Below are 426,862 nucleotides of genomic sequence, written 5' to 3'. Positions count from 1 at the left end.
AGGTAAGTACAGATTACATTAACTACAACATTGGTATATCTTAGCTACAAATGAAAATATACTAGGTACAACATAAGTAGATCTTAATTGAACTTTAAATAATTTAGCATTCAAAGAACTTTTTTGTAATTGTTTAAAAATAATATGTCCACAGGGCTCTTAAAGACGTTATTCCAGGAAACAGATCATGTGTGGCACCCCAACATCTCAAATATCTGGAGATTATGACTAAAACTGAAAAAGATGAGTACAAATTTTTATATTAACTAGAACATTAGTATATCTAGCTAGAAAAAAAAATTAAGTTAAGTAGATCTTCATTAAACTTTTAAAAAGTTAGAAATCAAAGAACTTTTGTATTTATTTAACATCAATATGTCCACAGGGCTCTAATAGACTTAACACCAGGAAACGGATAATGTGTGGTGCCCCAACATTTCAACAATTAAAATTAAAATCTCGAGATTGTGACTAAAACTGAAAGAGGTAAGTACTGATTATATTAACTACAACATAGGTATACTTTAGCTAGTTGGGAAAATATACTAAGTAAATTTAAGTAGAAAATAACTAAAAGTATTAAAAAGTCAGGGATCTTAAAGACTTCACTCTAGAAAACAGATCAGATGTGGTGCCCCAACTTTTAAAAAGACTAACTTTATTTCTGGAGATTCTGGCTGAAACTGAAAAAGATAAGTACAAATTTTTATATTAACTAGACTAACTAGAGAAAGTATTGTTGTACTAGTGTACTACTAGACTAACTAGAATTAAGTATAACAAAACTTAAATTTGTCCACAGGGTTCGCAAAGACATTACTTTCGGAAACTACAAGGAAAACAAAGAATAAGCTATTGACAAAAAAAGCGATGAAGACAATATTCAAGAATGAACTGAAAAGTCGTTGAATAGGATTCCATTCAGTCAAATGATGCAGAGCAATTGAGAAAGACGAACAACAGATCATGTGTGGTGCCCCTATGTCTCAACAGACTAAAAGAAATGTAAATCTGGAGATAGTGGCTAAAACTAATAAAGGTAAGTACAGATTACATTAACTACAACATTGGTATATCTTAGCTACAAATGAAAATATACTAGGTACAACATAAGTAGATCTTAATTGAACTTTAAAAAATTTAGAATTCAAAGAACTTTTTTGTAATTGTTTAAAAATAATATGTCCACAGGGCTCTTAAAGACGTTATTCCAGGAAACAGATCATGTGTGGCACCCCAACATCTCAAATATCTGGAGATTATGACTAAAACTGAAAAAGATAAGTACAAATTTTTATATTAACTAGAACATTAGTATATCTAGCTAGAAAAAAAAATTAAGTTAAGTAGATCTTCATTAAACTTTTAAAAAGTTAGAAATCAGAGAACTTTTGTATTTATTTAACATCAATATGTACACAGGGCTCTAATAGACTTAACACCAGGAAACGGATCATGTGTGGTGCCCCAACATTTCAACAATTAATATTAAAATCTCGAGATTGTGACTAAAACTGAAAGAGGTAAGTACTGATTATATTAACTACAACATAGGTATACTTTAGCTAGTTGTGAAAATATACTAAGTAAATTTAAGTAGAAAATAACTAAAAGTATTAAAAAGTCAGGGATCTTAAAGACTTCACTCTAGGAAACAGATCAGATGTGGTGCCCCAACTTTTAAAAAGGCTATCAGAAATCAAATTCTGGAGATTCTGGCTGAAACTGAAAAAGATAAGTACAAATTTTTATATTAACTAGACTAACTAAAGAAAGTATTGTTGTACTAGTGTACTACTAGACTAACTAGAATTAAGTATAACAAAACTTAAATTTGTCCACAGGGTTCGCAAAGACTTTACTTTCGGAAACTACAAGGAAAACAAAGAATAAGCTATTGACAAAAAAAGCGATGAAGACAATATTCAAGAATGAACTGAAAAGTCGTTGAATAGGATTCCATTCAGTCAAATGATGCAGAGCAATTGAGAAAGACGAACAACAGATCATGTGTGGTGCCCCTACGTCTCAACAGACTAACAGAAATGTAAATCTGGAGATAGTGGCTAAAACTAATAAAGGTAAGTACAGATTACATTAACTACAACATTGGTATATCTTAGCTACAAATGAAAATATACTAGGTACAACATAAGTAGATCTTAATTGAACTTTAAAAAATTTAGAATTCAAAGAACTTTTTTGTAATTGTTTAAAAATAATATGTCCACAGGGCTCTTAAAGACGTTATTCCAGGAAACAGATCATGTGTGGCACCCCAACATCTCAAATATCTGGAGATTATGACTAAAACTGAAAAAGATAAGTACAAATTTTTATATTAACTAGAACATTAGTATATCTAGCTAGAAAAAAAAATTAAGTTAAGTAGATCTTCATTAAACTTTTAAAAAGTTAGAAATCAGAGAACTTTTGTATTTATTTAACATCAATATGTACACAGGGCTCTAATAGACTTAACACAAGGAAACGGATCATGTGTGGTGCCCCAACATTTCAACAATTAAAATTAAAATCTCAAGATTGTGACTAAAACTGAAAGAGGTAAGTACTGATTATATTAACTACAACATAGGTATACTTTAGCTAGTTGTGAAAATATACTAAGTAAATTTAAGTAGAAAATAACTAAAAGTATTAAAAAGTCAGGGATATTAAAGACTTCACTGTAGGAAACAGATCAGATGTGGTGCCCCAACTTTTAAAAAGGCTATCAGAAATCAAATTCTGGAGATTCTGGCTGAAACTGAAAAAGATAAGTACAAATTTTTATATTAACTAGACTAACTAAAGAAAGTATTGTTGTACTAGTGTACTACTAGACTAACTAGAATTAAGTATAACAAAACTTAAATTTGTCCACAGGGTTCGCAAAGACTTTACTTTCGGAAACTACAAGGAAAACAAAGAATAAGCTATTGACAAAAAAAGCGATGAAGACAATATTCAAGAATGAACTGAAAAGTCGTTGAATAGGATTCCATTCAGTCAAATGATGCAGAGCAATTGAGAAAGACGAACAACAGATCATGTGTGGTGCCCCTACGTCTCAACAGACTAACAGAAATGTAAATCTGGAGAAAGTGGCTAAAACTAATAAAGGTAAGTACAGATTACATTAACTACAACATTGGTATATCTTAGCTACAAATGAAAATATACTAGGTACAACATAAGTAGATCTTAATTGAACTTTAAAAAATTTAGAATTTAAAGAACTTTTTCATAATTGTTTAAAAATAATATGTCCACAGGGCTCTTAAAGAACATTATTCCAGGAAACAGATCATGTGTGGCACCCCAACATCTCAAATATCTGGAGATTATGACTAAAACTGAAAAAGATAAGTACAAATTTTTATATTAACTAGAACATTAGTATATCTAGCTAGAAAAAAAAATTAAGTTAAGTAGATCTTCATTAAACTTTTAAAAAGTTAGAAATCAGAGAACTTTTGTATTTATTTAACATCAATATGTACACAGGGCTCTAATAGACTTAACACCAGGAAACGGATCATGTGTGGTGCCCCAACATTTCAACAATTAAAATTAAAATCTCGAGATTGTGACTAAAACTGAAAGAGGTAAGTACTGATTATATTAACTACAACATAGGTATACTTTAGCTAGTTGTGAAAATATACTAAGTATATTGATTCTGGCTGAAACTGAAAAAGATAAGTACTGATTATATTAACTACAACATAGGTATACTTTAGCTAGTTGTGAAAATATACTAAGTAAATTTAAGTAGAAAATAACTAAAAGTATTAAAAAGTCAGGGATCTTAAAGACTTCACTCTAGGAAACAGATCAGATGTTTTGCCCCAACTTTTTAAAAGACTAACTTTATTTCTGGAGATTCTGGCTGAAACTGAAAAAGATAAGTACACATTTTTATATTAACTAGACTAACTAGAGAAAGTATTGTTGTACTAGTGTACTACTAAACTAACTAGAATTAAGTATAACAAAACTTAAATTTGTCCACAGGGTTCGCAAAGACTTTACTTTCGGAAACTACAAGGAAAACAAAGAATAAGCTATTGACAAAAAAAGCGATGAAGACAATATTCAAGAATGAACTGAAAAGTCGTTGAATAGGATTCCATTCAGTCAAATGATGCAGAGCAATTGAGAAAGACGAACAACAGATCATGTGTGGTGCCCCTATGTCTCAACAGACTAACAGAAATGTAAATCTGGAGATAGTGGCTAAAACTAATAAAGGTAAGTACAGATTACATTAACTACAACATTGGTATATCTTAGCTACAAATGAAAATATACTAGGTACAACATAAGTAGATCTTAATTGAACTTTAAAAAATTTAGAATTTAAAGAACTTTTTTGTAATTGTTTAAAAATAATATGTCTACAGGGCTCTTAAAGATGTTATTCCAGGAAACAGATCATGTGTGGCACCCCAACATCTCAAATATCTGGAGATTATGACTAAAACTGAAAAAGATAAGTACAAATTTTTATATTAACTAGAACATTAGTATATCTAGCTAGAAAAAAAAATTAAGTTAAGTAGATCTTCATTAAACTTTTAAAAAGTTAGAAATCAGAGAACTTTTGTATTTATTTAACATCAATATGTACACAGGGCTCTAATAGACTTAACACCAGGAAACGGATCATGTGTGGTGCCCCAACATTTCAACAATTAAAATCTCGAGATTGTGACTAAAACTGAAAGAGGTAAGTACTGATTATATTAACTACAACATAGGTATACTTTAGCTAGTTGTGAAAATATACTAAGTAAATTTAAGTAGAAAATAACTAAAAGTATTAAAAAGTCAGGGATCTTAAAGACTTCACTCTAGGAAACAGATCAGATGTGGTGCCCCAACTTTTAAAAAGGCTATCAGAAATCAAATTCTGGAGATTATGACTAAAACTGAAAAAGATAAGTACAAATTTTTATATTAACTAGACTAACTAAAGAAAGTATTGTTGTACTAGTGTACTACTAGATTAACTAGAATTAAGTATAACAAAACTTAAATTTGTCCACAGGGTTCGCAAAGACTTTACTTTCGGAAACTACAAGGAAAACAAAGAATAAGCAATTGACAAAAAAAGCGATGAAGACAATATTCAAGAATGAACTGAAAAGTCGTTGAATAGGATTCCATTCAGTCAAATGATGCAGAGCAATTGAGAAAGACGAACAACAGATCATGTGTGGTGCCCCTATGTCTCAACAGACTAAAAGAAATGTAATTCTGGAGATAGTGGCTAAAACTAATAAAGGTAAGTACAGATTACATTAACTACAACATTGGTATATCTTAGCTACAAATGAAAATATACTAGGTACAACATAAGTAGATCTTAATTGAACTTTAAAAAATTTAGAATTCAAAGAACTTTTTTGTAATTGTTTAAAAATAATATGTCCACAGGGCTCTTAAAGACGTTATTCCAGGAAACAGATCATGTGTGGCACCCCAACATCTCAAATATCTGGAGATTATGACTAAAACTGAAAAAGATAAGTACAAATTTTTATATTAACTAGAACATTAGTATATCTAGCTAGAAAAAAAAATTAAGTTAAGTAGATCTTCATTAAACTTTTAAAAAGTTAGAAATCAGAGAACTTTTGTATTTATTTAACATCAATATGTACACAGGGCTCTAATAGACTTAACACCAGGAAACGGATCATGTGTGGTGCCCCAACATTTCAACAATTAAAATTAAAATCTCGAGATTGTGACTAAAACTGAAAGAGGTAAGTACTGATTATATTAACTACAACATAGGTATACTTTAGCTAGTTGTGAAAATATACTAAGTAAATTTAAGTAGAAAATAACTAAAAGTATTAAAAAGTCAGGGATCTTAAAGACTTCACTCTAGGAAACAGATCAGATGTTTTGCCCCAACTTTTTAAAAGACTAACTTTATTTCTGGAGATTCTGGCTGAAACTGAAAAAGATAAGTACAAATTTTTATATTAACTAGACTAACTAGAGAAAGTATTGTTGTACTAGTGTACTACTAGACTAACTAGAATTAAGTATAACAAAACTTAAATTTGTCCACAGGGTTCGCAAAGACTTTACTTTCGGAAACTACAAGGAAAACAAAGAATAAGCTATTGACAAAAAAAGCGATGAAGACAATATTCAAGAATGAACTGAAAAGTCGTTGAATAGGATTCCATTCAGTCAAATGATGCAGAGCAATTGAGAAAGACGAACAACAGATCATGTGTGGTGCCCCTATGTCTCAACAGACTAACAGAAATGTAAATCTGGAGATAGTGGCTAAAACTAATAAAGGTAAGTACAGATTACATTAACTACAACATTGGTATATCTTAGCTACAAATGAAAATATACTAGGTACAACATAAGTAAATCTTAATTGAACTTTAAAAAATTTAGAATTCAAAGAACTTTTTTGTAATTGTTTAAAAATAATATGTCCACAGGGCTCTTAAAGACGTTATTCCAGGAAACAGATCATGTGTGGCACCCCAACATCTCAAATATCTGGAGATTATGACTAAAACTGAAAAAGATAAGTACAAATTTTTATATTAACTAGAACATTAGTATATCTAGCTAGAAAAAAAAATTAAGTTAAGTAGATCTTCATTAAACTTTTAAAAAGTTAGAAATCAGAGAACTTTTGTATTTATTTAACATCAATATGTACACAGGGCTCTAATAGACTTAACACCAGGAAACGGATCATGTGTGGTGCCCCAACATTTCAACAATTAAAATCTCGAGATTGTGACTAAAACTGAAAGAGGTAAGTACTGATTATATTAACTACAACATAGGTATACTTTAGCTAGTTGTGAAAATATACTAAGTAAATTTAAGTAGAAAATAACTAAAAGTATTAAAAAGTCAGGGATCTTAAAGACTTCACTCTAGAAAACAGATCAGATGTGGTGCCCCAACTTTTAAAAAGGCTATCAGAAATCAAATTCTGGAGATTCTGGCTGAAACTGAAAAAGATAAGTACAAATTTTTATATTAACTAGACTAACTAAAGAAAGTATTGTTGTACTAGTGTACTACTAGATTAACTAGAATTAAGTATAACAAAACTTAAATTTGTCCACAGGGTTCGCAAAGACTTTACTTTCGGAAACTACAAGGAAAACAAAGAATAAGCAATTGACAAAAAAAGCGATGAAGACAATATTCAAGAATGAACTGAAAAGTCGTTGAATAGGATTCCATTCAGTCAAATGATGCAGAGCAATTGAGAAAGACGAACAACAGATCATGTGTGGTGCCCCTATGTCTCAACAGACTAAAAGAAATGTAAATCTGGAGATAGTGGCTAAAACTAATAAAGGTAAGTACAGATTACATTAACTACAACATTGGTATATCTTAGCTACAAATGAAAATATACTAGGTACAACATAAGTAGATCTTAATTGAACTTTAAAAAATTTAGAATTCAAAGAACTTTTTTGTAATTGTTTAAAAATAATATGTCCACAGGGCTCTTAAAGACGTTATTCCAGGAAACAGATCATGTGTGGCACCCCAACATCTCAAATATCTGGAGATTATGACTAAAACTGAAAAAGATAAGTACAAATTTTTATATTAACTAGAACATTAGTATATCTAGCTAGAAAAAAAAATTAAGTTAAGTAGATCTTCATTAAACTTTAAAAAAGTTAGAAATCAGAGAACTTTTGTATTTATTTAACATCAATATGTACACAGGGCTCTAATAGACTTAACACCAGGAAACGGATCATGTGTGGTGCCCCAACATTTCAACAATTAAAATCTCGAGATTGTGACTAAAACTGAAAGAGGTAAGTACTGATTATATTAACTACAACATAGGTATACTTTAGCTAGTTGTGAAAATATACTAAGTAAATTTAAGTAGAAAATAACTAAAAGTATTAAAAAGTCAGGGATCTTAAAGACTTCACTCTAGGAAACAGATCAGATGTGGTGCCCCAACTTTTAAAAAGGCTATCAGAAATCAAATTCTGGAGATTATGACTAAAACTGAAAAAGATAAGTACAAATTTTTATATTAACTAGAACATTAGTATATCTAGCTAGAAAACAAAATTAAGTTAAGTAGATCTTCATTAAACTTTTAAAAAGTTAGAAATCAGAGAACTTTTGTATTTATTTAACATCAATATGTACACAGGGCTCTAATAGACTTAACACCAGGAAACGGATCATGTGTGGTGCCCCAACATTTCAACAATTAAAATTAAAATCTCGAGATTGTGACTAAAACTGAAAGAGGTAAGTACTGATTATATTAACTACAACATAGGTATACTTTAGCTAGTTGTGAAAATATACTAAGTAAATTTAAGTAGAAAATAACTAAAAGTATTAAAAAGTCAGGGATCTTAAAGACTTCACTCTAGGAAACAGATCAGATGTTTTGCCCCAACTTTTTAAAAGACTAACTTTATTTCTGGAGATTCTGGCTGAAACTGAAAAAGATAAGTACAAATTTTTATATTAACTAGACTAACTAGAGAAAGTATTGTTGTACTAGTGTACTACTAGACTAACTAGAATTAAGTATAACAAAACTTAAATTTGTCCACAGGGTTCGCAAAGACTTTACTTTCTGAAACTACAAGGAAAACAAAGAATAAGCTATTGACAAAAAAAGCGATGAAGACAATATTCAAGAATGAACTGAAAAGTCGTTGAATAGGATTCCATTCAGTCAAATGATGCAGAGCAATTGAGAAAGACGAACAACAGATCATGTGTGGTGCCCCTATGTCTCAACAGACTAACAGAAATGTAAATCTGGAGATAGTGGCTAAAACTAATAAAGGTAAGTACAGATTACATTAACTACAACATTGGTATATCTTAGCTACAAATGAAAATATACTAGGTACAACATAAGTAAATCTTAATTGAACTTTAAAAAATTTAGAATTCAAAGAACTTTTTTGTAATTGTTTAAAAATAATATGTCCACAGGGCTCTTAAAGACGTTATTCCAGGAAACAGATCATGTGTGGCACCCCAACATCTCAAATATCTGGAGATTATGACTAAAACTGAAAAAGATAAGTACAAATTTTTATATTAACTAGAACATTAGTATATCTAGCTAGAAAAAAAAATTAAGTTAAGTAGATCTTCATTAAACTTTTAAAAAGTTAGAAATCAGAGAACTTTTGTATTTATTTAACATCAATATGTACACAGGGCTCTAATAGACTTAACACCAGGAAACGGATCATGTGTGGTGCCCCAACATTTCAACAATTAAAATCTCGAGATTGTGACTAAAACTGAAAGAGGTAAGTACTGATTATATTAACTACAACATAGGTATACTTTAGCTAGTTGTGAAAATATACTAAGTAAATTTAAGTAGAAAATAACTAAAAGTATTAAAAAGTCAGGGATCTTAAAGACTTCACTCTAGAAAACAGATCAGATGTGGTGCCCCAACTTTTAAAAAGGCTATCAGAAATCAAATTCTGGAGATTCTGGCTGAAACTGAAAAAGATAAGTACAAATTTTTATATTAACTAGACTAACTAAAGAAAGTATTGTTGTACTAGTGTACTACTAGATTAACTAGAATTAAGTATAACAAAACTTAAATTTGTCCACAGGGTTCGCAAAGACTTTACTTTCGGAAACTACAAGGAAAACAAAGAATAAGCAATTGACAAAAAAAGCGATGAAGACAATATTCAAGAATGAACTGAAAAGTCGTTGAATAGGATTCCATTCAGTCAAATGATGCAGAGCAATTGAGAAAGACGAACAACAGATCATGTGTGGTGCCCCTATGTCTCAACAGACTAAAAGAAATGTAAATCTGGAGATAGTGGCTAAAACTAATAAAGGTAAGTACAGATTACATTAACTACAACATTGGTATATCTTAGCTACAAATGAAAATATACTAGGTACAACATAAGTAGATCTTAATTGAACTTTAAAAAATTTAGAATTCAAAGAACTTTTTTGTAATTGTTTAAAAATAATATGTCCACAGGGCTCTTAAAGACGTTATTCCAGGAAACAGATCATGTGTGGCACCCCAACATCTCAAATATCTGGAGATTATGACTAAAACTGAAAAAGATAAGTACAAATTTTTATATTAACTAGAACATTAGTATATCTAGCTAGAAAAAAAAATTAAGTTAAGTAGATCTTCATTAAACTTTAAAAAAGTTAGAAATCAGAGAACTTTTGTATTTATTTAACATCAATATGTACACAGGGCTCTAATAGACTTAACACCAGGAAACGGATCATGTGTGGTGCCCCAACATTTCAACAATTAAAATCTCGAGATTGTGACTAAAACTGAAAGAGGTAAGTACTGATTATATTAACTACAACATAGGTATACTTTAGCTAGTTGTGAAAATATACTAAGTAAATTTAAGTAGAAAATAACTAAAAGTATTAAAAAGTCAGGGATCTTAAAGACTTCACTCTAGGAAACAGATCAGATGTGGTGCCCCAACTTTTAAAAAGGCTATCAGAAATCAAATTCTGGAGATTATGACTAAAACTGAAAAAGATAAGTACAAATTTTTATATTAACTAGAACATTAGTATATCTAGCTAGAAAACAAAATTAAGTTAAGTAGATCTTCATTAAACTTTTAAAAAGTTAGAAATCAGAGAACTTTTGTATTTATTTAACATCAATATGTACACAGGGCTCTAATAGACTTAACACCAGGAAACGGATCATGTGTGGTGCCCCAACATTTCAACAATTAAAATTAAAATCTCGAGATTGTGACTAAAACTGAAAGAGGTAAGTACTGATTATATTAACTACAACATAGGTATACTTTAGCTAGTTGTGAAAATATACTAAGTAAATTTAAGTAGAAAATAACTAAAAGTATTAAAAAGTCAGGGATCTTAAAGACTTCACTCTAGGAAACAGATCAGATGTTTTGCCCCAACTTTTTAAAAGACTAACTTTATTTCTGGAGATTCTGGCTGAAACTGAAAAAGATAAGTACAAATTTTTATATTAACTAGACTAACTAGAGAAAGTATTGTTGTACTAGTGTACTACTAGACTAACTAGAATTAAGTATAACAAAACTTAAATTTGTCCACAGGGTTCGCAAAGACTTTACTTTCTGAAACTACAAGGAAAACAAAGAATAAGCTATTGACAAAAAAAGCGATGAAGACAATATTCAAGAATGAACTGAAAAGTCGTTGAATAGGATTCCATTCAGTCAAATGATGCAGAGCAATTGAGAAAGACGAACAACAGATCATGTGTGGTGCCCCTATGTCTCAACAGACTAAAAGAAATGTAAATCTGGAGATAGTGGCTAAAACTAATAAAGGTAAGTACAGATTACATTAACTACAACATTGGTATATCTTAGCTACAAATGAAAATATACTAGGTACAACATAAGTAGATCTTAATTGAACTTTAAAAAATTTAGAATTCAAAGAACTTTTTTGTAATTGTTTAAAAATAATATGTCCACAGGGCTCTTAAAGACGTTATTCCAGGAAACAGATCATGTGTGGCACCCCAACATCTCAAATATCTGGAGATTATGACTAAAACTGAAAAAGATAAGTACAAATTTTTATATTAACTAGAACATTAGTATATCTAGCTAGAAAAAAAAATTAAGTTAAGTAGATCTTCATTAAACTTTTAAAAAGTTAGAAATCAGAGAAATTTTGTATTTATTTAACATCAATATGTACACAGGGCTCTAATAGACTTAACACCAGGAAACGGATCATGTGTGGTGCCCCAACATTTCAACAATTAAAATTAAAATCTCGAGATTGTGACTAAAACTGAAAGAGGTAAGTACTGATTATATTAACTACAACATAGGTATACTTTAGCTAGTTGTGAAAATATACTAAGTAAATTTAAGTAGAAAATAACTAAAAGTATTAAAAAGTCAGGGATCTTAAAGACTTCACTCTAGGAAACAGATCAGATGTTTTGCCCCAACTTTTTAAAAGACTAACTTTATTTCTGGAGATTCTGGCTGAAACTGAAAAAGATAAGTACAAATTTTTATATTAACTAGACTAACTAGAGAAAGTATTGTTGTACTAGTGTACTACTAGACTAACTAGAATTAAGTATAACAAAACTTAAATTTGTCCACAGGGTTCGCAAAGACTTTACTTTCTGAAACTACAAGGAAAACAAAGAATAAGCTATTGACAAAAAAAGCGATGAAGACAATATTCAAGAATGAACTGAAAAGTCGTTGAATAGGATTCCATTCAGTCAAATGATGCAGAGCAATTGAGAAAGACGAACAACAGATCATGTGTGGTGCCCCTATGTCTCAACAGACTAAAAGAAATGTAAATCTGGAGATAGTGGCTAAAACTAATAAAGGTAAGTACAGATTACATTAACTACAACATTGGTATATCTTAGCTACAAATGAAAATATACTAGGTACAACATAAGTAGATCTTAATTGAACTTTAAAAAATTTAGAATTCAAAGAACTTTTTTGTAATTGTTTAAAAATAATATGTCCACAGGGCTCTTAAAGACATTATTCCAGGAAACAGATCATGTGTGGCACCCCAACATCTCAAATATCTGGAGATTATGACTAAAACTGAAAAAGATAAGTACAAATTTTTATATTAACTAGAACATTAGTATATCTAGCTAGAAAAAAAAATTAAGTTAAGTAGATCTTCATTAAACTTTTAAAAAGTTAGAAATCAGAGAACTTTTGTATTTATTTAACATCAATATGTACACAGGGCTCTAATAGACTTAACACCAGGAAACGGATCATGTGTGGTGCCCCAACATTTCAACAATTAAAATTAAAATCTCGAGATTGTGACTAAAACTGAAAGAGGTAAGTACTGATTATATTAACTACAACATAGGTATACTTTAGCTAGTTGTGAAAATATACTAAGTAAATTTAAGTAGAAAATAACTAAAAGTATTAAAAAGTCAGGGATCTTAAAGACTTCACTCTAGGAAACAGATCAGATGTTTTGCCCCAACTTTTTAAAAGACTAACTTTATTTCTGGAGATTCTGGCTGAAACTGAAAAAGATAAGTACAAATTTTTATATTAACTAGACTAACTAGAGAAAGTATTGTTGTACTAGTGTACTACTAGACTAACTAGAATTAAGTATAACAAAACTTAAATTTGTCCACAGGGTTCGCAAAGACTTTACTTTCGGAAACTACAAGGAAAACAAAGAATAAGCTATTGACAAAAAAAGCGATGAAGACAATATTCAAGAATGAACTGAAAAGTCGTTGAATAGGATTCCATTCAGTCAAATGATGCAGAGCAATTGAGAAAGACGAACAACAGATCATGTGTGGTGCCCCTATGTCTCAACAGACTAACAGAAATGTAAATCTGGAGATAGTGGCTAAAACTAATAAAGGTAAGTACAGATTACATTAACTACAACATTGGTATATCTTAGCTACAAATGAAAATATACTAGGTACAACATAAGTAAATCTTAATTGAACTTTAAAAAATTTAGAATTCAAAGAACTTTTTTGTAATTGTTTAAAAATAATATGTCCACAGGGCTCTTAAAGACGTTATTCCAGGAAACAGATCATGTGTGGCACCCCAACATCTCAAATATCTGGAGATTATGACTAAAACTGAAAAAGATAAGTACAAATTTTTATATTAACTAGAACATTAGTATATCTAGCTAGAAAAAAAAATTAAGTTAAGTAGATCTTCATTAAACTTTTAAAAAGTTAGAAATCAGAGAACTTTTGTATTTATTTAACATCAATATGTACACAGGGCTCTAATAGACTTAACACCAGGAAACGGATCATGTGTGGTGCCCCAACATTTCAACAATTAAAATTAAAATCTCGAGATTGTGACTAAAACTGAAAGAGGTAAGTACTGATTATATTAACTACAACATAGGTATACTTTAGCTAGTTGTGAAAATATACTAAGTAAATTTAAGTAGAAAATAACTAAAAGTATTAAAAAGTCAGGGATCTTAAAGACTTCACTCTAGGAAACAGATCAGATGTGGTGCCCCAACTTTTAAAAAGGCTATCAGAAATCAAATTCTGGAGATTCTGGCTGAAACTGAAAAAGATAAGTACAAATTTTTATATTAACTAGACTAACTAAAGAAAGTATTGTTGTACTAGTGAACTACTAGATTAACTAGAATTAAGTATAACAAAACTTAAATTTGTCCACAGGGTTCGCAAAGACTTTACTTTCGGAAACTACAAGGAAAACAAAGAATAAGCAATTGACAAAAAAAGCGATGAAGACAATATTCAAGAATGAACTGAAAAGTCGTTGAATAGGATTCCATTCAGTAAAATGATGCAGAGCAATTGAGAAAGACGAACAACAGATCATGTGTGGTGCCCCTATGTCTCAACAGACTAAAAGAAATGTAAATCTGGAGATAGTGGCTAAAACTAATAAAGGTAAGTACAGATTACATTAACTACAACATTGGTATATCTTAGCTACAAATGAAAATATACTAGGTACAACATAAGTAGATCTTAATTGAACTTTAAAAAATTTAGAATTCAAAGAACTTTTTTGTAATTGTTTAAAAATAATATGTCCACAGGGCTCTTAAAGACGTTATTCCAGGAAACAGATCATGTGTGGCACCCCAACATCTCAAATATCTGGAGATTATGACTAAAACTGAAAAAGATAAGTACAAATTTTTATATTAACTAGAACATTAGTATATCTAGCTAGAAAAAAAAATTAAGTTAAGTAGATCTTCATTAAACTTTTAAAAAGTTAGAAATCAGAGAACTTTTGTATTTATTTAACATCAATATGTACACAGGGCTCTAATAGACTTAACACCAGGAAACGGATCATGTGTGGTGCCCCAACATTTCAACAATTAAAATCTCGAGATTGTGACTAAAACTGAAAGAGGTAAGTACTGATTATATTAACTACAACATAGGTATACTTTAGCTAGTTGTGAAAATATACTAAGTAAATTTAAGTAGAAAATAACTAAAAGTATTAAAAAGTCAGGGATCTTAAAGACTTCACTCTAGGAAACAGATCAGATGTGGTGCCCCAACTTTTAAAAAGGCTATCAGAAATCAAATTCTGGAGATTATGACTAAAACTGAAAAAGATAAGTACAAATTTTTATATTAACTAGAACATTAGTATATCTAGCTAGAAAACAAAATTAAGTTAAGTAGATCTTCATTAAACTTTTAAAAAGTTAGAAATCAGAGAACTTTTGTATTTATTTAACATCAATATGTACACAGGGCTCTAATAGACTTAACACCAGGAAACGGATCATGTGTGGTGCCCCAACATTTCAACAATTAGAATTAAAATCTCGAGATTGTGACTAAAACTGAAAGAGGTAAGTACTGATTATATTAACTACAACATAGGTATACTTTAGCTAGTTGTGAAAATATACTAAGTAAATTTAAGTAGAAAATAACTAAAAGTATTAAAAAGTCAGGGATCTTAAAGACTTCACTCTAGGAAACAGATCAGATGTTTTGCCCCAACTTTTTAAAAGACTAACTTTATTTCTGGAGATTCTGGCTGAAACTGAAAAAGATAAGTACAAATTTTTATATTAACTAGACTAACTAGAGAAAGTATTGTTGTACTAGTGTACTACTAGACTAACTAGAATTAAGTATAACAAAACTTAAATTTGTCCACAGGGTTCGCAAAGACTTTACTTTCTGAAACTACAAGGAAAACAAAGAATAAGCTATTGACAAAAAAAGCGATGAAGACAATATTCAAGAATGAACTGAAAAGTCGTTGAATAGGATTCCATTCAGTCAAATGATGCAGAGCAATTGAGAAAGACGAACAACAGATCATGTGTGGTGCCCCTATGTCTCAACAGACTAAAAGAAATGTAAATCTGGAGATAGTGGCTAAAACTAATAAAGGTAAGTACAGATTACATTAACTACAACATTGGTATATCTTAGCTACAAATGAAAATATACTAGGTACAACATAAGTAGATCTTAATTGAACTTTAAAAAATTTAGAATTCAAAGAACTTTTTTGTAATTGTTTAAAAATAATATGTCCACAGGGCTCTTAAAGACGTTATTCCAGGAAACAGATCATGTGTGGCACCCCAACATCTCAAATATCTGGAGATTATGACTAAAACTGAAAAAGATAAGTACAAATTTTTATATTAACTAGAACATTAGTATATCTAGCTAGAAAAAAAAATTAAGTTAAGTAGATCTTCATTAAACTTTTAAAAAGTTAGAAATCAGAGAACTTTTGTATTTATTTAACATCAATATGTACACAGGGCTCTAATAGACTTAACACCAGGAAACGGATCATGTGTGGTGCCCCAACATTTCAACAATTAAAATTAAAATCTCGAGATTGTGACTAAAACTGAAAGAGGTAAGTACTGATTATATTAACTACAACATAGGTATACTTTAGCTAGTTGTGAAAATATACTAAGTAAATTTAAGTAGAAAATAACTAAAAGTATTAAAAAGTCAGGGATCTTAAAGACTTCACTCTAGGAAACAGATCAGATGTGGTGCCCCAACTTTTAAAAAGGCTATCAGAAATCAAATTCTGGAGATTCTGGCTGAAACTGAAAAAGATAAGTACAAATTTTTATATTAACTAGACTAACTAAAGAAAGTATTGTTGTACTAGTGTACTACTAGACTAACTAGAATTAAGTATAACAAAACTTAAATTTGTCCACAGGGTTCGCAAAGACTTTACTTTCGGAAACTACAAGGAAAACAAAGAATAAGCTATTGACAAAAAAAGCGATGAAGACAATATTCAAGAATGAACTGAAAAGTCGTTGAATAGGATTCCATTCAGTCAAATGATGCAGAGCAATTGAGAAAGACGAACAACAGATCATGTGTGGTGCCCCTATGTCTCAACAGACTAAAAGAAATGTAAATCTGGAGATAGTGGCTAAAACTAATAAAGGTAAGTACAGATTACATTAACTACAACATTGGTATATCTTAGCTACAAATGAAAATATACTAGGTACAACATAAGTAGATCTTAATTGAACTTTAAAAAATTTAGAATTCAAAGAACTTTTTTGTAATTGTTTAAAAATAATATGTCCACAGGGCTCTTAAAGACATTATTCCAGGAAACAGATCATGTGTGGCACCCCAACATCTCAAATATCTGGAGATTATGACTAAAACTGAAAAAGATAAGTACAAATTTTTATATTAACTAGAACATTAGTATATCTAGCTAGAAAAAAAAATTAAGTTAAGTAGATCTTCATTAAACTTTTAAAAAGTTAGAAATCAGAGAACTTTTGTATTTATTTAACATCAATATGTACACAGGGCTCTAATAGACTTAACACCAGGAAACGGATCATGTGTGGTGCCCCAACATTTCAACAATTAAAATCTCGAGATTGTGACTAAAACTGAAAGAGGTAAGTACTGATTATATTAACTACAACATAGGTATACTTTAGCTAGTTGTGAAAATATACTAAGTAAATTTAAGTAGAAAATAACTAAAAGTATTAAAAAGTCAGGGATCTTAAAGACTTCACTCTAGGAAACAGATCAGATGTGGTGCCCCAACTTTTAAAAAGGCTATCAGAAATCAAATTCTGGAGATTATGACTAAAACTGAAAAAGATAAGTACAAATTTTTATATTAACTAGAACATTAGTATATCTAGCTAGAAAACAAAATTAAGTTAAGTAGATCTTCATTAAACTTTTAAAAAGTTAGAAATCAGAGAACTTTTGTATTTATTTAACATCATTATGTACACAGGGCTCTAATAGACTTAACACCAGGAAACGGATCATGTGTGGTGCCCCAACATTTCAACAATTAGAATTAAAATCTCGAGATTGTGACTAAAACTGAAAGAGGTAAGTACTGATTATATTAACTACAACATAGGTATACTTTAGCTAGTTGTGAAAATATACTAAGTAAATTTAAGTAGAAAATAACTAAAAGTATTAAAAAGTCAGGGATCTTAAAGACTTCACTCTAGGAAAAGATCAGATGTTTTGCCCCAACTTTTTAAAAGACTAACTTTATTTCTGGAGATTCTGGCTGAAACTGAAAAAGATAAGTACAAATTTTTATATTAACTAGACTAACTAGAGAAAGTATTGTTGTACTAGTGTACTACTAGACTAACTAGAATTAAGTATAACAAAACTTAAATTTGTCCACAGGGTTCGCAAAGACTTTACTTTCTGAAACTACAAGGAAAACAAAGAATAAGCTATTGACAAAAAAAGCGATGAAGACAATATTCAAGAATGAACTGAAAAGTCGTTGAATAGGATTCCATTCAGTCAAATGATGCAGAGCAATTGAGAAAGACGAACAACAGATCATGTGTGGTGCCCCTATGTCTCAACAGACTAAAAGAAATGTAAATCTGGAGATAGTGGCTAAAACTAATAAAGGTAAGTACAGATTACATTAACTACAACATTGGTATATCTTAGCTACAAATGAAAATATACTAGGTACAACATAAGTAGATCTTAATTGAACTTTAAAAAATTTAGAATTCAAAGAACTTTTTTGTAATTGTTTAAAAATAATATGTCCACAGGGCTCTTAAAGACGTTATTCCAGGAAACAGATCATGTGTGGCACCCCAACATCTCAAATATCTGGAGATTATGACTAAAACTGAAAAAGATAAGTACAAATTTTTATATTAACTAGAACATTAGTATATCTAGCTAGAAAAAAAAATTAAGTTAAGTAGATCTTCATTAAACTTTTAAAAAGTTAGAAATCAGAGAACTTTTGTATTTATTTAACATCAATATGTACACAGGGCTCTAATAGACTTAACACCAGGAAACGGATCATGTGTGGTGCCCCAACATTTCAACAATTAAAATTAAAATCTCGAGATTGTGACTAAAACTGAAAGAGGTAAGTACTGATTATATTAACTACAACATAGGTATACTTTAGCTAGTTGTGAAAATATACTAAGTAAATTTAAGTAGAAAATAACTAAAAGTATTAAAAAGTCAGGGATCTTAAAGACTTCACTCTAGGAAACAGATCAGATGTGGTGCCCCAACTTTTAAAAAGGCTATCAGAAATCAAATTCTGGAGATTCTGGCTGAAACTGAAAAAGATAAGTACAAATTTTTATATTAACTAGACTAACTAAAGAAAGTATTGTTGTACTAGTGTACTACTAGACTAACTAGAATTAAGTATAACAAAACTTAAATTTGTCCACAGGGTTCGCAAAGACTTTACTTTCGGAAACTACAAGGAAAACAAAGAATAAGCTATTGACAAAAAAAGCGATGAAGACAATATTCAAGAATGAACTGAAAAGTCGTTGAATAGGATTCCATTCAGTCAAATGATGCAGAGCAATTGAGAAAGACGAACAACAGATCATGTGTGGTGCCCCTATGTCTCAACAGACTAAAAGAAATGTAAATCTGGAGATAGTGGCTAAAACTAATAAAGGTAAGTACAGATTACATTAACTACAACATTGGTATATCTTAGCTACAAATGAAAATATACTAGGTACAACATAAGTAGATCTTAATTGAACTTTAAAAAATTTAGAATTCAAAGAACTTTTTTGTAATTGTTTAAAAATAATATGTCCACAGGGCTCTTAAAGACATTATTCCAGGAAACAGATCATGTGTGGCACCCCAACATCTCAAATATCTGGAGATTATGACTAAAACTGAAAAAGATAAGTACAAATTTTTATATTAACTAGAACATTAGTATATCTAGCTAGAAAAAAAAATTAAGTTAAGTAGATCTTCATTAAACTTTTAAAAAGTTAGAAATCAGAGAACTTTTGTATTTATTTAACATCAATATGTACACAGGGCTCTAATAGACTTAACACCAGGAAACGGATCATGTGTGGTGCCCCAACATTTCAACAATTAAAATCTCGAGATTGTGACTAAAACTGAAAGAGGTAAGTACTGATTATATTAACTACAACATAGGTATACTTTAGCTAGTTGTGAAAATATACTAAGTAAATTTAAGTAGAAAATAACTAAAAGTATTAAAAAGTCAGGGATCTTAAAGACTTCACTCTAGGAAACAGATCAGATGTGGTGCCCCAACTTTTAAAAAGGCTATCAGAAATCAAATTCTGGAGATTATGACTAAAACTGAAAAAGATAAGTACAAATTTTTATATTAACTAGAACATTAGTATATCTAGCTAGAAAAAAAAATTAAGTTAAGTAGATCTTCATTAAACTTTTAAAAAGTTAGAAATCAGAGAACTTTTGTATTTATTTAACATCAATATGTACACAGGGCTCTAATAGACTTAACACCAGGAAACGGATCATGTGTGGTGCCCCAACATTTCAACAATTAAAATCTCGAGATTGTGACTAAAACTGAAAGAGGTAAGTACTGATTATATTAACTACAACATAGGTATACTTTAGCTAGTTGTGAAAATATACTAAGTAAATTTAAGTAGAAAATAACTAAAAGTATTAAAAAGTCAGGGATCTTAAAGACTTCACTCTAGGAAACAGATCAGATGTTTTGCCCCAACTTTTTAAAAGACTAACTTTATTTCTGGAGATTCTGGCTGAAACTGAAAAAGATAAGTACAAATTTTTATATTAACTAGACTAACTAGAGAAAGTATTGTTGTACTAGTGTACTACTAGACTAACTAGAATTAAGTATAACAAAACTTAAATTTGTCCACAGGGTTCGCAAAGACTTTACTTTCGGAAACTACAAGGAAAACAAAGAATAAGCTATTGACAAAAAAAGCGATGAAGACAATATTCAAGAATGAACTGAAAAGTCGTTGAATAGGATTCCATTCAGTCAAATGATGCAGAGCAATTGAGAAAGACGAACAACAGATCATGTGTGGTGCCCCTATGTCTCAACAGACTAAAAGAAATGTAAATCTGGAGATAGTGGCTAAAACTAATAAAGGTAAGTACAGATTACATTAACTACAACATTGGTATATCTTAGCTACAAATGAAAATATACTAGGTACAACATAAGTAGATCTTAATTGAACTTTAAAAAATTTAGAATTCAAAGAACTTTTTTGTAATTGTTTAAAAATAATATGTCCACAGGGCTCTTAAAGACGTTATTCCAGGAAACAGATCATGTGTGGCACCCCAACATCTCAAATATCTGGAGATTATGACTAAAACTGAAAAAGATAAGTACAAATTTTTATATTAACTAGAACATTAGTATATCTAGCTAGAAAAAAAAATTAAGTTAAGTAGATCTTCATTAAACTTTTAAAAAGTTAGAAATCAGAGAACTTTTGTATTTATTTAACATCAATATGTACACAGGGCTCTAATAGACTTAACACCAGGAAACGGATCATGTGTGGTGCCCCAACATTTCAACAATTAAAATTAAAATCTCGAGATTGTGACTAAAACTGAAAGAGGTAAGTACTGATTATATTAACTACAACATAGGTATACTTTAGCTAGTTGTGAAAATATACTAAGTAAATTTAAGTAGAAAATAACTAAAAGTATTAAAAAGTCAGGGATCTTAAAGACTTCACTCTAGGAAACAGATCAGATGTGGTGCCCCAACTTTTAAAAAGGCTATCAGAAATCAAATTCTGGAGATTCTGGCTGAAACTGAAAAAGATAAGTACAAATTTTTATATTAACTAGACTAACTAAAGAAAGTATTGTTGTACTAGTGTACTACTAGACTAACTAGAATTAAGTATAACAAAACTTAAATTTGTCCACAGGGTTCGCAAAGACTTTACTTTCGGAAACTACAAGGAAAACAAAGAATAAGCTATTGACAAAAAAAGCGATGAAGACAATATTCAAGAATGAACTGAAAAGTCGTTGAATAGGATTCCATTCAGTCAAATGATGCAGAGCAATTGAGAAAGACGAACAACAGATCATGTGTGGTGCCCCTATGTCTCAACAGACTAAAAGAAATGTAAATCTGGAGATAGTGGCTAAAACTAATAAAGGTAAGTACAGATTACATTAACTACAACATTGGTATATCTTAGCTACAAATGAAAATATACTAGGTACAACATAAGTAGATCTTAATTGAACTTTAAAAAATTTAGAATTCAAAGAACTTTTTTGTAATTGTTTAAAAATAATATGTCCACAGGGCTCTTAAAGACGTTATTCCAGGAAACAGATCATGTGTGGCACACCAACATCTCAAATATCTGGAGATTATGACTAAAACTGAAAAAGATAAGTACAAATTTTTATATTAACTAGAACATTAGTATATCTAGCTAGAAAAAAAAATTAAGTTAAGTAGATCTTCATTAAACTTTTAAAAAGTTAGAAATCAGAGAACTTTTGTATTTATTTAACATCAATATGTACACAGGGCTCTAATAGACTTAACACCAGGAAACGGATCATGTGTGGTGCCCCAACATTTCAACAATTAAAATTAAAATCTCGAGATTGTGACTAAAACTGAAAGAGGTAAGTACTGATTATATTAACTACAACATAGGTATACTTTAGCTAGTTGTGAAAATATACTAAGTAAATTTAAGTAGAAAATAACTAAAAGTATTAAAAAGTCAGGGATCTTAAAGACTTCACTCTAGGAAACAGATCAGATGTTTTGCCCCAACTTTTTAAAAGACTAACTTTATTTCTGGAGATTCTGGCTGAAACTGAAAAAGATAAGTACAAATTTTTATATTAACTAGACTAACTAGAGAAAGTATTGTTGTACTAGTGTACTACTAGACTAACTAGAATTAAGTATAACAAAACTTAAATTTGTCCACAGGGTTCGCAAAGACTTTACTTTCTGAAACTACAAGGAAAACAAAGAATAAGCTATTGACAAAAAAAGCGATGAAGACAATATTCAAGAATGAACTGAAAAGTCGTTGAATAGGATTCCATTCAGTCAAATGATGCAGAGCAATTGAGAAAGACGAACAACAGATCATGTGTGGTGCCCCTATGTCTCAACAGACTAAAAGAAATGTAAATCTGGAGATAGTGGCTAAAACTAATAAAGGTAAGTACAGATTACATTAACTACAACATTGGTATATCTTAGCTACAAATGAAAATATACTAGGTACAACATAAGTAGATCTTAATTGAACTTTAAAAAATTTAGAATTCAAAGAACTTTTTTGTAATTGTTTAAAAATAATATGTCCACAGGGCTCTTAAAGACGTTATTCCAGGAAACAGATCATGTGTGGCACCCCAACATCTCAAATATCTGGAGATTATGACTAAAACTGAAAAAGATAAGTACAAATTTTTATATTAACTAGAACATTAGTATATCTAGCTAGAAAAAAAAATTAAGTTAAGTAGATCTTCATTAAACTTTAAAAAAGTTAGAAATCAGAGAACTTTTGTATTTATTTAACATCAATATGTACACAGGGCTCTAATAGACTTAACACCAGGAAACGGATCATGTGTGGTGCCCCAACATTTCAACAATTAAAATTAAAATCTCGAGATTGTGACTAAAACTGAAAGAGGTAAGTACTGATTATATTAACTACAACATAGGTATACTTTAGCTAGTTGTGAAAATATACTAAGTAAATTTAAGTAGAAAATAACTAAAAGTATTAAAAAGTCAGGGATCTTAAAGACTTCACTCTAGGAAACAGATCAGATGTGGTGCCCCAACTTTTAAAAAGGCTATCAGAAATCAAATTCTGGAGATTCTGGCTGAAACTGAAAAAGATAAGTACAAATTTTTATATTAACTAGACTAACTAAAGAAAGTATTGTTGTACTAGTGTACTACTAGACTAACTAGAATTAAGTATAACAAAACTTAAATTTGTCCACAGGGTTCGCAAAGACTTTACTTTCGGAAACTACAAGGAAAACAAAGAATAAGCTATTGACAAAAAAAGCGATGAAGACAATATTCAAGAATGAACTGAAAAGTCGTTGAATAGGATTCCATTCAGTCAAATGATGCAGAGCAATTGAGAAAGACGAACAACAGATCATGTGTGGTGCCCCTACGTATCAACAGACTAACAGAAATGTAAATCTGGAGATAGTGGCTAAAACTAATAAAGGTAAGTACAGATTACATTAACTACAACATTGGTATATCTTAGCTACAAATGAAAATATACTAGGTACAACATAAGTAGATCTTAATTGAACTTTAAAAAATTTAGAATTCAAAGAACTTTTTTGTAATTGTTTAAAAATAATATGTCCACAGGGCTCTTAAAGACGTTATTCCAGGAAACAGATCATGTGTGGCACCCCAACATCTCAAATATCTGGAGATTATGACTAAAACTGAAAAAGATAAGTACAAATTTTTATATTAACTAGAACATTAGTATATCTAGCTAGAAAAAAAAATTAAGTTAAGTAGATCTTCATTAAACTTTTAAAAAGTTAGAAATCAGAGAACTTTTGTATTTATTTAACATCAATATGTACACAGGGCTCTAATAGACTTAACACCAGGAAACGGATCATGTGTGGTGCCCCAACATTTCAACAATTAAAATTAAAATCTCGAGATTGTGACTAAAACTGAAAGAGGTAAGTACTGATTATATTAACTACAACATAGGTATACTTTAGCTAGTTGTGAAAATATACTAAGTAAATTTAAGTAGAAAATAACTAAAAGTATTAAAAAGTCAGGGATCTTAAAGACTTCACTCTAGGAAACAGATCAGATGTGGTGCCCCAACTTTTAAAAAGGCTATCAGAAATCAAATTCTGGAGATTCTGGCTGAAACTGAAAAAGATAAGTACAAATTTTTATATTAACTAGACTAACTAAAGAAAGTATTGTTGTACTAGTGTACTACTAGACTAACTAGAATTAAGTATAACAAAACTTAAATTTGTCCACAGGGTTCGCAAAGACTTTACTTTCGGAAACTACAAGGAAAACAAAGAATAAGCTATTGACAAAAAAAGCGATGAAGACAATATTCAAGAATGAACTGAAAAGTCGTTGAATAGGATTCCATTCAGTCAAATGATGCAGAGCAATTGAGAAAGACGAACAACAGATCATGTGTGGTGCCCCTACGTATCAACAGACTAACAGAAATGTAAATCTGGAGATAGTGGCTAAAACTAATAAAGGTAAGTACAGATTACATTAACTACAACATTGGTATATCTTAGCTACAAATGAAAATATACTAGGTACAACATAAGTAGATCTTAATTGAACTTTAAAAAATTTAGAATTCAAAGAACTTTTTTGTAATTGTTTAAAAATAATATGTCCACAGGGCTCTTAAAGACGTTATTCCAGGAAACAGATCATGTGTGGCACCCCAACATCTCAAATATCTGGAGATTATGACTAAAACTGAAAAAGATAAGTACAAATTTTTATATTAACTAGAACATTAGTATATCTAGCTAGAAAAAAAAATTAAGTTAAGTAGATCTTCATTAAACTTTTTAAAAGTTAGAAATCAGAGAACTTTTGTATTTATTTAACATCAATATGTACACAGGGCTCTAATAGACTTAACACCAGGAAACGGATCATGTGTGGTGCCCCAACATTTCAACAATTAAAATTAAAATCTCGAGATTGTGACTAAAACTGAAAGAGGTAAGTACTGATTATATTAACTACAACATAGGTATACTTTAGCTAGTTGTGAAAATATACTAAGTAAATTTAAGTAGAAAATAACTAAAAGTATTAAAAAGTCAGGGATCTTAAAGACTTCACTCTAGGAAACAGATCAGATGTGGTGCCCCAACTTTTAAAAAGGCTATCAGAAATCAAATTCTGGAGATTCTGGCTGAAACTGAAAAAGATAAGTACAAATTTTTATATTAACTAGACTAACTAAAGAAAGTATTGTTGTACTAGTGTACTACTAGACTAACTAGAATTAAGTATAACAAAACTTAAATTTGTCCACAGGGTTCGCAAAGACTTTACTTTCGGAAACTACAAGGAAAACAAAGAATAAGCTATTGACAAAAAAAGCGATGAAGACAATATTCAAGAATGAACTGAAAAGTCGTTGAATAGGATTCCATTCAGTCAAATGATGCAGAGCAATTGAGAAAGACGAACAACAGATCATGTGTGGTGCCCCTACGTATCAACAGACTAACAGAAATGTAAATCTGGAGATAGTGGCTAAAACTAATAAAGGTAAGTACAGATTACATTAACTACAACATTGGTATATCTTAGCTACAAATGAAAATATACTAGGTACAACATAAGTAGATCTTAATTGAACTTTAAAAAATTTAGAATTCAAAGAACTTTTTTGTAATTGTTTAAAAATAATATGTCCACAGGGCTCTTAAAGACATTATTCCAGGAAACAGATCATGTGTGGCACCCCAACATCTCAAATATCTGGAGATTATGACTAAAACTGAAAAAGATAAGTACACATTTTTATATTAACTAGAACATTAGTATATCTAGCTAGAAAAAAAAATTAAGTTAAGTAGATCTTCATTAAACTTTTAAAAAGTTAGAAATCAGAGAACTTTTGTATTTATTTAACATCAATATGTACACAGGGCTCTAATAGACTTAACACCAGGAAACGGATCATGTGTGGTGCCCCAACATTTCAACAATTAAAATCTCGAGATTGTGACTAAAACTGAAAGAGGTAAGTACTGATTATATTAACTACAACATAGGTATACTTTAGCTAGTTGTGAAAATATACTAAGTAAATTTAAGTAGAAAATAACTAAAAGTATTAAAAAGTCAGGGATCTTAAAGACTTCACTCTAGGAAACAGATCAGATGTGGTGTCCCAACTTTTTAAAAGACTAACTTTATTTCTGGAGATTCTGGCTGAAACTGAAAAAGATAAGTACAAATTTTTATATTAACTAGACTAACTAGAGAAAGTATTGTTGTACTAGTGTACTACTAGACTAACTAGAATTAAGTATAACAAAACTTAAATTTGTCCACAGGGTTCGCAAAGACTTTACTTTCGGAAACTACAAGGAAAACAAAGAATAAGCTATTGACAAAAAAAGCGATGAAGACAATATTCAAGAATGAACTGAAAAGTCGTTGAATAGGATTCCATTCAGTCAAATGATGCAGAGCAATTGAGAAAGACGAACAACAGATCATGTGTGGTGCCCCTACGTCTCAACGGACTAACAGAAATGTAAATCTGGAGATAGTGGCTAAAACTAATAAAGGTAAGTACAGATTACATTAACTACAACATTGGTATATTTTAGCTACAAATGAAAATATACTAGGTACAACATAAGTAGATCTTAATTGAACTTTAAAAAATTTAGAATTCAAAGAACTTTTTTGTAATTGTTTAAAAATAATATGTCCACAGGGCTCTTAAAGACGTTATTCCAGGAAACAGATCATGTGTGGCACCCCAACATCTCAAATATCTGGAGATTATGACTAAAACTGAAAAAGATAAGTACAAATTTTTATATTAACTAGAACATTAGTATATCTAGCTAGAAAAAAAAAATAAGTTAAGTAGATCTTCATTAAACTTTTAAAAAGTTAGAAATCAGAGAACTTTTGTATTTATTTAACATCAATATGTCCACAGGGCTCTAATAGACTTAACACCAGGAAACGGATCATGTGTGGTGCCCCAACATTTCAACAATTAAAATTAAAATCTCGAGATTGTGACTAAAACTGAAAGAGGTAAGTACTGATTATATTAACTACAACATAGGTATACTTTAGCTAGTTGTGAAAATATACTAAGTAAATTTAAGTAGAAAATAACTAAAAGTATTAAAAAGTCAGGGATCTTAAAGACTTCACTCTAGGAAACAGATCAGATGTGGTGCCCCAACTTTTAAAAAGGCTATCAGAAATCAAATTCTGGAGATTCTGGCTGAAACTGAAAAAGATAAGTACAAATTTTTATATTAACTAGACTAACTAAAGAAAGTATTGTTGTACTAGTGTACTACTAGACTAACTAGAATTAAGTATAACAAAACTTAAATTTGTCCACAGGGTTCGCAAAGACTTTACTTTCGGAAACTACAAGGAAAACAAAGAATAAGCTATTGACAAAAAAAGCGATGAAGACAATATTCAAGAATGAACTGAAAAGTCGTTGAATAGGATTCCATTCAGTCAAATGATGCAGAGCAATTGAGAAAGACGAACAACAGATCATGTGTGGTGCCCCTATGTCTCAACAGACTAAAAGAAATGTAAATCTGGAGATAGTGGCTAAAACTAATAAAGGTAAGTACAGATTACATTAACTACAACATTGGTATATCTTAGCTACAAATGAAAATATACTAGGTACAACATAAGTAGATCTTAATTGAACTTTAAAAAATTTAGAATTCAAAGAACTTTTTTGTAATTGTTTAAAAATAATATGTCCACAGGGCTCTTAAAGACGTTATTCCAGGAAACAGATCATGTGTGGCACCCCAACATCTCAAATATCTGGAGATTATGACTAAAACTGAAAAAGATAAGTACAAATTTTTATATTAACTAGAACATTAGTATATCTAGCTAGAAAAAAAAATTAAGTTAAGTAGATCTTCATTAAACTTTTAAAAAGTTAGAAATCAGAGAACTTTTGTATTTATTTAACATCAATATGTACACAGGGCTCTAATAGACTTAACACCAGGAAACGGATCATGTGTGGTGCCCCAACATTTCAACAATTAAAATCTCGAGATTGTGACTAAAACTGAAAGAGGTAAGTACTGATTATATTAACTACAACATAGGTATACTTTAGCTAGTTGTGAAAATATACTAAGTAAATTTAAGTAGAAAATAACTAAAAGTATTAAAAAGTCAGGGATCTTAAAGACTTCACTCTAGGAAACAGATCAGATGTGGTGCCCCAACTTTTAAAAAGGCTATCAGAAATCAAATTCTGGAGATTCTGGCTGAAACTGAAAAAGATAAGTACAAATTTTTATATTAACTAGACTAACTAAAGAAAGTATTGTTGTACTAGTGTACTACTAAACTAACTAGAATTAAGTATAACAAAACTTAAATTTGTCCACAGGGTTCGCAAAGACTTTACTTTCGGAAACTACAAGGAAAACAAAGAATAAGCTATTGACAAAAAAAGCGATGAAGACAATATTCAAGAATGAACTGAAAAGTCGTTGAATAGGATTCCATTCAGTCAAATGATGCAGAGCAATTGAGAAAGACGAACAACAGATCATGTGTGGTGCCCCTATGTCTCAACAGACTAAAAGAAATGTAAATCTGGAGATAGTGGCTAAAACTAATAAAGGTAAGTACAGATTACATTAACTACAACATTGGTATATCTTAGCTACAAATGAAAATATACTAGGTACAACATAAGTAGATCTTAATTGAACTTTAAAAAATTTAGAATTCAAAGAACTTTTTTGTAATTGTTTAAAAATAATATGTCCACAGGGCTCTTAAAGACGTTATTCCAGGAAACAGATCATGTGTGGCACCCCAACATCTCAAATATCTGGAGATTATGACTAAAACTGAAAAAGATAAGTACAAATTTTTATATTAACTAGAACATTAGTATATCTAGCTAGAAAAAAAAATTAAGTTAAGTAGATCTTCATTAAACTTTTAAAAAGTTAGAAATCAGAGAACTTTTGTATTTATTTAACATCAATATGTACACAGGGCTCTAATAGACTTAACACCAGGAAACGGATCATGTGTGGTGCCCCAACATTTCAACAATTAAAATTAAAATCTCGAGATTGTGACTAAAACTGAAAGAGGTAAGTACTGATTATATTAACTACAACATAGGTATACTTTAGCTAGTTGTGAAAATATACTAAGTAAATTTAAGTAGAAAATAACTAAAAGTATTAAAAAGTCAGGGATCTTAAAGACTTCACTCTAGGAAACAGATCAGATGTGGTGCCCCAACTTTTAAAAAGGCTATCAGAAATCAAATTCTGGAGATTCTGGCTGAAACTGAAAAAGATAAGTACAAATTTTTATATTAACTAGACTAACTAAAGAAAGTATTGTTGTACTAGTGTACTACTAGACTAACTAGAATTAAGTATAACAAAACTTAAATTTGTCCACAGGGTTCGCAAAGACTTTACTTTCGGAAACTACAAGGAAAACAAAGAATAAGCTATTGACAAAAAAAGCGATGAAGACAATATTCAAGAATGAACTGAAAAGTCGTTGAATAGGATTCCATTCAGTCAAATGATGCAGAGCAATTGAGAAAGACGAACAACAGATCATGTGTGGTGCCCCTACGTATCAACAGACTAACAGAAATGTAAATCTGGAGATAGTGGCTAAAACTAATAAAGGTAAGTACAGATTACATTAACTACAACATTGGTATATCTTAGCTACAAATGAAAATATACTAGGTACAACATAAGTAGATCTTAATTGAACTTTAAAAAATTTAGAATTCAAAGAACTTTTTTGTAATTGTTTAAAAATAATATGTCCACAGGGCTCTTAAAGACATTATTCCAGGAAACAGATCATGTGTGGCACCCCAACATCTCAAATATCTGGAGATTATGACTAAAACTGAAAAAGATAAGTACAAATTTTTATATTAACTAGAACATTAGTATATCTAGCTAGAAAAAAAAATTAAGTTAAGTAGATCTTCATTAAACTTTTAAAAAGTTAGAAATCAGAGAACTTTTGTATTTATTTAACATCAATATGTCCACAGGGCTCTAATAGACTTAACACCAGGAAACGGATCATGTGTGGTGCCCCAACATTTCAACAATTAAAATCTCGAGATTGTGACTAAAACTGAAAGAGGTAAGTACTGATTATATTAACTACAACATAGGTATACTTTAGCTAGTTGTGAAAATATACTAAGTAAATTTAAGTAGAAAATAACTAAAAGTATTAAAAAGTCAGGGATCTTAAAGACTTCACTCTAGGAAACAGATCAGATGTGGTGCCCCAACTTTTAAAAAGGCTATCAGAAATCAAATTCTGGAGATTCTGGCTGAAACTGAAAAAGATAAGTACAAATTTTTATATTAACTAGACTAACTAAAGAAAGTATTGTTGTACTAGTGTACTACTAGACTAACTAGAATTAAGTATAACAAAACTTAAATTTGTCCACAGGGTTCGCAAAGACTTTACTTTCGGAAACTACAAGGAAAACAAAGAATAAGCTATTGACAAAAAAAGCGATGAAGACAATATTCAAGAATGAACTGAAAAGTCGTTGAATAGGATTCCATTCAGTCAAATGATGCAGAGCAATTGAGAAAGACGAACAACAGATCATGTGTGGTGCCCCTATGTCTCAACAGACTAAAAGAAATGTAAATCTGGAGATAGTGGCTAAAACTAATAAAGGTAAGTACAGATTACATTAACTACAACATTGGTATATCTTAGCTACAAATGAAAATATACTAGGTACAACATAAGTAGATCTTAATTGAACTTTAAAAAATTTAGAATTCAAAGAACTTTTTTGTAATTGTTTAAAAATAATATGTCCACAGGGCTCTTAAAGACGTTATTCCAGGAAACAGATCATGTGTGGCACCCCAACATCTCAAATATCTGGAGATTATGACTAAAACTGAAAAAGATAAGTACAAATTTTTATATTAACTAGAACATTAGTATATCTAGCTAGAAAAAAAAATTAAGTTAAGTAGATCTTCATTAAACTTTTAAAAAGTTAGAAATCAGAGAACTTTTGTATTTATTTAACATCAATATGTACACAGGGCTCTAATAGACTTAACACCAGGAAACGGATCATGTGTGGTGCCCCAACATTTCAACAATTAAAATCTCGAGATTGTGACTAAAACTGAAAGAGGTAAGTACTGATTATATTAACTACAACATAGGTATACTTTAGCTAGTTGTGAAAATATACTAAGTAAATTTAAGTAGAAAATAACTAAAAGTATTAAAAAGTCAGGGATCTTAAAGACTTCACTCTAGGAAACAGATCAGATGTGGTGCCCCAACTTTTAAAAAGGCTATCAGAAATCAAATTCTGGAGATTCTGGCTGAAACTGAAAAAGATAAGTACAAATTTTTATATTAACTAGACTAACTAAAGAAAGTATTGTTGTACTAGTGTACTACTAAACTAACTAGAATTAAGTATAACAAAACTTAAATTTGTCCACAGGGTTCGCAAAGACTTTACTTTCGGAAACTACAAGGAAAACAAAGAATAAGCTATTGACAAAAAAAGCGATGAAGACAATATTCAAGAATGAACTGAAAAGTCGTTGAATAGGATTCCATTCAGTCAAATGATGCAGAGCAATTGAGAAAGACGAACAACAGATCATGTGTGGTGCCCCTATGTCTCAACAGACTAAAAGAAATGTAAATCTGGAGATAGTGGCTAAAACTAATAAAGGTAAGTACAGATTACATTAACTACAACATTGGTATATCTTAGCTACAAATGAAAATATACTAGGTACAACATAAGTAGATCTTAATTGAACTTTAAAAAATTTAGAATTCAAAGAACTTTTTTGTAATTGTTTAAAAATAATATGTCCACAGGGCTCTTAAAGACGTTATTCCAGGAAACAGATCATGTGTGGCACCCCAACATCTCAAATATCTGGAGATTATGACTAAAACTGAAAAAGATAAGTACAAATTTTTATATTAACTAGAACATTAGTATATCTAGCTAGAAAAAAAAATTAAGTTAAGTAGATCTTCATTAAACTTTTAAAAAGTTAGAAATCAGAGAACTTTTGTATTTATTTAACATCAATATGTACACAGGGCTCTAATAGACTTAACACCAGGAAACGGATCATGTGTGGTGCCCCAACATTTCAACAATTAAAATTAAAATCTCGAGATTGTGACTAAAACTGAAAGAGGTAAGTACTGATTATATTAACTACAACATAGGTATACTTTAGCTAGTTGTGAAAATATACTAAGTAAATTTAAGTAGAAAATAACTAAAAGTATTAAAAAGTCAGGGATCTTAAAGACTTCACTCTAGGAAACAGATCAGATGTGGTGCCCCAACTTTTAAAAAGGCTATCAGAAATCAAATTCTGGAGATTCTGGCTGAAACTGAAAAAGATAAGTACAAATTTTTATATTAACTAGACTAACTAAAGAAAGTATTGTTGTACTAGTGTACTACTAGACTAACTAGAATTAAGTATAACAAAACTTAAATTTGTCCACAGGGTTCGCAAAGACTTTACTTTCGGAAACTACAAGGAAAACAAAGAATAAGCTATTGACAAAAAAAGCGATGAAGACAATATTCAAGAATGAACTGAAAAGTCGTTGAATAGGATTCCATTCAGTCAAATGATGCAGAGCAATTGAGAAAGACGAACAACAGATCATGTGTGGTGCCCCTACGTATCAACAGACTAACAGAAATGTAAATCTGGAGATAGTGGCTAAAACTAATAAAGGTAAGTACAGATTACATTAACTACAACATTGGTATATCTTAGCTACAAATGAAAATATACTAGGTACAACATAAGTAGATCTTAATTGAACTTTAAAAAATTTAGAATTCAAAGAACTTTTTTGTAATTGTTTAAAAATAATATGTCCACAGGGCTCTTAAAGACATTATTCCAGGAAACAGATCATGTGTGGCACCCCAACATCTCAAATATCTGGAGATTATGACTAAAACTGAAAAAGATAAGTACAAATTTTTATATTAACTAGAACATTAGTATATCTAGCTAGAAAAAAAAATTAAGTTAAGTAGATCTTCATTAAACTTTTAAAAAGTTAGAAATCAGAGAACTTTTGTATTTATTTAACATCAATATGTACACAGGGCTCTAATAGACTTAACACCAGGAAACGGATCATGTGTGGTGCCCCAACATTTCAACAATTAAAATCTCGAGATTGTGACTAAAACTGAAAGAGGTAAGTACTGATTATATTAACTACAACATAGGTATACTTTAGCTAGTTGTGAAAATATACTAAGTAAATTTAAGTAGAAAATAACTAAAAGTATTAAAAAGTCAGGGATCTTAAAGACTTCACTCTAGGAAACAGATCAGATGTGGTGTCCCAACTTTTTAAAAGACTAACTTTATTTCTGGAGATTCTGGCTGAAACTGAAAAAGATAAGTACAAATTTTTATATTAACTAGACTAACTAGAGAAAGTATTGTTGTACTAGTGTACTACTAGACTAACTAGAATTAAGTATAACAAAACTTAAATTTGTCCACAGGGTTCGCAAAGACTTTACTTTCGGAAACTACAAGGAAAACAAAGAATAAGCTATTGACAAAAAAAGCGATGAAGACAATATTCAAGAATGAACTGAAAAGTCGTTGAATAGGATTCCATTCAGTCAAATGATGCAGAGCAATTGAGAAAGACGAACAACAGATCATGTGTGGTGCCCCTACGTCTCAACGGACTAACAGAAATGTAAATCTGGAGATAGTGGCTAAAACTAATAAAGGTAAGTACAGATTACATTAACTACAACATTGGTATATCTTAGCTACAAAAGAAAATATACTAGGCACAACATAAGTAGATTTTAATTGAACTTTAAAAAATTTAGAATTCAAAGAACTTTTTTGTAATTGTTTAAAAATAATATGTCCACAGGGCTCTTAAAGACGTTATTCCAGAAAAAAGATCATGTGTGGCACACCAACATCTCAAATATCTGGAGATTATGACTAAAACTGAAAAAGATAAGTACAAATTTTTATATTAACTAGAACATTAGTATATCTAGCTAGAAAAAAAAATTAAGTTAACTAGATCTTCATTAAACTTTTAAAAAGTTAGAAATCAAAGAACTTTTGTATTTATTTATATGTCCACAGGGCTCTAATAGACTTAACAAATGGAAACGGATCATGTGTGGTGCCCCAACATTTCAACAGACTATTAAAATTAAAATCTCGAGATTGTGACTAAAACTGAAAGAGGTAAGTACAGATTATATTAACTACAACATAGGTATACTTTTTATATTAACTAGACTAACTAGAGAAAGTATTGTTGTACTAGTGACTTTAGTTTAAAAAACTATGAGGAAAACAAAAAATAGGCTATTGACAGAAAAAGCAATGAAGACAATATTCAGGAATGAACTGGAAAGTCGATTAAATGGATTCTAATCAGTGAAATGACGAAGAGCCATTGAGAAAGACGATCGACAGATCATGTGTGGTGCCCCAAAATCTCAACTGACTAACAGAATTGTAAATCTGGAGATTGTGGCTAAAACTGATAAAGGTAAGTACAGATTATATTAAGTAAAACATTGGTATATCTTAGCTAGAAAGGAAAATATACTAAGTAAAACTTAAGTAGATCTTTATTGAACTTTTAAAAAATTATAATTCAAAGCACATTTGTATTTATTTAACTTCAATATGTCCACAGGGCTCTAAAAGACTTTACTCCAGGAAACAGATTACATGTGGTGCCCCAACATTTCAACAGACTAACCAAATGTAAATCTGTAGATTCTGGCTGAAACTGAAAAAGATAAGTACAAATTATATTAACTATAACATTGGTATATCTTAGCTAGATATGAAAATATACTAAGTAAAACTTAAGTAGATTGTAACTGAATCTTTTAAAAAGTTAGAATTCAAAGAAATTTTTTATTTGTTTAACTTTAATGTCCACAGAACTCCAGGAAACAGATCATGTGTGGTGCCCAATTATTTCAACAGACCAAAAGAAATGTAAATCTGGAGATTCTGACTGAAACTTAAAAGGGTAAGTACAAATTATATTAACTTAAACATTGGTATATTGTAGCTAGAATAGAAAATATACTAAGTAAAACTTAAGTGATCATAACTGAAACTATTTAAAAGTATTCAAAGAACTTTTGTATTTGTTTATCTTTAATATGTTTACAGGGCTCTTTACTCCAGGAAAAATCAAATGTGGTGCCCCCTACGATTCAACAGACTTACAAAATTTAAATCTGGAGATTGTGGCAAAGACTCAAAAAAGGTAAGTACTAATTTTTATATTAACTAGAACATTGGTATGTGTTAGCTAGAAAGGAAAATATACTAAGTAAAACTTAAGTATATCGTAGCTGAAAGTATTTAAAAAGTTAGAATTCAAAGCACTTTTGTATTTATTTAACTTCAATATGTCCACATGGCTCTTATAGACTTTACACCAGGACATTTACACATTGGGACACCCCAACATTTCAACAGACCAAAGGAATTTTATATAAATATGGAGATTCTGGCTGAAACTTAAAAAGAGTAAAACTTAAGTAGGTTGTAATTGAACTTTTAAAAAGTTAAAATTCAAAGAAAATTTGTATTGTTTAACTTCAATATAACCACAGGGCTCTTAAAAACTGTACAACAGGTGCCTCAACGTTTCAACAGACTAACTAAATTTAAATCTGGAGATTGTCGCTAAGACTGAAAAATGTAGGAAAGATTATTTTAACCAGAACATTGGTATATCTTAGCTAGAAAGGAAAATATACTAATTAAAATTTCATATTTCATTTATTAAGTATCATTAAGAGATGTATCTTTAGTTGATTAGTGTTTTTAGTGTCTTGAAAAGCTGTCTGTTTGTCCGTTCTTCACGTTTTAGCGCCCCATTCATATAGTTTTGCACTGTCTGTCTGTGGATTTGTTACATTTATATTTTTAAAAAACTAGAAAAAAAACTAGAAAGTAATTAATACAAGTCAAAATTTTATAATTAATAAATAATACCTTATTCAGGAACCAGTTTGTTTTCAGGTTAAAAACAATGCCAAATGATTCTTTTAAAATGTATTATCTTCTTATCTTATATGATACAGACGTTACTTCAAAAACAAGATGATTACGTCCTATGTGTCATGCATTTAGTCATGCATATTAACCAATGACCTAAATTCTGCCAAGTCACTGGTTTTCCTGGCTAGCTCAGGCAACTAATTCCATGCTCTAATAGCGCTAGGGAAGAAAGAGCAATTGTACAAATTTGTCCTAGCATATGGAACGAGGAATGTGCCTTTATCTTTGTGTTTTTCTGAGTATTTGATTAAATTTTGTTTTTGTACTTCAAGATTATGGTTCAGTGTTTTATGTATAATTGCTAGTTTAATTTTAAGTCTTCTATCCTTAATAAGGCTTTCTAAATCTAGTGATTTTACTAAAGATGTTACTCTAGTCAAATGTGAATATCCGTTTGTTATGAATCTCACTGCTCTATTTGTGTTCCAATTTCTTAATGTTTTCTTGAGTTGAGGGGCCTAACCAAGGTAAAATAACATTTTAGTATTATGTTCTTATTTGATTTATAGAAATTTCTTTTAATAAACCCTAATGTTTTGTTTGATTTTTGATAGTATCATCAATATGTGGATTCCATGACAGTTTTTCATTTATTATAACACCTAGGTATTTTGCATTTTTAGTCTAATAACTGACATTTTTCTGGGTGGAGAGACATGCTCCAATTTGAATCCCATTTTTGTAATTAATCTAATTCTCTTTGTAAAATTTTTGTATCTTGTGTTGTTTTTATTGGTCTATATATTATGCATTTGTCTGCAAATAATCTGACTTTTGTTCCTGAACTAATGCAATTTGGTTAATCATTTATGTAAATTAAAAATAGTAGTGGACTGCTCCTTGAGGTACACCTGAGTTTACTGTTATTGTTGTTGATTTAGAGCCATTTATTCAGGGCCGCCGCTGCCTATTGTGCAATGTGTATTGCACGTAGGTGGCCGAATGTAAGGGGCGGCCAAATCATTGTTCCAATATTCCAAGGTTACCTTTATTTTTTTGTATTTTTTAGCATAATAAAAAAAAATTATTCAAATATTTTAATATTTTATAGAAATTCTAATTATTCCATTATCTCTTCAGAACTATTAAAAAAAACGATATTCCTACATAAGAAGATATTTTGGAAACTTTTAATAAGAAAATGGAGTGGCGCGTGAGGGATTCCCACTGGTTTTTCCATAGTCGCCTTATCATTTCTGACCTTGAATTTTCTCGGGTTGTCTGTAATATAATGTAATATTTGTTTCGAATGACGCTTACAGAAGCAATGTAGTCAAAACTTTTTTACTACATATAAATATTGTTGTTTAGTCGAATACCCCTTCCTGTAAGTAGATATAGGAATTAAAAATACAATGTTAAAAACATTTTTACTTTTATGTTAAATGGCTGTTAGTTAAGCATAGAATATTTTTGGGTCACTATTGATGTAGATCTACATTAAGTTGTAGGCTACTAGCTTTTTGTGCATTAAGCCAACGACCGACTAACAACAAAGGGGGGGGGGGGGGCCAAAAAAATGTATTTTTTTCATTGTATTTATTAAACTTAATGACCAATGTTTACAAACTAAAATATCTAAAGTAAGAGACATCGTTTCATCTTCTAATAAGACCTTGTCAAATGTAGACGTTTTTGCGAGAAATGCATGCAACAATATGGGTTAAAACTTTTTGAAGAAAACATTTCAAAACGTCTCCGTTAGTGTTATTCTTCTGGATTTTCTTATCTGAGATTGATCGAATTATTCCGACTATTACACTTAATTATAATGACGATTTCTGTGTTAAAAAAATTTCAGCGACATAGACGTCTTATTTAGCATGAAGATGATCTTAAAAAAGATCACGCCTATTACAGACATCTGTGTGTTATATATATAATATATATATATATATTATATATATATATATATATATATATAATTGGACTTTTTTTTTACTAGGACATACATAATACATTTTTTTTCAAAGAAAAAAATAAGGGTGGGGCGCCATTTTTTAATTTTGCACGCAGGCGGCCACAACCCTCGCGATGGCCCTGCATTTATTATTACAGTTTGTTCTTTCATATCAGAAAATCATTAAACCATTGATACAATGGGTCATCAATGCCAAAATATTTTAATTTTTTAAGCAAACTATGGTAGTGAACTTGGTCAAAAGCTTTGGTAAAAATCTAGTAAGATAGCATCTATTTGCTCACTATCATCTAAACATTTTAAAAAATCATCAATTAGTCCTATTAGTGTGTTTCATATCAGGGGCGGACTGGCTATATGGGCAAACGGGCAAATGCCCGGTGGGCCGGTACCAAATGGACCGGTCTGGTAGCGACCAAAGAAAAAAATTCAATGCAGACAACTTTAAAAAAAAGTGACAGCAACAAGACACAAAGGCCGAACAGGTTTTCTTGTTGTTGTTGTTTTTTTTTAATTATTATTACAATTAATTTTGTTTGAAATTCAACAAGAATATAATTTTAAGGATTACACTATACACTGTACGTATTATCATTTGTAAAACGTTAGAACGTACATTCTGCTATGCATGAGCGGCATGGCCTTCAACACTACTTTGATGTCTTCGAGACTGTGTTTGGCCTGATCATTTTGCTGGTCGGCATGGGCCTTTGATGGCACTCCTATTTTTATTTTGCTCCTTCCCTCACCCGTCTTTTGATGTTTCCAATGAAAGTTAACGAAAAAGAGGGATGGGAGAGGATAAGTTAGAAAACATTGATATAATGCGGCAAAAGGGAAGACAATTAGCTCTTTAACAAAACACATACACACAGCCGCGAAATTGCAAACCACCCAACTTATTCATAGCTCAATGTGGGTATAAAGTTCTACTTTCTGCGATTTGAAAAGAAAAAGTAAGTTTCTTGTTGTTTATTTGTAATAACATAGATATAAAAATACTACAATTAAGGCTACGTCCATCGTAGTTCGATTATGACCACTTTGTCATCCAGGGAGCTGAGGGCTTTGCACTGGGGTTTTATGTCTCCTCGTGTGGCTGGTGAGACCTATGTGAGCCCGGAATGTTCGGCCGCACACTAGGCAGGTTATTCCAGCTGGAGCTAGTGTCATTGGCCTTGCTTTTCTTCTCTGGCGTTTTTTCTTCTGCCAGCTTTCAGCTTTGTTCTCTTTTCCTCAGCAACCTGTGCGCCGGTTTTCACAGCGCGACGTCATGATGCTCTGTCATGTGCCTCTGTCGCCCAGGTGGATGGGTCTATGCTGAACGCCTTCAGAGAAGCTTTGAGGGTTTCCCTGAAGCGTTTTCTTTGACCACCTTAAGAGCGCTTTCCTTCGCTTAGTTGGCCATACAAGAGTGATTTAGGGATGCGGTGGTCTTCCATTCTGCATACGTGTCCTGCCGATCGCAGCTGGGACTGCATCAGGGTGTGTGGATGCTTTGTAGACCCACTCTTTGAAGGACTTCAGTATCTGGTATTGTCTTGCCATTTGACATTCAGTATTTTTCACAGACATTTCATGGTAGTGATTCAATTTCTTTGCATGTTAACTGTATACTATCCATGTTTCTGAGGTCTAGAGCAATGTAGAGGAGGATGACGGCTCGATAGACCCCTAGTTTTGTATTTGTGGTGATACCACTTTAAAGGAATGGGTTGTCAGGCAGGAAAACCAATGATTTAGCATATTTTAAGTCACAGATCAACAAGCATGACTAGATTGACACGTGAAATGCGTAGGACCTAATTTTTTTTTTAGGAACGTCTGCTTATAGTTTTCAGACTACATACGTGTAGTTCTAGAAATAGAATACATCCAGTTTTCGATGCGTTATCAAACTTTATATATATTGAATAGAATTAGGCTTACACCTATGATAAAACACATGGGCGTAGCCAAGAGGGGAGGAATTCAAACCATCACTGGCCTCAGATCTCATTGTCTGAAAGGGAAAGTTTACTTACTGCCCCAGTGCAGCCAACTTAAGCAAACAAGAGTCACCAAATTTCATGAGCGTAGCCAAAAGTGGTTTGGTGGTTTCCCCCCCCCCCCCTTCCAATACAAAACTAAAGCATTTTTTTACCATTTTCTACCAGTCGCTGGACTCCAGTGAATAGAAGATTTAGTTTTTGATTTTTTTTAGCGGAAGAGTAGCAGGCTAATTGCACTGCAGATACCTCAGAATATGCATTTTTCAAAGCTTAAAATAACGGAAATAATGCTTGGATCCGGGGCGAAGCCCGGACCCCACTGGGGAGCTTACGGCGCTCCCCCAGACTTCTTAGCTGTAGCTGTCCTTTGGCGGTGTGTACTACCTTTCACTAATTATAGGAAGAGAGTATTCTAGAGTAGAAAAAACGTTTAAAAGAATGAAAGATAAGAATGTAGCGCTATAAAAAAGCTATAAATATAATGTAATGAAGATTAATTACATATACACACACTAATATATATATATATTGCGGAGGGGGTTTAACCCCCACACACACACACACACACCGAAAATATGACATGCCATTTGTGGGCCGGTTTATATGGTAATGCCCGGGCCGATTTTGATTGATACCCAGTCCGCCCCTGTTTCATATGATCTATATTTCCTAAAGCCATGTTGTTATGGAGTAAGGACATTATGTTTGTCTAAGAGGTTTATATGATGTTGCTACATATTATGTATTATAGGATTTTACAAGTGATTACTGGTCTGTAGTTTCCTGGGTCAGATTTTTCTCCTTTTTTAAATAGGGGGTTGCCATTAGCTTCTTTCCAGTCCCTTATGGTACTCTGCCTGAAAAGGTATTTTGAACACTGGTGCTAGCTCATTGCTTAGTTCTTTGAGTAATCTAGCTGGAATACTATCAGGTCCAGATGCTTTATTCGGTTTAATGTTGGCTAATAGTTTTTGGATTCCCTTCTCTTGTACTTCTATATCTCCTATGTTGTCTAATTGGTTCAAATTAAGTAATATATGTCTTTACCTTCTGGGGCTGAGAATGCTGATGCAAAGTATTTGTTTAAGATGTTACTATGTTAGCTTTAATTAGTTTCATTATCATTATGTGTTAAGTAGTTCTCTCCTTTTAAATGTGCTATGCCTGTTGTTTCCATTTTCTTATGTAGATATTACATTGTTTATGTATTCACTCTGCAGCTGTCTGCTTACTTTTTGGGTTAAGTGTTCAATTTCTATATACTTTTTATAAACTCTTTCTGCCTTAGTTACTTTAAATTTTCCATATAGTATAGGTCTATAGGTTTTACTTCTGTTTACAAAGTTTCTTTAATCTATTTTTAAACCAGCATTTATTTATTTTGTTTGATGTGTATTTAGTTGGTATATGATTGTCTATAATGTTAAAGACAGTTTTTAATGAAATTCCAGGGGTCATCGACCTTGAATTTTTTTCACTGGAAATAAATGCTACTTATTGCTAAATGTTACTGTATAGGTGCAGTTATTCTCCTTACATTGTTGAAATCTTTTTTTTTTAATCTCCTACTATAAATTCTCGGATCAAGTTGAAATTTCGTATAATTATTCATAATTTTTTATAGAGTCTAGATCTACATGAATCAATTAAAAAAATTCGTTATAATAAATAAAAAATGTATATTAAATAAATATTTAAGGTACTTTCCTTGGATAATTTTTTTAATGATTTTTTTTTGTTTGTTTTTATTTTGCTTTTTTATTTCGTTTCCTTGTTTCGATACATTTTATTTTGACTATTTACTCAAGAACCGTTACTCTTACCTTATAATCTAGATATCTTGATTTATAGTAGATCTAGATTAAATACTTAAAATAGTAAATATATACTTAGATCTATAATCGAGATAGATCTATAATTTTGTAAGTATACATACACACACAGTGACAGTACTGTCAATATTATAATAATAATTATTATATGAATAGTTGAGTTAGTAAGTTTAAGTTAGTCTTACTCTTCTACTCTCGTGTCTCTAGTCTAGTCTCACTTTTACTTTTAGCCCTGATCATCTCATGCCTGGCTTCTTATTCTTAGCACTTCTTAGTCAGTGCTTAGAGTTAGAGTAGACGGCTTAGACATAGAAGCTTAAGTTAGTAAGTAAGGCTACGTTTTAGTTTAGGCCTTACTTAGTCTTAGCCTTAGCATTGTTAATGTTACAGTGAGTTTTTAATCTTAAATCTAGATTCTAGATCAAGTAGAACTTAGTAGAAGTGTAGCATCAAAATGATCAATCAACAAGCATGTATAATAATAATATTATATTTAAATTATATAGATCTATATATATATTATTATATATATTATATATAGTAATATAGTTATTATAGTATACTATTACTAATATACAGTGACAGTCTTAAATGTAGTCAACTGTAGACTAGTGTAGATCAAGAATATATTTCTTCTTTTTTCTAGAATATTCTAGATCTAGAGACTAGATTTATTTAGATGAAATGAGATCTAATTACTCACAGTAGTGTAGTAACCTACTAAAGTACTATACTCTATACTATCAGTTCTATATCATCTATCATTGATCAGTCAAATCAGTGTATTAAAAAATTGTATGTATATAAATGTAGTATATATATACTCATACTGACAGTTCTGCTAGCTAGATTATTCACTCCTGAGTAGATCTAGAGTCTGTTAGTATAGAAGTGCAGATCAGATCTAGAGCTAATCTAGTCTAGAGTCAAAGTCTAGAATTAGAATTAGACACAGTGCAGTAGATCTAGATTTAGAGTAGTGTGAATTTCAAGCAAATTAAGCCCACTGACAGCCATTTTCACATTTGACCTATAGATGTTGATATCTATCAAATCTATGTATTCCTCATTCTTTTTTCAATCAAAATTGATATATTTAATATACATGTGTAATTTCCGCATTCAGCTGGCATATTTACGTCTCTAGGGAGACCTGGCAACCACTGGCCAGAATTTTTATGTTGTCCAGGCACTGGATCAAGAGAATTAGATGAATTACAGAAATGGGAATGCTTAAATTTCTTGCATGTCTTTCCACCCAGAAAAATGTCAGTTATTAAGAGTAACAAAAAAACTAAAGCAAATCAATTCCACTTATCTTATTCATGGTAAGCCAGTAACACAGACTAAAATGCAAAGTACCGAAATGAAAAACTGTCATGGAATCCCCATATTGATGAAACTATCAAAAAATCAAAGCATTAGGGTTTATTAAAAGAAATTTCTATAAATCAAATAAGAACATAAAACTAAAATGTTATTTTACCTTGGTTAGGCCAATAATAGAATATGCATCTTGTGTTTGGGACCCCCTCAACTCAAGAAAACATTAAGAAACTGGAAAAGACACAAAATAGAGCAGTGAGATTCATAACAAACGAATATTCACATTTGACTATAGTAACACCTTTAGTAAAATCACTAAATTTAGAAAGCCTTCAGGATAGAAGACTTAAAATTAAAGTAGCAATTATACATAAAACACTGAACCATAATCTTTAAAAAAAATTAAATAAAATACTCAGAAAGACACAAAGATAAGACACATTCCTCGTTCCATATGCTAGGACAAATTTGTACAAGTGCTCTTCTTCCCTAGCGCTATTAGAGCATGGAATAGGTTGCCTGAGCTAGCCAGGAAAACCAGTGACTTGACAGAATTTAGGTAATTGGTTAATATGCATGGCGCGTAGGACGTAATCATATTCTTTTTTAAAGTGACGTTTGCATCATATAAGATAAGAAGACTAAAAGTATATTTACAAAGGGGGATAACCCAGTTGATTTTTAATATCGCCAACTTTAAACTGATAGAAAGAGAAAGAAAATAAAAATATAGAAATAATAGCGCTGTAGAGCAGACTCACAGACCTATATAAATATCGCCAGCATTTGTTTGTAGTTGCTTTACAAAGATGTTCATTGTACGAAATGAATAATTTTGATGAAAGATTGCCATTCATATATTTCAGATAATGTCATCTGCAGAGAAAACTGCCAACCCACTAGAACCTTTTCTGTTGCTACTAAAAGATGCTAAACAAGCAGGCGCTGCCAGTATTGTAACCCAGGCTATGGGTGCACCTAATGTCTTTGTATTTGGGGAGATTCTTCATTTGCCTAATGTTCAAGAGGTTGATATCACCATTTTGCATATAGAATTTGTGAAATTTTAAAATTGTATTTAAATTAACTACTTTTTACATCTTGATTTAATATATTTTTTATCAGCTAGCAAATGGCCCCCATGCTGCTGTGTTCCAGTTGTTAAATGTATTTGCATATGGAACTTACAAAGATTACAAAGGTCAGTCTTTAAATAGCATTTATTTTTTTTTTTTATTGAAGTTGTTGTTTAAAACAAATAAACCTATTCGTACTAAAATTTAAGGAATGTTTATATATATATAAAATGCTTTCTATTAAAACATTTGCTCCTTTGTTTTCTTTCTCAGCAAGTACAGCCCAGTTGCCAGACCTCACAGCAGCCCAGCTAACTAAACTCAGGCATTTAACAGTTGTGTCCTTGGCAACGAAAACAAAAGTAATAATACTTTGATAGTCTTTTATTTTAGTAGCCTGTTGTGATTGCAAGATGTAAGACCCATAGTCTTGTCAAAGAGAAGTTAATGACATGGAAATAAACCATAGACTTTCTTTGATGTATTTCAGAATAGGTTATAGTTTGATAACACAGTGATTTTTATAAATGATAGAATGAAAAATCTGACCTCCTAACTTTAATAATAGAATATCACTAATTATGCACTTTTTTTTTTAATGTTATTAAACTTCCTCAGTAATGGTCTAACATTCGTCATTCATTATGCCAATGTATTGTGAGGAAAAGAAGAGTTGATTGGGTGAAAAGCCTATGAATTCAGTAATTCAGTTGTTGTTGTTTTTAATTTAAAAACCAATATTCTGCTTAATATGAATTTTATGGGAGTCAAACAAGTACTGAATAATGCTATTCCCATATTTTAATTGGGTTTGTTTTGTTGTATTTTTTTTTTTTTGAGAAAAATCCACAATGTAAAATTGTCACCTTGTTATTTATGAGTTTTTCATTAGTTTTTCTTGTAAGATAAAAGCTTTTAAAAAAAAATTGGAAGCAATTTACATAAATACATTTGTATGAAATATTTTGGTTGCTGTATTCATATATTATCAATATTTGATTTTTTTTTCAGTGCATTCCTTATTCTGTTTTATTGGATGAATTGGCAATTGATAATGTGAGGAATTTAGAGGTAGGCCATATAGTATACAAAATGATTGTAAATTGTGTGTTTTAATGTCTTGATGGCCTGCACATAGGGATGCTGTAAATGTTAGTTTTTTGGCTACTAAAAGAAATTAATGATATTGTAGTCTTACAGTAGTCAGGTGTTTTTGTTTGTTTGTTGTTTTTTTTTACTTAAATATGTAAGGTTGTAAAATGTTGCAAAAAAACAAAAAACAAAAAAAAATTTTGATTTTTATTAATGTAATTATTGGATAAGGAAGCATGTATTTAATCAGAAACAGCTGCCAAGGCCTAATGTGATGTAAAATTATAATTTACATTTTGACATTACCATCTTTCTATGAACCATCATCCCATATCCTATTGTTTTTAAAGGTGTGTTTTATTAAACAGTTTTTTAGGATCCTTTTAAACTACTTCATCATCTATGCTCATCTTTTTCTTTGTGATATATCATTAAATTCTGATTTCCCTAGACTGAAATAAAACATAATGCAATCAAATCAGGTTCAATCATATTTTTTTTCTTTGACAGACTAATTCAGTTGAGTGAAAGCAATTTTAATTTGACAAAGCTCGTAGAATTTATCTGATGTTTCATATAACCATGCGTCTGTATGTTTTTATTACAAAGCAGTCTGCTGGGCCTAAGAAACAGTTCAATATCATTTAAATTTTGTTAGAATCAAGTTTATTTGAGAAAGATATAACCATATTAATTAAAAACTACTTTTGTTTGTCACTCTTGATTCAATTTCAGTATTTCTTTTGATAAACTTTATCTGATAGGATCTGATAATTGAAGTTATATATGCTGACATCATTCATGGAAAGCTTGATCAAAAGAACCAACAACTGGAAGTGGACTATGCTATAGGAAGGGACATACACGACAATGCATTGACAGAGGTGGTCAATGTTCTACAGCAGTGGTAAGCTGTGTGTTTTTAATGCTGAAGTCTATGAAAAAAAAGCTGTCTGAAACATTTGTCATTTCAAAATAAGTCTGCCTGGAGCGCTAGCTCAATAGAAATGCATCTGTCTGGAACATTTCTTAAGTAGAATAAAATGTTATTTCTTCTCTAGTAGTATGTAGAAGGGCAGAGGATAGTTGAAATGTTCTATATTTTCTTTACCCTTTAAAAGCATAATGGCTTGTGGAATTACAGAGGGCATAATTATTGTTTGGCAGTTGTGGTGGGTGGGGGTCCTTTTCTTAACCCTTTTGGGGGTTGATTGCATGCCAAAGACAATGTTTTACGAGTGTTTTTAATAATAATAAAAAAAAAAAATTTAAAAATAGTTGCGATTAATTATGAATTTTAGAAAGTGTTTAACATATACTTTGAATTGCGCTAAGTTGTTGTGTATTAATCCATACCATGGCAAACAAAAGATACTTTACAGGGTTTGTAGTGCTCCCAAAATCTTCTAAAAAATTTAAAGTCTCCTAAAATCCTAAAATTCTCCTAAAAATTGCCAGAATTCTCCTAAAATTTTGTCCTGTTTTGAACTTGTGATTGAAAATGACCTTGGCTCAAGCTCTAAAGGCAGTGCAAAAAATGGTTGTTTCCTTTCATTGTTACGTCTGAAGACGCGCTAGATTTAGTGTGTAGTGACTATTGTCTATAATTAGAGCAATTACCAGCCTAATGTGTTAGCTACACCCTCCCAGCCCTCCCTCACCTAAAATATTCTTGTTGTAACAGTAAGAGTGACTTCACCTGGAAAGACAGCTAGAAATAGTATCTAGTGAAGATAATTCGCACCTAACCAGAAAAGTCCGTGAATTTTAGTCAATTTAATGATCTCGATAATGTCTACATTGCTCTAGATTCTAAATTTAAGCTAAATCACTAGAATCTAGAGAAGATAATTCGCACACAACCGGGAAAAGGTTGCAAATTTTTGTGACTTAGATCTAGAGTCTAGATTTATGGTAGATTCAGTGAGGAATTCTCACACAGCCGTGAAAAGTCAGCAAATTTAGTGACTTACATCTAGACTCTAGATTTACGTTTAATTACTAGAATTTGGTGAAGATAATTACTAGATTTAACCCTGTGAAGCCGTAAAAAGTGCGCAAATTTTAGTGACTTATATTTAGAATCTATAAAGTCTTTTATAGATTTCAGATCTACGATTCAGTAAAGATAATTCTCACACAGCCATGAAAAGTCCACAAATTTTAGTGGCTTAGATCTAGAGTCTAGATTTACTGTGAAGATAATTTGCACACAGCTGTCAAAAGTCCGCGAATTTTAGTGACAAAAGCCAGGGAAAGTACATAGATGTAGTTGAAAAAGAAATTCTGCTTGAAAAAAAAAACGCTAATAGGTCTAATACTCCCCATCCAAAAGCCATTATTTTGTAAGCAAATGTCAACTAAACATACAAATGAGCCTGTTCATTGTCCATTGTTCAGCAGTTGTGTCAATTATCTCTAAAAACAATCTTTTCTGATAATCTTTGCCAGTAGTATCATGAACTTTTAAATCATCATAAAATTTTTTCAGTTTGTTAAAATATTTTAATTCTTCCTTCTCTATGTCACGTTTGTAAATCTTCAACTTTTTCTCAAATGCTGTTAAGATGTCAAATGCCTGATCGACAGATTTTCCGAAACCTTGCAACTTCGTATTAAGTTCATTTAAATGGGATGAAAAATCTGTAAAAAAAACAGTATTCTGATAAGCCAGTCAACATTTGTCAATTCTGAGCAATTTTGTTTGTTATAATCCATAAAGATTCGAATTTCATCAAGGCATTCCACAAACCGTTCCAGAACGTGACCTCGGCTACGTTGTTGTACATTAATAAGCCAGAGTAACTGGACTGAACTTCATTTAGCAGCTGATCAAATTTTCTCTTATTCAAAGCACGGGCAGTAATGCAGTTTACGGTTTTTGTTACACATTTCATAATGTCTTCAAGTTCCTTTAAGCCGTTTTTTGAACATAGGGCTTGTTAGTGCACAATGCAGTGAAAAGTTATTAGTGGGTGTCCAACATGTCCTGTAAACAAAGTGGTGAAACCTGCATCCTTTCTAGTCATACTTGGAGCACCATCAGTTGTAACAGAAACTTTTTTTTTTTGAGATCTACACCTGCATTTCTGAGTTCAGTCACAACAGTTTGACATATATCTGCACCTGTTGTTGTCATTGGTAAAGTTGCTAATTGTATTAGTTCTTCATGTATTTCATTTCCTTTGCTATATTTGGCAATGATGGCCAGTCTAGCGGACGATGTCACAGTTGCCATCAATACATTTATATCAGAATAATTACCATAACATGTCATTCTCAAAAATAAAAATGTCAGTATCAACAAAATGGCGGAAGCTAAGGAGATCTCGTTCAAATACGAGATTTGTCTTGAAAAAAATGTATTATGCCCAATGCTCCTCAAATGAAACACAGTAATATGAAAAAAAATATATGGAATATGATCCACTAGCGCTTCTTCCATATTATTTACAGTTCTCGGAAATAATTGAACGTTATTAATTATGGTAATTTGAGATATCCGTGATTTTTCCAAAAAACAAATTTCTTAATATCATCGTGGTCGCGTGCCACACAAAATCATTTCGCATGCCACCTTGGGCACGCGTGCCATAGGTTCGCCAGCCCTGCCTTAGTAGATACACATAGGAACTAAAAATGAACATTTCCATCACAAAGAATACACATTATAAAGGCATCTCTAAGAATGTTTCTTATTTTAACTAATGGAAAAGCAATCATTTGTAATGTTCTTTAATAAATCTTTGAAAAAAAATGGTTGTTTGAGGTTTTGGGATGACAGTCAAGTTGTTACTTGAATAAAAGATAACTTTCATTAAATTTTCTTTGGACATACCACAGCTGATGACATTGTTTCTGTTCTGAGTGGGATGTTGGTCAAATATTTATTATTACCAAAATCAAGTAACAATAATTGATTTGATAAATGTTTAATGTATGTTTTACAATATATCACATAAACTGATGACACCTATCACATATAATATATATATCTACACATACATCATACATTTCATCTTTAAAAAACCTTCTAAAATTTTGTTATGGAAAAGTGCTACTAACCTTGACTTTAGATTTTATTAAATTCACTGTTTTGCTTTCTTTTCACTGTAAATATCTGTTAATATACCTTTTGAGAATCTAATTCTAGGACTTTCAGTTCTAGTTAGGCAATGCATCTCTTAACAATAATTGTGTATTTTCTAATAGGTGTAATGGATGTGAAGGTGTCTTAAAAAGTATAGAGGAACAGATCATCAGAGCCAATACATTCAAAGAGAAGCAAAATCAACAGCAAGCAGCTTTAGAGGATGAGGTAATACATTAAGCTCAAGACAGACTCAACTAGAGACAAAACACATGTTTACGAAACATCAAACATCTACAAAGTCTTCATGTCTTAGCGCTGAATGTCATGATGTCCCATCTGTTCTTGCTATAAAATCTCTTTACTACATATCTCCTTGACAAATAATTACAAAATTAACATTTCTCTAGCTTGAGAATATATTTTTTCTTTTGTTGTTTTAATGCTAAAAATAATTGCTTCTTTTGCAATTGTTCAAAAAAATGTTTAATTATTTCAAGATTTTTCCATAATGTGATGAAGTATGCTAAGTTGATTTATATATTATATTTGTATTTTGCAATAAATTAATATTGACAAAACTAATGTTTGCAAAATTTAATAAGCCTACAGTTACTACCTAGAGAAAAAAAAAAGACCATTTCTAACTTTTCTTTACTGAATCATCCTACAACTTTTTAAAGACTTCATTAGTCATTGTTTAGTTCTGAGGTACACACTAATGGAAAATATTGTGATTTTGTTTTCCTTTCTGAAGCTGAAACTATTGTTAGTGTTTTTGCTTTTAAACATTTAGATCTTCTTCTAGACGATTTCAGTGTCATCACTGAAACAGAGGTTCAGTATCAAGTCTTTGTAAGAACTTTACAACTGAAGACATTATGCCTTTTTTTTTAAGGATTTTTTTTTGTTTTTTATTCAAGATGGTCAACTTAACTTTAACTTAGCATATTGCTAGCACTTTTGTTGCATGGCAGTTCTATATAATTCTACTTTTATAGATGTAACTGTTGCTATAACATTTATCCAGTTTACACTTTTTAATACAAAAAATCATATTTTTTTTCATGCAGTATGTATTTTATTTTAGTTTTAAAAATGGTTTAAAAGTGTAGAATTTAGTCCAGAAAATAGTCCTCATCTTTTATTATCTTTGACTGTTCTCTTCAATGGATACTATCTTTGTTTTCTTCAATGGTTATTATCTTTGTTCTCTTCAATGGATATTATCTTTGTTCTCTTCAATGGATATTTTCTTTGTTCTCTTCAATGGATACTATCTTTGTTTTCTTCAATGGTTATTATCTTTGTTCTCTTCAATGGATATTATCTTTGACTGTTCTCTTCAATGGTTATTATCTTTGACTGTTCTCTTCAATGGTTATTATCTTTGTTCTCTTCAATGGATATTATCTTTGTTCTCTTCAGTGGATATTATCTTTGACTGTTCTCTTCAATGGATATTATCTTTGTTCTCTTCAATGGATATTATCTTTGTTCTCTTCAGTGGATATTATCTTTGACTGTTCTCTTCAATAGATATTATCTTTGTTCTCTTCAATGGATATTATCTTTGACTGTTCTCTTTAACTGATATTATCTTTGACTGTTCTCTTCAATGGTTATTATCTTTGTTCTCTTTAATGGATATTATCTTTGTTCTCTTCAATGGATATTATCTTTGTTCTCTTCAATGGATATTATCTTTGTTCTCTTCAATGGATATTATCTTTGACTGTTCTCTTCAATGGATATTATCTTTGTTCTCTTCAATGGATATTATCTTTGTTCTTTTCAGTGGATATTATCTTTGACTGTTCTCTTCAATAGATATTATCTTTGTTCTCTTCAATGGATATTATCTTTGACTGTTCTCTTCAATGGATATTATCTTTGTTCTCTTCAATGGATATTATCTTTGTTCTTTTCAGTGGATATTATCTTTGACTGTTCTCTTCAATAGATATTATCTTTGTTCTCTTCAATGGATATTATCTTTGACTGTTCTCTTCTATGGATATTATCTTTGACTGTTCTCTTCTATGGATATTATTTTTGACTGTCCTCTTTCATTGATATTATCTTTGACTGTTCTCTTCAATGGATATTATTTTTGACTGTCCTCTTTAACTGATATTATCTTTGACTGTCCTCTTTAACGATATTATCTTTGACTGTCCTTTTTAACTGATATTATCTTTGACTGTCCTCTTTAACTGATATTATCTTTGACTGTCCTCTTTAACGATATTATCTTTGACTGTCCTCTTTAACGATATTATCTTTGACCGTCCTTTTTAACTGATATTATCTTTGACTGTCCTCTTTAACGATATTATCTTTGACTGTCCTTTTTAACTGATATTATCTTTGACTGTCCTTTTTAACTGATGTTGTCTGTGACTTCCCTCTTCAACTGATATTCTCTGTGACTAATGTTTTCTAGGTTTTGAACATCAAAAAGACGATAAAGACAACCCAACAACAGGATCTGGATGAGGCCATGGTCACTGATAGCAGGAGTGATCTTACTGCTGACAAAAGTTCAAAGAAAACAACAAAAACTAAAGGGTAAGTGTCTCTTCTAGTTTATATTCACATCTTAAGTCTCCATTCTCTTTCTAGTCTTTTCTTTTTGTCAAACAATTGAGCTGGTCTTAGTTATCATCAACCCATCTATGAGGTATTGCCTTGTGTGACAATGTGTCCTAGTAATATAAGTAATCTCATTTGCTTGATCAATCAATGAACTTTTCTTTGTTAATTTCCATTCTGTCAGTCAACTTCTCAGATTTCATTTTCTTTCTATGACATATTCAGAAGAATGAAAACCTGATCCTAATTTACCCCCTCCCCCCTTCCACCTATAATTTTGTACAACCCTAATTCTATACAGAATTCAATTAAATATAATGTGCATATAAAATAGAGTATTGAGCCTTTGGGCAGACTGGTGGGCTCTTTATAAATCTTGGTCTGCGGCTAGTCTAGAAGATGGAAATTCTGAATGTGCATATAGTCTTATATTAATAATATTTTAAAATTTTACCATAATGGCACTAACCATCTGAGTACATGTCACATGGTTTGCTTTTAAACCTATTTGCCATGTCTTGGTTGACTAGATCTAATTAGCAATCAGGGATCATCTTCACTCCATTTCAGCTGAACCTTTTTTTGTTACATTTTTTTTCCATAGATTGAGGGGAAGCAATCCTGGCAAGTTATGGAAGTAACATGTTTAATCCACTTTGAATTAGTCTGAGTTTCAACCCTGATTTGGTGTCCGTATACATGAATGTTTTTGTACATTAAAGAAAATGGCTGCTTAGAGCCATATGCTATTCCTTCTGTACATAGACTGAGATTTGTGGTGCTGAATGAGAAAGTGGAGGAATGTACAGGAAGTGTCTTGTGTTTTTCCTTCTAATTGTGTTTATTTTGATCTTCATTGACTTTATGAAAAGAATTAAATTAATTGGAAACAAAAATCTTGTTGTTTTAAAGAAGGGTTTGTATGAGTTAATGACATGAAATCAATGGGCACTAAATAGTTTCAAGTCATTATGTATCTTCAGACAGCCATTCTCTCTTTTAGACAAAATATACATGCATTCAATTATATTAGAATTCCTTTTTCTTTAATCTAAAAATTATTTTTTTTCTCTTCACTTTTGTCCAAAAAATATATGCAGAACTCCTGTGCATACTTCTTACAACTAAAATATTATATGATCTTTTGAAATAGAGACCAAAAAAACAGAACATCAGAGACTTCGACCAACTTATCAGACTTACTCTTAAAATTTTGAAACAAAATCAACATAAAAGAAGTCTCAGAAAATAACTATTTCATTTTTACATGCTTTTTAATACAGCAACAAAAAAAAATCAATAATTAGCTTATACAAACTTATACTAATGGAAAGAGAGAAGAAATGTTTGCAAAATCTGGCAAGCAGACATACTCCAACACATCTTCTACTTTGTAAGAAGGATACAATCCTGTTTCACCAGTACTTAGTAATGTTCCTTTGGAGAAACCATTCCAGTGGTTACCCGCAGTCTCGATTAGATCACCCTTCCTTAACTTTATTATCTTGTTTCCCTCGAGGTCCTCACCCTCCTCATTTGACTCCATGGCCCGGACCAGGTGGTGTGTCTGTCCGCCGAAGTAGTAGATGTCGTCCAGGGAGCGAAACCAGTTTGAGGCGTCACCGTGCATTGTCTGCATCAGCTCGTAGGCCAGCCGACACACCTGGGAGGAAAAGGTGCAGACCAGGAACTGCGAATGGGCGAGGAAGAAAATGTCTGTGACCAGTCCCTTGAAACCGTCCATGCTGTTCCTGTCCATTGAAATGTTCGGGTTGTGAATGAAAGTAAAATTTGGATATGATAATCTCGCCTCGTCTATCAGATTCTCATCTGACGCTAAGAAAACTTTCCTCTTTAAGACTGGAGTTTGAAGGTTTTCATAATATTGTTCCACATACTGCATGTACTCCTTCAGTTCGTGATACGCCGCCTCGACTGAAATTAGAAATTTGCTTCTTTTTTATTGTTTGATATAAATAAAAAAAAACACTAATTACAAATAGATTATTATTTAATTGGTTAATTATTTTTTGTATTGATTCTTCTTTTGTCAGGTCAAAAAATAATTGAGCAAAATTTCAGCTTAATCCAAGATTGGGTGGGAGGTATAACGTGTACAAACTTTTTACCAGACAGACACAGTTGATACAAGTTTTATAAAAATAGTAAATACATGTATTTGTTTTAACAAAATTAACCGAAGGCCTACAATCCTTTAATAAAACTATAAATAAAACTTCTTTATCTGTAACAAAGTCATAGGCACTTAAAAAGTTTTTCTAGTTTACTTAATCTTCAGACTCCAATCCAAAATCTTTAAAACTTGGCTCACAAAGATTAAAATTATATTAAAAAAAAACAAGGTTACAAAGTTTGTGTGGAAACACAAACTCAAAATTGGCCCCCGAAGTTATCCACCAAGGTAGGCTTCAATATTTTCAGAAAGAAAATCCGAATGAAATTCTATCAAAGACAAATGACAGATAAGTATGGAGAAAGAGGGTTGACAGATCTTGTGTGGTGCCTCAGCGGTCCAGCAGATCAAAGGATAGGTGAAAGTGAATGTAAAGTTTGATGTGAACCTGGCCTAACTGATGCCTTATAATTGATCTAATTGTTTTCAAAAGGTTCAATCTCATCTTCTTTTATTTTTTTTTCTCTTATACGAATCCTCAATTTGGATAGCATATGGGTGTGTTTATTATAAACTAAAGTAAATGCAGTTTACAAGATTAATAATTAACTTAAATTATGTTTAACTTATAATGCATACTAAATAAAAAATTTTTTGTTTAAAAAAATAGAAAACATTTGTTTGTATGTAAATGTAGTACTTAATATAACAGAACTTACATAACTTAACAATACAAATATAAAAACAAAAATCTTTGACAAAAAAATTACAACCTTTTGCTTAAATGTATTCAAATATGGGATAATGTAGTCTCCCCTACTAAAAAGCCTCAAGTGTTTGAGTGTTTAATAGTTAGTAGTTGTAAAAGTGGTGTATTTTTATGAAAAAACTGCTTGCATAAGTGATTTTAAAAATTAGATTTTTCGCTTTTCGGAAAAGAAAAAAGTAGTCGTTGCATCAGAACTTTGAATGGCCTAAAATATTGTGGTGTCGGATTTTCACTATCTTTTCTAGTTTACGAGATCTAAACGGGACGGACGGACAGACATTTCACACAAAACTAATAGCGTCTTAATTTTCCCCTTTCGGGGGCCGCTAAAAATGGCTTTACCATCCTTTTTAATCTCTTAGGTACAGATTCTATTTAAAATACCTAATATTCCGTTATGGAATGTCCCGTGAAAATTTACTTCTCTTAGGCCTATAGACTTACTTATTTTATCTGTTCGACGAACGTGTATTCCAACATAAAGACCTTCCAAGTCGAGTCTCTCTGTTAGTTCATTTAGCTCTTGCTACAAAGACATGATAAACATGAGCAGTTAACATCCAATCAATGTACAGTTAAATTACGAAATAACTCAACAACATTACAAACAAAATTATTACAGGTATACTTATACCTGTTGGAATCTGTGAACTAAACATTTTGACTTTCAACTATGTAGGCCTATATGTAAATTTAAATATTGGAACTACTACAGAAGTAAAAGCTCTGACACGAGATTAAGAAACAAATATAAACTAAATGCAAGGAATTGAAATTTCAAACCTCTAAAAGATACGAACAGATCTTTTCACTTTTTCGTGCATGATCTGAATTAAAAAAAACAACACTTTGTTATACACTACTTTGGCAGTATTCCTACCTGATATTCAGGTGTTGGTCTCATAATGTAGGCTGCTAACTGCCCGACCCACCAAGCCGATGGATTTCCGTGGAATAAATTTAGTTTTGGAGCGAGATCTGCAGGTATAGCCAAAGGCATGATCTTCCTGGCTTCCTCAGAAACTTCCTCAATAATTACATGCCGTAGTACACGTTCTTGGCTGCGAGTCCCCTCCAACTTTTCCATGACAGTGATATTCTCACTGGCGCACGTCTCGCTCATATCCTTAAACGGTTGCCTCTCGTCGGGGCCGCTTTCGTCGGAGATTACCATCACTCTACCAGTTGCGTAGGCCATAATCAAGCACTGGACGTAGTGGTGGATAACGCAACCAAAGCCGCACGGCTTTAGTGGGCAAACGATGTATTTGGCCGCAGAACAGTTGGGCGGGTTTTGAACAGCGCTCAGTCTTCTTTGGACCCTCTCCCCAAGTTCCAGTGACATAGCCAATCTGTCATTGTCGAGACCGTCTGAGCCACGCAGGGTATCAAGGGCGTGATCAATAGATCGTTTATATCCTCGTAAGGTAGTCTTGAACTTAGACACAAGCGAATCGTTCGCGTCTGTCGACCTTATTATATTCTGCATCGCCCAAGAGTTCGAGACTGTAGCTTTATCAACTTGTTTCTGAGAGAATTGATAGGCCTCCACAAAGAGCCACAGCTCCCGCACAAGGGTCTCGAGCTTCCTTCGATTCTTCTCTTGCTCGTAGCTCATTCTTGATAAACTAGTTGAGAGTCTTCTAGTGAGCTCGGCCTCGACAATTTGCTTCCTGAGCCTCCGTCCAGCTCCTGATTTGTATCTTTCGAGATCCTTGAACACCATGTCGACTCTGTTGAATATGTCCCGATAAGCTCTGGTCACTTTGTCTGTCCTGGAGATGTCTTGCAACTTTAGATAGTCAAGTCTTTTCAGAAGCTCGTTGTTTTTAGCCTGAAATGTTCAACACAATAAAAATATTAAAGTATTCTGGTAGAATTGAGACACACAAAATACATTTAACGGTATACTCGGGGGACATGTGAGTCATACATAAAATGGCATACTGCTGGAACTGAGTTAAGAAAATTAAATATTTCTAGGTATAAACAAGAAATATGTTTCAGTGTCTTCTTGTATGTAAAAGTAAAATTCCCCTTTCTGACCTTGTGGTCCCTAGGGCAGATGATGTAGAGGTCATCTGTTTCTGTGGCCCACGGTTAACGAGGGTGTCTTGTGGCCAGCACGACGACCAACAATCTTTACTTTTCCCCAACTAGTGTCAGGCTAGAGCTCGGTGGTCTCAGAGGCGCCAGAAGATCCCGAAATTAAAAATCTCAGTCCTCACCAGGATTCTAACCCCGGTTCGGAAGCCAAGCGCTTTACCGCTCAGCCACCGCCCCTCCCTTCTTCTATAATTCAATATTTTTGTATAAGTATTTTGATACTTCCAATGTCAGAAGTCTTTTTTAGTATATGTCATGGGCGTAGCCAGGGGGGGGGGGTTTGGGTTAAAACCCCCGAAATGAAATACCCCCCCCCCCCCTTGGGGATCGGAATTAAAAAACTGATTTTTTCCTTTGATTTTGTTTATTTTAGGTGAGATTTTAATACTAAACCATCACTTGCCCCAGCACAGCCAATGGATTTTGAGTTTAAAACCCCCTACCAGGGGGTTTTGAGTTTAAAACCCCTTACCAGGGGTTTTTGCAGTTAAATCCCCTCTCTTCTATAAAACAAAACAAAAAAAAAATGCAAACGACAATCCCCAAATTCCAAGAGCACAGTTAAGGAAGATTTTGATTTTAAAACCCCCTCCAAAAATAACGATAAACCCCCTCTTTGATATGAAAAAGAAAATTACGCACTCAAAATGTTATGAGCGTAGCTAAATGGGTTTCGACTCAGTTTTGAGTTCAAACCCCCCTTCAGCGGGGTTTGAAGCTAAAAATACCTCTTCAATATGAAAAACAAAAGCAAATTATGCACTCAAAATGTTATGAGCGTAGCTAAATGGGTTTTGACTCAGTTTTGAGTTTAAACCCCCCTTTCAGCGGAAACCCCCCCACCCCACCCCCCCCCCGAAAAAAATCCTGGCTACGCCCATGGTATATATATATCTTTAGTTAAATATTATCCTTTTGAAATAAGTTTTTCTGCGTTTTAATCATTTTAAAAATATTATAGACAAATTGTATCAGTAATCTAACCCTAACCCGCGCCATAAAAAAAAAGAGAGTGGGGGGGATACGAGACAAGCACTTGCCCAGGCTCCGCTCACTGCTACGGCCGTCTCTGGGCAAATAAGACTTTTATATATATATATATAACTTGAAGGTCTCCAAATCTTTGCTGCTCATTAACATCGTATAGCCCAGACAAGGATTCAAACTCGTGATCCTGTTGTTGTTTTTGTCCCAATTTTCCATGTACAAACTGAATAGAAAGTATTAAAAACGCAGTAAGATAAAAGCTAATACCTCAATCGTTTGAATTGTATCCTGGAGTTGACTAATTGATTTATCCAGCTTGTCGGTATTCAACAGAAAGTACTGGCCTACAATACCAAGCGAGTACACCATAATGGCGAGGAGAAGAATGGACTGTCTTGAGCTGAAGTTGTGTTCGGTACTCTTGAGACTATCAGATTCTCTTCCCATGGTGTTAGATGCAGTGACCCACTGCAGATAAACATAAAACGTGTAGGCTCCTTGCTTTAGAGCTTAGTAGATTGACTAAAAGACAGATAGTATAACATTACTTTTTCTCAGAGACAAACAGGGAAACATAATGTGAGACAACTACTTAACTTACAGACGTTACTTCAAAAAAAGAATATAATAAAGTCCTACGAATTTTATGTGACAATCTAGTCATGAACGTTAATCAGTGACTTAAACTCTACTAAGTCGTTGGTTTTCCTTTCGGTTAGAATTTTTTTTTCTTTGACAATTATTTCTTACAGCTAGTTTAAATGTTAGTGCAAGGTTAGCTGAGAACTTCTCATGATTAGGCCTATCGCAGTAGCCTACACAATTAGCAAAACTGGCTTAAGATTTGTATTTCTAGTTGTTGTTGTTTTTTTTTAGTGATTGAGATTCTAAGAAAGAATATATATGTATATTAGGATCTCAATTTGTAAAGGTTTTAAGAAAGAAAAACAAAAGTAAAATTTGACTGTCCAAGCCTTAGTCCCACGCTGTTTCTCTTTCTCCCCATGCATATCTCATATTTCCATATTTATAATCCTAAGGGCCCGGATTCATTCATGTATCTACCTACTGACTGACATATCACTAATTGCTACCTTCTGTGTGCCTATTCTGTGTGCCTATTCTGTGTGCCTATTCTGTGTCCCTTTTGCAACTAAGCACCTTTCATGATCGAAACCGCCACGGTGAAATGTAAAGATTGCGTGCGATGTTTAATCGTGATTTAGACCCGAAATGGACTGAATACGTGTTTTTGTTTTTGTGCGTAAGAATGTATGAAAACAAACTGAAATGTAAGTATAACTTTATTATTTTGAGTGTTGAGGATGGAAGTAAAAACAAAAGAATTCTTGGGTGAGAGAGTTTTACGACGCCAGAGTAATAACAAAACAAAAAAAAAAAAGCCGTCCGACCATAAGCTATGAAATGCTTAAATATTGAATTACGAATCCGAAGAGATGTTATCGATTGCATGTAAAATCCTTTTTTTTTTTTTGAGTGGTAACAAGGAAAGCTAGTAAAGTGACCTTATAACTAGTAGTCCAGAAGCATGTGCTTGTGTGTGGGGGGAGGTCGATATAAACGGGTCGTTGTAATTCAACGTAACCAACTAGAAATTACGGGCCAAAATACATGTTACAGGAAAGTTAAAGTGGGGGTGGGGTTACAGGCCAAACTACATGTTACAGGAAAGTTAAAGTGGTGGTGGGGTTACAGGCCAAACTACATGTTACAGGAAAGTTAAAGTGGTGGTGGGGTTACAGGCCAAACTACATGTTACAGGAAAGTTAAAGTGGTGGTGGGGTTACAGGCCAAACTACATGTTACAGGAAAGTTAAAGTGGGGGTGGGGTTACAGGCCAAAATATTAAGTGAGCATTCGATGCACAGGATACCATATTTAAAAGGCTCATGCTTGCCAATTACATGAAACAGATTATAAAATGAAAGTTTTCAAGGGCGAAGCTGGATGTTAAAAGTAAACAATGACCAGCCCCCCCCCCCACCCCCCCAAAAAAAATACCATAGAGCCTATTATAAAATTTCAAAATAACTGAATAGCAGAAGTATCGTCAGATAGTGTAAACAAGACTGTTTGTTAAGACGGAGATTTTTTTTTTTTTTGGGGGGGGGGGGGGAGGGGAAGAAAAGTGATATTCGAATTTACGGGCCGGTCCTAGTTATAAAAGGGAGGTGTCCATGGCAAAATAAACAATATAAAGCCTGGGGCCAGTGGCGTAGCTAGGGTGGGGAAGCAAGGGGGATAATATGAAAATCCCCCCGGGGGCCCCCAAATGATGGACAATTTCTAGATACGCCGCTGCCTGGCACACGTCAACGGGTGTTTATCACATCTTGTTACAAGTCTGTAAGCTGCTGTAGTGCTTTCATAAAACCCTTTTACTGCATCCTTAATGAAACAAAATGTGGTTTATGTTCTACTTGCTTTCATGAAGTCAGCTTGTACATGTAGTTTGAGCACATTTTCAAGCCAAGAGTAAGCACGTATTTTTAGGCCATCAATAAAGCCGGTTATTGGTCATTTTTCTGACATTTTGTCAAATATTAGATAATATAGATATTGGCATATACATTTTTGGGTCACCTAGTGGTTCATTTTTTGTTATAGACATGATATTGGCAGGTCTCTATTCTTATGGTGTGTTCTCAGTTCTCCACGTGAAGATTCGATGGGCGGATTGCATTCAAATAAAGCTAAATCTATATCTGTCTCTAGACCCTATCTTAAAGGCAGCCTGGTTGTGTGGTAAGCGCTATGGACTGTCAGTCACTGTCGATTCGATGGTCCCGAGTTCCAACCCTGCCAGCCTCCATCTTCAGCCGTCATGCGGGATATTTGGGCTAGGATGTAATAATCTTCAATCTGAATGAACATCCGAAACATGCACACAAACACACAAAAATAGATTTACTAATTTAAATGATAAGAGTCTAGTCAAGATCATTTTACGCTCAGAGCTTTGTAAAAGCTGCAGTGGATTGCAAATCGATCTACGGTAAATCTAATTGAAAAAAAATATTACTTAAGGTTTAAGATATGATTAGATCTAGATTTATTTAATAATATTATTAGATCTAGATTTACTTAATAAGTATAGCCTACAAATAATGGTTGGTAGATCTACTACAAGCGAAGCATCCAAGAAAATGGAGTCCCGGATGTTTGATTCAAGTTTGCAATAGTGCAGGAAACAATTGATTGGAGATTTCCACCATAAACTAAACAATGCGAAAGACGCTAGATTTCATTTAATTATTGCCATCTCAATGAAAGCCACAAAAGTAAGAGCCTAGAAAATGTCATTCGAAAGTTCTTAAAAGTGCACAAAAATAATCATATAACTTTTAAAACCTTAGCTTATTCACACGTCGTTTATTCTGTAAACCATATACACCAAAAAAACACAGCAATTTATGGATTTGCCCCCATGCCCCAAAATCTGTGATACATTTTCATTAGAGATTTTCGAAATCAACAAAACAATATGAAGTAACTAGGATTAGCGTATCCTTTGCCCGCAAGACACTAACCACAAACAGAAGAGATTTGTATCAATAATTCTGTAACTTTATTAAGCCTCGCAATGAGCCTGTACACCGGATACACCAAAAAAGCTTGCTACTCTAGGTTCTACGCCATGTATGAACATCTCGAATAGCTACCAGTACGTATCAACTCTTTCTAGGTTTATGTACTCAGGATACAACAAAATCGCTGACTAGTTGAAGTTATCCACAGGGCCGGATTTAAAGGGAGGGCAGGTGGGGTTACTGTTTTGGGAAGTCAACAAGAAAGTCCCCCTCACCCCCCCCCCCCCCCCCACGAAAGAGTTGGTTTTTTTTTGAAGATTCGGGTCACAAACAATTTTGTTTATTAAGCTTATATCAACTCACTCTGTCTGTCTGTCTGTCTGTATGGTAAAAAGTTTGCAAATGTTATTAGTCCCACACCCAATCTCGGATGAAGTTGAATTTTTGCTCAATTGTTTATTTTACTTGACAATACAAGAATCAATTAAAAAAAAACAATTAGTAAATTAGCAATCGGTTATTAATTATTTTGTTTGGTATCTCGAACTAGGGAAAGAAATGGCCATTGAATGAGGTGGTGGTATAAGCTAAATTAGTTTCCTTTAAAGGTCTCCGCTTTAAAGTAAGTTTAAACTAAATAATAGTTAACTAAACAATCTTCTATTTTTATAAACGCCTCACTAGCAAAGTGGTTAGGTTGTCGGCTTGAGAAGACTTGAGTCATAAGTTGAATTCAGGTCGTTGTCCCCATCCCCCTTTTAAAAAAAATAAATGCTTGTAAAAAACAATTACGATAAGAAAAAAATTGACACAGATATCACTTTCTTCCTTCCCACCCCCCCCCCCCATTTTCCCCAACTGGTCCAGACAAGTGATTGGATCATAGCTTTGTTTAGTGCATTAACTATAGGACAGATGCTGTTAGTGTTAATTTTATATTTGGTAGATAGTTAACGAGAGTATCAAGTGGCCATTACAACGACAAACTGCCTTTTCTTTCCTTAACGTTCCTAATTAAGGTGAATGGAAATAGGGGCGCACTAAAATCCAGAAGCTCAAAATTCCATTTTTCACAGAGATTTGAACCCAACAACGCTCGGTTCGGAAACCATTTGCTTTACCACTCAGCCACCACGATTTCCCCCCCCCCCCCAACTATGTAAGTATGTGTGCTTAGTGTTTTTTGGCATGGCTGTTTACTAATATTTTTTATTAGATATAAACTATCTATGTAAGAATGAGTATATTTCTCTCATTAAAATTACTTTTTCAACTTAGTTATAGTTGGCCGTTTGGTGGCTTAGATAAGATGATTCTTCCAAAGCTGGAAAATATGTCATTATGTTGTAACATATTGGTATGTAATGTACATTGGCAAACTAGAGCGTCAGTGTAGTACCGCTTGTGTTTACCTAATAATAATAATGTTATAAACCTGGTGGTGACACAGATGGGGGTGGGCTGTGTGTGTTTTTAGCCGACGCAAATCGTCCCACCGCAAGACAAGAGGTCAACCATGTCGAGGCCCAGAGGGAACAGAAAGCTGAAGAAGAGAGACTTAGGAGGGAACAGAAAGCTGAAGAAGAGAGACTTAGGAGGGAATAGAAAGCTGAAGAAGAGAGACTTAGGAGGGAATAGAGAGCTGAAGAAGAGAGACTTAGGACTTAGGAGGGAATAGAAAGCTGAAGAAGAGAGACTTAGGAGGGAATAGAAAGCTGACGAACAAGCAAGATTAACAATGGAGGAACGGCTCAAGAAGGAGCAAAGGGCGGAGGAAGAGCGTATCAAGAAGGAGGAACATGAAAGATGGAAGGAAAGAGAAGCAGTGGAAACTAAAAAGAGGCAAGAAAAATTGGAATTGGCAAAACATCAGGAGAGAATTATTGCGTAGTTACAGAAAGAGGGCAGATCGGCGAGAACCCGTGTTGTAAATATTACGCACGCAAGTCACGGCGAATGTGATCGAATGTGGTAAAGCGACGTTCCATCCGATTCTAGAAGGCTATATAAGAGCGAGTGTGTTAGAGTCAAGACACTTAAGGTAACCTTGCAATGTGACCAGTACGAGGCAGTAAGGTAACCTTGCAATGTGACAAGTACGAGGCAAAGTCAGAACCAGAACGGTGTGTGAAGGCAGTCCGGAGCAGAGGCTAGGATTTTGGACAGTCTGTGTAATGTTGTTGCCAACTGTACAGTATTTGTGATGCATTTGAAATTAAATAGGTTACTGTTACTTTGGAGCCCTGAGTTATGAGGCTCTTTAAGTTCGTTGTGTCGTGTGGTGCAGTTTGTAGAGAGCTTGGATAGTGAGAAACGTAACAATAATAACGTTTGTCTTCGAGTCCGAAGAATAGTGAGGAATGCAGTATTTCGCGTGGCTGCGAAGCCCCAGCTGTGACCTACATATTTTGCCACATCCAGGCCAAGCATAACCATTGTCCGCAGGTGGTCGATTTAGATTTTCTTTTCGCTGTCTGCGTTTGTCCTCGGCAGCGGATTTTCTTTTGGTCTCAAATGTGTATCCTGCGGCCTTCGTGAATGACCTCCAGCTATCTAGTTCTGAGGCCGCATGCACCAGGTGCTGTCTTCTATGTCAGCTAAGGAAAGTTGACGCCTAAGCTGGTCTTTGAATCTCCTCTGTTACGTAATAAATGGAGCTCCTAATATGTCTTCCCTCTTAAACACTAGTTTGTTATCTGTATAAACACAAATATTCTACAATGTGACGATTGTCTAGCCTATTGTATTGCCACAATGTCGACACCAGTTAATAACATCAAGTTTTAATATTTCCTTTTTATGTAATTTTTAGTTCTGTTAACTCTCTGTTGTACTGCGTTGACTCTTGATTCGAAGTTTGGATGCCCAGATTTTGACCATATAAAGGTTGCAGCCTACTTGTTGCTATGTAACAAAGCTGAAACGTTTTGGTGGAATACTAAATTAATATAAATTCATTTTAGTAGTTTAATTTATTAAAGTGATACAGGTCAGTGTTAATTCCACTTTATGACGTTAAATGTGTAACCTTGTACAGGCACAGTCTGGAAATTTGTTGCAGTGATGGCAGTATTAATAAACTCTAGCTTTAACAGGCCATAGAAGCTTAGAGGGAGCCTTTTGACCCACCTTACTCTATTTGAAACCTAAATTATTTTTTTTATAAGAAAGAACATTACAACACAACTCCAATTCATGAATAAAATAAAATTGTATTTCATTGACTTCTTATTGAATAGGTACGTGCATAGTTGTTTACGCTTGAGGCAGTGAGGGATCCAATGGAACTTGAACCCGGTGACCTCCTTCTAAGATGTGATCATTATCTAAAGAAGAAAAGAAGTTTTTTTTAATATGGCGGAAAAAAATATAGGAATGTCTATATTGTTTCCTAAGTTAGCATGTTGCTTATTACAACGCTTATATCTAACTCACTTTGTCTGGTACAAAGCTCATATCTACTCACTTTGTCTGTCTGGTACAAAGCTTATATCTACTCACTTTATCTGTCTGGTACAAAGCTTATATCTAACTCACTCTGTCTGTCTGGTACTAAGTTCATATCTACTCACTTTGTCTGTCTGGTACAAAGTTTGAGCACGTTATTTCTTCCCCACCCATTTTCGGATCAAGTTGTAACTTTGTATTATTATTCATTTGCAAAAACTATACATGAATCAATTAATACATTTAACAATTAGTCAATTAAATAAATACTGGTAATAAATTTTTTGTTTGATACCAATATGGGAAATTAATCTTTCAGTATTTAAAGATATGGCTAAATATGTTAGTATTGTCCCAGATAATTGTAAACGTTATTTCTCCCATACCCATTCTCGGATAAAGTTGAAACTTTCCACAATAATTTATTGTACCTAACAAAAAAAATCAATTTAAAAATTAACCAATTAGTCAATTAAAAGTTGGTAATAAACTATTTTGTTTGATATTGAAAAAGGCAAATAATTTCTACATTATTGAAAGATATAATTTAAAGTTTGGAGTTCTTTCCCTTAGATAAGCTTTGTACTTTTGTTATTTAAGTATTTATATATTTCGCTTGTAGGCAGATTGCGATACTTCTTAGTTTCCATTGTACAATAAAAAGATGTGTGTCTCCCATTTACAAAATATATCAATAACTATATCTCTTTGTTAGAAATATTTATAAAGTGCTAAACATAAACTTGAATTAGATATATATGTGTTCAGTAGAAGCCAGACGATTTGATTTTTCCAAATCTAATAGACACACCGACATAATCTTAAAACATTTGCTAACGATTTACTTTTTGATCTGTCTGAAATCTGCTATTTTCAATCACTTCCACTAGAGAAAATCATGTTACAGTTATTCAAGCAATTTATTTATGCATACTCTCATTAATTTCCTTCGTCTGAAAAAGTTTATATTTTAATATATTTTTAATTCCTACATCTAGTTTCTGTTCTCATTGAGTGCCAGGTTATTTCCCTTTTTTTCCCTTAACCTACTACCTCTTTATGGGCAGCACATGTATCAGTGGATGGAGTTAAGAGGGTCATATGTGAAGCGAGATATGCACATTTAGGATATTTAAGAGATAAAATACAAATAGGGAACATGTGCTAGTTCGGCTGTTTTGTATTATTTCCAACATGAAACAGCCCAAGAAATCTCTTTCGCGAATGAAAAAGTATGAAATCATGGAATTCTAAGACTTAATTCAAAAGAAACTGACCTATTCTCGGTACCGTGTCTTCTAAGACATGACCATTGGCTGCTGTCAGGCGGATCCCAAAAGCTCCAGCCGGCATTGCTTGACTATCGTTCAAAAGCCAGTAGCCGTCTCCACTATGGTGCATTGTCACCCAGACGTTATTCCTGTGTACTTGGACTCCAGTAATAGGTATTCTAAAATAACAAGCTTAATTATCTTTTTTTTTTTACATTTGCAAAGTTCTAGATCATTACATTACTGGATTTATCAAGCGTGCTATTCTGTAACAAAAAAAAATGTTAAATTCAAACCCTTAGAATAGCTAGAAGTTTTTAATAGTCTAATTTAAGTACCTTACTTGGTTGAATTGAAAAGAAAAAATATTTGTTAAAGAATATCAGACTTTTGACCCCCACGATGACTTGCTAACCACTGTCAGAAAATATAGCCACATCACTAGGTACTCATGGCTCGCAAAGACCTTCTTTCAAGGAAGAGCAGCAGAAAAAAAAAGAAGAAAAGGCAGATGGCTGTGACAGGTGGGGAAATGTGACGGGTGTTTGGCGCGTTTTATGTCTAGGGGATGATTATTTTTAAAGCTATCACACACCAACCTATCAGCATATGAATCGGGAGCAGACACGCAACGAGACAAAGCAATGAAAGATAGATACAAAAGTTAAAATAAAGCATATTTATTTACATAAATATACATATAAGAATAAAAAGGGGGAGGGTTTGCATCTATCTCTAATTAGTAAGGTATTTTGATCATCACTCTAGCACTTAATAAGAGAGCATATCACTTTGTCCTCTGACTTAGCTGGTATTCCTGTTGATGTCGCAGCTGGCTGTGTCCTGGCTTGAAGTTCTGCAGCTGGAGGTGGCGCTCTAGCGGATAGAGGGACGCCGGTGATATAGTTCTTGTGGAGTCTCAATCCCCAAAATCTAATATCTGTAGTGGGCACAGTAGGGCGGGTGGCCGGCTACCGTGGGCACAAGGTTACTGCGGGCAGAGCGGATCTGCCGTGGGCAGCGTAGTTGACAGGATATGTCCAGTGAGTTGCAGAGGGTTGGCGTAGCTATGACGTCTCACACAGATCTGAATCTATAGGGACGTCGCACCTAATAGCTTGACAGGTGGGCTGTCGAATAGGCGGGCAATGCCGATAGCGCCAAGTAGTGGAGTTGAGTAGATCTCAGTAGGCAAAGGCAGCGCTGAATAGCACTAATCACAGATGCAGGTAAATAGATCGTTGATCCAATAACTAGGCAATAGGTGATTCTTGATAGCAACTAGGCAAGTGCAGCGCTGATTAGCACTAAGCACATAGATAGGCCAGTAGGCAAATAGGCAGGTAAGTAATCCGATAAATAGGCAGACACCTGAGGGAGGCTGCGGATAAATAAAGACAAGTTAGGACATGTCTCTCATGCATCTTATCGATGCCCTCGACTGAGGTGCATTCGTCAGATTGGTGAAATTGCTCTAGAGCACAAAGGGGAGATGATGACAAATGGGATTTGGAAAATAGATGGCAGATAGTAGCAATATAGAAATGTACATAAAAGGGGAAATAATAATACAAGAATGTACATAGAAGGGGAAATACTAATCTCAAATGAACAACACAGGTGGATAGAGAAAGAGAGGGGGGGGGGAATGGGCGGTGGTCAGCGACCCAGATGGTTTGTTTACATATGACCGTGGGTCGAGAACAATGAAGCGTGCTTGAATGGAGAGGGTGTCCCTTCAAGCGGCGCAACTCTCCTTAGAGTAAAATGACTACAGGGGAGACAATTCACTACAGGGGAGATAACTCGTATCTCTTTTCTAGACGCAGTATTAGTGCGCTAGTAAAATTATCAAGGCGGTCAACCGAGATAAAGGAAATAAAACAAGATATACAAATATATACATGGTTGCATCAACGATCAATTGAGCAACGTAGCATTAATAGATTAATGCAATACATAAATAAATACATAGGACATGTTTATGTTTTCTACTTACGCCAGTGAGAAATACACAATGCACTAATTAAATATAAATGAACTAGGCAAAATACACATGATAATATCCAATGGAAATAGCACAAAGTAACTAAGATGGAACTTGTGATTAAGTTCGGCTTACCACCAGGTATTCCTCTAGGAGAGAGAATAAGTGATATAGTCCAGACTCGATAGCTCAGCTCGAATGAGAAATGAAAAAGGGTCTGGCTTGAGTTGGTTTACTTTATATAAGCCTGGAAAGTGCGGGCGGACACAGGAAATGCCCTAGGCTAAGATTTATCTTACACATGGGTGGATTTGACTCGAGGTGGGAGCCGCACCTTGGAATATCACGCGGTGTGTTGACCAGGGTAATCTCTTAGATCAAAGAGAGACGTGAGAGAAGGGGGGGGGGGAGAAGGATTAGCTTGCATTCAAACCAAGGTGGTGTCAACCGCGACCGTCCTTCAGACATTCGGCGGGCAAGACAAAAGAGATTGTGTGTCTACCTTTCCCCGATCAAGGGCAGATAAATGGAAGGACGCGCCTTGGCTATCTCCAAGGTGGTCAACTAAGTCTAGCCTGGAGCGGAAAAGGTGGCGCGGGTGAAGAAATTGGGGTTAGGACGGGGAAATAATTAAAATAAAATAAATAAATAATGAAAAATAATAATTAATGCTGTGATAATTTTGAGTGACTCTGACAGCGAGTTTTTGACTTGTCACAATGGCGATGGCAAGACAACATAAAAAATGGACGGGCCTGCCATTTGAAGAGATTCTATTTAAGGCAAAAGACAGCGAGGAAATGAGAAATGCCCCAACGGTTCACCAGACTAAGAGACAGGTAATGGTGAACTTGATTAGACCATGTTAGGATTCATTAAGATACTGTAATAACTTAAGTGAGGCAACTCAACGAGACATAGACGTTTATTTACATAGAGACATGACAAACACAAAGGGCATCTGCCTTGAGTACAGCATCTCCATATTGGCTCTCTCCTTGGGCGGAAATCGTTAATCTCTGCATGTCAACATCCTGTTCTAGTCTGGTTACTAGAAGTGCGCATCTCTGCACTAGCCTGGACTGTGGTGCGCATGGCAAAGTCATAACATTGCCCCCGTCTTAGCACTTTTCGTCCCGAAAAGAAACACTGCAGTAGAGCTTTGACAGTTCCGGTGGAGGTCGATCGGTAGGATCCACAGACGTTAGGGTGTCTGTTGCCCACAAAGCCATCTGAACAGTTTTCCGAGGCCGTCGCTTCCTCTTCTTCCAGTTGGCCAGTCTACGCTTTGACCTCATGACAATAGTCTCTGATGCCAGCCACTTAACACAAATGGAGGTTGTGTCGATCAATGTAGTTTCCAGGGCCGTTGTTTTAAGACGCCAAGTAAGCGAATGTTCATCCACCACTGCATCAGGTTCTGCTGGAATGGATTCACCATCATTCAAGTCACTCTCACTGATGTAGGCAGAAGTACAAATGTCTGTTAAGTTCAGATCTTGTTGCTGGGTTTCTTGGCATGGGCACTGTCCCCGCAGGACGCCGCATACACAGTTCATGTCAATCGCCTGGATGCAGTTGCCAAGCATCGAGTTCTCTCTTATGCCGCTGCCAAAGTCAAATTCGTTGTTTCTGTCTCGGCCATTGTTGGGGCCCGTATTCGTAATTTCCCTCGACGACATCCAAGGCAAGGAATCAGAAACGGTCTTCAGGCTTTCATGGTTTGAGTTCTCATCAAAGGTACTGACAGATAAACAGAGGTCTTTAAGGTCCATAGCAGCCAGCTTGGACGCAGACCCAACGTTGTCTTGATCTGTCCGGCTCACCGAGATACTGGTAACAGGTGCAACAGGAACAAACACTTCAGGCACATAACAGACTTCTCTTGTTTCTTCATTTGTTTCTTTCCTTTCGATTTGAAACATACCGTTCAGATCGTCGAAGCAATCGTCGTCACGTTTTTCGCCTTGAAAGTCACCCCCGACAGACTTGCCCACAACACAGTCACAGACGGCGCTCCAATCCCCAGCTCCTCCATCACCACTGTTTGTGCAGCCACAGTCCTGACCAGGCAACTGCTCCTTCCCTAACGAGTTTATTCCTCCTTTTGCTTGCGACACAATGTTATCACTTTGGTCTATTTGGCCTTCTACTGGCAACACACTTTCACCTACTTTGTTCCACATCATGCTCCTCATCTTATTACTAATCATGTTCAATTGTTCCTTAAATGCATCCCCACAGTCTTGGATCTTGCCCATTACATCAACAATCCCAGGCTCAATTTCAAATTGATAGGTCTCCGGATCTTCCTTTTCATCGATCAGAGCTTGCCGCAAACGAGCCGTGAGCGTTTCCCTGCTACCGACAGGTTTTAAACCTCGGTCTCGATGCTCTTGTCGTAGCTCTTTAATTGAGAGCTGATGTAATAGCTTCAGCGATGCCATAGAGATCTAATCCTACCTCCTCTCGTTGAGTTGCCTATAAATCCCACTTCTGACAACCAATTGTAATAACTTAAGTGAGGCAACTCAACGAGACATAGACGTTTATTTACATAGAGACATGACAAACACAAAGGGCATCTGCCTTGAGTACAGCATCTACATATTGGCTCTCTCCTTGGGCGGAAATCGTTAGTATCTGCATGTCAACATCCTGTTCTAGTCTGGTTACTAGAAGTGCGCATCTCTGCACTAGCCTGGACGGTGGTGCGCATGGCAAAGTCATAACAATACACACCCTACAACACTGACCACCACTCTGCTAACAGTACATAATGAATCAGTGGACACTCTCTCCCCACTGGACTCGACTGTTTGTTGCGATAATACGGTCCGGGACTTGAACGTGGGAAATTTAAACGGTCCTTAGGTCGAAAATGATTTTGCCCCTTTATCTAACAAGATATCTTTTATTTTATTGTGCATACTGTTATGAAGCTATTTTCTTAAAAATGGCAAAAGAACAAAAAATATGCAAACCATAAAAAATACTTTTAAAAACGAAGCTTACATAAAGTAAAGAGCCTCACAATTACAGCCGTATACTACTCCCTTTTTCTAAATATAACACACTTAATTAATTAATTAAAGTACCAATGATTAGTTAAATATTTTGTTAATTTTTTTATTCATTCGTGTGTTGTCATTGACAATACACAATTATGCAAGGTTTCAACTTGATCCCAGAAAGGAAAGTGGGAGAAATAACCAGACAGACAGACAGAGTGAGTTGATATCTGCTATGTGATAATAGCATTATTTACAGCTCGAAGAGTTTGAAACTGAAATATTCTTAACAAGTATTTAATCTTAGTTTATAATTTTGTCCAGCACTTTTATAGCACTGCCCCAGAAGATGGCAATCGGAACCAGCAAGAAGTACTGAATGGGGATCGACACAATAAAGCTTTTTACAAACTGTATCAAAATGACTGACCGATACTTCTGGCTTTAAGTAGCCATTCCTAATTACAAACTCTATGGAAAACTCGAAATCACTTCTCATTTCATCTTAGCTCGAGAAGACTAGTGATTAGACCCGCTCCAATGTAAGATCAGACCTATGAAGATAGTATTGTCCATAACTTTTAGGATAAAATCCTTATCTACATCCCATAAAAATGGAAAAATGAAAACCAAAATCAATGGTATGTGCTCTAAAATATTTTAAACATTTTTGAGCTTTTTTCAAAGCTTATATCAGCTCATCTCTTTTGTCTGTACGTCTGTCGCTCTGCTAAAAAGTTTGCACACGTTATTTCAGTTATTTCTCCCACATCGATTCTCGGATCAAGTTGAAACTTTGCACAATTATTTATTGACATATACAAACCATATATCAATTAAAAAGTAACCAATTAGTCAATTAATTACTGATAATTAATAATTTTGTTTGATACGCAACAATTGAAATTAATCATTCAGTATTTACAGATACGGCTAAATGTGTAGGGTTTCGTCTTCTTAGATAATTGAACACGTTATTTCTCCCACACCCATTCTCGGATCAAGTTAAAACTTTTAACAATTGTTTATTGTACCTAACAAAGCATGAATTAATATAAAAATTAACCTATTAGCAATCGATTATTGGTAATTAATTGTTTTGTTTTATATAGAATAAGGGAAATAACTTGTACATTATTTAAAGATATAGTTGTCATTGCGGTGTTCTTGCCCTTAGATAAGCCCTTTTTATTTTTTTTATTTTATTTTTAATATTTTGCTAGTACAATATTACTTGTGTATGGCACATATTTCATACTATAACTGGTATCTGGGAGAAAATTTATGTGCTTCCTTTGGGCGCTCAATAAACCGAACTCAACTCGAGCTGGATTTCTAACTCGAGACTCCTCGATAGGTAACTAAGCATAAGGTGTACTTCCAGCAATGCAGTTCCACTCTAATATTAGTTCTTCTTTTAAGTTTATAATCCACTAAACACTATCATCAATCTCTATTAAAATATTATTGGAAAATAGCTATGAGACTCAATAGAAGTCCTACCTTGCATTTCTGATCTGCAATTTCAAATAATAAGGATTACTTCCCTGGAAAGCGTATTGAATCGTGCTACTTCCAACTGGGCACTGGACAGCTCTCATAGATATTGACCAACGACCATCGCCATTGAGAGCAAAGTCCACAGAGCCTAAACAAGATCAAAACGTAATGTCATCAGATAACATCCAGTGTCTTAAAGTGTTGACGCCTAAAAATAGTAAAAGTCTAATAGATTTTCATACATGTCCCAAAAACTATATACAGCTACCATTTTCGTGTGTCTGGTGTATAAAATCAAGACAATGTTGATAAGATGTGCTTTTTAAAGGGTATACAGTAATTTTTGTGCATATATTAGCACTGTGGAATGAAAAGTTCTAATCTCTTCTGTCTGCAGCACAAAATAATTTCAATGTGAAGAAAGCATTTGACTTAAACTCTATGACCTTTCAAAGTAAACGGGCAACTAACTAGCGGTATAAAGGAGATTTGATATCAAGATCAACTGTCATGCATTGAGATTTTGTTATAATTATAGCTCTTTTTTTATGTAGTTGGTAAGTGAAGTTCAATTTAGCATCTTTGACACTAATTAGTTTGTAGTGTAAAACTCCAATAGATCCACGTAAAAATGTAGGCAAACAAACAAGTAATCTACTAAACAACACATTTAATAAACATTATATCATACCATATTTTTTTAAAAACAAAAACATAATATAGATCTACTGAGTTAAATAGTAAAAAAAAAATTAATGACGCCAATTTCAGATTAGTTTTACTTTTTTATAAGAAGCGGGTGAGATAGTCAAAAGATGGCTTTGCTTCTGAACCTAGGCTAAAGCAAAGACTTTACATTTTGAATTATACAGATTACACAGAAAAGTATTTCCATTGACTGTATTGTGTTGATAAAAAGAAATTGTTTTTCATTAATGCTTATATCTTTACGTGAAAACAAGACATTAAAGGTCAGTTTGTTTTCTGCTTTCTTTATGCTTCAGATGTTCCCTTAAAATTAAATATTATTACATCCTACCCTAATTTCCTGCAGGACGGCGGAGGATTGCGGCAGGCAGGGTTTGGATTCTGTACAATTGATATGAAAATTCAAAGCGCATACCACACGACAAGGCCCAAACTGTTTTTCATCCTCCTAATGCAATCTTTATCATCTTCTATAATTTCGTTTTTATTTTCGATTTTATTCTTCAACATTTAAAACCATTTCAAACTATTCAGCTTGTGTCAACTCTTTAGAATAGAATCATCTTTTATTGTAATTACTTTTCAAAGCACAATAGATATTAACACGGACATGGTCTACCTTCGTGACACTCCGGACACAAGTCTTTGACAAAAACTATATGTTCTCCTGTGATGGGGTTAGCACCAGACCCGTGTCCACTTCCAGTTACCTGACAAGAAATCAATCCTGCATTGAACATGTCACAATCATGTGTACTATAAAATATTGATATAGCATTATACGCTTTAGTAATCAACGGGACATTGCTTAGATTGACGATTATCAGACGGGAGTAGAGGAATTATGGGATAGAATTTGAACAGACGATATTGATTTAATTGAAATAAAAGGTGTGTTGTCATTTTTAGTCAACTATATAGGTATATTATCTTATTTTGTTATTCTTAGAAAAAGTATTATAATATATAATGGTGATAATAATTTGTTATTTAGTCTGAGAAAGATATCAAGTTATGTTTTCATATAAAATTTAGTTGTGAATGGATATATTTATGCAGGACTTCTAACTGCGTTATTGAATTATTTTGAAAATTATTGTCAAGTGAATTAGATTATTATAATTTTATTAATAATAAAGGTATCAAGCAGAATAAACATTGGACATATTTGCATTTCATTATAAAATATAGGGACAACGTAGCTCAATGTTTATTCACACATTGGCAAATTTTATTATCAGATGATTACCTACATCCCTACACCAATAAAGTGAAAATATGTGAGAAAAAAACTAAAGCTAAATGCAGTCACCTAATTCTATAGGCATAGCAAGGGTGTTGTTTTTTTTTGAGACTCAAAACCCAACACCCTCATACCCCTAAAAAAAGCACATATTAAGATGTTATTCTACCAGTCTATGGGCTTCAATAATAACGTGCAGTGAATAGCAGATTGATAATTGGGGTGCATTTTTTTGGTAGAATAAAAAAAAAAGCTAGGACTTGTACAAGAAAAAAAGATTTACCTTTAAGCAGATTCCACATGTCAAAGAGTTTAAAAACTGGGGTTTGTTGAGGGCTACCAGAGCCGATATTTTAGGATCTGTTGCAGCATGTGGTAAAGGTCGTCCATATTGACAGGTACCTCCGATACCTTCACCATAATATGTGCCCTGGTTGTACATAAGGAATAGCTTTCAATATCAATAGACATGAATTTACCAAGTTTGATTCTTCTGCTATGAATTTACCAAGTTTGATTCTTCTGCTATGTCGAACTACGTAAGATAAAAATTTATTTCTTCATCGCTATTAGACACATAAACAAAATGTCCTGATATTTTAAGGATAAGTTTATTAAGACATCTTTGTATAGTTTTCTTTCTATATGGGTATTTTGGGGCCAGCGTCTTGTTCGGGCCTTTTGATAAAGAATGCAATTTTGAAGGACATAGTCAACTTTCTCTGCTGACACTCCACATGGACAGATTTCACTATTTCCACTAATAGTTTCCTCTTTACTTTTGGATAGATGTGATCGATTATAAATGAAGATTTAGATCTTTTTTTTCACTTTGTATTTACTGTAGGCCTACATTTTTAGGACGTATATATTACAAAGCTTATATCAATTCACTCCGTCTGTCTGTCTGTCTGGTAAATATTTTAAACTCGTTATTTCTCCAATACCCATTGTCGGATCAACTTGACACTTTACACAACTATGTATGGTACCTAAACAATTAGTTAATTAATTGCTGGTAATTAATAATTGTGTCCGTCTACTTACGTCACCATTGAAACTTTTACTATACAAGTTCAGAACATCTTGATTCTTCACTCCAGGCTGGGCTAGGGAATCATAAGGCATGAAACATTAACAAATACTTGTCATCGTCTAATAAAATAGTTTCAAGTACACAAAAAAGGAGTTATATTTCATTGTCAGGATTCTCTAATTCTTATGGCAATAGTAGATTTTCATTCATGGCTAAAAGCCTAAAACTAACAAGCGTTTTGGTGTCTCCGTTGTACAAACTCTAGGAAGTGTTGATAGGCTAATGGTGTCTCCGGTGTACAAAGTCTAGGAAGTGTTGATAGGCTAATGGTGTCTCCGGTGTACAAAGTCTAGGAAGTGTTGATAGGCTAATGGTGTCTCCGGTGTACAAAGTCTAGGAAGTGTTGATAGGCTAATGGTGTCTCCGGTGTACAAAGTCTAGGAAGTGTTGATAGGTTAATGGTGTCTCCGGTGTACAAAGTCTAGGAAGTGTTGATAGGCTGCTGGTGTCTCCGGTGTACAAAGTCTAGGAAGTGTTGATAGGCTAATGGTGTCTCCGGTGTACAAAGTCTAGGAAGTGTTGATAGGCTAATGGTGTCTCCGGTGTACAAAGTCTAGGAAGTGTTGATAGGCTAATGGTGTCTCTGGTGTACAAAGTCTAGGAAGTGTTGATAGGCTAATGGTGTCTCCGGTGTACAAAGTCTAGGAAGTGTTGATAGGCTAATGGTGTCTCCGGTGTACAAAGTCTAGGAAGTGTTGATAGGCTGCTGGTGTCTCCGGTGTACAAAAACTAGGAAGTGTTGATAGGCTAATGGTGTCTCCGGTGTACAAAGTCTAGGAAGTGTTGATAGGCTAATGGTGTCTCCGATGTACAAAGTCTAGGAAGTGTTGATAGGCTGCTGGTGTCTCCGGTGTACAAAGTCTAGGAAGTGTTGATAGGCTAATGGTGTCTCCGGTGTACAAAGTCTAGGAAGTGTTGATAGGCTAATGGTGTCTCCGGTGTACAAAGTCTAGGAAGTGTTGATAGGCTGCTGGTGTCTCCGGTGTACAAAGTCTAGGAAGTGTTGATAGGCTGCTGGTGTCTCAGGTGTACAAAGTCTAGGAAGTGTTGATAGGCTGCTGGTGTCTCCGGTGTACAAAGTCTAGGAAGTGTTGATAGGCTAATGGTGTCTCCGGTGTACAAAGTCTAGGAAGTGTTGATAGGCTAATGGTGTCTCCGGTGTACAAAGTCTAGGAAGTGTTGATAGGCTAATGGTGTCTCCGGTGTACAAAGTCTAGGAAGTGTTGATAGGCTAATGGTGTCTCCGGTGTACAAAGTCTAGGAAGTGTTGATAGGCTGCTGGTGTCTCCGGTGTACAAAGTCTAGGAAGTGTTGATAGGCTGCTGGTGTCTCCGGTGTACAAAGTCTAGGAAGTGTTGATAGGCTAATGGTGTCTCCGGTGTACAAAGTCTAGGAAGTGTTGATAGGCTGCTGGTGTCTCCGGTGTACAAAGTCTAGGAAGTGTTGATAGGCTAATGGTGTCTCCGGTGTACAAAGTCTAGGAAGTGTTGATAGGCTAATGGTGTCTCCGGTGTACAAAGTCTAGGAAGTGTTGATAGGCTAATGGTGTCTCCGGTGTACAAAGTCTAGGAAGTGTTGATAGGCTGCTGGTGTCTCCGGTGTACAAAAACTAGGAAGTGTTGATAGGCTAATGGTGTCTCCGGTGTACAAAGTCTAGGAAGTGTTGATAGGCTAATGGTGTCTCCGGTGTACAAAGTCTAGGAAGTGTTGATAGGCTAATGGTGTCTCCGGTGTACAAAGTCTAGGAAGTGTTGATAGGCTGCTGGTGTCTCCGGTGTACAAAGTCTAGGAAGTGTTGATAGGCTAATGGTGTCTCCGGTGTACAAAGTCTAGGAAGTGTTGATAGGCTAATGGTGTCTCCGGTGTACAAAGTCTAGGAAGTGTTGATAGGCTAATGGTGTCTCCGGTGTACAAAGTCTAGGAAGTGTTGATAGGCTAATGGTGTCTCCGGTGTACAAAGTCTAGGAAGTGTTGATAGGCTAATGGTGTCTCCGGTGTACAAAGTCTAGGAAGTGTTGATAGGCTAATGGTGTCTCCGGTGTACAAAGTCTAGGAAGTGTTGATAGGCTAATGGTGTCTCCGGTGTACAAAGTCTAGGAAGTGTTGATAGGCTAATGGTGTCTCCGGTGTACAAAGTCTAGGAAGTGTTGATAGGCTGCTGGTGTCTCCGGTGTACAAAGTCTAGGAAGTGTTGATAGGCTGCTGGTGTCTCCGGTGTACAAAGTCTAGGAAGTGTTGATAGGCTAATGGTGTCTCCGGTGTACAAAGTCTAGGAAGTGTTGATAGGCTGCTGGTGTCTCCGGTGTACAAAGTCTAGGAAGTGTTGATAGGCTGCTGGTGTCTCCGGTGTACAAAGTCTAGGAAGTGTTGATAGGCTAATGGTGTCTCCGGTGTACAAAGTCTAGGAAGTGTTGATAGGCTAATGGTGTCTCCGGTGTACAAAGTCTAGGAAGTGTTGATAGGCTAATGGTGTCTCCGGTGTACAGAGTCTAGGAAGTGTTGATAGGCTAATGGTGTCTCCGGTGTACAAAGTCTAGGAAGTGTTGATAGGCTAATGGTGTCTCCGGTGTACAAAGTCTAGGAAGTGTTGATAGGCTAATGGTGTCTCCGGTGTACAAAGTCTAGGAAGTGTTGATAGGCTAATGGTGTCTCCGGTGTACAAAGTCTAGGAAGTTTTGATAGGCTAATGGTGTCTCCGGTGTACAAAGTCTAGGAAGTGTTGATAGGCTGCTGGTGTCTCCGGTGTACAAAGTCTAGGAAGTGTTGATAGGCTAATGGTGTCTCCGGTGTACAAAGTCTAGGAAGTGTTGATAGGCTAATGGTGTCTCCGGTGTACAAAGTCTAGGAAGTGTTGATAGGCTGCTGGTGTCTCCGGTGTACAAAGTCTAGGAAGTGTTGATAGGCTGCTGGTGTCTCCGGTGTACAAAGTCTAGGAAGTGTTGATAGGCTAATGGTGTCTCCGGTGTACAAAGTCTAGGAAGTGTTGATAGGCTAATGGTGTCTCCGGTGTACAAAGTCTAGGAAGTGTTGATAGGCTGCTGGTGTCTCCGGTGTACAAAGTCTAGGAAGTGTTGATAGGCTAATGGTGTCTCCGGTGTACAAAGTCTAGGAAGTGTTGATAGGCTAATGGTGTCTCCGGTGTACAAAGTCTAGGAAGTGTTGATAGGCTAATGGTGTCTCCGGTGTACAAAGTCTAGGAAGTGTTGATAGGCTAATGGTGTCTCCGGTGTACAAAGTCTAGGAAGTGTTGATAGGCTAATGGTGTCTCCGGTGTACAAAGTCTAGGAAGTGTTGATAGGCTGCTGGTGTCTCCGGTGTACAAAAACTAGGAAGTGTTGATAGGCTAATGGTGTCTCCGGTGTACAAAGTCTAGGAAGTGTTGATAGGCTAATGGTGTCTCCGATGTACAAAGTCTAGGAAGTGTTGATAGGCTGCTGGTGTCTCCGGTGTACAAAGTCTAGGAAGTGTTGATAGGCTAATGGTGTCTCCGGTGTACAAAGTCTAGGAAGTGTTGATAGGCTAATGGTGTCTCCGGTGTACAAAGTCTAGGAAGTGTTGATAGGCTGCTGGTGTCTCCGGTGTACAAAGTCTAGGAAGTGTTGATAGGCTGCTGGTGTCTCCGGTGTACAAAGTCTAGGAAGTGTTGATAGGCTAATGGTGTCTCCGGTGTACAAAGTCTAGGAAGTGTTGATAGGCTAATGGTGTCTCCGGTGTACAAAGTCTAGGAAGTGTTGATAGGCTAATGGTGTCTCCGGTGTACAAAGTCTAGGAAGTGTTGATAGGCTAATGGTGTCTCCGGTGTACAAAGTCTAGGAAGTGTTGATAGGCTAATGGTGTCTCCGGTGTACAAAGTCTAGGAAGTGTTGATAGGCTGCTGGTGTCTCCGGTGTACAAAGTCTAGGAAGTGTTGATAGGCTGCTGGTGTCTCCGGTGTACAAAGTCTAGGAAGTGTTGATAGGCTAATGGTGTCTCCGGTGTACAAAGTCTAGGAAGTGTTGATAGGCTGCTGGTGTCTCCGGTGTACAAAGTCTAGGAAGTGTTGATAGGCTAATGGTGTCTCCGGTGTACAAAGTCTAGGAAGTGTTGATAGGCTAATGGTGTCTCCGGTGTACAAAGTCTAGGAAGTGTTGATAGGCTGCTGGTGTCTCCGGTGTACAAAGTCTAGGAAGTGTTGATAGGCTAATGGTGTCTCCGATGTACAAATTCTAGGAAGTGTTGATAGGCTAATGGTGTCTCCGGTGTACAAAGTCTAGGAAGTGTTGATAGGCTAATGGTGTCTCCGGTGTACAAAGTCTAGGAAGTGTTGATAGGCTAATGGTGTCTCCGGTGTACAAAGTCTAGGAAGTGTTGATAGGCTGCTGGTGTCTCCGGTGTACAAAGTCTAGGAAGTGTTGATAGGCTAATGGTGTCTCCGGTGTACAAAGACTAGGAAGTGTTGATAGGCTCATGGTGTCTCCGGTGTACAAAGTCTAGGAAGTGTTGATAGGCTAATGGTGTCTCCGGTGTACAAAGTCTAGGAAGTGTTGATAGGCTAATGGTGTCTCCGGTGTACAAAGTCTAGGAAGTGTTGATAGGCTAATGGTGTCTCCGGTGTACAAAGTCTAGGAAGTGTTGATAGGCTAATGGTGTCTCCGGTGTACAAAGTCTAGGAAGTGTTGATAGGCTAATGGTGTCTCCGGTGTACAGAGTCTAGGAAGTGTTGATAGGCTGCTGGTGTCTCCGGTGTACAAAGTCTAGGAAGTGTTGATAGGCTAATGGTGTCTCCGGTGTACAAAGTCTAGGAAGTGTTGATAGGCTAATGGTGTCTCCGGTGTACAAAGTCTAGGAAGTGTTGATAGGCTGCTGGTGTCTCCGGTGTACAAAGTCTAGGAAGTGTTGATAGGCTAATGGTGTCTCCGGTGTACAAAGTCTAGGAAGTGTTGATAGGCTAATGGTGTCTCCGGTGTACAAAGTCTAGGAAGTGTTGATAGGCTGCTGGTGTCTCCGGTGTACAAAGTCTAGGAAGTGTTGATAGGCTAATGGTGTCTCCGGTGTACAAAGTCTAGGAAGTGTTGATAGGCTGCTGGTGTCTCCGGTGTACAAAGTCTAGGAAGTGTTGATAGGCTAATGGTGTCTCCGGTGTACAAAGTCTAGGAAGTGTTGATAGGCTAATGGTGTCTCCGGTGTACAGAGTCTAGGAAGTGTTGATAGGCTAATGGTGTCTCCGGTGTACAAAGTCTAGGAAGTGTTGATAGGCTAATGGTGTCTCCGGTGTACAAAGTCTAGGAAGTGTTGATAGGCTAATGGTGTCTCCGGTGTACAAAGTCTAGGAAGTGTTGATAGGCTAATGGTGTCTCCGGTGTACAAAGTCTAGGAAGTGTTGATAGGCTGCTGGTGTCTCCGGTGTACAAAGTCTAGGAAGTGTTGATAGGCTGCTGGTGTCTCCGGTGTACAAAGTCTAGGAAGTGTTGATAGGCTAATGGTGTCTCCGGTGTACAAAGTCTAGGAAGTGTTGATAGGCTAATGGTGTCTCCGGTGTACAAAGTCTAGGAAGTGTTGATAGGCTGCTGGTGTCTCCGGTGTACAAAGTCTAGGAAGTGTTGATAGGCTGCTGGTGTCTCCGGTGTACAAAGTCTAGGAAGTGTTGATAGGCTAATGGTGTCTCCGGTGTACAAAGTCTAGGAAGTGTTGATAGGCTAATGGTGTCTCCGGTGTACAAAGTCTAGGAAGTGTTGATAGGCTGCTGGTGTCTCCGGTGTACAAAGTCTAGGAAGTGTTGATAGGCTAATGGTGTCTCCGGTGTACAAAGTCTAGGAAGTGTTGATAGGCTAATGGTGTCTCCGGTGTACAAAGTCTAGGAAGTGTTGATAGGCTAATGGTGTCTCCGGTGTACAAAGTCTAGGAAGTGTTGATAGGCTAATGGTGTCTCCGGTGTACAAAGTCTAGGAAGTGTTGATAGGCTAATGGTGTCTCCGGTGTACAAAGTCTAGGAAGTGTTGATAGGCTAATGGTGTCTCCGGTGTACAAAGTCTAGGAAGTGTTGATAGGCTGCTGGTGTCTCCGGTGTACAAAGTCTAGGAAGTGTTGATAGGCTAATGGTGTCTCCGGTGTACAAAGTCTAGGAAGTGTTGATAGGCTAATGGTGTCTCCGGTGTACAAAGTCTAGGAAGTGTTGATAGGCTAATGGTGTCTCTGGTGTACAAAGTCTAGGAAGTGTTGATAGGCTAATGGTGTCTCCGGTGTACAAAGTCTAGGAAGTGTTGATAGGCTAATGGTGTCTCCGGTGTACAAAGTCTAGGAAGTGTTGATAGGCTGCTGGTGTCTCCGGTGTACAAAAACTAGGAAGTGTTGATAGGCTAATGGTGTCTCCGGTGTACAAAGTCTAGGAAGTGTTGATAGGCTAATGGTGTCTCCGATGTACAAAGTCTAGGAAGTGTTGATAGGCTGCTGGTGTCTCCGGTGTACAAAGTCTAGGAAGTGTTGATAGGCTAATGGTGTCTCCGGTGTACAAAGTCTAGGAAGTGTTGATAGGCTAATGGTGTCTCCGGTGTACAAAGTCTAGGAAGTGTTGATAGGCTGCTGGTGTCTCCGGTGTACAAAGTCTAGGAAGTGTTGATAGGCTGCTGGTGTCTCCGGTGTACAAAGTCTAGGAAGTGTTGATAGGCTGCTGGTGTCTCCGGTGTACAAAGTCTAGGAAGTGTTGATAGGCTAATGGTGTCTCCGGTGTACAAAGTCTAGGAAGTATTGATAGGCTAATGGTGTCTCCGGTGTACAAAGTCTAGGAAGTGTTGATAGGCTAATGGTGTCTCCGGTGTACAAAGTCTAGGAAGTGTTGATAGGCTAATGGTGTCTCCGGTGTACAAAGTCTAGGAAGTGTTGATAGGCTAATGGTGTCTCCGGTGTACAAAGTCTAGGAAGTGTTGATAGGCTGCTGGTGTCTCCGGTGTACAAAGTCTAGGAAGTGTTGATAGGCTAATGGTGTCTCCGGTGTACAAAGTCTAGGAAGTGTTGATAGGCTAATGGTGTCTCCGGTGTACAAACTCTAGGAAGTGTTGATAGGCTGCTGGTGTCTCCGGTGTACAAAGTCTAGGAAGTGTTGATAGGCTAATGGTGTCTCCGGTGTACAAAGTCTAGGAAGTGTTGATAGGCTAATGGTGTCTCCGGTGTACAAAGTCTAGGAAGTGTTGATAGGCTAATGGTGTCTCCGATGAACAAAGTCTAGGAAGTGTTGATAGGCTAATGGTGTCTCCGGTGTACAAAGTCTAGGAAGTGTTGATAGGCTGCTGGTGTCTCCGGTGTACAAAGTCTAGGAAGTGTTGATAGGCTAATGGTGTCTCCGGTGTACAAAGTCTAGGAAGTGTTGATAGGCTGCTGGTGTCTCCGGTGTACAAAGTCTAGGAAGTGTTGATAGGCTAATGGTGTCTCCGGTGTACAAAGTCTAGGAAGTGTTGATAGGCTAATGGTGTCTCCGGTGTACAAAGTCTAGGAAGTGTTGATAGGCTAATGGTGTCTCCGGTGTACAAAGTCTAGGAAGTGTTGATAGGCTAATGGTGTCTCCGGTGTACAAAGTCTAGGAAGTGTTGATAGGCTAATGGTGTCTCCGGTGTACAAAGTCTAGGAAGTGTTGATAGGCTAATGGTGTCTCCGGTGTACAAAGTCTAGGAAGTGTTGATAGGCTAATGGTGTCTCCGGTGTACAAAGTCTAGGAAGTGTTGATAGGCTAATGGTGTCTCCGGTGTACAAAGTCTAGGAAGTGTTGATAGGCTAATGGTGTCTCCGGTGTACAAAGTCTAGGAAGTGTTGATAGGCTGCTGGTGTCTCCGGTGTACAAAGTCTAGGAAGTGTTGATAGGCTAATGGTGTCTCCGGTGTACAAAGTCTAGGAAGTGTTGATAGGCTAATGGTGTCTCCGGTGTACAAAGTCTAGGAAGTGTTGATAGGCTAATGGTGTCTCCGGTGTACAAAGTCTAGGAAGTGTTGATAGGCTAATGGTGTCTCCGGTGTACAAAGTCTAGGAAGTGTTGATAGGCTAATGGTGTCTCCGGTGTACAAAGTCTAGGAAGTGTTGATAGGCTAATGGTGTCTCCGGTGTACAAAGTCTAGGAAGTGTTGATAGGCTAATGGTGTCTCCGGTGTACAAAGTCTAGGAAGTGTTGATAGGCTAATGGTGTCTCCGGTGTACAAAGTCTAGGAAGTGTTGATAGGCTGCTGGTGTCTCCGGTGTACAAAGTCTAGGAAGTGTTGATAGGCTAATGGTGTCTCCGGTGTACAAAGTCTAGGAAGTGTTGATAGGCTGCTGGTGTCTCCGGTGTACAAAGTCTAGGAAGTGTTGATAGGCTGCTGGTGTCTCCGGTGTACAAAGTCTAGGAAGTGTTGATAGGCTAATGGTGTCTCCGGTGTACAAAGTCTAGGAAGTGTTGATAGGCTGCTGGTGTCTCCGGTATACAAAGTCTAGGAAGTGTTGATAGGCTAATGGTGTCTCCGGTGTACAAAGTCTAGGAAGTGTTGATAGGCTGCTGGTGTCTCCGGTGTACAAAGTCTAGGAAGTGTTGATAGGCTGCTGGTGTCTCCGGTGTACAAAGTCTAGGAAGTGTTGATAGGCTGCTGGTGTCTCCGGTGTACAAAGTCTAGGAAGTGTTGATAGGCTAATTGTGTCTCCGGTGTACAAAGTCTAGGAAGTGTTGATAGGCTAATGGTGTCTCCGGTGTACAAAGTCTAGGAAGTGTTGATAGGCTATTGGTGTCTCCGGTGTACAAAGTCTAGGAAGTGTTGATAGGCTAATGGTGTCTCCGGTGTACAAAGTCTAGGAAGTGTTGATAGGCTAATGGTGTCTCCGGTGTACAAAGTCTAGGAAGTGTTGATAGGCTAATGGTGTCTCCGGTGTACAAAGTCTAGGAAGTGTTGATAGGCTAATGGTGTCTCCGGTGTACAAAGTCTAGGAAGTGTTGATAGGCTAATGGTGTCTCCGGTGTACAAAGTCTAGGAAGTGTTGATAGGCTAATGGTGTCTCCGGTGTACAAAGTCTAGGAAGTGTTGATAGGCTAATGGTGTCTCCGGTGTACAAAGTCTAGGAAGTGTTGATAGGCTAATGGTGTCTCCGGTGTACAAAGTCTAGGAAGTGTTGATAGGCTGCTGGTGTCTCCGGTGTACAAAGTCTAGGAAGTGTTGATAGGCTGCTGGTGTCTCCGGTGTACAAAGTCTAGGAAGTGTTGATAGGCTAATGGTGTCTCCGGTGTACAAAGTCTAGGAAGTGTTGATAGGCTGCTGGTGTCTCCGGTGTACAAAGTCTAGGAAGTGTTGATAGGCTGCTGGTGTCTCCGGTGTACAAAGTCTAGGAAGTGTTGATAGGCTAATGGTGTCTCCGGTGTACAAAGTCTAGGAAGTGTTGATAGGCTGCTGGTGTCTCCGGTGTACAAAGTCTAGGAAGTGTTGATAGGCTAATGGTGTCTCCGGTGTACAAAGTCAAGGAAGTGTTGATTGGCTAATGGTGTCTCCGGTGTACAAAGTCTAGGAAGTGTTTATAGGCTAATGGTGTCTCCGGTGTACAAAGTCTAGGAAGTGTTGATAGGCTAATGGTGTCTCGGTGTACAAAGTCTAGGAAGTGTTGATAGGCTAATGGTGTCTCCGGTGTACAAAGTCTAGGAAGTGTTGATAGGCTGCTGGTGTCTCCGGTGTACAAAGTCTAGGAAGTGTTGATAGGCTAATGGTGTCTCCGGTGTACAAAGTCTAGGAAGTGTTGATAGGCTAATGGTGTCTCCGGTGTACAAACTCTAGGAAGTGTTGATAGGCTGCTGGTGTCTCCGGTGTACAAAGTCTAGGAAGTGTTGATAGGCTAATGGTGTCTCCGGTGTACAAAGTCTAGGAAGTGTTGATAGGCTGCTGGTGTCTCCGGTGTACAAAGTCTAGGAAGTGTTGATAGGCTGCTGGTGTCTCCGGTGTACAAAGTCTAGGAAGTGTTGATAGGCTAATGGTGTCTCCGGTGTACAAAGTCTAGGAAGTGTTGATAGGCTGCTGGTGTCTCCGGTATACAAAGTCTAGGAAGTGTTGATAGGCTAATGGTGTCTCCGGTGTACAAAGTCTAGGAAGTGTTGATAGGCTGCTGGTGTCTCCGGTGTACAAAGTCTAGGAAGTGTTGATAGGCTGCTGGTGTCTCCGGTGTACAAAGTCTAGGAAGTGTTGATAGGCTGCTGGTGTCTCCGGTGTACAAAGTCTAGGAAGTGTTGATAGGCTAATGGTGTCTCCGGTGTACAAAGTCTAGGAAGTGTTGATAGGCTAATGGTGTCTCCGGTGTACAAAGTCTAGGAAGTGTTGATAGGCTAATGGTGTCTCCGGTGTACAAAGTCTAGGAAGTGTTGATAGGCTAATGGTGTCTCCGGTGTACAAAGTCTAGGAAGTGTTGATAGGCTAATGGTGTCTCCGGTGTACAGAGTCTAGGAAGTGTTGATAGGCTGCTGGTGTCTCCGGTGCACAAAGTCTAGGAAGTGTTGATAGGCTGCTGGTGTCTCCGGTGTACAAAGTCTAGGAAGTGTTGATAGGCTAATGGTGTCTCCGGTGTACAAAGTCTAGGAAGTGTTGATAGGCTAATGGTGTCTCCGGTGTACAAAGTCTAGGAAGTGTTGATAGGCTAATGGTGTCTCCGGTGTACAAAGTCTAGGAAGTGTTGATAGGCTAATGGTGTCTCCGGTGTACAAAGTCTAGGAAGTGTTGATAGGCTAATGGTGTCTCCGGTGTACAAAGTCTAGGAAGTGTTGATAGGCTAATGGTGTCTCCGGTGTACAAAGTCTAGGAAGTGTTGATAGGCTAATGGTGTCTCCGGTGTACAAAGTCTAGGAAGTGTTGATAGGCTGCTGGTGTCTCCGGTGTACAAAGTCTAGGAAGTGTTGATAGGCTGCTGGTGTCTCCGGTGTACAAAGTCTAGGAAGTGTTGTTAGGCTAATGGTGTCTCCGGTGTACAAAGTCTAGGAAGTGTTGATAGGCTAATGGTGTCTCCGGTGTACAAAGTCTAGGAAGTGTTGATAGGCTAATGGTGTCTCCGGTGTACAAAGTCTAGGAAGTGTTGATAGGCTAATGGTGTCTCCGGTGTACAAAGTCTAGGAAGTGTTGATAGGCTAATGGTGTCTCCGGTGTACAAAGTCTAGGAAGTGTTGATAGGCTGCTGGTGTCTCCGGTGTACAAAGTCTAGGAAGTGTTGATAGGCTGCTGGTGTCTCCGGTGTACAAAGTCTAGGAAGTGTTGTTAGGCTAATGGTGTCTCCGGTGTACAAAGTCTAGGAAGTGTTGATAGGCTAATGGTGTCTCCGGTGTACAAAGTCTAGGAAGTGTTGATAGGCTAATGGTGTCTCCGGTGTACAAAGTCTAGGAAGTGTTGATAGGCTAATGGTGTCTCCGGTGTACAAAGTCTAGGAAGTGTTGATAGGCTAATGGTGTCTCCGGTGTACAAAGTCTAGGAAGTGTTGATAGGCTAGTGATGTTCACAGTGACATGGTCAGTACTGCGTGGAAATCATTGGAGGACTTCGGAATTAAATGTTTTTAAGCTTTTCTGTTTGTTACTTTTATTTAGCTGTCAATTTGGAAGTTCAATTTAGCGTCCTTGACATTGATTAAATTCTCGTGAAAATCTGCAATTATGGTAGAAGGTAGTAATGTTTTTTAAAAGCACATCATCATCTACCTCAGAGGTTATGAACCTTTTAAGCTCGGAGACCCTTTTTTTACAATTCCCCACTCTGCCGCGACCCCCAATAAAAGAATAGATAAAAACAATCCATATTTTTGATGGTCTTAGGCGACCCCTGGCGAATCGTCAATCGAACCTCATGGGGGTTGTGAGTTGTGACCCACAAGTTGAGAACCCCTGATCTACCTGTTATATTTTTTTGGTTAACAGTGCTTAAAAAAAGATATTACCGGTTACTTTTTATAACCCATAGTGCTCTCGAAATCTTATAATGCCCATTGGAGTAGCTAAAGATTTGGAGGCACCGAGGCTTGGCCTCTATAGGGTTCACTGCATTTTGACATTCGACATCATAACATGAGATAATGGCGTAGAGATATTGGCGTAATAGGCCGAATCAGTTTGTTGTTTAGGGAAGCCGCAGCAGTTCATTCTTGTAACCCATAGTATTTATTATCTTCCCTCTCAGACACGAGCTAAAACCGTTCACATCTATCGTATGTCATATTAGGTCTTCATCTCTACAAATTTAGGCACAATGTTTGTTCTGGAGAGCGGCCACATCTTTTATATGTCATATTAGGTCTTCTTCTCTACAAGTTTAAGCAAACTTTTTGTTCTGGAGAGAGGTCACATCTTTCATATGTCATATTAGGTCTTCATCTCTACAAATTTAGGCAAACTTTTTGTTCGGGAGAAAGGTCACATCTTTCATATGTCATATTAGGTCTTCATCTCTACAAATTTAGGCAAACTTTTTGTTCGGGAGAAAGGTCACATCTTTCATATGTCATATTAGGTCTTCATCTCTACAAATTTAGGCAAACTTTTTGTTCTGGAGAGAGGTCACGATCTATACGTCCTTGCTATCTTATTTATTAAAATGTGTCATTCAAACTCATTAGAAATGTTTGTTTATTAATCTATAATAATATAATTACACCAGTCATATTGAGCCTTCTCAGTATGCTTTCACCAAAAACAATTACATTGAGCCTTACATAAATTTTATCCACGAAGCCAAGACGACTTTTGGTTCCAAGCCTCCCTATTCAATGCTTAAGTCTAGGTAGCATATAACATCTAGTGCACTATATTGTACCCATAATGCCTTTATTGGCTGAATCTAGAGTTTACAAGTACTTAGTTAAATATATGGTGACTGCTCTTATGCAAGAATGAATTACGCACACTGTCGGGGGATGGTGGGTGACAGTCTTTGCTACCCCGATTGCCTGGATCCCTCGGTACGCCACTGCTCTCTTTAAAAGCATTTTTATGGTTTGGAACATGTACTTTACATTTGTTACTCTGTTCTTTAAACAATTTTCTATGCATCCTTTCATGGTTTATGAAAAGTATGCATGCATAAAGCGAATAATGTTCTGTAATGTCAAGTCTAGTTGATACACGGTCGTTTGGTTGTAGCTTCAAACAGCTAGTAAAACTTAACCGGTGTAGGCATATTACATTTTTAATATAGAGTTTGAAAAACCCTGGACAAACTTCTTTCTAAAACTGAATACAACATTTATCGAAAGTACACAGCTATCGACTTAAATGTTGATGTAGAAACACAAATAAAATACTGATATCTGGAACAATTTAATAGAAATATAACTTGAATATAAAAAATGTGACATCTTGTTGTGGCTTGTCATTCGTTAGTTTCAACTTTCACATCTTTATTTCACTTGATCTACGACAGACCAACTCCTGGTTTCATCCGAATCTCCTCAGCCCACACAGCCAAACCATCCGCCCACCTATACTCATGGTTTCATCAGAATCTCTTCAGCCCACACAACCAAACCATCTGCCCACCTATTCTCATGGTTTCATCCGAATCTCCTCAGCCCACACAGCCAAACCATCCACCCACCTATTCTCATGGTTTCATCAGAATCTCTTCAGCCCACACAGCCAAACCATCCGACCACCTATTCTCATGGTTTCATCAGAATCTCTTCAGCCCACACAGCCAAACCATCCGCCCACCTATACTCATGGTTTCATCAGAAACGCGCAAACACACTTCAAAACAATGACCACAGAGATTCGTTTCGGAAATAAAATCATAAGAAGATTTAACATCTAATCAGTAGGCTAACACTAAATGCCGTTTATCAAGAGGTTAATCAAAAACGAATTTAAAACCACACAATTTTCAGTAAAACTCACCATTAGTTAATGCTAGTACTAGCAACACAGACAAACCAAGTGCTAGCGACATCTTTGTAGATATGGGATTCTAAATGTGTCTGCAGTTCAATTGAACTAATGATAAGAAATGTCAGTGCAACGTTCTATTGTATCTTCACGGAAAAAAGAATAGATTAGAAAAAATATATATTTGATTAAAATCTAAGCCATAGTTCATATGACATTTAATGAACACATGGACGTCTTGCAAAATGTCAACACATCTGACATGTGTGCTCCTGCACAGTCAAGGATGCACTGAAAATACTCAGCTTTCTACTTTTAAAAAAATGGATGAAAATTCTATTCGATTGATTGAACATTTTATAAATTAAAGTCTTAAAACTAGAAAAAAAATCGTTTTCTATTGTTTTGCAAACATATCAAGTTGAACTGTATGTATTCGGTCTACTGGTCTATATGTATTTGTCTAAATAGACAATGCCTATTTATGGTCCCGTTTTCCAACATATACCCACTCCCTCTTGCCTAGCACTACCCCACCTTGGCTGCCTCTCTGACTCAGATTTATTGCCTATGCAGATATCTTCTTTGCCCCCTTCTTCTTTGCCCCCTCTCCTTAACTAGCCATCTCAGCTTCCCGCCTTTTCTCTTCCTGTCAATAGTATACCAGATAGACCGATGTCAAAATTGTACAGAACTTGCTCTACGAATAATTGCTTCGTGCTACATTACAAACAGATTTACTGAGAAAACGTGTTAAATCTCTATTATCTATAAGATTAGCGTACCGCGTCATAAGCAGTAAGCACATGTATTTGTAAATCTTCATCGAATAACAGTCAATTCTTCTGTACTTTATACTAGAATTGTCCGGTTCTTTTACGGCAGAGGAAACACTGGATTTTTCTTTCTTTGAAGTAAAGAACTTATTTAAAACTTATGCAAATATTCTTTACCCTAAAAACAAACCATGCAATAATAGCAGACGATACAGAAATGATACAGAACGGCCTTGAATAAATAAAAAAAAAGATTTCATTAATATAAATTCTTTTTTTATTTCTAATTTTTTTTTTATTTTTATACTAAGACTCCATTTAGCCAGAAACTTTGTTCTCATGCTGAAGGTAAGGATGGATCATATGGAACCTGGACTCGTCGTTGTCCTTCTAAAACGTTGGAATTATCTGAAAATAAATGGGAATCAGAAGTAAGATTATCATTCATCAGTAGGTTCTCTTTGACACTGAATAGATCTCAGCCTTCTTAAGACATACAGTCAAATTATTTAATTTCATTTTGATTATTTTTTTAAATATAGGTAATTATAAAACTAAACTAGGTTAAAATTTTGACATTTCTTTGATGTTGTTGCTGACATTTTCTTCCCAGTATCTGAAATCTCTTTTGGTCTGAAACATATAATTAGAAGTGGATTGCTTTGTGTGTGTGTGTGTGTGTGTGTGTGTGTGTGTGTGCGTGTGTGTGTGTGTGTGTGTGCGCGCGCGTGTGTGTGTGTGTGTGAACAGTGTGTGTGTGTACGTGTGCCTGTATGGGTATATTTTACTTCCTTTATGTTTTAACACAGAAAAAGATGCCCACTAGAAAAAAAAAAAAAAGGTTTCACTAACAAAAATGCGAGTAAGGTTAACAGACATCTGCACGCCTAGAGGGACAAAAAGGAAGACAAAGTCTTACAATGGAATACAAAAAAAAAAGGAAAACAAAGTAAGGTATAAAATAATTAACAAATTAACTTACAATGTCTTTAATGTAAACTTGTCGATAAATTAAAGTTAATAGAACTTCTACTAGGCTATATTAAGTATCCTATTTCTCAGACGTAGCGACTTTCGCAAACAATTGCTTAGAACTCTCCGCACGATGTGTTCCTCAGATTGAACTGTGTGAGAACTTACCAATTATTGAGTTCATGGACAGTTTAGTGTTCTCTTTGATTAAAAAAAAAGGAATTCCATCATTAGCATAATACCCGGAAACGCAAATGAACAAGTACTCAGACGTTGAAGAGTTCTAAATATTAAGTTTCCTGTAAACAGCTTTGAATAATAAAAGATTTCTTTCTGAGGTAATTTGTAAGTTGAACTAAAAATATGAAGGATTAAATTTAAATATGTAACAGCAGTGAACAACAGAGTAAAAGCCAGACAAGTTTGCTTAAAAAATTAAAATATTTCGGCATTAATGGTCCACTGCATCAGTGGATTAAAGACTTTCTGATAGGGAGAGAACAAACTGTAATAATAAATGGCTCTAAATCAACACCGATAACAGTAAACTCAGGTGTACCTCAAGGAACAGTCTTGGGTCCACTACTATTTTTAATTTACATAAATGATTTACCAAATTGCATTACTTCAGGAACAAAAGTCAGATTATTTGCAGACGATTGCATAATATATAGAACAATAAAAACAACACAAGACACAGATATTTTACAAAGAGAATTAGATGAATTACAGAAATGGGAATCAAATTGGAGCATGTCTTTCCACCCAGAAAAATGTCAGTTGTTAAGAGTAACAAAAAAACTAAAACAAATTAATTCCACTTATCTTATTCATGGCAAACCAGTAACACAGACTAAAAACGCAAAATACCTAGGTGTTATAATAAATGAAAAACTATCATGGAATCCACATATTGATGAAACTACAAAAAAATCAAACAAAGCATTAGGATTTATTAAAAGAAATTTCTATAAATCAAATAAGAACATAAAACTAAAATGTTATTTAACCTTGGTTAGGCCAATAATAGAATATGCATCCTCTGTTTGGGACCCCTCAACTCAAGAAAACATTAAGAAACTAGAACAGACACAAAATAGAGCAGTGCGATTCATAACAAACGAATATTCACATTTGACTAGAGTAACACCTTTAGTAAAATCACTAAATTTAGAAAGCCTTCAGGACAGAAGGCTCAAAAGTAAAGTAGTAATAATACATAAAACACTGAACCATAATCTTCAAATACAAAAACAAAATTTAATAAAATACTCTGAAAGACACAAAGATAAAGGCACATTCCTCGTCCCATAAGCTAGGACAAATTTGTACAAATACTCCTTCTTCCCTAGTGCTATTAGAGCATGGAATGGGTTGCCTGAGCTAGCCAGGAAAACCAGTGACTTGGCAGAATTTAAGTCATTGGTTAATATGCATGACTAAATGCATGACGCGTAGGACGTAATCATCTTCTTTTTTGAAGTAACGTCTGTATTATATAAGATAAGATAAGATAAGAATTCTAAACTTTTGGACAATGCTTGACGGATGAAGGAAACAGCCCTAAAAAGGCGAGATGTCCTCTTTTTGCCGGATCTATTTTAACCTTTCGTGCAACTGGATCTAATAATGTACTTCCCTTCTTGTGTTACGTGACTTACCAATTCTCGGTATTGAGTCCTCCATGACATAGCCATTAGCTGCTGTAAGACGAACTCCAATTGGCCCATCCGGCATAGGCTGGCCATCACTCAGAATCCAGAAGCCGTCTTGACTTCGTTGCATTGTCACCCAGTTATTGTTCCTTCGTACTAGGGCTTTAGTTATTGGTATTCTGAAAAAAAAATGCATTATTTAACATAAAAAAGTAAACTGTGATTTCGTTAATTATGGAATACAAGAGATGAATAAGTAAATAAGAGCTCTAGCATAAACGTTAATTTACTCGTAAAGTAAATAAACCTTGGACGTAATAATATTCTACTTCTTTTTTTAAGATAAATGTGAGAACGACTGTTTTGGAGTGTGTGTGTGTGTTTGTTTTGTGACAGTGGGAAGAGGTTGTTGGGAATAATGCAAGATAAACGGCATTGTCATTAACGGTCTGGGCAAGGACAGACGACTCCAGAAGGCCAGACTGAAAAGACGTGTTTTTGTAGTGAGTTAAGATTTTGTTCAGAATATCTTTTTATATTATCACTAAATTTTAATACATTCATTTACTTCATCAAAATTTAAATCTGTCTAAAATGTAATAAATGTTATATTTAGTTTGATTATAAAGAAGTTATTCAAGTTATTTCAGGTTTTAAAAGCTAAAATATGATCCGCCTCCAGCGATTTAGTTGTCTACCAGCAGTTCTGGTTCTAGAAGGCATAGAATACGGACAACTATACCCATGGCTATCCTCAGAGAACATTTTATTTTTATCTAGTGATTCACTACCATGGTTGTATGAAGTTCGTGTGGTACTTTGTGTTGAAGTAGAAAACCTAGAAGAAGTCTGTCAGATCAAGATCTGGTGTTGAAGTACATGTGTATTTTTTAAATTAAAATTGATTGCAATATTAACACTCATTTTTTGGGGGGTTATAAAATAAATTTCTTTTGTGAACTTATGTGTGTGTATGCAACTGTCTATAGTTAACTTCGGGAAAAATATTTCGTTGTATAGTTGAATAAATAATTTTAAATACTTTTGGACAAGTGAAATTTACAAGATAATTTTGAAAAAAAACATTTTCTTCCTAATAAAACAAACTGGAACCGCTGTAAAGGAACACTGGTTCTCTCGCTATGTACAAAGTGTATTCTATGTGTACGATTTGCAATCCCCCATATTTAAATCAAAGTACTTTTTAGACAGCATAATGATAACAACATAAACTAAAATACAGACTTAAATTAAAGTTATGAGTTTTAACAAAACTGACCTAGCATTTCTGATTTGTAATTTTATGTACCATGGGTTACTTCCTTGGAAGGCATATTGAATTGTGCTGCCACCGACTGGACACTGGACAGCTTGCATTGAAATGGACCAACGTCCATCGCCATTGAGAGCGAAGTCCACAGAACCTAAACAAAATGTAATTATTTAGCCCTAGGAATTCTATAATAAACTTTACTAATAAAAGTACGACATTTTATGCTCACTAAATAAAGCCTTTTAAGAAACGTTATATTTCCTTCACTCATTGGCTAGGCCCGTTGTTTTGTTCACTGATTTAAATATGTCCCTTAATCATCTCTTTTAAAATTGGAACATTTGCTTATCTCTCTCATGCGCTGCCGTAGGGTAAAGCGCAAGAGGTTGTTGGCCTAATTATGTTTGTAAAATGTTTTGTATGTTTCTTCGAAGTTGAAGATAATCTACTTCCTAGTCCAAACCTTCCGCTGGAAGACGGGGGATGGAAGCTAGCAGGGCATGAACCCGGGAGCATCGAGACAACCGAACGACAGACCAGCGCGCATACCACACGACCAGGCAACCAACCATCAATTTAAACCTCTTTTTTAACTAACACTTCCCCATACATATGAATTCTAGTATCCCTGATACTTCGCTGTCTCCAACTAGTTGATAGGCTATGTTTTATTCATTCTGATGGATAGAGAATTTGTGATGAATCAGTCAGTGGTGGTTCCCGTACATATAGTTGGAGTCTTATTTCTTTCTAAAAGTTAAATCAGAGATATTTAATATTTGTTAACTTTTTGAAACATTGGTTTATATGCTGCAGCATACTCGTAATTATGCAAGCAGTTTCAGATTAGGCATCATAATCATATGTCATACATATTAGGCATCATAATCCTATGTCATATTTGGCATTTAACTTCCTTTGACATCATATCCTTAACTCCAATGAAATAAAGCTAATGGACTAATGAAAACATTTTCTTCATATACTTAAATCTTTCAATCAACTTGAAGACACAGTAACCATGTAAGTAAATAAAACCAATGTTTCAAAAGTATCAATTAACTTTCGATCAATCAAGGAACAATACATATTCTTTGTTTTGCTAATATCAATTTTCTTCACTTGATACGAAAACCAATTTTTACCTTCCCGGCATTCAGGACAGTAGTTGTTGACAAAAACAATGTGTTCCCCTCGGATTGGGTTACCGCCTAGACCACGACCTTCCCCTTTCACCTGAAAAAAAAAAGTGTTTCTTTCAGACCTTGCAGTCTATGGGGCAGATGATGTAAAGGTTCACGATGGTGTCATGTGACCAGCACAACGACTATTAGAGCTGGGTCGACTCAGAGACGCTCTAAGGATCCTTAAAAAAAATCCTAGTCGTCACCAGGATTCGAACCCGGGACTTTTTGAAGATAACAAGATAAAAAATTTGATAAAAGTAAGACTAAAGCAGGCTTTACAATAACAAATATATGTTTAATTTTCTTGTATTTTTTAAAATAACTTTCAAACATTTTCCCAGAAATGAAGATTATTATGTCCTACTTCAAACCTTCTTCGGCAAGGCAGGAGTGGGATTTGAACTAGGAACTATCGTGACGACAGTCTGACGTGCATACCACAAGACCAAAAAGCCATCTTTTTCTACGAAAAAAAAACTGAACTAATTTCTTGATCATACATGTGCGTCGGTATGTAAGAGAATTATATGTTTTTTTTTTTTTTTGTTAAACATAAAGTAAAGTAGGCCTATAAATGAACGGCTTGCTATATATCACACAGGGATTGATGCTATCTTCTAATTAATTCAATATTTAAAATTTTGTCAAAGTTTAGGGACAGTATTAAGTAAACCATTTGTAATAATAAAATATAACGATAGTCTCAAGTTCACATTTCCCAATGGTACTTATGTTTCAAGAACATCCAAATCAATGTACTTGGTTTGTAAACATTATATTGAATTTCTAGTAGGCTTGTAAAGACTGTCTTGATTATCAAACAAGCAAAATATTTTCAAAAATCCTTTTGTTTAAAAAAAAAAAAAAAGGCTTATCTAAGAAAAAGAAATTCGTACTTATAACTGTATCTCTTAATTATGTAGAAGTTATTTCCCTTATTCCACATCAAACAAAATAATTCACTAAAATGATAATTATTTTATTGATTCATGTTTTGCTAGGTACAATAAATACTTGTTTAAAGTTTCAACTTGATCCTAGAATGGGTGTGGGAGAAAAAAACGTGTTCAATTATCGAAAGGTAGAAAACTCTACATATGTAGGCGTTTCTTTAAATACAGTAGGATTAATTTCCCTTGTTGGTATCAAACAAAACCATTAATTATCAGTAATAAATTGATTAATTAGTTATTGTTTTTATTGATTTATGTCTTGTCTATGCCAACAGAAAACAGTGTATCATACAGAATTCTTTCAAGTTTTGGGATACGATTTTCTTTTCCCACGCGTTTACCTAAAACCAGGCTTGCATTCATTGCCTGATATAGCCTATACAAGCTCTAGTTTGTGCCTATATAAATAACCTGTAATAAACAACTACCTTCAAGCATATTCCACAAGTTAAAGAATCTAAGAACTGTGGTCTGTTGATGGCCACTAGGGCCCATATTTTAGGATCCGTTGCTGCTCGGGGAAGTGGTCCTGCATACTGACAAGCTCCTCCTCCAGAATTCTGACCGTAATAAGTGCCCTATAAGAAATAAACAGTGATTTAATTTACTGAAATTAATTAGATATATTGAGTGTTGTTTGGATCAATCATTAAAATTGTATTAATTAGTATAGCTTACATCTCTAATTAATTGAATTTTAGATACAAAAATACATCAAGACCTATGCTTAATAATTATCTTTTTGTAAAAAAAAAATCTGTTAATTATGGAGTTAGAGAATGATGCACTAGTAAGATTCTCATTTGTCTATTAAAAAATCACTGACACACTTATCATCTTGTGAACTTAAAATGAACATTAAAAGTGAATTATTTTCTGCTAAAATACTAAATGCATTGTTCAGCTGCAGAGTGTAAATACGACTTTTTTTTGTGGTTCTAGTATTATATTCATTAATGTTCCACGTTCAGAGTCAAGGGCAGTTATGTGTGAATTATTTTAGATATCAAACACGTTTCATGATTTTAAAATCAAAACAAATTAACTTGCTATATAGGAGTATTGAGAAACGTTATTACGATCGGAAATTTAGTGTTCCTAATTCCTCAACGATTTTATATTTTCTTAAGAAGTCCTCTGCGAAAATTGGACGTGGCTGGCATGAGAATCATCATCATCTGTCCCTTGAATCTCATCGTGACAGTTCGCCTAACAAAATCGCTAAACTTTTCCCGGTCAGTAGCTGTTCTAAGCAGGATTTAAAAAGAGATGCCGGTCCATTCTTCCCGTTGTCCTGCCAGAACACTGCTACTTATTACATAATATTAAAAAATAAATATATAATTTTGTTCTAATCAATATCAAGTCAGAGTAAGCAGGCTGAACTCCATTAAATTATGTCTTAAAATTATATAACTATTCCACTTATTCAAAGGCTGCTTTTTGAGAGAATGCTTTGTTGATTTAAACTTCGTAAAATTTAGATTCTATATTTTTTGGACTTATTTATTGAATCCGACTTTCGAGTATTTCTTCTTTATAGAGAAAGAGAGTTGATATATTTGTTTTCGCTTTTTAATCTGACAAATATAATTCTAAACACCATTAGCGCTCTCTAGTTGTTCTAAATAGTTTGAGTCAAACATAAATGTTATCACCTCCAAGTCAAAGTCTACTTACATCGCCGTTGTAACTCCTTCTGTACAGATTGAGAACAGCGTCATTGCGTTGTGCTGGGGAGAGACAGTCAGTAAGGTCAGCGTGGGTGTGTTTTTATAAAAGTTTTATTTTTAACGCATTAAATGACACCTAGAACGTACAAACTATTTCTGCTACACTGGGTTTCACGGATGAAAACATCCGTGAAGAGTACAGAACAACTTCGAAGATTTAAAGATTCCAATAAGCTTTCTCATAATCCAGAGATGATTACACTTAGTGGAGATTAAACAAAGGAATCTTCCATCTATCCCCACACCCTTTTTCTTTCGGTTCTATGTCCATTGATACAATGGAATGGGATGGTGAAAACGTCTTTGCATTTTCAGAAGTTAAATCTGATCAAGGTCAGCCTTAGACATAGGCAAACTGGGCAGCCGCCTCTAGTTGGTTGAGGGGCCAAGCACAGGACTGTAAACTTGTGCCCAATGTTGTTGTTGTAGCCACTAGGTTTTAAATAAACGGCATACTTTTATTTTTTCGCTGTTTTTTTTTTATTTTCTATTTCATTTGGGGGCCACCAAAATCATTTCGCCTAGGGCTTCCAATTATCTAAGGCCGGCCCAGATCTGATGACCTAATGTTCAAAGTCTTTCGAAGAACCTTATTTAGGTGAAAAAATAACTCCATTTTAGAAATAAAATATTTTATTCTCCTCTCTTTAAACACCAAATCTAACTTAATTCAATGATTGAACAAACCGATCTTTTCCACCGATATTTTCCATCCTAAACAGGCTATTTTACTCTATGTATAGGTTTTAAAACAAAGTTCTCATTTGTTTCATTTGTGTCATAATTATGACCACTAGCAAACAGGGGCTTTAAAAAGTACATTAGAATTGGTGGCGAAAAGCTGACAAGTGTCAGAAGCTTTAAGTTTCTTGGAGCTATCGTCTAAGACTAAGGAACAAAACCTGAACTACTGACCAGAATTCCAAAGTATACAGCAGCACTTGCAAAACTCAAAATAATTTTTTACCGACAAAGGCATAGCCCTTGAAACTAAAATCAGAATGATGGCAGAGATAAGAAACGGTATTAATACAGCAATCAGACCCCAAGATGACCTGCTAACCACTGTCAAAAAACGTTAACTCAAACTCTATGGCCACATCACAAGGTTCTCAGGGCCTTCCTAAGGGAAAAAATAGCAGAGAAAGCGATGGGAAGACATCAAAGAATGTTCATCAAATTCTGTCCAAGGCAAAGGACAGAGAGGAATGAAGAAAAACAGTTGACAGATCATATATGGTGCCCCAACAGTCCAACAGACTAAGGGATAGGTGAAGGAGAACGTGTTTACTATTCTGTCTAGAAACGTGTATCTTCAAGAATCCTATGTGTAAGTCAACTTCCTGTTAGCACTTCTCTTGTTACCTTTACGCGTACACCACGCGACATCCACCAAGCCAGTATTCACAAGTTGTTTTTTTTTTTATTATTGGGAGACTTTCCATCAAGAAATAACATCTTTGGTTTGGGGGAGGGATAAATGACATGGGGTAGCTAAGAGATTCAGAACCAGAAAAGATTGAGATATTTTACACTTTATGTTTGATCAGATAGATGAAAAAAGGACACTTTAACTTTTCATAGCTTAAATATAAGTAGATTGATCTATATTTATCACCTACGCTTGCTGTTAAAGTCCTTTTAGGAGGTTTGGTTTCTTTACTTCCTTTGTAAGAGAAGATTGTAAACTTTCACTTTGCTAATAATCAATAAACTGCGCATACTTTAAAGAAACTTATAGAGATATTGATTGGTTGGCTAATTAAAAAATGCAAGCGTTTTTTTTTCTTAATAGATATTTGAACAAAGTACAAATATTATATCGGCAGGAGACAAGTTACCATGATTGTATCAATCATAATGAAATGTGTTTCAATAAGTCTAATTTTTTTTTTTATTATTCTCCAAAATAGCATTAATATTTTTTCTCCGTATATTAATAATAAAGAATGTGCTCATCCAACTCACTCCCTCCCCCGGCAAAGTTTTAATGTAGCAAAGAATTCGTGGGCCAGGTTCAGGAATATAATGGTGCCCCCTTCCTTTTCCAAAGAAACTAGAAATTTGAGAATTAAAAAAAACCTTCATGACATGATTTCTTTCAATTATTCTATATTGATATGCTACGCAAAAGTGCACTCGTTCAAGATAATAAAGTATTGTTTCCCGACTTGAAAAAAAATGGTGCTGTTCGCATTTAAATTGTCTAATTTAATTCTGTAAGGACATCCAACATTTGTCTTCCATCATCATGACTATATCTGCTGTGTCTGACTGTAGCTGTGTTTCATCGTCAGACATACTCTCTAACACCTGCTGAATTTTCTTTTTGCACATAGACGCACATTTTACCCCATGCTGGGCACTTTTCTTAAAAGTATTCGAGTATCTTTCCACAGAAACTACATTTTCCTTTTCGAGTATTTGCCCTTGATGTTGTTACTACTTCTTAATGATTGCTGTGTCGGCTTGCACCTGTCTCAACTCTCAACTGTCTGTTGTCTGTCTCGTAGGCTTTGCACATGTCTGTGCGCCTTATTAATGTTAGATTACTATCTTGTAATAATTTCATTTTGAGGCATTCATGTCTAACTTTTGTAATGTACTTATCAATGTCCTCGCCTTCTTGCTGTTCACGAGGATTAAAAATATTGCGTTCATAAGTTTCTTTCTTCTTTCCAATGCAAAACATTCAAATTTACTCCATAATTCTTTCATCTTTCTTTCTTTTCCCTTCTCAATGTCAAGTCCTTCATATATCTATCTCTTTTGTCCCTCTAATTAATAGAAAGGTGGCCACTCTGACCTCATCTGAGTCTTCCGCTAATTTGTGGCTAACTCTGGTATAGGAAGTAAATTTCTAGACGCAATTGTAAGGGGTAGCCCTGTAATTGTTTTCTATTTATTATTGCAAACAATAAATCGTTATCTATCGATTAATGATTACCTCTGCTCATCAATACACCGCTGCCACCATGTTGATTAAGATCTAGGTTCACAGTCAACAATAAGCAAATAACTATCACTAGCGTCAATGCGGAAAACAATATTTCATTATCTTGAACAAGTGCGGAAGTAGCGATGGCTGAGTGGAAAAAGCGCTTGGCTTCCGAACCGGGGGTCCAGGGTTCGAATACTGGTGAAGACTGGGATTTTTAATGTCGGGATCTTTGGACGCCTCTGAGTCCACCCAGTTCCAGTAATGAGTACCTGACATTAGTTGGGTACTATATAAACATAAAAGTTATCTTAAGTTATTTGCTAAGAAACCCTGCTCTAATTCATTGAAGAAGTTAATTTGATAAAACATAAAGCAAATTATATTCGTTATTTATTAGGAACAAATTTGATTAAAGTAGAGTAATTGTTAATTAGACTCACCCTTGGTAAAGTAAAGCAATGCTAACAGATTTGACAGTTTAAATACGAACAGCATCATTTTGATAAATTAAATGCACATCAGCTTTCAATACAAAGTTACAGACTGGCGAAATCAAGGCTTGTTCGTCCTATTTATATGAAAAAAACAGTAACAGACAAGAATAGATTTTGACTCAACTTGTTAATTGCAGGATGAGCAACAATGTGTTCAAAGCTAATCAATGGCGCACATCTTCGATTTAATCCGGATATTTTTTGCAAGTGAAGACCACTTTAACAGATGAAAAATAGACTCGAGTTAAGCGAGATAACTAATTGCATACAACTCCTTATTTATCCAACATAGACTTTATTGCAAGTCATTCATAAACACGGACATAGGTTAAATTATACTTATACTATTAAAGACGTTGAATAATAAGATCATAAGTGAATGTGTTAGTATCCTGATAGAGATACTTGAAACTCACACGAAGAAGATACTCATAGGTTAGCTAGTGTAAAACTTAGTCACTAGTGGGCTATCAAGTGAATAAAAAACATGCCATGGCCGCCTGGACGTATTCCCTGGATTGTCTTTCCAATGGTTCCGGGTTCGAACTCTTATCGTAGTCATCCTTCGCCGTACGGCATGTGCTATGACGTAAGCACTATCATTTCTGAACGATCGTTTAAAGTGGAGAAGATTTCAATATTTCATCCATCCATCGATATGTTTAAATAAATAATAAGACAATGAAAACGATGTTATAAAAACAATACCTATATCAACTCACTCTGTCTGTCTATCTGTCTGTCTGGTCAAAACTGTGCACTCGTTATTTCTCCCACACCCAATCTCGGATCAGGCTGAAATTTTGCACATCTATTTCTTTTACCTGACAACACAAAAATCAATGTAAAGAAATATTCAATTAGTTAATTAACTACTGGTAATTAATTATTTTGTTTGGTATCTAGAACAAGAGAAATTCATTATTTAAGTATTACAATGTAATTCAAAAACATTTTCGTCGTTTTTACTTTGTAAATGAATAATGCACAGACTCTTACACTCGATTAGTATTGTAGATTGATTTATTATGGAACAATGGAAGAAAATAAATGAAATTAAATCATCAAATATATGATTAGTTATTGTGTTTTGAGTGTTTTATACAGTGTTTAAATTGTGTAGGTAGCTTTTATTTTGGTGACAAGGCTAATGGAGCCTACAGTAAGGGTGTGCGCAAATGTTTAATTAGGTCCAGGGCCGATCCTACAGATTGTGGGGCCCTATGCGAAACGGATTGCGCGGGGCCCATTCTGGGTTGTGATAAGGATAATAAGTGAAAATTAAGATTTTGTAATAGAAAATAAATTCGTCTTTGCATTTTATCCATCTTTACTAAGAAAAAAATCACTTTCAAATTAACTTTACGAGCCATCTACATTCGATAGTAGTTTTCCAACAAAGAGCCGATAAACATTTAGATCTGCCTTTTAGATTTACTATCGACTAGCAAAATATCGCTTTTGTCTTTTTAAAGATAGATTTAGATCTATATTTGTATGCCAGGGACTATAAAAGTAAAATAATTATGTGAATTTCTTTTTTTTTTTTTGTTAACATTCGCCTTATTATTATATTTTTACTAAATGAAAGCTGAAAATTGCGTTTTTTTTTTTAATTGGCGTTGTTCATATTTAATGACACCCCCGAAATGACAAATTGTCTGTTTTTAAGAAGATTTGCATCAGTTTTCAGAAGATTTTAATAATTTCAGGATATTTTCATGACTTTTTCGTATATTTCAGAATTTCAACGTGAGAGCCGTTTTTGAAAAAAAAAGTATATGTATATAAATATAAATATATATGTTACCGGCAAAGTGAGAAATGCCTAGACATAATTCTTTAAATCAACTAATTGTATTTTAAAATAGTAATAAATTAGTAAATATAAAATTCTTTAGTTTCTTCAAACTAGACTAAAATGAGAAAATAAAAACAAACCAAAACACAGAGCCGGTTAAGCTGTCTACACACAACAGCAACAGAGAAAAGAAGCAATTCATAAACTATTTAATGTTGCTCTTGTTTGAAATATTTGTGTTAGTTTCTTATTAAATACAAATACAAAATGAATATAATAATGTTCTAATCAGCTGTCTAAACTTATATAATGAAAGTTTATTTTTAAAAACTCTTTTTGTACTCGCTTTTATTGGGTTTCCCAACATTTCCTTGGTCTTTTCTACTTATAAAGTATCTTCACCTTCATCTGCCCTTTAATCTGTTGACCGCCTTTCTCCATTCCTCTCTGTCTTTTGCCTTGGATAGAACCTCTTTCAATGGCAGGCCCGTCTTTGATGTAGTTTTCCTTTCGTTTTCTCTGAATGTCTCTTCTTCTTTTTTTCTGGTACTGTTCCCTGAAGAAAGGTCTTTGCAAGTTCCGAAGACCTTGTAATATGGCCATAGAGTTTTAGTTACCCTTTTTTTCTTTTTACAATAATTAGCAGGCAAACGTGGGGTCCAATAGCTGTAGTAACCCTGTCTCTAATCTATTCTTTTTTATGCAGTTTTTGAATGTGATACCTAGGATCCTTCTGTAGCATCTCAATCCCATTGCTAGGATCCCCATCTCTAGATTATTTATAATGGATAATGGAAGATGCTTCTAAGATGCTTAATAGCCGTAGAGATCATCTGCCATAATCCATTATAAATAATCTTATGTTGAGAAATAAAACGCCGTGAGACCCACTGAGACTTTTCAGGCACGTTCAAGCTCATAGAGGGACACTGAAGGAGATAAAACATCCCCAGGGAGGACAGAAACTAAAAACATCCCCAGGGAGGACAGGAACTAAAAACATCCCCAGGGAGGACAGGAACTAAAAACATCCCCAGGGAGGACAGGAACTAAAAACATCCCCAGGGAGGACAGGAACTAAAAACATCCCCAGGGAGGACATGAACTAAAAACATCCCCAGGGAGGACAGGAACTAAAAACATCCCCAGGGAGGACATGAACTAAAAACATCCACAGGGAGGACAGGAACTAAAAACATCCCCAGGGAGGACAGAAACTAAAAACATCCCCAGGGAGGACAGGAACTAAAAACATCCCTAGGGAGGACAGAAACGAAAAACATCCCCAGGGAGGACAGAAACTAAAAACATCCCCAGGGAGGACAGAAACTAAAAACATCCCCAGGGAGGACAGAAACTAAAAACATCTCCAGGGAGGACAGAAACTAAAAACATCTCCAGGGAGGACAGGAACTAAAAACATCCACAGGGAGGACAGAAACTAAAAACATCTCCAGGGAGGACAGGAACTAAAAACATCCCCAGGGAGGACAGAAACTAAAAACATCTCCAGGGAGGACAGAAACTAAAAACATCTCCAGGGAGGACAGAAACTAAAAACATCCACAGGGAGGACAGAAACTAAAAACATCCACAGGGAGGACAGAAACTAAAAACATCCACAGGGAGGACAGATACTAAAAACATCCACAGGGAGGACAGAAACTAAAAACATCCCCAGGGAGGACAGAAACTAAAAACATCCCCAGGGAGGACAGAAACTAAAAACATCTCCAGGGAGGACAGAAACTAAAAACATCCCCAGGGAGGACAGAAACTAAAAACATCCCCAGGGAGGACAGAAACTAAAAACATCCCCAGGGAGGACAGAAACTAAAAACATCTCCAGGGAGGACAGAAACTAAAAACATCCACAGGGAGGACAGAAACTAAAAACATCCACAGGGAGGACAGAAACTAAAAACATCCCCAGGGAGGACAGAAACTAAAAACATCCCCAGGGAGGACAGAAACTAAAAACAAGACCAAAGTGAACGTTAAAAACATAGGCTTACAAAGTATTTCATGAAAAAAGCTGTAAAAGTAATCATTATGGTTTTCTTAAGTTTCTTAGATCAATAGACTCTTTAGAATTGTTTATCCTTCGAACTGGTTCCTTTGCAGGTAACATAGGCCTTTACATAAAGAATTGCTCGTATATGATTTCATTTTTTACTTTGGAAAATAATAACGGAATGTTAGATTTAAAATACTGGCATATAGGTTTTCCATGTCCCGCTAACGAGTTTCCAATGATATACAGGAACTGTCAAATTTCTAGGAAATTCGTTAGTCTTTTTCGAGATCCATGTCCACCTTCTCAGGTTTTAGTTTTTTTGTTGTTGTTGTTTTTTGTTTTTTTCACAAAGCTACAAATGAAATTGAGTTATTGTAAAAAAAAAATGAGTACGAGTCTGTTTGAAGACATGTTTCATACTATTGTCTCCCTTTTTTTTACAATACCTATAATTCAAGTCACTTCGTCATAAAGAGTGAAATCTTCTGGGTAAGTGGAACCTGGAAACCCATCTGAGAAACAACTCTAACGATTTTCTTATAAATTTAATAGTTGATGTATATCGCCGAGAAAAGAATTACTAGCTTATTAACCACACGAGGTATCTAACATACATAAATTGTTAAGAAAAAAATAAAATTAGCTCTATAAAGGTATAAAGGAGGTATTGTCTTTTTAAAAAAAGTACTTTGATTATTTCTCTTGTTTACTGACAAATTGAACATGCTGTTTAGAACGTACACTTCTAAAACATGTGTTTATTTTATTTATTATAATTGGTGAAAACATCACATAGTAATGAAATGACATTTTTATTAGTCAATACAAATATTTATCTCTTGTACATCTTTCTCAATGTAAAAGCTTTAAATAAAAAGTTTTCATGATTAGTCTAAAATATCGTTCTTTCAAATCTCACCATTTATCTCCAGCACTAAGACCACTACAAGTCTAAAAATATTCTTTATTTCATCTAGCCACACACACTAGGCTGGTCTTGTTTTCAAAAGCATACAATTGCTTTTTGTTGAAGCTCTTTATTTAAGGCAACACAATGCCTCTGCCCATGAGACAAACTAAAGCAAGGCATGACACAGTCAAATATTCTCTCGTCCACAAGCGCTGTGTCCTCGCCTCATTCAGAATATCCTCCAGTTTCATCAGTTTTAGGGTCCCTTGTTTCTCATCGTACATCTTGCACATTGTCACGTTGGCCTCGGCGATCACGAAGAATGCGAAACTGTAAGGCTCCAAGGAGACATTGCCAGACGTCTTGACAGGCTGCAGGTCAGGGACGTAGTCGCTCTTTAGTACAATGGGACCATCATTCAGTTTCATTTTTCTGTAAATAAGAGAACCAATGAAATATTGGGTTATACTACAAAGAACAGTATTCATCACATTAACAAACTTAGTTATACAATGTTTAACAATAACAGTTAGCACTAGATTGTGTCACGGAAGAATGTATGCGTGTAGAATTCTTGGGGCTCTACAGTTCTACAGACAAATCAACAATCGCATTAAAGTGGGATGCTAGAAATGTCGATCACAGTTTTCTGTCGCACACGTGGATAAAACCAAACATCTGAATGCAGATCGTAATTTTCAATTGGACTTTTGTATAAAATCTGGACATTGGCCGTCCCTTCCCGACATTTTACGAAAAGCGTGACAAACGGTCCAAAGCGGGACTGTCAGGCCAAAAGCGGTACGTCTGGTCACCTTAGTTTAGATATAATCCTTTCTGCCCTACACCACTACTGAGTCGCCTCTGTGGGCTGCTGTATCAAAATGCTTAAACGTTTCAAAGATTGACTAATAACCTTACCTGGAAAACAAATTCTTTGGGTTAGCCGATGTAAAGATGTAGGCGTCAATCGAGGATCCATTGAACTGGTCAAACTTTAGTGTCAGGCTAGTGTATTTGATGTTTAGCGCATAGACAACCAAGGCACCATCTGGATATCTGAAATGTTACATCAACGATGTAGTGCCAGAGCAAATACACAAGTAAAATGTCGACTAGCAGCAGATGAAGGGGTCCAATAAACAGGTTAACAAACATGTGCATTACATTAAGCGATCTATAATGAGTGCAAGGTAGAACTAAGATAGAACTAAGACTTTTTTTTTTTACTTTAGCAAATTTGCACTATAGCGCGATAGATGGTTAATGAGTTGCTTCTCTCTTGTTTATCTTAAATAACATTTACAAAACAGAGGACATTTTCATACATGAAGACAAATTCATAAATAGTAAGCTTTTTTTACAAAGCTTACTCACTCTGTCTGTTTGTCTGTCTGTCTGGTAAAAATCTTGACCACGTTGTTTCTCCCACACCCAATCTCAAATCAGGTTGAAACTTTGCACAATTATTTCTTGTACCTGACACAACCAGAATCAATTTAAAAAACAATCCATTTGTTAACCATTAGAATGTCCAAACAAAAACATTCTTCTGGTCCAGAGTCAATCGCCGGTATGCAAATCACCAAATAGTCGCATGCCCCAACTAGACCCGCCTCCCTCCCACCTCGCCACACCCGTGTTCACTAACAGAGGGGACAGTCAGCCGTTGGGCATGTAATAGATAAACAGTGGCTCTATCTAACTGTGTGTCTCTCATTGTGACAAGTGGACAATATAGATACACTACATATACTATATAGAAGCTTCAGTGAGTAGGAACAATTAAGCTGTGGGCGTAAATATCAATGTGAAGAAAGGTGCTGAAACGAATGATTAAAAACTTGGCCCCTGGTGCTGCTTTTCATGTATGTTCAATTTGTATGCATCATTCAAATTAAGTTTAGATCTATGATACATTCCCAATGAGAAATGATGGTACAAGAAGCGCAAAGAAACAAGTTAGACATTTCCAATTATAGAAGTGACGGCTTCCCTATGAGTAGTGATGATACAAGAAACATAAGCACATGTTACATTCCCATTGAGTAGTGATGTTACAAAAAACATAAACACATGATACATTCCCATTGAGTAGTGATGATACAAGAAACATAAACACATGATACATTCCCAAGGAGTAGTGATGATAAAAGAAACATAAACACATGATACATTCCCAAGGAGTAGTGATGTTACTAGAAACATAAGCACATGATACATTCCCAAGGAGTAGTGATGATACAAGAAACATAAGCACATGATACATTCCCAAGGAGTAGTGATGATACAAGAAACATAAGCACATGATACATTCCCAAGGAGTAGTGATGATACAAGAAACATAAGCACATGATACATTCCCAAGGAGTAGTGATGTTACTAGAAACATAAGCACATGATACATTCCCAAGGAGTAGTGATGATACAAGAAACATAAGCACATGTTACATTCCCAAGGAGTAGTGATGATACAAGAAACATAAGCACATGATACATTCCCAAGGAGTAGTGATGATACAAGAAACATAAGCACATGATACATTCCCAATGAGTAGTGATGTTACAAGAAACATAAGCACATGATACATTCCCAATGAGTAGTGATGTTACAAGAAACATAAGCACATGATACATTCCCAATGAGTAGTGATGTTACAAGAAACATAAGCACATGATACATTCCCAAGGAGTAGTGATGTTACTAGAAACATAAGCACATGATACATTCCCAAGGAGTAGTGATGATACAAGAAACATAAGCACATGTTACATTCCCAAGGAGTAGTGATGATACAAGAAACATAAGCACATGATACATTCCCAAGGAGTAGTGATGATACAAGAAACATAAGCACATGATACATTCCCAAGGAGTAGTGATGATACAAGAAACATAAGCACATGATACATTCCCAAGGAGTAGTGATGTTACTAGAAACATAAGCACATGATACATTCCCAAGGAGTAGTGATGTTACAAGAAACATAAGCACATGATACATTCCCAAGGAGTAGTGATGTTACTAGAAACATAAGCACATGATACATTCCCAAGGAGTAGTGATGTTACTAGAAACATAAGCACATGATACATTCCCAAGGAGTAGTGATGATACAAGAAACATAAGCACATGATACATTCCCAAGGAGTAGTGATGTTACAAGAAACATAAGCACATGATACATTCCCAAGGAGTAGTGATGATACAAGAAACATAAGCACATGATACATTCCCAAGGAGTAGTGATGTTACTAGAAACATAAGCACATGATACATTCCCAAGGAGTAGTGATGTTACAAGAAACATAAGCACATGATACATTCCCAAGGAGTAGTGATGTTACTAGAAACATAAGCACATGATACATTCCCAAGGAGTAGTGATGATACAAGAAACATAAGCACATGATACATTCCCAAGGAGTAGTGATGTTACTAGAAACATAAGCACATGATACATTCCCAAGGAGTAGTGATGTTACTAGAAACATAAGCACATGATACATTCCCAAGGAGTAGTGATGTTACTAGAAACATAAGCACATGATACATTCCCAAGGAGTAGTGATGTTACTAGAAACATAAGCACATGATACATTCCCAAGGAGTAGTGATGATACAAGAAACATAAGCACATGATACATTCCCAAGGAGTAGTGATGTTACAAGAAACATAAGCACATGATACATTCCCAAGGAGTAGTGATGTTACTAGAAACATAAGCACATGATACATTCCCAAGGAGTAGTGATGATACAAGAAACATAAGCACATGTTACATTCCCAAGGAGTAGTGATGATACAAGAAACATAAGCACATGATACATTCCCAAGGAGTAGTGATGATACAAGAAACATAAGCACATGATACATTCCCAAGGAGTAGTGATGTTACAAGAAACATAAGCACATGTTACATTCCTAAGGAGTAGTGATGATACAAGAAACATAAGCACATGATACATTCCCAAGGAGTAGTGATGATACAAGAAACATAAGCACATGTTACATTCCCAAGGAGTAGTGATGTTACTAGAAACATAAGCACATGATACATTCCCAAGGAGTAGTGATGTTACTAGAAACATAAGCACATGATACATTCCCAAGGAGTAGTGATGATACAAGAAACATAAACACATGATACATTCCCAAGGAGTAGTGATGTTACTAGAAACATAAGCACATGATACATTCCCAAGGAGTAGTGATGTTACAAGAAACATAAACACATGATACATTCCCAAGGAGTAGTGATGTTACAAGAAACATAAGCACATGATACATTCCCAAGGAGTAGTGATGATACAAGAAACATAAGCACATGTTACATTCCCAAGGAGTAGTGATGTTACTAGAAACATAAGCACATGATACATTCCCAAGGAGTAGTGATGTTACTAGAAACATAAGCACATGATACATTCCCAAGGAGTAGTGATGATACAAGAAACATAAACACATGATACATTCCCAAGGAGTAGTGATGTTACTAGAAACATAAGCACATGATACATTCCCAAGGAGTAGTGATGTTACAAGAAACATAAACACATGATACATTCCCAAGGAGTAGTGATGTTACAAGAAACATAAGCACATGATACATTCCCAAGGAGTAGTGATGATACAAGAAACATAAGCACATGATACATTCCCAAGGAGTAGTGATGTTACTAGAAACATAAGCACATGATACATTCCCAAGGAGTAGTGATGATACAAGAAACATAAGCACATGATACATTCCCAAGGAGTAGTGATGATACAAGAAACATAAGCACATGATACATTCCCAAGGAGTAGTGATGATACAAGAAACGTACTCATTTTTTCTCGCGCAGGCAGCGTACATGCGGACGTGCGGACTCACTCTTTCCACCTCAAACGCCGGCCCTTCGATCAGGCTTTTGTATAGGTATGTGACATAGTACTCCTGTAGGTTGGAAGAAATCAAACATCTTAGCAATAAAAACAAATTACATTTTTTTTATGACACAGTTCCAAAGTATTTGCCTATCAATCATTAAACATAGTTCCAGGACAGAAGTTGACAAAAGATGGTTACTAATCTATTGACATTGAAATATAAAAAACACAAGCACGAACGTACGCACACACACACACACACACACACACACATACACACAGAGAACTGTGTCATTCGATAATATTGTGTCTGCTACACTTTAAATCTAAGGACGAAAACCTTGTAAAATTAGTAAATATGTTTTTGTTTTTTTTTAAAGAAATTAAAACACAATAACACCTCTAAAGCGTGACCCGACTAAAAGCTAACGAGAAAATGGTGCCGAAAAGAAATAGCAATGACAAAATAGTACCCATGACAAAATAGTGTCAATCTTTATTTTATTTAATATCTTTATTTTTATTCATTTTAGGTTATTACTTAAGATATAGTAAAATATAAATACACCACCATAATAAAACAAAATTTATAATCGGCAAAAACGAAGAAATAAAATATACATCAGGCACGCGCGTATGTTATCAGTAATTTTATTAGACACTATTTATGCTTATGACTTGCTGATTACAATCAGAAAACGCAAACGTTTACAGTATGGCCATTTCACGAGGTCCTCGGAGCTTGCAAAGACTTTCAATACCAGGGGAGAAACAATGGACAGACAGAGAAGGCGTTGGGAAGACAACATCAAAGAATAGACATTGAAAGATATTCTAGTCAAAGCGAAAGACAGAGAGGAATGGAGAACTACGGTCGACAGATTTTGTGTGGTGCCTGTCAATGTGAGTTTGTAATGTTTATCTAGGGCGTGACTTGAATGGGTTATCTTCCCATTTGTCATAACATTAAAACACTTACTGGAGTTAGGTCGTAAGTTCTTTCGTCCAATAATCCGCAGTCCCCGCCCCAAAATGTATGTCTATAAACACGGTCAATAGCGTGGTGGGCAGCTAGTCCGAGTTTATCCAGCCATCTGTAGAGTAAAATAGTGTTTAGAGACACAATTGAATTGAATTTGTAAGCGAGAACTAGTTAATCTATCCCCGTCTGTTATGGAGTGTCTGTGTGTGTGTTTGTATTTGGTTTACCAGACATTCTCCTATTTGGAGTGTGTCCACCGTCTAGAACGAGCTGTATGTGTGTGTATGTAAAAGAAGTCATTCAACTTAATTTAAAATTAATCAAAACGTCTAGCATGGTATGTTGAATTAGTTGTTAGGAGCTACAACCCAACTCAGGAACGCTATAAAAACTGCCATTCCATGTGTCATAAAATTGAAATGGTTTAAATAGATGAAAACATATTTGGTTCAAAGATCTACAGTTGTGGAGCGTGTAATGACTCAATAGTAAGACGCGAAGAAGGTGGGATTTATCGGGGATTTACTTAGTGACGTGACGGTACATTGAAAACTTAGAACGAACGGAAATAGCTTAGTATATATCTATCGACAATAGACTGTGCCCTTTCTTTGTTGGAATTAAATTCAATAAATCGTTGTTTTATTTAAGGAGGCATCTTATTCTTCTATTTTTGTTGAGAATGCTGTTGCTGTAATATCATATCGGTACGTGACGTTTTGGCGCCGCCGTTTTGGCGACGCCGTTTTGGCCCCGCCGTTTTGGCGACGGGACGTTTTGGCGCGAGCCGTTTTGGCGACGGGACGTTTTGGCGCGAGATATCATTTGACGATAATTTAATAAGCACGTAGCTTTTTTTTTTTTAATGAACCCTTGAATTCCAGCGATCCAGCGACTTAGGCAAATAACCATGGTGTCTATGTATAATTAACTTGAAGTATTTTGAGAAACATGGTACATGTATTATATTTTTACTTATATTAGCAAGTGTTTGGTATGTATAGTTGGAGATACCATACAGTTATTAAATAAACCAATGTTAATGTAAACAAATAATTGCATCAATTTTTAGTCTATCATCGTTTCATTTTTTTTTATTTTAAAGTAATATCTTAAAAAACGTTTTTGAAAATAAAAGTGTGCCTCTTAATAAACACACATACACAAGCCAAAATGTTTATTATAGAAAATGATGTGAAAAACAAACACACATTTACATTTAGTACGTGAAAAATATGTCTTAACACAAACACTCATGCAATGCATAGATATGAATAATTCTTTTAAAAGAAATAATACAATAAACGTACATAATGTATTTCGCGCCAAAACGTCCCGTCGCCAAAACGGCTCGCGACAAAACGACCTTCGCGCCAAAACGGCGGGGCCAAAACGGCGGCGCCAAAACGGCGGCGCCAAAACGTCCTGCTTCGATATCATATACATTAATTAAAACTCGCGGCTAAATATACAATGAACCATCAACATCTCAAGTCACAGTAGACACACACAGCCCCTCAAAAAGCGTCTATGTTAACCTTCTAAACGCCTGTCAAATCGCATTTCGGGAAAATTGTGGAGAGGAAATATCCCTGATCACTACCACACTCTTAAGCCTATATGCATGTGAATCTTGGACGCTGACTGCAGATCTCGAGAAGAGGATCCTAGCAATGGAACTAAGATGCTACAGAATGACCCTAATTGTACCTTACAAAGACCGCATCACGAATGAAGAGCTTAGAAACTGGATTAATACAGCAATTGGACCCCTCAATGACCTGCCAACCACTGTCAAAGAACGTAAACTCAAACTCTATGGCGACATCACAAGGTGATCGGGGCTTGACCTTCCTTCAGGGAGCAGTACCAGGAAGAAGAAGATGATGAAGACAGAGCAAGACAACAGTCCTGTCAGTAAAAAAAAAAATTATGTCCAAGGCAAAAGACAGAGAGGAATGGAGAAAGACGGTTGGCAGGTCTTGGTCTAAGGGAAAGGTGAAGGTGAAATCTCTATCTGGATTTGAATTCGAGCCTCCCCCTCCCCCCTCATATAACCAAGCGGATGACGTCACGCAGCTACACGTTCATTAGCTTAGCTAAATATCAAACGCTGTGGAACTGTTAAATAGCTACTCACAGTAACGTAGTTATAAATCCAAGCGAATCGTAGCTGTCGTCGCAATCATCGAAGGTTGCCGTCTCTGTCAACCACAGAGGCAGTTCAGTGTTCAGTGAGGCCATGCTCCACCGCATTTGGTTCATTTCTCTTTCCATTCTGTCCAAGACGGTGATGTTCAGGAAGTCTTTTACTCTTATGCTGTTGCCATGTACACTATTGCTGATGGTTTTCAAAGGTTAAAAACATGTTGCATCTTTATTATGTTAAATTAGTGAAGTGAAGTATTCCTTTCAAACCCAGCGATCTCTAGAGCAGATGAATGTATTACAATGTAATCCTATTTACAAAGCTTATATCAAATCACTCTGTCTCTCTGGTACAAATCGTGTACACGTTATTTCTCCCACTTCCCATTCTCAGATCAAGTTGAACCTTTACACAATTATACATTGTCGAAGATGATGCATGAATCAATCAAAAAAATTAACCAACTAGTCAATTAATTAATGGTTAATTAATTTTGTTAAAAAGGTAGATACATCTTTCAGTATTGATATTATATTGCAGTATATGTGCGGTTCTTTCCCTACAGCGGTTTAGTTTCCTACTAGCAGTTTGGTGCTACAAGTCAACGACCGCAAACAACAATATTGTATCCTCGTAATCTCCTTCAGAGCTATAGGGAAAAAAAACACTGTCAAGTCAACCGCGGGTTTAAACATAGAACTACAGATTATCTAACGAACTGACCACACGGCTAATAATTCCACCGTGTATTTCAACTTGACACCTCAGTAATGGTGGGTTAGTTCACTTACACCTCAGTAATGGTGGGCTAGTTCACTTACACCTCAGTAATGGTCAGCTAGTTCACTTACCAGTGAAAGGATAAAGCACTCAAGAGTACGTTCGCATCAGGAGTTAGAAATCTGTTGACAATATATTCAAATCAGATTATAGAAAGCTACCTTGCTTTGACAAGAAATCAAGATATCAAAGATCAGAAAATTTCAATTACAATCTTGTTCAATTACTTGTTTTAAAAATATAAATAGGCCTACTGATGATTCCTTTCAAAAAGATACATTTAAACAAGGGAAGCCAGATAAGCTTACGGATAGATCGTTAGATGATACAAGTAGCTATATTGTGAGGCAAGAGATAGACGGAAAGAATGTATCAAGGCAGTTTTAAAGGATGTAGAAAACAGAATATCAATTGAATCTTTTAAAATGACTCAAGTGAATCAAGCAAAGATCGCTAATTCCTTGACTATGAAGGTTGATTACTATACATGAGTCAAGTGAAAAATTTTGCTTCTCAATAGGCTGGAAAGATTAACTGAAGACTTAAACCAAAAAATATGCACATAAAAACGATATCAATTCCAAAGCCTAATTTCTATCATTTTGATCAACTGATCGTTTATCTGCGCCATCAAAGAATTCAAAGATAAATGCAACTCTGTCTGTTGATTATGGACATCTTCTTCATTGGTAACAACGCGCAAACTTAAGTTACACGATACGCATACAGCCTTTAGGGCCATTTATGGGTTAGGGTTGTAGAAATGTTACAACTTTGTCTGCAGCATTATTTTGTATTACATACAGATGGACAAATAAACAGCGACATACATTCATAAAACAACTGCCGTGTATACCAACCATTTATAACGTAATTTATACCAATATTGATACCAATATCTATAATGTAATTTCTCCAACTATGATACAGAGATTAGTTAAGTAATAACCAAAAAAAAAAAAACAGACGAATTCCTGGCACTCACTAACAAATGCTTGCGTCATATAATCGGTGTCAGATGGCTAAACGAAATCTCAAAATACAATCTATGCAGGGGCCTAGCTAGGAATTAGCCATCATTTGAGGGCCCGGGGGGAGGGCTTGACCTCTTTGGGATCCCCTTCATTTACCATGCGTAATATTTAATATTCAATGTAAAAAATCCTCATTTGGACCACCCACCCTCTCAAATGTGGGCCCGGGGGATTTTCCAATTCTCCCCCTCCCTACCCCACACTAGCTACGCCACTGAGTCTATGGGAAACAAGTGAACAAGAAATCCAACGACGAAAATTGGGCTGGATTGGATGCACAATAAGAGGAACAGCTTTTACAAAATTGTAAGATAAACTCTAGACCCACAGTGGAAGAGAAGGGTTGGGAGACTAAAGCAAACATGGAGGAGATCAGTAGAACAAGAAGCTAAGATGGAAGACATGAACCCAATAAGCTGGATTGCCCAGACTCCGTCTAAGATGGAAGACATAGACCCAATAAGCTAGATTGCCCAGACTCCGTCTAAGATGGAATACATGAACCCAATAAGCTAGATTGCCCAGACTCCGTCTAAGATGGAAGACATGGACCCAAATAAGCTGGATTGCCCAGACTCCGTCTAAGATGGAAGACATGGACCCAATAAGCTAGATTGCCCAGATTCCGTCTAAGATGGAAGACATGGACCCAATAAGCTGGATTGCCCAGACTCCGTTTAAGATGGAAGACATGGACCCAATAAGTTGGATTGCCCAGAGTGGGTCTAAGATGGAAGACATGAACCCAATAAGCTAGATTGCCCAGAGTCCGACTAAGATGGAAGACATGGACCCAATAAGCTGGATTGCCCGGACTCCGTCTAAGATGGAAGACATGAACCCAATAAGCTGGATTGCCCAGACTCCGTCTAAGATGGAAGACATGGACCCAATAAGTTGGATTGCCCAGATTCCGTCTAAGATGGAAGACATGGACCCAATAAGCTGGATTGCCCAGACTCCGTTTAAGATGGAAGACATATACCCAATAAGTTGAATTGCCCAGAGTCCGTCTAAGATGGAAGACATGGACCCAATAAGCTGGATTGCCCGGACTCCGTCTAAGATGGAAGACATGGACCCAATAAGTTGGATTGCCCAGACTCCGTCTAAGATGGAAGACATGAACCCAATAAGCTGGATTGCCCAGACTCCGTCTAAGATGGAAGACATGGACCCAATAAGTTGGATTGCGCAGAGTCCGATGGCTAAGCATTGTTGCGGCCCTATGCTCAACTGGAAGTCAAACAAATCAAGTCCCAACTATAATACAATAGATCGGATAAAGTAAACAGAAAATACATTCATGACATATATTAAACTTTTTTTTTCAAACGTGAATTACCTTTTCAAGTAATGAAGTGATTGGCTTGGGCATGTTACGTCTGGACCAACCAGCTTGGCATTGTCATACAAGGGATAGCCCGCCAAGAGGATTTTCAATAACTTTAAATCTTTCAGTAGAACGCTGGCAGTGATGTTAAAGCGTTTAGGATACGCATTTGTCTCTGATAATGCGCAAGCACATGTTAATTATGAATTCTAAAGATGATTAAAAAAAATTAACACAAGGGCCATTAAATCGCGCATCTGTTTTCTTTTTCTATTCCGAGATAATTGTCATCGTGGATATTCTATCTCGGCTCATATAAAAGAATCTATTATTTTTTTTACTCCCTGGATAATAGTGGCGAATTTTCATTAAAGCTTAGATCAATCAGGCGTGCTGGCCGAGCGGTAAAGCACTTGGCTTCCGAACCCGGGGGTTCCAGGTTGTCCAAACAGCTATAATGGGTACCAGACATAAAAGTAAAGTCGATTGTTTGTTTTGCTGGCCACATGACACCCTCGTCAACCGTAGGCCGAAGAAACAGATGACCTTTACATCATCTGCCACAAGGTCTGAAAGGGGAACTTTACTTTCTTTTAAGGTCTATAAAATAATTTTCCGATATTGATAAAATATTTAATGTAGTTTGCTGGCGATGTTGATTCGATATAATATATTATGTCATATGACAGCAGAGTAAAACAATATAATCCTTATTTCACTACTTAATAACTAGAAAAAAAAATGTGACGGAATATTTTTGGCCGTGTAACTGCATAGCAAATGTAGTAGACTTCACTGCGGAGGAGCTGTGCGCAAGTCTACGCCAATATTACTTTACACTTACCGCTTCCAATCTGAAAATAGCGAATGCTTAAATTACTGGCAGAAGCCTGATCTAGAAACTTTTTGGCCTCTATGGTATTCCAAAGTCCGCTTTTCCTTTTGAAGTTCGTAAAGTCCACCATAACATCCCAGCCGACGGCCTTGAAAAACGTGTACACTGGTTCAAACTGATTAACTGGCAATAAAGGAACATTGAAAATTAATTGTCCCCCCTGTGACCGAGTGAAAATAAAACTTAACTAGTCGACCGGCGGCGTAGCATACGCCGCTATTTTGCAGGGCCGGCCTTAGACCATTGCAACCTATGCGACCACAGTGGGCACTGCACTTTCATAGGACCCGCACTAATTCAAGGTGTATAAAATATTAAATTAAACCATTTTATAACCTAAAAACAGATTTCCCGCGCCCTCCTGTCAATTTACCAGGAGCTCCTGGAAATCTCCCAAAAGTGCAAAATATACTAAAAAAGTCCTTAAAATATACGGAAATATATAGACAAAAATTGTCATTTTGGAGTGTCATTCAATATGGAAAACGCCAATCCTACGCACGACAAAACGGCATTTTGCATTAGCCGTAATTGTGGAATCTGGTGAAAGAGGCTTCTCGCGCCTCAAACTAATGAAGAATTACCTTAGATCTACAATTCTCAAAGATAGATTGAAACATTTGGTAATTCTTGCTATTGAGCGTGATCTGTGTAGGAAACAGAATTATTATGATATACTGTATGACTTTGCTACACGCAAGGCACTTAAAGTAATTCTGTACGCAGTAAAGAATGAATAAAATGCATGGACGAATTTATTTTCTAATACAAACTCTTAAATTTCACTTATTATCCGCTTCCCTACCCAAACTTGGCCCTGCGAAATCCGTTTCGCATAGGGCCCCAAAATGATTAAGTCCGGCTCTGCTACTTAGTGTTTGTAAAATGTTTGTTTGTAAAATGTTTGACATGTTTCGGATGTTCCTTCAGAGTTGAAGGACGAAGGGGGATGGAAGCGGGCAGGATTTGATAAATCCAAACGACAGTCCAGCGGGCAAACGGCACAACCAGGCAGCCATCCGTAGTGACCAGTGAATACTTGTTCTCCCCCCCCCCCCCCTCTTGTTTTTTCGTGGGGTGACTATCCGCAGAAATAAGAGAGTGATCTTTCCTTTACTTCTTCTTACTTCTTCTCTTGGGCCATGAAGAGAATTATATATAGAGATAAATGACACTTACATGTAATATTCCAGTTAAAAAATTGGGATATTATGCGCATTCTTAACAAAGAGAAATCTTACAAGCAAGGTTCCAGTTTTCCAAAGACCTGAACTTGTTCCTTTTTTTCCCATCGTGTTTAAAAATCTTTGCTTTAGAATGAGGTTTAGCCGTCTCCACTGGGGAAAAATAAAGTCGCACTGTTGAAGGCGACAAAGCAGCGGCCATGCGGTGCAATTGTTCAGATCTACAAAAAATTGAAAATTAATTTGTATTTTTGAAATCAAACATCATCAAAGAATTATATATATATATATATATATATATATATATATATATATATATATATATATATATATATACGACAGGCCTCACTGGCGGATCCAGAACTTTGGAGTGGGGGGGCGATTTTTTTTCCAAACCCTAACCCTAACGCCCAGTAAACCCTAACCCTATCCATAAACGTGCGTACAGCATATATATATATATATATATATATATATATATATATATATATATATATATATATATATATATATTCGATATATGAGAATAAAATAAGACTGTTTCTCAATCTTCGGCGAAAAAAAAAAGAAAAAAAAAACAGTCTTTCTCTTGCAAGCATGGGGGTCTGGGAGAGCGCTGTAAGCTTCCTCAGTGGGGTTCGGGGCGAAGCCCCGACGCCCAAAAGCGTTTTCTTGCATTTTTCTCTGCAGAAACGCATTCTTCTGACATCTACAGCGTATTATTAATTAGTTGGGTTCGGGGCGAAGCCCCGACGCCAAAAGCGTTTTCTTGCATTTTTCATGGCTGAAACGCCTTCTCCTGACATCTACAGCTCATTACTTATTAATGGTGTTCGGGGTGAAGCCCCGACGCCAAAAGCGTTTTCTTGCATTTTTCACGGCTGAAACGCCTACTCCTGACATCTACAGCTCATTACTTATTAGTGGTGTTCGGGGCGAAGCCGCGACGCCAAAAGCGTTTTCTTGCATTTTTCACTAGAGAAACGCATTCTTCTGACATCTACAGCTCATTATTTATCAGTGGGGTTCGGGGCGAAGCCCCGACGCTAAAAGCGTTTTCTTGCATTTTTCACTGGAGAAACGCATTCTTCTGACATCTACAGCTCATTATTTATCAGTGGGCGTTTTCTTGCATTTCTCACTGGAGAAACGCATTCTCCTGACATCTACAGCTTATTATTTATCAGTGAGGTTCGGGGCGAAGCCTCAACGCTAAAAGCGTTTTCTGGCATTCTTCACTGCAATAACGCATTCTCGTGCCCTACAGCTCATTATTCATTCTATTATAAAGTGCCTTTTGAATAATGAGAAAAATATTCTAATATGAATTTATAGTCCCTTAATACATTGCAAATAAAACCGATTTGTTCTTTGAAAAGATTAGATACCCCACATATTTAGATTAAGGTTTTGAGGATCGCCGCCGAAAAAAAAATTCGATTAATAATATTCAATAAAATTCTAGCATACATTGTGAGTTATAGTCCTAAATTTATTTAACTAGAAAAATATGAGATAGAGTAAAGGTTGGAAAAAGTCGACTAAGAAAAGATTATCTGGCTTTTGAACTCATCTCAACCGTGACTGTTATATTGAAAAATTTCGTTTGAATTATAACTTTTCCAAAGCAAAGTCTTTCTTAAAATAGTTATGATAAATTCATGTCAAATTACACAAACTCTGTCTGGAAAGGGCAAGGGCGGTAAAATGAAAACTATTAATTCTCGCTCCTTTTTATAATTTCTGCTATTGATTGCATTTTGCATTAAAGAATAGGGGTTGGGCGACTCGATATAAGAATTTACTTTATAGCATATATAAATTATATTAGTGACAGATTTTTTTAATTTTGTAATTTCTTACTATAATACAAAAAGAAAAAGTATTGATTTGTCCGATGGGGGGAAGGGGATTGCATGTATCGCACTTCCACCTGTTTATATTATATAGATATTCGACTAATTTTGTTCACATACTATGATTTCTCTATAACAGTAGAACCGCCCCCCCCCCTCAAAGATGGGAAGGGCGGTGGAGGTATTTTCTCTTCCCCTTCCAATCGGCCAACAGGTGAACGAAATTATATAAAGACCGGTTAAAATACCAATAACAAGTTTTAATCATAGAGATATTTAATTGATTCTGTTAGCAAACTGTGATTTCTATAAATAAATAGGACCGCCCCCCCACTCGAAAGTTTATGGTGGTGGGGGGGGGGGGCGGATTGATGCCATCGCCCCCTTCCGACCCTACCAAATCGGCCAAAATACTAGAAGGAGGGGTCGAAATAATCTAAAAATAGGTTGAAATATAAATAATTAGTATATATTATTAACATAAGTAATAAATTCGCATACAAATTGTGTGAATTCTATACTATAATTCGTCCGCCCCCCCGCTTCGGGGGGGGGGGGTCGGCCGAGTGGGGGGGGGGGGGCGATCGCCCCTACCGCCCCCCCCCCCCTGGATCCGCCAGTGACAGGCCTACTATATCACAATTTTTTAACATTTTGGATCTAGATCTTCCGTAATTCTATAAGGAGTGGTTATTTTGCTTATAAATGTGTCATAATTATATAGTACGAATACATTTTTATGAAAATTTGTTTTTGTTTTAAAAGTTGTATAGTGTGCATTTTTTCCCCCCCTGTGTGTGTGGGAGGTCCTGCATCAACCAAACTTTAAATCAATAATAAACAAAAAGAAATAAAAATGATTTACTGAGTTCGAAACTTGTTCCACTTCAAGGCTTCAAACGTAAAAGTATGAGCGATAAATGTCTTTGGTATGGTGAAATTACTTTCATAAGTGCGCACTTTGATTTGATAGTCAGACGTTAAAGTATTCACAGGAGGCATTGCAGACAGAGCTAAGACCAGCCAAAGCCATGCTCGAATAAAGCAGCGATCAAAGACGAGCATCTTTCTGTCAGCGGTTAACTGCAACATTAAAACAGAAATCAATCAGCGATTCATTACTATATGAAATAGAGCCTTATACTCTTACATTACTCATATTGAAAGGTCAACATTATGAATTGGGTTTGCTTTTGTTAGCAAAAATGTCGCAAAATAAAATATTTTTGATTAATTCTATAAATATATAAGCCCAAACCATAGCTCACTCATTGGCTGACTCACTGACTCATGGGTGGACGAACAAAATACGAAACTTTAACTTGTATTAACTTGTTATTACTGACCGTGAGCCAAGAACAACTAAGATCTTTTAAGATCGCAACTGTAGCGATTTATTTTCCCGAAATGATATTTTTTTCCCCGTAGTTTCGTTCCAATACGTATTCCTAAAACCGACATAGGCCTACTAATATTTTATAGAAGATAATTTTGTTAAGCAGTCATTGACTTAGGTGTGTAATTTTCTTTCAATTCAACTTTTAATGTTTTATTATACAAACGACATTCCTGTTTTGTTTTAAATCGTAACCTAATAGTTATACATTATAATATTATATAATACATTATAGACGTTCCTTTAAAATAGAAGCTAAAGAAAACAATTACATCCTGTCGACCTCATATATTTAATATCAAAATAAAACAAATACAATTTCATTCATAAAACTAAATGGATATTTCTTTTTTTTCCCCTGAACACGGAATATCTGTATGAAGGTCTGTAGCAAATGTAAGGTCTGTAGCTAATGTAAGGTCTGTAAAGGTCTGTAGCTAATGTAAGGTCTGTAGCTAATGTAAGGTCTGTAGCTAATGTAAGGTCTGTAGCTAATGATAAAATGTAGTAGGCCTAAAATGTTATAATTAGATGATAGATCTAGATCTACATGTATTACACATTTCAAATAAAAACAAAACGGTAGAGAGGTTACAAATGAATGTGTATATGTGTGTATAATCCATTTTTACGTGTATATGCCAGTTGGATTGTCTGTACGTATGACTGGAAGTGTGTTAGTTTTCATGTCAGAGGCCAATGTGTGATACATTCTATCAAGTGAAATTAAGTTTTGCTTTCGCCTTGGTCCGGTAGAGCAACCGAAAGGGCCACATGAATGCCAGTAAATTGTTTTAAGATTTTATAATATTCTCTTTAAAAGCAACACTCTGAGCGATGTGATTTAAAAAAAAAACATCTTATACACTTTAAAGTCTAAAGCTAATATAAAGCATTGTCTTAAATACACTACATCCGTTTGTAGTGCTTCTCGTAGATGTCTATTCTTTATACATTCTAGATTCTAGACGATAAAAATTCGTCTTTCAACTAATGAAACCAATGTCTGTCAACCAGTCTCTATATTTCAATGTCTGTTTCACTAACATTAAATTTAGCCAGGTTGAGCCTAGACTAAGATTAGTCTAAGAGTCTAAATCTAGATTACAATTCTACTTTTACTTTTAATTCTTTGACAAAAACTAGATACCTACTTATTTTAGCTTAAGGTATCAGAGTTTGGCCTAGTTAAAAGTGTAACTAATTACCTTTTATTTATATAGCATGTTGTTAAGTCTACGATTCATGTCTTGCAAGACTACACATATTGCAGAGTTATGAAATATTTTGACTTTTGGGATTATTTACGGTTTTAATCACTGCCGTAGTGAACGAGTACACTTTTTGAAAATATTATTGCTTCGTGCGCATAGAAACATGTAGTTAGAGACGCGTAGATTTATTTTTATTGTGATGTATGGCTCATTAGCATAAATCTGACTAAGACTGTCATGAATAGGAAACATGCGCTGTACAAAAGCAATAATAATAGTTTCTGATGTAAACAGAGCACGGATGGATTCTGAAGCGAACAATTACATGCTCATTCCAGCGCTTGGCTTCCGAACCGAGGGTCCCCGGTTCAAATCCTGGTGAAGACTGGGATTTTTAATTACGGGATCTTTCGCCCTGAGTCCAACCAACTCTAATGGGTAAATGACGTTAGTTGGTGAAAAGTAAAGGCGGTTAGTCGTTTTGCTGGCCACATCACACCCTCGTAAACCGTAGGCCACAGAAACAGATGAACTTTACATCATCTGCCCTATAGACCACAAGGTCTGAAAAGGGGAACTTTTTTTTTTGACCACCGTGATAAATGCGCTATGTTTATCACAATATGTCAGTGTGCATTATATTCATATCATCTACAACCTCTCTTTCTCTCTCTCTCTCATAGTGTAAGTTTCTCTTTGTTTATGTTGTTCAAGTTTTAAGGTCATCGTTTCTCAAACCTTGGTGCGCTCCTTACCCTCTTATGGGGATGACAAAAGGAGGAGAAAATATGTTTTATTGTTTTCTTCAAGGACAAAAACAAATTGCAGTTATAATCCATTGTGTCTGTTAATCAAGTAAAATCGATATTATTACCTATGTTTAAACAAGATTACAAAAGGAGTTTGTGTTTTAAACAAACTCTAAGGTGACCCCCAATGTCCGCCCATGGGCCAGCGTTTATCAGACAGAATGTAACAAAAAAAAACAACAACTCCTTTTAAAGCATATAATACACAGCGAGTCCTCCTCCGATAGTAATAGCATAAAGACTTGACACAAAAAGCATTTTTTGTTTTGGATTTAAATTATTTCCTAATAAAAATGAAGTTATTTTTTGTCTACTTTAGAGATATAGTTAGAATACAAAGAATATCCCTGAATGATGGCTGTCTGGTTGTGTGGAATGCGCTCCGTGCTGTCCTCTTTAGCTTCTCCTGTTCGAACCCTACCCCATTCCTTACCATCCTGCAGAGGTTTGGACTACGATGTAATAGTCGGAAGTTATTAATTGTTATGTTTCAATTGATACGAAAATATCGCGTCGAAATTGTCAAGAAATGATTGAAGATTGAGATCCAGAGCTTTGACCAGATCAACTCTATATCATCATATAAAACTCTATAGCCTAAAACTCTATATCTAGATCATAAACTATAAATAATCTTAATCTTAAAATTACTAGATTTATATGATGAGGATTACTAGACTTAGTCCAATCTAGTGCCTACTAGTGATAGTGTACGGAATGCTGTTCACGTCCGATCCGGTTCTTAATGTGATTCTAACGTAGGCCTATACTTGATAAATACATCTGCACCCCTAAGCTCTCAGCAGATAAGCTATTGCCTTAATAAATCATAGATGCACATTCTGTTCAAATTATTAATACATTTAAATCTAAATCCAGATCTACATCTAGCCTCTATTTAGTCTTATTTAGATTTTTGTTAATACGTAATGAGGTTATGTCAAAACTGTAGGCTATAAAAGTAGCGTTTTTTTTTAATATTTAAAAACATTTGAATCAGTTTTTCATTTCATCAGTTAGTTAATAAATGGAAAATATTCTTTATAATGATCCAGTGAAACTTTTACCATTGTGCACATTTTTTTTTACCCATGTTCGAATCTATGAATGAATCATGAGCTATTAATGAAGATGTTACCTTTTCTAAAAACATACCTCCCCTGGAGTTTTTCATTTAAATGTGGTGCATTTTTTTTTTAAATCTGCTTGCATAGATAATTTTAAAAATTAGATGGTTCACTTTCGGTAAAGAGAAAAAGTAGCCGTTGCATCAGAACTTCAAATGATCTAAAATATCACGATGTCCGATTTTCATTTTCTCTTCTAGTTTCTGAGATCTAAACGGGACAGCCTGTCGGCAACACAAAACTAATAGTCACACAAAACTAATAGCGGCTATTCCCCTTTCGGAGGCCGCTAAAATTAAATTGATAAATTAAGTGTGGTAGTGGTGGTCATGATAAAGATGATAATTTTTGGCCTGTTGGCTTCCAGATGACTCTGTCTTTCACTGACATGGTCATAAACCTTTCAGCTGGAGGTCCATCTTCTCTCAGGTCCGTCATTTCTGTTGATTTGCTGTAGCTTGTGTTTTTTCTACAGGGTAGGGTAGTCAGAGCGGTCATGGTAGGGTAGTCAGAGCGGCCAGGGTAGTGTAGTCAGAGCGGTCAGGTTAGGGTAGTCGCGGGCACGTTGCCCTGCCTCATCGTGGCGCCCGCGTGGAAACGGCCATTGGAGGAAGTGGCTAGGCTAAATGGGTAGCAACACAAGACTCCCGTGGGGATGCCCACGGGTAGACGAGAGTCCACCCATTGTACGGGCGGAGTTGTAAAAAAGTCCCCACGAACACGTCCCACATCCATGCGCTGTTCCTTAAAGGGACCGTTACATCAATGGCGGTTCCCGCACAGCTAGCTTGGTACAGCGAAGGAAAATGGCGGAGGCTCCCGGTGCCCTCGGCCTTCGGCCATGTGCAGCCAAGCATGCGTCGGGGCCAAAGGCATTGGAAACAGCAATGTTTTACATAGGCATTGACTCGGGTCTCTCTCAAACAAACTGTGTTCTCACAGGTTTTTTTTTTTTTACTGTTTGGCGTCCAAACAGGTTTTTTTTCAAACTTAGAGCTCAAAGAGCCTTCGGCTCAGCTCTTGGACATCATCAACAAGGTTAGGGTAGTCAGAGCGGTCAAATTTCTTCAGAGTGGTTCACTGTCGTTCAGATGACGCTTTTTACGCAACAATTAGAAAGCCTACAATACAACTTTCTGAACACGAGTATGATATTTCAACCAAACCCATTACAAACAAATATGCTCGACTGCCTTGAATGTACCTCACAATAAAGTATTAATCCGCCCCGCGCTTTGCTAATTCAACTTTGACGCACTTTTTTTTACTAGAGAAATAGTGCGGTACTCTCTTAATATCACCAAAGATACCAAAGATACACTTACATCAGATATGGGATTTTAAATAGGCTCAATATTGAAACAGACGTTTTACAAATGCCAAGTGTCAAAACAAAATTGTGTGTAAGTCCTCAATAGCCCCAGAAACTAAGTGAATAAAGTATACAACTTTATACATGCACATTAACTCACTCTTTATCGTTATATCCATAATAGGCATACACTAGCAAGACTACCTTGCAAATAATCATGACTGTTGGAGGCCCTGTGCGGATGGTCTAAAAGCACTAGTCGACAGCTGTCCTGGTTCGTATACCTATACCGCATGGGGTTTACCGCATGCTAAAGGCGATCTTTTTGGAGGAGGGCATTTTGGTACCTTCCGAAAGCGCTACAAGGATCAACTCAGCAGTTATTTGGCCATTACTGACCTAGAGAAAAGCAGATGGCAGCAGATGACCTCTGAAAGAGAGACACACATTTGAGACCCAAAGAAACGCCTTGCCAAAGACCGGTGCAGAAGACCAAAAGAAAACGTAGACCGACCACCAACTATGGCTATGTCTCCATCAGATGTTGTAAGATATGCAAGTCTCAACTGGGTTTGCGTGGTCAAGTGAAATACTACACTCGTCCTTAATGTTCGAAGACAATTCCTTACCATTAACTCGCATACGGAAACAACTCTGGAATTCGAAATGTGGACCCGCTAAACACTAAATAAATAAATAAATAACATTTCAATTCTTTCAATATAAATATTTAATTTCATTTTTTTTTTACATATGTTTACTATTGCAAGTTGCATGTATCCGAAAAGTGTAGCAATAAGTTTTTGTTTTGTTGGTAAAATGCCAGGTTTGTTTATCTATTAGATTGCATATATTCAAAGACACTTCAAACTATGAACTCTCTTCATACAATGGCCTAGCAACCACGGTACGAAGAGACTCATGGCATACTGTCCAAGAGGGGCTATTGAAAGTCAGTCGTTCATTACTTTAAAGACAAGCACTGGGAATTAGGTTCATAACACTGCTCGTAAGATGTTTCACTGAAAAAAAAAGTGTAACTACACTATTACTTTTAAAAGGTGGTACATAGGTACCTTGAATTGCCTTTCTGATAACGTATCGGTGTGTATAATATTACCCTATTATTTTGTTGGTCGAAATTAACCTTATTGCATTTTTTTTTAGCAACGGTGAAAACGGATCCTCATATTCTTGAACCCGGGTACCCTGCTACGTCCCCCTTTTCATATTGTTAAAAATCATAACGGTCAGTAAATTACTACAGCATTTGCCAATAAAATATATTACTGTTAATTTGTTAAGTGACATCATTTAAACTTGTGTTTCTTTAATTATGAAATGACAATTAAAAGAATGTCTGTTTTTTCTCCTGATCCAAATCTCAATATATTTCTCCAATTCAAACAAAACTATAACTCTTAGGCCAGGTCCTCTTACAGCAGGGAGGTAACCGAAGCGGGTCTGCGAACCAGCCAATCGTTTGACTTTCTTTTTGAGTTGGCCAAACTCCAGAATGATGTGTAGCATCTTGGACGTCGAGAGTGACTCGAGCAATGTTTGGTATAGGAATGTTCTTTAACTCCTAGTAGAAGAGAAACAAATATTTAAAATAACATCAACAAATTTTATATTTTTAAACTTTGGTTGTAAATTGCAATCATAAATTAAATATACAGCACTTTGTGATTTATTCAGATAATAGATTTTTTTTGGAGGGGGGGAGGGGGGATCTTTATAATTAGTAGTCTATTGTGGTGAATGTGTGTGTGTTTACATCGATTGTTACTCCTGGTATTTGTTCATATGTGTGAACTCATGTGAGATTGTGCACTGACTATCTTCCGTGTCTATGTGTGTAGTTATTTTCGTCATTCAGTGTAATAAAGCTTCAGATATTAACTCTGTTTTTGTTATACTAAAGTACGACACCTACCCCAAATCTTCTAATTTGAATATATTATTTTTCTTTTATTCATCAAATCTCTCTCTCTCTCTCTCTCTGTTTTTTTTTCTCTCATTCTCTCTCTCTATCGCTCTCTCTCTCTTTTTTTTTCTCTCATTCTTTTTCTCGCTCGCTCTCTCTCATGTCCACGTCCAAAACTCTCCCCACTATTCAATAACTAAGGGTTTCGAAGATGACTGTGAATCAAGAAAAGATGGAATGGGAAAAGAATAAAACAAAATTTTATGTAGGACTAATTATTCAATACCAGCGCTTAACAATATACTGTCAAGTAACAAAACTTCCAAATGGTTACTAATAATAAAGGATGAAAAATAAATTGAAGATGCAAAAGTGGTAGGTACACAATTATAAAACAATAAATAGAAGGCTGTGCTTGAGAAACAAATGACCTCATTATGAACTTCGAATAATGTCGAGGTGGATGGCAGTCGACATCTGAGAATTTGTTGACTCCTTTGCTGCAAGTCATTCCCTCGTCTCAGGACACCCTCATAGTCCAGTCCCCAGCTAAAATAGTGAAGTAACAATAAAAAAAATAACATAAAAACAAATATAAAACAATCATTAGCTTACTATATTAAGACTAATAGTAACAACATAAAAGCGCAATATTACACACACCCTGTTTACTTAAATACTAATAGCCTACCATTAGTAATAGTGATGCTCACACAAAAGAAAAAAATAAGCAAATCTTATCACTTCAAAAAAATACAAAATTAGACCTTAACGGTGCATCAGGATTACATCTTTAGATTCCTACAATAGGCAAAAGGCTACTATATAAACTGGCCAGAATATAAAATATATCGTTTTTTATTTTTTCTGAGGCAGATATAAAAAACTGACCCATGTATTTAGCGTAAAAAGACCCTGCGCTTTAACTTCGAGGTCTCTCGTATGTTAATAATATATTCTCGCAAAATGGGAATGCTGATAGACTCTAAGTGCTCCTTAAAATCTCTCATTAAGATTAAACTCCGTAGGCCTCGGCATTTTTTGTTTGTTTTGTTTTGCTGCTTAATTAATCAATCTTGTCCCATGTTTCTTGTTTTCGGTATTGCTCAAAAGTTTTTATATTAGATTTGTTTCGCTCTTTTACTTGAGTAACAAAATAATTTTAATACAATCATGCTATTTAAGTTTTTTTGCACTGACAATGTGGATAAAGATATGTTCAATAACGAAAGAATAGAACAAAGACCTATATATAGCCTAGGTCTATGGTAGAGAAGTTATGTTGGAGAATAGATTGTTTGTTTTTTTGTTTGAACGTAGTTTTGTGCAGAAATGGAAATAATCCATTCAGATGCATGTTTGTGGTATGCGAAATCCATTTGTTTGTCAAAAGAGCTGAGCTGAAGGCTCTTTGAGCTCTAGGCATGCACGCCTGCTTTAACAACCGTTCTGTCTGGAAGAGATCCAAGTCGTACCCGGAATGCGAATTCCAAGAATAGTTAAAGACAGTGTGCAATAAATAGTTTTAAAACCCGTACAAATAAAGGTATTATTAGACACGTGTCTTTTAAGTTGTCGTGCTGGACGGCAGGAGATGTCAGAAGACAGGAATTCGGAACCTTCGTTAAGACAGTCTGAAGCGCATATCCTGAAGCGCATACCCAACAGCCATTAGGAATCCCATGTGTTATAACGCTAAACACGAACTCTAAGCAACAACATTCTTCGTAGAGTCATGGGGGCGCAGTGGCGGAGTGGTTAAGCGCTCAGCTTCCGAACCTGGGGTCCTGGTTTCGAATCTCGGTGAAGACAGGGATTTTGAATTTCGGGATTTTTAGGGCGCCCATGAGTCCACCCAACTCTAATGGGTACCTGACTTGAGTTGGGGAAAATTAAGGAGGTTGGTCGTTGTGCTGGCCACATGACACCCTGCTCGTTAACCGTTGGCCACAGAAACAGATGACCTTAACATCATCTGCTCCATAGATCACAAGGTCTAAAAGGGAAACGTTACGTAGAGTCATGAAGAATTAGCGCTAGTGCGTGCGTAGAGGGATCATAATAGAGTAATTCAAATCTAGTTTGCGCCTGTACGCATTAAGATTAGTCTACGAGCCTACAAATAGGGCCTACAATAAGTTACGGAAACCCATGCATTAATGAGTTCAGGTTTCGATGCTTTATCAAACTCTAAAAATACATTGTAAAAGGGCAAGTAAGAAAGGATACCCATCATTGAACTATGGGATCCGATTAGTGCGTCGTACCGTATGGTAATGCCAGGGCATCGGATTAATATCACACAATCATAAATCACCAATAACAATCACCTGTGAAACCAGCACGGAGTTGGCTCCGAGTAGGCAATCCCTGGACAGTCCCTGCTTGTATTTCTCTGCATGACCAATGGAGTCTAAGTTGGCAATTCGAGCAATACTTAGAACAGGTAGATACGAGAAAACTGAATAAAAACAAAGTTTAAATATAGTTTATGAATAGTGGATTTGTGTGATTAGAAAAAAATGTGTTTGGGTAAAGGCAGTTAACGAAATTACACTCTGATCCCATCAACAATCAAGGGCATATCATAGTCTAAGCTATATAATATTTGTGAATTAATTCTAGGCCTATATTAAATTTAAATCTGAAGTCTAATAAAAAAAGATGAGTGCAGTAGGCCTAGTTCACATAAATACGCAGACCCAGTTGAGACCTGCATATTTTATCAAATAAGCCTATGATGCAGACAAGCCTGTCGTCAGCCGGGAAATAAGGGATGGGAGGGGGATGCATTCTCTTTTTGCCTTCTACTGTAGGACACCTAGACAAAATACTCAGTTAAAATAGGGTACGTGAAACACTGCAAGGCATCAAACCTTGGCCAATGACAAAATTTAAGACGACTTAAGGCACATATCAGAGTTTCCATCAACTTGGAAGGCTAATGCTATTATAGCTAGAGCCCTGGAGTCTGTCCCTCAGCCGTCTGGTAGGTCTAAAATAGTCTAGATTATTCTAGATCAACAGAATTAAATAATTTTAATAATGGATAATTATGGCTAAAGCACGGTAATATGATAGTGCTAGCTTAAGAGTGTCTGCATTTAAAAGTCTGTACTTACAAACTTTGTTGAAATTACTTAAATTGGATCTAAATGGTCTAATTTACGATCATAAATAAACGCCGGTATGAAGAAAATAGTTGAAAGGATTAGCAGATTAGATTTAAAAATAATATAGGCTGTGGGCCTATATAAATAGTCTATGATATAAATCAAATATTCATTAAAGTTTCGCACCGTGCAATATCGTTAGAGCACAAACCTATATATGTGTGTTAGAGATAAGATTAGGCTATGAAGTCATATCTACACTATTAATAGATCTATTTACTTACTATAGTTTGTGAATATGCAGATAAAATTTAATTTATACTTTTCTGCTGAACATGTCAAAATTAACTCAGTATCGACCTGTTTCGCCCATTCTAAATTTAATTCTATTTTACTAGGTGGAGAATTTGATTTGGGAAAGGGATGGGGTATTTGGGGTGTGAGAGAGACAAAAATCACGGTACTTAGGCTACAGCTAACCGCACTGGGTGACACCGACCCTGGTGATTCCATTGTTTAAAACAAAACAACATCAAGAAATTGAAAATTTAATAACTATTTGTTCCATTATCAGGTCTATATTTTTACAAAGCTTATATCAACTCACTCTGTTTTTCTGGTAAAAAGTTCGTATAAGTTATTTCTCTGACATCCAATCTCAGATCAACCTGAAATTTTGTTTAATTAATTCTTTTAGTCCCCTTTTTAGGTCGAGAGCTTAAAGTTTGAAGCTAACAATAGATAACTATAAAACATTCCATTTTCTTTCAAACAGTCCGCCACGCTTTTAACGTTGTCACATAAGTATTAACATTGAATACGCAGTAGAAAAGTAAAAACAAAAATATAAATCATATAGATGCAATGTCAGCAAACGAAGGCTACATTTTATAGCCTACATTTTTGCTTTGTGACTGAATCTAAAGCTTTAAATTCACAATGCACATCATATATATCTATTTACATCACAATTATGATTTTCATTATGCTTATGACTGAAGTTATGAACGAAAATATTTAAAAGAAAAAAAAAAGATCGCAGCAATTTAAAGTTGAGTATGAAATCTAGAGCAGAGGTTCTTAAACGTTTTTTTTAAACCGGGGACCCCCTTATGTGTCAAAACTTTAAAAAAAAAATAGGCCTATATTATATAAGTAACCAATGTAAAAAAAGACATACTTATTTCGTTGAAGGAGTGTTATTGAGATTATAACTTTTGTTTAAAATAAAATAAAATATGAATGACTTGGAGAAGATTGATGGGATTATGAGTATGCCCAGCTCAACGAGCACAAATTTTGTGTCTGTTTCTTTTATTTGCGGTACGGTAAGAGCCTACGGTTTATTAAGGCAATGAATCCGCGCTGTACTCATACTAAAAACACGGGAAAGCAGTCATCAACTTCTTTACAAATGACCCTTAATGTAGGATACAAATTTGGAATATGTTTTTGTAACAAGAATTTCTGGTCTCCTTGTTCAAACTTTGGTTCAAGTTCCTCGTTTGTAAATATTTCAATAAGCTACTCCTGCATTAGTACGGATTCGTCTGTGATTTGAGTAGGCTGTGTCCAGGCGCAAAAGGGTTCAATACCCAGTCGGAAATCCAAATGAAGAATGTCTTCATATATTTAGTTTAAAGTCGTCATAATATAGTTCGAAATAGACATTTAACAGTAGTGAGCGGCGAGTTGGTTGTTAATGAAATTATCCGATCGGATAAACTGGCTTTAAGTGATAAATGTTATTTTTATTGTATACAATTTTCATCTTTCTGCGGACCCCCTTCGCTCGTCTCGCGGACCCCTGGAGGTCCGTTGTCAACAGTTTGAGAATTACTGATTTAGAGTAGGCCTATATAGGCCTATATGTACCGAACATTAGATAAGTAGACGCTTTTTTTTTTTTTTTGTAAAAAAAAAAATAGGTGCCGGTACTCAGTGATGGATTGCCTAACTTTTAAATTTATTAAATTAATAATAAACGTCGTTAAAATGAAAAAAAAAATTTCAACACGTTGAAAAAGGTGCGGTAAATATATGCCTTACCGGTGCATACCATCACAAAAAAGCACTGTATATAGGTATGTGGTACGCCTTTTTTTTTTTTTTTTTAAGGGGAAACCACTCTAACATAAAATTTAGAATAATATTACTTTTATTTCGTCTCTTGTAAACAACTTAATTTACCTGGATATTCTAGATCTATTCTCAATTCTGTTGACATTGCTTACTCAACTTACTGTGGCTGGGCTCTAAAATTCTAGTCTGGATCTAGATCCTGACTAAAATGATTAGATTTTAATAGATTTATATGTCATATGATATATATTATAATAATAATATATACTTTTGTCTTTTCCTTGTTCTACTCTGTCGACTCTTGCCACTCTTGGTATGGCAACATCAGTTACATCTACATTCTGATTGAGTAACATTCATTCATTATAAATCATTATTCATAGGTTTACAACAGTTACATACTTTACATAGATCTAGATCTATATTTTATAAGTAGTATAATCTAGATTCTAGACTATAGTAATAGTGTAGTCAGTATAACTATATAGAGTAGTATAGAGTAATAGACTTAGAGTAGAGTTAGATAGCCTTAGCCTTAGTAGTTAGTATAGACTCGGTATAGAGTATAGACTATATATAGCACTATCACTAGGAGACATTTAGGACATATGTCACATATAATATGATATATTTTACATATTTAATATTACTATTAGATATTATCATCATCATTCCTTTGGGTTAATCATGGAACATAGGGCCTCGACAAAAACATGCCACTCTCTACGGTCTCTTGCTAGATTTTTTATGGTTTCCCAGCTCTTCCCGGTCCTCTCAGCTTCTTCTAGCACACTGCGTCGCCATGTTCTTTTTGGTCTTCTTCTGCGTCTTGTTCCCTGGGGGTTCCACTCTAAGGCCTGCCTAGCTCTGTTGCTGGTATCTTTTCTAAGGGTGTGACCAATCCATCTCCACTTCCTCTCTAAGATCTGCACTTCTATATTTTTCTGTCCACTCATCTCCCACAGTTAGGTGTTTTCTACTTTGTCGTACCAGTGTATTTTTAGTATATTTCTCAGGCATAGTGGATGAAAGTCTGTACTTTTTTTGTTGTTGCTTCAGTTGTTCTCCATGTTTCAGAACCATATAGTAGGACAGCCTTGATATTAGAGTTAAAGATTGTTAGTTAAGTCTTGTTTGAGATGTGAGGAGATTTCCAGGTTGGTTTAAGCTGTGTACATTTTTGACGCACTAGATTTATATGGCATTTAATATCTTCATCTGTTCCACCTGAAATACTGACTACACTCCCAAGGTATATAAAATTTTCTACTTGGTCTATTGTCTGAGAATCCAGTTCTATGTCTCTGATTTGTTTATTGTTTACTTTAAGTACTTTTGTTTTTGGTGGTTTATTTTGAGGCCTACTCTTTTTCCTACTTCGCTTAAAGCTGTGACCTATTCTTGCATAAAATCCTGTAGTCTGTGTGATAATAGGGCTATGTCATCAGCAAATTCCAGATCTTCCAGCTTTTGTGTGAGAGTCCATTGGATTCCTTTCCCTGTGTTAGAGAGGCTTCTTTTGTTACCCAATCCAATACCTACTAGAAGGAACAGGAGTGGGGAAAGAAGACATCCCTGTTTGACTCCTGTTTTGACTGGAAATTCCTCTGACAGCAGCCACAGTGGGTTACTTGGCAGGTGAAACCATCATAAAGGTTCTTGATTATGGTTATTATTTTATTTGGGATCCCGTAATGTCTCATTACAGTCCAGATAGATTCTCTGTCGACATTATCAAAAGCTTTTTCAAAGTCGACAAATGTTGCATAGAGAGGAGATTGCCATTCAACACATTGTTCTACAATTATTCTGAGTGATGCTATTTGGTCAGCACAAGATCTCCCTTTTCTGAATCCGGCCTGTTCTTCCCTTAGGTGTTCATCGCATGGTCCCTTTATTCTGTTTAGTAGGATTCTTCTGAAAATCGTGCTTGGTACTGACAACAAAGTGATGCCTCGCCATTTCTCACATTGTGATAGATCTCCACTCTTTGGTATTTTTATTAGCAAGCCCTTTTTCCACTCACCGGGAGGTGTTTCTGTTAACCAAATTTTGTTGAATAGTTTATGCATTTGGTCAACTATTTCAATTCCTCCTTCTTTTAGGACTTCGGGTGGTATGTTGTCAATTTCAGCAGCTTTACCTGTCTTCATTTGTTTGAGTGCATTCCTTATTTTTTCTTTTGTTATTTCTTCCATGTTTATGTCTAGTGTTGGTCCTGCATTTAGATCTGGTGGATTTCATGATTTGGGTCTATTGAGCACTTCATGAAAATATTCTTTCCATCTTTCAAGTTGTTCATTTATTGAAGAAAGTAGTTTACCATATTTGTCTCGGACTGGAACATTGCAATTAGCCTTTTTGGTACTGAGAAGTTTGGTGATTTTGTACAGTTGTTTTATATCTCCTTTACCTGCTGCTTCTTCTGCCTGTTCTGCCAGATTACTGTAAAATGATTGTTTGTCCTGTCTGAGCATTTTTAGATATTACTATAATTAAATACATTATTTATATAATAATAATATAGTAGATCTATATCTATTTCAAAGATTTTTCATAGCAGAAATTAGTAGAATTTTACTAGATTACTACATGATAGATCTAGACTCTAACTGACTCTAACTCTAGAATAGATTCTAGATCTATATTTATATATATATCAATATATCTTTAATCTATATATATAAAAATATAGTCAATATAGATCTAGATCCTGACATCTCAACTCCAGTAGTTTGTATGAATGTTTATAAGTATAGAGTATAATAATACATAGTATCATCTACTACTCTAGTCACTCTAGTCTAGACTAGATCTATTAGATCGAGTCTAGATCTAATTTAGGACAGACTTAGAATAATTATAATAAGAATCTAGATCTCTAGGACTAGAATCATCATTTGACAATTCTTTTTGGTAATTTCGATTGACGATTCTAGACGATCTTCTATTTGGTAGAACATGTACATGGATAAAATTCAGCTAAATTTGAAACCATGAGTAAATATTAGATCTACATTCTTCCACAAGCTTAATGACATATAAATATTTTATCATCCGATGTATTGAAGGCATGGGCATTATGTGACATACCACGTCCTAACTTTTTTCCTGAGCACAGCACAAGTACATCATACAAACTAAATACATAAAACTGTCATAATTGTTTCTCAACATTTGGCGAATCAAATCAATAACTTCAACAATCAATAATAAATCATTGTGGCTGATTCTGATATTCAGCTACAGTCCATGGTTGACAAACTATCTGCTGCTTGCCAGAAGTTCGGCTTAAACATCAGTCAAAGCAAGACTAAGATACTTGTCCAAAACACAAACACTGCACCTCAAGTAAGCATTAATGGCCAACCACTAGAAATTGTTGATCACTATTGTTACCTTGGCTCCATCATATCCAACAACACTCTACTGGATAAAGACATATACAACAGGATAGCCAAGGCAATGGCCACCATGTCACGGTAGCAGAAAAGAGTCTGGGACAACATATTGCTGACTAGCAGTACTAAAGCCCTAGTCTACCGGACCTGTGTGTTGAGCACCTTGCTGTACGGAAGTGAAACATGGTCAACCTACTCATGGCAGGAAAAAAAGCTGAATGTCTTCCACCTCCGATGCCTAAGGCGGATCTTTAAAATAAGGTGGCAAGATAAGATAACCAATGAGGAAGTGCTACATAGAGCAGGATGCCAGGACATCCGCTCTGTTATCAGCAGCAGACGCCTTGGCTGGCTTGGCCACGTTCGTAGAATGCCAGTAGGTCGACTTCCACAGGACATCCTGTATGGCGATCTAATAGAAGGCAGGAGAGCCGCTGGTCGCCCTCTTTTACGTTATACAGATGTATGCAAACGCGACATGAAGCTCTTCAAAATCGACACTGGCAACTGGGAAGAGGTGGCACTGGACAGATCCACATGGAGAGAGAGCATAAAGGAAGGGTCACGGATTGCAGATGTCATACACAACAGAAGCAGAAAGAAGGGTGAAAATGCAACGGCGCCTGGTGATTATATATGCCCAACCTGCGATCGCAGCTGTGTATCAAGGATTGGCCTCTTTAGTCACACAAGAAGTTGCAAAGGGAAAAGATCGTCTCTCGAGACGTAAAATGCCACAGAATAAATCATTGATCTTTTTACCTTTACCTTTGATCATTGATCAAGAGGGGAATAAAAAAGTTGTCAAAAAAAAAAGGCTAAACATGTTGGGTTAATCTCCTTATAACATTGTCTTGGATTTTTTTTCTAGAATCTATATAAGTTAAATGGTAACCTAAGTTTTAAGAAAAAAAATTTAAATTTATATTCTTCTATTATTTTTTTTTTGGTCAACTAATCAATAAATAAATTTAAAAATGTTAATTTTTTTTTCTTTACAGGCATATATGGACAACACTATAGATGCATTTGATTTGATTGGCTTTAAAGAGAGCTTAGGCTCAGATGAACAGTTTTGGAAAAGTTGCAATGATGAAGAAGATGAAGATGAATGTGAAGAATTCACTGAAGCTGAATTAGCCAGTAAGTAAGACAGATAGAGCTACTCTCAGGAAATAATAGTATAATAGAATAAATTATATTGCTTTGAACTATAAAGAAAGTAATGTTTATCTTATCTTATATAATACAGACGTTACTTCAAAAAAGATGATTACGTCCTATGCGTCATGCATTTTGTCATGCATATTAACCAATGACTTAAATGTTTACTTTTGAGACCTAGAGTTACTGGTTAATCATGGTATAGAAAATAAATACAAAGATGTCATGTGGCTAGCACAATGATCAAAAGCATTTATTTATAGTGTTAGTTCTAGGTGCATCATCTTAAGTTTTTCAATATGAAATTTAAAACTCCTGACTTTGATAGAGAATTCTAACTTACATCTATTAGTGTCACACGTAATAGACTCATCATCATAAGGACAGGAGTTGTTTGAATTTTAAAGTATTTCCACCCTAAACAATACATGTTTAAGCAAATTGTACTTTTTCATTACCTAGACAATCCAGATAAAAGAATCCTGTGGGCTGCTGAAAATAACAGATTAGATGTAGTTCAGGAGATTTTGGCTTCAGAGCCACACTTGGTTAAAACCTGCGACTCTGACTTGTATACTCCCCTTCATAGAGCTTCATACAACAACCATAGAGATATGGCTGAGGTGACAATTAATTACATTGAGTTAAAATATTTTTTTACTAATTGATTCTTGACATACCGTATCTATATCATTTAGGTCATATAATCTACTAGTTATAGGAGTCTTTCACATAGATCTAATTCAAATTCAGTAACTCCTATTACAATAGAATGCAGTGTTTGCCATAGTCTACTAAAGCTGTATGATGCAATAGGAAGTAACCAGCAGTTTTTTTAACTTTTGTATTAGAGCTATTCATGTGTCACTTAGAAATTAACTTAGCTACTCCTATTTATTTAAAAATTAAGAACCAGATGTGTACCGGTACAGTTTCTTTTTTTTTTCTGAAAATTTTTTTTCTTCAGGAAATTAAGCATTGAAGCTTTTTTTTTTTATATTCTTATGTTATTTCAAGTACCCGGTACTTACATATATATTCTTACTGATATATACAGGGCTTTTTTTGTGATGGTAGGGCATACCGGCACCTTTTTAAAAAAAATAATTACTTTTCTTGTATTTTAACATATATTATTAATTTTTAGTACCGTAGGTAAGAGTTAGGCAATCAACTACTGAGTACCGGCACCTAATCACTGAGTACCCGCACCTATTTTTTTTTTTTTTTTTACAAAAAATAGCACTGGTATTAAAACAAGACATAATGTTCTTTTTTAATCTTTGAAATAGATTTCAATAAAAAAAATGCTTTGTCCAGAATTTTTGTTTGTTAAAGGTTAACTTTTTTACTTAGGACTTAGAGAAGTCTTCTTAAAACTGGAAATATTAAAAGTATTGATAAGATTTGAGTTAAGTGACATTTTTTGTTTAGCTTTTACAAAAGGATAAGTAAAATACAAGATTAAATGATTTTAATCTCGTTTCATTGGTAATTTATACAAAGCTCACTCTAACTGGTAAAATGTTTGTACCGGTACATGTTATTTCTCCCACACCCAATCTCGAATCAAGCTGAAATTAGCACAATTATTTCTTTTACCTGATAACATAAGAATCAATAAAAAATTACTTTTTGTTGATTAAGTATTGGTAATTATTTTGCTTGGTATCTTAACAAGGGAAAGTAATTGTTCCCGACTGATTTGGTGGTATAAGCTGAATTAGTTCTATTAGCCTCTTTAAAGTAAGAAACAAACAAGAGATAACTATAAAATCTTCTATTTTCATAGGCACCTCACTAGCAAGAGTGGTTAAACTGTTGGCTTGAGTCATGAGTTTGAATTCAGGTTGTTCCCCCCCCCCCTTTTTTTTTTAAATAAATCAGTGGTATCAAACTCATTTCAGCAAGTGGGCCACAGTGGAAAGTAACAACCATTCAGCGGGCCTCACCACAAAAAGAGAATGTTTTTTCATTAAATTTTACGAACACTACTGTCACTGCAGTTAATTGCTAAAATAAAGTTTTTATAATTATTAATAACATTTAGTGTAGTTTATTACATGCACAGGCAGTTTAGTTTACTAAAATAAGTTGACGTTGTCTCTGTCACTAATTAAAAAGCAGAAACTGTAGTTCCCCCCCCCCCCAAAAAAAAAAAAAACAACTATAATTACTAGGCCTGCTGCAGATAGCTCGTCACTCATGTTTCTGTCCACTCAGCTGAGAGCGTTTGGCAGAGACCAGACCATCGACGTTAGGCCTGAAGTCACGTGTAGTGGCAAGCCACAAGGTTGCTCTCTGATGCTTATCAGTCAGTCTTGATCGTAATGCTGTTTTGTTGATCTTTATTCTGGAGAAAAACTGTTCGCAAACGTACGTACTCCCAAACATCGCTAGAATTCTAGCAGCTGCGCAGAATAAGTTTGGAAACTTCTCTCTGGGAAGAAACTGGTAGAAATCTGGAACACCAACATCGGCGTATTTTTGCTTCAGAACAGTGTCACACTGCAGGTCTAGTAGTTCCATCTGGACTTCCTCTGGAACGTTTTTCACGTCAACTGCGAACAGAGTGGCAACAAGGAAAAACTGTGGTTCGAGAGCAATGAATTGCTGAAAGCGGTGTTCAAAATCTTCCAGTAGTCTGGAGAGGATGTCTACGTAGTCTTTCAGGCGCTGTGGTTCAACCGTAATGCTCTGTAGAAAAGAGAAATGAGCCAGGTTTCCATCTGCCAGCTGAGTGGCCCACAAATTCACCTTGCATCTGAATGATTTGATGCGGTCAAACATCACGGTAATCAGCTGATTTGTGCCCTGTAGTTGTGAATTGAGTGCATTGAGATGTTGCGTGATGTCAGTAAGAAAAGCAAGATCCGACAAAACATTGGGTCACTGAGCTGAGGTATGTCTCCGTCTTTCACTGCCATGAACAATGCTATTTTCCGTCTCAGTTCAAAAAATCTCTGCAGCACTTTTCCACGACTCAACCATCTGACTTCCGTATGATAAAGCAACTCTCCGTATTCCGTTTCTAAATCAGTTAGAAATGACACAAACTATCTGTGGTTGAGACCAGGTGCACGTATGAAGTTCACCGTCTTCACGACAACATCAATCACGTTCTTCATTTGTAGACTTTTGCCACAGAGTGCTTCTTGGTGCAGAATGCAGTGTATGGCTGCTAAAGGTCCCGCCAAGCTGAGCTGATACCGTTTCTCTACCATTAGTCCAACAAAACCAACCTTCTCTGAACACATTGCTCGTGCACCGTCCGTAGCCATTGAAACAAGTTTTTCCCACGGTAGCCCACACACCTGACAATACAAACTTCAAGTTCTTGAAACACGTCGCATCCATTCGTCGTTCCTTTCATGGCTAGTAAGTCCAATAGCTCTTCAACAATGTTCAAGTTTTCGTCGACCCCACGAATGAATACGGCACAGTATGCGGTGTCTGTTACACCAGTAGACTTGTCCACTGCAATGGAATATACTACAAAGTCTTTTGCAGCGGCAATCAGTTGCTGTTGAACATTTGTCGCTGACTCGGTGATCCTGCTTGCAACTGTGTTCGCAGACAAACTTATGCCTTCGAAGTTTCTTTTTCTCGGGGCAGATAATTTCACACGCCTGTAGCATACACTCTTCTACAAACTGGCCTTCAGTGAATGGTCGTGATGCCATCTCGCTAACAACAAAGCTTGACTTCACAGAATCTTCGCTTGCTCTGGGCGGACACCTCATTTAATGATTTGTGCAGTTGTAAATCATTTAAAGGCTTATATGTGATCATTGTAAATTTTATCTAATTTTTTTGAATTCGCGGATGTGGCCGCGGGCCACACAAATTTGTTACATGTGGCCCGCGGGCCACGTGTTTGAGACCCCTGAAATAAATGCTTTAAAAAAAACAGATATTCCTTTCTCCTCCCCACCCAGTCCAAATAAATGACAGGATCATAGTGAATTGAGAAAGCTATAATTGCACAGATTTATTGATGTAGGTTTAGATCTATTACAAATTTAATTACACGACTGATCCAAACTAATTGATACAATTACACTTCGAATAAGCTTTTTTTTTTTTTAAAGAAAAAGTATTTTTTAAATTCTTCTTCCTCGTTCTCATTATGTTGGAGCGTTCAGATGACTAGACCAATTCATGAGATGAACTGCACTGTGGTTTCCCAATCAGGGAGATAATTCTATGTTGAAAATATTAATTGTGAAAACAAGTAATACAATAGTATGTATCTCTTGCTTTTAGATGTTTACACTAATGAATATTTCAGAAATGTTCATTCTAAACTTGGTAAAAAAACTATATCGTTCACAGCTTCTTTTATCTCATGGTGCTGATGTAACATCTAAAACTGCTGATGGCTGGCAACCATTGCATAGTGCTGCTCGTTGGAACTCTGTTGAAACTGCCCAGTTGTTGATAGATGCTGGTGCTGATGTTAATGCTCAGACCAATGGAAGTTTGACGCCATTGCACATGGCTGCATCAGAACCAGAAAATAGGCAAATGCTGGAGCTTTTGCTTAACTGCCCTTTCATAGACACAAGTATCAAGTCTAAGGCTGGAGAAACTGCCAGAGAGATTTGTTATAGGTGCAGCCCAAACTATAAACTCTTTGATCTGACAGATGAATGCATTAACATGTTTCCTACTTCATCATAGATTGATTCAGAAAACATTTTGTATAATAAGTAAACTATATTTATACAAGATAAAATGTATAAATATTACATAAGTAATGAAACAAAATATTAAGAATACTAAGTTTATTAACCATAGCACTTGTGAATATGTTTTTAAAACTCAATGTACAATAATTTATCTAAATTCTAAAACAACTAACCATATATACCGGTACTACATATTTGTGTAAATATATGTATATTACTTTAGATTTAATTCTATGTTCATTCCAACGGTAGCCTATTAATAAGTAATGTTCTTTGCAGGAATATATATGTTTATATAAAAAAAATTATGTCAATAAATGTTACTGGCAATCAGTATGTATATAATATACAAATTGTTTTTAGTACTCTTATTTTAGTAGTTCTAGGAGTGTTATAAATTTTAAAACTTTCCTAAGACCGGGCTATAACACGACAAACAAAAAACAATTATATAAATTGCTAATCATTCAAATTTATATATGTGAGTGCACGACTTGCAAAACAAGGATAGTCTCAGGAAAACAATGCACTTTTAAGTTTAAAAGCAGTAATCACAATACACACAAAAAGTGTGTTCAAGAAATTTTAGTGCTTTCTGTACAGTATTCTCCGATACAAGATTCTGCATTATCATGTTAACCAATCTGTGCACATAAAACCAGAAAGCACAACACAAAAAAAAAATGTTTAGGTTAAATAATAAATGTATTTTTATTACAACTACCATCATAACAGGTAATTACATTGTGCTAACGGATAAAAATGACATGCACACAATATGGAGAATATAGCATGAGGTGGTGAAAGTGTCTCTTTCAAAAAACCACTTATTCTTATTATCATCAAGTAATCCTTTAAACTTTGCTGCTGGTAGAAAACAGAGCAAGCAATCCTGCTGCAGATCCCACAGAAAAAGAATAATTACTAGTAGAGGTTAAGGAAGTGATTCAACAAACCATTACAATAATCTTTCTAACTTCCATTTTCTTGCTAAATGTTAAAACAATTATCTTAATTTATTCTAGTTTGGAAAAGTAATTTAGATTTAAAAATTGCAGGATATGAAGAAAACATTCACAGAAATTGAATGATAATTTCTAGTATTAATTAAAATAAATCTAATCTTTTTGAAGTGGATATTTTAGATTACATTTGCAATACCGGTAATGAATAAATTCAATTATCATTATCATCATCATCAAGCCTCACTTAATAAGGTCTTGAGAGGCTCCTTTTATGGCTTGGATAAAAAACCCGCCTAGCATATAGGTCTAACTTATGGCTTCCCAGACCTGTTAAGACAGAATTCATCAAGTTTCTTATTCCTCCCAGCATTCTGACTAATTTGGCCTGCACTGTGCGAAATATGGACAGTGGCCAAATACTGCACTGTGCTTGAACAGCTTGGGCTATTTAGGAACATGTCCCAGCTCTCATTGAATACAATTTCCCAATTCTACCATTTTGATTGTTGCCAGAGCATGATGAAAACTCAGTGGTTTTATGGTTTTAGTCTTCCCAATCCAAGGCCAAGGAGTCTGCAACAGTACTCATAGCATTGTTACCATGGTGCTACAGTGTTTGCCTAAACAGTTTACAGCCATGAAGCTGATATATTAGGAGGGAACACCATCTCTTTGCTACACCATAGTCAAGAGTCAACCACTGATTTTCACCAAGTGAGATCCAGGGAACTAGATGTGGACTTCATAACCTGCTCTTCCAAGGTCACTGGATGGGAAGACATTGGTGGCTTCCAATTCTACATGAGGCAGAATTTTCTAGAATGTGGTCTACTACCAATAAATTTGTGCTAAAACAGGTTAGTACCCATAACTTTTTCCTATGAAATATCATGCACGAAACAAGTAAATTAATAAAAGTCATCATGTCAAAAGGATACACAACTGGGTTAAAATTTTTCAAAAGAAAAAATGATGCCACGATCAGGAGCACTAGGTAAAGTGCATTATTGTAAAAGATTGAAAATGTTGTGGCTTCATAATCTGCTACTTCATTCTTTTTCCAAAGCACCCTAGGAGAAAAAAAATAATACAATGAACATCAACAAAAAAATTGTCTTTCTTTTTTCCTGTTAGAATACATACACACACACAAAAACACTAAATATTTTTAATACCTTTCATCTTTTTCTTTCTTTGTCATCTTTTTATCATCAGCAAGTTTCTTCATCATTTCTTTGGCAACTGCATCTTCCCTCTTTAGGGCGATTCTAGTCGTTTAAAAAAACATTTTGTTAGCCTGGCATTCATGTTTCAAGAGAAATGGTACTTAATACAACCTAAAGGCTATATACACAATACAACTCACACAAATAATACTTACTTGTGTTTCAAAATAAACTTGACATTACGATAGGCATATGCTACGAGGTAGGTGCTGATGAACGTTCCAAGGATGAAAACAATGGCTGACTGGTACAAGTCCATCTGGTGTATTCTCCAGAAAAGCCCTGATATTGAAAAAAAAAAAATAAATAGTGAGACTAACTTACAAAGTTTCATAATTACTCACAATTAACCTGAAAATAATCTTTGCTAATGACTCAGAACTAAGAAGTCTGGATGTGCCTACACTAACCAATAATTTTGTGACTCTTAGTTTAAATGTGATTTTTTTAGTCCAAAGTAAACAAATCTATTTCAGAGAAATAATTTATAATTAAATTCATCTCAAAAACAGAACCAGTAAAAAAATATAAAATAGAAACTTACATTATTAACACCTCTAGGGCTCTTTCCTAAAAGTAAAGTAGCTGTACCAAGTGTTACTTACTTTAGGAGACTTTACATTTTTTTAGATTTTAGGAGTACAACGAACCTTGATCAATAAAAGGTTCAATAAACTCGGTTAAAAAACTCTATCTAACCATATTAGTTTCATTACAATATAATATTGTTATGCTTCTCTCTCTCTTTGTCCTACTCAGGCGTTCTGTAAACACTGCTAAATACACAACACATCAAGAACCTGACAACAAGAGCTCCACAATAATCTGGTACTTTAATGAATGGATAAGTACATAACAGCCAATACTAGACAATTGGCAACAAACACATCAACAACTAAAATGTTACTCTGTACATCACCGTACAAAACTCTACTGTCTCTATCTCTTTCTGGACTCGTGCATAACACTTGAGGACTCAACCAGGACCGAATTCATAGCCAGCCTAACAGTCCCGGTTCCATCCGTGTCCTATCTTGAACTGCACTGCTTTACACACACTGACTGTGTCTCTGGTACATGCAGGCTTATGATCAGATGACCATAACAGTCATCATATTTGTGTGCAAAGTTCATACCAGTACTGTCCCTTTCCCTTTGAAATAACACACTAAACTGTACTGCTGGTCTGTGTCACAAATGTCAGCTGAGCACACACAGTTAACCCTATTGCGCCGCTAATAGGGTTATAACAATATATTGAACTTGAAATTTTAATAAAAGTACCTAGGCTAGATCTATACTTAATGATTAATGTATATATATTTATAGTAATTATAGACTAATTGATGGTGTAGACAAAAAATCCATGACATCTACATGATTTAAATTCTAGATGACTAATCTAAAATATAGTCCTACGTAGAAGTTCTAGATCTAATAATCTACTATCTATAACAAGAATCTAGAATTCTAGATCTAGATCTAAGTGTGTTTAAGTAAAGACAAAATTTGCTTATATTTAGAATTTAGAGTTAGACTAGTACTACTAGTATAATAATAATAGTAGCTAGATTAGTTCATTCTGACTAGTCACTATACATATGAGTGTTTCTCCAGTACTGGTTACAACTAGGTGTTGGTTCACTAAAAAGTCCGTACTTCATAAGATTGTTATTCAAATGTGACAATTTGCATTACATTGCATTAAGAAATGGTTAATCTATAAATTTTGATATTTTGAGCTCATAAGGTGCTAGGGAAATATTGAAATTGTAAAAAATGTGTGAAATTACTACCCAAAATGGCGGCTTTTGATGTAACACGGAACACCATGGTATAATTGAATTAATATCGTACTAAAACCAAGGGGCATAAAACTTCCATCTTTGTTGGAATATGTTAACAAGATCCTCATATTTCAATGTCATTATTTAGTTTTTCTCAAGGTTATCAAAATATTGATTAAACACGGCCACAAAAAGGCGTTTGAGGCGCATCACGATGTGTCCCACTTTATACGGAATTACAATCCTCTATGAATTGTAAACAAGAAATAAATAATATGCTCAACATTGCATTTCTGTTACAACAAGCATTAAAGATTTCTTTTAAAGTATTTTTTTTGTTAAAAGCTTTCTAAACAAGCATAACGAGCTTAAAATAGGTCGAAGTGTCCCAGATGAAGCGCCTGTGCTGCGTGTGTTAAGAATGGGATTATTTTTCCCACGACACTACTTTTTATGAATGAGAGTTCTTTTGAGCATCACAGGTATTGTGTAGAACGAAAGAAGTGCCGTTTCCGCTGGAAATACTAGCGTAGTAATTAACAGGAGTACGTAAACAATAGCGTGTCCCACAATTAACCATTGATGCGCCTCAATCGTCGACACGATCAATCGCCGGCAATCTTGCACAAAAACCTCATTTAATCTGTTTTTTGTGATCTTTTGTGAATCAACAACCCATCAGGTACGTAGATATTTCATTATTCTACTGAAATTTAAGCTTATTACAAATAAGTTTGATTGCAATATCCAAATCGAAGTGCTTTTTTTATTACGAGGTTACTAAATTTAACCATTCAATCATGACGTCACGTGAAGCGTCTTGAACACAATTTAGTCTTAAATCGTAAAGTTAATCAATTTTAAAGCCTGTTACTAAACAAAAAGTTTATATTTCTAAAACAATTATGTTGATGTAATAGTAGACGTGTGTAGGGATTTAAAATAATTAATTTGTTTTTATTTTGAGAAGTAAATTGGATTAGGCGTTGAGGCGCTCCATGGGACCCCGTGCCGGTGTTTTCCATGCATAAATTATGGCGTCACATGTAGCGTCTAATGCGAGTTCAGGATTTGTTACGTTTTCTGTATTCATGGAAGTTTTAATTAAGATTAAATGATTTTAATATATGTAATAAACTATTTTCATAATTAATCATTTTAAATGAACATTTTTTGACATCTTTCATTTTATATTTTTTGTAATTTTACTTTACATCGTTTGGGGCGTTTCAGTGGACACTACTCCGTTTGTTTACAAATGGTGTCCTAGTTTGTGTCTGTTAAGTCCAAATAGATTTTAGTGATAGTTTGTTAAAGATTTTACAGTGTCAGATAATATTAGCTACATCTAAAAGAAATAAAGCGGTACTGTTTAAGAAATATTAAATAATTAAAATTTACTTATTACTGTAAATAAGATTTAGAACTATTAGATCTTTCGTTTGAGGCGCATCTCAGACACTTGTCTTTAAAACTTTAAAGAGCTTAACTCTAGATCTAGAAATCTAGACTGATTAGACCTCTAGACCTAAATCTAGATTTACTCTAGATCTAGATCTAATTATGTAATTCATTATCTAGATTTACTCTAGATCTAGACCTAGATCTAATTATGTAATTCATTATATTATAGCTAGATTTACTCTTGAGTCTTGATCTAGACCTAGAGTAGAGTAGAATAGTCTAGTCAGTCTAGAGTCTAGATCTAATTCAATATCTAGATTTAGATCTAAACTAGATTATTAGATTAGAAATCATTAGATCTTTTATGAATCTAGACTAGTGACTCTAGACTAGATCATTTATGACTAGATTTAGAATCTAATTTTAGATTTAATAATATATTTTTCTTTAAATTGACCAGTATCTAGAAAAATATCTAGAGACTAGATCTATATTATAGACCTATTCTATATTAAAATGTAGATAGTATCTAAAACAAAGTTTGGTTTAACCTGCACTTAATTTCCATTGTATTGTTTATACAGTATATTCAATTATATTGTATTCAGTTCTTTCAGTCTACCACTGAATGATTATAACTTAAGTTAATATAATTAACAGTACTAGTCCTATACTATTGATTGAGTCTATCCCTATCAAGCAATTATGGGCATTACTAGACTAGATTTAAATAATGCACCAATATATAATATATTATATGTTTATGAAATTTATTAGTAGGCCTATATTATATATAATAGATCTATTTATTTAGATACTTATACATTTTTATAAATTACAGATTTCAGTAATGGAGTATCTGTTAGAGTTTCAAGGCGTCTACAAGCCAAGAAAGACTCTAAATTTACAAGCATCAAAGCCTGAGTCTCTAACACGTGTTGCTGTTTTAGAGCGGAGAGAAAAGGAAAGGTTGAGAAAAGCTGCATACAGGGCCTAGTTAAGCCCACATGAAAAAGCTTGGATAAACAGAAAACGCAAAGAAAGAAAACAGCAAGCTAATAGTCCACTTAATGTCATCTCAGCAGAGGTTGGTGAATCACTAGGTACTGGATTCCAGACTCCAGTGGCAAAAAGAATGGCTGTTTCAAGGGCTTTGATGAAATTGTCTAGGTCACCCAAGAAATATGCTGCAGTTTTTGATGGTCTCACACAAATATGCTCCCCAAGAAAAAGTAAAGCTGTCCATGACATACGCTTTCTGCGCCTACCTGAGAGAAGAAAGCTCATCTTTCTAAACAACATTAAAGAAAGTATCAAAACCTAACTACACTCCACCAGCAAAAAAAAAAGTCATGTCTAGTGCTCATAGACAAGTACTCTGCAGTATCCTTAGTAAGTACAACAAACTCAGAGGTTGTGCTACTCATTTCTAACATTTTGGTCAAGAAGTTTTATGTCCAAGTGCAAATCAGAACAAATTGCAAGAAAAAAAATGAAGTGATTGCATTGCACAAAATGCCTTGGAAACAATATTCATTTTTTACAGTAGAGGGGATGTCTCAAGAACTGATCCCTCTCAATCATCTGTTAGTGCTCAAACAGGAAAACGTTTCATGCAAAAGCTACTTAACATAAGATGCAGTCTTGCTTATGTGAGTTCTGTTTGAAGATTTTTCTTTATATAGAGGGCATTAATAAATTTTTGATCAAAAAAGGACACAGAGAGCTGACATTAGTAAATCCAGCTTCATCACTTGACTTAACTCTATGCCCAAGAACTAATGCCAATTGTTTTCATAAGCTGCAGTGCATTGAAAGATCATGTAGCAACTGTGGTGTGGATTTAATTAACAAGTATTGAGCCTTTAAAAAATTGCACGGATGAATTAGCAGAGTGGAGTATAGTATGTGGTCAAAGATGACGGCTGAGTATGTTCAGAGTGATGGTACACTGCAAAAGGTATCAAAGTGGCGACCAGTAAATAAAGAAGGATCTTTCAATGACCTAGTGAGAGGTATTACACCTAACACTATTGCTTACAGAAATAGAAGCTGTTTCTGCTATCCATGCAGAAATTCATATGGCAGTCAGTGCCTGCATGATGAAATATGTGGCTCTTGGAAGGTGTTCAAACTTCAAAAACAAAATGGTAAGTACTTGTATTTATTTATTTTTAAATAGCACTTTACAATTATCTGAGAAAAAAACATTATTCATTTTAAAATTACCTAATTGATTTCTAAATGAAATTGTTTCTTTTTCTTCAGTAGTGCAATCTCAGTCAAATCTTGAAGACTCTTTGGATGTCAGTCCCATATGCTCAAATTCAAAGGTAAAGAGCTTTTACATATAAACATTTTCATTGAATCTTATGTTACCTGTATTGTATAAGTTGTTTTTTAATAATATACCCTGCTAAATAATTTTAGACTCATTTTAGAAATTAAGTATTTCAGCCTCATGTTGTTGTTTTTTCAGGCCCAAACAATTTCCTTCACTCATCAAAAGTACATTGTAAATAGCTGTTTGATTGTCAAGTATGGGGAAATATTCTATCCAGGTATAATTTTTTGCACTGTGTACCTTTTAATTTCAATAAACAAGTTCAAAGTATGTTTTAGATTGAAGTATTAACTTTTCAACATTGCTGGTAATTTTTCCAACAGGAGTTGTGATAGAAGTCCTGGATGATCAGCGCAGAAATAATTTTTTAAAAAGGCACAGAAATAAAAGAAATATATTTGTATATCCAGAAGTGCAGGACATACAGTTAGTGTATGCAGACATGATTGTTACTGAAGTGATGTTGATACCAATGGCAATAGTTTGAGAGTGGAATGTTTTGATTTCTGAATTTGTCAAATAAAATTTGTGTACAGTTTTATGTGTTTTCTTTTCTTTCTTTTTTTTTTCAAACCTTTTTCTGTGTGTTAAAACTAACAAAAGATATAAAATATATATTTGTCAATAATTAAAAATAATAATGATCATTCACTTGTGCACAGATAAGACAAAAATGTAAACTTATAAACATTATTTAAAAAAATGGTGTCCCATGAAGCACCTGCGACATTTTGTGAAATTAAAGCAGCATTTTTACAAATGGGTACTTTATGACTAGAATAGTGAACTTAATAATAAGTCTAATGGATCACTTTAGTGCAAAAATAAAATAATTTCTATATTCTCACAGAATATCTTTTAAAAAAACTTTAACTTGTAGTGTCACAGGTGCTACGGTGTCCCAATTTTTGAATTGAGCTCAAATCCACTTTTTCTATGCAAAAGCATAAATTTCAGTATCTAAAGACTAATATCAATAAAGACAGTTATATTATGCTAAAATACAATGAATTTATCAATTGGTTGTTGTTAAATTATCAAGTGGTGTCCCGGTGATGCACCTGTGACGCAAATGGGGGTACCCCTTGAATAGACACTGCTGTCAAAATCTACATCTTGCAATTCATTTTCTATTGATAAATTCTTAAAGTGAACTGGTTGAAGAAGTGAATACAGTTGAAATGAAACCAAAAACTTCAACTTTAATTTTTAGCATAATGTGACACTTTTTGGCACCAGTACTGGAGAAACACTCATATCTAGATAATAACTCATAATCATAACTAGTCTAGTCAAGTCAGTCTTATTAGAGTCTCTAAGTCTAGTGATTTACACTGATTCTTATTTTCAACTCTAGCTAGACTCTACTACTATAAAGTCAAGATCTTGACTCTTCGAGTGTGGCCACGTCACAACAAAGTACCCAAAATACCGGTCTCGAAAACAAGTCTACATAAGAAAATATATAGAGATTTGGTCATTTAGTCTACATGATATCCTTACACATTGGAATAGCAGATACAATTAGTGCGTTGCCATAAAATAAAGCAGACGACTTTGTAGATACATTTCTACTAAAGTCTTGGAGTAACAATTCCTCTTCTCTGGAGAGCTTGTTTTGTTTTCCACCTGCCATGTTGATAATATAGACCGGAAAAGGTTGTAACAGTTAAATGTAATAAACTCCATTAGACATAAGATCATGAAATTCATAATATTCGATAAAAACTTTGTAAATGTGTTTTCATCAAATAAGGCTTCTAAATCTATATCTAGTCTATATAAACTAAATAGCCCTAGTAGCATTTCTAAATGTAAATTACTTTAAATTTAGTAGGCCTATTTTTTTAAATTTTTTTTGTAGAAATTATTTTTACAAATGAGTCTTCAAATCCTTCTGAAATTTAACATATCTAAATTTAGTGACATTTTGTGACTAGTGACACAAACTCAATGAAATATAATCTTTTATATATAATTTAATGTATAATTTAATAAATATAATTTATAAGTATAAATAATTGTATTTCTTGTTAGTACATTAGTTTCTCATAATTTTATAAACTATTGGTAAGTGGTCTTTAGTATCGTCCAGAAAAAGTTTTAAAAAAATATTTATTTATTTTGCTTCCATATCATTTTAAGTAAATATTTCCACTTAAAAACAAATTTCTTATGTCTAAATATAGAAATGACAAGAGATGAGTTAAAAGAAAACAAAAACAAAATTTAAATCACATCTCGCAACTAGATCTAAATCTACGAGGTTTTAGCGCCATTGCTATCCAATGTACACAAATTTTCGAAGTTGATGGTTGTCAAGTGTATGATAAACCTGGTGGGGATCTACTATCTACATCTAGAGATCATTAAGCCTATCTTTGTAATGTCTATTACTACTATTAGATCTATACATATCTAGATCTTCTAAAACTCTGATGACTAGGTCTAGATAAAAGGTAAACAGATCTAGATTTATTTTTTTAAAATTTAGATATTTTAGATCTAGACTTAGACTCTAGATAGTAGATCTAGACCTAGATTTCTAGATCTACATCTAGATCTATTAACTATACTATCTATAGATCTAGATCTCACACTCATCAGATCATCTAGTCCTAGTAATCTAGTTCTAGACTAGTAGAGTCTACTACTCTGACTCTACTGTCGTACTGACTAGAATTAAGAATAGATTCATTGTACTATTAAAATTAAAGTATACTATTTATTTACTTACTATTGACAAGTATTATTAATACTATTAACAATTGAGTCAATTGTCACTATTCTAGATGATAGTGTAACTAGTAGATCGACTCTCTAGATCTAGATCTAGTAATTCTAGACTCTAGACCAGGGGTCTCAAACTCATATCAGCATGTGGGCCACAGTGGAAAGTAACAATCAGTCAGCGGGCCACACCACGAAAAGAGAATGTTTTTTCATTAAATTTTACAAACACTACTGTCACTGCAGTTAAATGCTAAAATCAAGTTTTTATTATAATAATTAATTACATTTATTGTAGTTTATACATGCACAGGCAGTTTAGTTTACTAGAATAAGTTGACGTTGCCTCTGTCACTAATAAAAAAAAAAAGCAGAAAACGTAAGCGCCCCCCCCCCCCCCCCCCCAAAAAAAAAAAAAAGAAAACAAAAAAAAAAAAACTATAATTACTAGGCCTACTGCAGATGGCTCGTCACTCATGTTTCTGTCCACTCAGCTGAGAGTGTTTGGCAGAGACCAGACCATCGACGTTTAGGCCTGAAGTCGCGTGTAGTGGCAAGCCGCAAGGTTGCTCTCAGATGCTCATCAGTCAATCTTGACCGTAATGCTGTTTTGTTGATCTTCATTCTGGAGAAAAACTGTTCCCAAACGTACGTACCCCCAAACATCGCAAGAATTCTAGCAGCTGCGCAAAATACGTTTGGAAACTTCTCTCTGGGATGAAACTGGTAGAAATCTGGAACGCCAACATCAGCGTATTTTTTCTTCAGAACAGTGTCACACTGCAGGTCAAGTAGTTCCATCTGGACTTCCACTGGAACGTTTTTCACGTCAACTGTGAACGGAGTGGCAACAAGGAAACACTGTGGTTCGAGAGCAGTGAATTGCTTCAAGTAGTATGAAGAGGATGTCTACGTAGTCTTTCAGGCGCTGTAGTTCAACCGTTATGCTCTGTAGAAAAGAGAAATGAGCCAGGTTTCCATCTGCCAGCTGAAAGGCCCACAAAGTCAGCTTGCATCTGAATGAATCAAACATCACGGTAATCAGCTGCTTTGTGCCCTGTATTTGTGAATTGATTGCATTGAGATGTTGCGTGATGTCAGTAAGAAAAGCAAGATCCAACAAAAACATTGGGTCACTGAGCTGAGGTATGTCACTGCCTTCCATTGCCATGAGCGATGCTATTTCCCGTCTCAGTTCAAAAAATCTCTGCAGCACTTTTCCACGACTCAACTATCTGACTTCCGTATGATAAAGCAACTCTCCGTATTCCGATTTAAATCAGCTAGAAATGACACAAACTGTCTGTGGTTGAGACCCTGTGCACGTACGAAGTTCACCGTCTTCACGACAGCATCCATCACGTTCTTCGTTTGTAGACTTTTGCCACAGAGTGGTTCTTGGTGCAGAATGCAGTGTATGGCTGCAAAAGGTCCTGCCAAGCTGAGCTGATTCCGTTTCTCTACCATTAATCCAACAACACCAACCAAGTTTTTCCCACGGTAGCCCACACACCTGTCAATACAAGCTTCCAGTTCTTGAAACACGTCGCGTCCAGTCGTCGTTCCTTTCATTGCTGGTAAGTCCAATAGCTCTTCAACAATGTTCAAGTTTTCGTGGACCCCATGAATGAATACGGTACAGTATGCGGTGTCTGTTACACCAGTAGACTCGTCCAGTGCAACGGAATATGCTACAAAGTCTTTTGCAGCGGCACTCAGTTACTGTTGAACATATGTTGCTGACTCGGTGATCCTGCTTGCAACTGTGTTCGCAGACAAACTTATGCCTTCGAAGGGCTTCTTTTTCTCGGGGCAGATAATTTCATATGCCTGTAGCATACACTCTTTTACAAACTGGCCTTCAGTGAATGGTCGTGATGCCTTTGCTATCATCTCGCTAACAACAAAGCTTGCTTTCACAGAATCTTGACACATGTACCCCATCCCTCCCCATCTCCCTTTCTTTCTCCTGTTTCGCTAGCAGCGTGGCCAAACGGTCGGAGCAGCGATATAATGGTGGACAGATTCTAGCCGCTATCGACCAGCGTTAAGAATCAGGCCACCGTTTAACCAGCTGAAAGCCTAAGCGGTCGGTGGGCAACAGTGACACCTCATTTACTGATTTGTGCAGTTGAAAATCATTTCACGGCTTATATGTCGTCATGGTAAATTTTATCTATTTTTTTTAAAAATTCGCGGACGTGGTCGCGGGCCACACAAAATAGTTATGTGGCCCGCGGGCCACGTGTTTGAGACCCCTGCTCTAGACTGACTAGACTCTTTGCATGATGATGATTAGATGTGTGTTTAAATTAAATAAATGTTTTTTGTTTTTTTTTCTTTATTCATTTAATAAATTTCTAAAACATATGATCTTTTGTAGTGTAGATCTAGTACATAGTACAGGCTAGGATGGCCATTCTTGCCTAAGCCTAAATAGCTTAATGAAGTTAATCCTCTATATTCTCTCTATATAGATTCTAAATCTAGATCTATCTAGTAAGTAGGTCAAGATCTAGACATTTAACTTCAATCAATGTATCAAGCTCACTCCAAACATTTGCCCATTTATTCTTTATATAGATCTATATACATTTTAAAAAAATCAACAAACAAATATAATATTAGATTAGATATTAACATTGATGTCTGAAACTGGTTGTTTGGAATAAATTTCGGTAAGAAAATTGTAATTTAAAACAAACACCCTATTAATTTTTTTTTTGTATGGAATCAAACAACTTGGCTTATGAATCAAATAAATCAGCTCCAAAAAACAGAATAAATGTTGGCGGGCTCATTAGCATAGACTTAGCCAACCAGAAAATATAGTCTTAACCCTAGGAAGAGGTAAAGTAATCCTGGTAACATAGAAAGAAAAAAAACACCCTGATTTATAAATTTGAAATTCTTTTTTCTTACATAAAAAGACAGCTAAATGGAAGGAAATTGGGTCAGAATCATTGGAAAATGGACCTGCACATTATACAGTGAGCTAGTTTCATATTCAATATAAAAATAAAGATGTAATGACCACAAAAACAGTTGTACGGATTCATGTAATGTCAGAAATAAATTTATATAAACTACTCTAGATCTAGACTCCATTCTTAGATTCTAATCAGAGTAATCACTGAATCAGAGTAATCTCTAGCTATATTAATAAAATAATAATAAATAATTAATTCTACTCTATACTTATAATATAGTCTTGTAGAATAGACTAGAGACACCAGAGTAGAAGAACAAGAAGTAGAGTCAGTACTTGATATACAATGATAGTAACAATGTCATTACTAGTGTAACTAGATATAGAGATTTAAATTTAGATCTAGAATAATTTAGATTATTATAATTATAATTATTATATTATTTATTAGAATTAGACTCTAAAATGACTAAATCTAGCTATCAATTTTCATTCAAATCATTTGATTCTATTTAAATTTCTTAAATTAGTTTACAAATCTAACAATATGAATTGGAGCTAGGGATTAGGTTCTGTATGAATTTACAAAATTAGGTAACAGAAAAAATTATGTTGTGTCTATAGTCTATATACATATAAATTTGTAATATTGTTTAGTTTAAATTATTAGATAAAACAGTGATGCCAAGCCATATCCAGCCTGAGGCCACTGAGGGCCATTTTAATTTTTGACACTCGTGTCATGGGCCACATAACAGAAAAGATTAAAAAAAAAATTATATAAAAAAATAAAGCACTTACATTAGAAACCAGTAGATATAATACTTATACTAATTCATTGGATGTAAGAACTCTAAGTTTATCTGAAACCAACTTCCTAAACTAAAATCCCACTGTGATGAGACACCAAGTTGAAGCACTAAACCTAGATGTTTGTCTGTGAGGCAATTAAGCCACAATGGTTTCACCCCTTTCTGCCTACTAAATGAAGAGTTTTATGAAGAATTTTATTTAGAAGGCACTTACATCAGCGATTACATGCAAAATCAACTTGTTTTTTCTTGTAGTTTGATCATTTCTTTTTTTTTTTTAGATATATGTGATGTCGCTTTAAAAAGTCAAACCCCATAACCATGATGGATCATTAAGTTGAGGCACTTGCTTTCATTTCTCTGTCATAAAATTTCGGTTTCATATCTCGTGTCAAAAAAAGGTTTTAGAATTTTGTATTCAGACTCTATTACAATGAGACAATTCTCAGATATTTTATTGTTCGACACTTGAAATGTTATAAAATTTACAGTGCTTAGCATATCATCACACGGCTCTGATTCAACACCTTGCCACATAGGTTCCGTTTGACCTGACAATTTTCTAACAACTCTTGCTGCTGGTCTGCTATGACAACCAACCATACTTCTGGCGGTATCAGTAGTCACTCCCACTAATTTCTCCCAAAGGAAAGAAGCCTCCTCCTTCATGATGTCTGAAACTTCTTTGTACAGTTGTTTGCCCGTAGTGGTCCCATGCACGCTCATCATAGCAGCTATCTTTTCTTTGATTTTAAAATTTGCTTTTTGTACAGTGATTAAGTAGCAAGAGTTGAGCGTTATCAAACATGTTGGTGGCAATAGTAAACCTTTCAAACTCTGCTGCTCTGTCTCTTAGTTTTACATTGAGATCTCTAATTGTCATGCGAAAAAGAGTGGCCACTTGAACCACATTTTCTTGACACATTTCTTCCATCACAGATATTAACTCCCTTTTTATGTATAAGCTGTTGAAAAAAACTTTATTTCACTACTTACAATGTTAGCTACTCTGTAGCAGGCACAATGTTAGCAACTCTGTAGCAGGACCTTACTGCCCACTCATTTTCTTGTCCCTTCTTGGTAAATATTCTTGTCAATCCTCATATCTCTATGCATTCTATAGCAATCTTTTCTTCATGGCTTCAGCTAAGAATTATGCCATATTTGTTGATGTTTTTGATTTCATAATGCTGATTAACATTACATTCCATAGAAACAGACAAAAACAGCTCTTAATAAATCTAACATATTGGCTTATTTTCATGCTCCACTAAAATATGTCCACTTTTCCTGGTAGTTTCTACATTCAGAGTCTACTTTTCATTTCTTTGAATCTCCCATTTCATTAATACACAAATAATAAATGCTTCGTCATCCTTTGCATTGGTACCAAAAGAAGACAACTCAAAATGATGTTAGAAAGAGTGCACAGTTAAGATGTCAAGGACAAGGCTCAAGACAGCAGCAGAATTTTTCGAAGAATTAAAAATAACTGTAAAATTATGTAGCTGTAAGTTTCGGCTCGCACTGATCGAGTTCGGCTTTGATTTCTCTCCCACATCTAATATAAATATAGTATTATATAGAGTAGTAATATAGACTAATAGTGTAGTAGTAAATAGTTTAAAATAGACACTAGACAGTGACTAGATCTATAGGCTTTATAATAGTCCTTAGCAAGGAGATTAAGACTAGGACCACTCAGTAATATATCTTCAATATATTAATAGAGCTTTAGACAGGTTTAAGCTAAGGTATAAGTAAATCTATGTAACTAACTATAAGTTATGCTCTAAGTATAGAGATCTGGATCTAGATATCTATCTAGATTGACTAGATAAGACTAATACTTATACATAGTAACATAGGATTAGTCTCTTAGTGAAAGTAAAGTACACTAAAAATAGATAAGTTGTCTTGCTTAAAAATCTAAATTATATCATTTTTATAATAATTATAATAATATACGCTGGAATGTCTAAAAATGATATCTCATTTTAATTAGATCTTTATATCTCTATCAAAGGTTGAAGCTAAACTTAGTAGTTCAAAGCTTAAGTTAATCAAATTTTGTGTTATCTGAAGTGCCACAGCGTCATAATCAGGATATTATGGTATATATATATAGCATACTTATTATGTTAATAATGTTTTACCAGTTCTTTTTGGTTTTTAAACTTATAGTACATATATATATTTTTTTTCTCTTTCAAAGCAGTAAAATTACTGTGATGCCTCACAAGCTACAGTTTAAAGTCATTCATGCATCTGGACAGGATGACATTTACAGAGCAAGTGAACTTAACCATCACAGTCCTTTGACCAAAGGATGGCAATCTGCCAGGTATGGATATAATGTCAGCTTTAGTTATTAGAACTGTTTTGGCTGAGAAAATGATGGCCTAAATAAGAATAATTGAGTACAAAATTATCATATTGTGTTGTATTTAAACTTCAAATAGCATTTTTAGCTTACTGTGCTTTCTTGCGATTTTATTATCTTTTATTTGCTACATAAATGACTTCAATGAGACACAAGGTAAAATATGAACATATACATTTATATTAGAGTAGATCTTAGCTTTTCATTGCTGAGAAAAAAAAAGAAATAATGTAAGTGAGGTGCCTTATTAAATATTTGCATTAAAAAAAATAGATTTTGCTTAAACATAATTTTCAAGAAACATTTAACTTAGAAAATGGAACACTGAAAATCACATGATATCATTTTTAAAAACATTATTTTGATTTAGGCTATAATTCAATAGACCACAAACCACTAAGCTGTGATTTATTATAAAATTTCATTGGATATTTTTTTTTAGATTAATAGAATTGCAATTTTAAATCTCTGATTAAATGTCAATATTATATATATTATTTATTTTTTTAACCAGGTTTTGTTTATATCCACAAGACATGGTCATTCAATTAGAAACCCGTTCAAGATTACGTAAAATTCAGATTCTATCTCACCAATTCCTTATCCGTAAGTTTCATTGAACTCTATATTAAATTAGAATTTGACAAGAGTCTTTATTATTTAAGATTTTATAGACTAATAATATAAACTTAGGCAAACTTATGGTTCCTGACAAAGGACAAGTTCCTGACAGAGGAAAAGTCTGATTAGTAATAATAACTATTTTCTTGTTTGATATCCTTTCGGAGAGGAAAGAGAAAATTGGTTACAAGTGATATTGCCACATAAATCATAATGACTAGATTGATAATTATGCAGAATCAAAAAGAAACTCAGTAGAATAAATTATGATTGGCGTTTTAAGGCATGTGAACTAACTCTTCAAATCATTTATTGCAGTAAGATGCAGTAATAGTAAGCACATGATTATAAAATACACGTATATTTTTCTTTTTTTTATTAATACATGACATCACATTAACAAAAATAAATAAATACATTAACATACTATGTAATACATACCGTTAATTTATTTGATACTGAAATAAGGACTATCTGTCTGCACAGTTTTCTTTTTATCTGCATATTTTCACTACTTTACAACCAAGCAGTTAGTTTTAGTAATAAGTTCTAGAATACTGTTTTAGAATGAAGTTTTTAAGCCTTTTTTTCTTAGTAATTTTTCTATAAAGCTTCAAATTCTTAAAATCATGTCTGTGAAGGATTATAATATACAAGTGTGACTAGTTGATCGTGTACAGTGTTGTCTAGTTTGTTTAAAGATGATAATTTCTTTTTTTTTTGGTCAGCAACCAAGATAGAATTCTTTGTTGGCGATGTCCCAGATGGAGCCCCATTACTACTTGAAAGTGCTCGATATGCACGATTGGGGTATGTACACATTATTTTAAAGCATTGTTGTTTTTTTTATTTCATGGACTTCAATTTGACAAATATTTTGTTACAAATTTAAAATATTATATAAATAATTATAAATAATAGTTTTTTCCCTGACTGTTTATAGGTATGTTTCTCTTTCTGACAATGAGAAAACAGGCTATAAGGCTAGAGAACTTAAATCAGTTCATGTTGATGCAGTGGGACACTTTCTGAAACTAAACATTCATAAAAATCATGTCAATAAACACAATTTATATAATCAGGTATTGAAATCATTTTTATTAAACTAATAGTTATTACAGTTTATTCTAAATTGTAAAACATCTATATAAAAAAAAACACATTTCAGCTAAACTAGATCTACACATATATTTTTTTAGGTGGGCATTATTGCAATAAATGTTATTGGGGATGAACTTCGTCGACCATATGACATTACAGACCCTGTAAGTAAAAGTTTAACATTAAGAGAAAACATTTTTTTATATACTTATAATATGCATTAATTTATTTATTTTGTATGATATTACAGACCCTGTAAGTAAAAGTTTAACATTAAGAGAAAACATTTTTTTATATACTTATAATATGCATTAATTTATTTATTTTGTATGATATTACAGAACCTGTAAGTAAAAGTTTAACATTAAGAGAAAACATTTTTTTATATACTTATAATATGCATTAATTTATTTATTTTGTATGATATTACAGACCCTGTAAGTAAAAGTTTAACATTAAGAGAAAACATTTTTTTTATATACTTATAATATATATTCATTTATTTATTTTGTATATTACAGACCCTGTAAGTAAAAGTTTAACATTAAGAGAAAACATTTTTTTATATTTATAATATACATTCCTTTGTTTATTCTGTATTTTTATTCATTTATTTAAATTTTTTTTTAATATAAAGTTTTAAACATTAGAAATGTTGAGTTCCGTGAGGTAAAATAAAAATGGCATTATTTTATTATCACTAGGATCTTCTTTTAGATGACCCTAGAATTGAAAGAGATCCAGCTCTTGAAGGACTTTTTAATAAGTAGGCCTATGTTTGTTTGTTAGATGAAAAATTTAGTTTTTCAATTTAGATCTCTGAAATTAGTAAAATAAATGTTTAATAATTAGGAAAAAAAAATGTGTGGAAAATTGTTAATTGAATTCATTTCTTTATAGACCAGACTACATTTCCCCACTGGATGACCTAGCCTTTGACATGTATCAGGATCCAGAAATAGCACAAATTATTAGAAGGCTTGAACGAAAAAAGCAAGAAGCTGTTTTGCGTATGTTATAAAGTTTTTTAAAATTATATAAGTTCTCTTATCCATCTTTTTTAAGTTTCTTTTTTTTTTATTGAAATGAGCAGCTTGACATTATAAATAGAAATTTTATTTTTTTGGGTCATTTATATAAATTGAAAACATAACTCTTAAAATAGTCCTTTTCTTTTTCAGAAGAGAGGTATGATTATGCAAAGAGACTCAAACAGGCAATCACAGAATTGCAAAAAGTGAGACATTTTTGGTTCTAATTGGATGAAAAATACATGCTTTTATTGCACATTAAGTTTTCTTTATTCTAATGTACAAATATTTTTTTTTATTAAAGTTTTTTTTTCTTCTTCTTCTTCTTCTTCTTCGTTCTCATTGTTATGTTGGAGTGTTCAGATGACTAGACCAATATATGAGATGAACTGCGCAGTGGTTTCCAAATCAGGGAGCTCTCCATATAGTTTTCTTTCTATTGGGGTGTTTTGGGGCCAGTGTCTTATACAGGCCTCTTGGTAAAGAAAGCAGCTTTGGAGGACGTGGTCGGCATTCTCTGGTGATACTCCACATGGGCAGATTTCACTGGTTCCAATTTTGAGCTTCTGGTACATGTGTTGTCGAATTCTGTTGTGTCCGGTCCTGAGTCAAAAGATTAGATGTTGGTCTTGTCGGGATAGCTTATAGTAAGTGTCATCTTTCTTGTGATTTGGATGAGAGCTCGTCCATTTCTCATTTGTTTTATTTACAATTAATTTCTTCAATTCTTCTGGATAGAGCGCAGAGTTTATTTGTGAGTTAGTTCTCCCACTCTTGGCGAGTGTGTCAGCCTTCTCATTTCCTTCAAGTTGTATATGAGCTGGTATCCATTGAATAACAGTTTTTTTGCTGTTGTTGTTAAGCTTTGTAAGTGCTGTTCTGAGGTTTTTAATATAAGAGGAATCAAAGTTTTGCAAGCTTTGGAGGGTTGTTTTCACATCGGTTAGAAAAACAATCTGACTGTGTGGGGAACTTAGATGATTTGCTAGCATGGTAGCAGTTAGTGCCAGTGCTTCCCTTTCTGCTCTGTGGCTGTCAGAGAGCTCTCCAGTTGCAATGGATTTTTCTAGTTTGCCTCCATCTGGCCATTGGATGAGTATTCCAGCTCCTCCATTTGTGGTGGCTTTATGGGATGAGCCATCCGTGTAAACTCTGATCCACAGATTGCTAGGATAATTGGTTTGTAGAAAACAGTTCACTATTTCCTTGAGCTCTGTTGGTCTGTAGTCAGATTTTCTTTTTATGTTTTCAATATGGTCCCTTATAGTAGGAAGAGGGCTTTTGTCCCAGGGTGGAGATTCATTATAGTGTATCGAGGATTCTAGAGTTATTTTTTCAAGTTGGTGTTTCTTTTTTAGGTTTAGAGATTCCTGTATGAAATTGGTCCTTTTGAGGTGGTTTTGTGCCAGTTTTGTGAATTTTTGTTCTGAGTGGGTGCCTCTCCAAGGTTTCCAATTTTGTGAATTGGGAAAGGATTTTTATTTCTCTTCTTTCATCCAGAGAGATCAGGGCAGCGGTTTCCTCCATAGCTCTTATGGGTGTTGTTTTGATTGCTCCTGTCATTATCCTTAGACCAATATTTTGAACCTTGTCTATTTTTCTTAGGTTGGTTTGGGCTGCTGAGCCCCATGCTGTGGCACCATATTCTAGTACAGGTCTTACGTAACTGGTATAGGTCTTTTTCAGGATGTTGTGATTAGCTTTCCAATCTGTGCCAGCTAATTTTTTCTGGAAGGATAGTCTCTGGATGCCTTTACTCTGTGTTTTATCTATTTGGTTTTTCCAGGTTAGTCTCGGGTCATAGGTGACTCCAAGATATGTAGGGCTGTCATTTTTTTCTAAAGCTCCCTTATCTAACATTAATTTTATTGTTTGTAGTTTTGTTGACAGTGAGAATATGGTATATGTTGTCTTTTTTGTGTTGATGGACATCCCCCAGTCTTTGGACCAATTATTGAGTTTATCGAGAGCATCTTGTAATTGAAATTTTGATGTTCCTACATATTCTTCTGTGCTAATTAAGGCAAGGTCATCTGCATACATGCTGCTTTTAACTTTTCTTGGTAGGTTTTGATTTAGATCATTTATGAATATTAGGAAAAGTGTTGGGGATAGGACTCATCCTTGGGGAACGCCATTTTTAATACCCACTGTGTGGCTTCTTTGTCCTTGCATGCAAACTAAGGCTTTTCTATTATTTAGATATTCCTTTATCCAGTTGTACATTCTGTGGGATATGTGATGCTGGATTAGCTTGAGTAAGAGACCTTGTTCCCAGACTTTGTCAAATGCTTTCTCTAAGTCCACCCTCACAATTGTTGTTGGTTTCTTTGCTTGAAAACCGTCTTCTATTTCTTGTTGATGAAGGCGATTTGATCTTCTGTTGATCTACTTTTTCTAAAGCCAGCCTGGGCTTCAGTGAGTAGGTTATTTGACTCAAGGATCCAAGTGAGCCTGCTATTTATCACTCTTTCCATGAGTTTGCAAGTACAGCTAGTGAGGCTGATGGGACGGTAGCTATCCAGTTTATTTCTTGGTTTGCCGTGCTTTAGTATAGGGATCATAATGACTTTTTTCCAGATATTTGGAATTCTGCCAGATTTCCAGCTAGCATTGAATATTTGTAGCAGTTTTCTTTTGGCTTGAGAATCCAAGTGAAGAAGCATGTCATTAAATATTTTGTCTGGGCCCGGGGCTTGTTTTGGTTTGAGGACTTTTAGGGTTTCATCTAGTTCCTTCCTTTTAAGATTTGTGGTCATTCCCAAGGAGTATGCTAGATTGTTTTCTTTAATTTTATCTTGGATTTCAGCGTCCCGAGACATGACGTTAAACTGCGCTCCTCTTTCCTTAGCACTTTTGGAGCTCAAAAGTGCCCTACTTCTTTTCTATCATTGTGTCTGCCTCCTCTTTTCCTAAGTCTGCCTTCATTGATCATCACACTGTCTCCTTAACTTTAAATTCTCACTACGTCCTAGACCAGTCCGTTTGCCGTGGACTGCGACGGGTAAGGGGGTATAAAGAGATCCTGGTATTTGAGTGGTGGCTATCTGAGGATAAACCACAACAACACAATACTTTGGCTCCAAGTTCCCCTAGACCTGAGACCCAGATGGCCCGCTCTGGGTCAACCGGCTGGTCATGCCGAGCTACCAGCATAGGTCATCGACCTATGCTGGAGGGCGGTGGCTGGAGGGTCAATCAGGGAGCTGCTGTATCGGACACATGTCCGATGTAGCAGCTGACTGAGTATAGCACCTGTGTAGCCCTGGCGGGCTCATTCTGGACATCCGAATGGCCCGTCCCCTTGTTGGACTCGATGGCGGGTGGGGAGCACAGGTGCCGAATTAACCAAAATATATATGGACAAAAAAACACACACAAAACTACTTGCCCCAGACCTATGTCTGGGCAAGAAACGACGAATTGACGATAAAAAAGAGGAGGTCCCAAAAAGCTGTGCCACCTGGCCATCATTTCTGGTGGTTAGATGCACAGAGGAGGGAAAAAGCCTGACCAAGTTGAGCCCTTTTATTATCTATAAGGGACTCAAGTCAGTAGTGGGAGAGCCCAAGAGTGTGTCTAAGCTACACAAAACAATGGAACTCCTTGTAGAAGTAGACAGCAAGACACACTCTGATGGGCTTTTAAGATGCAGAAGACTCTGTGATCTCCAAGTGGAAGTCATGCCACACAAGAGTCTGAACACCAGCAGAGGTGTAATCAGCTCTAGGGACCTACTGGAATGTTCCGAGAAGGAAATAGTGGAGGGCATTGAAGGAGTCACCCATGCCCGGCGCATTACCAGGCGCAGGGAGGGTGAGGAGGTCAAAACCGCCACTATTGTCCTCACATTCGGAACTAGGACACCGCCAGAGTATGTGAAGGCAGGATACCTACGAGTTCCAGTGAGGCCCTACATACCTAACCCCATGAGGTGCTTCAAGTGCCAGGGTTATGGACACGGCGCGGCAGTCTGTAAGAGGAACACTGTGTGTGCCAGATGTGCTGGAGAGGGTCATGAGGACAAGGGCTGCACAGCCCAGTTCAAATGCCCAAACTGTCAAGCTGGCCACTCAGCCTACTCCAAGGACTGCCCTGTGTGGAAACAGGAGGTTGCCGTGCAGGAGTACAAGGCAAGAAACGGATGTACCTTTAGCCAGGCGAAATTGGCTGTACTGGCCCTACCCAAGGGCCAATTCGGCTTAACAAAGACCTACGCCCAGGCTGTTGCTAAGAAAGGAAGATCCATAGCCACACAGACGGACACATTGACCCCACCACCCCCTCCTCCTCCCCCAACTCAGAAGAAAACACCGCCAAAGAACACACCTCTGAAGAAACAAGAAAGCCCTGTTGTCATGCTAAAGAACAGGTTCTCTGTGCTCGCTGATGAGAGCATGGAGACTGAACAGCATGTCAAAACCAATACTCCGGGAGAACCCGGAGACATCATGTCTGACACAGGTTCTCCTCAGAGAACCCAGCCAGACACCCCAACCTCTACTGAGTTAGAGGTTGACCAACTCCCTAAGGGGAGAAATCAAAGCGGAGAGGATGCCCGAGGTGAGAGAGGAGGAAATAACCTCCGCTCTAACCAGAGGGATCTCCCCTCTCCAGAGAGAAAGACTTCCCCCAAAAGGGGGTTGTCCTCCTCTCCATCCAAACCCAAGAATAAAAATACCAAGGTCACTGGAATAAAGGGAAACCCCTCCGGGGGCCTCCCAAGGCCAAATAGCTCCAAGTAGGTCATCTAGAATAAGCCATGGATTCCAGAATTGTACAGTGGAATTGTAGAGGCCTCAAGGCCAATTACGAGGAAATGCAGCTACTGATGGACTCTGAGACTCCTGTAGCTGTCTGCTTACAGGAAACATTTCTAAAAGATTGCATCAGCTTCCGAAGCTACCGTGCTTACACCAAGAATGTTGAGGATGCAGAGAGAGCATCAGGTGGAGTCTGTATCCTTGTGAAGGATAGCATCCCCCATGAGAGGGTAGAACTACAGACCACACTACAGGCCGTAGCAGCTAGGATAACCCTTCACAAGGTTATCACTTGCTGCAGCCTGTATCTACCACCAGGCGCTCCATTAAACCGAACAGACATGGAGGACCTATTGAAACAACTCCCCCGGCCTTATTTAATCCTTGGGGATTTCAATGCCCATAACACCATGTGGGGATCCAACAATACCGACACAAGAGGTCGTATGCTGGAGGATATCTTCCTTCAACATGATTTATGCATACTTAATGATGCATCACCGACCTACTTGCACCCAGGAACTGGATCATTCACATGCATTGACCTCACCGTATGCGTCCCCGGACTTCTGGACGATTTTAAATGGTCAGTTAGCAATGATCTACGGGGAAGTGATCACTTCCCAATCATCATTACTAACAATCTCCCTTCATTGGGACGACCTCAGCGGTGGAAACTGAATAAGGCCGATTGGGAACAATTCCAAAAAAGATGCTCTGAGGATATCACAGAAAATATCCTCCATGAACAGAACTCAGCTGATACCTTTGCTAGCAAGCTACTAAGTATAGCCAGGAAAGTTGTACCCCTAACCTCTGCAAATCCAAAACGGCCTAGCAAACCATGGTTTGATACAGCTTGCAAAAGTGCTATTGGTGATAGGAAAAAACGACTGGCTGCATTTATAAAGAATCCTTCCCAGGAAAACCTAAAGCAATTCAGGATAGCTAGAGCAAAGGCTAGACAAACCATACGGTCAGCCAAAAGGAATTCCTGGAGAAGTTTTGTCGGCAGTCTGGATGCCAAAACTTCTGCTAGAGCGGTTTGGAAGGCAGTAAGGCGAATCAAAGGGAAAGAATCAAATGCAATAGGGCATTTGAAAAACCAAGGACGAACTGTCACGTCCCCCAGAGAAATAGCTGACTGCCTTGCATCCTCAATAGCAGAAAAATCATCCACTGCACACTACACGCCAGAGTTCCAAAAAGTCAAAACCAGGGAGGAAAGACACCCCATTGATTTCAGGTCAGAGAACAATGAAGACTACAACAAACCGTTCTCGCTTGAGGAACTGAGGGAATCGCTGGACAAGTCACATGACACAGCGCCTGGAGAAGACGAAATCCATTACCAGTTCCTCAAGCACCTTCCCGAACCCTCATTGGCAGTCCTACTAGGGGTCTATAACTGTGTGTGGCAAACAGGCGCTTTCCCAAACAGCTGGAGGAAAGCCACAGTTATACCGATACCTAAACCGGGAAGAGACGGCTCTGACCCAGCTAACTATCGACCAATAGCACTAACAAGCTGCATCTGCAAAACCATGGAAAGAATGATTAACAGTAGGCTGGTCTGGTACCTGGAAAGGAATAAATTGATCTCAAACTACCAGTGCGGATTCCGGCAGGGGCGGACAACAACTGACCACCTGGTAAGGCTGGAAGCTTATATTAGAAATGCATTACTCAGAAGAGAACATCTAGTAGCTGTATTCTTCGATATAGAAAAGGCCTATGACACAACCTGGAAACATGGCATTCTACATGACCTGGCGCTTATGGGGCTTAAGGGACACCTCCCCCGTTTTGTGGAGGAATTCCTGAAAGATCGAAAATTTCAGGTCCGAGTGGGCAACTCCGCTTCTGACACTCATGACCAGGAAATGGGTGTACCCCAGGGCAGCATTCTGTCAGTCACCCTGTTCAACATTAAAATAAATAGCATCATAAATGCGCTGTTTCCTGGCATAGAGTGCTCTTTGTATGTTGATGACTTTGTCATTCTTACTTATGGGAAAAACATGAACACCTTAGAAAGGAAATTACAGTTATGTTTAAACAAAATTCAGGGTTGGGCAAACTATAATGGTTTCAAATTCTCTGACTCCAAAACAGTTAGTATGCATTTTTGTAATCTAAGGGGGCTCCACCCAGACCCTGAACTATTTATACACAAAAAGAAGATCCCTGTCGTGAAAACTACAAAATTTTTAGGCCTCACCTTAGATTCCAAATTTAATTTTCTCCCCCACATTAAGGAACTTAAGAAGAAATGCCAAAAGTCATTAAACATACTAAGAGTACTCAGCCATACGGACTGGGGAGCTGACAGAGATACCTTGCTGCTGCTCTATCGGAGTCTAATTCGATCCAAGCTAGACTACGGATCCATAATATATGGAGCAGCAAGGAAGTCGTACCTAAAAATCCTGGAACCAATACAAAATGCTGCCCTGCGTCTCTGTCTCGGCGCGTTTCGTACATCACCTATCCCAAGTCTCCATGTGGAGGCTGGAGAACTCCCCATGGATATAAGAATGAAAAAGCTTGCAATGCAGTATATAGTCAAGCTAAAATCCAACCCCATGAACCCTGCTTTTGACTCCATATTTAACCCCACAGAGGTAGAATTATACAATCGAAGGCCTAACGTCATACAGCCGTTGGGCCTTCGAATGAGAGAACCCATCCAAAATTTAACCCCACCCATTGACCAAATCTCTAAAATAGAAACCCCTCAGAATCCTCCTTGGCTAATGAATAAACCTAAATTAAATTTATCCCTCCTTAATTTCAAAAAAGAAAATACAGACCCAAGCATACTACAAGTCCACTTTAGGGAACTGCAGGAGAGCTACGGAGATTGTGGCACCATCTACACAGACGGATCCAAAATGGAGGGAAAGGTCGCGTGTGCCTGCTCCTTTCGGAACAAAACAATCTCCCGTAGACTCCCCGATGGCTGCTCCATCTTTACGGCCGAATTGCACGCAATATTGCTTGCACTTATGGCCGTAAAAGCATCAGAAAGGAGTAAATTTATAATCTGCTCCGACTCCAAATCTGCATTGCAAGCTTTGGGGCGGATGAAGACTGACATCCCATTGGTACATAAGAGCCTGAAGCTGTTGGATCTAATAACAGCCGACCGTAGGGATGTCACCTTCATCTGGGTCCCCTCCCATGTTGGCATTGAGGGAAACGAAGCCGCAGACAGAGAAGCAAAGAGAGCCCTAAATCATGCGGTGTCAGGAACCCAAATTCCCTACTCGGACTTGAGACAAAGTATTGCCTCTGCCACCTATCGAGAGTGGCAGAACCGATGGGAGGCTGAGACTCACAGTAAACTCAGGCAGATTGTGGCGGATGTCAGGTGGCGGCCCACATCTAAGGGTCTGACAAGGCGTGGTAGCACAACCATGTCCAGACTTAGGATTGGCCACACCTACATCACACACTCTTTTGTACTGAAGAGAGAGGAGCCCCCACTTTGCGAGTACTGTGACTCTCGCCTCACCGTGGAACATATCCTCGTTGATTGCCCCAGATACCAGGATGTCAGGGCGAAACATTTTAGAGCCACTAATCTAAAAACACTATTTAATAATGTCGACCCTGGGAAGGTACTGGGCTTTATTCGGGAAGTGGGGCTATCTACGAAGATCTGATTTCTGAATTTGTGAACATGCACTATTTACATTAGATTTTTACCAAATATTTAAATTTTTACTACCTTTACTATTTTAACTGTGAATAGACCTTAATTTTAATTATATCACTGTATAGAATCTGGCCCTTGTTGTTTAGAGAGAGAGTAGTCCTTAAGGGACTGCAGGCACGACATGGCCTAAATTGTGCCGATGTGCCTCAAATCAACAAATCAAATCAAATCTTGGATTTCTGAGTTTACATCTTTATTTCTACTTTCATTGATTTGTATTTGTCCTACGCTTTGGAAAAACTTAATGAATTCATTAGCTGCTTCTTGGCCTTTCAGCGGTTTGTTGTCCTTTTCTATTACTATAGGAGTTGTTCTGTTTTCTTCCTGGTTGAGACATTTGGCTATACGCCAGAGTTTGTGGCCGTCTCTATCTACGTTTAGTTGTTCTGTTTTTTTCATGTCAACTTTTCCTCATAGCAGAAAGGTAATTTTTCCTGAAAACTGCATTAGCTGCTTTTAGATTTATGTTATTTTCTATACAAGGGATATTTTCTACTGTGTTTCTGGCTTCAATAGTGGCATTGTGGAGTTGTTGAAGGTGATCAGACCAGTTGGGGATATAATCTTTTCTTGCTCCTCTAGGAATTGATTCCTTAGCTGCTAGGAGGATTCACGGATTGCTTTGGAGAAAGCTGAGTATGACTTATTAACCTGATTAGATTTGCAGTTTATTGAAGTGGTATATAGGTCTGTGAGCTTTGAGAATAGGTGCCAGTTGGCTTTTTTTTGTAGTTCCATCTGGGGATGGTGGAGTTTTCTGATATTTTGAAGGAGGTATCGATACTGATCAATATGGGTCTGTGGTCACTGGTGGCTAGCTGCTACTTCTCTAGTGCACTTTTTGGATATGTTGTCAGTTGCAAAGGCTAGATCTGGAGTGGTTGATGTTAGCCAGGCTCTTGAGAAAAAGGTTGGTTTATCCTCAGGTTTATTAAACAAGATAAGACTGTTCTCTGCTTGCCATTCTTTAATTTCTTCTCCCCTGGCATTTAGGTCTGGGTATCCCCAGCTTTGAGAGTGACTATTCATATCTCCTAAGATTAGACAGTCTTCTTGGTCAGGTATTTGTATGTGGTCAATCTCTATTTCCTTGTCTGGTGGGAAGTAGCAGTTAAATAGATTAATATTTCCATCTGGGAGAATTAGCTTAGTTCCCATTATTTCTGATTCTGAGGAGTTGGGCAGAGTTATGTCTGTGGTAGGGATGTCATTTTTAATGAGGGTGAGGATTCCTCCTTTGGGACTGATTTCTCTATCTTGTCTGATGCTGGTGTAGCCTCTAATGGAGAAACGTAGATTACTGTTCAAATGAGTTTCTTGGATGCAAGCTACATCAATTTCTTTCTCATGCAGAAATATTTTTAGAGCTTCTTTTTTCTTTTGGATGCCCTCTGCGTTCCATTGTAAGATTTTTAGACTTTTGGTTTTGGAGTGTTGGCCAGTAGTATTTACTTTCTTGTCCCTGCTCCTGGCTCCACAGGCAGAGATAGAAGAATCACCAGCTCGCTTGTGTGAGCTCCTTCGAGGCGGAGAGTCCGGCCCCCTACCTGCGCTTGGGATTCCACGGGCAGGACGCCACATCTATTAGAATCTTTACTGAACTCCAACATAGATGAGGTTGCGTGTCAATGTGTTATGCGCCAGGAGGCCCATTGACTCCGACTTCAGCCTGCTTTTCTTTTTAGGTGTGCTCCCATAGCCTTTGATCATTCAAGATCATCTACAAGGCAGCAGGTGTTTATTTTCTGAGTTTTCTCTCCTAGATGAACTGCTATCCCTAGCTAACGAGTTTTATCTACCCGGGTTTAGAGCGCCCTATACTCGCTTTTTGCAATCATTTCCCTGGATTTCTGAGATGTTTTTAGTAAATATTCTAACCACTGGAATACTTACCTCATCCTCCATGACTGCAAACCAGTTGGTCCACGGCTGTTTATTTGCTATTCACAGCTAACCCTTATAACTAAGGGTCTTTCCCCTATCCGCCACCTGGGGACGCGCTTGGTAGAAGGTGGTAGCTCCCCCAAGTTTTTTTTTAAATAAATGTTTATTGCTTGTTAAAATTTGATGTAGGTGTGACCAACTTATTTTGTTACTATTTAATGCAGACATAGCCAATGTCAGTAGTGCGACTAGATTTAATTTTTTGAAATATTGTTTTGCTATTTAGGTAGGGGAAAAACTTGGTAAAATGGAGGTAGAGAAACGTCAAGCTGTTGAAAATGAAGACTATGATAAGGCAAGATTAAAGAAAGTACAGATGGATGAGTACAGGCTCCAGGTGTACAAAGATCTTAATCTAAATGATTTATTAGAACTTACAGGGGTACTAGCTTGTTTTTCTTTTTTTATATATACATTTTTTCCACTTTAGATAAATTGAAATGTTAAATATATATATATATATATATAATTATTAATTATTAATTATTATATATATTATATATATATATAATTATTAATTTCTTTTCAAAAAGAACTTTTTACTGAATATTTTCATTGATTCAATAAATAATTATATCAAGATAATCAATTTTCTAGCCTTAATATATATATGGAAGTTGCATTATACAAAAGCAATAATAATAGTAATAGTAATAATGTCCCAGAGCAACATTATTTAATATATAATGATTTTAATTTAAAATGTGACCTTCAATTAGTATCTACTGTTTCATGATATTTTAATATTACAAATGCTCATTTAATGTCTAGCATTACATCTTCCAATTTTATCTTTTGTTTTTTTTTAATCTTGAATTTATTTTTTTTTAGCATAGAAGTGTTTCAATATTAATTGTATTTTTTTGAACCACAGATAGGTAGTGATATAAGCACATTGTATATCTGTGTTTAAAATTTTTTTTAGAGTCGACACCCTCAACATATTGATCTTGAGCCTGTTCGGCACTATTCACCTCCAACTCCTCCTCCTCGATTAGAAGAACTGCCTCCTCCTACTATACGCACACCTCCACATTACGAAGAGTATCCGCTACCCAGAAGGTGAGTTATGTTTCAATGGCCTTTTTTTTTCATCTTTCTTGCATGACTATAACATAACCATTTTGACTTAGTATTAGAAATATAATGTAGCCTACCTTTTTTTACATCACATTAATCTTCTTAGTGCCTTTTTAGTTCATAGAGATAGACCTAAATTGATAATTTTAATATCATAAATTTGTTCTGGTTGATATTTTTTTTAGAAAAAAATTTATATATTTTATCAGGATTCTAGGTCCTTAAAAAATGCCAGACTTTCCAATGAAAAGAAAACTTATAATAAATTTTCAGAACTTAATAGGATTTATTCTTTAGATTATCATTGCTAGATAAATGAATATAAAAATATTGAAATGGAAATGCATAGTTTATGGTTTATAGAGTGATAACTTCTATGAAAACATTTTACCAATAATTTTACCAATTAATGATATGGCTGTTTAATTGAGAATGAATTTTTAAAATAAAAAAAAGTCATTTAGGCTGCTTTATTTCTGCAAGGGTTTTAAAATAAACTTAACAGCAAATTTTCAAACAAAGTGCTACAAGCTTTATTCTATACAATTTTGTAATTGAAGCGAATGTATGCAGCATGTAACAATATGCCATATTTACATATTATATTCATTGAATTGTTAGTGACTCTGTGTTGGAAGTAGTTAGTACCAAGACAATCCCTAGCTACTACCCTTTTGATGACATGCCATTACCAAACCAGAAGAGGTGATACCTATTTGTATTACTGTTTGACTGAATTGTTCTGGCATTGGAATTACACATCACCTTATTGTTTATCATTCTTAAAAAAATGTTCCAGGAAAGCCTTTACTGCTTTATGTAAATGTATTCTGTTCAGTGAAGATTGAACTTCTATGTTTATTTTATTTGTTTAATATGTTATTTTATTTGTTTAATATGTTTATTCCATAGATTTTTTTTTATTTAATAGAAAAATAGCAACAGTAATATGACAGTGAAATCTTATTTAGTTTTGAATACAATTTAGATAACATGCAGCCTAGCCTTGTAATTTTACAAACAGATTATGCATTGGTATCAACAATAAATTTTTGTTAGTTTAAGGCCAACAAATCAGTGTAAATGTAAATTGTAAATTATTCATTGTATAATTTTAGTATATTTTTCATATCTTAGGCTTATCTTTCATGATATTAATAGTTAAGGCAAGTTCAAATTGTAATCTCAAAAAACAATACTAATAATTAATTTTTATATTTTAACTGAAATGTATTAAGAATAGTAGCATGTTTATAACTCCAAATTTGTACTTGTTCTTAAATAATTACTGAATCATCATAAAATACAATTGTTCCAAAACATTCCATTGCACACGATTTTTACTTTAATTAGCTCAGGTTAGTTGATTTTGCCTTTTTCTTAATTAACCCTAACCCAATGGTCTTTAGCAAGTCTGTCATAGAACCTATAACAGTGCCAGCTGAAGAAACATCTAAGTCTCCTAGACCTCCTGAAACAAACAGGTCTAAAAATAACTCTCCTCGAACACCTCATGATTCAAGGCGACTGCCACCCCCAAAATTAAAGTGAGTCGAGGACCACAGTTTTTTTTTTGTCTGATTCACATTTTGTTCATTGTGCATTCACAACATTGTTATCTTCTAAAATGTTTCTTGCATGCAGTGCATTTTAACCTATTATGTTATAGTGTGACTTATTTATGTATATCTAATTTTAAAGTTTTGTTGTGTTCAATATTCTTTATATTTATTCGAAATGAAACAAATGATTGGTTTCCTTATAACATTTTAATGTGTCAGTCACTTGATAAAAGCATTCAAAAAGAAAGCATATGTCTGATTTTGATTATTTCAACATTTCTAATTACACACTTTAAAAAAAACTTAAAAAATAGAAAATGTTATAAAATTCACATAACTTACCTTCATCCTTTCCCAATGTTTGGCCACTGAAACTGGTGAAAATATTTTCATCTGCACCTCAAAATAATGGGTCCAAAAGGGAAACTTCATTCTATCAACTTTTCTAATTATTTTTCAATAAGTATTATTCACTATTTTCTGAGCTACTTTTTTTATTATATTTGTGCCAGTCTCTTTTAGAAAATTACTTCTTTTCTTTAGCACTCCATACCAATTAATCTAAACAAACATTTGGTTGTAAGTTGTAAATATGACTTTACTAGATCTATATTAATGTATAATATTATAATTTTAACTAATATTTGTATGTCACTTGAATGGTAGTTTATGATTATGACAATGAACTTACAGATTTCATTTCATAATAATTAGGCGCAACAAGAAAATTAAGGTTTCAAATGATTTGTTGAGTTACAAGAACCAAAAATAAACAGTAACAAAGACACATAGAAGTTTTATCTGATGCCAGTTAACACATTGTTTGCACTCATTCATAAAGTTCCCTAGTTTTAGGCAAAATACAAACTATTTTAAAGCAACTATTACTTTAACAATTTAATGGCAGATGCTCTGCAAATAAAAAATGTATTCTTATAGGATCCTTGACCTAAATTGTTTTGAATCTTTTGTGATTGATTATAATGCACCATACATTTTCTGTTTGCTTCCTTGATTATATACCACATAATATATATTTTACATTTGGTTGTGATTTTTTAAAAACATTTTGCATGACATTAAAGCAGCATACATTTTGTTTTCAGATCTATCAAAGAAGATGAAGAAAAGTGTGTAGTACTCTTTGAGTTTTGTTTATTAAAGTTCACCTTTGACATTCTTTTTCCCCATAAAGTTATGGATCATCCATTGCCCTTTGTTTTTTTTTAGTTTTTTTTTTAAATTTCATTTTATTTTCTAAAGATTTTATTTCTCTCTTGACATTCGTGATACAAAGTTCAACAAAAATTTATTTTGTCACAATAGCTCTGTATTGTTTTCAGAGACCCATTGCTCTTCTAGTTAGATTTATTACATTTTATTTATTGTTAAGCTTTTTTTTTTTTTCTCTATGCATTGAAATATTTTAAATTAATTTATTGCTTTAATTAAGTTTTTATTTTTGCTTTAATTTGTGTGAACCAACTTAACAATTCAATTTTTACTAATCAAAATGTTTTGATTTTCAATGTCATTGTTAAGTATGCAAAAGGTGTAGAAAAATATTACTTTTCTGAGTAGCATGTAGTCTGTAAAAAATGTAATTCAAAATGTTTCCATTCCAATGTTTTTTTAGTTTTTAGTTGTATCAATGGTAGGATTTAGTTTGTAGCTTTTTAAATGTATTTTCTTGTAAAAGAAATGTTTTTTAAATTTATGTCTTTGATTAATTATAGTAAAAGTGAAATGGTGTGTGTGTTTAAAAAAAAAAAAAAGCTTTGATATATTTCATATCCTAATATTTCAATGGTTTCATTTTTTTGTTATTTATGTAAATATAGAGCACTCACATTGGAAGAAGAGCTTCCACCTGAACCTGAAAATAACCAAGGTAAGCTGAATGTTCTTTTTATGTAGTTAGTCCCCTTGTGTTCAAGATAATCTTGGTCTTTGACATGTTCTGAAGTTCAACTAGGCATATTCTAGAATAAAGACATTTTATAATTTTTTGTTTAAAAATTCAAGTGCCCCAAACATTAGCAGAACACTGACCAGGGCATATAACTAGACCAGCTAGCTGTCCGTCTTTGACAGATTACTATTTCTTCCTATTTGAAACATCTCTTGGTGCTATTTATATAACTTGTTTTAAGAAGAACAACTTCTGATAAAAAACACTTAGTACATTAAAAATAATTGAATAATTACTATTTAAAAGCTAATTCAAATCTAAAGAAATTTCAATTTTATTTAAACATCTTTTTACATCAAGTAAAGCCTATATCTTTTTTTTTCTTTACAGAAGCTGAACCCATGTCTGAAGTTGACTTAAGAGAAGCTTCAACTGCGATTGATATTTTTGGCCTGTCGTTGGTATGATCAAAAGTTGTCTTAGAAGAATAAATTTAGTTAGATTGTGTTCTCCCACTAATCATTTATCTCATGGCAATGCTTTTAGTAGATTTCAAGTGCAAAATCTTTTGCACTCTAAATTTTTTGTTAGATAATTCAATTACTTTTCATGATTTCTTCTGGCATTGTGGAGTGCTTAATTAAATATTGTAGCTTAACACTCTGGCTCATTTTTTTTAAGTAAACATCTTGCTATGTACATTTCAGGTTTCAAAAGCCTACTCAAAGACCTGGTCTTATCGAGAGGATGCCCTGACTGCCGTCCACCATCAGATGCAGCAAATGCCGACGGGTAATAAAGAGGAAGCTAAGTCAATGCTAAGAGCAGCCATATTTCTAGTGAAACGTGGTATTGATGATAAAGTGTATGCTGTAAGATTTTCTTTTATATTTTTTATACAATTCCTTTTTAGTCACCTTGAAATGGTATTATTTTCATTAGAATATTTTGAATATAATTTTTTTTTATTTAGACAAGCAGAGACGTTAATTATTACTTGTATTTGTTAGATATATCATGCTAATGTTTCACTTACCAGATATGGTGTGTACTTTAGTTATTTAGAGACAGGACAAAAGATTATTAAAAAGTAAATTAAAAATAATACAGACAAATTCAAGCAAAGCTGTAGCTCTTGCTCAAAACATGAGTAGATGTACAAGGAATGACTGGAAATATAATAAGAAAAAATATAGATGTTAGAGACATGACACATTAGGGAGCTGAAGTAAAGAGTCTGAACATTTTTGAGTTTAGAAATAATGGAAGACTGTGTAGAGAGATAGAAAAATATAATACAAAAAATAAGTGCAGTTAGAAGATAACCCTGACTGTGATCTTGAGACTTAACACTATTCTAGAGTAGAATGTAAGCACTTGTGAAATGAAATAATTAGGAAAAAATGCACATGTAAGACCAAACAAATTCAAAATAAATCTAATGGTTTGGCTGCTAGTAATAATAATCCTTTGTCCATCCATTCAACCATTTCTAAGAGTGTACACAATCAGATGGTCAAGGTACAAAGAAGGTTGAAGGCATAAAAAAAGTTGGATTGATGGAGTGAACTTTAAATTGGTTTCACACTTTATTGTGAAACACCTAGCTATAGAAAGCTGCACTCCTTGCAAGCGTTTCTCTGGTCAAATGGGAAGTAAAGTAGTTTTAACTTAACGAAACAGAAACATCTCAATAAAATACTCAGAAAGACACCAGGGTAAAAACACACTCTGTGTGAATGTAGTATAAAATAGTTTTAAAATTTTCTTGATTAATTTTTCAGGTTTTTCGAGCTGCTCTACATCTCTATAGAATGCTTTTAACAGAATTTGTTCCAAAACACAAGTATGAAAATAAATCCATATGACTTTAAATTGTTTTTTTTTTATCTTTAGCTCCTCACTTGCTAGCAATTGTATTTCATCTACTTTTTGATGTCACTAGTATTATAGTGTTTTTTAATTTAACATATATAATTTAAGATTAAGTTAGTAAAATTCTAAGCTATTTATTGATACTTATTAATTGTATTCCTTTTTTTGAAAGTTTAAAATAAAGATGCTTGTGACATTTTCTTCAGGTTAGGTAAGCCTGACATAACAAGTGCTGTAGAGAAAACATTGCCCAATCTGTTTCACAAAGCAGGGGACACTGCAGTCAGGAATCGGGATGATGCTAAAAGCTTCATTCAAGAAATGGCCAGTTTCCCTGAAGTCAAAGTGAGTATTAGCTGAACTAATATTTCAAACTTCAGTACTTTCTGTTTAGCAAAGGAAATTATTACTTGAAAATTTATTTCCTATTAGATTATATTACTTTTAGTATCATTCATTTTTTGCATTAGACATTATTTTGGGTAATGATTAACATGTTCTTTTAAAAAGATTTATACAGTTATATTTGCTTGTTAGCATAATCACACAAGAAATTCAACTAAAAAAAACACAACTAGCTTAATTCTTTGTGCCATGAAGTAGGGAATTCCTGATCTATTAAAGGACATTGTGCTATTGAGTTTATTCAGTGGCATTTTAAGTCTCAAGAGACGATCTTTTCCCTTTGCAACTTCTTGAGTGACTAAAGAGGCCAATCCTTGATACACAGCTGCGATCGCAGATTGGGCATATGTAATCACCAGGCGCAGTTGCATTTTCACCCTTCTTTCTGCTTCTGTTGTGTATGTCATTTGCAATCCGTGACCCTTCCTTTATGCTCTCTCTCCATGTGGATCTATCCAGTACCACCTCTTCCCAGTTGCTAGTGTCAATTTTGAAGAGCTTCATGTCGCATTTGCATACATCCCTATAGCATAAAAGTGGGCGACCAGCGGCTCTCCTGCCTCCTATTAGATCGCCATACAAAATGTCCTTTGGAAGTCAACCTACTGGCATTCTACAAACGTGGCCAAGCCAGCCAAGGCGTCTGCTGCTGATAACAGAGTGGATGTCCTGGCACCCTGCTCTTCGTAGCACTTCCTCATTGAGTTTATTATTCTTGATCTATTCGAGGATATTTTTCTTTAAGCATTAAAAGTAAACAGCTAAGAAAAGTCCAGAGAAAAAATATAAATATTAAAATTATGTTCTAAAAATATGTTAAATTTAAAAAAAATAGTCTTCATGTATTCATTCTACCTCTTTGTCACATATCAATTTAAAATAAACCAAAGTCTAGGTTAAATAATCTAACTAATTTATGATTTTCAACTATAGGAATTTCCTATGATGTAAGCAGACACCTGTCAATCTCTTGTATGTCATGTATGACACTTGACAAGAAATTATTTGATTGGTTGAAGAAAATGATTTCATTGGTTAAGCCAAGTGTCAAAAATGAGGCTAGAAAAGGCGCCATCAAGAACCTTTAGTCGTGTAGAGATTTTCATAGAGATAGGACGTATTTTAGTTTTGAGTTAGAATTTGTATAAAAAAAAGCCTTTTATTTTGTTAGATCTAGTAGTAATCTGAATATATATTATTATTGAGCTTTGAATGAAGTTATTCATCTGATACAGTTTTATTTCTGTACATATTATATATATTCTTGTGCTTCCAAGTTTCAAATTAAAGTTCTGTATTTGAATTAAAAGGATCTTCGTTTATTGAATCTCTAAGATAGCATTTGGATCTAGAGATATACATCTATAGAATCCTCGGCATCACAGTTACAAGATAATAGCGCCCCTGATGAATTTTGGCAAAGATCAACAATGAATTCAACTAACAAGAGAGAAACTTACAAACTGTAACTTCAGAATTTTTAACTGTGATACTCTTAAACTTAAAATATTTTTATGTCTCTTTTTTTAGGCCACACAGACACTAGCTCATGAATGTGTTAAACCTTTCAAGCTTACACTTGGGCCTCGACATGCTCAGAGTCGATGTGAGATAGTGGAGTCCCTGTATCAAAATTTTGGTTTGAAAGGGTAAAGAATGTTTTATTTTGTTTTGCATGTTTTGGATGTTTCTTCAGATTTGAAGATTATTACATCCTATCTCAAACCTACTGCAGGATGGTAGGGGAAGGTAGGGTTTGGGTTTGAACCTTGGAAGAACTAGACCATTAAATGACAGCCCAGAGGTCACACCACACGACAGGCAGCCGTCACAAATAGTTCAAGAAAAAACTGTTGCTAACAATGTAAAGTAGTTTCTTAACTCTTTTCTCCGTAATTATTTACCACATTCTGGTGGAATCAACGCTGGTATCGTCAATTAGGAGAGAAAGAGTTAAAATATAGTTAAATGTTTGGGAAAAGTGGTGAATGTTTTTTTTTAAGATATTGGTATTTTATAGCATTACATAAAAGCTTTATGAAGATATCTTGATTTTGAGAAAATCTTGTTTACTTGATCTAAGTACTTCATTTTATTTCAGAATCATTAAAAAATTGGGTCACAAATATTAACTGTTTAACTCTTGGTCTCTTTATGTTTTGTTCTATGTACTCCTAATTTATACATTATTTATAATATTAGATAATTTTAAATAAAGAATAATAATTACAAATAAATAGTATACTTAACAAATAGACACATTGTAAGCATAAAAAATAATGCTTTTTATTTATGTTCATATTTTATTTCTTCTCTTTTAGGGGCTTAACAATTGACAACATAATGAAGTTTAATGTGGAAGGCTTAAACCACAATGCTGGAGAAGTAAGAGATGTGATAGAAAGACTGATCAAAACTATGTACAAAAATCATGGAGCACCTATCAAGGATTATCTCCCTCCAGGTACTAATGTCTCTGTCTCTCTCTCTCTCTCTCCGTGTTTCACTATATATTTGTTCATTAAGTTACGCATAATGTGCATCTCCTTAAGTGATTGTGTCTCCTCCAATCAGGATGTTTTGAAATTGGCCAATATGTGCAGTATCTATGCTCTTTTGACACAGAAGACTTTGTTGGCTCGTACATGCCACTCAAACGCCGGATGGAAGAATTCCTAAAGACATCCTTTATGCTGAGCATGTGGTGGGAGTCAGACCCAAGGGCCAGAGATGTCTGCAAGCAAGACACAAAAACTCGAGGTGTCAATGAAAGTTTATGGGAGGAAATAGCCCAAGATTGGACAGCATGGAGACAGACTGTGCATGCTGATACGAACCTTTCAGAGAGCAAAAGAAATGAAGAAGCCTTAGTCAAGAGAAAGAAAAAGAAAGCTGCCCTATCAGTTTCCTAAAACAGATGCATACACACACACACGCTGTGTCAAACTTTGCCGCTTCAGAATTGACTTGATTACCCACACCAGATTCTGCCCCATTGTAAGAACAAAATAAAAGCAATGACTTATCTGTGTGCATCCTTTGTCTTCCAAAACAAAAGTTAAATATAATTCCAATAAGGAAAGATGAAATATTACTTAATGTCTTTTGACTTTACCTACCATGTAGTTATTTACTGCCTAAATATAAAACCAGCTATATTAAGTATAGAAACCTTGTACTGCAAAGATATGATAATTTGTTTATTGTATTCATTACCAGATGATGAAAAGACTAGAAAAAACACTCTTTGGCGACAACTTTTTGAATACTTTGACCAAGTTGATGGTAAACCTCCCAGAACTGATGCAAAAGTGAGGATTTTAGTTTTTATCAAATGTTTTGTCAACTGTCATGCCTAAATAACTTAAGAATATATTTATAAACCAGCTTACTTCCTTTTGGTTTTTGCATTATATTTTTTTAAATTTTATAATAAAGCAGTAAAATTTAACTTCTTTCTGTGTCATTAATCTTAGTATTGCATGGAAATTACCAAGTTAAAAAAAAAAATTAATTGTCCATAACACATGTTGAAATCACAGAAGCTTTTTTTTCTATTTTAAAGCCTTTTTTTTCTCTATTATACTCAATGAGGATATATGTTATAAAAATGCTAAAGAACTACTTTTACCCAAACTATTTTCAGGTAGTCACTGGAAAGTCTTTCAAACTGTTATTTCACCTAAGCTAAAACAATGTCATTATATATTTCTAACATAAACTTTTATTATTTTAAAATTGAAAAGAAACAAAAGGCTGAAGAGGAACAGAAAAAACAAGCAGAAATTGATGCCTTACAAAAACAGCTCCAGGCATTGAGAGATATGAATGCAGGCAAAGCAGTAAGTTAATGTTATCTTGTTTGAGCTCAGCTCATTCAGAAAATTAATGTTTCCTCTCTACTTATTTCTGATCTACTTAAATTGAAATAAGTGTTACCAATTCAAAGAAGGAGAGATTCCTAATGATAGTAAAATTGTAATAGACGCATTATAAATAATAACATCTTTCATGGTAATTTTCTATTAAAATCAATGTTATTAAATAATTTTATTTTTAAGGAAAAATGTGTTTACCTTTTTTTGCTTCTCACATTTCATTGTCACATACAGTGGAACCTTGAAAATCTTTATACTCAAAACCTTTATACTAACCCTAAGAGGTTGTTTTAATTGTCAGAGTGGTCTGTCTGTACAATGCTTTACATTACTTTATGAAGAGGTTTAATTTTGTGCCATGAGTCATATTAAGAATAACTGTTCAACAATAAGTATTTCATTACTAAAACAAATATATATTTTTACATGACATGGTTTTTTCATAAATTGTTTAAGCTTCGAAGTGACAGAAGCAATGGCGTAAGAATCTTGCTAGTAACATTTATAGATTCATTTTTGTTATTACTTACCTAGAATGATTACTTTGTAGAATTACTTTAACAGAAAAGTAACAAAATAGTTCACTTTTTAAATCCAATAAAATAATAATAATAATTCCATAGTATTTTTTTAAAAAAGCTGTTTATGATTTATTGATTAAAATATTTTAACAAAGGGAGTTTTGTCTGAACTGACTGTACTCTTCTAATCTCTTTATATATAAACATTTCAAAAATAGAAACAGACCCAATTATTTTTAATTAATACAAAAACCAATTTGGCTGGAACAAACAAAATTTATTATTTGTTTCAGATAGTCCAATATATGAATTTTCATTAAAATTAAATTTTTTAAATGTTGTTTTATATTTACTGAAAAGAAACAATTGTTAAATGCTAAATTTTTAGTCTGTTATATTTTGTTTTGTTTAGAAATTTTGTTTTCTTTTTTTCATCAAATATTGTTAAACTTACTTCATTTTAATCATTAGCATTATAATCATTAGCATTAGTTTACTAACAAATAAGAAGTAGAAAGTGAAAAAAACAATTCTTATTAATTTCTTGAATTGTTTCTAGTATTTATTTTTTATCCAGTTAGATGCTTGAATATATTCAATGTAAATTAATTGTCAATGAATAATTTAGTTAGGAGAACATTTTTTTTTACTATTTTTATGTATATAAATCTCTGACATCAGCGCTGACAGTAACAGTAATTTAAAATTATAAGTTAATGGCAAAGTTCAAATTAATTGATATAGAACTTTTGTGAGATATGACAGAGAATGTGTTTATCTGTCTCAATATGCTGGGTTGAATTTAATTTGTATACAGCAGTTATACTTTTAAATGAACCTATAAAAGTTAGGTCTTGTTAGTTAACATTTTAATAAATTATCAGAATGAAAGAATACCTGGATCTTTTTGCTTACTATATGGGATTCCGAAAAAAAAATTAAAATAAAAATCCTAAAATTTTAATATATTTAGAGATATTCTATATTAACAATATTATAATTAAATTGAAAATTCATGCTTCGTCATTCTCCCTTAGTATATTATTTAATTTAAATCTAATAATAATCTGTAACCATTACTTTATCCTTTAGCAGGACCTCATCAGAATTAGAAAACATTTATTATTTATGGAACTTAAATTAATTAAACCAAAACATAGACCTATCATAAACAAAATAATATTTAAAGAAAACAATATTACCGTTGTTGTTTTTATCCACTAATTACAGATTGAAATTAAGGTTGCATTAATTGCTAAAAAAAATAGATTTTATTTTGTTTGGTTTCTAACACTTTGCACTTGGCCACTAATTTTGCAGCCTATAGATGCTTCAGTTTTATCAAAGAATGATCCTTCCAAGAAAGCTGCACCACAGAAGGTAGTAACATATAGTTTGCACTGCGACATATAGCAAATTTGACTTGTTATGGTTAGTTAGAATTGTTTGCTTAGAGACCTTAATAGTTGGATGTACATGTTTTTAAATTTAAACTAATTTTAAAAAGATCTTTTCATTTCTTTATTATGCTATTTTAAACAAATCAGTTTTATTTTGAAATATTCAGCTATTTAAACTAAGCTAACGAAGTAAAATTAATGTATTTATCAATTTATTTTCGTTTTATTTTTTATTGGATGCTAGCTGAAATCTTGAGGCTAATTTGGAAATATTTTTATTTTCATTCAATGTTTACTACTTCTAATGAATATTTAGGTAGAAAATCTGACCACAATGAAATATCCTATTATTGGTTACTTGTGACATGGTTATGTTCAAAATATTTTAATATTACACACATAAAATCTCATTCTTTACCAGAACTCTTTTTGGGTATTTAAACCACAACAACAAAAAAAGAGATTTTCTACAGCCATTTTTTACAATACCTCTATTCAAGTTATACATTCAGAAAAGATGGGCAAAACCCAAAGCGTAAAACGCGTTTGGACAAGGTTCTTGAAAAAAGCTTAGCAATTTTCTAGAAATTTGACAGTAGATGTATATCGTTAGGAAAAGAATTACTAGTTCATTGGCCACACTAGTTTGACCATTATAACTTTTCAAAGTACAAACATTTTTTTTTTTTAATTTGGCTTGAGGACTAGAAAATCTATATCTTGATAAGATTGCATCTTTGGGTACTTTCTTATTAAAGAGTTCAATAAATTAAGTCTAGATCTCAAGGCCTATCATTAGAAAATTATAAAGTCTAGTAGATTTATATATTCATTAAACAAGGAGAATGAAGAGCAAAATAATCGCTTTATGTTGCATAAAGAAAGTATTGTCTTTTTTAAAAATTATTCTATATATTTTTCTTGTTAAGAATTGATGCTTGACTTTATTTCTCAAGTATAAAGAAATTAATATATCAACATATGTTATTGGGAATGATGTTGACTTTATTTCTCAAGTATAAAGAAATTAATATATCAACATATGTTATTGGGAATGATGTTACTGTATCTTTATGTTTATAAAAACAAAAACTGTTGCAATTATTCACAGAAAAAACCTGAAGCAGCTAAAGTAAAACCTAAAGGTAATAAACCAACAACAAAAGATGATGATGATGTCTCAATGTTTACTGTTGACAAGTAAGTAATGCTGATGATGTTTCATTGTTAACTGTTGATAAGTAAGTAACATACATTCTAGACAATCCAAGGTAGATATGATGTTAACATAAACATTGTGAGAGTTTGAGACTTACTTGTCTAGACACTGACTGATACAATCAAAGGTACTTATAATGTTAACATTAACATTTCAAGAGTTTGAGACTTGTCTAGACACTGACTGATACAAATTCGTTTTCCATTACAGCATTTGTATATTCTGTGGGGAAAGGAATGAAAGCTTCACAGAGGAAGGTCTGGACATACATTACTGGAAGAATTGTCCCATGCTGAAGCGGTGCACTAATTGCAAACAGGTATTTTACATTTTTTTAAAGAAAATTCTAATTGGATAGTGCAATTTTTATGCTTATAGCATGCAAAGTGAAATATGGTTTAATCTTTTTGTGAACATGTGGGAATCTGGGAAAAGTTTAGGTTTGAAATCAAGCCCCCTTGATAGGTAACCAAGCGGCTTTTGTCATTCAGCTTTATTTCACAACTATTTTTCAAATTAGGATTGGATACAATACTCATTTTAATTTTTTTCCCTTTACTTTAACATTTCTTTGAAGCTTTAATTAGTTGTATGATTTTTTTATGAATATTGTAACTTTATCGCTTAGTTTTAATTTATTAAAATAAGTATGAATTCAAGATTTGTAGTCCCTTATTAATACTGTTACCTAGGCATCCACAATATATGCCTACTTGTAGCTATTATAAGTAGTGGACAAGATAACAGGGTTTTTATACATTTAGGGAAGATACAGGGAAAGTTGTTAAGTGGATTAAGAAAACAGTCAGTTAAAAATTTTAAGGTCAGTATGACAATATAACTTTACTTTATAGTTCCAGGATTGAGTGGAAATCTGACTAAAGAATGCATAAATGTAATTGAACTATAATTTGTTCTTGTTTAATTGTGAGTTAATCCATTTTTTTCTGTTCAACAGGTTGTTGAGATAGCCACTTACACTGACCATGTGCTGACAGAATGTGAGGCCAAATCAAACTTTAGCAAATGTCCCAGGTGTTCTGAAGCTATCCCCAAGCCAGAATATGACCAGCATGTGGCTGATAAAGCTTGCAACCGTAAGATTTCTTAGCAAAATTTATGTTAGGGAATCACATTTCCTAATTTAATAACACACCCCATAAGTTATCATTGTAGGTTTAAATGATCTAATTTTTTTTTAATGGGGTCATGATTCAGGACAGAGAATTGTTGTGTTACAAGATGGTGACTTTATTTGCTTGTGAATTAGAACATTATTATTTATTTTTTTAATATGAAATCTTAATTTTTTTTTCTTTTGTCATATTCATCAGCTCACAAGACAGGTCAAAACCACTGTCCACTTTGTCATGAAAATATATCTTCTGGTGAAGATGGCTGGAAGGAACACTTGATGGGACGGACAGGGTGTAAACAAAACCCAAGAAGACTTTTGGCTCTTAACAAACCTGCAGGGGGAGCTGCAGGTAAAATATTTTCTCCAGATATTTGACATTAATTGGTTAAAAGAGTTTCCATTTCAAAAAAGTTGACAGAGTAACTTAAATCATTAGTTAGTAGACATAAAAGAAAACTTAAATTGAGTAATAAATATAGTATTGTACTGGTATAGGTTGTTATCATTGGAAATGGTAATGTTTTCAAGTACCTATAACATGCTTCCAATGGCATGCTTCTCACATAGCCGGGGACATCCAATCCTGGCCTTCAAGTGTGGCTCAGACATTGAGCCGGCGGAACTGTTGTGACTAATAGGAGAAGGAAATAAGGCAAGCATCTAGACCAGTAAGCTTAAGGCTGGAGGGGCTCGTTAGCCTTGACTTACCCACCTAGGAGAAGAAAAACTCTGAAAACCTCCGCTGACTTAACGGCTACACCCAGATATGGGAAAAAACTTCTAGAGACAGCCCTAGGGACATAGTGCTACATCCTGGCAAATCAATGCTACTGTTCCTAAACTGTACAAGATATATGCCACATCTGCTACTTTGGAGAGAGGAACTTAGTTCCTATCATATCTAATGCTCATACTCTAATCTTGTTACAAGACTAACCACAGCCATTCTATGACTGAAGGAGGCCAACAATAGTAAATACAATTTTTCCATTTGAGACCTAGACTTCTAGTGTTTTATGGGGTATAAGATATTGATTTGTTTTTGTGGTCATAACCAGGCCACCAGCTCCCCAAATTGGTAAAATTAATGTATTAATTATTGTGCTGACCCCATGACACCATCATAACTGTAAGTGATTTGTTCTGTCCTCCTGCTAAGTATCTAAAGATAATAGGGTGAAGAAATTTATTGAAATAAAGGTAAATTTGTCTGGTTTATTGTCTAATGAAAAAAAAAAAACTTGTAATATTCATACATTGCCTTCTTTACACCTGTTGTTGAAGTACATATGGAGGCTTATGTTAAGACTTTGGATCGGTCATGTGACTTATCCAAAAATTATATTTTGGGAATCTGAATGATCATATGAGAAATTAACTTGATCCCGGTGCTGCTGCAGTCAGAAATCTGTGAAACATGCCTTCATTTTTTCCATACTTTGTCACCATTATTTCCAATTAAATATTGTATTTTAGTTTTGTAATTATATTATGTGTTTATTCCATTATTCATTTGTTTCTACCTTACATTTGTTTTTATGAAATTGTATAAGTTTTTATTAATGAGGTTTTTGCAAATAGGCTAAGTTTAGGAAATTGTAACTATGATAGACAATATCTACTAAATAACATTCTTACTAAACTTTGTGTAGCCTGACATTTTATATTTTTAGACATCTCTGGATATTTACTGTCAGTAGCACAAGTTCCAAAGGAAAATCTTATGATCTAATATTTAATTATAAAAAAAAAAAAAAAAAAAAAGCAAATAAGCATTCAGTGTTAACTTTTGATACTACTTATTAACTTAGGCTCATATTTTGTCTTATGATAACTTAGACATATTTTTTTAACTTAAAATTATATCTAGCCATGTACCAGTACATATATATAGCTAGATACAAACTTTCTTACACAACAATTATTTCCTATTTGAAGAGGCTCCGTGGATCAGGAAATTTTTCTGTATTCTCTTCTCTTGTTTTACTCTACAGGTAATAAAACTACTGCAGCACGTGGAAGAGGAGGTAAGGCAGGCTCTGTACGTGGACGCAAATAATACAAACTAGTATACAACTATTGGTCAATTTTCATTTGTAGTAGAATGTTATTTAATTTATAATTTGTTTATTGTTTTTGTTTCTTTTGATTGGCTATTATTGAAACTTTTGTTAGTGTCTTCCTTTAAACACAGAATGTTATTTTTTTTTTGTTTCTCTGGTCAGTGATCAGTAATTTTATACAGTATAAATGTACAGAATATTTGTGCCATTTGTGAACTATGATTTTTGTCTTTTTTTTTTTTTCTTTTTTTTTTTACAAACCTATTCAGATCTAGATAGGCCTATAGTAGAATATTGAATTCACATGATATATTTACTTTCAATGTGCCTTTGGTAATGCTGGTTAAATAGAGTAACTTCAGTCCCCATGAATCAATAGTTGAGTCAAATTATTTCAACACCTGTCTAACAAAAATAGCAACCAATATTTAACAAGCATGTATTTATATTAATTACAGAAGTCTTTCTAAATTTAACAAAAATACTGTCAAGATACTTTAAATATTTATTACAGAAATATAATAATAAATTATACTGAACAGGAAAAATATATTAAACTTTGAGGCCCAAACAAAGTATTAGCTTCAAAGTTCATATCCTCTTTGTCTCCAAATTCACTTTGTCAGTTTTTTTTAAATGTCTTATAAGCTGGATAAATAATTTAACAATTTTAAGCATGACACTTCAATTCTTTCTTTCTATTAAAATAAGAATCCCAAAAAAAAAAGGGGGGGGGGGGATTTCATTATATGACCTGCATCTGTGTTAAAAATTGTTTTCTTTGCACATGTAAATATTTAATATAAAGTAGTTTTGCATATGCAACCCATATTCTATGTATTTTATTTGACACTTATATGACAAGGAAGAACTGCTTGTAAAATTGTACATTTAAATTTTTTTCTTTGTAAATTATATCATTTCATGTACAGATAAATAAAAAACACAAGTATGATCAATATCTTGGCTTTACAATTAGTGTTGGTCATTGGCATTGTTAAGTCTCTCATGTTGACTTCTTTAATTATATTCAATTGTATATCGTTTGAAATAGTTTTTTTCCTTTCCTGTTAATTTCTACTTCTTACTATTTGATAGTTTTTTTTTAAGTATCAAAATAAATTTGGTTAACTTGGCCATTTAGAAATGAACAACTGCCGCCTATTAAATTTCCAGCCTAATTTCATTATAATTTTGCAGCACCTATACTTTAGGCATAACATACATTTAATTTAGCATTTTCAACTAGAACTAATTTTTGGGGGGTTATAAAATATCTTCAGAAACATAAAATTCAATATTTGGCATGAATAATGTAAAATGTTACCAGTAGTAATATTTATGTTGATCTAGAACTTTTAAATTTAATATTTTTTTTTGTTAACACATTACACTTTCATTCAATGCATATGTTGTAAAACAAATTTTCTCAAGATAGTTGTTTTGTCTCTCAAATTACTAGACATATGCAAGTTTAGAAGTTCCTGTATGCAACTATTTAAACACACTTAAAGAAACACTGTGTTTAGAATATACTTTTCTATAAAACAGGCGATTCAATGCACATTGAAGCATGACATTATTAATTATTATTATAAAATGTAACAATTAATATTAATTCACATCTTAATATTCTTCTGAATCTGAAGAAACGGATATGTCTAAAGGATAGCAGTCCCACTGTGAGCATATTACTGGACAGTCATATGGACAAATAATTTTTTCTAAAGCAATTTTATCATAGAAGTCTTCTTTAATAAATTCCCTGAACATCATATAATCAATGAGAGGTGCTGGCAAAGGAAGTTCAACCAGCTTGACTGGTGCAAACCTCCCAATACATCTGAACACTTTTGACCGGCACAGCTCCTTTAAGCTAAACACCTGTGTTGAAAGTTCCAAGATATGTTGCCTTAAGGCTTCATCACAGTAAACTGCCACTGGCCATTGTTTTTTCTTTAACCACGTCTCTTGCAGGCACATGGGATTGAGCTCAACTAGAAAATGGACAACATTCCAGAGTTTCTCACTGACAGCCATGTAGAGATAAGAAGGTCTTGATTTTTTGCTCAGCTTACAACCCCAGAGGAGAAGTGTGATAGCACATTTATCGCTGTGTAATCTGATGGCTTGCTCTAAAGGTGTTTCACGCCAACTAGTTGGGAAAGAAAAAAAATCATAAAATGTTTATATACAACCTATAAAGACTTATTGGAGGTTTGCTAATGTTTATACATTGTTTTAAATATACAAAACCATCAAATTACATCACTGGAACTAATGATTGATAATAAAGGTGGACTAACAAACATTTAAAAGTAAACATTATATTTACTTGAATAAGAATATATCATGCTACACTATACTTGAATTAACAAAATTCAAAAGTATTTTTCACACTCATTTTCAATTTGTTTTACTGCTCTAAGCAAACATAAAGTATTCTAATGTAATTTGTTTTTTTATGAACACTAAGTGATAAAAATGAAATTCAAATAATACAAAAGTTCAAACCTGTATTGTCTGTCCATCTTGTAGCCATATTGCAGCAATAATCTCACCATGTATGGGTTATGCTGTTCTATTGCTATGGTCATTGCAGTCACTCCTGCTTTACTTTTGGCATTCACTTTGCTACCACTTTCTAATAACAGCTCACAAATCTCATATCGCCTGATGGCAGGGACAGGAATAATGCAACAGTTCAAAATTGAGAAATGTGTCTTAGTGATTACATATGCATTAACTTTTACTATGGATTAAATGAAAGCAATAAAGGATAATAATAACACCCAGACAAATGATGCAAAGTGAGGCTACATTAACATATTGAGATCTGTATCAAAAGATGGATGTCCACAGGCTTGGAGAGCTGTAATAAAAGATTCCACAAGCTGGGTCTTTAAAGTGTATTTAGCTACTCACAAAAATTAGTTTAAGACTCAAAATAATTGGGATGGCTTGCAATTTTATTTCTGATTGTTATATTTAGTCAGAATATACTTTTTGAAGTTTCACTAAACCACATGTACACATATGTCAGTAAAAGCAAAACTTATATGATTAATTGTATCCAGTCATGGAATAAAATAATAATAATGGGATTAAGCACAAGAAGAAAATTAACAACATTCTAGAGTTTCTCATTACAGTCATGTGACTTATTACTATTAAATATTTATTATTATTATTATTCATAGATTAATTGTTTTTTTTCAGAGGCATTAAAAAAATGAAAGAGTAACTTGGAAAACAAATGTCACAACATTCATAAGTCCGGTCATAAACTAGTAATTTATTTACATCTGAACATATAGCTGCCAAAATCTTATAACATGTCCACACCATACATTCATCTTCTTTTTTTTAAAGAATCATCTGTAATGTAAATTAAAGAATGAGAAAAAAAAAGATCTTTTTGTCAAGCTTTATTGAAGCTTATTCTTTCAAATTTGGTTGAAGCTGAATTCATTTGAGATTTTCTGGTTAAAACATCTTGCTTGGTCTTGACAAATAACAACATGACACCAATGTATATACAATTGATTTACCTTAAAAAAAATCTTTTAACAATGTTATGAATATATTATAAACATAAGAAGACAAAAATGGAAGCAAAATAAAACAAAAAACTCAGTTGCTACTTTTTTACCTTAAAACTACAGCAATGTGTAGAGCTGTGCATCCATTCTCTATCACAGCATGGAGATTGCATAAATTATTTATGAGCAACTGACAAATATCAAGATTGTTCATCTGAATAGCTCTGTAGAAACAATTACTTAAGATGCAGCAGTGGAAGACATTAGTCTTAGTAAGGCTCTGTCTTAAGGTGAAGAAATTAAATTGATAAAAGTAGTAAATACATTACAATATTGTAGGTCCCAGTTCTGAAATGATGATCTTATAGTACATAATGTTGCTTATTCTATATTTCTTTATATGTTTATTTATAAATTTTAAGTATATGTAATAGGTTAGCTTTTTGTAAAATCCAAAACAACACAGTTGAATTTGAAAATAAAAAACTTAAATAAACAAAATATGCAGTAAATTTCTGACTAAATGCATACTTTATGAGTGGAGTTACAGCCCCTGAGTCAAAGTGTAGCTTGGTATTGACATCTGCCCCTGCATGCAATAGTTCTTTCACAATAGCAGGGCTGTTGGACAAAATGGCTCTGTAGAGAAGTGTATACCCTGTGGATCAAAGTCAAAGATATATGTATTTATAATTTTCTAAAAATTGTATAATAAAACATACCATTGTAAACTAATAAGCCTGCATAAAGTGGATAATATGGAAGAGTAAAAGGTTAACAGTAAAAAGCTTATTATAGTTTATTTAACACCTTTTTTTTTATTACAATCCATAAGAAAAACATGCCAACCTGTCTCTTTTTCAGTGAAATTAACTTCACATTTATTGGTTGACAGCAACAATTTAGTTAGCTGAATATTTCCATGCTTCACTGCCCACCTGTTAAATCACTTTATTGATATAACAAATGATTGAAAATTAAAGCATTAGAATATACTTTAGTATAAATCTTCAGTATTTTGGAAGAGTAAAATGTAGTTCTAGATCTAGAATACAAATGATACATGGATAATATGCTCTTCTTTCATTACATAGCCTTTTCAGTTACTATCTACCTATCATTTCTAAATTAGCATTGATTCTAAGCCTTTCGGAAAGGGATATGTCAAATGAAGTATAATGTCAAGGTATATTGTTAGTTGGACAGTGGCGTAGCTAGGGTGGGGGGAGGAGGGGGAGAATTTGAAAATCCCCCCGGGCCCTCACTTGAGGGGGGGCCCCTAATGAGTGCTTTTTACATTAAAAATTAAATATTAAGCAAAATGCAGGGGCCCCCAAAGAGGTCAAGTCCCCCGGGCCCCCAAACGATGGAAAATTCCTAGCTTTGCCCCTGTAGTTGGAGTAAGATATAGTTCTATGTATAGGGTATTAATTTAGAACCAAATAGTAATATTTAGGACAGAAACTGATGACAACAGATTTAGGTTAGAATTAGGGAAAAAGAAGGTTGCTATTATATAGGCTAGACAACATATTTTCTCTGTATTAGGTAAATTTCATTAAGAACATTGAGAAGACTCAGTTGTAATGCTCAATTTTGTATAAATAAGTGTGATGAACACAGATTCCCTTTAAAACACAAAACATGTGACAAAGTCAAATGAACTTTGAGTATATAGTTAAATGCCTAACACTATTTACAAACAATGAACAATAAGCCAAACCTATTTCAACACAACATACCAGATGGCCCTGCATCCTGTAGTAGTTTCTGAATTTACATTTGGTGGTTTAGGTTTAGTCTTCAACAACAAATCAACCATGTCAAATAGTTCAAGTTGGCATGCAATAATCAGAGCTGTGGTATTGGTACATTCACTGGGATTTGTGTCATTGATGTCAACATCTTTTAATTTTAGCATTTTTCTGACCTAGCATAAATACAATGAAGGTACTGAAGAACTGTTAATGTATAGACAATATTCTAATTATAGGAAAAAAAAGGGGTGCTCGGTGGCTGAGTGGTTAAGCACCTGTCTTTCGAACCTGGGGGCCTTGGTTCAAATCTCAATGAGGACTGGGATTTTTAGGGCACATGTGAGTCCACCCAACTCTAATGGGTACCTGACTTTAGCTGGGAAAAATAAAGGTGGTTGGTTGTTGTGCTGGTCACATGACACCCTACTCATTAACCGTTGGTCATAGCAACAGATGACCTTATCATCTGCCCCATAGATCGCAACATCTGCAAGGGGAACTATAGGGAATAAAAAAAGAGAATTAGTTTCATACTAACCACACCAAAGAGTTATGACAAGTTAAGAACTGAGTTAAATTTCTATTTACAATATTTATAAATCTATATAAAGAAAAAGAAATATTGTTACAGGGGACTGTGAGATATCCTTGAAATAAATAGAAATGTTTATTTTAAAAATTTTAGTTAAATAAAATTATTAGATGAAAAATGTGTTTCACTCACTTTCCTGCAATTCCCAGCTTGAACTGCAGTAAAAAATTCAATTATCTTAGAAGGCTTTTCATTTGTGCTTTTGAGTTTCTTCTCCATCTTTTAAAATGTTAAGATTTGAATAGAATAGGACTGCAATAAGTTTAAAATCTAAAATTATTTTTTAAAGACCTACATATATCATATATATAAAACATTACAGTCTAGATGATACAAAAAGCTGATTGTTCAAATGAAGCATATCACACAAAAAACATAAAAATATATTTTTTTTTTAAACATGCATAGTTGTATCAATTAGTTTTCATAAGTCCTGTAATTAAATTTGTAATAGATCTAAACTAACAATAATAAATCTGTGTGATTACTAATAATTGTACCAATTATTTTTGTTTAGTGCAATTTCATTCTTTTATCTTTCTCAATACGTTATTATCCTATCACTTGTCTGAACCAGTTGCAATAGGGTGGGGGAGAGAGAAGGGGCTATATGGATGACTTTTTAAATGCATTTATGGAAAAAAAAAGGTGAATGACCTGAATTAAAACTCAGGGATAAAGCTTTCTTGAGCCAATACATTAACCACTGTGCCAGTGAAGTGCTTATCAAAATAGAATGTTTTATAGCTAGCTATTGTTAGTTTCAAACTTTTCTCTCTACAAAGTATAAAAGGACTAATTCAACTTATACCACCAAATCAGTCAGTACAATTTCTTTCCCTTGTTCAATAGCTAATTAAATGATAGGTTAATTTTTTAAAAATTATTCTTGTTTTGTCAGGTAAAAGAAATAATTTAGCAAAATTTCAGCTTGATCCCAGATTGGGTGTGGGTAAGGGAGAAATAATGTGTGCAAACATTTTTACCAAGCAGAGTTGATATAATATTAAACTTTGTAAAATTAGAGAAAATATAATTTCTTTAACTTTCACTTTAACTAGCTTTAAAAGTGCAATAACTGCTATCCGTTATTTAGTAAAAAAAAGTTTCCCTTTCAGACCTTGCGATCTATAGGGCAGATGATGTAAAGGTCATTTATCTCTATGGCCAATGGTTAACAAGGGTGCCATGTGCCCTGCACAATGACGAATTGCCTTTACTTTTCCCCAACTAATGTCACATACTTTTAGAACTGGGTAGACTCAGAGGCACTCTAAGGCCCCCAAAGAAAAATCCCAGTTTTCACCTTGATTTGCTTTGGATGCCAAGCACTTTACCACTCAACTACAGCGCCTCCCATTGAAGCTTATAAGTTGACTATATTATAATATTTCTTTCCTTTTCTTCTCTCAATAACATTTGTACCCCAGTGCTGCTATATATATATATATTATAATTATATATCTATATTGTATGCTATATGACGTGTCATGTTTTTATTCATAATTTTTTTCACACTTAAGCCTAGTAAAGCTTGAAACTCCTTTTATGTTTTTTGTACACTTAATTAAATATGTAGGCTATAGGATCATTAAAATTATCAATTCTTCTTATAATATAGTCTATATATAGATCTAGATCTATAACTAAACCTATAACTATAATATGGCTTACATTACACTGAGTCAGTGATTACACTCTTAAAAAATAAAGAAGATAAATCATAATGATGTCCTTATTATAATACTCAAATACTGTCCATAGCCTTAGGTTTAGGTTGATGTAGGAGTAATTGTAATAAATTTTTATCTCATATGAAGCTAGAATTGGGCAATAGATCTAGATCTAGTACTCTAATCAACTCTAATGATATAAACTGGTAGTGTTTGCAGTTTTGATGCGGAGACCATGGCAGTCTGTGAAGCCTTAAAAGTCATTGACTCTCAACTCGGCCAGGGACATTTGAGGGCAACACAGATTGTTGTGGTCACTGACTCAAAATCTGTACTACAGGCTTTGCAAAGCCCCGGACCATGCCCCCCCCCCTCTTGCAATGTTGACACTGTCATCATGGCTTCACACAACATAAAACAATGCTATGGCACCCCTGTAATAATGCAGTGGGTACAGAGTCACATAGGTGTTACTGGCAACACTATTACAGACTCCTTGGCCCACCAGGGAGGGCAAATTCCACCCACTGAACAGGCTGTAAGTTTTCATCATGCTCTGGCTATAATTTAAAAAAACAGAAATGGAAAAGTGGTTGAGTGCTGGGACAAGTCCCAAAAAGCCCATGGAGTCTGGGAGCACATGAGGCGCCCTGACCGCACTTTCCCGTGGTGGAGGCTGTCCAGGCCTGAGCAAGCTATTATAGCAAAGTGTAGGACAGGCTATAGTATTGTCCTGTTGACTCATATTTCTCACGGCTATGGCAAAATTTCGATTCACAGTGCCCCATTGCGGGGAAGAAGAGGAAATCGTAACTCATATTCTGTTTGACTGCCCCATACTTGCTGATCACCCTCTCGACAGATCTGGGAAACTAAAAATTCTCGACCTGTATGGCGACATTTATGCACTACGCAAGACAGCAGGGTTTCTGTCCAGGTCTTTTGCAAAAGAGGATTTGAGCCTCTCAAGCCCTCACTCAAATGGAGTTTGATGATGATGATGATAATGATATAAACACTCGCAGATAATGACTTACTAAACTTCAATGTACAGTTAGTATGTTAGTGGCTGAACAGAACAGTAGTTGCCATATAATTGATATAATGATAATAATCATAATCATCATAATGATATATTAAATATATATATAAATAACCTATAAATATATCAAATATAATCTAGATTATATATTAGATCTATATATATTATAATTATATCCATAAATTGGCATAAAGCTCTGGGCCAGATCTACAACAAACTGAAACTCAAGAATGGCAAGAAATAATATAAAAAAATAAAACTAAAAATGTTAGTCTACTCAATGTTTATCATAGATCTAGATCTACTAGATTCATCTAGACTCTATAACCAGGACCAGGACTTTAACTTAAAGTTTAAGTATAATGATAATCCAAGTGCCCAAGCGTCGCTAGTTACTGAAACAGGGGAAGAAACTCTCATTAATGCCTATGACAAACAACAAAATAATATTAAATTTCATTGGATAAAGTTTCAGTCAGAAAGGCGGGCTGAATTTGAGCTCGGGTCCAGCAGGTTACTGATTATCATCACATCAAACTAACTAGATCTATCTATAGGCTTACGGCGCGACTATTATTTTTATGAAATTTCTGTGAAAAGGAAATTAAGGCCTACGTAAAAAAATAAATGAAATATTGTGATAAAATAAACATGTAGGGCAAGATACAGCAGTGTTGTGTACACCATATGCAGAGGCTTATAGTTAAGGGGACTAGGGGAGCATCATGAACCAGTAGCAACTCTCAGAGGAGGGGTGCCAAAAGATTTATAGATTTATAGAATTTTTTTAAAAATTAAGTTATGTTAAATTTATCCTAAGCTGTAGACATTTTCACATAGGCTTCATCTGATTAATTATATCTGTCTTATAAAGTACTGTTATAGTGTAGCATATTTCCATAAATCCCATAAACAATAATTGTATTAAAACATTTTTGTTGGTAATATTGTATATCTTATCTTATAGATCACAGGCGTTTCTTCAAAAGTTATAAATAGTTATTCTTTTAATGTTGCTAATCAGTTGATTATCAGGTGTGGATCCCAGATGAGGAAATTTGAAGTTGTGTTAGATATGACTAGAAGTATTTGGCGTTTCCAAGATATTTATAACATGATTTAACAGTAAATTACCAGTTTAAGTAGCAGTAATGGGTCTTCAACATCTGTAGGCCTATCTATACATATCTTGATAAGCCTATAGGCTACATTTTTAGTGTCCACGTAGAGAGCGTAATGTAGAAGAAGATTTTGCATAATCATATAGGCCTACTTTTGGGGGGCTAATATTTGTTGCAATAGATTTCGCTACTTTAAAAAATCAATTTAAACACATATCTATTAAACGTGAATCTAGGCCTACATATTGAAGTTTAGAAGCAAAAATAGGCCTTATACTGCCAGAAATCGGGGAAAACAGCAATGGATAATTAAGCTAGCATATAGCCTGTAGGCCTATATTATATTAGCCTAATTAATGCCACAACTGACTCAATATATGTCTACTGATTCTTCCACGTGGTGTAGAAAAAAAAAAAAAGAAAGAAAATAAAGCGGTGGGAAGAAACATAAAAAATGGACGGGTCTCTCATTGAAAGAGATTCGGCTATCCAAGCCAACACATTGAGTGGAATAGGGAAACCACGGTCAGTAGACCAACGGTTCAATTGAACAGATTAACGAAGGGCTAGGTGAGGGTGATTAGGCATATTTAGCCTACCAAATAGATCTACGTGAAACTATATAGGCACTACTTTACATTTCGAAATGACCAGCTGTATTTCCTTAAACTATCTATTACAATTGTCGTTGAGTCATTGACCTTGAAACGTTTTTCCAAACGAAAGTTCCCTTATTGTGTCGGCCTAGTTCGTTGTGTTTTAGACTCACGTTTAACGGTTATGTTAAACGAAAGTTTTAAAAATTCAATCTATGTGAAGAAAGGTAATCTATTGCAACGAATATTAGCATGCACAAAGTAGGCCTAGCCTAGATCTACATGATTGTATGAATTGAGAAAGCTGAGTCATAGTACTTGAACCTCTTGTCTAGACCAACGAAAGCGCCTTGTGCCTGCCTATTTGAACATTTGTTCTGCCTTGGAGAAATCCAAGCAGATGATAACATCTCTATTTCCAGTTGCTCGAATCCCAAGACGCTTGGGACTAGATGCGAGGCCAAAGGCCAAGCACACCAGGAAATTCCCTCCATTTTCCTTCAATGTACTATAATATAGTGGTTGCTTGAGGAACAGCGTGTAACGTGAATCGTGAAACGTATACTATGAAAGTGTGTATATACACTACAGCGACAGCTAAAAAAAAATGCTCTGCAATATTATAGTACAATAGATTTTAGAATAGTTGCCCATATTGGAAATTATTTTAGTGATATGAATGGAATATTTTTTTTTCGTTATTATTTTTGTAAAATCTTTTTTTTTTCTGATGCAGTCAGTCATATCCCCATTATATCACATTATTAATTTCGATGAATAAGTGTTAATTAGTACATGTGTCCTTGAGCCAGAGTTTGTGGATAATCTGTTTATAAATTATTACACACACTCATACATATGTGTTATTATATATTTAATAGGCTAAATAAAATGCAATAAAAAATACAAGATTCATTTTTGCATAAATTTATATTAATTACAAAGCTCACTCTGTTTGTCTGCCAATAAAATGTTTTAATACACTTTTTCTCGCATTTCCAATTCTTGGATTTAGTTGTAACTTTGCATAATTATTTATTGTACCTGACAAGACATGAATCAGTAATAAAAAATAATAAACAATTGTTTAGTTGATTATTGGTGATTAATTATTTTATTTGATATCAAACTAAGGAGAATAACTGTCACTTAATGAGAAATGTGGATGTCTATATGAATTTAATGTACTTATACTAATTAATTAATAATATTTTAAATGACAGAAAGGGTGCTAAACCCTGCCATTTTCAGATAAAAAACTAGCACTTCTTTCCCTTAGATAAGCTTTGCTTTTTAATTTTTTTTTTCTTTTCCTTGTTTTTAATTTTTTAAAACTTGTTTCACTTCCTTTAAATTAAAATGAAAATAAAAATTGACTTTAAACACAAATATTATGGCATAAAATCAAAGTCTTTATTGTTGGAGCTTTGCACAAAATCAAGTAGTAAAACTGGTCCTGTGTATCAAACATCAAAGACAAAATAAAACAACTAGGAAGCATAAACTAAGTAGTTACTGAATATTCTTAACATGCCTATATCTACAGATGTTTGACTACTGTAAAACAGTGCAAATATATATATATTTCATCTAAAACAAAATACATGTAAGACATCTTCATTCACAAAATAAATGTTTAAAAAGTTACATTACTGCTATACTAATGGATACTGAAATATGTATCATATTTGACCAATAATATGATAGCAGTAATCTAGAACAAGAACTGTTCTTGGCATGCATAAGAATATAATGTGCATACATTATTTTATAGAATATAGATGAAGGTAATTCAAATAATACCACACAAAAGAATTTAAAGAAAGTGATAATTGATACTTTTCTTTACTTTTACTAAGATATTTTTTCTCACAGCCTACAAGACTTGTATTTTATATTTTAAGAAATAATCTTTTAAAATAGGAATTGTGTTTGTATGCATTTTGTTGCTTTAATTCTTTTATAATCAGATACAAAAAAGTAATTGTTGCAGTTTAAATAATTAACAGATTGTTTGGATCTATGGAAAGATCATAAAAACAATACAGGTACCTATAATAGGTGAAGAGTATAAAAATAAGTGTAGACATAATTGTAAGGACATAATGAACTTGTGTAACAAAATAAAAATTTTATTTTGGCTTTTAATCATGCCAGATATAAAAGACTTTTCACTCTTGTGCTTTTAAAACAAAATGCTTTTATTTTTTTTTTTGTTCTCACTATATATATAATAAAGCATACATAACTGTTTTTTTTAAAGGAGGTTTTATGCTACAATGAAGTGTGGTTTATATAAATATACATATACATTAAGGCTTTAGAACGTTGATAAAGCACAATGATTAACTTTTTTATGAAATTTAATTCTAGCATAAAAATTTAGGCCTACTTTACCATAAAGATAAGAAATGAAAAAAATAATTGTCATGATTGTTTATCTAATGAAACATTCTTGCACTTTTATTTTTAAGAAATATAAATTCAAGAAAATAACATATGTCATAATTTCTATGAAAATATTATGTAAATACCAAACCAGTGTGCAACAATCCATCATGTCAAAATCAAGCAACACCCATTAATTAAAATTAACATATTTATTACCCATAGACTTATATATACTACTCTAGACTGGACATGGAGATTTTTTAACACTTCAAAAAATGTGAAAATGTTTTAGAAAGTTGGATCAAGGCGTTGTTTTGTAAAGTAGTTAAAAGAAGTGAAGTCTTTTTCAACCCTAACCTACGTAACATATAATTTAATTTTTAGATCTAGATCAAGTAATTGAACATCAAAAATAGGAATACTTTCTTCTCATAATTAATATTTTGCAATTTTAGATACATAATCTAGAAAGATCTTGGTAATCAATCTATTTAAATGTCCATAAGATGATTTAAATCAACATGAATTATTTCGATCTAGGATTTTTGAAGCATTATCTCAATGGAAACAAACAGGAAATGGCTTTGTTTCATAAATTTGCGTGAATATCCAAGAAATGATTTTGCATTATTTCTAAACTTTGAAAACTAAAGATCATTACTTTTCTAAGACAGAAAAGATTGATTGGGGCGACTCCCCTTAGAGCTTAAAAAAGAGATTACGTACATAAAAATATATATATAGGTCTGTGAATCGATCAATCGCGGATAAGAATTTATTTCCAGTTTCCAGTCTAGTATAATATATATAAGTCATGTTATTACCCTTTTAGCCTTGGTACCTCTTGATGATGATGAAAAAAAAAAATAAAGCCTGTTAAGAATATTCAACTCAACTCAACTCTGATAAATAGTAAAGGCACAATATTTAAATGTTATCACTGAAACTTTTGATTTCACAATTGTAGTTGAACATTTTTTGGGGTTTTTAAGTACACATTTATTCCAACAATATTATATAATATTCAACAATTAAAATTTAAGTTCAAAATTTTTTTTAAGTATAAAGAACAAGAAATAAGATGCATGTTAGATTTTTAAGAAATTTTAAGAATTCAGTAGAATAATGTGATTTAAATTTCTTTGAAATCATAATTTGTTTTAAAGGATAAGAGTAAACACATTTACAGCTAATCTTAAATCATTGTGGCACTAGAGTGTCAGAATTAACTACCTAATAGCACTAAACAATGCAATGATCTTAAAAAATAAAAGATGAAGCCATTTTTATGTGGTATATTTTAGAAAACCTTAAGAAAATATAAGGCAGATTTAAGGTTCTATATTTTCTTCTATTGACTTTTGAATTGTTAGTTTTGCATGTCATTCAGTATTGAAGATTTTACATCCTAGCCTTAACCTCCTGCAGGACAGCATGAGATTGCAGCATGCAAGGTTCGAATTTGGGACTATCGAGATGACAGTTAAGAGCCCAAACCAGATGATGAGGTGCCACCATGTATGAATAACTTCAAATAAATCATTTATTTGTATTTCACAATATTTTTCAAAGCAACTCCCAGAAAAAAAAATAATATTCTTCCTCACTACTCTTATGTGGCCAAATGTCACAATTAAATATAAATTATAATTTGCATTTAAATTTATTCTTAAAGGAAGCTTTTAAGGAAAGGAAACAAGTTTCTAATTTTAGTATAACTAACGATTTTACAGATTTTCAGATTCTTTACCCAAAATTAGGTATGAGATTATAAGCACACATAAAGAAGTCAATGTAAATGCACATAAATATATGAATAGTGAAATAATATCAGTAATCATTGCATAGTTAGTTTGTTTAGACTGTGTTATCGTTTTGAACTTTTGCGCAATTTAAGCATTAAAAAAAGACATTTAAAAAAAAAAGAATTTTCAATAAAGAAAATGGCAGTATTAAGATTCCACATTGTGGAAAAACAAAAACATATTAGGATTGGTATATATATAAAACACATATTTAAGAACTAAAAAGTTTGATGACATTTAGGGTGACATTAAAGTTAAAGGGTTTTTCCATATAATTATCACAAAATTGGTTCTTAAGTAAACATTTCTTTTTAAAACAGCCTACATTTCTTCTTGTTTCAACAAAACTTTTGTCTGATTCTAACAAACAATTCATTAAAATATATCACCTTTTGAAAAAACATTTCTGTTCAGACTTCATTGTCATCGTGGCCGTGTTTAAAAATATGTTATGGATGAAATGCATAATAGTAATCTAATGGTATTTACAAATAAAATCTAAGGTGAAAGTCACAACCTTTCTAATAAACAAAATAAACATGATCAAATTCATAATGAATATATAAATTATATTTATATGTATATATATTAGTATTAGTCATGAAAAACAACATATTAATAAAACAAATCACTGGGGAATAAAGGAAGAAAACATCACATTAATCAACATTACATTTTTTTCTATAACATATTTTTTCCTAAAAAAAATATTATTTATGCTATTTAGAAAATGAATATAAAAATGGATGATTTATTTTTTTTAATTTTGATGCACAAACATTGAAATTTACATAACGAAGAGAAGATATACAAATTAAAATCATCCTTGACCAGTAATGGTATGCATTATGCCCAACATAAGGGTGTCTCACCATCGCTTTTGCTAGAGAGGATATGATCCTTTCCCCCCCTCACTCACAGCAAATTAGAAGATGATAAAATTTTTAATGAATCATCAAAAATTGTTTTAATTTAAAATCATGTAGGCCTACAGTCCATTTTTGAAATTATTATGGTTATCAACAAAAATGAATCATTCAAGCAATTATATTGAAATCTATGAAATGTGGACCCATACAAACTACAGTCAAAAGAGTCATCTGTAGGAAATTAATTTAGATCTTTTGGATATCAGCAATGATAAACACATTTTTAAGTGTTCATTTAATTGCCTTTTTAGTAAAGTATAATTAGTCTTTGAAAATACTTTAATAAAGCATTACACCTTTTGTAAACTTTATTTTAAAAACCAATCATCTTGAAAAAAAAAAGAACCATACTTATTAAGTTAATTATTATACTATTACACTAAGCAGGCAGAGGTAGAAAGCTAACTTTTTCGTTTGTGTTTCTTCTTCTTAGCACCAGATTTTTTTCTTCCACTTGCAGCTTTCATTGCTTCAAAAGTATGTCCTTGCACGGTGTCCAGCTGGTTCTGTAAAGCAAACACAAGTCTTAAAACTTTATAACTTCTTTCATTCAAATAAGTCTCAAATGTATTAAATGTACATGGTGAAAAAGAAATGTAGAACATTTTAAAACTTTTTTCAAATGCTGACACCCAAACATTTTATGCAAATTTTTAAAAAATATTTATTCGATAAAGAACATTAACACATTGTATTGCACAAATCAGTCATAGAATCACAGAGTATATCATCAAGATAGTTTAATTCACACTATTTACTACAACCAATAAAGAAATTTTGAAAGCCATATGAAATATTAATAAATTAAACCTTGTATGATTTAGACATTTTAATAAAATTGCACAGTCTTGAAAGGCAATTTCATGGGATCAACTGTTAAAAGATATAGCTCAATCTAAACAAAATTATAATAAGTATGTACTTGCCTGCAAAACTCTAATGTCAAGGTCAGTATTTTCTGCATCTCTCTCTAAGGCTGCTAACTCCTTTTCACAAACCAACCTTTCTTCATCACTCAACACTTTTTGTCTTTTCTCATGGACGGCCATCCTACAAAATTTTCAGAATAATTTCAACACATTTTGTGCATGATTAAAAAAGAAGAAGATTTAATTAATTAAATACATTAATACTATTCAAGTTAACTTAACATTTTAGAATACCGGGTACATAACAAATTTAATCATTAACAAGACTGACCAATATAAAATGTCACCAAAAATAATGTACTGGAAATAAGGGGCAAATGTTTTAGAACTAACTGATTATCTGGTATTCTTTGATATTCCAAGCAGAAGGTATTTGAATTTTTTTTATTAGCAAGCAACAAAAAAATAACATCAAATAAATGCTGTTATATATAATATAATTTCTTTGCTCCATAAGTGATGAGTTCCATGACTAAATCTGGTTGAGGATGTATATCTTGTATTACTGAGGTATGATGCACAGGTCAAAGGAAAATAATACATTCCAATTATTCTAGCACCTAGTCATTGACCTTATTTTATTAAACTTATGGAGTAAAAAAAGAAAGAGAAACTAAAAGAAATGAATGTAACCTTTTCTTCTTTAGCTTGGAAAGATTTAGCTTCAGCCTTTCTACTGCAGCTTTCAGATCTTCAGGTGTGGTAAATGGGTTATCAATGAGATCTGTTATGTTTTCTACCTTTGGAGTTAGGGGACTTTCACCTGTAAAGTGAGATACATTGCAAAATATTATATGTATATTTATATGTTAAAGATATTTAAATTTTTCTTAAAAACAAAACAAAAAATTGTACATTTACAGAAATAAAAGCTGAGCCAGATGATTGTACACCAAGAAAATTTAACAATTTCTACATATTAGGATAAAATTAAAAACTGATCTACTGTGTTGAATTACAAAATGTATTGAAACATTTTATGACATTTCAAATACTATTTGAAATAATAAAACATAATAAAAAAAAAAAAAATTTTATACATAAAACCTTTTTTTTGTGTCTAAAATGTGAAATATTTTCTTTATTAACTAGGATCAGAAAAGTTACCTTTAAAAGGTGAAAGCTCTGAATTAAGCCTGCTTGAGTTAGGACTTGGAATGGTAGTATTATTTTTCAATGCATCTAAAGAATCATTTTCCACAACTTTGATTGGAGAAACTCTGAGAATTTTTTTATCAGCAGGCTGAGAAGGAATTTTAGGTACTGCACCCTGATCCCACTGACTTGGCTTATGATGGATGTGAGTTGGTGCATTTAAGTTTGTGTTATTTGTAGTATCCTTTACTGGTGAAGAGTTTAAAGAATAAGAGGTAGGTCTATAACTTGGAATATTTACATTTAAGGGGATAGAATTTTCAAGATCTGAAACATTCCTCAAAGGCAAAACAGGTATATCCTCAACATCTGAAAATAGCCTTTCATTTATGTGTAGCTTTTTATCACTGTTTTGAGATTCTGAACACTGATGAGTATCATTTAGATTGCTGGCTATAGTGTTAGGTTCAGGTGATTTGGATTTGACAGATCTTTTAATGACGATAGAATATTCATCTCCATTAGGAGATAAAATAGTTGCAGTAGTGGCAATCATGCTGTTTTGTTCCATAATGGTCAAGTCTGAAGGAGGCTTGGATTTGGTATGTTGTTTATCCAAAAGGTTATAGCTGTCTCTAATTTTGGAAAGTTTTGAAGTTCGTTTGTTTGTAGATGTGGAATGCTTGATGGCAGTGGAAGATGATTGAACACAAAAACATTGATTCTCATTTGAAGGAGAAACATTTTCATTCTGGTTGATATCAACACATGGCAAAGACTCTTCTGTGAAGTCACTGATATTAGAAGCATTACATGAATGCTGCACACTTCTGCAGCTCAGAGAATCTAGTGCAGCATACCCACAGTCTATATCTTCCCCTTTTTGGGTACTATTTTCACTACCAGTTTCACTGTCTGAATTATTCCCCTTTACACTGTAGAACCCACTGTCTGTGGTGTGTTTAGTTTTGTTAGATGATGATGTGCTGTCAGAAACATCTGAAGAATGGGTGTCTCCATTAACCAGGACAAGTGCTTCTAGGTTTTTCCCAAGAGCACCCTCATCAGACGAGAGTTGTTTATCCTCTGAGGGACCAGCACATTGGTAAGAAGCATGGAACTGTTTTGCTGTAAGTGTTGTATCCAGAGGATCTTCATAATCATGAGATGATGTCATATCCTTGGAGGGAATCATGTCCTAATAGTAGAAACAAAATAAACAACGTTATAGAAATTAATTTTTAAAAATGCAACGATAATATTTAAAAGAGTGATTACTTCTTGAATATGCCAATACAGCATACTTGAGTATCTATTACATTGTCATACAGGGCAAAGACTCCTCATATTTAGGATGTCAGTTGCAATAATATAAAGGATTTCCTTTAGCTTACATTGATGATTTTTTTTTAAAGCACAATAAAATAACTTAGTAAGAAAAAATCATTATCAACATAAATGATAGGGAAATATGGACAGACATGCTTGGTGCAATGATGTCATGTCAAGATACAAAGAGTGAAAGAATCCTTATGAGCAGTTCTTATATCTGGGAAATTATTTAAAAGAACACTCTAAATGTCTATATAAGGAACTACTACTGTAGCTCAATGGATTTAAAGTTTAACCTTAGGTGGAAGTGTAGGATACTTGAATATCATGATCTCACCCCTTCCAAATAGAACATTGTTTTTTAATTAAGACACAGTGGGAAAAAAAGCAGACAATCTCACATTATTATAATCCGGCATCACACTTTTAACTCTTTCAGTGCAGCATTACTCCCAGGGAGTAACTTGGTGTATATTATTTATTTCACTATCTTTTTAATGTTTAACTTATTTCTCTTTATTTTTTTTTAAATTTCCAGATGTGAGAGTGATTGTCCTTTGTTTTGTTTGTATATTGGGAGAACAAATAATAAGTTTAAAAAAGATAACATTGTTTTAATGGTTACTCTTATTTAGTTTATTTCACAAGAACCAAAAGAAAATGTAAATGCTAACAATTTTTAGTGCACTTGTTCATCTTTTATGAAATTTGAAGATGAAATGTGTCTAGTTTTGTGATTTTTCAATATATATGGATTAAATGTAAAATTAAAGGGTAAATCTTTCACTATAACGATTTTTAAATGATTTTTTTTTCGTATTCAGTTTAAACTTAAAATAAAATAAAAATATTTTCCTAATAATTTATTTGATTTATTACAAGTTTGTAGCTAATTAATTTTCCTTTAAAATAAAATAAATGTGCGTTTCTTGTATTGGATATCCAATATATATATCCTATCCAATACAAGAAACGCACATTTATTTTATAGTTTCCAAAAAAAGAAGTGTTTAATTAGACTTTTTTTCCTTAACTTAATTAGTGCTGTCATAAAAGGTAATCTATAAAATGTCAAGAAATAAATATGCTTTAATAGAACAAACAAAATTTTAAGGGCATGAAAATCTATTGAGTAGTCTGCACAAAATTTTAAAAAATCGCAATCCTATCTAAAGATTGCATTTTATCTAAAACCTCTTAATGCTACGACCTATTTTTACGCAAGACAGTTTTTTTTTTTTTTTTTTTTTTTAACTTACCCACTTTAAAGGAGGGATCTTCTTATGCAAATATGCATTTTCTAAATAGGGTAAAAGAATTACTAACCCATTGTCTTAGCACTGTGAGACTCATTAAGCTTTGGCTATCACTATCCTTGACTTTGATGAAGTCTTCAAGACCCTGCGGCACATCTCCAGTGGATGTTTCTGATAACAAAACTTGTACCCAGGAACTCATTTCTTCTTTACTTATGGGCTAAGGAGAAGTAAACAAATTGAATGGTCTACAATTTAGCCAAACAAACAAATACAAATACAATACATTTGACTCTCTGTAGTCCAACATGCTCAGTTATTAGATGCAGCGATGAAGTTTGCATCAGCTACACACGCATATTGTGACATGCATCTTTTCATTTTATTTTGTTACTGTGTTAAATGGTGATACATTCCTATGTGTCTTCCTGTGATACTATACAACAGTTGACCTGCTCTATTCTTTAGTGTTCAAATTTTGTAATGTCTTAAATGAAGGCGAGAAAAATTGGCTAAGATAAGCATAAAACATAATCTCTTCTTAAAAATTGGGAAATTATTAAGAGGTATGTTCATGGTGAAACTCCCAATGCCATTTCTTGATTTATGACGTTGGTTGACCTACCGATTTGACATTATGAAAAATAAGGAGAAAATAGCACATTATTATTAAGAATCAGATTACATTTATGTAATTCAGCAAAATTATCTTATTGTTTTTTAAGGTCTCAAAGACTACACTATTAGTCTACAAATAGAAAGTTATGTTAAAATAATAGTAATAGTAATGTTTTCTAAGAATTACCTCAACAGTTATCTTTTCTTTCCCACTTTCTAATATCATGAGTCCAAGTTCACTATTGGTTTCCACTACAGCTCTACGTATAGTGCAGGGCCTGAGCAAGAAATTAAGTTCACATTGTCTGCTTTGTTGAGTACGGTAACACTCAAACATATTTTCTCGAACAAGACACCATCGCTTGCCCCATTTTCTTCTATTAAATGTACTGAATATAAACAAATAGCCTAACGAGAGAGAAAAAATACAACACATAGTTAGTTTAATGTAAGGTTATAAAATTAAAAAGTTTATAAATCAAACCAACCTGATGTGACAAAAAAAAATTAAAAAGATGAAATTAGCTTAAGGAAATGTTTTTCAATTAAAAACAATGCTTTATAAACTGCAATAGGCTCTAAACATTTACAGCTAGGTGGGTTTTTTTTGTATACAGGTTAATTTAATTGTTCTTTTTATACTAAAAAGAAAATATTAATAATATTTTTAGAATTATCTGTGTACTGCTATTTTGTTAAAAGGTAATTGTCTTGTAATTAGTGTCTAGTGTCAATAGAGTACACTGGGTAAAGCAAGGGCTCAAGCAGTAAATATATAAATAAAATCATTGAATTAAATAACAATTGTGAGCACAAGGTTCAAAATAATTTCATCATAAACATTATTTATATAAAAGTATGTTTTATATTTTAAAATTTTTCTTGTGAAAATATTATGAAAAAAGGTGCTCCTTTAAAAAGTAAGTTTAACATAAAAAATACTTTTTCATAAAATCTCACTTATATTAAGTAAATTGTAATGATTATTTTGAATCAATCATAACTGTATACAACTGCATAGGTTGTACTCTCCTGGTCTTGAGATTTTTAAGCCTCTGCTATCTAGCATGTTGACAAGGGTCCCATTTGCACTTTGGGGGGAGTGCACCATTCAATTGCTTCCAGATATCTCATTATTGCAAGGCTTATCTCCCATATCTCCCATTACCTTAGTACATTTTTCATATTTAAAAAATTAATTAATTACAACTGATTGATTAAATAATTGGTTTTAATTTTTGTTGATTTATGTGTTGTCATCGACAATGAATAATAGATAATTGTGCAAAGTTTCAACTTCATTCTAAAATGGGAAGTCAGAGACAAGAAAGTCAATAAGATTTTGGTAAAAAAAAAAAAAATCATAATGTTCTCTACTATGCTATTTGAAAATGATGCTTGTTTATTGTTCCATATTATTTGATTTGTTGCTTTCTTGAAAGGATATTTATTTTTAAGTAAACCATAAATATTGTTAATACTAAAGTAGGTTTTTTCTAAGAGAAGTGTACAAGACATTTTGTCTCCTAGACACCTGAAAAAATATAAATTAGATAAAAAAAAAAAAGAAAGATATGGTAAAATGGAAGGGGATAATAGTATGGAAAATATAGGACTTAAATTTATATATCAATTTTTATATCAAAATACCTTTGTGATCAACATTGGCCATAATTTCCTCTTGTGTTTCATCTAATCCTTTCCAAGAAATAGGAGTTCTATTGTCCATTGGAGTATTAGGTGCAGAAGAACTATCACTGAACACATTTGGAAGACTGAGGTCAGATGTTGGAGTTAAGCCTGAAGGTGAAGTATTTCCTACTGACGTGGAGGAGGAAACAGAAGACTCTTCAACTATGCCATTGTGAAGGTCACTGTAATCTCCAGAGGAAACTGAGGTCATGTTGCTAGTGCTTTTTCGTGGCTTTGTGGACTTTTTCCCAATGCTCTCAAAGAACTGAGTTGCTCTGAATGCAAATGACCCCATTCTCATCACCTTGTTGCCTTTATTTAAAAACAAAATGGTGGAAATTGAGTTGTTATTAAAGAACAGTTGACAAAATAGTACTTAGAGCTATTAGTGTTTATCAATAAAATATATAAATCATGAGTTAGTTTTAATTTTTAGCTCAATTTTAAAAATTACATTTAACAAGCCTAATATCCCTATTGGACTATTTTACATGTAGAACTAGCTGTTAAATGTTTGAAATGAGCATAGTAAGATTGGATATTATTTTAGTATTCTATTAATACTTTACCATGACTATAATTCATGTGTACCATTATTTATTGAAGAAATTATAACTTAAGAAAATGGATGTCAAAAACTTATAAATGTCTAAAAAAAATAAATTCTAATTACATAAAAGTATTTATTCTACTATGAAGACAGAGTATCATTAAAATTTTAGGGAGGAAATTGTTTAGTTATCATAGGCTAAGATAGCAGTGAAATATTGGGGTGAGGAGGGTACCCTTTTAAAAAAATAATAATCTTTAAATTGAAAGAAAGTATTTGTGCCATAAGGATGTTGTTTTTTTTCACAGATACAAGACTTGTAAGCAAACCTTATCAAATTGTTAACAAGTTTAAGCTGAACCTGATCTAAAAGAAAATAAGTAAGGGTGTCTGGATTTAATGAGGTAAAAGCTATCATAGAAACAAGATACCTCTGAGCCTTGCCTTTGAACTATCCTCAGAAGTTCCTTCACTTCCCGTTGAAAGGTTTGAATTAGAACTGGTTAGATCATTCTGTAATAAAATAATATCAAACATAGATTTAATATAAAATAAAATGCATGTATAATATGTCACATTGTATTATAGCATAAAAAAAAATAGATATCATTCACATAATTACTATGATCATATTTAGAATTTGCTTGAAGCAAATTTTTCAATATAAAATACTGCAGGCTTGAAATATTCAAAATTTATACAAAGATTTTATTTCATTAATTTACATTGTTAACGCTTACTTAATTTTTCTATACAATTATGTCATTGAAACAGAATTAATATAGTTGTAAGTTTATAAAGAAAAAAAAAAGAGAATTAAAATATACTGCCTCTATCTCAAAAGAAAACATAAAGAAATGAAGTATTTAAACAATGCAAGCAAATGTCGAACAAAGGATTCTAAAGATTGAATTGATAGTCATATTGTTTTAAATTTTGTTTCCATGCTTTAGATGAATGATTTAAAATCATCTGGGCTGGAAAATAAGAATCTAACATGCTTTGTAGAAAGTTTTACTGACAAAACTCATCTGTTTTTGCATCTTTCTTTGAAAGTGCAATGAAATAGAAAGAAATATGCTTCATGCATGTGCTGAGGATAGAAACTGTACAAACCTAAGCGATGTTAAAAGTCTTATTATAAGGAATTATCTATTAGAATATATTTAGATTTCATTAATTTACATTATTAATCTCATTTTATTTTGTCTATGCAACTAGTTGAATTAAAACAGAATGAAGTTAACTGTATTTTTAAAAAGAAAAAAAAAAGAAGTGAAACTATCTTTTAAACATTGCCAGTTAGGCGCTTTATGTAAAAATAAGAATCTAGTTTTTTTACGTAATGTATATCTTATAAATCAATATTTCCTACACAACAAATGTTCAATTCAGTGTACAAATTATTATCAAACTATTTTAGAACCAGAACTAGTACCATAGGATTTGAAGCCAATGTTATAGACAATGCTTGAAAATCAGGCTAATAATATTTATTGATTTATTGTGGAAATGATATGCAGGGAAAGCTATTTGTCATATATCCATTTCACATTGCAGGGGATTCATCTTCCTGGAAAGGGTTACTGAGAAATTATCAGTATAGGAGAACATTCAGTACTGTCAGAATGATGAAGTGATGGTATCTTATTCCCTGCAGGATGTGTCTAGATGTTCCAAATGAGCATCATATCATTGTAGAACCTTTTTTTAGTCTGTACTTGAATTCTTACATTCATATTAAAATACTAATAAATAATAGATAGTCATCTTTAAAATATGATCACATTTTTTTGTGGGTACTTTTTTATTTAATTGAAATTAATTAACTGTCATTCCATCTTATCTTAATAATAAAAAAAAAATCATTCCAATGAGAAATTCATCCTCTGCCTGTATCCATGTGTTAGTCGTGCATATTAGTTAAAGAGCACTTGAATGATTTTGTCCTACCACATGGAATAAGAAATGTGCTATTATCTTTTTGTCTTTCTGAGTATTTTATTACAGCTATGCGTGAGTGACTTAGTTTGAGGTTCTTTCATAATTAAAATAGTGTATCTTTCTGACCAATCAAGATGAGTTTACAGAAAAGTGCATGAAGTATTAGTAGACACCAAAAAGTTTTTAGATTGAAACAGATTAAAAATAGGGTTCAGGCAAAGAAGGAAAACAATTTTACGACATATGCAAGAAAAAAACAACAACCAACAAACTAATATTTATAATCTAAACAACCTAAAAATTATCAATGACAAAAAAGTATTAGTTGACAAAAATAGTACAATGTTATTGAGATAGGCATTTTACAAATAATATGACCAACACATGTCAATTTATTGTTGTTGTTTTTTCACTAGTTTCATGCAAATTTTGATGAACAGACAACCAAGCAAGAAGTGAAGGAACTCAATGAATGTAATACAAGTTAATCAGTCCAAAAATTTGAGATGAAAAAAAGTGCCATGATGATAACACACAAATTCATGAAAGCCAGGCTGCAAACAAAACAACTCACTCCTCTGAAGGCTAGGATGATCTGATCAAGAGGTAAAGACCAATTATAAAAGACACTTTTCCAATCCCATCTTGCCAAAGTTAGAGGCGTTGATGACTGAAGAGTAGTGGACCTTGATTTCACCTGTGGGATGCCTGACTGGTCTTGTTGTGTATTTTGTCTGTTTTGAACACCAACCAAAACAGTTTGTGGAGCCACCTGTAGAGTTGGTTCTGGGAGTTGTGTCCCTTGTATCTGATACATGCCCTTTTGTCTTCTTCTTAAAATATCTTTCATGGTGGAACCAATAGATTTTTCTTTATAACTTCCTGTGTTAAAAGGACGTGCCCTTGAATCCAAAGTTTTGCTTTTGAACAAGGAAGATTTTTCACTACGAAAATGCCTTGAGAGTGTTTTTGTCCTCAAAGGCTGTTCTGAGGCAGTCTGACTTAGGATAGAGCTGTTACAAGTACTCTCTGAATCAGCTTCTTCATCTATGAATAAATCTTCCAAATCAGCTTCACATGGTCCAACTTCATCATAATCCATATCAAGATCTTCTATATTTTTACTAGTTTTGTTATCCTAGAAGGGCAAAGGTCAGTATAAATGGGTTTGCTTAAATAAAAATAATATAATTTTCTGCATAACAAGTGGTAGTCTAAATATTTGCATATATATATATATATATATATATAATTGTTTAATAATGGGGCAAAATATTTAGGACAGTATAAAATAACCATCATCTATTTGGGAAATTTGGTCATTTAGTAGTATAAATATTTAGCATTCAGAGCAAACCATTAGAAGACATAATAACCAGAACCACAGCTTAATGAAAAGAGTTACAAAATTTTAGAAATCAAGTTACTTCTCTTTCATCTGACCTTATTATTATTATTTAGTCAAAGAGAGCTACACTACTGTTTTGTGAAGTTTATTTATGATTAGAGTTAATGTAATTAAAGAGCTAAAAACAACACAATGATATATAAACAAATAAAGAGGAATAATACTGAGGTGCTACTACTGTGTGTGTTTAAAACAAGTATCAAATTTTAAATGTTTCCATTTTACCATACAGACATGTACATGGGAAGAGTGATTACAGAATATGATTTGTGTATTAGACAGAAATACATGTTACCTTGCTTCCCATGTGGCCAGTGGCACCATAATCTGAATTCCCAGTGAAGGCCCTAGCAAGGTGAGTTTCATATTTGGGTAGTGGCTGACCCTTGGAGACTCCATTGATATGCTAAGTAAAAAAAATAAACAAATTAATGTGAATTATAATTCGCTACCAATTTAAGTTACTTAAAAGTGTAGAAATAAAGTATTTTCCAGAGATAAAGAAATATGAATAATTCAGACAAATATTAAAATGAATGACCAATCAATGAAATGAACTAATAGAAGATAGAAGTAAGTATTATTTAAAAATAAAAAATTTCAAAAATGGAAGAAACAAAATAAATTGTAGTCTCCCCTCCCCCTTGAACATTCTTTTTAATGATTCCCTACAGTAACTATCCATACAATACCCTCTATATGTAATAAAGTAAAGTAAAGTTCCCCTTTCAGACCTTGTGGTCTATAGGGCAGATGATGTAAAGGTCATCTGTTTCTGTGGCCTATGGCTTATGAGGGTGTCATGTGGCCAGCACAATGACCAACAGCCTATATTTTTCCTCAACTAATGTCAGGTACCCATTAGAGCTGGGTGGACTCAGAGGCACCCAAAGATCCTGAAATAAAAATCCCAATCTTCATCAGGATTCAAACCAAGGACCCCCAGTTCAGAAGCCAAGCACTTACCGCTCAGCCACCGTGCCTTCACTATTATGAAATAGTGTTATGCAAAACTTTATTGTTTCTTTTGAATACCAAAAATAAGAAATATATCATATCTTTTTGTTATAATCACATAAAGTGTGAGCATAGAATAGTTACAGCAGGAAAAAAATGCTTGCTCACTTGGTTTACAGATAAAACAATATTGAAATATTAAAATCATGGTATACAAAATTGCAAGAATTTATAATAGCAGCAAAGTCTTTTTTTAAGACTAAAATTACAATCTAAACTTACATCTGCCCATAAATAAGCCCAGTCTCTGAAATCAACAGAAAAGGTGTAGGAATCCTGTGTGGGGTGTGCCATTTTGATTTCAAAGCCTCGACGCCCATCTCGCTCCTGAACCAATGCCTCATATCCACTGAGGGAAATCACCATAGAAGGTCTGGCATCCTTGTCTGGCTTATACATTGCCAGGCAACCATTGCTAATGGCTACAAGCCTTCTATTCCAGCTAAGCTTGCCCTTGTGGTAGAGCTCTCCTGAAAGCAAAATATTTTCCAACTTTCTGAAGGGGACACTGATTTCCCACTGTGAAGAAGATCTAGATTTACTGAGCTTTTTATTTTTTTTAAGCCCAGATTTCTTTTTTGGCCTCCTGAAAAATGAAATTTATATCAGCTTTAACTATTTATTTTCATATATTAATTCTATCATGCATTCTATTTATGTAAACAAATTTCAAGATATTGTGAAGCTTCCAAATATTTTATTATGAATGCAACTCAGATGTGTTAAAATAACAATTTAATTGCCCTACATTTATAAAAAAAAATAATAGTATAGAAACCAGTTGAAGGTTTTATTATTCAAATTATTCTGTTTATTTTAATATTATAAATATATACATAACAAGGTTACAAAGACAGTTTGTGTGAAACACAAACTCAAAATTGGCCCCCGAAGTGGTCCACCCAGGCAGGTTTCAATATTTTCAGAAAGAACATCAGAATGAAATTCTATCAAAGACAAATGACAGAGAAGAATGGAGTAAGAAGGTTGACTGATCTTGTGTGGTGCCCCAGCGGTCAAGCAGACCAAAGGATAGGTGAAAATGAATGTGAAGTTTGATGTGAACCTGGATTGATGTCTTATAATGAATATCTAATTGATCTAATTGTTTTGTAAAGGGTCAATCTCTTATTCAAAGCCTCAAGAAAAAAAAATTTGTTAAAAAAAATAATTTCCTAAAGTTAAGTGTTGGTAGCTGAGTATGCCCTCCGACTCTGCAGTTCACGCGCGATAATAGGAAAAACTACTTATTAATTCTTGTTTTAAATTATGTTCAACTTATATGCATACTAAATAGATTTTTTCTCTTCAAAAAAAGTAAACATTTTCTTTATGTAAATGTGGTAGATAGCATGACAGAACTTACTCAACTTAGCAATACAAATATAAAAAAAAAAATTTTTGACAAAAAATCTAAAACCATTACATAAATGTGTTAAAATATGGTTAATAACCAACTCCCCTACTTAAGAGCCATCTGTGTTTGTTACTATTAATAGTGAATATTTGTGAAAGTGGTGTATTTTTATGAAAAAAACTGCTTGCATAAGTGATTTAAAAAATTAGATTTCTCGCTTTCAAAAAAGAAAAAAGTAGAGTTGCATCAGAACTTTGAATGGTCTAAAATAGTATGATGTCGAATTTTCACTATCTTTTCTAGTTTACTAGATCTAAACGGGACGGACAAACAGACATTTCACAGAAAACTAATAGCGTCTTTTCCCCTTTCAAGGGCCGCTAAAAATCTTATCTAGTGCTGATGATGAAAAGTATTAGGGAAAAGTTAGGAAAATATTTTTAATGTGGTATAAATAAAAAAAAATGTGTTAAGTTTTAGAAAACCAAATATTTCAAATTTGTAAGGAAAAATATTTTCATGATTTTTCATTTAGAGTATACTTCAACTATTACTTAGAAGTTATTAAATTGTACAATTAGTATTGCCTATATAGGTCATTAATGAACTCACATTAGTGATAAGTTAAGACTTACTTGGGTAATTTTATGTTATTTTTGTTTCTAAACTCTTGATCTTGAGCATCAACTGTTTCATCAAAAGATTCATAGCTCGTGCTGTCTCCATCACCTTTGATCATTTTTAAATTAAATAACTGTATTACTTTATAAAATAGAAACTTTAAGGATAATATCTATATTTTTGAGGGTTTACATACAAAAGCATATATATATATATATCTATTAGCATTACACACAGGCTATACCCATTGATTTTTTTTTCAGGCTTTACAGCATTTATTATGGCTGGACCATCCCCTCCCCTATTTTTATTTTTGAGCTTCCAGTAATTAGGTTACACTTTAACAATCCCCTAAAAAACTTTTAGCCCCTAAATTATTGTATCTATTACAATCAAATGAAATGGCCCAATTAACAAGACAAGTGTTTATGAGGGAAGACTATCAGGAACTCTTTTTATTACTTAAGTGGTGTTGCACTGTTGTGCTAGTGTGCAAATGTACATAAATATCAATTCTTACAATTAGCTTTGCAATACATTTCAATGAAACAAATTATTGTGGAAGGGTTGATATCTAGTGTACAGGATTTGCACTTCAGACTAGAGAATCTGTTTAGTTGTTAATATTAAACTGTAAAAATCTTTTTTGAATAATAAACAAGAAAAACATTTTAAAAAATACTTTTAAAAAAACAAAGCTAATATTAAGTGTAATAGTTTCAATTAGTTTGGATCAGTTATTTAATTATATTTGCAGGTGACTTATACATAAACTGTGTGATTAGAAATATTTTAAACAAATTATTTTTGTTTAGCTTTTAGCTTTGTCAATATGCTATGATCCTATCACTTGCCTAGGCCAGTTTTTCAAGATACCAGAGAAAATAATTAATTACCAATACTTAATTAACTAATTGGCTATTTTTTAATTGATTCTTGTGTTGTCAGGTAAAAGAAATAATTGTGCAAAATTTCAGCTTGATCTGAGATTGAGTGTGGGAGAAATAACATTTTCAAATACAGAAATAAAAGGTGCTTTCAAATACAGGTAAAGAGAGAACGCCATTCCTAAGCTTTATTACATTTCGGTGTGACAAATATAATGGTGCGGTTTGGTCTGTATAAGCAGATGAAACAATGCATTCTTTCTTATCTTTGGACTTGAAACTGATACTGGTACCTTATTATTACCAAATGAGATTATTAATGATTTTAATTCATAGAAGATTTATATTGTAAATCTATAAAACTTTTGTATATCTTAAATAAGAAAAATAAGTAACTAAGTAAAAAAATTATAAAATGGGATTTAATTTTGCCAAAATGACCACTCTAAATTTTCATTAAAGTTGATAATTTTTGCCTTGGAATGAGTCAATAGATCTACAATTTACAAAGACGGTTTTTTTATCCAGTATAACAATTAATTATTTTTATAGAAAGACTTGAAAAGGTCAAAGAACAAACCTGATAAATCTCCATCTGATCTTTCTCCTGATCTGTCAGATTTCTCAGAGTGAGTTACATAAAGCTCATTGCGCTTGGCAAGAAGAGGACGAAATGGCAACTCAGGAGGCCTCTCTTCAGCATTCAAGGAATTTCTGCTTCCGAAATCAAAGAACTTTCCATCTTTTCTGGGTGGCAGAGGAGGTGGACTCAGAGGCAGTGGAGGTGCATTAGAATCTGTCATGTCCTCTGAAAAGTCTTCAATGCTGCCAATGGTAACTGCATTGCATCCATCCACACCACATGATATACTGTTTTCCTCAGAGGACAGCTGAAGTCTGGCCACTGGGATCTCATAGAGATCATTTTCATCATCATTATCACAATCTCCATCACTGCTGTTGGTTGGTTTGCTGACATTCTCTTCTTTTAAGCTTTTAGTGAGAGATAACAAAAAAGGATCTCAATGACTAATTGGCATTCATTTTAAACTTAAGTTGAAATTATTTAATTTGGACAACTGCCTAAAGCATGCAGGTAAAAGTGTATGTGGGTGTGTAGGCTATTAGCTAATTTGTTTAGGATAGAGGAAATTTTTTTTTTAACAATCAGATGAATATCAGATAAAAAAAATATTTTTACGAATGTAGAATATACTACTAGCATATCCTGCTGTGACTACTATTCATTTTTAAATATATTGTTTCTGATTAATTTAATGTACCTTATTTTGCTATGTTGCAATAAGCTTTTCTTTTTATGTTCTAGTAAACTTAAATTATGACTAAAGCTAGAACCACTTAAATAATTGATAAACAAGAAATAGAAACAAAACTTGTATAAAGGAAAGAACTGCTAATTACTGCCATTTATTAGAAAATTACATGATTTAGCTCCTTTTCTGCTATATAAAACAAAATTAATTTATTATTTCTAAATGATTTACTAATTGGTTAATTTTTGGATTGATTCATGTATTTGCCATCGACTATAAATAATTGTGCAAAATTTCAACTTGATTCGAGAATGGGAAGTGGGGGAAAAGAACCATCTCAAAATGTAATAAGGGCATTAAATCCATATATATATATACACATCTCTCATTAAGTAGCATTTATTCCCCTTAATTCAATATCAAATAATATTATTAATCACCAGCAATTAATTAAATAATCGTTTAATTTTTTTTTATTGATTCAAGTCTTGTCAGGCTCAATGAATGATTGTGCAAAGTGTTAACTTGATCCAAGAATGGGAAAAGGGAGAAAAAACATGTTCAAATTAACTTTTTACCAGATAGACAGACAGACAGAGTGAGTTGACATAAGCTTTGTAAAAAAAAGTGATAAAACATTGACCCATTTGTTTTCTAAATTTGGATTCAGACTTCAGAGTTATTCCTTCTACTGGGTGGGTAACCAGCTAAGGCTAATGAGCCCATCCTGCCCAAAAAATGATGGCTTACTATTCAAAAATAATTCTTTTATTTTCTACACATAGGAAATGTTTTAATTCCAATATAATTAAAATTATTTTTGTTATTTCATAACATTTATTTCTCAAAGGTAACTTGTCTACTGATGTTGGAGAATGTTCACCTTTATGCCTTGCATTAAAATGTTTTAACATTAAGTCTTATTTTTAAAAAAATGAGACTATTCAAAGTGTTGTAGATTTAGTTTGTGATTTTCTTCACATTTGTACAAAGCTCATATTAACTCATTCCGTCTGTCTATGGTCATTTTTTTAATTTTGTTTGACATAAAAGGGGGAAAAAATTGTACTGTATTGAGACATATGACTGTAAATGTGGAGTTATTTTCATTATATAAGCTTTATTATTTTTTTTTTTAAGTAATTTTTTATTGTTCTTGTTATCGTTCACTTCAAATGCAATACATATACAGAGAATGTTCCCACACTTTATTTATTTAAACTGAACTGATTAATAGAGCCTGTGATGGATTGTATGAGCTGACAAGCCATTAGCAGACTATAAACTTTATTACAGTTGTAGACCAGTACAAAAGAATTGTGGTGAAAGAACTAATTTATAACCCACAGCATTAAATGTAGTCTCTTTTTTTTTTTTTTACTTAAGTTTCAAGTTTATCACAGCGTTTAATATTGTCTCCTTACTTTCGACCTGCTAAAAAGTATAATAATCTAGACTGTCAAGGCAAAGTTTGCAATTGTTTTTATTTAACTTCAATTGTATTATTAGAATGAGAAGTCACTTTCCAGAAATCATCATGGTGGCAATAAATGTTATGTATATCATGATCTATTTCCTCCAAAGAAATATCATAATAAACAAGAAAACCAAAAAATACTTTTAAAAAAAAAAGCTTATTGCAGTGAAATTGTATCCATTAGTTTGGATGAGTCATGTACATAAATTTGTAATAGATCTAGACCAACAACAATAAACCTGTGTGATTACCTATGGTTTTTGTTTAGCACAATTCATGCTATTAGCTTTCTCAGTACACTATGATCCTATCACTCATCTCTGGACCGGGAGGGGGGGAGGGGGGAGAAAAGGATATATGGGTGAATTTTACTGTAATCATTTTTCAAAAGCATTTACAAAAAAAAAAGGGGGGGGGGGGGAATGATCTAAATTCAAACCCATGGCTGAAGCCTCTTCAAGCCAACATACTAACCACTCTGCTAGTGAGGTGATTATAACTTCAGAAGATTGTATAGTTATGTATTGTTTGTTTCAAACTTACTTTAAAGCAGCGACCGATAAAGGTGACTAATTTAGCTTATACCACCACTTCAGTCAAGTACAACTTCTTTCCATTTTTGAGATACCAAATAAAAAAATTAATTTACAATTAGCTAATTGGTTAATTTTTTAAAATTGATTCTTGTGTGGTCAGGTAAAAGAAATAGTTGTGCAAAATTTCATCTTCATCCATTCAGAGAAATAACAAGTACAAACATTTTACCAGACAGAGATTGAGTTGATATTAGCTTTGTAAAAAGATATGTTTGAAATATTACTCGTGGTGTGCTTCTGGGATGTCTGCCTATTGGTTTTTGCTGGTGAACAATCTTTGCTCCTTTGTTCTCTGACATTCTTTCGAGGTGACCTGCCTTAAGTAATTTATTCCTTTTTATTTCCCTTATTATCAAGGGTCTTCATTTAATATTTCTTGGTTGGTGCAAGTCATCCATCCAGTTTCCTCATGTATGGCACCATACATTTTTTCTGAGGATTTTCCTTTCCCAAGTATTTCAGCAGATTTCCTGTTGTTTTGTAAACATTCAGGTTTCACTTACATACATAACTACTGGTCTTTTGATTTTAATATTTTCCCAGCTACATTTATTTTCTAATTACAACTGATATCAAATGTATAGGAGCTATGTAAAGCTTGAAAATAGACAAATGTAAATCTTACTGCGGTCAGATTTATAGCAGGGTTTTTGTAGGGAGTTATATGGGCATTTATCAACCTCTTGTTTAAAGCTTTGACTTGGTTTTGTTAAAAATCCTCAGCCATCATTACATAAAATTTGGCAAACAAAAAATGTTAATACAATGTAATATCATGTGATGTAGGCTATCTAGTACTAAAAAATTGTCTAGTATGACCCATATTCATCAAGTTTGAGATTAAGCTTTGCTCATGTTTGTAGGATAGTCAATGATTGGTTGAAATTTATGTTGAATCAAATGGTGTGCAACAGTTCCAAACAACTGTTACAATGTCATTTGAGACAAATAGCAACATTTCTCAGTCTAACATATAACTCCTGATGACTTACCTGTCTGTCGGATCAATATCATCATAAACTTTTGTGCCCTGTCAGAAACAAAACAAAAAATCTTATTAACTAATTGTCAGCTGTGACCAGTAGAGTCAGATGTTTGACACCAAGTAACGACTGAACAGATACACTGTATAGCATTCAGACATCACTTCTGGAAAGTTTGGTGAAATAAATCTCTGCATCTATGAATAAAATCCAAGTTTACTAAAAACAACTCTATTATACGAGATTGGATGCAAATTGCCTTCACTTTTAAAAAACTTAAAATGCCATGACAATCCAACTAATAGCTAATACATACATAGATGATACATACAAGAGTAATACAGATGTTTTGGATGATCTAATCTTGCAACAGATGTCTGTGTTAGGTGTCTATCTTGTAAGGAGATTCGAATGTCCCAATATGTCTAAAAAAAAATAATTTTGGAGGGCAGAGACACTTCCTGCAAGCCTTTTGAAAATCAGATGAGATGTCAGATTTCTTATTTAATTTTCCTAAAAACTTTCATTCATAATTTCAAAGTTTGTTTTGTATACCTATTTGAATTACAAAAGGATCTCCTTTCAGAAAATTAAAAATAAGTGTAGCATTTATTTGGAGCACCACAAAATTGACAGTGAAAAAATGTTTTTAATAGCGCTGTTTATTTCTGTGGTTGAATATATTAGACTGACATATCAACATATTGCAGCTCTATCTCTTCAGACTGCTAAAAAAAAGAAAAACCTTGGCCTTTAACTACTTACCTTTTCTGAAGCATTATCTTCTTCATCTGTTGGATCATCCTGATATGGGTTAGTTACTGGGTCTGCTAAAGACCTAGAAATTTCTCTCTGGGCAGCAGCAAAATCTGATGTCTGCTCAACAGGAACACCGTTTACCTCTTCTGTGGCCTTGAGAATTTCAGGGGAAAGCTTGCGCCCTAGTTTGGAAACAAAAATGTGTTGGATTTATATTCAACATTTAATAACAATAAAACATTTTTGATCACTAATAAGAATACAACTTGCTCATTCTTCAATCTACATCTTTACTGGTTAAATGCTGCATGTGGTAGCTAATGACTTAGAGAACACCGAATAACATTTTGAATACTGGTACTACTATGACAAATAAGTAGGCCTAAATTTTATTGCCTCAACCAAAAATTTTATGATTAGTTTTGATTTTACATTTGATTGGCTGGCCTTACTTATTAAAATTATACAAGGTATTTTGTTAATAATATCTAGTAATAAAAAATTACAAGTAATTCTTCTCCTTCTTCAAGCCTTTGGTCTACGTTGTATTTGCCTTTTTTTTTTTAAAAACTAAAATTATATTAAAAAAACTACTTAATAAAAACTAGTGTCAGAAAATATATCTTTTTTTTTTAAATCCTGGCTTAACACAATATCTCTGTTGCGTCTGAGATATTTTGAGACAGATGTGAAATAAAACTTTACTTAGTATTTCAATAATGAGGAATAAAGTGGCATTGAAGTGATAATTCTATGCACAAAACTATGAAATGAAGTTATGTAAGTTATGATCAGGCAGATCGAAAGTAGACAAGTATATTAAATGAAATGACATTTGGCTTCATCTTCACACATAATTGCACTGGTGGGAACGTAATGTCAATAATATCAAAGAATGATCTTGAGCAAGTATACAGATCAAAGACTCACTTGGTAAAGTTATCAACTAAATCAGCCAGCAATAGGAAAGAGAGAATGAGAGGGGGAAGAAAGGAGAGTGTGCAAAGTTTATGTAGGTTAATTCCTAACAAAGTCATATAGATATTGATCAAAGTCATATAGATATTAATCAAATCTATCATTTGAAAAATATTACTCTAATAGTAAAAAGATCTAAAATCGGGGTAAGAATATATATATATACATATATATATATAGTTAGTGTAATGCATAAATTATAAAACAAATTTCCTTATGGATAATAAAGATTATTATTAATATTACCAAGTATTATTATCATTATTATGTTAGAAACTTATATTCATTCTCTGACACTACCAGGGTCAAGCTTCATTATGAAGAAATAAAAATTCATTTATCATTATTATTATAGTTCCTAACTGATAAAGGAATTTTCCACCCAAGAAGCTGGATCAACTGGTTGTTCCCCTTAGTGTGTGTTCTCCACATAGGGCCTCTACCATATAGCTGACGTGAGCTGAGAGAGAATGTCTATGTTTGGACTCATCTAATGTGAACAGAAACTTCGTTTACCCCAAGAGATAAGTGCATGCAGGCAAAGGTATTTGTTCCAAGGCTTAGATTTCTGAGCGATGCCAGAAGAAAGGAAGAAGATACCACGTAATAAACATTCTTTAATGCTGTCTTTTGTCTTCCCCCCCCCCCCCCCACACCCTAAAAAAAATGTAAATAACGTTTAACTTAAATATAAATACGTAGTTAAACGTAGGCCTACCTAAATATAGCTAGATTATTGCTAAACGTATATAATACTTGTAGGCCTAACTAAATATAGCTAGCTTATGTTAATTGTATACTTGTAGGCCTACCTAAATATAGCTAGATTATTGCTAAACGTATATAATACTTGTAGGCCTAACTAAATATAGCTAGCTTATGTTAATTGTATACTTGTAGGCCTACCTAAATATAGCTAGATTATTGCTAAACGTATATAATACTTGTAGGCCTAACTAATTATATAGCTAGCTTATAGTTAAACGTATACTTGTAGGCTACCTAAATATGCTAGCTTATAGTTAAACGTATACTTGTAGGCTACCTAAATATGCTAGCTTATAGTTAAACGTATACTTGTAGGCCTACCTAAATATAGCTAGCTTATAGTTAAACGTATACTTGTAGGCTACCTAAATATGCTAGCTTATAGTTAAACGTATACTTGTAGGCCTACCTAAATATAGTTGGCTTATTTCTATGGTTCCTCAATAACCACATTCGACCAAAAAGAAAAAGTTTTAGAACCAATTTTTTTCCTTCTGGATACTCGTATTTGAATATTTCGTTCTATTCTCTTTTCAACTACAAAAGTTACTTCAAGAAAGAAAAATGTAGGCCTATAATTGTGATGTATTTCAGTGAAGTCTAAGCTAGGACTGATAAAAGTGATATTGATTGAAGTTGAAATCCACTTCATTCTATTACAACGTTGGTCTTGGTTCAATCAGTTCATGTCCACTCTACACTCAAGTTGTTGTTTTTTTTTTTGGCCTTGTAGATTATTCTTCAAGAATCAATTTCATTTAGTCACAATTTTTTGTTTTCATTCCATCTGGCAGTAAAAACAAAACTGTATTTGTTTATACTATCTATAAAAACTAGGTCACTGGTCTGCATTTTACCTTCTCTAGGTGGCACAGTGGGTGGAAGTTTGATTATATCCAGGCATTCAATGAAAAACTGTCTCCTCTCCTCCGCAAAGGAAGATAAAGTCTCAGCGGCTAGAGTGCTGGTCAGGAACTCTTCAATTCCAGGCAGGAGTTCTGTGAAAAAACAATAGCAACAAATCAATGAAATAATATAAAGTTAGGGTAAATTTAAAATCGTGATTAAACACAATATATATTTCTGTTGTACAGTCTTGAAGTGTAATGAATGAAAAAAAAGAGAAGCCATAAAGACATAGTATATGTGATATATATGTGATATATGACATACATATCATGCTGACATACTACATAAGAGCCGGTGTTATATAAATAGGCCTATATAATAAACTTAACCACTACACCAGAAAGAGAAGAAAAGAGAGTCACCAAAATAATGTTCACGACATCACATGGGGCTCTGCATCATCATCCCAGAACAGCTTCCAGAAGCGGCCTTAGCAGTTTGAGGGGCCCTGATCGAGTGTTATTTAAAAAAAAAAAGGGGGGGGGGCGTAATTCTCACTCAATACCCAAATTATCATTATAAGAGCGTTCATGATAATAGGTTTAGATGCCGGAAAGGTTTTATAAATCTTGAGTTAAAAGAACTTGTTTAGGATAAACAATTACTGAAATAAATCCACTCCACTATATTTCAATCTTCAGTGTAGGCCTACTTGTACGATACAATAGAACGCCTGGTAGAGACCCAAAATATTTGTATTATGGGCTGATGGTCACAAGAGAATCTCGCAAGGCCTCTCAGGTATTTGCTCCTGTTCGCCACCCCCACAAGCCGCACTTGCAGCTCCGCCTCCTCTACAAGCAAACACCCGTGTGTCTGGAATTGTACTTTTGGTCGTGTTAAGTTCCAGACAGCTTTTCAATAACGGTCCAAATGGGATTTGTGCTGACACATATAAAACACAGAATAAAATAAGCGTAGCCTACTTAAGAGACAGCTTTCCTACCCCCCTTGTCCCTAAAAAAAATCACCCCTCTCCTTATAGCATCATTCACTCTGGTACAGCAGTACTTAAAAAAAATGGTGCGAATGTAAAGGTAGATAATTGGTGCTAGAAATAGGCCTACATTTCTTTTATCAAAAACTATCTAAAAAAGTAAAAAAAAGAAAGAAAAAAAAAAGATATCATCTCAGGTGCCTGAACATTTTAACTTTAAAAAAAAAATCGCACGATAAACAACGCTAAATGCCATGGATCTGAAGTCGCTGCAATGTTTTGATAAGCTACTGATTGGAGCCGGGCTCCTACAGATTGAGTGTTACAGAGATATGGCTCTCTGCCAAGAAAGAAAGGGGAGTAAACTCAATGGTAAACGATGTTCCTAAATAACTCGAAATCAAAGACTTAAAAAAAAAAAAAAAGGTTTAAAAAAAATCGTTTCAGCTGATAGCAATACATGTTAAAGTTAAAATATAAAAACTAAATCAAATTAAAGTCATGTAAAAGGTCAAAGTGCAGATGTGTAAATGTTTAGTCTGTTTGACCACAACAGAACTTATAATTGGTATTATCATAATGAACGAAATTTAAAACTTTTTCATATAAACAAATATGACTCGACACTTGTTCACAAGTAGAACATAATTTTATTTCCATGAAGCTCGAGCACGTTTGCATCTTATGCATGATATGCTTACAAATTTGTGTGCATTGCAGTGAGTACAACAGGCCCACAGGTGTTGCCACGAGTTTGTGCATGTAGCACGAACTCCATTTATTATCTTGTTTTAAATGTACATCCTTTAAAAAACGTCTAGTGTAAACAAAAAATTGCGTATGTCGTTAAATGTTAAATGAAACATTAGTTTACAAAATGATTGAAATACATGCATTTATAAATAGGTCCAGTCTATTGAAGACTGAAACAGCGGCTGTAAAAAATAAATATTTTACTTTCCAGGTAATGGAGGATTCTGACTGAAAATGCAGTCGGATAAAACATATTTTTTAAAAGCCATTAGACTAATACTTTTTTTTTTTCAGTTTTTTTTACAGAGCGTAAATTAGTCTGGAAATAAGGTAAATGAATACCAGGGGAGAGTATAGTTGTTGAACCACCTAGGACTGAAGCTGGATATCTCAGTTGTTTCACAAAATATAATCCTTATCGTTAATCATGTCAAACTACAAAGCTGTTTCTTTAAATATACTTTTGTATACAAAAAGAAATATAGAAAAAAAAAATGTCAAAGAAATATATATGGAAAGAGCTGGACATTTACAGCCATTTGACTCAATTCTGTAAGATTTATTTCCCCTTTTCTATATAAAACAAAATTAATTAATTACCACCAACTAATTAAAAAATTGGTTAATCTTTTTTTTCTTGCTTGATTCGTTTTCTTTTAGGGACAATGAATAATTGTGCAAAGTTTCAACTTGACCGGTGAATGGGAAGTGGGAGAAAAAACGTGTACAAAATTAGTACCAGACAGACAGAGTGAGTTGATATAAGCTTTGTACCAGACAGACAGAGTGAGTTGATATATGCTTTGTACCAGACAGACAGAGTGAGTTGATATATGCTTTGTACCAGACAGACAGAGTGAGTTGATATATGCTTTGTACCAGACAGACAGAGTAAGTTGATATATGCTTTGTACCAGACAGACAGAGTGAGTTGATATAAGCTTTGTACCAGACAGACAGAGTGAGTTGATATATGCTTTGTACCAGACAGGCAGAGTGAGTTGATATATGCTTTGTACCAGACAGGCAGAGTGAGTTGATATAAGCTTTGTACCAGACAGACAGAGTGAGTTGATATAAGCTTTGTACCAGACAGTCAGAGTGAGTTGATATAAGCTTTGTACCAGACAGTCAGAGTGAGTTGATATAAGCTTTGTACCAGACAGACAGAGTGAGTTGATATAAGCTTTGTACCAGACAGTCAGAGTGAGTTGATATAAGCTTTGTACCAGACAGTCAGAGTGAGTTGATATAAGCTTTGTACCAGACAGACAGAGTGAGTTGATATAAGCTTTGTACCAGACAGTCAGAGTGAGTTGATATAAGCTTTGTACCAGACAGTCAGAGTGAGTTGATATAAGCTTTGTACCAGACAGACAGAGTGAGTTGATATAAGCTTTGTACCAGACAGTCAGAGTGAGTTGATATAAGCTTTGTACCAGACAGTCAGAGTGAGTTGATATAAGCTTTGTACCAGACAGACAGAGTGAGTTGATATAAGCTTTGTACCAGACAGTCAGAGTGAGTTGATATAAGCTTTGTACCAGACAGACAGAGTGAGTTGATATATGCTTTGTACCAGACAGACAGAGTGAGTTGATATAAGCTTTGTACCAGACAGACAGAGTGAGTTGATATAAGCTTTGTACCAGACAGTCAGAGTGAGTTGATATAAGCTTTGTACCAGACAGACAGAGTGAGTTGATATATGCTTTGTACCAGACAGGCAGAGTGAGTTGATATATGCTTTGTACCAGACAGACAGAGTGAGTTGATATAAGCTTTGTACCAGACAGACAGAGTGAGTTGATATAAGCTTTGTACCAGACAGACAGAGTGAGTTGATATAAGCTTTGTACCAGACAGGCAGAGTGAGTTGATATAAGCTTTGTACCAGACAGACAGAGTGAGTTGATATATGCTTTGTACCAGACAGTCAGAGTGAGTTGATATATGCTTTGTACCAGACAGGCAGAGTGAGTTGATATATGCTTTGTACCAGACAGTCAGAGTGAGTTGATATAAGCTTTGTACCAGACAGACAGAGTGAGTTGATATAAGCTTTGTACCAGACAGGCAGAGTGAGTTGATATAAGCTTTGTACCAGACAGGCAGAGTGAGTTGATATAAGCTTTGTACCAGACAGACAGAGTGAGTTGATATAAGCTTTGTACCAGACAGACAGAGTGAGTTGATATATGCTTTGTACCAGACAGGCAGAGTGAGTTGATATATGCTTTGTACCAGACAGTCAGAGTGAGTTGATATAAGCTTTGTACCAGACAGACAGAGTGAGTTGATATAAGCTTTGTACCAGACAGGCAGAGTGAGTTGATATAAGCTTTGTACCAGACAGGCAGAGTGAGTTGATATAAGCTTTGTACCAGACAGACAGAGTGAGTTGATATAAGCTTTGTACCAGACAGTCAGAGTGAGTTGATATAAGCTTTGTACCAGACAGGCAGAGTGAGTTGATATATGCTTTGTACCAGACAGACAGAGTGAGTTGATATAAGCTTTGTACCAGACAGGCAGAGTGAGTTGATATATGCTTTGTACCAGACAGACAGAGTGAGTTGATATAAGCTTTGTACCAGACAGGCAGAGTGAGTTGATATAAGCTTTGTACCAGACAGGCAGAGTGAGTTGATATAAGCTTTGTACCAGACAGACAGAGTGAGTTGATATAAGCTTTGTACCAGACAGGCAGAGTGAGTTGATATAAGCTTTGTACCAGACAGACAGAGTGAGTTGATATAAGCTTTGTACCAGACAGGCAGAGTGAGTTGATATAAGCTTTGTACCAGACAGGCAGAGTGAGTTGAAATAAGCTTTGTACCAGACAGGCAGAGTGAGTTGATATAAGCTTTGTACCAGACAGACAGAGTGAGTTGATATAAGCTTTGTACCAGACAGGCAGAGTGAGTTGATATAAGCTTTGTACCAGACAGGCAGAGTGAGTTGATATAAGCTTTGTACCAGACAGGCAGAGTGAGTTGATATAAGCTTTGTAAAAATAGTGTGGTTGAGTGTTAGTGAACTGAAAGTGTTGGTTTTATTTTCTTATATAACAAACAGGCTTGAAACTGGATTAAAGGTGAATATCAACGAAGCCATGTACACGTTTTAAGATCTAGAAATCAAGATATTAGCACTGCTAAACTCTACAGCTGACTTGAAGTATTGATCACATTCCTTTAATACGAAATATCTTTTCAAGTCACCAACCCATAAAACGTAAGGCTAAAATTAAAGATTGTATATTGCATGCACAAATAAAGCTGAGCGAAGTGTAAGGTCTAATTACATTTATCTCTAGCTGGTCTGCAAGCTTAGCTTAACCACAAAAATAGAAACAGATTTAGACAGATTTATATCTTGCTTACACAAATCTCTGGTTGATATATATATATATATATATATATATATATATATATATATTAATGTGTTATATACAAGTATATTAATTAAACATAGATTTACAAAATGAAAGACGGCTTCGTTTATAGCATGATATCATGACAAGTGGTTTTACAGATGAAAAATAAATTATAAACTAACATGTTTCTTTTCAAGGTAAAAAGCGATTTGGTTGTTGGGAAAATGATCGCGTTATGGAAATGACAGAAAGACTGTGTTTGTGTAAAAAAAAAAGGCTGAGTTGTATTATGCTCTTTTAAGGAATGAAATGTTCAAAGAAAAAGAGAGAGAGGGGGGGGGGATAAGTATTAAGTTAATTTGTTTGTCTATCTGGATGTCACGATATTAAAAATAATGTCATTAATTTTTTCACTACTAATTTGAATGATCTACCTAAACTTTTATGAACCAATGTAATACACATTCGTTAAGACTTGCTCAGGCATTCCCATGTGTTACAGTAACTGAGAGAAGGAACAAGAAAAGGAGAAAAAGAAAAAGATGTCGAGGTAAAAGGGTGAACGCGCTGCATTCTGGGAGAAGGTCACACAAGGACAGAGAAAAGAAATACATGAGATAAACTGGTATGTAGAGGTTAATTAATCTACATTTAAATTTGTTTGAATGATTAGTTTCGGGCAATTCCTCAGAAATGACCATTACTTCGCCCTTGCCTTTATTTCCCGCATGACCAAAGGGATGACAGTAGATTCGAAATTAAGATCTTTAGGAAGACAGTCTGAAGAGCATATCACATGATCATGCAGTCCTTTCAGATTCGAGACATATCGGTTGTGTCCATCTGTGGTCGGGTGTACTATCAGGTTATAACCACAACCTAAACTAGCCATATTAAACACATAAAGAATAAATCCTAGAGAATGACGACAGATAACAAGCCATCAACAACAATCTAGTAAACTGATCACCCTGAACTTAATCAACAGGCCAAGTAGATAATCCCATTGTCTCATTGGATGGAATGTCGGGCAACAGTGCGTAGCTTCGGGTAACACGAATTAACAGACGTAAAACAACACCAGTTTCTGTACTTAGATTTCTGCGTTTGTACATTCTATTTAATCCTGATATAATGTCAGGAAGTAACAAGATAAAAATGAAATTCCTTAGAAGTGTAAACAAATACGATTTTTCCTCGCTTGACGAAATCTGAATATTGAAGTTTTCGATACATTTAGTTGTGTTTATTTTAATGTTACGATAACATTTCTTCGGTCAGTTCATTATTCTCGTTAGGTTTATAAAATCCAAAGATGGAGACATATGTTATAAAAGAAAATTGTTGGCTTAATCATTGGTAGGGTTATACATGACAATAAACTAGTATCAACTGTCAAATTTCTAGGAAAATCATTAGACCCGTTTTCGAGATCCGTGTCCACCTAGTGTCATATATAATAATACATATAATAAAATGAATTGGGGGTATGATGGCTGAGTGGTAAAACGCTTGGTTTCCAAACCGAGGGGTCTTGTGTTCTAATCCCGATGTAGAGTAGGATTTGAAAAATGCAGGATTTTTTTCGGGGGGGGGGGATTTGGGGGGTGGTGGTGGCTGAGCCTACCAAGGTCAAATAGGTACCTGATATTTGTTGTGGAAAGTAAAAGCGGTTGGCATAGTGATATCCACATGACACCCTCGTATACTGTTAGCCACAGAAAGAAATGACCTCTACGGTATATGATAATATCTACGTTAGGTCTGAAAGTGGAACTTTACTTATAAAATATAAAAAAGGCAAACACAAAATGAATACCTGTTTCCATATTCTTCATTAACTAAAGAAAAAGATTATAAAGATATATTTTTAAACAATTTCATAAGCGCCCCCTATTGGTGCGTTGTGTTGGTAAATAATGCAGGTAAAAATGTAAGTTTCGATGTTTTTCAGCTCGAATATCAGACGCTGAGAAAACTCAAAACTCTCTCCTTATGAAATGTACATTTAAAGCTAGAGTGCTTGCGATCATTCACACCCATCGCACAAAGTCCTGCTTGTCGCCTGACTACATTTGATGTCATTCTACACGTAGACAAAGAGATAAAAGAGTTGATGGCAACATCTGGAGTATGTTATCTTTTGCCACTCTCTTTTTGGCAGAAAAGGAGTTTGCTTTCAGAAAATAAAAAGTATCCGTTGCACCTGCAAGCTACAAAATTTGGTGAAATTGGATTTTAAAAAAAAAATTTTTCCTTGCTTTTAAATCTAAGCGGGGCAGACGAACAGACAGACTAAACAAAACTAATAGCGGCTTAACCCCATACGGATCCGCTCGAAATTAAAAATGTCTCTACCAGTTTTGTTTTTAATCTTAATTTTACATCAAAATTAAAAGCTTACGTGTCGAAATTGCAAAGAAATATGTAACCATTGAAAAGTTTCCTTTCAACTTGCCAAAAAGATAATAGGCCTAGTGCTGGAGATTTGTATATATCTATGGAGACAGCTTGTCGCGGGAGGATCTAAATACCATCCAGCTTACAAACCTGAGGCAGTTCAGGTTTCATATTTTTAAGTATGTTGTTTCGTTTCGTAGGAGTAATATCCAAATCATCATACACAACTTCATAGTTGTACACACATAAACAAACAGAAACACACGGAAACAAACATACACACACACATATACACATGCTGTGTACATACCATGCCAGAGCTTCCAATTCTTGGTGTCATCCTGACACTGGGCTAGAGTCTCCATTAGAATATCAAGATTACAGTCCAGGTATGAACTCCCTCGTGTTAAAAGTTATCACATTGTTCAAAGTTGTGACTATAAGGATTAGGCACATTCGTAGACTAACTAAATCATCCCATTCGTTACAGGATGAGTTGTAAACTATATTATAGAGAACATTTACACCACTTTAATAATTGTACATCTTATCACTAGGACCTCAAGATTATTTAAAACAAAAAAGAAACTAAAAGAATACTAAGAAAAACACACACAAATGGTCAAATGAATATGTATTCCTTTATCCTTGTCTGCACAGACTATTTAAGAGCTTTTTTTAATTTTTTAGAACAGTTTGCCATTTAAGCGGGCAATCAGTCGAAATCCTAATTTATTAGTAGGACATCAACTTAAATGTTATTAAAATTAATGGGGCCCCACGATGCTAACTACTGCCAAAAAACGCAAACTAAAACTTTATGGCCTTATCACAAGGTCCATAGATTTCGCAAAGACATTCCTACAGGGAACAGTAACAGGAAATGAGAAGAGAATGAGAAAGCGATAGGAAGCCAATTTAAAAGAATGGACGGGTCTAACAAGTCAAAAGACAGGAATGAGAAAAGAAAAAAAAGTCGGGTCAACAGATCATGTCTGGTGCCCCAACGATTCGACAGACTAAGGTCAAACAAAACATGTCATTATCAGGATAAGATACAGTAAGATAAGGTAATTTTATTGGTCCAAATAAATGAATTTAGCAATATAAACGTTTAAGGTCTTTAGTTAATGTTCAATTTGAGCACATAATTACGCCAAACATGTTAGGACGGCGACCAAATGAAATTACTGTTAAAGTTGGCATTCTTTGTGTAGCTTTGTTTTCGTCAATGCAAGAGAGAGTTGTTATTTGAAACTTCTGTTTGGGGCTTCTATCCCTTTTTTAAAAAATGTAAATTTATTTCTAGACATTTTGTTTTCATGTTTAAACTCAAACAGTTGGAACATATTGCTTGCAAAATCTTGAAAACTCAAAAGGATTGTTGTTAAATCTAGCACCAACACCCAACTTTCTGTCTTAATGAGTTGTATTTCCCGAGGAAGGATTTTAGGCATCACATACAAAGATTATATTACAAATCTGAAACAGGAACAAGATTTGGCTCCTAATAAGCTTCTGACCACTGTTAAAAAACGCAAGTTGAGACTGTACGGCCACATAGTGAGACCCTAAGACTTTTCTGCAGGGAACAGTACCAGGTAAAAGAAGGAGAGGCAAACACAGTAAGTGATGTAAAGACAACATGAATAGGCGGGCCTGTCATTGGAAGAGACTCTAATCCTGACAAAAGACAGGAATGAATACAGTCGGTCGACATATCAAGTGTGATTGTGCCCTAACGGTCGAAAAGATTTGGTTGCAGGTTTTGTTTAATACAGAGACACCCATGTCCAAAAAAAAACAAAAGACTATCAAATAACAGGATGAAAAACAAACTTATACAATAGTCAGTGAGATGAATCGCTACAGAAGTACATTGTGACCTACTTAGGAAGTTATCTGATCCAGCAACAAATCAATAGGAGGGTGAGATAACAACACATGAGACTGGACATGTCTCTTTCTACTGAACACATGAGACTGGACATGTCTCTTTCTACTGAACACATGAGACTGGACATGTCTCTTTCTACTGAACACATGAGACTGGACATGTCTCTTTCTACTGAACACATGAGACTGGACATGTCTCTTTCTACTTAACGATGCTAGTTAACAACAAAAGGGGCACCATAACTCTATAACTGAGCACGTTGCTGTTTCGTACAGGAGCATGTCTGCCCACGTCTGTGGAGGACTTAGTAGCAAGGATGCCATCTCTAACAAGCAATAGAAAAAAAAAAAAGACTACTTTTTAAAACGAGCGCTGATCTAAGGAGAAAAATCGCTAATTACTGCCATTTATCTAAAAATTACTGGGTTTGGCTCCCTTTCTGTTATATGAAACAAAAATAATTGATTAGTGCTAAATGATTAACTAACTGGTTAATTTTTAGATTGATTCGTGTATTGTTATGGGAAGAAGGAGAAAAAACGTGTCAAAACGTAACAAGGGGACTAAATCCATATATATATATATATATATCAACATCTCTCATTAAGTAGCATTTATCTGCCCTATTTAGAAACAAAACAAAATAATTCATCACCAACGATTAGTGAACTACTTGTTTTTGATTTTTTTAATTGATTCATGTCAAATCATGTCTTGTCAGGTTCAATTAATAATTGTGAAAAGTTTTAAACTTGATCCGAGAATGGGAAACTGGAGAAATAACATATTCAAACTTTTTTACCAGACAATCAATTAGACAGACAGAGTGAGTTGATATACGCTTTGTACACATTTGGTAAGTGAAGATGAAAATTTGAATGTATCTAAGTCTCAGTGAGCTGTAGCCTAGATCTATTTGGGGTCATCCTCAGAAACGAGTTAATTGGTTGTATTTCAAGCTTTATTAGATACAACCATTATAAATGATTTTATAAATGATTGATACATAATTACAAAACAGGAGTAAATTTTGTAAAGAAAAGGTAATATGCAGAATCACTTTAGACACTGTTTCTATACATCTCCATTATATGAATTTTCATATTCTGTATGTTCACATCATAGTTTATATATGCAAGGGGACTTTAAGCGCTCAGCATACCATTAGCATTGAGTCAAGACTCAAGTTTCATACAAAATGAGTCCCTAGGGAATTGTACTTCGATTAGTTTGGATATCCTATAGAACATATCATGTTGTTCCCATTTCTATGTAGTTTTTTTTTCAGCCTTTAAATAGTAAAAAAAAATATATAAAAAATTCAGAAATGTTTATTTACACTAGTACTAGAGAGAAATATCAATGAAGCTCTAAGTATTTAGTACGAAAGAAAAAAACCCACAAAAAGTACATATTTGTACGGTAAGAACGACTTGTCACACTTATGTGTTATGTCAAGCGGAAAAAGTAAACAGGTAGATGAAATCCTACACGTCACTGACCTACTTTTCTGGTGACAGCTATTTATTAAACTCAGTATGTATATACATGTGTGTGTGTGTGTGTTTTTGCGCCTGTAAGTATCGGATTAAACTATTGTTTCACAGTGTCGAAACTAAGTCTCTGAAAGCTACTTGAGTTAGTTAAACCTCTCTTCATTGTTACTTTATTCTGTGAGGCCCTTTAGAGAAATTCGAACCGCAGACTTATCTATAATGCTCGATATATGTAGGCCTATGTAAACAGCAAAAAGGCTAAAAATATTTTCAATATATTCCTGAGTGTAACGTAACCTATCGATATAATTTAATTAATGTAGTTCCATTTTCGACCATTACAAAATTACATTGTAAATTACAGACTAATCGCTAAAATTAACTTTTATAGACTTTTCAATTACAACTAAAATAAAATAAAAAAAAACAACAACCTCAGTCATACTTGAGGAATCTGTTAAAAAAATACATGACATGTCTTTGTAGTTAGTAGGCCTAAAGTTCCACTTTCGGACCTTGCGATCTAATAGGGAAGATGATGTAAAGGTCATCTGTGGCCAACGGTTAACGAGGGTGTCATGTGTCCAGCTAAACGACCGCATTTACTTTTCCCAACCTAATGTCATTTACCCATTAGAGCTGGGTGGGCTCAGAGGCGCCCAAAGATCCCAGTCTTCACCAGGTTTCGAACCCGGAACCTCCGGTTCAGAAGCCAAGCGCTTAACCGCCACAGCACCTCGGTAGAAGTTTAAGTTCCAAAAATGTTTAAAAGGCTAAAATAAATAATTTTAAAAAAAACGATTTACTAAATGTATGCGTACAATTAAAAACATTCTATCCAAACAGTTGCAACAGACCATGCACAGGGTACACAATTCTTTCATGTTTTGTTTTTAATCTGAAGTGTTGTAAGTCTATAATAACTGAACGGAAGAACTGTAAAAATGTAACGAAGATCAACCGTTGGGCCATATATATTATTATACGATTGAAAAGGATTGATCATACCTAACAATGTCACAAAGACCCAGGCACAAATACAAAGAACTATTTTAAAGCAATGACTCCCTGGTCGGTGAAAGGTTTGATGGTAGTAACAGACATAAGAGAACAACGCTTACATTGAGTGAAGGGAGATTAACATTCGATTTCTGTAACCTAAATAAAATAAAACTCCTGATATATAATAAGATACATTGTTATTTGCATGATTTTTGTTGTATGTAGCTTTGCTATTAGCATACAAATTTTTTTTAACAACTTTTATCAACTCACTCTTTTTTTATATATTTAACTTATAGTTAAGTGTTTTATGTATTAGTAACACCTATGAATTATTACAACTGTGTTTCATAGGACTACGAGAAGAAGATTATATTCATTTTTACAACGATAAACAGCATAATTAATAAATGTTAGCAAATCGTGCCTTAACATATCAGACAGCTACTAGACAAGATATCTGCAAGTTTCTTTTTTTTCCACGAGTACTTTTCGAGGATACTTCTTTTAATAGAGTGGAAAAACACATACACACATACAATTAATGGCAACTACCAGAGATGAAACTAAATAGCTTGCAGAAGGAACATAAGTAAATCAAACAAAAGTCAAATACATGGACAAAATACTTATTGGTTTTGAGATACATTATCATATATTCTTTATGAGATACATTATCTTATCTTCTTATGTTATAAATAACCCACGCTCCATCAAAAGAGGAGATAATTACGTAATCTAGATAATCTAGTCGTGCATGTTAATTAGACTTAAGCTCTGTTAAGTCATTTGGTTTCCCTGGCTATTTCAAGCAATCCACTCCATGCTCCAATGGCACTAGAGTATAACGAATTAGTAATTAATAAGTAAGTGTATTCGATTAAAAAGGCGAACTTGTGCGCCATTTTGCCCTCGATTGCATAGAGGACAGTAGCTGGTAGCAGATGACCTCTGAAATAGTTGACGAGCTCTCACGAAGCTCGGGGGACACACATTTGAAGCCTAAGTAGAGCCCTTTGTAGAAAACAAGCGCAGAAGACGTAAAGAAAATTAAACAAGATTACAAAGAGAGTTTGTGTTATCACACAAACTCAGAGGCGGCTTCAATCGAAGTCACCAATTAACCAGGAATATTTAAGCCATAGTCTTGTTTTGATCGTTTAAATTAATAAAATTGCAAAAAGTCATTTGATCGGTGGACAACTGCTTAGTCTTCAACAGATGTGGGAAAAATAATGCATGTCGCAACTGGATTGCTTAGTCATGTAAAATACTGAAGTCATCCTTAATCTTCAAAATCGAAGACATTGTTATTGTTATTATAATGATCTGGAGCTGTTAAAGTTTGTGGTTCACTGTTAATATATTTTTTTACTTCAAATTAAATTGAAACTATTTAATCACTCCCAGAAGTGTTTATGAGTCATTATAATATATAATGATCTAGATGACAACTCTTCCATATGTTGAACTTATTTAATATTTCTGGTTCTCCTATACATTTTTATTGTTATAATACAGAGGCGGTGCCCGAGTTTAAAGACTGAAATTACAACACAGCTCTCATGACCTTGAAATGAGTTCCTGTCCCGAAAAAAAACAACCGACGAAACACCTGTAAAAATACTTCAAAAGGTCACATAACGAGCGTACAATCTAATTTTGTCAACCTTCAAAGTCCCGCCTCTAGTTCGACAGCATATAGGTCTATCAAAGGATCTAAAAAACAACGGCAGATTGTGTCGTGGTACTTATGCTTGACAAACTTATTTATCTACACCCAGTGTATAGTTTTCTTGGGCTGGGAACCACTTAGATCAAGAAGTTGTCTCTGGGTGTTTGGGTAAATGGTCCTTTGTTTGTTTCATGGACACTTAACAGTTCACAGTTCGAGGACTACTGGCCTACAATGATGTGCACACCAATATTATCACGATGGCTTTGAACCAGGTAAAAACGAAAGTGTTAAGATAAACACACACACACACACAAATGAAGATTAACGACGTGTCACAGTTTGATCTTGTGTGATGGACGCCAAGCACGACACTGCTAAATACAAAATAGACATACGCGCTATTCCTCTCTCCTTTATCTACCCCTCTCTCCTCCTTTACCTACCTACTACCCTCGCTCTCTCTGTTAACTACACCATCTCTCCCATTTCTCTTATTAGACAGCTGCATGAATATATAAAACTCTTATAACAATAATGCCTCATAAACACTACGGGAAGTGATTTAATAGTTTCAATTTAACTTGAAAGTAAAAAAAAAAATAAATTAAAAAAAATTAACATTAACAGCCACAGATCAATTGATTATAATGACGATATTATACAAGGGAATTATTTAATTACATTATTTTCTTAAGTTTTTAGACATTGAGCAAGAACACTCCTACGATTTTCAAATTATCCGAGGCTTTGCCTTTCCTCGCGTGCATATACAAGAACACCTTTCTCCTGGCATATTTACAGAAACACAATTGCGTGCTTATAGAGCAAAGGTCAGAATACAAATTGCTCCTTTCTCGGTCCTTAGTAAAACCCCTCTCTTGTTTTCTCTATCGGACCAGATTTTTGAAGTGGCAAGATCAAGTGCTAATCACTTGACTCAGATTTCCACCGCCGAATCAGAGGCCGTCATCTAAGAACAGCAGTATAAAGCGGACCAGTAAAAGATTCTCAGAAGATCCGCTATATGGTAGGTTGTAGACTTCTCCGATAAACGTAGTGTATATTTTGTTGTCAACTGCATTCAATATATGTATATGTAGTCATTATGTAATATTCAGAGTGTATGTTAAACAACTTCCTATATTTTTTTTTATTACGTTAATCTATGTATTATAATATCATGGGAGGTGCGGTGGCTGAGCGGTGAAGTGCTTGGCTTCTGAACCGGGATCCCCGGTTCGAATCCTGGTGATTACTTGGATTTTTAATTTCGAAATCATTGAGCGCGTCTGAGTCCACCCAGCTTTAATGGGTACCTGACATTAGTTGGGGAAAGTAAAGGCGGTTGGTCGTTGTGCTGGCCACATAACACCCTCGTTAACAGTAGGCCACAGAAGCAGATAATCTTTACATCATCTGCCCTATAGATCAAAAGGTCTGAAAGGGAAACTTTACTTTTATTTTAATATCATGATCAGTTATAGAAAGCAAGCATGAACTGTTTAAAAAGAAAAATAGAAACTATGATTTTAGTTAAACAACAAAATGTGACAAGTTTTTTTAACACCAGAATATGTTTGTTTGTAAAATGACATGTTTCGGATGTTCCTTCAGAGTTGAAGATAATTTACTTCCTAGTCCAAACTTCCCGCAGCACGACGGGGTGGGAGCGGGCTAGGTTTGAGCCCGGGACCATCGATAAGTCCGAACAACAGTCCAGCGAGCTAACCGCACGACCAGGCAGCCATGCTAGAAGTCCTTAGTGCCGCTTGTGAGAATGTAACTGGTTGTCATTAGTTGATAAACTCTAAATAAATATACAACCTTCTTCGCTGTTTTCGTCTTTTGAATTTAAAAGCACAAACCGAATCAATGAAATTACTAGTAAAGTCATATATACAGTTTACTACTCAAGTATGGTTGCCTGGTCGTGTGGTATAAGCTTCGGACTTTTGGATCCGAGTTAAAGCATCACTCGCGTCAAACCTTTGCATTAGATCTGGACTAGGACGCAATAACCTTCCTGTCTAAAGGAACCTCTGGAACTAGTCATTTTAGCTGTTGTGATTATGTTTGTAATGTCATCACAGCGCCTTGAGCCTACATCATGTTTGTAATGTTATCACAGCGCATTGAGCCTACATCATGTTTGTAATGTCATCACAGCGCATTGAGCCTACATCATGTTTGTAATGTTATCACAGCGCATTGAGCCTACATCATGTTTGTAATGTCATCACAGCGCATTGAGCCTACATCATGTTTGTAATGTTATCACAGCGCCTTGAGCCTACATCATGTTTGTAATGTCATCACAGCGCCTTGAGCCTACATCATGTTTGTAATGTTATCACAGCGCCTTGAGCCTACATCATGTTTGTAATGTCATCACAGCGCCTTGAGCCTACATCATGTTTGTAATGTTATCACAGCGCCTTGAGCCTGTATCATGTTTGCTAACAGCGCTCTATAAATTAAATTATTATTATTATTACTTACAAATCAAACAAAACGAATTAATTTTTTTCAAATAAAATGTTTTCGATCTCTTTATGAGTCACGATGGGAAATTGTGTTGGATTAGTTTTACAAAATGATTCTGTTAACTCTAACGAAACAAATATCGCACGTTAATTGGAGAAGTAATGCTTGTTTCTACCATGCAGGCCAAAATACTGTGCGTGTGCATCATGAGTCTAAATCTTTCTTATATAGGTCAGTGCCTTTCTTTTTTTTTTTATATTCCCCCAAATCTTTCCCACCCCCGTATTCAATCAAAGAGCAGATGCCAGCCAGAACAACAGTACAACTTTGTCAGACGCTGCAGAACTCCGCGTGAGTTACCCACAGTGTGAGAACTTTTACAAAACTCACTTTGTCGAAGGGAATAGAGCTAACAAAGGTGAATGAGACGTGGGGGAGTGGGCATCGGAGGAGTGAACCCCACCCAGTGACGCCACTAATAGCAACGCTCCTTGTTTCCCATAGATCTGGTTTCAGCTACGGTGATAAGAGATAGTGAGTTAATAGTGTGTACCTACTGTGTTGCATGCGTTTCACTCAAATAGTCCACGCAATGTTTATAAACAAATGTACGAAATAAACACACACCAGAAACTTGCTTTCCAAACAGTTCAAAAAGAAACACAAAACTCGTTTTGACCTCTACGATAGAGCCCATCCCGTGTAAGTCAAAATAACGAATCAGATTCTATTAAATGTCTATAGCATGAAAATACCAAATATAGAAAGCATTTGTACCTCCTTCTTCAATTTAACTCAAGAAATGGCCAGTAAGGTAATTATTCTGATCACTAAACATTTTCGCATTGAAAAAGCAGATACAAATCTTAGTCTAAAAAGTAACAAAAAGAAACCTATCACTAATAATTAATGCACCAATAAACCTATACCCTAAGAAACCTATTAACTAATAAATCAATTCACTAAGAAACTTATCACTTATAATCAATTCTGCGATAAACCTATACCCCAAGAAACCTATTGACTAATTATACATCAATTCAATAAATGAATTCACTATGAAACCTATTCACAAATAAATTTATTTCACTAATAAATCAATTCACTAGGAGACCTTGTCCCTATGTCAATATGTATAAGCGTTCTTACACTCTAAGAGATGGTTTAGCTAAAACAAGACAGAGCACAACTCTAAGACTAGTCGAAGTTTTATTCGAGTCTCAGAAATCGAGAAATGTTTTCCATTTTGAACGAGATGGGTCGATGTAATGAAGTAATAATGTAAGTAAAGAAGGCTAGGCCTGATTGCATATCTCAACAGTAAGTGTATTAAAGAATTGTGTGTGTGTGTGTGTGTGTCAACGTTTCTGAGAAAGTAGGTGAGACAAAGAATGTATCTGCCCCACTGGTCAAGTGCCAAGAACACTGTGGTGTCGATATGTTTTATGAATGAATCTCTCGGCATTCAGCCACCGTCATGGGAATTTACCACTACGTAAAGTTTATGCCAATAAATATTGTTATATTTTGTATTTACTATAGAACGCTTGATTTGTTTAAATTACAGAACAAATAAATAATTGTAAATTTAAAAAAAAATAAACTTTTACTTTAAAACTTTTTCTTTGTGTTCAAAATATATATGTAAATAAAATCTTGCGAAATATATATAAACTTTACATAAATTCAACACCAATGATTATGACCTTTGAAAAATTGCATAATTTCATATCCATAAATGTGAATTCTATATTTGTTAAACTCATTATATTATGACAAATACCAATCGAAACCAAAGTTATTCGTTTTTTTTTCTAATGCAAACGCCCATCAATAATCTATAAAATATGAAATCACTAATGAATGTCATAATTATGATTAAGCGGTAAATTTACAATAAGCCAAATTAGGCAAGGCATGTTGGTATAGTTTTCAAACCCTAAATTTTCCTTATCTTATAAAATAGGGACGTAATTTCCAAAAGCTGATGTAAAATAGCTTACACTTCTTTCACATGTTTACCAAATAAACTTCGATGAACAATTGAAACTTGTACTAACATAAAATATGGATGAAACGCTACTACACTAGATCTACATTTTAATAGCACCTAGAACAAACAAAAAGGTACACACGTTATCATAGCAAATATTAAATCTGAGGATGACTTGTTTAAAACACTACACTACTAATACTTCACAATCCTATTTAGCAAAACATGGAGTTGAACTATGAGATATATGCTCCAGAAGAAATAATGTGACGCAATGTAAGCACAGCAGCTTTGATAAACACAAGAGGAAACGATGAATACAAAAATATCTTCGAGTGAGCAAACTTCAAAAATAAAATACCACAAACATGTGAGTCGAAACGTTGAGTACAGAGCACGCGCTACGACGTCAGGGCTGCAGAAATAGAAGGGATGGAACTCTAGGGGTTAGGGTGAGGGCAGGGGGTGTTTGGAGAGAGAGAGGAAGTTTATTTTCGGCAGGAGATCAGAATGGCAGGTAAATTGTACAGAGGAAACCACTGAGACAGACAAGTACGTGGGTATGGAGGGAGAAGAAAAGTAGAAACATGGCATCCGATGGACCTTCTAGGAGAACAACAAACGCTATCTTACTCACAAAAAGGTCAGTGGTTGACATTCAGCCTTCAAGTAGGTCATAACTTTAATTATGTCTACTGATGAAAAGAATGCCAAGTCTTAGAAATAACACCATATGAAAAAAAAAAAAACTACTGAGCTATTCATAATATTAATTTCTTATTTTTTATTCTCTTTTTGTGTCTTTTTTTTTAATTCTGACTGTCTACTGCACACTTCTGGCAGACTGTTTCCCATTTGAAAGGATCTCGTGTTTCCGTAAAGTCATTAGCATTCCATTCCTAGAGTTTCTTGTTAAGATTTTCAATATAGAAAACAATGTAATTTTCTAAAACTAGTATTTGGCTTCCAGATTAAAAGCTAAGAATAACTTGATTGCAGTCATTAAAGAGAACACCGAATCATTTTAATGAGCTGTAGAACTCCTTTTAGTTATGCAGAATGGGTACATAGTTTAATTAATGTGTCTAGTTTAGTATGGACAATAAAAATGTTCCTCGGTAATATTTGTACAAAGCTTATATCAACTCACTCAGCCTGTCTGTGTAGGACAATTCTTGTCCACGTTTTGTTATACACTTCCCATTCTCGAATCATGTTGAAACATTGCACAATTATTCACTATCGATGACAACACATAAATCAATAAAGAAAATAATCCAATTAATTAATTAGTTAGTGGCAAATAATTAATTTTCATTTATATAGAAAAAAGGGAGATAATGATTGCAGTATTAAGCGGTATTACAGAGATTGTGCGGTTCTTTCTTTTATTAATTAGTTAGTGGCAAATAATTAATTTTCATTTATATAGAAAAAAGGGAGATAATGATTGCAGTATTAAGCGGTATTACGAGATTGTGCGGTTCTTTCTTTTATATAAGCTTTGTTTGTTTGTTTGTTTTTGTTTGTTTGTTTGTTTTTTTGATGTTATAATATTCAATTGAACTTTTTACAATTCAGCTACCGAATTGAAACATAAAGTATAGCATTATGATAATTATGTCACACAAGAAGAGATTAACGTTGCAGACAAGTTGTTACTAAGTTAACAGATATATTACAAATCTATGTATTATCATTAATATTGAGACAATAGCGTGTTGTAAGTCAAAGAGAATGTGACATGTTAGCTAGTGACATACAAATGTGTCAAGTAGGTGAAAGTATTGTACAAGTGGTCAGTCAGAGACTTTAGTGACGATCCACGAATGCCTGGAAGAATGGAAGAAACATGTCGTCGGTGAATACTTCTAAAATATAAAAAAAAAAGTAAATGGCTACATAGTTTAACATAGACTGAAAGAAATGTTAACTTCGTTAGAGCTCAGTGGAAAACTCCACTTCTGTCGTACAAAACAGCAAAGATATATTTACTAAATGGACTTCTGTAACAAATGTTTAATTTTAGGTATCTATGTAGTTTCTATTTCTTTATTTTTGCATTTCTCTTCGCTCTATCTCCCTCTCTGTCTTTCCATCTCCCTCCCCCTCTCTCCCATCTCTTTTACCTCTTTCCTTCTCCCTCACTCTTCCCCACCCACCACCTCTCTTTAAGTCCTCTTTCCCTCCAGAACATTCACAAGAGAGATTCTTTGTTCCTTTTTGACCGGCTGAACCTGAATCGGTAAGAATAATAAGAGATGCAGAAATTCTTGTGATATCAAAAGTAATGGAATATTTATCATGTACAATGCCAGCTACCAAAGAAAGTTGTTTTTTTTTAAAGCTGGCTGCTTATCCGGCCATCTGCCGAGATGTTGCTCTAACGTTGCCAGATTTTAGCAGTACGTTTATAAACATCTGGCGCCTGTGATCAGACAAGCCCCATTGTTCTGAAATGGTTTTCAAACTAATGCAGTTAGCATACACAACTAATGGTTTCTTGTTAGATCTACATTCTTACACATTGACTTCAGGTTTCAGACGTTAGTTCAGTAATGAAGATTACGTCCTAGCAGGACCTTTTGCAGGACGGCAGGGAGGACAGTGAGCAGGTTTCAAGTTGGGGGCCATCGCGAGGACAGTGTGTAGTACATTCGACCACGACCCTTCTGAAATAAAATTATGTAAAGTTCCCCTTTCAGATCTTGCGATCTATAAGGCAAATGATGTAAAGGTCATTTGTTTCTGTTTGTTTCTGTGGCCCACGGTTAGCGAGGGTTTCATGTAGCCAGCACAACGACCAACCACCCCAATGTCCGGTACCCATTAGAGCTGGGTGGACTCTGAGGCGCCCTAAGGATCCCGAAAAAAAAACACGAGTTTTCACCAGGATTCGGACCCGGGACCTTCGGTTTGGAAGCCAAGCGCTTTACCACTCAGGTGCCGCGCCTCCACGAGCTAATGTTTTAATTAAGCAAGCTCGTGTGTTGTTGTTTTTAATTAGGCATGTAGAGAATAGATCTAAATATTACTTTTTTTTTAATTAGGCATGTAGAGAATAGATCTAAATATAACTTTTTTTTTAAATTAGGCATGTAGAGAATAGATCTAAATATTACTTTTTTTTTAAATTAGGCATGTAGAGAATAGATCTAAATATTACTTTTTTTTTAATTAGGCATGTAGAGAATAGATCTAAATATTACTTTTGTTTTAAATTAGGCATGTAGAGAATAGATCTAAATATAACTTTTTTTTTAAATTAGGCATGTAGAGAATAGATCTAAATATTACTTTTTTTTTAATTAGGCATGTAGAGAATTGATCTAAATATAACTTTTTTTTAAAAGCTTAAATGAAATTCTGGTAGTATCAAACTAAGCATAGAGTTGCATTGTGACGTTTTGTCTTCTGAACTGGGTATTTGAACACCATTCACGTATTTGAACACCATTCACGTTCGGATGTGGAGGAAAAGACGAAGGCAAACAATTAAATCCCACTCTAGAGTTGTATAGCGTTATTTTAATATGCAACTGTATTACGTTATTATTCTCATGTTTCGCGTTGGTGTGTTCCTGTCTACAAGTGCAGTTAGTTGCTTAGATAACCATGTCACTGTTTGTGAATTGTGTAATCTCAAAGTTGTAGTAGCGTTGTTTATTATATATAATTATTATCATTATTATATCATTATTATTATTATTATGTGAAAAAAGTACTAATATTCATTCTCTGGTACTACCAGGGTCATTAGAGAGAAACAACATTCATTGTAGTTTCATCAACAGTGTTCACTGAGACATTTTCCTGGTGATATGGCAGGTCTGCAGCAGTACCGCTTTTGTAGGGATGTTAAGGGCCTTTAAGGTATTGTCTGTAGATTATTATCCCCTCAGTTGACATGACAACAAGATTCCATAACTACTTTATCTCCTAGCTTATTATTATTATTATTATTATTTATAATTTTATTAGCGCTTAGATTTATATTTCTTCTATAGTCCCATTATAATCTTGAGTATGTTGAATTATTTGTATCTTATTATTCGTAACTTTGTGATTTGTCCCTGGGCGCTATCTATTAGATCTACGAAGTAGTTGGCTTACAAACGAATGACAATTAACATTTAAAGTGCTAAGAAAAGTTGTTGTGTTTTTTTAATTAGTTACAATTTATCGAGATGTAGTCGTTCTAACCCGTTGTGACCTTTAACCCGTCCGCCTTTGTTTTCCTGACCGAAGCAATGACCTTAACTATCCATAACAAAACAAAACAAAAAAAACATACATACTTTCTTCGGCACTCTATGGCGCCAAATCTTATTTTTGTAAAAAGATTTTTTTTGTAACAAAAGACAAATTTGCATCATATATATATATATATATATATATATATATATATTGTGATGTTGCTAGTTCAGGCTGTCTTGAAGTCAACCAATTACTCTGCAATCGTTTGGGTGTAATTGTTCGGGTGTATTACGTGTAGTTGACCAACAACACAAACAAGAACTGGCACATCGATTGTAACAGGTGAAGAGATGTAGTCAACGATGATGAACAAGTTAATATATATTTATTATGATAAAAGGCCACAGTAGAAGTCTCTGTCACTAAACACGTCGTTACCCTGGAATGTTCTATCGCTAACTGATTTTCCGGTCTCTAACCCAACATATCCCAAACGTCACTAGTCCCGTTCAATATGCGTCTACCATGGTGCGTCGCTAAATAACTAAAATAACTAACCTATATAAATAAGGTGTCTAACAGATTCCTCCCCCCCTTGAAAAAAAATATGTCAATATTTTTCCACTACTGTCAAGTCTTACAAGGGCATTTTCAATTTAAGGGGAAGACCACAAACATAAAATCTTGACATCTTCTTCTTGACATCTTCATCTTGACTTGACAGTTCCTCATATACATGTCAATGTTCATAACAGTTCATAACATTCCAGAATCATCTTCATTGGTACACAGTTCATCATGGCGGAAAATGTGGCATCTTATGGGCATGTCCTACACATCTCAAATGTTCTTCACTGGCAGTAATCTGATAAAATACAATATTTCAAAAAACAATTACAGACTTTATTTACACATTCAATACATTTTTTCTTACCACCCTTTTATACGCTTTTGTCCATTTTTCTTTTATACTCACCCTTTTCCATAGAACTAACTTTCGTCAATGATATATGAAATGATTCACACAAAAAAAAAAATATCCATACTTACTTTTAAATGCTTAACATCAAATTTACTTATCTCCCTTTTCCATAACATATAAATGATGTCAATATATTAATATATAGTACATAATCAATATAATCATAGTTTATTTACAAAATTATTTCACTTCAATGTCATTCTAGACAATAGATCAGCTACAATATTCACAGATCCACTAATAGCTTTCACTTCAAATTTATATTCCTGTAGTGCTAAGAACCATCTATAAACACGACTGTTTTTCATGCTCTTTTGCTGTATATATTGAATAGGTTTATGATCAGTTAATAATATGAATTTCCTTCCTATTAAATAGCTCTCTAGCTTAGTAATTACCCATATTACAGCTAAGGCTTCTCTTTCAATGACACTATATTTTTTCTCTGCCTCTGATAATTTTCTGCTTACATATAATATAGGATGTAAGTTATCATAGTTCTGCATTAAACAACCACCAATAGCATTACCAGATGCATCAGTTGTGACATAAAATATTTTGTCTTTATCAGGTAGTCTTAATATTAGTTCATGACTAAAAACATCTTTAATTCTGTCAATAGCTTTCACACATTCCTCATTACAAACTACTTTTTGGGGTTTTCCTTTTTTAAGTAAGTCATTTAATGGATTCACTATTTCTGCTAAGTTCTTTATAAACTTTCTGTAATAATTTACTATTCCCAATATGCTTTTAATTTGTCTTTTTGTTGTAGGTATTTCAATATTAAGTACTTTCTTTATGTTATCTTCAATAGGGCTAATCATGTTGTTATTTACTTTATGTCCTAAGAAAATTATTTCCTCCAATCCTATTTCTACTTTTTCTGCTTGAATTGTAAGTCCACTTTCTTTTATTATTTTGAATACTTCTTTTACATCTACCAAATGTTCCTCCCAACTATTATTAAAAATACATATGTCATCCAAATAGCAAATAACATTTTCTTTGTTTCCAATTATCATGTTCATCATTCTATTAAATGTGGCAGGTGCATTTACTAATCCAAAACTCATATAATTCCATTGAAAAATACCATATGGTGTTACAAATGCTGTGTAAGGTTTTGCATTTTCTGTTAAAGGTATTTGCCAATAACCTTTAGTTAAATCCAATTTAGTAAAAAATTTTGCTCCATTTAATTTATGTAAAATATCCTCTATATTTGGCATTGGATATGGGTCAAATTCTGTGATGTTGTTAAGTTTCCTATAATCAATACATAACCTTATATCTCCATTCTTCTTTTTGGCTATCACAATTGGTGAAGCATAAGGAGATGTTGATGGCTCAATTATACCTGATTCTAGTAAATTGTCTATTTCTTTCTTTACTTTGTCTTGTAAATGTAGCGGTATTCTATATGGCTTAAGCTTGATAGGTTTTGAGTCTGTTACTTTAATGTCATGTTTAATAATATTAGTTTTTCCTGGTATACTGGAAAAAATTTCTTTGTATTCCTGTATTATTTTAGTTATATCTTTTGACTTTTCCTTAGTTAGATTATTAAGATTAATCTTTTGCCAAGTTTGATTTTCTTTTGTTTCTATTACAGGTATTTCCTTAATATCATTTTCATTATGATTTTCATTTGTTATTATCATCAAGCATTCTTCTCTTTCTGAAAATGTATTTTCTATTTCCTCCTGAATGTTTTGTATTAATTCATCTTCTCTATCATGATACAGTTTCAAATTATTTATGTGATATGTTTTAGTTTTCCCATTTATTTCAATTTGATAATTCACATTACTAATTTGTTTTATCACTTTAAATGGACCTTTCCATTGTTTACCAATTTTATTTTTCAGGTCATTTATCAATATTAATACATTGTTTCCTACTTCTAGTGTTTTCAATTGTCTTTTCTTATTTATATTCTCATGAGCACTTTGTTTGTACTTCTTGTTGTTGTTATATGCTTGAGTCCATATTTCTTTCAATTCTGTTGTGATTGTTGTTTCACTGTCATTATTTAATTTATTCTCATTATCTATTAGATTTTCTTTAAAAACATCTAATTCATCTCTGGGTTTTCTTCCATGTATTATTTCATATGGTGAGAATTGTGTTGCTTCATGGATGTTGTTTCTATGAGCAAATAGTACATAGTTAATGTAATGATCCCACTTGTTCTGATTATTCTGAATTATCTTTGTTAGTGATCTTTTTAATGATCCACCATATCGTTCACATAAACCGTTACTCTCCGGGTGGTAAACCGAAGAGTATATGTGTTGTATATTGTATTGTTTAGTCCATTTCTTAAATTGTTCTGACTTAAACTGAGATCCCTGATCACTCAATATAATTTTAGGTATACCATGTCTTGTAATTACTTTTTGAGTTATGGCATTAATGATATTTTCTGCACTTGTATTTGATAATGGAATTGCCTCTGGGTATCTACTAAACATGTCTATTACTGTTAAAATGTATTTGTTATTATTTTCAGTTTGAATTAAAGGACCTATTAAATCAATAGATACTTTCTGAAATGGTGCTGTAGGTTCATCCATTTCTTGAATAGGTGCTTTATTCACTAGGCTTTTGTTAGATCTCTTTTGACATATGTCACATGAGTTTATGTATTTGTTGATTGTTGCTTTCATTTTGGGCCAAAATACTTGTTTTGACAAATTCCTATAACATTTCTTTACTCCCCTATGTGCTGCTAAATTATTATCATGTGTCATGATTAAAACATCTTTCCAATATTTCTGTGGTAAGACAAGTTGTTTTATTTTCTTGTTATCATTACTTGTTTGTCTAAATAATATTTTATTCTCTATACAAAATTTCTCCATTGGATTATTATTGTTTTTATCTAATATCCTTGAATAAATTTTCCCAATAATATTGTCATTCATTTGTTCTAATGCAAATGTGGGTGTTGTTTCTTTTTCACTTTGAGATATTTGTGTTTCCAGACTATTTTGTGTTTCATTTTCTATCTCTCTTTCCTTAACATTTGTATTTTCTATTTGTATTACATTACTGGTTTCTTCTTCTTTATCATTACTTATTACATTTATTGTATTTTCCTGTTTCTCATCTTGTTTATTCATTGATCTTGTTATTACCATACTTGTTATATTTTGTGTTTCTATGTTTTCATGATTTTGTCTTATGTTTTTGTATTTGTTTTGCCAGTCTTCTAATTCTTTTCTTGAACATTCTTTAACTCCTTTTATGTTTCCTACTAACATATCATATCTCATTTCTGGTATTGCAATGCCATCACAATAGCCAGTGAAAAATGGGGTTTCAATGTATACCCTTATAGCTTTAAATTCCCTTACAGTGCCATCTGCTAATTCTACTTTCCTAGTAAACCCTTTATACCAATGAGGTTTGACAAATTTAGTTTTTACTGCCAAAGTGTTACAACTTGAATCCCTGATTAATTCCACCGGAATTCTATCTACAAACCCTGGGTACACTGCAAAATTGTTCCTATTTCCTTCCATGAAATATATCCTATCTGTACCTTTATTTTTGTATTCCCTACTGTAACTCCTATTTCTATAATTTCCCCTGTCATTCCTATCTCTACTCCTATATCTACTGTTATTTTGTTCATTGTATCTATTTCTACTTCCAGACCTACTATTCCCTCTTCTACAGTTAGCTGCTATATGACCTTTTCCTTGACATTTAAAACAGGTTATTTCACTATATTTTCTATTTCCACTATTTGATCTGTTTCTATTTCTACTTCTATCAACATTTTCTTTGGTGTATCCTATTAAATCTACTTTGCTCTTATCTCTATCAGAAAATGGTTTATTTGGATAGGCATTTTTGTATACTCTCATTATCTCTGTTATTTCATCTATAGTTTTGGGGTTTCTTTCTCTAATAAAAGATTGTAATTGAGGATCACATTTATTTACAAAGTTGTCCACTAGAATAAAATTTTTTAATCCCTCATAAGAGTTATTCACTTTTTCTAATTTTACCCACTTATTGAAAAAATCCTTTTCCATATTAATGGTAGTTTGGGGTTCTATTCCTAATGATGGTATATTGTCAAAATATTTCTTTCTAAAAGTTGTAGCATTATGACCATAGGCATTCAATAACTCTCTTTTTAAAACCTGATAGCTATCATCAATATGATGGTCATGATTTTGGCATATTGTTAGAGCTTGACCATGAACAAAGTCTATCAGTATTTCAGACCATTCTTCTTCAGGCATATTAAATGTAGACATTTTTGCCTCATATCTTTTCAGAAAATCACCAATGTCATCCTTCTGTTCATCAAAACTTTGTATCTTTCTCTTTAGCCATGTCTGCGAATTAGGGTTGTCTCTTTGAGTGGTATAATTATTTGAGTTATTTGTGTTATTTCCTTGTTCAGTTTGAGCTCTGACTTGTGCTGCATCCAATCTCATCTTCTCCATTTTAGCTTCATGTTCTCTAATTTTTTCTCTCTCTTTGTCTTGCCTTTCTTCTTGTCTTTCTATCTCTTGTCTTTGACGTTCCGTTTCTTCCTTCACAACTTGCTGTACATAAGCTGCTAAGTCTTTTCCTTTTAACTCCATGGCCTTTCCATCCTGCATAGCTGTTTCCTTAACCTCCTTAAGGTCCACATATGATGATGTAGCCATTTTGTTTTATATTTTATATATATTTTTACTTAGCCTATATTAGTTATGGCTATACTTTAAACTTATTTTATATTTAAATTTTTCCACACTTTTATACAAATTTTAAATGGTATGTCTCTATCTATAGATTTAGTAAATGAGTAAGTCTAGTCTGAGTTATTATGGTTATATTCAAATCTGTATATTAGGTCCAGTATTACACACAAATTTAAATCTAGTATATTATAGTATGTATAATAATACTATTTAGATCTAGTTATCAAGAGCACTATGACTATTAGATCTAGTATGAATAACTATGATCAATTTTAAAATCCGGTATGACTGAAGTCACAGTGAAGTGTCTAGAGTAAATTCAAGGACTGTCTAGAGTCTAGATCTAGAGTAGATTATGGTTCTATTTCACCATACGAAACAAATATGTGTATACAGTGTCAAATATATCTTCAACAAGATATATATATCTAGAATGTACTACCTTCATTCATCTTCAACTTAATAATATTTCAAAGTAGAGTCTAGATAATTAAATTGTACCAAAGAGATGTACAATAATTTGCAGATCTAAATTTAGCCAGACGATAGTGTTTGACTACATAGCCAGTTTCGGCATTATTCTCATGGCAAAATCATATTTGATTTTAACCGCTCAAACTAAAATTATTTTAGTCTGATTCACAGTAAAAGAATCCTACCCGCACTTTCTATCATTAAGTGAAAAAAAAATACAGATCTAATTAAATTAATAAAAATAAATAATTTAAAATAATATAAACAAATGAAATAATTAAATGAGACTATCACTATGGGTTGGGATGTGACAATATGGTACACAATGATAACGTCACGAAGTAACCAGGCAACAACGGATATGACGTTTACACAAACAAAACAAATTACAATCCTAAATATATAATATAGCTTTTCATCTAAATTACGTCTTCTACCCCGACGGGTTTTAAGGCGCACCACCTGATTTTACTCAGGCTAACGTACCAAATTTAGACAAAATCTATTTCTAAGGGCAATCTAAACATATACTAATAAGAAAAATGGCACTTAGCTTTTGATAAGAAAGATCCCTTTGTTCGGACTCCCGAATATGTTAGATCACAACAAATTCCACTGCCTCTCTTCCAGTTCTGACTCTGTTCTCCGGTGCTACCAGTATCCCACGTAATGCCACAGATGTCCTGATATGCCACAGCAAAATGTTCCAGTTTCTTCGACGACTGTTGATGACCGTATGTGTAGTTCCGACGACTTTGTGTACACAGTTACTGACGAATAGGTTAACGGTTCTTCTGGCGATGACTTGACCTGTGTAGACGACTACTGACAAATAACAGTCTCTTGACGGCAACTTGATCTGGACGACTGACGAATAACGAATTTCTTGACGATGACTTGATCTGGGCTGACGAATAACGACTTTCTTGACGATGACTTGATCTGGGCTGACGAATAACGACTTTCTTGACGATGACTTGATCTGGGCTGACGAATAACGGCTTTCTAAAATAGTTCACTGCTTCTGCTGCTACTCTGGTAGTACGACGAAGTTTGCTGTTGTACTCTGCTTCACTAGACCAACTGTCCAATGTAGACTAGGTGAAACCAAGGTCACCTCCGACGACGTTCCGTTAGACGATTAACGGTTTTCAACGAAATTAAGTGGATGTAGCTGTTTCCACAACTTCACTGCTAACAAGTCTAGATATGGTCTAGACCGACGAATACTAGATATGTCAATGTTCAGTACTGATAAAGATTACTTCACTAACCTTCCAAAGGTTAAACACAGTGACCGTTATAAACGTGGCAAGCAACCGGTTCAATGAGCAAACTGCTCCACAAGAATCTCTCCAAGGGTAAGACGACAGAGCGATTTCGATTTAGTTAGCTACCAAACTTGTAGTACTCACAATACTTCTGACAGCGGGCAAACTGTCCTTCTCGAAACTGACGAGGTAAAACTTGATACTCGATGTGGCTCCTATGACGAAGAAAAAAATATGTCCAACAGGTTCACTAACGATCTCTCACCCGTTATGAATGAACGGTTTCTCTGGTTGTAGGTCGATTCAGCATATGAAGATCAGGCTTTGATAATATACTGGTTAAGTAGACCAGACGTTGCGATGATTACGGTCCTGACGAAGGTCACCCTGAGTTAACGGCTCGTTGAACGTGCGATCAAACAGGCGACGACTGCTTGTAGATCTAGAACAAAGTCACTCTGCGATACTGCTGTGTTCAGCCGTACTCCGATGAAATCTTATATCTTCGAGTGCACGACCCTCACCTGAGTAAACGTTCTGCTTCGAGGTCCGGTTCGATGTTCGGCTTCAACAGGGGTCCGGCTTCGAGGTTCGGGGTCGCCACTGTGATGTTGCTAGTTCAGGCTGTCTTGAAGTCAACCAATTACTCTGCAATCGTTTGGGTGTAATTGTTCGGGTGTATTACGTGTAGTTGACCAACAACACAAACAAGAACTGGCACATCGATTGTAACAGGTGAAGAGATGTAGTCAACGATGATGAACAAGTTAATATATATTTATTATGATAAAAGGCCACAGTAGAAGTCTCTGTCACTAAACACGTCGTTACCCTGGAATGTTCTATCGCTAACTGATTTTCCGGTCTCTAACCCAACATATCCCAAACGTCACTAGTCCCGTTCAATATGCGTCTACCATGGTGCGTCGCTAAATAACTAAAATAACTAACCTATATAAATAAGGTGTCTAACAATATATATATATATATATATATATATATATATATATATATATATATATATATATATATTTATTTATTTATTTATTTATTCTAGATCATGCTGACATACTACCAAAGAGCCAGTGTTATATGCATAGGGCTCTAGAGAGAACGCTAAGCACCTTTGACTGAAGAACTATTCATCATTCAAAATTATGTCTTACAGGTTGTAGATATCTAGAGATATTCGAGAATTCGGTTAGTGAAGTAACTGATCTTATTATGGAGGTTCCTACCCTCCTCAAACTTTAAAAGCACTTGAAAGCATTAGTACATGTAACAAAAAGCATGCCATATTTATGAACAGTGGAGGTTCCTACCCTCTTCAAACTTTAAAAGCACTTGAAAGCATTAGTACATGTAAAAACAAGCATGCCATATTTATGAACAGTGGATTCTCCTACCCTCTTCAAACTTTAAAAGCATTTGAAAGCATTAGTACATGTAAAAATAAGCATGCCATATTTATGAACAGAGTTCTTAGTCGTCAAGTTCTTTGCTGTGTTTTTATTTGTGTGCCAACTAATACATCTAGCCAGAAAATTCAGAAATACGTAACAACTGGTGTCAGAAGTGGGATCTTTCTGGCTAGAATGTATTCCACCAAACTTCTTAATGAACTTGACATGAAAGAACTTAGACAAGAGCTTAAAGAAAGAGGTCTACAGCTTAACGGAAATAAGGAAACGCTAACAGCACGTCTCAGACAAGCCCTGTTGGAGGAAGATGAGAATCCAGACACTTGCCAATTTGAAATCAAACCTAATACGATGGAGCTCCTGATAACTTTGCAATACAAAATCAACTCGGTGGAAGAGAGCATTAAGGAGATATTTAACCAGTTGACCAAAGCCATGAATGAAAATGAACAAATAGCTACCACGCCCAACAAGACAGAAGAACAAATAAAAGATCAAACGAGAATCATGATTAATGAGCTGCTGAACACTAAGCAGTATCAGATTGAGTCGACAGATGAAAGAGCTACACCATTGATGAACAGCGAACAATTGTCCAACCAAGAATGTGGCGATCCAGACAATTACGATAAAGATGCTGGTGATGGCTGTGCTGTCTGTGACTGTGATAGCAAACCAAACGAATGTGGCCAACAAGAAATGAAAAGAGACGGTAGCTGTTTCTGTTTCAACGAAAAGCAGAATGAGACCGTTGAAGAAACAATAGAAGAGACCTATAGTTTGACCGAAGCTTTAGCTACAGATAAATCTGATATGAGTACCTCAACCAGCCAAACAGATCAAGACAACGTTGGGTCTGCGTCCAAGCCTGTTGCTGTGGGCCTTAAAGACTTCTGTCTATCTGCCAGTGTCTACGAGAGGAACCCGAAGATTGATTACTGCACTGATGCGTTTGAAAAGAACTGTACGTACGTAGCTATGCAAGAAGACTGTGAGTGCCAAGAAATACACCAACAAGCTCTAGACTTAACAGAAGCTTGTACAGCTATCAAGGTAGGCGCGAGAAGCCCTGGTGATAGTCAAGGAATTACAATAGAAACTGATGCTGAACTTGATGGACCTTTGCACGTTGAATGTTATCAATCTGCCCCACTGTCGAGTCCTCCAGACTCGGATGAAGGTGATGACGTGTTTGACACCTTGCCTTCAAGTGGACTTGCAGCTCATTCGCAAAGCACCCATCGAAGAATAATGCTGAAGCAACTTGTTAGATCAACAGTCTTGATGACTACAGCTATGAAATGCCATACCTTCCTCTGTGCTAAGAGGCTGCCATCATCATTGATCGACAAGAAAGCAAGACAACGACAACGACATCAACGCAACCAAAGAAATATCAAATGGAGGAGGCGGAGAAAGCGACACATGCAGAGTGCAACGTGGATGGCTCCAACAAGATCAAGATACAAACCCACCTCTTCTCCCACTGATAGACCCCCACCTGCATTTATGAAACTCCATAGCCCATGTTGTTAGAAAACAAGCTCCACCACTTCTCCCGTTGATAGACCCCCACCTACACTAATGAAACTCCATAGCCCATGTTGTTAGAAAGATTCTGTCCGGAACCATCAGACCAAAGACGAACGCCTTACTATCAGTTGAAAGTGTGAAGCCATTAAAGAATAATTTAAGAACATTCCTCATAGAACATTCCTCATGAGAATAGGTTGATGAAGTATAACAAAGGTTTTAGAAGAACGCTAATTAAGTCAGAAGCAAGGAGGACAGAAAAGAAGTAGTTTAAGAAGCCAGAACTGTGAAGTGAGTAACCATCTGAGATAGAACTGTACAAACAGAACTGTACAAGAAGATCAACCCAACAGACATTGTACAAACCCAAGTCAGTTGCTGTTGTTTAAAAGAAGATCATGTGAGTATTGCTGTACTGTAATGAACCTGGTCATCTCTGAAGAAGCTCTGGAAAAAGATGCTTGAAAATGTAAAACTCAGCCAGTGAAGCACGAACTCGTTAGAATGCTGATGAATTTCTCGACAAGAGTGCCCAATGTCGTCATCTGAAGGTCAATGTTTCCATACCAAGATTGTTGAAAAAAGTTGGACAACTGCCAGATTGAAAGAACATCTCTGAGAAGGGGGCAACCACCAAAGCTTCCTTCTTGAAAACGTCGATCGGTTTCTTCAGTATCGTGGTGAAATGGAATCTGTTCGGGACGAACAGATCTAAGAAGGGGGCAGTGTTACAAATGACCAGTGACAGGAAGAGGTTAACGTGTGACCCCGACGAGATAACACATCAGCGGGTGTTTCCTGGAATGTACATGTATAAACAGAGACAGGATGTGACGTGTCCTTACATGTTATTCCAAAAGGTACTAGCAATGTCCAGTGACAGATAGAGGTCACAACTTGTGACCCCGGCAAGATGACACTGCAGCCGATGTTTTCTGGAATCTACATTTATAAACAAAGACAGGATGTGACGTTTCCCCACGTGTTATTCCAGAGGATACTAGCCGTGTTTGTGCAACTTTGGACAAGCGATTAGGGACTCTATATAAGCCAGAGAGTTAATGTGAAAGTCAGTCGTATGGAGTCGTGAGTGAGCCGTTACAGTCGATACAGACTATGTAAGACGTGTGCGGCTCTGTGGAAGAGAAATGTGTACGACTCGATGCAAGTTAACTAGGGTAGAGTTAACTGGAGTGGACTACTGTCGTTAAAGTCTATACAGCGAACTACAGTGGACTTGAGCCGTTACAGTCGATACAGTCGATGTAAGACGTGTGCGGCTTTGATTCGGTAGACTTGAGTACGACTTGGTTCAGCTTTGGGAGACCTGGAGCGACACTGGGAAGTGTGTTGTTGGTCTGTTCTGTGGAATACGGCTCGAGGAAAGTTGAGAAGAGATGAATTACAACGAAGTGAAGAGATGAATTGCAACGAAGTATAGCTAACTGTAAACTGACAGATATTGTACAGTCTTCTACGCTACATGTTACAGTAACGAATTGTTAGAGTTAATAGTCATTAAAGTTATATGAAACTGAAAGTTTAGTCGTCAAGTTCTTTGCTGTGTTTTTATTTGTGTGCCAACTAATACATCTAGCCAGAAAATTCAGAAATACGTAACAATAATATAATGACCTTCGTCATCCATCAATCGACTATGGATAAGCCGATATATATATATATATATATATATATATATATATATATATATATATATATATATATATATATATATATATATATGTACAATTATTATTTTACAAGGTTTCATTAGCCACATGTCAGCGAAGGTGGTGAGTGACCATCCTGATGATCAGTGTATATAAGCTCCCTTAAAGACAAATCACCAACCTATTTTAAGCTGGGCGTTAAAAAAAAATCTGGAATGAAAATGTTCACGTTTAGAGTTATATTTGATCTCGAGCCTCATGGTTTAACAACAAACGCTTCAACACCACAGCCCATCATCTTTTACAAAGTCACTAAAACTCAATATTTTATCAACATTATATTTTGCCACTACTGTGATGGTATTGTTTTTCACTGCAATTGGTAAAAAGACGTCAAGAGACTCCATTGAAAGAAGTGGTCAAGGACTTAAAGCATAAAAAAAAAAAAAGAAAAGAAAAAATGCTCTTGCTAACCCCACATATCCAGATAGAATATGCCAGATCAGATCCGTCCCATAATCCCCCCTTCCCGCAACATACCGCTGGGTAAATGCCTTCAGGTACACCTGTTAATATTGTGACAAACAAGAATTCCAAAAGGTCAGTGATTCGCAGGGCGAAGGTCAAGCCCTTTGAGAGACACTTCGTCTTGCCTAATATTCTATGTTTTCAGATTACACTTTGTCTACCCCGCCCCGCTATGTCTCCTGTTGGATTCATGTTTTTTTATTTCTTTATTTAAAAAAAAAGTTTGTTTCATTTCCAAATGACAACATTCTTTACTCTGTATTAAAAGCAAGGGGTGCCGCTGTGAGATACACTAGTAACAAATTCCTTAAGCTTTGTCCCTTCTTTCGTGCAAAACAATAACACCAGGTTCCGCAACCGAGTTTTTGTATACCTTACCTCTCCCACCCACAGTTTTATTTTTTACCACTGGTAAATAGAACGAAAGGCATTCCTGGTCTAGACTGTGTTCACCATAGACTTCTGACAACTGCTAGGGCTCAAGTATATTTCTTAATTGGGACATGAAGTCATCTCTAGGTATACGTATGTATCTCTCTATAATAGTCTATAAGATCTACGTAGTGTCTAGCACTTAAGTTTATTGTTTTCCTGTAAACACAAACCTAGATATTTCAATATACACATTTTTACCCAGGCATTTCAATCTGCAAATCTTACACCCAGACAAAGTGATGCATTGACTTCTCTAGATCTTCCAACATTTTGATACCAGTAGAGAAGATTGGACCCAGGTTATTTCTAAATACCCAGACAAAGTGATGCATTGACTTCCCTAGATCCTCCAACATTTTGATACCAGTAGAGAAGATTGGACTCATGTTATTTCAAAAATATCTCAGATCTATAATATTTCCTACAGCATTAACTTTTTTAAAAATCATAAATTACCAGAGTAGATGTTTTGTATTCGCACCAAATAGTAGAGGCGTAGTTAGGGGGGAGCACGATGCCCCGGGGGCGCCACACGCAGAGAGACGCAAAAAAAATCATTGTAGATATTTTAGTTAGGTACATTCTATGGTTATTTGTATTATATTATTATTAATTATTATTTATTTATAAGCCTTTATTTCTATGTGATGATCATGGGAAAATGGGGGGGGGGGGAAATTAAAGTTTCTTGCCCCGAGCGAACGTTTTGCTAACTACGCCTCTGCCTAATAGTTGTGACGTACGTATGATACAAGACAGTAAATTAGACTTGCAACGACAATAAAACGCAAATAGAATAATTGGTAGTACTGGCCTATGTTTTTCTATCTTATCAAAAATCATAATGCAACTAGAATGCATTGTTTAATCTCACATTCTTGTGTAGTTCTTGTGACAAAGATTATATCAGGCTTTGTCTGTCTGGGTAGATTCTTATACTCGTTTTTTTTTCCTCCCGATTCCCATCCTCGAATGAAGTTCAAATATCGCACAAATGGTCATAATGGAAGACAATAGTGAATCAATTATGGTAATTAATTAACGTTGTTTTATAAAGAAATAGGGGAGCTAACACTTTCTGTATTAAGAAATAAGGCAGTGATTGTGCGGTGCTTTTCCTTACATAAGCCCTTTTTTTGGGGTTAAGTATTTAATTATTTTTTGTTTTATTTTAAGTTAAGAACAAGAACAAAAAAAAAAGGAAGCCTTAGCAAAATAAATTTAGAATCATTGATAGCGTGACGAGCCATGGAAGGAAAACAATAGCCATATTGTGTTTATATTAAGCGTGTCGATGGACAACGTTATTGTTCTCTTTTGTAATGAGACAACTGTAAAGCACAGATTACAAGTTACCTCAAGTATCACAGGTAAAAGTACAGGTAAAAGTAACAGCGGTAACTTCAGTTGATTGGGACTTTAAGGACAAAAACAGTTCATTTTGATGCCCTACACAATCAATTAGATCTACATATAGACAAGACTGAAGTCTTACAAGTTTAGACGTTGAAACTTAAGGCGGTAAGCATATGCCCACTAATTAACAACCTGGGCACTAAATGCATCTTGGGAAGGACTATGTGAATGTTGGGAACCGCTCTGAGAGTATTTAGTAGAACATGTACGTGCCACCAGTTTCGGGTAAATCCATTTTTCTAGTCGTCACGTGAATGACGTAATGCTAATTTATCTTCTACGAGAATACAGGTGTTGTCTGTTTATAGTACCCCGCATAGAAACACCAAGAAAAGACATGTCCCATTCTCCAGACACTGTTTGTATTATCAAATCACCAAGATACAATTTACACGTGGTAATATTGAATTGTATTATTTCTTACTTGGGGCACCTAGAATTACAATAACAATAGTTGTTTTTTTTTTTGATGATATTAGAGATCTTCCCGATAAACTAGCAAAAGTCATGGAAGCTTAAATTGAACTTCACTGTTGCCAATTTAAAAAAAAAAGAAAAGAAATGAGCTGTAATTTTAACGATATCTCAATACGTAGCACTTGATCTTCGTATTAATTCTTATTACTGTACATAGTTATCCATTTGTTTTTAGTAAGTATTAAATCATACAGTGAGAGTCTCTGAGTAATGTGCATATGAAAATTTGTGCTTCAAACGGTAGAGCTTAGACAATTTGAATCTGAAATGCTAAAAAAGTAAAAAAAAAATACATCATAGTGCCCATACCTTTAAAAAAACAACAACATAGGTATCGACACCTCCTTTATTTTGTGCGGCGGATACAAAACTTTAGCTGTTAATAGTTTTTCGGGCATAAATGAAAATTTCTGACAATCAGTGTAACTGTTTTGACTTCGGGTAAGACTTAGACGACATTTTGGTAAGTTTTGTAAAATGTCTCACATGTTTCGCACGATTCTTTAGAGTTGAAGATAATCTACATTCCTAGCTCAGATCCTACAGCAGGACGACCGGAGATGGGCAGCGAGCAGTGTATGAACGCCGGACAATCGAGACGACCGGAAGAAAGCCCATCGCGCATACCGCACGGCCAAGCAGCCATCCAAATCCATGTTATGACTGTTCAACCATTAATAGGTCAAAGGTCAAGTTATTTCAAAGTTTAGTTGTTTTTGTTTCTTTAACCTCTTATGAAGACTATAGTAACGCCTTCAGTTATAGATCCACTTTATCACGGAAACAAGCAAAATACAAAAAGAAATCCTTTTTTTTTAATATCAAATCTATCTGAGGTGAAGAACTCTGCACTATATCTCTCAATAATGTAGAACTTATTTCCCTTATTCGATACCAAACAAAATAATTAATTGATTGATTGGTTAATTTTTAATTAATTCTTTTTTTGTTACATACAATAAATAATTGTTTAAGGTTTCAACTTGATCCGAGAACGGATGTGGGAGAAATAACGTGTTCAATTATCTAAGGGGACGAAACTCTACATATTTAACCATATATATATGAATACTGAAGAATTAATTTATTTCTCAAGTTGGTATCAAACAAAATAATTAATTACCAGTAATAAATTCACTAATTGGTTAATTAGTTTTATTGATTCATGTCTCGTCGAAACCAATGAGTAAGTGTGCAAAGTTTCAACTTGATCCAAAAAAGGGTGTGGGAGATAAAACGTGTACGAACATTTTACCAGACAGACAGACAGATAGGGTGAGTGGATATAAACTTTATAAAAAAAGCTAAGAATGCACTATAAATTTAAATCAAACAGTAGAGATACAAATTTTCATCGCTGGCCGCAGAAGATTAGTGACTGCCTTCCAGATTGACATATGTTACATGTTTCAAAACTTAAGATGTCCCTAAAGTCGAAGAAAAGTTGGTGAACACTAAATTGCATAAAATAAAAACAAAACTAAGCAACTAGATAATTGTGATGACCTGCATCATAAATAAAACTAGAGGAACAGCAAAGCGCCTGTGTCAAGCTATCTGACAGATTCATCTAATCACTTTTTAATCCCAGACAATTTAGTGGGTTTTTTTTTCTCCTCTCTGCTTGGTTGAAGGGAAGAGGGGCGATGGCTGATAGACGAAATAGGGATTCGGGAGTGAAGGGGTTGGGGGCTAAGGGGGTCGGACCAGCCATAAGAGTTATTCTACTCGCCTCCCATCAAAGGTCGTAATTTAGATAAACTCTAATTGTCAGATAATGTAGTCTGAGTCATCACTGCCATCTAACAGATTTATGTCCCCTGTTAAAAAAAAAAGCTGTTTCCGTCAAACCGAAACACAAAATATACACTCCATTCGCAATATGTTTTTTTATTCTATAGAAATTATTCCTTGAAATTCTAGCTTCTCGATTCCAAGAAATAGAAAAGAGAAAAAGTAATAATCATGGAAAAAATAAAAAGACCAGAAAAGTATCTTCTCAATGTTGGGCAAAAATAATTGCATTTTTTTTTAATTAGAAAGACATATTCATCGATGAACAATAGAAAGTAAAGGTGTCTGGTCGTTGTATTAGCCACTTAACTCCCTCGTTAACCGTCGGCCATATAAACAGATGAGCTTTGCAACATCTGCCCTATTGATCGCAATTTCTAAAAGTTGTTAGATGAGGTGTTGGACTTCTATAAATTTAAAGTTGGCATTCAATTATTCAAATGCGCCCTAGAGAAATCGATCATGTCGTTGACAGAGGAAAGACATCTGTTATTCATCAATTATTTAAAAAAACTGATAGACATTGGAACTGTCTACCTAAGGTTCAGAGACCACAGTCAGTTGACTGCTATTAGATATTTGTTCCGGCTACTAAAAGCTGACTACAGTTATGAAAATTAGAAGCTCTGAATCTGAGCATCACAGGGAAACGATCCAATTATTGTAGGTACTCCGAGAGTGAGTCATAGCAGACAGTGTAGACAGGCACCAAACAGCAAAACGTCTGCGCTCACGTGAGTGGCTGTATGGGAGCACATCCGGAAACAGGAATAGCCATGCATTCAATACATATACACACATACAAACAGACACAATTAGCGAGTGCATCTGAATATCTCACAGCAAATGAAATACTTAATGAGGTCTAATGAATACCACCAACGGCACACATCGCCACAATGTAAAAGAAATGCAGGTTTGTTTCCTTTTTTTAATCTTTTGCTTAAAAACTAAAACTTTTCAGGTTAACGAAAACACAATTACGTTACACAAACTCGCTTGGTGGGCCCTGCGGGTTAATCGCACTTACACATAACATCATATTATTTTTATTCACAATAGTGAACCAATAGCAGACCATTTGCACTGGTCCGCAAAAAGAGAATCGGTCACTGCGCACTAAGCATGCTATGCATGAAAGATGCGGTATATAAAAGCAATGATATATATATAAATGTGTGTATGTATAAACTATAACAAAAAAAGAACTTGTCGAGCTTGTTAATCAAGTGACTGACTGATTCAGGCAACCTGTTGTATGCTCTAATGGCACTATGGCAGAACATATGGAATAAGAAATGTGCCCTTATCTTTGGGTCATTCTGTGTATTTTATTAAATTGTGTGTTTGTTTTTGTTTTTTAATGTCTTTGTAAATTATGGTTCAGTGCTTCATGTATTTTACTTTTAAGCCACCTGTTCTGAAGTGTCTTTAATTGAGTGATTCTACATAATGGTGTTGATCTAGACAAAGGCAAAAAAATATTAAGATAAGATAATTTTATTGATGCAATCAAATGGAAATTCAGTTTGACTACAATGGACAATATCAGCGTAACTACTGTACAATAACAGTATAGATGAAAAATTCGAACAACATTCACACACAGTTGATTTATGATTTTTGCGTCTGTTCTACATGTGAATAAATAGCTTCCGAGTTGCTTGATATTTTTTTGTGAAATGTATTTCCACGTGGTTAAAGAGGTGGGGGATGCTTGATATTTTATATGAAATGTATTTCCACGTGGTTGAAGAGGGGAAGAACCCAACACGGAGGATTATTAGTGTTTCTTTCTACGTTCTTAATTTTCATGTCGGAGGGTTCAGATCAGTAATCCTATATCTGAGATGAACCGCGCTGTGGTTTCCAGATCAGGCAGTACTCCGTATAGTTCTTCGTATTTGTGTGAAAAGGAACATTTTCTGTATCTGAAGTCTTGATTTTATAACAAAAAAATATTCTGTCGTACTTTTACGAAGAAACCACACAATTCGTGTGAGGCAACAGAAAAACATCGCCACCACTCGTCACGCTCCGGCGACTTTAAAATTAATAAACACCCAACATTACGCAAAAGTGGCGTGTGCTTTTTTTTTTTTAAATTGCAACACGTGTGTTAGGGCAGCACACTGACATCGTCTGCAGTTCTTCTCTTTTCACTGAAAATCTGGTTTGTTCCGGAATGAAGACTCTTAACTCCTGTTTTTCGACTGCGCGTTTTGGAAAAGGAGAAAAGAAAAAAAAAGGGGGGGGGGTGTCCATAAGCTCTATATTAAGTTGCTCCCAACAATTGCACTGAATTATAAGTCAATCATGCTTGCTGAAACATTCACGGTCGACCTACTTCGTGACAAACAAGAATGGAACGAGACCAAATCGTACTATCCAGGCCTTTGGTTCAGTGACTGTACACGCTGTGTGTGCAATCAAACTAGGGTGTTAATCTTTGGAGTTCTGGGGCCTTTGACTTCAAAATGTGAGACTTGAATTTCCTCAAACAGCTCGGCCGGGAGCAAACATAAAAACAACACTTTTTTTCACTAAGTTTATATTTATAGCCAGAAGTTTTATAGAAGTTGATCTAAGAATGGGAAATCATTTCAACAGAAAAACTAATGTATATTTAAAAAGCCCCTCTTTTCACGACACACAACATCGCTAATTTCTCTCGATTTTATGACCGCTGCCAGATTTCATAATGGCAACATAAACAAGTGGAGTTGAAGCCCATGGTTATTCCATTACATCCTTTGCTATCCCCGAATCAATGCTATCACTATGAGACATTTCAGCAAAGAAGACTAATCTAATAAGTAAAGTAGAAATAATGCATAAAAAAGTACTTTACAAATACAAATTGTCACCAATAGCAAAGACAAAAAGACAAACACTCTTTTGTTCCCCTGGCAATCAAATCACTAAATAGAAACAATCTGATAAAACTTTTCACATGTAAATTATGAGTGAGTCTGGTGTGAATGTACATTTTGTTTTTTTATAGTTATAATGTTTTGTTTGGTGTAATGCACAAATTGTAAGACAAATTTCCTTACGTACAATAAAGATTATTATTATTATTATTAAATACATAACGTAATAAAATACACAAAGATAAAGACATTCTTTCTTATTCCATATGCTAGGAACTATTCCTACAAGTAGTCCTTCTTCCCTAGTGCCATAAGAACCTGGAATCGCCTAAATAAAAAAAACAACAACAATGACTTGGCAGAATTGAATTCTCTAATTAGTATGGACAACTAGATTAACAAGCGTAGCATTAAATTATCTTCTGATAATAAGGAACGTCCGTAATTTAGAAGGTAATATAGGACCAACGCTATCACTAAACAAGAATCAATGCTATCACTATCTTACCAATGTTCTCGCAAAGAACTTATGCAATCCGGGGTAGCAATATCAATGCGCAGACATCATGTAGAAAGGCCATCAATTCTTGTCAGTCCTCTGGCATGAGGGGATGACAGATACGCATGGGTTAAAACAATAATGAAGAAGGGAAGAGACACCAAATCTAAGTTCTTTATTTTCTCACAAGCACAGTTAATTAGATCATGTGACTTGGTTGCAGGAGTGGAATCATAGTCAAATGGACCACAGCGTTAATTTATTACAAAACTTTCTCTGTCTGGTAAAAAGTTTGTACACGTTATTTCTCCCACACCCGATCCCGGATCAAGTTAAAATTTTGCAAAATTATTTCAAGTATCTGACAAAACAAGAATCAATAAAAAGAAATTAAACAGTTAGTTAATTAGCTATTGGTAATTAAATATTTTGTTTGCTGTCTAACAAGGGAAAGAATGTGATAGGTGTGGTGGTATAAGTTGAATTAGTCCCCTTGAGGAGGCTTGAGCCCTGAGTTTGAATTCAGGTCGTACAACCTTTTTAAAAATGCATTTAAAAAGTGAAGTCCGTAATGTCCACAAAGATAGCCCCTTCTCCCCCCATCCCAAACTGGTCCAGACAACTGATAAGATCATAGCGCACAGAGAAAGCTAAAAGCATGCAATTGAGCTAAACAAAAACTTATAATCGCATATATTTATTATTGTTAAACTAGATCTATTACAACTTTAACAATATGGTTGATCCAAACTAATTGATATTATTACACTTTATATCTTACTATCAGCTTTGTTTGATTGTTTTCTTTTTAAGTATTTCGTTTTGTGTATGTTTTTCTTATTTTACTTCTTTTAACAAATTTTTAGGTTACAAATAAAAAAAAAGGGAGCCGCCGAATCACAATTGTTTTCAATAAGTCTTCATACTTTCAGAAGTAATATTTTCATACTTTCAGAAGTTCAGTCTGACGACTTAATGACCAAGTGTATTGCATGAGATTCCTGTATTAGTAAAGAAACAACAGAACTCCTTTTTTTTTTTCGAAATATAATTTAATCTTCCAAGTTGAAATCATAACAGAAGAACTCACACTCTGTACTGCATGTAACAACACATACACTAGAATTTAATTTTAATGATGACTTCACAGTAGTTGATTTAACATGAAGCTTTAACATTTTAGATTTGATGAACCAGATTTCGGACCCTAAAACAAGTTTCTCTCTTCTTTTAACAGTTTTCCCAAACTCAGAAATCGAAACTTCAGAGACCGGTAACAAATGTTTTTTTTTCATTTTTAATAAATATCTCTCCGACGTTGTTTATTCTTTAGTGTAGAAAATTTAGCTCTTTCTCTCCTAACTGACGATACCAGCGTTGATTCCACCAGAATGTGGTAAAAAATTACGAAGAGAAAGAGTTAAAGCTATCAAGAAACTAGTAGAGATGACTGTATTCAATCAGATTTCTACGCTCTAGAAGGAATGATACTGTACAACTCTATTGTCAATTCAATTGTTCACAATGTTAGATCTTAATTTATATTTGTTAAGTAAAAATTACTAAACAACTGTTCAAAGATTTTTAAATGCAATATATAGATTTTTTTTTATTTTTGTATTCAGGATCTCAACTAGATCAAGTGCACCGTAAGAGATTTGATGTATTCATATTGTAATCAGGGTAGGAAACTCTTTTGTTCAATTGTTAAATACACGTGAACATAAGAAAGAACAAGATTTGCCTCACAGGGAATTATAATGTTAGCTGAGAGTAATGAATATTTATATGTTAGTGAAGTCTTCAGACAATCTTACTGCATTCACAGGAGTGTATCAAGTCCTACAATGTCCTGAGAGTGAGAGACGGATTGATAGACAGAGAGAGAGAGAAAGAGAGAGAGAGATTGAAAGAGATTAAGAAAGAAGAGAGAAAATAATATACAGAGAAAGACCATGGGGAACAAGAGAGAGAGGCAGATTGAGAAAGAGAAATTGAGAGAGAGAGAGAGAGAGCCAGAAAGAGAGAGAGAGAGGGGGAGAGGGATTGAGGACAGATGGAGTTATAGAGAGTTTGAGGGAGAGGGGGATTGGGAGACAGAAAGAGAGGGATTGAGAAACAGAGAAAGACAGACAGATTGAGAGAGAGAGAGAGATAAAGAAGCGCGCGATGGGTAGTCTTAAAAAGGCGTGGTAAAGTTGATCTCACTAATCGAGGGCGTTATTCTGTTCTAGCTCATAAAGTCAGTCGATATATAGTCCACTGCTGTAAATACATGCACTTATAGAAACTCAAGATACAGGCTGGTATGAAACTTAAAGAAATACCCAATTGAACCTAACTTCTACACGTCTTACTCTTGAGTCATTACAATATTGAAAAAAAAAAAGTAGTTTATAAATCAGCCGTAATTTATTAATTTTATTTTCTATAAAAAAAAAAGGGGGGGGGGGGTAGATACTCTATTCTAAGTGGAGATAGGGTGCAGTTGTTGATAGTTTGTAGTTCCTAGATTCTGTTATTCTTTCTGAAAATATTGAAACCTGCCTTTTTATCTGCCTGAGTGGATCACTCCGGGGCCGATTGTGAGTTTGTGTTTCCACACAAACTGTTTTGTAACCCTTTTTTTTTTAAATCATTTTACTTGCTTAATGATTGGGTCTAACCTAATTAACCAAAATACAATCGCTACAGACCGTTACATTTTTTTTTAGCCCTTTTAAACAATTTCAGCTCCGTGGTTAATTGACTGAAGTCTATGCTATTTTTTTGAAGCAATAGACTTTGAAAGGAAACTTCATTGTATCGCTATTTAGAAGAAAAAAAAATACAGCTTTCATGGTTGTAATACACCCTTAATTTTATGTCCGCCTCACGAACTACTAACTTTATCGGTCGTTTCTAAGGGCCTGCCTTACGTCCTGTCTCCCTTCTCTACTGTCAAGAAACCAATCTCTAAATCTATACATTTCATCAGCTCATTCAGTCCACATGTCAACCACATAGAATGTCATATAGATCCCATGAGTTTGTCATTACGTTACTTTAGTGGTCAGTCCAAACCAGCACATTACAGTCCAATCAGATGGACAACAGTGTCTGTACATCTAATGACACACGCCGAAAGACTTATTACGAAGCCAAGTTGCTTGTTAGTTCACGAGCAACAAATCCCTTTAGTGATTTATACCGACCAACGGGCCGTCCGGAAGTGACAGGCCGACAGGCGAGTCGACCGATATGACCGACGAACTGAAACCGATTATCGTGTGTCGGTCAGTTAAGTGTATTCCGCATTAACGGGACGACACGAATTCCGGATTTGACACCGACTGATCTCCCTTTATTAACCGTGTCGCTAGACGCCGGACATGCAAACGGGTGGTCGGAAAGGGCGATTGGTGTTCCGACAGGTGGACAAAGGGGGAGATAATAACCATTACCCAAAGAGCTGGAGCTGACGTTTCGGCCTTAGTTGAAACATGTTAGGTAGACGTATAGCATTGAGGTAAAACGTGATGCTTGTATAAATATTTCATCGCTACTTAATGCTTTCTGAAAACTGCATTACAAAAAAAAGACATAACTGATTTTAAAACAAAAAAGTTAAGCTATAAAGATCACTTTATTCCACACCTTATAACTGCATGCTACAGAAGAATCCTGTGTTTCACACTGTAAGACCAAAAGATTAGAGACAGGGTTACTGCAGTGATTGGACCCCATGATGACCTGCTATCGTAAAAGAACGCAAGCTTAAAATCTATGGCCATATTACAAGATCCTCGGGGCTCGCAAAGACCTTCCTTCAGGGAACAGTACCAGGAAAAAGAAGAAGAGGCAGACATAGAAAGCGATGGGAGAACAACATAAAAGAATGGACGGGCCTGACTCTGAAAGAGGTTCTAAATAGGGCAAAGGACAGAGAGGAATGGAGAAAGACGGTGGACGAGTCTTGCATGGTGCCCCAACGGTCAAATAGACTAATGGATAGGTTAAGGTAAAGTAAAAAAGATTGCATGATAATTCGCATAATTGCATAACATTATAAAATTACATAAATGTTTGTATTTTTTATTGACAAGACTTTGTGATGAAAACGGCATTTCAAAGTGAATGTAAGAAAGGATCCATCCAATTATACCTACTAGTACATTAAAATAGAATGATTACAAAAGAACTTTGCCAGTCGTTGGAGTGATTGTGCTGAAGAAGACGAAGACTCCGTGCTTGCATTGACAACTTCGTTCCTTCGAAAGAGGATAATTGGGTCAAGTTTTTATTACGATTCATGAATATCCAGTATCCACTTATCCAGATACCCAAGTTATAGCGCTCTTTTAATAATAAATAGAATCTATACCATAGGCCTAATCAATAGTGAGAATATGTGTGTGTCACTGAACTAGGTAACATTGTCTGTTTATAGGCGGACTAAACTAGGTTAGAAGAGTGCTTATTGAACATGAGTACGCACAACACAGGCGTGACGTCATCCCGTGTCTGGGATTTCCCCTCGAAATCTATATGCTCACTGTTTGTCTACACAACCAATGGAAACTTTTATCTCGATCTAGTCACATGTCGTACATTGATAAAAAAAAAGAAAGAAAACGCAACCTAGTGGCTCACCCCATCGCCAGGGACAGATAATTTTGAAAATAATTTTTTGACTATTACTATTTTTCTTGACAACATAATTTTTTACGTATTTTATATTTTAAAAAAATCGATAAAATGATGTAAGCATATTAGTGAGGGCATGAGGGGAACAAACGTGTATTTCCACTTAAAAAATTAAGCCTTGTATACAACGAAAAGACTTAAGGATACATGTGACCAATTATAAGACTATATCAAGAGTATATAAATATTTAAATAAAAAAAAAAAACAATAAAGAAAAATTAGAAATCTACATTTCTTATGTATAGAACAAAATAAAAGCCTATAAAATCCTCACACTACTTGAGAATGTTACTTTGAGCCAGTGTTACCAATTTAAGTTCCCCTTTTTTTAAAAACCATTTCAAAAAATACACTAGCGATTATAATTACACAATGACCATTGCTTCATGGAACACTAACAGGAAAAAGTAGAAGAGATAGACAGAGAAAGCGATGGGAGGACAACATAAAAGAATGGATGGGCCTGCCATTGAAAGAGGCTCTAAGGCAAAAGACAAAGAGGAATGGAGAAAGACGTTCGACGAATCCTGCATGGTGCCCCAACGGTCCAATAGACTAAGGGTTAGTTTAAGGTTAAAAAAAAAAAAAGAAAGGACACACGAGAGATAACAAGGTGCATAGATTTTCCTTTAAAATCCCTGGCCTCGAACTCGAGCTCCCCCTCAGGTGGCCAAGTAGACCATGCCACTCAGCCACAAATGAACATTTCAATAACCAGGAGAATAGAATTAGGGAGATACACCCACTAACACATACACACAGTCACACACACACAAACATACACACTAGATCTATTATACATTTGCAAAAAATATTGAACAAGGCTTCATGTGTGGTCTTTCACTAAAATGCTTACCCGATATTTTGTATTGTCCGTTCAGGTCAACCTTTCACTAAGCTTGAAAAGAATAATGAAGCGGCATTAGAGAGAGAGAGAGGGGGGGGGGGTGAAGGTGTGGGAGATAAGGAGAGAGCGAAAAGAGAGAATGGGAGAAAACGAGAGAGAGAGAGGAAGAGTGAAAAGAAAAAAGGAGAGAGAGTGAGTAAGAAAGGAAAGAGTGAACAAAAGAGAGAAAAAGATGATCTGCATGAAAATAGTGATAAAATCTTATTAGTTTGGCCATTAGACTTTAAAGAGAGGGAAAGAATAGGTTCAACTACTAGTGCCACTAATATAAACCTGTTCACATTCTCGTATTGACATTTTTTTGCTTGTATTATCATTGAAAAAATGAAACTTTTTTACTTTAATTTCTAACATTTTTTTTTATTCTATAACAGTTTTGGTCACCCATTGAGTTTTTTTTTTGTTTTTTTTTTCAAATGTATAGACTTTGAACTCTTTAACATAGGTTTCCATTTTAAAGAAGACTACAAACAATTGATGTATATATGTTACATTAAAGATGAATATGATGACAGCATTGGGGGCACAGTTTCAAAGAAAATGTTGAAAATAAAAAGAAATTCCTATTAATGCATGAGTCAAATGGACCAGCAACTATTTAGCACATGTTGAAATTTAAAAGGGTATCCAATTTGCCACCCGTTACAAAGAGGAGTGGCTCAACCAATGGGCAACAGGAAACACTGGCAGAGCCATGTACAAAGAAATGACTATGCCTAACAAACTGGACAGTATTAACTTCCTCCCCCGCAAAGAACAGTCTACAATTTTCCAACTAAGAACAGGACACACACCTCTGTTAAATTGCCATCTGAACAAAATAAACTCCACACAACACCCCCTTTGCAGACACTGCGCCCACACTTATGAAACCGTATCCTCTTTGAATGCCCCTTCCTAATCCACCTTATTCAGACCCTACTTCCACTACAGCCCAACATAACCAACACCCTGTACGGCAGTACTGAACAACTGAAGAAAACAGCACACTTTTTTTTCTGCAAAAGAGCTCACAGCTCAGCAGCAAGAAAGCTGGCTAGAAGAAGAAGTAACCCGTTACAAAATCTTACAGGTTGTAGATATCTAGAGATATTCGAGAATTCGGTTAGTGAAGTAACTGATCTTATTATGGAGGTTCCTACCCTCCTCAAACTTTAAAAGCACTTGAAAGCATTAGTACATGTAACAAAAAGCATGCCATATTTATGAACAGTGGAGGTTCCTACCCTCTTCAAACTTTAAAAACACTTGAAAGCATTAGTACATGTAAAAAGAAGCATGCCATATTTATGAACAGTGGATTCTCCTACCCTCTTCAAACTTTAAAAGCATTTGAAAGCATTAGCACATGTAAAAATAAGCATGCCATATTTATGAACAGAGTTCTTGACACTTTAATAGCATTTCTCTCATTTTCTTTGCATTAATATATATATATATATATATATATATATATATATATATATATATATATATATATATATATATATATATATATATAGTCGACCGGCGGCGTAGCCTGCCCCGCTATTTTGCAGGGCCGGCCTTAGGACACCGCAAGCTATGCGACCGCAGTGGACCCCGCACTGTCATAGGCCCCACACTAATCCTAGATGTAAATTATTAAATTAAACCATTTTATAACTTATAACAGATTTTCCGCGGCCTCCTGATTTACCAGGAGCTCCTGGAAATCTCCTGAAATTACAAAATATACGAAGAAGTCCTGGAAATCCCCGGAAATTATTAAAATCTTTTGAGAACTCATACAAATCTTCTGAAATATATAGACAAAAATTGTCATTTTGAGGTGTCATTCAAGATGGAAAACGCGAATCCTCAGCGCGATAAAAAAAAACGCATTATGCAATACCCGTGATCTATGTAAGAAACAGAATTCTAATGATATACTCTCTACACGCAAGGCTCATAAAGTAATTTTGTACGTAGTAAAGAATGAAAAAAATACAAAGACGAATTTATTTTCTAATAAAAACTCTTAATTTTCACTTATTATCCGTATCCCTACTCAAACGTGGCCCCCGAGAAATCCGTTTCGCATAGGGCCCCAGAATGGTTAAGTCCGGGCCTGCTATTTAGCAAAGGATGAATACAGAGTAGATTACTTGTTCACTCCCCCTCTCTCTTTTTTTAGCCGCTAAAGTTACGTGGGGTAGAAATAAATTAAAATTAAAAGAGTGATCGTTTCATGACTTCTTAGTCACAATGGTTAAATCCGGTACTATTTAGTGACAGATGAAGACTACTTGTTCTGCCCCCCCCCCCTCTTTTTTTTTTCGAGGGGCAACTCTAGTCCGACTTGCAGAAATAAAAGAGTGATCTTTCCTTTACTTCTTGGTGTCCAAACTGTTGAGCCATGAAGAGAATCATTTATATATAGATAGATTATTAAACGTTTTATTTTTTAAATGGGAGCGCGCCCGCCAAGGGCAAGTGCCCCCCCCCCCCCATGTGCGGGTTTACAGTCTTGGACAGTGGTAAATCCGGTCCTGGATCTAGTAGGATCCTAAAAGTATGATGGGAAACATCTCAGAGTAATAAATTAGTGTCTACAACATGAAAACACAGATACTGTAACTCTAATAAGAGATATGCTCTATCGTTTTATGCTGCACACGTATTGAGCACACAGACACACACACAAACACGCCAATTTGTCCACAATTGTATGTAGCAATCATTACCAATCTTATTATCCAGCACGTTGTCCAGGTAACTAGACAAGACCCTTCCCACCATTCCCTCCTACCTTCTGCCATTTTGCTCCTTCCGCTAAACCCTTTGAGCACTGCTCCACCCCGGTCAATACATGCATGAATAATAAAAGAAGGTAAGCTTTAGGGAGGAGGGGGGATGAGGGACCAATTTAATGAGACCTGACTGATGGACGGGCATGTTGAACACGTAGCTAACGAGCAAATGTAGACAAGGTGTAGACTGGGGTCAACAAAGGTCACGGCAAAATCGCTTCCCCTTCCTCCTATATTTGTGTTTTCTCAGCACGTAGATGAAAGTAAAACCCCAGTTTCAACCCTTGCAAGAATGCCATTCGGTTCTAATTAAAAACTCTTTAGTATATTTCGGTTGTGTCGTGGGCGCAGTGAAATATTGCTCTACTTATTGTACTGCTAATTTTTCCAATTTGTATTCGTATAGTGAATGCATGCTAACTTTGGATACATGTTGCTGTGATGGCCGTCTGTAGTCGTTCGTAGAACGACTATAGTTCATTTTAAAGAAGGTCGGAACGATGTCGCCCACACAGCAGTTCCCCTACTCCACACAGCAGTTCCCCTACTCCACACAGCAGTTCCCCTACTCCACACAGCAGTTCCCCTACTACACACTGCCGAAACGGGAAATTCCCGATACAGTTTGATATCATCGGCATCGCAGGTTCTGCCAGGCTGTAGCACTGTATACTGCAAAAAGCCTAAGAACCACCTGCTCTTGACTCCCAAAGGCTTTCTCAGGATTGGGCAGGGCAGCAGAGGTTGGAATTCAGTTTTCCTTCTTCTATGGGGTAGCCAGCCAACGCTAGGGTGCTCCTCCTGACCAAAGCGTACTGGTTTACAAGTCAATTATTTCCCTTGCCCGTCTTCTGTCAGTGATTACAGTTCCACCAGAACCGATATCTGAGCAATTCGTGTTAGCCGTTTTGGACAGGTTGTCAGAAGCTATTTGAGATGCATGCTATTAGATGAATTTTATAGGTAGTGGAATGCTTATATCCATTACCACTTCCGGCAAAAGCAACCTAACTTATAATACTCCATATTGTAATATATTACTAAGACAATATGTGTGTTTATAATTTTTCCATACGAATGAAATGTTCACATTTATTCTTCGATGTATCATCAGAGTTATTAACAAAACTAGTCCTACCTCTAAGATAAATTGTGTCATTAGAGTGGACAACAAAACTAGTCCTACCTCTAAGATAAATTGTGTCATTAGAGTGGACAACAAAACTAGTACTACCTGTAAGATGAATTGTGTCATTAGAGTGGACAACAAGACTAGTCCTACCTCTGAGATGAATTGTGTCATTAGAGTGGACAACAAAACTAGTCCTAAATTTTTTATGGATGTCTGAAAGTGGTCAACAAAACTAGTCTTACATATAAAATAAGCTATAACAATGTGGGTCCAAATAATTAGTTCCGTGTAGATGACCTGAACCATAGGAGAGGTAAACAAAAAAAGTTCTAGATCTTTATTGGGAATAACTATAAAAAAATAGACTAACTTCCACCAGTCTTATGTAATAGAATTTAGGCCGCTTTATTCAGACGAATTCTAACTGGCTACTAGAATCTATTTAAACATATTAGCAAGAATCCAGGTGATTCCAACTGTATTCAAATCTATGAGCTTTCTTCCCTAAGGGTTTGTTCACACCTGATTGGAAACCGCTCTGATAATCTCTAAAGCATGATCTAGTTAAAAAGATATCCGATAGATGTTAATTTCAATGAACTTCAATCAGATAGCACTGCCCGATGGTAAGAGAAGATATATGAACTAGTAGGTCACCCGCATTATCAACAAACCTTCAAGCTACAAGTTCAAACAAAAGACAATATTTTTTGAGTATTAAAAAACATGGGAATGACCTAAAATTGTGTTCTAGGTTTTAACTTTAATTTGTATTGAGAACACCACTGTTTAAAGATACCAACATCTCCTCACTTCAGGTTTTATTCTTAGAGCTATATCTAACGCAAATTTTACTAAGTCTATGAACTTTTGTTTAATATGGAGTTTGAAGGAACACCTTTTCCATGCATAGAAATACCCCTAAAAAAAGGCCTAATATTTTTTCTCAAGAGTGGAAATACAGACCCCCCCCCCTTTTTTTTTCTTTGTTACACCGTTTAAATACCAATTTTAGTCTGAGTTAGCTTACATTATAAAAGAATCTCCTGCACGTGGAGTTTATAGATGACTTAACATTAAGTGACTGCAGTAGAAAAGGCTTACTGTATATTTGTATGAAATAGATTACAATTTTAGAGAAAGAAGATTACCTTCTCTGGCATTGTAAACACGACTGACCAACTGCTAAACCGCCTCTCCCCTTTTGCAATGCTCCACAGATTTAGCATGCAATTAGCAGTTTGTCTAGAGCACTTGACGAGTGTTAGTGACCTGGGAGAGCGGCTGATACTTTGGGTCAAAACATGGGTCAAAACATGTGCAAAAAACGCAGTGTGTGAGTCTAATTCGTGACAAAAGTGGTTTCTTTGGGTCACTTTGACATACAGGCACTGTTTACTCTTAGGAAGAAATGAACCATAGGTCTCATCGTACTGGTTAATACTACATACTATTTTACCTGTTCTTAAGTCGTTAAATAATAGACGAGAGACAGACAGACAGAAAGGCAGACAGACAGACAGACAGACAGACAGGTAGATAGATAGATAGATAGATAGATAGATAGATAGATAGATAGATAGATAGATAGATAGATAGATAGATAGATAGATAGATAGATAGATAGATAGATAGATAGATAGATAGATAGATAGATAGATAGATAGATAGATAGATAGATAGATAGATAGATAGATAGATAGATAGATAGATAGATAGATAGATAGATAGATAGATAGATAGATAGATAGATAGATAGATAGATAGATAGATAGATAGATAGATAGATAGATAGATAGATAGATAGATAGATAGATAGATAGATAGATAGATAGATAGATAGATAGATAGATAGATAGATAGATAGATAGATAGATAGATAGATAGATAGATAGATAGATAGATAGATAGATAGATAGATAGATAGATAGATAGATAGATAGATAGATAGATAGATAGATAGATAGATAGATAGATAGATAGATAGATAGATAGATAGATAGATAGATAGATAGATAGATAGATAGATAGATAGATAGATAGATAGATAGATAGATAGATAGATAGATAGATAGATAGATAGATAGATAGATAGATAGATAGATAGATAGATAGATAGATAGATAGATAGATAGATAGATAGATAGATAGATAGATAGATAGATAGATAGATAGATAGATAGATAGATAGATAGATAGATAGATAGATAGATATAAATATCACATTTCTGTATATATCAGTTTTAAATGACTACGATTGTTGAATGAATCTACATCATTTTTAATGTTATTTTGTTGACTAAGTATTGTTGACTAAGTATTGTTGACTAAGTATTGTTGAATAGTTGAAAACGTACTGTTGTAAAACGATTCCCTTCAGCATAAAGGAAGATAATGTTAATAATAATAGTGCCCAATCAGAATAGTTCATTAAAACGCCAGTGTTCAATAGTCTCTCCCCCCCCCCCTCCTCCCTTCCCCGAAATATATTGTTCAATCCAGTTCAGTTCAGAATGATATTTACAGTACAAGTTGAGAGGAACAAGAGTTCTATACTGACACATCACTACCAGCAGGCAGAGAAGAAGAAATGTGAAACATTAGAACGCAACTTCAAAACAAACTTTTATTGCGTGACTCACGTTCCTATTACCTCTAGTGTCATTACGTTAGTTGAAGCAATGAAGGCGTGCGCTAGATGAATGCTTGTCAGTATTGAAGTAATAAACTCTGGTCTCTTTCCATTACAACACCCCTCGTGTATAGATCTAGATCAGTGTATGCAGACAATTCTTAGTTTTGTACCTATGGGGTATGCCCGGGCAGAGCAGTGCGCGGGGTCCTGGGTGTCTGTCATATCAGGGGCACGAATATTTACATGATGGGTTGATGATGACAAAAGATTCTCTTTATAGCTGGGCCCCCCTTAAGGCGCAAGGTCTAGAGCGGTTGCCTGGCCACACGCTAAAGACGCCTCTGAGTATGACAACGTTTGCAGTACATTGAAAACGTAAAGTCAATCATCTAGATCTATATATAATAGTATAGATCTATATATAAAGTTCTATATAGTGTGAAGAATAAAGAGAAACCAAATGTGAACATTATCCATTCCAAAACTCAACAGCTCGTATCGATTTATATCTAGATAGCTCTAGAAATATATAGAGAGAGTCAATAATAGATCTAGATCTAGATATGAGTCTAGAATCTAGAATAAATTTTGAAATAGTCCACCTGTGAGCTAATCGGTGCATTGAATTTAGGGCGGGGAAAAACAAAGAAAACACCTGGTCGATGTAGGCTACAGACCAAGATCATAGATCTACACATCTGACTACTCCTATCGTTTTGTGAATAAATTATTTACACTTTTATTCGTAAAAAAAAAACGCAATAGAAATAGCTTGGTAACTTGTTACTTATATACTTACTGTATAGTTGTGTGTACATCTAGTATTTTAATATCTAACTAGAGACTAGAGATCTAGATCTTATCTAAGTCGTCTAAGAATTATAAGATATAGAATATAGATCTATGTCTATGTAGATCTATGAGTATGATGTTATCATAATGTTACATGTATCATTGTATGTGTTGTCAATAATAAGATTGATCCATAAAGATTAGTTATTAAAGAACTCTAAAACTCACTTACCATCCAATGTATCCATATTAAATAGTGAAATTAGGAAGTCGACACATTCTCAATGCACACCATGAAACACGGAGGTAAGCCAAGCTCAATTCATTTGTAAACATTGCCTGTAATTTTTCTCCCCCTTAAATCCTCCAAACGAAACGTAGGGTTAATGGATCTCTGTACCAGTTATTCCCGTAACTCTTTCGCCCTCTCTTCTCACAGTCGGTTACTCTCCCCCTTTCTATCCTCGCTTCTCCCCCCTAGCAAGTCCGAATGTTCCGTCACACACTCGCTCGTTGACTGTCATTGCCTGCGTGTTTTTACAATTAGCCAATCGTCTTGCCTAGTTATGCGGGTGAGATAAAACACCGGAGGTCTTTTTCAAGTTCGTATGGTAAGGGCAGCTACTCGGGAATTATCTCATTTATGAAAGCACACAGGAGTTAGAATCCTTTTAATGTCGTGACAACAAGAAGGCGCCTGTCTACGAAGGAAACTTTAAGGACTGAGATTGCACTTGAAAATTCAGCAACAATTATTTGTATTACAAGACACCTTGCTCTCCCCTCCATAGCTCACAATGGCCATGGTTCTGTTTGTTATATTATCAATAAGGATGTCAAACAACACTGCTGTTTCAATTACAACTCCATTTTCATTGACATGACAAGAAAGTAAAAAAAAACTAACAGGAGACTACAATACACACTAATAACATACTTGAGACAAACATGCGAGCACGTGAACATACTGAACAGTAGAACAAGGGAGACAACAAGTAAACTAACACACACACACACACAACATACATACACAAATACACATAAATGTAACACTGTTTATAGTCTTCGTTTCCCACAGTATATTCCTAATGTCCTTTCTCTAGTCATCAATTTAGTACGTAAATTATTAATGCAGACTCGAGGAAGTCAAATTCAAATTGCTTTATTGTCTCAATACACTACCGTTTTGTGATCGAATGTTGATTTAAGTCTCCTGTTAGGCTTGGCAAGTTGAAGACGCACATGTATGTATGGCCGATTAGGGAAAAAGAAATTAAGCGCTCGCAAGGCGGACAAAGAAAACGCTTCAGGGACACCCTCAAAGCTTCTCTGAAGAGAACAGCGCTGGCAGAAGAAAAGCGCTAGAGAAGAAAAGCCAGGCCAATTCAATTGAAATAACCTGCCCAGTGTGCACCCGAACATTCCGCGCTCACATAGGTCTCACCAGCCCCCTGGATGACAAAAGTGGTCATCAATGATTCACGATGGACGAAATATATATATATATATATATATATACATGTATTTAGGAAAAAGTTGAAGGTTTCTGCTTTTTCATGGATATGAAATACGTATCCATTATAACGGGAAATTTGTTTCTAATTTATAAGCTCAGCCTCTGGTCATGGATTCAACTGAGTAGATTGTAAATCGCAAGTAGCATGGTAGGCCTATATGCATGGGCGGACTGGCTATATGGGTGTTCGGGCAAATGCCCAGTGGGCCGGTACCCAAATGGGCCGGTATTACCACAACAATAATCTTTTTGTTTTAAATTACGTCTGTATTTTATAAGACCTGATGTCTCTAAGGCACGTATTAAATTAATGTATGCATGTGTACAGCTATCGATACATTATTTAAATAAATAGAATCATTTTGAGGACAGGTAGACCTAGAATTGTGTGTCCATCGTATAAGATACAATTTGTGGGCTGGATGGTATAGAAATACCTGGGCCGATCTTGACACCCAGTCCGCCCCTGCCTATATGGATATAGGTCTTGGTGAGTCCATTATTACGAGAGTATGTGTATAATATTACACAGTAAATTCTGTAATAATCTGTACAGTTATTTTTTTAAAGGTACAAGAATGCCAATCACAGTTAAGGCACTAGCGGATCCAGAACTTTGGAGTGGGGGGGGCGATTTTTTTCCAAACCCTAACCCTAACGCCCAGTAAACCCTAACCCTACGCATAAACGTGCATACAGCGCGTGCGCGCGCGCGCACACGCACACACACACACATATATATGTATATATATATATATATATATATATATATATATATATATATATATATATATATATATATATATATATATATATATATATATATATATATAAATATGAGAATAAAAAAATCAGCATTTCTCAACCTTCGGCGAAAACCAAAACAACTGGGGCAGCGCTTTAAGGTTCTCTGGTGAAGTTCGGGGCGAAGCCCCGACGCCAAAAGCGTTTTCTTGCTTTTTTTCACTGCAGAAACGCATTCTCCTGACAAGTACAGCTCATTATTCATCAATGGAGTTCGGGGCGAAGCCCCGACGCCAAAAGCGTTTTCTTGCATTCTTCATTGCAGAAACGCATTCTCCTGACATCTACAACTCATTACCCATAAATGAAGTTCGGGGCGAAGCCCCGACGCCAAAAGCGTTTTCTTGCATTGTTCTCTGCAGAAACGTATTCTCCTGACATCTACAACTCATTACTCATAAATGGAGTTCGGGGCGAAGCCCCGACGCCAAAAGCGTTTTCTTGCATTCTTCACCGCAGAATCGCATTCTCCTGACCTGAAGCTCATTATTCATACTATTAAAAAACTACCTTTCGAATAATGTTGTACTTGAAAAATATTCTAATTTGAATTTATAGACCCATAATACATTGCAAATAAAACCGATTTGTTCCTTGAAAAGATAGGATACCCCACGTATTTAGATTTTTGCTTTGAGGATCGCCGCCGAAAAAAAACTTATTCGATAAATAGTATTCACGAAAACTCTAGCATAAATTGTGAGTTATAGTCCCAAATTTATTTAGCTAGAAAAATATCAGATTGAGTATGAAAACGTTATTTGAGTTTAGAACTCATCTCAATCATGACTCTTATACTGAAAAATTTCGTTTGAATTCTAACTTTTCCAATGCAAAGTCTTTCTTAAAATACTTATGATAACTTCATGTGAAATATAAAAAAGGAGAAAAATCTGACCCAGGAAACTACAGACCAGTATCACTTACCAGCATCACATGTAAAATCCTAGAACACATAATATGTAGCAACATCATAAACCACTTAGACAAACATAATGTCCTCACACCATACCAACATGGCTTTAGGAAATATAGATCATGTGAAACAACTAATAGGACTAATTGATGATTTTTCAAAAGGTTTAGATAATAGCGAACAAATAGATGCTATCTTACTAGATTTTTCTAAGGCTTTTGACAAAGTTCACCACCATAGTTTGCTTAAAAAATTAAAATATTTCGGCATTAATGGTCCACTGCATCAGTGGATTAAAGACTTTCTGATAGGGAGAGAACAAACTGTAATAATAAATGGCTCTAAATCAACACCGATAACAGTAAACTCAGGTGTACCTCAAGGAACAGTCTTGGGTCCACTACTATTTTTAATTTACATAAATGATTTACCAAATTGCATTACTTCAGGAACAAAAGTCAGATTATTTGCAGACGATTGCATAATATATAGAACAATAAAAACAACACAAGACACAGATATTTTACAAAGAGAATTAGATGAATTACAGAAATGGGAATCAAATTGGAGCATGTCTTTCCACCCAGAAAAATGTCAGTTGTTAAGAGTAACAAAAAAAACTAAAACAAATTAATTCCACTTATCTTATCCATGGCAAACCAGTAACACAGACTAAAAATGCAAAATACCTAGGTGTTATAATAAATGAAAAACTGTCATGGAATCCACATATTGATGAAACTACAAAAAAATCAAACAAAGCATTAGGATTTATTAAAAGAAATTTCTATAAATCAAATAAGAACATAAAACTAAAATGTTATTTAACCTTGGTTAGGCCAATAATAGAATATGCATCCTCTGTTTGGGACCCCTCAACTCAAGAAAACATTAAGAAACTAGAACAGACACAAAATAGAGCAGTGCGATTCATAACAAACGAATATTCACATTTGACTAGAGTAACACCTTTAGTAAAATCACTAAATTTAGAAAGCCTTCAGGACAGAAGGCTCAAAAGTAAAGTAGCAATAATACATAAAACACTGAACCATAATCTTCAAATACAAAAACAAAATTTAATAAAATACTTTGAAAGACACAAAAATAAAGGCACATTCCTCGTCCCATATGCTAGGACAAATTTGTACAAATACTCCTTCTTCCCTAGTGCTATTAGAGCATGGAATGGGTTGCCTGAGCTAGCCAGTAAAACCAGTGACTTGGCAGAATTTAAGTCATTGGTTAATATGCATGACTAAATGCATGACGCGTAGGACGTAATCATCTTCTTTTTTGAAGTAACGTCTGTATTATATAAGATAAGATAATTACAAAAACTCTGTCTGGAAATGGGAATGGCGGTAGAGTGAAAACGATTAATCCTCGCTCCTTTACTAATTTCTGCTAAAGATTGCATTTGGCATTAAAGAATAGGTATGGGGCGACTCGATATAAGAATTTAATTTATAGTATATATAAATTATATTAGTGACAGATTTTTTTAATTTTGTAATTTCTTAACTATAATACAAAAAGAAAAAGTATTGATTTGTCCGATGGGGGAAATGCGATTGCATGTATCGCCCTTCCCACCTGGTACAACCCTTTTTCATTTAAATTTTCTAATGATACAATTTGAGATTAGAGTGTGGTAAGACATATTTACAATGGGTCACATATCAATACGTAGTTTATATTATATAGATATTCAACTAATTTTATTCACAAACTATGATTCTCCACAAAAATAGGACCGCCCCCCCCCCAGCACTCAGAGGACTAGAGTGGGGAGGGCAGTACATGCAATCGCCCCCCCCCCCCCCCCTCACCCCACCGAATCGGCCAAAATACCAGAAAGGGAGCGACATAATATAAAATTTATATATTAATTCAACTAATTTTGTTCACAAACTATGATTTCTCAATAAAAACGGACCGCCCCCCCCCCCCCACTTAAAGGGTTTAGTTGGGAAGGGCAGAAGAGGTATTCGTCCCCTCCTACCACCAATCGGCAAACAGGGAACAACATAATATAAAGTTCGGTTAAAATATCAATAACAAGTTACAAGGATATAGATATTTAATTGATTTTGTTAGCAGGCTGTGATTTCTACCAATAAATTGGACCGCCCCCCCCCCCCACTCGAAAGTTAAGGGGGGGGGATTGATACCATCGCCCCCCACCGACCCCACCAAATCGGCCAACATACTAGAGGGGAGGGGGGCGAAATAATCTAAAAATAGGTTGAAATATAAATAATTAGTATATATTTTTAACATAAGTAATAAATTCGTATACAAATTGTGTGAATCCTATACTAAAGTTCGTCCGCCCCCCCCCCTTCGGGGGGGGGGGCGGCCGAGTGGGGGGGGCGATCGCCCCTACCGCCCCCCCCCTGGATCCGCCAGTGAGTTAAGGTACATATAGAACCTGTAGGCCACTAGCATTTGTTCATTGTGTAGACCTATGTTGTTTCTTGCTTATGTTCTGTAATCATCAGCTTGGCGTTTGAGTAGGTGCTTACGCAAGTAGCTTGTGAAAGACGTTTTGGCAATTTAAAATGTTTAAGAACAGTCTGAAAAGCATCTAGACTATCTATCTATCTATCTCTCTGTCTGTCTGTCTGTCTATCTATCTATCTATCTATCTATCTATCTATCTATCTATCTATCTATCTATCTATCTATCTATCTATCTATCTATCTATTTATCTATCTTTATGATCAAGACAATGATAATGATAAAAACAAATGTATAACTAATTCTACATTTCCCAATAACAATTCTACTCAAGAAATGTCCACTCAGCAAGGATGGGATGTGCATGTTTATTCAATTCATTAAGAATCAAACATACAAGTACACAACCGAACAAATATAAACATAGAAAAATAGAATCACGTGATAATTAAATAACAGTTTTAATTGGATGATTTTAAAAAAAAAAGCTTTAATTATATTCATGACGTGTAGAAACCTAGACAAACGGCTGAAGTCTTGCTACTCCAATACAACAACAAAACCTAACCAACAGAAACTTCAGTGAAGACAGCTTGTAAACAGCTTGACTGAAGAGGACACAAATACATTTTTCTTGTAATGAGAACTGAAGATTGAACGTTTTGAATATATGTTAGACACATACTATATTTAAAAACCGAACATGTAAATGATCTATACGACAATGTACATAGATAATGAACCTGCACATACATGTTTTGAGTGTCTGTATACATTATAAATAGTCTAAAGCATTTTTTAACATGTTGATAGTTTGTAGATATTAATATATTTTTTTTTTACATACGAAAGTACAAGAAAATTTCTTTTCATTATCTATCAAGAAAGAAATGCTCAAAATTTATTCGAATGAGACTATATTTATATTATTATGAAAAGACTATCATAATTTAGCATCACGTTGTTACACTGAATAACTTTCTACAGCATACTAGAATTGGATCCATCTGTATTATCATGTCCATATACCAGAGTTGTAATTTCTGTAAAGACAACTAAATTGAAATGACATGTTATAAGTATGTTTCACATTCTAGAAATTTTTATGCTGGCGTAAATCAGCCAAATTTCTTGCAGATTAAGAATATTTGATTATTTCCCATGTAGGACTACTAAATTATGGCCGTCCTAAGGTGAACAGTCTAGGTTACAGGTATTCAATTATTACAATGTATTAATGACTGAGAACACAGAAAGTCCATGATTACTGACAAATATTGACAGGGTTGAAAAAAAAGACAAATTTACATATAGCAGTGCACGGTACACATATTTATGAAATTATTAGCAATTAAAAATGAAACATTGAAAAAAAAAGGGGGGAGAGGGGAAAATCGAATATCTAGAAACCGTTAGTCTTCAACACGCACACAAAACAAACATTTGATTGGAGCAATACACATCATGTGATCCCCCAACGTGACTACAATACAATGTCTTTAGAAAATACAAAATATAAAAATGTAAGTGGGAAGAGAAACGCACACATCAATACATTGTCGTTGATATATATATATTTTTAAATCAAATGTTTGATTGTCATTATTTGTGTTCTCTTGGAAGATGTAAAACTTCTGCGTCAAGTCTGAACCTTGAGTTCAATCCGAGGATATAGTTATACGTTTCTATCCTCGGAGTTCACTGTTAGGAAGGGCATTGTTACTAGTACGTAGTGAGACGGGAAAGTTGAGCAATAAGTAGCAGAAAGAAAGAAATACGGAGTTAGCGAATAAGGAACCTATAAAAGTATGATTATCAGGCCTAGTAGGTCGCTATGATTGTGTAAAGGATGCTTTACATCAGGCCCTGGTTAAGCAATTAGGCGAGGGTACGTTTGGTGAACGTGTATTCTGAGTGGACAGCACCGGCGGATCCAAGGGATGAAGCAGTGAGGTGATCGCCACATCCCCGCGTCAACCCACATACTCTAACCCTAAAAGGAACGCAGATTTAGATTTGTGTACTTCATTAGTACACGAGGTAGATACCAATTATAGATCCAATACTAGATAAACTTAAGAATAGTTTTTTAAAATATTTTTATATAACTGGACATCTGAAAGTCCCCACCCTTTTACCAGCCTAGCGCGAAGAGTACATCTACACAGTGGAGAAATATAGAAACAATTTAAAGTGGTCTACATCTTTTTGATCGTTTCCAGTCGACAACTCAGTCCTTTACCTCTACCTATCTTCTAACAACCAAAATACTTCAATGACAGTACAGATTTCGTGTGAGGAGCCTTGGGCATGGCTAGACATCTTTAAAAACCAACACTATAGCACAATTAAGCACCACTTGTGATGTGTGTGTGTGTATGTAGTTTGTGTGTGTAAAATTTCTAGATTATTTAATTTTTTTAATGGTGTGTACTTTAAGTCATAACTATCAGTAGCTGAGTGATAAAGTGCTTGGGTTCGAATCTCGGTGAAGACAGGGATTTTGAATTTCAGGATCTTAAGGGCGCCTCTTACTCCACTTGCTCTATTGAGTACCTGACAATAGTGTGGGACAAGTAAAGGCGGTTGGTCGTTAGGCTGGCCACAAGACATCCTTACTAAACGTGGGCCTCAGAAACAGATGACCTTTACATCATCTGCCCTATAGATCGCCAGATATGAAAGGGGAAATTTTTATCACATGAAAGACATTTAGTTTTATAATTTGGAACTCAAATTCAATAAATTTTGAATTGAAAAAAATGAGAATTTGAAATTTAACGCAAATTTTTTTTTATGCGAGCCTTTTGAAATTCTTGTTCATTATTAGATTTTTTAAACATTAAATGTTTAGATATCACATAAAAAAATTTATAAAAACCCTTTTTTTAACTGCTTAAACTACAATTATTTAAGCATAAATCTGTGGACAAAATGTTCTATCAGCGAAAAAATAGTCTACAATTAATTAGTTCAATAAAGATATATAACGCCCACTTCTGTTTGATACACCCATGCACATATAATGAACTAAAAAAACGTGAGTTTATTTTTGTCTACACATATTGCTTATATTTTGATTTAAAAATAAGGAACTATAGAATGAGTAATCAAAATATGTCCTTTTTTTCCCTAAGAGTTTCTAGCTTTGTAAATTAGGGTTCACAAATAAAACAAAGATATAAAAACATTTATGTCACTTGTCATTGTCGATTCGAGCACTTATGGAGAAAAAGAAATGGTAAAAATGAATATTATAATTCTGATATCGATCACAACTTTCAACCAATCACAGTAAGAATATTAAAGTTTAGACCTTTTTCTAAAAAAAAAATAAAATATTTTAACCAGTAACAGAGATAATTTTTTTTAAAAAACGTACACGTTTAAAAAAAAAGTAGGTCAACCAATCACAATGGCAATAACAAAGTGTACATGTTTAAATATATTCCAACCAATCACCAAACGGAACATTTTTTCACAGGGTTCATTTTGGAGCCTAAAGTACAGTTGAAGGCTTTTGCAAACTCTTTAGAATTAGATAATGGGCCGTACACTCGAATGGGGCCCAAACTGTGAGCCGAGATTCGAATCTTCCTGAGGGCTTCCTCGTCTCTCATCTTACCACACCAGATCTGAAAAACAACAAGAAAAATATTTTAAACAAGGTTACAAAAGACAGTTTGTGTGGAAACACAATGGCTGCCTGGTCGTGCGGTTTGCGCGCTGGACTGTCGTTCAGCTTTATCGATGGTCCAGGGTTCAAACCCTTCCCGCTCCCATTCCCCGTCGTCCTGCGGGAGGTTTGGACTAGGAAATAATTATCTTCAACTTTGAAGGAACATCCGAAACATGTAAAACATTTTACAAACAACAAACATTTTTTTACACAAACTTAAAATCGGCCCCGAAGTAAAATGTTTTACATAATTCGGATAATCCTTCAGAGTTGAAGATAGTTTACTTCCTAGTCCAAACCTCCCGCAGGACGACGGGGGATGGGAGCAGGCAGGGTATGAACCTTCGACCGTCGATAAATCCGAACAACAGTCCAGCGCGCAAACCGCACGACGAGTGGTCCACCCAGGTAGGCTTCAATATTTTCAGAAAGAACATCCGAATGAAATTATATCAAAGACAAATGAGAGATAAGAATGGAGAAAGAATGTTAACAGATCTTGTGTAGTGACTCAACCGTCCCGCAGATCAAAGGATAGGTGAAAGTGAATGTAAAGTTAGATGTGAACCTGGCCTAACTAGTTTGTGGTCCACCCAGGTAGGCTTCAATATTTTCAGAAAGAACATCCGAATGAAATTATATCAAAGACAAATGAGAGATAAGAATGTAGAAAGAATGTTAACAGATCTTGTGTAGTGCCCCAACCGTCCCGCAGATCAAAGGATAGGTGAAAGTGAATGTAAAGTTAGATGTGAACCTGGCCTAACTAGTTTGTGGTCTATATGGCAGATGATGTAAAGTTCATCTGTTTTTGTGGCCTACGGTTAACGAGGGTGTCATGTAGCCAGCACAACGACCAACCGCCTTTACTTTTCCCCAACTAATGTCAGGTACAAATTAGAGCTGGTTAGACTCAGAGGCTGAAAATCCCAGTCTTCACCAGGATTCGAACCCGGGACCCTCGGTTCTGAATAAATAAGATAATTGTTTTGAAAAGGCTCAATCTCATATTCCAATCCTCAATATATAAAAATAAAAAATTCCACTATAAATAAAAAAAAATGTTCACGAAAATAAAGTTTATAAGATTACTATTCGTTTTAAATTAACTCTAACATATAATGCATACTAATTAGCTTTTTCTCTTTAAAAAACTGCTTGCATAATTGATTTTAAAATTAGAATTTTCGCTTCAGGAAAAAAAAGTAGCCGTTGCATCAGAACTTTGAATGGTCTAAAATAATGTGAAGTCGGATTTTCAATATCTTTTCTAGTTTACGAGATCTAAACGGGACGGACGGACGGACAGACATTTCGCACAAAACTAATAGCGTCTTTTCCCCTTTCGGGGGCCGCTAAAAATACTTAAACAAAAAACAAAGATTATATTAAACGCAATTGTATCAATTGGTTTGGATCAGTCATGTAATTAAATTTGTAATAGATCTAGACTAGCATCAATAAATCTGTGCGATTAAAATATTTTAACGTACTGTTTTTGTTTAGCGCAGTTTCATGCTTTTAGCTTTCTCAATACGCTATGATCCTATCATTTGTCTGGACCAGTTGGAAAGAGGTTGGGGGAGAAAGAAAGGGGGGGGGAATGGATCACTTTAAAAATGTATTTGTAAAAAAAATATTTAAAAAAAATGGGAACGACCTGAATTCGAGCTCAGTGCTTAAATCTCCCCAAGCCGACACTCTACCACTGTGCTAGTGAAGTGCTTATGGAAGTGGAAGGTTTTACAGTTATCTATTGTTAGCGTCGACCTCTAGAGGCAAATTCACCTTATACCATCACACCAGTCAAGTACGATTTCTTCCCCTTGTTCGAGACATCAAAAATTTTTTTAACAATTTATTTACAAATTTGTTAATATTTTCTTTGTTGATTCTTGTCTTTTTAGGTAAAAGAAATAATTGTGCGAAATTTCAGCTTAATTTGAGGATGGATGTCAGAGGAATAACGTGAACAAACATTTTACCTGACATACAGACAGACACACAGACAGACAAAGTAAGTCGAAATAAGCTTTGTAAAAAAGGTAGTTAATCTAAAAGTATGCCAAATTCAGTACAATTTTAGTTCAAATACAATGGTTTTGTTAGTTGAGTCTTTTTAATTGTGTTTGTCTGTGTACATTTTTTTTTAAAATAACGAACTTAAAGATGTCTGTGGAGTTAATATGGACTTTGAAAAGCAAATTACGTCTAATGACATTTTTTATTTAGCTGTTAGCTATCCTCTTTGATAAAAACAAGTTGTTGTTTTTTTTCTACAATTGCCAAGAAAAAAAAAAGGCTATAGAGAAATCTTGATACAAAAATATTCCTTTCGACAGAGTAAAACACAAGCTTTAACGGAATCTTGCTATAAAAAATTATTCCTTTCGAAAGTTTTGGCTTTTCTCAAAGACAGTTTGGACGCTTCTTCTAGACAGTAGAAGAGATTCACAAATACCGTGGCGACATGAAGTACAAATATGGTAACCTCTTTTTTTCCCCTAAGGAGTGAAAGGAGAGGTCAAATGTTAAAGCAGTATATGCTCATTAGCAAATATTTCTTGCACCCTGCTTTTAACATTGACAGTGGAAGATTAGAAATTGAGGAGGAGAATTGGTGTTCAAAAAGAAATCTAACTGACCCCGTACCGAAACGAGACAAATCATGCCATTCGTTATAGGAGGCCTGAACACTGAACTTCAACGCCATAACCTGTGGGCAGTTTAAACCAATAGCTCGTTTCCAAGTCTCAGGTCTGAACGACGTGGAAACGAGCTATTGGTCTAGACTGCCCACAGGTTGTGACGTTGAAGTTCAGTGTTCAGGCCTTCAATAATGAATGATCTCGACAGAAATCTTCTCGTTTACAACATACAGCAGGACTCAACTCTGGACTATTTCATTGTTTCATATGTTCATCTCTATATTCAACTAACTAGTCATGTGCTATCTTCAAACAAAATAAAAAAAACACCGTTCATAAAATGTCTGTGTCTTACCTGAGCGTAGTTCAAGAAGAAGAGCTGATGGTGGTTGAGACCTATTCCAGGTAATGCTGGCTCCTCGCCGTTCTTCTCAATCCATTTCATGTAGGCCTGGCACAAACAATAATATCAATACTATCAGTCATTCTATCTTTGTATTGAATATTGTATAGCACATGATACTTAATACAGAGTTCTCACACACAATATCTGTCTGTCTCTAATACTTTTACAGTGGTAACAAACAATTTTCTCATATAAAAAAAAAATTGAATTGGAACTAACTCTGTATGACTGTTTTAAACCACCATTATCAGCGATATTCTCCCCTTGTGTGATACGTCCATTCATCTGAAATAAAATTTAAAAAAAAATATAAATTAAAAATTTATTTTCAAAATAAAAGATATTCATAGATGTATATAAACATTAAAACAAAATTACTATTTAAATATCTAAATAAAGAAATATTATAAAATCTTTCTCGTTATTTTCGGAACTACAATTTAGTATCATTGAAAATTCCAAAGACCTCTTATACCGATCTAAAATATTGAGTATCAGGAAGATACCACTTCAACAGTTGGGAAGATACACAGCAGCAATTCGTAAGTTATAAAGTTTGACCCTCCCTCTCCACGAAGTGGTTCGCGACGTGGTGATAAGGTCAAAATAAAAAAGGAGGTGTCACGGTGGTCTTTTTTTTTTTTTTTAAGGATCTTTAAGAATTGAATTAGCATTGTTAGAATTGGCTTAGCCAAATGTACATCTTTAACAGAAGGCTATAAAAAAATTAATTAACAAAATTCTTTGAACTTTTACAATAGGACTTAGCAACATGATATTCTCAAATTACTTTCACAGAAAACATTTGAATACTTCTCCGCCAAAGTGATTCTACCTGTCTTTCTCAGAGCAAATCTGTCGAATGATTCCAGAACGCTGCCGACGTCTTCCCCCATAGTTAACAAAAAATGATTTTACGACGTTCCAGCTTTTTATATTCTTCTTCTTAAAATTTACAGACGTTACTTCAAAAGAAATACGTCTTACGCATTTCATTTGTCAATGTAACTATGAAAGCTAATCAGTGACTTAAACTCTGTTTAGTTGTTGTTGTTTCTGGCAATAAATACAAAAGCAAAACCTAATAAAATACTTATAAAGATAAATATGTTAGAACGGTGACCGGTCACTTCATCCCCCGGTCACTTCATCCCCGGTCATTTCATCCCCCAGTCACTTCATCCCCGGTCATTTCATCCCCCGGTCACTTCATCCCCCGGTCACTTCATCCCCTGGTCACTTCATCCCCCGGTCACTTCATCCCCGGTCATTTCATCCCAAATTAAATATTTTATATATAACTATGATTATGTAGAATGCTTTTTGACATTTTATGACTTGTTACTAATGCGTTTATAGTGTTTCCTCTTCCATTTGGTTTTCTTAATGAGAAATCTTATAATATATTGTAAATCTGGGTGTGTACTTAGCTATAGCGCTTCTATTGGATGTGGGGGTTATAATATCATAATATTATCCGGATCGAAGGCCAAGGTTTGGTGGAAGTAGTAAAAAATCATTTGAGAGATAGAAGTGCGATTACAATAATAATGATCATGCCACTGATAACTTATCATCAAAGGCCAAGGTGTGGTGCAAGTAGTGGGAATCTTTTGAGAGATAGAAGTGCGATTACAATAATTATGACCGTTCCGCTGATAACTTATCATCAAAGGCCAAGGTGTGGTGCAAGTAGTGGGAATCTTTTGAGAGATAGAAGTGCGATTACAATAATTATGACCGTGCCGCTGATAACTTATCATCAAAGGCCAAGGTGTGGTGCAAGTAGTGGGAATCTTTTGAGAGATAGAAGTGCGATTACAATAATTATGACCGTTCCGCTGATAACTTATCATCAAAGGCCAAGGTGTGGTGCAAGTAGTGGGAATCTTTTGAGAGATAGAAGTGCGATTACAATAATTATGACCGTTCCGCTGATAACTTATCATCAAAGGCCAAGGTGTGGTGCAAGTAGTGGGAATCTTTTGAGAGATAGAAGTGCGATTACAATAATTATGACCGTGCCGCTGATAACTTATCATCAAAGGCCAAGGTGTGGTGCAAGTAGTGGGAATCTTTTGAGAGATAGAAGTGCGATTACAATAATTATGACCGTGCCGCTGATAACTTATCATCAGAGGCCAAGGTGTGGTGGAAGTAGTGGAAATCTTTTGAGAGATAGAAGTGCGATTACAATAATTATGACCGTGCCGCTGATAACTTATCATCAAATACCAAGCTGTGGTGAAAGTACGACCATGTTTCACTTTATTTTATTTTTCAATCGCTCTTTCTGGAAAATGGGCGCGTCTTTTCTAGCCTTGAAATAAGGTTTTATTTTTTTCTAATAAAGGTGGGGTTCACCCATCCTCGGGATATCATGTCGCCTGTATAAGTTTTGCTTTAATTCCTTTTAAACATTAACGTGTTACAATTTTGTCATTTAAAAAGAAAAATGAATACATTAAATATTGCTCATTTCATGATTTTTAAAATTACAATTTGTTAGATAAAAATGATCAGATGATGAAAATATCAGGGGATGAAATGACCGGGGATGAAGTGACCAGGGGATGAAATGACCGGGGATGAAGTGACCGGGGGATGAAGTGACCAGGGGATGAAGTGACCGGGGATGAAGTGACCGGGGATGAAATGACCGGGGATGAAGTGACCAGGGGATGAAATGACCGGGGATGAAGTGAACGGGGGATGAAGTGACCAGGGGATGAAGTGAACAGGGGATGAAATGACCGGGGATGAAGTGACCGGGGATGAAATGACCGGGAACCTGTTAGAACAAACTTGTACAAGTGCTACTTTCTTTCTAGTGCTATTAGAGCATGGAATGGGTTGTCTGGATAATTTAATTCTTTGAAGGCAAATTTTTACATCTGCAGGTGGACAGCATGTAAGCGCCAACAACAACTTGACAGACATCTGTACACAATCATGTACATAATCGTTGTCAAGCTATGTACATAATCATCGTCAAGTTATGTACATAATCATCGTCAAGCTATGTACATAATCATCGTCAAGCTATGCACATAATCATCGTCAAGCTATGCATATAATCATCGTCAAGCTATGCACATAATCAGCGGCAAGAATTTCATCTTGTACTTTACGCCAGAGACTTTGTCCAAGATGACATAACACAACCAACACGTCTGATCGCAGGAAATACTGTGCTAAATGCATTTTGACTTGCCTTCTCAAAATGTAACATCACACTCTGTGGAGCAAGAGTTGGTCTCAGCTCCAGCAGTTTCTTGAAGAGTCGAACATAGTTTCCTGCTTAGATGGCAGTAGTGCATATAATAGAGGTACTGTACAATGATCAATGAGTGCATGTACTGTGAAGACCTGCATGAATAACTCAAGCGCAACCTTAAATGTACCGTCAATGAACCAGTGTGGATAAAAAAGGTCGAGGCCTCAATTTGAACTTCACTTACTAAAATCCATTACTTATTATACATTTTTTTTTATAGATTATTTCGCGCTATTTTGTCTTGCGCTATTTTTGGGGAAATTTAAAGCTATTTTGTCGGTGCTTTTTTTTTGTCCGCGCTATTTTATGCTTGATATTTTGTCGGGAAATGGTTTAATTTATATGATTTAACAGTAGAAATTTACAATTTTTAGCTGTTGTCTTAAAAATATTAAAAATATTTGTTGAAACGAGAGTAAACCTTGGCTTCCGAAGCACTGGAGGGGGGGGGGGGGGAGGGAGTAAAGTCGGTTGGTCGTTGTGCTGGCCACATGACACCCTCTTTAACCGTCTGCCATAGAAACATATTACCTTTTCAACATCTGCCCTATAGATTGCAAGGTCTGTTAGGGGTACTTTACTTTTACATGCATTATTATCTCAGAAGGCTAAATTTTAATTGTAAGAAAAAAATGCTTGGATTTTACATATAAACCTAGATTTAGTGGAAAATATCTAGCGCTTAAAGAACTTACATATTCATTGACCTGCTCCAGCTTATAGTTAGAGTACTGGTCAATGACACACTGGGCTCTCTGCCTAAAAGCCTCTATGGTCTTCTCATCCCACCATTGTTTGATGTTCCCTTCCTTGTCATATTGCCGCCCTGTTCACAAAGAGGAAATAGAAACAGAATTATTTGGACACCTTTGATATTGGCATGAAGAATTTGTTTGGTTGTTGAAGAATATTACAGACTAATACATCAGAAAAAATTTGACTACTGATTAATTTATCAATTGAAACCAAAATTATCGAAATTATGTAACTGACAAGAAACCTTTGAAATAAAGAAAGTAATTATTTGAAGACTCACTTTCTATTATTGTCTGTAAACTTAATCGAAATCTAGCTTACAAAAAACTTATGTTTATACAAATCACACACAAATTTAAAAAAAATGTATAAAACTTAAAATAATCTAGTAGTTTTAGTTCTAGGACGATGACAACAGAACAGAGGAAACTGAAATCTAAGGAATAATCTAACATGTCACGTGATTTGTAACAAGAAATAATATAATAAATAAATTATATAATAACAGAATATAAATCAAAGTATAACGACTGAATATGTGAAAGAATAAGTAGTGGATTTTCAGGACTGTATGACGTGGCAACGAGCTATTGCTATAAACTGACCACAGGTTGTGACGTTGCTGGTCAGTGTTCAGGCCTTCTCTAACGATTGGTCTTGATTGAACCAACAAGCAGCAACACTTTTTGTTTCTTCTCGCTAGCACTGCAATGTTAATGAACTACGCCTGCTTGGACAATTAAACGTGCTTTTACGAGCAAGGCCCTTAATTGTTTCGTATCATCATCTAAATATTTTTAAATGTTGGCTAAGTGTTGCAGTGCTCCTGAACTAAGCCTTTTCAAACAATGAAATGTATTTTACATTTTTCTTCCGACCCAATCAACAAATTCTACGATTATTTTAATCAAGAATCGATTGGGCAAAGTGTGTGCGTTTAAATTATAGGGCAGTTAAATGATTTCTCATCTTCCATCTAACGATTTCCTAGATGGCAACCAGAAAAGATAATTGTGAAAACAGACTTAAGTAGACTTAATCTGTAAATGCGTAATTGGAAAATAGAAAGGGAGTACGCATTATGTCGCTAGGTCACATGATCCTTAAGTGAAACAAATACATTAAATTTAGAGAAGACTTTCTCTTTTTAGCAGTTGTAACAGACTAGTTTGTAAAATGTTTTTATATGTTTCGGATGTTCCTTCAGAGTTAGAGATAGCTTACTTCCTAGTCCAAACCTAAAACAGGACGACGGAAGTTGACAAAGGGCAGGGTATGAACCCAGGACCATCGAGAAGTCCGATCGACAGTCCAGCGCTCATACCGCACGACCAGGCACCCAACATAATGAGGCCCATAAAAAATAAAGCGTACTAATTTGGCATAGCAAACTATCCAGGAAACGTACCAATAGATCTTGTTAAAATAAAAGAGTCAGATATGTCACTCACTTTCATTTAGACCTACTCAATCATATGGACATAATCACATACATTACTTATTTTGAATGTGATAAAGGCTTATTCGTATACTTTTATGGTCACAAGAATCGATACTAACCTTTATCATCGAATCCATGTGTAATCTCATGACCAATGACAACACCAATTCCTCCGTAATTTAGAGACCTGTTGGCATGGATTATCAGTCACAAATAAGATACAGTATCATTACTCTTCCTGGAACTGTTCAAGCCCCCAACCACTATTCCTTCCCAGAATTCTCCCCACAAAAAGTATATTTTGCCCGTCATAAATGGTCATAGAATATTTGAAAGCTAATATGAGATGGGGCTAATGTGGTAGCAAAAAAGAAACGCTTAAATTGTATGTACCTGATATCTGAAATGATATAGTTTTATTTTAATATTTTAATTACTCCAGCTTATTGTTCGTATTCGACTAATTTATGACTAATCACCCACTTTAGCACTAGCAGTATTACGTGTAAAGTGTATGGGAGGATGAGGGTGATGAAAAAAAGACCATCAAATTAGGTGCAGACTTTTTTTCCATATTGATAGCATTCTAACAATTAGTAGACATTTTTAGAATACCCCTATTCAAATCACTCCTGCATGGAAACTGGATGATCTCAAAAATGGTTCTAACGATAATCCTACAAATTTAACACTCGCTGAGAAAAGAATTACTAGCTCGTTGGCTTCAAAGGGAAAACTCTAGTTTGACCGTTATAATTTTTCAAAGTAAACAATAAATAAATGTAAATTTGGCTAGAGACTAAATCTAGATCCAACATCGGTTTTGAAAGGACTATTGCGTTCGGGAATACCCGAATGTTAGGGATTTTTAATTCAATTAATTTCCAAGAAATATGTATGCTTCGTCTTGTAAGTATTATCTTAAATAATACAGACGTTACTTAAAAAAAAAAAGATGATTACGTTCTACCCTTTATGCATTTAGTAATGCATATTAACCAATGACCTAAACTCCGTCAAGTCACTGGTTTTCCTGGCCAGCTCTGGCAATCCATTGCATGCTCTAATAGCGCTAGGGAAGAAGGAGCTTTTGTACTAATTTGTCCTAGATTAAAAGGCCTAGATCTATATCATTGGAAATACTCAATAAAACCCCCAGTTGTTTATTAAATTCAAAGCTGCATTAAGTTTATTGATAGATCATCTTAGCGTTTCTCATTATTTTTTTACGTAGGCCTAAATCTGATATAAATTACTTCTCGATTCTAGATCTTCTTATCTTATATATTATAGACGTTACTTCAAAATAAAAGATAATTACGTCCTACGCATTTCATGTCTCAATCTAGCCATACGTGTTAATCAATGATTTAAGCTCTGCCAAGTCTTTGGTTTTCCTGGCTGATTCAGTCAACCCATTACATTCTAGATCTTTAAATGTAGAACTATATCTAGACTGGATGTTAAAAGTTCTACGTGTAATAAACGTACCAATAAATAATAGATATCTTATACAAGGCCCGCTAGCCTAAATTGTAGAATCATTCGATCAAAAAGCTGACGGTTTCAACATCACGATTTTGTTACCCAATTTGAGCTTAAAGATTTTAATGAATATTCTATTTTATTTTAACATGTATAATGGAGCCCATGGGCGTAGCGAGGATTTTTTATGTTTTTATTGTTTGTTTAATTTGTACTAGATTAGCCCATTTATTTTAAAATGTCCACATAGGCCACAAAGAACCATGTACTCACTTTCACAAAGAAACCATGTACTCACTTTGGAAAAGTTGAGCTGTAAAATGATGGTTGCAAGATGCCGGCTGGGAAAACTGAAAAAAAAAGTCAATTTTTTACATCGCTTTGTTATAAAATGCAAAGAATTTATTTAGTAAATATTGATTTTATTTTCAAAGATAACATTCTGCACTGTATGAGAAAAAAAAAATAAAACTAAAACTAACAAGCATGCCTTAACACTTCTTACTATCAAATTTAGAGGTGTACAACATGTCAAGTCCAAGTCTACCGTTTTTTTTAAGTCTTAGCCAGAACATCATATGGCAACTGCAGTATTCCATTCATTAATCCCCACCTTCACCAGTTTTACCTTTCCTTTAGTCTGTTGAACCGTTTGGGCACCACAAAAGATCTGTTGATCGTCTTTCTCCATTCCTCTCTGTCTTGCCTCAGAATTTCTTTCACTGACAGGCCATTCATTTAAGTTGTCTTTCCATCGATTTCTCTGTCCGTCCCTGTGTCTTCATGTGTGATGTGGTCTTAGTAAAAGTTAGCTAGGAACTTCTTGTAGCATCTCAGTTCCATGGCTAGGATACTTCTCTGGAGATCTGCAGTCAGCCTTCAAGATTCGCAAGTTTTAAGAATGTGTTGTAATCAGAGGGCACATCAGTCTGATTTTAGTGTCGAGGGCTACGCCTTTGTCTTTCCATATTGTTTTTAGTATTGCGATTGTGCTGTGGACTTTGCAATTCTGTGCAGTGGTTCAAATGTGTTGACCTCATCTGAAACGATATCTCTGAGGTATTTACAACTACTGACACTTGTCAGCTTTTCGCCTCCAATTTTAATATTACTTTTAAATTATTGATTTTTTTTTCTGCCTTGATTTGCATACCAAATGCTGCGGATTTCTTGTGTATACGCATCACCAAGTCAACTAATTCTTCTTCTGTCAGACCATCTATATCGTCCACAAAACGCAAATTAGTAATTTTTCTTCCTCCAGGGCTTACAGAACATTGTAACCCTCGATATCATTTTCCATTATTCTTTGAAGGAAGATATGGAATAGAGTTGGTGAGAGTAAGTAGCCTTGTCTTACTCCAACTGTGATTTTAAACCAATGTTGTTGCTGAAGTTTACACTGCACTGGTGGCCTGTTTATAGAGGTTCTGGATAACTTTTATTATGTTTTGATTTACATTATACTTTTCCATTGTCGCCCAGAGTGCCCCACGCCATACTCTGCTGGCCAATAAATGTTTTCAAATCGAAATTAAAAGATTCAGTTTACTCCAAAAAAAAAAAATGATATTCATTTTTTTTTAAAGAAAAAAGCTTAAAATGCTATTACAGTGGAATAATCTCAAAAAAATAAATAAATAAAGATATTACAGAAACAAAAAAAAAATAGGAATAAAGTATTTTAATAACGGTAGGTTGCATATACAAAATCAAACCATTAAAACTATTGTGTATATAATGTAGGAAAATACCCAAAAATCTAGATACATTTCACATTTTCATCGTAGTTTAGATTTTAATTTGTTTTTTTTTTCCTTGGGTCGCTATTTTAGTTTTTTAGGATTAGGCTTAGGATTAGGATTATGGTTAGGATTATTACGTCTGGACATCAAGGCTCGACATTTAGATCCAGTTACACATTGATGAAAACAGACTTAACAAGAACCCAAATAAAAAAAAAAGTTAGACATTGATGAAAAAGACTTACAAGAACTGAAAAAAAAAGTACACATGTTGATCAAACCGTATCTAAAATTAATCAACGCAGACAATTGATTAAGAACAAGGACACGTTTACGATCTATAAATAGATAAGGATTAAAAAAAAAGGACTTTGTAGACGGCGATAAATTGCTCAAACAGAAACAAAGTACACAAAAAGTACACCACTGGAGACCACTGTTGTTAATCACAAATGACAAACTGAGATCAAAAGTACACCTCAGTCTTACCTATGTCGTTAGCATTAGGATTGTAAAAAGCATTGACAATGACAGGCTCTTGTTCCCAGCTGTGAAATAACAAAGTAGCATTTAAACAACAACAGCAAAACAAAAAAAAACTGAATGGAAAATAAAAAAAATAAATTAAATTCTCTAAAATCTTTTACTTTAAAAATCGCTGAATTTGTACATTATTACCATACTTTTAAAATTATTTGACGTTTTCAAAGCTAAGTTAGGACACTCTCCTTCTTTGTCGATGTTTTCATTTGATAATCATATTATAACTGGAAATAACTTAAAATATAATATTAATATATAATAAATAATATTAAGCTCATTTTCAAGGTGTGCGCATCAATACATTGTAGAACTCCTATGGTGCACGTTAGAAATAAAAGACTGTTAGCAGAGCACTGCATCACAGCTCTAGCCTTTAAACTGCATCTGTCACAACTCTAGCCTTTAAACTGCATCTTGTCACAGCTCTAATCATGCACTGCATCTTGTCACAGCTCTAATCATGCACTGCATCTTGTCACAGTTCTAATCATGCACTGCATCTTGTCACAGCTCTAATCATACACTGCATCTTGTCACAGCTCTAATCATGCACTGCATCTTGTCACAGCTCTAATCATGCACTGCATCTTGTCACAGTTCCAGCCGTCTCGCGAGGAAAACCTCCCGAGAAAGATTCAAGTCACATTTTAGCACGAAAAGGTGAAACTCGTAGACGACGTAGCTTTTAAACCAAGTCATAGAGCAAGCCGTGACCTACACAACTGAAGGCTATTTTAAAAAGTCGCAGTAAAAGTGTGACCTACACGGTGACCGATCCGTTCATCCCCGGTCACTTCATCCCCGGTCACTTCATCCCCGGTCATTTCATCCCCTGGTCATTTCATCATCTGGTCACTTCATCCCCCGGTCATTTCATCCCCTGGTCAGTTCATCGCCCAGTCATTTCATCCCCTGATATTTTCATCATCTAATCATTTTATCTAACAAATTGTAATTTTAAAAAGCATTAAATGAGCAATATTTAATGTATTCCTTTTTTATTTAAATGACAAAATTGTAACACTTTAGATTAGAATAAAATTAAAATTAAATGCCATTAAAAACTATAAAAACTTAGCATGTAAAAATAAAGAGGTAATGTAAAAAAAGTGTTTTTGTTTCAGTAAGATAGATAAGCTATCGATTGTAAGTACAGAAGACGATCCATCGATTCATATTGCTGAACAATGTTTGTTATTCTCTTAGCCAGTGTTGCATATTTCTTCCTTGGGCGTTCTACAGTGCCGGCGCTAGCCTGTAAAACTGATGCCTTGTGCAACTGACTATCCTTTCGTAGACCATCTAGAAATGCCATGTATTTGTTCCATGTACTTGGAGGGAATAAAGATGAAACATAGTTATCTCCTCTGCCACGCTGTCTGCGACCACGTACATCGGTATGCTCGAAGTTCCGGCATCCGATCGTGTTGTGGCATGGATTCGGCGAGTAATTCAAAGGAAACACTAATGTGTTCTTCACGTACACAGGACAAAGCCGAAAGACCTCTTACCATGCCATGTAACTCATTACAACCGTCATAGTCACTTTTCATGCCCAATTCATTTGCTTTACGTAATACAGCTTGACTGAGGTGAAAATAACATCCCGTTACTCTGCATGTCTGAAGCTTCTCTTGTAAAGCTGTCATGGCGGCTTTCTCAAAGTCTGTAACAATAATTTCTGGTGTTACATTTGGTACAAGTTCTTTCATTGCTTCCAGCAATCTATCATACGTAAATCTGGTTTTGTCCTGAAGCAAGCAGTACAACACTGGAGGAATCAGTGAAACATGGTCGTACTTTCACCACTACCATTTCCACTACTTGCACCACACCTAGGCCCTTGATGATAAGTTATTAGTGGCACGGTCATAATTATTCTAATCGCACTTCTATCTCTCAAAAGATTCCCACTACTTGCACCACACCTTGGCCTTTGATGATAAGTTATCAGCAGAATGGTCATAATTATTCTAATCGCACTTGTATCTCTCAAAAGATTCCCACTACTTGCACCACACCTTGGCCTTTGATGATTAGTTATCAGCAGAATGGTCATAATTATTCTAATCGCACTTGTATCTCTCAAAAGATTCCCACTACTTGCACCACACCGTGGCCTTTGATGATTAGTTATCAGCAGAATGGTCATAATTATTCTAATCGCACTTGTATCTCTCAAAAGATTCCCACTACTTGCACCACACCTTGGCCTTTGATGATTAGTTATCAGCAGCATGGTCATAATTATTCTAATCGCATTTCTATCTCTCAAAAGATTCCCACTATTTGCACCACACCTTGGCCTTTGATCATTACGCTATAGATAAGTACACACCCAGATTTACCATATAATATTAGATTTCTCATTAAGAATACAAAGTGGAAACACCATAAACGCATTAGTAATATGTCATATAATATCAAAAAGAAAGCATTCTACATTATCTTGTTTATATATAAAATATTTAATTGGGGTTAAAATGACCGGAGGATGAAGTGACCAGGGGATGAAGTGACCGGGGATGAAATGACCGGGGATGAAATGACCGGGGATGAAGTGACCGGGGATGAAATGACTGGGGATGAAGTGACCGGGGATGAAGTGACCGGGGATGAAGTGACCAGGAACCGACCTACACAACTGAAGGTTATCTTAAAGTCTTAGTGAAAGACACGACCAACACAATATTAAAGTCTCAGACATCAGTACAAGAACGGGATTTAAACCAATTATATATGAAAAACTGTTATTAGTTATTAAAAATTTTGAAAGCCTAACAAAAACCTAAAAACAATATAGTGCATCTAAACTAAGTATCAAAAAAAAAAGGTCTTGAAAATAATTGTTTTCAAATTTCATGTCCGAATTGTTACGTTGTCAAAATCAATAGTCCAGAAAATTGTAAAAAGAATATATAATAAATAAATAACGATAATAAATAGAAATTTGAAAAATCTCAGTCAAAATAAAAATTCCATAAAAAGGTCTCTCTAGCACATTTCTGAAGCTCCTATCAGCTGTTCATTAGATAATGGGATTAGCAGGGCAACAATCACAAACGTTGGAAGTCAAAAGATGTAACTTTCGAGGATCTACTTCGATCAATTAGGTTTCAGCTATAAATATTGCGCAGAGTAATGTTACCATTTCAAAACTCTGAATCAATTATGTATAAGAGCTTACTATTTCTTCACAACTGTAAGAACCGCTGCTTTAACTCGTAGAAAAAAATTTAAAAACACTACAAGCAGCCCTACAAATGTACAACCTTTTACAACAAGAAATAACAAATTGAGACAGAAAAAAAAATGAAACAGGTTTTTTTTTTATTTACAACCAACAAAAAAAAAATTACCAGAAGCCACAGCGCGACGTCTTCAGCCGGAAGCTACGTAAGATCTAAGGAGCACGTGTTTTTTTTTTTTTTTTTTTTGGTCAAGTAATAATCGAGGACAAACAACTCGACAAGTTGTAGAATAAAGTTTCAAGTCTTCACTCAAAAAAATCTCTTGTTTCATGACCTTATTTATTTTTCGAAAAAAAAACAAAAAAACAAAACACTTGGAATGTGTGTGTGTGTTCCGTTTTTTTTTTAATTTTTTTTTTACATTTCAAGCAGACTTTGAGCATAAGGAAAAATCCTATGCAGGAATGTAGAAACTTGAACATATATTGTGATATATTGAATTCGTTTTAAAGGGAAACAGAAATATATGTAACAAAGTACTAAACAATATCTTGATATGATGAAAACATGATTTCAAAGTTTCAAGAATGTGATATTTTATGATGATATGTAAACAATCGGATGACTGACAGGTCGTGTGCTATGCGTTCCGGACTGTATAATCATGATGGTCCCTGGGTTCAAACCCTACCCACTCTTTCGTTCCCCTGAAGATTTTAGCTTTTAATGATCAACTTCATTTCAAAAGGTAAGTCCGAAAACGTTTAAAAAGTCAAAGAAAATAATTTGTTGAATAATAGATCGTACACCATTCGGCCTTTTTTTAAATGAATATATATATATATATATTGTCCTGGCTAAGATCTTGTGTTGTGCAAATCCAACAATACTTCATCAACCAGTCTAAACTAGCCAAGGAACATTACAATTAACAATGACATAGCCTACGTACATCAAGACTTCTGAAGACTTCAACTGATGTATTAATTTACAAATGGGATGCTCGTCTTGTTTCACTATCCGTCGTTGTCTGATCAGTCTCTATTCACTATTCAACCTTCTCTAAGCTCTAGCCATCTTGTTTTTCCTGTACCCGCATTCTGCCACGTCATTCGTATGTCTGACTACGTCACTACTTTTACCGTCGATAAAAACATTGCACAATATATTTATTTACAAACCTAACGTAATCTCTAAACTAAACTAAACTTGAGATCTAACATCGTAGACACACATTGTTTTGAAACGTGGATATAACATTGTGTCCTGCAAGATGGTCGCCAAAGAGTGATGGTCTAATAACCATGCGCTTTTCATCATTTAATGTTCCGCAAGGTGCCAATAGAAATGACTTTCTGTTTTCCATATGCGAAAGAACGCAAAGCATCAAAAGGGGGGTGGGGGTATAAATAAATTGGATATTATGAACTGCTTATTGTTAAGTTTAAAAGTTTGAGCGCAATTAAAAGTCAGTCAAAAATGTTGGAGTCTCAGCGGCAAAATCTTTAAAAGTCTACGCGTCAACAGCTGAATGTTTTATATGAAGTAAATCATTTTACAAATAACTCAGCTTGGAAATTGAGGCCTGATCATGAAGTGTTTCACCATTGTCTTCAATACAGAAGTTAACAGGCCTTTAACTCTTTCTCTCCGTAATTATTTGCCACATTCTGGTGGAATCAACGCTGGTATCGTCAGTTTGGAGAGAAAGAGTTAAAAATGAAAGACAACTATTGTATCATTTAGGCATATTACATTGGCCATACCATGATATTTCTTACTTGACCAGTTTGTTCAGCAGGATGGGGATTATTAAAAGTTAGGATTGATACAAATTTGCAAAAGAAATGAAATACGAAGCAGGTTGGATACACAGGTATATTTTGGCAAAGTTTAACAGTTCTAAAATAAAAGTGTGTCTTTTTCAATGTACGCAATATTAATTTATGCAACTAGAAAATAATAAAATAAAAAATGTGTTTGTTACTGTAAGAAACTTTGACAAACAAAAGTAGCTTTTCAATTGAATACTTTTTGAAAAGAAACAACACCGAGGGACAAAGAAAGAGAGCCTGGAGAAGACGATTGCATTGTTTGTTACTTCACAAAACTTGTTATTGAGATCAAAGAGTTGGAACAAGAACAAAGCGATACGTCTTCTGTACTGTATTGGTTCACTAATAATGCGAAAGTTAATGAAGACTACAACGGGGGTCACGGTAATTAGGGAAACAATGACACGCCCTAACCTTTCCCCTAGATGTTCGCCCCTGGATACAATTACGTACAATTCAAACATTTCTTTCATTTTTTTTTAAATGTCTGACAACATTTTTTTTTAAGTTCTCAAGTTGTTTTTTTAAATGGGGGAGGGGGAAGCATCGAACAAAAAAAAAATCAAATGAAAACATAGAAATCTGTCTCAGAAAATGAATTTTTGTTGTAGGAATAACAGAAACTTTGTATATTTGATATTCTTTGTCTTCCCGTAGGGACATTGCACACACTCTAGCCCTCATTGCACCAACGGTACTTTAGTTGAATGGAATAGAAACACATACAAACAGTTACATACACACAGACACACACACTCCAGTTAACCTCAAGACCTGTAACACTCGTTCCCACAGCCTAAAGTCTAGGCGTCGTACAATAACATTCACAAACACCCATACTCATAAACAGCAAACACATACACTTAATTGTCACCATTTCTTCAAACCTAATGCCACTCGTCCAATTTGTTCGCTCGTTTTTTGTTGTTTTTTCAATATCAAAACTGTCAAGGTCATTTGTAAGACGAAACAATACAAGCAGACGTGAATGTAAAGAAAAAAGAAAACATGACTAATCCAAACCAAACAACAAACATCACAGCCTCGCCTTAAGCTTCATTTTATTTCCCTTGTAACCAGCACAAAAAAAAAAACACAAAAAAACTTGTTAAAGAGAAAAAAAAATGTCCTTATAATGAGAAGGTCTACACGGGGAATGTTCTTTCCTCAGATTTCACACAAACCAAAATAAAAAAAAAATGCTAATGATGAATTATGTCTACAAGGGTTGACGATGAAAACATTAATTAAGAACAGATGTTAGAATGATTTGTCCTTGTAGATTCCTCTAAGCGTTTTGCTTTTTATATGATCATAAATTCCTTATAATAAGTCAGTGTTAGTGTCTTTTGTGTTTGTTTGGTAATAAACATTATGAGAACAGAACAATCAAAGAAATGTCAAACTTAATCACGTTATTGGGCAAGTTCTGAAGTGTTCGGTTAGCGAACCGAGGGTCTCAAATTAAAATCACAGGAATAATCTAACATTTTGAGCTTGGTATTTTAGGACGCAAGGTAACCGAGTGATAAAACAATACAATTGAAGCATGGTGACCATTGTACATGCGGCGAAGACGGTTAACCCCCACGATGGCGGTATTGGACCAAAGTGTAAGGATATCCAATGGAGATCATTCGTTATAGAAAGTTCATCACTGACCTGCGACGTCACAACCTGTGGGCTGTGAAGACCAATAGCTCGTTGCCACATGGTACAGACTTGTGATGTGGTAACTAGCTTATGGTCCTCACTGTCCTGCAGGATGTGACGTTGCAGGTCAGCGTGCAGGCCTTCTATAACGAAGGGTCTAGGCTCAATGTCCGGCACATGACGATGCAAAGTAGCACGTGACCAATCATGTGGAGAGAGATTTGCCGCCTTATGAGACAAACAGCGAGGGAGGACCTGAGTTGGTAAAGCACATGAACTCTGGAACAAGGGATCTCGAGGTCGAATCCAGAAAAAGAATGAATGTTTGCCTGTTCGAGATTTTTAGGACTCTCCTGAGCTCTCCTGAGCTCACCCAATTCTAATAGGTTCCTGACATACGCTAAGAAATTAAAGGCAACTGTCGTTCGTTAAGGTCTAAACCAAATGTAAAGAATTCTGGCATTAAATTTCCTACATTAAGGAGACTAATCACAATCTTACGAGATTTACATCGTCTGCCCATCGTCTGCCCAATAGACTAAATATAAGGCTTGTCTTCTAGTCCCGGGGTCGGCAACATGCTCGCGAGCCACATGCAGCCTATATTCGACGCATGGAATAGTCTTCCAGAATGCTTGAGTGAGGTGAAGTTGTCATTTGAAGTACTGAATATCTTCGGATCGACATATTCGTGCGAGCAAGTGTTATATTCATATATAAAGAAAAGTACAGTAAGAAGTCAACTAACAAATGAAAATTTAGAGTCGTGTTCGAAACTAAAAACAAGTTATGAGCCTAATGTATCCAAACTTTCTAAAACCACGCAAACCCAACCTCCCATTGAATTTTCTCAATTGTATTGAAGTACAAGTTAGTGTTGTTAGTAAATGTTTAACTGCTTTAGTTGTTATCGAAAGAAAAAATAATTATCTAATAAAACCATAAATATTTTATCTAATTTGGTGTGAAAAACACGTATATATGAATTAATTAATTCATTTTTTTTAATCAAAAAATTAATTGTACGAATACTATTTATTGTTGGCAAGAAAAAAAATTGTGGCTCTTTAAAAACTTTTAAATTTGGTAAATTGAAATTTTTGGCTCTTTCGACTCAAAAGGTTGCCGAACCCTGTTCTAGTCCGAAGATTAATGAGGAATACAGTATTTCCTGTGGATTCGCAGCCCCAGCTGTGACCTACATATTTTGCCACTACCAGGGCAGTCATAACCAATGTCGGCCGGTGGTCGATTAAGGTTTTCTTTCCGCCGTCTGCTACTAAGTTTACATACGTGTTTTTATTTAATGTCCAATCTTGAAGTGAAATTTACTTTAAAATCATTTGATATTTCATTTTTACACACTGACAGCGTCGATGGCTGTAGTTTAAAGAGATATCCCATACATTGCTAAAATATGAATCGAGAATTTCAAAAGACTATAAATAGAAGTATAGACTATAAATAAATATGCTAATATACCGTAGTTCCGTTTGGAAGCATTTCGCTGCTATGTATTAACATAAGATTGGGAGGTTGTTAGCTGTTGAAATGTCTTTTTAGCTCTTTGCATTTCAACTAAAGCTCAACAGAAAACGCATTTATTACATTAGTTCGCTTTACTCGGAGAACCTATTGATCATGCTTATATTCCACATAGTGTTCAGACATTACATAGAATTTATAATTATTTGAATGGTCTTTTAATAATTGAATGTGATACCTCTTTAAATGGGCAAGGGCTCCGGTTGCCAGATTTATTCCACTTGAAACGACTCATGCCAAAATAACATTATACATTGCATACTATTAAAGGTGTTGGCCACTACAAAATATTACATCAAAGTAGACTAGGATAAGCTTGCTACTTAATACATGAACTAAACAATTAGTGTTTTCTAATGTGCTAGACTCTACTTACTTTTCTCTATCTACTGGCTGTCGTAATTTGCTGAATATTTTCCTAGATTGAAACGCCAAAATCTTGAGATTATTATCCAGAAAATCATCACTGAGAACTAACTGAAAGAAAAAGTTATTATTGTCATACATTAAATGTAAATAGGAGTCTAGCAGCAATAGCAAGGCAGGATTAGATGAAGTGATTCGTAAGCCCTCCTCCGTTTACACAAGTACAATGATTCATACATTGTTATTCATACATGTTGTTAAGTTTATGTGCTAAACGTGAGCAAGATTTAAGTGTATAGACCAGTGATGTGCAAATTATATCTCTATCTCTATCTATCTATCTATCTATCTATCTATCTATCTATCTATCTATCTATCTATCTATCTATCTATCTATCTCTATATATACAATTTAAAAAGTCATATATTCTTTTGATGTGGCCTGCTTCTCCAGATCCCATGTTCAATTCCCTATGTACAAGTTACGCACGCCCTACATCCCACTACATCCCATGGTAATATTCTACTACATATGCATATAAAAAAAGCTCACATCATTCCAACGTTTACCTTGAATTCTTTGAAACCCACTTACCGTATCAAACTTGGCATCCAGCTGTACTGGGTCAGTAATAAAATCAGGATAACCGATTCGCTCCACCATAGCGTTGGCCTACATAAGGAAAGAAAAAAAAAATGCATTAATGTATTTTAAAAACAGACGGTAAAAAAAAAAGAGCATTCAACGCTAAGACTTTTTTGAATGACCTTTTCCTTGGCGAACTGTCGTGTCTTTTCGTCCATCCATTCATTCTCTTCCAAGAGTTCATTGAAGGCTTCTCGGATGTCGTGGATCATGGCCAACGCCTGTGGACAAACGCCATTCTATTTAACATTAACATCAAGCAGTCTTCGTATTTCAGTTTAATAGCGTCCATAGATTAAGTAAGCTGAGTTTATGAAGAGACGGTCGTTAAGCTACTGGCTTTTTTTTTTTTAAAGTTTAAAGACAAGATTCTTGTTGGTTTAAGAAACGTTGCAGGCCTTCAGTTTTTTCTTAGGATTTCTTTTATATGGTTTACATTCTTTGAATCATTAATAGTGTATTATGGAGGCGCGGTGGCTGAGTGGTAAAGCGCTTGGCTTTCGAACCGGGGGATCCAGGGTTTAAATCATGGTGAAGACTGAGATTTATTATTTTGGGATGTTAAGGGCGCCCCAGTCCCAATGGGTACTTGACATTAGTTGGGGAGAAGTAAAGGTGGTTGGTCATTGTGCTGACAACTTGACACCCTCGTGGACCACAGAAACGGATGTCCTTTATATCATGGTCTGAAAGGGAAACTTTACCTTAATTTTTTAAATTAATTGCATTATATCTTTTTTTCTTTTTTTTTCCTATTTCTTTTATTCTACAAAATTTTTTTTTAAAAATCTAATGGATTTAATTTTTGTCGTTTATAACTAAAAAAAAAATTACATATGTTTTGGATGGGTTTTGGATGAAGTTATATTTTTAAAAATATTTGTCAAATTGTTAATTTTAATTTCACAATTGTTAATTAGTTTTTTTTTTTTTTTAATTTTAATTAAAATTTTTGTTATCGATGTATAATCATAAACCTTAATCTCGCTAAAATCCCACAACCACACTAGAGTGAACATGTTTCCTTACCACTTACCACCTGCCGCTTACCGCTTATCATTGGTTGGTTACCACTTACCGTGTCTTTACTTTCTTTCTTGAAGTTGTCTTTTATAAACATGGCTCCCACAGCCATCCCCATTCTGAAGTTGACATACTCTACACATTTGATCCACCGGATCTCATTCTTGTTGACTCCCTAATGCAATCAAAGAGGAAACCTTTTAGTATCACATAAGTCGAATGTCACACTAACTTCTGAGATCACTTATTTTGAGATACAAACCTAGTTTGTAAGAGAAAGAAGCATGTTTCGTCAAGTTGTTTAATAATCAGTGATTTTAGTTGAAAACGTAAGGAACCCCCGGATTGCGACAATCTCTGCACATGTAAAACTACATAACTATATGACAACTGAATTAAAGAGTAATAGACTATCTATACCATCATGAAATGACTATCTATACCATCATGAAATGACTATCTATACCATCATGAAATGACTATCTATACCATCGTGAAATGACTATCTATACCATCGTGAAATGACTATCTATACCATCGTGAAATGACTATACCACCATGAAAAGACTATGCCATCATGAAATGACTATCTTTACCATCAGGAAATGACTGTTTATACTCTATACCATCATGAGATGATACCAAAATACAAGAACGATAGACTGAAGTAAAAACAGAGGGTAAAACATAAACATACATGAATCAGAAAGATAGGATTCAATGGAAAGAAAACACTTATGCAAATTTCTATTAGTGCTGAGTTTTCTTTAGAGAATGTTCTACCGCGGTAACAAAAGCGTGAGCTGTTGATGTAGTGTACATATGTCTGGCACACGAATCCCCTCTCTAGTTGGTTTTGAACTTTATACATTGTCTTATTGATTTCTAAATTTAAAATTATTTAATATTTGGAAAAGTTTCCATAAACCAGAGTGACACTTTCCTTATGCCTAGTAGAATTATAATTCACACCTGAAACTTTTGTTAAACTGTTTAATGTTACCTGTATTGCCAACTTAAACTGGCTTTGGGCATCCACGAACGGATCTGAAAATTCTGGTATTAAGTCTCTAATTAGACGCCAAACTATGTAGTTTGCGACAGTTCTGAAAGAATAAAATTATATTTAATTCATTAATATTGCAGTGTTAAAGACCCAGAAACTCTAATCATTGGTGCCAGTCTACTGCCCAGGGACCATATCTTAAAACAAATATAGAATATTAATTGTCAGTCAATTATATACTTATATAGTTTTTAAAGTTTTATGCTTTATAGCAATATTTATTTTTACCTATTATCTGCCTCATAGATAATTTTGACCACATCCTTGACATACTGTGTGGCGAACAAAACGATAGGCTCATCTTCTGTGATTTCATCGAGTACAAACTCACGTAAATATTTCAAGACGTTAAACTGAATAAAACAACAAGATATTTTGTTATATGCATATTATGATTTAAATATTATGAAATATCACTCCGTTCTATAAATTTGAATGAGAGATGTACTTCTATGTAAAGTGTCTTTTACCTTGGGTATCATTGCTTGCAGTTCTCTGACTGTCATCTTGTGATACAAGGCACCAGTGTCGTGTCTCTGTTCTGATGGACTTGTTGCCTGGAAAGTCACATCGGTGCTAGTTTAGTCGTTGACATTAAAACAACAGTTTCTTACAGTTATCATTTATGTCTTTTTTAAAGACTTTAAACAAAATGTTTTCTGTGAACATGGAAACGGCCACTGCCGTCACACCTAGTCACCAAATCTTCCGTTTTTCTGACACATCCAGTCTCATTTGTATTTCAAGTTTCTAACAAGGGACATGTCATTAAAAAAAAAACGGAAGTTTAGGAACAAAACTCTCAAAGCTATAACTTCCATTCTAGATCGTTCCAGTATTACTATTTTTTTTATAACAAAATAAGCACCTTAAATATAAGAAAAAAAGTACTTTTTTAATAGATAAAATGAATATATACTGAAGCTTGAAAAGGATAGGGTCCTCCACAAAAATGCCGCCATTGACTAAACTCAAACTATTACTTACGTTGGCTATCAACGTCTCTAAATGTATGACGTCATCTATCTGTTTTTGCACATCTGGTCCTTCGGCGCCCAGGATCTCAGCAATGTCAGCGATAAGTCGTCTGCAAGGAAAGGAGAAATAGGTTAAGAGACATGGACACTTAAAGAGATGGGTCTACGTTAAAGTAAAGCCACGCGTAGGCGACAAAGCCCTTGTTGATTCCCAGCCACAAATATTGAGAGACACAGACAGACAGAAAGACAGATCTAGTCCTGTGTATATGGAACAACAAATATATCAAACAAGTGAATCAGTCGGTTGAGGTTGAAAATCGCACATAAAAAAAAAACAATAACAAGGTTACAAAAGACAGTTTGTGTGGAAACACAAACTCAAAATCGGCCCCCGAAGTGGTCCACCCAGGCAGGCTTCAATATTTTCAGAAAGAACATCCGAATGAAATTATATCAAAGACAAATGAGAGATAAGAATGGAGAAGGAAGGTTAACAGATCCTGTGTAGTGCCCCAACGGTCCAGCAGATCAAAGGATAGGTGAAGGTAAATGTAAGGTTAGATGTGAACCTGGCCTAGCTGGTTCTCCTTTCAGACCTTGTGGTCTGTGGGGCATATGATGTGAAGTTCATCTGTTTTTGTGGCCTACGGTTAACGAGGGTGTCATGTAGCCAGCACAACAACCAACCGCCTTTGCTTTTCCCCAACTAATGTCAGGTACCCATTTGAGCTGCTGGATTCAGAGGCGCCCAAGGATTCCAAAGTTAAAAATTCCAGTCTTCACCAGGATTCGAACCCAGGACCCCCGGTTCGGAAGCCAAGCACTTTGCCACTCAGCCACCGCGCTTTTCCTGCGTTAGCCAGTGTCTTTATAATCAATCTATTATATTTATATGATTACTATTCGTTTTAAATTAGGTCTAACTTATAATGCATATAATTAACTTTTTCGCTTTAAAAAAATACTTGCATAACTGATTTTAAAAATTAGATTTTTCGCTTTTAGAAAAAAAAAGTAGCCGTTGCATCAGAACTTTAAATGGTCTAAAATATTGTGATGTCCGATTTTCAATATCTTTTCTAGTTTACGAGATCTAAACAGGACGGACAGACGGACGGACATTTCACACAAAACTAATAGCATCTTTTCCCCTTTCGGGGGCCGCTAAAAATACCTCGAGTTTTAAGAATAGCTTGTTATCACTATCACAGCGATAATTTTGTCTACCAAATGGTTTAGAGTTTTAGTCACCAAATAAAAATACCGAATCATATATCTGTCCAGTGATACTTCGAAGTGATTCAAGGCAGGGAAAGCCAAGATGCCTATAGAGTCCAATCCTCGCTTTAAAAGCCGCCAGCACACATGGCATGTTGTAATGAAGACCGAACTAAGCACACATATATACACACAAACAATGACATGAATCTTCACCTATAACACCATAACACTACCCCACACATACTCTTAGCCCGTGAATTCTAGTATCGCTAATGCTCATGCTTCTCTTCGCCATATATTGTTTAGTTTGGGTTTATTAGACTATCAAGAACTAAATGTAACCTACGCATAAGCTGCCTTCTGATGAACATGTTCTTTTAAATAGTAATATTCTCTGCTGGGCATACCAAGAGAAGCCTGGTCTAGCTAAAAAAAAAAAGAACAATTTATAAAATTAGTTGGCTAATGTACAACAGAATGTACAACAAAAGCAAATTTGTGATAATGTAGCAACAAAATCAACATTAGTTGTAGAAATAAATAAAAATTATGTACTCTTGTGGTGGTATCTAACGCATGATTTTCTTAATCATCCATATTCATGGTCAGTGTTATGTTTATGGTTTCCATATATGTGCATATCTAATAAAGATTTAATCAACATACATGATATGTATGATACATGTAATCGCTTTCCTTTTGCACTATTAACATTTTAGATCTTCAAACAATTCCAAAGTCAAATTGGTTAAGAGCAAAACAAAATGAAAGTAAAGTAATGGATAATATCTATAGTTTAGTTCATTCTTAAAACAAATATGTTCTTATTTGATTTGAACAAGCATGAAGTAATGTAAGTGTATATGCGTTGATGTAGTTTGATGATACTGAAAGTAAAAAAAAAACATTATGAAGTTCTTCCAATTAGCATTAATACTATGTAGGCTACAAATCTTGAAATAAACAAATATTTCATCCACCATAGCTGATCCCCGATTCCTTAAGCCTAGCGGTTTACCAGTCAGCCCCCCCCTCGACTTCATGTTTCATTAGGTACTATAAATAATTGTTTAAACTTTAAAGTATCAATTTTATCAAGGAATAGATGTGGGAAAAATATCGTTAACAATTATTTAAGGAAACTAAACCCTACAAATTTAGCCATATTTGTGTATAAGAGAACTAGTGTTTCTTGTTGGTATCAAACAAAATAATTAATTACCAGTAATTAATCGACACATTTTTTAAAAATATTGATTCATGTCTTGTCTACACCAACGAATAACTGTGAAAAGTTTCAACTTGATCCTATAATGGGCATGGGAGAAATAATGTGTCTGCACTTTTTGCCCCCCCCCCCCCCCCTGAAAAATGTGAAAACATGCTTGGGGCAGTTGCGCAGCCATTTTTTTGAAATAGCTGCGCCACTGCCCCCAGCATGAGACACCATGACTAACGTACCTGTAAGATATGTACGCTCGAGTTCTTGTCGTCTGCACCAACAAAACAGCTGAACAGGTAACTGTTGGTAGCACCATTGTAGTTGGCCCTGATCTTGCCTAGCACGTGTTCTAGCTCAAACTTCTCTGCTGGCCAGTTAGGGTCCAGTAGGGGCCACCCTCCTACATCCTGAATGACCTCCAACAGTGGATCTTTACCCTTTGATTCGATTTGAGCTAGGAGAGCATTAGTTTAAAAAGGGAGGTAACACATTTTATTCTCATCCACACAGTGTTGTAAAACATACATCACACTCATTTAAAACATTTTTTTCTGTTTAGTTACGACATAGATATAAGGTAGGTGATGAATAAAGCTCTGAAAAAAAGGCTGCAAAAGATCCACCGTGTTCACATGTTATCTGATGTTCAGATGTAGATTTTTCACAAGAAACGAATAGTTGTTGTTTTTCAAAATGTAGGATACAATTTTAGAACTTCCAAACATCATGATACCAATTATTTGAAAACTATTTTTGAGATGAAATTGACAAAGTAAGAGTCTTGCTCATTCACCAAGTAATCAAGCACATGGCAATCAATCTCTATTGCAAAATGTATGCAATTGTTGGTTGACTTCATGAGGAATAATAGATTTCGGTTCGAAAAAAAAAATTCACAAATTTGTGTTTACTTAAATGAATGGCTTATCTTCTAGCCTTGGGATTTCTACTTATTTTTAAACGTAGCCCAACTCTCTTTTTTTTTCAATTTACTGATGTAGAGCTTCGTATAATCTGGTTAACCTCAAGGAGACATAACTATATTGCACAACTAATCCACTTACATGTGTTAACACACGATTTGTACAGCAGTTTGGCTTTCATGACGGCTTCACCTTCTTCCTTTTTGATTGGTTCTTCAAGGAGAGCTAGAGATGAGAGAGTCACATTGGATGTGAACACAAACACATTCTCAATTAGGACACACAAGGCAAAAGTAAACCAATCAATAGTGGTCTAATTAGTAGGACAGGAGTCTAGTAGAAAGATCTAGAACAAAAATATATGCTGATGAAAAATTAAGGAAGAAGATGACATTTTTAACTACTTGTGGGATTAAATTTCGAACAATAAAATGAAAGTTATGATTCAGAGCTTGCAGTGGATGGAGCAGACATTGTTCAACTCTTTAAGCTTAATAACCGAAGATTAATCAATCTTTCTATTTTCATGTGGCCATCCCATCGACCAACTGATTTCATGTTCCCAGCCGTCGGATAACCATAAAAGTATGGTGAATTCAGGAAAGTTTCAATATTCCTTGCTTTAAAGGAAAAACTCATGACCCTTCCATTAGAAAGTGAATCGACTTACTTCTCGGCCACCACGCTATTTCACCGTTAAAATAACATGTTTGGAAAAAAAAAGATAGATGAACTGATGGATACGTACATATTTTCTCAGTATTGTATGAAATAAAAAATAAATAAATAAACTAGCGAATCGTTACTGAATGTTTCTCAACACACTAAAACCAGGAGATTACATCATTTTGAGATATCTAGGTTAGGACATCATTGGGTAGCTGTACATCATACTCTCACCTCGCATAATGATTTGATTCTCATCATGTAATTTATCAAATTGATTGTAGGTCGCCTTCTCTTCAGGGATGACGTGCTTCCTGTTCCACTGACCGCAGGCGTACTGGAAGAAGTCGTTGCAAGGGTCGGCGGTAAAGTCCATGCCAGCCATTATTTGGGCCGCTAGAGAGTATTGGGATAGAGAGACAAACAGAAATAAATGTAGTGTCAATTTAATCCTATTTAAAGGCCTTTATGAACGCACATATATTTCTCAGCGTTCAAATTAAATTATCTTAGTCTCAAGTTCTCTTGCTTTTTATGCTTTAAGATCGAAGGGACAGGACGTTGGTTCTCCAGAAATAAAATATTTACATGTAACATCAAATATAATTTCATGAAATACTTAATCGCATACATTGGTGGCATTAGATGGATTAGATGGATTAGATGGATTAGTTAAGCTAGAGACATTAGTAAGTAAGAGTGCAGCGTTTCTCAAATTGACGTCCTCCCAAGGAAGGGGGGGGGGGGTGGAGGGTCCTAAAAAACTGTATTTTCATTGTAGTTATCAATCCATGTTTATATGTTAACAAAATGAAATGACAATATTGCCAATGTTTCAAACAATTTAATAACTCTAATATGGACTTTTAAAATGTTTTTCTTTTCACGTCTGCAACAAACATTTTTGAAGAAGACATTTCCAAAGGTCTTAGCTTCTTCTTGTGTCAAAAGTATTGGAATTTTTTGTCCCCCGATCGTTGTACATCGTTATGTTGCAATCTTTCGTGTGAACACAAAAAGGTCAGCGGCAATACGTCTTATTTAAATTGAAGATGTTCTTACGATGACCACGGCCATTACAGACGTACGTGCGCTATATGCAAGTAACATTGGCTAATGCTGCCTTCTTTTTTTGTGTAAACTTTGGTTGATATGAGTTGTTGTTGTTTTTTACTAGGATGAATAATGCGCTATAGACTCCTGGAGAATGCATTCTCAGTTTTACTTGCAAGAAAACAGTTCAATTCCGCTCGCACTAACCCTTTATATATCCACTTTTTTAAAAACAAACGTTCTTCCATTTATACGAGAAGAAAGTGTTGAAGAGGCCAGGAGAAAGAAAGTCTGAAGAGTTCAACGCAGGAAAACGCTTTGCGTTGGGTCCAAAAAAGTCACGGACTCCGTTGGAAAACCCTTAATTTATTTGGGGGGGGGGGGGGTTATCTACGGTCTGTCCATTATTGCCTTCAGAATTAACTTTGCTGGTGTACAAAACAATTTGCAATTTATTAAATTCTAAATCGAACTCCGTTAATGAACATAAATAGATGAACATTTTAAATATATTTACAAAATAAAACTGGGAAATTGTGTTATCATTATATGCCTTGAATATTTGTTTCTTTTTCATCCCATTTTTTAAACCCTTCAGAACTCTACAGCTCTAAGCTGGTTTGGAGGGGGGGGGGGAAGGGGGGGCCAGCCAAATTCTTTTTCGTTTAGGTGAATCCAACGGTAAAAGTTTGAGGACCACTGTGTTGGAGGCTTGAGTTACATTTCCTTTTTGCTTTTTTTTTTCAATTTCAGTTTAGAGTAATATATACATAGCATATTGAAAGTAGTTAAAATAGAATTAGTATCGTCTACTAATTAGCTCAGAGTACCCAAATAGTTTTTTGTTCTAGGTCTCCAGGCAAGCTGAGTATTTTGAACATTTGTATACATCCATGTCAATGTCATATTGAAGTAACATTTTATAAGCAAACCTATTGAGTCATGTACTATTGATACACCCGTTTCAAACCTATTGAGTCATGTACTATTGATACACCCGTTTCAAACCTATTGAGTCATGTACTATTGATACACCCGTTTCAAACCTATTGAGTCATGTACTATTGATACACCCGTTTCAAACCTATTGAGTCATGTACTATTGATACACCCGTTTCAAACCTATTGAGTCATGTACTATTGATACACCCGTTTCAAACCTATTGAGTCATGTACTATTGATACACCCGTTTCAAACCTATTGAGTCATGTACTATTGATACACCCGTTTCAAAATTATTGAGTATTGAAATACGTGATAATATTTTTTTTCTACTAGCTATCTGCAAGAAGAAGATATATATACACACATAAATGTGGCTTTTGACTAAAACAAAACAATAACAACAACAAAAAACAACTGTTTCTTAAAAATTATGTAAAAAAAAATAATTTGCTTGATAATTTGCCTCATCTAAAAAGTTGACTAATAGATAGCAATATACAATTTATAATTATAATAATAAAGATTGTTTTCGAGTCCGAAGATAAATGAGGAATGCAGTATTTCTCGTGGCCACGCAGCCCCTTCTGTGACCTACATATTTTGCCACAACTAACGCAGGCATAACTAATGTCCAACGGTGGTCGATTTAGATTTTCTTTTCGCTGTCTACAATACACATTTAACATCAACAACAATATAGATTTATTCAGCCCCTACAAAATAACATGATTTAGATGGAAATACCATCATCTTTTAATATCTAACTTGTGCAGTAACATTAAGACGTGACATTTACTTTCAAAAGTACATGATCCACTAATACGTGGACCATTCTCTCCATTCATTGTGTGACGAACGTAATTACCTTTAATGCATCTTTTAAATTGACTAAAAGCTCTCGCAGACGTAGAAACAAATAAGCTTACTCACCTGTTGATACGCAGGACTTGGTCGTACACAGTTTGTTGGAGGTAGCCACTGAAACGGAACATATCTTACAAAATAAATTCTGAAATCGATGTTTTTAGTGAATAGCTTTCATTTAGCAAAACTTGAAGTGAATGTGACTAAGATGGTATCGAATTGTACAGGCGTACAGTTTTTGTAACACAAACTCAGAATCGGCCCCCGAAGCGATTCATTCAGGCAGGTAAAAAAGCCTTTTTCAATATTTGTTAGCAAGAATATCAGATGCTATAAATTAATAACTATCAACCATGACTTTGTCTCCGTCAATACAACAAGAAGATAGGTGTAGGTATGGAAAGTTGTAACGGTATTATTGTATTGTTAGACTGACTGAAGACATGATACCACATAATACAGAGATACGAGCGTATATCAATCTTATTATTGTCACATTGTTAATATTTATATTTATTCATGGTTCCATTTGAACCTGGCTTATCTGATGTTATTAAAAGGATAATCTAGTTTATCGTTTTTTAAAGGGCTAATCAGTCATTCAATGCCTCAACGAAGAAACTTCTCTATTGGGTTAAATCTCTACAGTGTTGGAATATAAATTGTGAGAGTGCAGAATATGAGACACTGCTCATGAAATAATGGTTTAAATTAAGCTCGACTTACCTTATTTACGTAATAAACATAAATGTTCACTAAAACCAAAGTCAACATTTTATTTCACATTTAACTAGCTTATATAACGTATACATTGTTCAGGGCCCGTTCACTTTTAAAAAATATTTTACAAAATAACAATATTAAAAAAAAAAAGAATAAACATGAAAATGGCCTCCTCTACATCTGTAGACTAAGTCAAGTACAGAATTGTTTCCCTTTCAGACCTTGCGATCTAAGGGGGAGATGATGTTAAGGTTGCCATTGCATCAGAACTTTAAAAGGTCTAAAATACCTTGATGTCAGATTTTAAAAATTTCTTTTCTAGTTTTCGTGATCTAAATGGGAGGGTGGGGGACGGACGGACAGGCCACACAAAACTGATAGCGGCTATTCCCCTTTTCAGTGTCCGCTAAGATTGTTCTTATTTAATGATTCGATTGCCAGGGGAACAAAAGAGTGTTTGTGTCTGTTTGTCTTTGCTATCGGTGTCTTGTATCTCTTTTGTGATGGTAAATCTATATATACATATATATCTATATTTTGTTTATAATCAGAATTTAACATATGAAAATAATATAAGAAAAAGTAACAAACACTTAGCCTATTAACAACATCTTTGTAGTAAGCCAAAGTGTTGCACGGAGGAAGCCCCAGGGTGTAAAACTATGCTTACGTGTGATTTGATCCCGATAGTGAAGGTCTCGGGTGAAGGCAACAATAACAACAACTATACAAAGTAAGAACAGACAACTGCACAACAGAAGAAGACATTTCTCGGTCCTTGTCCACCTCTTGAACCAGTTTCTCGCTGACCTCCTGCTCTCGGACTTCGGGAAAAACTTGACCTACATTAAATGAGAAACAAGCTTGCTGGATGATCACTTGAAAATAAAAATGTGATATGATTTTCTTTTTATAATACATCGCCCGAACCAGTATTTCTCAAATTTCTTTTATTGTCCTGCTCTTAACTCTTTACCAGAGGCCATTAAGTAAACAAGTTATGTTCTAATTTAGTTATATTTCTTTGTCTTTTTAGTTTATAGAAGCTATAAACGATAAACATAATTTATTTTTGGTTGTTTTTATTGATAGTTAGTATGCCTACTAAAAGTACTAATTGATTTTTGTTATATACATTTTCCCAATGTTTTCCATCGTAGCTTCAGCTACCTGAAGATCATCCCCCCCCCCCTGCTTTTTATTTCCCTACCATCCTTTCTCTGGATGTAACGTGCTTCAAAAATTTCTATTTGTAAGGGAACACTATCGCGTGAATGAAAAGAATATCAACAAGTAGAGCATCAAGAACGTTGTTGTTGTTTATAAGACAATACTTCCTTGCTACAACTTAGAGAGCTATTAGTTTTCTCTCAATAACTTATGAATGTTAGATTTTAAAAAACAATGAACATTTTTACCCCTCCCCCTTTCTCCCCCATCCTACCCCCCCCCCCCCAGGATAGAATCCTCGTAAAGCAAATGTATAGACTTTATAATAGTCCACTAATGGCCTTCAGATCTTGACTTAGAAGATGCTCAAAATACTCCTGAGCATTAACCCATTACACTTTCTGACAGTTGCAGAAATAGCCGAAGACTTTCTACTTGTCAAGAAGTTAGTTCTCTAAATTTATAAATTAACTTTTTTATACTTTGAAAAAGTATAACTTTCAAACTACAGTTTTCCCAGTGTGGCCAACGAGCTAGTAATTATTATACCAACGATATACATTGTCAAAGTTCTAGGAAAAACGTTAGAGCTGTTTTCGAGAACCATGTTATTCTATAAAAAGTGTCAATGGCAGAATAAAGTAAACAGCTACACTTTAGTGAAATATAGTGTTCTTTGTGTATTCTACGTATTCTTGCCTACTATTACAGTTATATTTTTACAGTTTCTTATTCCATATGCTAGGAAAAATGTGTACTAGTGCTTCTTCTTCCCAAGTGCTATTAGAGTATGGAACGAGTTGTTTTAATCAGTTCGGAATATTTATGATTTCGCAGAGTTGGAGAGATTGTACACTTTACCCTTGAAATAACCGCACAAATAAAATCGTAAGCCAATAGACCCTGGCCTCTTCTATTTTGGCCACGCTTTATATAGGCATAAATACGGTAAAGACCCTAGGTAATCGCTACTAAGCCATTTACTATTCTTCCTTATTGGGTTAAGAAACACTTGTCTCTTAAAAAATTGCTCAATGTAATCCAGATCTCTTTATTTTTAAACATGTTATATATATATATAATTAAGATCTTACAAGCAGACAAATATTTAAAAAAAAATGAAACCTTGAAATTAATCTTTGATAAGTCTAAGCTTGTCATGATTTGGAAGCTTCATTTTTTATCCCAGACCTTTAAAATTGACTAACCTGAGCAGGGTCTGACGGGGTCTCCGGGTCATCAAGGCTTGATGCGGTGGTAATGTTGGTGGCTGTGGAGCCCTTGTGAGATGGCGCCATTTTGTGGGCTGCGACATGATGGACACCTCCGTTCATGACGAACGTGTCCTGCTGTCTCTGTGATGGTAAATACTTGGCCAGGAGATTACCTGGCATTGTTCGAACCCCTTCTTTCAAGAAAGAGGCAATCAGCTCTTTGCAAGTATCCTACTTTATGGAGTTTTTGTTTTTTTTTACAAATAAATGGAAACTTGCGAACTCTTGCACATGCGCACTCAGCTGGTGGAGAGCCTTTGAAGTATCACCGAATCACGTGATAATGTGGGTGGAAACATGGCCATTTTGTGGAAGTCATAGTGCGCCACGTCTGCTTTGATTGATCACATTGGATGAAGCAAGGTTTCCTCTAAAAGTTTTGATTGATCACATTGGATGAAGCAAGGTCTCCTCTAAAAGTTTTGATTGATCACATTGGATGAAGGAAGGTTTCCTCTAGAAGTTAGTAATATCTCTCCAGACAGTGAAAGCACCATTGAAAAGCAAATTTCAGCTGTTAAAACCAATGCTGGTCGAGAATTGAGACTTGGGCGACAAAGGTTATCTCATTCTAAAGGTTAAAGTTTAATTGCTGAACTTGGAGCTGAAAATACCCGAGAAATGCAAAGTGTGAATTAAAACGAAGGAAAATTTAAGTTTAACATTATTTTTTTCTATTTATCTATCTATCTATCTATCTATCTATCTATCCATCCGTCTATCTATTTATCATTTGTCAATCTATCTAATTGTGCTTCTTTCTTTTCTTTTTTTTCTGTTATCAATAATCATCAACGATCTCTTTTTTTATATTTATTAATTTTTTTTTTTTACTTTTCTTTTGGCTGTGATAGTAGTTTTAAAATTATTACTTTTTATAATTTTTTTTTCGATTATCGCACTTTACTACTCACAATCCAAACAGGAAGATTCGAATGCTGTTTACACAACTGAATGAAATGATTATCGAAAAAATAAAACCCCCTGTCTTAGCCTACTTAAAGAAAATTAATTTTTTAACACACAAAATGTCTGTTCTATAACATACACACACACACACACACATCCACACACACGTTCACACATATTGCACTTTTTATTTCAATTCCTCTCTGATGCGATGTGCTTTTGTTCTTTAATCACGTGTTAATAAAAAAACAACTTCAACACGCACACATTCTCGCGCAGGCATACACACATATCCAATAGATGTATGTTTATGTCTGTTTGACAAGCTATGAAATAACCAGCAAGCTAAACAAGCAAAGATTATTTATGTTTCAATTGTTTCGTGTATTATTGTTTATTGGAATATATTTTGAAAGCTAGATTTTATATAGTTCAAAGAGTCTCGAGTAAGTCTAGCTGTGCATTGTTACAGCAACAGGGCCGGCCTTAGGCATAGGTAAACTGGACAGCCGCCTAGGGCCTCCGATTGGTGGGGGCTCGCACAGGACTCAAAACAATTTTTAGAAAAGAAATGACGTAACTTGTCCCTAATGTTATTGTTGCTGTACTCTAGGTTTGATAAAAAACGAACTTTTTTTTTTCGGCGCTTATTTATTTATTTTTATTTATTTATCTGTCTTTTGACTTGGATAGAACCTCTTTCAATGGCATGCCCGTCCATTCTTTTATGTTATCTACCCATCGCTTTCTCTGTCTGACCTGACAGCATGTTGTAAAATGTAGTAAATTCCCCTTTCAGACCTTGTGAACTATAGGGCAGATGATGTAAAGGTCATCTGTTTCTGTGGCCGCGGTTAACGAGGGTGTAATGGGCAGCACAACGACCAACCGCTTTTATTGTCCCCAAATATGTGAGGTACCCATTAGAGCTGGTTGGAATCATAGGCGCCCAAAGATCCCGAAATTAAAAATCCCAGTCTTCACCAGGATTCGAACCCGGAAGTTAATAGGCATTTAATATTGGGACAAGAAGATTAATTCGTAGATTGTTAAACGCCGAAAACACGGTCATTTTTTTTTTTGTCATTTAGGAAGAAGATTATGAGATGACTGTCATTAAAAGAAACATTACGAAGTGACTTTAAAGATGATTCTAAAGAGCGAGGTTAAATCTAGAAACAGTTTGAAATGGTGACACAATATAGGAGACGATTCATCATTAGCATTTCAATATTTGATTAAAAAATACCTCTTACTTCATTATCTTATCTTATCTTATATAATACAGACGTTACTTCAAAAAAAAGAAGATGATTACGTCCTACGCGTCATGCATTTAGTCATGCATATTAACCATTAATCGAAAAAAAATAATGATAAAAATATGATAAATAGATAGACGGACGGACAGACAGACAGAAAATAGATGGATAGATAGATAGATAGCATTTAAATATTTGATTCAAAAATACATTTTACTTCATTGTGTGTAATAAAAAATGTAACAAGCAAAAATAAAAAAAATTCTGAAAAAAAAAAGCTTATTTTAAATGTAATTGTATCAATTAGTTTGGATCAGTCATGGTCTTTGTTTAGCGCAATGCTTTTAGCTTTCTCATTGCGTTTTGATCCTATCACTTGTCTGAACCAGTTTGGAAAAGAGGGGGGGGGGGAAGAGATGGGGAAGAAACGGGTATCTCTGTGAATGTTGCCGTGATTGCTTTTTAAATGCATAAAAAAAATAGTGACTTAATCAATAGTTTAATTTTAAAAAATTGATTATTGTTTTATCAAGGACAAGAAATAATTGTTTGTGCAAAACTTGATCCGAGATTGTGTATGGGAGAAATAACGTGAACAAACTATTGACCAGAAGACGAATTGAGTTGATATAAGATTTAAAAAAATAGCAATGCGTTGATTTAACATTAGAATATCCAAGTAAATACTTGTCTATATGTGTTTTAAGTCAGAGTAAAGGAGAGAGAGAGAGAGAGAGAGAGAGAGAGAGACTAAGGGAGAGCAACGACAGAAAGAGACAGAATGAGAAAGAATGAGAATAAGAGAATAATTGATGGAGAGAGAGAGAGTGATAGAGAATGTCAGATTTCGATAGAGAAAGATGAACAGTGGGAGAAGGAGAGAGAAATAGAGAGAGAACGTGAGATAGAGTGATTAGGAGAGAGTGAGAGCCACAACAAAGAAGTAAAAGTAACCAATAAGATAAAGATCATTATGGTTGCATCATGCATGTGATGTACGATATCAAATGGTAAATATATTAAACAAATAAATACTATGTTAATACTGAATACATTTTAAGAGTGTTTATGTGCATAAGTGTCTGTGTGTGTGAGAGAGAGACCGAGAGGGAGAGAGAGCGACTTATTGTTTGACGTTTATACCAAAATTAAAATGTCTCATATTTGCAAGACTGCGTTTGACGACAATATACTTTGACATGGAAACCATCCAGGTGAAAATATAACAAGCAAACATCACTGGCTTTGTTCTCCTCCTCTGACACCATTAATATTCTGCTGGATCTGCACTTACCTAAAACAAATATAAGCCTACCATTGAGGAAATAATACCCCAACGTATAAAAGAAATTTTATAAATTAACATAATAGCGGCCAGCAAAAGGGGGAGGGGGAACCGCTTTTAGTTTTTAAAAGTCTGTTTGTCCGTCCGACAGACCGTCTGTTAATTTAAAACTAAAAGTGCAATCGAAAATCAGATTTAACCATATGATAGAACAGGTATGGAAAAAAAACACAAAAGTCAATTGGAGTCATAATGACAATATATAGATCGACAGAATCCGTATCTAAGCCGCTATGATTGATTTGTAATACTAACTTTTATCTTGATGTAAAAAAAAAAAAAAACACATTCTAAATAAAGACAGTCAATTAAGGTACTCTTTATACCGAATTTCTCTTCTTTTGGGACGACTATAGCTCAACCGAGACCAAGCGTTATAGAAGGCCTAAACACTGACAAGCAATGTCACATTCTGTAGGCAGTTTAAACCAGTAGTTTATTGCCACGTCACAAGTCTGTACGACGTGTCAACGAGCTATTGATTTATATGATTATGCCTTTTGACATGGTTCAATTTACTCTGGGGGGTTCTAGAGCAAATCATTGTATGACGTCATAATTATTATTTTCTTAAGTCGTATCCAGCTCCCGAGTATGTTAGGTAACTTGCCATGGTTTGTGATACTAGTCGGTTGGTAACAACTGACCTTCTAAAAATCTTCTTCAAGAGCCTGAATACAACTATCAGAAGGAGGTACTGTTGCGGACCTGCTTCATTGTTAGAAAATTTCTCAGTGGACACTTTTAAGGAAACCCATTGAATATTTTGCCCTTACAATGCTGACAACGCCAGAGAAAGACAAAACTATTAGGCCTTAAGTAAATAGTATGCTAATACTTATACTACTTCCATTATTATTAATAATAAGAAGAAGGAGAAAAAGAAAAAGAAGAATTGTAAATCTTAACTACATTTTTGTTTCACAATTTCTAGAAATAACTGTAATTTTTGTAAAGAGGGTATAAATGAAAGAGAGGACGACAATAAAGTAATTAAATAAATAAAATTAAAAAAAAACCAATTAAATGGTTTCCTATTAGTGTTAATTTCATTTGAAAGTAAATCATTTTGAAGCCTTAAGTTATTCTTATGACAAGGAAAATCATATCGTCCACGTGTGAAATGCCTCTAAAGTTAGCGAGTGTAGTGTTCGAACCCATAGCTAATGTTGCTACAGTTTTAAGGGAGTAACAAGTCTACATGCACAGACATTAACTTCATCTTGGACTAGAAACAATGTACGGGCAACATAGGCCAAAAGCCTCAACGAGATTGTGGTTACTAGCAAACAAAGCTAAGTTCTACAGTCCAAATTAGAAACCACACATTGGCTTGAGACAAAACTTGCTGACAAAAGTTAATATCGACAAAAAAAAAACATGACATGAAAATATAGGGTATAAAGTACTGAGACGATGGTCACGCGTGTTACACCAGTGGAAGTAGGGGCACTCACAATGACGGCGGAGTGGACATAAAGAGGGGAGGGGGTGAGAGCACTCAGCATCAAGAGGGTGCTGGGGGAGAGGAACCTATGGGTACTGACCAGAACAGAAGTCATCTCGCCTGTGGTCAAGACTTTCTCATAAATCAATAATCATTATAACTGGTCGACTGGGAAGAAAGGAAGACGATGTATCGACTAACGTTTTAAGAACAGCCCCTGGCTAGGGGATGGGGGCCAGCTTGGCGAAGAACAATCTTTTGATAAATCAAAGCCTTTCATTCGTAACTATAATCGCCTGTGTTTTAAAATAAAGAGTTTTTAGGTTATTTAGAGAAAGTTCCAACAGGCAAAGGATAGTTTACTTTATATAATATTACATTGCCTCGTCCTTCCCAGCTATACAGAAGTCCGATGTACAATACCAATTTTTAGAAAGCGCAGGCCCTGGGCAGGATTTACTTGGAGACACCCACGCTCTTTAAGCTTGAATATAAATGCACTAAATGTCATATTTATAAAGAAAGAAATAGCGTCTTTATAAATTAACGTAGTTTACTTTATTTTCTTATATTTAATATACATATTTCGTTAAAAATAGTATATTTTTTAGATGTGGAGGCCCCTTTGAAAGATGATGCCCTTGGCGGATGCACAGTCGTGCACTAAATCCAGCCCTGCTCCTGTATATAGACTAAAGCCGTATCTACTGTGTACTGCCCTGTACAGTACCCTAACTATCTGCCTTGTCTACTTGTTTGCATCCATATGTATGTCTACAAGGTCTGTCTATCGCCCTGAATAATACGTCATACTGCCTACTGCGAATCCAAAGAAGCCAGTATTTGTTGACCGTAAATATAGTGTTGTTAGTGAGTACTATTATAGAAAGAGATGTGGGCGGGTTCTGGCAGGGGCGAATAATCGTTTTTAAAAACGAAATAATAACGCGAGACCGGATAACAATACTGACTGGAAAGGGAAGTTTAGACCAATAGCTCGTTGCCACGTCGTACAGACCTGTGTCGAGGCTGTTAGTCTAAACTGCCCACAGGTTGTGACGTTGCATGCCAGTGATCAGGCCTTCTATAACATTGGTCTCGGATGGCCTAAGTAAATGCTATGCCATTTATGTAAATGACTGGCAACTGGTCGCTGCTAGGTGATGGGGCCGGTTCATGCTTCGAGCCCTCCATCGAGCTTATATGTTTTGCCATATTTTCTTTGCCCTCTTCTCTCAATCAACTTGGTACCTTGGTACTGCTGTTACTATATTTTACATTCCATGTTTAATATCTAATCGATACTTAAAAGCTTCCCTCTAAACACAGTAATCCAGACATTCTTTTGGTTTGTGCAGTACAAATTACGTCCATGTTCGGTGCTCTCCTGTTCCGTGAAACTTGTGCCCTACAGTACATGAGGACCACTGGCGGATCCAGGGGGGGGGCGGTAGGGGCGATCGCCCCCCCCACTCAGCCGACCCCCCCCCCCCCGAAGGGGGGGGGCGGACGAATTTTAGTATAGAAGTCACACAATTTGTATACGAATTTATTACTTATGTTAATAATATATACTAATTATTTATATTTCAAACTATTTTTAGATTATTTCGCCCCCCCCCCTCTAGTATGTTGGCCGATTTGGTGGGGTCGGGAGGGGGCGATAGCATCAATCCGCCCCCCCCCCCAACCATAAACTTTTGAGTGGGGGGGGCGGTCCAATTTATTTGTAGAAATCACAGCTTGCTAAAAGAATCAGTTAAATATCTATATGATTAAAACTTGTTATTGATATTTTAACCGATCTTTATATTATGTCGTTCCCCTGTTGTCCGATTGGTGTGGGGGGGGGGGGGGCGAAACCTCTACTGCCCTTCCCACCTAAACCCTTTGAGTGGGGGGGCGGTCCTACTTTTATGGAGAAATCATAGTTTGTGAACAAGATTAGTTGAATTGATATATAAATTTGATATTATTTCGCTCCCCTTCTGGTATCTTGGCCGATTCGGTGGGGTAAGGGGGGGGGGGGCGATTGCATGTACTGCCCTCCCCGCTCTAGCCCTCTGAGTGGGGAGTGGTCCTATTTGTATGGAGGAATCATAGTTTGTGAACAAAAATAGTTGAATATCTATATAATTGATATGTGAAACCATTTGTATATTATGTCGCACCACACTCTAATCTCAAATTTTATGATTAGTAAACATAAAAGGAAAAAGGTGGGAGGGACGATACATGCCATCTTCTTTCCCTCATCGGACAAAGCAATAATTTTTTTTTGTATTATAGTTAAGAAATTACAAAATGTAAAAAAAATCAGCCACTAATATAATTTATATATGCTATAAATTAAATTCTTATATCGAGTCGCCCCACCCTTATTCTTTAATGCCAAATGCAATCATTAGCAGAAATTATAAAAAGGAGCGAGGATAAATCGTTTTCATTCTACCGCCCCTCCCATTTCCAGACAGAGTTTATGTTATTTCACATGAATTTATCATAATTATTTTAAGAAAGACTTTGCTTTGGAAAAGTTAGAATTCAAACAAAAATTTTCAGTATGAGTCACGATTGAGATGAGTACCCTTTTTTCCAACCTTTACTCAATCTAATATTTTTCTAGTTAAATTTGGGACTGTAACTCACAATTTATGCTTGAATTTTATTGAATATTATTTATCGCATTTTTTTTTTCGGAGGCGATCCTCAAAGCCTTAATCTAAATATGTGGGGTATCTGATCTTTTCAAGGAACAAATCGGTTTTATTTGCAATGTATTAAGGGCGTATACATTCAAATTAGAATATTTTTCAAGTACAATATTATTCAAAAAGTCCTTTTTTAATAGAATGAATAATGAGCTTTAGATAAGGAGAATGCGTTTCTTCAGTGAAGAATGCTAGAAAACGCTTTTAGCGTCGGGGCTACGCCCCGAACTCCACTGATGGATAAAGAGCTGTAGATGTCAGGAGAATGCGTTTCTACAGTGAAGAATGCATGAAAACGCTTTTAGCGTCGGGGCTACGCCCCGAACTCCACTGATGGATAAAGAGCTGTAGATGTCAGGAGAATGCGTTTCTGCAGTGAAGAATGCATGAAAACGCTTTTAGCGTCGGGGCGTAGCCCCGAACTCCACTGATGGATAAAGAGCTGTAGATGTCAGGAGAATGCGTTTCTGCAGTGAAGAATGCATTAAAACGGTTTTAGCATCGGGGCTTCGCCCCGAATCTCACTGATGAATAGTGAGCTGTAGATGTCAGGAGCAGGCGTTTCTGCAGTGAAAAATGCAAGAAAACGCTTTTTGGCGTCGGGGCTTCGCCCCGAACTCCACTGATGGATAAAGAGCTTTAGATGTCAGGAAAATGCGTTTCTGCAGTGAAGAATGCAAGAAAATATTGAGAAATACTGCTTATTTATTCTTATATACACACACACACACACACATATATATATATATATATATATATATATATATATATATATATATATATATATATATGCTTTACGCACGTTTATGCATAGGGTTAGGGTTTACTGGGCGTTAGGGTTAGGGTTTGGAAAAAAATCGCCCCTCCCACTCCAAAGTTCTGGATCCGCTAGTGATGAGGACCACATATCTAAGACAAGAAAGGGAAGTAGTACCTACAATATTGCATAGGCCCTTGACACGCGTTTCGAAATCCCTGGTAAAAAAAAAAGTTTGTACCTCGCCGTGTAATAACATGCCATGTCTACTTGTCTACGGGTGGTATCCCAAAACAAACAAAGCATGCATAATTGGATAAGTTCACTAGCCTATACAAATCAACTCCAAAACAGGAATATTGTATAAAAAAAAAAGATTTAGAACCATTGCTAAGGAGGAGCTAGACAAGGCTTGGACTGTGGCTGAGGGCATGAGGTCAGTCAACTGAGTTGGCAGCGTCACAAGTCTCCTGGGTAACTCGAGTTATTGTTAGGACGGCAAGGATATTTGTCTTATTAATAACTGTCTGCTGGTGTTTCCCTTGCATGCTTGTGTGTTTATGGTACTATGTGTGTATGTGCGTGAACGGGATCTTTCAGTGTAGAAGAGTTAGTCACGATCTGAGTAAAATCTGATAGAATCTTTTTTTTTCTTTTTTTTCTATTTCATGGACATCTGAATGTCCTTATTAAGAAAACGTGCTTTCGTCCCTTTATTAAAAAAGACACGAAATAATAATTAAATATATATATATATATAAATAACATGGGAACATTTGCTAGTATCATACTACCTCTTAAAAGAATAAGAATAGAAAGACATCTTTTAAAATAAAAAGCCAAGAGATGAGATGGTTGGAAATGGAAAGAATCATTGATCTCCCTTCTCATGAACTTCATTATACTCTCCCCCCAAAAACAACCTCTTGAACATTGAGTTAAAAAAAGAACAAAAAAACACGCAATGTATTTTTACTGTTTCAGTGACGCACATTCATAAAAACATTAATTAAAAATATTAGATAAGATAGGGAGTTTGTGATACACATAAACTGGTGAAAGCCCCTGCGGTTCATTAGTACTTATGGTAATGTTCCAGTGGTGTATGATGCCCTCTCACGGATAGAGGCGTTGCATTATAGGTAGACGCAGTAACTCCTCTAGATAGCTAGATAGATAGATAGATAGATAGATAGATAGATAGATAGATAGGTAAATAGATAGATAGATAGGTAAATAGATAGCTAGATAGCTAAGGGAACCAAATTTGATGATTTGTCATCTAAACACAAGCCATTTCATCCTTCTCATTGCTCCAAATCAATGTTAATTATAATAAAACTTACATCTATTTGATTTATCATTTATTATTATTTAGTGCATGTAAGCCTACCACAAAAAAAAAAAAAACGTTTCTAGTTATTAAAATAAATCCATTGGGGGGGGGGGGTACTCATGTGTTACGAAAATTCTAGAAGGGGTACAAATATGTCAAAAGTTTGGGAAACACTGCTCTATGCCATCAAACAACCAAAGTAGCCAGTTCGCACTTAAATCGAATTTATTGCATAAACGAAAAAGTGTAAATGTTTGTGTCAACTGTGTGTGTGTGTTTAGTATGCGAAGAGGCCCACAAACTTCCTCGAAGTGAGAATGAGTCGAAGGCAATAAACACTATTCGCCGAGGTGCCGGTTCGATAAACTGAAAACACTTATCATTAGTTAGAAATTAATTATTTTTTTTTCCTCTCGTAGTTTGTAATGAGTTTCTTTTGTTTCTTTTTAAACCAGGACAACGTTGTCAGTTTTTATCATCTTTCAAAGACGGCATCAAGGGTTTCATTCGGCCCTGATTAATTATATATTATATCTATATCATTCGTAAGTAAACTTCCCTGTCAGAGAAATGTTTCAGCTAGGGGAGTTTACCGTAGTTGGATGTAAACGGTTAACTAGAGTACCAGCAGCCACACAGTGTTCGTCTATTTGTTTGTTAAGAAGTTTGAGACGTTCCTTCAGAAGTGAAGATTGTTACGTCTTAGCTTGAAGATGATACATGACCGGAGAGGGTGGGAGAAGGTTTCTGTACTGCCTTTTCACACATAAATGTGTTTTTTTAATATATCGACTCTGAAATTCGAACTCAGTCTCCGGGGTGGATCAACGACATGTTTGCCATCTAGCTGTTCAAGAAATCATAAAAGTAGATGGTTTTATAGTCTATTGTTAGATAAAAGGTTTAAGCGAATGGCCTAATTCTCTACATAAGGCTTATCTCTCCTTAGCTTAGTACATTTTCTCTCTCTCTCTCTCTCTCTCTCTCTCTCTCTATATATATATATATATATATATATATATATATATATATATATATATATATATATATATATATATATAATTGTCACTGATTGATAACCTATTGGTTACTTTTTTTAAAAATTAATTCATGTATTGTCATCTACAATGACTAACTGTGCAAAGTTTCAACTTAATCCGAGAAGAGGGAGAAATAACGTGTACAGATTGCACCCCAACAGACAGATAGACAAATTAAGTTAAAATAAACTTTATTTAAAACAAATGCACACACGCTGAGACATACTTGCATGAGGACACATACAAGTGTGTGCAAAGAAATATGTGTCTGCACGATGTTTATAAATATGGATTTAGCTTTTAATATTATACGTTTGTAGCTTTTAATACAGTTTTAGCCTCGTGTAATTCTTATTTCGATATAGCAAACTTGTTCGAGCAGATTTCACTAATTCACATAAATCCTAATGCACACCAACATGTGGGTAGCATTTATTAAGTCTGCTATGTAGACCGGCGTTTGTATCTTTAAAAAAGAAATATCTTTTGCTTGAACTAAAAAATAGATAAAGAAGCTCCATAAACCAATACAATATTTACACTTCTATTCTGTACTGAAACAAATATTATCACTTCTTTGAATATTCCAGTATTCAACTACATATGTAGGTATTATGGTCTTGTCATCATTGGTTATTCGTCCACTTGATGTCCACAGGTTCCAAAGATGTCCAGCCGGTAGTTGTCAAACTTTTTTATAAGTTGGGCCAGTTTTCCGCATTGGTTCAGGACTCTTACTTTTGATGTACCAATTAGGGTCAGTTTCTTTGCATTGAAGGGCTTGCTATGTATCGGGCATTAGACGTCTTGTTGGTTTTGGTCCAACACCGTCATCGGGCGTTGACCGCCCTCGCCGCATGTAAAATGATGTTTAAAGTTTGCCGCTTCTGTATTAATTGAGGTTTTATAGGATGGGATCGCTAACCCCACGTGAAACCCTCTTCCTTTCTCACCGGGGCTTGGGACCGACTGAGTTCAATCAATAGGCTCTAAAGAGATAGATAGACAGACAGACTGACAGATAGACAGGCAGGCAGACAAATAAACACATAGATATCATAAGCTGAATTTACTTTTTTTGTATGAAAACACGTGTTGATCTTTTTTATTATACTTCATTATTATTATATGTTCATTTGACAGAATAGCTAAATCTAAAATACATTTACAATTAGTATTCAAAGCATATACTACGAGAATCTCAATATTTTCACCACATTAACTATAAAAACAAAATACATTTGTGAAAGCAATGGAGAAAACAGAAAAAAAAGAACTCTTTCCAAACAAACGTTCTGGTCAGCCTGTAGAATTGAGATCATGTTTCCTACGGAATGTTTCCAATTTCCTTTATTATTACGTCTGCTCCGAGTTCTGCCCTCTTGCTGAGAATTTCATTGGTTGCAAGGACAGATCGCAGCGTGCCAGGGACATTATCCAGTTGGTAATCTCGTTGAAATTACCTGTTAGGCATTTTTTCCCCCACATTAGTTAGGCGCACGGTATGACAAGAGTGACGACACATATAGCGGAGAAACACGTCTGCTGAAGTGATGAAATGACTTCCTTTGCTCTAGTTTTTTAGTTAGAGTCACGTGATAACCCAGAATGATAAGAATAACATGGATTCAATATTAACTGGTTTTCATACAGTTAGGTTGAAAAAGCTAGTCTTTGCAGAGTTACATATTATTGTTGAATTAAATGCACCGCTGTACTTGATTGTGTCCGAGATATCATTATGAATCAGTCAAAGAAAGGTTTACATAATTATAAATACTATTATTTTTTTTATGTTAATGCCCCGCACAGTATTAATCTATCATAACCCTTTCAGACTTTCCCATCTATAGGGCAGATGATGTTAAGGTCATCTGTTTCATTTGGCCAACGGTTAACGAGCAGGGAGCCATGTGGCCAACACAACGACAAACCGCCTTTACTTTCCCTTACTAAAGCTAGTTGAGCCGACTCCGGGATGCCTTAAAAATCTATACATATCCACATCGATAATGTATGTATATAATTCTCTTCATGGCTCAAGAGTTTGGACAAGACGTAAAGAAAAAATCACTCTTTTATTTCTGCACGTCGGACTAGAGTTACCCTACGAAAAAGAAAGGGGGGGGGGCAGAACAAGTAGTATTCACCCGTCATAAAATAGCAGGACCGACTTAACCGTTGTGACCAAGAAGTCATGGAAAGATAACTCTTTTTTTATTTCTACCCAAAGTAGTTTTAGCTGCGAAAAAAGGAGGAGGAAGGGAGGAGAACAAGTAATCTACTCTGAATTCACCCGTCACTAAATAGCAGGGCCGGACTCAACCGTTATGGGGCTCTATGCGAAACGGATTTGGCGGGGTCAAGTTTGGGTAGGGATACGGATATTAAGTGAAAATGAAGAATTTGTTTTAGAAAATATATTCGTCTTTGCATTTTATTCATTCTTTACAACCTACAGAATTACTTTACGAGCCTTGCGTGTAGCAAATCCATACAGTATATTTTAAAAATTCTGTTTCCTACATAGATCACGCTCAATAGCAAGAATTACCAAAGGTTTCAATCTACGAGAATTATTGACCTCAATTAATTCTTCCTTAGTTTGAGGCATGAAAGGCTTATTTCACCAGATTCCAAAATTACAGGATAATGCCGTTTTTCTATCGCGCGTAAAATTGGCGGTTTCCATATTGAATAACACCCCAAAATGACAATTTTTGTCTATATTTTTCAGGAGATTTGTATGAGTTTACAGAAGATTTTAATAATTTCCGGATATTTCCAGGACTTTTTCGTATATTTTGCAATTTCAGGAGATTTCCAGGAGCTCCTAATAAATAAACAGGAGGCCGCCGGAAATATGTCATAAGTTATAAAATGGTTTAATTTAATAATGTATACACCTAGAATTAGCGTGGGCCCTATGAAAGTGCGGTTGCATAGGTTGCAGTGGCCTAAGGCCTGCCCTGCAAAATAGCAGCGTATGCTACGTCGCCTGTCGACTAGTTATATATAAAATGGTATTGTATATACCTAGATATTGTAATTCTCTGAAAGTGCAGTTAAGTTTGTTGAAAAAAAAAAAACATTTTTAATTTTTATTCCTTTTTGTAAGAAAACGCTACTATAAAGCAGACAATATTTATTCGACACTCCCAAACAAGATACAGGACGAATCTCTGGAAGACAAACCTTCTGGGGAGCTTCCTGATTTAGTAGCCAGTGCGTATAGTTCATCTCATTTGTAAGAATTGAATCTGAATCCTTCTTAGAGAGAATGAGAACGGCCAAGAAGATGGACAGGAAGTAGAACAAGGGGTCATGCTCTGGGTTTTTTTTTCTTCAGGGACAATTATTCCATTATTAGCTTTCTTGATTAACGAAATAAGGTAATGCAATAATTAAATGCAGGCTTGCAAAGTATTTTTAAAGAATAAGATTTATTTTGAAAAACACATTTCTGATACCACGATTTCTTGTATTGGATTCAATTCTTACAAATGAGATGAACTATACTTGTATTGGATGATGAATTGGGTTCGAAATACTAAATGTTGCTTGTGGCTGAAGACTAAAGAAAGCTAAAAGAGAAAGCAGGAGAGAACGAGATAGAGAAAGAGAGAACAAAGTGGAAAGAGAGAGAGAGAGAGAGAGAGAAAGAGAAAGAAATGGAGTGTGGATTTGTGGTGAGAAAGGGTAAAAATCTGGCCAAACAGATCACTTTATGATCCATACGCCGTAGATTTCATTAAATTAACACGTCTGCCAGGCCTGTGATTAGATTGAGATTTGCCAGGAAGAGCGACCGGCTTAGAATTCTGGCGGGAAAGATAGAAGAGCAGAAGAGATGGAAGAAGCTTTTCAATGAAGGGCAAACATTGGGAAGATACAGGAGAGTGTATGAGGTATGAGTATAAGGAGGAAGAACAGAGGATAGAGAAAAGAGGGGAAAAAGGAAAAAAACAAAGAGAGGCGAAGCAAACCGTCTGCAAGAAATTGAATATGCAAGAAGCAGACGATGACAATGGCACATCAAAACGTAGAAGATGGCGGGAGAATGGGCCGTGTCTGGGCATAGAGAAGATTTCATTATGTGATTGATTGCAAAGAGAGAGGCAGAAGAAATAAAAAAAAAGAGGGCTCAGAAAAAAAAAATTACACTATCTTATAGTAAAAAAAAACAAGAAAGTAGAAAAACCAGATCTGTAGAAAGCAAAACGTCGGATTTGTCGGCTAAATACAACAACAAACAGAGACATGATGCTGGGCAACCGGGACATAGACACATTTTACGATAACAGATTGAGAGAAGGAAGAGAGAGAGAGACAGAGACAGAGAGAGAAAATGAGAACCTGGGAGAAAGAAAGAGAGAGAGAGAGTCAGGAGACTGTCACCTTTTGGTAAAAACTGGCGACATAACGAAAGGAAAAAAAGCACCGTAAAATGATTTTACTGACCTTAACAGTGAAAAGTGAAGGGAGTCGGGGGGGGGGGAGGAATGAAGTTGGGAAGAGAGAGAAGTAGAGAGAGAGAGGAAAATTCGAGAAGAAGAAGATGGAAAGCAGGAGGAAAAGGAAAACGGAACGAATGCAAGGAGAGAAGAAGACAGAGAGTGTGAGAGAGAGAGAGAGTGAGAGAGAGAGAGACCTTAACATTGAAAAGAGAGGTGAGCAATGAGCAAAAAACGATGGAAATAAGAGAGAGGAGGGGGAGACTGAATAAGGAAGATAGGAGGTTAGGGATAGAGAGACTGGAATGTTGTTTGTTAGTAAAATGTTTTACATGTTTCGGATGTTCCTTCAGAGATGAAGATAATTACTTCCTAGTACAAACCTCCCGCAGGACGACGGGGGATGGGAGCAGGCAGGGTTTGAACCCTCGACCATCGATAAATCTGAACGACAATCCAGCGCGCAAACCGTACGACCAGGCAGAGTTAATGAAGGAGGAGTAGACATTGAGAAAGAGGGAGGGGGCAAGGAGGAAGAAATGGATGAAACAAGGAAGGAGGAAGAAAAAAAGGCAAGAGTGAGAGTGACGGAAGCAAGGAAAGAGGAAGAAAGAGAAATGGAAAGAGTGTTTGATCGAAGGAGAGAGAGAGAGAGAGAGAGAGATGAAGAAGAAGAATATTACGTATAACACTCCGAAAAAACAATTTTTGAAAACCACGTCTTAAGCACAGTTGTGTAAAAGCAAGATGAGACACACTTTAATTGTTCCGGAAAGGTTATGTGTGAACAGTGAGAGGTGTGAACAACATCTTACATTTAAGCAATTTGTTACACAAAATAATAAAGTACTTTAGCTCATGTCGGACAGGATTTAATTGCAACTGATGGTAATAGACTAGACTGCAGCCTAAGGCCACTGGGGAGGGTGCCTGGGGTGGGAGGGGCGATCTGCAAGATCCCAAAGGGGAAAGGACCGGGCGAATCTATATGTAGAGATTACAATTTTTGTGTAATACTTAGTTAATAATGGCAATGTCTTCGATTCCAAAGATTAAGGATGAGTGCAGTGTTTCACATAACTACTCAAACTCAGTAGCGAGTCTAGCGACCTACATGTTTTTCCAAAATTAGATACCATTCTTGCAAAAACCGAAAAGAAGCTTCAACTTTACGGAGGTAATGCTTCAGAAGTCCTCAATCGGAACTAATTAGGTTAATCAGAAGTAAGCTTACTTAAGTTACTCGTCTTTCCATTGTTCCTCACAATTTAATATCAGCCAGCGCCTTCCTCACTATACTTAACTTTTAATTTAACTTAAAATAAAGTTTGGACGAATAATGAGCCATAGTCCCTTGGAGAGTGCATTTCAACAGCTCAGAATGACAACATAAAAAGCTTACGGGGCTCCTTCAGTCCCACTAGATGTTGCAAGCTAGCGTTTCAACACCACTGATGTAAAGTTTAATAGCGGCCAGTTTTCTTGCTGTGTTGATGTATAATTTTATAGGGTCTGGATTTAATGCGGTTAGAGTTGCACAAAGAAAAATCATTCCCCCCCCCCCATTCCGAATCTCTGAATTTGCAAGAGCTCAAGGCACAACGCTCTAGGGGCTCCATGTTGGTGTTTTGTTAGTATTTAATACAAAAGGGCCTTTGTCTAGGTTGTAACACATTTTTTCGGATTAGGTTCGTGTCTTTATGCTAAGTTAGGTGAGTGTGTTGTTGTTTTTTTAAATGTGTGTGTATGTGTTTGTACAGGCTAGTAATTGTTTGTTTAATGAGTGTATGCGCCTTAGCTTTTTTGAGTATGTTTATTGTAGGTATATTTGTTGATCTCAGTGTGTTTGTTGAGTGAGTGTGTGCGTTTATTTAGTTGGGTGTGTACATGTTTGTTTTAATGTGAGTATTTGATAACTTATGTGAGTGTGTGTGTGTTTGTTGAGGTTGATGTGTATGTTTGTTTAAGTGATATAGCAATGTGGGTGCACGTCTTTATGTGAACTTGTGTATTTTTATTTGTGAAAATAGAAGCCTGAATTCTCAATAAGTGTGTTCGTTTGCTAAGCCAGTTTGTATGTGTTTGTTTTAAGTAAGTGAGTTTATGCTTATTTTGAATGTGCGAGTATGTTCGTGTTTGTTTACATGTGTATGTGTGTGTTTGGGTGAGCGTGTGTCTGAAGCTTCTTTATTGGAATCTATTAACACATTCTACTATCATCTCCCCGCCCCAGAACGACTTCCTTTTACTTGATGTTAAAGTGTAGAGCTCTTACCACTGTGAAGTCACATAAGGTTAATCAAATCAGTCCGTGCACTCTACAAGCATTAGTGTACATTCATTTGAATTGCACGCGCTATTTATATCTCCCACTCAGAGATAAAAGAAGGCGATTTTGGTAGGAAACCCTCAAAGACAAACTAAATCTAGTTCATGCTTTTCTTTTTTCATCATATTTAATCTTTCTCCTAGCTTACATTTTTTTTACAAAATCTGCGTATATGTTGGCATTAGATCTACCTTTATCTGTATGTATGTATACCTTCAGTATACTATCTACCTTGCTTTTTTTATGTTAAATGTATGTAACACCTTTGTCTGATTAACTGTACAAATTAATTAATTGCGGATTACTTTTTATTTAGGAGGAACTTTCATAAAATATGAGAGGAAAAAAAGTCTCTAGTATTTCCAGTTTACGCTTTTTTTTTTTCTCAAAATATTTTCTAACTGTAAATCACACACACACACAAATATAATATTTTTAAGAATGAAAAGAATTCAGAATTTTTTGTGATTTCAAATATCCTATCAGTCCTCAGATTTATAAATAGGGCCTTCTTGTATTGTAAAGTAAAATTAAGCTAACTATCCATGGGCGGATATGGGCATTCGGGCAAAATGAGGTATGGCAGGCATCAAGAGGGACGGTGGGCCCGCCGCCTTTATGTGTGCTTTGAATGATAGTACAAAACAAACGAAGAATAATACAAGGTTGTAAAATGGGTTCCGTCGTGATATATTTATACAATACCTCTAACTGACTGACTGACTGACTGACTGACTGATTGATCAACAGATCTCTTAAACTAGCACATACATTCGCATGAGATTTCTTACACAGGTTCCTTTAAACACTTAGGTGCTTACTACGACGCGGTTTTGTAAGCTTCGAAACTTACGCACCGCAATTCGCGAAAAAACTTAAATTTTCTATTCAACCTTTTGTACCTTACTTTTGATAGTTCCCCAAAATCCGCATTCTATATATAAAGCATAAAGGTAAATAGGAGAGCAACTAGGAGAACAAATAGAAGAACAAATAGGAGAACAAATAGGAGAACAAATAGGAGAACAAATAGGAGAACAAATAGGAGAACAAATAGAAGAACAAATAGGAGATCTAATAGGAGAATTAATAGGAGAACTAATAGAAGAACAAATAGGAGAACAAATAGAAGAACAAATTGGAGAACAAATAGAAGAACAGATAGGAGAACTAATAGGAGAACAAATAGGAGAACAAATAGGAGAACTAATAGGAGAACTAATAGGAGAACTAATATGACTTCTTATATTTTTATAGCACGTTTTCTTCTTCTGAAAATCTTTTTTTTTTTATTCTTTGACGTCCTATTGTATTTTTCTTTCTGTGTTACCTTTTAGACACAGTGGAATCAAAGTAGAGACTAGTAGTTAGAATCAAAAGATTTTTTTTTAAGACAGCATAGATCTATTTCTTATTTTTTATTATAGACAGCAAAGGCTATTATAATTTCGCGTGTGTGCGTGCGTTACGGCGTGTAGATGATACTAGTGCTGTCTTTTTTTCTAGACATAGATCTAGGATTGTGAACTCACAGAATTGTCAGAAAAAATGTGAAGGATTGCTCCCAAACCTGTTGGGTTATCAAATGTGTGTTCAGGGACGGGACGGTGTTATCTTACATATTCACGTGTTCTATAATGTACATATTATAGTGAAAGTCATCAAGGAATTTCATAACAAAATTGTAATGTAGTGGTTTAAAGGAAAGTAACTGAAATGTCTATATTTTAATAATTAACGATAAAAATTGATGATTGATATTAACACGTTTTGGCTATTTAATTTAACTTCACATAATGTATTATATTTCAAAATAAATGTTTAATTTTAATTATTAATATTCATTAACTTTTTAAAATACATTTTCTTTACAATATTTTATTGTATTAAACTTTATCATATTTACTTTTAGATGAAAAATAAATATTGAAACTGTATCATTTTGTTAATGTTAATAGTAGAAAGTTTGATTTTTTTTAAATTATATGAAAGCCTTTCCTTTTAAGGGCCGCTTAAGAATATATCTCTCGATCTCATGATAACAGCAGCATTTCATTATCTGTAGGACTAGGGTGCCAAACATAACCTTAAAGGGGGCGCGGTGTCCTGACAAAAAGAGGGCTGGGCATACGATCAAACCTTGACATATGTTGATAGTTTGAAATTGATGCTCATCATCAAGTACACAATTAGTAGCCTCCCCCCCATTTGAATACCAAAGCCGATTTTGAATGTCTACCCTTTTCGAGCCTTGCGATCTATGGGGCATATGATGTTAAACTCACATCTTTTCTATGGCCAACGGTTAGATAACGTGTCACGTGGCCATCATAACGACCAATAAGGCTTTACTTGCTACAACTAATGTCGCGGAACCAAAATTTAAAATCACAGTCTTCACCTGGAATCAAACCCGTGACTCCCGGTTCGGAAGCCAAGCGATTTATCACTCAGTTACCACGCCACCTAATAAATAATAAGGCTTGTGTTTGAGTATTTTCAGTGGCTGCCCCAGCTGCGACCTACATATTGTTAATATTCTCTATAACCCTTTGACAAAACAATGTGGCTAAGTCAAGAACCAGACAACTTGGGCTCTGATATAACGAGACACTTTAATGAATGTAATAAATAATGAAGAGAAAACAAATACTTTACAAATAGGCAGAAGTCAATGTCTGAATAGAACAGCTATACATAACTTGTTCTTCTCTCAGTCCGCCAGACTTGACCCAACCTTGTTTTTTATGAAACAACACATAGTTCATAGTCAGATAACCACAAACACCGTTGACCTACACGTAGAATGTTTACATCCGTCCCTTTTTAAGTACACAGGCCTGTGTCGCATGAGTCGGTTGATTACACAGAGGCTACACTGACCAGCATCACAGTCCAGTTACAACAATATTTTGCCACATCTAGCGCAGGCATAACTATTATCCGCCGGTGGTCGAATTAGATTTTCTTTTCGCCGTCTACAACTGTCATCGGCAGCAGATATTCTTTTGGTCTCAAATGTGTATCTCGCGGCCTTTGTGCGTTACCTCCAGCTATCTCGTTCTGAAGCCGCCTGCAATCAGGTGCTCTCTTCTATGTCAATTAAAGCAGGTTGAGCCTAAGCTGGTCTAAGCGTTTCCGTAGGGTACCTCTGTTACGTCGACCACCTTTCAGCTTACCAATATATATATATACGTTATTTAAGGACACCGAATACACTTTATGATGCTCAGACAAATCTAAGATTGACCGAGAAAATAGTAAAAGATGGATATCCTTATATCTAAATACGAAATTCTTATCCTAGATTGTTGACATTTTTATCCATAAAACACAATGATAAAACGCAACGCTCTGTTTCCTTTATAATTTAATACGCACTATAAGTATATTGCTGTCCCTGCAAAAAAATATATTTTTTTTGTAGACTTTCTTTGTGCGTGGGTGTACCAAAATCGAACATTTATTGTAGCTTAAAAATAATTTAAAGCAAAAAAAAAAAAGAACATTGATTTTTTTTTCTACATGGTTTATTTTTACCCTGTTCAAACGTAGCGTGTGGAAGTATTATCTGATTGCGTCTCAAGAATTCGCTGAGAGAAATCAATTTGAAAGTTAACACCATCGCATACACCTCCAGTCTGTAGACAAGGTAATTATCTACTGCACCATGCCTCCACACGTCCCACACACTCCCCCTCACACACTTCAGTCAACTGCTCACCCCCACAAATCACACTCACACTCCCACGCAATCTTTTGATCGTGAGGTGTAGGAGGCGAAAGAAAAAAATGTTTTTGAAAAATTTGAAGATTTGTATCGAGAGGGGAAACAAATTCTACCATTGAAGAAAGGAGAGAGATAAAACAACGAAAAATTGAAATTACTCCCAGCAGACAGCGGCTTTATCTGCATCAGCTTTAGCACAATATATATGTTACGTACAGGTCTCTCAAACAATCTGAAGTACTTTGTGTCTTTAAACTCGAAAGGAAAGTTTTATATAAAACTAGCCGGATATAACCCGTGGAGTGCGGGCTCAGTTTTGGTTTTACTGAAACTACTGGCTTGAATTTAGATCTATGTTAAACATGGAGAATGTCCCCTGCACATTTAGTTTTTATTTTCCCACGAAAATAAAATAGAGAGTGATAATGGATTTACCCTTGCAGCCGACATATTTATATCAAATATACAAGGTTACAAAGCCAGATTGTGTGGAAACACAAACTGAAAATCGGCCCCCGAAGTGGTCCACCCAGGCAGGTAAAAAGACAGGTTTCAATATTATCAGAATGAAATTCTATCAAAGACAAATGACAGAAAAAAATGGAGAAAAAAGGTTTACAGATCTCGTGTGGTGCCCCAGTGGTCCAGCAGACCAAAGGATAGGTGAAAGTGAATGTGAAGTTAAATGTGAACCTGGCCTAACTGATGTCTTATAATGAATGTCTAATTGTTTTGTAAAGGACCAATCTCTTATTCCTCAAAAATAAAACAATTCCATAAAAAAATATTTTATACAATACCGGGGTCTGTTTTCAATGGCTCACTAGATAATAATAAAAACTAATTGTTGTTTTAAATTATGTCAGACTTAAATGTATACTTAATAGATTTTAATACTTAATAGATTTTTTCACTTTTAAAATAATAAAACAAATTTGTGTGTAAATATTATACTTTGTATAACAGAACTTACATAACTTAACAATACAAATATAAAATACAATTTTTGACAAAAAATCCACTACAGTTGCATAAATGTGTTATAAATATGATCAATATTCGCCTCCCTTAATAAAGAGCCTCATGTGTTTGTTACTATTCATAGTGAATAGTTGTAAAAGTTGTGTATTTTTATGAAAAAACTGCTTGCATAAGTGATTAAAAAAATTAGATTTTTCGCTTTCAGAAAAGAAAAAAGTAGCCGTTGCATCAGAACTTTGAATGATCTAAAATATTTGGATGTCGGATTTTCACTATTTTTCTAGTTTACGAGTTCTAAACTGGACGAACGGACGGACGGACAGACGGACGGACAGACAGGCCACACAAAACTAATAGCGTCTTTTCCCCTTTCGGGGGCCGCTAAAAATAATGTGAAAACGGGTTTACCCGATTTGTTACAAAAGTTTCGTTCTTTAATTGAGATACAATTAGATACTTATTTTTTATATCTAGGACCCTCCGATTGTGTCAGGGATATGAAACATACACTACGCCTGGTCTCCTTCATGATCTAAGGAACATTTCTGTCAAGTTTTATCAAGGTTAGTCAAACGGTTTTGATTTTTATCCGGGACATACATACATACATATATACATACATACATACATACATACTCCTTACAATGTGCTTTATATTAAAGAAAATGATAGAAGCAATTTAGAGAAAAACAAGGACATTAGAAGATACAAAATTGGATCCGATAAGAAGGAGGAAGTGGAAAAACGCTTCTCCCCTACTTTCAAAAATTCTACCTCTGGAGACAATTTTAACCTTTTGACATCTCATTGGTTAAAACAATTGTAACAGAAAAAAGAATAGTGTATTGGAAAGAAAATGCTCCATTCACTTTGTTATCCTTAAGTGTCTTATCTTATCTTACAGACGTTACTTCAAAAAAGAAGATGATCACGTCCTACGCGTCATGTATCTAGTCATGCATGTCAAACAATACCTTAAATTTGAAACGTCATTGATTTTCCTGGCTGGCTCAGGCAACCCATTCCATGCTCTAATAGCACTAGGGAAGAAGGAGCATTTGTACACATTTGTCCTAGCATATATTTGTCATACTTATGTGATCGCGAATGAGTAGTCTTATGTGTTGAGGTGTTAAGCTAAATATGTGCTTGCTTATGTAGGTTATATATATATATATATTTATATTAAAATGTTTAGGCTGTATGTGCCTATGAGGCATGTGTATGTGTCACGAATCTAGGCTACGCTTGTTGCTAATGACAACGGAAGTTGTTCCGCGTCATGAACATTGGAGATATCAATAGATTATTCCAGAGAGCTCCATAGCTCAGTGGAGACAACTAAAAATACAAGTTTTATTTTACTTCCATTGTAATGTTGAAATATTTCTAAATCTAAGCATAGATTGAAAGATATTTTAAGGGGAAACAAGAGAATTCGCAGATCAATCTACATTAATGCTTTATTTCAAAAACTGTATTCATTCATTTATTTAAATTGTATCATTATATCTGACAAATTATACATTCCCGGTTACGCGATCTATGGGGCAGATGATGTTAAAGTCATATATTTCTGTGACCCACGGCTAATGAGCAATCATCCTCAATCTTTTAAAACTAATGTCAGGTATCCATAAGAGCTAGGTGGACTCAGAGGTGCCCTAAAGATTCCGAAGTTAGAATCCCTAGTCTTCACCAGGATTCGAGCCTGGGACACTCCGGTTTGGAAGCGAAGCGTTTTACCACTCACCCACCGCGCCTCCATTTCTATTTTGTGCTTTTAAATTACTCCATAACTAAATTGGGTTTGTCTTCTGTGAATTATAATAAAAAGTCAGGGTAACTAATTATACATCTATGATCACAACAAAAGTGATAAACATTTTCACCAGAGAGTAACAAGTGGGAATAAATGACCATGCATCTGTATAGACTTATTCAAAGTGCATTTGTCAAACCAGTGTTTTGTTTGCAATGAATAAGTCTGCGTGCGCGATACACGAGGCTAATAGGAGAGTCCAAAACTATAGCGATATGCTCGTCACAAAAGCTTCCCTCACAAAAAACAACGACTTAGTAATATCTTAAGAATAGAGCCATCAGACTCGAGTATATCGACATTTTGGTCTAATTGTCTGAGCATAGCGTCAAGTCTAGAAGGACTAGATCTAGATCTATATCTCTAATCTCTGCGTCAATACTCAACCAAGAACATAACAGCTCCGTAGTTATCACACCTTGACGGCGTTCTTGAAGCTTGATTGGTCAAGTGTTTAGGATTCAAATCAACTCATCTAGGTTCAAGTCCAGGTTTGAAAAGTTAGGAATCTTGAGGAAGTCTACTGGTTTAAACCCACTTTTTAAAGAAAATGATTATTATCACTTAGAGCATGTAAATGCACTTTAACCATCGATAAACACACCTTAGGGGTACTTCTAGTAGTTCTATTTGGATTAGAATACAAGAAATAATCGAAACTAATTTGACTGCACGAACGTGTGATCAATACATAGAAGTGCTCTAGCTTCCCGAGTGCAATAAGAACATGGGACAGGATGTCTGAACCAGCCACAGGGAAAGCGATGACTTAGCGATTGTAAGTCAGAGAAAATGACATGAAAACAAGAAAAACAACATCAAAAAGGATCTTCTAAAAAAAAAAAGCTTATACTAAGTGTTGTTGTATCAATTAGTTTGGATCAGTCATATAATTAAATGTTTAATAGATCTAGATTCTAGACCAACAAACGTAAATCTGTGTGATTAGAAATATTTTGCCAATTGTTTTTCTTTATCGCCATTTCATGTTTTTATGCAGTTTTAGCTTTCTCAATGCGCTATAACCCTATCACTTATCTGGACCAGTTTGTAACATGGAGTGGGGGAACAGAAAGAGAGATCTGGGTGGAGTATGCTGTAATTGGTCTTTAACAGCATTTGCAAAAAAAAAAGAAAAAAAAAGGGGGTAGGGGAGGGGTAACGACCTGAATTTAAACTGGTGGCTCACGCTTACTCGGGCCGACGTGCTAACCACTCTGCATGTGATGTACACTTGACTATTGAAGATTGTATTTTTATATATTGTTTGTTTCAATTTAGAGCGGCGACCTATAAAGAAGAATAATTCAGCTTATACCACCACCTCTGAGCAGTACAATTTCTTTCGATTCTAACAAATTACCAAACAAATTAATTAATTGAAAATTGTTAATTAACTAATTGGTTAAATTTTTATTGATTCATGTGTTGTCAAACAAATTAAACACGTGAAAAAAATTCAACTTGATCATAGATTGGGGTGTCGGAGAAATAGCCTGAGCAAAATTTTACCAGACAGACAGAGTGAGATGATATAAGCTTTGTAAAAATCCTTTCCTTTTTTTAAGACAACGCTTATCTAAGGCTCCGCACTTACAACTAAATCTCTCAATAACGTAGAAGTTATTTTCCGTTTTCCGTATCAAACAAAATAATTAATTACCAACAATTAATTGACTAATTGGTTAATTAATTCATGTTTTGACGGAATTAGACGAAACGCCCTCAGTAAAGGAGCTGAGCATTGCCATTGACATGCTTGCACATGGGAAAACACCCGGAGGAGATTGCATTCCTGCTGAAGTAATTCAGGCTGGAAAACATGCCCTAATCAAACCACTCCATGAACTGCTAAGCTTGTGCTGGGAACAAGGAATGGTCCCCCAGGAATTGAAAGACTCCAACATTGTTACAATTTATAAAAATAAAGGTGACCGCTCTGATTGTAACAATTACAGAGGCATCTCACTGCTTAGCATAGTCGGAAAGGCTTTTGCTAGAGTATTACTAAAGCGATTACAGATCCTGGCAGATCGTGTTTATCCAGAGTCGCAGTGTGGCTTTAGGGCAGGTAGATCTACAACAGATATGATTTTCTCTCTTCGGCAGCTACAGGAGAAGAGCAGAGAACAAAAGCAGCCCCTCTTCATAGCATTTATTGATTTGACCAAGGCCTTTGACCTTGTTAGCAGAAGCGGTCTGTTTGCTGTACTAGAGAGAATTGGCTGCCCAAATAAGTTAAGAAAACTAGTGTCAGCTTTTCACGAAAATATGCAGGGCACCGTTCAGTTTGAAAGTTCTTCCTCCAGGCCATTCTCCATTAAGAGCGGTGTAAAACAAGGATGTGTACTGGCCCCTACACTATTTGGCATCTTCTTCTCAGTCGTACTATCCAGTGCTTTTAAATCCCTGGAAGACGGAATATACATCCATAGCAGATCCGATGGAAGGCTCTTTAACCTGGCACGTCTTAAAGCCAAAACGAAAAGGCGTCGTATCTTGGTAAGGGAGCTGCTGTTTGCCGATGACGCGGCGCTCGTATCTCACTCACAAGGAGGTCTACAGAAGCTAGTGAACGCCTTAGCAGCTGCTTGTCAAGAGTTTAGCCTTACCATAAGTCTCCCCAAGACCGAAATCCTGGCACAAGACGTCGCAGAAATACCTATAATACAAATTGGGAACCACACCCTTTCATTGGTGCAGGAATTTACCTACTTGGGTTCAACAATTGTCAGTAACCTAGACTTAGACATCGAGCTGACAAAAAGGATAGGAAAAGCTACCACAGCATTGGCAAAACTCTCCAAGCGCGTCTGGGAAATGGTAAATTGACCACAGCGACCAAAATCCTAGTCTACAACGCCTGTGTTGTGAGCACTCTCCTTTATGGCAGTGAAAGCTGGTCAACATACATGTACCAAGAGCACAGATTGAATAGTTTCCACTTGCGCTGCCTGAGACGCATAATGGACATCTCTTGGAGGGACCATGTCTCCAATCAGGAAGTTTTAAGATTGGCCTATATGAACAGCATGTATGCTCTCCTGACACAAAGAAGATTACGCTGGCTCGGACATGTCACCCGCATGCCAGATGGTAGAATCCCGAAAGATATCTTGTATGCTGAGCTTGTGGAAGGAGTCAGACCCAAGGGCCGCCCAAGACTAACATATAGAGATGTCTGCAAGCGAGACATGAGAGCCTCAGGCATCAGCGAAAGTATGTGGGAAAACATAGCCAAAGACCGGAGTGCATGGAGACAGACTGTACGTGCTGGGACAACCCTTGCTGAGAACAAAAGAATTGAAGCGGCTTTAATCAAGAGGGATAAAAAGAAAGCTGCCCTGTCCTCTAGCCTTAAATCAGAGGCATACACATGTACGAATTGTGGCAAAGTTTGCCGTTCTAGAATTGGCTTGATTAGCCACACCAGATTCTGCCCCGTCTCAAGATTAAGCCAAAACCAGTGACTCATTTGGGCGCATCCATTGCCTTTCGAGACAAAAGGAGCCATATATATAGATACAATAAATACTTTCTTTTAAATTTTCAACATAATCTGAAAATGGGTGTGGGGACGAAACCCCTCATAATTACCGTATCTATGAATACAGAAGGATTAATATCCCTTATTGGTATTTGACAAAGTAATAAATTCCCAATAATTAATTGAGTAATGGGTTTAATTATTGTATATTGATTTACGTCTTGTCTATGACGATGAATAATTGTGCAAAGTTTCAGCTTGATCGAGAATGGGACAATACACGAATCAATCCAAAAATTAAGCAATTGGTAAATTATTTAGATCTATTCAATTAATTTTGCCTTATATAGCATACATGGAGCCAAACCCTGTTATGTTCAGATCAATGCTAGTAATATAGTTGTTCTTTCCCTTAGATAAGCTTTGTTTTTCAAAAAAAGTATTTTTTTTTCTATTCCTTGTTATAATTTGTAACGCATGCAAACAATAACATGTAACAGAATTAGTTCTTGAATGTTCCATAGATGCCACGTCCGGAGAATAATTCTTGAAAACTTCGTCAGCATAGAAAGTGTTGATGAGAACTCTTACAATGTATAGTAGTAGTAGTAGTGGTGGTGGCTTCAACATGACGACAATGAACAGGCATTGAACACAAGCTGACAACCTGCTGATCTGATTTCATTAGTGTATTTGTTAGTAGTACGTTAGTCGTTCTGAAAACTTGCCAGATGACAAAAGAGAAAGTTGGTTAGAGGTTGGAAGTTTAGCGTTATCTCGTCACAAATGTATTTCTTTCTTCTTGACTCAATACTCTAGATTTAAGTGCTAATGTTTATGGTTGAATAAATTGATTCTCTTTGTCTTCTTTCTTTCTTGCGAAACTCTTTCTCTCTTTCTCTCTCTCTCTTTCTCTCTCTCTCTCTCTTTCTCTCTCCCTCTCTTTTTCTCGCTTTCACCATTTTTTCTATCTTTCTCTTTCTTTCTCTATTTTTTTTTCATTCTCTCTCTTTCTAATTTTTCTTTTTTCTCTCTATTTTTTATTTCTTATCCATTTATCTCTTTCTTCTCTCTTTCTCTTTTTTTCTCTCTCACTTTTTCACTCTCTTTTTCATTCTCACTCTCCTCTTTTTCTCTTTTTTTTTTCTTTATCTCGTCTATCACTCACTCCACTTGCCCCCTTCTTTTCCCTAAAATAAAAATATGGCTGTGGTAAGAAATGTTTCTATGAATCTCGAAACAAAGTTTTCTTATATAAGTTCACCTCTGCCCTCAAACACGCAAACACAAGCCCTGACAGAAATCACACGCAGATTTAAAGGTCGTTAAACTGGTTTGAACAATTCTTCATTGTGTTCGCTGTTAGGCCAATGTGTCTCGACACTTTATGGAATGTATGCATATAATTTGTTGATACCATTGAATATATCCACATGCTTCACTACTAAAATGCTACAAGAGCATTGAATTTAAAGATTTTAAAAACTATTGGGTAAATACATTATTACGACGCTTCTATAAACTCACTCTGTTTCGTTCTTTTATGTTACTGTATTTCTTGTATGTTTCGATTTTTGCAATCAATTATTTGACCACTTATAGTTATCCAATCGTCAACTAATTTTGCATACAAGTTCAAACTCCATGACAACACATGAATCAATAAAACAAGGTTACAAAGAAAGTTTGTGTGGAAACACAAACTCAGAATCAGCCCCGAAGTAGTCCACCGAGAGTCTTCACCAGGATTGGAACACGGGACTTCCGGTTCCAAGTGCTTTACCCCTCAGCCACAGCATCTCCATATATTTATTTAGCGTACACTTATATTTGTTTAAATAATAATTATTAACCTTATTCATACATTCAAAATTAATAACATGTTACATATAATAAAGAGCAACTAAAAAAGATTTATTCTTCTAAGAAAATTAGATATACCGGCAAGATGAAAAAAAATAATTCTTGACCTACTTTAAGCTACAATTGTGTACAAATGACAAGACTTTCTCCTCGCAAATAAAAATGTATATCTCCATTGTCCTTTGTCTAACAAACTAGACATAGATTTAGCTAGATCTATACCTAGTTTTAGATCTTAATCTAGATTCAAGATCTAAGTCTAGATCTAGATTTTCTAGATTAAAATCTAAGTCTAGATCTAGAAATAGATCTAAGTCTAGAAGTAGAGTGAGATCTAAGTCTATATCTAGATCTAAGTCTAGATCTATATAGATTTAGAACTAGATATAGAATCTTGATATATAATCTACTATGTCTAGACTAGAACTTGTAAGAATTTACGTTTAATCTGAAAATTAGTAGACCTAGGCCAATGTTATGATCAAGAATAGTAGGTCCTTTGTTACCGGGTAATGGTGTACTATGCTGTCCGTATCCGATTCATTTCTTAATGTGATACTATTGGTTACATAATAAATAAATCTGCAAACCCTAAGAACAGAGCGATGACACTGAATCCTCGTTATAGTGAGATACCATTTTCACCATCTGTTCGTTATTCAAATATGCGGGGCTTCTGTTACTTGTTCTAGATAAAGAACTAGTATCATCACTAAACTATAATATGATTAAATTTTGTTTAGACTACTACTACATTCGTAATATATATATATATATATATATTTGGGACGAATCTCACTATCCAGGCTCTCTGCAAACTGCACCATACACCACCAACTTAAAGAACTTGACAACTCAGGGCTCCAAAGTAACGTAACACTTTAATAGTTGAATAAATAACAGCCAATACTGTACAATTGGCAACACGTACACTGTACAAATATCTCTCCGATAACACCGTTCCGCAGTATCAACTCTTGCACTGGCCTCTCCGTCTCGTTCCGGGCTTGCACTTGGTTCAACAGTTCAGGACTGACTTCACACACTAGGCTCGTTGTGTCGGACTCGATCGCAGACCAAGATCAAGACGCCAGCCGTCTCAACTGTACTTGACAGTACTCCGCACTGAACCGTCGTAATGCTCCGTACAGAACCACACCGCTGAACTGTGCTGTAGTCGACCGGACTGTAGTGAACCGGGCTCTGAACCCCTGCCGTGAACCGTCTTGACTGCGACACCTCCGCTCTTATATAGTGTCCCTACTGGCCTTCTCGAACCGGACAGAACGCCGCTCGACGTTTCTAGGTGGTCAGATGACTACAACTCTCGTGACGCTCCTGAGCTCTGTTCACGACGTCGATCCTTCCCGGACCGCCGTCGATCCTTCCCGAACCGCCGTGTTGACACTCGTCTCGGCTGACCGTCGTAACTCGTCACGGTTGACGGCTCGTCTAGCGCTGGCCTGGGGCGATTTGCATCGGCTGACTACACTCACACCACTACCCCCATCTGTGCCACCACCACGTTTATAACAATATATATATATTTATCTGGGCTCTATTTAGTCTTATTGAGACTGTCACGTTTAGGTCCCTATACTGAGGATATGTCAAAACTGCGCGCTATAAAAGTAGTTCATTATTTTTTAAACCTATAACTAAAACGAAGTTCGTATCAAAATTATTTTTTAAAAACATTTGAATCAGTATTGTGTTCAATGAGTTAGTTAATACATTGAAAATATATTTTATAATGATCCATTGACACTTCTACCAATGTGACCATAGATGCAAATGTTTTGTACCAATGCGCGAATCGATGAATGAAGCTTGATTTATTAATGAAGAAGTCCATGACCTTTCTTTAAAAAGTTACTTCCCCTGAAGTTTTCATTGAAAAGTGGTGTAATTTTTTGAAAACTCTGCTTGCATATATAATTTTAAAAATTCGATGGTTCACTTTCGGAAAAGAACAAAGTAGCCGTTGCATCAGAACTTTGAATGATCTAAAATATCATGATGTCCGATTTTCATTTTCTCTATTAGTTTCTGAGATCTAAACGGGATGGACGGACGAACGGATTGACAGACAGGCCACACAAAACTGATAGCGTCTTTTCCCCTTTCGGGGGCCGCAAAAAAAAACAACAACAATGAATTCATCAATAGTTGGTAATTTATTACTTTTGTTTTTATAGAGAAAATGTACCAAGCCAAGGGAAGATAAGCCTTGTGTAGAGAATTAGAAGATTAGAGTTAAAAGATAGCCAGAGCAAAATAAAATAATTAAATGTAAATGTAAAGATGATATCAAAGAAAGGTTTGTAAAAGATTCATTAATTAATTACCATTTTCACAAATGATGTTTACTTCTATAATGAGTAATAGTGTTAATTCGAGAAATGCTTGTTGGTTTCTATTTATAGACGAGGATATGGGGTGATTCTACAGGAATAATTCCCAGACCGTGTTCCGAGGAACCCTACTGTTAGGCGAGGCCTGAAAAGGAGCTCCACGAACTACTGGAAGAATTAACTAGGAGTCCATCACGAGAATTAACTAGGAGTCCATCACGAGAATTAACTAGGAGTCCATCACGAGAATTAACTAGGAGTCCATCACGAGAATTAACTAGGAGTCCATCACGAGAATTAACTAGGAGTCCATCACGAGAATTAACTAGGAGTCCATCACGAGAATTAACTAGGAGTCCATCACGAGAATTAACTAGGAGTCCATCACGAGAATTAACTAGGAGTCCATCACGAGAATTAACCTCCCTAAAAAATAAGTAAAGTGTTCCGCTAAATACTCAGAATGTGCGAAGTGTTCCGTTGAGGAAAAAGTTTGGGAAACACTGATCTAAAGTGTTATACACATACACATACAAATTGTTGCCTTGCGAACTGGCTGCGAACAGAGCGATGACATTAAATCCTCGTAATGATAAGATACCATTTTCACTATCTGTTCGTTATTCAAATATGCGGGGCTTCTGTTACTTGTTCTAGATCAAGAACGTGTCATCACTAAACTATAACACTAAAGATCTTCAACTGGTAACACTAGGTAAAAAAAACACGTTTTCATCGGCGTAGTCAATCTATTAATAGAGTTAAAATGGGGGGGGGGAAGAAATAGATTGGTATGAGGAAGCACATGTCTATCATTACTACCATATAGAGAGAAATGTACTAATTAGTTAATATTAAGCAATTATTATGTTGTCAAATGTCTATATTCTACTTGTTGTCAAATGTTTCTTCGATTGATTCTTATTGACAAAACACAAGAAAGAGAAAAATCTATATTTGCTATATGTCACGTACACCATGCCGTGGTATTGGTGTCATTTTAAATCAGGCTGAGCTTTTCATATACATTCATTTACAGCAGCATTTTTCAGACTGTGTGGTTGGGGGGGGGGGTTTCTGACAAGAAAAGGAAAGGGGGGGGGGACGAAGCTGGTCAATTAATTTTTGAAGGGGAAAAATAGTTTCTTTTTTTTATTATAGTTATCAGACTCTATTCAATGATAACCAAATCGAATAAAATTATTATTAAAATGTTTCAAAAGTGAAAATAGTTTAAGGACCTATTGAGTGTAGGCCTTTTACATTGACTTCAAAATGTCTACTCTTAATTGATTTTTCTAGAATTTTTTGTGTCAGAATGGTCGAAATTCTTTGGTACAATTGTACCTAGCTCTGTTGGCGACGTTTTTTACCTTTACCTTTACGTAAAAATCTATGGCCATATTACAAGATCCCCAGGGCTCGCAAAGACCTTCCTTCAGGACCAGGAAAAAGAAGAAGAGGCAGACAGAGAAAGCGATGGGAAGACAATATAATAATGGCCATTGAATGAGGTTCTAACTAAGGCAAAAGACAAAGAGGAATGGAGAAAGACGGTCGACGAATCTTGCATGGTGCCCCAACGGTCCAACGGACTAAAGGGAAAGGTAAAGGCAAATGCTGACTACGTTAATGTGACAAAAAAATATTTGAGGCAAGATGTCTTACTTATCACGATAAGACATCTTATTTAATATGACAAGACATATTATTTAACACGACAAGACGTTTTACTTAACACGACAAGAAGTCTTAAAATTAATAAATATATGGGGTCATGAAGGATGAAGCAGGAATCTGTGGTAATCAGGAAGAATTATCAACCAATCTTCAATACAGCTGTCAATGTAAGGCAGTGTGAAATACTTACTTTTTACAGGGAACTTGTATTAAAAAATTGTAATAGCAGCACGAACTCTCCCCAGTAAGGTTTCCATCTAACGCAAAATATGAGTGCGCTGGTGTGCAAGACATACACACACACACAGAGGGGGGACAGGCAGATAGACAGAGGGAGACAGAAAGACATTGATGTTAGTGGTACCCCCCATCCAGACGATGCTTTCTGCTACCCCTCCCCCATAATCTTGTAACTGAATGATATTACTTTAAGTTTTAAATAAATGAAGGACACTTTATCTAATCCTTGGTAGTCTTCTCACACAAGTAAATTTATGGTAAGTGTGCGGAGTAAAAAATCGTTTTTATCTTTATAAACAATTCACTTCTGAAAGAAATTGTTCGTCCTTTCTGACTGAACCTCTACATTTCGTTATGGAGTGTATACAACTTAAATATAAATGTATTTATTTTCTGCGATTCTTTACTAAGCAACGTTCTAACGCGTGTTTAGCAAGAGAATCAGTTTTAAGACAATCAGAAAGAGAGATGACAAATCATCGGAGTTGGCAGCTCCCGTGTGTCTTCTTGTATAATGTTGTATAATGAACGGTTTGTAAAAAAAAAAAAAAGTCTGTGTTGACAGCACGGATTAGCATCGTCTTGGAGAGATGGAATATTAATAAACCGATGCTTGGCATAATTGAGTTCATTGGGAAAACAGAATCAATAAACAATATCCGAGACTTAGTACACGCGACGCATGCCGGGAAGAGAAGTTGACTTGGGGTTTTGTCCAACGATGATACAATCTAATAGCTTCAGACAGGGAGTTCTTTGTTGGTGACAATGTTCAAGACAGTAGATATAGAGAGTCAGTACATGATTTCAGTCTGGGAATGATACTGGAATAACAGAAAAATACATAACTAGATTGACACATGGATACGCGTAGGACGTAATTATCTTCTTCTTTGAAGGAACGTCAGTAATGTAAAAGATAAGAAGATATATTTTAAAAAAAATACTTACATATTTTTTTATGAATATTGCCCGGCTGATAAATACTATCATCTTAATAGCTTATAAAACAAGCAGATACAACTTCCTGAATCCTAATGCGACAAACAAAAATAATATTTTTTTGGGGTCCTATTCTGAATCATTAAGAGCAGTAAGGACATGGCTGTGTGGTATGCACGTCGTCACGAAGGTCCCATAATCTCCGACATCCCGTGCCGTCCTTCAGTAGATTCGGGCCTGGATGTAACAATCTCTATTTCTGAAAAGGAACTTCCAAAGCTAGTAAAACCTACTTTAAAAAGAAAAAGAGTAACAGCTAGTCAATCGGCGTCTTAGCATAGGCCGCTATTTTGTTGAGCCGGCCTTGGGCCACTGTAACCTATGCGACCGCAGTGGGCCCGCACTTTCATAAGACCCGCACTTTCATAGGGCCCGCGCTAATTCTAGGTGTATACATTATTAAATTAAACCATTTATAACTTGTAACAGATTTCCCGCGGCCTCCCGTCAATTTACCAGGAGCTCCTGGAAATCTCCTTGAAATTGCAAAATATACGAAAAAGTCATGGAAATATTCGAAAATTATTAAAATCTTTAGAAAACTCATACACATCTCCTGAAATATAGGCCTATACACAAAAATTGTCATTTTGAGGTGTCATTCAATATAGAAACCCCCCCCCGCCCCCAATTTTACGCGCGATAAAAAAAAACGGCATTATCTGTAATTTTGGAATGTGGTGAAAGAAGCTTGTCGCGCCTTAAACTAATGAAGAATTACTTGAGGTCAACAATTCTCGTAGATAGATTGAAACATTTGGTAATTCTTGCTATTGAGCATGATCTATGTGGAAATTTGAATTTTTATCATATATGGTATGACTTCGCTATACGTAAGGCTCGTAAAGTAATTCTGTAGGTAGTAAAAAATGAATAAAATGCAAAGACGAATATATTTTCTAATACAAACTCTTCATTTTCACTTAATATCCGTATCCCTACCCAAACTTAGCCCTGCGAAATCTGTTTTGAATATGGCCTCACAATGGTTAAGTCCGGACCTGCTAGTTAGTGACGGGTGAATACAGAGTAGATTACTTGTTCTCCCCCCCCCCTCTTTTTTTAGCCGCTAAAACTACCTGGGGTAGAAATATAAAAAGAGTGATCTTTCCATGACTTCTTGGTCACAACGGTTAAGTCCAGCCCTGCTATTTTGTGACGAGTGAATATTACTTGTTCTCCCCCCCCCCTTTTTTTTTTGTTTTGTTGGGTAACTCTAGTCCGACTTGTAGAAATAAAAGAGTGATCGTTCCTAAATTTGTTGTCCAAACTCTTGAGCCATGAAGAAAATTATATATAGATAGATAGATAATAAAGTAAATTTCACCTCGAAAAGATGGCGTCTGAAGCACTAGAAATAAAGTCTTCAGTAGGTGTGGAGTAGAATATTGTTTGTCGTCACAAAATTTTAGATTAAAACATAACACTTTAAAGGCGACTTTTCAAACTCAAAATGCACTTGATATCACAAGAAGATAGTGAACAATATATAAAGTAAATCATCTTACTGTAATAAGATCAGCATCTGGCCTTTAGATACATCTATTTTAGTAGCCTTTAGAAACATCTATTTTAGTATAAACTCCGGGTCTTCGTAAGGCATAACAATTCGATACAAGCTCGTGTTACTTTGAAGGCTTCAAGCCACGATTATTTCTGACTGATCTCTTCTCTTTATTCAATAGATTATTTTCACGTTTCATTTTTTTTTTAAAAAAAAAAAAGCTCCTTAAGTGAATAAGGATTAAAAATAGAAGTAAAGTATTTAAATGGAACAAACGAAAATAGCCGGCATTGAAAAAAAAAGCGTCGATATTATAGTCAAGTGATCGAAGTTATTTCAGCTATTTCAATTCATTGGTAACGAAATGTATGCGACTGTATTCTATAACAAGTGGCGGGATAGTCGATCCACAGAATGAATGCGTATTATATTACACTTGTGCAGTTGTATGTGCAGTTAGAATGCTATAAGCCCTTTAGTGTGTAGGAATTGATAGGCTTCAGTATTTACCCGAATGTTAGGTACAGAAATAGATAGTGGGAATATTATTAGTAGGGAATCAAATACTTGTGGCGTGACGAAGGATTACGCTGCATGGGGCGGTACTTTCAATGCTTTAGGAAGAAGAGTTTACTTTTGTGTTTTCTTTGATAATATAACATTCTGAAGGTCAGTAAAAAATGAGCAAGCTATTAAGAGGACTAATCTACCGTTACCATTCTTTTTTTTTTTTTGCTTTAGATCTCGATTGATAGTCATTATTTGTTGAGTGATTGGATTTTTTGATGTGGTTAGAAAATATAAATATGAAAACATTTATTTTTAAGCTGATTCAATATTCAACAGTTCTCATTACTGGCACGATTCTAGATTATTACCACGAAAAAATAACAATACAAAACTCTAATTTATTTATATACTTATTGGTGAGCTAGAAAGTGTTTGACGTAACAGAGGTGCCCCACGGAAACGCTTTAAAGATTAGCTTAGGCGCCAACTTGCTTTAACTGACAGAAGGGAGCTGCCGAGGACAGACTTACACAGAAAATCTAAATCGACCACCGGCTGACAATGGTTACGCCTGCGCTGGTTGTGGCAAAAAAAGTAGGTCACAGCTTGGGCTGCGTAGCCACGAGAAATACTCATAAATTTTCGGACTTAATTATTATTACTGTTGCGATACATTAATTAACAAACGCATAAAGAGCCGTGAGAGCTATAAAAACCGAATACTCATATTTGCCTAGTTTCACAATTAGTAAAATCAATAGATTTAAGACACTTCAGGACAGAAGACTAAAAGGTGAAATATAAAAAAAAAAAAAAATCATATTGAGTGACATTGCATCAATATTTTTGACTCAATCATGTAATTTATACTTTTAATATCTATTCGAGACTAACAATAATAAATGTATGCGATAAGAAATATTCTATTTTAAAGTTTTTACCGACTGACTTGGCCGGTCTGTCGTTCTGGTAACAGTGTTGTTACTTCCCATTCTCGTATCAAGTTGAAACTTTGTACAATTGTTCATAATTCATTCAACACTGAGCCATCACTTACAAATAAAGATAAAACACAACCTATTGAAATATTTAGAAAGACACAAATATAAGTCCACATTTCTTTTTTCATATGTTAGGACTCATTCGTACTAGTGCTTCTTTTCCCCTAGTGCCATAAGCGAATTAAATGGGTTGCCTGAATCAGACAGGAAAGTCGATGACTTAGCAGAGTTTGTCTCTAATCAACATTCAGGACTACATTGATACATGGGAATGAGTATGACATAATTATATTCTCTTTGGAAGGAATATCTTGAAGTTCATTTTGTTGACCAAAAATTATTTTTCTTGATTCAAAGTCTTTATGAGTATTGCTTTTAAATAGACTTTTAATACAGTTTAGTCCTGATCTTTACACTGAATCAAGCTATATGCTACTTATAACTACAGACCATATTGCTCAGTGTATACGATCATTTTCTCATACTCTCTGTAAGAACTTTTTAAAAATTATTATTTATTGATAATCTTTTAGTTTCTATAGACTTGTTTAAACAGGAATCAATGTTTCGTTTCCTATTATGTAAGAGCAAAGTTCAATCCTACCTAACCTGACACCACATTCTGTTTGTGACCTACGGTGCTACTACTGACATCTCGCGTGACTCGTAAAGTGGTCATCAGACCACCAGTGGCTAGTGCTGTGTCCATCAATCTGGTTCACAGCAGCCTGGCACTTGTAAAATGCATTAACCTCCTGGCCTCTCAGGGCGGCAATAAATGTTGTTCCATGGAACCATGGGGGCAGGGTTAAATTGGTTTTTGAAATCTGGCGCTCGTATTGGGTTCAGCTCAAGTGACTTTTTTAAATTTTTATTTTCTTTTTTTGCAACAGTAGAATTTTCTTTTCCCATCTTTGTGACGCATAAAGTCACGTGACTACAGACTGAGGCAGCATTACGCTTTAGATGGAGAAGTATGTGACTATATCTAATTCCATCTTATAGACTAAAAAAAGAAAGGGGGCTAATAGATTGTTCTTTAGATATCTTAAAAGAAGTGATTTGATCCTATATACTTTTGTTTAGTTATCTATACATTCTGTATTAGAAAAATATGAAAGAGTTTGTTGAGTAATTTTGAAAAATCGTTTTTTTTTTTGCAGCCCTGCCATATTACTTCCCTTGAGTCGAAACTCTTCAGTTATAAATAACTATGAAATGATGTCTTTTCGCTACAGGAAAGAAAGAGGGGAAAGGTTTAACATGTATGTAACAACCGGGTTATCCAGCATCTTTTTCTAGTTATCATAGAAGGCTTATCTTGTAGTCCGAAGATTTAGAAGAAGTGCACTATATCATGTGGCCAGGCAGTCCTGGGTGTTGTATACGAAGCAGGTCGTTTTGGCACAGACGTTTTGGCACAGACGTTTTGGCACAGACGTTTTGGCACAGACGTTTTGGCACAGACGTTTTGGCGTTCTGGTTGTTTTGGCACAGTGGTTCTTTTTTAAACACGTCTGATACATTATATATGTTCATTTGATAATGTCTTTAAAAAAGAATGATACATGTCTATGTTGTGTATGTGTGTTTGTATTCGAAAGTATTTTTATGTGAATAGCAAAAGTTCTTTTTGTCCATTAGATTTTGAATATAACTATGTATTTTCATTGTTGTCACGTCAATAAACATCATGATTTGGTGTTGGTTTTGATAGTTCCCAAAAACAAACAAATAAGACATGAATAGAAAGAAGTCGATGATTCTCAGTTGATATTTTAGCGTTTTAAAAAAGCTAAATCGCTTATAATGTGTCCTCTCTGTTGGGTCGTTTATAGTTTGTCCGCCCTACGGGTTGCTTGTTTGACCAAAATTCAACATTTGTAAATAGATTGTATTTCAACACAGACGCGTCTGGCAGAGACAACTACTGAGAAGTGCGAGACGTCTGGTTGCAGTGGCAGACCCAGAGAAATGTTTGGAAAACAGTACACGTCCATGTGAGTAGAACAAGAGAGGAATAGAAGAGACTATGTTAAGCTAACAGAGGAGTGCAATAATAGAGAGATAAGAGAGTCTATGTAGTGCTAACATAGGAGAGCAATAATAGAGAGATAGAAGAGTCTATGTAGTGCTAACATAGGAGTGCAATAATAGAGAGATAAGAGAGTCTATGTAGTGCTAACATAGGAGAGCAATAATAGAGAGATAGAAGAATCTATGTAGTGCTAACATAGGAGTGCAACAATAGAGAGATAAGAGAGTCTGTGTAGTGCTAGCATAGGAGTGCAATAATAGAGAGATAAGAGAGTCTTTGTAGTGCTAACGTAAGAGTACAACAATAGAGAGAAAAAGAGAGTCTGTGTAGTGCTAACATAGGAGTGCAATAATAGAGAGATAAGAGAGTCTATGTAGTGCTAACATAGGAGTGCAATAATAGAGAGATAAGAGAGTCTATGTAGTGCTAACATTCTGTGGCATTTTACGTCTCGTGAGACGATCTTTTCCCTTTGCAACTTCTTGTGTGACTAAAGAGGCCAATCCTTGATACACAGCTGCGATCACAGGTTGGGCATATAAAATCACCAGGCGCCATTGCATTTTCACCCTTCTTTCTGCTTCTGTTGTGTATGACATCTGCAATCTGTGACCCTTCCTTTATGCTCTCTCTCCATGTGGATCTGTCCAGTGCCACCTCTTCCCAGTTGCCAGTGTCGATTTTGAAGAGCTTCATGTCGCGTTTGCATACATCCGTATAACGTAAAAGTGGGCGACCAGCGGCTCTCCTGCCTTCAATTAGATCGCCATACAGGATGTCCTGTGGAAGTCGACCTACTGGCATTCTACGAACGTGGCCAAGCCAGCCAAGGCGTCTGCTGCTGATAACAGAGCGGATGTCCTGGCATCCTGCTCTATGTAGCACTTCCTCATTTGTTATCTTATCTTGCCACCTTATTTTAAAGATCCGCCTTAGGCATCGGAGGTGGAAGACATTCAGCTTTTTTTCCTGCCATGAGTAGGTTGACCATGTTTCACTTCCGTACAGCAAGGTGCTCAACACACAGGTCCGGTAGACTAGGGCTTTAGTACTGCTAGTCAGCAATATGTTGTCCCAGACTCTTTTCTGCAACCTTCTCTACGACTACTGCAGGAGAAATTTAGAGAGAGAGACAGACCCCTTTACATTGTTTTTGTCGATCTGACTAAAGCTTTTGACATGGTCAGCAGAAGTGGCCTTTTCAAACTCCTGAGGAAAATAGGTTGCCCTCCCAAACTACTGAAGTTAATTGAATGTTTTCACGAGGAAACTAAATGTACTGTCAAATTCAATGGAGCCCAATCAGCACCTTTTGAGGTTTGCAGTGGTGTCAAGCAGGGATGTGTGCTCGCACCTACTCTGTTTGGCATATTCTTCTCCTGTCTACTGCATTATGCGTACAGCGACATAAACGAAGGTGTGTTTCTCCATACAAGATCCTCTGGAAAACTATTTAATGTATGTAGTGCTAACATAGGAGTGCAATAATAGAGAGATAAGAGAGTCTATGTAGTGCTAACATAGGAGTGCAATAATAGAGAGATAAGAGAGTCTATGTAGTGCTAACATAGGAGTGCAATAATAGAGAGATAAGAGAGTCTATGTAGTGCTAACGTAGGAGTGCAATAATAGAGAGATAAGAGAGTCTATGTAGTGCTAACATAGGAGTGCAATAATAGAGAGATAAGAGAGTCTATGTAGTGCTAACGTAGGAGTGCAATAATAGAGAGATAAGAGAGTCTATGTAGTGCTAACGTAGGAGTGCAATAATAGAGAGATAAGAGAGTCTATGTAGTGCTAACGTAGGAGTGCCATAATAGAGAGATAAGAGAGTCTATGTAGTGCTAACGTAGGAGTGCAATAATAGAGAGATAAGAGAGTCTATGTAGTGCTAACATAGGAGTGCAATAATAGAGAGATAAGAGAGTCTATGTAGTGCTAACGTAGGAGTGCAATAATAGAGAGATAAGAGAGTCTATGTAGTGCTAACGAAGAGACATGCAACTTGTAGGTGAAGGAGATGAGTATTTCTTAATGTACTTCCTTTCTGAAGAAAACAAAAGACTTCCCGTTGCTTGAAGGGTTCCTTGGGAATACTAGGGCCTTTTCATCCATTCCAAACTGACACTTTTACATGGGAAATGAAACTGCCACCCAATGATCTGTCACACTCAGAAATGAATGCAGAATGCGTTATAACAAGAGACTCCTAATTAATATGAAGTAAATTCAGAAATAGGAAGTCCTGTATCCTTAATAATGAGTATTGTTCAGTGTGATGTCTCTGTGGCCGGAGTGTGTAACTGAGGGTTATAACTACAAAAGTAACTTTTAACCGAATAATAGTGGGGAAAATCAGTGGGTTTTTTTTTTTTTTTTTTTGTATATTTTATTTCTGAAATAACTAGGCAGAACAGTTTAAGAAAAATATACAACTAATTAAAATCAAGTTGTAGACTAGTGTTTATTTATCGATCTGAAGGGTTTCCTCCCATTTGTCTGGTATATAGCGTGTAGTCTTGTCTATCAAACATAGAATCTAGTTAATTGCTTCCCTTGGCGATCTGTTTTTTTTTTCAAATCTATATAATATGTCCCTCATTTAATACTCACTCTTATTAGTTTCTACCTCTTCTAACCCCACAACACATCAACACACACACAGCTTTCTGTCTCTCTGTTTCTCTCTCTCTCTCACTCTCTTAATATATATTTTTAAAAATCTTTCCAGTAAATCCAATTTTTCAATTTGAAACAAGGATGGCTACCTGACCGCGTGAAACAGTCCCGAGTTCAAACCTTGCCAGATTCCTTCCCCTGCTATGCTAGGTTATTATAAGCTTTATTTCTAAACCAGTTCCGAAACTTAGAAAAAAAAACAACAAAGTCGTAATCCTTGGAAAATGATTTGTAATAGTCGAGGGGAGGGGTTAAATATAAAAGGACAAGAAACGCTGTAGACAAGAAAACGTTTGAGCATATATGTGTTTTTCTGTGTCTTGTAAAGTGGGAACAAGCAGTCCCCTTGCTGTTAAGTCCAAGTCCTGTAATCATTCGACATACAGTCTGCATCGGTAACATATTAGAAAGGTCGAGGTTCGGGGCGTTCCAAACACTACATCACTGTATGTTTCTTTTGTTGTTTTCTATTCATGTGTATGTTTCTTTTGTTGTTTTCTAGTCATGTGTATGTTTCTTTTGTTGTTTTCTAGTCATGTGTATGTTTCTTTTGTTGTTTTCTAGTCATGTATATGTTTCTTTTGTTGTTTTCTAGTCATGTGTATGTTTCTTTTGTTGTTTTCTAGTCATGTGTATGTTTCTTTTGTTGTTTTCTAGTCATGTGTATGTTTCTTTTGTTGTTTTCTAGTCATGTGTATGTTTCTTTTGTTGTTTTCTATTCATGTGTATGTTTCTTTTGTTGTTTTCTAGTCATGTGTATGTTTCTTTTGTTGTTTTCTAGTCACGTGTATGTTTCTTTTGTTGTTTTCTATTCATGTGTATGTTTCTTTTGTTGTTTTCTAGTCATGTGTATGTTTCTTTTGTTGTTTTCTATTCATGTGTATGTTTCTTTTGTTGTTTTCTAGTCATGTGTATGTTTCTTTTGTTGTTTTCTATTCATGTGTATGTTTCTTTTGTTGTTTTCTATTCATGTGTATGTTTCTTTTGTTGTTTTCTAGTCATGTGTATGTTTCTTTTGTTGTTTTCTAGTCATGTGTATGTTTCTTTTGTTGTTTTCTAGTCATGTGTATGTTTCTTTTGTTGTTTTCTAGTCATGTGTATGTTTCTTTTGTTGTTTTCTAGTCATGTGTATGTTTCTTTTGTTGTTTTCTAGTCATGTGTATGTTTCTTTTGTTGTTTTCTATTCATGTGTATGTTTCTTTTGTTGTTTTCTAGTCATGTGTATGTTTCTTTTGTTGTTTTCTATTCATGTGTATGTTTCTTTTGTTGTTTTCTATTCATGTGTATGTTTCTTTTGTTGTTTTCTAGTCATGTGTATGTTTCTTTTGTTGTTTTCTAGTCATGTGTATGTTTCTTTTGTTGTTTTCTAGTCATGTGTATGTTTCTTTTGTTGTTTTCTAGTCATGTGTATGTTTCTTTTGTTGTTTTCTAGTCATGTGTATGTTTCTTTTGTTGTTTTCTAGTCATGTGTATGTTTCTTTTGTTGTTTTCTATTCATGTGTATGTTTCTTTTGTTGTTTTCTAGTCATGTGTATGTTTCTTTTCTTGTTTTCTAGTCATGTGTATGTTTCTTTTGTTGTTTTCTATTCATGTGTATGTTTCTTTTGTTGTTTTCTATTCATGTGTATGTTTCTTTTGTTGTTTTCTAGTCATGTGTATGTTTCTTTTGTTGTTTTCTAGTCATGTGTATGTTTCTTTTGTTGTTTTCTATTCATGTGTATGTTTCTTTTGTTGTTTTCTAGTCATGTGTATGTTTCTTTTCTTGTTTTCTAGTCATGTGTATGTTTCTTTTGTTGTTTTCTAGTCATGTGTATGTTTCTTTTGTTGTTTTCTATTCATGTGTATGTTTCTTTTGTTGTTTTCTAGTCATGTGTATGTTTCTTTTGTTGTTTTCTAGTCATGTGTATGTTTCTTTTCTTGTTTTCTATTCATGTGTATGTTTCTTTTGTTGTTTTCTATTCATGTGTATGTTTCTTTTGTTGTTTTCTAGTCATGTGTATGTTTCTTTTGTTGTTTTCTAGTCATGTGTATGTTTCTTTTGTTGTTTTCTAGTCATGTGTATGTTTCTTTTGTTGTTTTCTAGTCATGTGTATGTTTCTTTTGTTGTTTTCTATTCATGTGTATGTTTCTTTTGTTGTTTTCTAGTCATGTGTATGTTTCTTTTGTTGTTTTCTATTCATGTGTATGTTTCTTTTGTTGTTTTCTATTCATGTGTATGTTTCTTTTGTTGTTTTCTATTCATGTGTATGTTTCTTTTCTTGTTTTCTAGTCATGTGTATGTTTCTTTTGTTGTTTTCTAGTCATGTGTATGTTTCTTTTGTTGTTTTCTATTCATGTGTATGTTTCTTTTGTTGTTTTCTAGTTATGTGTATGTTTCTTTTCTTGTTTTCTAGTCATGTGTATGTTCTTTATTGTAGCCCTCTTCACTCTGTTATTTTTAGTTTATTTTAATTTCAATGAATTCCTATGTAACATAAAGTACTACCTCAAACTCGCCTCGTTCCTAGATCTAGTATGTTCAGTAGTGGCGACCAGCTTTTTACAGCCTAAGAGCCAGGATCATTTTCAATATGAATGTCAGAGACAGACCTTGAACAAAATAACTCGAATCCCTAGAACTAATGTCTCTACGGCTTTATTATTAAAGGTGGACATTTGGGGCCGAATAACACAAAGTCATGAACCGGAAATGATGTAAAATACTACCTCTGACTCGTCATCTACGATTTTCTAAATACTGTAAAACATTAAATTTATCAGTAGATTTTCTCTGCGATATAAAGAATTAAAACTAGCTGGTTTTCGCGATGACTTTAGGTAAAGTTCTTCCTCTAGCTCTATAAAAATAAAATTCTAAAATTACTTTTTTTTTTTTACTTTTTTTCTACGAATGCTAAGATTGACTGAGGTCTCAATTATTATTATTAGGCATAGTTTCCACTAAGTTTTAAATGTTGCCTTTTCCATTTTTATAGCAAACAGTAAACGAAGATATGTGGCCACTGCAACTGTCTGCAACTCCAAAACACCATTTTATCCCTCAACAAATTTACTTTGCTATTCAGAGCCGGGCGATCTCTGTAACATTTTAACATCCCTTTTTCAAAATCCCAAACCTCGTTTTTAGCAGCCAAATATGTAATGCCTTAAGTAGCGTAGTGAAATAAATATTGAATTTTTAGTTTAAACTTAAAATGTAATGACTTTGAAGTGTCTATTCATCATGGTGCAGGATCTTGATGAATGTAAAGTTCAATAAATATGTGGAGTATTTGACTGTTTACATTCGTGCATAATGTCCCGGAACTGTGGAACTATCTTACTAGTTTTTCATACTTGTTTTTTTTTTTAAAATGCTTGTTCACAGATGTATAGCAATACTCTTCCGTTGAAAAACATAAAGTCTATCTTCCAATCTTCATTAGAAATATTAGTAATACAGTCACAGGCAATGTCCTTCAGGGGGCTTAACAAATTCTTTCTTGAGATCCCATATTCTTCTTAATACATCGCCCATTCCTAGCCAGCGGATATTATGGGGGTCGGTTGACGAGGGTGTCATGTACCCAGCACAACGACCATTCCTAGCCAGCGGATACTATGGGGGTCGGTTGACGAGGGTGTCATGTACCCAGCACAACGACCATTCCTAGCCAGCGGATACTATGGGGGTCGGTTGACGAGGGTGTCATGTACCCAGCACAACGACCATTCCTAGCCAGCGGATACTATGGGGGTCGGTTGACGAGGGTGTCATGTACCCAGCACAACGACCATTCCTAGCCAGCGGATACTATGGGGGTCGGTTGACGAGGGTGTCATGTACCCAGCACAACGACCATTCCTAGCCAGCGGATACTATGGGGGTCGGTTGAAGGGGGTGACATGTACCCAGCACAACGACCAACCGCTTTTACTTTCCTTACTTATGGAAGTACGATGCATAGGAATCCGTTCGGAAGCCAAGCGCTTGGGCCTAATAGTGTAACTCTTCTAGAACTTATGCTATAGTATTTGTATTTCAAAACTAAAATACTAAATCGTAAATCATAACAATGATCACAACAAGAAAAGGGAATAAATCAATAAGAAGGACAAGAACACATTATTTTGTTGACACCTTTGGAAGTTTAAGACGAAGAAGAATGGGATGAGAGTGATACATCGTCAAGGAATGGATTCAAAATGTATGTCACTTTGGTAAAACAAAGGTTAGCTACCAATCAGATCAATAGAATATTGATCCTTGTTTATGCATGTTGCTGTTGGAACAATTATTTGTATGTGTGTTAAATTTGTAAATATTTTATTAGCTTGCTATACTATCACTGCAATTTTCATTGATAAACTCTAAAACACACGCATACACACATACTAACAGTTTCACATGTACATACACACATACACACAAATATCTTGACAATTCTTAAGAATTTAAGCTATAGTCCAATGTCGGTAAACCAAAAGACAATAAAACAACACAATGTATTGCAAGCATTTGTAATAGTTACCTGTTTACTAGTTCAAGAAGAAATCCCGTACAACGTATCAATTTACGAAACCGAGCACACAAGTCTAAATCAGTCTAAAGAAAGAAAAAAAAACTCTCGATCTTGTATATAATAAAATCCTGTTTTTAATACTTTATAAATGGAAATAAAAAAAGGACGAATAAGTAAACTTTAAGTCCAAAATGGATTTATTTTATATTCGCTTAAATTGAGATTGCATAAACTGCTACACAAGTCTATTAGATCAGTTAAATGATTTTCTTTACGTTTATATATAATATAACGCTAAAACTTAAATGCATAGATGTGAAACAGTGCGTACTAAAACACGAAACTATAATCAATAAAGAAATCGAAACTAACACATCAACGTGATAAACTTCATTGAATAGATCTACATTTTTTGAACAAACAAAAAAGCTGCCACAACGCGCTTGAACTGTTGGATGATGTGAATGTTATCCCTTGGCTTCGGCGGAGATTTATTTGTATGTATCTGGCCGAGCTACTTGTTTTGTTAGTCTCACTTAGTAAATCAAACGCTCGACACCCCCCCTGGTCGCGCTGGCAATACGTCACACGGCAGACGAGCGGCTCCCTACCAGGGTACCACTTACGAGCGAGCCACTGATTTCTAGAACTACGCAACTCAAAACTGATTTGAACTCCAGCTCGTGTTTTTTGTGTGTGTTTCCCCTTGTGTACTAGAATGTTCTGTCTATTTCCTTACTTCTATCTATCGACCTTAAACCTACTTTTATTTTAATTTTTCATTTTTATGTCTGGAACTCTGTGATATCGTTTGACTAGTTCGTAACGACGATTTTAGTTCGTCTATATTATGAAGAACAGAGTTTGAAAATGCGTTTTTAAAATAGTCGCAACCTGTGCCTCAAGTTAACCTTAAAGAAGAACGAATGGAAGACTTGTAGAAACATATATCAGTGGTTCTCAAAACGAAGACTAGATAGATAGATAGATAGATAGATAGATAGATAGATAGATAGATAGATAGATAGATAGATAGATAGATAGATAGATAGATAGATAGATAGAGATAGATACAGGCTGAGTCCACACCATACATTTAAGGTGGTTGGTCAGTATGCTAGCCAGATGACACCCTTGTTGACCTATAGCCATAGAAACAGATGACCCTTACATCCTCTGCCTTCCATCTATGGCAAGCTTTACGATTTTCTTGAATACTCACCACACATTTATTTAGTTTTCATCTTTGTTAGGAAACAAAGAAAGATAGTATTGTAAAGCAAATAAAGTATAGTATTAGTTTCGCTATACAAGATAATATGCCTCTCTTAGCAATTTAAATTTATTGTGTGTATATGTGCTTTTACACTAAAACAGGAATTAAGTTTTTAAAAAAGTGAAAAACAAAGTTAGAACAGGCTCCCGAAGTTGTCCACTCTGGTATATTTCAATATTCAATGTTTTTATCATGTATATCAGAAGATATACAGTAAAAACTATCAGCTACCCCAAACGCCCAAACCTACCTACGTCCTAACAAAGAAGACGCATTTGTCGAGAGTGTCAAAGAGGCTCAAATTATCTCTTGGAAAAGCCCTGAACAGAAACCATGCAGCTGTGTGCATTGTACGCATGTCATCATACAGGGTCCATTAGTGACAGTTCCATCTACTTTGTAAGGTATCCACGCAGACTTATGTATTGTTTCAAAAGACCCCTCCCTCCTAAGGTTTAGTGGACATAAATTCGCCATTAATTCAGCAGCTTTAAGCCCCACTGTGATTGTTACATTCGAAGCTAATGATGTAGCACTATGTACCATGGATTTACCAGCTGCCACAAAGTTCTTGTGTAAAAAGGAACCAATGCGTTGATTTCTCTGCATGTTATTGAAACGCTTTCTTAGATTGTGAGCGATTTTCTTTAGTATGTTATCATTGAAAATATTGATCATATTAATGAAATTTACCTGAAAATGATTTTGTTGAAGGTTCCAGATTTTTATTCAATTTAGATTCTAGATCTAGTTTAGATCTAAAGAGTTGTAAATTAGAAGTCTAGATCTAGTTCTAGATTTAGATGTCTTTATAATGAAAGTACCTACATACGGGTAGCATCATTCATACATGTAACTGACGGTGTCAAAATCACAGGTTCGATACCCGGAATGAGACAAATTTATTTTTTTAAATATTTTTTTAAAAATATATTTTATTTTATTTAAGTTGTATAATGGAGCTAATGTATTTGGCAGAATTAAAGTCATTGGTTAACATGCATGACGCATAGGACGTAATCATCTTATTTTTTGAAGTAACGTCTGTATTTTATAAGATAAGAAGACTTTTTTAAATGTATATTTTTATGTTTTTCTTGTTGTTTTTGTTGTTTTTTTCTGTGTTACAACCGAATCTGGAGATGAATACGTTATTTCAAAACACAATTGCTGCCGAAGAACCTAGTTTAGGAAAAGAACTAACAGAGTCTCTCTTTTCGAAATAAAACACTACAATTGTGTATAGTAGAAATCATGAAAATATTGACCACATAATGTATTTTAATTTCAAAAATAGATTTGCAAAAGTAGACCTATTAAGAAGCTTGCAACTTATTGACTTAATGTCTTTCTTTATATCGTGTTAAGTTTGTTTTACATGTTTCAGATGTTCGTTTAGAATTGAAGCTAATCTACATCCTAGTCCAAACCTCCCTCAGGACGACGGGCTGGGTTACCAGGGTATGAACCCGAGACCATCGGACGACAGTCAAGCGCGCATACCACATATCCAGGCAGCCATCTTCGCTAAAATGAGTTTGTCCAGCAGATAAGATCTCTATTTATTTTTACCTTCCTAGTGACAGTAAAAAAGTTCCCCTTTCACACCTTGTGGTCTATAGGGCAGATGATGCAAAGGTCATCTGTTTCTGTGGCCTACGGTTAACGAAGGTGTCTTGTGGCCAGCACAACGACCAACCGCCTTTACGTTTCCACAACTATTGTCAGGTACCCATTTAGAGCTGGGTGGACTCAGAGGCGCCCAGAGATCCCGAATTGAAAATCCCAATCTTCACCGGGATTCGAACCCGGGAGTCAAGCGCTTTACCACTCAGCCACCGCTCCTCCCCTAGTGACAGTAGTTGTTATTAATTATTATTTGGTTGTTTTGGAAATGTATATATATTTGAAACTGTTCTTTTGTAAGTAATTTTTTTTGTTTAACATTTTAAAAGCTACATTTATCATAGTTAATATTAAAAAGCTACATTTATCATAGTTAATATTAAAAAGCTACATTTATCATAGTTAATCTTAAAAAGCTACATTTATCATAATTAATATTAAAAAGATACATTTATCATAGTTAATATTAAAAAGCTACATTTATCATAGTTAATATTAAAAAGCTACATTTGTCATAGTTAATATTAAAAAGCTACATTTATCATAGTTAGTATTAAAAAGCTACATTTATCATAGTTTATATTAAAAAGCTACATTTATCATAGTTAATATTAAAAAGCTACATTTATCTTATGTCGCCCTTTCAGACCTTGCAGTCGATAGGGCAGATAATGTAAAGGTCATCTGTTTCTTTGGCCAATGTTTAACGAGTAGGGTGCACATGTGGCCAGCACAACGACGTACCGCGTTTACTTTCCTCAATTAAAGTCAGGTACCCATTAGAGTTGGGTGGACTCAGGGGCGCCCTAAAAATCCAGAAATTAAAAATCCCAGTCTTCATTGAGACTCGAACCCAAGACCCCAGGTTCGGAAGCTAAGTGCTCTAACCATTCAGCCACCACGCACCACATTTATCATATAGCTAATATTAGAAACTTTAAAAATGTTTAGTCGGAGAACAAACACATTTGCTTTTTTTTTTAAATGTAGTAGTTATGTTGAAGTGTTGATTGATTGGTCGTTCGGCCTGCGTTTGTACTATTGACAAGATAATTGAACCCCGACCGCCATCAGATCTACCATCCTAGGGGAGGGTTGGGTTAGGACGTAATAATCCTAAGTCCTGTAGGGACTTAAAATAACACACAATAGAATAGATTTTGCATTCAGTTAGACGTGTTAATATGAAAAACTATGTGTTCACCAGAATAAAAAAATTTGTAGAAGTATTTATAAATAAATAGTTTCAATTAACTCAAAATAGGTTTAATCTGTATACTTATTTTTTTTTTTGGCTAATCATTTTGTATTATTTACCAAAATCATTTTTACAATACTTCTATTCAAGTCACACATTCGTGAAACCTTCTGGGTGAGCTACGGTTGGGTGGAAGCGTTTCTCGAAAATGGCTCTATCGATTTTCCAAGAAATTTTACAGTAAATTTATATCGTTGGGAAATGAATGACCACACTAGGAAAACTCTAGAATAAAAAGAAATTTAATTTAAGTAGAAAATATTCACCTTGAACAAATTATACGTCTTCGGGTATTTCCGCTTGTAGGCACTATTCATTGAATCTATTTTATGAGCGCCAAATACTACTGACAGATTTATTGATTGATCAAGAGAGCTCATCAACTGTCGTACGGATTTGTAAGAAATTTTGTACACAGGTTCCTTTTACCTCCTAGGCGCTATCTAAGAACCAGTCTGACACCATTACAAAATGATTTAAACTTTATTTAATTTGTGATTAAATGACCGATGATGAATTGGTAGGGGATGAAGTGACCAGTACTCGGATAGATAACTTAAAACCCAAATAAGATTTTTTCTAAAAAAAAAGACATCCTTTTGCACCCTCTTGACAGCAAGGCGCGACCTCTAATGTTGGGTGTACCCACAGCTTAAGAAACGCTTTCCTAATCATTTTGCATAACGGCAGTGTCACAACCTCATTTGTGACGTGTTGTGACATTTGGTCACTTAGTTGGACTTGTGGGTCGTACGAGAAACCTCTCAGCTTTTAAAGCGAGGAAATGAAATGTAAAGCAGTCGTTATACGGTCTCGTTCGAGAGAGGACGTATTTAAGATACAGTGTTCACTTCTGTTATTTAGTGCAAGTTAGAAATTGAGGAGATAAAACTGAATTCATACGTGGACTATGTTTGTGTTAGAACTATTTGCATGGGGCAGCGGCTTAAGGCTGGATATCAGTATATTTTATTTTGAATTAGAGACCTTTGTGTTTACAGTTTTTTTGCGAAAGCCACACGGTTAGGCATCTGTCAAGACTCATTATGACGTGAATAATCATAATGGAGGCATGCACACGTTAATGGGCTTTGTTGCTGCACATAAAAATTATATATGTGTCAGACACGAATAGTTGCCCAAATTTTCAGTAAAAGAAATTACAAGTTATTACAAGTTATTTTTCTATAGAAGAAGTTACGAAAGTTATATAATATAAAACCACAGACCTATATATACTACAATAAATATAGGTATTTGCTCTCTATTTAAGATTTATTTAGGTAGGTGCTGTTTTACTATTAAATACCAAGTATCTGATTTTAGAAAAACCCACGTTCGTTTGTTGTTGTTTTTTGTGTGTAACGCTATTCGCTAACAAAGCATATATCTAAATTACGGTTACCGGTCACTTCATCCCCGGTCACTTCATCCCCGGTCACTTCATCCCCGGTCACTTCATCCTCGGTCATTTCATCCCCTGGTCATTTCATCCCCTGGTCACTTCATCCCCCGGTCACTTCATCCCCCGGTCATTTCATCCCCAATTAAATATTTTATATATAAATATGATTATGTAGAATGCTTTCTTTTTTACATTTTATGACATATTACTAATGCGTTTATAGTGTTTCCTCTTCCACTTTGTATTCTTAATGAGAAATCTAATATTATATGGTAAATCTGGATGTGTACTTATCTATAGCGTAATGATCAAAGGCCAAGGTGTGGTGCAAGTAGTGGGAATCTTTTGAGAGATAGAAGTGCGATTAGAATAATTATGACCATGCCGCTGATAACTTATCATCAAAGGCCAAGGTGTGGTGCAAGTAGTGGGAATCTTTTGAAAGATAGAAGTGCGATTAGAATAATTATGACCATGCCGCTGATAACTTATCATCAAAGGCCAAGGTGTGGTGCAAGTAGTGGAAATCTTTTGAGAGATAGAAGTGTGATTACAATAATTATGACCGAGGCGCTGATAACTTATCATCAAAGGCCAAGCTGTGGTGAAAGTACGACCATGTTTCTCTTTATTTAATTTTTCAATCGCTCTTTCTTGAAAATGGGCCGTCATTTTTAGCCTTGTAATAAGGTTTTATTTTTTTCTAATAAAGGCGGACTTCCTTATAAACATTAAAGTTATAATTGTGTTATAGGACTTTATTTCTATCGATATTTCATTTCTGCATGTATATGTAAGTATGTATTTTGTTTATTGATATTCACTTTAGATAGCGAAACTGGTGGGGGGCCTCTAGTTATGTGAACATACCCGTCATGATGAGGTTCCTATAGCCTTAAAATTAATTGAGTGCTTATTGGAAATAATCTTGCATGTATATTTAGGGTGTGATTCTCTCTCTCTCTCTCTCTCTCTGTCATTTAAATAAAAAAGGAATACATTAAATATTGCTCATTTAATGCTTTTTAAAATTACAATTTGTTAGATAAAACTATCAGATGATGAAAATATTAGGGGATGAAGTGACCGGGGGATGAAGTGACCAGGGGATGAAATGACCGGGGGATGAAGTGACCGGGGGATGAAGTGACCAGGGGATGAAATGACCAGGGGATGAAATGACCGGGGATGAAGTGACCGGGGATGAAGTGACCGGGAATGAAATGACCGGGGATGAAGTGACCGGGGATGAAGTGACCGGGGATGAAATTACCGGTCACCCTAAATTACATCTCTTTAGTAGTATAATTAAATATATAAATTAAAATCTATATAAATGCGTTGGTAAAATAGTAGATCTAGAGCTAAATATTATAAATGAGATTAGTAGATTTATGTAAATAAATTAAGTGGAATAGATCTATTGTTCTTGAATTTTAGAATCTACATATATTTTTTTTTTGGCATCTCGTACAGCACAGCAGACAAACTTACAATAGCCGTCAAGCGGCAATAGGTTCTGCGTATTCCGTATGCGTAGTCATATCACCCACATGGGCTCAAGTGATTCGTGAAACATTCAAATAGTAAACACTGCACTCATCATTAATCTTCGGAATCACTAGCATTGTCATTACACTCTAGATTCTAGATGTACATTGCAGATCGAATCTAGTTTAGAAATCTAGATTCTATCTTGAGACTAGATTGTCGCTAGTCTAGATCTAGCTCTACCTAAAGTTTATTAATTAGGATAGGCCTATATCTACTATCTAGATTATTCTATATAGTCTATATCTAGATCTAGAAAAATTCTATAGCTAGTCTAGATCAAACTCAGTAGAAGTACTATCTATAGTAATCTATACAATATTGAATATACTTATACTTATAGATCTACTTTTCAACGCCAAGACCTAACATACCAATATAATAATAATATGGCTTGTCATCGAGTCCGAAGATTCATGAGAAATGCAATATTTCCCGTCGATACGCAGCCCCAGCTGTGACCTACATATTTTCCCACAACAAGGGCAAGCATAACCATTATCCACCTATAGTCATTAAGATTTTCTTTTCGCCGTCTGCGTCTGTCCTCGGCAGTGGATTTCCTTTTGGTCTCAAATGCGCATTCCGCGGCCTTTGTGAGTGACCTCCAGCTGTCTCGTTCTGAGACCGCATTCAACTAGGTGCTCTCTTCTATGTCTGCTATGCAAGTAAGCGCCTAATCTGATCTTTAAAGCGTTTCCGTGGGGCAACTCTGTTTTAGCTCACCAAAAAAAGACTGCTTTCGGCATACGTTCGTCCCCCATACGGAGTACGTGCCCTGCCCAGCGTAACTGTCGGATCATAAGAAGTCCCTCTATACAAGTCTATACTGTCCATATCGGCGTTCGCAAGGACATTGCTGTTTGTAGTGCTGTCTGGCCACTGTATGCTTATGATGGAACTCAAGCATCTTTGGTGAAAGCGTTCAAGTAGTCTTAGTTGTTTTCGGTATACTACCCATGTCTCAGAACCATATAGAAGGGTTGAGTAAACTTTTTTTTGTAGGCAGGCGGAGCGATCTATTCGGCCAACTCACTCCTGGAGGCGTCGAAAAGCATCTTTGGTGAAAGTGTTCAAGTAGTCTTAGTTGTTTTCTGTATAGGTTTATATAGTATACTCTTAGATTTAAATGTAGTCTGAAATCAAGACTAAATTTAAGACTCTAGATCTAGACTGCCTAGAGTACCAGTAAATTCTGATTATCTTAGATTCTGTTTCTACTAAATTTAAAACCTAGATATATATTCTAGAAGTAGATCTTTACTGATTCTATGGTTACTGTCAGGGCTGAGCTTTTGTCAGCCTGGGTCTCCTGTTAACTGTAGAGGAGAAGGGGAACAATTCAGGTTGTTGACATCAAGACTGTTTTTGTTTTGGATTGTTTTACTTTGTGAGATGTTTTTCGGATAGAAATGTAACTCAAAATAAAATAGTATGGTTTTGTTCCTAGTCCAGTACAGTTGGATTTTGGTTATAGAGTTGAAGTATATACTCTAATTATTTCTGTATAGTTATTATTCTGTCTATGGGATATTGAGCTGTTATATTTTAATTGATACTGGATATTTCATTTGTCAGAACTGTGACCGTAATGAATGGTGAATGTATTTTGGAATTGGCATTGTTAACCTTCATTCTATCATTATATGTGTCGTTACGGTATTGTTCAGGACTTGGGTACATTTAGTAATCACCATTGTAGTACGCATACGTATATTAGAGAAGAAAAGAACCTTGATAATTACAATTCGAATTCAAAGTGAATATTTATGATTATATAGATTACAGATTATAACTAGATTTTATAGATCTATGACTATTATGACAATGCCCATGGCATGTGTGAGATCAATTTTTCAAAGCAACTATAATTAATCGACTTCATCTAAAACAAGTTTATTCATATATTCACATGCAATTTTTATATATATATATAAGCTTAGTATTTTTTTGGACCAATGTCTCATAACGAATGATAAGAGAAATCAGGTATAAACATCAGAAGAAAACACGACCCTCTACTCAAGAAAACATTAAAACAGACACAAGTAGACAGTGAGATTCATAACTAACGAATATTCACAATTGATTACGGTAAAAATAAAAATTATCTTATCTTGTCTATCTTTTTAAAAATACCTTTTAAAAAATTATTAAAAGTTTTAAAATCATAATTTTTATTTCTACAATTATTTTTTGTGTGAAATTGTGTATCGGAAAATGCCGGGTACTTGAAGTAAGCTAGTCCTAAAGAAATACAGTTCTTGGGTAAAAGACTCATCAAATAAAGTACTGTAAATGTGTAATTTCACGCGCTTGTTTCAGGTCTTTTCTTTTTATAGTCTCTATCGGGTTTGATCCCTGTGACAAGTCAAAAACTCGCTGTCAGAGTCACTCTAAATTATCACAGCATTAATTATTATTTTTCATCATTTATTTATTTTATTTTAATTATTTCTCCATCCTACCCCTAAATTATTCACCCGCCACACCTTTTCCTCTCTACCAGGCTAGACTTAGTCCACCACCTTGGAGAAAATTAGGCCAGTCCTTTCATTTATCTTCCCTTGACCGGGGCAAAGATACGCTCAGACTCTTTGATCTCATCGGCAGGATGTCTGACGCCGCAATTGACTCCCCCCCCCCTCTCGGGTGGAAGGTAGGTCACTCTCCCCCCCCCCCCCACGTCTCTCTTTGATCTAAGAGATTACACGGGTCAACACACCGCGTGATACTCCAAGGTGCGGCTCTTGTCGGACTTCACCCACGTGTAAGCTAATTCTTAGCCTAGGACGTTTCCTGTGTCCGCCCACATTTCCCAGGCATATATAAGTAGATTAAATAAAGTCAGACCCTCTCTTTCTCATTCGAGCTGAGCTATCGAGTCTGGACTATATCACTTATTCTTTCTCCTAGAGGAATACCTGGTGGTAAGCCGAACTTAATCACAAGTTCCATCTTAATTACTCTGTGTATATTTCCATTGGATATTATCATGTGTATTTTGCTTAGTTCATTTATATTTAATTAGTGCATTGTGTATTTCTCACTGGCGTAAGTAGAAAACATAAACATGTGCTATGTATATATTTTAGTATTGCATTAATCTATTAATGCTACGTTGCTCAATTGATCATTGATGCAACCATGTATATATTTGTAGATCTTATTCTATTTCCTTTATCTCGGTTGATCGCCTTGATGATTTTACTATCGCACTAATACTGCGCTTAGAAAGGAGATATGAGTTATCTCCCCTGTATTGAATTATCTCCCCTTTACTCATTTTACTCTAATGAGAGTTGCGCCGCTTGAACGGACACACCATTCAAGCGCGCTCCATTGTTCTCGACCCACGGTCATATGTAAACAAATCGTCTGGGTCGCTGACCACCGTCCATTCCCCCCCCCCCTCTCTCTTTCTCTATCCACCTGTGTTGTTTATTTGAGATTATTATTTCCCCTTCTATGTACATTTTTATATTATTATTTCCCCTTCTATGTACATTTTATATTGCTACTATCTGCCATCTATTTTCCAAATCCCATTTGTCATCATCTCCCCTTTTGTGCTCAAAAGCAATTTTACCAATCTGACGAATGCACCTCAGTCGAGGGCATCGATAAGATGCATAAGAGACGTGTCCTAACTTGTCTTTATTTATCCGCAGCCTCCCTCAGGTGTCTGCCTACTTATTGGATCAACTATTTAGCTGATATCAAGAATCACCTACTATCTTTGTGCTTAGTGCTATTCAGCACTGCACTAGCTCACTGACCTGCCCCTATTTATGCGCTTTGTGCTATTCAGCACTGCACTTGCCTACTGAGATCTACTCAACTCTACCACTTGGCGCTATCGGCATTGCCCGCCTATTCGACAGCCCACCTGTCAAGCCATTAGGTGCGACGTCCCTATGGATTCAGATCTGTGTGAGACGTCATAGCTACGCCAACCCTCTGCAACTCACTGGACGTATCCTGTCAACTACGCTGCACACGGCAGATCAGCTCTGCCCGCAGTAACCTTGTGCCCACGGTAGCCGGCCACCCGCCCTACTGTGCCCACTACAGATACTAGATTTTGGGGATTGAGACTCCACAAGAACTATATCACCGGCGTCCCTCTATCCGCTAGAGCGCCACCTCCAGCTGCAGAACCTCAAGCCAGGACACAGCCAGCTGCGACATCAACAGGAAAAACCAGCTAAGTCAGAGGACAAAGTGACATACTCTCTTATTAGGTGCAAGAGTGATGATTAAACATAGAATATACTAGAGATAGATGCAAACCCTCCCCCTTTTTATCCTTATATGTATATTTATGTAAATAAATATTCTTTATTTTAACTTTTGTATCTATCTTTCATTGCTTCGTCTCGTTGCGTGTCTGCTCCCGATTCATATGCTGATAAGTGGGGGTGTGATAGCTTTAAAAATAATCATCCCCTAGACATAAAACGTGCCAAACACACGTCACATTTCCCCACCTGTCACAATCCCAACTACCAGTATTTTTGTGAAGAATTTTTTTTCTGTTTAATTTAAAATGAGAACTAAAAAAATGCAAAAGATATATAAGGAAAATCGTACTTCCGGCCCAATTTCTAATCCTAGTTTCAAATCAAAGAAACAAAACGCATAAGTGCAATATAGCCCGTTTATGTCGTGTATTGCATTCATAAATAACACCAGTGCAACAAAGTGATAGAGCCCTGGTGTATGTAGATGACATGAGAGAGCAAACAGTTTACAAAAGTGGAGACATTTCTGTGAAAATATTATTTTTAGTGTTCATTTATGTTCGATCAGCACGAGAGTTCGAAAATGAAGAAAACAACAAACAAAACTAATACAACTAATCTGTTTAATGCGTTAGTTGTAGTAAGATATTTTGTTTCCTCACGAACTGAAACTAGCTGATGACTTGCAAGACAATGAAAGAATATGGTTACTGAATGAAACTGTAATGTAGCTAAGTGCTCACTCAACACATTAAGATTTATGGCGTCCATTATTTGTTGATAATGAGTTCACTCAAATTGCCTCTCCTTAAGAAGACATAATTGTTTTAAAAGTCTCGGTTCGTTTCATACTGTAAACATCCATTTATTTTACTGTCAAAAATGTTTTCATTTCTTTCGTTTTTACTCATAATGAGTATTTCTTGTATCTGAATCTTGTTCGTAAATAAAACCAACAGAAAATGTAATGATGATTATGGAAAGCCTGAGAGTGGTCATCAGTGGTCATTGCAATAAGTCACACTGTAGACGCCTTGCTCTCCTGCCCGGTGCTTTCCTCTCTCGTTGGCGAAAGACATTGCTGTCCTGATGTCCTTCTCTGCCGACCTCCAGTGCTCGTGTCCTCTGTTTTGTCCTTTGCTCCTGTTGCCATTCCCGCTGCTAGCTGACCTGTGTCCACTGCTGTCTGACAAAGGACTGGCAGTGAAAAAAAAAAACGATGAGTCATATGCTACTATCTGGACGCGAAAATACATTCTGATTTTTTACTGAAAAAAAAAATTTATATTACCTATAAATGTGTGTACTTAGCAATTTGGTTAAAAACGCCAATTTTTACCATCGGGATCTTTAAGGCGCCTCTGAGTCCAACCAGCTCTAATGGGTACCTGACATTAGTTTAGAAAAGTAAAGGAAGCTGGTCATCGTACTGGCCACATGGCACACTCGTTAACCTTGGGCCATGGAAACTGATTATCTTTACATCATCTGCCCCATAGATCACAAGGTCTTTAAGGGGAACTTAACTTTATATATATAATATATATCATTAGATTAAATAGATTTTTATTTTCTTTTGCTCTTATTTAATTTGCAATGTTAACTAAAAATGTCTATAGCTCTCCTTTCATAATTATTTTTAAACCGGAACCAGACACATTGTGAACTTTATATAACTGATACATTTTGCTATCTCAAAACTGGACAATTGTGCATAACATAATTAAACGAACTCTATACAAACATCATAAGCTATCGATGGAAGTAGGACTATGTTGATGATATAGGTCTCTATATAAACAATTGAAGAAGTCGATAGAAACAGAACTATGTCGATGATATACGAACTCTATACAAACATTATAAGCTGTCGATAGAAACAGATGGCTGCCTGGTCGTGCAGTTTGCGCGCTGGATTGTCGTTCAGATTTATCGGTGGTCCAGGGTTCAAACCCTGCCCGCTCCCATCCCCCGTCGTCCTGCGGGAGGTTTGGACTAGGAAGTAATTATCTTCAACTCTGAAGGAACATCCGAAACATGTAAAACATTTTACAAACAGAACTATGTCAATGATATACGATCTCTATACAAACATTATATGTTGATGATATAAGGTCTCTATACAAACATCATAAGCTATCGATGGAAGCAGGACTATGTTGATGAAATAATTGTAAAACTTGAAATCTGTGTTTGTTCATTTAGTAATATTACGTTGCTGTGACCTTTAGGGTCTAACTGGACAGTACTAGGATTGATTACTACGGACATAACCGCTGGGGAGAGAACTCTCACCTCACAACGCGCTGACCTTTGCCGTTGCTCTTTGTTTTGGCCTTGAGTCTCTTCCTTCTGTCTGCCAGCTCCTGATCCGTCACTGCCATGACGTCACGACCGGACCCAGGGTGGTCGCTGTCCTCAGAGTAACTAGACAGGGTGTCTCGGGCACTTGTGACCTAAATTGGTGGTTTGGGTAAACAACAGTATCAGAAAAAAAAAAGATTTTTTTTGAAGCGTGTATGTGACCGCAAGATGTTATTTTTTTTAAAGAAGGGTTGTATGACGTAATTCACCGATAAACTAAACATTTGGCACAGTTATCTAAGTACGTCATCATAGTCACATCGTCGTTGTCATGTCATCAAGGTCACGTCAACATGGTCATGTCGTCATTGTCACGTCATCGTTGTCACATCATCGATATAGATGAGAAATATGCCGTCTTTTGTCTTTCGGAAATTTGTGTCTATGGCAATAACTATTAATTTCTAGCAATTCGGTGTATCCGGTGTGCAGAAAATAGGGAGTGTTAATTATCTTCAAAATATAAAAGGTAAACAATTTTTGTTTCACTTTTCGCACTTCAGAAACCAATTTCTAAGCTCCATCGTTTGTAGCGGTCCAAAAGTGTCTATTTTATATTTTATATTTGGCTACGGTAACATTTTTTTTAAATATAGCGCAGTTGACATTGTTTAGCATCGAAAATGTATCGAAAAAATTCCTACTACACTATCATGGGCGCCCGCAGGATTTTTTGCAGGGAGGTGCAAGCTGCCACCCACGGCTCGAAGTCGTATCCTCAACTTTCTTGTAATAATATTAAAGAAAAGAACTGCCCCTCCTCATTCGGACCCTCATATCTAATCGATATTAAATGCACAATAATTTTTTTTTCCATGAAATAAAAAAAAAAAAAAGAAACTAGACAAGTGAACAAAGTATTTACTGTACATATTGTTAACGTTATCCGTGAGGCTCGTGCTTGCCTACGTTCGATCAAACAAAAACTGCAAATGTTGACTGTGGTTGCAGAAACTGTCAATAATTTTACTTTTGAATTGCTTTTCGTCGCGATGGACAAGCTGGCGATGAACGCCTATCGCGCAGTTCTGATATTCTTCTTTGCATTGCAGCTTTTGTATCGTTTTAGGTTGAAGACAAGAGCCAGTTGAACTCACCATTATTATTGCTATAAAGCGAGGCATAATGAAGAAACTTAAGAATTAAGATATGTAATGTAAAGCCATGTTCTGTAATAACTCCTAGCATGTGGTTTTTTCTCAGTGTGTCTGTCGACTGCGAATTCTCGGCAGCTGCAACTCAATATCCGCAATCAAGTTTTTCTGCCAGCAGTCTCTCCTTCCTCAAGATGACACCTCTGACGTGTTCCTCAGGATGGTCAATTTGGTTTTTGATTATGCCATTAATAAGACTGCTGATGTGCTGTTGAGTGGCCACTATGTTAAGTTGGAAAGACTGAAACACCATGGAAACTGGTTCAAGAACAGATAATTGACGACAATGAAAAGACTAACCAGAAACACAAGAGGAGGAGCCATTTACTACACATGTGCAGTTTATATGGTTTCACTTACCAAACAATCAAAGATCTCTAAGTTGAGATTTATAGCTCGAATGGATTCGTATTTTTCAGTTCATTGTCTCTCACACAAAAGAGGTAAATTTAGCACAACCGGCGGATCTCCTGCCTTCTGTTAAATCACCATACAGAAAGTCTTGTCGACCTTGTGGCATTCATTATAACTATAGCTATGTGCTAATATAAACAAATCGTCACGACTAACATGCTATAGAATATGTGACATCCTTTATTGAAAGAATTGCAAGCCTAGAATAAATCGTACATGGTTGGACATGAACTACAGATTTGCCTATTCAAGTTACAACAATAGCTTATCTTTACATCTGTACTTCAGTGGAGGCACTACTAGTCAAGTTACTACACTGTATAATATTCCAATGATAGGTCTTTAGATTTAGACTTAGAAGACGATGCGCAAAATTTTCCTGAACATTAATTTATTCAACTCCGCAGGGGGGTACATGGCTGTGCAGTTGCAAGCCCCTTGGATTCTGACTAAACCTACATCTACGTAATAAAAAAAAAGAAAGATGTATTCCATTATAAAATACTTTAAAAATGGCTAAAATGTAGCTACTCAGAATTCAGAGGCGTGGACGTACATGGTTGGCCATCCATTTCATACGCCTGGGTTAATATACTTATTTCTTCTACTACATTAACCAGTGGAAGCACTACTTGTTAAGTTGCTACTTAGATGTTAATTGATTTGATGGTTCGAAAAAATGACTAGAATTGGGATACTCAAAATCCCTTCACCCCTTTGCACCCCCTTGCGGGCGCCCATGTACACTATACAGTTTGTTTCGTAACAAAATCTCGAATCTAAAACTGACGTCATTTCCTGTCTAAACATAACTACGTTTTAGTTCTAGATAATTGCATGCCCAATTAAAAAAATATATATTTCCTTTTCCTATTAGTCAAGTACCCTGACAGTATTGACTGTCTAAGTCTATCACAGTGTTTCCCAAACTGTGTTCCGCGAAGCCCTAGTGCTCCGCAAGACCTGAATAGTTGTTCCACCTTCTACTGAATTAATTAACTATAGTAGGCCAAAACGTGAATTAATCTCTCTAAAAGAAAAAAGCAAAGTGTTCCACTAGATACTCAGAATGTGCGAAGTGTTCCGTCAAGGAAAAAGGTTTGGGAAACACTGGTGCATTGCATGTGCTGGGTATAAGAGGAGAAGAAACGTCTGAGGAGACAGGAAGACGGAAACACGTGTGTGTATTGAATGGAGGCAAAGATTTGAATGAGTTTTGAGATCTCATTACACAATCCTTTTACATCCTGTGATTTAATTTGTATTTTTCTATATATTCGTAATTTTAAAAAATGAGTTTATTTTGGCTCAGAAGCTTTTTTTCTACACCGTATGTCCAGTTAATACACACGCATACAAGATAATACTGGATTAGTTGTATGGAGCTACAACCAGGACTGGCTATATGGGCATTCGGGCAAATGCCCGGTGGGCCGGTACCCAAATCGGCCTATAGGCACTGGCGGATCCAGGGGGTATGGGTGTTAGGGGCGATCCACTCTGGCGAATTTTATTATAGAATTCACACAATTTGTATACGAATTTATTATTATGTTAAAAATAAATATTAATTATTTATATTTCAACATATTTTTAGATTATTTCGCCCATCCCTCTAGTATGTTTGCCGATTGGTGGGGTCGGTAGGAGGCGATGGTATCAATCCCGCCCCCCCCCCCATACACTTTCTAGTGAGGGGGCGGTCCAATTTCTTTGTAGAAATTACAGCTTGCTAATAGAATCAATTTAATATCTATATTATGTGGACTTATTATTGATTTTTTAACCGATCTTTATATTATGTCGTTCCCTGTTTGCCGATTGGTGGGAGGGGGGGGGGGCGAATACCTCTACTGCCCTTCCCACCTAAACCCTTTGAGTGGGGGGGACGGTCCGTTTTTATGGAGAAATCATAGTTTGTAAACAAAATTAGTTGAATTAATATATGCATTTTATATTATGTCGCTCCCTTTCTGGTATTTTGGCCGATTCGGTGGGGTAAGGGGGGGGGAGCGATTGCATGTACTGCCCTCCCCACTATAGCCCCCTGAGTGCTGGGGGGGGCGGTCCTATTTTTGTGGAGAATTATAGTTTGTGAACAAAATTAGTTGAATTAATATATACATTTTATATTATGTCGCTCCCTTTCTGGTATATTGGCCGATTCGGTGGGGTGAGGGGGGGGGGGCGATTGCATGTACTGCCCTCCCCACTCTAGCCCTCTGAGTGCTGGGAGGCGGTCCTATTTTTGTGGAGAATCATAGTTTGTGAACAAAATTAGTTGAATATCTTTATAATATAAACTACGTATTGATATGTAACCCATTGTATATTATGTCGTACCACAATCTAATCTCAAATAGTATCATTAGTAAATTTAAATGAAAAAGGGTTGTACCAGGTGGAAGGGGCGATACATGCAATCGCATTTCCCCCATCATAATTTATAAACACTATAAATTAAATTATTATATTGAGTCGCCCAACCCCTATTCTTTAATGCCAAATGCAATCTTTAGCAGAAATTATTAAAGGAGCGAGGATTAATTGTTTTCACTCTACCGCTCCTCCCATTTCCAGACAGAGTTTATTTAATTTCACATGAATTTATCATAATTATTTTAAGTAAGACTTTGCATTGGAAAAGTTAGAATTCAAACGAAATTTTTCAGTATTAGAGCCATGATTGAGCTGAGTTATAAACTCAAATAGTGTGTTCATAGTCGCCTTTTACCAACCTTTACTCAATCTGATATTTTTCTAGTTAAATAAATTTGGGACTATAACTCATAATTTATAATGCAACTTTATTGAATACTATTTATTGAATAATTTTGTTTTTCGGCGGCGATCCCCAAAGCCTAAATCTAAATATATGGGGTATCTTATCTTTTCAAGGAACAAATCGGTTTTATTTGCAATGTATTAAGGGCCTATAAATTCATATTAAAATAATTTTCAAGTACAACATTATTCAAAAGGTCCTTTTTTAATAGTATGAATAATGAGCTTCGAACTCCATTGATGAATAATGAGCTGTAGAAGTCAGGAGAAGGCCCTTCTGCAATGAAGAATGCAAGAAAACGCTTTTGGCGTCGGGGCTTCGCCCAGAACTCCATTGATGAATAAAGAGCTGTACTTGTCAAGAGAATGCTTTCTGCAGTGAAAAAAGCAAGAAAACGCTTTTGGCGTTGAGAAATGCTGCTTTTTTAAAATTCTCATATATATATATATATATATATATCTGTGTGTGTGTGTGTGTGTACTGTACGCACGTTTATGCATAGGGTTAGGGTTTATTGGGCGTTAGGGTTAGGATTTGGAAAAAAATCGCCCCCCCCCACTCCAAAGTTCTGGATCCGCTAGTGCCTATAGGGCCACCTAAAAGACCACTATGAAATTGTTTAATTTTTTAAAAATAACATTCTCTTATAAAAGTGACCCTTGGAGCGTCGTGTTAAAAAAAATCTTTTACAGAATCCATTGCATGCAATTATGTATATGTACAGTTATCGATACATTATCAAATTTAACATAATGATTGTGAGGACAAGTAGGCCTAGAATTGGATGTCCATCATACAATATACAATATATTGGCCGGTTTGTATTGAAATGCCCAGGCTGAATTTGACAGCCAGTCCGTCCCTGGCTACATCCCTACCCCAATATCTTATACATCAATGTCTTGTTTTGAGACATTGCATTTGGCCTGGTCTATATAGTTGTGAACTTTTAACAAATGCACTTGTTTAAACTACGTGGGCCGCTAAGTTTTATTGCCTTTAAGGTTTTCTCCCCTATAAAAGTTTTAGACAGGTTGGTACTTCACACAATTACATTGTGACTCAAATTGTAAGTGACCTCATTTCCACGACCTACCAACTGAGGTCAAAGTCTAGAGCCGGTTGATTGTGCAAAGTGGCTTACAGGATGCTAGTGATAATCGCACATGTTCTAGCTTATATTAGAAGCTGCGCTGTTATAATAGATCTACTATAGTTATCAAAATTCATAAGAAATGTTTATTCTAAAATCTGTCAATATTACCGTTTTAAAGGCATAAGTATTTAAGGATATTAAAATCGATTTTATAAATGTACCACAACATATGACTGAAATTAATAAGTCGTTGGGCAGCATGTCAGCAGGGCCGGCCTTAGGTATAGGCAAATCAGGCAGCAGCCTAGGGCCTCCGATTGGTGGGGCCTTGCACTGGACTCAAAACATTTATGAGGGGGGAACAAATAGCGAAATTTGTGCCCAATGCTGTTGTTAGAGTCACTAGCCTGACTAAGTTTTAAATAAATTGCGTAATTTTATTTGTTCGATGTTTATTTTTAGCGACCCCCGAAAGGGGAAAAGACTCTATTATTTAGTGTGGAATGTCTGTCCGTCAATCCGTCCCGTTTAGATCTCGTAAACTAGAAAAGATAGTGAAAATCCGATATAATAATCTTTTAGACCCTTTAAAGTTCTGATGCAACAGCTACTTTTTTCTTTTTTGAAAGCGAAAAATCGATTTTTTAAAATCAATTATGCAAACAGTTTTTTCATAAAAATTCACCATTTTTATGACTATTCAATATTAATAGTAAGGAAGTTACCTATACACAATCTGTCTGTCACTAGACACAGGTAATTCTATATATTTGGTGAAAGATATTTTTTTTATAGTAAAATTACAAAGTTATGTAAGTTCTGTCATACTAAATATACAATTCCAAACAAATGTTAACTTTTTTTTAATTGAGAAAAAATCTATTTACTATGCAAATAAGTCGGACATAATTTAAAACAACAATTAATAAGTAGTTTTTCATATAATCGCGTGAACTGCATGGTATAAGTAGTGCTCTAGTAAACAAACTAAAGGAATTATTTTTTTAATACGGAAATGTTTTATTCTTGAGGCTTTGAATAAGAGAATGACCCTTTACAAAATAATTAGATCAATTAGATACTCATTATAAGACATCAGTTAAGCCAGGTTCACATCGAACTTCACATTCACTTTCACCTATCTGTTGGTCTGCTGGACCTTTTGGGCACCACACAGAATCTGTCAACCTTATTTCTCCATTCTTCTCTGTCATTTGCCTTTGATAGAATTTCATTATGTATTCTTTCTGAAAATATTGATACCTGCCTGGGCGGACCACTTCTGATAGAATTTAATACTGATATTCTTCTGAAAATATTGAAACCTGCTTCGGGGGCCGATTTTTGAGTTTGTCTTTCCACACAAACTGTCATTGAAACCTTGTTTTTCTTTTAAGACTAAGACTAAGACTGCTTTATTGATCCTTGTGGAAATTCGTTATGATTACATGGACTCTGTTCTCATATTAAATCTTGACGTTTTAAGAATAATATTTGGTCCACGTATTTATTGTCACTAGGGATCTTTGAGGCGTTTTCAAATAATCTAATGACGACTGTCTCACCATATGTCAGAGCAACTTATTGAATTACAATCACCCATACTGATAAGAGGACACCTTTTTTGAGAAACAATCCTAAATATTTGTGTTTAATCTTTTACCTGGTTTTGATTCTCAATCTCTTTGATCTTTCTCCGAACCTCCCCGCCACTCTTCGCGTTGCTGCCCATTTTCCCTTTCTTCTTTCCCGACCTTTCTCTCCTCTCCAGGTCCTCTTCCTCGTCCATCGACAGGTCCTCCTTCTCATCTCTTCTTCGAGTGAATTTGTGAGGCTTCCCTTCTGGCTCCTCGTCACTTGACCGCCTGTGTGTCCCGATGTGATGTTTGGTGAGTTTAGGAGTTGGGGTTTTCAAGGATCTTCTGTCTGTCTCTTGGCTGGTGGTGTAAAACACATACTTTACTTTATAACTAAAAATAAAATCATTATTTATATTAATGTACTATCGCATATACTAATGTTGGGGGAAGTTGTTAATTCTGTTGTGGAGGTTGTTATTTGTTATTGGTAGTCTCGAGTTCTTTTTATTACATATGATTACATATAATGGTTACAACCTCAACAGATTAATATAAATCAAGCATTACGGGTTCTTTAGCATTATAACATTTTATTGAAACAAAAAGGGCACAATTTACTGGCGCAAGATTCGGGAAAAAAAGGCACACCCTTTCCTAAGCACTGCCATAAGAGGTCTCCTTGTCCGTTAGTCTGTCTCTCTTTTCGTTCTAAGTTTTAATGTATCGCCGCGTCACTTAGGAAATCCCCGATAAGTCCTAACTTATACGCGTCCAACTATTTAGTCATTACACTATATATCTCATTCTTTTGTGTATGTCCGAGTCAATACTTGATATAGACACGTTAAAACATGAAATTTCATTCGAAAAAAAAAAGAAATGAGTTTATGAGTTCAAAAAATTACGTTAAAAATTGTTTGTTATTTGACATGTTTCGGATGTTCCTTCAGAATTGAAGATTATTGACTTTCTAGTCCGAAACTTCCGTAGGACGACGGGGGATGGCAGCGGCAGGGTATGAACCCGGGGACCATCGAGAAGTCCGAACGACAGTCTAGCGCGCATACCTCACGACCAGGCAGCAATCCTGTAAAAAGTTTTACATTATGTAGAACAAACAAACATATTGATTAGATTATCATTAGACATTACGGAAGGAAAAAAAAGACATAAATCGAACAATTTTTGGTTCAAATTTACATTTTTGACATCTTCAATAACAATGTCCATAGCACATCTGATGTTTTGAAGAGATCAGCTAAATAGTGGGATAACTTGTCATTATCATTTCTTTTTTCTATTTTGAAAGCGTACACATCAAGGAATGCTGACTGGAAATTAACTGAAGGTAGTTGATAGGGATGGCGTTTGGTATTCCCTGGAATATGAAGTGTTTCATTGTTAAAACAACTTGAGCATTGAGCTCTATTGTGATTCAGTTTTTAAATGTCCCAGTAGAGAGAAGCCACATTTGGCTTTTTGATTTTTAAATATCCGTCTAACCTTCAAGCTGTCATTTAAAAACAAAACGTAAAGCGCTATTTGAAATTAGATATTACCTTTTGCGCTTGCTCTACGGATAGCACAATAACTTTTGGTCTCGTAAAAGGGAAACGTTTTGCTGTAAAGTTTAATTGAAACTATTCGTTCATAAGAATACATCACTTTTAAAACAAGATTTAGTAGGTAGTTATTAGTGTCGTAGTAGGTAGTTATCAGTGTCGTAGCTATGGTGGGCATGAGGGGGAGAATTTGAAAAATCCCCCGAGCCCCCACACCCAAATGAGTGTTTTTTTTACATTAAATATTACACAAAATGCAGGGGCCCCCAAAGAGGTCAAGTCTCCCGGGCCCCCAGATGATGGAAAATTCCTAGCTACACCCCTGGTAGTTATGTCGATTTACACAGATACCGTGTACCTACAACACAGATAGGACACTGTAATATTTGTTTGTCTAGAAGATAATATGGTATTCCAAAATTTCCGCGTTAGCATTTAAAATTCTAGAGTTTCAGTTACACTATGAGCTTCTATAGTTGGTGGTCGTAAGCTTAATCTGCATATAGTAAATCTCCTTCTTGTATGAAATATTGGCTCTTGGCTTACGCTGTATATAGTTAAGTTTCCTTTCTGAATTCCTCTATCTCATGTTAGGCTACGGGTTTGGAATCTGAGGAACTCCTATTCTGGATGTAGTTACGCCCTTGTTCCAGTGCAAAACACATGGAGAAGCACATTTGTAAAGCTCACTTTTTAATTTTTGTCATAAAAATGAATTTATTTAAAAAAAAATTAATATTGGTACTTTTTTAACATCATTTTATTTTTATCTTATTCGATGCCTACTATTAGGTCACCATTTCCTTGTAATTAAAGGGTGGAAGGTGGTCAGAGTATAATTACCATAATTAAAAAGTTAAATTCTATATATACAGCTAAAATTGCGAACATAGTACTAAGGCTGATGGACTTATTATTTGAACATCCATATAGATATGTTTAGTTTTCATTTATTGTAAATTTCGCATTGCGTCATTTATTTTTATAATAATTAAACAAAAAAAATTCTTAAAGTCAAAATAAATGAAACTGTGCAAATTTAATATTCACTTTTTTTTTTCTTTTGAGAATGTAGCCATTTCCTTTGCAGCTTAAACATAGTTAACACTCATAGCTCATGCATGTCTACTCTAAGAAAAGACTCGACACAAGGTACACAACTCGTTGTATTGATAATCAGTTTACTAAAGCTGGTTACCTCTCTCATGAACAAGTTTTTTACAAAACGTTGTAATAATGTAAGTCATAAAATGTTAACGATAGTATACATTTAGGTGGTGCTGTTTTTTTAAATAGTTCTTAGAATTATTTTTTTTTTTGGAAAATCTGACAGCTGCGTGTACATTAAAGCTAACAAAATGTCAAAAGGATGTTTTTTGTTGTTTTTTTTTAAAGTTGTGTCTTACTTTGCAATGCTACTTTACATTGCAGTCAGAAATACATGACGAAACTCTTCATAGCATCAATGAATGTAGAGATCAGCATATTGGTTTCAAAGAAATAGTAAGCAAAAGAGCAATATTACTATAATTAAAAAACGTTTTAAAAAGTCTGTCAGGCTGAAAACTAAATTTGAAAATAATATCAAAATGTGCATCAAGTCTTTAAACACAGAGCTTACGTTCCCGAACATTTCTTGCAATAGATATGGCTACTTCTGTCTCGGAAGACAATGCATGCTCCCAGATGAGTCACTGGCTTTGGTTATGTCTTGAGATGGGGCAGAATCTGGAGTGACTGATCAAGCCAATTCTGAGCGGCTGAGTTTGCCAAAGTTCGTGCATGTATATGCATCTGTTCTAGAACTAGCTGTCAGGGCAGCTTTCTGTTTCTCTTCGCATAACGCAGCTTCGTTTCTTTTGCACTCGGCGAAGTTCGTACCAGCACGTACATTCTGTTTCCATGCTGTCCGGTCTTGGGTTATCTCATTCATATCTCATTCACAAGAAGGATTGCAGAGGCTTGTAAATGCTCTAGCAGCTGCTTGTCAAGAGTTTAGCCTTACTATAAGCCTCTCAAAGACCGAAATCATGGCACAAGATGTCGCAGAAATACCAGCGATACATATTGGAAATCACACACTTACGGTGGTTCAGGAATTCACATATTTGGTACCATCAATAGCCAGCAACCTAAATTTAGACACTGAGCTGACAAAAAGAATAGGAAAGGCTTCTGCAGCAATGGCAAAAACTCTCCAAGGGCGTGTGGAAAAATACCAAACTGACTACGGTAACAAAAATCCTGGTCTACAATGCCTTGCAATAAGAGTTATAAATATACATGCAAATTATCGCAATGTCTTGAAATATATATTATAATATTAAAAGGTACAACATAGAGCAAACTATTTTTTTAAAAGTCTTTAAATGTTATCTTTTTATTTTACCCTAGGCTGCAATATTAATCCAGCAGACTGCTACGGAGAAGACAATTGGGCTAGGCGATAGAGATAAAGTGATTTTGTTCGATGAGTCAGTTGTCTAGGTGGAGTATGTTAATAACCTCCCACTCTTCCCCCACAAAACCAAAACGTATTTCCATTTCTGAGAAGGTGGTGGTTCCGTTTTCATTGATGGACTAAATTCAAAGTGTCAGTTATGTTTTTGTTTACATTTTTCGCCATATTTTCCATACAAAAGAAGAGGTTACACACGAAGGGGTCAGTTGGATCAAACTCATACCTCTGTACATTGTCAGCAGCATTATGTCCACTATAGACAGGTCGAGAACCAACAAGCGTTGTGGGCTGTTGTCGTCTTTTGTAGCGCCGAGCTCTATCGTCCAACTGGTCGTCAGCACTAGCCCCTAGACATATATACAATAAATAGATAGATAGATAGATAGATAGATAGATAGATAGATAGATAAATAGATAGATAGATAGATAGATAGATAGATAGATAGATAGATGGATAGATAGATAGATAGATAGATAGATAGATAGATAGATAGATAGATAGATAGATAGATAGATAGATAGATATTACAAAACAGTCATATGTTAATAACAAACTCTGCTAATTCATTTGTTTTCACGGCTGATTCAGGGATTCCCTAGGAAAGAAAAAGCACTTATGTAAATGTTTCTTGGCATATGGAATAAAGAATACTTTAGTACAGTGATGCCCAAAATACGGCTCACGGGCCACATCCGGCCCTCGACATGATTCAATCCGGCCCGCTGACACGTCGACACAAAGTGTAGAAAATCCTTTCTTCACAAAAACAAAGAAAAAAATGTTTCCTTACGTTAGGGTACATGGATTGGTTCTGACCTGATAATAAGCCAACACATTTGTTTTAGAAAGAAAGAGTGGCTCTATTTTAAAGAACATAGCATTAGACAGCTTTATGAAACCAAACACATAAAAAAAATAAGGCGACATTATTGGTTTGAGACGCAACTATTATACTACACTTATAGTGGAGGACTGCTGAGAATATTTACCAAAAACAAACAATAAAATGAGTCGGCTGTAAGGCTAGCCACAGAGTTGTACATATTGTAAGTAGAGACATAAAGCCATTTTCCAACGGTAGATGCATCAAAAAGTGCTTGCTAGAAATGATGGTACAAATCCGTCCTGAAGAGAAGATTGCTGTTGAAGCCTTCAGACTTTCTCATGACAATTACAAGGCGAGAGAAAGAAATGGATACAAATCTCCCTTCAAAACTAACAGACAAACCAGATTGCGACATGTTTTTAATTGCCTCTGACAAGTCTACCGACATATCTGTTGCCGCTCAAAATCTTGGTCATTGTTCTCTGTACAAACAGCAGTTTTGAAAGTGTGGTTGACAGAAAGTCGTCGAGTCAAATGGAACCGAGCCTGTTCATTGACTCACCAACAAAATCTATGTGGCAAGGAGTTCAGTCTAGACCATGTGATGATGATCGTGTTCAGATTGAACAATGTTCTTGGTTTTGAAAATCCATCTGCGATCAATGTGTCAAGTGCCCAGACAGAGATGCAGCTGCTGCTGATTGACTTACAAAGCTAGGTATCCCTGCTTGACAAATTTTAAGTCATGCAGACAATTGATTTGTAATCTGTGTCCCTAGCAGGAACTTTTCTAAATCTTCCAAAACAAGCGTTAACGATGACTACACTAATTAACAGTAGGCCTACGTGTTGGTGAGGACAAACTTTTTCAGTGATGAATCTTTTGAAACTCATCCTATGAAATAAGTCTCAAGGACGAACATCTAGGATTCTAGATTCAGTGATCATCTCATGAAGCCGGATTTAGGATAAACCTCTAATAAACTAATGTAAGTACTAGCTTCACGGGTTTCTAATAAAAATGGTTCATTGTCTATTTCCTTTTCAAAAACCTTTTAGTTGACGTGGCCCGCGACACGAGTGTTGGAAATTAGAACGGCCCGCTGGCCGAATAAGGTTGAGCATCACTGCTTGAGTATATCATACAGCTATCGTGCTGGTAGATTCTTAAGCGTTAGCAAATGCATTGGCCTATATCATCAATAGATCATTTGAACTCAGCTACGTACTTTACTTTGTGACAAGAGTTGTGCTCAATGCTAATATAAATTGATCTTTTTTTCGAACTTCTTCCACTTTTAATGATTATTTTTACCAATGTGAATATTTTTGGCCCCCATAGGAAATCAGAGAAACCCAAACGATCTAATTTGAGCGTTGCTCTAGTACATAGGAAGTCAGTGGAAGCGAACAAAATGCTTCCTAAAGAGCTTAATATGGCTTAAAAGTTAGTGTTTCTTTTAGGTCTAATGTGAAAGTATAAATAATGTCCATTTGTTTTTAGCGTAATAAACCTTACCCGACGGTGACATGTCACTGTAAGAGGACACGACGTCATCCATAGTGTCAGAGTAGCGAGAGGGTGGTGAGGGCGGAGCGTGGGTTGTCGGACTTTTCCGTCTTTCCGTAAATAGAACAAATAGTCTGTACATCTGCAAGAAAAACAAGGTTACAAAGACAGTTTGTGGGGAAACACAAACTCAAAATCGGCCCCCGAAGTGGTCTACCTAGAGTCTTCACCAGGATTCGAACACGGGACTTCTAGTTCCAAGTGCTTTACCACTCAGCCACAGCATCTCCATATATTCATTTAGCGTACACATATATATTTTTTTAAAATAATAATTATAAACCTTACCCATACATTCAAAATTAATAGCATGTTACATGAAATAAAGAAAAACTAAAAAAGATTTATTCTTCTTACAAAATTAGATAAATTGGCAACACGAAAAAAACATAAATCTTGACCTATTTTAGTTAGGTAGTGAGCTACCTAGAAATGACTTGAAAGACTTGGAGTAGGTCTACTTGGACCAGACATTCTCCTCGCAAAATAAAAATTAATATATCCATTGTCATTTGTCATACAAACTAGACATAGATCTAGAACTAGATATAGAATCTTGAAATAGAATCTACTACATCTAGACTAGAACTCGTATAAATTTACACGTTTAATCTTAAAAATTGCTAGACCTCGGCCAATGTTATGATCATGAATAGTAGGCCTTTTGTTACCTGGTAATGCCATTAGTAATGGTGTACTATGCTGTTCGTATCCGATACTATGGTTTACATAATAAATAAATCTGCACCCCTAAGCTGTCAGAAGATAAGTTATTGGCTTAATAAATTTTGTTAAAATTATTAATACATTTATTATAAATATATCTAGATCTGGGCTCTATGTAGTCTAATTTAGACTGTCAAGTGTAGGCCCCTATAATGAGGATATGTCAAAACTGCGCGCTATATAAGTAGTTCGTTATTTTTCAAACTAAAACGAAGTTCGCATCAAATTTCTTTTTAAAAAACATTTGAATCAGTATTCTATTCAATGAGTTAGTTAATAAATGGAAAATATATTTTATAATGATCCATTGACACTTTTACCATTGTGACCTTAGATGCAAATATTTTTTGTACCCATGCGCGAACCTATGAATGAAGCTTGAGTTATTAATGAAGACGTCCATGACCTTTTTTAAAAAAAGATTATCTCCCCTGAAGTTTTTCAATGAAAAGTGGTGTAATTTTTTGAAAAATTTGCTTGCATATATAATTTCAAAGGAAAAAGTAGCCGTTGCATTAGAACTTTGAATGATCATGAGGTCCAATTTCTATTTTCTCTTCTAGTTTCTGAGATATAAACGGGAAGGACGGAAAGACGGACAGACAGGGGGCGCTAAAAACAAGCAAAATATTTAAAAATCCTTAAAAAAAACAAACACAAAACTTATGCAAAGGGTATCAAATCTGTCCTTAAAACTATATATATCAATAATGTACGCGTTATTTACCTTATTGGATCTCTCACAAAATAGTTACTCACCAATAATTAATTAACGAATTGAGTATTTTTGTTTATTGATTCATTTTTTATATCAATAATCTAAAGTAACAATATAATTGACTTCTTTCAATACGACCTGACTATCACTCAATATCTCAACCATGAATTGAAAGTTCAAACACTTTCTCTCATTTTTTATTTATATATGGCCTAAATACAGATACATAATATACATTTTTAGCCACAAGCAAAATGTTGAATCAAAAGTATACAGAATGTATTGTGTCTATTCGAAGACGATCCAAGACTAGACTTTGCAAATATGCAAACATAAATTGATAAGCTTTTTCTTAATTGAATAAATTTAATTCAAGTAGTTGCAATTAAAAATTGAAGAATCAAAAATCAGATACCGGCCGGCTGAGGCCGTTTTACTTTATACCCCGCTGCCGGCCCATAGCAGTAGATACTCCAATTTACATACACATACTTTTATCGGTTAAAATCATCTAACATTAGTATTATAAAAATTGGTCATTTATTGTAGTCTATTTCGAAATTAATCTAACTCCGAGACCTACCTGAATAGATCTACATACCTGTAGTACAAGTACTAGTGAGTTCTTGCAGGTAAAGAAGATGTTTGTGTAGCTGAGGACATCGTAACGAAATATCAACAACATCCTGAGCACGAGAAAGGGGCCATCTTGTAGCAGCACGCTAATAAATATTGAAATTACCTGACAAAATAAAACAAGGCAATGATCACTTCATTCCTAAAGTGTTGGATGAGTTAAGTTAAAAATAGTTAGCTTGGCAAGTCTCTGTCACAGACTATGCTGTCAGTATATTAAAAATAAGACTCAAAATATGATTATAAATGGTATTTCATTTTTTAATTGGATGACTGCCTGGTTATATGGTATGCGGTCGGAAGGTCCAGATATCAAACCCTGCCCGCTTTCATCTCCAGCCGTCCTGCGGGAGATTAGTGTTGTATGTAATTACCTTCAGACTCAGAAAGGAACATCCGAAACATGTAAACAAACAAAGTAAAATATGAAAAATACTTTTGTTTTCAATCTTATTTCTATTGAGTGAAATTGCATCAATTATTTTGAAATAATTTACCATGCTTTTAACATTGTCTGTCGTCTGTTTGTCTGTCAGTCTGGTAAGAATGTTTCATTTATTTTTCCCACACGCATTCTCGAATCGGGTTGAAATTGTGTACGACTATTCATTGGCATAGACATGAATGAATAAAAAAAATTACCTATTAATAAATTATTTATTGGTATTTAATTATCTTGTTTGATGCCAACAAGGGAAATTGATCCTTCAGTTTTCACAGATGTGCCTAAACTAAATATATCGGGTTTGGTTCCAATAGGCTATTTTTTACTCGTTATTTTTCCCACACCCATTATCAGATCAAGTGGAAACTTTAAACAATTATTTATTGCACCAAAAAAAAAAAGGACCTAAATCAATTAATTACTTTCTTTAAATAAAGAAAGGAAATAATTTTCTTATTTATTAAGAGATATTTTTGTACGTGCGGAGTTCTTCCCCTTAAATAATTTTTTCTTGGATTTGGTCTTTACTTTTACTCATTCTGAATTTTGTTGTGTTTATGTGTGAACTTGGGGTCCACAGAAATATATGATCACAACAGAAGTTCTACTCATTCCACTTAAGACGCAAATTAAGAATTGATTATGCTAGCACCACACCTGCATTTGAGAACTTACTTCCACTGGACAGCATCCTTCAGACGTCACCTGCATGGCCACCGAAGCTCTGGATTTCTTAGATTTCGTTGCCGTGACAACAAGGGTAAACTGCATTAAACTTGCCGTCCAAAGAGACAGAATGACAATGGTCAGTAAGGGGTTCTCACGGACAGTTTTTTCCTTTCAGAAGAAAAACATAACATCCTTTTAATGTACTTTTCAACTTTTCTAGCACGACATCGGCGTTTCTAGGATGTATGAAGGGTGCGGCCGCACAGGTTGACACCCATCAGACGCTGACACCATATTGAAAAAAAAAAAGCTGTATTTATTTATTGTTTTTAAAAGAAGATTATTTGTTTAAAAACTTCACATTAGCCAAATAGTTAAAACAAGCTTCTGTATGTTTATAAGAATATATTTTCATTGATTTCATTTTTTGTTTGATGGGAAGGGGTGGTCGAGAGGTGGTAACAGCATAAGCTAAACTCAGCAGGTGACACCAGCCGTAGCGCCGCCTCTGATAAGATATACAGTATGTTACTTAAATCGGTGCTCCAACAGTCCAACTATGCTTACAGTTAGCCAAATTTCTTCAGCTTTCCTCTTTTGAAAGCATTAAATGAAATATTCGTGCCAGATTTTTATGTATACTGTGTTTGGGACACACCCTATTGTTTGTATTGCCACGGCCACGTGTTATTTATTTCATGTTCTACTGCTCTTCTAAATCTAACCCTTTAAAATTATTAAGGTAAACTATTAGTCCAGCTAATCGAGATCGCTGAGATGATAAATTAAATTGTGTATGGCTTACGTCATATGGCGTAAAACAGCACATCGATTTCAGGGAGAATGAAATGTTTTATTAGTAATATAAGTTAAAAAAGCATTGTTGTTATTTTTTTTTTACTCTTTATAAATGTTTTAAATACAAATGCAAAATACAAGAAAAATTCATAGCAAGATTTAAATAGTTAAATCGTTACTTAATCAAAACCATATTTTAGCAAAATGTATAGATCAGACCTTAAAAGCCTCGAATAATTCAATAATGTCTGCCGCCATGCCAATGTATACGAGCAAAAGTTGCGACAACTGTTCCCTAGTGATTTCCCCTTTGGGTAGCAGCCATCTTCCAATGATAAGAATCAGGAGGAGCATCTGTTCCAATATTTTACACCACTCTTCAGAACCCAAAGAGATGGCGATACTTATCTAGTGAAAGAATTTCATGAAGGTATAATTAGGTATTTATTTACTCTAAATTGAATTATCATCTAATGATCTCCACTTCTGTAACTTAGTGTAGAACGTAAGTCATAAGCAGTAAGAAGAACAAATATAAGATTCAAAATAGTTGAAACTACCGTGTTTGTTATTGTTTTTTTTTTGCTTAATACTATCGCAAATTGGAGGCAATGTGGCCAGTGGCGTAACTAAGGGGGGGGGGGATGGGGGGGAGAATTTTAAAATCCCCCCGGGCCCCCACCTAGAAGGAGCCCCCAAATGGGTGTCCGAAATTTATTGTAAATACATAAATTAATATATTTGATTGACAAATAATGTCAACGGGTGTCTTTTTGTTTTCAACATTTATGGATTAAATTTATCACAAAGACTAAACCTAGATCTAGGTCTATCAGTACGTTGACTTTGTTGAAATTTTAAAAATATTTTTTCCCACAGAGATCAAAGTTTTTTTTAAAGTTAGTTTTACATTTTAAACTTTGTTGCCACGAATAAAACTGCATAATATACAGCGAATTCCAAATATCTTGTTACCTTTACTAATAATAGATCTAAATGGCGAGTATTTTATGGCTACACTAATTAACCTGGAATCAAAATTTACAAAATCGAGTATAGCAGATCCAAAAGTTATTCTTGATAATGCTAGAATAGTCCATTATTCGGGTTTGGCGTCTATAATTTCAGAATTAAACTTCACACTTGAGTTATTACCCCTCTATTCATCGTTCCTCAATCCAATGGAAACTCTCTTTTTATTTCCATGTAATCCTTTTGCTTTCGCACAAAACATAAACAACAAACAATGACGTAATATCATATAATATTAGCACATCATTCCTTTTGAAGTTATTATCACACCCTTCCTTTTAAAGTTCTTAAAAGTGATATCTACTAGCAGGGCCGCCCTAGCATTTGCGGGGCCCTATGCGAAACGGATCGCGCGGGGGCCTAGTCTGGGTAGGGATGAGCATAATGTCAAAATTATTTTTTTTGAATTAGAAAATAGGCCTACTTTCGTCTTTGCAATAAATTTTTATCAAATGAAAGCTCGCAATGCCACTTTTTATTTATAGGCACCCCAAAATGTGAATTTCGTCTATTCTTCAGGAGATTTGAATAAATTCAAAAAAAGTTCAGGACTTCATCGTATATTTTGCCTTTTCATGAGATTTCCTGGAGGCCTTGGAAAATCAGGAGGTCGCGAAAACCCTGTTATTTTATATACTTTATAATGGTTTAATTTAATAATGTACACTTAGAATTAGCGCGGGTAGTCCTATGAAAGCGCGGGGCCCACTGCCACCGCATAGGCTACAGTGGCGTAAGGCCGGCCCTGTCTACTAGGAACTTTAACAATTCGTCCACTTCTGGTTGTCTTGACTGGCACAACAAGTTCTCTAGACGTTGGTCTATAACTGTCTGTTTCGTTTGTTTCAACAGTTTGCAGTTCATTGTCTCCATCGGTATCATAGTACTCACAGATGTCTTCATCGAAACTCTTATTCAAAAAGCGTTGATTTCTTCTGTATGTTTTCCCGTTTGTCTTTATGATGTAAGATCTGGGTGCTGAATGTTTTTTTTTATGACAACTGCTTTCTGCCATGTTTGACCTAGACGAACTCTCCGACAGAATAATCTTTAGGTAGTCTTGCTTTTGCATTGTATTTCACTTTGCTTTTCATCTGTCGTTCGTTGAGTAATGTCTCTGCATTTTCAGCTACCGATGGTTTCAATAGTTTGGGATCAGTTGGAATGATTCCCTGAGTCTTCTACTTGTCAGCAGTTGTGATGGTGAATATGGCAGTCCACTTATCGGAGTATTTCTATACTCGAGCATAACGAGATATGGATCTTTCCCACTTTTGTATTCTCTGAATCCTTTTTCTTGCGCACAAAACATAAACAACCAACAATGACGTAATACCATGTAATATTAGCACAGAATCTTCTTCATGCAGTGGAAAATTAAGAATGTTTTGCCTATCTGGAATTCTGGTCAAAGCTCTTGCGCACAATTAATTTAGTTCAGAAGAAACTACAAAGTATATACGGGAAGCTGCTAAAGAAATTAGTAGCCTTTCATGCTTTCTGCAAAATGATGAGAAACTGACAAAAAAACAATCCATCGAAAAAGCAAAAGAAGGTAGTGAATACTATGGATTCCCTGTAATCAAAACAACCAGAAGAAAGAAAAGACTTGATGGGAAGTTGAGTTATCATGTAAGACTGTCAATAGAACTGCAATTCAAACGTGTTGCGACAGAAGTGCTGGACAGATTTCATATGGAGATGAAGAGCAGATTTCAAAGGTTGGAAAGAAAATGGATACCTTTGGGTTTCTTCTTGAACCAAGACACCTGTTAGATGAAGACACGCTTATGACAAACTGTGCTACTTTTCCTGTTTGTATGATGAAATAAATGGCAAATTGCTTTTTCAATGATGTCATTGATGCACGAGCACTTTTCATCAACAAACCAGTAATACAACCACCAATAGACATATTGAGGAAACAGGCTTCATATGGTAATTACGTGTGCTCAAACTTTGCAACCTCCTCCGAATACTGCTAACTCAGGCCACTTCCATTACGTCATGTGAGAGATCATTCTCAAAGCTCAAGTTCATCAAAAACTATCTCAGGAGCACAATGACACAAGAAAGGCTTATCATGGCTTTAATGTCAGTGAAGTCACAAATACTAGAAAGTATCGATATAGTTGATGTTATAGATGTCTTTGCTGCACAGAATGCACGACGTGAAGCGATATCAATTTAGATTTGTCACTTGTGCATTATTTAACTAATAAATAAAGGTATTATTCATTAAAAGAGTCTTGATTACTTTTTGATTACTTTTTTAAGTTTACTGATATACTGAACCAATTGGATTTGGGGCGTATATATTTTTGCGTACATTATCCCATGTCATATGTCGAATGTCAAAATGTAAGGGGCCCCCAAAGAGGTCAATCCCCCCGGGCCCCCAAATCCCTAGTTACGCCCCTGAATGTGGCTGATATCACTTAAAGAAGTTATTAGAAAACTTCTCAGGGGAAAGGACAAGTGTGTTATGCGAAGTGCGAAATCTAGCACATGGTAATTTCAACTCACGTATTTCTAGTTCATAGCAAATTAACGTCTAAACAGATTGATTGTATTTCTATTACTTATTGGTGTGGGGGTGTGTAGAGGTGCTCTACATCTGATTACTTACCACCTTGCCATTCAGTTTTAGAACGTCAAAAGTGTTATTCATGGCAGGTCGCCTTGACACTCCATGCTGTCTGAGTCTCTGAGCCATTAGGTCTAACTCCAAAAACCAAATGGCGGGAACAGCCGTGGCCAGGTAAAGGAACACACTAGGGCATATCCTAAACCAACACAGATACAAAATATTCTTGTAGATGTAAAAAAAAACAACTGAAAACTAATTGCTTATGCAGTGAATCCGATGCAGTCATATTGTAATGAAATAAAGTGTCATTTAATTAAATGCTAGTATTTGCTAATCATTCAAAATGACATCCAAAATCAAGGCACGGTATTTAGAGAGAAAACAATGAGGAGTATTGAAGAGTCAATTGTGGTAACGTGCTCGGTTGTTTTGCTGGCATGATAAAACTCCTGATTACCATTAGCCTTATAAAAAAATAAACTAACAATCATTTTCTCTGCGGATCAAACAAATCTGCATGCTCTTTAACGTTGACTCAAATCAAAAGAGTTCAAATCCCTAGAAAGTCTAACAATGTGTTTGTTTAGTAAAACGAATAAAAAAACAAGCAACTAGACTCACCATTTCCATTCTCTGCCTTTCTTCTTACACAAGGTGAAGAACGTCTCAATCACCAGTAATGGAATTGTGCCACTCAGTGACCAGAAGATGATGTTACGTTTTATGACAGTCACTCGCCAAATACAAAACAATCCATGCAAGACGAATAGACCTCTGCTTATTAATGCCTTGACCACAGACAGAAACCGCCTTGTCTTTTTGATGCATGAGTTCATCTCGTTATGTTTGACGTGATTGACCACTGAAATAGCTCGTAGAAGATCGACAATATGAACTGAAAAGTGAACAACTCTAAACAGGTCACTCACTTAAAGGTGGCATAAGACAAACGTATGTTTACTTTGTTAAAGGCCTCAAATTGATCTCACCTGTATGTTTCACATTGGTTAGTTTCTCAACTTTAAATTATAAATTGATTTAAGATGTGAAAAAAAACAAACAATATTATTGAAGATCGAATTATCTATCTCAGTGTTTCCTAAACTGTTTCCGCGAGGCCTCAAGTGTTCCGCGAGGCCTCAAGTGTTCCGCGAGGCCTCAAGTGTTCCGCGAGGCCTCAATAGGTTTTCCACGAACTACTGGAACTATAAATTAGTAGCAGTAGGCAACCACATGAATAAACCTCTCTAAAAGATAAGTAAAGTAATCCCCACAATACTCAGAATGTGCGAAGAAGGAAACAGTGTGGGAAACACTGACCTAGCTGCACTAAATGTACTATACAATATACTAGACTCTTTTTTAATGAACGATTCCTATTCAATATATTTATATACCTTTTGTATAAATATATTTGTTTTCAAATAATTCATTTGTTAATTATTTTTATAAACATTTCTAGTAGTCATTTTAGCAGATAAATAATATTTAGCTTTACTTAACCTATACATTTTAATAATATTCACATGGTAATACTTTTAGTTTTTAAATTTTGTATTAATTAGACTTTTAATTTGTTAATAAAAGAATTCGTTTCATAGTGAACAGACACAAGTCAGAACAGACACAAGTCAGAACAGACACATGTCAGAACTGACATACATCCAACACAAAACACGTATGTCCTGATATCCAGCAGGTCAAACTAGCCAGACCTGGAAGAAGAAAAGAGAAGCACAACAGCGCCATCTAGCTATCAGAATATCAACATCTGGGTGTCCAAATAATCCAGATTGGATCCTCGGACCATGGACGTGATACCCTGCCTCTCCTTCAGCACTCTCATTAGTAGCTGTGCCGTCACTTCTATTTTTAGACTGAAAGAACGAAGAGGGTGTCGATGTTTTCATTTCAGACCCAACGGAATAAAAAGAAAAAAAAAAACATTCGGAGAATTATTTCGTTTTAAAATGTGATACTAAATCGCTGCAAACGTTGAAACAGATGAAGTACCTTGCATAGCTATTCATATAATTTTTTTTTTAATAGCCGTCTCCGGCGGGGTGAATGTATTGCGCGATGCACAAAATGTTCTGTTTTAGGGTATGACTCTTTTAGGTGAAAAGTGCGTTTACAGCTAAGTTGCATTCTATTAAACACAGTGTAGTGTTGCAGCGCGGTGAGAAGGCTTTCACGAACTGAACGTGAATGTTGATGTCAGACGATAGCATGGAGACAGCAGACGGAGCTAAAGTTGGCCTCCAATTTTGTATAATGTGGATTTAAACAATCTTAGCAGCATAGATATTTGTTTTATGTCCATGTTTGTTATCTATTTAAGAAGAGTGTGACAATTAACATACGATGACCCACCTGTGACCTACATATTTGTTACATATTAAACGCATACTTTCATAATACATACATACGTACATGCATGTGTACGTACACATATAGGGCCTACATACTCTTACCAAATTGCAGCTAAATGATGGAGTGTGGAAAAAAAAAAGTCCTTGTTATTGTTATCCTCCACTAGATATGTGTCCTAATTCACCGAGCGGAAATGATATTATCAATTGCCAAAAGTCCGTTCTCATACATTCAGCGCGGGCAATCCATTACGTCTGCTAGGAAGATTTCTCTGACAAACTATTTTTTTCTCTCATTCCATTGACATAAGGGAGACAATTGAATCCACAGTTTTGCACGTAGCGGCTGTTTATTGCGATGTTCTGAACGTTTCGCATCTTTTTCTTAACACTAGAAACACGAAACTATACAGGCGTCATTGTCTTCAGGCTACATTCTAGGACAGTGTCTAAATTATTTAATAATTCTATACCCTCCTGAACTCTATAACTTACCCTTTGTTTTAATTTCATGTGTTTTCAATACAATTAAGTTCCGATAATCCTAACTTCATAATGCAACAATTAAAAATATAATATTTTTGATGACTAAAAAAGAAGCTAAGAAAGCACAGTGAATGAATACGTGTATTGTGTACTAAAACTTACATACGTTTTTAGACAGTCAGTGTAATTTAAAAAAAAAACAACTAATAATGTCATAGGAGGCTTAAAACTTATACAGTATTGTCAATTATTTTGTAGGACCAGTGGCGTAGTAAGGTACCCGTGGGCCCGAGTTCGAGAATATCTTATTGGGCCCCCTTTTCCAATAAGACAAATTTAGTGTCTGACATAAAATATCGATTAGATGTATCTCTAGATCTAGTCTGTATTCATCGGTACATTTTCAAGGCATAAAGGTATTACGTTTCATTCAGCTATGACTCCGTTCAGAAATAATGTATTATGACTCAATGTTTGCACAAGTTCTAATGACAAAAAATTGTTTCCAATTAACAAACAAATGTTTATTAGTTTCTTTTTTTTCCCATTATACACATTTACATCCAGAAAATAATCCTATTAGTCAAACTATTAAATATTGATAAAAACTATATTCTAGTTCTATGTAACTCAGTTAACAGTAAAAAGATCTAAAAGTAATTTACTAAAATTTCATTTTTCTTGCCTTCTGATAAAAAGTAAATGTTCCCCCTTTTAGACCTTGCGATCTATAGGACAGATGTTTGTTAAGGTCATCTGTTTCTGTGGCTAACGGTAAACGAGTATTGCGTCATGTGGCCAGCACAACGACCAAACGCCTTTAGGCCTACTTTCCCCAACTAAAAGATACCCATTAGAGTTGGATGGACTTAGGGGTGCCCTATAAGAATCCCGAAATTCAACATCCCAGTCTTCACCGAGATTCAAACCCAGGACCCTAGGTTCAGAAGCCGAGCGCTTAACCACTAAGCCACTATGCCACTGGGCTGACCGCACAGGGTGACACCCACCCTAGTGTCGCCACTGCGAAGGGGTTCAATGAAACAGGGCCCACGACCATAAGGGGCTTCTGCGCTTGGGCCCATGACCCTTAACTTGTTGAGAACTTGGAGTAGGGATAGTCCTGATTGTCACTAATTAAAATTTCGATACAGCTGAAAATTATTCAATTTTCTCAAAGCTCAATATGTTTTTATTTTGTTTTGTATTTAAACTATTTAATATCAATATTTTCCTCACTAAGTGGAATAGGATTATCGAATTCCAATTTTAGTCTGACTAAAAAAAAAAGCTTTTGAATCCGATGACGAAGATAGTGTAAGTTCAATCAAGAATATGCCCCCCGAAAGTCTTCATCGCATTGTTTTGTTGTTTCTGTATTGTATACAAAATGGTAATGTAATTATTATATCAGAATAAAAAGGAATTGAAATGTAAACAAAATAAAAATAACATTAAATACTTAGCAAGCCAAAGAAATATCAGAGTGTTAACATAGGAATCGTTAAAGTTTAATATGTTTGTGCTATTGCAAGTAAGGAGGAAACCGAATCAGGGAGCAAATTTAGAACAAGATCTAGAAGATAGGTAACTAAATGGATCGTGGAATAGTGTCATTCTCTGACCAATGCTTAGTATTTGGTTGAAACTTGGTTAATTGCTCATAAAGAAAGTTAACACCATTTATTTATACAAAAACCTCAGAAAATTGCTATGATAATTCAAATTTGACAGGAAATCAAAGCCCAGCAGATTCAAAATGATTCAAAAGGAGATAATAAATCTGTTGGGCAATGCAGTTCTGGAAAACATACCGGTACTTTAGGACATCCATTCTGCACCATTTGTCTCTTTCATTGGTGCCAGCACTCAAGACAAATAAAAAGTTGATATCAAATTTGTATTTTTTTTTTTTGATACTGCTAGTGATCTCAGATGACGGAACATCTAAAGAAAAAGAAATTACGTAGTCATTTCTAGGTTTTCATAGATGTGAGAATCAGAATCAGAGTTTGCTGAACAAATGTTCCAAGTAATTAAATAAAACATTTATCCTTAAATAAACGACGAGGCTAAAGCTATGATGGTGCTTCCAATATGACTGGATACTAGAATAACCTTCGGGCATTGTTTCATCAGAAGAAGCTGCTCGCGCATTTAGAAATAGATGCATTGGTTTCTTACTTCGCTACTTAGAAGGCCAGAGAAATGTTCAGTAAATAAATATTCGATCTATTTACTGTTAAATTATGGACATAGAACTAAATACCAGCTTGTATCAATGTTTCAAAGTTTGACACCCAGATTATAGATTTGAAACTCCGTTAACTCGTTTATTTCTGTTCAAAAATTGTACAAACATTGACTTTAAATTCTTGTTGGAGTTCTAACAGAGTCAAACTTAATCGAATTATTAAGAAGTTTCTCTACTTGCTACTCTACTTGCATTGGAATGTCATTTGGTCAGTATACCGATACATTTACATTACTCCATTGTTTTGTCTTACATTGTATTCGTCTTATTGTGGGAGCGGGCCCACCAATATATTCGTGAACCCGGGCCCACGGGTATCATACGACTGCTACTGACAATCTCAACTAACAAGATTTACTACTTCGGCTAACACATTTCAACTTCAACTATCTACTGTAGACTGTTCAACTATCTACTGTAGACTGTTCAACTATCTACTGTAGACTGTTCAACTATCTACTGTAGACTGTTCAACTATCTACTGTAGACTGTTCAACTAAAATTCTCCAACCAACTACTTCTCTTGCAGGGGCTGATTGGCAGTATGGGCATTCAAGCAAATGCCCGGTGGGCCGGTAACCAAATGGGCCTGTAGGACCACAGTTATTATCTTCTATTTTGATATAAGATAAGTGCCGCTTGGATGTCACAAAGACACGTCGTTAAATGTCTTATAGTATTTTCTTTCAAATGGGTCCCTCTGAGCGTCGTATTTATATTCACTGTATGCTTGCGTACAACTATCGATACATTATCAAACTTAACTGAATGATTTTGAGGATAGGAAGACCTAGCATTGGATGTCCATCATATAATACACAATGTATAGGTCGAATGAAATGGAAATGCCCGGGCCTATTTTGACACCCAGTCCGCCCATGCATACTTGTATACAGAATGGAAGACCGCCGCATCCCTAAATGACTCCTGTATGGCCAATTAAGGGAAGGAAAGCGCTTGCAAGGAGAAAAAAAGAAAACGCTTCAGGGACACCCTTAAAGCTTCTTTAAAGGCTTTCAGCATAGACCCAGCTACATGGGAGACAGAGGCTCATGACAGAGCATCATGGCGTCGCGCTGTGAAAACTGGCACACAGGTTGTAGAAGACAAGAGAACAGTGCCAGCAGAAGAAAAGCGCCAGAGAAGAAAAGCAAGGCCAATGACACTAGCTCCAGCTGGAATAACCTGCCCGGTGTGCAGCCGAACATTCCGGGCTCACCTAGGTCTCACCAGCCACATGAGGAGGCACAAAACCCCAATGCAAAGCCCTCAGCCCCCTGGATGACAAAAGTGGTCATCACCGAACCACGAAGGATAAACTATATAAAAAACCATGGTGAAACGGTAAACTAACTTGCTTGCTATCCAGTTCTCTTCTAGTCTACCAGTGATGAGGAACACGAAGACGACGACCCACTTGCAGCTAAGTCGGCGGTCGCCAATTCTGTTGAGGTCTTGCTGTGACTCAGATATTGCTGGTTGTAGAGAGTGGCTTGGCTAGGTTGGGGGAGGAGGGTCCGAATTCGAAAGTCCCCCCCCCCGAGCCCCCATTTGAGGGGGTCCCAAATCAATGTCCTAATATTTTTTTTTACTTTAAATATTAAATATTACGCCACAGCCATGTATCTTTCTATTCTCGAGGAGTAAAAAATACTAGACAGCATTGATCTAAATGATGTCAAAGATGCCTTTGCTGCACGACGTGAGGCGATATGAATTGAGATTTGTCACTTGTGCGTTATCTCGCCAATAAATAACAGTATTATTCAATAAAGGGGGCGAGGTGGCTGAGCGTTAAAGCGCTTCCGAACGTGGGTCCGGAGTTCGAATCCTGGTGAAGACTGGGATTTTTAATTTCGGGATCTTAGGGCGCCTCTGAGTCCACCCAGCTCAAATGGGTACCTGACATTAGTTGGGTAAAGTAAATGCGGTTGGTCGTTGTGCTGGCCACATGACACCCTGGTTAACCGTAGACCACAGAAACAGATGATCTTTACATCATCTGCCCTATATACTTCAAGGTCAGAAAGGGGAACTATTATTCAATAAAAGAGTCTTAATGATTTTTTTTAAATTTTTCTTATATATTGTACTAACTGGAATTTAAACATATATGTATTAAGAACATTATCTTATGTCAAGATGTCAAACGTCGAAATGCAGTGGCCACTAAAACGGTCAAACCCCCCCCCCCAGCCCATAAATTCGTACCTACGCCACTGGTTGTAGATTATATTGGGTCGCGAGTTACAGATATTCTATATGGTGATTAATTGATGATACACCATACCATACCAGCCAACAGATTAATATAAATCAGCCAATTTAAATGAAACAACAATTTATTCCAAAAAGAATGGCAGAGTCTACATCGCTAGACTTAAGAAAACGCGTCTTATCCCAATCACTAATCAAGTGGGTCAAATGTCCGTTAGTCTGTCTCTTGCTATTTCCGTTTTAAGTTTTTAATGTATCGTCCCGTCACTAAGGAAATCCCGGATTAGTCCCAACTTATACGCGTCCAACTATTTGGTCATTACAATATACAAACAACTTACCAACTAAAAGTGGATGGTAAAACACAAGGATAAGGCTTGTGCAACAATATCCAGTATCGTGTACAAAAAACTAAGACCATACGTAATAAATTTTTAAAATACGGCCTCCGTGTTGGGGTACTTGACCACTGTATTAAAACTACACACTGGCCATTTAACAACTGAAAACAATTGTGTTTGGAGGGGGGGGTGGGAATATCCATTACAATAACGGTCAAAGTGCAGTCATCTAGACAAAAAATTACACTAAATTTAAAAAAAAGTATTCAGACACTCACAAAGATATTAAGCTATTAATTATACTGTGGATGCTCCAACATCTATTTCAATCTCGATGTGTCTGGGCTATGTGACTGTCTAATGATTAAAAAAATTGATTCATACTATTCAGGTTTTTAAATGTTTTTGACTTGATAAATGAACGTCTGCATGACGTATAGCTTCCTGATTGGATAGTTGGATAGTATGCTCTCCGAACTGTCGTTTCCATGGTCTTGGATTCAACCCCAGCTTGTCACAATCTCTGACGTTCTGCAGAAGTTTTGGGATTAGCACGTAATAATCTTCTGAAGAAACGTCCGAAACTTACAAGTTTTGATTTAATTTTCTTAGTTAATGAATGGCTGTCTTCTAAAAATAATTAAACCTAAAATTGTTGTCTATTTTACAATACAATAGAAAACGAATCTAGGAAACCATGGAAACGTTGGCACTTGAAGTTTAGGCACCGTAAATTTAGTGTCCCGACACCATGGAAACAATAGCTTATAACCAAATTTACAGCCAGAAAAACGCGAATCGTGAAATATTATTTTTTTAATTATTGATTATTTTGGTCAAAATTACAATAACAAACAGAAAATGTATGTAGACATTTAATAAATAACTATTTCAATTTGTTTGTAGTGTCAATTAATAAGATTATAAGTAAATAACAATGACTCATTTCTTGTCCCAATAGAATTTATTAGTTAAAGCGGGTTTCTATACTACACACAGAGATCTATTGGAGATTGACTTATCAGGTCTTCTTGCATGCTTTGATCCCATTTAATAAAGCCGTTTAGAAGACGAGCTCGTAAACCGGAGAACTCACGTGAATGAAGAGGCTGCCTTTTGCCCACTAAATCTAAAGATGAAAGATTTCTTGTCACTGAAATATCCAGGTAAACTAAAAAGCTATCGACAGAATCTATTTCTTTCCTCAGGTAGTGCTAATAGTAAATTAAGCGAAATTTAATGTCAACCTTGCAGTGTCTTACAGGCGTTATTTTTTAATTCCTCTTATCAGGTTGAAAATTCTTCATCTTCAAGAAAAGCAAACTGAAAAAATAAACCTAGGTGGGTGAATACGCATCTTGCAAAAGCTCTAACGAAATTTCTAGAAATTTAGCTGTTTATGCATATCTTTTTGGAAAAGAATTACTAGCTAATTAGCTACACATGTCAAACTCTGGTTTGACCACTATAATGTTTCAAAATATTTTCTTCTTCATTAGTTAAGGCTCTTACAAAATATTATAAACATTCCACTAATTGTTATTTTAAAAACAATTTATGTTACTTCCTATATGAATCAATGTTAAAAACAAGGACATTAATAACAATATCAACTGGAGGCTGTGATAGCTGTGGTATGATAGACATATGTCTGGAATTAACCTCTGCTAGCACGAATGTCTTTTGTGTAAGATTTTTAGAAGATTTTGCAATTTCAATTATAAACAGCATTGAAATTATATACAATGAGCTAAAAAAAGAGGGGATTGACCTTTCAACTCATTTTTTCATATGCCTTTTTGTTTTGAAACTTCCCACGTAATAAATAGTTCTTCGAAGGAAGAAAATGTTTGAAAACACATACAGTGTAGTGGCTAGCAGCAACAGTGAAACACTTTTCCGAGTGTGTCTCCAAACTGTTTGTTTAAGTCTACATACACATAGTCATACAATGTAGTGGTTAGCAACAACAGTGAAACATTTTTCCGAGTGTGTCTCTGAACTGTTTGTTTAAATCAACATAGACATAGTCATACAATGTAGTGGTTAGCAACAACAGTGAAACATTTTTCCGAGTGTGTCTCCGAACTGTTTGTTTAAATCTACATAGACATAGTCATACAATGTAGTGGCTAGCAACAACAGTGAAACATTTTTCCGAGTGTGTCTCTGAACTGTTTGTTTAAGCCTACATAGACAACAAAGTTGCCGGAACTGTTGATACACCCCACAGTGTTGACCAGCTGGTAGAACAGTTTCCCAACATTCGAGGGCGCTTCATCCGTCAGAGAGTACGAGGCATACTCCGAGGGGATGTACAGTGGCAGTGACAGAATTGTGGAGGTGACAGAGTAGACGGCGCAAACTGCCAGCAGGGTTTTTGTCGTCCTGTTCGTCGAACGCATCGATGACGTCATTTTCTGGCGTTTTACGGTGGCGATTCGAATCTGAATAGAAATGAAAACACATCCGGTGGCTGTGAAAATAGGCGGGATTACCACGCTGGAGTATATGATTACGTCTTGTATCTTTGCTACGGCTTCTGGGTGCTCATTGAAGAAATTAGACCTCTTAATAAGTCCTATCGATATGTTTCTTACGGGGTCGAAGTTATAGTCTAAGACTTGCCAGAAGCTGCAGTAGACGAATATGGAGAGCCAATAGGCGGCCAAGCAACAAACGGCAAACCAGGTTCTTTTTGGCGTCAGTAATCGACCAAAATTGAAAGGAAAGAAGATCACCAAAAGTCTTTCAGCGGTTATGAGCATTGGCAAGGTCAGTGCCATGAGACCAAAACCGTAATCCAGCAAAGTGAAGAAATTAAACATGAAAAACAAGACATCACTGCTGACCTTTGAGTAACCCACGTATTCATGGTTCCACACGGCCTCGTAGATAATCTTTGGTATACTGTTGAAGGATATCAAGTAAGTCATATCACAGAAAGCTAAACTGACCAATAGAATGTTTGAACATTTGGACATTCCATGTTTGGTCAAGACAATGATGCTCAAAATATTCCCCACAACACCAAAGATGGAAATGGTTGGAGTGATGCCTAACATGAGAACTTTTATCGCCAGCCATGTGTTTTGATCGTTGATGATGTCTGAAGCAAAACTAGAGGAGTTAATTAGCATTTTAAAAATGTTTCTATTTTTTCTGAATTATACAACTATGCAACTCTGAAGCGGATTCGTTGAAATCAGTTCACTAAATTTGTATATGGATGTTTACATGGAAAATGAACTAATGTAGATCTATTAAAACTTAAAATTTCTTTAACTGAACAGCATCCTGTCAGAATTCACGAAAATGTCATTGATCGAAGGGAAGAACTATCAGTATTCCTACATCCAAACATTTATTTAGCACAGGGTTCACTAAAACATTTATTTAGCACAGGGTTCACTAAAACATTTATTTAGCACAGGGTTCACTAAAACATTTATTTAGCACAGGGTTCACTAAAACATTTATTTAGCACATGGTTCACTAAAACGTTTATATAGTGGAAATCTGTAGCATCACGTATCCTTTATATATTCCGTGTACTTTGAATTACAAACCAAATTACAAACTTATCTATAATTACAGTTATATAGAAGGTGTTGAGGTAATTAGCTGCTTTTTTTTTGTTCTCTCTCTCTCTTTTAATGTAATTATACATAATTACATATGCAATTTTGTGCTATTTTTGAGGATTACCTTTTCTAGGACAAGTTTTTTTAGAGAAACTCTTAGAGACTTTTACCTCTCACTCTCTTTACAATGACATTTTAATTCATCAGAAAATAAAATGAATATTTTTTCAAGTTCTTTTTAATAAGCAAGTAGTCTCTCCAAGCGCCTCAAGTTATCGATTTTAATAAATATCACGTTTTTAATCAAATCAAAGTGGATCTAGTGAGAGAATACACTATAATTAACTAAATACTAAATGGCAATGATTCTTGAAAAGCTCAAAGGGAAGATAATTCGTAGATCCGAGCGGAACTTTTTTTTGTTTCGTTTTCAGAATGTTTGTCCAAAATTGTCATTTTAAATATTGAGTCAGATATAATTGTATTCAGTGACACATTCATCCCTTCGTGCTTCAGCACTAACGGCTTCTGAAGTTTTTAATGAGTGGCTTTGGTTCAGGGCTGTCATTATATCTGATATTTTGTGTCGGTTAAGTAAATACAACGTTTCTCATGTCTCCCTTTTGGATAGTCCTTTTATTAACATGAACTACATAGTATTTAGTTCTTATATCTCCAGCCTCTTCATGCATGTGACTTGATGCATTTAGAAACTTGTGTTTGTTGCATTATTGTCTTTTTAAAGGCTTGCGTGTTAATGTACCACTTTAATAAATGGTTAATACAATTATGTTAAAGTGTAAACAAGACAATAACAGACTTTACTTAGCTAAACAAAGAATAAGATTGTTTGGCGTTCAACTGTTTTATAAGACTTACTAGCAACCAACCCCGCATCCTCCAGATGTTTCCAACTGCAGCTACGCCTTGCCCATCTTCTGGTCATCTGCTTCCAAATCACGGTGCCATGTATTTCTAAGCTTTACCCGCTTCCATTTTGCTAAGTAGTTCCAGGTGAGGGCTTGCCTTTTCATGTTGTATGCAGGTTTGCGAAGGGTGTGGCCAATCCATCTCCAGCGCCTCTGGGGGATATCTACTTCAATGGGCTGCTGCTTTGTTCTTTACAATCAACAACTGAACAATATTAAAGACATTTGCATTTTTGAACTTCTTCAATCAGACCAATACTCAAGTGATTTTGTATTTCTGTTTAATTATGATTGATTGCAATTGAGGCTGTCAAAAATGTAAATGATTTCGTCAAAGAGGACACCACTTTGTTGGATTAAAAAGTTACGACGGCGATGTGTGGAAATCTTAACAGCCAGTACAGCCATGAGAACGAAACTGACAGTAAAGATTCCATCTCTAGTAAAGATCCTGATACGATGTGTCACATATCAGCGCTGATAGAAAGAATGACTTATTCTAGTAGAAAACAAGTAACATAAAAAGTATTTTTTAACAATTCCAGTTTTTATGAAGACGATAGTGTTCTTTACTTTCTCATTCCATTTTTTTATTGTAATTCTTCCATATTGCAAGGAGACGTTTCACTGAGCTTGCCCAATCAATGTCTTGTATTACAGTCCAGCTTATTTCTACATAAGGCGGTGCGCAAAATTCATATGAACGTAATTGTATTTATTCCACTCTTTATTGAATACAAAGAAACATTTGAATCGAGTGCGAATACCCGCTGAAGCGTATTTAAAATACTAAGAAACATAAGAGTCGAATGCGGGAATACCCGCTGAAAGAGTGTGTTTTTTTCCTAAGAACTTAATTTTATTTAAAGATGATTATACTTTGAAAAATGTCATTGCATGGCCAATTAGTTAGTTTTATTTCCCCAAAGACATACATAAACCGCCAAAGATCTAGGAAAATCGTTAGAGCCGTTTTTTGAAATGTCGAATTGTCAATGTTCCACCCAGTAATAAACATTTTGAGCCCATGAAAAATGTGCAAGCTAATACTAGGAGGAATTGAAAAATTAAAACGAAAGTATACACTAACCCAAGAAATGTCTAGGCTGAGTAGGCTGAATTAGATTTGCCTTTAGCTTGTTTGTTTCGTTTTCGAGTAGCGAATAGAATAATCGGGAATATTCGTGTGACGTCAAAGTTTCGGAAATGTCCGTTTATTCTGTTCGCTTCTCGAATACTTCACACAGTGAATCAAACACGGATTTTTTTTTTCCATCTGCCAGGCACACTAACGTACAACCTGTGATTATCAATATGCTACTTTGTAATGATACCTTGCAGTTGCTAGTTAATTAAATGGCGAATTAATAAATGACAGTTACATTTAAATAATGTGACATATTTGTTTCATTCTGAACTTTTAATGGGCAATGAAAAGGAAGACTAATTTACTATCAGGCTTTGAAAGTAAAACTATTACAAACAAACTCGATTTCTTTTACCACAAAAAGCTTTTAATGTAGGCCTACATGTAATGTAAAGACTTAATAGAACTCTAGTCCATCCAAGATTTGGAGTCTACATGAATTGTTATTGCTTTTATCTTTTCTCATTCACAAAGTTCGATCTGATTCTTCCTGTGAAGTCCAAGTTGTGCACCCCAGCAAAGTTTCTTTTTTTTTTTAACATTTGATGACATAAATCTACAGAAATAACTTTTATGTCTGGGAACTTTTTTTTTTTTTTACATTTAATGACATAAATCAGCAAAGTTTCTTTTTAACATTTGATGACATAAATCTACAGAAACAACTTTTATGTCTGGGAAATCGGTTGGTGAAGTTGTTGTTTTTTTTAACATTTGATGACATAAATCTACAGAAACAACTTTTATGTCTGGGAAATCGGTTGGTGAAGTTGTTCTTTTTTTTTAACATTTGATGACATAAATCTCTAGAAAAATTTTTGTGTCTGGCGATTAAAGAGTGTTGTGGATTGACAAGATAAATTTTTAGCTAAATGGTCACACCCATACAAAGAAATATCGCTTGCCCAGTGTTTACTAAATATGTTTGTCAAATATTCGACTGGAAATAAAAAAAAGAGAGTCTTCTATGTCTACTTGTATAAACACAGTCTCTGTTTTTTTTTTTTATTAATTAATGTCTACAGTATTTTATTTATTTATCTGTGACAACAGAACAAATGTGAATAAAAAGAAGTCAATTGCTTTTTTAATTATTTTTTTTTAATTGATATAACGAAAATACTTTTTTCCAGATTACCATTTAAGTAAAAATACTAATTTTCATCATGTGTATCAACACAAAAAAATAATCTAAAAGAAACTTAAAGTATAAACCTACACTACTATAACTATAAGAAATTTAGATAATATGAAACTTAACTATTGTGTCTAATGCTTCTACTTACAATGGTTTTAAAAAGGAGTATTTTAAATAGGCCCATATATTGGATTTCTCTGAAAGAATTCCGTAAAATTCAATACATTTGCCTACGTAAAAATATTTTAATACTTTGACATTTCTGTTCTATTGTATCAAGGAATCCAGTGATCCATTATCGTAAATTGATCTTTATCACCACCTATAACTGTATTCACTGGATCTCTACAAAAAATGATTCTGATAATGAGGTGGCAAGACGAACAAAGAAGTCCTATGTGGGTCACAGTGCCTGGACATCAGAATCAGTCAGTCGATATCCACAATATTTTTATTGTATGGTGATCTAATAAGAAGCAGAAGAGCTGCAGGTTGTCCACTCTTACGATACACTGATGTATGTAAGTACTACAAGATGACACCAACAGTTGGGAGAAATAAAAAGCACATGATAGACTCACATGAAGGGTAAGCATAAGGGAGGGGGGGGTCCTCGATCGGAGGTAGTGAACACTCCAGAAACAGGAGAAAGGCTGCAGCGTCAGGTGTTTACAAATTTCTTTTGAATGTGGCTGTGTATCAAGGATTGGTTTCTTTAGTCACACGAGAAGCGACAAACGGAAAAATACGACCTAAGTAAAATAAAACAAAGTTTCTACGTAAAAATGGTCCAGACAGTGCGAGCACACTTTTTCTAATTTACATAAATGATTTCACGGTACTTATTAAAACTACTTATATAATTTTACAGAAGTTTTTGTAGAGTTTATTTAAGCCTAATATTAGCAAAAACAATAATAATAGCCCTAGTCTTCAAGTTCGAAGATAAAAGACAACTACTCTATTTCACTTGGCTACAAGGTGATTGGATTGGCACTGATAGCTATGATATATATATATATATATATATATATATATATATATATATATATATATATATATATATATATATATATATATATATACATATATTGTCACACCCAGAAGCATTTTCGGGCGCAACTCTGTTCACCGACCACGTTTGGCTCGCCCCCCCCCCCAAAAAAAAAAAAATTTTTGTCTCTGGCATACGGTCGTCCCAAACAATTAGGATAAGCTACAACACAAACCCAAACACTCACCCTATAGACGCATCTCTCTTAATTCTTCTTATGAGCATTAGCTAGAATTAAACATCATTCAGTTGCATTCGTCAAGGGAGAGACGCCGGTAAGATACGCCTTCTAACTGAGACTCAATATTTTAACTACATGTATCTTCGATTAATCTTGTATGGATATTTAGAAATTAAAAAAAAAAAACACTAACGTGTTACAACAGTTACAATATTGTCTTACATTCAAATTTAAATGTTCATTAACTGAACGGTGCTATAACGAGAAAACAGTACTGCGTAAATAGTATCGTATAAATTGGTTGAGTCATTGAGAAGTAGATATAGTGAAGTATTTATTTACTGAACAAACGCATATAAAAACTGCACAGCATTTTTTCCTTTTAACAGCACACTAGCGGAAATAATGAATGGCAGGGTCGGTTTAATAGAGGGGTAGAAAGAGACATTTTGGGGGCAAGTAAGGTGGGGGTGGGGCGCAACCTTTTTGTATTGTTTACCGGCGACTGATCTTTTCAAATATGTATTTATTGGTAGGGGGCACCGACATATTTCAGTCATTTAGTTAATGCACCATTCTAGTAGACCTATCTGAAGTGATATTGTTTTGAAGTCGAACTACATATAAATGGTATTAGAGATTGAAAAGATATTTGTTTATAGAGGGAGGGGTTAAAACTGAACTCCCTTCCCACACCCATTCTTAGTAATTGTTAGAGGCTGTGACACTACGGTTCTGGTCCTACTGTCAAATCTGTGCCCAATCAGGTCTCAGGGCCTCCCGTGGACATCTTCATGACGTCAGGTAACACGAGGAAGATGGAAAAAAACGCAATGACCAGGTCCCATAACACCTTACTTGTGATAAATGAAGCTGACTTCTACAGACTTGTGAGGATTACAAAAATAAAAGGTCAGTTGATATTTAGATTTAATGCTAGATGGATTACATAATTAACTAG

General features: G+C 35.0%; 14 protein-coding genes and 2 long non-coding RNA genes across 36 annotated transcripts; 4 read left to right on the top strand and 12 right to left on the bottom strand.

The window, feature by feature from the left end:
• Positions 1–42,541: 42,541 nt before the first annotated feature.
• Positions 42,542–53,669, top strand: LOC106059622 (COP9 signalosome complex subunit 7a-like). 2 transcript variants are annotated; one of them, XM_056008800.1, is made up of 9 exons: positions 42,542–42,684; positions 44,787–44,948; positions 45,046–45,121; positions 45,270–45,358; positions 46,008–46,067; positions 46,853–46,995; positions 50,301–50,406; positions 52,625–52,749; positions 53,378–53,669. In XM_056008800.1, exons 2-9 carry the CDS (start codon positions 44,790–44,792, stop codon positions 53,412–53,414), a joined length of 795 nt encoding a protein of 264 aa, XP_055864775.1. In that variant the 5' UTR covers positions 42,542–42,684; positions 44,787–44,789; the 3' UTR covers positions 53,415–53,669. The 2 variants fall into 2 exon arrangements, with proteins under 2 accessions (XP_055864775.1, XP_055864776.1); XM_056008801.1 differs by lacking the exon at positions 42,542–42,684 and adding an exon at positions 44,357–44,479.
• Positions 53,670–54,028: 359 nt separating this feature from the next.
• On the bottom strand, positions 54,029–62,029 carry LOC106051137 (alpha-(1,6)-fucosyltransferase-like). Of its 2 annotated transcripts, none has more exons than XM_056008797.1 (5): positions 61,893–62,029; positions 59,037–59,237; positions 56,557–57,510; positions 56,121–56,202; positions 54,029–54,708 (listed from the first exon to the last, which is right to left on the bottom strand). In XM_056008797.1, exons 2-5 carry the CDS (start codon positions 59,214–59,216, stop codon positions 54,092–54,094), a joined length of 1,833 nt encoding a protein of 610 aa, XP_055864772.1. In that variant the 5' UTR covers positions 59,217–59,237; positions 61,893–62,029; the 3' UTR covers positions 54,029–54,091. The 2 variants fall into 2 exon arrangements, with proteins under 2 accessions (XP_055864772.1, XP_055864773.1); XM_056008798.1 differs by having other exon boundaries at positions 61,875–61,943.
• A 3,483-nt stretch (positions 62,030–65,512) lies between these two features.
• Positions 65,513–90,572, bottom strand: LOC106059623 (uncharacterized). The gene is made up of 7 exons (XM_056008962.1): positions 90,421–90,572; positions 76,535–76,596; positions 75,771–75,917; positions 74,864–74,954; positions 73,540–73,684; positions 67,045–67,217; positions 65,513–65,646 (listed from the first exon to the last, which is right to left on the bottom strand). Exons 1-7 carry the CDS (start codon positions 90,470–90,472, stop codon positions 65,576–65,578), a joined length of 741 nt encoding a protein of 246 aa, XP_055864937.1. The 5' UTR covers positions 90,473–90,572; the 3' UTR covers positions 65,513–65,575.
• An 866-nt stretch (positions 90,573–91,438) lies between these two features.
• On the bottom strand, positions 91,439–102,490 carry LOC106059618 (expansin-YoaJ-like). Its single transcript, XM_056009297.1, has 7 exons — positions 102,339–102,490; positions 98,905–98,957; positions 97,653–97,802; positions 96,230–96,320; positions 95,091–95,235; positions 93,818–93,990; positions 91,439–91,592 (listed from the first exon to the last, which is right to left on the bottom strand). The coding sequence occupies exons 1-7, from the start codon at positions 102,394–102,396 to the stop codon at positions 91,522–91,524; spliced, it is 741 nt and encodes a 246-aa protein (XP_055865272.1). The 5' UTR covers positions 102,397–102,490; the 3' UTR covers positions 91,439–91,521.
• A 4,515-nt stretch (positions 102,491–107,005) lies between these two features.
• On the bottom strand, positions 107,006–124,948 carry LOC106059621 (hyaluronoglucuronidase-like). The gene is made up of 11 exons (XM_013217287.2): positions 124,813–124,948; positions 123,074–123,291; positions 120,410–120,573; positions 119,118–119,291; positions 118,286–118,448; positions 115,978–116,028; positions 115,118–115,318; positions 112,975–113,089; positions 111,953–112,062; positions 108,042–108,179; positions 107,006–107,552 (listed from the first exon to the last, which is right to left on the bottom strand). Exons 2-11 carry the CDS (start codon positions 123,271–123,273, stop codon positions 107,252–107,254), a joined length of 1,617 nt encoding a protein of 538 aa, XP_013072741.2. The 5' UTR covers positions 123,274–123,291; positions 124,813–124,948; the 3' UTR covers positions 107,006–107,251.
• Positions 124,949–128,793: 3,845 nt separating this feature from the next.
• LOC129922589 (uncharacterized) lies at positions 128,794–133,276 on the bottom strand. 2 transcript variants are annotated; one of them, XM_056009274.1, is made up of 4 exons: positions 133,116–133,276; positions 132,324–132,454; positions 130,425–130,542; positions 128,795–129,651 (listed from the first exon to the last, which is right to left on the bottom strand). In XM_056009274.1, the coding sequence occupies exons 2-4, from the start codon at positions 132,392–132,394 to the stop codon at positions 129,469–129,471; spliced, it is 372 nt and encodes a 123-aa protein (XP_055865249.1). In that variant the 5' UTR covers positions 132,395–132,454; positions 133,116–133,276; the 3' UTR covers positions 128,795–129,468. The 2 variants fall into 2 exon arrangements, with proteins under 2 accessions (XP_055865251.1, XP_055865249.1); XM_056009276.1 differs by lacking the exon at positions 133,116–133,276 and having other exon boundaries at positions 128,794–129,651.
• A 1,984-nt stretch (positions 133,277–135,260) lies between these two features.
• LOC106058982 (ankyrin repeat domain-containing protein 49-like) lies at positions 135,261–145,368 on the top strand. Of its 2 annotated transcripts, none has more exons than XM_056007991.1 (4): positions 135,261–135,372; positions 139,591–139,732; positions 140,216–140,376; positions 144,089–145,368. In XM_056007991.1, exons 2-4 carry the CDS (start codon positions 139,597–139,599, stop codon positions 144,434–144,436), a joined length of 645 nt encoding a protein of 214 aa, XP_055863966.1. In that variant the 5' UTR covers positions 135,261–135,372; positions 139,591–139,596; the 3' UTR covers positions 144,437–145,368. The 2 variants fall into 2 exon arrangements, with proteins under 2 accessions (XP_055863966.1, XP_055863967.1); XM_056007992.1 differs by lacking the exon at positions 135,261–135,372 and adding an exon at positions 135,503–135,537.
• On the bottom strand, positions 145,131–153,843 carry LOC106059281 (translocon-associated protein subunit gamma-like). Its single transcript, XM_056007993.1, has 5 exons — positions 153,674–153,843; positions 146,791–146,917; positions 146,585–146,677; positions 146,348–146,479; positions 145,131–145,368 (listed from the first exon to the last, which is right to left on the bottom strand). The coding sequence occupies exons 1-5, from the start codon at positions 153,804–153,806 to the stop codon at positions 145,299–145,301; spliced, it is 555 nt and encodes a 184-aa protein (XP_055863968.1). The 5' UTR covers positions 153,807–153,843; the 3' UTR covers positions 145,131–145,298.
• On the top strand, positions 151,973–152,708 carry LOC129922343 (uncharacterized). Its single transcript, XR_008774345.1, has 3 exons — positions 151,973–152,159; positions 152,306–152,387; positions 152,494–152,708. It is a non-coding gene; the product is annotated as an uncharacterized LOC129922343 (long non-coding RNA).
• A 727-nt stretch (positions 153,844–154,570) lies between the features above and the next one.
• LOC106057410 (centrosomal protein of 104 kDa-like) lies at positions 154,571–192,217 on the top strand. 11 transcript variants are annotated; one of them, XM_056008435.1, is made up of 30 exons: positions 154,571–154,629; positions 160,857–160,985; positions 161,539–161,630; positions 162,374–162,455; positions 162,589–162,727; positions 162,845–162,910; positions 163,451–163,512; positions 163,647–163,756; positions 163,928–163,983; positions 174,432–174,587; positions 175,131–175,267; positions 175,907–175,990; positions 176,695–176,832; positions 177,954–177,977; positions 178,689–178,738; positions 179,150–179,220; positions 179,467–179,631; positions 180,544–180,605; positions 180,841–180,979; positions 182,570–182,688; positions 183,361–183,503; positions 184,259–184,350; positions 184,786–184,881; positions 185,374–185,397; positions 186,759–186,818; positions 187,950–188,038; positions 188,268–188,376; positions 189,016–189,154; positions 189,392–189,544; positions 191,190–192,217. In XM_056008435.1, the coding sequence occupies exons 2-30, from the start codon at positions 160,873–160,875 to the stop codon at positions 191,252–191,254; spliced, it is 2,835 nt and encodes a 944-aa protein (XP_055864410.1). In that variant the 5' UTR covers positions 154,571–154,629; positions 160,857–160,872; the 3' UTR covers positions 191,255–192,217. The 11 variants fall into 11 exon arrangements, with proteins under 11 accessions (XP_055864410.1, XP_055864406.1, XP_055864414.1 ...); XM_056008431.1 differs by lacking the exon at positions 154,571–154,629 and adding an exon at positions 157,856–157,890; XM_056008434.1 differs by lacking the exon at positions 154,571–154,629 and adding an exon at positions 160,038–160,151.
• On the bottom strand, positions 191,481–200,280 carry LOC106057408 (putative ankyrin repeat protein RF_0381). Of its 2 annotated transcripts, none has more exons than XM_056008443.1 (8): positions 200,142–200,280; positions 197,282–197,401; positions 196,543–196,730; positions 195,650–195,738; positions 195,332–195,458; positions 194,911–195,084; positions 193,773–193,931; positions 191,481–193,413 (listed from the first exon to the last, which is right to left on the bottom strand). In XM_056008443.1, exons 2-8 carry the CDS (start codon positions 197,366–197,368, stop codon positions 192,885–192,887), a joined length of 1,353 nt encoding a protein of 450 aa, XP_055864418.1. In that variant the 5' UTR covers positions 197,369–197,401; positions 200,142–200,280; the 3' UTR covers positions 191,481–192,884. The 2 variants fall into 2 exon arrangements, with proteins under 2 accessions (XP_055864418.1, XP_055864419.1); XM_056008444.1 differs by having other exon boundaries at positions 194,911–195,024.
• Positions 200,281–202,438: 2,158 nt separating this feature from the next.
• Positions 202,439–285,043, bottom strand: LOC106057411 (uncharacterized). 5 transcript variants are annotated; one of them, XM_056007577.1, is made up of 18 exons: positions 247,186–248,693; positions 236,936–237,128; positions 229,105–229,245; positions 226,508–226,683; positions 225,752–225,789; positions 221,993–222,405; positions 220,540–220,633; positions 218,770–219,133; positions 217,826–217,936; positions 216,697–217,260; positions 214,610–214,691; positions 213,587–213,940; positions 212,124–212,344; positions 211,389–211,538; positions 208,743–209,928; positions 208,269–208,398; positions 207,633–207,756; positions 202,439–207,212 (listed from the first exon to the last, which is right to left on the bottom strand). In XM_056007577.1, exons 2-18 carry the CDS (start codon positions 236,988–236,990, stop codon positions 207,108–207,110), a joined length of 4,308 nt encoding a protein of 1,435 aa, XP_055863552.1. In that variant the 5' UTR covers positions 236,991–237,128; positions 247,186–248,693; the 3' UTR covers positions 202,439–207,107. The 5 variants fall into 5 exon arrangements, with proteins under 5 accessions (XP_055863552.1, XP_055863553.1, XP_013070037.2 ...); XM_056007578.1 differs by having other exon boundaries at positions 247,318–248,693; XM_013214583.2 differs by having other exon boundaries at positions 247,378–248,693.
• On the bottom strand, positions 251,741–259,785 carry LOC129922282 (uncharacterized). Its single transcript, XR_008774248.1, has 2 exons — positions 257,509–259,785; positions 251,741–252,237 (listed from the first exon to the last, which is right to left on the bottom strand). It is a non-coding gene; the product is annotated as an uncharacterized LOC129922282 (long non-coding RNA).
• A 5,390-nt stretch (positions 285,044–290,433) lies between the features above and the next one.
• Positions 290,434–375,965, bottom strand: LOC106057406 (neprilysin-1-like). 2 transcript variants are annotated; one of them, XM_056008560.1, is made up of 24 exons: positions 375,784–375,965; positions 375,421–375,494; positions 328,363–329,032; positions 326,655–326,826; positions 325,328–325,375; positions 322,633–322,794; positions 321,874–321,957; positions 321,049–321,263; positions 319,934–320,013; positions 318,374–318,473; positions 317,857–317,943; positions 317,615–317,739; positions 317,324–317,426; positions 316,376–316,495; positions 315,420–315,518; positions 315,247–315,324; positions 314,662–314,762; positions 306,008–306,066; positions 304,072–304,123; positions 302,408–302,475; positions 300,787–300,917; positions 297,034–297,099; positions 296,764–296,859; positions 290,434–293,716 (listed from the first exon to the last, which is right to left on the bottom strand). In XM_056008560.1, exons 3-24 carry the CDS (start codon positions 328,546–328,548, stop codon positions 293,540–293,542), a joined length of 2,409 nt encoding a protein of 802 aa, XP_055864535.1. In that variant the 5' UTR covers positions 328,549–329,032; positions 375,421–375,494; positions 375,784–375,965; the 3' UTR covers positions 290,434–293,539. The 2 variants fall into 2 exon arrangements, with proteins under 2 accessions (XP_055864535.1, XP_055864534.1); XM_056008559.1 differs by lacking the exons at positions 375,421–375,494; positions 375,784–375,965 and adding an exon at positions 364,686–364,863.
• Positions 375,966–387,377: 11,412 nt separating this feature from the next.
• LOC106057407 (transmembrane protein 26-like) lies at positions 387,378–411,291 on the bottom strand. Its single transcript, XM_056009298.1, has 10 exons — positions 410,820–411,291; positions 410,238–410,394; positions 406,796–406,984; positions 405,785–405,946; positions 404,630–404,770; positions 402,534–402,666; positions 400,411–400,534; positions 396,248–396,521; positions 389,067–389,227; positions 387,378–387,968 (listed from the first exon to the last, which is right to left on the bottom strand). The coding sequence occupies exons 1-10, from the start codon at positions 411,032–411,034 to the stop codon at positions 387,770–387,772; spliced, it is 1,755 nt and encodes a 584-aa protein (XP_055865273.1). The 5' UTR covers positions 411,035–411,291; the 3' UTR covers positions 387,378–387,769.
• An 8,709-nt stretch (positions 411,292–420,000) lies between these two features.
• LOC106058533 (uncharacterized) lies at positions 420,001–421,008 on the bottom strand. The gene has a single exon (XM_013215986.2). It carries the CDS (start codon positions 421,006–421,008, stop codon positions 420,001–420,003), a length of 1,008 nt encoding a protein of 335 aa, XP_013071440.2.
• Positions 421,009–426,862: the final 5,854 nt, after the last annotated feature.

The sequence above is a fragment of the Biomphalaria glabrata genome, chromosome 13, assembly GCF_947242115.1.
Source record: "Biomphalaria glabrata chromosome 13, xgBioGlab47.1, whole genome shotgun sequence".
NCBI classification, from domain to species: domain Eukaryota; kingdom Metazoa; phylum Mollusca; class Gastropoda; family Planorbidae; genus Biomphalaria; species Biomphalaria glabrata.
Note: the sequence above shows the minus strand (reverse complement) of the source record. Positions and strands in the feature narration are given on the sequence as shown.

Excerpts from the sequence above, each read along its gene's own strand:
- LOC106059622 (XM_056008800.1), top strand. The coding sequence starts at position 44,790 with ATGTCATCTGCAGAGAAAACTGCCAACCCACTAGAACCTTTTCTGTTG. Across the intron at positions 46,068-46,852 it reads ATAATGTGAGGAATTTAGAG|GATCTGATAATTGAAGTTAT; the intron begins GTAGGCCATATA and ends TTTATCTGATAG. Across the intron at positions 52,750-53,377 it reads AAAACAACAAAAACTAAAGG|ATTGAGGGGAAGCAATCCTG; the intron begins GTAAGTGTCTCT and ends TTTTTTCCATAG.
- LOC106051137 (XM_056008797.1), bottom strand. The coding sequence starts at position 59,216 with ATGGGAAGAGAATCTGATAGTCTCAAGAGTACCGAACACAACTTCAGC. Across the intron at positions 57,511-59,036 it reads ATACAATTCAAACGATTGAG|GCTAAAAACAACGAGCTTCT; the intron begins GTATTAGCTTTT and ends TGAACATTTCAG. Across the intron at positions 56,203-56,556 it reads GACCAACACCTGAATATCAG|CAAGAGCTAAATGAACTAAC; the intron begins GTAGGAATACTG and ends ATGTCTTTGTAG.
- LOC106059623 (XM_056008962.1), bottom strand. The coding sequence starts at position 90,472 with ATGTCGCTAGCACTTGGTTTGTCTGTGTTGCTAGTACTAGCATTAACT. Across the intron at positions 76,597-90,420 it reads AGTACTAGCATTAACTAATG|CCCAGCCTGGAGTGAAGAAT; the intron begins GTGAGTTTTACT and ends ATGATTCCCTAG. Across the intron at positions 73,685-74,863 it reads GTGTCCGGAGTGTCACGAAG|GCTCTGTGGACTTTGCTCTC; the intron begins GTAGACCATGTC and ends GATCTTGTTTAG.
- LOC106059618 (XM_056009297.1), bottom strand. The coding sequence starts at position 102,396 with ATGATGCTGTTCGTATTTAAACTGTCAAATCTGTTAGCATTGCTTTAC. Across the intron at positions 96,321-97,652 it reads CTTGTGGAATATGCTTGAAG|GTGAAAGGGGAAGGTCGTGG; the intron begins GTAGTTGTTTAT and ends TTTTTTTTTCAG. Across the intron at positions 95,236-96,229 it reads CTGTCCTGAATGCCGGGAAG|GTTCTGTGGACTTCGCTCTC; the intron begins GTAAAAATTGGT and ends CATTTTGTTTAG.
- LOC106059621 (XM_013217287.2), bottom strand. The coding sequence starts at position 123,273 with ATGCTCGTCTTTGATCGCTGCTTTATTCGAGCATGGCTTTGGCTGGTC. Across the intron at positions 118,449-119,117 it reads CTATTTTCAGATTGGAAGCG|AGACAAATGCGTATCCTAAA; the intron begins GTAAGTGTAAAG and ends GCGCATTATCAG. Across the intron at positions 115,319-115,977 it reads AGTGCTTTATCCTTTCACTG|CAATAGTGTACATGGCAACA; the intron begins GTAAGTGAACTA and ends GAAAACCATCAG.
- LOC129922589 (XM_056009274.1), bottom strand. The coding sequence starts at position 132,394 with ATGCAGAGAAATACAAGCAGGGACTGTCCAGGGATTGCCTACTCGGAG. Across the intron at positions 130,543-132,323 it reads ACTCCGTGCTGGTTTCACAG|CTGGGGACTGGACTATGAGG; the intron begins GTGATTGTTATT and ends TCACTATTTTAG. Across the intron at positions 129,652-130,424 it reads TATTCGAAGTTCATAATGAG|GAGTTAAAGAACATTCCTAT; the intron begins GTCATTTGTTTC and ends CTCTTCTACTAG.
- LOC106058982 (XM_056007991.1), top strand. The coding sequence starts at position 139,597 with ATGGACAACACTATAGATGCATTTGATTTGATTGGCTTTAAAGAGAGC. Across the intron at positions 139,733-140,215 it reads CACTGAAGCTGAATTAGCCA|ACAATCCAGATAAAAGAATC; the intron begins GTAAGTAAGACA and ends TTCATTACCTAG. Across the intron at positions 140,377-144,088 it reads ACCATAGAGATATGGCTGAG|CTTCTTTTATCTCATGGTGC; the intron begins GTGACAATTAAT and ends TATCGTTCACAG.
- LOC106059281 (XM_056007993.1), bottom strand. The coding sequence starts at position 153,806 with ATGGCAGGTGGAAAACAAAACAAGCTCTCCAGAGAAGAGGAATTGTTA. Across the intron at positions 146,678-146,790 it reads AAGTTTATTTTGAAACACAA|AATCGCCCTAAAGAGGGAAG; the intron begins GTAAGTATTATT and ends TTAAACGACTAG. Across the intron at positions 146,480-146,584 it reads AAGAAAGAAAAAGATGAAAG|GGTGCTTTGGAAAAAGAATG; the intron begins GTATTAAAAATA and ends TTTTTCTCCTAG.
- LOC106057410 (XM_056008431.1), top strand. The coding sequence starts at position 157,871 with ATGGACCTGCACATTATACA. Across the intron at positions 179,632-180,543 it reads TTGATGATAAAGTGTATGCT|GTTTTTCGAGCTGCTCTACA; the intron begins GTAAGATTTTCT and ends TTAATTTTTCAG. Across the intron at positions 183,504-184,258 it reads CAAGGATTATCTCCCTCCAG|ATGATGAAAAGACTAGAAAA; the intron begins GTACTAATGTCT and ends ATTCATTACCAG.
- LOC106057408 (XM_056008443.1), bottom strand. The coding sequence starts at position 197,368 with ATGGAGAAGAAACTCAAAAGCACAAATGAAAAGCCTTCTAAGATAATT. Across the intron at positions 196,731-197,281 it reads AAGCTGGGAATTGCAGGAAA|GTCAGAAAAATGCTAAAATT; the intron begins GTGAGTGAAACA and ends TATTTATGCTAG. Across the intron at positions 193,932-194,910 it reads CACATTGCTGTAGTTTTAAG|GCGATATGAGATTTGTGAGC; the intron begins GTAAAAAAGTAG and ends CCCTGCCATCAG.
- LOC106057411 (XM_056007577.1), bottom strand. The coding sequence starts at position 236,990 with ATGGAGACTCTAGCCCAGTGTCAGGATGACACCAAGAATTGGAAGCTC. Across the intron at positions 211,539-212,123 it reads AAGAAAAGATAACTGTTGAG|CCCATAAGTAAAGAAGAAAT; the intron begins GTAATTCTTAGA and ends ACTTCTCCTTAG. Across the intron at positions 208,399-208,742 it reads AGAGCTTTCACCTTTTAAAG|GTGAAAGTCCCCTAACTCCA; the intron begins GTAACTTTTCTG and ends CTCACTTTACAG.
- LOC106057406 (XM_056008560.1), bottom strand. The coding sequence starts at position 328,548 with ATGCCAGGTAATCTCCTGGCCAAGTATTTACCATCACAGAGACAGCAG. Across the intron at positions 326,827-328,362 it reads CCCCGTCAGACCCTGCTCAG|GTCAAGTTTTTCCCGAAGTC; the intron begins GTTAGTCAATTT and ends CATTTAATGTAG. Across the intron at positions 314,763-315,246 it reads TGGATGCCAAGTTTGATACG|TTAGTTCTCAGTGATGATTT; the intron begins GTAAGTGGGTTT and ends TTTTTCTTTCAG.
- LOC106057407 (XM_056009298.1), bottom strand. The coding sequence starts at position 411,034 with ATGAACTCATGCATCAAAAAGACAAGGCGGTTTCTGTCTGTGGTCAAG. Across the intron at positions 410,395-410,819 it reads AAAGGCAGAGAATGGAAATG|GATATGCCCTAGTGTGTTCC; the intron begins GTGAGTCTAGTT and ends GTGTTGGTTTAG. Across the intron at positions 389,228-396,247 it reads AGATTGAGAATCAAAACCAG|GTCACAAGTGCCCGAGACAC; the intron begins GTAAAAGATTAA and ends CCACCAATTTAG.
- LOC106058533 (XM_013215986.2), bottom strand. The coding sequence starts at position 421,008 with ATGCTAATTAACTCCTCTAGTTTTGCTTCAGACATCATCAACGATCAA.